The sequence below is a fragment of the Erithacus rubecula genome, assembly GCF_903797595.1.
Source record: "Erithacus rubecula genome assembly, chromosome: 6".
In the NCBI taxonomy this organism is placed as follows: domain Eukaryota; kingdom Metazoa; phylum Chordata; class Aves; order Passeriformes; family Muscicapidae; genus Erithacus; species Erithacus rubecula.
The window spans coordinates 8,406,968-8,983,683 of record NC_136688.1 but is presented as its reverse complement, the minus strand read 5'-3'; the positions used below and the strand labels follow the sequence as shown (position 1 = coordinate 8,983,683).

The window sequence follows — 576,716 nt, the reverse complement described above, 5'->3', positions numbered from 1 at the left end:
ACTGATGGTGTTGTACGACACCCAACGCTGTACCCTGACATTTTCCAGGCTTTCTCTGTAGCTAAATCTAGTATTAGCTTTGGAAACCCATTGTGTGAGTGGTGGGTGGATGGGTCGGAATCGTGTGCTCTCTACACACTGTATGTTACTCACATCACAAGCTGTATGGCCACTCCATATGCTGTGAAACTGTAAATGATTCCCAAATACACCTGTAACTCTTACCAGGATTGTGAGAAATAAACTATATATAGATATATATACACACACATAGAGAGATTGTATAATTCCTCCCGTGAGCATCTTCGTGTAAGTGGGGGTGTGAGTGGAACCTGCTGTGCTCCCTCTGGAGGTTGTCCCCTGAAAACTGTGGCTGCCCCATCCCTGGACACATCCAAGGCCAGGGTGGATGGGGCTTGGAGCAACCTGGGATAGTGGAAGGTGTCCCTGCCCATGGCAAGGGGTGGAACCAGGTGAGCTTTAAGTCCCCCTTCCAACCCAAACCATTCTCCCAGATAGGAAGAATACGAATTGTAGATTTACCCAGAGACACAGGGGAATCATTTCTGATCCAAGTGATTCCCTATCCCACAGGCTGGTCTCCAGCCTTCACCCCCAGTTCTTTGCTGTGACCTTTCTCCTGCCAATTTTCTGGTTTTGTTTCTAAGATGGCCTGGGAACACTTGCCAAACAAACCATCCCCTGAGCACTGGGAAATGTCTGTGGGGTCCCTGTGCATGGATTCCCTCCAGGCTCTGGAAGGGGAGGAGAGTTTTGGCAGCACAGTCACCACAGAGGGTTGATATATTACACCAGTTCCAGTGAGGGTCCCAACAGAAGCCTGCAGGCTTTTGGAAATTAATTTCTTAAGAACTGGGAAGAAAAATCCTGTAAATTCCACAGGGTCAGGAAAAAGAAAAGGACATCCATCAGCTGCAAAAGTGTAATCATCTGAGGGTTTTGCTGCAGAGACACAGCTGGGGACTCGGGTTTTAGTTTGTCTTGAGAGGAGCAAGAGATCAAACAAGCTCCTGTTTTCTGAGAGGGAATGCTGGAGCTGAGAGGCTGGGATGGGTGGGGGCCTGACCCTCCCACTGGCCCCAGTCACACATTCCCAATGTGTGGAATTGCACAGGCCTGGGGCAGTGTAGGGAGGATGGGAAGAGCTGATGGAGCAGAGGTTGGGACAGCACCATCCTTTGTGTTTGTCTGAAAAGCACCAGGGTCACAAACAGGGAATAAGGACATAAATGTGATGCTCTGTGATATAAAGGCTTAGGCTGCTGGAGTGGCACTAAGTCCTGCAGCACCCCATGCAACAGCAAAACCAAATAGTGAGTGAGACGCATTTTTACCTTTTTAAAAACAATTTTCTGGTATCAAAGATGGAGCAGCGAGGAACATCCAGATTCAGTACACAGTTTGGATTCAGAACACAGTTCTGGAGAGAAAAGGAGACAGATGATTGGAGAGATGGACAAGGTTGCATAAGCTACATTTCCTTTAGGAAACCAGGCATAAAATAAAATAAAATAAAATAAAATAAAATAAAATAAAATAAAATAAAATAAAATAAAATAAAATAAAATAAAATAAAATAATGCCAATAGCATTATCGTGCTGTCTTTATTTTATATCTTTCATTTTATAACGGCATTGTGTCTGTAACACACAAGCAGCTAGCAATGCATAAACCTATTAAATTCACACAAGCGATGACAGATGCAAATCCAGAAATTGAAGACTGAGGTTTAAAAAACTGGGGAAATACGGCAAAAATTACAGTTGCTGACGGGACGCGGTACTACGGGATTCCCGGGACACCCGAGGCCTCCCAAAGGCGCGGCGGCGGCGGCGGCGCCCCCTCAGCGCTTCCCGCGCTTTCCGCCGCCCTCAGGACTCCGCGCGCTTCCCCCGCCCCTCAGCGCCCCCCGCACTGCGCAGGCGCGGCCGCTCCAGGCGCCGCCGCTCCCCTCAGCCCCGGCCCCGCCATGTCGGACCGGCTGGCCAAGCCCTCCTGCCTCATCGTCGCCAGCGCCGCTGCCGCGGGTGAGACGCTCTTGCCGGGGGGAGACCCCGCCGGTTCGCGGGGAGCCGCCGCTCCGGCTCTGCGGGTGCTCCCGCGCTCCCCGTCCCTTCGGCGCGGCGGGGCGGTGCGGCGCGGGGCTGTCCCCGGTGTGGCGGCGTGTGCCCGCCCCGCCGCGCCGCGCTGCCGTGTCCCGTGTGGTTGTCGCTGCAGCCGGGCCGGGCGGCCCCACGTGTGCCCTCCCGGCCCAGCTGTGCCGGTTTTCCCTCCGCGCTGCAGGTGTGGCCCCGTGTGCAGCTGTGCTTGTGGCTTTGGTGGCTTTGAGGGGAAGGAAGGTTGGCTCAGGTCGGAAGTTATCGGGAAGAATCTTTGCCTGTGAGGGTGCTGAGGCCCTGGCACAGATTGCCCAGAGAAGCTGTGACTGCCCAATCCCTGGAAGGGTTCGAGGCCAGCTTGGAGAGGGCTTGGAGCAACTGGGATAGTGGAAGGTGTCCCTGCCCATGGGCTGTAAGGTCCCTCCCAAGCCATATCATTCCAGGATTCTGTTCCCCAGCACACAGCTCACCTGTAATGAAGGCTGTGCATTTCTGATGTCTTAAAAACATTAAATCGTAACAAAATAATCCTCTGAAATTTTCTAGAGCTTTCAAGATGAGCAAACACCCAAGCTTGTGTACTTTGCTGGATAAAGCGTGGCCTGCATTAAATTGTCACTGTTGTTTCCCTGAGGTGTTGGAATCTGTTTTCCAGGTGTGTCAGCCCAGTCGTTCCTTCACTGCTTTACTCTGGCCAGCTCTGCCTTTAACCTGCAAGTGGCGACTCCCGGGGTGAGTGGAAATGGACAAATATTCTGATTTCAGCCTGAAACCAATTGATCTCACTTGTCATGAGGTAATTGTATTATAAATATATTGAAAGGTGTTTTATTGGCCATAGTACTGAAGTGACTGCAGCCTTTCTATAGCGTGGGTTTGGACTTCTGTGTCCAGTATCTGTTCCCACAACGAGTGGAAGGAAAGCTATTAGCACTAATTCAGTGGGAAAAAAATTGAAAACTTCAGTTTTTTGAGAGCTGAAAGCATCTCAAAATCCCACATGGCTATCCTTCAGGAAGTATCATGGGTGCTTGTGCAGTGATCCTGACCGCAGTGTGTGAACCGTGTTATTCCCAGGGGAAGCCCATTGATTTTGTGGATGTGAACGAGGGCAACACGCGCTGGATCCAGGACTTCCGCATGAAATCCTATGCCAGCCCTGCCAAGCTGGAGTCCATTGATGGTAAGGGTGTCACCACGGGCCACTGTCACCTCCACTGTCAGGGAAACAGTGAAAGGCTCACTGGAAGGGCTTTCCCTCTCTGTAAGGGAAATCCCCTGCTTAGGGCCAGGATTTTGGGAAAAACTACACAAAAAAGGCAGGAAAGTTGTGCTTCAAGAGAAAACTGTGGCAGCTACAGTTTTTCTGTTTTCTTTCTATTTGAGAGGAAGTCCTGGCAACTGCTTTGCAGTTTTGTTATTTATCTTAGAATGGTCAGTCTCTTTTAATATATATGCAATATATGCATATAATGTCTGTGTTGTGTATAAGCACACATTACATTGTTACTTGTTAAAAATAAATATTTTGCTGGAGTAGCAGCCAGCAGACAGAACAGTTGTAAGTTTTGCTTGGGCTCTCAGGGCTCATTAAAAATATTGTCCCTGGTCCTAAGAAGAACCTTTTTCTCTCTTCTGTGTAGCTCTCTTAGTTTCTTTAGGTCATTTTAAACTATATGTGGGTTTGTCCTTTTTTTCCCAAATGTGCAGTGGATTTATGGTCAGGTTTTTGGGGTTTTTCCCTGTCCTACAATCAGCTCCTGCTTTCCTCCCAACCAGGAGCTCGGTACCACGCCCTGCTGATCCCAAACTGCCCCGGGGCTGTGACTGACCTGGCCAACAGCGGGTACCTGGCCAAGATCCTGCAGCACTTCAGCACTGAGAGCAGTAGGTGAACATCCTGGGGGGCTGGGTGGATGAAACAGGGCTCCTGTGCTGCCTCTGCAGGGTGGCTGCCTTCCAGAGTCTTCAGAACTGGGAAGGGAAAGGGTGTCTTCAAGGGGTGAAACAAGTGTCTTAATGGGCCTTTAAAAAAGGAAAAGGAGACTTAGGAGGAAACAAAAGTATCCTAAAATGTCTTTAAAAGGAAAATGGGAGTTTTAAAAGAAAAAAAAAAAAAAACCTGTCCTAACATGTCTTAAATAGGAAAAAGGGAGCCTTGGAAAGGAAAAGGAGGTCTTAAAGTATCTCAAAGAGCAATGCCAGTAGCTTTTCAGAGCTTCTCTCAGAAGAGGGATTTGCTGCCTTGCAGTGGTACAGAAATGGCCCTGTCCAAATCAACAGTATTTGAGGCTCAGAGCCAAGTGTGGAATGTCCCAGGATCATCATCATTAAGGCTGCAGTTCACCAAGACTTGGGGTCTGCTCCACATTTGAGCATTTGTGGAGCTGTCTCTGGACTTGGAGTTAAAAGCTGCAATTCTTGTTCTTCTTCTTAGTGTAATAATAAAAGAATTGTAGTAATTCTTATTATAGACAATAATTGCTATGGCAGTGTGCAGGAAAGCCCCTCAAACCTGAAAGAACATTATCAGCAGTATAACATCCCTGCAGGAGGGCAGCATGAGGCTCCCCACACTCACCTGTGTTTCAAGTATTTGGAGATGCTCACAAATGTGCTTTAATTCTTTTCTAGAGCCCATCTGTGCTGTGGGACAGGGAGTGGCAGCTTTGTGTTGTGCCACCAATGAGGATAAGTCCTGGGTTTTCCAGGGATACAGCATGACAGGGGTAAGTCAAGCTTTTACCTAATTTTTGCTGTTTGGGTTTTTTTTTTTTTTTTTTTTCTGTGTGATTTCTGGTGGTTTTGGTCTTACCCAGGAACTTTCTATAAATACCATTTATCAGTTTTTACCCTTGGCTTGTGCAAGATGTGCAGATGTCTTTGACAAGGGGCCCAGTACTGAGTGCATGAAAGGTTTCTCCCACTTAAATGGCACATGGGGAATGCTTTCCCTCTAATTGTTCAGTAAACTTTAAACTGAAGCAAAAAAAAAAAAAAAAAAAAAAAAAAGCTGGAAATCCCTGCTGTGGCTCTTTGCATTTGTTGTTGAGGTCTTATAAAAAATTTTGTTTGATGAATACTGAAGATAAGTTAAATTTCTCAAGGTGCTGTTTTCTTTTAAAAGGTAGAGGGAGTCTTAGAAAAAAAAAAGTTAGAAGAAATTTTAGGAAAAAATGCTGTTTGGACAAACTGGTTTGCAATTAGAGCAGCTAGTTACTGCTGATACTTTATCTTGTGTGCTCTGACCTCACAGCCCTTTTTTTAGTGTCAGAGAGATGCAGATTGCCCTAGTGCAGCTTTCTACAGTGGAAAATTCACATGGAAAGTTAAGCAATTTGTGACTCACAAAAGCTATTAGTGTTCTCATGTGCTTCTGTTTGAGTTAAGGATTATTTGTGGCTCAATATGGATTGTTACACTACACTCCATGATGAAGTATTTTAAATCATGTTGTGGCCTAGCTATGGTTGCTGTAGAAACCATAAAACTAAAATTCTTTGTTTTGCATATAAGTACTCCAAGTGCCCCTAAATTTTCTGTCTGTAAGCTGTTTCCCATATTCATTCCAACATGGATTACTGTTTTTGGACTCTGCAGGTGGCACAGCATCTGTGTCCAAATATTTGTGTGCCACAGGCAGACAGGTCTGTGCTTCCCTGAAGTGAATCAAACCTTCAGAAATTGTTGGTGGTGTTTTTTCCTCTTTACTTAACTCACTTAAGAGTTTCCAGTTTGCTCCCTACACAAAATCCATCAAAGCTGCTTGTGATTGGGAGAACAGTGGAGGGAACAGAAATATAAATTTCAGGGAAATATGTTCTGGTTTTGCTTGGCTTTTTCTGTAAAAAGCCAGCCAAACTAATTTCCTTTTGATCTCTTTCAGCCCTCTGTGTATGAGCTGGTGAGGCAGCCAAATTTTGCCAGTTTGTCCATTATTGTGGAGGATTTTGTGAAGGATTCTGGAGCTACATTCAGTGGTGGGTCATGCCTGGTGTCCAGGATGTGCACTTTGTTTCTCCTTTGGGAAATGAGTGTTTGTGTGCTGGTTGTATCCAGCTGAGCAGGACTCTGGCAGGATCTCTCACCTGGCATTCCCAATGGCATACCAGTATGTCACTGGTTATTTGCATGGCCAGGCTGGACAGGGCTTGGAGCAGCCTGGGATGGTGGAAGGTGTCCCTGCTTGTGGCAGGGGGATGGGACTGGATGAGCTTTAGGGTCTCTTCTAACCCAAACCAGTCTGGGAGTCTGCATGGAATGAGATAACTTAAAAATTCTGTTTGGGGTGCTAAGTAGTTGCTGGTTGATCTGAGCATGCTGGGGTATTGTAATTGGCCAGAAAATGAGATATTTTTGTAGCATGCTGTTCACAGCTCATGTCTGGCATAGGAAGAGTTTATGTTGTATTGTGAGGTAATTGTAACTTTCAAATACATACTTTGAGGTTTTTATTACAAAAATCCCTTGATGTGTGCTTTACCCACCTGGTGTTAACTGAATCAAGGGCCCAGTCCTGTCCTTCCAGAAAAAGAATTTCTAGGGAAATTGTTTTAGGATGAGGGGCTTGAGACTGCCCCCCTCTGCTAGGGTAATAGAATCAGCACCCAGCAAATCTGTCTGTCCAAAACAGTTACATGTTGTGTTGGGTTTATCATTGGTGTGATTCTGGCACTGAACTCGTGTCCTGTGATGCAATCCCTGTGTTTTTCTCCTGTGTTCAGCCAGCATCCCAGATGCTGTCCATGTGGTGCTGGACAGGCACCTGGTGACAGGACAGAATGAGAATTCCACCCTTCCTGCTGTCCAGAATCTTCTGATTCTTTGCAACGTCAGGTGAGGCAAGATGGGGCTTAAAGAACTGGGAGCAGCCAGTGGTGAGCATCTTTTGGTTTCAGGAATACTGTCCTTCAGAAGGGGGGGTTTCCCCTTGGTTTTCTGCTGAAATGTGTCACTTCTGTTTGATCAGGCCAGCCAGGCATTTGTGTCTTTTGGCAAAGAGCATTTGATTATCTAAGAAGATGAAAATGTGTGGGGAAGTGCACAACTGTAGTGTAACTGGCAAAGTAAAATGCTGAGCAGGCTTCAGTAAACATTTCTGTTCAGGGAAACATCTCATGTTTCTTGAGCCTTGGCAGGCTAGCTTTGAGTCAGCTCTGATTTAGGATTCTGGGAATGAATTAATTTAATTTTTTTGGAAATGGCTTGGCTTGTTTGAGTGTCATCTTGTCAGATAGAAGAGCACATATGAATAACCACAAACCCCTTCTTTTGTTCAGGTGACTGTGTGGTACCAGTCCTGTCCTGGCTGTGCACTAACAGGTCCTGTCATGTCTGGGTGTGTTTCCTTCAGCAGGAAATGAAGGAGAAGGTCTGTTTGCAAAGAGGATGGATGAAGAGCCAGCAGGCTGAGGATTTCCATGGCTGTGACCTGGATAAAACATCCCTCTGAACCTCTGTCCTGGACTCTGAATTGATTGTGGCAGGGAAGTGGCAGTGCCAGAGGTTCTGTGTGGATAGAATGGCTGAAGGTTGTCAGAAGAATCTGGGACACCCCATTACATTTGTGCTGCTCCATTTTCTCACTGCTTCTCTAGACCCTCCGTTTACAGATGTGGGGAACTGTCTTCTCAAAACCCCCCAAAAGTTGGTGCTGTGAATGCAAATTGCTGAAGCTGAAGCCCTTGCTCTGGGTTGGCATTGTACTGGTGCACAGTTTGCCCTTTCTTCCTGTTCACATCACTGGAATTGTGTGTAAAAAGTTTACTCAGCTTTTTTTTTTTTTTTTTTTTTTTTACATAGTCCTACAATTGTTTATTTGTTCTCCTTTGTGCTGCTTATGTTGTGGGTTTTGTTCTCTTGGAAATACTCCTCTCTGGAAGTACACTGCTGCTGTCTCTTGCTGGAATTTTGTGGACTAGGGCACTGAAAAATGCAGGTGGCTAATGTGGGTCCCATCTCAGGAACCAGCTGTAGGGTGGAGTCTGGACTTCTTCCTTCTGAGCTGCAGGTGTGCCTTGAAGCTGAGCACAGAAAGGAATAATCAGTCAGATTGAGATTTATTTTTTTTTAAGTTTTTGCAGGCTCAAACATACTTAATATATTGGAAAGTAGGTAAATTAACTTTCAGATAATTGATCTTCCTTCCCTTTTGGAATTATGGGTAACGTTTCTCCAGTGCCCTAAAGAAACAGAGTTGCATTTTTGTTCTCTTACCAGGATATTACAATATTTTGGTTCTAATAAGTCATCAAATAGAGAAATTCTGGCTTTTCTGTGGAAATCCATTTTTTAAGCTCTGTCTCAAGAATTCAGTGTGATTTTAAGACAGACTTTGGGTCTTCTGCTGTTGCATTCTGGAGCCCATTTTAGACACCTTTGACATTGATGGAAATTAGAAGCAGAGTTTAAATTAAAATTGGGCTTTGATATAAATTAAATTATCAATTAGCTTTGATAATTTAAGTCTTCATTCCTGAGAATCTATCTTGGGGATTTGATGTTGACACCATCAGGGAATACTTTGAGTCTGGAAAGCCACATCTTGTTTGTGAAGTGGGAGGCTGTATTTCCTTAGGGACTGTGTTTCTGTGGGATTTTGCCAAAATTGCTACATCTTTCACTGCTTGCCTGTAAAAATAGAACATTGGTGTCCACCCTGTGTCCTGTTTTCATTGCTTAAATGAGGTTCTGTCCAGGCTCATCCATCTGCTGCCAGGTGAGGGTTCAGACCACTACAGGCTTTGATCAGTACCCTGTTGTACAATTTTTTCCTTAATTTGTGGCATCCAGGACCTGCTGGAGTTGCTCTGCTTGTTCCTCTGTTGGGAAGCAAACAGTTGGACAAAGCACCCTGCCTGGGGACTTGATGGTGCTTTCTTTTTCCTCCCATATGAGAGCAGAAAAAAGATGAATTCCTGTGTGTATTTTCACTCCTTCCCATCACACATCCACTTTTACCTCCTCAGCCTTGAAGTTACTCTTGGGAAAACTGGGTGAGAAAGGTGTGGAGCAGCAAGACTGGAGAGGTGATGTGTGCTGGCAGCTTTGTGAGGTGGCTCTGGATGTGCTGGGCTGGATTGTGTCACCTTCACAGGTCATGCTGACAAACTGGGAGCCATCTGAGTCAGAATCATGGAATTTAGGTTGGAAAGGAGCTTTTAAGGTCTAGTCCATCAGTGCAGCAGCACCACCACCATGTTCACCATTCAGCCTCAGGGATCACATCCATGTGTTATCTGAACCCTTCCAGGGATGGTGACTGCACCACTGCCCTGTTCCAGTGCTTGATGTCCCTTTCCATGAAGAAATTTTCCATCATATCCAACCTAAACTTTCCCTGGCACAACTTGAGGCCGTTAGTGACGATAACTCTTTTGTACAGTATGACAAATTTTAGCCAGGGATTGGAAAAAATTGTTCAAAAACTAGGAAAAGAAGATCAAATGAATGTAGAAAGCACAAAGTTGTTGAATGACATTCAGATGTGTTCAGAAAGGTTTAATTATATTTATTTTAGGTTAATTTTGCTCTACGAATGTACAATTTCATAGTTTGTTTGTTATTTTCTTTCTTTTACCTAAAAGGTATTTACATCAACTAAGATAATGAAGTGGCATTACACAAAGAGCAAGAATTTTTTTATTATTCTTGCCTTTTAAACTTTCTGTGGGAAGTATTTAGATACCTCAATTTGTATCTTCTGTACCTTGTACCTGGTCCAGCTGAGAAGCCCTGTGGACAATCCCATCCCAGACATCCAAGCAGTGGTGATTATACTGAGGGGTTTTTGTCTCCAGGGCAGAAACTGCTTCCCAAAGAATGGAAAACCTTCAAATTTGGGAGATTTTCATTCCACACAAACCTTTGTTGTTTCAGCATTGCACTGTGCAGTGCTTGGTGCTTTGGTCCTGGGAATGTCACCTTTGTTTCCTTGAAAATCTGTTCCTGGTAACATCCAGCTGGTGGATTTATTATTTTATTTATTTGGGTGGGAGTTTGGTTTTTATTTTCTAGAGTTCTACTGATTTATTTTTCTGGGACTCACAGTGTTACATCTTCTCTGGGCTTAATAGCTGGAACCATATCCTCTTCCTCTGATATTTTTAAAAGGAAGATATGGAGGTACCTGCTAGAAGCATCAGAGTGCCTTTGCAGCATGTGGAGCAGGATGAATCCAAAGGGATGAGGAGTTTTCTTGGATGTTAGCTCACAGCTGTAAAGGAGCACTGCTGTCTTGCACCCCACAGAGGATTTATTCACCAAAAAGAGGACAGCCCATCATCTCTAAGGTATGGGTGCTTTTCCTGGCAGAGGAAAAAAAAAAAAAGAGGGGTGCTGGTGCAGCAGTTGGGAAACTGCATAAATCTGGAAAACAGAGCCCCCTGTCTGTGGGTATGATCTCAATTTTCATGGTTTTGGGGATCCTGACAAGATGTTTGAACTCTGGCCCTGTCTGCAGCTGATGGTTGTTGGTAATACCAGCATTCCATTTGTGTATTAATATATTTAATTAAGATTCTTTCCTTGGAGCTTCCACAGTATAATATTGTAAAAAAACCCACTTTTTTTTTTTTTTTTTTTTTTAATGGAACCTATTGCTTTATTCATCTTGTGTGCATTCAAACAAGGGCCAGAAGAGATGGAAGTGGCTCTTTGGTCCTGATTTACTTTAAAATTTCAAATGGAACTGTCTGGGTTTGGTGCCATCTCTACTGGCCTGTGATGGCTGTATTGGATAGACATAACTAGTGAATCTAAGGACTAATTTTAAATTAAATTCCATGTTGGGAGGATGAATATAAATGGATACATTACTGTGTCTGTTCTTCCAACAGCTCTGCTTTCCTGTACCCTGTTTCAAGAATGGAGGACATGCTGGGAGCAGGAGTGTGTCTCCCTTTAGCACAGTATGTGATGGGATGCAAGGCATGGCTAGAGGAAGAAGGAAAAGCTTCTCCAACCCCCCTCCAAGCTTTGTGTGTTTGCACAGAGCTGGATGAGAGAGCAGCAACCACAAGGAAAGGTTGGGTAAGGGGCTGTCATTTTTGAATCAATGCTTTAAAGTTTATGTATTGATTTTTTGGGATTTCTCCAAACCTTGTTTCTGCCCCTAATTCCTGAGTTGTTCTTGTGACTGTGAGAGCCACAGATCTTTCTGGGAGACAAGAGACATCTCCTGATTTCTTAATTTGAGGAGGTGTGGAGATCTAGGAGATTCCAGGAGTTTGTAAGCAGGGCACAGGCAGGGCCCTGGGAGAGATCCCTCCATCTGCTGAAGGGAGGGGAAGTTCAGGAAGAGGTTAAGGAATAAACACACTTTGTGTGACTGATTAAAGAGCTGTGCAGGCTGAAGGTTTATGTGGTGCTTGTTTTTTTTCACCATTTCAGAAAGGATGTGGACTTTGTGGCTTAGCCACGGATGTCAGGAACCTCACAACATCCATCTGTGCTGCAAAGAACCCCAGTGCTGAGGAGGAAACACCAACTGCCACCACAGCAGGGAAGAGACCCCATGACTGAGCATGTTCTCCTCTTGAGAGGTGTCTGTTGGTAAGTGGAGTAAGTTACTCAGGCACTTTTCCTACCTTTTTATTCCTTCACTGAAGTATTTTATTCTCTCATGAGCACCTTCTGCAATGCTTCAGTTTCATTTGAGTTCCACAGTGTTACTGACCCTGTTGTGTCTAGCTATGGGAAGAGACAGATTCCATCCATGTGGAGGTTCTTGCCTCACTCAGTGGGGAAAAGGGCCATTTATTCCAGAGGCTCCAAGCCTCTGACCAGCCAGTTAAATAGCACCAAGTCCCCAAATTCTGTGTGCCCAAATCCCTACCCTGCCCTGGTGGGTGCAGTGTGTGATGTTATAACACAGCAGCCTGCTGGGGGCAGGGGGTGGAATGAGATGGTCTTCAAGGTCCCCTTCCAACCCAGACCATTCTAGGAATCTCCATTGGAATTCTCAGTTTACTAAGAGTGAAAAATGCAAAACAGCTTGAATTGAGAAGGGATTGGGAGGGGCAGGGTCAAGCTTTTAGTGCTGGCTTGACTTTGACAGGAAGAAAGGTCACCTCCCTTTGGGCAGCCTGCTGGTCTGCTTCCCCCCTCACCAACAGCTGTAGGACAGAGGGTCTGGATGAGTCCCCTGGGAATGTCACCTCCCTCTGGCAGACTGGCACTTTCCTCAGGGAAGGCTGGGAATGCAGCACCAGCTCTCTGTGTCTGATTGTAGCTGGTGTCCCTTTGGCTGGAACAGCAGCTCCCAGGTTGTTCTGGATGTGCTGACAGCAGAGCTGCTGTGTCACACTGGGGTGAGGGATCAGTGCCTCCCTTGGTCTGGACAGAGCACGTGTCTGTCAGTGCTGGGGCCACACTGCTGCCTTTTCTCCCTTTTTTTAAAGTTCAGGCAACTTTGTCAGGAAGCAGCAAATTGCATCCATGTATAAACAAGGATCTCTCAGAACCATTGAATGAATCACTGCTGAGACCATCAGGCCACCACTACCCCTGTCCCCAGGTGCCTCATCCATGTGCCTTTTAAATCTCTCCAGAGATGGGGAATCAACCACTGCTCTGGGCAGCTGTGCCAGCTTGGACAGCTTTCAGTGAAGAAGTGTTCCCTAATATTCAATCTAAACCTTCCCTGGCACAACTTGAGGCTACTTCCTTCTTGTCTTATCACTTGCTCTTGTCTACTCTTCATAGAACAGGATCTATATAAAATAGTAAGATAAATATAAATTTTGACATATATCTGTCTCACAGGAGTATTTGTGGGTTTTGCACTAAGAGGGGCTTGTGAAACCTAAGTTTGCTCTTTAAAACAACCTGAAATTAAAAACTCTTTTTCTCAATGTGTTAGGACTGAAGACTTAATCAGGAATTTGAAATTAAGAATTGGAAAATTAAAATCCTATCAAGTGTCTCCTGCAGCAATTAATTGACCATGTTACAAGGCAAGTCGATTTTAATTTGCATGTATTGACAAAAGTGCCACAAAAATTTGAAATTCCACTTGTCCCTTTGCAAATTGATAAAAAAAAAAGCATGATACAGAAATCTATCCATACACAGCATGATACTTGTACAGGTAAGACATTTGTACATCCACTGAACCTCAGGTGATCCACCTCATCTTAGAGCACTCAGGGAAATGCTGATTATTATTTTTTCTTCTTTTATTTTCCATTTTCAGTGCTGAACATTCGCTCCTAGAAAAAAACAAAGCACAGCTGAATAAGAATTTGGGAATGCTGTGAGGAATTGCCAGTCACCAACTGCCTAGATCAGGTATACTTATAATCAGTATTTCTTCCCCAAAAAACAGTTTGATGAATCCCATGTGAAAGCCTCTCCACAATCTGACATAAGACTTCGACAGCAGATCTGCTTTTTCTTAGTGCCTCCAAGTACAAACATGATTTATTTCCAGCTCACTACCAGCAGCTTATTTGTGTCCTGTAGTGCTGACAGCTCAGAATCAGATTTAAGGGACTTCTCACTTTGACAGTTATCCTGATGAGCTACCAGTCCTGCAGCCTCAAACCGCAGGTGTGGCCCACACCTGGCACAAATTCTTTCTTGGCATGCAGTGAAGCCTGCCAAGTTCACTGAATTCAGGTGGCCTGTTCTACATAACCTATCTAAAGACCTGACCAGACTAGTTTAATCCTCAGCCACACCAGGCTGGCTGCAGCACACGGGAGGAACGTGATCTCTACCTTTAACATCCTCTCCAGCTTAACGGCATCTGCAGCAAACCTCCTGATCCCATCGGAGAGCTTTTCCACAGCCATCTGGTCTTCGTTGTGGTGCCAGCGGAATGCCTTCTCATCCAGGTGGATCTTCTCAAGATCACATGCCTGAGCTGTGCAGGAGAAGTAGAAAAACAAACAGAACAAACAGATCCTTATCAAATTCTGATTTCCTAAAATTGCCTTGAGTTCTGACTATTTCTAAGTGTTGGAAAAATTTTAAATACTTTCAGTATGACTTGCTGCAGGAACACAATCTGAGATGTGAGATTGAAAGTGCTCCTGATTTGTCTGGAGAACAAAGAGGAAAAAGGTAGCCTAATAAATCAGTATATCTTAGCACAGTGTTTGTGTGTGCCATTATCTGGTACCTGCTGCTGAATGGCACAGCACTTCCAGGCCTATTCTAAGGAATTGTGCAACTGCCCCACAGCAGTGAGACATTCTAAGCAAATATTCTGAACAATCAGGGCTTTGATTATTTGGCAAGAACTAACAAAAGCTCGCTTAATAACAGGCGCCCAGGCCAGCAGCAGCCTGTGGGCAGCAACCCATGGCTACAGCTGTGCACAGAGCTGCTTTCTGAGATGTAAAGCAGCATTTTAATGAGCCTGCAGTCACAGAATCCTGGAATAATTTGGGTGCAAACAAACCTTAAAGCCCATTCAGTTCCACTCCTTGGCCACATGCAGGGACACCTTCCACCATCCCAGATTGCTCCAAGCCCCATCCAAAGTGGGCCTGAAGTAGTGTAATGGGAACAAGGATTCCAAGCCATTGTGGCACAGTATCACCAGATCAAATCACTCAGTCTTGTGTATGATTCCTTTCTAATTTATGGAAGGAAAACACCTCTTGGCATGTCTACAGATTAAGATGAAACCAAGTTTGGCATCTTTGCTACTGGTCAGTAAAATTTTATCCTGAGCATGTGCAGATGAACTTTCCTTTTCTCTCCCTGTCCCATGGGGAGAAGTGCAGAGTGTGGAAGCAGAGTCCAAACCATTGCAATCCAATTAGTGCTCAGTGTGTCAGCAACTGTAGCAGTGATATTGTAAGGAAGCTACAATATTTCCTTCTGAGGTTACAATATTTCCTCTAGGAAATTTGATCCATCCCTAAAGCAGGATGGCAGCGAGTACCACAGCACTGACTGGACTCTCAACATTGCAGAAGAAAGGAAGACAGAACAAGCCTCTAGGAGGAGACTCACCCTCTTTGACACTGAGTGTAGGAGTTAACTTGACATGCTCTTTGCTGAGCTCTGCCAGGAGCTTGGGTGAGATGGTGAGATAGTCACAGCCCGTGAGCGCTTTGATCTGGCCCGTGTTGCGAAACGAGGCGCCCATCACGATGGTTTTGTAACCAAACTTTTTGTAGTAGTTATAGATCTTGGTGACACTCTTCACTCCTACAAGCAGAAACCAGCAACTTTATTGTGATTATTTAGAGCGTGCTCAAACCTGGCCTTTTGCCATAAGAAGATTTTTATTAGTAAACTGTTTGAATGAGCAGCTGCTGTTTTGTCAGCAATGTTAAATCTGTGCTCACCTGGATCCTCCAAAGGCTCGTAGGTTTTCTTGTCTCCATTTGCAACATACCAGTCCAGGATCCGTCCCACAAATGGGGAAATCAGAGTAACTCCAGCTTCAGCACAGGCAACAGCCTGAGCAAAGGAGAACAGCAAGGTCATGTTGCAGTGAATCCCATACTCGGCCTCCAGAACCCTGCAGACACAGGCTGGCTTAGAACAGCACTTTGCTCACCTGTGGAATTCATATTCAGGAACAAGCTAAGTTCAAACCACTGAACTCCTTGAGTTCATTTAGGAATAGGCTGCACTCAGTAAGCTTTAAAGCCGTTGGCTAACAGCAAATGTTTTGTGCTGCCAAACTCTGCTTTATTAATGCTGTTCCTCTAGCCAAATGCAGCCAGATTAGCAGGGTATTTGAGGAAACTGTGGCCTGGCCCTTGTGTGAAGAAACTTTCCATATTTCAACAGCAAGCTGTGGCAGAGCACCTTCCGTGCTCGTGACAGACTTCCTCATACCATGCTTTCAGCATTGCTGTTTATTCAAGTGCAGAATGCAATGTCAGTGCCTGTGGACAGGCAGGAGCATGCCATGAATCAGCACACCAGGCACACACAGCCTTACCTGCCAGCCTGGATTCCTTCCCACGTTGAAGAGAGCTTGATGAGAATCCGATCTTTACCAACTCCTACTTCCTTGTAGAGGTCGATGAGGCGCCTGGCCCTTTGAATCATTCCCTCCTTATCAAAGGACAACCTTTGAGGCAAGAGCAGCACTTTTTAAAATGTTATTTTTTAAAATTCTCTTCCCCCAGGGCCCCATGGAAAAACATTGTCCTGTTTTATCAGCATTTACATGCCAACAGCAGGTTTCTGTTCTCACATCCCTCCTGGACTGTCAGCCCTTTGAGAAGGAAGTTTCTCATCATGAATTCAGAAGCTGAGCATTAACAACAATTGATACTGAGCAAATTAACAGCCAAGTCCTGTGCAAGACTTGAAAAAACTGTTCAAACAGATCTCTTGTGAAACTGAGCAGCTATTATTACATAGGGAGAATGAGCAAAACTATGATTGGATGTGTGAGGTTTCCCTTGCTTAAGCAGCAACAGGAAGATTATGAAAATCCAAGGTCAATACTACTTGTTTTTGTTACAGAATTCTACTCAAACTAAGGGAAATCCACACTCTTAAATATTAATATAAGTCATGCTGGTCTCCTAGGGAAAAAAAAAAAAATCTTTCTCCAACTCACATCAGGTCATTTTTTTGTATTTACAAATACCCAGGGTAAACCAGAAGGTAAAGAGCCAACCTTGCATCTACTTCTGTGGACACACGGCCAGGTATCCTCTTCAGGATTTCAGCTCCAAATAATACAAAAAGTTTGTCAGAAGCATTTTTGATCTGCTCCTCTTCTGACCTGAAAACCACAAAGAGCAAAAGCATTTATGGGGGTACAAAAAAAGGTGAGTTTACACTTTGAAGATCAAATTTCACAGCCTGTTTAACATTAAATTCCAGAGTTCAAATGAGCCACTTCTGTCCTGCCAGCAGGATTAGCCTTTGGACACTCTTTCTTATAGTGCAGTTGTTTTCCTGATCAAGGAGGGCCAGGTGTGAGCTGGGAAATGGGGATGCACTTCTTAATAGCACATTCGGAATGGGCGTAAGGAATTTTTCTCAAAAGTGTTGAGGCCTTTTGGGGCAGAAGACAAACCCACAAATACACGAGGGGGAAACCCCAGCACGTTGCTTGCATATAATAAGGCATTTTAAATACAGGTCTGCTGAGATGAAACCCCTCTTTACTTACCCACCAAGCTTCTTCCCGTAGGCAACAGCATCATCCACAAGCTTCTGGTAGGCCGGCATCTGAGCCGCAGCAAGGATCAGGGAGGGGTTTGTGGTGGCATCCAGGGGCTTGTACTCATCTATGGCTAAAGAAAGAAACCCAGCCTGTTTGAAACAGCCAGCCAGCTTGAGAAATCAGGATTTTGCTCAACTAGGTGAGAATGTAAACACTTGTTAATGACAGAGCACATCAGCACCAAGTGGTGTTTAAACACTGCCTGAAGGCTGGCTTGTGCCAGAGTACAGAACAACTGGGCTGCAGTCACAAGGTAAAGCAAACTTTAAAGTTTATAAACTGCAGAAATGGCCCAAAAGTATAATCCTATATAAATGATGGATGGAGGGAGTAGTAACACTAATTTCCAAACTTCATCCCAAACAGCATAGCTGAGCTCCAGAAATCACAGAGGGGAATAAAGAACAGGGGAACCTTCCCTTCAAGCAGTCAAAAATTTGGGTTTTTGCTTGTGTCCAACTGATGGGGCCAGGATAGGTGAATTCACCTGTGAGGCTCCAGCACCTTTCCTTACTGCTTTTAAACCTTTTCCAAACAGTTGCAGTTTGCTCAGTATCTGCTCTTCTCATTTCCTTGTCCTACCAGGAAGACACTTGACCCTTGGTCTTACCCAAGCCTGGCTACGCCTGTTCCAGGTGATTCAGGTTTTGTTCCAGCAGGCTGTAGCACACATTGTCTGGCTATAATCCCAGGCCTGGCACCAGGGCAGAGCCTCTGACAGCCCTCAGGCAGTTTTCAACAATGCAATTAAAATGTCAAAAAGTAACAAAATCTGTATTACCAGCCCCTTCTCCTCAGGCTTTTCTGCCAGGGAAGAAACCCCCTGAAGGAGAGGAATGCAAATGTTAACGAAAAATAAGCCTAGTTTTCCATAGATCCTCCCAGGCAGTGATCGGATCCTGGAGAGAGAAAACACTTCCTTCAGAACTTCAGTTCACGCAGGTACTGCGTAAAGCAGAGCAGCACATCAGTGAAACTCTGTTCTGTACTGACACCTGCAATCACACTGGGAACAAGCAGCAGCAACAAACCACCTTCACCTCCACCAGTGTTCAGCCTGCCAGGAGTGAAGCCAGGTAAGGCTCTTGCCTTGTTAGGACTCCCAAGAATAACACCCAGGTGATAAGAACAGCCCAGAGAACACTTGGGGATGTTCTGAGCAGGGCCAGGAGCTGGAGTCAGTGATCCCCATGGGATATTCTACAATCCTTACTGCTTCCTGCACACAAACACACCCTTCCCATCCTGGGGGTTTTTCTTTCCCTGTGTCTGAGCTGTTGCCATCTCTGTGCTCTTCACCTTAAGTTAGTACTTTCAAGACATTTGACAGTGGCCATTTAGGATTGTTTAGTGTTACACCAACAGGATTAGGCAAGCAGTGGAGGGATTACTGCAGGTCTGGGTGAGGACAGGACAGGATTCAAGGGCTGCTCTACACAACCCAAAGACACCCAGGGAGGGAATTCTTGGCTCTGATGGACCGAGCAGGCTCTGTGTCCGTGCTGGGCCAGGCAGTGACAGCCTCAGGAATAAATGGCTTTTTAATCGAAGGCCACCTCCCTTTCTCAGAAAGGACTGTGCTGGCTCATTCTCAGGAGATAATGGAAACAAAAGCACTCTGGCATTATTTTTACAGAATTCTGTCATGACTGGGTTGGAAGTGACCTTAAAGATTGTCCAGTTCCACTCCCTGCCACGGGCAGCGACATCCTCCACTGGACTGGGTTGCCTTGCCTTGAGTTCGGAAAAAACCCAAACAAGTCCCAGATCTAGACAGGTCACTGGAAGAAAACCCGAATCCATTAGCACAGCAGAGCCTGGCTTGAGTCTGGCACTTCTTCCTGACAGCACGCAGAGCTGAACGTGGTGCTCGGGGCACACTGGGAGAAGATCACGGCAGGATCTGGAAAACGTCCTGGCTGGGCGGGATCTGCCCTGGCATAGGGACCGAGGCGCCGCCACCGAGCGCCTTCCCCCCCGCCCCCCTCCGGCCGCAGGGTGGTTCGCTCCCCCCCAGCGCGCGTCCCTTCGGCCGGGCGCGCCCACTCTCCGTGCAGGGGGCGGGAGAGGGGGCTAAGGAGAAGACGCGGTACCGGGATGCCCTCGCGCCGCCTCTCACCGTTGAAATCCCCGGTGTCGGCCACCACCGTGGTGTGGTGCTTGAGCTGGTCCAGCGCCGACTCCATCTTCTGCCGCTTCACGGGGGACACCGACATGTCCGCGGCTGTGGCGGCTCGCGCGCCTCTGAGGGACGGTGCGTGCCCGGAGGGACCGACCTGCGCGCGCACCCGCGGCCCGCGCGCTCCCGCCGCCAATCCCAGCGCGGCTGGGCGGCAGCGACCAATCAGGAGCGCGGACACGGGACGGAGGCGGCCGGGAGGAGCTGAGGCGGGGCAGCGGCAGAGAGAACGATTCTGATTGGCTGCTGCGTGGCCCCGGGGTTCGGAGCGGGTGGTCGCCTTGGCGACCCTGACGCCGCCATTGTCCCCATCAGAGCGTGTCCGGGGGTCTCTGTGCCCCGGCATCTCCCGGCCCCGGGATCTCGGTCCCCAGAACCACCCGGGGCTCTTCCCCTCGGCCGGCACGGCGCCCGACCCGGCCCGAGCCGCCCGTCCCTCACGGGCCCGGGACCGCCGGAGCCGCAAGATGGCGGCGCGCGGGCCGTGAGGGGACGCGGCCCTGAGGGAGGCGCGGAGCCGCTGCTGCCCCGCTGCAGGAGCTCGGCGCTCTCTGCTCCCTCCCTGCCGTGGGAAGGGTGGGAATGGCTTGTACAGCTCCAGCCGCTGAGAGACCCCGGCCAGCAGGGCAGGTGTTTCGGGCTCTTGCTTCGCCTAAACTTTATGTGGGCTGTAGGGCAGGTGATCTTGTTACTGTGGTTGTTCAGCTGAGACAGAGGATGGCCAGCCCTTGCTGGAAATGCTGGAGAATCTGTCACTTGGCTGTGTCACGGGGTTATGCTGTTCCTTCTGTCTGTATTGTTCCACTTGGGACAGCTGCCACAGAAGTTCCCCTTCCTGATAGGCAAGAATGTTCTTTTGTACAACCTTTTCATGCTTTGCCCAACCCAGGAAAGGATAATGCAAAGAAGCTGTAGGTCTAAGTCCTGATTGAATTCTGTGACTGTGTAGGAAACAGGTTCGTACTGAGTCTGGTTTCTTTGCCAAGGAACAGGAGAGCCTCACTTGTGAGTCATGGAATCACAGATTCCCAGACTGGTTTGGGTTGAAGGGACTTTAAAGACCATCCTACCATGGGTGGGGATACCTTCCACTTGACCAGACCAGAAAAGGAGTTCAGCTTGCAGCTTTTCTGGTACTTAATTCATATCATTGAGATTTTCACCTCTGTTTTTAAAACACATTTATCCAGGCCATACCACCCTTCCTGTTGAATGTCAGTCCCCAAACCCAAAAGGAAATGTGTGGTTTCAGGTATTTTTCTGAGTTTCTGATACTCAATGACAAACCATTATGAAAATCCAGTGAAAGAGACAGAGATGGATTTATAAGTATAACTTAACTATTTTAATAACTCTTGTACAGTGCATGGTTATATCATTGTCTCCTTAGCTCAGGTACATCAGTGTACAGTACTTTATAGCAGTGTCTGCAGGCAGAACAAACAGAACAGATGCACAGCTCAGTTGCTTGAACATTTGTAAAATTTTCCTCTGCAATAAGGTCTGCTGAAGTTTGGTTTTGGAAGTGTTCCTGTGGCTCCCAGCTTTACAGAGCTGTCATGTACACTCCTGTTAAAATCCCAGATAAATAATTCCCAGTGATTTGCTTTCCTCTACACCCCAGGACTAGAAGGTGGTGTGTTTCCTAGCTCAACATTAGTTTTTATTTTTGTTTTAGAAACTTTCTCGCCTCCTGTGATTGCTATCCTGCTTCCCTTCTCCACCCTAATCCAGAGCCAGGGCTTCTCAGGAGGATTGTCCTCTTCATCCCTCCCTGACAAGGTGAGTGCCCTTCTCAGATCCCAGCAGGGCTGTGACCAAACCCAGGATCCTCCCCTGCCTGCACCCTCACTCTGCTAGTGCCAGCACTGTCCTCTTCCACATGGAGAAAACTGATTATCCATTGGAGACACTTCAGAATAAAGCCAAAACTGAGGTGCACTGGTGTTCTCAGATTTAGACACGAGTTTCCCAGATGCTGTTTTAAAGCTTTTTCCATTAAATGTGCAAGGACAGGCACAAATTTGGGCAAAGACTCAGCACGTGCTGAGAGAGAAAGCCCAACTGTCCCTGGGCTGTGGGCAGCTCTGGAGCTGTGTTTGCTTCACTGCTCTGCAATCAGGTTGGTCTGTCAGTTAAACAGAGATAGAGATGCCTGTGCCAGCCTTGCTGTGGGCAGGAGCTACGCTGCTTGCTTGAGTTTTGAGACTGAGAGTAAATTTTGGAAGCATAATCACCAATTCTGCCTCTAGGGAGAGAGATTTTCCTCACCCCTATTTACAAATTGTTATATACAAATGCACATAACTTTATGAAGGAAAACAGGAAGTCAAGAGCAAGATCCTGCGCTGAATTAGATTTTTTTTTTCCTTATGCCCATTTATTTGGAGTTAAACCTGCCTTTCCCAGTGCTTTGGGGTTTCAGCTATTTGGGAATCATTTCAGCTGACTTTTTGCACTGAAAACGTGAAGGTGGGGACGAGTGACCAACACCCTGGGAAGGGCTGTGGGTGTGCCTGGGTCGGGAGCAAATGGTCAGGGCTTATCTTCTCCTGGTTTGAGGCCGGGTTTGGCAACAGCACAACATTCCAGGGCAGGATCAGTGCCCCAGGGAAGGGCTCACAGCTGCCCTGAGCCCCGGCCTCTGCAGGTGGAACTCACCTATTTCCACACCCAGATCCCTTTGTCTGTCACTCCTGCTCGTTTCTAGGCACTGAGAGCTCATTTCAGCTGCTCAGAGATGTGTATTTAAGGAAGCAGCCAGACTTTGGGAATGTGTGTTGCCATTCCAGCCTTGTCCAATGAGGGGACACAGGGGGACAGGGAGCTGTCACCAGGCCTGTGCTCGTGAGCTGCAGGGGACACCTGCACTGAGGAGGAAATGGAAATGGGGCTGCCTTAGGCTGCCCAGAGAGGTTGTGATCCCCATCCCAGGAATTGTCCAAGGCCAGGCTGGACAGGGTTTGGAACAACTTGGGCTTGTGTGAGGTGTCCCTGCCCATGATGGGGGATGGAACAGGATGAGCTTTAATGTCCTTTCCTTAAACCCAAACCAGTGCAGGGTTCCAAAGCCTTATTCCCATGGAGCAGGCTCCAGCCTTGAGGCTGCCTCTCCTTGCTGTGCCACACCTGCTCTGCCAGCAAGGGGGAAGCAGGGACAGCCCTTGGAGAAAAGCTCTGGGGGTCTTTGTTTGCTCGAGTCCAGCCCTTGTACATCCAGCCCCATGTGAATCCTGCTCCGATAGCATGCACAGAAAATTCCAGTATAAAATATGTATTGCTCTGTTGGAGCAATAGAGTGAGCAATGGCATTTGGACCTTCAGAATACCATTAGGAACAAATGTGTACTGGGAGATCACTGTGGTTTTGGAAACTGGAGGGCCCTGGAGAAGAGTGAGGGATCTTCTCTTTCTCCCTGAGCCAAGAGTCTCCCTTCAGCTTTTGAAACCTCACTTTCTCTTTGGGAAAAACTTGGATTTCTGCAGTTCTTCTGCAGGATGAAGAAGAGAAGGAATCACAGAATCCCAGCCGAGGGATCTAAAAAGCTGCTTTGTGGTTTCTTGCAGCGTGACTGGGGAGAGAACCTTGCTTTAACCTCTTTGGTGAACAAATTTACTGTGGGAACAGTCATGTTTCTAACTCACCCTGTTCTTCCTGCCCCATTCAAAGGACATAAAACCCCTCAACACCCACCAGCTCCTGCTCCAGCTGTGCTCAGGAGTGTAAATTGATCTGGCAGAGTCTGTGCTCCCAGCGGTGCTCCCAATGGTGACAAGGGACAGGGCCCTGTTCCCCGAGGGCTGGTGTTGGTGTTGGGGTTTTGCTTCAGTTTGTCATCTTCCGGGGTTTGAGTTATTTAGTTCCCTTTGGGCTGGTGAAATAAGGGAACTGCCCTGCAGACTTCACAGCAAGAGAGGAAGATCCCAGCAGAGACTGGGGGGATGGACTCCATGTTTCCAAGAACCATGTTTCCATTTTCTGTGCCCCTGTGTTGCCATTTATTTTCCTCCCATCACCCCCTGGCTTTTGCCCGATGTGGAAGGACAGATCTGTGAGAATCTGAGTTGGAGATTTGGGATTGAGACCTTTTCAGTTCTCTCTGCTACTTCTAGTCAGTAATTTGCTGATCCCAGAGCTCCAGGTTTTGCTCTGCAGTGGAACAGAAAAGGCAGGAAGTACAAACTTGGAATGAGTCACACACTCATGATGAAATGAGGTGGAAGGTCCCTCCCAGCCCAGGCTATCCTGTGATTCCATGAAAACTGCAGTGACACTTCATCCAGTGCCACTTTCTGCATGAAACTCCTGAGGACTATGGAGGATAACTCGGTGTTAGGAACAGATTCATGTCCAGCAGGGGATGAGCACAGCAGGACAGGGAGTTGTTGTCCCCTCTCCTCACTGTGGTTACGGTGGGACTGATGTGTTTGAGCTGAGGAAGTGACACAGCACAGTTCCAGCTTTGGATCTGAGCAGAGCTCCATGTCACTACTCAGACACCACCTGGAGCTGGTGCTTGCTGGTATCCTGAGCTCTCTCCTGCCCCTGGGAAGGGACACACCTTTTCCCAGGAATGGTCACCTACCTCCAGGATTTCATCCTTGAGCACCGAGAGCTCGTTGGCGTTTCGTGCGGTGAAATCATAGCGGATTTTGGCAAATCTCCTGGGAGCTCCCTGGGCCTCAAAATTCCTGCAGGAGGAAAAGCTGGAGTTTTTGTGATGTGATAATAGGGCCAATGTGGGTTTGCTGGTGGAACAGAAGTGGTGGTGGCTGGGAGTTTGTGTTTGGAGGGGCAGAGTCCCTCTGCTCCTCTTTTGAGGAAGATTCTCAGCCCTTGTTTCGGTGAAACCCGCTGGGGCTGGGAACAAGCAAACCCAGGCTGTTGGGGTTTGATACAGGGCCTTCCTGGGGATCTGTGAGGCACATCCTGGAAGGAAATGCTGCTTTGGGGCCTGGGGGGCCTGACACAGCAGGACCCAAAGGCTCCCTTGCAGCTCCCAGGAAAGATGAGGTGTGAAACTCTCCCTGTGCTGCCCAGTGGAAACAACTGCCCCAGATGCCAGAGCACGGAGGAGCTGGGGGATGAGGAATTTAAAATCCAAGCAGGCAGAACCCACTGGAAACCTGTGGGGTTTTCATCAGGCAACACTGAGCTGCAGAGTCCTGCAGGTTACCAGGAAAAGTGAGTTTGGGTGTTTCTATTCTAAGATGTATTTGGGCACAGGGAAGAGAAATGCTTTTATGTGTTAGCTTGGGACACCAGAATATACGGTTTTCAAAGTTGAATTGACTTTTTGTTTGAAGAGAAACAAAATGAATGTGGTAGACTGTTGAAAATGGTGAAAAAGTGGAGTGAAAGGTTCTTTTTGACACAAACTGAAAAGTTTTGTTTTGTTTTTGTTTTGTTTTTTTGTTTTTGTTTTTGTTTTGTGTTGCCTAGGGAAATCTAGCAGAACTTATATGGTTTTTTTTCCAGCTGAGTGAAGTATTATCTTTTAAACTCAAAAAACATTTGCTATATGGAAATACAGTCTTGCCTTGTGAAAGGACAGGTAGGAACAATTTTACTGCACTTCCCATGGATCTTCTGGCTTATGCAATGTAACCTGCACAGATCCCTGCTGCCTTATTCAGGGGGTTCAGGTTCTCCTTCAGTTTCAGTCAAATCATTGTAACTCAGGGCAATCAGTGCTTCCAGCACTGCCAGCAACTCTGCTTTTCCCCTTCTGATCTGCTGGTTTGGCCAGTGCTTTGAAATCCATGCACTGGGGAAGCTCAGTTCTTTGTGAACCTGTAAAACCTGATATTGGAAAATGAGCCCATTATGCTTAGTTTAAATTAATTTTCCTGCCCTCATTAGCTGTGTTAGGTGGTCAGAAGAAGGTTGAAACCACTAATTTAGTATTGGATACTTCAACAGTGGTTGCAGGGTTGTTTTGTGTTGCCTGCCAGTCATTAAAAACAGACTTCAATCTTCTCACATAAACTAAATTCTCCTTATTTTTCCCAATCTGAAAAAATTGGAATTGGAGAAGAGAAATGATCCCAATTCTTTCCCTGCTACACACTGCATCTGTACCACTTGATGTTCCTACCAGGACCAGAGATGAGGTGAATGAGAAAAATAAGTTATTTTGCTGATATAATTTGATTTAAGGTTTTTTGCTGTGGATTTGAACTCTTTTGTAGTAAAGCTTGTAAATCTTTATAAAGACTAGAACATAAAGCCATGGAAAAACAGCCTAGCTCAAAGGTTTTTTGCCAGCCTAGAGCTGATGACAGAAAAGTGGATGGTCAAGGGCTTTGCTGGTCTGGTCTTCCAGTTTTGAAAGATTAGAAGCTGGAAATTTTGTGTCAAATCATGGCAGAGGACTGATGTGGAATTTGTGAAGAGTTTGGAGATGTGACAATTTCCAGGGTGAGGGCTCATGTAAACAAGGAAGCAGATGAAGCCTCAATTATGAACTAAAAGCACTTTGATGAAGACTTAGTACCATGGAGTAACTGGTGATGGAAAATGCACATTGAGGCTGTTAAAAGGTGGAAGACCCATCTTTCCCTTGGGAAAAACCTGAGGCAAAAGGGTGGCCTGGTTGGTTCTGGGTTTGGAAGTGAACTTTTCTAGACTTCTGAAGAAAGGAGAGGGGTTTTCCCCATTTTCTAGAATTCTGTCTCATTAAGAGTTGTCTGAACCCTGCACCCTGTCAGTTCCCTGGGGGAGAGGTGGGCAGGACTGGAATATATTGTTTTATTCAGCCTCTCATCAGTGGTTTGCCTTTGGTTGTGTCTCAAGCCAAGGGAGAGCTGTTGTCTCCAAAACAAAGCTCCTTCCTCAGCTGAAATGTTTTCCAGCAGCACTGGGAGCTCAGGCTGCTCTTCCCTGGCCCTGTGTTTCCAACAGGGCAAGGTTTGTGTGTGCCCTTCCCTTAGGGCAGATTCCTTCTGTCTGTGCAACCTGTGGTGGCTTTGGCATGAGTGGAGAGATCCTCAGGGGTGTCCAGAGGAGGCCAGGAAGGGCCAGGAAGTGCTCCAAGGGCTGGAGCATTACACAGACAGGCTGGGAGAGCTGGGAATGTTCAGCCTGGAGAAGAGAAAGCTCCAGGGAGCCTTAGAGCCCTTTCCAGTGCCTAAAGGGGCTCCAGGAGAGCTGGAGAGGGACTTTGGGGAAGAGCCTGGAGTGACAGGACAAGGGGGAATGGCTCCCCACTGCCAGAGGGTGGGTTTAGATGGGATATTGGGATATTCTTCCCACCTATGGGGGTGGGAGGCCCTGGCAAGTTTGCCCAGAGAAACTGTGGCTGCCCCATCCCAGGAAGTGTTCAAGGCCAGGTTGGACAGAGCCTGGAGCAATCTGGGGTAGCAGAAGGTGTCCCTGGCCATGGCAGGGGGCTGGAACTGGGTCATCTTTAAGGTCCCATCCCACCCAATCCATTCTGTAATTCCATGATTCCAACATCTCTGCACATCTGGAAAGCCAAAGCACCATGCAGCATCTTTGGCACCTGATCCTAAAGGGTCACTTTGGTGGGAAACAAGACCTATGGATGGACTGATGAAGTCAGCCTATATTTTTGCCTCCTGTGGAGGAAAACACCTGGGATTTCTTTCCTTGCAGAGCTGCTGCAGACAGTGCTCCCGGGAATAATCCCTCAGCTGATCTTTATCTGCTCTTGGTGGTTACTTATAGTGGCAGAGTTGTGTCCAGGATGCCCCGACTTCCCAGCATCACTGCATGTGTCTGTGTGTGTTCATGAGGTTCCAGGGGAGGAGCTGAAGCTCTGGGGGTGTGGATCTGTTACTTATTTCCATGCAGAATAAGAAATTATTCCTTTTTATTTTGTGTCCATTTCTAAATCCCAGTGAATTTCAGGAATGGTGGAATACCCTCTCAGTTAAATCAGTGCCTTGGCAGGTAATTTGAACAGACATACAAAACCTTGGCTTATTTTGAAAGTCCTAATGAGGAAAGGCCAGGGTTATGGTTGCTTTTGCCTATTGCAGGGTTGAGAATCCCACTAGTTCCATGAATGAAAACAACAGGATTGGTGTTTTGAGGATCCCTTGGCAATTGCTGACAAGGGACAGTCTCCACCAAGGTCCTGCCTGTGGCAACCAGAGCTGCCCTGGCCACTGAAAGGTTCCAAATCCAGTGGTATTTGAGGTGAACTGTGGCAGAATGGAAGAGCAATAACTTGGGGTTAATCTACTGTAAAAACTGGGTTTCAGTGAGGGAAAAACCACATCCACAGACACGGAGGGAACCTTCTGTCCATAGCGGCTCCTGGCCATGGCTGGAAAGTCTGTGAGTGCAAGACAGGAACAGATGGACTCACAGCTCAGTTGGGAAACGTTTTCCACAGGTCCTGGAGGTTGATTTGGCAGGTGTTCCCTTTGGAAAGCTCTGGTGTTGCCACTCCTGCCACAGGGCAGCAGGCAGAGGGAGCTGTGCTGTGCCAGCGTGGGAACTCAGGACACAGCGAGTGCAGCCAGAGCTTGGGAAGAATCTCCCTGTGTGCAGCACAGCTGAGCTCTGTGTGCTGCCTGGGCAGCATTCCCATGGGAGCAGAGCCTGTGTGTGTCCCTGCATCCCCTGACACAGAGCAGCATTCCCATGGGAGCAGAGCCTGTCTGTGTCCCTGCATCCCCTGACACAGAGCAGCATTCCCATGGGAGCAGAGCCTGTCTGTGTCCCTGCACCCCTGACACAGAGCAGCATTCCCTTGGGAGCAGAGCCTGTGTGTGTCCCTGCATCCCCTGACACAGAGCAGCATTCCCATGGGAGCAGAGCCTGTGTGTGTCCCTGCATCCCCTGACACAGAGCAGCATTCCCATGGGAGCACAGCCTGTGTGTCCCTGCATCCCCTGACACAGAGCAGCATTCCCATGGGAGCAGAGCCTGTGTGTCCCTGCATCCCCTGACATGGGGCAGCAGAATCCTGGTGGCCACAATTGGGACCTTGGTGAACTGGAAGCAAAGTGAAGGGTTTGCCCACTCAGAGAAGTGATTTATAAACCAGAGCAGAGTGCTGTTCCACACGAGGCATTTGGGATTGGTGATGGTCCCAATCCATCATCTTTCTGTTCATTTTCTTTTGGATGCTGCAGCCTGCTGGGCTGGGGGAGCTCTTCCTTTACATTTCTGTTTAATCTTCTGTATTTCATTAATTCTCTGTGGGAATCTGCTTTTAATAAAAAGCCCCTGAGGATACTGATGATGTCCCAGGTTCCTGGGATTCACAGGTGTGTGTTCAGCCCAAGGATTGTTCTGGCTGGCAGAAGCTGCACCAATCCCTTGGGAATCTCAGTCTGGGATTGTATTTTTTTTCAATTTGGGGCTGCAGTGCAGCCCTGCCCTATGGATCTCCTAGAAGAGTTTTGGGGCTAAAAAGATTATTTTCTACTCTACATTATTTCTCTATAACTCGATTAAAAATAATGAAACTGTATCAATGTGGTTTTAATTGGTTCATTTGCATTGGTCAATTAAAGCAAATCATTGAGAAGTGGCTTGAGCAGCCCTTGGTTGGAGCTGGCAGCTCTTAAATTTTCATTCTTTGAATTTAGTTATCTCTGAAGCAATTACTGCAATTAAGGTACAGGGTGAGAACAGCATTGCTGCCCTGCTGGATTGGGAAATCCAAGTGCAATTCCTTGGAGAGATTGAGGGGATGGGGAGCTGAGCCTCAGGCTGGGTTTTGGCAGCAGGAATGGGGTGAGGAGGGGAGAGGGGAGATCCCCCAAAACTGGTTAAAGCCCATTCTGCTGGGTTTGGGTGCCCCCACCCCAAAAAAGGATCCTGGTTAAAGGGGGCTTGAAGCAGCGGGGTGTGCTGGGGGGCTGTGCTGGAACCCCCAAACCCTGGCCAGGGATGGTGGCAGTGCCAGATCCACAGGGACACCATGGAGGGGCTGTGCTGGGATCCCCAAATTCCAGCCAGGAATGCTGGGCACTGCTTGATCCAGAGAGATTTCCCATTGTGTTCTCTCAGGCTCAACACCTGGCATTTCATTGGAGTCCCAAAGGCTGAAAATCCCATGTGAACAGCTGGAATCACAGAAACCAGCCCGGGAGAGTAAACGAGCTGTTTACACATTTATTTTCCCAATGCGTTTTAGTTAAAGCAGAACATTACCTGCCCATATCCTTCAGTTTTGAGGTTTCTCTATGAGAATTATCTGCCTGTGCTGGATAAACAATTCCAAAAAGATTCCTCCGGCGCTGCGGCGACCGGCGGAGTTTGGAGGGTGGCGGGGCCGCGCTCGGAGCCCCGGCGAGGCCGCAGCCGGAGCAGCGGCGGCAGCAGCGGGCTCGGCCCCAGCGCCCGCCCCTGAGCGGCTCCTCCCGCCCGCGAGGAGCCTGGTGCCCGTCCCAGCCCCAATCCCACCCGGTCCTCCAGCCCCGGGAGCCGCAGCGGACACGGGCGGGATCCGGACCCGAAGCCCCGGTGCCGGTGCCGGGAGCAGCCCCGGCTGGGCCCAGGTGTGAGGGGCGGGGCCGCGAGCGATGGCACCGCCCCCATCACGGCAGGGCGGGGGATGGGCGGGGCCCACCTTTAAATCCGAGGGGATTTAATCCCCGGAATTGGCCTTGTCCGCCACTTGCTCACTCAGAGTGCGGTGCGGGCGGGAGGGGCAAGTTAGGGGGGAGAGAGGAAGGGTGGGGAGGGAGGAGAAATACAGAGGAAGAGAAGTATAGAAGAAAAGAGATAAAGAGGAAGAGATACAGAGCTCGGCCCAGCCGCAAACTCCACAACCGAGCGTCGAGAGGGCAAAAGGCGCGGCAAGAGGGAGGGGCCATTCCGGGGTTTAAATCCCCTCGGCCCCGCTCACCTGAGCCGGCCCCGCCCCGCCCGTTAATCCCGGCGGATCCACTCCCGCTCCGCTTTGTGCTGTGGATGCTCATCCCGGGATGCGGCGGGACCGTCGCTCGGAGCGCTGTGCGGAGCCCCGGACCGGGGGCTGCTCCCGGCGCTGCCCGGAGCTCGAGGCCATGAGATGGGTCCTGGGCCCGGGGATTCGGGTCTGGGTCCTGCTGGGGGTCCTGGGCCGAGCGGGCTGCGGGATTGGGACAGGGATCGGTACCGGGATCACCGCGGGCGGGAGGAGCCGCTCTGGGACGGGCGCTGGACCCGAGCTGGCGCTGCCGCTCCTGCTCCGACTGTGGCCGGCGCGGGGCTGGGGTCCCGCCGGGGCTCCGGGCTGGTCCCGCTGCAGCCATGGGGAGCCGGGGCTGTGCCGGTACCGGGAGGAGGGCGGCGCTTCCCCGGAGCAGGCGCTGGATCGCGGCTGGAAGCGGGCGGGGCGCGGGGGCCGCCGCGGCTCCCCCGGACACGGCCGCGCCCTCAGCGCCGCCCCGCGCAGCGCCCCCCTGGCGGACACGGAGCGGCGGCGCGGGCACAGCGCCCCCGGTGCGCGCTCCCGGCCCGGTCCCGCCCGCGGCGCCCCCGGTGCGCGCTCCCGGCCCGGTCCCGCCCGCGGCGCCCCCGGTGCGCGCTCCCGGCCCGGTCCCGCCCGCGGCGCCGCAGCTTTTTCCAGAAAGTGGAAATTAAATCCACACAGTCACCAGGTGTGCCCCAGCCACCCCTAATCCCTTCCTGCCAGCCTGTGGACAGCCTCCATGAGCAGCGTTAAAGCCCAGGGAATTTCCCTCACAGACATTAAATCCCAAGCAATGCCCTCGGAGATGCCTTAAAGGGTTAGAGGTGGATGAAGTTTTGTTTGGATTAAGTTGGGAGTTATTCTGGGAGCCAGCTGGAGCTGCAGAGCTGATGGGAAGCTTTCACAGGTGGGTCACACTGCAGGTGCCTGAAGGCAGGGATGTGCATCCCTTTCCTCAGGGAACAGAGCTCCCAGAGCCACTGCTGAGGCTCTGGAATGAACTCAGCTCCTGCAGGGAGAGATGTCCTGCCGTGGGCACAGGGGCTGCCTCGCTGCCTCCTCCTCTCAAAAATATCAACTGGAGCCTGAGCTCGGGGTGGAATCTGCTGAATTCCAGGGAACTCTGTCAAGTGACTCCCAGGGACACGGGTGGGGCTGGGGAATGGGGGTTATAAATATCAAATTCTATGGAATAGAAACCTGTCCTTGTCCTGATCCCACTGAGCTTCCTTGGAACCTCTGCTGGCTCCTGACACAGCTGGTGTTCAACAGGCAGCTCTGCATGGGAATATCCACACTCCATGAGGCTTTGTGAGGTTATTCCAGCAGGAATTCAGCAGGGAATTTAGGACTGTAGCCCTGTAATTCATCTGAACTAGCAAAGATGAACCCCAAATCTGGGCACCACACAGAAAACGATTTTTGTCAGCCAAAGCCCTAGACTGGGAAATTTCAGCAGCCAAATATATGGTACCCAGCATCTCCCAGAGGGACAATCCAAGTCTCAGGGTGTGAGTGCTCCTGTCCTTCCCCTGCTGCTGGCAGGACAGATTCTTCTCTGTGCAGTTAGCCCTGGCAAGGCTGCTGGAATCTCATCTGAATAAACTGAAAACATTATTTTCCTGGAAAAAGCCAGAAGCCAAAGCAGATCCCTCCTGGCACCCTGGTGGGCAGCAGCTGGATCCACTCTGGGGGAAAACACCCTGCCCCTGCCAGGAGCTCTGACTGTTTTTCCTACCAACTCCTGAGCAGTGTCAGGGAGGGACAATGTGAGGGAGTTCAAATCCAAATAAATCTCAAAGTCCACAGAGTGAATAATCCCAACAGAGAAATGCGTTGTTGCCATAAAAAGCTTCAAGATCCATTAAAAATGCTATGACAAGACTGTAATGGGATTTCCAGGAACCTTCTTAATGCTCTTGGTTCCATTTTTCTGGATTTTTAGTCTCTCAATGAGCAGCTTGTAGAATTTATCCTGGGATTTAGAGGCTATGCAGGGTTGGCTTTGGATTGACCTTCAACTCTGGTCCCACTTTGTGCAAACAGAACTTGGACTAAGGTGGGTGAACTCATTACCTCAGTTTTTCCCTCAAAAAAAAAATCCCTTATTTATTTCTTTGTAGATGATCTCAGATTTTGCCCCAAACTGTCACTCCTCACCTCCATTTACCCCCAGGGAACTCCCTTTGCCCTCAGTACCTTTCTCCTGCCCCTCCCCAGCCTGAGGCTGCTCCTCTGCTCACTTTCTCTGCCCTTGTCCCACATGGTGGGGGCACCAAAGAGGAAGAGTTGCAGAAAACATTTCTGCAATTAGTTCATAATTATTTCCAATTCCCCAGTGAGAAGAACATGAACTGACAGTCACAAAGGCCTGGCAGTCCCTGCAGCGAGAGCTCAGCACAAATCCACAGAGGCAATCCCAGCAAGAAAGAAAGAAAGAAGAAGAAAAAGGTGATTTCTTCTCTTTCAAGGTTATTTCAAGTTCTCAGACCCAAACCAACCTTTGTTCTTGATTTTGGCTGGGTGAATCCTGAGCTGTGGGCACAGGTCCTGTCATTCATGCTGATGGGAATGATGCTTCCTGGAGGAAACCAGCTGATTCCCACAGTTCAATTCCTGCCCCATGTCTGGTTTGCACAGGACAAAACCTGTTCCACGAAGGGATTTTGCTCCATCTAATCCCATCTGCCCAGGCTGGTCCATGTGGATGTTGCCAGGCTGGGGCAGCACAGGCAGATGCAGCTCTCAGCAGCCCCTGCTCCAAACACAGCTCTGGGCTCCTTTGCAAGCTGCCTCTGCCATGAGGTTTGCTCCAGCAGAAATCAAGGAATGGCTCATGGCAGGGTGGAGGTTAAGTTATCACAAAGGGAAGCAAAAGATAAATATTCCTGTAAGAGCCTTTGGGATCTGCTGGGCTGAATTGGGAAGGGGACATTGATTCCCTGCTGTGCAAATACACAACAACCTCCAACACACAGCACAGGCTGTCAGGGGGGTCTGAAAGCACCACTTTGATTAACCTCATTGTTATTCTTCCTTTCAGGAACTTCTGCAATCAAACTCTGACAAGCCCAAAAGCTGTTCTGGATGCCCAGGAACAAAAGGAGACTCCCAAGGATGAGGCACATTCCCAGCAAACACTCCCAACATGGCCCAGAGGCACCACTGGGGCTCCTGTGGGGCTGGCAGGGGCTGCCAGGAGGACACAGCCCCAGAGGTGGCAGTGGCAGTGACAGCAGCAAATTCCCACAGGCTGATGGTGAAAACAGAGAGACAAAGCCAGCAGTGCCCAGGGGAGGTGCAGGTTTAATTCTGCTCCCTGCACTGCCACATCCCAGCAGGAAATCTCCAGGGGGGACAAAATGCAGCATCTGTCACCCTGATCCCACTTAAACTCAGAGTGTGGGGCCAATTCCCCACAGGGAAGCACTGACCTGGCCTGGAGCAGTCCCAGACACTGCCCCAATTCTCACCTCCAACTGCTCCCGGGGCTGCCACCACATTCCTGACAAGGAGCCAAAGGCCCTTTTGGACAGGGGTGTCCCAGGCCTGGGGGACTGCAGGGACCAAGGCAAGGACTGCCTGAAAACAGGGCAAGTCCCTCTGGGTTGGGGACAACTGGGGCCTCACCCCACACCACAGACAGGACCAGGGACCCTCCAGTGCAGGCCAGCAGGGCCAGAGCCCGTTGGGTTTGGCTGCTCAAACACCACAGCTTTTGGCAAAGATGGGACAAGTTAAGTGGTTTTTCCTGTCCTAAAAGAGAAAATGGAAATTAAGTCCACTGTGGATGTCAAAGGCTCCTGGCTTTCCCACTTCTGTTCTGATTGCTCACTATAGGGTTCTAGCCATTAAAATGAGAGGTGACACCAAATAAAAGTGTCCCTTTTCAACATTTTATTCCCTAATATTTTCTTACATAAAATGATGGCCATTTTTTCTTATTGAATTCTTTGCCTAATTTTAACAGAACCATTTTCATTCCAGGCCCCACTTGTGAGTTACTGAATCCTTTGCCATCAGACTTTGGACAAAAGGAGAGAAGGATCTGTTCCACACAGGTGTCATCCAACACCCCCTGTGCCAACCCCAGCCTGGGCTGAGCACGCTGCCTCCCTCCCCCATTCTGGATTCTGGCTCCAGTCCAGTCTGAGTTTTCCACCATTTTCCATGTCTAGAAACAGGAAATTGTCCTGGTCAGGGTGTAAGACCTTAAACTGCACATTGATCTGGGGAGCTGTGACTGGGATTCCAGCAGGGAATTAATTGTGTCACAAATAAAAAATATTCCAGGGAGCAGCACTGACAAGGCTGGGAGCTGCTGCTTCACCACATGGTGTCAGCAACAGAGAGAAAACACAAAATGTGTATCCAAAAGCAAGGATAAAATGACTCCTCCTGCTTTTAGTGGGACCAGGGTTAATTCTGCCCTGAATGACAGAATTTCTCCTTCAGACCCCCAGAGAGCCCTTGAAAAGCCAAAGTGCAGCAGGGAAGGAAGGAAAGGCATCTCTGCTGGGAACAGCACAGGTCCTGCTGCTCCTGGGGACTGGGAATGAGTCTGGAGACAAAAGCACCTTCCTGGCTGGAGAGGCTTTCCTAAAGCACCACCTCTGGGAAGCAAAGAGAGACATGGAGTGGGAATTTACAATAATAATCATAATATTGGGAAAGAGCAACAGTGGAAGCAAGCCTAACTGCAAGGGAGCAGGAGGGATGCTGAGCTTTAAACGAGGTTTGAGTGGGGCAGCATCTCCTGGGATCTCTGAAGCACAGCTCCAGGTCTGGGATTCCAGCAGCAGTGCAAACTGCCACTGCCCAGTCCCTGGATTTGCCTCCTGCCAGCACTCAGCACCTCGGGCACGTTTGGCTCCAGTGCTGCTGCCCCAGGGATTGGAAATGGGCATTAAACCCCTTCCCACAGGGGTGGCTCTCAGCTCTGGCTGGGGAAAGCATTTGGCACCTCTGGCATTCCAACAAAATCAGTTTCCATCATTTTGAAGACACACAGAATAAACCCAGAGCTCATAAATAAACCCTTCTCCACAAGGGCAGCCCCAGGAATACACAGTCATTCCCATGCCTGGTCAAACAAACCAGCAGCCAGTTTTTGGGGAGAGACTCTGGACTCTTGTCTCCCTCCCTGGCTGTAAAACACTTGCAGAGGCTTTGGAGTTCATACAGGCTGGCCAGGATTTGGATATTTCATTTAAATTCCATTCACATACTAAGGAATTGGAAGTGTCTTAAAGGCACCTCCACTCATACTCTAATTTTGAGCCCTCTAGCACTGATGAATTTGGAATTCTTTAGTTAGGAGCACCCCACCTCTGCTTCTTTAGGCATCTTCATGTGGGAGATAAAATAAATGTAGACAAATGTTTGGAATGCAGCTTCCAAGTCAAGTTCTCTGCTAGGAAATGACTCCAGCTCTCTGCTACCTTGGGCTGTTTTAAATACAGCCTGGCCTGACTAAAACAGTGGAACCAAACCCTTTGCTCCATTGGCCTCACACTCCAGCCAAGTCCCTCTTCTTGAACAGCAATATCTCCTACCTGGCCCTGTGCCTTCCCCAGCCTTCAGTGGCCACTGTCTCCATCCTCCCACACCTCCTCATCTTCCTCCTTGGCACGTTTGGCTTCCTCATCCTGCAGAGCAAACACAGGGACAGTCACCAGCCTGCTCATCCCAAACCTGGGCAGCAGGGACAGGCTGGTGGCACCCTCTGCATGGTCACCCCTCTGCTGGGCACCATCCCTGCCCCACAGCCCATTCCTGTTCCTGGCTTGGCATCTCCTTTTCACGGGATGTTAAACCACAAACATTTGCTCTGCTGCATTTTGGGACAGCAGAGACTCTCCCAAGGCCATGGACAAACCCTGTTCCCACCCACTGGCTCCCAAAGCCCTTCTGGTCCTGGACAGAGCAAAGGAAACATCTCAGTTCCTGCTGGAAATTTCCTCCTGTGCCCATAAACCCAGAGAAATTGCAGCTGTGTCTTTATCCTTTAACCAGCTTTCCCCCAGAATGGTATTGTGGGAGAAATTCAGAATTACTAGAAATCTGCTGAGCATGGCATGGAAAAATGCCACAGGTGAAGAAGAAGCAGACAAGAGGTGCAGACAGCAAAAATGAAAGAACAACTGACATGTGGAATGTGGAAGTTACATCAAAACCAGATGAATTCCACAGGTAATTGAAGGAGAGTGCTGTGGATTTTCTGGAAACTAGAGGCCAGCAGCATTTCTGCAACTGGACCAGTAGCACCACAAAAGACTGGGATTATCTAGGTAATGGCATCAGAAATGCCAGATATGGGTATAGATGCAGCAAAACTGGAACCAAGATAAAAAGCAAGATAAGGAAAAGTCTGGATAGGAGAAAGGGAAGTACACTAGCAGGAAAAAATGGGCCAGGAAATGGTGAAGGGGATGAAAATCATGTAAGGTATGAAAATCATGTTGCCTTGGAGTGCTGGCTAGGAAGCATTATGTTCCAACATCTCAGCCTAAGTCAGGACCATCAAACCAAACCTGTTGTTCTGGCCATGCCACACAGACCAGACCAACTCTCATGGTTAGGAGACACAGGAGGAAAGGAATACTTTGCCTGGCAAGCAAGGGAGCACCCCATCAGACAGGTGAAGCACCTGAATACTGTGACAGCAATGGTGCTACCCACTGCCCCATAAGAGCCTGCTGAGCCCTCACACACCCAGTGAGCTACACACTAGTGTGACAATTACTCCAGTATCACACAATACAGACACCAGCTCAAACATGCTGCTGTTATCCAGTGCCTGAGTCACCAGATGAACAGAGGGCTTTGTTAACCAAAATGAAACTAGAGCAAAACCACTGAGGACAGCAACATGCACTCATGTAACAGATTTAGAACTCAAAACACCCTTCTGAACAACAGATGTTGGGGTTTGGTGGTTTTGAACCAGTACATCTCAGCTTAGATTTGCAAGCATATACCCATATTAAAAAACCCCAAAACCACACAACCAAGTCTTTGTGCTATATAATATTAATGTTAGTAAATGGTTTATTATACATCTGATCTAGAGTTGGAATTTCCTCACTGCCAGTAGAGGAGGGTTACACCACCACTGGTTGCCAAGAGCACACTATTTATAGAAAGACCTTGATAATTAACACACTTTGAACCAGGACAAAGACTACTCTAGGTCCTTAGAGCATGATCTACAAAGCAGTCTAAAACTGCATTTTACATAATATTTAATCTGGATTAGTTCTCAGTAACATTTTGTCTCAATGGACAAAGCACATGACTAAGTCAATATGTTATATTCATCACAGCACTGAGTTCAAGTATTGGCTCAATTTACAGTTCCACCACCCACTTAAACCTGACATATGACTCCTGGCTGTATATAAATGCCAATTTTAGCCATTTCTGACTTGGATTTTAGTAAGAATATAATTTGCCTCTCACTCTTAGAAGCAGAAAAAATTGCCAGCAGCTGGCTGTGCATATTCATAATTATTTCACATTTTCCTCATTCTGAACATCCTGTTTTATGGAGCTTGTGTAAATACACGGATGAGCATCTTCACCACAGGCTGGTGAAACTGTTAATAACTAATAGGGGAAATCATCTTTCCATCTGAAAGATGCTGTTCCCACACTTTGCTCAGAAAGGATCATTTTCCATCACACAGATGTTTTTGGCCTAAAGCCTCTTCACAAGCCACATACAATGGAGCAATACAATCAATAGAGACCTGTAAGGCAAATAGGGTGAACTGGAGAAAATGGGCCTTTTTTTTTTTTTTTTTTTTTAACTAGAGGAGAATACAAACCACTGAGTATGCCCAGAGCTTGCTCATCCCACTATTTTAGTCTATTTAAGCAATGACATGCAAGCAGGCTCTGACATAGGAAATGTGATAAAAACTGGGATAACATAGTTAAAACAAACCCCTAAATTAATGGAGAAACATAAAGAACAACTCATAAAAAGTATATATCTCTAAATTAATCTAAGAGTCTATCTTCAGAGACTCTTTCTTTATTCTTTAAATGATTCAAATTATAAAAACACTGATTAAATTAACAAAGGCAACATAATATTATTATTCCATGTTTGAGGAGCAGGAGTCCTTCTGAATGAGCCAGCATCAGGCACTGGAAACAATATTCTAACAGAGCAAGAAACCATCAGGATTTCTCCCAGTGTGTACTGCAGGGGTTTGGAACATCAATCTGCAAACACAGCATACAGAATTCTTGACTTAAATGAGTTGTGCTGCAGCCCCACTCAGTGTTTTTGTAAAGGCTTTGTGCAACAACTACTACTGAACCCCTCCCCCCCAAAAAAACCAAAACCAAACAACCAAAGACAAAACTATTTTCTCTAAACCCCCAGACATTTCTCTTAGGTCCAGGAACTGCAAACAAACCCAGGGATTTTTGAGAACCCTTCTGCATGTTGGAAAAATTGCAGGTATTTGATAATCCTCAGTTTAATCATCAAGAAGAGCCCTTAGGCAAACTCTACAGAGCTTCAGTGCTATTTTTTAAAAGAAGGGTGCACCTGGAACAGGAAACTGCTGTGTACTAGTTGCCAAGAGTATTATTAAGAAAAAAAAGTAGATAAGTCCTAGAAGTTTAATGAGAATGATTATTGCAACATGCACCCTCATGAAAGAGATTATATCTGGAAAAGAATTCAAGTCCTGTTAGCCACCAATGGAAACAAGTTTCAAAGTGATGGCAAAGTAATTTCTTTCCAAATACTCAGGTAATTTAGACATACTAAACCATTAAATTAACAAAACACATTTTTAAGCTACAGTGCTTTCTTTAAAGAAACTTTGAAATCTCACTGGATTCAAACATGGTATAAAGGTTAATTAGTTTTAATTGTCACATTGAAAAACAAACCTTTGTCTTAATTTTTTTTTTTTTTTTTTAATTTGTTAGGGCCCATCCTCCCATTCCATCTCCTTCATTATCACACCAAGACCACATGATTGAAGGAAAAATGACCCACTGCACACTAACAACTAAGTCCTGAATCTCCTCTAAAATCAGCATGGAGAAAACAGAACTGAGAACAACTCCAACAGCAGAACAAGAAGAGACAATTAAATTCACAAGTATAAAAGTATCAGAAAAAAAACAAATTTGGAATTTATTCACTCAAATATAACTAACATCTTACCAACTACTTTTTTTTAAAGTATTTCAGGTGACAGTGTGTGAAAACTGATCATTCAAAGATTTATGCTCACATGCACACCCATTAAAGCAGCATGAGGGTCAGTCATGAAAATCAATATAAAATAAGACTTTAGCATAACCTTTTTCTGCTTATGCACACTGTAAACCAGTAGGAGACAGGGAACTTTTAATAACTCTTTACAATTGCTCAATACAGGTTCTCTTATAAAGATAAATTAAGTGATCCCAGCAATGTAATTCCTGTCAGAGGCACCATAAACAAGAGCAGCAAAATTAATAAATCTCACCAGTTTAAGGAAATTTTCCACACTCACCTGATTGTGCCCTCATTCTTTCAATCTGATTAAACTCCTCTGACACAGGAGCTAATTAGCTCCACACAGTTCTACATGTACCCATAGCCCCTTCTGAGATTATTTGGGATAAAGGAGACTGTTCATGTCACAAAGAGTTTCTCAGGTGCCTGTAGCTTCCAAGTCACTCTGGCCCAAGCACTTCTTCAGCTTTTCTAACCCACCTTTGGCAACACCTGAAAACATAAGAATATGATCTAAGCTAGCTATTCTGTCTATGATAGCATTAATTGATTTAGGACTTTCTATACACGGATCAAAATTACCTGAATCAGGCCATAGTTAGTAGTTCAGCCTTGCTCTGATTCAACATGAATTTCAAAGCCCAGAACTGCAATAGAAAATAGGCTTAGAACACCTCATGACTCTCATTTGAGTTAATAGCCTAGCCATGATGCACTTTCTTTCCTGTTTGCTGGACTTGATCTGCAGCCTGAGCAGCATCACAGTTGCTTAATTAATGTAGTAGCAAGGAAAACATGAATACTGTTAAACCTTAACTAGAAAAATGAGCTTCTATTGCTGTTGTCAGAAGGTAAGCTTGGTTTATGTCCCTTGGTTCAGAACTAGGACAACTTAAGCTGCCTCAATTGTACTTCTTACAGCATTAGCAATAACCCAGACACACATCACCGTGCACAAGAATATCCACAAAACCTTCCTGACAACGAGTTTCTCTTGGAACTCATTGCACACCTGTTAGGGTGTTTAACTTTCCTGTTTGTGCAAAACCCAATGCACTTCAACAACTTCAAGGTCCAACTTCTTAGAAGAGTTTGATTATTGTTGTTCACAATTCCAATTTTCCAGGTTCCTTAGGTCAAGCCTGGTGAACAGAGGCTGTTACACCAGAGGGGGAGGTTGGTGCACATCCTCCTCTCCATATGTGAGAACTTTTACAAGTCCTATTAGGTTATGTCCATTTTACAAAAATCCTGATGCAGCAAGCCAGGTTCATAATCCAGATAAAATGACCATTGGAGAAAAAGTGATCATTAAATCCAGTAAAATAATCCATGCAATGACAATGACAAACATTCCTCTTTGTAACCAGATTGACAGATTAGCACCACAGAAACTTTAAAGTGTTCCTGCTGCCCATCAGTACATAATACATCCAATATTATTTTACACACAATCTGTTTGGTTCATGTGAAAAGGTCTGCTACAACATCTGATTGATATGTCTCATGCACTACATGAATTTTCTTTTGAAATGCTGGTATTAGAAATGCTTGGATAACTTTCAGCAAGAAAAAATTTCAGCAGTAAATGTTTTGGTGGCAAGGGGTGAAACAGAGAAAAAAACCACTATGTTTTTCATACTTTTAATACAGCTACTGTCAAAAAAGGCCTTCCTTGTGTCTGAAGAGAAATTTTGTTCCTGTATACATGTGAGTAGAGGTTGTGGTTTCTCCTCTCCTCTGTTTAAAAATGTATCCCAAATTCTCTGCATCAACCTTCGACCCAGACTCACTCCTGCCTGTGTTGATGTAATTATGTGGGAAGTCACTTTACAAAGGAGACAACAGAAATACTCATGTTGGGGGTATAAAAAGAACAGCTCAGTGTACAAAAGAGGAGCTCAGTGGATAAATCATCTTTCCAGAATGTAAGAGAAATGCCAAACAAGATTTACATGCAGACATTCCCTTCCACTGTGCATCATATATCAAGCAGTGATTGATTTTTTTTTTTCCTCCAAGAAATCTCCAGTTTTATAGGTTTTTTGTTAAAAACTGGAGATAAATTCAGCAAAGGGTTAGGGGAGATGGTGCCCATGGGAAAACTGCTGTCTGAAAAACAGTATAACAATAGGGAAATAAATATTTTTGTAAGTGCTCACAATACAGGAATGTAAATTTTCACATGTGCCTAACAAGCAAGCAAAAAAAAAAAAAAAAAAAAAAAAAAAAATTGGCCATGTCTAAGTATCTAAGTTGTTTTGACAACTTTTTAGATCCTTCTACCATGAAGACAGGGTGGATAGTATAGACTTCTGACTCATTTACCTGGGAACAGTGGCCATTTCTTTTTATGCACTGAGTCATCTAGAATAAAATAAGAGCACACAAATCAAGACTATTATTTCCTGAAATTCTTTCAGAGTTGTAAGAACATCAACAAAAGATCTGCAAAAAGAAAGGATCAATCTCTTTTTGAGCTGTTAAAAAAAAGTGACAAGAAATGTCAAAAGTTGACATCCAAAAGGGAACCTAAATCTTCTGAACTGATGTCAGTTGGTATTTCTGCATGTCTAAGAGAACAAACACTGAAGTTACATCCTAATTCCACAACATAGCTTTGATGATCAGTGTTTAACATCAAAAGCAACAAAGAAAAGCTGAGAAACTTCCTGCAGAACATATGATGCAAAGCAACAACATAAACGACTCATTAAAGCAACAACAAAAGGGTTTACTGTTCCTTATAGAGAAAGCAATGCAAATGCAACATGGGTGGAAAACTGAACAAGCTGCTTTTACCATGTTTGATTCAGTAGCAATGCTTCATCCTTCTCTTATTAATTCCACACTTATTGGAGGTTATAATGTTGGTAGAGTAGGGTCATTTTTTGCTCTTTCATCCATGTCAAACCAGAGAAGCTGTTTCCTCTTACCTTCTTTCCACTATCAGTTTCCCCATAGAAGGAAATTATTAGTAGCCTGCCAATTATTTTCCTTATGACAACTTAAGAAAATCTTCAGGACTCCAAACCAGACACTGAATGTACCTTAAGAGGTGAAATAAATAAGTAAAAATGCAAAAATAAGTCAGTTCTATACTTAGGGCATTTCTAAGATATAAATCATAACCTTGAATTATAGCAAACAAGTATTGGTTAAAAAGGAGGGGGGGAAAATCCACAAAACACTGCTCCCATTGAATCATCAAATCAAACAGATTTGTTCTAAATGTATGGATGCAAAGGTAATAAAAAGGAATAAAACCACAACTTTAAATACAAGAACAAACAAAAGATGGCACCTCTAATCAATAACAATCCCTAAATGCCAAGACAGCCACCAAGGAGTCAAGGTACAGGCTGGTTGGAAAGTTCTTAATGTTGAATGGACTCTAACCAATGTACCTCATACACTAAAACAATGGAGGAAAACACATAGTTGTGCTGTTCTTCTACAAACATACAGAAGTAAGAGTCTGATTAATTAATTTTTATTTATTTTTGCCACTTTACCCTCCTTTAAGTGTATACAAGCTTAGATTGTTTAGCAGTAACATATATTTAGACTTTTACCTATATTTAATATCATACATAGTTCCAATAAGACAGAAATATATTGATTTGTATTGCTATATTTCCTGTTTCAGTTAAAAAAAAAAACCAAAACCAATATCAATTGCTGTGAATTGTACTAGATTTGCCAAGCATGGAGAGGGAATTTCTCAATTTCTTCACACAACTATCACCTGCTAGACAGCAGATGGAAAAGATTTCTAAGTTGACATCTATATCCAGTTTAATTTTAATAGTTTAACCTCTGAAGTAACGAAAATACCAGTCAGAACCAGGATTACATGTGCCATAAATAAATTCAGTGCCTACATACCCTCAAGGTGGTGTCAAACACACCCACTCCTCTTTTTAGCATAAGACTAGGATTGAAAACACTGTTGCAGTAATTACCAACAGTCTCCCAAAAATTAATCAGACTGTAGGGTATGATGTGTATTTTGTGTTACTAAATACTCAGATATTATCATCAAATACATTAATGATAATTGTTGCAAGCATTTTCAATGGAAATGTCAAAGAAAACAGAATACAAATACTAAAATAATATTTTTACTAATAGGAACAAAATTTGTATAGGAGTAACACAAAACCAAAGAGGCTGCATGTGGTGACTGTGCATGAACAATCATCTCTGCCTTTAGCAGATGCTGAAAAGGAATCAGCCTTGCCAGTACCTGAAGGACCAGGGAAGGGCTGCCAAGGGCCATGTGTGAGCTGCAATATTTTAGCCCTGCTTATGTGTGTTCAGTAACTCTCAGATGAGGCTGGAATACAAACACACTGATTTGGCATTTTGGGACATATATGGAGTAAATGTCACTGAGAATTGAAAAACTAAGTTAAAACAGATAGTGACACTTAACCTCTTTCTTTAGGCTTGCATCAGCTGCTTATACCAGTTCTGTGAGAGTAAAAGCCATCATGGTGCAGAACTTCCAAATTCATCCATGGGGCTTCACTTCCAGCCCACAGAAGTGATTCCTGTGATCTGTGGTCACAGGGAGAGGGAAGCTCCTATATCCGTATCAGTTTTATCACCTCTGCTCTGACTTTGAATCAAAATCATGTGACATTTAAATATCAAAGATACTTAACATTACAAAGATCCATTAACAACTCACCTTAGAGGAATGTTAATTTCCAAGACTGTTTGTGATCAATATATTCTGACACTGTCAGTGTCAAGCCAAAGAGCCAAACTTCTGATGTGATTACAGAGATTGCAGTTTGTGCTGTTCTGTGTGACCCTGAAAAGAATTACAAAATAAAACACTACAGAACCAGGAGCACCCTATGATAATTTAATGGAATACAGGCAAACAAAAACTATGTGTGATATATTTTAAATTTCTGCTTCTACTAGAGTACTACAGAACATCAATTAATAAATAGTTTAGTTCTTTTGCATAACCCAAAATTACTTCTGAGAGTGTATTTACTAGGATCAAGTCTCTCTTGTATACTGAATTTACCTAAGCAAATGATGGAAAGGAATGCAATGTTGTCCACTCCATGCCAGCCACTTCTGGTTCTGGCTGTAGAAAAGCTACAATTGCAAACAAAAAAACCCCCACCAAATAAATTTAAAAAAATTTAAACCCCACAAATTTATTGTGGAATATCAGGTTTCCGAAGCAAAGGGGAATTATTTGAAATAGACTCATGAATACATTCTCTTAATAGCTGAGAATTTTATCCAAGTGCATCTCTACACTGTTGAGTTTCACAAAGTCATCACCCCTTCAGAAATACACTAAAATCACACTAGTGAAAACTAACTCAGAATGTCATCGTTACTATCTTCAACACATTTTCTCCTCAAAAAATACACTTAGAACCACGAGGTTAAATAAATGTATTTTAAAAAACAAGCCAACAGGTATCAGGTTCATGCAGACAACACCTTAGTGATAAACTCCCACAGACCTAAGCTAAGAGTGACATCCAGTGGAAATACAGTCTACATCCTCTTGATGGCTCAGATTAAACCTGTCATAGCACATCAGTGTTATGAATATTCAGAAAGATATCCCTGTCTTGTATTTATACATGTCACTGGGAAAGGAAAGGTGTGCAAGAATGAAAAGTAGTATTGGATTTCCACAGAGATGAAAGTTGTGCCACACCTTAATTCATTTGGTCAAAGAGACAACATTCTTAATCAATGGTTCACCAAAACAAAATCTCTGCCTTGGAGTTCACTGTTAAACCAGGAAGATTTATAAAAAATATAACATGCTTGTGATGCTACATTTGCACAGGTATTATTGTCATTGATAATTAAGCTATCTTTGGTAATACTCTATCCAACTTCCCAGTGGAAATTAATATTATGAGGTAAGAGAGATACTGATGGAAGTCACTATGCTTTGATCAAATGGAGCTGAACTAGGAACAAGATGATTAAAGGCTGACAAACTGAGGTTTTGTTTTTTTTTTAAACAAGATGGAAAGGATCCCTTGTATGTGAGCAAGCCTGTTCCCTCAATTTGTCTCTTTGGATATACACCCCTCTGGACTGAAGGAAAAAAACCCAAGGAATTACATTTCACAGAGCTGCAGATGTGCAACATCCCTGTGGGAGATGTGAATATTTAACATGCCTGTAGCTAATGACTTTTACCATACCAGGTCTCACTTCTGCAAACTCCTACTTAAATCAAAGTCTCACAGAAGTCTGGTAGGAGCTGGAGAGTCTCCCTGGCCCTGTCAATAAAGGCACTCAGTTGCTAACATGCACTGATAGAAGACAAAACAGGCAAATTACCACATGGTGATGGCATGAATTTCTGTGCTCCTGAAAGAATGTTTGCTTCTGTTCCCAGTTGCAATACTTACCATACTAACTATAACTAGACATGGTTTAGTACCTAGTCAACTTGAAATCCACAATCAGCAACTCTTATTCAGTTGCTCACTACCTCTGTCCTGCATACAATAAATGCAACAAAAAATGGTAGTATTCAACTCCAAGGTTTCATAATAACCACTTGTAGGGTATGGCAGAAATATTCTTCCATTGGGATCTTCATCTTTACAAAATTCCAAAGCAATCTTCAAGTACTTTTCCCAATAAATTCCCTGGCTTCCAAATCAAATAAGCATTAATAAAGAAAAGATAACACATCTATTTCTAGCATTCTGCAGTAGATTGCATATAAAAAAAGATACTGAAGTAATTAGTGTTGAGTAATTTTCTAAATTCTTAGACAATTAAAGTAAGAACACCTTAGTTTAAGGAAGGCAACTTTCCAGTGCTTGACTTTCTGTTCACAGAGTTTAGTTAAGGCTTAGTATATTGGCAAGCTCTTTAATCAATTAAATTCTCTTTTTATACCAATAATTATGAATAGTACCAGGTACTGTAGCCTAAGTGTGTGTGTGAGTGATGTTCATTATTCAGAGTAAATCACCCTACACAGTACGTTTTCCATCAGTAAATAGTAAAATTATTTTCATTCTAAGCATCCTTAAGAGTAGCAGGAGTAAAGCAAGCCTAATCAGATGATCATTGGCACTATCCAAGAGCAGAATTTCACTCCACAAAATTAGATTCTATGGCCAAAAAGGACCAGTCTCTCAAAAACACAACAGATGAGGTGCTCATCTGCAGACACAGAATCTCCTGTCAAAACAGAATGTGCATTTTGTGTGACATTAGGAATTACTAAATGGACAACCAGCTGTGGGAGTGCATGTCATAACCAAGCAATATTGCAAAACACAGGAAACAGAGTAAAAATAGAGCACTGAAATATTTATTCACCTATAACAAATAGAAAGCATGTAGATCTAATTATTGCATTGTAGATGGAGCTCGTTGAACCACAAACATGATTGGAAGTGTGAAATATCACAAAGACATAGAAAGTGGCTATAATAAATAATAAATAATAAGTGTCAGAACATTTTGGTGTGAAAGATGGAAGACAACTTAGATAAAAATAGAAAGGCATGCCCTGATGCACTTAATTCTAAGTTGAGTTTTTCTCAGTAGAGGATTACTGAATCCTTTGAAAGCAATTTGTCACTTTTTTCTCCATCCATTTATTCCTCAGTCCTGCAGTTGTAGCTGCATGAAGAGGTATTTACTATCTTTGTACTACACTTTCCTTTTGGTGGGAGACTGCAGTGGAAAATATACCAACCTTAATATCTAGTACATCTCAAGAAATATTCTAAGGATAGAAGTGTAATCTGCTTTTTGATAGAATTTGTCAAAAGCCTGCTGTTGTCTCACTATAATTGAAAGCAGCCTGGAAAGTGGAAAAAACAGGCCTACTTCTAGAAATAGTTACAGAAAAGCAAAAAGGAACCATGGACCTAGTACTGAACATTGAGCTCATGTTAAGGTGCAGCCCTGGTGATTTTTGCGTGGCTGCCTAAGTAGCAACAACATGGCAAGTACGGCTTAACAATCATAACAACATATTGAAAGCAAAAGGCAGACCTTTCACTGTTTTAAAGCAGCACAAAGCCATTTAAATCAATAAAGAGCAGTGAAGGCTGCATCAGTTGAAATGCAAATTTGACATATTTAGACTGTCTGTTCACGTGTCACCATAACTACACTGAGAAAAATCACACAAACAGGGTGCTGATGTCACCCCAACAGTCACATCACATAAAACAATGACCCAAACAATGAGCCCAGGACTGAATCAGCAGCCATCCTAAATCAGCTGTGAATCAAACAGGAACACAGCAACAAGAAATTAGGAATTACTTGCATCGCAGGCAGAATTGAGCAAGGACTACAATCTCCTGACTGAACAGAACAAGCAGAAATCAAAATGGCTAAGGGATGTTTCTGGCTATTTCTTCAAATAGCTCTGAACAGAAGAACTAAAAGACTCTCTCAAGTTCAAAGTCTGCAACAGGCAAAGGAGGAAAAATCACTGTTGGTTGCACCAAACCTCATCAGCCTGGGCTGAGCTTTTGTACACTCAGTTTGTCAGTGAAAGCTGATAAAGAATTGAAAGAGTAACTACATGGGATAGAGAGCAGCAAGTTACAAGTAAAGAAAGGTGTTTGTAGCCAGATTTAAAGAATTCGGTTTTAAAGGATGACAGGAGTTTAATTTCACTTAGAAAAGTGCATCACCTAGGGACAAACCAAAGAAGAAACTATATATTAAATGAGAGAACTGTACTGCAATGCTGGTGAAAAGAGCAAATGAGACTTCCTGAAGCCATTTCCATGAAGTTACCAGCACACACTGACAATATAAAAAGGAAAAATGTGTACAAAGATTCATTGCCCACAGACAAAAAACTCAAAACTGTCAAGACAGGTTTATATTATTGCTAAAAAAAAATCCTGGAAGTACAATCTGTGTATCCGGAATTTTTGAGAGTCAAGCAGTCACTGAAGTCAGAGCTCCAGCTTTTTACAGAACCTCATGTTGACACGTATCTGAACAGGGATCCTATAACTACTCACCACAAAACAAAGAAGGAGGAGAACTTTAAAAGTATCCATCCTTTCTCCCAATTGTTTTCTCTGCATCAAGGAATGTGGCCAGAAACATTATGAATAGCACTATGCAGGAATTCATTTTGTTTTACTTGTCAAAACAGTTTCAGAGGGAATGCAAGTCAGACTTGCTTTTTCACAGAAAGAATTCCACTGTAACTATAATTAAATATAGAAGAAGTAAGATAAATCTGCCACTGGCATCAAGCAAAACTCAAAAACCATCACAAAAATAACAACAAAATATAAAAGAGGACATGAGACTTCTAACAATTGAGAGTCCTTAAATGGACTGGGAAATATGTTCAATTTGCTGTAAATTATAGTCCTGATAGAACACTGCACATTAAGCAACACTGCACATTGAGTGGGTGTTTTAAGGGGCATAAATTGTCCAGAAGTGCCCTGCCCTATAACATTGTCAGTCAAAGTGAGTGTCTCCAAGACTCTCTGGAAAATACCATTACAGGAACAGTCACTGCAGATTGCTTGTGCTGAAACAAAAGCCAAGTTATTCAAATAGCAGTAACAGCCTTGATCTGCTGCTTTAGCCTTACTGTTAACACTGCAGATTAATGAATTCTATGAAGACCATAAGGGTGTGACAAATTTTTGGGACATTGGGGTGGTTTTTTTTGGTTTGTGTTTTGGTTTGGGGGGGGTTTCAGGGATTTTTTTTTTTTTTTTGATTGATTGTTTATTGTTGTTTTGGTTTGGGTTTTTTTTTTGGTGGTGGTGGTGGTAATTGGCTTTTGTTTGTTCAGCTTTTTTTTGTTGAAATTTCTTTGTTTGGTTTGGTCTTTTTTATATTTTGCTGGGTTTTTTTGATATATATATTGTGGTAGCACATAAAAGCATAATCAGAGCTCCATTAGACCAGCAAAGCAAAACACTCAAATAGAAATAGTTCTCTGCAGAGTTGATTTAAAAGGTGGCTAGGAAGCAGCTCCTGTGAAAAATATCATAAAAGCACTTCCAAAAAAATAGTCATAATTTGTCTTCAAAGTATTTCAGATCTTCATTTAAAAGTTGTGGATTTCACTTTTGGCCTTGACTACTTCAGCAAAACATTCTAAGCACGCAGAGAAATTTGTTTTTAAAAAGAAGTTCTATACTTATTCACTACTCAAAAATACATTATCTCATTAAACACAAGATATAATTAGAGAATGGAATAAACACTATGAGGCAGACAAAAAATTGCTAACATAACTACTCAAGTTTGGTACTTAATCTTTTGAGGGATCTGTATTTTAATATTTGCCTTGTTGCAGCCTAAGTTTCCCTTAAACTTCCAGGCTCTCAAAGGCAGCTATTACTAACCTAAAACCCAGCTCCTCTTAGAGCAAGCTAACTAATCATATTATAATAATAGTTTGTACAACAGGATAAAATGCATGAGCAGAACAGAGGCTGAACATCAAATCATGATCCAAACCTTTGTTTGAACATCAAGATTATAGAGAAAGCAACCAAAAATCTAAATGTTAATGACTTGTCTCTTACAAGCTTTTGAGAAATCTACATGGTAAGAAAATGAAATACTCTGGATGATATTTTACCACTGAAATGTCCTAATTTTTTTAGAAGAAGGTTCATGCTGCAATCAAAAGTTTGTGATTCAAAAAATCCAAGGCCAAAATCCCCAAAGACTCAACAGTCTGCACAATTTTATCCTCTGACTGTATTAACATAGTGCTTTGCTTAATAGAACAAAACCACATAATACTGAAGAATATTGATAGAGAGATTTAATTCCTTATATTCAGTCTATTAACTCAGCCATTATCCACAGTGATATTATACACTATGTTGTATCAGAAAATGGCAAAAATGTATTCCATTAATGTGTAAGTGGGAATCATTCTCTTAGGGAGAATTTAAACCATTTTAATTTATTCCAAATTGTGCCAGAGGCCAATTGCAAAAAAACTTTTATACAAGTGCCAGCTCACCATTGATATCTATTCTTTACACATCTTCCTTGAGTGCACCAACAGCCTTTAAATGCCCAAGCAGTCTGATCTGGGAGCTGCAGCCCCAGAACCACTGCCTGAGGATCCAGGGGCCTGGATGTGGGGCAGCCCTGGGGACAACAAGGGCACTGTCCTGCCTGGCCCCTGGTCACTCCTGGCTCTGTTGCCAGGCTCTCCAAAACATAACTTATCTCCTCAGGAGGGGTAAAGGCAGGGAAGTATTACCCATCTATTTGATCTCAGTGACCAAGATGCCAGTTAAAAGCTATTAACAGGATTCCATCTTTCACAGCTACAGCAATTTCCTTTCTTTACAAGTAAAAATTTGTCTGCCTTTTCACTCCAACTAATCCACTGGCTCATCTCACTCCCCACTTTAAAACACCAAAGACAACAAATTGGAAACAACTGGAATAAAAGCAGAGTTTGCAGTCAGTGCCAGCCACTGCTCAAGGAGGGAACTGCTGCCCACTCCAGCAGTGAGGAGGCATCAGCTAAAGAGCCTTTGATCACACCCACCGTGGCAGCACCACAGCACAAATCAAATAAAACATCTGGGAAAGAAGTTAATGCTTCAATGATTCCACAGCAAATTATAAGACTAAAACCCCAAATTATGACTTGAATTTGGCCCAAGTGTCAGGTAGAATGTTCTTTATTTCACAACAAGGACTTACAGTATTTTCTTCAGACTGAAGCTCTTAGAAATATTAATAAATCACTGTCTGTTCTGACTTTTTTTTATTTAATATCCTCAAGCATATTCAGTATGCTGAAAAGTTATACATGGAGTGATTCACCAGTGCCCCAAAATGTCTGTTCTCTGGCATTGTATTCTCCCAGTCATTACCATGATAATTCAGAAGGTTTACACTATTTGAGTATTAATTTTCTTTCTGCTAGCTATTTTACTTTAAAGAAAAAAAAAAAAATCAAGCTAATAAAAGCAGAAAGTTTGGGATGCTTTCACTGTGCAGCCATTGCAGAACACATCCTGCTCTCCAGGGTATTGATGATGGAATGCTAAGGGTTGGAAGGGACCTTCCAGATAATTTAGTCCCAACCCCTCTGCTCTGGGCAGGGACACCTTCCTGATGACAATGAGCTAAGACAGACAGTAGCACAGAATGCTGGAAATTGGTAATTGAATAAGGACTTTATCTTTCAATTAATTTTTCCACACCATGTCATCACTAAGGAAATAATTTGGTCTTCTCTGATGTAGCCACATCATGGAAATGAAAAAGTGACAGAAACATAACTTTTCTGCAGAGTTAAGAAGCAAGGGGAAAGAACAGGCAATCAAAAAGGAAGCCTACTTTTGGAAATCCATATCTACTTTTCTGGAAAGTTCTTTCAACAGACAGGAAGTACTTTTATTTATTTTTGTTGCTTTGTCTGCAAGTTTCTTCCATTTCCAATTTCCCCTTTCAGATGCAATTAAAATAAATCCAGACAGCAAACTAATTGCTTGATAACGACCTTTTAAATGCCCAGATTAACTTTAATGGCTTTAAATGGAATTTTAATGAGTTATTCTGAGTATAAGTAATTATTTGCTATTTATACACAAAGACATGAACAGAGGATTTTTGATTAAATGCAACTTTATCATAACTGCTATTCCAAGCTGCATTCTTTGCACAGAGCTATACCATAGGAGAAGCATACATATGAATATACTCCCAAACTTGTGCTCTGGCTTGATAAGCTTGTTGAATGGCATGGTTTGAAACAGGGGATCCAGATTCACATCCATGAATGCCTCCAGGTAATGCAGGATAAACTGCTCTGAATCAAGAAGGGAGATTTAAATTTAGACCTCCCACACGTTGTGCTAGTGTTCTGTGTATGATACACATATTGGTGATAGCCATACACATAATTCCCAAAATCAAAAGCTGAAATTGTGACTTGTACAATCCAATCTCAGGAGAATGGCCAAAATGTTGCCTACTGTTCTGACGTAAAAAAGGGAAACAACTTGAAACATCGGGAGTTCCTTTGAAATAGGTGTAGAAAGCACAGATTTGCACTACAATTTGAATTAGATTTGCATTACACTTGCAGAGTGCTTTACTGTGAAAACCAAATATTTTGTCTTCTGCGGGCAGGAGGTAAGGAAGCCAAACTCCTAATTTATTTAGCCTCTTAGTAAATTGACAAGGTGAAGACAGGTTTGTTTTGCTTTTGTTTTTTTAAAATACAAGCAGTGTTTCTTTTACAACTCTTAATTCCAATATATGCAACTCCTAGGGTACAAAGATTGAGGCAAGAGGATACGACCTTTAAAATTTATAAAGGATAGGGAGGAGAAGAGAGTGTAATAAGCTGTCTTACAATAAAGTAAGGGATAAAGGTGAACAACAGTTAATGTCTTTAAAAATTGTCTTCCTTCACAGGTCCATAAAACCAACACTGATATGCAGATGGCAAACTCAGCCATAACTACCTGCACACTCGAGTTGGTGGTTGAGCGTTTATACATCTTCCAGACTGCACTGTCAAATGAACTTCCTCTATCTCCATTTTAGCTACTCTAAAACTGCATTTCTAAATGTTTTAAATAGGTTGCACAAAACTGCCTTTAACCATAAGCATGCCACTCAGCTATAACAGAGCTTCAGGATAAAATACAAAACCAAAATACAGATAATCATTGAGTTCTTCTCACTCTTAGTTTGGATTAATTCACTCTTATTTTGCATTTCTCATTAAAAAAAAAAGTATATCTCACGTTATATGATACCTACCACCTGAGATGCTCATATATAAACACAAAAAAATCTGAAATTTACTTAAAATATCCAGAACAAAGTGGCTTTTCCCCATGTTTCCCACACGATAAAATAAAGGTGCTTACACGTCAAAAAAAAAGCCACATTAAGGAAAATTAGTAAAAAGATGAATTACTTCTTTATCCCAAAGATAGACACAAGAATTTAAAAATACCTATTTTTACAAATGGGTTATCTTACAGGTTTTCAGGAAGTAGATAGGAACTTCAGGAATCCAGGGCCAGCAAAACACAGAGTATCTCCAACTAAAAGGGCATGCAGCTTTACCTTTCTGGCAGACATCAACTTCCCTGTATTTTCTAACCACAGAGAACCCAGAAATGGCATTCAGCCACTGTACTTCATATCCTCACATCTTCAAAGCTCTCTGTTGTAATTATTCACGAAAGTATTTTGGGGCTGGGGGGAGATTTAACCATATTGAGATAGAAAGTAAGATATCTTGAGTCAGATATCTACCTCACTCTTTCCTAAATGCATTGAGCAAGTTCCCTAATAAATCAGGGTATTTGGTCTGATCAAGATAAAATAGCTTTTATGTGTTAGTCTTTTCTTCATTGTAAAGCCTCTTACCATAACAGAAAAACATCATTAAACCAAAAGGGAATAATTGCCCCAAGACTGGGAGACTGAGGATACACCAAAATAGAGTTTTCATTTAGTACACTGGCACAGCAGAACCCAAATATTATAAGATCATGGAGCAGATACTCCTGGAAACTATGCTGAGGCACATGGGAAAGAAGGAGGTGACTGGTGACAGTCAACATGGCCATACCAAGGGCAAGAAAGCTAAAAAAAATTTTCATACCTTTAGGTAGCTAATGGTAAAGCAAAGCAATTCTAAGAGTCAACTTAAATAAGTTCTTTATGATAAAAGTCAGCAAAACTTCTCCAAGTAACAGCATGTGCTGTTACATTGCTGTGTCATAGTTCTCAAATGTCAAAGATAACTTTACCCTCAAAATTTCACTGGACAATTGTGTGTACAGATTTTTTTTCTTTAAATAATGAGAAGGCTGTAAAACAATATTGCCTTTGCCTGACTGACATGTTCATGATCTGCACTTCTCACACATCAAGACAGGCTAAAGAGAATTTAAATTAACAGAGGACTTGAAATACTCCTCACCATCATTAAGGGTTTTCTTTCCAAGTAAGTATAGAAATTCAAGTTTTGAAGAGTTTTGCACAGAGTGATGTATTTAAGCACAGTGTAATCCCCTTGTGAGTGATGTTGTATCACACACAGCAACACAACATGTCTAAAGGATAAACCACCAGCTCTTCATTGAACTAGTTCACAGTTATTGGCACCTTGGCAAGCTGCAATAATTTCATATTTCCAGGAGAAAAGGAAGCAGAAAATTGACGTGACAGAAATGGAGAAAATGTCCATGTGCATTATGTGCTTCCAAGAAGAAAAGGAAATGTCAGCTGAGCATTTGGAATATAACCATACTGTGCTATTTCACCCTCTTCTCCTATGGGGCCCAATGGGATTCATCCCAGGGCACTGAAAGAGCTGGCTGATCTTATTGCAGCACTTCTCTCCTTATTTTTGAAAAGTCTTGGTAGTCCACTGAGGTTCCAGCTGACTGAAAGGTGGCAAAATTTCAAGAAGGGTGAGAAGGAAGACTCTGGTAATTACAGGCTTGTCAGCCTCACTTCAGTGCCTAGTAAACTTAGGGAGAAAGTTACTCTGTCAGTCTTGGGATCATCAGATTTCAGTACCCCATAGTTGGGATGCCTCCCATGTTTGATCAGCAAGTTTGGAGAACTTGCTCAATAAAAAGACATGAAGCAATCTGCTCCTCATTCAAAGTTTCTTCACAGTTCGCAGCTGTGCACAGTCACACAGAAATTACCATACTCTAATGCCATCAACTTCAAATTCTACCTACTGTAGACAATTTCAGTTTATAAAATATAAACTTTGAATAGGTTTGTCCCCCCATTACATTAAACTAAAAAAGAAAAATGTTTTCTACAATCATAATACAATGAAAGCATATTTTAAAACAAACTTTCTATGGAATACAGCTGGTGAGGAGAAGAGGACACAGCTAGCCTAAAACCTAGGATAACCTTGGTCCACACTTACATATAACTTGTATTTTCATTATAGCTTATACATCCTGATATCCTTAGGCTTCAGATGGGCTGATTATAATGCTGAAACATTCAGAGTGTAATTTTTAATTTGGAAGCAAAAAAGGCAAAACACAATTTAAAAAAAATAAGTTATTATTGTTCATAGGAGAGCCCAGCAGTCACCTATGAAATATAAAGCTCAACCTTAATTTCTCCTCAGAATGAGGGAGCTCAAATCCATGTCTTCCATTTTCTCAAAGACTGTATTAAGAAGAAAGTTAGAAACCATTCTACAACATTCAGCAGAAGCTTCATTACTGCAAGAAAAATAATTCAGGGCTTCTTGGGCCCAGTAGAAGGATGACATGTGACAGAGCAACACAGCATCTCATTAATGATTCTTACATTTGTTATTAGTGATAGAAATTTTACTGGAAGCCAAAACAAAAACTCGAGGTATTCTTCATCTCAGACAGATGCTCTATTGAGTGGAATATAAAAATAGCACACATTTTCTAATAGCATAAATACAATTTTATATGCCTTGAAACCTACTTTCCTCATATTTACTCAAAAGAATAACAAATCCAGTAGTTTCTAGTGCTCAATTTGTCAAAATTGAGAATGTTTTAATCATACTGGGGAACTTCCAACTACAAAAACAAGCCAAAAATGGACTCCACATGCCAACAGAAAGCACTTGCATTTTCAGAACTGCAATTTAGACATGTGACTTTAACAAAAACCATGCTTTTAAACATCTGGTCTTTTGGGAGTATCAAGAAAATTTAGGCTTTTACTCTAAAATACTGAAAAATGTAAACGCAGAAGACAGCCATGAAATGGCAAAAAGCATAAAATCCAAAATGTTTCAATATGCTACATTCTTCAGCCATAATCTTCTGACAGTGGGTTGGTGTTTCTAAGGGATTAAAGGTCAAATAAGGCCTGCAGTGTTCAGCAGAAGCAAGGACAGCATGCCACAAGACATGTGACATGCCTGCCTCCTGCAGTCCTACTTTCAATACATAATGTTACAAGGAAACATGGCATTTTTAAATGGTTTTACCCATTAAACACAATCCTCTACTGTAAACTTACCAAACAGAAAGGTGGTTCCAAACTGAGATCCTCATGTAGGTGCTGAAATGTCTCATTTCTCCCTCCCTAATACAGCTCCAGGTATGAAATCATTCCACATTATTTGTTACCATCTCCTTTATAATGGTATTCTTTCTCTGCCTTAATGGTGCAAAGTATTTCAAGGCCAGCTTTTGGGAACACACAAAATTAACCTCACACCTGACAACAGCACTACACGAAGTGGAAACTGATCTGTTTTCTCTACCCCTCACAGTTGGCAGCTCCAGCAAATTATAACCTTGTTTGTGAAACATCTAGCAGAGAATTTTATGCCTTGCAAAAATAGCAGCATTTGACATGAAACCATGAACAGACCTCCTAGAGAGGCAATGTGACAGGAAGTCACTTTAAAGACTTCCCCAATTAAGTGTTCTTACCTCAGTTAATTAGATAATTGCTTGAGTAGTAAACATGTCCAAGAGAGTAATCAAACAACTGGAGTACAGAGGAGACAAATACTGTCATTGTTGAATGGAAAGTTAATTTAAAATCAGGTGCTCTATCATGAAAACCTGTTTTAAAATGGTGTGTTGATACTACTAAACGAAAGACAAATATTTGGCATCAAACATGCTCAAACTGTTCACACTGCACAATAACATTCTTAATAAATAACTGAATGAACCTGAGTCAAGCTCAGTCGGGTGCCTCTGAGAAACTAGAGCCTCATTACCAATATCATTATCTAAAACTAATTAGTAGTTGGTGATTGTAGCCTGCTGGCACTAGGAAGCTGATTAACATTCCTGAGAAACAAACAGGGCTGGGTTGGGGGAGGAGAGGGATATTTCCCTTTTGCTTCAGACTCAGAGAGCAGAAATGGAATTAAATATTTAATACCTGTGCACATTGCAGCTCAGTTTCTTTCATTAATCTGTATAATGGGCTGGTATTTGATGTACTTGAGGCATTTTCATTGCTTGACATATGTTGAGTTTGGATTTTTTTGCCTGGTTGGATGACAGAAATAGAAATCTTAAAGTGCAATTAAATATTTTATTACCATTGTTTAATTAAATAAGTACTTGATTGACTTGTCAAATCAGATTTCACTGGAATGCTAGAACAGCATTTTCATTTTTCTTTATGAATGTTATCTATGTCTAAATACTGTGATGATTAGTATAATTACTTTAAATAGTACTGGATGCAATCAAGGAGAGGGATGGACCAGTTACTGAGTATTCCACAGAAAACAGTTCATTTTCCTAATAATTTGCTGTGTGACCCTTTTCCTCCTTTTTTAACTGAAGAATGAGCCCATTTAAAAATCCTCAACTGAAGTATAGGTTAAAATGAAATTCCATACCGAAAGAAAGCCCTGAGTGTGTCAAAAGTCCAACTGTCTAATTTAGAGGACATAGTAAGAACTAGATCTGCAAGTAAGCTTTCAACAACTGAGATATCTATTGGAAATTTTTCTTTCTGCTACTACTTGTAAGCCTGTGCTGTTATAAATAGCTCATGCCCAATGCAAAGCCCTAACACAGTAAAGGCTCAGATGAGCAAGGGGGGAAGTTTCTGCTGGGCTCTGTACGATGAGATGCACATACCTGTATGTGTATGAATACCTGTATGTATGCATGAATATGCACAGATATAGATGAAGTATGGAGAGAAGATGGCCCTGTTGACTCTGCTGAAAACAAAGCAGGGCTATTTTTCTATCCTTGTTTTGGTAAATATTCTGAAGCACTACACTGAGAGCTGAGACAAGTCAATGCACTACTGACCTCCAGTGAACCAGGTGCTCAGTACCATGATGAAAATCCTCAAGGCCACTTCTTTAGTTTCAGTGTCTTCCTTTGTCTGGGCAGAAAACTAATATTCATGCAGCCCTAAATACACATTAGCATTATAAAGCACACTAATTTTTGACAGAAAAAGAAAAGTTATATAAGGCCACAAGTAATATTACACAAAGGAAAAGCAGGATGCTAAAGACCTAAAAGTCTTTATTTCTGTCATACCCTAAATACAAGTATTAGACATTTTATTTAAAGTAATTTATTCATAAGATTAATTACAATGCTCACATAATGTGTGCAACATTCAAAATGTGCCTTGTTGCAAAAAATACAAAGTAGTGAGCAGTACCAGTGAGACTGAGCTGAACAAATTGAAAATGTTGAAGTTTCTTAAGCTTTGGATTTTAATGCAAGTTATCATAAGGCTGTATGAATAATGCTCAGCCTCAGAAGTAATGTTCACTATTCATATATAGCAACTGAAATAAATCACAGATTAGGTATTTGTGATTAGTTTAGAGTAATAGTATTACTTATGATACTAGTATTATATTAGTATATAAGTAGTAGCATTACTTATTAATATTATGAGAGTAATAATTTACTACAAGATGGGAACCTTTTCTATAAAGACATGTCTGAATGCTGAAGAATTGCACAGTTTGAGTGCCTGCATTCCATAATTCTAACCTGGCTTAGGAGGACATCATGTGGCAGAATAATATATGAACAGACATTGCAACTTTCCCACACAAAAGCCCCTCCTTCTACAGCTGCTGCCCCTTGCAGCCAAAATTACTCAGTGCTATTGAGAGACTCGGTGATTGCAGCAGAGTCCAAAATCAGGTATTAGGATACAAGAGATGACTATTAAGATGATCTGCAAATCTGATACCAAGGGGGGAGTGAATGACTGGCCTCAGAGGAGGTTTCCTCAGTTACTAAGCCCTAAACAGCCATTTTAAAGATTTGGAAGCACACAGCCCCAGTTATTATATTAAATTTCCCCCTTCTGGATCAAACTACCTTTGCCAGAGCCCTACCAAAAGCAGGAATTTGTGCAAATGTGACCTGAAAGCATCAATAAGGAACTCCAAGGAATATATGAAAGAGCCCCATCCTACTTTATCAGTAAAATCTCCCATGAATAACTCCATGATTACTAGCACTTGGACCAAAAAAATAAAAGAGTGCTAGAGAGGTATTTCTGGAATTTGTGTTGCATTTATCTAAAAATCCATTTGATTTCGCTTGCCAGAGGCTGATAGTAAATTCTTAGAATATGAGATGAATGTGGAATCTACTTACACCATAATTTTTAAATTTAAAAATAGAGTAATCTGCTTTAGTTATAATACCAGTCATAAATTATGGAATCAATTCAGAATGTTATGGTATCAGTCCAATCAGGAAATAAAAACTGAAAGGAAAAAGAAGCATTAATGGCATGGCTAACAGTGGACATAGAAATTCACTACTGAAGACAAAAGAATTTGTGAATGAGGGGAAAAAACCCCTGAAAAATAACATTTTAAGGAGATTTTTGTCATTCCTGTTTCTACCAGAAGACATGGGCTTGGGTCATGCTATTTCCTCTCATAAAAGCCCAGAGATGAGCTCAGCTGGTCAGAGCATGGTGCTAATAACACCAAGATTGTGGGTTTGATCCTTGTATGGCCATCCACCTAAGAGTTTGACTCAATAATCCTTCTGGGTCCCTTCCATCTCAGAATACTCTGTGATCATAGAAGGATTCCTGAAGTTTCACTGATTTAGAAAAACTATTATAGAGACAGTAACACTACTTTCCAATGCATTCTATCCTTAAATCTTCTCTATGGAAGAGAAGAATTCTGCAATGCTGACATTACACACACAACTGAGATGTCCTGAAATGTTTCTATTTACAAAGCCTTTGTAATCAGTCTCAGTCTATTCATACTCAGGTAATCCAGGCATTTCTTCCCTTACTACAATATCATTCTACAACCCTGGATTTTCCACCCTACTCTTATATTCTTCATGTGATATAAACTGACAAAAAAAGTTTGTGCACTCCTATAACTCAACTCAGTGAGTAATCCTACACTTATTTGAAACAAACCTCCTCAGAAGAGTTCTGACAATACAAGAAACTGCACGACCAAATCTGCAAGCTGGGAGACACTTCCAAGCACAGATCAATTAGCCATGAAGGCTGAGCAAAATAATTGTTTCTAATCAGTGGGGTCCCAGAGCAGCATTCTGGCAAGAGCAACTGGAAAGAAACACCTACACACTTTATTTTCATGTGGATATCTTGGGAAAAAAAGCTTACTTAGCAGCAGTGAGGACAGCAGAGGCCCTTCAAGTTCATTAACAGCATTTTTTAAACAATGTAGGATATCTTGGAGCGGGTGAGGTGGGTGACAAAGCATTTTCAAGACCAAGATTGGATGTTTTTAAAGGCAGTTTATAAGATGTGATTAATTCTGCAGCAAAGAGGTGGATTCTGTGATCCAATGAGTCACTTCCACTCTCACATTCCTGTTCTTCAGGCAGAGATTGGGAAAGTATAGGGAAAATAACAGTAGCAAGTTATAGCAAGACCACAGCTGTTCAGTGCCTTGGTTAAAATCAAACTTAAGTACAAAATAAAAGAAACCTGCTTTTTGGGTTGAAAAAGACAGAGAAAAAAGGAAAGCTGCATGGTTAAAATCACACCATATAAAATGGGATATAGGATCACCAAGTCTGCTCGTGGGTATGTTAAGTAAAACTCATTACTGAATAAAAAAATAAAATTGTCTTTACCTGCTCTCATCAAACCTGCTGTGGAGAAGTTAACAGTATAAAATGATTCTTCTGTCATGCTTGCTTACTTCCTGCTTTACCTGCTTTTGCTTTTTCCTAGGCAAATATATTAATTGGTAGAATACTTTTAAGAAAGGAAAAAGCCAGTATCAATGAAAGCACATTGGTGTTGCAGAGAAAACCTCTATTTAAACAACAGATCCATCCGCATCTATTGAAGTGGAGCAACAGAAAGACTACAGAGACTTTGCCACCAGAACATTATTTTATCTCAGTGAAAGGGAAAAGGGAAATAGAAGAGTATTTACAAGTGAACATACTGGTTTTGGAACCCTGAAGGAACACTTCTCAAGGTCTATCTAACAAATACTCCCTGTGAGGGACAGAAATCTCTGCACACCAGCGAGGGCGATTGCACAATGGGATTTCAGTCTCACCTGCCCCCATCAGTCCTGTCTGGTACAGATAGTAGGATAAAATGCAAAAAGAAGGAATGTAAATTTCTTCAGTCTCAATGCTCAGACAACAAGGAAAAGGTTGTTATCAGCCAGTATCCAAAATAACCCAAGGTCAGGTTTCCGGGAACCCGGCTGCAGAGGGCACGCACTTGAGCGCACAACCCTCTGCCATTCTCATATCTCCTGGTTCTCTCCAGGCTCCTGATTTACATCTCCCACCTGCTGGGTAATCATACACTACCCAGCAGCAAGATTTGTCTCATGAATTGCTGTTTTCAACATTGGGATTGTTGAAGTTCCAAACCTCAGGTGGCTGTTCCAGTTGCCTGGGATGGGATTGTGCAGTCTCGCTTGGCAGGTGTTTTGAAAGGATTTTTCATCTCATCCTTTCAGCAGTTGTGTGAAAAATTTCTCAAGTATCTGGGATGACATGTATTTGGAGTTTTACATTTAGCCAAAAAGATATTTATCCAACAGATGGAAACATGACAAACTAGTCTCTAAAGTAAGCATGTCTTCTGAAAATCTCATGCCTGAGTCAATATCCGTAGCTGGCAGGAGAGTGTTACAATTTCAGAAGTGTCATTGCACACAACTGAGAAAATGTCAGAATCAATCTTCCCCTTTCTTTAAATAAAAAATCTGTTGATAACCTAGGAAACATATGAGTAATCTGAGTAATTGAGAAAAATCTAATACATTAGAGAAGCTATTTACACACAGGATGAGTCAAAATTAAATTTTTTTATCTACTGTAATAAATTAATTTGAAAAATCTTCAGTAGGGCCTGATCTACAATTAAAATATTTTTCCATTCTAGAAAGGTTGGCTAAAAGCATGACAAAAATAATCACAGCTCTGCTAAGTAGTTTTATGCAGCAATCCACTCCTTAAAGACACAAAGTATTTGAGGAAAGGAAATAGCTTTTGAGTTTATTTTATTGAGCTGTAGAGGCAAAAGAATTATCTGTTTAAGTTGTTTTTACATAAGTGGGAATTGTCAATAACAGCACTGAAAACTTCAGTAGGAAACAAACAGAGCCCTGGGCCTAATCTAAACAACACATTTAACACTGGTCATCTTTGATATTTACTTCCAGACCTGAACTGTGCAGACAGAGTATTTACCTAACTAGTAAGAGGTGGTGCAGCTGTGTTTGTATTAGCAGACACAAATATTACCTTGATTTCCTTTACTCCCATCACATATTGTGCCATCAGAGTTACGGAGAACTGAAAACATTTGGGCACGTAGACATAATAAACTCTTTCCTAGTAAAGCACTAGTGACCCTAGGATTTTGATTGCACAACTTATCACAAGCCACAGGAAAAAAGAAGATGTGACATTTAGTCCTGAAGAGCCCTTTGTCAATAATTATTTGTTGAGGCAAAGTTCAGGAAAAATTGCTTTTTACTTCCTCATTGATAACATTTATGAATATTATCAATAACATCTTAAGAGTATATTTAAAGCTTTTGTTCTGCTTCAAGACTTCACAGATTATCTTTACATAAAATGTTGAGCAAATCAGAAAGAATAAGCTGCATGAATTATCAGAAATTACTTGTCTTTACTTTTTGCACTTGTTTTTTTCTGAAAAAATTCATGAAAATTCATGACCATGCTCTACAGAAATCAATTATTTCTGTAACACCTAATTTTTTGTAAATAACTTTCATTCTTGTGCAAGACTTTTAATTTGACAGATGTCAAATATCAACTCATAGGAAAAAAACTAGCTAACTAAATCAGATCACAACCCTATGAAACTCAAGAAGTTACATTCAAGCACTTACAGTTTTTTCCCAGGAAACTCTCTTTGAGTTCTACATGTCTTCTTGATGAACAATTTTTGTAAAGTTAAGTATTTTGGGGGTCAGACCTCAGTACATAATTTTGCACTTTCTTCCTTGCTGCTTTCTCAAAAAAGAGGTTCTTTTAGCCTGCACCGTGCACTTACTCATTGCTCATAAATTGGCACATCACAGAGAATTGTTATTCTTCTCCTCCATTTATATCCAAAATTTGAAAGTTACCTCTGATTCCCCATCAGACACACTGAGTAGTTCTCACAGGTGTCACGTACTTCAGCACAACTAATTCACCATCTTTACAGGGCTGCTGATAGATGTTTCAGCCTTAAAAGCGTATTGACAGCCACCATTTTTCAAAAGACTTCAGAAGAAACATACTTTTAAGCTTCATTTCAATCAATAGTAATGACCAAAGATTACACTGGCAAAAATGCTATGGAGTTATTTGTTCTCCTAGGTCTCAAATCAGCTGGCATTAAAATTCTTGACCTTCTCTGTTGCAGGTATATTCTGAAAGGTTGGAGGAGAGAAACAGAGTTTTGGTATTTTTCAGTTATTTTTTTTTTAACCATAGTTGCTCAGCTTCTGAATACATATGAACAGGCAGAAAGATCCAGAAAATCAGACTGAGAGTTGAAGAGAATACAAAAGCCTGCAGGGAATTAATTAATTCCTACATACGCCACTGCCTTTTTTCAAAAAAAAGGTCCTGAGGGACCAAGTACCATTTACTATTCAAGCAATGGTTAGAATTACTCAGGCCCTAAATATGGTTAAAAAGTAAATGTTCACAATAAGATCAAACCTCAAATGCTATGGGGTCAGAGAGTTTTTGAATATGGTACACTACACTATATTCTTCTTTCCCAAGTAAGAAGATGCTGTGGATGCTCACAGACACCCAGCAGAATTTAAAAATATCTCCAGCTCAAAGAAATTAAATGCTGCCCATCAAATGATCTTAAAATCAGCAGTATGAGGAAAGGACTTCCTAGCTCCAGGGCTTCTGCTGAGTTCTGAGAAACATATTGGTTCTCTCAGCCAATTTTCTCAATGTTATGGCTCCTAACCCCATGCTAACTCTGCCGCCAGCCTTTTATAATCTGCAATCACAGTTCGCCAAAACCTGCTTTACACTGTGCTCTGGCAAAACTCCCACTGACCACCACACATGCTGATGTAGTGCTCAAGGAAGTATCATATGTGGAACAACAATATAAAGGGGTTCAGAAAGGGGGAGAGAGAATTTGAGTTAAAATAATGCTTATTTTACATGTATTTTTTTTAAAGACAGCTTTTAGGTTCTAGATTGGCTTCCTTTACAAGAGGCCAACAATATTCATATGTAAAGCTACATAAATGCTGCAGCTGTCATGCTAAGGCTTGTAAAAGCTTTGGGACAAATTTCTACATGGCTCATTACCTCTGCTCACCTGACCACTTATCTGTTTTAAGTAAAGTCTGTGTAAAAGTGCCATAGACTCTGGCTTTGTGTTCACACCTTGGTGGTGCATACTGGTGTTACTGGTTTCCACTGAGAGCCATACCAAACACAGTGCAGACAGTTGTTTAAACAGAGTTTGAATACTAAGATGTAGGGTTGAATTCCATCCTGCTTTGTAGTCCATTTTTAGACTACCTCATGAAAATGAATGCATTCATTGCTCAGAGCAAGTCCTGCTTCATCTGAATGAGGCAGCAGAATCAGCCTCCTCATCTCATCTTCCCTCATGGGCTTCCGTGCTACAACTCCTGTAAACAATCACAGTCTCAGAAGACAAGCCTTGGCAAGAAACCCATAATTCTACTACTTTCACAAGTGTTTGAATTATATAACCTTCTTCAGTTCCACCATTAGTACAAGGGTATCATATTTCTTTGTATTCATTGCTGCATTATTTTACAGTACTGATTCAGAACAATAAAGGTAGCAATAGTATTGTCTGCAACTAATGCTATGGAATTAAGTGGTGTACTGGATTTCATGAAAGGCCTTCCATTTATCATTTTATGAAGAATAAAAATATTTGAATCAGGGAAAGCTCTCTTAGTTGCAGCTTTAGAAAAAGGAAAATAGTGAAGGCTTTAAAATAGCAAAATCACATATATGGAAGACATCTTTCTTTCTGTCCATGTACCCTCTATGTTAGTTATGAAACAGAATGTCATCACTCACCAGGTGAGTTCTTTGTTATTAACCAGACAAGTGGCTTTCCTTGTGAACACCTTTATATTCTACCATGTTTCCCTCTCTCACCCTAGCACAGAGAATAAATACTGGAATATTTTCTTTTAAGCATCAGTGAATACAGAGACAATTTATTTTCAAAGGGTGGAAGGCACTAACTCCCTACAGCCTGGCAGAACATGTTTACTTTTCAAACCATCCAAATAATGGAGGCATCTTTATGAGTTTGTAAGTTCACATCAGGAATATGCTTTTGAAGGGAATCTCCTGTTCACTCCCTGTCACCTTACTTTGTTCCACCCAGCCTAGGTCAGAGAGTACAGACACCCTCAAAAGACACAAAGCCGAAAGATGAACTCTGCAGAGCATCTCCTGTGCCCCAGCTATTCCTGGACTTTCAGTTCACAGGAGCAAACTGGAGCAAGTTCAAAGCACATTCCCTCCTTTCCACCCACTCACATGCAGTGTGGACATCAGGTTCTTGGCAGTAAAGGCAAACTGGCTCCAACTGCACAGCACCACTTGCAAATGTAGACATGGACAATATTAGCTCAAGGTGGTGGGCAGGCTGGAGCCAAATTTTGCACGGCAGGATGTATTTCCTTTTTGCATCTCAGCTTTCCTCTTAATAAAACTTCCTTTGATTAAATCATTTTAAAAATAGATCATTTTGTTTGCCTGGGAGGAATGGAGCAAGTTAGATTCACCTATGCCAGGAAGTTCAGGATGGAAAGCCAAAGTTGTGGCAACCACAGCACGTTATCCGCATGCACAAAGATGAATGTACTGAATGTGTGGGCTATGTAGTTCCTTTTATTGTGTTTAGAGTCTGTTATCATGCTTATCCTGCAAATCCAACACATTTTCCCTGAAGGTTGAAAGCCTGTGTGTTTATTCCAGCCTGTTTTGTCGCAAGCGACTTCATCCCTCCACTGAAGCACTTTAAAAAAAAAAAAATTGGAAATCACAGCTAAATCAGGAAGAGAGAACTAGGAATATAATAATTAATAAAATGCATTTATTTAGTATGCATATGAAGTCACAACTTAGAAGTTTTGCTGTGTTTGAAGCACTATTGTAGAAAGGCTGAAGAGAGTGAATGAACCAACTCTATTAGAAGACTGAACTATTTTTTGAAAATAACTCTGATTTTTCTATCAAAAAAAAGGAAAAATAAATGTACGGAGTAGAACAGAATAGTTCAGTTGGAAGGGACCTACAATGATCATCTATTCTAATTTCCTGACCACACAGATACAAGCTTTATAATCAAGAGATTTAGTGATGTATGTTGAGAAAATCATCCTACCAGAAATACACATCTACAGCATTTTTTTAGTGAAAACAATCTAATTTCACAAAAATGTATGATTTCTTTAAAGATATAAAAGATAAAAATATTAATGTTGCAGGTACTATTCCTAATTATTTAATAATTTACCATTTTCATGCTTCCATCTGTAGCATCTTAAAGAACTAAATACTTTGCAACAAAAATCTCATAAGAAAACAAAAAAGACTGGCTAGAATCTGTAAAAGAAAATAAGTAGTGTATAAGACAATATTATATTAGGAATAACATTTATAGTAGATAAAGCTTAGTCAGATGGAGCATTGAGGACATGGTTTAGTAATTTATTGGTGAACATTGTGGTGGTGCTGGATCTTTTAGATCTTATGGTCTTTTCAAATCATAATGATTGTATGACTCTAACTTGGGACTTAAACTAAAAGTTATAACTGAGCAAATGATACCAAACATAATTTCATTTTGTGGCTACTGGACAGCTCAGCAGATTCCAGATGGGAATGGATATGCAAGCTTCTCTTTAACCCAAAAGCTGTTTGGTGGCTTTCAGAGAATATTCCTGTGCAGTTTGGTTGGTTTGCAGTTCGTACATCACTGCAACCAGCACAGCCTGTCACCTACTTGCTGAATCAAAGAATGAGATACCATTTCCTCTTTAGAGTGCTCTCTTCACTTCAAACTGGCAGAAAGGAAGGAAGAAACCTATTCTATTTCCACGTGTTCTGTGTCCTCTGCTACACAGTCTGCTTTTTTGTGCACCTGATGTAAACTGAGCATGGGCTGCCACATGAGCCAGCCTGAGTGACCAGTGCCACCAGTATGCCCAACGCCTGCCAGACCCCAGCAGTGCTGTGTCACTCAGGAACAGGAACCAAGTGTCTCACAGCACAAATTCCTGTGTCCATCCATACTTCAGCAGGGATTCAGCATCTGCTTTCCCAGCTCCCACATCCTTGGCACCGCTGAAACACAAAGTATGGGGCAGAGCTGCAGCTTTCCTCTGTTCCTTCAACTGTACTTGCCAGATTGCCTCAGCCCCCAAATGCAGCAAGTGAGGCTGAGGAGGTGAGAAAAGCAGTGGTGCCACGTGGGAACCATAAATAATAGCAGTGCTATGACAGCAAAGCAGAAAAGAGAGTTTAAACCCTCCCTTCACCTGAAGCCCCAGTCCATGGGATCACCCACAGCATGCGATCATTCCTATTTTTAAAGGCAGTATTTTCTAACATGAGTCAGTTACCAATCTATTTCTGATCTGAACAGGAAGGACAGTGGAACATCCTTAATCACAGCTGAACCAAAATTAGAACAGAAAAATGGATCAGTTCAGCTCCTTTATTTATACTAACCAATTTTAGGTGCACCTATATGAAAATATATACATAAACTCCTTTTGCAGACCCTCAGTGAAGAATCAGAAGCTGGTTTAAAGAGAAATTAAAAGTGCAGGATTGGGTATTGGAAGGGACCTGTTCCCTTCAAGTCTTTTACTTGGAAAGCTGTCATTCAGCCAGCCAAGCCATCAGTTAAGGAGTGGTGACAGCAGCATGTCTAAGCAATGCCTGTAAGAGTCACCTCTTGGTCACTCTTTGCTCAGCATTTGTTGGCCACAGCCAAAACACCCTTGACTGGAATTCTGTGCCCAGCCTTGGCACCCGGCAGAAGAGAGAGAAAGAATATAACAAGGCCCTGAACCTGGAGATTAACCATGCCTGGAGCAGGATTGTGAACTAGGTGACCTCCACATGTCACTTCTGATCCTAATTCTACACTCCTGAGACTCCCACACCACACATATGTTAAAAACATGTCACGAGCTGCTTAAAAATCAATATAAAATAGTTTAAAAAAAAAAAAAGATCATGCCAATGTACAATGTCTGAAGCAGAAGCCCTTTCCTCCATGGCAGAACAGTGATGTTATAACAAAAATAACGTTGAAGAAAACAAGAACAAATCTTTAGTAATAAGATAATGACATTGCAGAGGACATATTATTAGAAGATCACCAAAATATACTGGATGACAGTGTAAATGCAATCAAGCACCAAGATGGCAAATAAGAGCTCAATAAATTATTAAATGCATAAGCTTTGTAAAAACTGCAGAAAGACTGCTGTCACTACAATCTGCTAAAGCCCTGCTGTTGGTTTTCACACTAAGTCCTCCATCTTATAATTCCTTTGGAAAACTTGCAAACAGAGAATCACAGTAATCAAAAGCTCACAGAAGCATTAATAAATTAAGGAAGTATCCTGATGTAAAAAAATTTTGCAGTGGTTAATACATAAATCCCTATTTCCTTTTGTCCAAAAGAAAGAAGTAATTTTCAGCACTGAGGCTGCCCTTAAAGACAGGTACATGTGAGGGAAACACATCTAAAATGGGGGAGGGGAAAATCAGTGCCTTTTTCCAAGCTGTTTTGACTATTAACAACTCAGTTTCAAGATAAATTCCATATGGGTAAGCACATTTACAGCAGCATGTTTACATTTGATGTTTACAACTGCACTTAGGTAATTTTATAGATGTATGTATAGATAAGCACAGGGTCAGCATGGATCTAGCAAACTGCTGCATACAGAGATGGAGATTTCTCATTCAGTTGCCTAGCAATAAGATCTGACTCCTGGAAGCTAACAAATACTGATTAGAAAACAGAATAGAATTATTTAATATATCACATGCATCATACAAAAAGGAACATAAGGCTGCTGAAGAAAGGAATACATTAGGTCAGAAAAAAATTAATTCTATTCAGTGAAATTTAACCAGGAAATGCATGATACTAAGAAACTTCAAAATCTGAATTAAAGAAAGCCTCAGTCTGTTCACTCTGTCAGTACTTTTCATCATTCTTCTTTTAACACAAAGTCCAATTCCATCTTGGCTAATGCATCTGACTTTTGAATTGCTATGCATAACTTTGTCCAGTCTCCTCAATAGTGTTTTGAACCAGGAGACAGAGAGAGAGAGATATTTTAAAAATTGAATAGGATGAACATGATGGTATTTCTCTTCTTGGATAATATGGTACAAATGGAAAATTTGATGACATTTACTACACTGGTGGAGAGGCAAAAATCAACATTTTTGTTTTATTTTTTTACAAAGAGCTTTAAATCTGCCCTGATGCCTTTTAGCACATTTATAAGGTCTCTCTCAGTTCTTTCAGTATTATAAATGTTTTTCTTTCAGTACTTTAGCAGTAGAAGAGGAATATCACAAACCAAGGACAGGCAGCCTACCACAAGTCCAGCAGAGACCAGGTGTACCCACATCTTGGACCAGTACTGGCACTGGTCTTTCCCCCTTATAATCTAAATCTAAATTGATTAGTTGACAATAAAACTGGGGAAACAGAGGCCACTGGATATTATTCTAGCATTATAAGCAGCATAGACTTGTAATGCACTACTCAGGCATAATTTAAACGTGAAAAAAGAACATGGTTCTTCTTTCTGCTATTTCCAATCTTTCTTTAAAGCATTCTCCTTCAAAAAGCCTTTAAAAAAGCACTTCCCAAATCTGTTGCTGCTATAGCTGTCACTTAACAGTATTCCATCTGCTTGGGACAGAAAGTCATAAATTTTCTCTCGTGTCCTGTTACATCAGCATGAATCTGGAGTAACTCCCCAGACTTCCTGTGTGACGCACTCGCTCAGGGTCTGCCTACACAAGGAAGTAAACATAAAGGAAAACTCGCCTCAATCTGAGCCCACTACCAATTCTGGCTCCTGGTGGAAATATTCTTACCAAACAGAAAAGGAAAGCAGATGTTCCCACTCTGAATATGGGTTAAACTACTTTGAACAAAGAGAATCCTAGTAAAAGCCAGAGGTATAATCACATTCCATAATGAAGTGCTTTACAAAAATAATGTTTCAGGATCAGAAGCAGCATGTCTTCCATCTAGTCATAAATATCCTGCTTCTCAAAATTTCCCCAATTCAGTTTAGATGAACTTTTAAATACTAGACACAGCTTTGCATTTTGGCATGAAAATACCCTTTTGCTGTCTATAACATACATTTTTACAGAATGGTCCATAACCTGGTGCTTAACAAATACTCACTTTTCCATGAAGACAGTGACTTTATTTCTTTATCTTCCTTTCCCAGTTGCAAAGACTATCACACAGACTAATTAACTGCATCTTAATTTGGTCTTTTACTGTGTCTCCTTTGTCCTTGTTACAGCACTGTGAAACATCCCTAAATGGAACATAAATTATATTTACTACATGAAAGGTTGTATTAAGGCAGGAATTTACATTAATTTTTTTTATAACATACACATTTTTTTCTGTGTTGGTCAGACACGATAATGATAGAAACTACACAAGTGTCTAGAAAAGCAAAAGCAGACAAAAATGAAGGACATACAAGTGAAGATTTTGATGTGTGAGTCATGGTAAGTTATTCAACCAGGGCTAATTTACTGAGATAAAAATCAATTGGTAGTTTCATTACAGTATTCTCTGGATGATAATGATGATGATAATAATAATAATGACAGATTTCTAATAATGTAATGATTTATGTGATCACCACATAAAAAGCTAAGAAACATTAGTATTTATTTGCACACATTCCTTAGAAGGCACTTGCTAGTTACAAAGATTTATCAATAAAGAATAGATGGTCTGGGATGAAAAGCCTTGCTCCTAAGCTTTCCCACATGAATATACATCCCAGAATAATCTAGAACTATGATAAGTCCATGTGGTCAACAGAAAAAAAAATCATCATTTCATGGGGAAAAACTGTAGAGGAGTAAGGATACAGGGTTGTCTCTGATCTCTTGTTGATTCTCACAAGTTTTGTACCCATTCTGTGCTATAATGATTTCTGAAAAGGAGTAAGCTGGACAGAAACCTCAAAGGTGGAAGTAATTAATTTTCTCATTTGGGGCTGCGTGATCATCTTTGCCAAGATGATCTCTATTCTGAGATCCCAAGTATAGAATCCAACTTTTATTTCCTATGTCATAAAAAATAATAGCTTGAGCTATTAAGTTCAATTTTATGAACTGTAATTTGAACTCTGCTCTTCCCTCCATTTTTAAAATTTTGATCTCTTTTGACAAGTAACAAGAAAAGTAAAATATTAAGTTTGAACTCTTAATTAATTGTGAAAATAGTACACCATCCACCCCACTTCGTATTTCCATGTCTTAAATAACATTCAGAGATCTGCTGTCAAGTACATAGCAAAGATCACAATCTAAATTTGAAGAAGAATTTAAAGGAACTGATATTTATGAATGTATGAACCAAAATACTTCAGTTCCCAACCAAGATTCAGCAATCCTGATCCAGTGTGGAGGATGAGAAAAGGAAATGCTCTGGTAAATATTTATATATTCTGAATGAAGTGTGACTACTCCTTTCTATCTTTTTATCTAAATTATAACCAGCAAATAGCCAATAAACTGTCTTATCAAATGAATTTAATAATAAAATATAGATAATACACATATGTAGCACAAAACAGGTTTTATTCTGGCCTCATAGCGAAGGTTATCAAGCTAAATGTACCATAAATTCTCACAGTATTGCAAGCAAGACAGTAATGCCACTCCTTCTTCAATTAGACATCAGCTTGGTGTCTACTGTTTTAGGTAGTCTTACTCTCTTCCTTTTTTACCACCCAACCAAAATTTTTCTTTCACTGACTATTTCTAAAATTCCTTTCAAAGATTAGTAACAATAGGGCCTGCATAAATCCTTGCAACTCAGTAACCACAACAAAAAAAGACATTTTGGTGCAAGAGTATTTTGTATAGTTTTATCTACGAATTTGTCTACTCCTTTTCTAAGTATACTTAAAAAATGAGGTAAACATGTGGTATACTCTCTCACTGTAAGCAGGAAATATTCATCCACTCTATGTTTGTTGTCCTGTGAGGCAAGATGCTGTCCTCTGAATTCTCCCTCTCAGACAGCACACCCTAAAAGCAAGAATTGCTATTACAGAAGTCTGACCAAAACTTTTTAGATTACAGGTAATTCAAGCTGTTATCTGTAACAGGTTGTAACACCACACAGAGGAGCTGGCATCATCTGAGGCCATATCACTGCCTGACATCAAAAGGGACCAAGAGTGTTTTCAGTCCTTTTTCTCCAGGCAGCAAGTTGCATTAGTAGTGATTTACTTTCAAAAGCTCAATGGCAGCAGGTCTCAGAGGGGACAACACAAGTGACAATTTTGCATCTTCTAAAAGATCAAATGGTTTGAAACATCAGTATCAACCCTTTTAAGATCAGCTCTAGCAAGCCCAAGACATGAAACTTCTGACATCAGTTTTGTTTGTTTACTTTCCAGTAAAGTTTCAAGCTGCCCTCTTTTGAATCCGGATGTTCACCGATTCTGAGGCCTTGGTGGCCCAGAGTATAAATGATGAAGTGTTTCGTTGGGTTATTTTTCTTTTTTTTTTTTTTTCCTTGATATTTGGCTAAACCCCAGAAAAACAATTAATGTTTCTCAGTAATATTTACAGAGATTTTCACATCAGTAAACATAAATACCATGGTGATGTTCTGCATTTTCTTAAAGAAGCCTGAAGATTTCTTTTAGATTATTTCTGCCTAAACCATGTGCATCAATGGAATAGCAGTTGGAATAAAGGAGTAATAACTGACTGATCAAATTTTTCCACACCAACTAGGATTTGTTTTCTGTTGAAATATTCTTGGTCTTGATACAGACTTGCAACTTGTGAAACCCCTCTGTCCTTCAAAGATTTCTGGAAAGAGACTACTATAAGAGTGGAGGAGTCAGTAATTGAATTAATATATCAGCAACACAAATATCAACTCTCCAAATGCTGTGTCTGACCCAGAATTTCTGCAGATCTGGACAGTCACTGATGTGAATATTGATTACAACTTCTTTTAAACGACTTTTTGTTCTTATTTCCTTACAGAAGGGACAACAATCTCCAGCAATTATGAAGTTAAATCTCCTGTTCCACTGGCACTGAAGATTGCACTCAAAGGTTTAGAGGGTCTAGGAAACTTTGATAAGAAGAGAGAAAGGACCTCTGAAGTATCCAAAACGTAGCTGCTAGAAGGTAAAGCACCTGCCCAGGTGTGTTGGGGTTTTTCTTGTATTCTATCTGATGTTTCTGTAGCAGTTTATGATACAACTTGGGCAGGACGAAGCTTGTTACAGATAAAATCTGTCTTCCATAACTTGGCTCCTGTGGCTTTGCAAGTTTTGTGAACACAATACAGAAAAAACTGTTAAAAGGGAGCACTCTGCACCCAGTGTTCACTCCAGTCAATGAACTTGGAGTGTAACTGCTCTTGGCACCTTTCCCTCCTCTGCCTGCTCACATTGTGCTGCTGGTTCACAGTGCAAAGCAACTGTCAGTCCCTTTCACGTGTACTCTTAAAGAAAATACCTTCCCTGCAAGTGACCCTCCTGGAAATGCAGCATCTGCAGCTGTGTGTTAAACAGGGCAAGTGTAATGTTGGGTGGTCCCAGGCAGGAGGATGGATAATTTCCTTCCATAATGAAATCTAGCTCTGTACAAGTTCTTCCTCAGCCTGTCAGCTGGTGTGACTATGCCTGTTGCTACCAAACTTCATGAAAAGTGAAACTGAGAAACACAGCCTAGAGTGTTTCTGAGAAAGGATGAGAGTTGTTTGAATTCACTGAATGTAGTTATTGTTTTACTCCACTTTAAAGGCAGACAGCTTTAGTCCTTACTTATCTGTATGTGGTGAACTGCTCTGCTTAAGTCCTCTGTTGTTTCTATGTGGGTATATACAGGAAAGTTTAATTATCTTTTTAAATGACCACTTAAACTGTGCTATATTTCTAATCAGATGTTCTTACTGCTCAAAATTAATTTGGTTTAACCGCTTTTGGAATTTACTTAGAAAGTGCTTTAATAATTTAAGACTCCTGTCTGATGGTATCCAAATTCTAATTTAAATTAATCCATAAACTGTGTGTGTGTGGGCTCATCTTCCAGAGTGTTCTCCTGCTGACACATCCTCATCCTTGTACTTTTTATGTTGTTACACTGCTATCATGGTTCTATATCTGTTTAGTGAAGGATATAACGTGAGTATATTTACCTTATGGTTGCTGGGAGCAAGATGAATGGGGTGCTGACTAAAAATGTATTTATTACTTAAGAAAATTAGAGCCAAGGAAGAGAAGGACAAGTGTAGAGAAGTCCAGAAAGCTTTCACCAAGCTAACTGATGATGGAAATACCAATTGGCAGGAATAGTTTTAAAACATTATTTGTATATGTTTTGGCTTCTCTAGGTGCTTTAACTCCTTACAGGGGTAGGAATCTGAGCTTGTGCTGAGGTTTTCTAGTGCAGCTTCTGCAGCAAAGGTGGACAAACCAAACTGTCTCCTTTAATCAGAGCAAGCTTTAAATTGAAATTACTGACTCCTCTTTTTTTGTAGTATTTTCTACCAGTTATTTGGGAAACAACCATGACAAAATTGTTATTTACTAATGGAACCAGATTAATTATTAGGATGTGAAGCAGTACCCTATAGCTGTGCTCTCAGCTAACTCTCTGAGAGCTGCTGCATTCAATAAATGAGTCAATAAAGTATACAAAATGGATAAAACACTGAGTGAAATTCATCCCTAATAAAACTGACCTTAAGTCAGTCCTTCAGTGTCTATTTAGGGCCTAAACAGAGTTCCATTGCTAAAGACACAATACTAGGAATTTGTAGAAGGAATTAAAGCTTTTGGTTAGCTCAAGAGTGGGGTTTATGTCTCTTCAATACTTCAATCCCAGGAGGCTCAGCTCCCACAGTATCTGAACAACACTTAGCCCAGAAATTACCTGTAGAACTTACCCTGTATAAACTTCTGCAAATTCAAGCCAGTATCATCTCAGTCTAGGGATCCAGCTATTCACATGTGAAACAAACGTGACTGTGGGCAGAGGAGCTAACTCAGATTCACTGCACGTGAGGCTTCTGCTTCAGACACACAGCATGTAAATGCTAAACCTGAAAGCCTTGCAAAATCAGTATCTTTTCAGAAAATCATTTATGTTAACCAGAATAACTACCTAGAGTGAAATTCTGCTTATTTATACTGTTTTCACTTTAAAAAAAATAAACTACCACCACCACCAACAACAAACAAAACCTAGCAAACCACAAAACAAACAAGCATTCTAAACTTAAACAAATGACCAAAAAAACCCCAAGAGACAAGCCCGCTTTCTTTTTACCAAGGAAAAAAATTGCTCCATTTGGAGATTCTTCTGCTATTTTACAAGGTGTTTTACAAGCACACATACAACTGAATTCACCCATACCTCCAAAATTACTTTCCAACCTTTCTTGATACCTCTCCCCAACCAGAACACAGCAATTCCCACAGCTCCATTTGAGACTGCAAAGCCAAACAAAAACTTGGAAAAAGAACTAGATTTTTGGAATCTTTTCAGACCTTCCATTTTTTACTCAAAATTTCACAAAAGAGAATCAAAAGAAATGGGATCATGCTATTCAAGTACATCTCTGAATTATTTTTTACCTTTTGTTAATGATTATCACTTTCCTGTTCATTAAACTTGTGAAGCTGGCTAACAGGAAATAATTCTGTGGTGCTGAAAGGGCTTGTATTGCCTCAGAGAATTAATTATTTTCAATCCACGGAACACATTGAACATTTTCATAGAATCATTGAGTACTTTAAAGCTCATCCAGTCCTACCCTCCTGCAATGAGCAGAGACATCTTCAACTAAATCAGGTTGCTCAGAGCCTTGTCAACCTGACCTTGAGTGTTTCTGGGGATGGGGCATCCATCACCTCTCTGGACACCTTGTGTCACTATTTCACATCACACTGCAAAGAAATCCTTCCTTACACCTAACCTGAATCTACCCTCTTTTAGTTTAAAACCATTGTTCCTTTCCATATTGCTACAAGCCCTATTAAAAAGTCTGTCCTCATCTTTCTTAAAAGTGCCCTACAAGTAATGAAAATCCACATTAAGTCCTCTCTGAAGTCTTCTTTTCTCCAGGATGAACAATCTCAACTCTCTCAGCCTTTTCTCATAGGAGAGGTGCTCCAGTCCTCTGATCACTTTTGTGGCTCTCCTCTGGACCAGATTTTCTGTATGAAATAAAATCATGCCACATGAAGACAGAGATACCTACTGTTTAATAGAAGCTACTTTCAGAGTCAGATCCAGCCTTCTTTTTTTTTTTAAGCATCTGACAATCTTCTAATGTTTGTCCTGATTTAGGTCATATTCTGGTAGTGGCTTTGGTTCTCCCATCTGTCTTCCCAAAATGCCTCCTTTATGCAATTTCTTGAACAACAAAAGAGATTTCACTAAAATAGGAAAAATATTACAGCTGCATTCGAGCAGCTGCACTTGCTTTAAATTGATTAGGGAGTAAAGAATGACAATATAAAATTAATCTACAGAAATACAAAACTATTTTAACATGCTCTAAGTAGACTGGATTTGATAAAGGGAACCATAGATCAAACAATGGAAATGCTGTTTATTGTAATCTGATGGTTTAACATTCTTGAACCTATTTAAAAATACAAGTTTGTAATAACATGCTCATACATACAAATAATCATCTTTTTTAAATTAAAAAAAAAAGGTTTTGAACTTTTTAAATGGCTAACCAGGGAGAACAGAAGGACTTCACTGCCTTCCAAAGGTTAACATGGATTTATAGCAATTTGTCTGATTTTCCTATGGTTTTTCATCCTCCTAAGAACTGAAAAGGCAAAGTCACTTTTCCTCATCCTTTTTCTAGCTCAAGTGGATCTTTGATCCCTAAATATCAGAAAATGTGGTCCTTATAGAAATCCAACAGAGAATTAATGCTCTCTTTTTTCATTAATAAAAATCATATTAATGGCAAGCACTGTTAACTATTATGCCTGAATATTACCTTAAATTGTAAGAAGCCATTCTGTATTTCTGCTAGTGGATAAGTAAGGCAAACATCAAGGAATTGCTCTTTACACTTAAGAAAAGTCCTTTGCTACAAGCAGATAAATGTATATAAATGTTCTGTGGAGTATTCCTAATGTTTCTTCATACACAAACCATGACACAGCATCTTTTGCAGTGAAAAAGAGAATACAAAATTAGTTTGGTAAGATCATGTGCAGCATTTCAGTAATAGTAATTTCCTATCCATGCTTCTGAGTTCATCAATAATAGATATTTTTTAAGGAGCAATGCAATGCAGCTATAAGACATTTGGATGCACATCCAACTCTACAAACTGTACTTCATGTTCAGCTGCAATAGGTGTTTCTGAATTTGATAAGTATTTCATATAGAAGATGATTACCACAAAACCACTTAAGCAGGCAGATCACAATGGAATCAAGCCAATACATCCTAAAACTGATACAAGGATTATTACCTTTTAAACACTGTCTGACTAAAACACAGAACTCACTAAAAGGTGCTACTGGAGGGTCTAAAAGCTGTCAAAATTAGACATTAACATAGAAAATAGAAATTCTAATAGCTATAAAAATTACAAATTATGACATGCTTTAAAGTAACTCAAACGTGAGCTGGCAGTGGTTAGGAGAAAGAAAAGCTCTTCCCCTGGCAAATAATGAAAACTATAAATTTGAAATCTTTCCTACTTAATTGTAAAGCTGGTGGTAACAAATGCCAGAAACAGAACATTGCAGCATAGCACACTCACTCTGCTGAGCTAAGGACCATGAACAAATCTGTCATTTTAGAAGACCAGAGAATGTGAAAATTTTGTAGCTTATATATTTCACTGAACTGGACCTGATGAGAAGACAGTCACTGCTGGGTTTATTTTTTGGTTGGTTTGCTGTCCTAAACCATTCTGGGAATACATATGCAATCTTCCTCTTTGCAAGCTATGATGATTATGCATTAGTACAATTACATTGGCTAAAAATATTCCCTGTTCTAAATAGGCCTGTGAAAGCAAAGCAAGCTGTGCTGCTATGGGCACTGCCTTGCTTCCCTCACAGCCTCTACAAACATTCCCTGGTGAAATCTCACTATCTCTGACACTTGACTATTCCAGGCAGTTTTCACTGGCTAACTCTCAAGTCACACCCCAAGTATCTTTCCAGATTTCGGAGGGAGAAACCACTGAAGAGCCCTGTGAATTGTACCCGCCAGACATATTGTTACACTTGAGAAACCCAGCAAGTCTTCTGAGCCTTAAATTGGGAATCAGGAGGTGGATTTTTAAATGTATTTTTTTAGTATGTCTGGTTCTGAGCAGCAGGAATCCAGCTGGTGAGTTAAGGTATTGGATGCAGCATTTCAGAAGACAATGGAAAGAAAGCAAAATAATTTATTAGATGGAAGACTCAGTGAAATCTACTGCAATGGATTTTCCAAAGGAAGGGAAAAGAGAAGGGACCTCCCAGGTAGTTTAAAGTGCACCACTGTCTAAGAGGGCTGGAATGCTCCTGCCTCAGTGAGTATTGTTAAATCATCATCACTCAAAGTGACCTCTACGGATATACAGAAGTTTAATACCAATACTCTGCAAATTAAAATCCTGTAGAGAGCAACCACAAAGCCTTCTGCAATGCTTTGACACCATCCATGTTATATTGTACAATTTAGGCACATACCCAATGTGTTATTAGTGCATTTCTCCAAGAGACAATGCAAACAATTCATATAGAAATTAATCGGCACAGTATGAATAGGTTTGCTCTTAAGAACATTCTACTTCAGTAGAGGTGCCAAAAAAATGTTTAAATGAAAAATATAGGTGTGTTTTTTCAGTTTGGGTTTGTGTTTTGCTTTTTTTTCTTCTTTCCCCAGGCCTTTTTTTTTTTTAATACAGTACAGCTCTCCTTGAGATAGGCTTCTATCACAGGGAAAACTAAATAAGTACATTTCACATTTGGTTAAATGTGTGTGCCAGCTACTTCAGTCACTGGGTGGGTCATGATGGCTTTGGAGAAAAATAAGGCTCCCCTGAAAAGGCACAGGCTGAAAAACTGTTGGGAAAATTAGAAGGTGCAGGAGGTGATTAGGTTGGAGAAATTAACATGGAATAAACTAGGGTGTGAATTGCCAGTACATTACTTACTCTGCAGTAATTCTCCACACGGGTGCTTTGGCTCACATTATCTGCGTGTCCACAGTGCATTAATGGGGCACTCTGAACAAAGCCAGCCCAGCCAGCCCTGCATCCAGCACGGGATGAGATGCAGGATGCACTGGAGTGGTGCAGTGCCACCCTGCCCCAGCCACCCTGTCACCAGCACTGTCCCACCCCACCCAGCAGATCCCAGCCTTGGAATCACTGCAAGACAACCCATTAAACCGAGTAACTTGTGGTGATTCCAGCTCAGCAACAGGAAGGGAGAGCTCCCAGTCCTGGAAACTCCTTTCCCACATTTTGTGGGCTGTTTTCATAGGAGCCTGCCCGGGTTCTGAGCTCTCCCATAAGGGGCATCTCTCCTCCTCTCAGCCAGATGCTGCATCTGTACAGCAACTCCTGCTGCTGTGCCACACAGCCTGCAAAGCACAGGGCTCCCAGGACACCTGACAGACATCCCTTCCCAAAATAACCAGTGGCAGTGCACTCAGCCTGGAATTATGTATCGATTCTGCAAGTTCAGACTCGCAGGAACACATCCACAACTACCACTGTGCCAACTGGAAACCACCTGATTTGAATTAAAGCATCACTGGTGTCCAGTGCAAGTGGAGGAGAAAAAGGGGGAAAATACAAAGAGGGAGTAGAATTTGGACAAATCATAAAGGGGACTGATGGATGCAAGGGGTACTGCCATAAAATTCCTTTTTTGGTTTTTTGGTTGTTCTGTTTGGTTGATTTTGTTTGTTGGGGGGACAGGGGCTGTTGGGTTTTTTTCTTGGTTAAGTCAAGGGGACACACTGGAAAAAAGATTCTTTAGGTAAATTTTTTTAACAAAAAGTCAAGCAAACAATTGGGTTGCTACATTCTCAGACATGAATAATGGTGTCCTCTGTGCCGAGAAGCAAAGGAATTTAAGGAGAAGGTGAGATGTATAAAATAGAAGGCATTTCACAATTTTTTTTGTCCTCTGCATTATGGTTCACTGCCTTCATCTCTTGTACTTGTGCAGCAGGTCTCTGAGGCTGGCAAAGTGTGCCACATGTGAAGGGATGCTATGAGCAGCCAAGCACAGAAACTTCTTTGGTTCCCACCTGCTAAAGTCAGTGTGAGCTATGGAAAACCATATATCCTGCTGAATCCTTCAGCATTCAATCCTAAAAAAAAACAACCACAGCTCTAAGAAAACATTGCTATTCTCTTATTGACCTAATGTGGGGGGATTTTCTGTTGTTATGGTAATATGTATTTATAGTATGCTTTAAAAAACACAATGAAAGGTGACACTTTGTCACTATGTACTTACTGTGTTTTGCAGATTTCCTAATCTGTCCTCTTCCCATATATATATTCCCCAAATATATATACATATATGTATTTTTTATTATTATAAATTATATTTATATATAAATTCTGAGCATTCATTTACAGTTTAAGAGTATTGGAATGCTTATGCTGGAAACATTGAATGAGAATATTCTGCCATCCAACCAAAACCAAAATCTCTGCTTTCACTTCTGTTTTTAAGATTTGCAAGTAATTTTAAAATTATTTATCACTTGGAAAATGTTTAATAACCTTCATCAGCTTTAACATTGGTTTAAATCTGGTTGACTTTGCATTTCCTCTGTGCCCATTGTTGCCCCCTTTGAAGATGGACTCATGGATTTCAATGGCAATCTGCACAGTCCTGTTCTTGCAGTTTTATTTGTGAAGTTCAAGCTCCTGCAGTAGTGTGGTTATTGTTACATGTGGGAAAGTGTCATTATATAAAAATTCTGGTATGACAAGAACCTGTCACGGTTGTGCCACCTTTATTCAAGAGTATGAGCTCCAAACTTACCTTCAGGTAGTTTGAGATTTTCCATAACACAATCCAGGGAGTAAATTGTGTTTAATGCTTACAGGTATGATATGGGGAAGCCTACCTTGAAGAAGCTTCATCCCATATAAGATGCAGCATAACAATTCCCACATGACAGCCCCTTTTAGGCCTTACATAACCCTTGGGACATGGTGGCATGCTGTGTTGAAAGCATTAGGAATGGGGTTGGCTTTGGAAAGAAGCTGGAAGTTCTGCAGGATCATGTGTTTGGACTTGCCATCTGCACAGTTCAGGAGTTACTCCATGGATCACTTTCTCCCAGTCATCTGAACCGTGAGTCACTCAAACCGAAAGCTGAAGGCGGATGTGTGAACAAAGCAAATGTGGGTGTTTGTGGGGCTTCTCCTCACCTTTCCAGAGCCCTTGTTTTTCTGCCCTGCCCCATCCAGGACAAATACATTTAGTCCTTCGGGAATCCACGGTGGCAGCCACCTTAGCCACCACCCGGGACGGAGGCCGGGCTGTTAAAGGATAAAACCCCTCACGGGTGATTCTCTGGAAGTCTCCATGACTCAAACTTCACCTACAGCTGGAAGCCTGGCCATCTTTGTTTTGTTTAACTGAGCAGCAACACTCCACTAGCTGAGTGCTTACCACGACAAACACAAATGTCTCTCCTGAGCCCTGGTTGTCCGAGGGGTGCCTGCAGCCCCGGACAGGCCGGTTCACGGCCAAAAAGCACATGCAGAGAAATAGTTTCCAAAGCCCAAAAGCAAACCTGAAACTGGATCCGTACAGGCAGGCTCCTGGAGCTCAGATAGCAAACATCTTCCTCCGGCTCTGACTGCAAGCCCAGCGCTACCGACTGCTATCGGCTCATTTTTTACCTCAGCCAAATCTGAAATGTGGGCTGACAGAAGGGGCTTAAATAAATTTATTAAATAAAATTTTTAAAACCCCCAAACAAACAAAAATCTTACGAACGCATATACTAGCATATATACAATAAAGTACCCGTCTGTGACCGTGCCTACAGCCCGCACGGCAATCCCCTGGCACTGGAGCACTGTGGGGGCTGCAGCTCAGTAGCGAACAGCACGGGGACGCGGCGGCCCAGCGGCCGCCATGGAGCGGCTACGCCAGTAGCGCAGCCCCGGTGGTTTGCGCGGCGGCGCCGGCAGCCCCTGGCGTAGCAGCGTTCGTGAATACCGGTGCTGCACTGCGGCGGCGGCGCGGCTCAACCAAACCTCCTCCCTCCACCGCCCACCCCGGCCCAGGCACCACCCCCTTCCTCGGCTGTGATTGGCAGGACGGGTGGAGCGGTCGGCGACGATTGGCGGGTGCCGGCGGGAGGTGGGGTAGGTTGCGTGAAGGGTGATAAAGTTAGTGGGGCTGCCGGGGAGCGCCCGAGACGCGGCGGCGGCGGTCGGCGCTCTATGGAGGTGGCGGGGGGAGGCATCGGGCCGGTGCTGCTGCTGCTGTGGTGACTCGGAGACTCGCCCTGTCCCGCGCGCTCCCCCCTTCCCCTCCCCAGCCCCGGTCCCCGGCTCCCTTCCCCTCCCCCCCCTTCTCTTGCCTTTTCCCCTGCCCTTGGTAGCCGCCGGGACCCGGGGAAGCTGACAAGGCCTTAGGGAAGGTGAGAAATGCGGGAGTGGCGGGAGGCGCGCGAGTCCGGGGCCGGGAGTGAGCGGGTACTGCTGCAGCTGCAGCCTAAAATGGCGGCTGCCCGGAGCGGCCGCCATTTTCTTTTCCGTTGCTTGTCTGTTTCTCCGGCACAAAATGGCGGCCCGGGCCGGCGGCCGCTCCCGCTGCCGGCTTTGAGAGCCCCGCCGCCGCTGAGCGAAGCGGTGGAGGAGCTCGGCAGCCCCCACTGGGCGAGGAGGGGAGGCTGAGCGGCTGTGTTTCAGGTTAGAGCAAGGGAGACGGGGTCGGGCAGTGCCTGTCCGTACAGACCATGCCTTTGTTTGTCTCGGGTCGGCTGCAGGATGGTGATCTGGCCGCGGTCTACGGGCGCCCGCACTGTGCCCCCAGGTTTCTCTTAGAGGGAGTAGCCGCGGTACACATAGCGGGCTGAGTTCCGAGGATCCCCATTGCCGTTGGGGTGGTGACAAGACGGTTTTCTAATTCATTTTTTATTATTGTTGGTTGCCTTCCCGGGAGGGGAGAGCGGGCTGCCGAAGCGCCGCGTCACCCGGCAGCAGCCTCGCCCGCGTTTCCTGTGTGGGGGCTCGGGCGCCGCGCTGCGGGGCGATCCCGCCTGCTTCCCCCTCGTGCCTCGCGGGGCGGCCGCCGTGGTGCGGGGGAGCGGGTCCCGCCCGGCGCCCTGGCGGAGAACAAAGAGCCGGGCGGGCGCGGGCAGCGGGCGGCGCCCGCCGGGCGGGGCGGGGGGGGAGCGGCGCCGCGCGGCGCCTGCGGGGGGCGCTCTCCGCGGCCCAGCCTTTTGTTCGCCGCCGCTGCCGCCATGTTGTCGGCGCTCCTCGTGCCCGCGCCGGGCTCGGCTCCGGGAGCGCCCCGAGCGCATCCGGGGCGCTTCAGGCGCTCCCTCCTCCCCCAGGCCCTTCCCTGTGCTCGCCTCGCTGCTACGTGAGCGATGCACTGAGGCTCTTTCTGCAAGGAGAAAGTTGAGGTGGTGGGCGGACGGTAGATTTTTTTTTATTGTTTGGTAGCTTAGTACGCCATTTGGACGCATAATACGCACGTTTTACTGTGTGCCGTTTGTTATCTGCGGCTTTTCACTTTAGAATTTGGCTGGTCTGTCGTGCCATTATAAATCATAGCTTCTAAATCACGTCAATAAAGGAGTCATTGTGCTGTGTAATCAGAAAAAAAAGTACTTTCATGCTTCTCTCTGAGCACTCTTGGCTTTTGGGTAAACTTGAGGGTTTTACCCAGCTCATGAGTCCCTTGCCTCCTTCCTTTCACCCCCGCTGGAAAACATGGCCATAATGATGAAATCGGCCTTTCTGTGACTGTCCCAAGTATTGCATGAATGAAAGTTTTCTTATTTTCTGTAAAGTTCAGTGTTGGAGGGTTCTCATTCTCTAATAAACGTTTGTACTTTTTAAAATGAGATGCTATAGCTGGTAGTAAACAAGTATAATATGAATGCTTGGTTTGTCTTTCTAGGTTTTGTTTTTCCCTACCCCGTCAATTTAATTTTATTCTTTTGAAGATTCTTCGTTGTCAAGCCGCCAAAGTGGAGAGTGCGATTGCAGAAGGGGGTGCTTCTCGTTTCAGGTACCTTCAGTTTGTTTGAGTAGTTAAAAATGAAAAATCTCCTTTGAAAAGATCTCCAATTAGTGTGAAGTGTATACCAAAACTGAGATGTTTGGACTAACCTAGGATTCCATGGTTGTTTTTAACAGTGCTTCTTCAGGCGGAGGAGGTGGTAGGGGTGCACCTCAGCACTATCCCAAGACTGCCAGCAACAGGTATGTCATCTTGCTGTTGGATTTGCATGATTTTAAAGTCGGAGCATGTTGAATATAGAGGTGAAAGTAGGGTAGTTTTAAAGTTGTACCAGAAATACCTAAGAACTTAGAGACATTTAAATGTTTTCCATTCTGTACCCTTTACAGTGTACCTCATGGTTAACAGGAGGTGCACGGGCTTGTTCATGTATTTAACATAAAAAGTGTGGAGAGTTGGTGTTGAGTGATACTTTCCTGTGCAGCAGATGTTGCAGTCTTGATAGGGGCAGTTTTGTGCACTTAACGAAGCAAATAATGGAATTGGTTTGAGTAAGGCAACACTGAAAGGTTCAAAGGGCAGTTCTTTAAATCACTTTCTATTTTAACAACTGTATTCTTCAAATTTCTGCAGCGAGTTCCTGGGGAAAACCCCAGGGCAAAACGCTCAGAAATGGATTCCTTCACGAAGCACTAGACGAGATGACGACTCCGCAAACGACAAAGAACGACATGATGCAATCTTCAGGAAAGTAAGAGGGTAAGTTCTCACAAAATTACTGCTTTCCTTGCTGTTTTCATTAGCAGTGAGTACCTAAGAAATGGGCTGGAGGGGAAAGGAGGATGTGGGCCTTGAGTTTAGGGGAGGTGTGTCCTGTAGCAAGGAACCAACCTGATAATCTAGCAGCAGAAAACACTTCAGGTATTTCTTGTAAGCAGATAAGTGTTTTCAATGATACTTCAGTCTGAGGATGTAAAAAAAAAAAATAAAAACAACAGTTGAATGAAAAATTAATTCTCAATTTTTGATAGACTTGGAAAGTTAAAAGATAAGTTGCATCTTGTGGCATGCTTATAATAACTGTATTCTGTGTTTCTTGTTTTTGTTCCTCTTTAGCATACTAAATAAGCTTACTCCTGAAAAGTTTGACAAGCTATGCCTTGAGCTCCTCAATGTGGGTGTAGAATCTAAGCTCATCCTAAAAGGGGTCATACTGCTGGTAAGCTGCTTGCCTTTCTTTTAACTACAATTTTCTTGCATGCTAAAAAGCAGGGGGTTGGTTGATTTTGATGGTATACAGAAGTAGCATGAATAGTGGCTTTTGTATATTTGGATTATCAGACACCACCCCTGCCCCTGCTTTCTATGTAAAAAAGGATCTGCTGGGCAGGAAGCAAGCTTTATGCTGTAGGTTTCTCATTTAGAAGTATCCATGATCACTAGATGTGATTGGGGTTCCATGATTATTTTTTTAATACTAAAGATGCTAGTTTAGCCATATTATTTGTTGACCTCTTCCTCTTTTCCTGAGGAGCAAGCCTCTTGGTTTTGGAAAGGCTGCCACTGGTGACCTCTTGGGACATTGATGTAATTGTTAAATCACTTTTTTACATGAAATCAGATTGCTGAAACTGACTTAAGTGTTGGGATAGTAAACTTGGGTTTTGTTGGCCAAGAGTGATAGAGGTTATTCAGAAGCACACAATGGCTTTTGTCCTTTGCTTTGGTGTTGGACTGCATTGTTTGTTTGATTTATCAGAGTACAGGATGTTCCAGATGAGTGGTAGTAATCCATTCTATGTCTTGTAACTCACTTTTGAAATAACATTTGCACCCTGCTGCTGGCTGCTGCCTTACCCAACCTCACTCTCTGTAGATCGTAGACAAAGCCCTTGAAGAGCCCAAGTATAGCTCGCTGTACGCTCAACTATGTCTGCGACTGGCAGAAGATGCACCCAACTTTGATGGCCCATCAGCAGAGAGTCATCCAGGACAGAAGCAAAGCACAGTGAGTGCATTTCTCAATCTGGAATGGTAAATTTTGCATGCATTTGTGGCTGCCCTGATTAGCTTAATTGTTTTCTTTGTTCTATTTTGTAGACATTCAGACGCCTCCTAATATCTAAACTTCAAGATGAATTTGAAAACCGAACCAGAAATGTTGATAGTAAGTTTTAAAACCACTTTAGTACAGAATCTACTTGTCATCTTTTCCCACAGCCATGTAAAACAGGCTTCTTTGTTTTTCAGTCTATGATAAGCATGATGGTCCCCTCCTCCCCGAGGAGGAGGAACAGAGAGCCATTGCCAAGATCAAGATGCTGGGGAACATCAAATTCATTGGAGAACTTGGCAAGCTTGATCTTATTCATGAATCTATCCTTCATAAGTGCATCAAAACAGTGAGTATTCATATTAGGTGGGGGCTAGGAGCAAAGCAGAACTTAAAAACAAAATCAAATCTGCAAATGTCAGTGCTGCTTTGGGAGTCTTGGAGCAGGAGTATAAAATGCCCCAAAAACGTTTCCTGGCGATTACCCATTGCTCTACTGTTAACTTTTGGCATGATTAAGAAGTAAAATTAGCTTTGTTCAAAGCCATATGAACTGTCTCCAATGCCAAATGCAGTTGGACCAAAATACAAGTGTGTGTTATAGGTGGTTCAAAGTACACATAGTTAAAAATTGGCAGTTCCTAAAATTACGTTTTTTAAGTCCGTTTCCCTTCAGAACAAAACAATGTTTTTGTATTTGTCAGTATACAAGGTTATAAGTTATCACTTGCCAAGATTTTAAATACTAAATCTCCCCTTTAATTTTTCAGCTTTTGGAAAAGAAGAAGAGAGTTCAACTCAAAGATATGGGGGAGGATTTGGAGTGCCTCTGTCAGATAATGAGGACAGTGGGACCTAGATTAGATCATGCGAAAGCCAAGGTATGTGCCTACCCAGTGCAGTCATTAACCTAATTAAAACTCTGTGGCTAAGGGTTTTGATTGCCTGAACCTTCTGTATTCATACATGCAAAACAAAGGTTTGATTTTTTTTTTTCAGAGAACAGAGTGCCAACTATGGCTCCTAGACTAATTCTTTTCATAGAAAAAGCCAATCTTTGAAACAGTTTTAAACATCTTACCAGGATGTAGTTAGGGTCATCAGGAAATCGTGTAAGTGAGACTGTTGTTTTTCTAAACACTCCTTGAAAAGATATGCTGAGGAGCTATTTTTAGCACAGTTAGGTGGTTGGAGAGATGAGAGTTTGGAATGTAAACTTAAAAATGAGCAAAATTTTGGCTGTGTTGCTTATCTCTGATTCAAATGTCTTAATACATTAGATCTTTAAACTGTCATCAAGGAGCTAGAGATGGCAGGAAGGGACAGCTTGTTGCATTATTTCATTCAAGGCACTGATAGAATTATGCCGTGTAACTTTTGTTCCTCTAGTCCTTAATGGATCAGTACTTTGCCCGTATGCGCTCCTTGATGTCAAGTAAGGAATTGCCAGCAAGGATTCGTTTCCTGCTGCAGGTATGATGATAAAATGGCTTTCTGCTGCTTTTTTCTTGCAAAATTACCTTGAGTCCTTTCCTAATACCTGTTTTTTTCCCCAAGGATACTGTGGAGTTGAGAGAACACAACTGGGTTCCTCGCAAAGCTTTTCTTGACAATGGACCAAAGACTATCAATCAAATCCGTCAAGATGCAGTAAAAGTGAGTGTTCTTGTAAGGTCCAGAGCCTGACGTGGTGCTGTGCACTTGGGAATAGTTCTCAAATAGTGTGACAGTTGGCTTAAGGCTTAAAACCAGATAGACTTCTGTAGTTGGGGTCTAAAACCTTGGCTTTCTTGGGGGTGCTACTTGAAACTGACCAAAACTATAATTCCTGTTTTAAAGGATCTGGGAGTTTTTATTCCTGCTCCTATGTCTCAAGGGATGCGAAGCGACTTCTTTCTGGAGGGACCCTTTATGCCACCCAGGATGAAACTTGACAGGGACCCACTCGGAGGGCTTGCTGATATGTTTGGACAAATGCCAGGTACAGTGACACCACAGGGGTGATGGGATGGCTGTGGCTCTGCTGTGCTGAGTAAGGACTAAAACTGTCATTGGTCTCTTTGCTAATCCAGGTAGCGGAATTGGTACTGGTCCAGGGGTTATTCAGGATAGATTCTCACCCACCATGGGACGCCATCGTTCAAACCAACTCTTCAATGGCCATGGGGGTCACCTCATGCCTTCTGCTCAATCCCAGTTTGGAGACCTAGGCAAATCTTTTCTGAAAAGTCAGGTAAGGAGGATGTTCACACGCTGACTTCTGCTTATTTAGAAGCACTTCCTGAGATGCGTATGTTATGGATTGTAGTCTGCTTATGTTGAAAGACCTATTCAGATTTGATTCAGATAACTGATGCTCAGCTGATACAAAAATTCTAAACCACTTTTTAAATTGTACAAAAGATGCAAGAAGTACACTTTTTTGTTTTGATTTTTTTTTTTTTTAACTGCAAGAAGAGGTGCATGTGGCTTTGGTGGGTCAGAACGGTGTGTTTTAAATAAAAGATAGCCCTGTTTTTAGGGATAGATGCTACTCTCCCACCACCCCTGCTCCTTCTTTCTCCCTTCCTGGCAAATAGAATCTTTGTTCCTCTGGTCCCTCTGGTACTACTTACCATATGATGTACGCCACTCCATCATCTGCACTTCTTTCTCTATATCTCCCTTTCTGAAATAGGGGCAAAGCCAACTCTACCATACCCAGAATCAGGGACTCTTATCCCAGCAACAAGGACAGTCGAAGGATATGCCACCTCGGTTTTCTAAGAAAGGACAGCTTAATGCAGATGAGGTACATGACATGCCTACATTATTTACAGCCTATTCTAAATATTGCCCAATGATTATAGCAAGACGCGTTATTATGAGGACTAATGCTGGAACTCTTTCTCCTCCTCCTCATTCTCCTCCTTCTTTGTCCCTTCCTCTTTCACTTTTTACCCCCCCCTCACTTTCCTTAGGGTATCCAGCGTCCTATGAGCAAGACTGAGATATGAGGGCAATTTTTTGGGGTCTCCCTTCATTCCCACACACTTCTAAGAACACTACTGACATCAGTTCCCATGCATCCTATTGATAACAATACATTTAATTAAAACTTCATAAAATCCTGAACTTTAGAAACCCTGAAGTGCTGGACCAGGTTTACTTTTTTTGTTTTGTTTTCTTTTGTTTAGAACTGGCTAATAGGCAAAATTTCAAATGCAGAGTAAACTGCATTGTGATTTTGTGTGTTAACCAGACTTGTATCCCGATTTCTGAGCAATTTGGTAGTTTTATCTTGGCTGTAAAATACATCAGCAAACATGCTGATTATCTTCTTGGGTCTCTAACATACTGCATCTAAAAGGAGCATTTCTAGGTGTTTATACCAGTTGAACTAAATGGCAGTAACTTGCTTTTGGGGAGAGTTTCAGAACACTTGTGGCTTAATTTGTATTTGAGTACTAATACTATAAAAATGGAGTCATGCTTCAGTGAGATCAGTTGGAGTAAGTCCATGGCTGTGTATTGTTGGTCAGAATACTTGAAACAGTTTAAGTTTTTCTTTGACTTACTATTTACAGATTAGCCTGAGACCTGCTCAGTCTTTTCTAATGAATAAAAACCAAGTGCCAAAGCTTCAGCCCCAGATAACTATGATTCCTCCCAGTGCTCAACCACCACGCACTCAGACACCGCCTTTGGGACAGGTAAATACAAAAAATTCCAGTATGTTGTTGGCTATACTTCCCTGTTTGTGCTTGGAAAACTGTATTTCTAGTGTGGGAAGGGAGAGAGGTCTTTGCACAGAGCAGGACTTGGGAAAAGAACATCTGAAACCAAATTGAATTCCATCTGCTTATGTTTTGTATTGTAATACTTGATTTAAGCAAAGGTAGATGTGCTTCAAAGAAACAAATTTTGGTCTCTTTCAGCCGCCTCAACTTGGTCTTAAAACAAATCCACCACTTATACAAGAAAAGCCTGCAAAGACCACCAAGAAACCACCTCCTTCTAAGGAAGAGCTGCTTAAACAAACTGTAAGTTAGTGTGCACTGCTGAGTCTTGCAGCTTTGGATGTGCTCTTCAGAAAGAATACTTCAACTGTACTTCTTTCCCCTCCAGGAGGCTGTTGTGACTGAATATCTGAACAATGGAAATGCTAATGATGCTGTCAATACTGTGAGAGAAATGAGAGCTCCAAAACACTTCATTCCTGAGATGCTGAGCAAAGTAATCCTTCAATCCCTAGATAGATCAGATGAGGACAAAGAGAAAGCAAGTACTTTGATCAGCTTGCTCAAGCAGGAGGGAATAGCCACCAGTGACAACTTCATGCAGGTACTGTGTTCTGATAATCTTGTAGTCCTTGTTTTTTGGCTTTTCATGGTGTGCAGGTGCTGGAAAGGCAGTGTGCAAATATTTAAGTTCTGTTAATGTGAGGCGGTAAAATAGTACATGAACCTGTGAGGGGCACAAGAAGCAGTGACAGGAAGACAGGTAGTATTTGTGCAATTGGAACCTGAGACCTTCTTTGCAAGTGATTACATAAAATGTACTATGAGTATTCTGTTGCACAGGAACAGAATTACTTAAGAATTTCATCTTGTGTGTGTACTGTTTCCTAGGCATTCCTGAATGTATTGGACCAGTGCCCCAAACTGGAGGTGGACATCCCATTAGTGAAATCCTACTTAGCACAGTTTGCAGCCCGTGCCATTATTTCAGACCTGGTGAGCATTTCCGAACTGGCTCAACCACTGGAGAGTGGCACCCATTTCCCTCTCTTCCTGCTCTGTCTTCAGCAGTTAGCTAAGTTACAAGACCGTGAATGGCTAACAGAATTGTTCCAACAAAGCAAAGTGAACATGCAGAAAATGTTACCAGGTAAGAGTTGCCACAGAGCTCTTCTGTCACCTGATCCTAGAGTAAGGTGATCCTAGAGATGTTGTTCTAGTTTATGCCAGAGTAAAATAACGTGCAGGGTTATCTTGGTGGAATTATCTGTCATTATTGCTAGGAATGATGTTTCTTAAGGGGTGGCTGGAGCCATGACCATGACTTAGAGCTCTCGAGAAGCACTCAGACATGTCTTTATTCCCTTGACAGAAATTGACCAGAACAAGGACCGCATGCTGGAGATCTTGGAAGGGAAGGGGCTTAGCTTCTTGTTCCCGCTTCTGAAACTGGAGAAGGAGCTGCTAAAGCAAATAAAATCGGATCCATCCCCTCAAGCCATCTATAAGTGGATTAAAGATAACATTTCACCCAAGCTTCATGTAGATAAGGGATTTGTGAATATATTGATGACCAGGTGAGATGCTGTTCCATGTATTTCAGGTACTTGTTTGGTTAAGTTAGCAGTAAGGCAGTATCTCAAAGGCTCAAATGTAGTCTGCAGAAATCTGACATGCAGTACATGGGGAAGACAGATGGTTCCAAGTGAACCTTCTCTAGTAAAATCCTATTGTATTTGAGAAGAAAAGCAAATCTCCAGGCTTGCATCAGTGTGAAGAGCTTTCTTTAGGAGGAGGTGTAGGCCTGTGTGTTTATCTAAAATGTTGAGCTGTAACAAAGGCAAAACAGGGATTTTTTTTTGTGTTGCACTGAACCACAAAACAAGTTGCTGTGCTTGGTCCTGACTGCAGGTGCAAGCAGGAGGATTGGCTACCCGAACTTGAAATGTCAAGTCCTTTGATCTTGGTTTGCAGAACTTAGCTTTGTTTTTTTTCTGTCCAGTTTCTTGCAGTATATTTCTAGTGAAGTAAACCCACCCAGTGACGAATCGGATTCTTCATCTGCTCCATCTAAAGAGCAGCTCGAGCAGGAAAAACAGCTGCTTCTTTCCTTCAAGCCAGTGATGCAGAAGTTCCTCCATGACCATGTTGATCTGCAAGTGAGTGCTTTGTATGCACTCCAGGTGCACTGCTACAACAGTAATTTTCCAAAAGGTAAGTGCATCAAGGCCTTGTCCCTGCATTTCTTGAAATGGAGTGAACTCTTGAGCTTATAAAGCTAACCAAGTCTAAATTCCCTCTCATAGGCATGTTACTGCGCTTCTTTGTTCATTTCTATGACATGGAGATCATTGAAGAAGAAGCCTTCTTGGCATGGAAAGAAGACATTACTCAAGAGTTTCCAGGGAAAGGCAAAGCTTTATTCCAGGTAAGTCTGCTAACATTAGAAGAGAGACTTGTCTTTTGTTATTTTGTCTGCACTGGAGTGTTTGAGAAAGCTTTTGTAGTGTCTAAGAGACTTGATGGAATATTTCACTAGGAAGGACTTAAAAGCAAGATGAACTAAATCTTTCTTGTTTACTAGAGGCCCACGTATAGTGCAGGTGCGAAAGGTTTTTTAAGATGAGCTGGGGACAATGAGTGTTCTGCAGAAGTACCTAATGGGAAAACAATTCCTGCTCCCTTAAACCAATTTTGTGTAACTGCAGGTAAACCAGTGGTTAACCTGGCTGGAAACTGCTGAAGAAGAAGAATCTGAAGAAGAAGGTGACTAAAGAACCAGCCAAAGCCTTAATTTGTGCAAACATACTGTTGCTATGATGTAACTGCATTTGACCTAACCACTGCGAAATTCATTCCGCTGTAATGTTTCACAATATTTAAAGCAGAAGTATGTCAGTAGGATGTTCTCTGCAAAAGGTTTTTGTAGTATGTCTTAATAGTCGACAATAAAAATATTTTAGAGTATCTTCAATGTTTAGATAACAGTGTATTAGCAGCATGCAATAATTACATCATAAGTTCTCGAGCAGAAGCAGTCTGTTGCAAGGGTCTTCTTTGCTGCCAGTTATCATAGGCTGTTTTTAAGTTAGAAACTGAATAGCAACACTGAATACTGTAGAAATGCACTTTGCTCAGTGTAATACTTGAGTTGTTGCAATATTTGATTATCCATTTGGTTGTTACAGAGAATCCTTAACTGTAATCGATGGTTGTTGCCGTAATAGTATATTTGCCTGTATTTCTACCTCTAGTAATGGGCTTTATGTGCTAGGTTTTAATATCCTTGAGCCTGGGCAAGTGCACAAGTCTTTTTTAAAAAGGAACAGTTTACTTGCACAAAAAAACTGATCGGCTGAAGAGATGGTTTAATGCCCTTTCAAAGAGGTTTTTGTGGGTGTGAAAGATGACATGGTGAGAAATTTTGAATTGGTCCCTCTTACAGTACTGAAATTAAGTCTACTTAATTTATCAAGACATGTTCATGCCCTGATTTTATATACTTGTATCTATCAATAAACATTGTGATACTTGACTTGTTTCTGAATGTCTCCCAGTAGAAAAGCTTTGGCTGATCACTTGCTCACTTAAGAAGGAAAACATCAGTGGGAGTTGCCTTAGGTTGCAACCATCCTGAAATTATCTTTACACTCCTTATCTGGATATGCAGATGAATTCTAAATAAGGTCACAGACAAGATGAGACACTACAGATGGGTTGTGACAGGATGAAAAAGATGGAATTCTGCTGAAGAAATGGTAGGGGTTTACCTTGTAGTCCAGTGTATACTTTATCAGTGAGTATGTGCTTTTGACTTGGTAATGCTTTGAGCTTCCCCCAGGCCACATGCATGTTTCTGAATCAAGTGGCACTGTCTATTAGCTGCCTGTTTCTCAAATCAAATTGGCAAAAAAAAATCTCTACAAAAGAGTTGAATGATGTTGCATTGTACAGGCTTGGAATGTCATCTATTAAATACTCAAAATACCTTACTTCCTAGAACCTTGTCCCCAGTGAGTTTTTTTTGTCCTCGTTGATACTTGACACATGACCTGTTGAAAGGTATTGTGTTTGTAATGGCAAAAGGATAGTGGCTCCTGGACTGCAGCTTTGTTTACCAGTGCTCTGAGTGCTGTACCCTATAAAACTGTTGTGCATCACAGGAGGTGCAGAAGTGGAGCCCTAGAAAAGAGCTAGAGCTGATAAGGCTTGCTTTGAGAAAAGGGAGATTTGGAGTTTGCCTGGAGCATCTTGTACTGCTGTGGCTGGAAAGCAGGTCATGGTTTGCTCTGAAGAGCTCCCTGGCTCCAGTCGCAGCTCTGGCCTCCCGAGTTTGTGAGCCATGCTCTGTCTAGGAGTTCTGCTGCTGCCTTGGGAGCTTCTGTACAGTGTGGAGCCCAGGAAATGCAGGTAATGTTCTCTAGAAGCCAAATGGCATGAAGGGTATTGAGCTTGAGTTGCTGGCAGAATGCCATGGCACCATCTGCATTTCAGAAATGGGGTGCATTCAGCAGTGTAGGGGGAGCAGCATGCTGGTGTGGGGTGCAGGTGGGAGAGACAGAAATGCTTCAGCAGTTCAGTGCCTCAAGATTTGGAGCTGGCTGTGTGCAGCTGCACCTCCTGGGTGGCAGTGGTGAGCACTGACATCCTGGGGCTTCTAAGAACACTAAATGGTGTGTTCCTCTGAAACCCATGGCTCTTTCCTATGCAGAGGGATGCAGTCACTGCTAGAACTACAGGGGTGCAGCCTTCATTCCTTATTCCATGCAGGCTCAGGTGTATGTGTGCTATAGGCACTAAGGGTCTGCAGTTCAGTACTCAAATTTAACAGGATGAACAATAAAAGTACAGTTACAGGGTTAATTCAATCCTAATTAATTCAAAGTTCTGTTCAACAATAGCATTTTTAAGTGTAATAAGATGCTGTGTGGAGTGAAACTTACCATTGTTTCACTAACAGTGTTATGTTTCTCTTAAGTTTTGTCAGTTTATCCTTAAACTTTGCTGTTACTGCTCGTTGGTTTAGTGGTGTGTGGTGCTATAACACTTCTTGTGTCTGGTAATCTGTACATGAAGCATGTGATGCACTTTGCTCCTGTGCACTGCAGAGGGAGGATGGGGAGGAACCACAAGTCAGGAAAGAGTGGTTTTCAACTCAAGTTATACCAGAGGTGAGAGGAAAAGGTAGAAGGATGTGCAAGTAAAAACTTGGGAATAGATCCTGAACCTGCAGCTAAGCTTTTCTGTCACATTTTGGAGAGGCTGAGCTGGCAGCTGGGGGCTCCTTGACACAGTAACTAAGCTCTGTATTCCTGCCCAGTCTAACATGTTCTTACTACAGCCTTATGTACCTGTGCATGGCTTGTTGCTAACTGACCACTGAGTTAGGTATTCTGGTAGAGAAAACTATAGAAAGAATGACTAAAATTGCAGAATAGAACATAAGCAGTAGAAAATGCCACAGAAAGGTGGAATTAACCATTGCATGACTTGGGGAAACCTCATGCAGTGTGAACAGGTCTGGGTTCTTCAAACTGGTGTAAGAATGGTGCTTTCTGCAGTGTGCAGATCAAAGTGGTCTCTCAATAGATGAGGAGAGGTGTAGCATCTTCACTATCTTTGCTGCTGCTGCTGAAGTTTTAAGTGCAGGAGTGTAAAACTTGTGGCTAATCTGGAACAGGGATGGCTGTTGGGTTGGTCTCACTTCTGTGTTCCTGTTGACTATGAGTGGCATTGTACTTAAAATGTAAACAGAGTGTTCAATTCTACATAGTAAAGTCACAGTCAAAATTAAACCACTGTAACTGATGAATAATAATGGCTTTTATCAATATTATTTTTGTTAAGTGTTGGGTATAATTATACTGCCAAGAGCAGTGGGAGAAAAACTGCATGTTACACCTACACCTATATTTCCCACCAGTTACAGCAGCTGTGTTGATCCTCTGAAATTCTGAATTAGGTTGCAGTTCCTATTCAGGAAACCCTCACCCTGTGGGTTGGATTTTGAGAAGAACCTGTCATGGTGAATTCTCACCTGTTCCATAGAGTGTCACAGTTGGACAGCTGCTGCCTTGTCCCTGATGATAGTAGTGGTACCATCTATCCAAGCTGCAGTGGTGCTTAGGTATGAAATCTGAGAATTCCAGGAATGTGTTCTGATCATTGAATCCTGGAAAATCATCTAGTTCCAAGCCCCTTGTGTTGTGCAGGGGCATATCCCAAAAGACCAGCTTGCTCAAAGTTTTATTGGCCTGGGCAACCTGTTTGGTGTCTACCACCCTCATAGGAAAGATTTTCTTTTTATCTCACCTAAATTCTGTTTGAAGCCATTCCCCCCTTGTCAGAAGTCCCTCTCCATTCTCTTGTAGAATCCTACACAGGCTCAACAACCCCAGCTTCAGCCCTCTGGGAGAGTGTTCCAAATCACCTGATCAATTCCTAAAAGTCACAACATCTTCCTAACTCCTATGCAGTTCTGTTTCTTGGGCAGCAGTGCAGGAAGAAGCCTTATGGTGGTGTGGGAAAAGGAGAAGGCTGGGTCCAGAACAGAATTTAAGAGTGGCTTATCTAACCTGCTCTTTTAGCAGATGGAAGCTTCTTTCTGAATGCTATATGGACTTGGAGTGCTTTTCCCCCAGAACAGTGTGTAACTCCAAACAATTTGATCATTTCAGTATACTCCTGAACTCTAAAAATTTAGAACACATCTGAACTATGAATTATCATGGTTTATGTTGCAATCCAGGCAAAACAGCTGCAGAGACTGATTCAAAAAGTCTATTGCTAATTCATGCTTATTCTCAGAAGTGAATTCCCAGGGGCTGGTGCTGCACTGTGAAGGGTGGTGGGCTTGTGCTCACAGGCACTTGAGAAACCTCAATTTATCACCTATGGTTGATAAATACATGAGCAGTGTTTGCTTCAAATGCTGCTCAGCTCCAGCCTTGTCCTGGTCTGGGGTGGGTGCAGGGGCTTGGGCTATGTGACACCACTGATGTCACAAGGATTCCCCTAAATTTGGGAAGAGGTTGATATTTGGCAGCTGATAATTAAGCCATGGTGCAGCTCCTATATCAAATTCTTCGAATGAATTTAAGAAGGGACAAGAGTGTGATGTGAGTCTAGTGGCAGAACAGGTCAAAGTGTTACACAAAGGTAGTGGCTTTTACCCTCATCTCACCTAAGCTCCTGTAAATAGATCACTGCTCCTTTTTATCCCAGTGTTGTTGGCCAAGGAATCCGAGCACACAGCAGCTCCTCTTGCCCAGCAGACTGGTCCGGGCTCAGTTCAGGGGTCAAGATCCTGTAGGCGCAGCTCTAGCCTGGAACAATTGTATCTGCATACATTGTATCTGCAAGAGCAAAACAGAAACAGCTCTGGGCTGGGAGCTGTGCTCTGTAACAGGGAAGGGGAAACTGCACAGCTACAGTTGCAGCATCAGGGTGGTTTAAAGGAGACTGTATCAACATGGCTTTGAGGGGTTTTTAAGGCAGGGTGGTTCTACATACAACAGAAGACATACCCAAAAAAGCTTGTCATTACCTCAGAAGTAGTTATGTTTGTTATTCAGCAAGATACAAGCCAGTTACAGTGTCTCCCTGGATCCACCCCATCCTGGCATTTCAGAATAAGCTTCGCTTCTAAAAGACTGAGAACTTTCTCAAACAGGTTCAGGCCTTTACCTCTGAGGGACCAAGACTCTGCAGGTAGGAGTTCATTTTAAGTGGTGCTGTAAAAGCACACGAGCTTGTCTGGGTTTTATTTAAGGAGCCCACATCCCTTTCCTTTCAGGGAGGGTAGTTGGAGAGGAGTGAACTGTTATTTTTAATGAGTTGACGAAGCAGCCATGGCAACAGTTACACTTGGCATGGATACGTGGCTGGAGTGAGGAAAACAGCCAGCTGAGGGGATTTTTATCTTCAAATATTTTGCAGTTTAGAACAACGTCAATCTTGCATTTGGTTTTTATTTATGTTAGCAGTAGAAGTTCCTGAAGGATCTGATGTGTGAAGTATTCCCAGAATTTTATTATCTAAGAAGCTATGCAAAACCACTTAAGTTTGTGACAGGAAAAGGGATCTTTAACTGGTTTGTAGTGTGGAGGAGTTTATAGAGTTTGTTCTGTTAAAAAATGGATGCTTCCCTTTTTGGTAGGACAAAATGAAATTTGAGAAGTAGAAACATAGATTTAAAACTGAAAGACAGGTAATCTGTATTAGTTTAGGGATTTTGTTTAACCCTTTAAGAAATTATTGCATGTTCTTTCAGAGACAGCTGCCTCCACAGCAGAGCAACAAACAAAGCTCCATGCACATATAGCAGGCTAGCTTTGTGTTCCTTCCCAGAGGCATAAAGTAGGGGAAGGATTAAAACCTTGGGTTTTTCTGTTTGTACAAACATACACACATACATGTCATGTATATCCCCCTTTATTCCTTTTGTTCCTCTTGGAGAAATGCCATTCAGTTACTCGATCATTTTAAGCTTAAGATGTTAATATTCCTGAGTAACAGTAGAAGCATTAGTCCTAACCCCTCTTCCCAATATGACAATAAACCAGGAACTGGCCTGGGGCTCAGCAGCCCTGTTAACCTTAAGCAGCACAGAGAGCCAAGCTGGGAAGGACAGGGCTCACTCAGTTTCACACAAAGAATATTTTTAAAGCCAAGAGAGCCCCAGCCAGGCTCTGGGGAAGAGGCCAGCACGACACAGCCATGAGAGGCAGGGTAGGTGCCCTGCACTGTTTTTAGGCTGTACATAACTGATTACTCACTTCATCAACACAGCAGTTTCATCTCCTGCTCCAGTGAAGGTTTCCATGGTGACTTCCACTTTCCCATGGTTTCCCAGCTATAGGATTGATGTAATTTAATTGGCAAGACCATGAAGTATTTAGCTGTGATGAAAGGCCCTTCATAAATTCAATTGGATTTACCATGCAGGTGGAGGGACTCTAATGCAGCAAAACCCCAGCACATACCTGCAACAAGTGAAAGCTCTCAGTGGGAGTGCACTGGGGCTGGAATGGCTCTGATAAAAGACTTCAGTTATAAATACAGAATGTGCTATTCTATCAGCAATCCTTGTGGAATTCTTGCCAGTGCAAATTTCATAATCATCTTCATAAAGGACTGAAATGCAACTCAATTCAGGAATCATTTCATACTTTACATAATCTCCTCAAAGACTCTATACACTTTAACTGGTTTGTAAGGGGAAATGTCATTGCTTCAACCTCTTCCTTCCCCTCTTGCTTTAGAAACAGACTGCTCCTTGGAAGGAACAATATAAATCCAGGAAATCCTGTGACTTCTGATATCACCTGAGCTTTGGATTTCATCCTTTAATGAGGAACATAAAAAGACAGTATGATTGAGTTGAATCCTGGTACTACACCTGTCACCTGTACAGTAAGAGATACAACCAGCAGCTAAATTAGACAGTAGAGCCTGGAAAGATGGGAATGGGCTTCCTAGAGAACCTGGTGCAGGCACTGGAACAGCTCAGGCTGACAGCTCTGGATCCCAGCACGTGCACCACAGAGGAAGATTCTCCCTGCCCTGCAACACCATAAACACTGTGCTGTCTCTGTGTACTCACCCCAGCACCTCCAGGAGCTCCCAATCCCCAGATGCTGTTTACTAGGCACTTTCACAGCTCCACAGGAAGTAATCCTTAGTTTGGCTGACAATCTGAATAAAGCTTGCTGTTGGCATTAGCTGAAATAGCAGACATAAAGCATGATTTGGGGAGAAAACCCCAAAATGTAACAAAAGAATCTCATAAAAGCACAGTTAGGAAAAGGAGCTGGGAGATGGATGCCAGCTGTATTCCTGCCTGTTCTGGGAAATCTCCCTTTCAGTTTCTCAGTGTGATAAAAGTTCATGTAAACTTGATCCTACTGGATTGGTCTAGGGAGGAGAAAGAGGGAAAAATTACCTCTAAATTGAAAACTAATTCAAGTGAATAACAAAGAAAACATCTGAGCTCCTGAGGTGCCAGGTGGGATTCTTCTTAACTCTCCAAATGCTGAGTGTCTAGACATCCCCACTCCTGGGGCAGCAGACAGGAACAGGTTCCTCAGTGACTCATCCCTCCTACCTTACACAATTACCTTGGGATGGGATGATTTGCCCCCTGGGGATGCCAGGCCATGGTCTCTCTCTACAAGGTGTCTAGACTGCTAATTTTTAGATGTCTGAAGATAAATAAAATTCACTTAAATCACCTGGCTCTGTAACACTGTAATAAAATGTGCCATTGTTGCTAGAGGAAAATGTAAGAAAATTAAAATTAAGATTGATCCAGCCCTAACTTACTTTCTTTTCCTTTTTGTTTTTTTCTCGTGACAGCATGAGATTGATGCAATTTGGAAATCAACATAGTATTTTTCTCTGTACAACACAGCAATTCATTTAATTAGAATTTCAAATTTAGATATATAACCTGTAGGATCTGATTCAGCTCTATGGGAAAAAACAAAACCAGCAATACACATAAATAAAATTTTGGCCATAATGTCTCTGAAATTCTTGTTTTTTTAATATTGTCTTTCAAGTGCTCATTTTATCAAATGGATGATCATTATTTACAGAATTATTTTGTTTCTTTGTTTTTCCTTCTTGATTTTTCTGCTTCTGGAGGCTTCAGGAGTTTCTCCAAAATCACTGGTTTTCTGCACCTCTAACCCCCATTCCTTCCCTTCTCTTCTTTGCCCTGTTGAAAGATCTCAGCTCCACTTCCCTACAGCTTCTTCAGCTGCTACAGCTCTGAATTGCTGAGACAGCTCTCTCTGAGCCCAGATGAGACAATTATGGAATTTAGAACCACCACAAAGGAAAATAAACCCACATGTGCTTCTCCACACATCATCCCGTGCTCCTCCCTCCTCATTTTCCACCCTAACCATTCAAGGATGTGAGATGAGTCCACCAAAACCTAAATCCAGAATGTTTGAATTAGAAATCTTGACACATAGTAAATTCTGGTTTGTTTCTCCTCACTTTTCCAGTGTTGTAACCCTGGGGCACTTCCCCTCAGACATCCAGGCTTTTCATTGCAGCCACAAAGGCTGATCACTTAAAACAACAAACAGCCAAACAAAAAAAAAAAACAAAAAACAAGGACAATAAAACAAAAAATCCCCAAATGAGGAGTGTTAGTTCTCACTGTTCTTGCAGGTGAGGCTTAGAGAAAGCAGCAGGTAAAACAAGAGTCAGGATCAAACGAGGTGGCAATACTGAATACAGAACTTGATGCTCTGCTGCTCAGGGACAATTGCATTAATCAAAAGGAACTCCTGGGAAGCAGACAATAGGTAAAGAAGCCCTGTAATCTGACAGAACTCCCTAGATTTATTAATAGATCAGTACCTTTTATTTAAGAAGCCTGCTTTGCTTTAAATTTAGATTTGTCCTCCACGATTCTCTCAGCTGGATTTTTAGCTTATTCTTTTCATGTTCTACATGAGTGTTCTCTAAGATAACTCTCCATTATTCTGTGCAGTCCCAGCTTGCTTTCAAAATAATCCTTTTCCACTTGGCATTAATCATAGCTGTAATTTCCTTTAATTGAAGTGACAAGAACATTCCCTTCTACATTTCTCAACTTCGCAGGTCAATCTGAAATTACAGAGTAGCATTTTAACTGTGAGATTAATGTTACCAACTGTTTTTGTTAAAAAACAAAAATCTAAAAAAGTCACCAAATAAAAAATTTCTAAACATTTTTCCCGAGATTGGGTGTGGATGTAGCACAGTTGTTACCAGGGGCTAAAGCAGCACAAGTTGCCTCTCAAGGCAGCAGCTCACAGGGAAGGGAAGAAGCCAGGACATGGCTGCCCCTGCCCTTCCCTGCCCACACCCTCAGCTGAATTCTGCTCACACTGTTGATTTTTAGGTTGGCTTTGTTTTCTGGTCCCATGAACCACTTAGAGCATCCACAAGGAAGTATATTCCATGTGTTGATATGGTTCATGAATGGCCATGTCCATCAGAGAGATGCAAATCAGAAGGGTTTCTGCTTCAGGAAAAGAAATTACTGGCTGTGGAATAACCAGCACTGCTGCAGCTTTTCTCCTGCACCCCAAAATTATATCACTGGCTCATTTTAGTCATGTCAGGTTTACTGATTCTTAAAAAGAGATCACAGAAATGCATCCTCTTAACTGTAAATAGAAGCAATGTCTGCATTTGTAGCAATTAATAGTTGAGATATTGACCAGAGAGTTCACAGCAAAGACCATCACAACTGGGCATTAAACTAAACCCAAGTGGAAGGCAGGAGGAAGGATGCTAAATATTAGGATAGCACCATAAATCTAAGGACATACAATCACTGGATTGTACCTAAAGCACAATTCTCTGGGACATCTGTGGGACTGCAGGTTTGTCTAGTGATTTTTTTTCCAGATAATCCACATAATATGTGGATTTTGAGAGGGTTTTTCATGGCTTTTTGGTTCTGCATCCCACACTCACCCCCCACTGCCACCCCTAATGACTGGTCTGTGGTTGTTTTGGGTTTGCTTTTTTAAACAAATCATCACAGGAAGTTTTCCCAAACAAAACAAATGCATGTGATTATTTGGCAACCTCAGTGATTGAGCAACTACAACCACAACCTCTGCTGAAACTGTCCAGGAGATATTGATTAATTGCCTACAAAAAGTACTCTGTGAAAGCAAAGCAGCTTCATAGCAGTTTAATTTGGACAGGAATTGAATCAAGTCATGCCTGGCCAAAACCCAGGTCTTCAATGTGGGGATCAACAAGGATGGTCAGCTTTTAGCAATAAAGGTTTAATTCTGTAAGACAATTCTGGCCCTAATTTGTTTTCAAGTCATACTCTTGGCCAGCACTTCAACCTTTCTAATAGCAAAATTATGTGTTTATAGTTTTCTTTATTTAAATTAAACCATTCAAAACCAAACACAGATCTTTTTCACCAGACTTCATCTTATGAAGAGGAGGAAAGAGGTTGTGGTTCTATTACTAATCAAGCAACAATGTTCATAATTTTTTTTAATCAAGTTATAATTTATGGTCCAGATCAAACAAAAATTCAGTACAGCTCAGTAAGGAATCATCCTGCCCCAAAGCAGCTTCATGTCAGTGCTACATGAAACGTGGTCCTGATGCACAATCTGGATCCCACATCTTCACCCACCCCTTGCCCACCATGTTTGCTTATGCATTTCTTAAAATCAACACCAAAGCAAAAAATGCATGAAAACCCTAAGAAAATACAACATCACTTCAGCTGGAATTCAGCAACAGGACATTCTGCAAAAGTACAACTGAAGGGAACTGCTCATGTTTTGGGGCAATTTAAGCCAGGATGGAGAACAATTTAAAACTAGCAATTCTTTTTCACTGAGAACAATTTCTATGCAAATATTATAGATTCCACCAACCTCTCACTTATGTAGAGCTTGCACTGCAGCCAGCTGAGGTGAATCTTGGGTTCTTCTAGGATCACAGCACAGTCTGGACTGGACAAATCCATTTAGATCCTTGTGTCTTTTATGTTCCTTTTTTCTATTTTTAAAGTATACTTCATTTGATTTTACTGTTGCAATTTCCACTCTCTGGTTTTACAGTTGGATAGAGCAATAGTTCTTAATTCTAGAATAAAATATCCTTTTCCTGCACTGTTTAAAGGCAACAGAAACTGAAACACTCATGGCAAGGCAAGTGTCTCTAGGGGTGTTAATTACAGACAAGTGAGTGCAGAGCAAAACAAACCAACACAGAAGATTCAAGATAGAAATATAGAGATCCAAGTAATTAAGACTATAAATAATATCTATCTAAGCACTGATCTGACACATGATTGGTTTTCCTTCCTTCCTTGCCCTTTCCAGTAATACCATTCTGTTTATATGGCAACTCCTAATTCCCTCACAGCCATACCTTGGCTACTGCCTGGACAAACCTTGAGCAGCCCAGATTGCAGAAGGAAATGAACACTCCAAGAATTATGGGTTCAAACTCCTGCAGTCCATGCCAATTCTGCTAATGCAGTGACCATGAAACAAAACATCTGCATGAAAATGGAATTGTCTGTATGAACACTTTGACTAAAACCACCACCTTCAATTTGTGCATGACCATGCTTTGTTCCTGCAAACCCAAACGAGACCTAATTCCTCTTTCCTTTTAGTGTTAGTAAATAGCTGCTGACAATAATTCTTCCTCTCCAGCTGGTCTGGGACAGCTTCCCACAAGAAAAAAGAATGTTACCTTTTGGTTAGACAGATTCCCATGAGAAAATGGAACACATACTGGAGTAACTCAGCACAGCATAACAGATACAGACAGCTTAGAGTAGTTCAAACTCTATCTAAAGCTGGAACAAAGCAGTTATCTGTCTTTAAGGAGTGGAGATGGATGAGGAGATGTTTTATCTTCTCTGAGGCATCTTCTGAGTTGGTAGTTAACTGTCACCAGCTCAGAGCAAGACTGGTATTTATTAGTATTTATCAGCATTAGCTCTGCCTAAAGGAGTCTGTGGTTCAGCAGTGTCTGTACAGACAGAACCTCCAGGTGCAAAGGTGAGAATATCCCAAAACCAGTTTCCTCTAATAGACTTGTGGAACCTGACAGAGGGAATGTAGCATTGCATGAGATTCTTCTTAAATTACAACCTCCTCTGTCCTATAGAATGAGCAGCCAGTAAAGATGAGGTCTCTGCTACTACCTGTGTGTGCCCTAAATCAGAAAGTCACTTCTGAATTAGCAGAGACAGTCTGAAACATTCTGGCTGAGACCTGTGGGTCACTGAAGATAGATTGTGCAACCAACTCAACTGCACCTTTGATAGGTGGGCCCACAATATTCCTCAAAATGTCCAGGAATGTTTCAGATATTCCTCAGTGCATCCAACAATGCTTTGGCTGTTGCAATTAGCATATGGGATTTGGATATGAGAGAGGCAAGAGAGCAGATTCATGTGCCAAGAGCTCTGAAGGGTTCAAAAACATTTGAAGAGACAGAGGATTGCTTGGAGCCTTCCAAGGCAAAACACCCCACAAGTCACTGCCACAAACACTCTCAGGTGCTAAAACCCCCTGTTTTCTTCAGCTAAAACTGGGTATTTGTATTTTAATCAGCAAAGGCTGGGTGGGAATGTATGAAATTCTTGTATGCTGCTGAGCCAAACAGCACTGCTGGAGTTCAGGCAACACCACAACAATGCTGGGGGCATCTCCAAACAGGGAGATAAAGGGACATGCATAAAATAAGGATGACACATATTTAGAAGCAGCAATAGGGACTCTTTAGCATTTATCATTTCAAATGATGATCAAATTCGACAGCCCCAAGATCTGGAAGCTGCAGTGAAAGAAGTTTTTTGCCTCAGGGCAAAGCAAGAATTAAAAAGAGGAAGAGAACAACCCAGAGGCACTTAAAGAACAACAGAGCTATGATGAGCATTCTTAATCTCTCCAATAGTTATGAATCACAGATAAAAAAGACATTCCAAGCTGCATGATTACACAACTGTACCTTCTATAGGTGCAGCTGAGACCAAAAATCCTGAAGTTCCAAGAATTTCTAGTGGCAAGTATGAAGCTTGAGTAGATGTGGACCAAAAAAACACAGACAGGATGGAAATAATACATATTTTCACTATACTGACCTTCAGTTTCTCTCCTAAGTATTCCTATATCTGGTATTCCCTCAGATTCTCTCTCTAATTCAAACCCTCTTCTGCAGAGCAATTAGTGTTTAGAGAAGTAACAAAACACTATTACTAGGAGTAAGTACTAGTAGCAATGAGGATAATGAGCATTCAGTTACATACCTTTTTTCACTTGTTTCAACTTGTTTTGTTACTCATATTGATACTGAATTTGTCCCTGCTGCTCCAGCTGCAGGAATTTCTCCAGGTAAGTTGTGAGCTCCAGATTTATTGACTGTAAAGTAACTACCACTATTTAACAAGGAAGTCCTAAAAAACCTGCAAAACTAAGTAAGGAGGAAAAAAGTAGGGAGCAAACTTGTTCCAGAAAGCCTGCAAGTCTTAATATTTAAAATATTTAATGTGGAAAGCAACTTATGCCCAGGAAGTGGCACTTCCTTATAGAAAGGACTAATAAAATTTTAGCTGTTGTGCTCCTACCATAGGTCTTGCCTTGTCCAAACCCCTCCTGAGCAGCACATTCCCAGAAATATTCCTTGCTTCTGTGTGGATAGAGTACTACGGTTTTCTGAGTTAAATTAGCAGAAGTGGACATTTATGAAGAGAATGATGGAGTTACATACAGATGCTTTGTTATTCAGCAGTGACAGCTACTCCTTCCCACCAAGTACTGACCTAGAAAAGTTTCTGAAAGAGAAAATTGAGTAAGTGAATTAAAACACCCAAAAACTTAGAAACACCCCCCTCCCAAATTCCTGACTTCAGCCCCTCCTCAAAAAAAACTCCAAAACCAAAATACCCAACCCAACAATTTTTTTTTTTGGTCAAGTTACATTTTAAATCTTCTGTGAAAGGCCAAATCTATAAATTTCAGGAATGAGAGCAAATTCTACAGGCCTCTTTCCTCTTACATTCTGGAGATTGTGTGCTGCTCACAAGTGAGGACAGCAAAATGCTGAGCTGCATAGGAAACACTTCCTAGAGTCATGGAACTGCAGATTGAATGGATGCAATCCACATCCTGCAACTGTGGGTGCAAAATGGAAACTAGGAATAAACCACTTCTCTAGCAAGGCAGTGTTACACTTCTGACTTGCTGTATTTTATCCAGGAATAGATTACTGCTAAAAATAAAGGAATTCAATAGCTGCAAGCCAACCACCTACTTCAGAAGGCGAGGAATGCTGCCAAGAGAGAATTACGGCAATGTTATTCCACCACAGCACTTTCAAAAAACAAGCACTAGAAAACATGAATTAAGCTAAAACACAGCTTTCTCTCCCAATTACAGCAACACATGACTTTTTATATAACCTTAATCCTCCCATTAACTCTCCTCCTCAAAGGCAAGAAAAGAGAAAATGACTTCTGGTTTTTGGTGGCTTTTTGATTCCTCTTCTGCTACATAAAAGCAGAGGAATAGTGAAGCAAAAGCATCCCTTGTTCCCTTTCTGTCCCTGTTGATTGGCCTCTTGTACATCACACAATTCAAGCTGTATTAAGTCATAACCTCTCCTTTCTGTGGAGAGCACAAAAAATAGCTCTTCCACAAGAGATTTCTGAAAACTCCTGTTATTTTATACTTCCAGAAACCACTTCTCTCCAGCTGCATGTTAAGTTTAAAGACTCACTCAGCACTTCATCTAGAGCTATCTTTAGCCAAGACAAAATGTGTTTTCTGTACATGCAGCATCAAACAAAATCTTCATTTTCACAAGGAAGTTAGAATTAGTAACAAGATAGAGAAAGCTATGACAGCAGAGACATATTTGAGGCAGAGTTTCTAAGATCCCACAGGAAGAGCTGTACCTATTTTTCCTTCCTTCCTATTGATAAAGAGCTGGCTATTTTCACACCTGCCACTGCTCTCCGTGGTCCATTTGTTTCACCTTGCATGTTACCAGTTTTCCTTAGTTGCACCAATTTCCTCCTACTTCTCCACAGCCTTGTAAAGGGAGCCATGAGACACCAAGCATTCCCACCTTGCCTACCCACAGCTTCCCTGTGGTTCTGGGTCATGATCCAGCTTTGCTCTGACCCAACAAACCTGAAGGCTGCTCTACTCAGATGCTGTGTTTTAGGTGAGGCCACAGACAGAAACTTGATACTAAACTGAGCCATGTAAAGCCACATCTTGAGTGTTCTGCATTCTGCTGCCTGCTATGGTAACCAACAGCCCATAAACACATGAACAAACCCATCCACAATGAGAACAGGTCATGCTCACAGCAAACCAGAAATAGCAGCATGGGAAACTTCACTTTCACTTAGTGCTTCAAGTGAACTATCAGTAGTGACAATCCAGGCCTCCATTTAGGCCATAATGTCTATTAGAACTGGTAGCAATACACTATCCAGACCTACAGATTCTTCTCTTAGCAAATGCTGGACACAGGACTTAATGACCAATGAAAAAAGAAAAAAAATTTCCTAGGACTGGTACCAAAAAATTATTTTTTTTCAGAACCACAGAGAGAAATCAGATTTAGTTTACAGAACAGCAATTTTTCATTGTTATTCCTGAACACATTATGTGAAAAGACTTAATTCCCAAAACCATGTATTTACAATACAGCTAGGACCACTTTCTCCAAACAGATTCCATTGTCAAAATCAACGTCTTCAGGTATTCTGCTTATGCCTTCTAAGGAGTAAAATAAATCACTCCAAGAAAATAAGCAAGAACATTTTATTGCAACACTTGCAGCTTCACCTTTCTCACGTAATACAGAGTTCTCCCAAACGTCTTTACCAGCCAATTTAAATATTTCATCGGCATCTGCATCACTAGTTTGTAAAATTTCTCTAAGATCTGCATATTTTCAACTGATTTAACACAAAAACAGAAGCAAAAGAACAAACTCTTGAAAACATAAAAGAGCTGCATCGTGGCACGTTTATTCTTTAACAGAAAGTAAGAAAAACCTCCCTACTGACCTTTACTCCGAGTGAGGAAAAAGATAAATATCCACAGCTCTTTGTTGCATCTGGTAGGATTTTAAGATCCATCTATGCATGTATTATCACAGAGCAAAGTTTTAGCCACACTGAAGTTCCATAGCTTTTACATGCATTCCATCCCTGGTGTGCTGACTACAGGACAGAAATTCTGTGCACCTACAGTGGTTTCAATTAAAAAATACACCATTAAGCCAACTTAGAGAAACATCCATTAGTAACTAACAGAAAGAATCACAGAAAGGTCTCACAACAGTTTACTAAAACATTAAGGTTCTTTAAATCACAGTTTTGAAATATAAAAATTCCATCTCCCCTGTAACTGAGACATATTTACACGAAGATTTGTAAAAGACGGTCTGTAGTTCAGCTCTAATCGCTGTCATCCGAGCCCCCTTCCGAGCCCTCATCATGGGATGCCTCTGGCTCAGAGTCGTTCCCGGAAGCTCTGGCCGAGCCCTCGTGCTCCGAGCCCCTCTCGGAGTCCCTGTCGGACTCGGCGCTGCGAGAGCCCGGGCGCGACTCGTTCTCGGAGCCGCCGGAGCCGCGGCTCCTCCCCGACTGCACGGACTCATTGTCCGACTGCTCCGACTCCGAGCGCCGCCTCTTCCTGGGGGACGGCTCGCTGTCGGACTCCTCGTCGGAGGCGCGGGCGCTGGAGCGGCGCGGAGTGCCGGCCTCGCTGCCAGACTTGTTCCTGGCGTCGGAATCGCTGTCGGAAACCACGCGCTTGCTGTGCTGCTGCTCCCCGTCCTCGGAATCGCTGTTGCTGTTTCTAGCGTGCCTGTGGGGAAAAGCAGAGGGGAAAAATGGCATTGAAAGGTGCTCCCTTTAGCAAGACACCAGGATTTGGGTAATGCTAGTGTTAGAAGAATGAGTGGAATTAATTTGCACTGGGAAGGGATGGTGTGAGTACAATGAAGAGCTTCTCGTTATTTTTGTGTTTTCTCTTGATGGCATGCATTGAAACTCTAAGTTCATACAAAGTTAATTAAGGTTCTTACCCATCATCAGCAATTTTGAGTTTGTCCTCATCAGAAGAATCATCACTTGATGAAATGATGGCTTTTGATTTGATCTTTCCTTTCATTGAAGGAGGCAGACGTTCTGGTTTGGGCTGTATGGAAGGAAAACAAAGGGCTGCTTGTTTATGTGGCACAAATGTAGAAACACGTTCAGAAAAACAGACACGCTTTTAAAAAATTTTCCATTTACTATCACTTAATTCTAGGTGGCTTTGGAAATATTCTTTTCATCCTTGAGCAGCAATAGCAACAGGGCAGGAAGATAAATATAAGCTCTAAGGCCAGTTGGCTTTCAAGAGGTTTTGCTGCAATTTTCAACATTAATAAATCTCTCTTGACCAGGGTAATGCTGAACTCCAAATGCATATTTAGAGAGTGATGCAGTTATTCAGGGTTTAACTTACAGCCTTCTTCTTCTCTGCTTTGGGTGGACGTCGCTTTTTAGGCCGTGGGCCGTTTTCGTGTTCCTCATCATCACTCCCCTCTTCTGCCTTCTGGGGTCTTGAACAGAAACACATTTTATATTGCTTATAAATCATAATATTGCAAAAACCCCTTAAACATACACAAATACCAGTCTCAAGGAATGTCCAGATCATCAAGTGTTACTCCTACTGCTTTGGCAGAGTGGTGGTTTAAGTCTTATAACGTGTAATATGTGTAAGTAAAAAATAACCACGTGACCTCTTGATAACAGTTTGTTTTTAAACTGTTACAAAAGACTGCAGAGAATTTACTTAAAAGCCCTACTATTGCTCAGTGAAGTTTAACATTAAATTAACATTAATTAATAATCAACTAATTAAAGTATCAGCTACCTCCTCCTCTTCTTTTTCTTTCTCTCTCCCTCCTCTTCTTCCCCATCCTGTTCACTGCCACTGCCCTTCCTCTTCTTTTTCTTTCTGGAGATGGGCAAATCTTCATCACTGTCATCATTGACAAACTCATCAAACTCCCCTGCTCCTTTCTTGGAACGCTGTAAGAAACACAGACAATGAAACATTATTCACATCCCAGTTATAAAGCTACCAGAAAACACTTCAAAATGAAAATTTACCTAAATATGTTCTGGAAGAGAAAAAAGAGAAAAAATACAGACTTTCTAGAGACTATGGCAAAGTTGGCACAAGATGGGTATCATTTAGAAACCAATTCAGAACTGGCACATAATAAGATAATCTTCTGTTATTTTAACCATTGAACACATTTTAGTGATGCCACCACGCTCAGAACTTTAAAGTACTGGCTTCCAATTTTGACCTTTTAATATCAAACCTGTGCAGTTTTACTCAGTAGAGCCTAGGAGCTTGAAATTAACAACCTGTGCTCCTGCAAGAGACCATATATCAGAAGGGGAAAATTAAGGAGGTATAAAAGAAAAAAACACAAAACAGAAAGAGATTAAAAAATTCTGTTCTACCCTGCCTCCACCGCCACCACGTTTTTTCTCCTTTGATCCTTCTACTTCACCAGTGAACATCAGAATATTCTTGGTCTTCTCCACATACTGAGCTCTTTGTTCCAGAAGTTTCTTCTGCTCTTCTTTTTCTCTCAGGCGCTTCTCTTCCTGAAAGACCAAGGAAGCCAACCATTGCCATTGTATTTGCACCACCACGGTGATTATAACAGCAGGCACAGAAATTATTTGCTGTCAGGAGAGTGGAAAATTGCTTTTTGATGCTCCGTGTCACAGAAGAAGCAGAATAAAAAAGTTTTTCACAAGAAGTTTTCTACAAAAAAACCCCATGGTAGAATAGGTAAAAGCCTGATGGCAGAACTTCTAGCATATCTATGTTATTTCATTATACAACTAAATATTTCTGAGACCATGGGGAAGAAAGAGCATCACCCGCTAGCTGTAATATTTTCAGCTAGCACTTACTATGACTAAGAAAAACAACTACTAGCTACCACCCCAGAGCAGCAGGAGCACACATATTGTCAGTGTGTTCTGATAAAATGCAATAGGCAGAATTGAGTGGAATAAAACCTGTTCTTTAAGCAGTTTCTGGCGAAGCAGCTCCTTCTCCTGCTCTTGCTTGGCACGCAGCTCCCTCTCCTCCTCATCCTGCTTGCGTGCCCGAGCCACGTGATACTGAGCCTGGCTCAGTAAGTCAGAGCATTGCCTGCAAAATCCAAGGTTACAGGTAAGGCAAGGTGGCAAACACAAAAAGAAATGCTTTTATAAAGTGCCTGCATCACAACACTATGTTCATATCCCCAGTGAACTAAAAAAACAGCCACTTGAAATAGAGCAAGGAAGAACAGTAAAGATTTTTGAGTCAATCACAGCATTTTAGTAAGCTCATTTATCTTCCAATGTATCATTTCAGAACACATTGCTTCACACTTCAAACTCAGCCAGTTCATATACAGAAAACCCACACATGAACATAAAAGGAATCATGCCAGCCAATTTGGAGATCTTCAGAAGTATGGTTAATAAGAACTTACATTTAATCATAACGACCTAACAAACCTAATTGGAAAGGTAGGGCAAAATTCAAGCTTAAAAAACCCAACAGTGTGAAAGTTAAGGCTGCACAAAGTGTCCAAGTCACATGAAAGATTAAAGCAAGGTGCTTTCAACACCTTTTTCTAGCTGATGCCAAAATGACATCAGCTTTTAATATTGGAATTTTCTTCTCTGCACAAAGTGCTTCAAAGATACCCATTCAGATGTACAGTGCAGGATGGCTAACACATGGCACTTGTATAGGGCTATGAAAGTCTTACAAAAATGTGCAGAAGTGAAGCACAGGAAAAGAATGAAACAGTAGTAGGGAGTGACCCTGAACTTGTATTTCTACTGTTCTAACAAACGGACAGTTGAAATTTTGGAATCTAGGTTTAATTTAAAAAATAAAAGGAAAATAAAAAGGATAAAAATATTCTACTTAGAATCTGAATGAAAGATTTGTTTCTGAGTTGTTGTTTTTTCTCTTTTTTTACCTGGCTTCTGTAGCAGCAAGTGCCAAGTCAAATCTCATCTTATCACCTACTTTACTCAAGTAACTGAAGTACCTAGAGGAAATCACAAGAAACCAAAGTAAGCAAACATGGCATTACTTACACATGTATTTCAATTTTGCCTTAAAACAGAGCATTTACTCCTGAATTACAAATCTGTAAAACTCAACAGATGAGGAAATCTTGCCAATTTCCTCTGTGCCAACATCTTTTAATACAGCACCTTTTGACAGTTAAAAAGTGCATTCAGAGTTCTCCAAATTTAAGACATTCTAAAACAACTCTGGAGAGGAAAAATTTGGAAGAGATTTCATTTGCTGGCTCCTAGCAGTAAGGACATTGCTGACCCCAACAGACTGATTCCTTTTTTGTCACAGATTACACGCTTGAATTTAGCATAAGAGAAGGGAGGAAAACTTGTTTTCCAAAAATCCTTTCAGAGCAGCCTCCTTGACCTAGTGGACAGGTCCTTGAGAATAAAACAAACTTCCAAGTAGATCAGTAAGGTATGATGATCATGGCTTTGAAAAATTTCTCCAATTTAAAAGAAAATTACTTCTAACTTTCAAGATTGCCATGGTTTCTTCCCATATACCCTCAGACACATTTCAAATGAAGTGTTTTTGTGCTACACTGAAGGTCTTGGATACATGAATATAATAATTCCTTGCTTGAGGTCTAGACTACGGAGAGCATTTTCTAAAAATTTTAGTCAATAGACAAGAATAAATTTATGCAGTTTCTTTAAGGCAATAAATGACAAGCTTCTCATTAAATTTAACTTCTATCTTCAACAATTGAGCTCTGAATGCACAAATCATGCACCAGCTACACTAGGAGCAGGTTGAAAATGAAGATAAATAGCTGAAAGCTCTGCTCAAGTAAGGTGGCAACTGGATCAGAATAATCACACTGGTATCCACACAAAATTTTATATTATTGTTTTTTAAGCAGAACTAAAATATCTCAAATGCACTTAAGAAACTGCTTCAGTTCTTAAACTGTGACAGTACTTGGGCTGTACTGCCAAAAGGAGGATAAAATTAGTTTTAAAGGACTGCCAGTCATTAATTATGCTTATGCGAGATAAACAGATTTGCTTTTAAGCCCTACAGCTTGCTTTGAAAGAAGTCATAAAATAGTATTCAAGTTGGAGAATAATTGTCAACATCTTTTCAACTGTGCATTTCTGAGAAGAAGAGCATTGTCACAGCAATAACAAAACTCTTTGAGAAACACACTTTGGCACCTGGTCAAACAAAACTGATTCTGGAACAAAATTTGAACAGACAGTTTTGTCAGGCCCAATCTTTTGTTTTCCTACCAGAAACTCTAGAATTACACAGTGCTTTGTAGAGGATGATTGCTCTTTTAACCAGATTTGTGCTCAATACTGCAAGAATACTGTAAGGGGACAACAGAATAGATTATAATGATTAGAAACAAATGATCTTTACCTGTGGGCGAGCTCCAGCTCTTTCACAGCATTAAGCACTTCCTTCAGATTGCTTTTTTCATCTTTCAGGACAGAGGTAGCAAGTCTTTGCAGCACTAAAGCCACATTAAACATGAGGACTGTATCACTTGGAGCCACATGCCTGGCCTGGAAAAAAAAAAGTTTTTAAGATAAGCTACAACATGCTACAGAAATGACATACAGAGAATAAACACCATCATTTCAACTTCAGACCATCAAATTTAAAGAAACACAAACACCCATCAACTAACACTAATTTTATTCTCTGATCCATGAGATCCATACCTTTAACAAAGTTTGTTTGCATTCCTGTAATTTGCCACATTTAAACAGCGCTCGGGCCAAATATAACAACACTTCAGTGTTTTGATGCTTATAGAACTTTCTGAGGCAGTTTTCATACTGAAATTAAAGGAAAAAAAAAAATCAGAGAAAGAGGCAACAGAGGTTTGTTATTTTGATTAGCTAACTCCAACAAATGTTTCTATTCCTAAAAAGCATTACTGCAAATATTTTTTTTGTTTTGTTTTTTAAAGAAGTGTGTTATGCTACATGGGTGCCTTCTTTTCACTGATCAGAACATTTTCTCTCCTATTCCACAGTAAATATCTTCTTTTTCCTACAAACTTGCTGCAGCTCAGAAGGCTCTGTAGGTCTTAAATACAAACAAATACTTTTTAAAGTACCATTTACTGTAACAAAGTCCAACCAACATGACTCATTTTAAGACCACTCAAATATTCTTCACAGTAGGGGGGGGGGGGGAAATAAACAATCAATTTCTTTATTCGTATCAGATATTTTACTAATTGAAATATATCTAATATAGTAATTCCATATATCTGATGTAATTAGTTAAAAAAAAAATCCAGACTTTCCAGATAACATCAAATGTTTTCTGTCCACCCAGCTGAGGAACTTGGCTATGCCAAGGGATATCAGTTTCTCTAAAGCATAAAATATGACTTGTTACTATAACTTTTGTGGGTCTAGAATTAAAGACTTAGAAGATACCAAACTTTGTAACTTCCAGTAAAAAGCAACTTCTGTTTGACACACTCTTTTCTCAAGGAATCCTTCACCCTCTCTAAGCCTTCAAAACAGCAAGGAATACAAGGTAAGTTTTATTTGCAGCTCAAGTACAGAAAAACTGCCCTGAACTGTAACACCTGAGGCTGTTACTTTTGCATCTCACTGTGTTGTGAGCACCTTCAGCATCAGAGATTTTGTGTTTAGCTCAAGCTGACTCAGATTTGTCTGCTTTAGGGTAGAGAACTCGGTAGGATGATTATCGTGGCTGCAGTAAGCTGGGCTAGTAAATTCAATTTGTCTCCCTTTGAGTCCAATATAATGTATTTCATACTGTGACTGCACAGCAGAACCCAGGGAACAATAAAACACTTCAGTAACTAAACACATTTCTTATAACACCTTTTCTTAAATAAATTAGCAATGAGTAAAATATTTTTTCACCCAAATCGATAGGTGAAAGTGATACCCACTTCCCCACTGTGATTCACTGCTTAAACAATTGCTAAAATGAGATTTTCATTAGGCTTTTTGTCAATAAAAATAGACAAAGTGCTAAAAAAACAACAGACCCCATTCAACAGAATGAATGTGACTGTGTTGCCAAAGCTTGCTAACAATAGTTCACTGGAGGACAGTGACTCCTGAGCTCCTGATCATGTAAGAAAGGCCCAGTAACACTTCTTCATTAAGCATCACAAAAAGCTTCAGAAAAGTTTTGAATGAAGTATTTTTGAGCCTCTATAAGGAATCATCTTAACTGACATAAGTTTGTTCTTCTGTCCTGCTCAACATATGCTGTGTTTTTAAGCTTATTTGTATGCTTTTCATCAGCTAATTGAGTCAATTTACTCAGAATAGTTTGACACTTGAACATTTACTTGCTTGGGCAGGTCAGGTCAAACTAGCTGACCTCAACAGATTTCTTCCAACATCAATTATTCTGTGATTTTAACTGTGGTGAAGTTACAGCTCACTCAGCTTTTAAGACAGCTCTTAAAGTATTCATGTGGTCGTTTACAAGAACAAAAACAGGAATTGTTGCTATTTAGAAGAAAATCCCAGCAGCAAATTGCATTTACTTACTTTGGAAATATCTGAATGTATATCACATACACTAGCTACATTGACTGAAACCCCTCTGAGCTATTCCACAATCAAAATTCTAACCCTGTACCAAAAAAAGTATAAAAGTTGATAAATGCTTTGTTAGCCCTCGCCTACATTTGGCAGTCTGTTACTAAATCTAGACTTGACAGCCAACAGCTTGTTAGAAGTAGGCCTGGAATTTGTTAAAACACTGCTCAGAAGCTTTCCCAGCTGCCCTGACAACAGAGAGACACCTAGAAGTCATCTAAGCCAAGACAGGAGGCAGTTCAATGTGGAGATGTTACCATCTGCACAGCACTGATGTACTGTTTCTGCTCCACATAGATATGTGCCAAATTCAGCCACACATCGCTGATGTCTGCTGTGGCCTCTCTCACTTGGGCAAAGACATCACGGGCTTCACGGAAATATCCTTTATGTGCCAAGACAGCTCCTGAGGGAGAGGAATATGGACAGTGTGAGCTTCCAGGTTCATGCACCACATGTGGTTCATGTATCACAGAATGTTCAATACTGCCTCAATAAAATGCCCCTTCAAAAACTGACATAGCTGCCATTTCCTGGGTTCCATTCTAGAGTGCTCAGGCCCTGAATAAACAATTCTCTATTAGAATCAATGCTCTATATAAGGATATGATCACCTCTGAAGGAAAACTACAGTCTGATATTCACCTATGCCATTAGCAGCATACAAATTCTTTGGGTCATTTCTGAGGACTTGCTTGTAGATGGCTAATGCACGGTCCTGGTGACGTTTCTCCTGCAGAAAGAAATGCCCCAATTCATCACTCACTTCTACAGTGGGGTATGAAAAGATCTACCAGAGGTTTCATGAACAGACATCAAGAAGAGGCTCTGAATAGCTAACAACATACAAAAAAAAAAAACAAACTCACAGACAGGACAGAGAGCTGCCCATTACCTTTTCTCTGTCTCTTGTGGGTTGATGGAGAGTCTGCAACCAGACGTTGCCAAGAGCCAGCATGGAATAAGTATCATTTTGTGTGGAGGGCTGCTTCAATATTCTTTCAAATTTCTTCTGTCCTGGACCCCACTCTTGTTTAGCCAAATGAAGATTGCCAATCAGAGACCAGGCATCTGGATGATCCTAAATAAAAATTCACTCTAAGTTACAAAAGTACTTTTTTCCTTTGCAAGGGTTCTTTTCCAAATATAAGGTGTCACTCTTCTTAAAACATAATTCCATATTCAAAACAATCCCAAACAAAACACAGAGAGCGGATCTGGCAGCTCTCTCTTCTTCCCCTAGTTCATATGAACAAACAAAATAAAAACACAAAAAGAGAAAAATGAAATTTTAAGTTAACTTATTATTTAGAGTGTTTTAATGTTAAACACTTAAAGGGTTACAAACCTGATTTATTTGAAGTGCTTCTTTAAACCAATCAGAAGCCTCATAAAAATTCCCTTTATCCCTGGCCATAGCTCCCAAGCGCAAGTAGCCTGAAAATAAAAATAGAAAATAAAGTAAAATAAAAAACAGGAACAGAAACAGGTTAAAGTCACCTCGTTCAAGAAAATACTGTCCATGCATGAGTTTCACAAGCAATCTCTCTCTTCATCAGCTAAAGACAGCAATCACTAAGACATCTTTCATATTCTATTAATATTCTATTCTATTCAATGAGAAATACAACATGAAGAGGAACTTGCACCCACGATGGGCATACAAAAACTGCAGGTTTTGGACAGTTAAATGTGTCAAACTGGCTTCATAAAGACAACTGAAAAACTGCAAAGAAATAAGGATGCATCAGTTACATAATTCTCTTCCCTCCACTTTAAATAGCTCTCCCACCTCCATAACTTTGGGAAGGGTATCTGCAGGTGAAAACGGAAAACAGGCAGGGAAAAGTGACAGATGAGGCTGGGGCATGATGTGTGCCAAATAGCCCCAAAACTCCAGTGAAAACAAAGGAAGACAGACATAAGGAGAGCAGAAGACACTGTCAACCAGAAGGTTTTTGGTATTATATAAGGACAACTGCAGAACTGAAGTATCAAATGTTTCTTACAATCAACGTAATTCGGATGTTCTCTCAAAATGTTTTTATAGAGCTTTTCTGCTTCATGAAATTCACACATGGCCTCGTAGAGCCTGGCAAGGTTGTAGGATGTTGTCACAGAGATGGCATTGTAGTAATGCTCATCATGCTCAGCCTCTGCCTTCGCACGATCCAGCGAGGCCAAGAAGTATTTCTGAAGTACAGAAAGAAAAAAGGAATGAAGCACTTCAGAATATCCTCAAAGAAAAACTTCTGTGTGAACAAGAAACACCATGCATACCTTTGCTTCTCCCAGGTTTCCCAGCCTGAAGTGCAGGGCACCCACATTATTCAGGATCTCTGGAGGGACATCAGCCTGTACTTTCTCCTGCAGAATGCGTGTGGCTGTTCCATAGGCTGACAGAGCACCCTTTGGAAAGAAACAGAAAGTGGATGAAAGAAAGAAGAGAATGAGCTCAACATGCTCTTGTGAAAAGTACACACATAATACACCAAGTGTGTATTAATAATACCTGTATATCAGTCTGTTCTAGAATTTGGGCTAGCTCAATCCATGCCTCTACATCATCAGGATATTGTTCTGTGACTTTCTTCAAATGCCCCTGAAAAACAGGAGAGGATAATTAAGCCACTTCAAAGACACACAGTTCAAAAAAACAGAAATAAAAGAAAGAGTGAAGGCATTAACCTTAACACTAGAAAGATACACCATACTGCAGAAGCAAACATCCTAAATACCCACACAGTAATAAATCTGCATTAGTTTCCATCCTTCATTATTCTATTCTTCTGTAGAACAGAACACCTGCTTCAAGTCCTTAAGAAGCAAAGGCTATTACATCAACATGAAAAGCTATAGAAATGTCTAACATTTCTTGCATTTATCTACCCAACACTGGATTCAAAATACCTTTCATTTAAAAAAACAGTATCACTGTCCTTCCAGATAAGCCAAGAAAAGTGCTTTCTGGAAATCACCAGCTGATTAGCTGTCTTCAGGAAATCACGAGCTAACTTCCCATCCTCAGAGAATTTCATATATATATATATATATATATATATATATATATGGAAAAAATTCTGCCTTTTTCACATATCAAAGAGAGACATGAGGCTGGGGCTTCTCTAAATTCCTGGACATGCTTTACCCAGAGCCCAGTGTAGTCTCAGTTCTGTCCAGAAGTTGTGACTCTTTACAGACAGGAAGATCCCTCATAAGCCCATATGAAATATTCCTTATCCACAGCCACCTGAGTTTTATTCAACTTAAGGAACAGTCTGATTTCAAGTCTGATTTCCAAGTTCTACTCTTGCATGTAAATACACGATGCTGATGGAAGGAAAACTCACCTTTGCAATATCCCGTTTCTCCTGGTCTTCTGAAGCTGCATAAAGAGATCCAAGGATTTTCATAGTCTCATAATTGTTAGGATAGGCTTTCAAGACTTTTTCAAAGCACTGTGAAGCATTCTCTTTGTCCCCTCGATAAATGTACATTTGACCCAATCCAAAAAACGGAAGTACGAAAGAAGATGAGGCAAACTGAGTGGCCTGGTAATAGTACTGGAAAGCTTGATCATAATCTTCCTAATTAAAATGAATCAAATGAAGAACAGTCAGTAAGGTTTGCATGAACTTTTATAACAGAAACTTTTAAAAAATGTGAGCTCAAAGGGGACTTTTAAAAACTGCCCTACCTGCACATGAAAAGACCTCGCCAGCTGGTAACAGCTCTCTGCCTGCATTGCTTCCACTTCTGTGTTATGGAAAGCATGAAGAGCCAAGTGTTGCACTTTACCATAGTCCTGATCAAAAGAAAAGAAAAAAAAGAAGTTAAATGAAATTTGGAAGTCTTCACTTTATTTATGGTCAAGTGATTTTATGATTTAAACACGGATAGCTGGAAAATATAACAAAGCCTTAGTCACAGCACTGACTAAATAACAACACATTTAGTTTTAGCTGTTATGATTCTTTTCTCTATTTCATGTTTTAAAGGACAGAGAAGTGAGGAGGGGCAAAAACAAACCAACAAAAATCTCAATCAACCAAAAAAATCCCAAACATCAAAAACCCAAAACCCCTTCTGGACACAAAGTTGATTTTGATTTAAGTAAGTCTACCTTTTCTTTGTTTTCCTGAGAAAGGTTTATACATAATTCAGGCCAAAAACCTCACACTTGTTCATCTAGATTAACAGATATTAGGCACCAGATGAAATGTGTTTGAATCTAACACCAGAATTCTTGCTGTTCAGAGGTTATCAAGCATTTAACTGTAAAACTTCAGCAAACTCTTACCTTCTTGAAGAAGAAGTGATTAGCCAAGTGATTCAACACCATTGGATTACTGGGATCAATTGTGTAAGCTCTAGAGAGCAGTTGAACACCATTCTTGATGGAATCAGCCTAAATGAAACATTGACAGGTATCAGCAACACCTCAGTATCTGTATCTTGTTACCATCTTCAAAACTATTTTTCAACCTAGGCTGCTCAGGATTTCTGACAACACCATACTGAGCTCACCAAAAAAAGTAAATTCAGCTACTGGCTTTTATTCCTGCAGCATACAGGTGGAAAATGGGAAATGAAGCCACCATATAGGGATGGAAAAGAGCACAGCAAGACTTTGCAGGAAAAAAAAAAGCAAAAAAACCCCAAAGATTTAGTCTTGATGTCCTTTGATCTGTTACACTCACAGCCTGAGTTCTGTTCCTTCTACTGCTCAGTGTCTCCAGTGACTGGTTTAGGTTTACATGTTTTACCCAATTCATTCAAGAGTGGAATGAAGATATTTTTGTGTTCAAAATCTAAATAACAACTTTAGATCTCATTTCAAAATTAGTACAAGTTTGAGGTGTTTACATAGGAATATCATTGCATCAACTTACTCTTTTCTAAAGAAACTTTACACCTTAAAGAAAGCTTCCCATGGGTAAAAATGTAATTTACCCACAAGTTCAAATCCACAACTGATAAAATAATTGCTCTTTATTTAGGACAACCACGAAATATGTACCACAAGCATGTCAGCTTAATCTGTACTTATTTCTGAACAGAAACACCAAAAATACTATCAAGAAATCATCTAATGGCTGTGCTTTACTTTGCAATTATGATGAGCAGAAAACTATCTTATTGAACAGATTAGGTTTTAAGAGGTTAAAACGTAACATCAAGGCAGCTAAAAAATCAATTTCAGTTTGAAGAGGTGCAATCCTTCCAAACCTAGCCTAACAATACACCTGGATGAGAAGATAATGAATCATTCCTGCCTTCATTTTCAAAGGCAACTGTGGTTTATAATCACACCGTGCATTTGTCCAAGTTTTCCAGTAAGTTGAGTCTCATGTCCAACTTCAACCAAATCCAGTAAGGTAGAGATCCCAAAGCTCTAAGTGCTTTCATTTAAGAAAAGCAGATCAGACAGACCTCAATGAGAGCACAGTGTGATCCCAACCCTGATCTGACATCATAACATCTTCCAGGAAAAAGAAACATTAGAAATATCCAAGAACAAAAAAGATACCAATTACTCAGAGAGAATCTTTTCCCCAGAGTGCTCTCCCTTCCCTGTGTCAGCTCTTCAATGTTACACTAATTTCTACTACAAAGTTATGAGAACAAGTAAAGCACTGATGATGTATTTCTTAGGAAGAACACAAAACATCTTTGAGTGGCTCAGCTTTTAATGACAGCTTTTTGAATCTTCAGATGAGTTGGCTTATCCCTTGATTTCAGTCAAAAGATCTTCAGGAAAAGAAAGATACCAAATATCATCAATTTCTCATCTGTGGAATTTATTAAAATTTGACTTTAGAATATTTTTCTAGGGAACTATAGAAATCAGCACACTAAATTTCAGCCACATATAATTATATAACTATTCCCTTTTTTAGAAACACTTAAGGGTCTCATCCTCCTGTGATAATATCTGAGATGGCCAATCCATGCTAATGATTCCAATTAAGCTATATTTGCATGTGTTTTTCTAGTGATACAATACCTAGAAAGGTGCATTGCCACTCAATTGTACTTTTATCAGCCCAGTTAAAATTTCTTCTTGCCTAATCTTTGTTTACCATGCAGCATGCATGCCTGAATGTAACTTGTTTGAAAATTAGTTCTTAACTCTTAAACTTCTAAAAAACTCGTTTTAACGTCCTGGTAATGTCTTTTACCTTGACCTTCCTTCACATACCTCACCATGGATTTTTATTATTTTAAATGAAACACTTAACCTAGCACTGTTTTTCTGTACCTAACTCTTCTTTACACAACAGAACTGAAGATTTTTAATGACATAAAAACAGAATGTGCTGTTTACATCATAAGCACATATCTATAATATCATTCAATAGTAGCACAGACTTGAAATTATTCAATCATAAAACTTATTACCCATTTTACAACTAGATTACCCATGAAAGGATAAAAGATTTGCCTTTTTTTTTAGCTAAAAGAAAGTAACCAGCATGGATTCAGACCCTAAGTGAGACCCACCTCCTTATTATTGAGTTCCAGAACAGCCAGTCCAACCAAGGCCCCGACACACTTGGAATTCAGCTCCAGAGCCCTGCTGAAGGCCAAGCGAGCTTTTTCCAGCTTGTTCAGTTTCACAAAGCAGTGGCCCATTCCCAAACGAACCTCGGCTAGAGAACAACAGGACACCACTCAGAATACCAAATTTCAACTTTAAGCCTTTTTTTTCACAACCTAGAGTGAAAGCTGAATTGTTCATAGTTCCTTAAAGCCTGTAAAGCTATTTAACAATCTGCTGTTTTTCAAGGCAGCAGCCCATACTTGGCTGGCCACAAAATGAACTTGAATGTTTTAGTAAGGCTTTATTTCTTCATAAAACCCATCTATCTCCCACAGACTTCAATGCCAAACAAATAAAAAATTTACTTTTATGGGAATGTATTAAAAATAATAGAGAAAAGAATTTAAAAATTGCCAGATGTAAGGGCTGGACATTTCTTAGGCAAGTTAAGCTCACCCCAAATGAGCAGGCCTTCAGAAAACACAGATGAATAAACAAGTTAGCTGGCATTTCTCTTCAAATGATCAACTGATTCACATGTTGTTTATCATCCTCCAACTTCCATCACCAAGTACAGATGGACTAATACAGAAAATTCAGATCATACTGCCCTTTCTGACTGCTTGTTATCTAAGAGTACAGAAAATTTATAAACAGCAATTTCAAACCTCTGTCTGTTAGAAAAAGGGGAGCAAAGGAAAGAGGTTTGTTGAAAAGTAAGGCTTTTGTAGCAATCATTCTTATAGTAAAGCAGACCACAGAACACAGACCAACTTTGCAATAAACCTTTTCTCAGATAGGTTATGGCAGTCTATCACATCTCTCAAGAGACTTTAAAGTATTTATGATCCTAATGTAAATACCTTGAATTAATATATCTAAATCCCACGTATCACTTTTACAGCCAGTAAAAATCACTTTCCCAGATTTTTGCATAAAGAAAATAATACAAGACCAGGAAAACTCACATCACATCATGCACTATAAGGAGAATTTTGCTTTTATGTCTTGTTTCACTATTGTCATGTCATTTCCGAAGCCTTAGTCCAAGAACTTATTCCAAGAGAAAGAATTTCTGCAAGAGTCTCAAACAGTTCCCTCTCTCCCCATACAACTGTAACTTCTCTTACATGCAAAATCCCATTTTCTAATACCTCTTTAAAAGGTAATACTTAAAAAAAGAACAGTATTTTCCTAAACACAACTTCCTTCTCTAAATATTAAGAAATATTTCAAGTCAATGAATTCCTAAATTCCTCTATAATGAAGACTGAGTTCCTTTTGACAAATATAGACCAGAAAAATGCCCTTTGAATTTGAATGAAGAAAACTGAGTTAGTTTGCAAGCAGAGCAAATACTTGCAGTAGCAAATACTTTCTGTCTCACCTGGGCAGCCTGGATTGGTACGTAGTGCTTTCTTGTAGTAGGCAAGGGCTCCTCTATAATCCTTCTTGTTGAAAGAAATGCATGCCTTACCTGTTAGAACATGTTAGAATCAAGAACAAAACCAAGATTATAAACCAGAAGCTCAAGCATTATTTGTTAAACTTGTGCTGTACCCATTTGCAAAAGTTACAGTTAAAAATTAACAGAAAATTCAGATAATGATAATTTTTATTACATTTGATGATGTCAAGTATATGAAAAAAGCAAGCATGAAAAGACTTTAAATTTACTTTTTCATATTTTTCTGCAGAAACTTAATTCCTTATTGGTCCAGAGGAAAGACACTTACTAAGACTAGTGAACAACTTAAATTACAAGTGTTACAGTCTGTAATTTACACTTGTAGTCACCTCACTAGTGGTAGCTTCACCCTTTACACTGTCCAGCTTTAGTGCCACCATGAGGGAAGCACGAATAGCTGGACTGGATGTGTGCCCATGGGTCTCAGAAAATACCAGTTAGCAATGCATTTTTCATAGCTCTTCCACCTATGTATACTTGCCAAATTTGAATCAGTCTCAGCCATGTGTGTCTTGATCACATTCTCTCTACACACACCCTCTTAAACACATCATTAATTCCAAATCCCAACCAGAGAGATCAAGTTTTTACAAATACCCATAAACTCGTACCGAGAAGGGCAGGAATATTATTTGGAGACTGGTTGAGCACAAAGTGGAACTGTGCATCAGCTTGGTCCATCTTATCACCCTCAAGCAAGCAAAAGCAGGCTCTTCCCAACAAGTGATTCTAGACAAGGAAAAAAAATTGCAATATATTTATCTTTGTAAAATATGAAGTCTGGACTATGTGAAAGATGAAATGCCTTATAATGCTCTTTACAATTAAATTATTTCTCTTACATTTATCAAGCAAGAGGATACCAACCCTTCCTTCTCAACCTTCAAAGTTGATGAAGTAGCTTTTTTTTTTTTCCTTAGTTTTTTTTCTATCAGGTGTACCAAGCTAGAGAGAATTATTCCTGGTGGCACCAAGCACATTTCAGATACAAGTTGTGCTCACACGTGATTATAAAGCTTGAGCAGTTTTTATCTTCCCTTTAGTGAATCAATACTTGCTTTCTTTACAATCACTAATTTACAAAAATTTACTTATTTTTGATCAGATATCAGTTTTACCTGATCGTACATGATGATTTTGTCAGCCATAGTGTACAGCAGGGTGGCCTGGGTGATGAGCTCCTTCTTGTTGTCTTTGTTCTTCTCCTTCCGAGCCTGCTGGACATAGTAGGCAGCCAGAGTGTCCAGACATGTCATCTGATCTTTCTCGTGGTCTCTGTAGTCCAGGTTGCCATCGATGCGGGCAGCTTCCAGAAGCTTCACAAAGTCTTCTGTTTTGCCTTGCTTGTAGTATTCCAGCTACAAAACACATTTTTAACAGACAACACCACCCCAGTGAGCATATAACATACCAAGCTGATGCTTTAGATATCACACAGACTCTTTCCAGGATGTAGGGATAAAGAAGGAATAAATGTAGGTATCATCAGAGAAAGGTATTTTGATAATGCCAAATATTTTTCTGTCCTAGAATCACTGAACAGCCTGGCATGGAAGGGACCTTGAAGATAATCTTGTTACAAACTCCTTTCCATGGGCAGGGACATATTCCACCAGCCCAGGTTGCTCAAAGGCCCATCCAACCTGCCCCTGAACATTTCCAGGGATGGGGCATCCACAACTTTTAGGGCAACCTGTGCCACTGCCTCACCACCTTAAAACACAAGTTTTTTGAGCTATTTATAAGTGAAGAATCCACTGATCTTCCTCTGAACTTCTTTGACATTTAACCATACTTTCCACAGTACAGATACTGCCCCCTCCTTTTTTATGAGGCATGTAATCAAAGGCACAAACCAGGAAAACTATGGATTGAAGGGAAAAAAAACATAGAAAGCAACCCTCAAGAGGCATTGTATCAGGAAAAAGAGATGAAATTAAAATCCTAATATGCACATGTCAATCTGGCCTAAAAATCCATGACTGAATGACCCCACAAAACTCCTGAGTTTGGAGCTCAGTTATCACTGGTCGTAAGAGTATGGAAATGAAAATTATTATTTGATTATGTGAATACAGTATTTAAATACACAATTGTATCTATACTGACCGCTAGGGCAATCCATATGTGCAGCTGGGTGTGCTCCTGTTTCAGTATACTTATAACTTCATCACCCTCGGGCAACTGATCAAAGTCAAGCTCGATAACCTAGGAGCAAACAACACAGATCATCTTTCACAAAGCATTAAAGACATCATCTGTCATTGAGCTCAAAGGAAACTGAACCTGTCAGAGCACAAAACATAAATAATTATTTGTGTTTAAACAAGGTTATGGACAAAGAAAGGAGAGATGATATACTGCATTCTGTGCAAGATGAAAGCAATGGCCTCTCTTTAGAGAAAAGACAAACCAATGTTTGGGATAAAAGTGAAGGAGAATAAGCAGAGATCCTAATTCAACTTCTTTCACATTCTGACCATGACTTCATGCTCAGAATCAGCTAATAATCAACTTGACAGCAAACTGCTGACTTCCTAAAACTTTTCCTGCAAGTAATATAGAGATCAAGTTCAGAGACAAAAATCTTCAAAGTCATCTGGTGTCAGAAAATCAATACCTAAGATTCCTGAAATTTTGTAAAGGCATCTTTACACCCAGGGAAATTAAGAGATTATTGAGGTAGATAAATTTCTGAATATTCACATATAGACATGAGGAGCAAATGACATCAAGAATTTTTCATAATTCAGGCATTGTTTTGTGAGTACTAGTCTCTCATGTTGATCTAATCTTCTGATATACAAAATGAGGAAAAAGGAACAGGTACTCCTCAGGTGGGATATTTGGGAACACAATTTAACAGCTTTTTAGTTCACCTTACTCAGTCATGCTGCCTTTAATGATTAGTCATCTGCATTACAAGTTAATTTTACAGCAAGAAAGAAGTGCAGTTGTTGTACCCTGATTACCAATGCTGGCACTCCTCTTTAGGCTGAATCAGAGCAATCCAGTTTATCAAGGCTTTTATAAAAAAGGTTTTTTTAAATAAAAAAACTTTATAAAGTCTTGACTCTGCAAGACTTCAGAGTACCAGCAAAAATATTTCTGCTTAACTTTTGCTGCCTTTAGTTTTGAGTTTGTCTTGCACAGTACCTCCTGTTTGTCAGATAATGGCCTCATCCATCAACTAAAATAGTTATGAATGAGAAATAGATATTGCCAATACAGCAAATAAACATGGAAGTAAAAAAGAACAGGGTTGAGTGGAGGGGTATTTTATTGCATTCCCTAGTGATTAATTCAGAACTTTGGGATCCAAGTGGTGCTAGCCTGAACAGCAGCACTAAGATGACAATTCATATTGACACCTCAGACAGAAATGTCTGTCACAAAGGAAAAAGACCTTGAACGTGCAAACTCCATAGAATAAAGCAATTTTGTGAGAGTTCGAACCTCAATGGCAGCCAAACAGAAATTTGTTTCCGTATATATATTTGTGCACATGAATATCTGTGTACATAGACATATACATATATATCTATATATGTGTATACATATCCATTATATGTGTGTCTACATAGAAGAATAGGGATGTAGATGTTGACTAAGAATATTCTTCAACCTGCAAGCACTATGTTTCAACACTTTACATAGCTACACTATTAATTTAGTATCTGCCACAGTATGACTTAACGTCAAACTTTGTTATACGCTGCAAATCTCCACATACTTCCGAATCTTTCTAACCTTGCCCTGTGACAGCGCACCTTAAACAAAGAAAAGTTGCATTAAGTTTTCAGCCCCGCGGTGCGGTAACTTTACGGAGCGGCTCCTCTGCGCCGCGACCCCGAGCGCGGCGGGACGCACACCTGCGACCCGGCACCGGGGCTGAGCCCGGGGCACACCCGCCACCGCCCTCCCTGTCCCTGCCCCTCCCCGCGCCCGACTCGCCTCGTCGGTGTCCCGCAGAGGGATCTCGATGGAGCCCCGCGACATCTTGGCGACAGCGCTGCCGGAGCCGCCGCTCTCCGGGCCGGGGCCGCACTTCCCCTCACGGCAGCGCCCGACCCGGACGTGCTCGCGAGCGGGGCGGGGCGGCGTGAGGGCGGCGCCTGCTCCTTCTCACACACCCACATTTATATGTGTATTTACCCACCCGTATGCTTGCACACCCGCCAATAGGTGTATATACATTTTTGGAGCAGCGCTGGGTGTTTGTGTGTGCCCGCAGCCGCTGGTAAATCGAGTTTTACCTGCCTGCTCCTGAGGCTTTGGAGCGCGGGGCCTCTCCTCACGGCGTCTCCTAGTCGTCAAAATGTTTCTAAATAAAAGAGTTAAAACGTGCGGATTTTCCCCGTCTTCTTGGGGAACCGATGTGTGAATCCAAACTGATATTATCCTGCTAGCTCAGCTGGTGTAATGCTTTTGATGAGTATTTACAATTTTTTAGCCACAGCGTGGCCGACTGTGTTGCAGTTAGGTGAGTGTTTTTAATGACAAATACGGAGTTTGATAACGTAACTGCGTGAGGGACTCAGCCACACAGAGGTGCAAAGTAAAGAAGGAATTACACAATTGGGCTCCTAAATTGTGTATTTCAAATTATGATGGCAGACACATTGCGTACTTGGCTCAAACGCAGCAAGCACAGTAACTTATCATCCATCTTGATAATTTTACAGTTGTACCAAGTGGAAAAAACGGGGTAGTAAGACTAAAAGATCCTCAGACACGTTTCTACAGAAATAATTTTTAAAAGCCCAGTCTCTGATGTTATTAACACAGCCTATTAAACCCTAGAGTGACTTGATTTTATCCTATAGCTAATCATCCACAGAATACCAAATTTTGAATGAATTGATAGTCACAACTATAAGGCATTAAGGTAGTTAATTTTATTTTAAAAATAAGTATGGATAACTATAATACTATATATTACAGTTGCAATGACTAGATCACTTGTAATGTCACCTCTTTTGTGAAGCCAAAGTAAGTAACATTTTTAATTACTTAACATTTTGAACATGACCTTCTGATTTTTCTTTATGCACTCATTATTCTGAACTGAGTTACCTGCTCCAATGCCTTGTACCAAATATTTCTTCTGCTGTTTTAGTAGATTTCTTTCATAAATGTTTTAGAGAAATGTGCAGGAAAGCAGAGTGATGTTGAAATTTTTGAGCGGCAGTGTGCATTTTTTGCACTAAAAACATGGCAGAACCAATGTTATGCTAATTAATAGAGTTCCTGAACCTTCTTTTCTGATTTATCTAGCTGATTTTTCTGAAGTAAACCACTTTTTAGATATTTTAGTTAATGCTGAAGCTATTTGGATTGAAAAGACAGCCTGTTCCTGAGGTATTTGTTCACCAGTGTCTGTAGAAAACTAGATTTCCTCATGGACAGAAAACTGGTTTTAATGCAAAATTTTATAGGCTCAGACCTTAAGAATATTAAGCCAAAGTTAATGGGGGAAAACAATTCTTGCTCCCTGGTACAAACCTACTATACACATTTTAAATAGTTTGAAATTTTATTACTATACTATTGACTTTTATATGGTTTAAAGCAGGAAGACTAATTTTCTTTCCATATACACTCATAACAATAAGTCACTAGTGGCTGTGTAGCATCTCTTTAGTGTCTACGTTATTTTTCTGGTGAAAAGAGCTGCTTTTTTTCTACTTTATGAGTGCTTAGGGACATTTCAAGGGAAGAGGCTTGTTTTATCCTGCTGTCTTTTGTTTTTATTCAATTGCATTTTATTACTGGGGAAATTAAATATACTACTTTTAAACTTGAATTGTTAAGAAGATCGTGTTAAACAAGAAAAACTTTTATTAAAAGAAGTAAGATACAGCAAATTGAACTTGTGATATGTGTTATATACACAGTAAAAAACAATCTCTGAAATACTTCATTGTCATATGGAATTATAAGCCTTTTTCAGTAATGAAATTTGAGCTTAATGAAGGTACTTTAATAACATTATAAAAAAAAAGACCTCTACCTACCTAACCACTACTCTTTACAAGCAAATTACCATTTGTGCTTCAGGTGCATGTCCTTAAATAAACAAGACCCAACTGGAAACAGCTGGGTGGTCAGAGCAGGATATTTTAGCACTAAAATAGGTTTAGAGTTGATTTTTAGGATAAAAACTAGGCAGAATACACCTGGTGTTGCTGTCCAGGACCATCAGAATTTATTAATTTGCTTTAGGCCCTGACACAATATCTACATAAAGTAGTTAGCAGGTTTACTAAAGTTCTGGGCAGATTGGTTAAAAATGTTCTAAAAATGGGTTTAATGGGTATAATTTTTTTTTATTAGAGTGTTTTATATTGTGCTAGTTCCAGATGCTACTGCATTAGCTGTGTATCTCAAACCTGTTCCTTTAAGGTATCAGGATTTTCCATCCTGCTGGTAAGGAATGCTGAAATAGGCCATGTTAAATGGATTTTGAGCATGGTTGTGGGTATTTTTTCCTTCAAAACAACACAAAGTGTAACAAACTAGAGCTGTAAGAATAGATTGTCCTTTCTGGTTTATGTTAATGTTTCACTGGAAAGTGTCCTGTTTTTGGAGACCAAGAAATATTTTTGGTAGCTATTAAAAGCTGCAGTATTTTGTGCTGGGTAAAAGGCTTAGTAACTTTTATTACTACTTTTTGTTCATGCTTCTTCAAATGATTGTGTTTGCCTTATTTATCTGATCAACATAATTATGTTCTACTGAGTTAGATAGTCACCTAAATCGACAGAATTGTTTGTTCTGGTTTTGTTAGGTTTTGCACAGATAGCCATCTACCTCCCCTGTAGTGCATTTAGTAACTATAAAAGTGTGGTTTAAAAAAAATGCATCAAAGAAACAGTCCAGTCTTGGCTTTGCTTTGCTTCATAGTTTCTCTTAGAAAACTTGAGAGAGGCAGCTGTAGGATACAGGAGACTTTTGTTCTGTTCCCTGTAGGGCTAGTGGGAAGTGAAGAGTGCTATAAGAAGTTAGTAGTATGAGTGCAATTCTATGAAGTTTTGGGTTTTTTTTTTTTTTTTTTTTAAATGCTCAAATCCTCCCCAACTTTCTAAATATAAAGTTGTCCATGCAAGTATGGTGTCATCATTGCCACCTTCTGGCAAGCACAGGGATGGTTCCTGCTCACAGTCACTATCCAGCGTTCTGTTCACAGGATTTGGACTCATCCTCTGGAGTTCAACATTTTCTCTGCTTATAGCTTTGCATTTTCCTATAGAGTCACCTTTTTGGCTTTGGCTTAGTGTTTTCCAACATGTTACTTGTTCCAGGAAGATGGCATTGGTGAACACTGAGTTGCTCAATGATGAATTTTCTTTGAATGATAAACACCTCATAAAAAAAGAGTTACTTGGCAAAGGCCGATTATTCCTCTGCTGCTTTCTCTTTTTAGGGATTATGCATCAGCATTACAGGTTTAAAATGCATGTCAGCTATTAATAGGACAAGTGAGGATTACACAAAAGGCTGTAGAGGTATCAAATGACATTGCAGTGCTGAAATGAAAAGAATGAAAGTATCACTAATTTTTGGTATAGAGTGTTTGCTAGGAAAAATTGGTGTCTTTAAGACTTTAAGTAGAGTTACACCTAGAGAGAGGGATTAATTTTTAATGATTTTACTTATGATAAACTTCAGGAATTTTGCCATTCTGTATCTTCTCTCTTTTAGAAATACTTAGTTTACAAAAGGTTGCACTTTTTCAGGGGAAAATTGAAACAAAAGCTTGAGGTGGAGACTACACTGATTATTCCTTGGCAAAGCTTTCTTCCAAGAGTACTTCTGAGTTCTGTTATCACATTCTTTGAAATAAACAGTGCATTTCTAACACATTAAATCATATTAATGCTTCAATGGAAATATTAGTAAGTAACCAAGAGCAACAGAGATCTAGCATCTCCCTTTCATCCTCAATTTTTGATTGCATTAGTATACATGAAATGTTTGGGGTTTTTTGACAGGTACTTGGCCCCAAAATGTTGGCATTTGATAATGACAGTTGTTTTTCATAAAATGCTTAGAATAAAATACTTTGCCTACTCAATAGAAAGTTACTTGTGTTACTGAAAATGGAAAGAAAAGACTACAGAATAAATATAGAACTCTGTCTTCTGGTAGTATAATGGTACTTTGGAAAATGTTACAAAGTAGTGGAGGAACTTCATCTTATTTAAAATATATCCTCTTGGTGTTATATCCCTTTTAAAACAATTCTTTGCTTTCTGAAATCTCTGCATACTCTCTCAACCCCAAGTTTTTAACCAAAAGCTTAAGGAAGGGAAAACACGTTATAGAAGCAAGGACTTGAGTGCAGAGTCAGTTCCAAAAATAACAGTGAACACTTGTGCTGAAATTCTCAGGAAGGATGAAGCCTGAGAATCAGCCTGAAGATGAAGAAAGCTTATGGGAATATGTCAACAAATCTTTCTCTGTTTCCTGGAGGTGACTGCTTGTTCTAACATCCTTTTCATTGATGTGATTTATAATATAAACTCTATACTGACTTCTATACGTAGGGACTAAATAGAAAAAGCCACTTGGTTTTCATTTATCTAACATCCAAAATCCTTTCTCTGATAATTTACTTTTCATCTATGTCTCCTTTATTTTTTTTCCTTACAGAACCCTTTCTATTTTTGTTTAAGCACTAAAAGTGACAATGTTTAAACAGATCAATATCATACTTTTTGTGGACAGAGTCCTGTTCTGCCAGATGAGATAGGAATGATCTGTTCAATTTTGCTCCCCCCCCAGTGCTTCATTTGCATCTCTTACTTTTCAGATAAAAGTAATTAATTTTTCTTGGGCACACTAATAACTTTTGCTCCAAGGGAAAATACAGTAAATACTTGGGAGAGAAAAGTAATAATTCTAAGTTCTTTCCCACTCAAGATGGAAATTATTATTCTACTGAATCTAATTGCTAGTTGTAAAGTAGGAATATTATCTGTAATTTATTTCATCCCAGGAAGATAATATGCTCTTTTTGAACTTGGCCTTTATGCCAATGATTCAGTGTTATGTCTTAACATGCATCTTGCTAATAATGGAAAACTGTTTTTCATCTTCTTACATTGAGGATGAAAAACATTACTCAGGTTACTTTAAAACTCCAGTGTAATAGCACAATGTGTATCTAGCTATTAATTTATTTAAGAAATGTCTGTTCTGTGTTTCTCCCTAGCACTTGATGTGTTTATATGCACGTTCTCCTTGGAAGGCCAGGGACATTTTGTTCAGTGATTTGAGAAGGGATGTGGATGGATGCCATGCTCAAAGCCTGTTTTCATATCTCCTATCAGCATGTGAGTTTACAATTAATTTGATCCATGCAAGTAGAGCCATTGATTCTGGACTAAGCAGAAACCTGGCTATCTTCTTGAATTAAGGCCTCAGGTTGGAAGAGAACCAGTAAATGTTATCAGCCAGAAGCAAAGGTTATTTTGAGATGCAGGGAGATACTCTAAGGAATGGTTCACTAGGTCATTTGGGACTTATTTCCACATAGTGCTCTGAGTAGATGTTGTTGCTCAACTTTTAAAACCTCATGGCAAGAGGGCAATGGTGGTGTATAAGCAGCAAGGAGTATTCATTTAAAAGTAGTTTAACTGAGTACCTATTAAATGCAACTTCCCAGAAGCAGGTAGCCACACTCAGGGAGAAAAAAATGTATAGTTGTAAGTTTTCAGAGTTTCCTTTTCCCAGCATCTTCTAGATTTGGTATTCCCTGATAAGTCAGGATGTTTATACTGAGGGATATTGGCTTTAATATTTCCAGCCTGTGTTGTTTATGGAGTCTAGACACAGCAGTAGCAAGCTACTACACTAGAAATGCTGTATGGTGAGCTGCCTGAAAATGTTGGGGTTTGCACTTAATAGATCAATATCCACCATCCTCAAAGTGAGTAAGATGGAATAGTGTAAGGAATTAAATTGCTCTCTCTCTACAGGATGCATGTGGATGTGTGCCTGGAGTTCTGAACTGCTTTCATTTGTCAGATCAGTCAGGTACTGTTGATGTCTTGTAATCCTTGCTGCTGGAATTGCCAGCCGTGCTGCTGTATGTTTGTAAATAAAATCATTTCTAGCTGCAAGCTCAGCCTGCAATGGAAAAGTCAAAGCTGAGTTTTTTCCAGCTTGCACGTTACCATTAAGAGAGCTACTGCTGGCACTCAGTCAAGAATTCTGTTGATTCAGAAGCCAGTAAAGAAACTCACAGGACTATGTTGCCTGTGCAAGTATGAGTAAAAGTTTATTTATATCAGTCAAGTGACTATACATGAATAAATATCAGATCATTCAAATGAAGGAAGGTGCAGCTTTCACAAGTGACTCCTTGTTATCTTACTGGGCTCTCATTTGCACCTTAGCATATAATTTTAGATTTTCAGGGTGCATGTATGGTAATTCATAATGTGCTGGAAACACAAAACTTCTAAGAGAAACACCTTTAACTATTAAATAACTAATTATTGTTTAGGCATAATTCCTTTGTGTTAAATATAACACAAGAAATAAACCAGTTTCTCACATTTTTACTCAGATGTATTTCTAATATTGAGTCATTTTTAAGAGTGCCAAGGGTCATTGTGTTTTCTAATGTAGTCTTAAAAAAACCAAGTTTCTTTCTTAATTTAACTGTGCCATTTTGTGCAGTAGCTGTACCTAAGGAATACAATACTGATGATCATCTGTCTGAAACTGTAATGATGGAAACTTTTCAACCCTTGTGGTGATCAGTGTCATTGCTTAACTTTGCTGTTGGATTTTTTCAGAAAGTTTAGCCTGAATTTCCCTTGCTGTTCTGTCCCATTCAGCAGTACCCAGAAAAAGATGGGGGTTTACTTTTCTTTAGTGCAATTTTTATTTTCTATGGTAAACAGAGCAGTTCTTTGTAAACAGATGTTTATGAAATTATTTAAACACTATGAAGGGTACCTGAAATCCTTTGAATTCATGTATGTGTGAATGACCATGTCACTTATATAAATATTTTTCCTAATATCTTACCTCTGTTATGAAAATACTTGTAGAACTTGTCCTCAGAATGGTTCAAGCATGGTGATTGCTAATAGGCTATTCCTGATTAACTAGGGAGTACAGTCAGTTTAGTAGGAGCTCTTACTGGCCAATGAGGCTGGGAATAGAAAAGAAAAAGATAGATTTGGAAATGATATGTCTAAAATAAGAGCAAACACTTCTGCAAAGCACTTCAAAGCTTGGAAAATGGTGTAAAAATCAGAAAAAGGAATAATTTTGCCTAGAAATCAAATTAAAGTAGACTGAAATTTTTGAAGGAATAACTTTGACTCTCTTTTGCGAGATCAATCAAACTTTATATCAGTTCTAATAAAATTTAATTCTCACACAATTGAGACACTTCTAAAACAGTCAATCATAATCCTGGCAAGTGTTTGGAGAAGCTCTGTTGTGTGTTGTAATGTTTGTTTTGAGCATATATCAATTTTATTTGTGTCTTAAAACAGGTTTTGATGTTGCCCTCCTAAGCAGACTCTGCCGAGGGCAAGAACAATAAATTACACCAAAATCCTTTCTTTACTAGTGGTTATTATAAGTTTTTTTTTCTTTATCACTTGCACAGTTTTATATATGCAAAACTACAGCTCAGGCAGGTGAAGATGAGCAGCTGCTAATTCTGATATTCCAGGTTTGAGAGGTTTCTCTATAATTTTCTTTTTTAATCTCCTCTTTCAAGTTACCTGCATGCACCTGCTGTTGTTGTAGCAAGGGAGGCCAATACTTCTTTTTAGAGGTTTTTATGTGTTCTGGGTAGGATTGTTCTGTAGCTCTAAAGGCTGCTGTGAAACATCCTAATTTTAATGGCAGAGGGCAAAGAGGCCTGCTTTGACCTTAAATACCCAAACAATTTCCAAACTGACCTGGTAAAGGTGTTGATCACTTACATTTTCTGTCCTGTGCTGACTGAATATGAAACAAGAACATTCTGCAATTTTCCTTCCTTCATTTGCAGGGAAGGTGTTAGCACATTCCCCTAACACCCTCCCAATTTTTCCATGCACATAACCAAGCAGGAAACCATCAGCAGAGGGCACCATTGAGTTATAAATAGAATAATAATATCTTGACATTTAAAAAAACAAAAAAAAGGTGTTGTTGCCCTGTGTTTTCAGTTTCCATTCATAGAATCACAGCATAGTTTACAATGAAAGGGGCTCTGGGGGTCATTGGGTCAATCCCTGCCTCAGAGAGCCAAATTCAATCTTAGATACAATTAATATGGCCAAGGTAATGTGTCTACATTTTTGGATCATCTGTAACAAACTGCAATCAGATCCAGTTTTTCTCCAAACCACTTTTATAGCCATTTGTGAGGTTGGATGCAGAGCATGCCCAGAGCTGAAGCATAGTTACTTTGTGTGAGTAAGACCAGAAAAAAAAGTTTTAACTATTTCTGTTTCCAAAGTTAGTAAATAGATTTTGCTTCTCAACTTTGATAAAAAAAGGCAATTATTAAAAAAACAAACAAAAAACCCCCAGTTCTATGAGTATTTTGCCTGTTGCTTCTCTAAGGCAAGATTGACCAGCATGGTGATTTCAATGTTGGTGCTGTTGAAGCAGAGTATTGTTTATTTATGAAGTTTTTAAAAAATATGGTTTCCATGTATTTCTTACTCAAGAGTATGATTTTATTTCTTTCCAGCCACTTTTCTGGAGAGCTGAGGTAGATAGCAACAGGAAGAATTTACAAGTGACTACTGTTCTCATGTTTTAAAACCCTTTTTTCCAAAGGTGCTGTATTGAATGCGTGGACAGATTTATACAAAGCAGAGGCTTCTCCAAATCAGTGAGTTTTATTATGGAAATTTTTTCTTATTTTAATATGTCCTAGCCTGTCATCATTACTTGAATTAATTTCAGTTCCTTTTTTCAATCTAGTTACTTATATTAGCTGAAATTTTATTGGCTAAAATGGTAAACTGTTGAATTTTGTAGGATACAGTGTTTTCCTTTAGCTTATCCAGTTCTGGAATGCTTTTCAAGAGTGGGTTTGTGACAAAATTGCAGACTTCCAAGCTGAGGAATAAATGCCTGTTGTAAAATACCAATCACAGTGCTACTTTGGGGAGTTTACTGACACTCTTGTCACATTAAAGAACTTCTGATATTTACTGAAACCACTGGGATGCACTAACAATTTGTATAATTGCCTTAATGCAAATGTTCCACTCCTGTCTTCAGTCTGAGAAGCAATGTTGTTACATCATTGTCTAGTTTCCACCCTTGAAAAAAAACAAAACAACAAACCAAACTGTTAGTTACTGTCAAACAAAATATTTGTGATTTTACATATTTAATAGGGCTGTTGTAAAGGGTAACATCTGGGTTTTTTTAATTCTCTTTTCACTCCTAGAAAAGTGAATATCTTAGGTATTGTTAGAGTAACACAAATGTTTGCCTACCCCTATGGATTTTGAATGACAACATCTCCTAAAGAGATTTTTGGCCTCTTGAAAGTACTTTTCTCCCCATTTAATCAACTATATTTGAATGCTGTTCAGCTGAAATTTTAGCTCCTCTCAGATGCTGAGCTATCCCTTTAACACAATCAATGGGGTTACTGAAATGTCAGTTTAGATTCCTGGTAGCTCTCCAAACAAATTTAGTTTTAACAGGCAGTTGGGAGTGTTGCTGTGTGTATGTCCTTGCAGGATTCAATGCCAGCTGGTGTGGAATTCTGTGGAGGTTGGAAAGGACTGCAGGTGGAGCTGCTCTGTTATCAGCACCCAGCAGAGCCAGGGTATGGTGAATGTTTGGGTTGTGGTGAAGGAACAAGGTGCTCTGCAGTGTCTCTGGTTCCTGGAGCAGCACCAGGCAGATCTTTCTACCAGTGGCAAAGTGTCTCCTTGGTATACTGATAAGTAGTTCTTTTCTTTGATGAATGGGGATGTTTGTCATGTAGGAATAATATAAAGTCAGAAAATATACTCCCAGCTGAAATGGTATTAAAAAAAAAACAAACAACATTTTAAAAAAATACTGTAATATTCCTAGTTTCAAAATGCCGAAGATCTTTCTACTTTTCAGTTAGATGACATCAGAAAAGCTTTTATTTTCTTTCTATTTTTTAATTAGAGGTTTATTTTTTCTATTAGAGGTAGGCATGAACATCTGTGAAGGTAATGTGGTATTTTAGTGTGTTGGAAAATGGTGGCATGGAGATGAGAAAGTTTTTGTGTAGTGAGTTTTGAATGTGGAAGACTTGGGGCAGAGAAGAATTAAAGATCAGTTTAGGACAACTGCTAGTGACAACACTGTCTTTTCTGAATGCTGACCCAGACTGAAGAATGGCTGGTCTTTAAACAACAAAAAATTCACAGCTGGGCACTCCCACAGTGACAATGTGAGAAGGGCCCCAACCTTAAACTTTTGTATCTCTTGTGGAAAATGTAGATCCAAGGGGGTACAGGGGAGAATGATGAGGGACTGACCAAACCTTAACAATGTGAAAGGTTTACTCTTGACTCCCAGGGTACAGTGGTCACCACCACTGTAAGCAACAGCACGTTGAATACTCCTGCTGACACTGCTTCTTGCAGTGAGTGTTTGGAGTGTTCTTGCTGAAAGGGAATTTGGAAAAGGAATCCAATCCATTGGATCATCCAGTTACTGACAGGAGTTGAGATACATGAAATTATGTGGGAATAAGCCTGGTAGATTGCAAAAAGCACAGGTTCCTAGTGCTTTCAGACAGGTACTGCATCTACAAAGCAGTAAGTAATGATTTTAGCCACACTTTGTGACATCAGTGTTACCCTAACTGATTAAAATCAAGCACATAGCACTACAGATTCTTCATGTAACTTCCTGTGTTTTGGTGTTCCTCTTCCTCCCCTCCCACCACAAACGCTAGCACATTGCCCTCAAATGGCTGCCAAGCAGTTTTGGACTTGCATAATGAGGTTCTATTGTGTATACTCTTAGGAAAAAAAAAGAGTAGAAATTGCACATCACTGTATAGTTTTACATGACAAGCTTTACTTTGCCTTTGTAGCAAATTAGAGTGAGAGTTTTGTGATTTTCTTTTGTTACCTTAATATTGTAAAGTTGCAATTCTTTGCTGACTTTTACTATCAGGATGACCAATTACTCTCTTGCTGAGTTTATATTCTGTTGCTATTCTAATGGGATGAGTGAAGAGAAGAGGATATTGTTTATTTTTGCTTTCCTCTGTAGGGCTTTGGTTTGTGACACTTCTCTGTGAAATTTTCCGTATGTTTCCTTAGAATTTTTCAAGGAGGATTTAAGTTCACTATTAAACAAAAAAGGATGATATCCAACTTGCTGCTCTTGTTTTGGCAACCTGAATTTAGTTCCAAAAAATTGTTTAAAATAAAATTTTAAACAGGATTTATGTCAAGATTGTTTAAATGCTTTGTACATTGTATAACAAGTTAGAATGAATTTAAAATCTTTAATTTCCCCAAATTTATTCTGAATCTCTGAAGAAAAAAAAGTGATGGAAGGGAGATGCTTATAACCACTTACAGAGGCACTTGCAGACAATGTTTATTCAATTCCTGGAATTAAAAGCAACTGTGTGTAGTGCATTTCTCCAAATCTATGCAGCTAATTATCTGCAATAAACTTTTTAAAAGCAAACAGGTAAGATCAGTATATCTCATAAGAGGAGCTTTACACAGATGCTCTACCTCTAATCTGAAAACAAAATTGTTAGGAATTTCCCTTTTTTTTTTTGGGAAAGGCTGGCAGTGGTTATAGTGGATTATCTATTGGCCCTTTTAGTAGGGATATGTGTACAAAGCAACTGCATAAAGGAGGGAAACAAGGCTTTTGCCTTTCTTTCAATTATTCAACTATTTAAAAGAATAATACATTACTTTTTGGCTATATTTTCAGAAGGAAGGCCAATGGCATCTTGGCCTGGACCAACAATAGAGTTGCCAGCAGGACCTGGGCAGGGATTGTCTTCCTGTACTGGGAACTGGTGAGGCCACACCTCGAGTGCTGTGTCCACTTCAGGGTCCCTCACTGCAAGAAAGATACTGAGGTGCTGGAAAGAGTCCAGAGAAAGGCAATGGAGCTGGGGAAGGGTCTGGAAAGTCCTTTGAGGGGTGGCTGAGGGATCTGGGGATGTTTAGCTTGGAGAAAAGGAAGCTCAGGGGAGACCTCATCACTCTCTACAGGAGTAGAGAGGAGGCTGTAGCCAGGTGAGTGTCAGCCTCTTCTCCCAGGCAACCAGTGACAGGACAAGAGGAAATGTACACAGACTGCACCAGGGAAGGTTGAAGTGGGATATCTGGAAAAATTTCTTCACAGAAGGGGTTGTTAAACATTGGAATGGGCTTCTCAGAGAGGTGGTGGAGTCATCATCCCTGGAGGTGTTCAAGACTGGATGTGGCACTTAGTGTTCTGGTCTAGTTGACACGGTGGTGATCAGTAAAATGTTGGGCCTGATAATCTTGGGGGTCTTTTCCCACCTTAATAGTTTATGATTCTGTGCTCATACAGTGTGTCCTCTGTAAAGTATTATAGGTAATGAAAAGGGACTATATTCTGGAGGCAAGATTAGAAATACAAGATGTTTTATAGTCTGAGTGAGAAAAGGGCTTACGTGGGATTTAAGTGTTGTGGAGACTTTTTGTCAACTTACTGCAGGCCCTAAAAATTTACATGCAGACATGCACTAAGCTGGATGGACAATAAGCAGCAGTGTAACATTGTCTTGCTACAACTGCAAAAATAGTAAGATTTTTATTACTGTATTACAAGCTTTTGTCAACTTTGTAGAATTCTTGTGTACAATTCCATATGGAATTCACTGGGTTAGAGTCACAACTAAGTTTTAGTGAACTAAGCATTTGTGCATGGAGCCTATCATCATGGGATAAGTAAACACCTCTTAATGATTTCTTGCTTTCCCTGCCTCCTGTCCTCCCAGCCCATGCAGACTTCCTGACACTGCCACTTAGCAGGGTACTAATGAATGAGCCAAAAGAGTTTTGCCTTGGCACACTTCCATTGGCTGCATTTGGGTTTCAGTGATGAAACCCAGAGAGGAAACAGAACCCAAGAGCTCAACAGTCTGGCAAGAGTGCTGCAAAGCATCAGATGTGTAAAGCATCCTACTATACTCAAGTTTTCCTGAGACAGTTCTTTCCAGACAAGTTGGGAGGGGTGGAGTGGAGCATGTTGTGTGGTTGGATTGCTTGGTTTGATTTTTTTTTTTTTTTTAATCTGAGTTTGAACTGCAAAATCTGTAGCACGTTCAGACTTGAGGTGTTGTAGCTGATAATAAAGCAGCAGTGTAAGGATTTGTCTGTGTATCAAACCAGTAAAGAAAGACAGCAATTAGAATTTAATAGGATTTTTGAAATCAAGTATGGTTAGTTTACAACAAAGAAGTGTGGCTGCTTTGTTTTCTCCTGTTTGGTTTGGGTTTTTAAGACATAAATGTTTTTGTTTATTTTGTTACCCTAAGAGGTAATTACAGCTGTGTTTTCTTGCTGTTTAACAGGCTAGTATTTCTCCAGGTTATAATTACAATGGGTGAATTTTTTATGACAATACAGTCGTGTTACAGCAAGTGTAACAAAAATCCATAGTGGTGAATTGTGTGATGGGCAATGGTATTTGAGGCAGTTTATCTGTAGCTGATAAAACACTCTTTTTTGTTTTAGTTATCTCTCACATACTCATTAACATGACATATATGTGCTTATGTTTTTCTGAAGGAAGCAGTTTGATAGATAAAAACCATCTCAAACAGCAAAGGGAGAAATTTAATCCACTGTTTAACTACACTTTTTTTTTTAATAAGGAGAAAATGAGTCATAACTAAGGCAGGGGGAGAAAGAGATAAATAAAAGATATTCACAATAGCTGATAATAATTACAAAAAGTACAGTGCTCATTTGGGGATCTGGCTATTGAGAACAGTACATTTAATAGCATTCCTTGCTAAATTCATCAGAATGAGTGTCAAATATTTAATTGGGAATTAAGGCATTCCTTCTTGAAAAAAGCATCTTGAAAGGCCTTCGTCTCACTGTGGATTGTGCATAAAGCTGTGAACATGCCAGCAATGTTCTTGTCATCAGTCCCTTGAGGCTCTGTCCAGCTCTTTCCAAACTGAATGGCAAAATTCTTGCTGGCATCACTGAAGTGGGGGTGGGGGTGCTCAGATATGTGCATTTTCCATGTGAACATGCATAATGCTTTCTTTTTTCCTGTAAAGTCTGAGCAGTCTTACCTGCATCCAAAAATGTCAGTTGTGACATTTCTACCTACCATTATTTTATTCTTCCTGTCTTCCTCTTCTGCACCTCCTGCAAGAGGCCTATGTCTATATTTCTTTCTGTTTCTGGTATAAATTTACACTGGTTCAATTTAAATGTAGGATTGCTACCATAACATGTAAGCACATGTAAAATTTGAACTTTCCTCCACATAAATTTATTACTTTTACCTTAATTTTATAGAATTTGTATGCTAGTGTTTAGTAGTGAAAAATGGTTATTTTCAAAAGGCAGCTACAAAAGGGAAAAATGGTTAAGATACACTTGCTCTTTATTGTTTTGGCACATAAGGTAATCATAAAAATTATTTTGGTGGAAAAATATTGTTAGGACAGCTGTACATGAATGATAAATTACATGGACTGGATTTTAATGGAAATGGCTTGTTCTCACCTTTGTTTCTGTTTAATGTGAAGGGAAGCAATGCAAGCTTTTTCTTCAGTCATTTTCAGGCAAAAATTTAAGTAAACAACTTCAGTAAATAATAGAGGGAGAAGGAGGAACAGGCAGAGTGCTAACTTGAAATCATACTCACTCATCTGTGTTTTGTGACAATGTTCCTTATTTAATTAACAGTAGCACACAAAGATCATAACACTGTTGTTTCTGACATTGTAAAGTTAATACTGTTCCTGTTCTGAAGAGCTGGTATTCTAAAAATGTTCCCTCTTGATTTACTCAGTAAGAATAATTTGAGAGAAATTGACCTAGATAATATTACCAAACAGATAGTTTTGCCAAGTAAGACTAGTTTAAGTATTTAAAAGAATGGAGATGCATTGTCAAAGGGTCACAGATATTTTCTTCAGTCTCCACAAAGCTCTTTATGTGTTGCTTGGTGTACAAATACCTATGGGGTAAGGACTTCAATGGTGCAGGATTAAGTCTAATCAACTTAATAAAAAATAAGTTACTAAAAAAACCCTGTAAGGTAGCAAATGTCTCATTCAAGATGTTAAAATAAACAGTTTTATATTTTAGGGAGAAGGAAGATATTGTAGTAAAACACTTTTAATGAAAATAAATATTGATAAATAATACTATTCTATTTATGCAGGAAAAAAGATCTCAAAATGCAGCCCATGCTCTTGAAAGAGACTCAAATTTAATGAAGGATTTGTCAGAGAAATGTAGAAGAAAAGCAGAAAATCCAACTGAGACTATGATGAATTAAAAATGTTTTTCTGCCAGCTTCCCAGGCCGTGTGAACTTTAGTTTTCAAAATAAATCCAAATTCAAATTGAAGTGTCATCTGTATTTCATACCAGATAAGAATGTTTAGGAGAGATACTTAAAGCAGTAGAAGGAAAACTGGAGACTTGGCTGCAAAGACTTCAATCAGCCCAGATGTAAGTTTCTGGTAGTGAAAAACTTAGGGAGGTTTCCACAAAGTCTGCTAAAGGTTAAAGTCCTTTCCAAGCAATGATGAGGGAGAGCAGATGTTGAGCAGGTAGAATGTAGAAACAAGATAGAAATAAGTCTTCCACATAAACATTGCCAGACAAACATATAAATATGTTTAGGTATGACTTCAGGTATAGTCAATTAGAAAGATGCATCCAGTGAAGTGGACCAAAGATGTATTGTTTACCTCATTCAAGCCATTATATGTTAAGGAAACAATTTCATTAATAAATTTCTAATTTTCTGATGTGCTGAAATGTTTTGAGTAGAGCACTTGTGAAATTTAAATAATTTGAAACTTATGTAAAGACTTCTATGTAAAACAAGTAGAGGAAAAGATTCTTTAAATAGGAATACTTCTGTCCTGTCTTAGCAGAAATAGAATATTGCTACTTCTTAACTGTACAATGGCATGTGAGTCATTATGAAACCTGCTTTTTTTCCCAGTGACAAATGTAATAATTTGATCTTGGCAACAGTTCCTTCAACCATAAACAGGCAAAAGAGTTGTCATAGATATTGTGTGCTACTGGTAATAATTGTATCCCCCCCCCAAAACTTCAAGCAAAACCTATTTTTAAAGTAGTCATGGGGTCTAAGATTAGATCCTCAGAAAGTGATATTTAGAAGGCTTTTTTATTTACTTAAAGCCTCTTAAGCAAATGTTTACCAGTTAACTTGTGTTTATATATTGTGTTGTTTATATTGGTGCCCTGAATTTCATAAACAACTATGATTAAAAGACAGTCTTCTGGCATCATGCTATCTCCCAATGCCAAAGATGCATTTGTTTCCAATGCTTTTGGATTTGTATTATCCCAATGTAAAAAAAAAGGAGGGAATAACTTTTATAAGCCTTCAGAAAACTCTGTTAATGTCTCATGGTACTTGCTGACCTGTCCCCATGTTTCTCCCAATCTTTCTCAGCCTTGTCTGTCCTTAGGAATCTTCTTAAGCATTTGAATTTTTAAATTTTGTTGGGAATGAATAAAATAATCACGTGGCTTCATGGTTTTGGTTTTGCTTCACTCATCCTGCATCATGGCAGAAGAGAAGCTCTGTTAATCACATTGGTGTCTTCCAAAGCATCTCAGCCCAGCATTTTTCTTCCCTAAGTTTCAGCTGAATAGGAGTTACACAGCTGAATTTATCACCTTTTAGAAGAAAATCTTGACTTGAATCATCGTCTTCTGAAGCATGAATAAACCTGGAAAGTAAAATCAATAGAATGCAGAAACACATAATAGCAGTTTACAAAAACCAAAACAAGGATACAGTCCAGCTGATAGAGAGGTTTCATCTTTCTGTTCTCAGTAGGTATATTTTCAGCTGTTATGCTTGCAGTTGTTAAAAACACTTCCTTCATGAAATCTTTCAGTTTCATTTGGATCAAAGGCAGTCTGCAGTTAAATGGGACCAGCTCTTGTTTTCATGTTGTAAACAAAGGAGATGCTTATCAGCACTTCTGTATTTCACTGTATGTTTTTCACACTATAGAATTTTCAAAGCATTTGCTGCCATAAAACTGGGCCTATTTTTAAAGAAGAACTCTAACTTTTGCTGATGGAGGTGCAAATGGAGAGCAAAATTAATGTGATTTTCTCATTACTTTTCTGAGTATTGTTTTTGTAAAATCAGCTTGCAACAACTTTAAATGATAAGTGTTCTCATTTCTCTCTGCTTGCAAGAAAAATTGAACAATGTGCAATATTGTTAATTTAACAATATCCAATATAACAATAGTGCCGTTTTAATGTGTAAAGCATTGCATTTAGCAAACACTTTAGTTTTCTAGTATAATTTTTCATTGTGTGCTCAGGTATTCAGTTTGCTCTTATTTTAAAATGAAGCTTCCATATGCATGGTGTTATTCACAGTAAATATATCCAGTCTGTTCACTGGCTTTGAATCTGTAGAAAAACCCCAATATAATAGTATGTAAAATGGTTTGACTATTGGAAGAGTATAAGAAACAGACAACTTTCAGATGTGCTTTAGTCAGTGCTCCCTTTGTGTATTGCAAGATTTTAGTCCCTTGGGGAAAGATTTACTAGGCATTCAACCAATCTCTCTCGTTTTCTAATAGAAGTTACATTTCTGAGTTTAACAGAGAGCTGACTTTGAATTGGAAAAATAGTTATGTAATTAAAAGCTGAAAATCACGATGTCGGGAAGGTTAGTTATTCTGAACAAAATGTCAGAAAGCTGAGGAAAACAAAATACAAATAGATGAAGCCATGAAGAATTATGTCAATCAAGAAATTGAATGCTGTTTGGGATGGCAGCAAGGTTACAGAAACAATTCAGGACTTAATCATGGTTATTTGAGCTAAATAGATGAGTGATAGTTGAGGAGAAAGGCATGATTTTGAAGGCATTTGGGGTTGAGTTATTTAGTGCAGTGACACTGCAGCTGTCCCATCCCTTTGAAGATTTTATCTGTTAAACTGCTTTTTAAAAATGTGTTTATTTGCTTTTTTGGAGATAGGCACTTATTGAAGGACTGTATGATGTGCTATGGATGGTGTAAGCAAAAAATCCAGTCACTGTAGAACTTAGGCTCCTTGTTTCTGGCTCTGAACCCACACAGACTACACATAGTCTCTAAAATTTTCTTTTGTGGTCAGAAATGTTTAGAGATTGGGTAGGAAGGCTGAGGAGCATGTGGCAGCAACTCTCAAAGGCTCACTCAGCAATTGTCACAGGTCAGCTGCTGGAAATAATGAAGTGTGTGCTCACCCACAGCTAAACAGAAATTGAGACTGATTGAACAGATTCTACCATGTGAGGTAAAAATGCTTTGCTTAAACCTCAGTGAGGAATAGCTGATATTTCACCATTCATTAAACTATTATAAGACTCAGATATAACATCATTTTCTGTGAACCAAAGCTTTAGGAGAAGTTTAAAATGTTCTAAGGATCAATTTAACTTTTTACTAAACATGTATATCAGTATAAGATTGTGGCAGATTAAATTTCGAAGTGATTCTCAGTCATTCAGCTGATGTAATAGCTGCTTGATTTCCTTTTTTAGTTGCTACTTCAAAGCACTTTATTGCTCTATTCTAAAAATTCCATTAATTTATCTGTTGCTACCTTTTACAGTCTCAAAAGAATGTTCAGCCTTGCTGTGAGAAATGCAGAGAGGTGCAGTAAAAGCAGTAAAGCAGGATGAAGCAGTAACTATTCTAAAGACTCAGCTGCATGTTCAGTTCTTTGTCAGGATTGCTTTTGGAAGTGCTCGAGTCAGGGCAGCCTGTGGATACAGCAAATGTGCCTCAGTTTCAAGTAAGTGTACACAAAGGACAGAGCTGATTGCTGCTGGTTGGAGCTCTCATCCAAGTGAGTTTTAGTAGAGGAATGTGGTGGTGGAAGACTGGGAGCTGCAGCTTGTGGTTTATAAATATTTGTGTTTTCTCCTCCTTTTTTAATGAACTAGAAAGAAAAGAGCCTTTGCATCTTGAATTTATTACTCAAGCATAATTTATTGAATATGCACTTGACTCTAACAGCAGAAATCAATGATCTTAGCAGTGAGGGTACTACCTGAAACCTCTGGGCATTACTCTTGTAGTGCCTTCTTTTTATCCATTGCTTTCTTCTGGATAACAATGCTACCAAAATACTTACTCAGTGTTAAATCAACTGTTAAAGAGAACCTTGATAAAAGTTAGCTTTCAGCAAGTTTAACATGTGATTGTTGATCATTGTGACTTTCATTACCAAGTCTGACAACTGAAATAGTTTTCACTGGCCTTTGCCTGGTCTTTGAAACACTGAAGAAAAGTAATCTTTCCCAGACTGGAAGTTTAAGAGCCCTTATTGCTGGAATTTCAACAGCAGTTGGAAAGTTCATTAACCACTGCTCATTATTTTTGTACTGCAGGGGCTGCTGTTTAGATTCAGTTAACTGTAGTTAAAGAATTTAAATATTTTGTGCATGCTCAGCATGATCTTGTGTTACACACTCATATCTAGTATGACTTTATTAACTAATTTTTTTACATTTCAATGCAGGGTCTATTATACGTGTTAGTAGCCTCTATGAAGAGAGCTCACAGAATCACAGAATGCTTTGGGTTGGAAGGGACATTAAAGAACATCTACTACTGTGGGCAGGGACATCTCCCACTAGACCATGTAAGACAGATTCCCATCCAGGCTGGCCTTGAGTATCAGGGATGGGGAGTCTACAATGTCTCTGGGCAACCTGCTCTAGTGCCTCATTGCCCTTATAGTAAAACATTCTTCCCTAATGTCTAATCTAAACCTACCCTCAGTCAGCTTAATTGAAAAAAAAAAAATCTTGAAGTAATTTAAAAGCTGAATTAAAAGTAACCTTGTAAAAGTATAAAAGGAATCATTCTTCTTCCATCTATTTCTTTTTGCTAGGCCATTGTAGTCTCTTTAGATGAGACATCCCAGCCATTTCAAGTAATCCTTGTATTTACAGAGATGAAATGGTGTGAGCTATTCTGAATCTGCAGCAAAAGCTGTTCTACTTCATGATTCATAATGAAAATATTCTTGCCCTTTCCAAATGCTAAAAGGGCATCCTCTGTGCAGAAGCTAATAGCAGTGTATTTTGTTTCTGTTCACATGTTGTGTTTTGTCCACTTGAGCATCAGGAGATGTGTATGTGTACTTTTGTCTTCTATTGTAAGTGTGGAAAAATGCTATCAAGTTTTCCTGGTCTTGTATCTTAAGTTTCAGCACAGTAATTGGACAGTAGAATGTGAGCTGGTAGTGATTGAGCATGTAATCAAGCAGGGGAAATTATTTTTACTCTCTTGGCAAGGTAAAATTCAAGGTGAATTTTGAAGAGGAAAAGAGAATAAGTGTGTGAACACATGTGGACAAACTGTTGCAAAGCTATGTTTTGTCTGTGATTCTGTAAGAAAAATCAGCACTGTGCATATTTGTGTATTTGCAGGGCTCTGGTTTGTACATATTTGAAAGCTAAATTTACTTCTATGCAAGACCTGTAGTGTTAGGTCAGTGTCTTAATCAGACAAAACATAGTTTAGGGAATACAATCTGCTTCACCTTGAGCATTTAAACCTCTATTGATTTGGTAGTTATGGCAGTGAAGGTAAGCTTGGGAAAGGAAATGGGGAGCCAGCCTTCTTAAAGGAGGGATTTAGATTGTTTCTTTCCCCCTTACTTCCTGAAGAGTTTTCCTGGGGTATTTGACTTGACTTAAATGGATCATTGTGGAAGGACCAGCAACCTGGATGGAAACACTGAGAACAGAAATTTCCTCTCCATTAATCAAGTTGCTACATTTTAGGAAGAGAATGAGGGAGTTGTAACAGATTAGGCTGTGGGAATTGAGGGAAAGAGTGGGGTGATGCAGTGCAAGAAAACATAAAGTATTTATGTAGGTTACTAGCTCTGTTGTGCCTGTCACCTTAAAGCCTCTTTGTTAACATCTCTTTCAGAGAGTGAGGTCATTGTGTGGTAACTAAGGCTGAGAATTAAATCTTAGAGATAATGAGTTTGAATGTAGATACATTAAATTTTTGCATCCGAAAACCAAAATGCAAGACCCCCTTTTTTTTTTTTTTTTTTTTGCTTTGTAGAACAATCAGTTTGAGGTCTGTTTTGACCAAGATATGATCTAGTTCAACAGTCATTCATTTTTATTTTGCCTCATTTTCCCTTTCAGAGGAATGGTGTGACTGCTGAAATCTTCAGACACCAACATACATCCAGAGCAGTTGCTCACATGACCACTGGAAAAAAGGGAATCCAAAAGCTTGTCATTGCTGAACTCATGGCCCATATTCCAATCTAGCAGAAGTCTGGCTTCTACAGGGGGATTAGCTGTGCAGTTGCAGAAGAGTGGAAGCCAAGGTTTTGACTTATGATATTAGGAATCTATTAAAATGAGTGAGTAGACATGATGAGGATGGTAATGCATGGAGTAGTTTTATTGGTGCACTGAAATTAATCCTTTTAGCCTTTATACAGAAATTACAAAGCTTGACAGGGCTATTAGTGAAGTATAAATGAAATCCACCAAACTATGCAGATGTCTGCAGAGTACAGCATACAAAACAGTAGAGTTCATTTTTGAAGTTCTCAGGAAGATAGTGCTGTGAAAGAGAAGCTAAATGGGCAATGGCAAACAAAATTAAAAACTCAGTAGCTTAGAGACAGACAACATCTCACTTCACTACAGCTAGCAGATTTTTGACCATCACTTCCCAAATGAGTAAGTCTGGCCTATCAAGTGGGATGATAAAAAGATAGTTGCTAGATCTAGTCATTTTAATTACCTGGATTTGTTCCATTGAAATGTGGTTGCCAGGATATTGTTGCCTGAGTTATATAGAAGACATGCAGATGCTATATTCTTGCTGGTACAGAGGATGAAAACATTTTTGCAAAGTTTTCCCATTTGAACATTTCTCATGCATTTCAAAAATCCTGTTTAATAGTCATATCTGAAGTGTTACTCCTTAACATGAACAGAGAAGTTACTTTGAATGTGAAGAATCCATCTTAGATGAAAGAAGCAAGAGAGACCTCAGCAAGGTAAGAGATTGAATTTGAGACAGATATTTTCATTTAATTTCTGGTTTTATACTTGGATAAATCAACATGTTCAGATCAGCCAAGCATACTGCTCTACCAATCTTACTTTTATAGGCTAATATAGGATTACTAAAGGACTAACCATGAAGTAGGATAATTCAGGCTGCTTTCTCAGATGCCTTGCCTTGCAAGAATATATAAAAACAGGGCCCCTGCTCACCCTAGGCTGGAGTGTGACATAGCAGTACTAAGGCAGAACTAGCCAGGAAAGGCAAAACAGAACTAATTAAATTATGATAATGCCCCAACTGTCTTTAATACCTCACTTAAAGATGTCTTTGTTGTAGAGCATTAGGACTGAACAGGTTTAGAGGAGGACTTGTTAAAAAGTCAATTTGTGACTTTTGAGTTTGTAGGGAAGAGAATAAAATGGCTCCTGCAGCATAAACATGCAGTTGTCCCAGATAAAACAGCACATGGGTTCAAAAGCCAAAGGTTTTAAAAGGAACTTTTTTAATTCTTCAGTTTTATTCTTCCTTCCCTTTCTTAAAATTCCATATATAGATTATTTGAATGTAGAACAAGTGTGGGTTTCTTTAATCATCTCTGAGTGATTGGAAAGGGCAGAAAATAAATCTTCAGGGCAGAAAATGTTTGGTTTAGGGGCTACATATTTGGGTCTGATTTCAGTGATTTTAGATTTTTTTCCTGCCTTATAATTAACTCTCATGTTTCTGAAGGCTTTTTCGGGTGTTCCTTTTATTTTTGTTTTGTTTTTTTTCCCTTTACTTACATGTTTCATCAGCAAAACATTCCAAAATCCTTGTTTATTAAATATTTAACTTGTATAAACACATCACTCTTCCTAATAACTTCAGGTCCTTTTCTGGGAACAATTTTTGCTTAACATTCCTCCTTTGCAGTATTCATTCTGCAATGGGTTTGCAAACAACCCTTCTTCCCCACTTCTTGTTCCTGAGGCTTGCAAGACTTGAATTCTAACAGTCAGAAGAATTGCTCTAAAGTTCCTGTGATTTGGCTAAGAAGTAAGGTGACAGCTCCCAGTTTCCTATCTTATTACAATTAAGTTTTACTGAGGATTTTATCCACCCACTTTTAAGAAGTTGTTCAGCAAAAACTTTTTTTTAAAAAAGTACTTGTTTTACCACATACTAATTAAATTATAAGAACAGTGTTCCTGACAAATTATTAGAGCACTTCCTCATAAGAACACAGCATATGGAATGCTGTGGATTATAGGTTGGTCTAGATAACAGAGGGGCAGAACATGAAAACTGTAAGTAAAATTTTACGATTTTTATTTCTCTGCAGCTGGGTAGAATCCCAGTCACCCATCATATAATTGAATTTACCCATAATACTGTGTCTTACCTAGATATCCAAGCAAATTAAGTGTATACAAAAGGAAGGCAATTTTACCACACTGAGGAGACACAACGTGGTCTGTGGTAACCACACCTGATACAGAATTATATTTTGTCAAGAGGCATCATTAGATTTCTGACTGAAGTGTCAAAATTGGATAATAAAATGTCAGGTAACTGTTAAGTCACTAAGCTTTATATGAGGAAATACTGGAACTTTTCAAATAGTGCTTCTATTTTTTAAAATTCTCGTTTTTCTGATCTGATAAGGGAATGATTTTGTTTTTCTATAGTGCAAGCATAGTTTGGTTTTAATTATGCTGAAGTTTACATATTTTTTCCCTTCTTGGCCTGAGATATCAACTGGAATTCCCTGTAAGTTTTAGCAAACAATAGATACTTGGATGAGGTGACTCACAACTTAATGATTGTAGGGCTTTAAACAGAGCTATGCTTCAAATTGTTCCATAAATGTGATCACACTCTTCTTGCCCAGGCTTTTGTTGGGCTCCTGAGCCCACAGGGCTTGCATGCAGTCAGCTTCCAAGGATTTTGGTATGCACTCTCATGCTTTCCTCCTTTGGCTCTGGCATTTTTTCTCTGCTGCTGCTTCACAGTAGTAGAAATCTAAATCCCAGCTGTTTTGGAAACATTCTAAATGTTTGGGGGGTTGTCTTGAAGAGACTCCTCACATTACTCCATAGATTCTTTGTCTTAAGGCTACAGTTCATCTTCCAAAAATGACTCACTACAAGAAACTTTAATTTTCAGGGAATCTTAAAGCAAGATGAAGCTTTATGTAATGGCATGGAAAATACCCAGTTTCAACAAAAGGAGCAACAGAATCTTCCTTTCTCTGTGTCTTGTCTTATCTGCCCAAAAGTCGTCTCACTCTGGGGGCTGTTCATGAATCTGTCATTTTTGTTTTCTAAACCATGACATTCATCCAACTTAGAACAATTTATTCTGACTAGGTTTTTGCTCCTCATCTTGCCTGTTCCTTATTGTTTTCTTTTTCCAACTTTGTGAACATTATGCCAGTCTCATCTTTGTTTCTGTGGACTCAGTCATGACTCATTACTTCTTCCCAAGAGACTCCATCTCCTTTTTTTTCCCCTTTGTTTAAGGATGACGCCCAAACACCATCCCTAAGAAGGCCAATATTAGCAGCTCTTGCAAACTTGCCAATATTCTTAATACTCTATTTTTATAGTCAGAACAGTAGAGAAATTTCAGCCTTTTCCATTGTTCCTAGATTGGTGAATATATCTACTCCATTAGCAGAAAAAAAACCCCTTCTATAGATCCAGCAATTTTCATTGTGATATTACAGTGCAAACTCTTAATATGCATATATACATATAACAATTCCCAAAATTATCTGTTCTATTGACTTTTACCTAATTTGCTTGTGTACACAATGGTTTGTAGTGAAAAAAATCAGCTGGATTCCTGTTGGTAAGATGGCTTAGTGCTACAAGTCAAAGGAATCCTGATAGAATTTGATATGTGAAATTCAAATTGGTTCAGTGACTTTTGCACAGTTTTTCTTGCCCCCTCACCAAACCATTTGTATAAACATCTATTTATTACCTCTCTTATTTGATGGTGAGCTTCTTTCCTGTAAACAGCAGCAGGCTTTGGATAGAGGGCTTAAATTTATATAGCTTTATCTGTATCCTTATCAAAGGCAAGGGATGAAGTTATTCTGAGCATTGACTTAGCCACATCTATTTACTGATTTCTATAGCTTGTAAAATTGTATGGCATTTGCACCTGCTCATTTACGATTTGAGTGTCTAAATTTTTAAGATGAGAAGCTGATAATATGAGATTTTGCATCTGAATGTTTTGTAATTGCCTGATATCAAATGATTGTGCATATTCTCTACTCCAGCTGGAATAGTTTCTGTGTATTTAGTTGTCCTATTGACTGAATCACTCCCAATTCATGCTGATCTTTCCCAATTATTTGCTTTTAACTGAAGGTTTTCAGAGCTGTGTTTCTGTTGGATGTAAACTCAGTCAGTGTGAGAAACCTCGTGTGAAAAGAGAAACCTAAATTAAAGGGGTTTTTAAAATGTATTTTGGGCTACAAAATGTCCATATAGAAATACATTTGAATCTGTGGGGAAAAATGTATTTGCCAGACACAGCATTTTGTATTTCTTTTGCAAAGAAAGTAAAACAGGGATAGGTCTATAAACAAATACCTAGAAACATTTTGATGTGATCAGACTTTGAGGAATTGATAAGAAGATACAACAATCAAGGGTACAAGGCTTATCAGCCCTGCTAGTTTTTAGAAACTGAAACTGGAAAAGAAACAAGTGTAAAAGTGTAAATATAAAAAATGTGTCTTGAATAAACAGAATGAGCATAGTAGTTTGGGTTTTGTTTTGTTTTTTTTAAGGAGGCATAAAAGTAGATAGAGAACAAGTTTTAAAAAGTGTATCACAAAGTATTACCCAACTGTGCATTTCCCCAAAGAGGGATCAAATGCCAGAGTGAACAAGCAGCACTTTGATTTCAATGTGCTGGTTGAGCAGCTTTTTTTAGGGTTCTCTGGATCACAATTAAAAAAAAGGTAATTGATTTTACTCAAAATTGCAGCTGCATGGTTTTCCAAGAGGACTAAAAATTCTCAGGAAGGGATTGTTGCTTTGGTGGCTATTTTTAACAAAAAAATCAGCAGGTTCCCCTCAAAGAACAATGCAATTGCATTGCCAGGCCTCAGAGGGAAGGAGAACCAGAAACCAGAAGTTGTAAAATTTGATTGACAAGTTGATTTAGAACAGGATGCAGGCAGCTAGAAAATGTACATGGCTTTTGTGAAAAGCAGAGACAGCACCTAAACCACTGTGAAGTCATGTGATTAGGTCAGAAACAGTGGAAGCATTTCCAGGGAAAAGGAATGCTGACAGTCATTTTTCCTAACTGAAGCAATCCCCTGCAAATGCAACCAATGCTGTCAGTCAAGAGAGCATGATGAAGCAGTACTGAGTAATTTTCTTCCTTCCCCTGGTAAAAGCTATGCAGCTTGTTCTAGGGAAAACATAATCAGGGAGAATCTCCTTCACTGTCATGTCCTTGACTGTGTGGAGGAATGGAGTGTGTTTTTTTGTCTCTGCTCTGTTTACATTCCTTATAGTTCAGTGCTCGGGGGTTCTGAGCACATGCTTGTGTGTGAATCCCATTCAGGGTGGAGGGAAGCAGCTTTAGAAGGTGAGCTGCTGCCAGCAGTTTTCATCCTTCTGACAAATGCCCAAATGTTCTTATGAACATCTAGGGAATAGAAGGTAAAAAGTGGGGGGACTCTGAACTTGCATATTTGGTCTCTCATACAAAAGTAGAAGAGCTGTTTCCACTCTATTCCAAACCCCCTGGAGGAAGAAAGAGGGAATGTGAACTCCCTGCCATTCTGGGGCATCTGTTAACTTTGGTATCTTACTGTACAACAACCAGGCAGAGCAAGATACTATGGCACTCTGAGATGCAGCAGTTATAAATCATACTGGAAATTTCTTCTCTTGCTAAACTTCACTACAGTAGCAGCATCAAAATATGGAGTGGTTGGATTCAGGGTCAATTAATATGCTTAAAATTTTGGTTAAACTCTTTCAATTCCAGAATCCTCATATCTCATCAGAGTTACTGGATTCTCCCATATTATTTATGTCTAAATAGCATTTGAGTTGTTTTGGTTTTGTCCTGAATTGTCTTAGGGGTTTTTTTTCTGTTATGAAGTAGTAGATGAATGAAAGGTCTGAAGCTGCTGTGGATGAACATTCTGTGCTTTAAATGAAGCAAACACTACCTCAAAAAGCAGAATCATTTGCACTGGTGATTGTAACACAGAATCAATGAGTGTTGATTCATCTTGGAATATACATTTTCTAGTAATGGCATGTCAGTCTCATTTTGTGACAGTTCAGTATATCACAAGGTGACATTGATTTTTATATAAATGTATTGATATATGTAGGTTAGGGTATCTACTTATGAGATGTTTTAGTGTTAAATTTCTTTGTATAAGACTGATGTTAAGCTTAACATTTCCTTTAAAATAACAGATAAATATTTGCTTTTTGAATTGTGAATAAGTTTATCAAAAATAGAAAATATTGCTTATAATTAAAACAAATAAAATCCCTACTTTTGCTGGCATTTTTGAATAAAACACTTACCTGTTTTAGAACCCAGACATTCACCTTGGGGAGGATCTTAGGAAGAGAACATACAGAAAAATAGGTCAGTGGCTTCTCATTAATAAACACCCACCAGGAAAATATGATCAGACTGAAGTACAGGAACAAATGTAGAGGCAAGGTTTTAGGCTTTAGATCTGAGGTGAAAAAGATGCAATCTAATTCAGAGGGGAGGATGAAAAAGGGGGTGTAGAAGGAGCAGGTAGAGAAAATGTAATTTTAGAGTCTCATGATGATTATGTTATATATCTTTCCAACAAATTATAAAACTGTATTTTACAGTTCAAGAGGCATGGCAGTAATGTAGGTGCTTTAAGGGCTGCCTGGCAAAAATTCCCACTGCAATGCATCCTGTTAAACATTAAGAATGAAGCACCAACAGCTACTTCTTTGTGAAGCTGCAGATATGTAAAAAATTATGATTCTATTAATCCCAGCTTTGCAAAGATTCAAGGCAGGCAAACATATAACTATGTGCATATGGTGATACTGACTATGCATAATCAATTCCTGGTGTTTTCTGAAACTGCAAACGTGCTCAGTAGAAATGTGTTATTTGCTACTTCTTAAAAAATTAAAAATTAATACCCTTTGCATACTTCTAAAGAGGAAAGCAAAAATTATGGTTGCAGTCCCAAATTCAATCCCTTTCTGTAGAACATCAAGCAGTTTCTTTAAAATTTTAGAAAATGTTCTTACATATATAGTGTACATATAAAAAAATTGTTGCCCCCCCCCCCCTTTTTTTTTTTAACAGTTGAAACATGCTGGCTGAAAAACAACATTTTGAAGCCAGTTACTTTGACCCAAATGATCACACTTGTGTCATATCTCAAATATCTGAAAATGCAAAGGTGCTGTGTTACAGTGGAAAGTGACAGCTTCATCTACAGACATTCCTATGATACTATTATTTTTTCCTTTTTTAAATGCACCATCTTAATACTGTCTAAGGAAAAGTACAGAAACACCATCCAATGAACCCTGCAACAGTCTGGCAGCAGCAGTAATCCAGTCAACAAAAATGTATGTTAAAGATTTTCTCTGAAATTCCACTGGTAAAGATGGAATAAGTTTTCTATCCATATTTTGGGAAACTTTAGAACAAGTGGCTGCATAAAATTGCAGCATTGAAAGCAAGTGTTAACCAAAATCAGTCTCTGACCAGGGTTTATACTTACCTTTACTTTTTGCTGTAAAAATGGAAGTCACAGGGTACCTAATGAAATCTTCCCCCATTGCTTCCTCAGAAGTTTATTATTACCATATGGTAAATGTAAACTTCAGCCTGCAAATAATTCTTAAAATCTAGGGCTGTTAATTGAATCTGCAAACATTCTGGATCAGTGTGGGTAGGGGATATGCTAGTATCAAGTTTCACGTGAGATTAGCAATTTTTTATGATTAATTCAGCAAGGGAATGTCATCTTAAATCTTTAAAAAATATCTGTATTGCATCTTTTTCCTGCAAATCTTAAGTATCTTCTTGCAATATATTAAATTCTCTTGCACTAGACTGGGATATGGCAGGAAGTCTGAATTCAGTATGAATTATGAATTCAGGAAGAAGTATAACATTCACAAGTTTGGCCTAGATTAGTGTGCAGTACTAGTCTCCTTCATTTGTACCTCAGATTATCAGAGTATGCTATTATGTCTGTACAGCCATGTGGAAGGAGAAGCCTGTAATCCTTTGGAATTCTCCTTATTCTTCTTTTCTGTCTGATTTCCCACAACCAAGGTCAGGTGCAGCTTAGTCATATTAATTATTAACCTCTTGGGCTTTCCTAAAAGTTCCCCAGAAAAGTGACTTTAAAACTTCATCCCTCCTCTTTTTCTGGAATCCTGTTACTGTAGTCCACATTTTAACCCCTCACCCCCACCAGCCCCAAAATTAAAATATAAAATGAGCTCTGAAGGGAAGCTGTCTATAGATGATTATTTACCCAAATGTCAAATCTTCTGGAAGATTTTCTTTGACTGATAAACTTTCCTTTTTTTTTTTTTTTTTTTTTTTCTTTCCTCCCTTCCCCGCCCCCCCTCTACAAATATCAAAAACTATGAGTGCTTGCTCTTCTTTTTCTTTCTTTTTTTTAATTCTGTCATCTTTCCAAAAGGATTTTCCCTAGAATACAGGACAATTACAGTAACAGTGTATTTAATGCATTGCTTGTAGGCATGCTGAGGTTTCAATTGGTATTAACAGAAATTAAAGTTCAACCTCAGAAAACAGTTAATTAGACTAACTGAAATGCATCCATGACCTTGGAGGACTCTATGTGTGCTAAAAAATATTTGATATATTTAGCTTCTTGGCAGACTAGATTTTAAGGCCATGGAAACAGAGTAACTTCCTTGCCCACAAAGGTTTAAATTTCTGATGTTGTTTTGCTTTCTCATAAGTTATTATAAACATCCTAATTTGGTGCTTTATTGGGACCCCATTTTTAAAACCACTTTCTTAAAGGGATGAGAAAAAAAAGACATGAATATGGGAAAAGAAAATATGATGATTGCTTTAAATGCTTTGAGTAACATTTGTTCAGAAGGACTTGGGCATTGAAAGTGTGTTTGTCAGTTTGGATCATTTTATTGATCATCTGGCAAGAAAAGCTGGAAAACAGATTGTTGTTTTTTTTTCTTGTCCCCTGCCTGTTTCTCATATAGAGATTATTAGCTGGCTATTTTGAGACTGAGAAAAACATTAGCTTTTTATAAATAAAAAGACTCCTTGTAGCTTGGTGAGGAGGGGGTTTGCAGGAGCTTTGAGTCCTTGTCCCTAAAGCCTCAAATCTTTCCAGGTAACGTGGGCTGGTGTGCAGGATCATCTCTACCTCAATCAAGACATCAAAGCAAACTTGATTTCCTTTGCTGCCCATAGAGATGTTTTCTTTAAGATGATTGGGTTCTAGCAAACCTCTCCTTACCTCCTTCTGCAGGCTCTGCAATTGCACATTATTTTAATTTAGCTTCTCTTCTGATGGAGAAAATTGGAAGCAAGTTTCCTGCCTTTCAGAAGATTCAACTAGATAAGTTGCTGCATAAACATTATTAAAAGTTAATAAAGTTTGTTGCATTTTACATAAATTATCTAGTATAGCTTACTGGCAAAGTGCTATTGAGTAATACCACCCATTTGATCCAGCATACATTTTAGTTCAGTTTTTCTGAGTTGCATTTGGGATTTAATATTCAGCAGAATGAGTCCCAGATGGGAGAATTCTATTGCATGTTTTTGCCTTGGATTTTTTTTTTTGTTTCATATATTAACTTAGCAAAATTGTTCTTATCTAGTTTTTTTCCCTCCTGTCTGGATGAAGCTGGCAGATAAGAATTGCATACATAAGTAAAATTTGCATAATGGGTGCCATCAGATGAGAGAAGGTGACTTCAGTTTTGTGAGCAACATACAAGCCAGAAAAGCCATTGAAAACATAAATCTTACGCAGGACTGAATATTTAAATTTGGAAAAATGTTCTGTGCAAGAAATCAAAGTGACACAGCAAAAATTTGGCCTTAACCTTAACTCAGGTAACTAATTTTTCCATACAGTTGAGAAATAAGATGATGAGAATGATTCAGTAAAGAAAATTGTCAATGCACATTGTTGTTTGTGGGGTGAACCTGAGATGGACAGAGATGCATTCTAAGCACGATGCAAGTGAAGTTTTAACTGCTAAAGACATCTTTGAGATGCTTTTAAAATGGAGCATGAAAACTCATGTCCTAGAACTCCAGTTTTAAGTGCAAATGTTATCACTTCTGCTGCAAATTTTTAGCTTGTCTGATGAATAATCTTTATACTTTAGTCACTGGATAAAAAATAGAGCATGTAATCGTGATCCTCCATTATGGATGGCTATTACATATGTGCAGGAAGGATAAAAAACAACATTTTAATGCAAAGTATCTTTAAGCCTTAAAGCATAAAATCTTAAAAAAAAAAAAATAACAGCAATAATTATGTAATTATTTAAAAATATGAGAATTCTCAAAAGCTCAAATGAAGATACCTACCACTGTTTCTACACAAATATGCTCTTTGAGTTAAAGTTCTTATCTCACAGACAGCCCAATTAAAGCAAAACTAGAAAAAAAGAAAGATTGTGGCAAGATCAGTTTGCTGCTGTTGCTAGACAAAGCTTGTGCTTGAAAATGGTTGTGCTCCAAAAATGAAGTCCCTGTATTGGATCTTACCTCTATTCCAGCCTGAGAGCCAGAACTTACCTCCATTGCTCCACCATGCCAAGGATTTTGGTGCTTGTGTTTAGCGCTGGTTTTCATCTCCTCAAATGCACAAGTAGAAGTCTTAAAACTTGAGGAGCCCAGCCCAGGAAATACAACATTGCTATGTTGAATTTGCTACTCCTGCACTGCTGCTTTCATGAAAATCAGAGAAATGGGAAGTTAACTGGTGGGATGGGGGCACACACGTGCCATAACCACCAAGCCATATGTAACTGCAGAGAACTGCATCTAACTACTCTGAAACACTTCAGAATACCTATGAAAAATAATTTCATGTGCTCCCAGGAGTAGACAATACTGGAATACTGGCAACATAAATATGTTGTGTTATGGGGGAGTGGCTAAGCCATCTATATTAGAATGTTTTTACAAAAACAGATATCACCAGATCTTAAAAAAACAAAGCAAACAAATGAATTTTTAAATATGGTACATGTTACTATGCCTTCTTCTTAGAATTTTAACAATCTTGTTGAAATAGTTAAATTTTAGCTGCTAATATTTCCTTATTCAATAATTTAGATTTTAGCTAGCAGCTTTCACCTCTGTTTGGCCTGAAACTGCTCACATTAAACAAGTCTCTGGGCAAAGGATCTGTCAAAGCTATAGAATAGAACATACAAAGCAATTTTGGGAGTGAAGACTGATAGAAGCTTTGTTTTCTTCTTCTTTTGAATATTCCAGGATCCTTCTATGTCCTCTCAATTCTGCCTGGACAGCAGGAGTCATGTTTGTGTGGTGCAAGTGGAGGGCCCAAACAAAACAAAACTGAAATTCTGCCACTATAGGTTTTCTCTTTAGTAGCAGCAGTAGCTTAAATCTGCTTTACAAGCACTGGTTTCACTAACTCTCTGGGAACTTGAAAATATTGTGAGGCCTCAATGACTTTAACAAATTTGGGCTAAATTTGACCAACAGTGGTTGTAGGATGCTAGACCAATGAGCAAGCAACTTCAGCAAAAAGTTTTATTTCCCAGAGGACAGTAATGCTGAAAGACAGTAAACAACTTATTCTTGCCCAAACTGGGTTCAAAGCAGTCAATGCTCTGAAAGGGATGAAAGCAGATTTAACACAACTTCTGTTGTAGACAAATGAAGCATTTGGCACTTGTGGCCTAGAAATTCTGAGATAATAAAACTGAAAAATGATGAGTTACAGGTGCTAGTAAAAATTCTGTAGCTGTGGATAGCTAGATGGAAGACTGAAACCATGCTGAGTCACAAGAGGCTATTTCAGAACGTGAGTTTGTGGGTAATGAAATAGTAATTCAAAAAGGTGAAAGAAGGTGTGTTCAAATGTCTTGTCAGAGTCAGTGCTGGTGTCAAGGACTGTAAGTGGACAGAGGACATCAATACCTGAAAAGGTATTGGAAAAACCTAGCTACTCCCTTTATGTGAGGAGCAAACTTAAGCACCAGTGTAAGAGAAGTTTTTCAGGGAATTTTTCCTCTTTTTTGATCTTTGGAAGTAAGAATGTCTTAAGTGTAGAATAATAGAATTTCTAATGCTAGATGAAACATGATGTGGCACAAAGCAGGTGCTCAGCTTTTTATTTTCTGTGCTATGTTGCCATCAACTCATCTTTGCCCACTTCTCCTACACGCCATGCTCTAGTTCCCTATGGTGCTTTACAAGTCAAATCATCAAATCCTGACTTCTCTGTCTGACTTGTTTCTGCCTTACTGCTCTTATCATCCACTGTCAAAAGGCAGTTAATTTAGTATCTTTTGTTGCTTTCTCTTAAAACAGCCCCAATATATCCCCTCAAAATTTGCTCTCCAATAATTTTACATGCAATCTGCTACTTTTTTTTTTTTAAACATTATCCACCTTCTTTTCTCTTGTATTTACCTTGGTTGTGAAAGGATTTTTGCACAGGGTTTGGCTTTCTTACATTTAATAACTTCCCAGCACCTGGCATTAGAGAAGTCTTAGTTAGGATCTGTAGATGTTATTGTAATACTCATAAGTAAATAGTCTGAAGTAGCTAAAGGGCTGAAGTAAAATCTCTGTCAGTTTTAGACCTGAGAGCTCTGAATCACATACACATTATTGCTCTGTAGGTACCTGTACGTACTATGGTAAAGGTTTTGGGTTCCTTTTCCCTCTTCAAGCCTCATTTGTAGCTACATTCTCTCATGGGATGCAAGTAAATTATGTGGACTTCATTGGGAATTATTCCTACTCTGCAAGTGGAAAGCAGAGCCCATGACTGGACTGAAGCCAGTGTTCTTTAAAAGTTCACATGCCTTCTATTTGCTCTCTAATTTAGACTCCTTCTGACCAAACAAAAGTGAGGGGGAGAGCAATGAAAAATAGTAGCATCTGTGTCAAGAAAAAAATTCTAAGGGTTAACATAACATGATGTAAACTGTTTCATCTGTTCTTCCTACTTGCCCATTTTAATCAGAAGTGAGTAAGTAGAGCTTATATGCACTGAACTTGAAGAATGCTAATGGGATGTCTGCATCATGTTGTACTCAGAGTACTTATGCCAGAATAGGAGAGCCTTTAATTCTGTAATTCTCTGGGGCAAGAAAAGCCTTCTGAAGAGTTACTTTAAATTTAAACTCTCATTCTAATGTTAGGCAGCCTGTTGGATCTCCGAGTTAAAAATTGCTTCAGCTTTAGTTACTAGAGCCAGATGTAACATTGACCTTAAATGGTAAAAGCTCCCAAGAGTGAAAGAGAGGCTGGCCCGAGGGGAAAGAGAAGAATAACTGAAGTTTTAGGTAAGTAATCTCTATAACCAGGAATAAGCTCTTTTTCAGCTGTGAAACAGAACGGAACCGTTTTTTTCTCCTTAAAGGTACAGTACCTTGTTCTTGTGATACTGAGGGGCTGGTTCTTTACCTCTTCTCCTCCACCTTCTTCAAATTCTATCTCTTAGTCAGATTTTAGCTGCTTAAAAACTGGGTGTAGTCAATGCAACCTCGTTCTGCTTACAAACTGTCCTGACTATACAAGAATGAAAAAGAAAAAGCTGTGTTAGTTATGCTGAGATTTGATTAATAAAGGTATGTAGTCAGTAATTCAAGGCAACCTGATTCACAGATACTGTCATCTCTATTGTGCTAACCAAGAGAGATCCTTAGGAGCAATCCATGTTACAGAGAAGCAGATAAGTCACAGATTGCTCTTTCTCTCTCTATTTTTTTTTTTAATTGTGTGGCTTTCCTCATGCTGTTAAGACTGGCAGAGTGGTTTATATTGGTGGATTACCTACTTGTCTGGAAATTATCTTTTTAAAAGGCATTTCCAGAGCCATTTCTTTATACAGTCTGTGTTTGAGTTTAGTCCTGTTAGATGCAAATTAATACTACAAAGTTGTGTTTAATTGGAGTGCTGTACAGAGAAAAACAAATATCTTCAAGTGTTAAAATGTATTTCCTTTAGTACAGAAAAATCTCATTATTTGCTTTTTATGATACTTTGTTTTTCGGTTTTATCTGTGGTATTTGGTAGGTACCCTGCACTGAAGTGTATTTAGTTTCCTTGACAAATTAAAACACATTTCTGTGTTACTAATATGTATGTTAAGGTCTTCTTTTGCTCCAGACAGCAGAATGTAAACAACATGAAAGAATAAGATCAGTGCAAGGAAGTGATAGCTGAAATTAAAGATTTAGGTTTCTGTTACTAACTCACATTACGAACAACTTGTGTTAGTGAGTTGATTTTTCAAATCTGCATGGCATGGCTTCACCTGGTGAAAAATTCTCTGCAATCATTAGTGAATTTCCATCTCTGCAGAGTGATCAGAGCATAGTTTTTAGTTTCTGCCATACAGAGACTGGGTGAATTTAGAGTTCTGAGTGTGGGCAGTGTTGTTGTGAGTGCTGACATTTATATTTCATATTGTAGGTATTGTGTGCACTTTAGTGAAAGTTTTCTTCAGCTTCAAGAGACTGTGATAAATAAATCTTGCTTGTTAAAGCATTTCAGATCTTATTGCAAAACCTGTAATAGTTTTTCGCTTTTTTTTTTCTCTGGACTATCATTAGTGAACATCTTAGTACATTTAGGTTAAACTTCTAGTGATCTTCATGTTTTAAATCAACAATAATATCCTAAATCAACAATTATATGGCGCTAGGAGCCTAAAAATCTAATGATAAAACTCACAGAAATCTAAGTTTATTAGAACAGTGGAATTTAAGAATCAGTCCAGTATATGAAATACTGAATACTGAGGGTCCTCACTTATATGATGTTCTCATGTTTCTGGCCTCCAAAGACCCTTGGTCTTGCATGTGTTACTTTACTTGTGATGTTTTATGCAACTCTTCAACTTGTGCAAGGATGTATAAGTTTAGATGGTATTCTAGAAGGTTAAGTTTCCATAACTTGTTTTTAACAATGTGTTAAGGTTGGGATAACGAATCTGTATCTAACTCCTCCAAGTCTGAACCAACTATATATTTCTAATACTTGATATAGCACTTCAACAGCTCGTTATTATTTCACACAATCCTTTTTTCCATAGGATTTTTCTTGTGTTTAACTTTTAGAAATCCGTCCACTTCACATTTTTCTGGAATAAGTTCTAAATTGTCTGTGGGCATGAAACCTGTACATTTCCCTACCTCCTATTTTTTGTGTGTTGGGGTTATTTTTAATAACTATAGTCCTATTTATCTGGGACCAAACCACTGGAAATTAAGAATTATCTAGCAGCCAGATTCATAACTCCGGTGTTTAGCCCCATCCTCCTTTCAATCAGTCTGCTTCCTGATAGCTTTTAAGGATAGTTTGGTGACAAGTAACTTTTAAAAAGTTATTTAGGACAGACTGAGCAAGTGAGGTATAGGGAGTTGGACAGATATGAAAGCTTCTCCTTTCATGGGTTGTATGTGTATGTTCCTCACATGGAGTTCTCCTTCCTCATATATTTGCTGTTTTTAGAGAAGCATGTAAGTAGAGGAAAAAGAAGGATTAAATGGCTTGTGAGTGGAAGGGGAAATAAAATCCTTGCTGTTTTAAGGTTTGTGGGCTATTTAAAGATCTGGGGGATTTGTGAGCAGAGATATATCTTTTTGCTGTCCTAACATGCAGCCTTCCTGTAAACTAAGCAGAAGAATTTCCTTGTGATGTGCTCTCTGTCTGTGCTTCCTTTGAAAAGTGGGTCAAAGAGATGTTTTGGATCTCAGTATCAGTGACAGAAAGGAAATCTGAGTGGGTGATGGATCTCTGTAAGCTTCTAAACTAGTGACTCAAGACATGAATTACTGCTTATGTACATGTGTAGAGCTGTTATGGAGAGCTAAGACTGTGATCTACTGTTATGGTAGTGCTTTGAAATAATAACTCACTTTCCTTCCCTGGAAAGTATTCCTAAGGATTTTGAAAAGGAGAGAGGGATTTGTTATTTAGAGCAAGTGGACTTGTAACCTCAGGTTTTGATGGAGAGCTTCAGCTCTAATAGCATCCCTGGATTTAATCCTCTAATCTAAGTAGGTGGATGTAATGGTTTTTTTTTTGCTTTATATTTCTGTTCCTTTAGGTTAATTTTAGTGTGTCTATCATTAATTTTACATCTCAAAAAAAAAAAAAAAAAAGAGAATTAAATTTTACTTAGGAATTATCAAATTTATTAAATATCTAAAAGATTGAAACAACAAAGCCAACAACAAAGACCACACACTCACCTCCATTTCATAGCCTCAAGAATGTGCTAGAACTTTCACCTCTCCTTAAAATGCACATAACACAAAAACTTTTGCTATCACAAGTAATAGGAACCTGTAGTATGGTGGGCATCTGTAGAGATCTGTGGGTTTGGACAAGTAAGACCTGTAGAATATGATCTTTCCTTATGTTAACAGGGGTTGCTGGGACAGGGGAGGATGAGAGGGGCAGGGAGGAAAGCATGCAGAACTGCCAGCTAACATGTGTCAAGTAAGTATATAAACCTGGAAGTCTTTTCCCCAGCTAAAGCATATTCTGTTGTGTTTTGTCATGGTGCACATGCATAGAGTCACTGCTGTCCCCTAATTTATGTAAATACACCTGGTGATCATCCAAAGAAAGCTGCAATCTCATGGCTATAAAATATACCCCACTGGATTAGTTATTGGGGTTTATGCAAAGAACAGAGGGGTTGAAAAGTGGTGGGAAAAGCTTTTAATGTAGGAGCTGCACACTGTTTTCTTACCCAGTGTAATATTTTACATCCTGAAAATGAATGCATGATAGAAATTCTGGGCTGCTGGGGCAAGTACAACAGTTGCTTTGGGGTAGAGACTTGCCTTCTAAGTAAAATTATTACTGTTTATATAATTCTGCAGAATGTTTTGTAAGGCTGAAGTTATACATGGGGAATTTGGCTCTGAGCCTTTGCTTTTGAAATCGTCAGCAAAGTTTCCATTGACTTCAGTGTTGCCAGAGGAGGCACTTAGAGAACACCACAAAGGTAAAGACTCTCTCAGGGCAATCCAAGTAGGAGAAGCAAGTCTATTTTAACCCATTTTATTTTTTACTAACAAATTACAAAATCTGTCAAATTAGATCTTTTTCTGAAATTTTGGACAAGAAAAATCTTCTGTTTCATTTTTGAATATTCTTCCAGTTTCTCCAGTCTCTTTTAGAAGGGGGTAGAATATAATAAGGTCTTATATATATAATATCAATTAATGTTTCCTGCTAAGACTTCCAAACTTGTGCTGAACTGTGCTGTAACTGCTAAACAGAAAAATTAAAAATAAAGCATCTGGCTGTAAGTTGAAGGAGAGCTTGCGGAGAGGAAGGGAAATAATTTGATGATGTATGGAAATTGCTTCCCAATTTCAACTGCTGAATTTCTCATATTTTTCTTCATAAATAGCAATTTAAATGTGCTGACCTCTGGGCTCATGAAAATAGAATTACATGACTGGGGCCTAGTTGCAGGGGAGGGTGGAGTTTATCCCAGGAGGAGGTGCTAAATCAATCTCATGTTCTGCACATCACCTCAGACTGGAAAAGTCTTGGAAGCAAACCTGCATATTGTGCCTTGTTCCCTTATGCCAGTAGAGTGGTGCCCATCCACACTTCCCAGAGGGCTGTTGCAGTTAAGAACTTATTCCTGTTTTTTGTTAGCTAAAATGATCAGCATTTCTCTAAAAGCTGGTTTTAGTAAGTGCAATAGTCAGCGGAGGTTGTAAATACTCCAGTGGCTCTATGACTGTTGAAACCCAAGCAGATTTATCAGAATTCCCAAGTATCTTAGGAACCTGAAGCAAGATTAGGAAGGTGTGAGAGCTGCTTAATGCATTAAGTAAAAAATATCTGTAAGGGACAGGGAGAAAGAATTTGTGGGATATATTCTAAAACCTCAGCTTGTAAAACTCAGTTTTTATCTTCATGGTGAGCTTTTGGGATCTGATTGAAATTTCTTCTGCATAAAACACAGCATTAAAATGTCCCTTCCAAAACTCATGTATTATGTACTAATAGAATAGAGCCACTGGAGCATTTACAACCTTGTACCCTTAAAAGAAGCTCTTCATATTTCCTGTTGGATTAATTTTGTGTGAGGCTTTGACATTTTTTGTTTAACAGATTTAAAATGCTTTTCTTAGTAAAATGACAGACATCAACCATCTCACTCTCTACAAAACTGATGTATAATTGTAATGGAAGGGTGAATAATACCTGAAGATCCCCAAGGAAATCCGTCCTGTTGCCATTTGATATTTCCCTGTCAAGTAATGTGTTCAGAAATCACATTAAATACCAAGTGATGATTTTTACTGATCACTTTAGAAATGATGCTAAAATTAAGGACCCACAGAAAAATACTGCACACAAGAAAAGTAGCCTGGGCTACATTGGGAAGAGTGTGGCCAGCAGGTAAAGAGAGGTGATCCTGCCCCTCTACTCAGCCACACCTGGAGTGCTGTGACCAGTTCTGGGCTCCTCAGGACAAGAGAGACAAGGAGCTATTGGAGAGGGTCCAGTGGAGGCCACAAAGAGGATGGAGAGTCTGGAGCATCTCTCTGGTGAGGAGAGGCTGCAGGAGCTGGGCCTGGTTAGTTGAGAGAGGCTGAGAGGGGATGTCATTAATGCATGTAAGTATCTCAAAGGTGGGCTAAGAGGATTGTGCCAGACATTTTTCAGTGGTGCCCAGGGACAGGATGAGGAGCAATGGCCATAAACTGAAACACAGGAAGTTCCACCTCAACATGAGGAGCAACTTCTTTACATTGAGGGTGTCAGAGCACTGAGACAGGCTATCCAAGGAGATGGTGAAGTCTCTCTGGATACTCCTGAATGCATTCCTGTGTCACTGCTCCAGGTGACTCTTTGTCAGGGAGTTTGGACTGGATGATCTCCAGAGGTCCCTCCCACCCCTAATTGTTCTGTGATTCTTATTATGAAAATGGTGAGTTGTATTTCCTTAAACCATCCAGCAAGTCAAATTCTCTTCTTGTAAATTGCTCTTGCTGTTTGGATTGTGTGGAGCTTTGCCCCTGTGCATGACCTATGGGTCTGTCTCGGTGGAATTTGTTCATTCCTGAGAATCTGGCTCCACTTAATATAAAGACAATTTCCCTTTTCAGTTGCTTAACAAGCAAAGATCAGAATTGATGGACATTTTTCCCTACAGAGCAGGACTTGGTAGGTTTCTTGTACAGCTTTTTACAAAATGGGCACAGATCCACCAATTTTTTAACTTAATTTTATTCTTAGGTAGTAGTTGGTGAAATGTTTTCTCAGAACAAAGTCACTTAAACTCATGACAAAAACCTTGCAACTCCCAACGTATCTTACACTCATCTATCAGCTCATATGATTCAGAAGTTGTGAAGCTGGGAGGTTTTTTTCTTCCTTTTGAAGGTGGGTACTGTACAATCATCCTGTGTACTTATCTTCTGAGCATCTGCTTGGAAAATAAAACAACGTGCCATTTTGACATCCAAGAAAGTGCTATAAAAAGTCTGTTGCTATGTTTAAATGCCTACACTCAGTTGCTATAGCAATAAAAATATCAGAAATGATGTACGAATTGCCACAGTGCATTACCAGCCCTTTCCTGGACAGGGAGATTGTAGGACTGAGAATGTGACAGAGGTGCTCAGTGTATTGGAGAGCAGAGTTGCTCTACAGTTCCAGGTGCCCTGTGGTGTCACCTGAGAGAAAAATGTGTCCTGGCTGTGTTAATGCCAAACTGGCTGGGTCAGATGGGACAATTGGGTCCCTCCCGAATTGAGTTGCTTCTTCATGACTTGTATGTTGAATATTTGGACCAAGTTCCCATTTCTCTGCAAGACAAGCAACTGAAAATGTTGACCTTTCTCTAAATTCCTTCAGTCCCATGGTAGCAAGTGTGAAAATCAGCTTACAGACTGCATCAGCCCGTGAAGATTTTTCTCCCTGTAATATCCCAGTGGTCAGTGTAAAATGTCCTTGCTCCTCAGTTATGGGAACCCTGCTATTCAAAAGGAAGAAATTAAATAGCAGCTAATGGAATCTTTAGCATCTCTGTGGGGCTTAAAGCTTTGAACATTCAGTTACTTCTCGAAGAGAGCAGGAAATTCAACTTCCTTCATAAAACACAGCAAGCAGAGGAAGGCATGTTCTTTTGGCAACTGTAATTTGGTTATGGAATTGAATTGTTTCCTCAGACATTTCTATGCCTTGTTCTCTTGACTCCTAAGGAATGTTAGAGGAAAGACTTGGAGAAATTGAAGCCTTGTTTGAAAGCAAAATAACTGGTTCTCTTTATTCCAGTTAGCTTGATGAATCCTCAAGGTTCAAGTTGCAGAACAGTGTGCAGGTCAATTTGCATATAATAATCCACAGCAGTCACATAGTTGTATTTTCTTTAATATACTCTTAGGAGTCCTCTTGAGAGGTCTGATATCAAGAATGTAAAAATACTTATTTTTAATTTTTGTTTCTGTTGTTAGTTATTGATTAATGGTATTTTTCAAGGGTTTTATGAACATGTAGATGAAGTGATTCTTAGAGGCAGCTATGATACTCTGTAGTTTCAAGGCCCACTTAAATTCTGCAGTACCTCTAAGTACTAGTTCGGACTTTTTTATTTTTCTAAAAAGACTGGATAAACTACTGCCATGTTCATAGATCACAGCTTTTCTCAAAATAAGATAATAATGTTGCAATGTTGCATACATAGTGAGCACCCCTCTCATTTCTACTAGCTTGTATTTGCACTCTCAGTAAAGTATTTTTCTATAATGAATCTTGAGCATATTTGGGATTTAATTGTAATGTTTCAATTTTGGTTTTAAGTGTTGAGAAATGTGATGGTTTGTAGCTTTACAGCTGCACAAACTCCAGTGAGTGTGGAAGCATGTGTCTTTCTAAACCTCTGTGGGGATTCTTTGTTTACTTCTCAACTGTTCCACATGGAGTACTGGAGAATTACCTGGGTTTATCCCTAAACAAAAATGTCAGCAGCACTGATTGTGGGTTTGGTTTGTTGATTGTTGCTTGGTTTCGGGTTTTTTTTTTTACAAATCTAATGGAGGAGTCCAAATGTTGGATCCATAAATATTTATTGATACTTGTTTACTGAAGTCCTATGTAATTAAAATTCCAAAGGTTATCCTTTTATGTCAAGCTTGGGAGGTGCTTCTGTGGCTGTTCCTCATGTGCCTGTGAAACCAGCACATCTGCACTTCATTTACAATATTGAAACTTTTACTGTTAAGAATACGTGGTCACTTGAATAGCCTAATTGGAAAAGGGGAGAAGACAACAGAGAAGATGTGTGGAACTTAAAAACTGGAACTTATATTTTTCATGATGCTGTCAAATACATGAAACAAAGAAACCAGATTTCCCTTAGAACTTTGTCTATAGCATCCTCAATACAGTTGTTATGACACCAATTTATTCTGTATTTCTAAGCTGTTCTATATAGTCTCTGTTTCAGATACTGTACATCTGAACTTGCATCTGCCATGGAAATACAGACTTCCTGATATCTGCCAGGTCCTGCATCAGCTTAGCTTGAAACTCATCACCAGCTTATGGCAATACAGGAGTAAGAGGGAGATCTGAACATACATTAGCTACATAAGCTTGTTTCTAGAGAAGAAGTATTACATGGCTATTGTTTAGAGACACATTTCTCTTTATAAATTGTCCACTAGCCTTCTTTAAGTGTTAGCTATGCATTTATTCTTTCCCAAATCTATTTTTGGTATTGTTTTCCTTGGACTAAAAATTATGCTGTTATTCTGGTTGTCAGCCAACAATCTTTCCCCCTTCTTCCCAACCCTCCCTTCGTTCCCTTCCAGTACCCTTTGAACTTGTCCAACTTGTTGAATTTGGCAGAAGAGGATTGCAAAAGTATTACACTCCTACAAGTGAAAATCAGTGGTGTGGTAAGAGAGGAGAGACCCAGCTTAGTGCTGCTAAGAGGAAAGGCTCCACTATGAGCTGAAATTATCACTGATTCTGTTTGATCTGCCAGCTGGCAACTTGGCATGTGTGAAGCTTAAAACCAGGCACAGTAAATGCTGTCTCTTGGCTCTCCAGACTGGTAGAAGACTAGGAGACATGTAAGCTTGCTGTGAGGGAGATAAGACACAAAAGCATGAAAATAAAATACCCAAGGAACAGGTATTGATAGCTCAGCTGCTTAGAAACGACCCATTTTTTAATGCAGGGAGACATAGGTTACTAAATGGTCTGTTGTTGCACTGCTATCTTTATTTTGGAAAAATAATAAATGTCTGTGAAACAGATCGTGAGAGCTGCAGGCTGATAACTCCTGTGATTTCACACCAAGTTCTAATAGTTGGTGGCAATCCATATGTTTGTCTGCTTTCCAAAGTGGTGCAGAGCACTGTTAGTTAACACACACCCTCATCTGTTTTGCAGATTTTTCCATCGAGGCCACAGTGCCTAAAAGGAAAAGATCTGAGGTTTCTGCAGTCTTTGGGAACAGGCTCTAGACTCTGCTCAGCCTGCTCTTTAGGCATGTCAGTCAGGTTCATGGGAATGTTGGTAGTGGACAGGTTCTTCCCATGGCAAGTAAATGTCAGCAGTAGAGGCAGCCATCCTAATTAGACTTTTCTTATGCAACAGATGTTTTGAAGCTCAGCCAGGGAGAATAAAGTAATACCCAGAGACAGCAGCCCTTATCTGCTTTCTGGTCATTTAAAGAAGGCAGCTGGGGTTCAGGAATCTGTTCCCTGAAAATTTCCTTGCATCTAAAGTGGTTTGTCCAGCAATTATGTCCTTCTGTGCATATTCAAGGTCACTAGGCAAGCTCTAAGGCTGATGAAACTCCAGGAGTTCCACATCATGAACACTGCTCACTTGGACTCACTACTTCAAGTGCCCTTTAAATCACCTGTCATAAGTTTAGGGGTTTGTTTGATTTTTTTTAATATATAGCAAAATCCTGATCTCTGAATGTTATTCAGAGTATACAGATATCTGGTTTCTGGATGAGGAGTATTTTCGTTCTTCTTGTTTTTTAAAAATAACATCAGGAAAACCAGCAACACTAAACAGATGCTCTCAAAATGAGATATAGTGATCCTGTTAAAGGACTCCCCTTCTGTCCTCCTCCAGCTCACTTCAGAAGTTTCTAGAAATCCTTTTTGTTGAAGTAAACTTCAGTAAAAAATGGCAGAATAAGATCTCAGCTGCACACTTTGTTTTGGTTTGTTACTCTGTGATCATTAGAAAGAAATTAACCTGTGGTAACATCCTGTTTTCTTTCTTTGCCTGATCATCTGTTTGGAAGGAGTTGTTCATTTTGCTCAAAGAAAAAAATGCCACCCTTTTCTATCTAGTACTAAATTTGTTTTTTTTATGTTTAAAACAGGAAGCTCTCGCCAACAGCATCCCAGCCATCAGCCTGCTGAATATTTATTATCCTTTCTTCACCTGTGCTGCAAGGCACTGTGCTGACCATGAGAATTCCAGACCTTAAACTCCTCTGATAGGTAATAAGCTTTTTGTCTGCATTTGAAATTTTATCTCTGTTGTTGGAAACAGTTGGGCTAATTTGTAATTTGTGGGTCTATCCAGTTCAGTAAGTAAGGAGCCCTGTACACAGGAGAGTTGCACAGGTCAGTTGTTATTCTGACAATTTTAAACACATTTCAGTCTCTTTGTTTTTCTTGATTGACATATATGCTTCCCATTTGCTAATTTTTAAATTAAATTCTGCTTTATAAACAATTCTAATTAAACTGTTCAGTAAAAATTATGAATGGGGTCATAGATGAGAAGATATGAAACCCTTAAATAATGTTTCTAAAAGATAAAAATTGTGGTTGGATTGCTTAATATCCAAAAAACTGTATCTTTTCCCATTACTATCAAACATTATTGCATTGAACTGAATGCTCCACCTAGATGGATGTTCATAAAACTCAGGATGTAACTTGTGCCTTCTTGGTGAACTGGAAATGCAATGTACTTCCAATGTGTGACAAAAGTGAGATTTAGCTCAGCAATGCAAGAAACAAGACAACTGATTTTAAATAACACAGTGAGTTTTATTACAGTGAATTTAATAATTTGGACCTAGCCAGAAGCAGTATTTATTCCACAGTACCAACATCTGATAAACAGTTCAGGTGAAGAAACCAGACCAGTAGCCAGTTTCACTTAAGTGCATTGGGGAGTGATCATTTCTATTTCACAGTAGTAAATCTTTGCTCTATTGGCATGTGTTTATTGAAAAGGGCTGAATAATTACATTCACTGTATTCTGAATGTTCTAATATTCTTAAAATACAAAAAGAAATAATCTTTCCCAAAATATTTGAAGGCTATGGAGAAAGATGTGTTGTTATACAGTAAAGAACCAGATCCCTTGAAGAGGTCAGAACTGAACTGTTGAATCCCTCACATTCTTAAGCACATGGTTCTATTATTTTCTGCTGCATTTGTGCTATGAAATAATGATTTTAATGGGTGAAATTTAATGTTCTAGTCAGCTAATAAGATTAAATAATGTACCAGTGCAAAGTGTATTTAGCATGTTTTCAATATTCAGACCTTCCTCAGGAATATTAACCCATCACAGTAAGGGCTGCAGCTGGGCAGCTTTGTGTGAGTAAACTGAACAAGTAACTGCTGCCTGTCTTTGCAGAGTAACCCAACTAGAAAAGTTGTGTGACTTACCAATGCCCTGACTTTTGGGTTGGTATAGTTGAAGAAATACAAGTGAAGACAGAGTATGAACCTAATGAGCGACCTAAATAAAATTCTATTACTCCACCCTGCTACAAAAAATGAAGAAAATTAAATTTTTAATGCCAAAAGCGCAGATACAGTAATTGGTAACTCTGTAGTTGAATATTCATGGAGCTCTGCAGTATGTTCACTTAAGGTAATGATTATAATTCAAACAAGCTGTGTGATTGAAATTTGCTTTTTGCTTCACCTCAGTTCAAAAACATGCCTAACATGTATTTAGAATTGAAGTGGATTTTTTTCTGAATATGACAGAAAAGTGTGGTGGTGCCATTCACACACGTTGGCAAATAAATTGTTATGGAAAGTATTGTAATTGCCCTGTTTATCTTCTAAATTCCATGGTTTCTTCAGAAAATAATTTCTGATTTAACTGGATAATGAGAATTTTAGGAAAAAAAAATCGTAACTGGCTCTGACTTTAAACTTAAATATTTCCTTTAACAAAAAAATGTAAATGGCATGTTCAATTAGTAATTTTATCCTCGTTGTTCTGTAAAAATATATTTTTGTTGTTTTCAACAAGATTAAAAACATAACACTTGGAGGGAACACTTAGAAAATGAATTTGTAGGTTGTCTTTAAGTACCATGGAAATTCAAATAAACATTGTTCTAAGTAAGAAACATTAACAGCAACAAAAAAGTTTGCATTGGAAAAAAAATATTTACATGCCTTAGAAACATTTTCTACAGAATTCGACATCATCTTATTTGCAGAGATCAGACAGTATCATTGGTATTAATGTGTATTTAGATTGATCTAATTTTCTTTTCATAGGTATGGACATTATATATTTTCTAAAACTAGCTTGGCAGTTTTTACTTTTTGTAGTCAGTTGTTGAGTATAAAGAAGAAATGAAGGGAAGATGTGAAAAAAGATGAGTGGAAGATACATTAAATGTTTCTAGAAAACATAGAAACTTTAATTCTAAGTTCTAGGTTTCTATTTCTCTCATGTATTTTGATCTGGGAAGATGATTTCTTAGTTGGTGCAGCCTAGGATTTGGATAGAAGAGAACATTAATAAAGAGAATTAAGATTTTAATTCTTAAGAATTTAATTTCTTAGCCAATACAATTAAGAGAAGGATGGAATCTGTCTCTCTTTAGCTTTCTATTCCTTCCACTGCCCCAAGTAAATTTTTTGGAAGGTAATCTGAAATAAGTCACTTCGGGAAAGGCCATTATATAAAAAGGGTTAATTTTAACCTAATAAATTTTGTCTCCCTGGGCTTCCCTGTAGTCATCTGAGAAGTGAAAGGTTCCTGCAGAATGCAATTCAGAGAGCCTAAATTAAATTCCTGATTTTAGGGCAGGAACTTAAGTTGATTCAAAAATGGGCAAAAAACCCAAACCAAACAAAAATAAAACTTCAAGAGACAAATAGCCTTAGGCCAAAGTGAGTCCTCTTGAAAAATTCCCTTTATACATATTCTCATGCCTCTCAGTCTGTTGAAGGCAAGTGGTATGGTATTGTTTATAATATAGTTTTGAAGATTATGAACAGAATTAAATGGGTGTAGGCTCTTCTTCTTCTCTTGATCTTTCCCCACAGAGAACACCAGTTTTTGGTGTTACTGATTTTGGTAGGAACACTTGAAAGAGATCTTAGATCAGCATTTAGCAACTGTACCCAGCCATATCCAAAGAGATGAATATTTGAATGAAAACAGCAATTTCAGTTGACAAGTAAAAGCAGGTATGTGCATTGTCTGTAAGACAATTGCTTCCTCAGCTTATCAAGTTTTGATTTCTTTATATCAACACTAATAACTATAATAGGACTAATGCAAAGGTGGTGTTCAGTTTAACAGAATTGATAAAGAGACACAAGCAAACTAGATAAAGTTTCATAATGGTTATCAGATTACAATGCCTAAGGCAAAAACTGAGCTTGAGAACTTCAAGGGGAAAAGGGATGCTGAGGTAAAAATTCAGCTTTTGGAAGAACTGTTTGTGATGTTCCTTTACTTATCTGTACTCCCAGGATTTGATATTAGGAAGATTTCCCTGCTTAGTCTTGTCCTGCAAGCCATACAAGGGGAGGACAAGGTGTGACCTGCCTAGGTAAAGGCATAATCATGTTGCAGCAGAACAGCACAGGGGAAACTTGCAGGTTTACAGGCAAACAAAAGGTACAATTTGTCTGTAGAAAGTGGAAGCTTTGATTGGAAGTTTGTCTCTTTCTGCAGTCAGTGGAAGCTTTGGTTGTGATATGTGGAAAAGAAAGTAAGTTTCTTACAAAATTTGCTGGACAAGAATTAAATGTAGTTTTGTTTGATCTTGTTCATCTATGATGGAGAATCTAGTCATAGTGAATGAAAACTTATAATGATATCTATTATTTCTTTATTGTTAAAGCAACCTTATTGTGGAATCTGTGTTATAGATTGAGTTTACTAGGTACACAAGGAAAATAATATTTATGGTGTGAAATAACTTTGAGAGTTGTGAAGTCATGTGGCCTTTTTGAAGTTTTTAATATCTCAGTGGGGAGATTGCCATCTATTGTGTATCTTAGATCAGTCTTATACTTTTGTTTTTTACATTTCTTTGTCTACTAAAATCTGATGTTTATACTGGCTGAACTAGTAAGAAGTATTAGAGGAAGATAAGAGGTATTTCAAGCCTTTATTCCAGAAAATGGATTTATTCCTACTGCTGTATATTCTGTAAGAGAAAACCAGTGGGAGTGCAAGAGCATCTTAAGACTTTTCCTCAATTTGTGCCATTGATTTGAGCTGAGATTATTCTCATGTTTTTTTTCTGACTCAGACACATGTGAGGCTTTTGGACCGAGAGTGTAGGCAGCACTGTACAGCTTAATATATGTGACAGGGAGAGGTGTCATCTCAAAATAAAAAAGACACATTTTTGCAGTGAGAACAATCATTCACTGGAACAACCTCCCCAGAGATGTGGTAATGTCCCCACTGCTGGAGGTTTTCAAGATACAATTAGAGAGTATGCTCAATAATCTCTTCCAGACTCCCTTTTTCACAAAGGGTTGGGCAAGTCAGTCTTTCAAGGTCCCTTCCAACCTGGGCTGTTCTGGGATTCAGTGATGATAAGTAGGAAAAAAATGGAGAACACCAATGATACTTTATAATCAAGAACTGTGTAAACCTTCATGCCAGTCTTAGCTTCTTGGTTTTCTGGAAGTTTCTGTATTGATTTGCACCTGTGTCTTCTAATAAAAGGCATCAAAGACAAACAGGATTTTCTTCACAGAGCCATAAAATTGGGGATGTCCTTTATTGTGTGTGCAAGCAAATGTGCCTGTGTGTGTAAGATTGCAAAGTTTGGGAAGTGCTGGTTTGCTGTCATTTCTCCTGTGAAATTCAATTCTTTCTCTATGATGCATCTTAAAGAACTGAAAACACTTTCAGTGACCTTCCACCCAAATAGCCTCTTAAAAACATCTGAAGATTGGTCATCTGCAAGAATCTAAAACGTGACAAAGCAGGGAGATGCCAGACATTCTTCAGACTGAGATATGTTTACTTCTTCATGGAAGCTGCTTAGGAATCCAGCACAGTATCATCCTGGTTCTTAGTCCTGGCTGTGGACTTACCATGTACTGTTTGTATTAACTAGAAAAATGTAAGAAAAAGTCCTTTTCTCCCCTTGCTTTCTTCTGCCTGTGTTTCTGTCTATCCATTTCTTCAGCATTGCCAATTACTTGTGATGGACAAAAAGGCACTTTTCCTTTGTTTACTTTCTCACAATCACTTCCTTTCAGAAATTGAAGTTGCTTCACCACCAGTGAATATAAGGGCTGCACATCCAGGTCTTCCAAATTATTCATCTGATCCCTCATCTTTAACCATCTGTGCAGACCCACTTTTCCAGATTCTTCAGGACTATGTTGAACACCTCAGTACCCATGGAAGTGTAATGTCTGCAGCACACAGAACAACTTCTGTCCTTTATTTTCTTCCTTCAGTTACAGGAGGTATTTATCTTTTGTCCTGTGGGAGCAGTTTCCTTAAGGTGCTTGATAGAAAATTTTGTCAAACCTCTCCTTGAAAAATACATGTTGCCTATATTAAAATGCTTGCTGATTTCTGTAAAGGAATTTAATGAAATAGCAAAGTTTAGACTGCTGGACAGTCCTGTATTAATTTATCATTCTTGTATCTGGATCTATTTAGTAATAAAATATTACATTAATTTCTTATCTAGGACAGTTATTATCTAAAAGTTAGGAACTAGGATGAAAGTCTTAAGTGATAATCAAATTATAAAGCAATCAGTCCTCAAATCAGAAGTTTGTTTTGTTTGGGCAGAATAACAATGCAGCTCAAGGTCAACATAAAAATATTGAAAGTGTTTTTTTGAAAGGATAAGCATCCTTCATTGTGTGTCTTTATCTCAGTCTTTATGAGGATTTTTATTTTCCTTCCATTACCTCAGGTAGATAATGCACAGCTTTTTTCCCTGGGCATTTGCCAGAATATTGTCCAGAGGCAAATTTTAGAGGCACTGTAAAACCCCAAAACTTTGATTAGCAATTAAACTTTTGAAGCACTAGTATTTCAGCATTTCTTTTGTCAAAGATTAGTCTTACCTATGTAGATTTATGGTATTGTTAAACTTATAATGAGTTCCTATATCTTCTTTTAACAGATACTTTCTAAATACTTTACTTGGTTTTGTACTTTTTATTTCATAATGTATTAGAATCTCTGAATCTTTTTCACTCCATAGTTCTCTATAAGTGTTTTAAACTTAAAACAATGGGTTCTATTATTTTAATGCAACCTTGTTTACTTTATTTGACATCAAGAAGAAAAGAAAGATAAGGTAACAAATATAAATGTATGCGACTACATACTTATTGTAGGCAAATATAGAATGCCATTTTGACTCATATATAAAATTTTAAAATTAGCATAATTAGATATAATTTCTTAGTTGAGTGATGATGAGCAATACGGAGTTCTAGTCTAGCTTATAAAGTTCAATGAAACAGAACTAAGAAACATGAATTCAGGTCAGTTTAGCTCAGTATCAAGATATGATTGCTGCTCCTTTCCCACTTGGTCTCTTTGCTCCTCTCCCAGGGGATATCAAACAGCAGCTATAGTGGAACAGGAGGTGTTGTACAAACTCAGTCATTTGCACCAGACCTGAACTGCTGTTTGTGAACTGAGGGACTGAAATGCAATTCCAGGTTACTAACTGCTCTTATTGCAGACATAGGGTGCCCTGAAAACAACAGACAATTGCAGTAGGTATGATATTTCTGTGGCAAATCTTGACTCATGGCATGTCTTGGAGTTTTTTAAAAGCCTCATAGAATATGAGTAACTCAGTTCCTTTTATGGCCTTCTCATATCCCCTATTTTCATTTTAGGGTTTGAGGTAAAAATGTTAAAAATAGTATGTGAATAGCCCTCAAAGTGTAAAATTCTTTTTGCCTGCAGAAGTAGATCTCTGGTTTAAGCTCATCTCTTTCCTAGGCCCTGTCTGTGCACAGCACTGATAAAACCATACCAAATGAGTGTGGGGTTTTTTAGATGTTGATGAGATGAGATTGTGCATAAAGCTGGTACATGGTTTTTTGGATCAGCTCCTGGATATAATCAGGAATGGAATGGTGTTGGCTAAATAATTTTATCAGGGAAAGATTTTGACAAGGGACATGAAGAACATTTTGCTGCATTTGGCTTGTGCTACTCCAGAAGAGCAGAGCTGTTGTTTTCCTCAAAGCTTTTTTTTCTGAACTGTCTAATTACCCAGAAAAATGTGAAGTTTTGGTACAGTATGTGCCAGTCAATGCATAACAATTCCTTTCTTGTTCTGATAGCTTTGATTTTTATTATTAACTTTTCTAGTCCTAGGTTTTGTAAAACAATAATTGAAAATGGCAGAAATAAGGTTAGCTAATGATGTGTTCTCAGAGTGTTGTATCTGGTACCTTTCTAAAAGAAAATGAGAAGTTATTTTTCTTACCATGCTTTCTAGAAGATGCAAGCCAATAAGGATAATTTCCCAATCAGAGTGCAAATTGTAAAGATCCCGAACCTAGAATTTTAACAAGCAAACAAAATAGGCCTCATTTTCTTTCTGCTAAGAAAGGTTTAAAAGTAAGAGGCATTATGTACTTCATTCACTTAAATCATTAAAGGTTAGCTTTTGTGTTGCATATTTGGAAACACTGACTGGTCCATATGCAGAATACATCAGTGTTTCCTTAAAGTGAGGAAACTACAAGTAGATGATTAAATTCTCATGGTCCTCAGTGTTAATACCTGAAAGACAAATAGAATGGTTGAGGTGCTTTTGAAGTGGATGTGTAAGAGAACATTTACTCCTTTACTTTTAAGGACACCTGAAAAATAAAAGGTTGAATTGTCTCTTTTTTTGCTTTTTAGCATTACTATTTGCTCCCAGTCCTGAGATTCCGTGGGTGGAGACTTTGTAGGATGTAGTGGAAAGGCCACTCTGGAGTTGGTTTGGGTTGGTTTGTTTGGGTTTTTTTTTGGTGTTAGCAATAATCCCTTGTCCCTCATTTTGGATTCTGATAGCATGCAGAGCTTTGAGGACATAGGAAATGGGGACTTGCTTTTCTTTGCTCACAAACAACTGCTTGCTTTCATTTTCAGCCCATCCTTTCTGCAAGTCAGCAAATCTGTTCTTTCTGAAGTGCTGAAGCAGTATGCTTTCTCCCTTTTCCCCACATTAAAATAAAGAGCTCAGGTTGAATTTTCCTGAAGCTACTGCATCTGTGTTTCAAATAAGGACAAAAAAAGGACAAATTATTTACCCTGTAATTTTGGCCATGGGTTCTTGATTGCAGCCACTGGAAAGTTTCCTTCTGGCCACATATAGTTCAGACCAAGAAGCTGATTTGGGGATCAAAGAGCAGGAGAGAACCATGACACCTCTCAAGTCAGATGTTCAGCCAGAGATGACCTGAGAGAGGCTTGCAAGTGCTGCCTGAGACTGAGTCTCCTCCTTGGGATACTGGTATTTCCAAACTAAGGACAGAGCAGTACTTTTGAGTAATCAGATAAAGCATCTGTGTAGTCATTTGGCTGTAATGGTATTATGATGCACTGCTCTACTAAAAGTTTCAGTCACAACTGTCCTCAGTCTTTTGATTTCATGGCTTTGTTTGCATTGGGAGTTTGGGACATGCACCAGTTGAGGTTGGAAATCTGAGCAAAGTATGAAAAGCCATTGTGTGGGCTGCTTGCAAAGGGCTCGTCCACAAAGTTCACCAAATGCTATTTATGACTGAAGTTTAACTCAGTGCTGAGGCTGTGTTATAAAATAACCTTTTAAAGAATGAAAATTAATATTTTGCTGGGTGAGATATAAGAACAGCCATGTTATGAGCACACCTGATCTCTGTGCTAACAGCTTGTTTCTATATGATATGTGCATTTTGGAGTATTTATTTCACCTCTGTCTTAATTACTACATCATCCTGTCTAATGCAACACCTTTGCAGCCCTCAGATTATTAAATCAAATATGCTTTGTTGGTTTCACCTTGAAGTTCATAACTGCCTCAATTAGCCCAGTTAGCAGAAGAGGGACTCTGAGGAATTTGTTGCTGAGTCAGTGTGTGCCTCATTGGAGGATCATCCAATTCATTGTTAACTTTTCCTGTAAAATGCACATAGAGTATCTTTGCTAAATGCATCAGTAACAAGGTGATCTTTCTGTCTCTGAATATTATGGGTCTTAGCTTTTAAATATCAGTTAAAAAAACCACCAAGATCAGGCTTCATCCAAGCTACTGAAAATCTGCCTTTACATAGTACATAAGTTAGATTGTGCTGTAGATATACTGCCTCTTCCTATCACACCTTCTAAAAATTAAATTTAAATGAAAAACTACATCCATTTGAGAATGCTTACTGTAAGAACTTCATAGTGTGAAAAATTACACTGTGTGACTGCATCTGAAGGGTTGTAGTCAGGGTATTTATAATGCTACAGTCAGTTGCAAAGAATAACACAGCACACAGAAATCTGTAGATGATTCAGCAGTACAGGCAAAAGACCTTCTGCAAAGTGTGTTTGCAGAATCTTGTATTGCATTAATAGATCTTTTGAGAATGGAAGAGCTTTTGGCTCTGATTTGGCATTTACCTCACACCTGAATGAGACACTGAGGACTTCCTCCCTTGCCCCACCTCTTTCAAGAATACTAAAATGGAACAATCATCCTTTGCATTATTATTTTTGTTTTTGTTGTTGCTGCTGCTGCTGTTGTTATATCTGTTTTTAGAGCTAGATATTGATGAGAGAAATTAGTGCTGTTTCTGACTTCAAAGTTGTGTCTGTTTCTAGGAAAAGGGCTTAAAAGGTGGCATTACAAAATGTTACTGCTTTTTCTCACCTCCATATTGTACACTGGCAGGAAGGAAGAGGTGACATGGTGAGCTTTGCTTTTTTGCAGACAGGTAGGCCTGCAGATTTAATGTGTACTCTAGGAATAAAATTGGACTGTTTCTAGCAAAAGCAACAATTCTTGTGACCTAATGTACAGCATCCTTAGATCCAAGTTGGGATGCTGCAACCTGGATAAGGGAACTACCAGGTCTGTAGAAAAAAGTAAGCAGTCAAAATTCACACAATGCCTGTTTATTAGAATAAGTTGATAGTGAAGATATTTGAGTCCTGTTGTACAGCAATATTTGGAAAAAATTTAAAAAATTCAGTGGACTAGGATCCATAATTCTTTTCTCATAAAAAAGAAGTGAAGCATGTTCACGCTCTTTTGCCAGTGTTCATTTTTGCAGTGCAAAAATAAGTGTCCATGTATCATTAAAGTAATCAAATGTCAATCTGGTTGTGTCCAGGAGGCATAAAATGGGAATAAAACTCCCGTTTTGCTGTTTGCCATTTATCTATGTAAGATGGGAAGCCAAGTATAATCTTCCACTACGTGAAATTGAATTCTAGATCCCAAAGAAAGCTATTTATTGTTGGTTTGTTCAACAAAGTGTACCCTCTGGGATTACCCTTTGTGATTGGAAAAGAAAGATTTTAGTTTAATTTCTTCACTTGGAAAAGTTTTTGCTTGACTAGTGACAAGACTCCTGGATCACTAAGCAATAGTGTTCTGCCCTAATTGCCTTCAACTTATTTTTGTTTCTAAGTCAGGCCTTCATGAGTAGTTTTTTTCCCAAATTATGCATAGTTGATGTCTTGCTGCCCTGCAAAGCAGAATAATTTATAGAATTTTTCTTGTAGAAGTTGCTTTCGAAAATTTTACTTCATGTAGAAACCTTATGGTTTTTCTTAAAAAAGGATGAATTGACACCAAGGAACACTATTTCCCCCCCCCCCCAATCTTAACTGTCTCCCCACCACACAAACGTATTTGTTCTCTTTTTACATTGACTAAGAATATAGTCAAGTGGCAATTTGAGAAAATATCGTCTCAAGCTCCCAACTCTGCCTACACCATAAACAAAAATAAATGTGTAACTAGAATGTGATGTATAATACATGCAGTCCAGACAGCAGAAACATATCTGGGTTTCTTCAAATCTGTGAGAAGGAGTAGAAGAAAGAAGCCCAGGTGACTCTGTGTGACTGAGTACATGATGCTCATTTAGGCAAAAGCATGTTGGGTGGTATTATTACCTCCTGGCATTCTCAATGGTGCCATTTCTGTTGGGAGATTTATCAGTGCACAGGTTCTGCATCAGTGGAGTCCTTCAGCACCGCACAATGAGACTGGCACTGCCTCCTAAACAAATCTTCTTTCAAATAGCAAGTTGTCTAGGAGGAGGAAGAGAACAACATTTTTTACTCACATATCATTTCAACTTTATTTTTCATTTTATTCTGTTTTAAGATCATTGCCTTTATGTTGTAGCAGACTTTTTTCCAGGTACTTCCTAGTTCTGGGGCTTTTTGGAACTGCCCTCCTGAATGACACTAAGTGTGCTGTTCTCCCACTCTTATCTTCACACTTTTTTATATGCTGTTTCTTATGCTTAGAAATCCTTATTCTCCATGCCAGATATCCTCCTACTCTATATTCACATTCTTCCTTTAAAATGCGTTTCTTTAAAGTCTATACTAATAATCTGAAAGTTAAGGAATATAGCAACTGTGCCTTGAGATCTGACAGTCTTCTGATCATCAGATTTCCTACTGTTGGTTGATATCTTATGCATAATACTGAATAAATCAGGGATTTATTTTTCCTTAATATCACATATCTTTTTCATTTATATATAAATATTATATATATATTTTTAAAATTTTATTTTAAAGTACCCCAAAGTTCATCCCAACTGGTTTCCTAGAGGCCACCTGGCTGACCAGTGCTTCTTGTCTTCTTGCTTTTCCAGCTGAAAACCCACTGATGGGAGAAAAAAAATTAAAAATGAGTTCAGTAAGACATCTTTCTCATAAGAGAGCTGAGTCCAGTATCTTAGGTACAGACTTAACCAGATAAAATTGCCATTTTGGAGTTCTGTCTCATAACTATTTGTTCAAAGAAAAGCCCAGAATGACTAAAAACTACAAGTGAACCACGACATTTTTTTTTTTTTTTCTGAACTTGTATGTAATTCTTAAAACTCTTGTTTTCACAGTGAGGTTGTGCTGCTTGTAACATCATTTCCTTACATTCTTTTAATGCTGTATTAAAAAAACCCCTGAAAATAAAAAATTTGCATCCAAACCAGAGTAATTTGTGAAAGTTTGGTTCATGCAACATTAACTCCTACTTGCCCCTAAAAAAAAATTGTGGAATTTTCAGGCTGTCTATAATAGACTTACCTTAAAATAAATATATTTTTTTAAAATCTGGGTCTGCTACTCTAAAAAGCTAGTGAAATACTGTTCCTCAATGTTTCTAAAATATGTACATTCTTTTTGCTGGTTGTCTGCAGCATAAAATTCAGCCTAGAATTCTTGCAAGCCAAAAAAAAAGTCATTGCAAGCACTCCTCTAGATACTTTGCTGCAAGAGAAGTAAATCTAAACTGACTGCTAACAAAACAGAACTGCTAAAACAAATGAAGCTGACATTTTACAGGAAAAAAGGTGCTATTTTCAGTTATGATCTTTTAGTAAGTCTTAAGTTTCCATTTAGACATGTTGTAATGATTGCCTGTGAGTGAAATCAGGTCCAATTGCTTTTTCTCTTGATGTATCAAGGAAAACTAAAGCTGAGACCAGAATGGATCCTCTAGGAGTTAAGTATAGAACTCCCAGAATACATTTTCCACTAAACTCTTTTGGAGTTAGTTTTCAGATTTCTTTAAACTCTGATGAAAATTTTTGATACATAACCAAACCAAATGCCTTGTTATAGGGGTTGATCTTCTTTATAATGCAACAGCATCACCTTTCACCCCTAAACCTTTTGGTTTTTAGTGTCAACAGTATCATAACTACCCATTAGTGGAGATATTCTCCCAGAGTGCATGTCAGGCTGGCATGCATCAAAACACCTCACTTTCTGCCTGACCTAACTTTTCCTTTCTCTCATTCAAGCAGATAGTTGAAAACCATCCAGTTTTGTGTGTTCCTGAGCTGTGAAGAAAACAGGAAGCAGAAAAGGAGATTCTTTCCTGCCATGCTGCTCTGTAAATCAAGTCCTACATGTGTAGCTTGTAGTTCCAAGGAAATCTGTAACCACTGAGTTTGAAGGAAGTTTTTTAGAAATTGTATTTTCCTTTAGCTTTTGCTAGTTTCTTCCTTTAAAATATTTTTGTGACAAAGTTATTCACATTCATCCCTTGTCTTGACAATCAGAACACTCTAAGGTTGCAACCTGGAAGTGTTCTGATTGTCAAGAAGTATTATTTAAATCTCTTAGGAATTAATCTCACTATGAGAACAGATCCTTTGAATTCACATGGTGGTTGCACGTACACTTTGCATGGAATTGTTCTGTATCCTAAAAACAGAAGCACCATTTTGTCTTCCAGGTTTTCCTTGTGCAGTTGTATGGATGTTAGTGTGGGTGGAGCTCAGATCATTAAGGTTATCACAGAGGTGCCTTATTTTAGTCCTGGGGCTGTGACTCTGTGGTTTGGTGAACTGGCTGAAGCAGGATCTTAGTATCTTGCAAACTTGAGTATTTAACATGAAAAACCAATCATTTGTCATAAAAATGAGATGCACTAGGAAACTACTAGTCAATTTTTTCCTGTGTTGCAGACAATAAAAAATTGTCTTCCAGTTTCCACGTAGGACCTTTTGTCACAAAGGGCAAGAATGTACATGAGTCAGATTTAGTTGTGGGATTTTTTTTCCTTTTCCCAGTTAATGTTCCTATTATAGAAAGATCTTGGAGTCCTAATGCAAAATTTCAAAGTGTTTCTATTAAGATATTCTGGATCTGTTTTTAGGGGGTTTGTTTGTTTTGTTGTGTTGTGGTTTTGGGTTTTTAAAATTTTAGGGGCTAGTTAATGTATGCCAGAAAACTGTGCATCTTAAGCTATGTGCTTTGCTTTGAAAACCCTTTTGTGGCACAAACTGTTTTGCTCTGACTTTATTTGATGGAAGTTTGCTGGGTCTTAAGTACTTCAAAGCTGCAAAACCTAATTCAAAATGTTGCATGAATTCCGTGTATTTTTACAGCAATACATAAAGGAGTGCAAAAGGAGTACCTTTTTAATTTGGTAATGTTTTACAACTACTTTACATGGCAACAAAGAGAAAAGTTACAGAAAGCCACTCAGAATTGTGCAGTTCAGCTGCATCCATGAGCAAGCAACTCCTGTTGCTGACAAACAAGACTTGACTGCAGGCAGCATGAGGTCGAGAAATCTTAATGAGATTCTTTCTTAACTTAATTTATTTCTGCTCTTTTCTGTGTCCCCTTGTTGAGATGTGGCAGAGCATTTGGGGTCAGGTGCTCAGCTATCCGTGGAAATGGAATAAAGCACCTTTCTCTGAGCCTTCACTGACAAGGACTCAGCCATGACTCAGCCTGGGGAAGTGAGCTGATTATACTTAACTTTCTCTACTATGGTAAAATGAGTTGCAGAGAGAACACACTGAAAGCCAAGAGCCCTCTAAATACTTTTCCCTTTTATGGAATAGAGCTCCCAGATCTCCATTTCCTGGAGATTGTACTCTAAGCCTACACAGTGGTAAAAGAAAGTTCTCTGCATTCACTGATCTGTATCTGACTACAAATTTGAGCTCAGGGGATCATTTTTTTCCTAACTATTTTAAGCAGTAAGTTTATAATAACAGACCAAAATGTTAAAATGCACTCCATCCTGTCTTTTATTTCTTTTTCTTACTTTTTTTTTTTCTTTCAGTCATCTCCTCTTAGTGTGGGAATGAACAGAATTTGGTGAATTGGATAGGTAATTTGTTTGTGTTTTTTTAAACTCATTTTGTAGGTGCACAAGGCTTGTGCATAGAGAGATTGTAGATCTTCACCCACATCCACTCTGCCTGTGACATGTGAGTTAATCTCTCCAAGTATTTAATTTTAAAAGATAATTTTGAATCTCTTGCCATTTCTGAAAGAATAGAGTTTTGGGGGAGATAATTTAGTTTGATAAAACACTACAATAATGTAATGACATCCTCTGATAAGATAGAGGCAGGCCAGACAGTACTTGATCAATGAAGAAAAAAAAGAAATAAAGATAGAAATAACAGGATCTTGAAATCATCTCAGATGCTAATATGTGCTCATGCACCTTGACTGTTTATAAAGTGCAGGTGTATTTTTAATCTCTCTTTTCAGTGCCTTCAGGGCAAATAATTACAGGTGTTTGAGTTGGCACCTTGCTGTATTGTTAACATATAATTTACTTCTTTGTCTGAAACATGTTTGTGCTTGTGGAAAGGAGACACAGCTGACAAAACTAATGCTAGCATGATTCCCAAGGCTGATCAGCTGACAGGTGAGCCAGGCTTAGAACCAGGCTGGTCATGCTCTCTGCACTCCAGCTCAGGGCTCAGTAATGCTGTCAGCTGGTTTTGTAAACAGAGGTGGGAATTTCTGTAAGCTCCAAGGCTGCACTCTGCCCTAATACTCTGCTGAAAAAGAAAAAATGTACCTTCCAATGACATAAATTTTCCAAGGACATTTCTTTATTTTCCATCTACATTTTTGGGATGCAGATAAGCTCCTCTAATTCTTGTAGAGTGTTCTTACAAAGCCTCCTATTTCTATGCATTTGACTCCATGGGACATTTATGGGCCTGTTTTTATTGCCCAGCTAAAGGTGTATAAGGTACTTCAGCAGTGATGGAAGAGCATTTATTCACTAATATTTAAGTTTCCATCACTTCTAAACCTTTGCCTTTCCTACCAGTACCAGAAGGCAGTAGTTGATCAGAAAATGGCAGAACACCTGGCAGAGCATGGTATATCCATTTACATTTACAATATATGATGTTTGTGCTGGGTAAACATCATAAAGTCTTTAAAAAGTCTGGGCTACTGACTTTAAGAACAGTGCACATGTTAAAACTAAGTTTTTAGACTGAAAATAACTTTGGAGTTCTAAATCATATAGTTTAGTAATTGAACTATCTCCTTTTACTGAAATACCAATATGCATTTCCCCTTACTTTGGCAGTGTAGTGGACTGCAGCAATGCAGTCAAGGTATGCAAAGATGGTGACAGATTTAAGAAGCCTAAGAACATGAATAATGTGCAAGATTTCACTGCTCCAGTATAGTCCTCAGCACTGGTGTTTTCTGGAGTGGTATTAGGAAAAAACAAAGTCAGAAGAAATTTTCCTAATGATCAGCACAGAGATTTGAAGCTTATTCCTATTTGCAAGATAGCTCTGTAAGGAAATCAGAGTGGGGTTCTAATTGTGTCAGAGACAGCCTGAACTCAGTCCACTCCAAATCTGGGGGTTGTTAAGGTAGCATAAATTCATCTTTCTACCCTTGGTTTTCCCTTGGCTGTACTTTCTGTGCTGCATCTCTAGCACAACACAGATTGGGATTTGTCCCTTTCTATTCTTAGACAAGCCTGCTGATTTATTTCTTTTTCTTTTAAAGTTTTTTTTGCTTTTTAAATCTGAAAAATGAACTGAAACTTGATGTGCTTAATAGCCCTTTCTTGTTTCAAGATAAGTTGCATTATTTTTAAGTTTAGTATGTATTAAGAACTCAGTAAAGTCTGGGAATAAACCACTTTGGTGCAAGAGCTTCTGCAATTCCATGTAGGACTGCAAACATGCTTTGGCCATGACTTGAAACATTCCTGATTTTTCGGGCCCAACATTGGGTTAAATATATCAGAATCATAATAAATTTCTAAGGCAAACACTAAGAGAGATCAGATAAACAGCCAGATTTATATATTTTTTTTTCTCTCTTTTTTTTTCCCCCAATTTGAATTTGAGTCCTTGCAAACTCAGAAATTGTGTAGAATGCCATGATTTTGTTACAGAGATGATATGCAAGTTCTGTGTCACTTTTTTTTTAGTTACCTTGTTTCCATCTCAGCTTCATGTGTTGCTAATAGTTGGTGACTGGGTTTGATACAAAAAAACTTAATTGTTGAAACACACAGATGTTCAGTGCTACTGCTATCTGTCTAATCTATGTATTTATTAAAATGTGCACAATCATAAATATGTCTTTTCCATCCTATTAGGGACTTCAATTGTTTTGCCGTAGTAACCATTTTAAAAGATTTTATTAATAGAAAGTTTATTCTTATTTGAAGTCAGAAGTGGGTGAAATCATGATGCAAACATGAACTACCACTTTTAGAAAATCACCTCTGACAGGTACAACATATAGAGAAACTTGGAAAAGTGCTGTCCCTACAGCACACACTGCTCTGAAAAATCTTCATGCCCACTGTTCAAAAAGAGTCTGTATCTTGGTCTTGGTGCTGCATCTATTTCAGAGTTGTTATCAAGGAACTGCAATGATATAATTACTTTCTCCTGAACACACCAATATGTGTGTAGGATCATTTTTACAATCTATTTGTTCTGCATTAAAGTACGTTTGAGATGGCCTTGCATTCCTCTTCCAGTGAAAGAGAAAATTAAGTTTCCAACATAATGTGAAGTAAACCTTATAAAAGCATGGGTCTTATCTGCTTCTGTAGTCCAAAGTTTTCACCCTTTTGTAGGTTTTACAGCACAGATTTTCTTCTGTAAGATCTGAGGTGAGGCACTTGTCACTACTGAGACTGCTTCAGTGTTTCTTGTGAATGGTTTTGCCTCTTTTGGCTTTTATTTTAAAGCAACAGATGTATTTTGACAAATGTAATTGGCAACATATATAAACCAACATATTCCTGAAATGGAAGGGAAAACTGTAGCAGGTTAATTTACAATGCAGTAGGCAGCAGTTCCTAGTGGAGACACCAGTGTGTGCACCAGGTGGCCTCAGCTGTGTGTGTGTGACCTGCAGGCACCGCTGGGGAGTACAGTCATGTATTGATGAGGACACTGAAGTGTTGATGAGGACAGCACCCTGATTCCTGGGCAGGTGTCACAGTAAGTATTGCATCCCATCCACTGCCACTCTAAGGACTGATTTGTGCTTTGCACTGCTGATCCTCAGACTTTTTACAGGCTTTTGTGCTGATGTTTTCCTTGTGAATGCAGTGCCTCCCTTTGATACTAATAAGGAGAATTTTCTCAGCTAATAGGTAGTGATATTTTTTTCCCCTTCTTTGGGCATTTCTGCTATTTTGCTTTGGAAGTGTCTTGCTGTCTTGTGCAGAGGTACACCCAGTCTTTGCACAACTCACCTTGCTCAAAGGAGAAGTGTCACCCTCTAGGGTTCCAGTTTTGGTCCTCTGAGATCTGAGATCATGCTCTGTAGCATTAAGGCTATTAGTTGCAAAAAGGCATATTATGGAAGAGATGACTGAAGATGACTGTCAGGATCTGAAGGGAGGTGTCAGAGGATGGATCCAGACTCTGCTCTGTGGCGCTGAGCAATAGGACAAGAGGCAAAAGCAGAAGAAACTCGTGCACAGGAAGTTCCACGTGAACATGAGGAAGAACTTTGCTGTGCAGGTGATTGTGCACTGAAGCAGGTTTTCCAGAAAGGCTGTGGAGTCTCCCTCACTGGAGATATTCAAGAACTTTCTGGATGCAATTCTGTTCCATGTGCTCTGGGGTGACCTGGCTTAAGCAGGGAGGTTGGACCAGATGACCCCCTGTGGTCCTTTCCAGCCTGAACTATTCTGCTGTTCTGTGATATCCAGGATGCTGTTTACTTCTTGGAGGATATTTAGAGAAGGTAGTTCAGTCACATCACAGTGACAAAGTGAAAATTGTAAAATGGAGGAAAGAGATGGAAATAGCAACAAGAACAGAAGGTTGTCTGTTTTGAATGCATTTGCTAAGTTATACTTGACCTTGAAAGCTTTAGTTAATAAAACACAAGATTTTTAATTTAAACTTTAATACTGTTTGTTATTGTAAAGTGATCTCAGTTTTCGAGCATAGAGTTTTAAATGGATTTGATTTGTATTTTTGGCATCTAACCCAGCCTGCAGATCACGAGGCCTCCCAGCGCTTATGCCTTCAGGCTAACTTGAAACAGATACTGCCAGCAGTGCATGGTCCTCTTAGTCCACATTGCAGCTCCACGTGCTTCACGCTGCTCACCATGCCAACCTTACCTGAAGACAAGGGACAAGCAAAAGAGGCCCAGCACAACAGTTCTCCTCCAGCCAAAGTAAGCTCTCTTACTTACAAAGGTGTTTTCTGACACTCGCTGGAAACCTGAGACTGAAACCTGTTTGTGTATATTTAGGGGTTTATAAAATCTAATCTATTTGTTGCTCTGTGTCAGGCTGTTTTGCTTAATTGATGAAGCTATGAATGATCCTTCAATTGAAATCCTCAGAGTTCCTCAAATATTTTATAGCCTAAGGGATGAGAACTTAAATTGCTCAAGCAGTTGTTTATCATTTTCATCTGGAGGCTTATAAATGGTTCAGAACAGACAGACATATATCAAAGCTGTCCAAAAATGTCCTTTCTCATGTTATTAAAGAAAACTTTAAACTTTGAGAACAGAACTTAGGCTTGCACTTAAACAACCAGTTGCTTTTACCAATATAGAGGATGTTATGCAACTCCTGTGTGTGTGAAAGATGGAAATGGGCTTTTTTGGTCTGTAGTCTTTCTCAGTGCTTTATTTGCCACAACAGGAGTTGAACATACACTGGAACTATACAGAGGGCAGGTGGGTGGTCCCCAGGAATATTTATCAGTTTGCTTCAAATCTGTGTGGCATCTACATGTTTTTACATGTTTTCTTTTCAGATAAATATAAAAAAAATCAGTAACAGATGGATCTTTCCCCTTTTCAGTAATCTATACCATGGATAAAAAGTAGATGTCTGTTTTAATAAACTGGGGTAGGGTTGTTTTTTTTCCCAGTTGTTAGCTTAGCTCCTTACTGTGATTAAGAAATCACAGGTTATCCAAATCATTCATTTTTACACAAACTGGTGTAATGAAAGAGGATTTATAGTCTGGCACATCCTCAGTTAAAGATATGACACTGTCATTGGGTTTGAGGACACTACATTCCAGACTTTAGGTGAAAACATCCGCTGCTTTAACATTGTTGGAAAATATTGTCAGCAGTGAGCACTGCACTGATTTGTCCTGCCTTCCATCTGAACTGCACATGGTGCTGAGTGCTAATTTCCTGCCTTAGGATAAACACCCAGTTGGATACAAGTTCATCAAAGCTACCATCTGACAACATTAGCTCAAGAAGACTTTATTAGGGTTTTTAAACTCACTTCTGTGGAAAGTATTTTAGTATAAAAGACTTGCTGGATAAAACATAGCCAAAGATGAAAAATATGAAAATATAGCAGACACCGGTGATTCTAATCCTGAATAGGCTTGTGAAATGGGAGAAATGAAAATTTCCATTCTCCTAACATAAAAGCATTACATTTTTAATACATTTTCTAGGCCTTTTAGATGTAGAGCTTAAATGAACGATGGTAATGTGATAGTTCACGAATCAGTTCACTGAACAAAATGCTTCATTTTAGATAAATGATTATTTTTAGGCATAAAAGGCAGTGGAGTGATTTTAACCAACACACTACACTGCTCATAAGCCTACTTAAGGTTTGCCACTAGCCAATGTTGTGAAAATTTGATCTTGCTCTTGGCTGTTGTCACTCTTGGCTCTTGCTGCAGGTCAAGTTCTACAGCATGACTGTAAGTCACTCTAAGTAAAACAGCTTATTATTGTGAGATAAGGACTTGCAGGCAAGGAGAGGGCATCAGAAGGAATTAAAAGCTGGTGAATTTGTTTTCTGCTATTCAACAAAATTTTCCAAGTCTGAATTCTATCTCATTTAAAGTGCTGTCTGGTGTCTAAAAACTTCCTTGTTGTGTTTCAGGAGATTCTTCCCCACCTTTTCCCTGCATGCCCAAATGCACACAGATTGCAAAACAGTTCTGACAGAAAGAAACTGAGCCTTACATCACATGTAGCTTTCTGCATGCTTCAATTATGATCATGCTTTTACTTGATGGGGAAACCCGTGTTATGTGTCTCAAATTCATTTTGAGAAAACAAATATGGATTTTCATTTCAGTATTTGTTACAGCAGCCTGTGTTTTTCTGAAGTTCAGTCCAGATTTTTAATTAATATCTAAGAATATGGCCAGGTGGCAGAGGGTTTTCTTTTTCCTGTTTATTTTTTTCTCCCAGTGCTTGAAAGAATTGAGGTGTTACACAGTGAACTCTGACATCTGACTGTGTGGCATGGTAGATCTTTTAGCAGAGTATCTTTATATTCCTTCTTCCCTCACTATCCCATTAATGTAAAAATCATCCCAATTTGTCTGGGTTATAAAAATTTCAAAAGCACATTCTCTGTATGCTTAGTGAGGGCCTGGTAGAACTTAACAGCCAAAATGTCTGGAGGTTCTAGGTTCTACCTCCACCCTGCAAATCCCTGATCCTCTTGGCTGTTCTGTTATGGACCAAACTGCTTGTGCCACCCTCTCAGCCCTGCACATGCCTCCCTGCAAGTCTGAATGGCTCCTGGTCACCCTTGTGGAGCAGTTCCCACCTGAGCCACAGAGGTGGAGTCTGTTTTATCCTACATTTTTGTGGGGGGAAGGGCTTGGGACAAAAAGGAAGCAAAGACTTGGGTAGCAGGGAACCATTGTAATTAGGAGATAAGGCAACTGTTGGGAATAGCTGAGGAGGAGACAGGTCTGGAAGCTTGCAAGGGAGCAGAGTTAAAGGCACTCAAATGGAAGGGTGATGGAAATCTTGTGTGTCATCTCTGTGCAGTTGTACAACTGTGAGGCAGCTTAAGCTTCCTGTTAAAGCTTCTCTTCCAAGGCCTGTGTGGAGCAGCATGAGCACTCCTCAGTCTGTAACAATTCCTTTTGATTGGAGCCAGCTGGCCCTGCAAAGAGCTTCCTGCTCTGGCTCTTCCTGCCCCTCTTCTGGATAATGTAGGTTTGGACAGCAGGGGCCATGAGGTTTCACTTGTGTAGCTGCTGAGCTCCTATAGCTCCTGACCAGGATTAATGCTTTCTACCTGACCTGAACTAGCCTTGGCTGCAACCTCCTTTTTTTTTATTTTTTATTTTTTTCCTTCTTCTACTTCTTTTTTTTTTCTTTTTAATGAGCTGTTTTTAGAGTCCTAAAATGGGCTTGAGTGACTTCAAGGCTGATGTTACATCATTCAAAAGTTTTTGCTTTTTTGGCAGTCATGAGATTAATATAAGCACTGTGCATGTGTATTCAGCTGCTTTGCCCTACAAACAGAGGAGTCACCTGAAGTTTTGTCATTGACAAAATATTGTCACTTTTTAATATTTTCACATATAGGACTAAAAATTGATTTCAAGCTATTGTCGTAAAATGCCACTTGTACATTGGAATCACATATGCTTTGGGATTCTAACATCTTCAGAACTACAAGGATATTTTTCCTAAATTTAAAACTTCACAGTGTTTTCTTGGCATGTTCCCCATCCTGCTCTCCTGTGACTGACAAAGTGAACTTGTCAAGGAAGCTCATATGAGAATTATGAGTATGGAAGTGTGGACCTGCTTGAAATAAAAATTATTTTAGTAAAATAATTATGCTATTTACAGGAGAATCAAGAATCTTAAATCAAGTGTCCAAATCAAGGCACATTTCATTGTCTTTGAGAGGTAGAAGGGTTACACTATGTATTTTAATATTTTACCATTTTCCAACTACTTTTAGAGTCCTTTGACTTGATCAGAAAATACATTATTTCAACAAGAATAAAATGCAGCACTGGGAAAGATATTTCATGGAGTTCTATGGTAAATGATAGACATAAGCAATTAAGTAAGAGTCAGCTTCTTTATGGAATAGGATACAATGGTTTAGGATGAAAGGGACCTTAAAGATCATCCAGTTCCCCTGCCCTGCTATGGACAGGGACACCTTCCACTAGACCAGGTTGCTCAGAGCTCCACCCAGCCTGGCCTTGAATACTTCCAGAGCCTAAAATTCACTTGCTACTTGTGACTTACTACATACTTTTAATTCTATTAATGCCTAAATTAGTGCTATTGCACAGCTTTTCCTTACCTGCCTTACAAATTTCTTGTAGAGCTTCAGGATGTAGTTTCAAGAAAATTGTAAACTCCAAATAACCAACTAAAACAAAATACTCGTATATATCAGTGTGTAGTGAATGCATTTAGATTTGAGAATTTACAAATTATTCTTTAAATGTTACAAGTCACCTGACAGCAGTCCACTTCCACTGCTGGGAAGCTTTCCCTCCAGCTGGTATTTGGTTTTAATCTGAATACAGTACTTGGGGTAGAAGTAATTATTTTCTTACCACACGAGAGACATCCACATTACTTTATACCAACTTGATGCAATTTGTGATATCTTGATGCTGCATTTGTGATATCTCACAGGAAACAGATTTCTTTTCTTCAGCTGAGTGGTATCATCATGCAGAAGGTGTAGGATTAAGTTCTTGAGGCAAAGTCTCATATTTTTAAGCAGGCAAGCATATATTAATATTCAGCTTGCCAGTTTCTTTTAGCACTTAAAAATTATATTTTATTAAATATTGAAATAATATTTTAAAAATATGCTTCCAAGTAATTTGAGTGAAAACCATGTGGAGCTGAACAAGATAACTCTAAATTATTTTCTGGGGTTTTGGGTATACACTTAATACTATGTTTTTGAAGCTTTGATTATAAATTACTATCATTTGGAGGGTTTGTATGCTTAATTTAGCCCTGTTATACAGAGCTGCTTTTCACTCTTGCATTCAGCTCATAAATTCACTGAGCTCTTGGACATGCACTTCACTAGAAGAATGGTTTGCTGTGTGGAAAACCAGACTGTCTACCTTTTTTTAAGCTTTCTCATTCACTCCATGCTTATTGAATTTAGCTTGCATGCATTCAAATTTTTAAAAGAAAACAGATATTCCAGGTCTCCATCATTTCTTTTGAGTAATTTAAGTATAGGCCTCTAATTCACTTTTGTTTTGTCAAATTACAGTTAATTATCTCTTATTTCAATTACTTTTTCTTTTAGGTAAATTGAGAAATACACCTTGTTTTCCCCTCAGAGTGTCAATGTTCAGTGGTTTGAATTTCTGTTTAACTGCATTTTAATCTTTGTCACACTCCATTCAGGACACAGTTGTTGAAGGGACAACCTGCAGCACACCTTCCATTGTTCTTCCAGAGAATGCTGTTACACCTGATATAGAAATTGATAAAAATCTGGTTAACAGGTACTGTATAATACATTACCAATCCATCCATAAATTCCAGGGACATGTTTCTAAAGCATTGCTCTGAAATGTGTTGTGTGAAAATACTATTGCTGTATCTCTGTGATTTGGTCATATTGCCTTTGCAGTTTGAGGGTGATATTTGGGATGTGGGGTGGAGGAACAGGAATATAACTAAGACCAAAAGAGTAGAGTTACACAGAATACTGAGTTGGACAACAAATATCTAGTTTGAACACTGTAATGCAAGGGATTTTGAAAGAGTTTTGGGCCTGTTCACATAGATGGGACAAGAATACCACCTTGAGGTTAAGTGTCTTTGAAAGTAATCCTGTTTGAAGTTGAAAACTTCAATTAATTTTTAACTTGAATTAGGGTTATTATATTTACTCTGATAAAGCATACTTTATGACCTGGGCTTATTAATTTTGTTGACCTGTCACTAAACTTAAAACATGGGGAAAAAACATACCAGAAAATATATTTTTTAAATTTTTAATTTGTTTATATTTTTATAAGTGTGCTTCTCCAAACTTCAGGATTAGTTTAGAGTCAGAATTTATATGCAGCCCTTCAAAAGCAGAATTATTTGCAGGGTCAGCATTTACATTTCTGCAGCTGTTTGAGACTTTTACCTGGTTTGCAGTTTAGAAAGATCCTATGGAAGTGTCAATGTGGAAGGAATTATTTTAGCCATAAAATTTCATTTGAGAAGCAGTAACCATTCAGAAAGACTAAGTTGTTTTGTTTGTTTGTTGAGTTTTTTTGTTATGTACCATTCTTACATGATTTTTAAGTCATGGTAGTAATCTAAAGAAATTTAGGGTTTTTTTCTGAGAAATCAGGATCACAGTGCATGAGATGAATAGCAAATTTTAGAACTCCTTTGTCAGATCAATTTCTGCATTTTTCCTTCTTTTTACAATCTCCTTCATTTTCCAGTTGTTTGGAGGTGAAAAGAACTGTGATAAATGTTTTTGTCTTCATTTTTTAATCAAAGAGCTTTCTTTTTAATATTCATTTTTAATAGGCAATTAGGAACTCTTTTTGGTGCCATACTCCATAATTTTTGTTTGTTCATTTTTCTCTCTAGGCCTCGGAGTCCTCATAGGAGACATTCTAACCGTGCCACCAGGAATTCAACAAGTTCACTGACTTCTGTTGGTAAGAAGTGATTATTCATTTCAACTAGGATGTATTCTCAGAAAATGTGGCATGCAATAAAAACCTATATAGAGAGTCTGACTGTGTTGACTGCAATTTTTAATTTGTGCACATTCTGTAATATGTGCACAGAGAACACTGCTGGGATGGTGAATTGTGATCATGAGCTTGTAGGTATATTGCATGCAGACCAATTCAGGGTAATACACACATTGTTACTTTCAGAAAGTTGTTAATTGGTGCATTAGCCTAACATTTTCAGATGGCTCAATATATACATGCTTTATTTCTTGTAGAATGCAAAATACTGATTTTGCTACACTTGAGCTTCTCTTCTGCTGGCACAGGGAAAGCATCATGGGAGATCTGTCTCTCAAACTTCCAACACAAAAATCTGAGTTTAAACTAAAACAGATATTTCACTGAAAATAGATTGCTTTAGAATATTCAATTTGTAAGTATGGTTTTTGACACCCTTGAAATTGAACTAAGTGTAAGGAAATTAAAGCCAAAGGATTTCTCTCTCCCCCCTAAAAAATCAATCAAAAACTAATAGTGAAACAGCTCAACACCCACAAACCAAAAATCCTTGAGGTTTTGCTGCTTGTTTATGTCCTTAGCTTTTCTGGAAAAAAAGATGTTTCTGTAATGGCTCTTGTCAAATTTTAAAATATTTTTCTCATATTACCTGATGACTTTTCTCCCCCTCATCCAAGCTGTTCTTTTGATGCTCATAAAAGCCATTTACACTGACTCACTCAGAAAGGGCCCTTCTGACAGCTTCATCATAGACTGGAGAATTGTAAAAACTGGTGCTCAGAGTTCAGTGTTTTCAACCAGTTTAAATGCCACGGATTAATGAAGTGTTAAATTATTTCTTAAAACTATTGTGCAAAAATCTTTGCTGGGTGAGGTTCTTAGCCTTGAAAAACTGAACATGAAAATTCCATGAAAAAACACACTCTGCAATAGAAATGCCAATACTGTTAGTTGAAAAAGATCTAATGGCACTTTTATTTAGAAATGAGAAAATTTATATTGGAGACATGGCTGGAAAAGCCCATTTCACATATTCAGAGAATTTTTGATCACAGTGAATTAATCTTAGTGGGTTACCTGTGGTTTTGAGGACTTGCTCTGAACTTGAGATAGTAGCAACACTAGAAATGAGCAGACACTATTTTTTTTGTTAAATGCAAGCTCAAAGCTAAATTTATACATATAAATTTTCAGGTTTGCTTTGAACTTGCTACTGTCACATGCCACAATGTACCTGGAAGTTGAAGGTCCAGCTCTAATTCTGACATTTTCTACACAGACAATAGTGGTCATGTGATTGATCTGGTAAATGATCCACTACCAGATGTCAAGATATCAGAAGAAGACAAAAAGAAGAACCTTGAATTGTTAGAAGAAGCAAAGAAAGCGAGTGAGAGGTTCCTAACACGCAGGGGCAGAAAATCAAGAAGCAGCCTCTCAGAGTCACCCACAGGTAGGGGCAGATCCTGAAAACCAGATTTTCTACTCTCCTTCAAACATCTGGAAAGGCAAGTATTTATTGTAATTTGCACATTGCTGCTGTTGCATACACTTGATTAATGTGAAGGTCAGAATCCCTCTTCTCTTCCACAAGGTTCCACATAAAACAGAAATGACCCATCCATGTACTCAGGTGTGTGAGGGTAAAATGGTGTAAAATTACCCTGCAAACAGTGTAACAAGAAAGCATGAAGTATTTCAATTGAAAAGTGAAAAATGCTCACAAATTGTTTTTAAATGAAATTTTAGTGGCTAGATTCATCCTGCTGAAAAAACATTCCCTCCAGACACAATTACTCTGCCTCTTATTCTGAACATAGCCATAAACTAAGCTAAATGGACCAGATCCTCCTTTTAAAACAGCAGAATAAAATGTTTTATTCTAGAATGCCAATTTAAATTATTTTTCCTTTTATATGAAGTGTTTGAAAAGTGAAACAAAATGCCAATTTACCATGAAATAAGACTTTAATTTTGCTTTGAAATGCCACCTCAAACAAAGCTCTTTCTTACTATTGGCCTGAGACTCTCTGGAGGGAAAAAAACCCCCACAACAATGTGTCATCTCTTTTTTTTCCTAAAGTCCTCATGAATCTTCTCTTGTGTTGCATCTCCTTAGTGCTTACAGTATCAGAAAATTGAGAAGAACAAGGATTCCCTATATCAACAGAAACTTATCAATTTTTGACCTATAAGACATGAAACATACTCTAAATTCCTAATTGCCAAGTACAACCTGGCAATTAAAATGACTTGGCAGGTTCTGGGCAAACACATGACTGATGACTCTGCTATTGATGTTTTAGTCTCATCTGAATTCTAAAAATAGAGAAAGTACATGCTTAGAAAGTAAAATCACCTTTTTGTTTTTGTCTTTGTTCTAATGAAGCAGTTTCCCCTACTCTTAGTCCTAAAGTTTCACCTGTAGCATCTCGGAGCAACTCTCTCACTCTTCCACTTCCATCAGGTAAAATGAATCATTAAGGGAGGAAAAGACCTCTAAGATCATCAAATCCAACCATTTTCAGGCTCCAACTTTAACTTATAAAAGCTCACCAAAAATGTATTTGTTTAGTATTTCTTAAGAAGAGTAGATTTAGGCATCTAGTCCTGAATATGATAAAGCTCCTGAATGTATACAAAATATATTTTTGTATATAGATATTTTTATTATATTTTTATTCCTGTGGTGTTGCAAGTTCATGTGTTCTATTTTTTAAATTTTATCAATAATGGAGTTTTGAGCAGCTTTGATGATGTTTCACTTGATATGTACTTGATTTTTTTCCCTTTTCAATAGTATTTTTGACATTTTAATTTTTGTCCTTCATGTGCTATGGGAAACTGTGCACATATGTGTTTGTTAATGCTGTAGTAGTAAATATTTTGAGCAAAATATCAGGATACGCCCTAATAATGTGTGTATCTTTCAGGGTCTGATGCATGCACAGCCACTAGTATTGAGTCAGTATCTCCAGGGCAGGTAAGAGCTGAATATTCTGTGTAATAACCTGGTTATTAGAGTACTATATTATAATATGTTGCCCTTTTATTCCCTGATAAAAATTATATGTTTGGAATACCATTTTATATACCAAAACTGGATTACTGGTATTTTTCTCTGTACAGCAAGACATGAATAAGCATTTACTCTGAAGACAGAAATCCATAAGTTAAAAGGAACTGAAAGATCATAAAGATCTGTTAAGTCTAGAATCTAGAAAAAGATCCAATATAACCCTAATCTATGAAAAAACTAATGCCTAAAGCTTTTTCATAAATAAATAAAAGAAGAAATGTAAAAATTAAGAGATTCAAAGTTCAGCTATTAATATCTTTATCTAGCATTTGTAGCATAGGTGTGAAAGATAACCTTGTAAGGCATTTTTTTCATCCTTTTTTTTTGGTAGAATAACAGAATTGTGAAAGAGGATGACAGGCAAACTGCAGAGGTAAGTGTTTCACATTAAGAGCTGAACAAAGTCATCTGGTTTGTCTTAGCACTCATATGATTTACTGATGGGACTAAAAATGCTGAAAGATTGTTTACTGTGTGAAAAGAAAATTACACTGCTCTAAGAAATTATGATGCACCTGTAAAATAAGTAATGGACAGTGGGCTTATCACTTTATCTTTCCATCCTAACGTGCACCCTGCTCTAGCTATATTAAAATCCATATGCTAAATAACTTTATAATTAAAGTAGAAGTATCTACTATAGCCATTTTAGTGTATGTCAGTGGTTTAGACTTTCCATGACATTAAGATGCTGAGGAGCTTGGCTTTAAGAGGATTGATGCAATGGGCTCTGGAATGGGAGAGGTTAACTCAAAAGTTCAGAGAGGAGATTCCCAATTCAGTGTTCTTCAAGTGCCTTTAAAAATTATTTCTTTTGTCAACAGCACATATTCAAAAGCAAATGTCACTGCAAAGGAAATGACTTTTTACAATGAAAGTCTGTCCATGGGCAGGGGAAAAGAGGAATCTGGACTTGTTTCTCTGTTTCATGTGTGTCCCTGTACTTTCAGAATGCTGCAAAAGGATTAACTGATCGAAGGCAGAATGATCAAAGAAAGATTTCTCAGGGAAGGTTGGTTCCTCGTTCTGCTGGCTTTGAAAACTCCAAAGAAAAGCTCTCTGACCAAAAGGAAAACTTTGATCCACGTAAACATATGGATACTTTACCTAAATTCTCCCCTTCAGCTGGTGATGGTGGCAGAATGTCTCTTAATACTTGCATGAATGTTTGTGAAAATGAACTTGGAAAATCATTCCTCAAGAAAGGGAAAGAAAATGATGTTCCTTTAAGAACCCATTTACCAGGACCAGGAATAGGAAATATGGACTCAAAGCTAAAAATTCCTGTTCCAGAAATGAGGGACCACAAAGTTCCATGTAAACCAGAATTTAAACTGTGTGGACTGCGTCCTCCTCTATTACGGGCTGTGTCCTGGGATAGCTTGGAGCCTGGACAGAAAGAGAAAACCCCTTTAAAATTACCATGTGAGGAAGATAAAAGCTTTGTTGGTAATAAATCCAGCAATCAGTTAAAATCATTCAAAGACCTTCAAATCCAAGTTCAGCCAGTTCGAATGCAGAAGCTGACAAAGCTCAGAGAGGTAAGTCCTGTCATCAGCTGTAGCCTGCTTTAAAAAGTCCTTTTCATACCCTACTGAACTTCCAACATGTTTAGCATTATTTTTGTCACTGCAAGAAACATACAGTGATAAAATGGGAAATAGTTCAACATAATCTGTACAGAATTGTATCATGTTTTTCCTTTGCAACTTTACTAGATTGTAACCTGTAAGTAAATTCAATGAAAATTATCTATTTCTTAGTTCTCTTCAAATATGCATGAAGTGCACTGTGGTGCTTCCATGTGTACATATGCATGTACATGTGCTCTTACATGTTTACATTTGCAAGACCACAGAGAACAGGAAATGAGTTTGTAATGATTATTGAGCCCTCTCAGAAAATGTCTTGAAGTGTTCAGAGCTGGGCATCACTGACAGCAAGGGCAGGTAGAGCAGGCCCAGACTTACAGGTCCTAATTACAATATGCTGCAAATTTGTCACCTTCTAAATGAATAGACTTGGGCTGCAATATCTATTAACTAATCTGTTGCTAAATTATTTTCTAAATGATTAATAAAACTTAGGAATTAAACCCTAAGAAAAAAAAGAGAAATTTCATTAAATAATAAACCACCAAAAGAAAGCAATGAACTTGTCTCTATTACTAATAATGACTTTTGAAAGGAAAAAAAAAAAAAAAAGAAGCAGCAAACACTTTCCTGATCACCCTAATAAGGATATTTTTCTTGACCCCTAGTCAATGTTTCAAGATGAATGCAAGGCTGACAGGCAAGGACCTCAAATTCTGCACTTTGATTAATTAATTCCCATTGTACTGTCTGGGAATGGCAGCTTCATTATTCATCTTTTCCTGTTGATATAACACACATATTCTTAGTGTGTATGTACTGGAAGTTTTGATTATATTATCTTGAGCTATATAATTACAGGAGAAGTTCTTCCCTGTGAGGGAGCTGAGGCCCTGGCACAGTTTGTCCAGAGAAGCTGTGGCTGCTCCATCCCTGCCTGTGTCCAAGGCCAGGCTGGATGGGGCTTGGAGCAACCTGGGATAGGGAAAGGTGTCTCTGCCCATGGCAAGGGGTTTGTAATCAGTTGATCTTTAAGGACCCTTTCAACCCAAGCCATTCTATAATTCTTTGATTCTAGCACTTTGAATGACCCAAAGGCTGTTAAGCACAAATAAGAGAATAAAAATATTTTTGCAACATGATCTATAATTACAGTTAGGCAAGATTTGAGCTCTGTCTTTAGTAGGAATTGTCTACTCATTAACAAAAGCAGGTGTTTGTTAATTTAAATAAATGTGAGAATAGGAATGAAAATGAGTAGATGATAAAAGGAGAAATAAGACAACAAGGTTTATTCCTTAAGCGTGCATTTTTCCTACCTCTAAGGAATAGAGGTAGAACATAGTAACACTGAAGCATCCCAAACTCTGGTCTTAATAAAGTCAAAGTGGCAAAGTCTCATATATAGGATTTTTTAATTTCATCTGTTATCTGGGTACTTAGTTATTACTGTGGCTATATCCAAAACTGCTTTCTTCATTGTCAGTTACTAAAGCTCTCTCTTACCAAAACTCTATATATCTACTTGAATAAGGGGTGCATTTTGCTAATCTTTGTTTGCATGACCAGGAATTTTTCTAGATAATGCCTGAAATTTGAAATGTGAAAAATTCCAGAATGTGTGTGAATTCAGGGGTATCTATGTTATGTAGCATCTGACTGTAATGTAGTGCAAATACCTCTATTATATTTATTAACTAAAGTAAATGCTATATTCAGTGTTCATGGGACAGGGATATTTAAATTGAGATTTGTAGTCCAGTTACTTAGAAATATTATTGTTTTTCTTCACAGGAGCATATTTTGATGAGAAATCAAAATTTAGTTGGACTTAAACTTCCTGAACTTAGTGAAGCAGCAGAACAGGAAAAAGGTGCGGTATCATAAAAACTGGAAGGAATGTTTGTTATATACTCATTTTTTAACTGACTATTATGTGGGGGTGAGGGATAAAAGTGAAAAAGTCTTTTACTTCAATTACAATAATAGTTGAAGTAGTCATAGAGAACAGTAATGAATGCTGAACCAGAGAGACCAATAATGGAAAGTATCTCAATTTCTTGATTATTTGAACCAAGAAGATACTGTAGCTATTATTATTATAACCAAGAGAAAAGATGGACACATGGAATGGAGTCTGGCTTGTACCTAATAGTCTTAAGACTGAAGTTTTAGTAACTTTCTGTAAAAACATTTCAGCAGTGATGGATTAAATGGATGTAACTTCTGCAAGATATTATGGTCATAATGGTAAATTTGATCCCTGAGAGTATAAATAAGAGATGGGATACTTTATTGCTGCTTTTTTATTTTAGTATATGAGTGGCAAGTGTTGAAATGGCATTTTCACTTGAGGTCCATACTTCCATGTCTATGTGAATGAGAAAAACTAAGGTCAGAGAAGAGTCATAAATGTGTTTGAAGGACTGGAAAAATATACCTCACAATAAGTGGTATTTTTTAACCTCAATTTTGTGATTTTTAAGGAAAAAGAAAGAAAATTTTTCTTTGAGGAAAAGGCTTAAAACTCCACATAACTGAGAAAAAAGAAATCTGGCACCAAATGTTTTCTCCAATCTAACACAAACAAAAAATATTTGATGCCTGTAGCTGCATCTAAAAGGATTCAGAACAAGGAGCAAAGATATAAACCTGAGGATAATTCAACATGTGGAAGAATTAAATAGTAGTGGTGCTTAGCTAAAGTATTTAAACCAAATATATCAACCTAAAATATTTAAACGAAAGCTCTGTATTTTTTTGGAAATGGTTAATTCAGAACTTTTCAGTGTGACTTTAATTGAAGTGGAGATAGTTACTGTAAAAGGAGCTGAAACTGGTTGTCCAAGATTTAATCCAAAGGCAATTTCAATTTTTTTTAATACTATTTATTTTGCTAATTCATACATTTGCACTGGGACTAGCTCATCAGGGCTTAAAATTCCTGTTACGCTGAGAGATGGTTGAGATTTACACTTCATATTATGTCTGGAAATGGGCTCATTTTCAGTCTGAATGAATCAATATTAAAAGAGACTTCTTGCTCTCTATATTTAGTGATTATATCTTTGGATTCTTAGATATGATAATATTATTCCTGTCACTCTGCTAATGTATAATTTCCCAGGAAATTTTTAGCAGACTCTGTTTGAAAGCATAAAATAGTTACCATTTTATCAGCCTGCTACATAATTTTGCCAGGTTTGGAAGTCTTGAGGAAAACATTATGGAAAGATAAGCATTATTTTATCCAGCTCCTCAGCATGGATCTCATGAGTATCACAAGCTTTTTATAGTCCAATAAGTTATCTAAATGGTAGCCAGAACATCAAGGGTCAACTCTTTGTCCTCAGTAGGGAAAACAAGCAAGGGGTCAAATTCTTAGTTCATTTGTTAGGGAGATCTGCTTCCTTACATTGTCATAGAAGCCACCTTTTCAACTGGAGTGGCAATTTTGCTTAAACAATAGGAAATAGCCAGATACTTCATTATTACAATGTACTGTCTCCATCATGTTTTTTATCAATGACAAGTTACTGTCTGAGTAAATGCAACTCTGCATCTGCACAAGTTTAGATAAGTGGAATGCATTAAATCTGGAGACACTGTGGTGTCAGGTTGATTTTGTGGGGACACATGTGACTGTTCTTAAGTAAATACTAGAATTTCTTAATATAAAGCAAATGCACAGCACTAAAATGCAGCTGGAAAGAATCTCCCATTCTCTTCTGTCTTTCATGTTAATGCTTTCCAGATTTACACACTAATTACATGGCAAGTCTAAGAATCCTTCTGTTAAGCTTATGAACAGGAGAACTGTTCAAAGATTCCTTCCCAAGTCTGAGATTCAGATTGGGGAATCTGCCTTTCCTACAGGAGAGTCCTTCATAAATTTTGGTAAGGCAGAAGGCCATAAGGGAACTAATACATGTGAAATTAAATGAAATGAAAATACAGAAGCTGAGTAAGATGAATTTTAAAAAGTCTTAGTCATGTCTTGATACTTACGAAAATGGCAGAATCAGAGTATGTAAGTATAACCTTTATGTCCTGTATCAATGAACATACAGTGCAAACAGGTACATGATGCAATCTATAACAATAAATGGTGTACAAAATCTGTACTATAGCACATTACACTACACTTCATATTGGCAGGTGGCATTTAAAGCCTTAGAAAATGACAGCATTGTATTGCAAAACCTCTGCTAAAACATTCCAGAAAAGAATGTGTGACTTTTCAAGTGAGTAATGTAATTTTTTTTTATCTGAAAATGTCTTTAGGCCCTTCACCTCTCCCTTCCCCCACTGAAGAGGAAGAGACCAAGAGCAGCTCTGACGTCATGCCCAGCATTCCTGATGTATTGCTGCGAAAACTGCGAGTGCACAAATCACTCCCAGGAAGGTAAAAGCTCATTAAAAGTGGAAAAAACATCAGCCAGGAGAAGGCACATTAATAGTCCCCAGTCAACATCCCTTATGGAGTTCAATTCATAGGGAGATAGATTATTACACCTTCAAATGTGCAACACAGATTTTCTGAACAATTCTGGGGAATTCACCAACTTCCAGTAGCTGGACAACTTTAAAAGTCTTAAGTCTTAATTGCATGCTACAAGTAGATTTTTCTACAGATTTTTCTACTCCTGGTTTCCAGGACTGCTGCTGCACATATGAACTCATATTGAAAATATTATTTTTCACCCCAGTGAAAATAATCAGGCCAGATTATGCTTTCCAATGGTAGAATTTGGGCATGGAAGGATTCTGCAATTTTTCTGCAGGTGACAATTTTTCAAGGAAATGGAGTTTATTTTGCAAATGTAATTGAAGGGCTCATTTGTGAATTCACTGACTTGGACTTTTCAAGACATTAAAACAATTCCAAGCTTATTCAGCGAAAAAATACCTCCTCCATTCACCCTCATGGTTATGTACCAAAGCTACCAGAGCCTTCAGTTATCTGAACTGTCAATAAGGATTCTCTGTGCAGGTGAAATAAATATTTAACATTTATGGTGAAGTAATTGTTATATACATTATTTTGTATAAATAAGTGCACAAAGTGAAGAACTTCTGAGAGATTATTGCTTGATTGTAATTAAAACTGAAAAGTAGTGGATGACTCTTGAAACTCAAACATATATTTCTGGGATCCAACATATTTTGTTGTTCTTTTCAGTTAAGTATTAGAATAGCTTTGTTTTTAGAGAAAAAACTCATTAAAATGTGAATTTTTAACTTTTATTTCTAGCTCTCCACCACTCACTGAAAAAGAAGTTGAGGTAAGTATTATTTTAGACATATGTTCCAATTTTAAGTGGTTTCTTTAAGGGTATTTATTAGAATGAGGTAATAGGGTGATTCCCCCCCCCCCAATATAGTTCTCATTTTTAAAAAAGCATATTGAACTATAAATTATTATAATTGTTATTAAAATTATTAAAATGGTTTTAATATGTTATTATATGCTATTAAAATTATAAATTATTATAATTGTTATTAAAAATAAGAATTTTGTGAAATGTGGGCAATAGAAATTGTAAAATGACAGAGTAGGAATAAGCAAAACATTGTGTTTTTCATAATGAAATACACATTCACTTTCAAAATAATTTTAATACTCTAAGGTAGTAAAAAAATGAGATTAAATAAGATGAGAAATGAAGCAATTTAAATTACATTTTTCTTGGCCAATGTGAGCTTTGGGGACATTTTAAAATCATATCCTGTTAATTTACATAATTTTTACTTCCTCTGTTCAAGCCAGAACAGAGGCTTTCTTTAGCTTGTAGGCTTTGTTTGTTGTATTTTTAATCACATACCAGTCAAGAAAAAGGTCTTTACTTACAATGCTGCAATCTATTGGAACTATTGATGCCTTGTGCTTTGCAAAGTATTAATCCTAAGAAATAATGAGTCTTGTGAAGAAATAAACAATCTTTAAGAGAAAGAGAATTAAAAAATGTGAGCACTTAATCTTTTGCTGACTTCAGGGGTAGGTGTTTAACCCTTATGTAAAACAATGCTCATGGTGAGCTCATCCCTGGACTTCCTCTGCACAGACTATCTGTTTAAAAACCTTGGGGACCCTTGGAGGAAATCCAGCTAGAAAACAGATCCATTGTGATTCTGGTGCTTCTGGTAGGCTGCTTCCTTCATTATGTCTCTGCCCTACAGATTCCAGAAAAACATCCAGGAAAAGAGGCAGCAACACATTTATTATTCCTATTTCAGTGGAAGTAAATAGAAGTGATTTTTCAAAGAAAGCTAATTTTAAAATATTTTCAATTTTCTGTTTCAATACTTATTTAAGCAGCAAAGTTTGTTAAACACATACCTTATCCATAAATTGTTATTGTAAATTATATTACTGAGATATATTAGTGAGACTTACTGGAAAATGCCTTTTTTTTTAATCCAAACAGAATGTATTTGTACAGCTCTCCTTGGCCTTTAGAAATGATAGTTATACATTGGAATCTAGAATTCAGCAAGCAGAGAGAGAGAGAAATCTTACAGAAGAGAATGCTGAGAAGGAACTGGAAAACTTTAAAGCAGCCATTACGGTAAGAAAACAGTGGGAATTCTTTTCCTATAGTGTACATGAAAGTGCACAGACATTGTAAATGTGCTTGACTTGTAAATTCAGCCCCAAAACTTCATTTTTTGGTGCTCAAATTCCTTGCCATGAGATGCTACTACTCTGAGAGAGGGAGTATTCTGCCAGAGCATTGCTGAAAATGCCTAGGGGATGCTTCCCTGGATCTAGCAGATTTCAGGAATAAATACAAGGAATTTGCTGTTCAGTTCTTGAATAAAAGATATTACAAGACAAGATATGTGAAAGGAAACAGCAAGGAATACTTCAGGAATAGATACAATCTCAGGGTCAGGTTTTGGGCCTAAGTACACTTTCATTCCAGCAGTCCCTGGTGTTCCTTTACAGCAATAAATTTGATTCCTTCCTGCCAGCTTTCTCTGGGTTTTCTAACTGGAATGACAAAAAATTGCTAAGATGTGTCAACTTAAGTGCTGTGTGTGTCTCTGTGCATGAACAGAGGGATGGTTACACACCAGGCTGATAAATGCAATAGCCTTAGACCCAGCATTCATAAAGCTGCCATTCTTATGAGAATAATGGGGAGAACATATGATTCTCCCATTTACTTTATCAAGAACATCATCAGGTAAGAAAATATACAATTAAAGAAAGATTTTGATCTTCACATCTTTTCATCTGGAATTTCAAATCTCCAGTTTCAAATTAATTGTTTCTGTAATACAAAAATGTTGAGAATATTTTGCTGCTCTTTCCTCTGTTTTCTGTGTAAAGAGCAAGCAGAAACAGCCTATTAAATCTCAGGTTCTCCAGCCTGAAATAAGTCTGTTAGATTTGCCATGTATTTCTCTTAAGAATCCCTAATTAGGCACCAAGGATCATGTTACCAGCATGGGACAGATGTGATTAGGATTTTCTTCCTTTAAGCAGTTCACATGCTACAGTTTGGCTTTTACAAGCTTTTTTACATGATTTATAGCAAAGTGGAAACTGCCTTCCCTATGAAAGCTTTTGTTCTGGACAATGGAATAAACTAACAAGCAATTTAAAGCAGTAATGGCTTCTGTAAAATCTTTATCATACTAGACCTAGACTTGTTCCAATCTCATGGAGAGGTTATCTTCATTCTGGTAGGACAGGCACATGTTTTATGAGTCAATGACAGTTTTAACAGTCTTTCTGATTTTTAATCAGTCTTGTGATAATTGATGTGTTATTCAGAAACCTAATTTCAAGGGAAAGCTGATGTACATGAATTTTCTTTTATGCCTTTTTGGTTCTTGCAGTCAAATTTTGGTTGCAATTTATTATCAAAGTAGCACTGTGATTCTTGAGACTATAAAGTCTTATTTTCCAAATAAGTGAAGTATCATGGTACTGAAAGAACACACATAGCCCTCTTAACACATTGTGCCCAGAAAATTAAAATGTCCTTCATCCCTCAGCAACCATTTTTAAGTGTTATTTGAAATGAACTTAGCATTTGTAGAGTTCACAGGTAGTGGGGCATGTTTCACTATAGATTTCTGAAGGGAAAGTACTGCAAATGTACAGAGCTCTCTGTAACTCCTCAAGCTGTGTTCCTGCAGTTTGCAGTGAATCACCATGCTCAGACAGGGCAGCAGCCCTGACTGTGGTGGCAGTGCTGGCACCCCTCTGGTATTGTTGGATGCTGCTGGAAACCAGGGAAAAAGCAGCCTTGAAGCCTTAGCTTTCTTAGACTGCTCAAGGACAAGAAATTATAGCAATGATTATTCACCTGCAGGGTGCATGAGAGCTATCTGAGTGTCTTGTGATGTTTTGCAGAAAGTGTTTTCAAAGAGGTGTTGCCTTCTTGGACCAATCACTCTTCTCTATTTTGTTTTTCACATAGTACCCTATATAAAGTGCAGTGTTTCTTTAAATAAAGCTCTCTCTTTTGCTTCTCCATTGCACGAGGAGCTGTGTTGCATCATCCTTTTCGCTGCTCTCCCATAGCCTAAAATGCAGCACTCTGGGGCCATTCTCTCCATGTGGAGCTCTGCCTGGATATTTCTACCCCATTTTGGGGCTCTGGCCACTCCACTGGAACTAAAAACATGCTGATAAAGCTGGTGTATTTTTGCTTCAGTCCTCAGCTCACCTGTGGCACCACTATGAGCACAGGGAAGCCTACCAGAAGCTGCTGGAGGACATCGCGGTGCTGCGGCGCTTGGCTGCCCGGCTCTCCAGCCGCGCCGAGATGGTCGGAGCCGTTCGCCAGGTGAGGCATCCTGGTGTTCAGCTGGATCCTGGATCCATGGCTTCACTCATTTCCAGCCTGGCCTAGAGGTTATGTTCACCCTCTGGGTTTTATTTGCTGATTTGACAGATTGAAGATGTCTGTTGCAGTGTCAGGTAACACGCCTCTGCAGCCTGGAAATAGATTCCAATGGCAGAAGATTGCCCATTAAGCTATGTAACATCTGTACAACAGAAGCATAGCTTTTATTCAGAGCTATAGCTGCATCACAAGAAACTAATTTCAAATCAGTGCAGCACAAAGAAGAAAACTTTTCTGGGTCAAAAAACTCATCTAATTCAGTCAGCTGCCTTTGGCAACAGCTCACTCAATTACAGAGAGCAGAGTAAGTATAAATGGGAAAACATCAATACCCTCCCAGATTCAAGAGTGTTCCCTTTGCCCTCTGAAGTAATTAGACTGGTGCCAGTGACTAAGACCTTTGAGGATTTGAAAACAAATGTGATCTACCACATCAGTAATCAGATAGGCACACATGCAGGGTGTATGAATATATGACAAAACAAATTATTATATTCTGTGAAATGCATATGAATTGGCGTTTTCTTCCAACTGTCTTAGGAATTTTCAGTCGTGGAGGCACCAATATTTTCCTAAAAACAACAGATTTAGCCCTGACATGGAGCATACATATAGAGGCAAATGATTTGTTGGAGACATGTAGAGGTTACCTGGGTGTTTCTTTCTTTTCTTCCTTAGGAGAAGCGCATGTCAAAGGCAACAGAAGTAATGATGCAGTATGTGGAAAATCTGAAAAGGACATATGAAAAGGATCATGCTGAACTAATGGAGTTCAAGAAACTTGCCAATCAGAATTCTAGCAGAAGCTATGGTGCATCTGGTAAAGAAAAAATAAAAATTTAAGAGTTTGTCTTGCCTCTAATTCAGAGAGATGTTGGTGCTATTAATGATTTAAAGTAAAGTATTGTGAAATCTGTTCATAAAATTCTGATCTACAGGAGTGGATTTTTAAAAGTCACAGAAATAAGTTAAAATGTTTCATATGAGTCATACTTAATGCTATAGTACTGTAATTTGAAATCACACCAAATTATTATTAGATCCAATCATATTTTCTTGTAGCCTCTTACAAATCCATGTATGCTGCACATAATGCATACTAATGCATTTTTAATGCAACTACCTTTTAGGTCCAGATGATGGCAAAATTATTAAAAACTCTTTTCTTTTTGCAACCTTTTCGTTATTTTTTCTGGAAACTGAAATATGAGAATTTTCCTTTGCAAGAACTTGTATATGGAGGTCAATACTGGGCTTTTTGCCTGATTCAGTGAAAATAGCAATGATTCAGTTATTTGCAATTATTTCAAATTTCTTGTGCAGATGTAATTGAGGAGACAGGTGTATGACAATAAATACATGGTCACTTACAGCCCTGTGTAAATATACTGTATGGGAGTTTGAAATAGAAGCAAGAGCTCTATTAATGTTATTTAGAGATACTCATATAGTCTGACTGTTCTTTGTTTCTGTGCAGAAGATGGGGTTCCTCGTTCATCTAGATCCATGTCTCTCACTGTTGGAAAGGTATTTCTACAACATAAAGAAAACAAACATTTAATGTAGTGAAATTTCTTTGTCTGGATGCATTCAGTTCTTTAGGCTGCAAATTGAGAATTTGCCAGCACAGAACAGTGCTGGTAGATTCTCAATATCATCCATACAATTTAGTGCATGTGCTTTGCAATTTTGGATACATGATTTATTATGACCTTGTTCAATAATGATAGTGCCTGATGTGAGACTCCAGTGTTTTGTTTCTGCAAAATTTCCAAGTGTTGGAGATCAAATCTATCACAAAACTGACTAAAACAACCAGTGATTTGGGAGGCATGAGTCCCACTATGACGATTATGAAATTTGTTGATCAGGTGCATTATTAAACTCAGTTTACTGTTTATTTTTATATTTTTATTTAATTTTGTTGTAGTTCTTTAGGTTTAGTTTATTCTTTCTGTCTCTGAGTGTTGGATACAAAGAATTAGAGCCCAGACCATGCTGAGGGCAAGATGGCATTTCAGAATTAGAACCCCATAGGTTAAAGCAGAGGTCTCAAAAAAAGACTAAATTTAACAGGGACAAGTCCAAGTAATAAAGAGGAGGAGAAAAAGAACCCAAACACTTGAATGGACTGCCTACCATGCCTGCAGATTTCCCAGTGTAATTTTTAAGGAGGGCATTAAATAAAACTGTCATTAATGAATAGGTATGGTTGATTTTGTCTAGAACTAGAATCATGGAGTGACTCCTAACTATTCACTACACCTGTGTTTAACTCCTTTCTTGTGAAGTTGTCTAGAGCAGAATCTTAGAAGTGTTTGGATATGCACTAAAACAAAAGTGTTAGATGCTATAAGTGTTTTGATGGTTTTTTTCTCAGTTGGAGGCATAGATTTTACATAGATTTTATAGGATGAAACATTTGGCTACTTATCAAATGACAGCAAAAATTTACATAATTTGTACTTGAGCTAGAATATATTGTTACATTTAGCATGTGTTTGTCATAAGAAAGAATTTTTATGGTCTTTGGGAAATATAAGCAGTGTTGCATGATGCTATCCAACAATTCAGGGGTGGGGGAGAAGAGGCTGCTCTTTTATGGAAGGAATGGATGTTTTCATTTCAATAAACTATAATTAATAGGTCTACATGTATTTAATACATCATAGTGGATACAGTATAACATAGCAAGATAAGAGTTTCATGTGACTTCATTATTTCCAGTCACTGTGACACTGGCACTTTCCCCAGCATCATTATGCATCTGCTTTAATCAAAGATAAAGGCCTATGGGTAAGGGCTGACAATATAAACTCAGAACATTTCTGTTATGTGATTTACACTGTGGGCTTTCAGTGTGGAGGGAGAAGAGCAGCATCTCTGTGCCACACCTCATTTCACATTAAGCACTTGCCATACCAGACAGTGCAAGATGAATTTCTGGGGAAAACCATGACCTTTTAATTTACTTTTGCTCCCAACTCTCCTTTTCCCAAAGGGGACACTAGACCTACATCTTTGCCAATCTTTGCCACACAAATTAACCCACAGAATTATTCTTCCTTCTGTCTTGTTGCATGGTTGAAAAAAAAAAAATTTTGTTTCTCCCAGAATATGCCTCGGAGGAGAGTCAGTGTTGCAGTTGTTCCTAAATTTAACTCCTTGAACATTCCTGGTCAGTCACCAACAGCTTCACCTATACCTTCAATGCCATCCCTGGTAAGTAAAACCCACATTTTAATGTTAACAGTTTTTGTCTAAACTACTTTTGCATGGGCGCAAGCCATAGGTACTGTAAAATGGAAGCTTTTTCATTGGTTTAACTTGTTTTGACTCCATCCTAGTGAAGGGGATGGACAGAGGTAATTCCTGTTATATAAGGGAAATCACAACCTACCTCCATGAATGATCCCTTTGGGAACAGCTGGAAAGGACAGGCTGCTGATTCACAGGCACTGGAGGTTAATGAGGCAATTTGCCTTTTAATCTGAAGTAACAGACAGGAAAGACATAGTGAAAAGAGTTGTCCACTGTAAAAGAGACATTTCAACCAGAAACCACAGAACACAGCTGGACTGCTGTCCTTCATTGCCAAAAGTCTACTGAACAGAAATAAATGTAATTAGTGTACAGAAAGCATGTAAATGTAATTAATTTACATGGTAGCAATTTAGAGGTTCTGTGGTCATCTGGAATCATGGAGCCATCAGCCTTTATATTGAATGCTTGTTTGTAAAACTAATAAATTACATGAAACTCTAATCTGAACGTAATAAATCCATACAAGTGCTTTGGAAAAAAACTGCGAGATGTGCTCACTGTTCAGAGGTGAGCTAAGATGGGACATAACCTTAAAGTTATGGAGTTTCCTGTTAAAGATATAGGTTTATTTAAATGAGGATTTTGCTGAGAAGCTAAATCTATTTATCTATTTTATTTGTAAGAAAAGCATCTGTGCAATTTATTTATTAGGTACTCAGAGTCAGTTGTTTCAGGAACCTGGTGTGTTTGTTTGCCGTGTTTTATTATTAATTATTTTTTGTTTAAAATTTCCCATTGAAAACTCAGCTAACAAATTAATGTTCTGAGGATAATAGGAGAGGATCAACAGAAAAATTTTACTGTTCAGTGATCAATGTATGAAGGAAACCATTTTCTGGGGAAAAAAACGGTAGAAGAAAATGTCAGAGAAAATTTTTAGTGTGCAGGTCCATTGTTTACTCTGGTTAATGGGAGCAACATGGAAGCAACACATTAAAGATATTTTGCTCATGAGTGTGGGGAGGAAACCTAAGCAGCACAGTTCCTTTCTAATTTTATTGAACACTCATTTGAAATTAATTAATGAATTTTAATTGGTATTTAATTATTTAGTCATGAATGTTAACTAATTAATGAACGTAACATTTATTGCTGTGTTTTGCTTACAGTCTGAATCACCCAGTACTGGAAGAAGCAATCTAGCATCTACTCCTGCTCTGCCAGCTCTTCTAGAAAAGTGAGTTTTGTCTAGGTATTCTCTGTACCTATGAAGTGCTAATACTAAATGACAATTTAAAGAATCATATATTGAAATATTGTGATATTACTACTACTTGTTAGAATGCTTTAAACATGCAAATTAAAAGCTTTCCATGTGTACATCACTACAGAATATTGAATTTCATGTATTTTAGATTAGTGCTGAGGCAGGACAAAATTTATCATATGTCTTTGTTTTACCTTGTGCTTTACTAAGGATGTAAAGTATTCAGCAACTGAGAAAACAAAAATGGGGAGCTACAGCACTGGCTGCTACGATTCAAAAGAACTCTGCAAGATCTAGACCATCTTTTGAAACTGCACAGAAATTCTATGAGAAAATACAACTACCAAAAGAACCCTATCAATATTTTGCGCCTAAGAAAACAAATCGTGTTACCAAGCAACAGAGGCAGAACTTGAAATTTAGCTTTGAGCATAAGTGTGTGTGCATGGGCCAGCTGGTCTAGTAGTGCAGAGTTTTGTATGTTTAAGCACTTCAAGATTATACTGACTGTTTGTTTAAAGTCCAAGTGAAAATAAGGTCTACTGTTAATATGACTTGAGAGGAAATCCATTCCCCACAGATGGTGTCAATCAGGTTGAACTATTTTAGTGCCAGGAAAATAAGGCCTGCAAAAAGGGTGAGATTGCAGAAGTTAAAATGGGATGATCCATTGTGGAGCTTATTAAATCTTGACTTTGATAGAGCTGCTGTGTCTCAATCACTTAAACACTCTGTCCCAGGAGAGCACTGCAGGAAGACAGCAATATAAACCAGCTTATCTTCAGGCTAGATGCTCCAAAGTTCACTTGAGAAAAGTTCTAGGGAGAAAAGTGAGGTATGTGTGTTTTTTTAACCTGTGCATCAGTTCTGCATATAAAGTAAGCTCAGGAGAATACTTAAAAGACAAATAAAAACTATGATTTGTTGAATTAGTATTTAACATTACTTCTGTTATGTTCCTCTTATGTAGGCAGGTTATAATTTCTAAGATGATTTTTAGAAAGTTGAGGGAAATGTTTTCAGGAACAGCAAATAAATGCCATGGATGAGCCAAGAAACAAAGGCTCTTTTCTTCTTTTTTAAAGAAGAATAAAAATTATAGTTTTCTTACCTTAGAAACATAGTAATTACTGTTCTTAAATCACACCATCATGAAACTAATATTTGTGTTGGTGTTTAGTTTTTTTCCTTTGAAAGACATTTGATTTCTTCAATGCACATTAAAAAAGACAAAACATGACTCACAAAATTGCAGCATACTCTAAATACAACACATTTCCATGATGTTATTTTCTATTTGTCTGCCTCTTTTGTCTTGGCAGTGGGAAGTCAAATGGAGAGCCTGACTGTGAAACCTCAACTTCTGTGCTGACACAGAGTGGGTTGGAAGAGATCAGTCCTGAAACTAAAGCCAAGATAGAAGAGGAAGCCTATAACAAGGGGTGAGAATATTTTTTTGTGAACTAAATCTGTAAATATGTGCTACCAGTTGAGGACATCTGTTTTTAAAATGTAGTTTTAAATACAGTAGTTATGTTGTTGGTGTCACAAAGTGCTTTACACAGCATGTTTTGGGGCAGTAAAAATCTTTGGGATCTGTTTCCAAATGTCAAGCAAAGAATTTTGTATTATGTGAAGAGTGAAACAAATTTTGATTCTCTCCTGCAGAATCCAGCTTGCCATTTGACTTTAGCATTGAATTGCATTTATTCAAAAGAAGTGTCTAGAAGATATTCCAGATGGTGGAAAGTTATAGAGAAATGGTTACCTACTCCTTTAGACAAAAAATTGTTCTCTGTGGAGAATAACCTCTTTTATTTTGTTCAAAATGGCAAATTTTATATCAGCTCTAATATAATCCTAATATAATAATATAATATAATGCAGGAAGGGTGGATGTCTGTGTGCCTTACTGATGGTCTTCAGCTAAATTTTAGTCTTGTTCAAGTGCTGCAACACTGCTACTTGTGTTTTATTACATGTGAAAAGCATAAAGCTAATTTTTCATAAAATAAGATCATGCTTATACAACATGTTATATTAAGAAATAAATGTTTTGTCTGATAAAGATATCAGGAAGCCTTGAAGAAAACCAAAGAACTTCAGGAACTGAAGGAAGAAGATGAAGAGATACCCAAAGAAAGTCATGATGAACATGAAGAAAGTGAAAATGAAGATGAAATAAAAAATCTGAAAAGCAGGTGAGACATTGGTGGAATATGTCCATACAAGAAGGGAGCCACTTTTTTCTACTTGTGATACCCAAGCAAGTGTTTTATACTATCATTTTGGCATGTTTTCCTCCTGGGGAAGCATATTGAAATAACAGTATTTTCACAGAATGTAATATTCCAATACAATGTAGTTGCAAAACACAAAACTATTGATTTTGATATTTTGGTTATACTGTATGTTGACATCAAGATGCTTCATTCTAATGGGGTTTGGTTCTGATTTATGGTAAAAGAATGTTGCATAGAAGTTCCTTAGATGCTAAAATGTATTTGTCTGTGGATATGTACTGCCTCCTAAAGGTTATAATTCAGGAACCTGAATTGGTGCCATGTGTCAGTGGTGTCACTAGAATGACACTGCATCCATCTGTACCCAGTGCTCTCTGTCTGTACATTACAGAGGAATTGAATGCTGGCCAAAGCAAGTAATATGTCCAGTCTCAGGTTAAGGCAGGGATCCTTAGCTAATCCAGAGGAATTAATTTCCATTCCATAACCATTATAGCTATAAACATTTGTTGATTAGAGATTTCAGCCACCTTCAGAGAGCAGCCATCTCATTAGTCATGACACTCTTGGAAAGAAATGTTTGTTACATATTCCAATGTTTAATTTAATTGATCAAGGTATGAACAGTGCAGAATTTTACATGATATCAAACTCTGAGATTTGCCAGCTGACAGTTGGGAGAAACAGGAGTCAAGTTTACAATCTCCAGTTGTCTCACAAATATTATTCATATAGGGTTGGAATATCTGAGTGTACAGCTCATCATAAAAGAACCTTGCAGTTTGATCCTCCTACGACAAAGTGTATTGGGGAAGAAAGATGATGCACTACCTATGACACTTTTCAAATTGAAATGCTTAAGATAATAAATTTGCATTTGATTAATATATAATAGTTTTATTTTCATTTTACAGCAGACTTGAAGTCATCGTGAATTATTTATATATCCTGTACCCCAAACTGTGCAAACACTGGAATGTGGTGTGGCTTGTAGTGGCTGCAATAGTCATTTTTGCTGTGGTGTTGGGAATCTACCATTCCTACAACTCCTGTGATGAAAAGTCAGAGGCACCTGAAGGGAAGGCCAGCTGTTCTGCAGCCCATCAGTATTCCTGGTGGAACTCAGGATTCCGACAGGAGCAACGAACGGAATAACAGAGGAACAACCAGCCCCTCATGGTCCCTGAGCAAGTTTGTGTAATAGAGCACCATTGTTAAAGGTAGTGCTTAGTCATCCCTGTGGCTGTTCCATGTGATCCCTTAAGAAAGTGAGTTACTCCACACCACCAGGTTTGGGATACGTGGTGAGCATTCCTTGCCAAGATGCCAATCTAATAAATAATCCTGTCTGTCCTCTTATTGTAAAGGACTCGTACAAATAAAGTAATTTTGAATCATGGTAAGGTTGTGGCAGTAATCAGCAACCTGCAAGACATTAAAAAGAATGATTTGCACAGGACATTGACATTTTGAAGACCATCAGAAAACCCACGTTTGCAGTTAGTGCTTTACTTTGCATTTCCTGAATTTATTGTTGATTGTTGAAATACTAATAGCATTTAAGTCCTTTGGATTTTAAGAGGCTAATTAATTTTCTTATTCATGACTATTGGGTAGAAATAGAAACACTTCCATAGAAGAATATAATTATATTCTAAGACCAAATGCCTTGCTGCTAAAGTAATTTTATAAGAGGAATTATCTATATGATTATTTAAATGGAATGCTAAGTACATGCATAAATGTGTTTTATGATATACTTTAAGAATGGGACCACCAATTCTTAAAAAATGGGATACTCAGCAGAACCTAAAATGGGGTCCAGGTGGCACAGCTGATATCATCCAATAAGTCTGGGAACTTCTGATAAACAAAAGTTTCCAAAAATTTATATATGCTACTCAGAGTCAGTACTGGTTACAGCCAAAAGTGGTAGCTGCCTGGAAGGGTCCATGTGCTACCCAAAGCACAGCAGTCTTGGACATGGGAAGCAATCTTCAATTCTTTATTGAAAAAGAAAATGAAAGCTCTTCAAACCTCTGTATAGAGGTGACCACACCAGGTGGACTCTGCCCTCCTGCTCACACTGCAAACAGGCATTCTTTGAGATCTGCAGCAGGAAGAGAGTTCTGAGAGCAGCCAGAACCCAACCAGTGCCTACATTGAATCATGCCATGCTAGCAGTGAGGGCTTAGGAGAGCTCACTGTGTGTTTTCAGTAGTTCATTTTCAGAATCTGATGCCAAGACCAAAACTGATCTGATACACTTCCAAAGCTGAACTGCCACATCAGGATAGAATAATCTGTTGCCCAGATTTTCTGCCAGCTCTGCCTATTTGGGAGTTGTGATTCTTACACAAGAATGTGAAAGCTGACATTTTTGGACAAGCAGTTTGAAAATGGTGAAGCCATTACCTGTACAACACCCAGCACCTAGGGCTGAGACCAAAATGTGTGTCACTGGAGGTGGGCCATTTGTAATTGTACCTGCTGAGCATCACTTCTGGGTGAAAGTGAACCATGTTTGTCTTTCCATAGCTATAGCCACAACAGCAAATCCAGTGTGACACTTGATTGCACTCCTGTCCTGCATTCTCCTGCCATTTTCTGATTGAGAAATGGGTTCTGTTTTCCAACAGAAGGATAAGAGTGTTATGAAGTACTGTAATTTCAGTTCTGATGTAGTTAATATTTTGTCCTGTCTTCTATTGGTGGAAACACTGAACCTTAAGCTAACTGTCAAAGAAAACAGGATTCTAACTCAATCAGAAATGTAGTTCACATACTAGTAACAAATATCCTGGTGGTGAATTTTTGTTGGACATGTGTTTCTTAGAACACATTTATCTAGGGAAAGAAAAAAAAAAAATATAAAAGCACTACCACCTTTTCTGGGGGGGCAGTGGCTGGGGAAGGGAGTCTGTGAGCAATTAGGAGGGGTTTATTATTTTAAAGTATATATATCAAGGAATAGTGTGCTTAAGGAAGTTCAAAAAGGATAATGGGGAAGTGTGATTTGGTCTAAAACTGCAATTGGTAAAGAATAAGACAGGAGAAGGTTTCTTGTAAATTACTTGGAATCTGGTTCAGTTAGAATTTCTGACTGTGAAGAACTACTGTGACCTTTCATGTACTTTCAGTATTTGAAGAAACTTGTCAGTTTTTTCTTGAATACTTCTTTATTCAAATCAGCTTCTTTAACTTAATATCCTTTACAAATAACATTGATAACTTTGTAAGACAATAAAGACTGAAGGTAAATAGTCCAAAATAGTCAGATTTCTCTATGCCAAAAATTATGGCGCATATTTATGTGATCATGGAAATGTTGGGCTGCACTGAAGAAAAATAATTAACAATGCCTGTAACTGAATTAATTTCTTTTTATTTACACCTGCACTGTTGTAAGTCCAACAATGTATTATAAGTACACATAGAATGTTATTGATATCAACAGGACTCTCTAATTGCTTAATGTTAAGCATGTGAAGAGGTCTTTTTGGCCAGTGAGTGAATGAGGTCTCCATCCTCTCTTAAAATTCAGCACACTGGCTTTTTGTGGAATTAGTGCAAAGGGACAATTCCCATAAGAAGTTGTACTCATTTGAACTGAATTACTTGCATGTCTGAGTCAAGTATAATTCAGCCACAAATGAGGTGAAAGAGGCAAGAGATTTTAATGGGGGTGCAAAAAAAAGATAAAAAAAAAAAGATAAAGTTTACTAAAAAGAAAAATTGTTCTTTTTATAACTACTTTGAGCAAACTGTCCACTAAAAATAACAAACCACAATGACTAACAGCACACTAAATAGCTATGCTTATATTTTTCAATGATTTAATTAAAACACCTTTTGTTTAATAGGAAACTAGATTAAGCTCAAAAACTATCCTAAATATAATTTTATCTGTTGGATATTAGTTTGCTTTATCTGGAAAAAAAGCCAAACAACCTCTTCTGTGTTCAAAGATCACATCAGATAACAAGAAACAGACCTATTATTTATGCTATTACCACTGAAATAGTTTTCTTGAGGTGCAATATTTATTTTTCTGCTTTAACAAGACACATTTATGGTTTCTCCTGCACAGCAAAAAGAATTTCAAAAGGGCACTATTTTTGTGTATCATATTTAAATTTGTAATATTGTAAGATTTTGCACAAGTGTGCTGGTATTGTACTGTATAGTATCACATACTTGAGTTTTGAAATAAAATTATGATTTCAAAGTCCTCAGTGTTTTTACCTTCGAGATTTGGGATGCTCTTTCTGCATAGTGATGGCCATGTCCTCATGAAATAAGTCCTACCTTGTCTACACTGTTACACATTCCAAGGATCTTGCTCTTAGTCTTCCAGTTCTTCAGGAAAATGGTACAGAAGAGAAGAGCAAACTCCTGTGTCAATGGAGAAAGCGTTTGGAAGCAGGATCATCCCTGCCATGCCCTAGAAACCAGCTGAGAGAGGAAACTGAAATATCCTGGAAAGAGTTTAACCCCTGCTTCAGAGGGAGGCCACGTGTCACGGAGGAGGCTGAACATGGGAAGCCACAAGGGAAGTCTGTAACCCAAGGATTCTGAGCAAAAGGTCAGGAATCTTTATTTGCTTCGTGTCCTTGTGGACTTGGGAGGTCTGGGAAGCCTGGGTCTTGTGGGGAGCAGACTTGCCTGACCAGCAGGTAGGAGTCAATCCTCAAGTTCTGAATCTCTGATGATCTCTGCCAGGATACAAACTCTGGGACATCAACAACCTGGAAAGGAATCACTGTTTCCATGGAAAGATCCTGATATTTGTATTTTCTACATGAATTTTTTTTTGTTTGTTTTCTCCACTGTTGTTCAGGTTTCAAGGTTCCTTTTGAAATTATTGTAGAGAACAGTTATGTGTGTTCTGCCTTATCAAAAGTTTTCTGTTTAGCAACTCTCATCAGTATTTTGAAACATGCTGACTTAAAAGGCTGGGAATTTTACATATAGGTTACAATAAGTATTTAGGTCAAAGCCTAATTAATCATTCAGTATAGGTCTGGTTTTTTTTTACCACACTGATTATGAAGAAGACACACCAAAAGGTTAAAGACCTTTTGTACTGTTACAGCCCAGATAAGTGATCTTCCACAAAGTTTTGGAACAGCTGAACTACAAAAAGGAAGAAACAGACAGAAAACAAAGTTATTTCAGTCTTGCTTCGTCGTTCTAAAATTCTTTTCTCCCTGTTCTAATCCATAAGAAATTGTGAAGGAACTCATATTTTTGTTTGGTGTTGTGAAGGTGTTTATCTCATTTTAACAGCTAAAAATCCTACTAAACATGAAGAATTTGACTAAAGGAACTTTGCCACGGTGAGGATAGTAGGCACAAAATATTGAGACCTAGCAGGATAATTAGCATGCAATTTTAAAATGTCAGAAACCCAGATATTCATTTGTTTTCATGGCAGGAAGTACTTAGGAGTTCAAGGTAAGACTTTTCAATGGTAAGATTTTGTTTAATGTTATCACTGTTTTATAGCCACAGTCCATGAGAGCTGCAGAGAAACTAGTAATTAGTTTCTGCTTCTACCTTACAAAAGCAAGCAAATCCTCTTACAGCCTTCTTCAAGTGAGAGCTAAGTCTGATTACAGTATCTGATATTGCCATGGCTTTGTGGAGTCTGGTAAGTACAGCACAATAAGGAATGGAAAAGAAATTGGAGCTAGAACTTTGTCTAAAGATCTCATTTTTACCAAATTCAGTTCCACAGCCCAAACACAACCCAGTTCTCATTTCATCATTGCTAATGGATGAGGGAATTAATTCACTGACCCCCAGCATTCTCCTCAGGCCCTGCAGGTGAAGAAAAGTGAACAGACCATCATCTAATAGCCCTGTTACATGCTGCTGCATGTGCCTGTGCCCCAGTAAAAGTTAATGCCATATCATGTATTAACTGGGCACTTTTTAAATGCAAACCACAGTTTAAACAGGTAGCTTTACACTGTTACACTTGTGTTTACAGGAATTTGAAAACAGTAGAGACACTGCACATCTAAAAGTTTGCTGAATCACAAATTGAACATGATGTAAGAAAATCATACTGTTGCAAAAATAAAGACTGACACCATTCTAAACAGTAAAGCAGGTAAAGCAATTTATTAATTAGTCTTGGAATTGGCAAGGCATCACATGGAGCCAGAAAGTGAGGCAGCAGGGGTTTCTTAGCTGAAAGAAAACTAGGAGCAGAGGTGTAACTCTTTGAAAATATAAAATAGTTGGAAAACATAAGGGAGTAAACTATCTTCCATGTCCATTGCCAGTAGGAAAAGAAGTGATGGGTTTATAGCAGGGAATGGCTAATTCAGGTTAGAGTAGGGAATATCATTGAACTGTAAAGAACAATGAGGCACTGAACAAGAACATTAGAGGAAATGTTAGGAATCTGTCACTGCAAATCTTTGAGAACAGGTTAGACAAACACCTGTCAGGAGTAATGTAGGTATTGCAGACATGAGTGACACTAAAAGAATTAGCCCATCCCTCAAATTCCATTCCTGCTCTGTGTTTTTTGGAACCTCTGAAAAGAAAAAAAATCTTTGCTAAAACTTCTTGAAGTTTTTCTAAGTTATAGCTGTGAGAATCATGTGTTTTGAATCAATCCATGGGAATCACTGTTAGAATGTCACAGAGGGCAGCAGTGATGGCATTGGCTGCTACCTCTGTACCTATGGTCTCCCAAGGAAGCCCATTTACAGCAGTGAATTTCCAAATCTCTTCAGAATTATGTTTGATATTACCTCTGTGTTATGGGAACTACTTTTGCATTGGAACTCTAAAGAAAAAAAAAAAAAGTAAAATTACTCCATCAAGACAAATAGGACAATGGGGAATGGATGCCCTTCCAGTTCCAATAAAAAAGAAAAATCTTGTGTGGCATATTGTGATACAATAGAAGATGTGTTTTATTTACCAGATGAACAGACAACATAAATAATGATCTGTCATCGGTAAAACAGGAAAAAATAGCGAAAGAAAAACTTCTTTCAAAGTGTTTACTGACCTAGCAGTCTAACAGCCTTATCTCCCTTCCTCAGCCGTGCTTTGTGAATCAGCAGTAGTGAAATTTTCCAGGAGCCCCCAGATGAAAGGCGGGTGGAAAGGGTGATTAGGGATTTCCGCCGGTCCGTGACCTCGCCCTGCAGTGCGACAATCAGCGCGGTGGCTCTGACAATCTTTCTATGAAGCAGTGCAGTGACAGCGGGACTTGCTTTCCAGAAGTCATCTCATCATCTGACAGCATCCACTACCTTCACTTTCCTTAGCACAGGAGGCAAACTACCTTGAATTTCCTACTCTTTGGAGTTTTCCAAACTGGTGGCAATGGCAAATTATTTTGGAGTTACCTCAGCAGTCTCTTTCATCTGGGTTATGACATTCCTGGCTCAGAATTACTTTGTAACAGGTATGTAAAGTTCCACTTTTAAAAGTCTTGAAAAAAGTAGCTGCCTTTGCAAGCAGAAATGTGGGGAAGGAGCGTGTGTAAATGTTTTTCTGGCAGAATAAACCACAGGGCTTTGAGAGTAAAGTGCAACAAAAACTAGCATATAGGGAAACTTTCATTTTTGGTCTAAGTCAACTGCTGAAAATGCTGAAGCCTTTTTATCTAAATGCCAGAGAACTGCTCATTTTAAAGATCTGGTATTGCATTTAGGATTAAGTTCAGATCTACTGATATGTAAATTTATTTTGTATTATTTTAAATTCCACAGCAAACAGTTTTGTACAATCCTCAGAGAGCAATGCATGGGACCAGTTCTCTTTCACATCCCATTATCAACCTGACAGAATCCATCCTACCTGCAGTAGCTGGTGGGATATCTGCAGATGCTCAATGCACACCAGAAGCTTCCAGATGCTTCACTGTTTTTAAGGAGTTAATGCTTGTTCTATTTATGTTAAAGAACATATACAAGTATTGCAGACAATTGATTTTCTCACCTACTGAAAGACTTCTGAACTGAGTGAATTAGATGCTCAAGTCCTATTGAAATTCCACAGGATTAGAGTACCTAACAACAGTAGTGTCCTCCAGCAAAACCAACACTGTACAATTTCCACTGGGGAAAAGGAGAGCTTGAGGAAGTGCCCTTCCTTGGGACACCTTCTCATGCACCCTCATGGCTCCAGGAACTCCAGTTAAGCTCAGGGCTGATCTCCAGCTCTGTCTTGGAGCTGTTTTGTGGCTTGTGCTGTCCCTTCCTGTAGTAGTTTGCTGACTGGGTTTCACATGTGGACTCTGGATTTAGGCTGTGGATATCTCCAGGATAGACCTCAGGCGTGTGTAGAGCCATCTCCTGCTGTTCCCAAATAGACTTTCTGGATGTGTGACTCCTTGTCTTGCTCTCTGGGGCTGGCAGTGGCACCTGCACTGTCCCCAGAGTGGTGCTGTTTGGTTCTCTGGGTCTGTGCCCTGCTTGGTGAGGGCACAGCCCTGCCTGTCACCCTCTGCTCCTGGTCCCTTTCCTTGTGGAACAGCTGCTCCCTGACACCAGCAGCCAAAGAGCTGTAATAAATCAGGGTGAAGGTTAGACACAAGGCAAAGAGAAAAACAACAGCTCCCCAAAAAAGCAAAAAAGGGAACCAATAAACAGCAAGGCCAACATCCACAGCCTACAAAAACTGAATTTTCTTCCTGTTCTCTGGAAACTTTGTCTTGCTGTAAGATTCTTCTGTCCAGGTCTTCCCACTTATTTCAGTAAGTCAAATTTTTAACCCAAGACCAAAATTCTGAGCAGAATGTGCCGGTACCAGTGGAGCAGAACTTCAAGTACAGCTATGTGCAGCTTGTGGACCAAAAAGGATAAATTGTATTGACTCAAATCTGAAGACAGGGAAATAATTGACTAAATAAGGTAGAGTTTAAGTCCTTGATAACAGCAAACACATCTTCATTGAGCAACAGGGCTTCTCTGCATCCCCCTGCAATGTGTTTGGGCTTGACTTGTGCTCAGGTCAGGGCAGCATGCAGCCACAATGTGTCTGTGGGGACTGCTCCAGTGTTCAGTGGCTCTCCCTCTCTGCTGAGGTAAAGCCACCTGATGCAAAAATGTCTCTTCCAAATATTTAAACTAAATGTAAGGACAGCAGAGATACATAATTTTCCAAAAGCCATTTCCAACCCCACCAATTCCAGTGGGAGCAGAAGCTAAAAGCCTCTCTGTTCTTAACACTCCACATTAGTTTAGTCACTTTTTATCCCCTTCTCATCACAACAGTGGCTTGACTGCCAGTTCTATCTTTTCATTCATAAAATTCAGTTTAACTTGTCTTGTTAAGAAGTCATGGGGTGAACTTGGAGGCTTCACTTGAGAGTTTGTGGACTGCCTGTGTTCTGAAGGACAGATTTTATAAAATATTCATTAGTGTACCCACCTAGTGAATATACAGTCTGACAAACATATTGTGGCTGGTGGTTATTTGACATGCCTGCAATGAAATGCTGAAATGTTTCATTTGACAGGGCAATTACTGTATGTAACTCCAGAAGAATCTTTCTTTTTTCCCGTATATGCTCTCAATAAAATATGGAGGCAAAATAGTAATACCCTTTCTCCTTATTTGAGCCAAGTCCTCAATTTTGTCCTATGCCCTTAACACAGAGGAGAAAGAAGAGCAGGTGTAACCTGAGCTATGCACTTGCTGGTGCAGGTGTCACACAGAGTGTGCCAGCTGTGGCTATTTAACAAGCTGGATGAACTGCCTGGAAAAGTGTTAAATTCACCTGGCTTATCTCTTTTCCTGCTCCCTGCCAAACACAGTGAATGGAACACTTGACAGTGGCTGGAGGATGGAATTCTCATGCCAAGCTAGGAACAGAAAGAAAAAGGGTTTAGGAGGAATAAGTAACATCAGAAATGATAAAATCTTTTTATTTTATTATTGGTATATAAATTTCATGAAAAATTGTGTAACGCCTTACCATCCTGATAAGGATTTAATAGGATCAATGCCTTGGTGCAACAGCTAGCTTTAATTTATTTTAAAAAAGAAAAGAAAGAAAAAAGGCTGTATAGGCATTTAGTCTAATGATAGTCAAACCTCTTGAAATCCCAGACTATTGTTAAAATATGTTAAAAATGCATTCTATTTTTTAAATGTCTTTTATGTTAGAAATTTTCTGCTATCCTCAAGCTAGAAACTTTAAAATATGTTCAATTCAATTGATCTTAAATTCTTCATGAGGAATAAATGTTAATAGTCAAATACTAACCTTGACTATTTTATGGCTTAATTACAGGTTCCATTAATTCACCTTGCAGGATCAAGGGTATAGGAATTTATCTTGATCAGAAAGCGAATTTCTCAGAAGCAAGTAATGGATGTAATCAATTAAATCTACAGCTGGCAAGTAAAGAACAAGTTGAAGAGGCTCTGAAATATGGTTTTGAAACATGCAAGTATGTGCCATCAGTTAGTGGCCCACTCCCTTTAGTGAACACCTTCACACACAGCTGAGGCTGGTGATAAATCTCATACTAAAAGCACTGATGCTTTTTATTGTAGCTATGGATGGGTGAAAGATGGATTTGCTGTTATTCCTCGGATAACATCCAACCAGAAATGTGGACAGGGAAAAACTGGAATAGCACAATGGAAGGCTGGCAAGGATAAAAAATTTCATCTCTACTGTTTCAATTCCTCAGGTATGTAAGCATGACAACTCCATTTTCTGTGTTTTGGCTTATATTAGTTTTTTTGGGTTTTTTAATCTGCATTAAAAAATCATAAGAGTAATTTCATATAATTTGTTGACCCTTTCCCTTCAGTCTAAAACACTATCAAGCTGCTCTTAGCTCAGAAGCTTCCAAGAAATGCAAAAGGTGAATTCAGTTAATCCAAATTAATAATTTGGTGCTGCCATGAAAGCTCTTGAGGAAGACTTGCTTTTACCATTCTGTAATGTTGACAAAATACTCTTAATATGTTTTGATTATTTGGGTATGATAACTTAAAAGAGAGTGATTGAATCTTTAACCAGGGTGTCTGTGTGTAATGTGACTGTTCTTGCAAAAATACCAAGAGTGGGGTACTTCAGGAAAACTGGATTTTTTTCTTTTTATAAAGGGAATTGTATCCATTAGGCCAAATTAAATTATAAGCAAGAACTTCCATGAGACCATCAAACTAGATTCCCAAACTATAATCAGTAAAATCCAACAGCTCTTTTTAATTTGCATCATCCTAAGTGTGAAAAGACCTCCTTCTTCCCCTCACTGACTATTTACAGATTGAAGATCCACTGATAGAACTTGGACTTAGAATAGAATAGACTTTGAATAGATCAATATTGTTTCTTAATGACTTCTGCAGTATTAAGTAAAAGTAAGTAACTAGAGATGTTGTATTCCTACTTGTGTCCCATATCTATGGTTATTACATAAAAAATATCACAACAATTAGACCAAATAAATGATCGTTTCATTATTTATAATTGCCAATGAGGTTAGATAACAAGAACAAAAGAATATGTCAAAAAACCTGAAAGTTTTCAGGAACACTGTGTGAACAAGAGGTGGAAAGCAAGAGAAAGATGGAGATGCAAGATATGCCCATGCAAAGATCTGACATCCTGCCTGGTGGCTGTGAACATTGGAAGTTCCAAAGAGACTGAGGATAAAGCTGTAGAGAGAAGGTCTATCAAACATGATGTTGCACTGCATGAATTGTGTGTTATTCTGCATCAAAAGTATTGGGTAGATTAGGTAATGCTAAAGAAGCACCAAATAACTCCAAATTATTTGCTTTGTTTTTGCTTTAATTAAAAGAAAATAAATACACATATACTATTAGAGTATTGCTCAATGTTTAGAAAACCATTTAATGTGTATTTCACATTGGGATGATTCTGCTGTCCTTTACCTTAATTTCCAAACTGTTGCCTGTTCTAGGTATTTCTTTCTATTTCATTCAAAAATACTTGTCAGAAGCTCTTTGTGTCAATTTTCTTGTGCCAAAAAAACTTGCCAAAACTCTTGAAAAATAGTTTTATTTCTCATAGTGGAAAAAGTGTCAGGTCCCTGCCCTTTGGCATTACATTCTGTAAAGGTGACTGCGTCATCAGACTTCCTGTGGGGATTCTCTTGGAAAACAGTACATGCATCGTTTCCCTGGTATTTATGTTGTAACCTGGTTGTTACTTTAGTGAAATTTGTATAGCTTTACAGAATACAGAATTTCACTAGCAAAGTAGAATGTTCACATTTTAACAGGAGCCTGATTCAGTACTCAGTTTTTCCAGTTCCATATAAAACTTCACTTGCACCTACATTTTTATACAGATGACATCTAATTCTATTAAATTACTTTATTTCTGGAAATTACTTATTTTTCTGCAAGCATGAAGTTTTTTACTTCCTATCCTCTCTTCCCCACTTAGAATAAAATTTCTTTATTATCTCACACCGGTGCTTAATATATTTGAAACTTCTATGGACTACATTTTTTTTTTACAGGAAATCAAATTAATTTTCCAAGTATCAACAGTAAATGCATTTATTTTGAACATATATATATAATATAGTATTTTTGAATATTGAATCTGCAGTTAAGCTTCTTACTCTGTGGGAGGTTATCCTGTTGGGTTTTATGGGCAGTATTACTAAGTAGTTTTCATGGGGAATATGGTCATTGGTATAGAATCATAAAGTGAGTACCACACTTGCTCAAAGGAGTGTTCAACTATGTGAGTAATGATAAAAGCTGTATAATCTAGGTTTTAACCAAATGTTTGAAATAGGAATGCATGGTTTGAGTAAAGCTTTTGTAAAAAAAAAAATAAAAGAATTTCCAGAAGGGAAAGACTGAGGAACAATGAATGTGTGAGCAGTAAGTACAAAACTGGCATCCAACACAACTTGTATGTATTTCTTTTCCCTGCTGCAGATGTCCAGATTAATTCATGTCAACCAGACCCAACTACCACATTTCCTTCATCAACTGCATCAAGGGACTTCACTGCATATTCAGCCTCTGATTCAACTGAGAACATCACAACAGTGCCCACAGTGACTGTGACTGAGTCAGAACAGCTCCTGAAAAAGAGATTTCGTGTCATTTGTGTGACTGAAACGATCTTACCAACAGAGGGGCCCACCACACCAGTGCCAGAGGAGCACTTGCTCACTGACTCTCCCAAGCACCCTCCCCACCTGGCCTTCAAGAATGATGCTGTTGTTTTTGGAGGTAAAGGCCTTATGTGGTAGTTATTGAAGGAAAAGAGCTGATTATGTACAAGTCAGTAGTCAAACTGTTCACTGCTATTTTTGTTTGCTGCTCTACCATCCATTTTGATGTAGCTGAACCTGGAGGTAGAATAGGAGTATTATGGTTTTGCAGAACAAAGCTTATAGGACAGAGGATTTTAAAATAGTTTTTAAGAAGAATTAAGATCTGATTTTATACTTTATGATACATTTTTATATAAAATGGTGTAAATTCATTCTGATTAATGTGATTTGGGTTAAATAAATTTCTGCAAACACCTTGGCAAACACTCTCAGTGTAATGGAAAACTCACCAAACTCATAAAACCAAAAGAAACCAAGAAAGTTTTAAGGAGAATTGTTCTCAAGATATGAGGTGTAAGCAAGCAATCCTAATACATTGCAGTGGAGAAATAGAAACTAAATATGAGGAAAAGCATGCTAACTGTAAGGATACTTAACCAGAAGAATGTGTTCTCTAAGCAAGTTATAAAAACCTTCCAATGAGCAGATTAGACAAATATCTGTCAGGGATGGCCTAAATTCCAGTTTTAGTCTATCCTGAAAGAAATTAGCAGGAGTAACTCAGTTTTTGATCTGTCCAATATTCTATTATTCAGTTGATTTGTATGTACTCTTGTACTAGGCAAAGAGACTTTTGCTCCTAAGCCTTCAGAACATCAGCTTTAAGTACACAAATAAAAACTCTCTGCTTATATCACTTTCATCTCCAGGTATCCCCACTGCACTTCTTGTACTGGCAATCATCTTCTTCATTATTTCAGTTGTTCTAGCAGTCTGTTATATCAAAAGGTATGTTGCTTTTTTATTGTTTTTTCTCTTTGGACTGAATTAACTCCTAGACTGCAATCACTGAATATTTAAAACATATAATAAAGGGCAAAAAAGTAATGATGATGACATAATAGTGTTGCACAAATTTTAAAAATATTAAACCCTGTTTTTATGCAGATAAGTTTGTTGCTGCTCTTGCCACTCCCTGCTTTAGAAAAGGAACACAAAAACATACTGCCTATTTTTAATTGGTCAACCAAGCCTAGTGTGAAACATTTCCAAGTGTGTCAAAGTAGCAACACTGAAATGTACATCCGTTCATACAGAAACCTGTTTATGCAGTTTTATCCTTCTTTTTTTTCTATGTCACACTCAAAGTGAAACTTTTTAATATTGCACTATGATTTTGCTCAGAAAAAAAAAATTTGTTGAACTCATTTGCCAAACTTCAATACAGTGCATCATGGAATGCTACTGAAAAGTGTGCAGTTCTCACACTCTAGCCCAGACAGCTTTATCATTGTTCACCATTGTTTATCCTAAATATACATTGTCTGTTTTAAAAAAGAACCACCAAAATATTTCTTTAGAAAGCACAGTGCTGGAAAAAGCACAATGATCTAGCATGCCAATATCCTCTGAGAAACTTCTGCTTGAGTATGGCAGAGTAATTAAATTCCAGCTGTTTGAGTGATACTACCAAGCTACTACTACTACTGTCATTATTTCTGATTTACTACCTTTTTTTGTTTTTAAAGGTACAAGAAAACCTTCCCATTTTTAAACAAGAATCAGCAAAAAGAAACAGTTGTAACTACTGCTCTCAAAGAGACACAATCAAATGACCAAACACCTGAGAAGGAAACACAGAATAATGGAAATAAGGTAGAAGAGTGCAAAACTAAGCCTGAGGCCACAGTAAAATGTCTAGAAGCAGAAGTTTAAAGGAGAGAATGTACAGTTCTTGATGGAAGTATAAAATGAAGCACACAGAACCTAGCAGTGCTTTTAAACATAAGTAATTGTAAATACTCACATTTTTTTCTATCTTTAACATATGAAACCTTGGTTTTTAATAATTAAATCTTTGGCAACAAATATTCTTGCAGAAGAACATGGTATCTTATTTACTTGAAAAAAATTCTACAAATCCCTATTACAGCTCCTTTTTCTTCTTTAATAAAGAAGCAGTTAGGAATATGCTATTAATGACATGCATTAGGTTAACTATTTGCATGGAATTCAGATCAATATATAATGAAAATGTTTTTATATCTGGATGGAGGATGTCTGCTATCCTAATGCCTAAAATAAAATGCTGGCACTGTAGTTCTTCCTCATGTAGATTAGCTTATTTCCATTCAATAGTTGCATGCTGTTTTTAAAAATGCCTGTTTACAAACAGAAGAAACAGTTGTGTTTACAAGGGAGTAAAAACTCAAAGGATTATCCCACTGTCATTCAAATACCCAAGGAAGGGTACAAAGATGCTGTTGTTTATATATATATCTGTATATATTTACAGCAGTGAATAACTTTCTTAGGTACCTTCATTGTATCATAATTTACTGTTTTATTTATTAAAACCATTATCATTCTTCCACATCAGATATTTGACAGAGGGAGAAAAAAGAAACCCTTGAACAAGACATATACTGGAGATCTTTTGTGTGTACTCAAGTGGCTTTCTTAATAAAGGTCTCAGGAGCTATGGGATGTCTATAGTACTCCCTAAAAAATAAACTATGGTGGATATGTTTGTCTGGACAATTTATTCTTATGGAAACTGTCTCATGTTAAAAAGAATTCATACAACTTTAATGTTACAGAATAAATTAGTTGTTATAAAATAACAACATATATAACAAACATCAAATATTTACCTGAATAAAGAATTTAGATAACTTACCTTTTTGTGTGAAGGAGGTTGTTATGCCAAAGGAAGTTTGTTGGTTTTTTTTTTCATCAGGCACCTTGAAAAACATAGTCTTAGATAATAATAATAATAATTTTTAAAAGAGCAATAGAACTACTCACCTATATTGTGTATTCAACAGTGTAGGGTACTGGGTTATGAACTTTAATATTCTTCCTTCACACAAATTTTTAAATGCCCAGTGTTTTTACTTTCAACTAGTAGTGATTTATACTGTATTTCTAACATCTTATTTAGAGATTCCCTGGGCATTTTTTCCTTTTTTTTTTTTTTTTTTTTTTTTTTTGATAGTTCAGAAATATTTTATGGCTCCAGGTGATTCAGTATAGCTCTAAAAACTGCTCATTTCAGAAAGCCATCAGCAGAATTTTAGCAGAAAAACATGCAACAGAGGACAGCACTAGACACAGCTTTCCTGTATGGAAGTGCACTGTGAAGAGTAGACATCAGGAAAAGCCACAGCCACCAGTCATGAAGGTGCCAGAGTAGCAAATTGGCCCAAAAGGACACAGGCAAACATAATGGATTCCAGGTAGTTTGGGAAATTTTAAAAATCTCCCTTCTGCTTCTCTTTTGCATGTTTGAGAGATTTGAAATAACTTGTTTCTCTATTCTTTTCCCTAGTCAAGAGATAATTATTATATTGGTTCTATTTTAGAGCTAAATAAGGATGCTTTTGTCTCCTGAAGTTTACTTGCTTAAAAGATCTATCCTGTTTTAACAAGATATTGCCTTAACCTCTCAGTGTCTTATTTTATCATGTATCTAAAAACCTCAACTTTCATCCCAACCACTGATACCTGACCAATGCCCATGGTTTGATCTGCCTCTTCATTTCACAATTTATGCCAACACCACAAGGGCTAAAGTAGCTGTTCCACTGCTCTGTATGGAATAAAGGCAGCTCTAAGTACTGATCAACAAGTACTGTATTTGATATTGTCTCTGTGTAGTTAGCACAACTCAGTCACATTGGAATTGGAAAGTACAGAACATTCCTGCTCATTGTTTAATGGAATTGCAAGGGATGCACTACTACAGCACAAACAGGAAACATTTATTTAAGTATCTGGACCAAGAGTGTCAAACACCAAGCCATTAACTATAGGTAGCAGAAACTTAAGAGAAATTCTTCATTATGTTTCTGATTTTTCTCAAGTGTCGTGCTTTGTTTTGTTTTTTTTTTTTTTTAACAAGACCTTCTCAGCAGTTCTGAAGCTCCTCAAAGAGGAGAGCTGCTCAAGCACTTTGAACAAATAATTCATCCCAGCGAGCAGGAGAGCACAATCTGTACTTGTCGCTTGCTGGTAACACCACTCAGATTCCCACACTGAGGCTACAGATGTTTGCTGACCTTAGGCAAAAGGGGTGCTTGGCCTGCAGGAAATACAACAAGGTTTCCAGTCCAGCCCAATCCCTGCCTGGAATATAGGGATGCCTTTGTCGTGGGAAGTACGTGTGTCCATGTGTGAACAGAAGCGGGCAGGAAGAGGAAGTACTACTCCTTTTCTCCTCTTTAAATTAAAAAAAAAAAAAAAAAAAAGTAGAATTAAATATTGCAGCATCAGGATGTGGATGACCCAGAGGATGTTCTAAGATGTCTGTTTCTCAATGGCTTGTTGTCCTTTATGGGTGTTGGGGTTTGTTTGTGAAAAGGTCAGCGAGCATTGACCTTTGCCACTCACATCCACCGCCCACATCCTCCCTGCAGACCGGGATTTGCACCAGCAGCTGTGGCCTGGGATGATCCCACTGAGCCAGGCACTCGGACTCCATTAAGCATCATTTAAATCACTGTTTAACAGAGATCATAGTTCAGAGTGAAGGCACTGAGAACCCTGGATAGTGCAGCACTGAGGATGAAGCAAGGCGAAAAATGATCCTGTTTTTGTCAGCACAGCTGTTACAGTATTTATTAAATAACCAACTCTATACGGCACTTCTGCTGTGTGTCAGAATGGACAACAGGAATGTCAGCGTGGCCAGCAGGAGCAGGGCAGGGATTGTCCCCGTGCTGGGCACTGGTGAGGCCACACCTCGAGTGCTGTGTCCAGTTCTGGGCTCCTTAGGAAGGACATGGAGGGGCTGGAGCGGGTCCACAGAAAGGCAATGGAGCTCAACTACGATGAGGGAGTGTTTAGACTGGAGATAAAGGAGGCTCAGGGATGACCTTACAGCTACAGCTGCCTGGAAGGAGGCTGTAACCTGGATGAGCTCGGTCTCTTCTCCCGGGAAAGCAGCGACAGGATGAGAGGACATAGGCTGTGCCAGGAGCGGTACAGGTTCGACAATAGCAGGAATTTCTTCACAGAAAGGCTGATCAGACATGGAAATGGGCTGCCCAGGGAGGTGGGGGAGTCACCGTCCCTGGAGGTGTTCAAGGAACTGGATGCGGCACTCAGTGCCAGGGGCTGGTTCACACGGCGGTGCTCGGTCACGGGCTGGACTCGATGATCTGAGGTCTTTTCCAACATTTTTGATCCTGTGATTCTATTGACATTCTGGCGGAGCCCGCTCCGCACAGCGTCAACGCCACCGCCGGCTGCCCTGGGTGCAGTGGCCTTGCAGCCCGGAGCAGGGCGGCGGGAAGGGCGAGGAAGGCTGTGAGCGGCACGGCGGAGCTGTGAGCGGCACGGCGGAGCCGCCCCGGGCCCCGCTCCCGGCCCCGCTCCCGCGTCCGCCGTGTCCCGGCAACGGCGCGAGCCTCGGTGTTGCGTCACCCCCGCGCGCCGCCGCCGAGCGCGCGCCTGCGCGGCGCGGGGGAGCGGCCGCGGCGCTGCGGTGCCCGTGGGGCGGCGGCGGCTCCTCCGCGGGACGTGCCGGGGATGCGGTGAGCGGGGCGGGCGGGACCCGCCCCCCGCCGCCCCTCGGCGCCGAGCTCAGGGCCCGGCCCGGGGGAAGCCGGCGGGTGCGGGAAGGGAGGGGCAGGGCCGGGCGGGGGGAGCGGGCGGGGCGGCCGTGACGCAGCCGGGCTGAGCGCGGCCCGTCCCGCGCCCGGCGCTGAGGACCCGCACCGGGGGAGGGCGGGCGGGGCGCGCCGGGGCCGCTCGGGGCTCCTCGCGGGTCTGCGGGTGGCGCGGGGCGTGTCGGGGCTTGAAGGGTGAAGAGCAGGGAACATTTCATAGAGGGACTCATAGGGATGAAAGTCCAGCTCCTGGCCCTGCACAGGACGCCCCAAGAGTCACCCCACTCAAGTGCCTGAGAGCATTGTCCGAACGCTTCTTGAACTCTCTCGAGCTTGGCGCTGTCACCACATCCCTGGGGAGAATGTTGCCGTGCTCGGCCACCCTCGGGGTGAAACTTTTCCAGCTGTGCAGGCACCCTCGCAGGTGTTTTTCCCCAGGCTGTTGGGTGCTGGGGTGTAGTGCTGAGCTGGGCAGGCCCGCGGGAGGCACGGCGCTCCCCCAGGGGCTCGGAGGAGCACACGGCTGGGACATCGGGAGGGATGTCCTGGGAGGTGGCAGCTTGTGCTGTTGACGTGCGTGGCCTGGGCGTGTGCTCACCGAACCTTCCCCGGGGAGCGGGGCAGGAGGCGGCTGCAGCCTTGGGGAAAGAGAAAAGTGGCTGGAGGGGGGGCGTATCTGTGTGGGAACAATTGGTCGCAATTCCAGCTATCAGTCGGAAGCTTTCCGTGGTGAAATTGCATAGGTGTGCTCTGACAGGGGCTCGCTTGGTGTGATGCGTTTTACTCACACGGTGGTGAGATCTCCACAGCTGTGAAATTTGTTCTGTGTGGAGTTAAACTGGAGTGCTGCTTCCTCTGTGATGTCTGTCATCAGGAGTTTGTAATGCAGCCACTGTCAGATTGCTCCGTGTTTGAGTTTAGGTGAATGTTCTGTAGTTCACTTGCTCTCGCACACCTCTGTCTGTAGAAGTCTTAAAAGGGCCTGACACGACTGGTTTGCTTGACAAACAATGAACTCTGCAAAGAGGCATTTCGGGGAAAGTCAGTTGCAGAGGGATCAAGGGGATTAAGTAAATAAATACTCAGAGGGCATGGCATTGAGCAGACTTTTGGGGAAAAAGTTTTGGGTGTGAAGGAGAGATGAAGTAAGTTGGAGTTGGAGACATTTGAGCAAGTTCATCCTAAATTTGAGTGTTGTGCAGATAGGGAGGTTTCTGAATTGGTTTATTCTGACATGGGTTCCTTGGCTTACCAGTTTGAGAATGCTGTGGGAGTTCTTTTGGTCTGCCAATGTAAGTTTGATGTAAGAAAGCTGATTCCTAATGTGATGTCTATGTATAAACAGACATTGATGTGTTTATTTGCAGACATTCTGACATCCCCAAGCACAAATATTTAGAATAAACAAAGATTGTCATAAATTGCCATTGTCATTTTAAGATTTTTTTTCCATTCCATTGGATGTGTTTATATATATATATATGTGTGTGTTGGAGCTGAATCTGTGTGGAAAGTTCTCTTTATTTAATAGAAGTATTGCTGTAAGCAAAATAGTACATTTTAGTAAGATTATAATGCTACATTCCAGACTCTTCGAAGTGTTCTGCATTGTTTCTAATCTGCATTGTTCAGGTTATGTTACTTGTGGAATAGTTACTGTAGGCTTAAAAGAAAGTGAGGGAGTAGCCACTCACAAACACACAAATGTAACTCTCTTGAATATTTTTAGCAGAGACTCTGCAAGCGAATGAGAACTTCTCTCTACAGAACTGAGGTGAAGAACTTCACCATGGGTCAACAGATTTCAAACCACACACAAACTGTAATTAACAAGTTGCCAGAAAAAGTAGCAAAGCATGCCTCTTTGGTTCAAGAAAGTGGTTTCCTAACCTATGAAGAGTTTCTGGGAAGAGTAGCTGAACTTAATGATATGTAAGCCTTACTTCACTTCTTTCTTTTAGTTTTCTTTTTGTTTTGTTTTGTTTTGTTTTACAGAGACCTTGTATGCAATATATTATTGTGTGCTGGCTAAGCCAGAACTGGCCTGATGGTCTTGAAATGTTTCCTTCATTTTTTGTTTTTATAATGGTTGTAATTACACTTCAAAGCCAAAGCCTTTTCTCCTCTTAAAATTCAGTTTTCTCCAGTACTCTTCTTCCAGCAAGTGTTGCTCTCTCTTAAAAGTTGACAAGAGGTGATTTAGCATCATCTTTTTATTAGTGTCACCTGTGTCCCTTATTGTTCCCCCTTACACTTGAAGATGCAATGCTGCTTCCTCTGTGCTTGTCAGTAGGAAGGAGCAGTAGGAGCCAGGTAGGGACAGCAGATGTACATGAGGAGGGTGGCACCAGAGGCAGAACTGTTTGTGCCCATCCCTGCCACCTCTGCAGACATGCAAGGCTGCTCCTCATTAAGGATGAGATGCATTTTACTGTCCCAAACCAGTGACCTAGATAATACCAAACAAAAGGCTGCTTTTTTGTCTGATTTTTCATAGCCTGCCTTTTGTTTGAGCAGTACAATGACAGTAAAAGGAAATGAGCAAAAAAGCAGTGTTGTCATTTTTAGCCTGTATTTATGATATAAAATTAGAGTGATAAAATGAAGGGGAAACACGTACACACTGAATAAGGACTTTGTAATGTTTTCTTGAACTAAATGTGAACTAAATGTTGAACTAAAATGTGAATTTGTATTCAGTGTAGAAATTATCTTGGAGAGGGTCATGCTTCTGTGAATGACCTTGAAGAACACGTAGCTGTCTTCTGGGTAGACACATAAATAGGCTTGGGAGAACATAGCCTGCTGTTTTGCCTGAGACTCCAGGCATGTGTTAGTGTAATTCACTCCAAAATACTGTTATTCAAGTTGTTTCTTTCTTTCCAGTGTTTACTTAAGCCTGAATGCATTCTGATTCTTATGGAATAGACAGTTGTGTCTGTGTTCCATTAAAGAAACAAATCTTGGGTCACCTGGCATGTTCACCTGACTACCTCATTATTAATATTTACTAACAAAAATACACCTCATCAACATATGCTGGTTTTCTTTTTACATACCTGTTGAGGAAATAATGTTTTCAGATTGGAGACAATTAGTGGGATTAGTGTAATAAGCAGTGAGAGTATATATGAATTTAAATATCTATAAACTACACCTGCTTGCTGATGCTGGATCAAAAGACTTGTGCAATATTTTCTGAAGTTTGCTGTGCAATTTAAAGGGAAATGGATTGTGTATTCAGTGACATGCTAAGAAAGTCATTACTCTATACCTTGATGCCCTGGGCAGTATTGCTAAAAATTTGTTTTAAGGATAGAGAGCAAGCAGGTGAACCATAAATAATAAATAATCCCACTTGGCTGAGGTTGCTGATCTTTGCAGGTCCAGCACATGGTGTTAAACTGATGTTGCTTTGTTTCAGTACTGCAAAATTGGCTTCTGGACAAGACAAACATCTGTTATTTGAAGTGCAGCCTGGGTCTGATTCTTCTGCTTTCTGGAAGGTGATCGTTAGGATAATATGTACCAAAGTAAGTGTGAACATTTTAATTTGATGGGCAGTTTGTATGCAACGATTTGAGGGCTGTCAGTTTTTTACTTGTAAAATCCAACACCTGCTCCATGTGTTTTGATACAGATGGGTTATTCCAAGATGCTGTTGGAGATAAATTAAGTCTAAATTCTCAGTTTCTGGATAAAGCATGGCAACGAAAACATTTTTATAACTAAGTTTAAAGGAATGATGCCTTCCAGTGGAGCACTTACAGCCCTTTAGTTTCAAATGCAGGTGATCTGTGAGCTCAAGTAATCCAAATGTACTGCAAACTGTAGATTTTGAAATTAGTAGTAGAAATTAATCAGGTATTCCAGGCATTATTAGTTGAGATAGTGTGCCTGTACATAGTCTGATCCCTTAGAAAACCAATCTAAAGGTTAAATGTTTTATTTTATCACATAAACTTACAAAATTTGCTCTGTCTAATGAGGAAATTTCCCCTTTGTATCCTATCAGGTGAAGTCCTTCAATGATCCTGAATCCCCTTAGCAATTTAACATGTGGTTAAACAAGCCAACCCTCAAGCTCTGTTTGAAACCAACATTTAGCAGTTTTCTGTTTACTTCTAATTTTCATTAAGGCAGCCACCACTGTAGGCAATTTTAACTTCAGCTATCAAATGACTGATTTTCCTGTGCTTCCTTCTCAGTTCAGCCCAGTTTTTTGGGCATTAGATCCCTACTCACACCTGAATCCATTTTTGAGCAGTGGTGGCAATTGCCTTGCCCTGAAATTTTGGTGTGCTGCCTGAGGTGTTCCTCAGGCTGCAGCAGCTGTGGGCAGTCCTGGCTCTTGCTGAGGCAGACTGCAGCTTGTTAATGTGGTGAAGGACACTTAGGAAGAGAACTGCTGCCTTACATGAGAACTGCAGTGCTTTACAAACATTCTGAGCAATGCCAAGTTAAAATCTGATAAGTAATTGTAAACAATTCTTATATCTTAAGATAAATAAAACAAGTGGCATCGTGGAAGCTTCCAGAATCTTGAACTTATATCAGTTCACTCAACTTTATAAAGATATCACCAGTCAAGCAGCAGGAGTTCTTGCACAGAGTGATACTTCTGAAGAAGCTGCTGAGAGTTGGAGGTCTCTGAGTTCGTGTCAGGCCAGCTTGTGGATGGGAAGGTATTTTGTTACACTTCAGCTTTTGACCTAGTTACAGCATAAGCATTTTGGGAGTTGTGCTTCAAGCCTGAACTACAAATACCTGCTGATGAGAACTGCTTGCTCTTGGCAGCTGCAACTTTGTACCATCACAAACACAAATAGACACCTTCCCTTGCACCAAGGGAGCTGCAGTGCACTTGAAATATGGTGTTAGCATACCTTAGCTTCAGAGCAACCTTTTTAGAGATCAATTCTAATATAAACTTAGTATATGTTGAATCTCCTGAATAAGGAAATGGGAGGAAATGGAATCAGCTGCAGCTACAAATCCAGGGGGTTTGACAGTGTTTGTTTAATGGATTTTGTTATTGTTCCACTTAAACTTTCTCTTCCTCTTACATTTTGGCATGTGAAAGTCCCCATCTGTTGCCACTAGAAACCTATCAATTATGGTAATAATTTAACTTGTAAGACTGGAAAAATGTGAACTGTCTCACTCAGTTTGACCTTCTGCTTTGTTAGCCAGAGGAAAAACAAAAGACTGAGGTCAACACCTGCAATAACTTCAGTTCAAACTGAATTTAACAGCAAGAAGCCTGTCACCCTTTCCCTGTGTGGAAGTGTTGCTGTTACCAGTAATTCCTTACTTTTCCTGCATAAGTTCAGGGTTCTAACTCAGTTTGAAGTGAGGTAGAGCTAGGCTTTACAAGAAAAGGTGGTAAATGGTGGAGTTCTCCAGTTCACCAGTTAAGAGCTGGCAGCCAGGTAGTTTAATGAAACAGCCTGAGTGTCACACTTCAGCTGTTGGAGTGAAAAAGGGGTCACCTGTGTTGTTACTCCACAAAGCCCACTGGTTTTTCTAAGTCAGTAGATTGCAGAAGGTATTACTTTCATTTCATTTAATTTCCTGTAAATTGTGAACATGTTTGAGAAAACAGGAAAATTGCTTTCTCAGGGTTATACCAGAACACACATTTTTCTGGAAATGATCTTCTGTTTCAAACAGATAAAACAAACAGCATAGGCCCCAGATACTTAGGCAAAACAGCTTTATGTATTGCTAAAGTCAATAAAGAAAATAAAAGGTTTCCTATGTGAGTTTCTCTTTCAGTTTTCCAGACATGGAGACAGGGGAGATGAGGTCTTGTTTGTAGACATCATAACTTGAGGCAGTATCAGTCACAAATAAAAACATTGTATACTTTGCTAATATGGTGCAGTTTGCTGAACTTAAGTCTTAACCAAGCTTTTTAAGTTACTAAAGAAAATACAGGCTGAAGCATTTTCAAGTATTCTACACCAATGAAATCTTCTGTGTATTTTTCTGTGATAACCACCCATTTGCCTCAGTTCTTCTCACCTTTAGACATTTTTCAGCTCTGCAAAGTTGGCCTTCACTATCTAAAAATAGCAAGTGTTATCTGTTTCATTATTCTTAACTTTTTCCACTTGAATAATACCCCATTTCTCTACAACATCCACTTACTATTTAGAACATGCAAAATATGTCTAAGTGGTTTATGCTTTCTGATAATGAAGAGATAAGCATTTCCTCAGTCTGTCACTCCTTTATTTTACTGTTTCTTCAGGAATTTAGCCATGTGACTAAAGCTGACTTTGCAAAAACTTTATAAATAGGCCTTGTATAATTGCTTGTATAGACACCAGCAAATCTCAAAAATTTAAGTGCTGTTAGAGGTTAGTACTCAGAATTGCATGGGGAGGAAAATGAGAGGGAACAGGTCTAAAAAACACAGTGAACATGCTGTTTTCCTCATTGTATGCAAATGATCATCTGTAAGAAAAGAAAATCTGTAATTTTAAAGTAATTTCTCCAAAAGCAAATAAAAAAGGACCTACTGAAAGATAAAACAAAGGCATCTTGACTACTGTTCAGTAGCTGGCTCTTCTGTACAGTTCAAAAATGAATCTATATTTGACAAGCTGTCTTAGATGCCTAAGCAAAAATGGTCTGGTCAATAGTTGTTAAGGTGGACCGAGTCCTGAAATGCCATTTTTTTTCTAGAATGCTATCTCTGTCCCTCAGGTCAGAACAGGGATTCCCAAATCAGGATTTTTGGAAAACCTAAGCATTTTAGAGCACTTCCTTGGTTGTTTTGGAAGTGAGCTGTGACTACAAAATTGTGAACTTTATATGTCTGCATAGGCCAGTGAAATAGTGCTAAGGATTCTCTGCATCTTTTTGCACTTGAGAAGGCTTGATGGTGCAAGTATTTGGGATACTGCTGTTAAGAGCTTTAGATATTTACTTGGGGAAAAGATATAAAATGTCAACATCTGTCTAGGGTAGTGAGATAATTTTTAAATTTCCCCACCAACAGAAACACCTGGGAGTTTAACTGGAAAAGCTGTGATAATAGTCATCTTGAGAGACATAATCTGAGGAGCAATCATATGGAGCATATTGCAAGCTAAAATCAGCCTTTTCAATCTAATGAGCATTCATGTGGAATGAGTGAACATGCATTCTGGTAGTGATCCTCTTGACATGCATGTTTTTGTCTAGGATATAAACCAGCACACAGAAATCTGGCAAAGTTCATTATGAACTGGTTCAGCCTTAGGTGCAGTGACAGGAAGGCAGGTTCTTCTCCTGCTTTTAGTGTAAACAGTGTTTCTGTTCTTTTGCCCAGTCATGTGATACAAAGCACTTACAACTCCTCACACTTCCTTGTTGATATGAAAAGGGATTTACAGAACCCTTGGCAACACCAAAAGCACCTGACACAAATACTAATACAAAAAATAAATCCACATTCTGGCTTAGTTTAGTTCACTGCTGACATAGGCTGGGATGACATAAGTAGTCCATTCACAGATAAAAAGCACAGGTGTTTCTTTCTGGCCATCATTAATTATTGTAGAAAATGTAGTACCTGTTGTAATTACTGGGGCATAAATATCAAATGTCTGGAAGAAAACAGTGTCTTCTCTTCTGCAGGGTTAAACAGCTGACAGATGAAGAGGAATGTTGCATCTGCATGGATGGGCGTGCTGATTTAATCCTGCCATGTGCTCACAGTTTCTGCCAGAAATGCATTGATAAATGGTAATATAGATGAAAGGATATTAATTATTTTAGAGTATGCATGTTTCAGTTTGGTATGACAGATTGCCATATGGTTGCTATATAATTTAATGTCTGAAGATACTTCCAAGGTAATGTACATATGATACATAATAAGCTTGAGTAAAATCAGACTGAAGCAGAAGGAAAGCAGAAAATTTTGTGAAAAAGAGATATGCGAGTGCTGTTCAGCATTTGGTTTGTAATTTCTCACATCTTTTTATTCTAAAATTGAACGGTTATAATCTTGCTCAGAACTTGAGAAGATGGTATATGCAGATGCTGGCATGTTATGCTTCACAAAATCTCATTTAAGGCTTGTTAAGACTGTGCAAATATGAAGGCAAGTTGGACTGTCTGTTACTTACTTGGGAAATAGCTATCAGAGGGGATTTTTTTTCCATATGTTATGCTTTCACTTCAAATAAATAGCATACAATTTAGTGATTTAAATATATCAGACTCTTCCAGAAAGATATTTCTTCTCAATGGTAACACCTTCAAATTTACATATATAATATGTAGCTTACAATGTTCAGCTTCACAGTAAATTGAACACCTTTGCAGTTTCTGCATCTCTGATACACCAGTTCTTGGAAAAGTGGGACAGAAAAATTCCTTTTTGGAGAAACACAGCTCTTGTCTGACCATGCAAGCCTAAAAAGATCAGAGAAGTATCCTGGCAGTCTGGCATTAGGGGGGACAGACCTGCTCTGTTAATGCAAATAGGTTTACACAACTTGTGCATAAGAATTTGTTTTGTGGCTTTTTAGAAGACTTATCAAGGAAATTACATCTGCAACAAACACCAGGCTTTCACAAGGAAAAAACATAGTAAAAAATGACTGGATCTGGGAATACAGCAAGTCATTTCTCTTTTCTAGGAAAATATTCTAACATCTATCAGCAAGGCAGGGCTTAGTTTAGTGACTGTGCTGAAGAGTGGATTATTTGCTGCTTTGGCTGATGACTCAGCTGAACTCCTCACTAAGTTCCAGTTACACCATGCTTTTTTTGGTCTGTAATTTTTAAGGTTGATCTCCTCTTAATTTAGGCATAACAGAGGCTCCCAGCTCAACTGTAAGTGTTTGGGACCCCTGAGATGGTAGAGGGGGTTGGGACTCTGAGGAACCAGTTCTAAACTTATTTGGGCTGCATGACCCAGGAAAAGGCTCCTTCTCTTTCTCTAGGAAGCCCATGGCTTCTAAGGATCTCAGCTGAATTCCTGAAGATAGGAAGAATTCATTTAGACAGTGAATTTCCATTTAAACTTTTTGGCCAGGTAGCCAGATGCATCCTGTCTGACCTGAGCAAATGATTAGGAGGAATGTGATTCCAAATTTTCACTCAAAGAATGGAGCTCCCTTCCGAAGTCTTCCTCACAAAGAGAGAAGTTTTTAAACGAAATAGATGGGTGACCTAATCCAATTAATGTGATCATTCTTGAAGTTCTCACTTGCTTGGTTTTTGTTTGGGTTTGGTTTGTCTGTTTGGGGGCTCTTTTGGCTTTTTCTGGCCAGCAAGAGACCATCAGTGAAAACCAGTCCTTTCTGTGCCTTCCTAACAGGAGTGACCGCCACAGAAACTGTCCTGTGTGCCGCCGGCAGGTGACGGGGGCAGGAGATTCCTGGGTGGTGTCAGAGGCCCCTACAGAAGATGACATTGCCACTTACATCCTTAACATGGTGGATGAGGCAGGGCAGCCCCACAGACCCTGACCCTGCCCACCAGGCTCATCACGGCACAACCACTTGAAGCTTTTGTTTTACCTCTCCTCACCGTTCTTCCACAGTCTGTCCTTTCCCTCTCCTTGGATGCTGTGAGTCTGCGCTGCTCTCCTAAAGCACAGGCTATCTGAGCAAGGCTCTGAGTGTGCAGTTGTCATTATTAAACTATTCTTTCAGCAAACTCTTCCATCATTAACACCGTTTACTTTAACAACAGTGTTTGGTATTAATTAACAGTTCAGCTACTCGATGAAGCAACTTGTAACAGCACAACTACAGCTGCAAACTGCTGTTTGAGCATCACAGTGTACTGCTGCAGAGATGAACCATGGCAGATGGTTTGACCTCACAGTTCCTACCCTTAAAAACAGTCCCTTGTTCACAGCTAATCTGGATAAAGATGATGAGTTAGCACTAGTTGTTATTAATTTGAAATTTTACTCTTGAAACTTGAAGATGTCCCACTGCCTGTTCTTCAGTAGGAAGTTAATGCTGCTCTTAGTGTTTACAGATGCTTAATCTGATTTGTTACGACTTTTAGTATTAATTATTTTAAATCTGTTTCTGAGAGTGTAGGCAGGTCTGTAAATGTACTTGTGCACTTCCCTTATTCTTCTAACAAGACTTATCTCTTAGTATATTTTTTAAAATAGGATATTTAGCATAGTCTTATTAGCTTGGAAATGTTAAACAGTTTTGTACACAATCCTAAAAGCAGTAAATCAGCTTGTCAGTAGCTTTTGATAAAGAACAAGTAAAATTATTTCTAAACATTGGGCACATATGAAGATAATGCCTTTATTTGAATTAGCACTTAAATGTGTAATTTAGTCTGATGCTGTGGTTTTATTTGCTCTTCTTGAGTTTTTGAAGTGATGAGATCAGAGTTAAAAGGTATGGGAAGTGATAAACTAAGTAAGGGTGCTCTACTTTCTATCTACAAGTGCAATATGCTTTTATGTAGCAGAGGGAAACTTCTTTAACAGTAATGTGGCTTGGAGTGAGATGTGCATGTGACAGCTTGGAAAAGGGATATTACAACTGGAGTGCAGCAATATTTTATGTCTAGCAGAATAAAGTCTTCAAAGAGCTGAGTTTAGACAGTCTAAAACTGTTAGTATTTGGGAAACCCATCTTAAGCCTCTTGTGCATAAATAGTGTTATGGAAATTAATTGCTACTGTAGAGAATTAATTTATAAATATATATATATATATAAAAACAAATAGTACTTTTTGCACTCAGTAACCTCAAATTGAAACATTCAAGTGTAGCATTTGAGAGAGTGTCAGCATAAAGCTTGCTTGCTGTGAGACTCCATTTCTCTTTACCATACCTGTTAAAATTCCATGATGCCATAAGGCTTAAGTCCTTTTGTCACAGACAGGTTCTGAACTAAAAGGCATGTGCACATGTAGATATGCACATTAAGGTTTTTTTTTTTCTTAATTGGCTACAAAATAACTTAATTACATCACTTTGTTGAAGAATGTGCATAGCATCCATTTGAGCTTGGCTTGTGTGACACCATTGTCAAATTTATCATAGGTTTTAAGACAGAGAAGCAACATACCCTTCATGTGTCTGTCATCTGAGAGCCAGTATGGCTTAGTGTGTAACTCTGTATTTAGCTGTGGAAATATCCTTTTAGGAGTGTATATAGATGAGAACTCTTTTTTTTTTTTTTTTAACTCCTCTCCTTTCTTAAGCCATTGATAGCAATGAGATATTTTTGAGTAAATGTATAGAGTGTTTGGTTGCATAAAGGCAGTTATTGTTTGGGCTGGAAATTGTTATTGGGCCAGGATTTCCCACTAAAACATATGCAAATATTCCTAATCATGCACCAGTTTGGTTTCTTTTTGCTTTTTGAGCTTGCATTAGTCCATGTTCAAAACTTTCAAATAACCTTTGAATTTTTAAAACTTTTTATATCACTGGAACAGAAAGAACATCTAAATGAGAGCTTCAAGCTAACTTTATTTTTCAAGTACAAGAACTATACTTCTGAACTGAGATTTTATAAGTTGACTTTCTGCTGAGAACTTACATGAACTTCTTAAAATGTAATTTTATAATGGTGCAAACAGGTTGTTAATTGCAGAATAATGACAATTACAATATAAGCTAATGCAAAAATTATTTAAATAGTGAAAAAGTAAACTTTGTATTCTGTACAGCTTTTTTTAAATTAAGTTGCTGTAATTCACACTGCTGTGATATAGATACTGTAATGTGTGCCTTGTAAAATATATGTACTGTATGTTATATGGAGAAATAGATACTTTAACACTGAAAAACTAGTAATTTGGTACTGGTTGGTATTACTTAGTCTGAAGTGCAGCATTTAGCAAACAATTTTGGAAAAGGAATCCATTGGAATCCATTGGCATGGACATGGCAATGAGTTCCAGAAGCTAGACCTTGAAAATGTGAATTACTGCAAATAGCTGTTGGTGGGGGGCATTAGAACAAATTAATTTTCTTGTGTTAAGTCAACATTTCTTACAGGTTTAATGTGAAATTGTAACTTTAACATTAGAGATGGTTTTAATAGCTAAGAACATTCCACATATTAAACTTTGTGTATGAATTGTGCAATAAAGTTACTTTGGAAGAAATGTCAGATTTCTTTTAAGCTTAAGGAATCTCTTGCTTTAGTACCACAGAAGTCTGAAAACTGAGTTTTGTTCCAAATACAGTTGCATTGTACAGGTGGTGTGGTTGAAATTGTGGTACTGTGAGTCAGAGCTCTCTTAGACTTTAAAGGGTGGTATCAACAAGGTACCTCAATGCAGCTCTGCAAAAAAAGAAAACAAACCTGGCTCTGATTTGACCTCTTCTAGGTACACACATTAAATTAAAACATCTTGCAGATAGGAAAAATTAACTCTGATTTTTATAGGACAATATTAAGGAGCAGGCTTGTTCAGGGAAAGGATTTCTATTTTCAGAGAAGTGTGATAAACTTTTTCCCCAAGTTTTTTCATTATGTTTATGATGGTATTTTAAAGTTTAAGAATGCTAAGGTCTGGAATATTGTTTCTTAATTTTTCCTTGATTTAAGAATTGAAATATGTGATTAATGTAGTAATTCTTTCCTCTGTCTAGTTACTTGGTTTATCTGTCTGGATCTTTCGAAGCCAAGGCAGAAATGTGAAAGGAATTCATTAACAGATCAGGAATTAGAATGGATAAAATGACCAGTTGACAGGCACAGCAAGGAGGTAGGTGTACCAGAGCAATTAGCAAACCTTTATATTTACTAGATTTCAATGCAGGCACCATATCAATGTGATGGGCATGGTTCTTTTTTTCATGGGAAATGGTATATTTACCTTCCTTGTCTTTCCTTTAAAGGAAATTCTGTACATAATTAGAAGGGTGCTCTAATCCATACTCTTTCCAGTTCTGGAAATCAGGGCAACCACTGAGATCTCTGTTACAGGTTTGAACTGAGCTGTTCAATCCCACCCCTGTAGAGCTGTATGTGCCAAATGCATTATTTTTGGAAGGAACATATTGGCTCTGGTTCTTTGTGCTTTGCATCCAGCTAGATCCAGGAAGAACAGCCCCCTCAGGAAGACCTAAGGATGTTTGGTATAAGTAGAAGATATTTAAGTATAACATCTTGACTTACCTCACTAACCCATCAAAATTCAAACAGTAAACACTGGGTCTGGGGTTTGTAGGCCTAATATTAAAAGGCATTACCAGTTTTGTGAACTGGATAGAACTTGGACAGCATGTGTTCACTGGAATGAAGAATACAATCCAATAGGTGATTAAATGAGCACTCTTCTTTGGTTCAAATTGCTAATTAAAAATGCTAGGTGTTTTCACAAAGTAAGCCTAAAGTATGTGGAAACCTGCACCTCTGGAATTTGTAAGTGTAAGCAGGTAAGAGTTTGCTACAACAATCTGTGCTTCCATGTTGATGTGGTTCTGACCCATTTTAACAGATCTTCAAAAACTACTTTTTATGTGAGACAGTCCCTGTCAGTCATGGTAAATGATTAATGAAATAGTGGTGATGGTGTCTCACTGTTATACAGACTGTCTCAATATTATACAGACTGTGCTGTTTAACAGTGGTCTTGAGTGCTTTGAGAGGCTTGAGGGAGAAATGCACATTTCTCAATTACAGATGAACCTGTACTCCTGTGCTTCACCAGTGCTGCTCATGTACAGAAATAAAGTTTGTGTACTGAAAGAGATGATGTTTTAATCTTCATCTAAAAATCCTGAGTCCCTTTCTTACTGAAGTGTTTTGTGTTATGCTTTTCCTCAAAAGTCATGGTGACTGTAGCAGGATATGTGTGTTGAGACTGTTTATTTAAATCTGTCACTCCTTGGCTTCTTAGTTGGGTTTTGTCAGATAAAACTGTTGTGTGTGCTCACGAAATCCCAGTACACCTTGAACTGCTCTGCCCTGAGGGTCAGGGCTGCATTCCTGCTCCCAGGCTGGATGTCTTGGCTCTCAGCTCAATATCCACATGAGGCTCCAGGGTCAGCAGGAGCTGCTGCATGCCCTGCTCTGACACCCAGCTGGGATGAGCAGGGTGGGCACCAAGGGACAGTGGGGGCAGCAATGCAATTTACACCAGGTCTGAATGGTTGGTTTGCATTAACACTGAATTGTTTTAAGCCAGATAAGCCTTTAGCCCCTTCTCCTAAACAGTCTCACTGTCTTCTCTATCTCCACTGGGGTTTTTTTCTGTTTTCATGCTTTATTTAGATTTAGTCAGTTTAATTGCACATGGTTTTAGTTCTCCTTAAATGTGGAGACTGGGAGGACCTACAACTATTTTGAGAGATATACACACAAAATCCATAACCATATTCTTTTACAATTCATTCATTAGTGTAATGTTTAATGCTTCCACAAGAGGCAAAAGACAAACATCATGTAACCCAGGCACAGAAAGAAAAAGCAGTTTTTACAGACACCTTTTCAGACTTGTATTTTAACTAGGCAAAGAGAACAGAAATGTTTAGTTGCACGTAAAGAACAATGATATGAGACCATAAGGTGGCTCTGAGCTGTGAAAAAAATATGTATTCTCCAGCAACAGAGCAAATGCCTTAAGTTTGCTAAAGTAGCAACATAAAAGATTTGTTCAGGTAGATAGGTTGTAAACATCAAATAACCATTTCAGGTTGAAAGTATAAAATGCTTTTGAACCAACAGATTTAAGGAATAACATTTGAGCCTCTCTCCTATTGAAGTAAAAAGAAAATAGATATTCTCTCCTGCAGCACTGTTTACCCAGTTGCCACCTGCAGTGATGTTCTTCCACCCCCTGAGTCAAACCAGCTGTGTCCTGACCAGGTTTGACCTCAGTGCAGCTGGGGGGATCAGCCACTGCTCTGTCCTGCCCTGGTGTCTGTGTGTACAGCAGTGGCTTGTGCTGGATCTGTCTTTTCATTCCAGCCACAGCCTGAGCCCACAAGGTTACTCTGAAGAGCCTCACATTAGCACAGAAGTACAACTTTAAAAAAAGAACACAAAGGCAAAGCATCAGAACTGAACTTGGGATTCAGGAACATTTGCCCAATTAAAGGATGACCAGGAGAAATGCAGTGGAAGCTTGAAAGGATGTCTGTTTATATTTCCCCAAATATAATTCTATAAGCCCAATTTCCCCTTAAAAGAGCACACAGGAAAGCACAGAAAACAATTTGTGGTCATGACCACTTATGTGTTACTGTGGTTATTGTCAGAATCCCAATTACTGTCCATTCACTGAATATGCAAATCAACTTTTTTTTTTTCAGTAACAGCTACAGACCTATTAGAACCTGAGGTAAGAAAAGCAGAAAAGGTATTAAATACATACACAAATTTGGTGTAATTTTAAGGAAACTAAAAAAGACATGTAAGTGACAACAAAAGCAGTACTAACAGCAATCTTCAGGTGAAACAACCCAAGTAAAACGACATTTATCAGATGGAAATACTTGAAATTCTTTGTACTAACCACGTTGCTTATTTAGCCTGGATGCAGATGTTTATCCCAAATAACGTTATGTTGGTAACAGTTTATTAGGAAGTTATAAAAACAAGATAAAAACATCACTTGCATTTGATGCAGCTGAACAGCTTAAACCACCTTCTCAGACTTCATCCTGAACAGATGGCACCAATCCTGAGACTGCATTCTATGAGCTGCTAAAGTTCCTGACAGTGAGGCCAACAGGGCTGCTGACTGAAACTTGGGACTCGTGCAGCTGGGCAGCATAACATGGTTTCACATGATTTTTAGGGGTACAAGGAATACAAAACCTGGCACATTGCAGACTTCAGGCTGGGGCACTGAAGAGCTGAAGTCAAACTCCCACTACCTGTCTGAATCCCTGGTTTTGGATGAAAAACCTCTGCAATCATGGCAGCTCCCTCTGCATGACACTGGCTAAGTGTGATGGTGAGCAGATGGCCAGAACTCTCCTCATGTGCCTTGGCCTCCTTCAGAGCAGCTTTAAGTCCAGGCTGCTTCCTGACATCTCTAGGTTTTTCCTCTTTCTCTGTGGGTTCTTGCAAGGCTGCAGAGCTATAGGAGGTGACAAGGAATTCCTCCTTCCCCTATTTTAGTGCCATTTCCTTGCAATCCTCATTCAGGACAACAAAACATTAAAAAGGTGTCCTTGTAGATATCTCTTGGAACTACCACAGCCTGAGGAGAGAGTCTTCAATGCCTCTATACATTTATGCCATCAGTGGGTCCTTTGGTACTGGTGGTGTCACCACTGCCACTTTTGGCTGCATTTCCAAGGGCAAGTGAGACCCAAAGAGCTCTTGAGAGAAAGGCTGTAGGTGCCCAAGCTCCAGGAGAAGGGCCTGGCCTAGGAAATACAAGTGGCCCAAGACATCTGGCTGAGCACAACATGCAGGGTTCAAAGTCAGGTGAACCTTGATGGGCCAGTATCACTTATTGGCTTTGCATGCATTAATGCTGAATACCTGTTTGAAGAAACTCAGTGTCCCCATGCAGGGTATTAGGGAGCCGGGGGTCTAACCCTGGGCTCAGATCCTGCCTCAGGGACTGCAGGCCTTTCAACTGAGTTCTCTGCTGGACTCATAAGCATCCACACCCTCTGCTGCCCTGGCCTCGAGTCTTTCTTGGTGTAAAATTGTGTGTAGCTTTTACAATACATAGGTGCCATCATGTATTACCTTTAATCCTTTCTGAAGGAGTAGTACTGCACCATAAAAATGGTGAAATAGAAACAAGATTGAAAGTGATAAATACTCCAGTAGCTGTATTGTACTAAACACTTCCTCATAAATAAATAGTTTAACATAACATAACATGATTTGGAATGACAGATTTCAAGTGGGCTGGCTTCTGTATAAATAGACAGCTTGACTTCCCATTCAGCTGTAGTCGACTAAAATACAGACTAAAACAAATGTGTAAAAATACATCAGAAGTAGGACCAGAACCAGGTCTGGCATTTCTACCTCTGATTCATAAGAACACTTCCCTTTTTCAAGTAAAAAATTTCTCTTTACATGCAACCAGAATTATCTGCATAAATTTCTAAGATAATTTGAATGGGCATATCCACATATTCCCATTACAAAGCAATAAAAAAAGTGTTCTCAACTTTCAAGGCAAAATTTTCATGATATAATTAGACTCATTACAATGCATAATAGTGATTTTGACAGCATGTTTTTCACTTGCTAGATTAAAAAGCATTCATCTGCTGTTCTTCACTGACATCCTACATAACAACAGGAATTAATTAGTCATTGAACAAGATTACCCAATGTTATTTTTTCTTGTTTTCCAATATAACTGCTGAAACATTGAGTTAAAAACTGTCTCAGAATGAAAGGGTAGCCTCAAAATTCTGCACCCATAGAAACTGCTAAGGAATAAAGGGTTAAACTTTAAAAGTGTTAAAAGCCATGACTGGTACTGAGATTTGCAGGACCAAACCAGGTGGGTGTGTGCTGTCAGCATCTGAGGGATCCTCAGGTGCACAGCACAGCTGCACTACAGATATTCTCTCTGGTTTCCCAAGCTACACTGCAGGGCACAGTTAAGACAGTATGAAACAAATAGTACATGATTCTGAGTTTGCATTTAATATTTACAGCAATCTTAAAAAGCCTAATGTTCATAGAAACTGAAATCTTTGCAACGAGAATAATGCAGTAACAAGTGACGGCAAACGCTGTTACCTTCCACAGATACTCTGTCTCTGTACTGTTCAGTTATGTCTCTGCAGCATCAAAGACAGATGATTTGAGGTTAATTAGCATCTCATCCTGCTGAATAGGAACTTGTTCTGGTTCCTCTGAGTTTGTAACTACTTGGACAGAGTCGAAATATCTTCTGTTCTCATGGCATCAGCCAGGAAGCTGAGTTCATTGCACAGAGTCTCGTACCTGAAGGCCATCCGGATCTGGGCAACATTTGTCTTTCGAATGTCATTTCCCTCAGGCCCTTCCTTGCAATAATTCACCCCTAAGAATTTCTGCTTTTCCTGTGAATGGGATTGAAAGTCAAAAGGAAGAAGTCAGTTCAACTGCTTTGACTTATTGCAGAAAGAAGTGTTAGTTGAATGAGTCCAGTACAAGTGAAAAGAGCAGTTTCAACCAGCTGGTCGTTGACTCTTCCTCAGTCTTAACCCGTTTAGGAGATTTTAAGGCCAAAGTTTATCCACATAATCACTCAAAAGTGCACTCAGTCTGGCTTGCTAAAACCCTCTGTGTTAGTGTTCGGCCTTCACTGCCACATCTTGCATGTGAGAGGGCAAAAAGAGGCTCTTTTTACATCTCTTTTGCTGGTTAAATGTCACACAAGAGGAAAATGAGTAGTTGTCACCGGGAAATATTGGAAGAAACAACATAACATACTCATGAAGCCCCTTCAAATACCAGTCCTTCAAAGAAATGTTCAAAAGTGACATAGAAGAGAGAATGCTCTAAAGTAAGTCCTAGAGAAAGCCTTGGCTGTACAGAATTTTAAGGCCAAAAGGGATTTTAATCTAAACTGACTGCCTATCTAAACCAGAATATTTTCTGTAGTACTCTTTATTAAGCAAAACATGTCTTGCTTATGACAGGCAGTTGTTTTTACTTAATTCTAAGACATGATGTAGAAAATCACTGGCAGAAGGATATCACCCAAATAACTAGAAGTTTGTAACTGGAAGGACAACTGAATATAAACAGGCATCTGGTCTCTCTACATATTTTGAGAATTCCAAAACAAAGCTAATGGGGAAAAGTAATGTTAATACTTTACTGGTAATGCAAGACTGCATAGCAGATAGTTTGTGACTATTTCTGGAATGTGCACAAATACATCACTAAGCAGCTGCTATTCAGTGCTCAGACTATTGACTTCTGGGTTCCTACCTGCCCTAATATTCACAGCAGAGTTTTTCCAGCCATGCTTACCTTGTCTGACAATCCACTCTGTAGAACGCTGTTTCTTGCTATTTCACACAGGTCACACGTGCTTAGTTTCCACACCTGAGCTGCAATGGCATATTCTTCCATGAGAGCTTCCTGCAGCACCAAAATACATTTGATATTAAATTATATGTAAATAAGATATAAATGGGGATACGTACTCATTACTAATTAAGGATTTTACACATGCTCTTTAGACAGCTGTGAAAAATTGGAAGTTTGAAACTTTAAAATCACAACTACTATGAAAAGAATTGTTCATTTCAAATTTCCCAAGGACTACTGGTTAATAATTAATAGGCACTGGGTATCCAGTTAGCTTAGCCTAAGAAATTGCAGCCTGCATTCCAGATCCTTGGAGGCAATTGTTTGGCAATTCCAAAGGAGCCCCCAGGGTACACAAACACCCTGGAGCAGCCAGTTGTGAAGCCAGAGTGATTTTGCACATGGACAGGTACAGGGCAATTTCTGGCTGTGGCCCTCCCACGCCAGGCAGGCGGGTGTGGCCCCAGGGGCTGTCCCAGCCCAGGACCTTACACATTCCAGGACTGCAGCCCTGCCCCAGGCAGCAGCAGCTCCGGGCCAGCAGGGCTGGGCTCGTCCTGGGACACGGAGCTGAGCCACAGATGTGTGCCCACACCTCTGGGCACAGCCTGGCTCAAATCACTGCCTGCCACAAACAGGGGCATCACAGCCAGTGACCAGGCACTCCTGTCCTGCCAGGCCACCCAAGGACAGGAATCTGGTTCAGCTCACTGAGCAAGCAGCTCATATGTCATCTTGAGATTCCACATCGTGTTTTTGTAATGTACTTCCCCAGACTTATTAGAGTAAGGAAACTGGACTTTCCTGGCACTCTAGAGGATTGTTTATGAAGGCTCAAACCTCCCTTCAGCCTCATCCTTCATTTTATACTTCAACAGCCAACACTGGAGAGGCAAGAGTACAAAAGAAACATAATTAGGAAATCAGACATTTCCTTCTGAAGCCTAACAGTGAGTAGTAGACAGAGAATGAGGAGGGAGAATGAATGAAGTGACTGAAAGACATGACACTATGTCCTAAGCAATGAAATAAAACAGCTTTCAGGTCATTCTGGACACGTGTGGTGCTGTTGCCAAATTCAAAGCTGGTGCTTTTTGCAATTCCTACCTTTGTGTAATGAAACTGCATGGGGTCATCTGTGGAGAGGGAGACGTGCAGCCCCTTATGGAGAAATTCCCGTAGCGGATTTTTGGAGTACTCCAGGAATAGGCTGTTGTTACTAAGGGGGGACATAGCAATGGGTATTTGTGCAAGGTAATACAGATACTGGAGGACAGGACTCTGAAAAACAAAACACAGCATTTAGTGGTACTATGGGATCATGTAAAAGGAAAGGATTTGCCTTGGATAAAATGGAAACAGCACTACAGGGGGAAGACTAAGATCAAAAAAATTAGGTTGACATTGAACCATGACTTCTCCAGGAAATACTTAAAAGTCTGAATTTTACATCTTACTAATCTTTACCAAAATAATTAATGTTCTTAAATATAGGTGTAGCTGCATACCTTCCCATGGGCAATAACTGCTAAGCAATTTTTTATTTCCAAATTTACAGTCCAATAGATAAATTTTAGGAGCAAAAGAAGTTTTAATTTAGGAGAAGTCACGTGTTGCTACTGTACATAATACAAATAATCTGTGATCACGTCATCTTTATTACTGCTTTGCCTTAGCCAACCTATGAACCTAACAAAGTGCCTTTATTACTGTTGCTATTATTAGTACCTGCTATGCTGTCTTATCAGGCCATGCAGGAGGGAGGGAAGAGGAGAACACACTGGTCACACACTGCTTTAGTGCTGTATGTGTGGCTCTAATTTTAGGAATGTCTATTTGTGAGCATAGTATCGGACATGATTTTAGGTACATTTTTTCTTTATTCTTGATTATGTTAAAAAATACAAAGAATTTTCCAGCATTAACCAGAAAAAAAAAAAAAAACACTTATAAGGCAACTCCTGAAAAATTACAGTAAACTCAGTACAAGTCTGCCACCCACTGACGAATTATTTTAATTACGAAACAGTGCCCTGAGGATGGGTTGAGTGATGGTTTTCATTAACTAATGTGCCAGGAATTATTACATTTGTTCTGTCATAAAACATTTGTTCTGTCTAAAATATTGTTGTGTCAAACAGCTGTGTTGAACTTCTTGTTCAAAATAATCAAATCCTTTAAGAACTTCTGAACAAACTCTGAAGTACAGAAATGCCAATCAGACAAAATTACTTTTGTCCCCATAGAGAAAAAATGAGAGCTTTCCTTAAGTTCTTCTGGGACTAAACCAGGAGTAGTAGCAAGTCTAACGTTTCAAGCTTTGTTCATGTAATTTTAATTCTGCTTGGAGTAACCAAAAATGGGAGCTGCTAAGTCTTTGACACTATCTGAACAGTCAATCTTCCTTCTCTGTTGAGCTTATTTATTTCACTGAATCATTAAATGGTTTGGTTTGTAAAGGACCTTAGAGGTCATAGGGTTCTAACCCCAGCAATGGGCAGGGACACCTTCCACTATCCCATGTAGCTCAAAGCCCCATCCAGCCTGGCCTTGAACACTTCCAGAGTTGGGGCATCCACAGCTTCTCTGGGTAACCTGTGCCAGGGCCTCACCACCCTCACAGGAAAGAATTTCTTCCCAATATCTAACCTAAACCTACCCTCTTCCAACAAAGTCTCTCTCCAGCTGTCTTGTAACCCCCATTTTGCTACTAGAAGGTCTCCCTGGAGCCTTCACTTTCCCAAGCTGCACAACCCCAATGCTCTCAGCCTTTCCTCACAGGAGAGGTGCTGCAGGCCTCTGAGCATCTTCTCTGAGCTTCCTCTGGACTCCCTCCAACAGGTCCACGTGTTCTGGTGTTGGGGGGGGTCTGGGTGGAGTTTCTGACCAAACCGAAGAGTTTTTGTGCCTTGCTATGAAAGTGAATTAATGAGAATTGTCAATTTGGTGCCCTCTGTTTGAACCAGTGATGGATGTCTGAGCAGACAGTGATTAGTTTAGGAGCAACCAAGCAATACCTTTTTCAGGAGCAGTCCATGAGAGATGTTGTCTGCTGTGAGAAAGGCAGAAACAAGGTGTGTGATAGACCCAGCTTCTCCACAGTGAGGTCGAAACAGGAAAGTGCACATGCCTCTTTCCCTGAAGAGATTAAAAGCAAGTTCCACTTAAAAGAAAGCACCATTCTTTATCTATTTGGTATATAACTGCTGGTAATATGTGAAATTAAAAACAAGAAATTTAAGTTACACATTCTCATACAGTTTGATGTGGCATCTTCCCACTACCTGTAGTGGGCTGCTCAAAAGGACAGCTCCCTCCACCCAAGCCCCTTCCACCACCAGACATATTTGTGTCTTTCCTTCCCCAGTTACAACTCTTTTAGCTATTTTCTACCCACTGGGTGAAGAGCTACTGAAAGGATTTCAGTGGAGTGAACTGAAAGATGGAAAATTTGGTAAACCCATGCAACCTGTGGCTGCAAAATTCCTGGTTCAAAATGAGGGAAGAAGGGGAAGCACATTGCCAAGAGTTAGGTAACAGTACTTAGTGTAATCAGAGCCTGCCATCTCACCAGATTAAGTGTAGCATAAAACCACACCCTCAGAAGCAGAGATGATCTAGGAATGTTAGGAATGTTAGTTATTACACCAGACTTCCACTGTAATTTCTAGAATTATGTTATTACCTACAATTAAAAGTGACGTTGGGTTCAAAGTTTTAATGGACCCTGTTATTCAGTGCAGACAAATGTCCCAAAAGTATTTGGAGTACTGTCTAAAACATTATTTCAACAAGGAGTGCTACAATATAAGGCAATTCTGAGGTGGAAGTTAGTATCATTTTTCCTGATGTGAGGATGTAATCCATCCTCACTAATATTACCAAAAATATAAAACAGTCTTGTCAGGGCTGTGTTGACTCAAGCACTCAGATTAACAGGGTGAGCACTTAGTGACTCATTGGTGAATTCTGTCAGTATCTCAGCTGTAAAGAGTATTTAATGACTATCTGGGGGCATTTTAATACAGTAGTCAAAATGATCTTGAGGTAAAAAAGAAATGCATTAGTTCTTGCAGAATCTGTCTTTGGAACAGAAAAGACATGTAGACTACAGAGAATGTAAAGGAAGTCAGGAGGAAGGGATGACTTAGCTATCTGCTGTAGTGTGTCCTTCCCATTCCATAATTAAAGCTAACAACTACAGCTGATTGTTGCACATACAAGGTAATTTAAGGTGGGTGTTTGCATTATGAGTTTTGATCAAATAGGATGATAAAGAAATGCTTGACGTAGCAGTGGGAGAGAAGAAATAACATATAACATTTTGAATGCTAACTGAGATAAAACTGTGAAATGACAAATCTGTGCACCTTGTATAAAAAAGTCCCAAAACGTTTTCTAAATAACTAAAATAACCTAAATAACTAAATTAAATGAAGCAAATCCTTTCAGGGTAAGTGATGACACTCTCCTCTCAGTGGATAACCTCTCTGTGCCTCAGCTGGAGTCAGTTGTGCAGGTAACTCAATGAGTCAGCTGCAAATTTAGCAACATAACTTCACATTGAATTTCAGGCTTTCCTGAGCCTGGCTCCAAAATCTGCACTGACAGTCTGATGTCACATAACTCCCTGCATTGGAGTCTCCTTGCTCAGACTTTGGTCTCAAAAGTAGTAAAACTGAGTCAAGAAGCCTGCTAAAGGAAGTTAGCTGGATGTGCAGTTTGTAATTGTGTCCTACTTGGTCAGTCTCTGAATGCAGCAGCTCCTAAGCCAGTGTCTCACAATATAACTTTTGTGTCTCTTCAATTACCAGGAGGTAGCCAGGCACATTGTATTTGGGAATCTGCTGCAAAGTCAAGCAAAGATGAATTAAGTGGGTTTTGTGGGGTTCCTTCTTTTGTTTAGGTTTGTATATGCAGCTTTTTGGAGTTAAAAAACCCCAAAATACACACAAATATCAAACCAAGATATTAATCTGATGCCTTTAGAGTTTACGATTTTTTTAAAATTAATTCTATCATTAGTATTTTCAAAATACCTCAAGTACTCAACTTTCTAAATAATTCAAAATAACCCTTGCTTCAGAAGATCTGTAATCTACACACTGACAGTCTGAGAGCAAGATACTGATTTTCTGGGAACTTGTAAAATGGGAAAGTATCTACTTACCTCCTAAGGTTGTTTAGCAACATGATGTTCACATACATATAATACAAATAATAGCTATATGGGGGATTCTTCTCACTGGTCCAGAGGTCAGGGTTAAGGCTCTTGTCAGAGAACATATGGCCACTGTGTTTGGATTCATCATCAACACTGTCAAAGCCAGTCACCTGGTGGGAGAAGAAATTCACAGAAATAAGGGGCTTCAAGAAGGAAACTTCAGCACCACTTACTCTTGCTTCAGGACTTGTCTGAACAAGCATCCAGTCCCTCCTCCTTCATTTCCATCCCTATCCTAGCAGTCCTGCTGCTCTGCATCCTATCATACCATGCACACAGCAGGAATAACATGTTTTGTCAGAGTTTTACCTTTTTTCTTCTGAGACAAACAGGAAGCCCAGCTGCACAAAAGCCTTCAGGCTCCTGTGGGGATTTACAGAGCTGAAAGACTCCCTAAGATCCAGACTAGAATCCTTTGAACTCATCTGCTGCCTTTGATAAGCAGCTGAAAGCAAGAGGCTCCCAGCAAACCTCAGAGCTGTGATTTGAGGCAGACTCAGAAATGTCTGTGTTAACCTTGTGCCAGCACCTACATCCCTACTTCTCTCCTGAATTCCATCACCATCCACACAATGCTTCCTTTCAGCTGCCTCCTCCTTGGAGACCAGTTCAGAAGCAGCTCAAAGGACCCATCCTGGATGATGATGCACAAGAGCATGCAAACCTTTTTGGTCATTAATAAAAGGACAAATAAATAGCTGCTGAGCTGTTTCTGAGTTGGGTGAGAACAGGACCTCATGCAGACTTGTACTAAATTATGTGTCAGGGCTTTGAAACAATAATAATATAAGCAATCTGTAGAGAAGAAAGCTTTTTCAGTGCATGAGGACAGTTGTGGATTAAAAAAAAAAAAAAAGCAGTAGAGGATCAATTTAATGTGTGAAAGAAAACCCAAACATACTTACATATTTGAGGAATAGGTGCAATTCTTTGTGGTCTTTGGGATTGATTGTTGCTTCAAACAAAGGTACAAATATGTTCTCCAACATCTTCCCAAAACTAGGCAGAATATTTTTAGACCTAAATATGTCACTGAAGGAGAAAAAATAGACACATTCTTTAATAAGCTTGCATTATTTTTTGTTATTCATGTACCTTCTAGAACTTCAGTTCCACCAGGATTCAGGAATTCAAATGTTATGTCAGGGGAGATTGTCTCTGTGCTCTGTTTCCTGCACAGCCTGGCACTCTGCTTCATGCAGGCTCTGCTGAAGCTCTCAAGTGAAATACAGAGAGCCTGCAGGGGTAGTGCTGCCTCAGGGGGCCTGTCCCTTGCAGACATCCACGTACTAACAGGGGAGACGAGCTACCTCTCGTGAAAGAGTCAGTTTCCTAAGGTTGTAACTACTCCAAGTGAAAGTAGAATGCTGTGCTTTAGTGAGCCCTTCAGAAAAAAAGGGATTGAACTTCCAAGTGCCACTAAGTGCTTGACTGTGCCACGCATGTAAGAAATTGCTGTGTAAGGAATTAAATGAGAGAAACTTTCTCCCCAGTGCAAAGCACACGCTGGGAGATGTGTGTGATTGTGACAGCTCCTTCTCTACTCACACTCCAAATGGGACAGTTCAAAACATGAAGCTCAGCTATTAAGTCTGACACAATTATCAGAGGAGACTGTATTACAACACACAGTATTGGAAACAAAGAAATAAAATCCCAAAGGATGTTTAAAAACTCAGAAGAACTGATAAGGACTTAAGTATGGCAATCATCAGTCTGGGTTGTTTTCAAGTTGACTGTCATTTAGTCACTAAATCTTAATGATAACAGTTTGACAGAGCATTTTCTAATCCTTCATGGAATTCAAGAGTTGATTTATTCTCATTACTAAATTGCATTCTAACTTGTCTTTGAATGCAGCTTGATTTAACCCAGCTGTAATTTTTGGTTTCAATGTCTTCAGATTTACAAATAATTCACAGTAGTTTTGAATTGCTTCATAAAGAATAGATTCAATCCCCATCTCCTGTCTTCCACCCCCAGACTGTCAGGAAAACTGCACCAGTGGTCAAAAATAAATCACCCAAGCTATTGCTTATAAATAGAACTACAGAACAACTAATAAGCCATCTAAATATTACCAAAAATTAAGTTATTGGTATGATTTCAAACTATTATGATTACCAAGAGCTCCTGATTACTTACTAGATTCTGGGAACCTGAATTATCCAGCGCATATTGGGGGAATAAACTTTATGCTTAATGAACCATTTTGCCAAGTTCAGCCATTCATCTGGAGACCGTCCATAAATGGATAAGCGGGGTTCTGTGTACTGGTACTTACTTTCTTCTAGTTCACGGGCTACTTCCTAGTAAGTAATAAATATATTTGCTTTAATATGGACACCAAGATCATTTACAGCTAGAAATATATTTATCATTGCATTCTCCTCAGAGCAGACATAAGTCTATTGGCAGCATTTAAAGATAAAGGGAATCTCTTGTCTTTCGATCCATTCTTTTGTTTTAGGCATATTCTAACATTTAATATTGAATAGATATTCAATATCTAAATATTCTACTAGCAAGCTAGCTCAAATATCATGTGAGCATAACTTAATTGTACATATAACTGGGAATAAGTCCAACACCATTTTTAGAGGACAATGTTCTTGTGCAGTCATTACTAATACCTTTGTCAGACCTACGTTTAAGATTGATAAATCAGAATTAGACTATTTAAACTACAGCAAATGTCTACACAAAATATGCAGAACAATGGAGAATCTGACCTAGAATCTGTGGTAGTAAGCAATTTTACAGCAAGTAATTTTAGACAACGCTTCTGTATATTCAAGAAGAGCTGACATCTATTACATCAGAAAAACTACTGAATTTTGTTCTAAGAAATTAATTTGAAGCCTGTTGCATGCATGTGCAGATGCAGATTTATGCAGAGGCACTTTCCTAGCTATTTCCTCCCTAGTAACTACCAGTAGCAAACTAAATCCTAACAAAATATTAAACCATTGTATTGACCCTTGGCTGCTCTCTATTAGTTTAAAACTACCCACAACTCAGCTTTGAACTCATACACAGCTTATGTGGATGTTTCTAATTCATAAAATTATTCAGCAGCAGGGGCTAACTTAGCAAAGGCTTTCCTCTGAGGAATTGCTGGAGCAAGCCCAATACTTGGAATCACTTAACCACAGTGTTAGGTCTGTATACAATTATGATATCACAAATCTATTACAAACCTTCATTTCTCTACAGCTGGAAAAGCTTGAAACTTATTTACCTTGACCATACGAGCAAAATATTCACCACCAATATAGTTCTCAGTCTTCAAATACAAGTCCCTCAGCTCACTGGCACCAACTGGATTGTACTTGGAATTGAATTTGTCAAATCGATGGAATGTTTGACGTCCCTGGAGGAGGAAAAAAACCCAAATAACCGTAGCTTTAAGAACACACAATAGTTCACAAATTAAATTACCTAGCATTTAAAGGCACAGAAAAGAAAAATCCTGTGATAACCTCTTTCAAACATGCACTGTAATGCATGAAATCAAATTCTGATTTAGTAAGTTATCATGCAAACATTGTAGAAACTAGAATTTCACACTTGGAAAACTGAGCTTTCTCCCATTTGTTCGGTCATTTCACTAGACTTACTGCATGGACATCTAAAGAGTCTACAGTGAGGTCATAGGGGTCCATGTGCAGGCTTTCGAAGACTTGCTTTAAAGTCATCTTCTTGCCTTTTTTCTCTGCAACAATCCTGTCGGGCTCCGTTTGATAGGTGTGCTTAATAAACCTCAGTAAGTGCTTCTGGTTCATGCAGGCAGCAGCATGGATATGAGTGTCAACCTGAAATCAAAAGGTTATTTGTGCTTATTTATCCATCTACATAAAGTTAATTAGCAAAGTATCTATGTCACTCACAACAGGGACTAAAGCCTTCTGAAATATTCCTTAAGTAACAAATGGATTAGTGCTTAAGCAAATCAAAATGTTTCAGAGCCCTGAGATTTTGATTTTGGTAGAATTATTCAATAAGCAGAACTGTAAGTGAAGTAGCCCTCAATTAGTAGTTTCCTATTTAAATAGAAAAATTTTCAACAAGATACATTCTAAGTGCCAATCACTGACCCTTGGTTCAGATTAAATTTGATACTTCCTTAAAGGACACTCTGATCCCTTAGTATCCTTTTACTTCATTAATGAATCAACAACACCTCTCTAGTTATACACTGTGGTTATAACTATCCTCACTGACTGAAGGGACTTGGAATTCTCAGCCATTTCCAAAAGAAGAGTTCACTTCTGTATTTCAACCATATGAAACATCTTAGGCCACCAGAAATGAAGAATATACATGTGAGATTTTTGTCACCATTTTTCCCAAGTTTAATTATAATACAGGAACTCATCACGCTGACAGACTTTTCAGATCCCTTTCCTTAGATCTCTCCACACACTAAAGGAAATGCACATTCACAGAATGGCTGAGAGTACTCCTTCAGGGTTTGTTAAAAAAAAAAAAGTATTGACAAGAAACCACTGATTTCCACAGGTCTGCTTTGCTTTTGCTCAGAAGCTTGCACTGCTACCTGAGCAGCCTCTATTGGAACACAATCCAAAGGAACAACTCTCAAGATCTGGGCGTTGTTTGGCACATAAGTTTTTCCTGTGTAAGCCCTTAGTAACACTAAAATAACTTCTCAAATAAACCAAATATATGAGAAACCACTGAACCTAAGTATCTGAAAGGACTCTCATCCAGGACTTCTCCATCCAGGAAACTGCAAACACGGACATGAACAAAGGGAGCCCAGCGCGTTCCCCTCTGTGCAGTGACTCTGCAGTTTCACATTCCACCAACAGAACTAATCAACATCCTTATCTGATTTAAGGATCAGCAGGAAACACATCACAGAGCACATGAATAAGCCACCCTCCTACAGTTTAAACCTGGGTTCATGCCATGCCATCCAGGCCACAGGAATGCCACTGCTTCACTTGGCCCCTGCAGTCATTCTATTTGCATGTTATATATACACAGTTTGTTGCAGCTTCTCCCTGTGAATGTCAGTAGCATAAATAAAGGCCAGGATATAAAACTGAATCCTAAACACTTAATTGTTAATCACTGCCTAATTCAAATATACCAGACACATTACAGCTAAATGAAAAAGCAAGAAACATATTTTTGTCTCAAAGTACAGAACATAACATACATTGTTAATGCACAGGAAACAATGCTGTGTGTAAACAGAAAACACACCTCCACACAATGTATTCTCACCCTCCTCAGAGTGCTTGGATAAAATGCACTTGGGCTCAAATATCTATACAAGTGCTTATGCAGGTTCATAAACATTCTCTGGTTTAGGCACGAATGTTGTTTACTGTAAACTCTTCCTGGAACAGTGAAATACTACTAGGCTTGGTCAACTAGTATAGGAGAGTGGAACAACAGTTAACAGATGCCCTATAGGCTCTAAATGCTAATGAGAAGCAAGTCATAAGCAGAGAACAAAGGTATAGGGACCCTGAATAAGTGCAGTTTATTGAATTTCAGAATGCAGTGGTTTCAGTAGTGGCTCAGCTACTGGAATTAATGAGTCTTGAAAAAAGTCAGAACAAAACAAGACACAGCATTTCCTCTTTATGTAAATAAACATGAATTCACTGCTGTTGGGAGGGCAAGGATGGAAAGCAAGGAGTCTTTTTGTTTCTTTTGTTTGCTTGTGTGTGAAGATCACATGGCTTTTAAAATCCTGCTTCCTGTTGAGAAATAGTTCTCTGGAGGGTGCCTTTGCTGTTTAGTGAGCTCCTGTGACATCTTCTCCAGTCCCCACAAACATATCACACACAGCCCTACAGCTGAGCTAACCACAGCAGGTTTATTCTGAGAACAAATATCTGCCTTTTTATATATATATATTTTTTTTTTTTTAAACCTCCTTCTCCTCATTCAACCCAAACATACATATCTGCCAAAAGTTGAGACCTTTCTGGAATCTCCTTCATGCTTTTCCCAGAAAATATTCACTACTTTTTTACTACCAGTAAAATTTGACCTTCAAGCAAGCAGCAACTTCAGTAATAAAATGTCATAAAAGACTCAAGTCTAAAGTCATAAGACTATCACACAGCTTTTCATCTTTATTGTTTTTTAGCATAAATGCAACTTTTAGGAAGGTCTTCAGGACTTGAGCTTTGAGCTACCCATGCACATAGTTAGTGTGTATGCTCTTGTACATTTTACCATGCAGGCTGCAATCCTGACTAAATGAGGAACACAGAACCCTTAGACAGAGCTTAAGTGGGCTGACTTGGTTAAACAGATTATTATCATTACTGTTGTTAATATTATGTCAATGTTATTCTAAAATATCGTTACTAATTTTATTGTTATTTATTATGAAAGGCTTCTACTAAACAATTTGAACAGACTGAATTAATAGAAGAGTGACAAATACCCCCTTTACCTTCTTCCTCCCCCCCCCTCTAAAAAGAACAAACTACTCCAAGTTTAAGCTGTTACTATTTTGTTCTTCATACAATACCTGAAATAAGCAGATGCTTTTCTGGACCATGAGTAACACACCCCTACCACAAGGTTTATTTGTTTATATTTGCAAACATTCTCCTTTCTTTTCAAATATACTATAGTGCCATTCCAGCCCAGTTTCTCCTTAGTGGAAAAAAAAAAAAAAAAAAAAAAGCTGCATTCCCTCAGCCAGATTTCCTGTTGCTCTGCTCATTGTCCCCTCCCCCAGCAGAAAACCTTTCACTCAAGGTCACATTGCTCCTCAATGGAAAGAAAAACAGAATGACTGACAGAAGCCTGTCTTGGAACACAGTATTATACCTCCAGTGAACTCACCCTTTTAACAAATGGAAACAGCTGTTTACATAAAGGTTGAATTCTTGTAATTCCATCATTCAAAGCAATGTTGGACATCAGCTTTCTTGCACTTAAAGGATGGTAGAATTCCCTTCACTCAGCAATTCTCCATGTAACAAAGCCAGGCTTGCTTTCTCTGCAGATTCCTAGTTCAGACTATTCCATTCCTTCCTCACTAACCTGACCACCCTGTGCTTCTCTCTGCAGGCTTTGGGGTGAAATCCTGTCCTTCTCAGGCAAGGTGATAACATCTACGTACAACTTACAGCTTGGAGGAGTTCCCATTGTCCTCCACACCTAACCAGCACAGCCTCCCTCAAACACTCTTCCTCCTCCCTTATCTTCCTGCATTCCTTCTCTCATTCCAGTGTTGCTCAGATCTCCCCAAAACCTCCATCTCAGATCTGCTTTATGGATGCTTATCTGTGCATATCACAGTGTTGCACTGAATTGGGCATATGAGCTAGATTCAGAGTGATGAGTGATAAATGCAGCAAAAATGCCAAGGCCAGCCCTTTAAATAACACTGAACTTTTCTAGGGCGTGGACTGGTAGTACCCACAGCTGTAAACTGCCACGTTTTCTAAACACATACACTTTTACTTGTAAATACCTCTAACCCAATAGCTATGGGCTGCATGAACTTGACACTGAATCCTCTGCAGGCTTTACTTTGCTGCTGAATTGAAGGGACATCATTCCTCATGCCACTGCTAGATTCCCTGCTCGTCAATACATTCATACTGCATCAGCTTTTCTGACAGGATGCAAAGCTTTATACAGTGTGATTGATTTTCTCCTTGCAGTTCCTTAACAGGCATGAGAGGCAGAGGCACAAAATCCTCTGTCCTCGGGTAGTGCAGGAATGCTCCTGGCAGCAGAAATAGTCCCTAGAGCTTGCAGAGCTCCTTGGGAGCTTGTCTAATTCATATTTATGCCATGCAGAGCAACCCAGAAACCAGGAGAGATAAGAGAATCCCTGCATATCCAGCTTCTTGTTTGGCTGCAGGATCCAACCTCAGTATTTGCACAAATACAGAAATACACCGTGAAGAAAAAATCTCTCACTCTGTTCTTTTAATTACTAAAAGAAAGGAGAGAGGAAAAGCTTTATTTCTGGTCTCTTTTGCATTATAATGATTGATGCTGTTACACCTGATGGTATTTTGTGCTCACTTGCAAGACTGAGGTCAGAGACAAGAATTTGCCTCAGCATCCCTGCAAGGCAGGAGGGGAGAAGCAGCACTCAGAGCTTTGAAAGCACAGCAGCCAGCTTTGCTGCCAGTTAACAGTGGCAAGGCACCATTCCATGCTGAAGGGCATTCCCCTTGGATCTGGTGCTAAGCTGTGAGTCTTCCCCATTCACTATCATTTTGGTTTATATGATGAAACTATTTCATCACCCAAGTCAGTTAAATAGCCACTGGGGGAAACAAAAGAAACATTACAAAAAAAGCAAACTTAGAATGAATCAAAGCTCACAGAAGTTACAGGTTCACTGTTCACTCACAAGGCTTGCAATCAAATTTTTAAAAAGCAGACATCTGCTAATTTCATTCAGTTTTTTTGTGAGATCTATAGAATTTAGTAGCATTTAACCCCACTCTAACTTTCCTTCTTACAAGTACAAGCAGTGGTATTTCATCTATGGTCTTAAAAACCAGCTAGAATTTACTTGCTTTTTGTCTAACCAATAATGAAAAAAATAAAAATTCAGTTGCAAAGCCCTCATCCAACAGAAGTCCCAGCAGCAGCCAGCTATTGGAGCATAGGCTAACTAATGTAGCATTCAGCAGGGCTGCATTCTCCCATGCACAGTTCCTCACACTGGGCACCTGCACTAGTGAGCCTGCAGGCAGGAGAATGTCATGTGTAAAAGTCACTGCTAGGACATAGCCTCAGGTCTGGCTTGCTGACACACTGAAATAGTGGCTACAGAAAGCAAGGATATCCAAAGAGCTTAGGCTGAGATTTTTTCATTTTTAGAAACTGTATCAAAGCTATTTGCAGTGAAGGGCACCTGCCAATTCAGAATATCCATTACAAAGGTAACAAATAATGTTAGGTAAAAAAATATCTTGGCTTCATCTCAAAAAATTAACTGAATTATCTGCAGCTGTTGGGCACAGAGGTCTACAGGAAGCCCTTCTCAAACAAACCTCACATAGAGGACAAGACACCCTGGTACACAAAGGTTAAAACTTAGTTCTGAGTTCGTGCACCATAGAGCTAAACTTTTGTACCCAAATTCCATTCTTCATGCAGGCAGTGTTATGTGGGAAATGTGCATTGCCTGCACTTTGTTGTGCATCAGCTGGAGAATGTGAGAAATCCTGCTGATGGCAGACTCAAAAGTCTCCTCTAAAGTTTGACTTTTCCTCACAGACAGTTGTTCACCTCCTGTGGAGAGCCAAGGGGAGCCAGCCATGCTGTCTTACCACCTGTGGATTCTTGTCTGTGTCCTTAGTAAAGAGCAATTTTCCAGGTCCAGTTTGATCAGTGCAAAACATCTTGGACTGCATTATGGTTAAGTTCAAAATGCAAATGCGTATGTCCCTCAAATAAGATGAGCCTTATCCAGGGTTTTAGGAAATAGATGGTTTCACTGGAGGAGAACTCCAATTAAATGAGAGGAAAAGTGGGGAAGGGGACAGGAGACAGGGGAAAACCAGTAATGTTTGGGTCTCATGCTAGCAATTAATCCTGGCCAGTTTTCTACTGTAACTTTCTAAATGCAGCAATACACGTTCACTGACTGACCTTGCCACTACATTCACACCTGTTCCAATTTTGGCATTTTCCATCCATTTCTTTGGCTCTTTCATATAAGCAGATTGTACCAGGACCTCCACACTTGTGTCTGAGGGATGTGATACACCACTTCACCAACAGCCCTTTGGGAAGGTGAATCCTACTCCTTGCTGAGCAGTAAGGACTTAGGATTGACTTAACAAAGAGACATCCTGAGAACACAGGCTGAGAAGTGTGGCTTTCAAATGTTTCACTGCTGATACTGTTATTAGCAAGGAAGCACTTCAGGCAAGTTACAATTCCAAACATTATTTAGCTTAGCAAAATACAGGGAATACAAGATTATCTAGGAGTTTACAAGAATTGTGTCTACAATGCACTTTATTTTCCAGAGTGCTTCACAAAAATACTGCTTGTGAGCTTGCTTCATAAAATACTTTAAGCAAGATGAACTCTGTGCAGCAAGAATTTTTCAAGCAGTATCTGGCAGCAGGAATAGTCTCTGGCAGAGAAGAGCAGGCTGGTTCCTGCTCTCTGCAATGTGCTTATTGCCAGAGGGGAACCAGTGCACATTTTGTGCTTTTGAACAACATGAATCCTTTTGTAGAGTGGCTTATTCAACAGCAGGTAATTAAAAAATAATTAAGATATGCTGAGAGACACTGAATAATTGCTTTTAGATCAAAAAGCTGAACTTAGTAAGTACAATCCTGTTAATTACAACTTCTCAGTAATCAAACTGATTGTGGTAATCACCCTATGCACACCTCTGCCTGTCTCAATCACCATGTGTTTTATTATTAAAGTCTCTGCCAGCTACTGAGGTGTTTTCTCTGAATGTGGCACGTAGCAAATTTCCAGGGTTATGCAAGAAAACTGTCAGGTTGGGAGCTGAGTCTCTGCACCTGAGAGAACCAGCTGACAGATCCTCCCATCCACAGGTTCAACATTGGAAGGGTGAAATCCATTAGAACGTACCTGACAACTCATCTGCTTCCACCCTTGTGACAGACACTGGGATAGTTTACTACCACAACAGTAGCCAGCAAATACTAGGTGTTATAGGAAAAATCCAAGAAGACTTTTTGATGAACTAGTGCTAATGAAAATCTAACAAGAAGGTTAGTAAACCCTGAAGTTACAAAATAAGGATTACCTCTTCTAGTTGCACAGAGAAACAATGTAAAATGGAGCTAAAGTGGTTAAAAATACCAGCAATTGTGAAGAAATCTCACCTATCAAAATAAAGCAGTAACTCCAGTAACTTCCTCCCCACTTCAGGAAAGGGAAGCAAATGAAGCAGCCTAACACTGTTGCTTCCCTGCTTTGAAGAGAACACAGCTAACACAGCTCCCTCCCATTGGGTGTGAATATGCCAGGAAATTAAACCAGCTCCTTGATTCCCCTACCTGTCTCCTAATTATAGCTCAGAGGGAGTCATGACTACAACTCAGATAATCTTTTTACTTAATATATCACAGACTGTTTTTACCAGATACTGATGGCAGCATGAACCCTCAGCTTAGTTTCTGTGGGAAGTCTTTTGACATGTATTTAAACAGCCATTTTCAATATGAAATGAAATTATTATCTAAAATCCATACAGCTGTTCCTACTACAGCCTAGTAAGACATACCTACATGAAAGCAGAAATATTCACTTGAATGTCTGAGTTCATTAAAATTAATTAAGCCTTCATAAGGATATTTTTATTCATAATCCACGTGAGCTTCGTTTGATTAATTCTCTTTCACTCCTTTAAAGCAATCTACACACAATTAAGTCCCTTTGATTTGGAGCAAATAAACAAATTAGCTTAGCATAATCCAATTAACCCACACACATTCAAGTTAATTTTCCTGGAGAGCTCCCATGTAGAAAAACATTAACATTCTTAAAATAACTTAATTCAGTGGAGTAGCATGCACACACTACTTTGTGCATGTCATCTACACCTCCCATAAGAAAAACAAAACTGCTGGAACTCCCACTAAAAACAGTGTCATGCCTTTAATTCTTCTCACACTTACCTTTCTCACATTGTAGAAGTCTCGATGGGGATTGCTCTTCAGTTCTTTAAATTCTGACATTTCATTCAGCATCTCATGTAAACTAAATTTAGATTCTAAAAAGTTAAGCCTCCGATGACAATATGTTTTTCTGTAAAAGAATACACAAAAATGAACTGTAACTTAAAACTAGTTGTGTTTTAAATTCCAAAAGAACACCCAAATTTTCAAAGTAAAAACAAAGTTGGGGCATTTTATGAAGTCCAAGACAAATCCATTCTTTTTATCCTACTGCTTAACAAATCTATAAACCAATTTCAGACCAAAGTTATTAGTGAAATCTCAAACAGAACTCTACCATAACCATGCTATGTCCTTCACCTTGCCCAAGTATTCATCACTATACCTATGCATAAACTGCAATCCTTTTAGTAATAATGACCAAAGCATGAAATCTATAATCAAATGTGATATCAATTGCAATTTCTCTAAAGTGGTACCACCAATAGAACAATCTTCTCATACATAACAGAAACAACTTGTCATCCAGTTTTAGTCATTATGATTTTTTTTAAAGTCCTCCACATTTATTTACTTTTTCAGTTAAATGTGAGAAGCCAAGATAAGATCCAATATGCTTTCATTTTCCATGCCTTGAGAATACATATATTGTGTCTAAATACTTCTTACCAAAATTATTTTTGTGCCCTTTTTAGAAAATATGCTTTTTTGTTTCTGCTTGCCTACTCAATAGCTCCATCTTCACTTTCATCTTCTGTCATGTTTCTCCTTCTATTTTTAACCAATGACATGGTTTTTCTCTTCACCATCTGTCAATTCTTATTGACTCCACAATATTTTGGTAGCACTGTTAATGCAATAGCCTTCTTTTTCCTGCTTTATTGTTGCCAATCTCTCCTCAATAGGACACAAATCCCATTATGGTTTTGGAAGTCTGGTTCAAACCCAGTCTCACAGAACCCAAAACTGATCAAGATCTGCAGGAAGGCTGTTGAGTCATACTGTTATCCAAAAGACCACAAGCCTGAGGAGCAGGGGTGAGATTTCATCAGTTTACCAACAGCAAATATTAAAGAACAATGGCTCTCTGAGCAGCCCCACATGTGATGGACAAAAATGACAGGAAAGCACTTGCTGCAAAAAGGGAAACAATACCAGAAGAAGAGCTTATGCAATGGGATTATGAGAAAGACCTTTTTCTTTTGGGCTGTGTACATTTATCAGAGTGTGGAGGAGCCTATAAAAGCTTACTCTGAATTACTGAAAGGAGCAGGTGACTGACCTACATTCACCAAGGTGCTGAGTGTTCTAACTTGTCCTACCACAGCCCTTCTTACTTAGGGCTTCCTGTTACAACTGTGAAATGAAAACTGCAAAAGGGGCTTCAGCATGACTCTTGTTTCTAGTTTTCCTCCCCATCCTTTTAACTTCTCATTATCTGTCTTGGAATATAGCACACTGGAACTGGAATGCATTTGCCCATAGCTGACTGTAACCAAAGCCTGCTCAAGCTGGCACTGATTTGGAGCTGCTAATGCTGGCAGAAGCACAGGAGTTGGCTCCTAAGGAAGGGCTTAGGGAATGGGCCAGGCTTGTTCTGCCACTGTCGCTGCACGAGGCAGACAGACTGACACAGCTGTGAGACAGACACACAGGGCAAAGAATGCACCAGGTGGGGCACACTGGGCACAGTGTCAGTGATGATCTGCCACACAGCAGGGACAGAAATGAAGTGCTGGCACACAGGGAAAATAGCTCAGAGGAACAGCTCACGTTCCATCTTATGAGCAGATTCTTTTCCTTTCCTGGTGTTGAGGCCATGAGGGATGGTGCCATTCCAAATCCTCAGCTAGGAAGCAAATTTAAAACTGGATGCACATGCCTTCATCATGCACTCATGACATTGCTTTGTCATGAGTGTCACTGATTGTACCAGAGTTATCATATTTCTAGTTTTTAGAGACTTCACAGGAATTTAGATGATTTCAGACTTATTTTGATTGTGCATGCATGGGTCAGTTTTGCAGCATATAAGCAGTTAATTAACATCTGGAACAAATCAGACTGAGTATTTATGTTGCTGAACTGATCTGTATGCTCTGCATATGCAGGGTTTCTCTTCATGCAAACAGAGCAGAACAGACATGAAGGAATTTTGGACAACTGTTTAAAAACCTCAGGATCTGCATAGGCCAAAACAAAATTTAAGAGGCTCAAGCATCAGTTCCCATGCTTCAAGAAGTTTGGGTCAGATTTGACTTGAATGTAAACATTTGGCCAATTCCTTGATTTTTTTTTTTCTCTTAATTCCTTTTTTTGCCATGCTTGTTGCTAAGAAACCAAAGAAATTAAAGGTAGCCATAGGTGGCATTTTACTTTTTCCTTTTTAAGATTTTCCATGATGCATTAATGCTTGAGAAAGGCAAAACAAAACACTAACTACTATAGAGTGGGTATACTGAAGAATTAAATATCACAGAAGTGAGAAGTACTAAACCACAGATAAGAGGCAGCCTGAAGGGGCAGAGAGCAACAAAAGAGGAACCTACGTTGGGCCATCTGCAATTAGAGCAAGAACGTGGCTCAGGTCAAGGGTGTAGGTCTGCAGGTCAGGATATGGCAAACTCCGAGGCTCATTGAGCTCCATCATCTCTTTGTTATCATAAACAAAGGGAATGCCACCTTTCAGCTTGATAACATAATCCAGGTTGTCTGGAGCATCATCGAGATTGTAAGGATCTTCATTTTCTTCTGGGGGTGAATGGAAATCTGAAAACAAATTTACATTACGGTTAGAAGAAATACCTTGCGTAAAAGGCAAAATAATTAAACTTTCTGCCTCTGTAAAGCTTAATTTCTAATAGATATCAGTATTTTCATTAAAATCACATTCAGTTACTATAAAAGATCTGCTGTTACAACAAGATCTGCTGTTTTTTCTGACAGGCTTTAGTTGCAACCCCTTTCTAAATTAAGTGTCTACTTTAATTCAAATGCTGTATGTTATTAGAGCTCTCTGAACCAATGTATACAGATTTAATACTATTTTTTATTAATCTGTGTTGGAATAAGCTTGAAAATGAGTTTGCAGAAGTATTTAAATTAGGATGATTGAAGTACAGTTGAGATTTTTGAACAATAAAATAGCAGTTGACTTCATACCCACCATTATTTTCCTTTTCACCTTCTGACTCACTGTAGCAATTTTGGAAGTTCATATTTAAGCATAGAATCAGTTGGTTTTGCTGTGTTTGGATTGGAGTTTCAATTTGTGGGGGTTAGTTTGCTTATGTGTGGCTTTCTGTGGTGATGGTTTTGTTGGGGGTTTTTTTAACAAAATATTTTTTCTAACTTTTTTTCTTAATAGAATCAAGAAGCACAGAAGCCAAAAATAGTACAACACAAATCCAGTTTATACCTTGGCCTTCTGATCATAAACCAAAAAAATCACAAAGTATCAGAAGCACAGGTGGGATTTGTTCAGTACAGTTTTGTAAAGCCTTTATAAAGTTATAAAGTTTTTTCCTAAGAATCAAATAATCACACACACTTTCAGGAGCTTTAGCTTATGTGAGCACTCAAACATTGTCACTCCTGTTATGAATAGCCATCCCTTCTTTTACAATATCTTACTAATGCAACCAGCACAAAGTGTCCTGACTGCATTTATGTCAGCTGAACTGCATTCTTTGGCTCAGTCTTATCAGAGATTTCTTCTTTTACCCAACAGTTAGGGCACCACAGAAAAGTAATTACCAGACCTTTTATTCACCTAGAGCACCTGAATATATGTTATAAACTGATATCATCCTTATCTCTAATATTCATAACTATTTAGCTCAAACTTTTGCTAATTAAGATTTGTGTAATGAGATTTCATTTTTTGTCTCTTAAGTTGAAAATTGTAAATGTAGGAAAGTTATTAACCTAATAACAGCTTGGAAATAACTCACTGGCAGCTGTTCTAAATTATCTTCCCTGTCTTAAATATTCAGTATACTGTCCTCTTCACACTCTTCTTGGAAAACAAACACTTGAAAACATATTTAGTCACCCTCTTTCAACCACTAAGCCAGAGGGTAATTGATTTAAAATGTCACTTCAAGGCTGAAAATAAGTTGTCAGCAACACAGACACATCTACAGTGGCCCATCTGTACAGACCAAAGGGTGCTCCTCACAGTTTAATCCAGAAATGAGCAGTGCAAACAGTTTAATGCACAAGCAAAGCTTTCAAGACACAACCCACCCAAGAGACAAAAATAATTTGTGACACACATAGTGGGAGAATATGTTCAACCTAATAAGCCTTGTTGAGAGATCAGTTTATTTACCCAGGCAGAATGCCCAACAAATATGACTCTACAGCTTCCAGTCTTGACCTGGCAAGTGTAGCCTGCCTGTGAAATTCCTGACTCAGAGCTTGCTAACTGGCATGTCTGTATCATGCTTCAATTTATGATGTAGATGAGCTCATCACCCCTTTTAATCTCCTATGCCAAGATGAGGAGGAATGACTTCACTTAAAACCACAGCCATACAGTTTTATCCTGGGGGAGCACAAATATGCTACTTAACATCCCATTTGCTTAGGAAATAAAGTAATCAATGAGAGCCTAGTCCTGGTTTTCAGGTTTTGACAGCTTCAAAGTCCCAAATTAGATACACAGGATTTATAACTTAGGCTTGTCAGTGATTCTCCACTCAGTAACAGAATAAATTATAAAGACAAAAAAGATAATTACAAAAATACAACTTTCCTTTACTACAGTGGTGCACGGGGTCTTATTCAGCATTTTAAAATAATGTTTACATTTTTTAGAATGCAACTGAATATTTTGAAGGGATATTCACCTGGGCACACCTCATCTTCAACCTTCCACTTCTGATCCCGCATGCTGCACAGGTACTGAGACGTTGTTCTGGGGAAGCGGTGGTAGGCAAGGCGCGAGTACTTCTCTCGGATCAGAAGGGCCTTCACCAGGCTCTTGGCAGCTTGTTCATAGTCATCAACTGTAACCTGGAAGGAAAACATGCATGAATACTGGGGGAAAATAGCAGCTCTAGCAACAAACCAAATCCACACCAGTAACAAGGAGAATCTGCAGAAACAAAAGTGTACAGGGCTTGACCATAAGGGTCTCGCCCAAGGAGTCAGGAAGCCAGTGACAGAAGCAGACTCTAAATACAATATACAAAACACACACAAATGTTTTTATCCTACCATATATTACCTACTTATTGAACATATAATTATGTTGTTATCCAATCTATTATTAAAAAGAGTATAAAACAACTTTACTCCTGGCTGTTTAACAAATCACTGTATTCACAAAGCAATTTCGAGTCTGTTGCAGACAACCACCATATTGGCATTTTACACTTCATCTACATATACAGGACCTTTTATTCACCCTCTAGATACAGCAATTGGGAAAACAGTATTTTCTTACCCCTGCACAGTAGTCCCCACTAATTGAAACTCTCTGGAATTCTGGTACATCATATGGCACTTGGACTGGCACAAAAGCACTTGGGAGAACTGGCGTTGCAGGAGACAGGACGGGGTTGGCCGGTGGTGCTTTCCATTCCTGAGGTGGAATTTGTAATGACAAAGACTGGGATCTAATCATCTTGAAACTTTTCTTCCTACAAATTCATGGTATAAAACAAAATAAGCCATGGTGTAAAACACTAAATACACTGGAAAATTGATTATAGCAAAGAAATCATCCCATAGGAAGTTTTACAAATGAAGTCTCTCATACCACAGAAAAAATCCTGGTCAGAAAGAACTTGTGCTTTTAGCTTTTTTGTGCTGACATTTCATATGATCTACACTACACACAACTTCACTTATCCTCTACATGAGCCCAATATGCCATAATTTATTTACAATAACTCTAAGATGCCCTAAGGTTTTTGTTTGTCTTCTCACAACTTCGGTTTCAGCAAGTCACTGCAGAAGGAAACCGTGATCACTGTGCTCACTTTAGTAAGGGTTGATTCTTACAGACTGACAGCATCAGAATTCGTGAAGGATCAGACAGAAACAAGTCAATGTTACATATGGAAATTGTTACACACATTTCTCATTCTTCCCAAAACTTGCAAGACCTAAACTCATCTAGCTGTCAGACAAGACGAGGCAACAAAATTTCACATAGTCATTCAGTTCAACTTGTAAAGAAAAGGAAGAGCACCTGGTTATTCCTTAGGCAGTGTTTGATGAGACTTTGATACACAAGTCCACTCCTCCCTTCAAGTGTAGCTCAGAAATTTTAAAATGTTGCCTTTTCTCAAAGTTGTGATAGATGTGCACCTCAGATAAACCAGCTAAAAAAGAATGCTGTGTTTTCCAGTGAAGTAATTGTAATACCTCAAGTAGAGCTTTGGAATATCTCTGAAGATGGAATTCATTTTCCTTACTCAGTTTAAATGTGCTTAAATGTATTTTAAATATTCATATAACATATTATGTTATAAACTGTGATATTAATTTATTTTGCATTGTGGAAATAGTCCCTACTTTTGTAAGTTAGGTACCAAAACCTTAAAATGTTAGTAAGGCATCAGAATCACTAATAAAGAAAAAGGAAGACTGGAACAACATTCTCTGAAAGCTGCATATTACTTCTGTGGTTTTCTTAAGAGTAAGAATATGCAGTGCTGTACAATTAACACCCAAATTTCATCCTCTAAAGCATTTGTAGCCACCTTGGAAATCAGCATCAGTTTTGAAAGGCAGTGTTTGATCAACTGCAACTGGAAACAGCACAAGCTGTACTTGTGCCACTGTCCCTGAAGCACACTTCAGTCATGCAGGATAGGGATGAACACTTGGTTCTGTTCCCACGTGTAAACAAAATACCTCTAATACCTTCTCCTGCAGTTAAACCTGTACAAAGCCTGAGTTTGTTTCTGTGAGATAAATTTTCCAAATAAAAAGTGAAACACACTAGTTCAGAAGGAAGTATATACCAAACATTTGTTTGACTGGAAACATCTGGTTTTCCCTTCTGTGCCTGTTTATGCCTATGAACATGCCAACTGGGAAATCCACTTGCACAATTCCAAACCCAAAGTCTCAGCTTGTATCATCAGTGAGTCATAGCTTAATTTAACTAAATTGACTCTTCTCCCTTCTGTTCCAGAAACATGATTCCAAGTGTTGCCCAACTGCCTTTCTGCAGCTAACCAGGTACATGTGCTTAGCTATCACTTTCAAAGGCTTTCTTGTCTGCCTGCTTCTTGAACAGTCTCTACACGTCCAACCCATTTGGTGTCAGGCTGCTGCTGAGCTCATGTGACTCCAGAAACAGCCCAGCAGTCCTGTGGAGGCAAGACACTGGAACAGCCTGACATCAGGGGAACACTGCCTCTCTGACAGAAAAAAAAAAAAAAAAAAAAAATCACAAACCAAAGCAAGTTTGTCTTCATTACAGTCATGGGTAAACCAAAGGTAGAATGCAATTTTTTTTTTAAATGCTCACTTTTATGGCTGACAGTGGTTAGATTTTATCTGTGTGAGTAAAGGAAACCTACAAATAACCTCATTATGCCAATACCGCTTTTTACCTTACCCCTTGATCTTACACATAAATTCTTCGCTTTCATCTATTTTTGCAGAGACTAAAGGCAATATCACACCACTGTCATTTTCTGTGTTAAAATTTTCCTGTTTCTTTTAATGAAACTAGAAGAAGAGGCAGTAGTTTCTTTTTCTGACTCTTCTTACATTAAAGAGTCTTGGGGTTTTGCTCATTTCTACCCAGCTATGCTGTTTATTAAATTTGCATAAGCAATATCTGTGCTATTGCTGAGAACACAGCTGAGACAACCTGACCAATCCAGGCTCCCTGGGGTCCATCCCCATGGCTCCTGCACAGGACAGAAGGACACCACAGGGGTGCCTGCTGCTGACCTTTCTCCTGCAGCAGTGAGAGGCAGAACGTCGCTTGCCAGGTACTTCAACACCGACTCAAACTCACTTCAAAAAACTATTTTCCACTAAGAAAGCAACTGCAGAACATACCTTTTAGCTGTTTCCACAGACTGCTGTTCTGCCAGCTCCTTCTGCAGCTCCCTCTCCTTGGCCTCCTTCTGCCCGATGGGGCAGTCCTCGGGCACGGTGAAGAGCGACAGCGCATCTTTGCTGTCCTCCTCTCGCAGCACTTTGGCGAACACCTTCTCTGCCAGGAGCCGCACGTGCTCGTCCACCTCCGAGATGTTCAGCTTGGGGAACTGCCGGGGCATCTCGCCTGCTGAGCAGCACAGGGGGCACAGTTAGAGACACAGCATGGCTGAAGATGTGCCAGAGATTAGGGGGTTTTGCATGGTTTGCCTATAGCAGAGCTCAGAACTTGGAGCAAAAGCAGAAGGAAGTAGAACAGCTCTGCATGCAGTACACAAGAACACAGCAGCTCTGCCATCTCTACTTTTGGAGCCATGCTAATTTGTGCATCAGGAACCTCCTGGTATACCCACAAAAATTCCTCAGCAATTTATGTAGAGGTTTACCAGATTAAACTTACTTGCACAGTCAGACAGACAACTATTTGTGATACAGAGGATACTCAGCTGTCTCTCTTGCACTGAACCTGGAAATCACATTCACTCAGTTGCTTGCCTTCTTCCTTGCTCAGTGACTTCAAACCAACAGGCAAGTTAGAAAAGAAGGTTGCACACTTCCACCTCACCCCATCCCTTGGACAAATCACAAAGTCATAGAACTGCTGGGAGGTGAAACAGTTGCACAACAGGAGCAAAGATAATTAACTCAGTGACTCTTTTTCCACACTTGTAGTAGCTCGTGTCACATTTTTGAATGCATGTGAGAAGCAGACAGGTTGTGGACTTCCATTTCTACTTTGCATTTAAGTATTAGTTTTCAAAAATAATATTTTATGTTTTAAATTTTTAAGCAGCTAGCCTTTCATCATAAAATATTTGTTTTGTTCTAGCATCACTACTAAAATGCCATCTTTATTGTTTCTTCTGTAGTTTCCTAGCTTTACTTTTACTCCATTTTCATAAAATCCAGAATGTGCATTTTAGCATAACTGCAAGCATTCCAGAGGGAAAAAAACCACAGTGGTGATAAGCCACTGACCAGCATTATTTGTTGTGTACTATAAAGCTTTCAGAATGCCTTCAGTATGATGGAGTTTATAACAAATAAGATTAAATTCTTATTACATAAGTTAAAAATAGCTGCGAGCATGTCACAGCAAATAGATCCAAGCACTGCCAGAATGTAAAGTCTGGGTCCAGAACTGGCATTTCAGAATCCTTTTTGGTTAGGAAAAATGCAAATGTTTTTTTGTGAGATAGCATTCATTTAAATAACGACATATCCTGGAAGTCAGCATGGAGCATGGCAGTTTTTTATCTCTCCATGCACAACTTATCAGGGCCCCCATTACACTTTTTCTGTAGGCATGCTGCAGGTTTCCCATGTTGATATGTGATCCTGTTGTTTTCAGCCTAAAAGTCTCTAATTAATGTCCACCTGTTTTCACAGTTGCTTTGAGAACATTTTCACTTGTATTCTAAAAGCAAATGTAGTATGAAAAGGTGACAAGAGTTAAACTGGACCATTACACAGCAATTTAGTGTTCCCCTATATTAGCGTGCATTCTTATTTTATAAGAATTCTCATCCCAGTGGAAAAATATCTCTGATTTTAAAGAGCTGTGGATCTGACTGTGCTGTTTTCTGCCTTGGGAGTATTTGCTTTGCAATTAGTATTAAGTCTTCATAAAATCAAGTATAACTACATAAGAAATTTAAAAATACATACGTTTAGCTGAGTAATTCCATGACAATGCACTACTATGTCTTAGCAGCATCCAAATTTAGGTTTGGTTTCTCAATTTCAACCCCCAAGGAAGCCATGGGAGTCTGTGCCCTGACCTCAATGAGCACAGTTGTCAGCAGCAGAGCCTGCCACACATGCAGCAGCAAGGGCCTTTTGGGCCACTGCAGCCAGGGAAGAACTCCCTCTATCCTTAACTACAGTAACATTGCTAACAATACTAGTGCAATGTGAAATAGTAACGTAATGCTGAGCATTTTCCGAGTTCAAATGAACTTTTTCCTAGAGAATTGTGATCAGAAAAAGAAATGCAGTAAGAAACACACTGCATGAGAAACCATGCTTATTTTAAACCCTTACAATAAGATAGTGAAGGGACAGCAAGTATAGATATAAGTATAAACCTTTAGGCACACCAAAGTTTTTTTTCTTTCTTACAGAACCCAAGCTCACATTCTCCACTCAAGCACGAGATGCTAAGGCACAGAGCAGTTTGAAATGTGCATTCACCCACATCACTGCTGGCTCATGGCACTGAGACCAGCCTAATAAACCTAAAACAGTCATGAGGCACCTCCTGCAACACTCGTGCGAGCTGTGCCATCCTGAATTGGAAGAGGCTCCTGTATCCAGTATCCTTCTATTGAACTGCTGTCCTTTGCCCAAGGTGAGCAACAACTAGACATTTTAATGGGATGGGGAAGGGTATGAATGCCACCCAGTAAATGCTCTTTTCCTAAAAAATCGCAGTCTAACAGAAATGTTGGTCTAGGTCTGCACCTTTGCAAAAGAAAGCTATTTCTCTTGAAACATGCTGCACAAAAAAAAAAAAAAAAAAAAAAAAAAAAAAAAAATAGATGGAATGATTGTTTAAAAAGCAGCTGCCGATCAGGCATTTACCGGTGCTGAATCTATCCCGAGCACATGCCGGGAAAGCCGGAGCCGCCGCCGAGCCCCGCGGGCGCCGGGCGGGCAGCGCCGCATCCAGCGCGGGGCCAGGCGGGGCCGAGCCGCGGGCGCCGCCGCAGGAGCCCCGCACGGCCCCGGCCCAAGGTCACCGCCGGCACCCGGCGCGGCACTTACCGAGCGCCCCGGGGAGAGCCATGCTGGGGCTGGGGCAGGGCCGGGCCGCCGCCGGCCGGAGAGACGCTGCCCGGAGCCACGGGCGGAGGAGGCGGCGGGGGAGGAGCCGCTCCCGCCGGCTGCCGCCGCTCCCCGCTGCCGCATCCACCCGCCGGCCGCCCGGTACCGCAGCGCCGCGCCGCCCCTGCCCGGCCCTTTATGGCCCGCGGGCTGCGCCCCCCGCTCGCCGCGCCCCCGGCCCCGCCGGGCCGCCCGGCTGCCCCCGGGGCGACTGCACGGCGGGGGCAGCGCTGCCCGGCCCGGCCCGGCCCCGCCCCGGCGCGGGGGGCGAGCGGCGGGCGGGGCGGCCTGTCCCTACCTCTGTGGGGCTGCGGGCGCCGGCTGCACCTGTGGCGGGGCACGGGCGGCGCCGCGGCTTCAGCGGCGGCCGGAGCAGCGGGGAAAGCGCGGCCCCTTCCCGTTCCCCTTCCCTCGGCGGGCTGAAGGCAGAAGTCGCGCTGTCACATGCCCCCGCCGGCGGGCAGGCAGCGAAGGAGGGGCGGGAGCCCGGCCCCACCTGGATTCGCCTCACGGTGCCGCCTTCCCGAGCGCCGGCTTCAAAACTCCTGGAAAAGCGCTTTAGCGTAGCGAACTTGGGCTGGAGATCGGAAAGCCGTGAGGCCAGTGCACAGTGACAGCCGGTGAGTGCGCTGGAGATGTGTCCCAATCGCAAGTGTTTTCAACACTCTGCCCTTCGGTGCAGCAACGCCGTCCAGGTGCTTGTCTATATTAAATAATAAACAAATAACACCCCAAGAAATTTTCCGGGTAAACAGGCCAAGACAAATAACTGAAGCTGCAGCCCGGAGTGACTCAGCAGGAATGAGGATATTAACATGTAAAATAATTTGACCTTATTTTGAGAGATTCTGGGCCCTGAAGCTGAAAGTTCTAGGGGACGTTTTTTGTGAGTTTGGGTTACAATACTTGAAGACTAACCTGAAGACATTTAGATGTAAAATTATCTTATCAATGCGGGGAAGCACTGGGAGTGCAGTGAGTGAAGGTAGTTGCTGTAAATAGATAAGCAGAGTTAAAGGTAGATGTCCCAAAACCTGAGGGATCATGGAGCTGTGTGTCCCCCCAGCTTGTAGGCATAGAAATGCTCCATGTGTAAACCTCAGGGAACTGTGGCTTCAGAAACTCCTTTACTTCACACAGCTAGTGAAGAAACGAAGTCAAAAGAGGAGTTTTACCTCCCAACTCCAAGTTGCAAAGAAGAGTGAATATTTTGACTCTGACAAGTGTCACCCCATTCACCCTCATGTAGTCAGAAAAAAGGATAAGACTTATGGCCACAGCTGTTGTATATAGCAATCCAAAGCACTTGAAAATGAGTCAGCCATAATTAAAAAATATTTTAAAAACAATATTAATACTACAAAAATAGGCATTGTTTCTCAGCCTGGGAAAAGGACTTATGCTGCATGCACATGCTTTTCCCACAGTAACTCTGAATGTCTTCATCAGCTGCTGCTGGAGACACCCTGACAAAACATCTGCCAGCCAGAAAACCACATACTGCAGTGTCTGTGCCTGTGACTCACAGCTGCCCTGCCCATTTGATATGTGAGTAAAGCACACCTGTTGCTCCTGGCCATGCAATACCCCCCTGGATTCCTGATCTGTTAGTGCTGCTTCCTTCCTTCCTTTCTGCCAGCCACCTGCCTAAACTTGCTCAGACTTGCCTGCTATCACAGCAGTTTGTCTGGAAGTTTAAGCTTGGTATCCATCAAATCATAATTGTGCCCTGTCTGCTGGATTCAGGTATCCCACGGCCTTTTGGTTTTCTCTCCTCAGCTTGGCACATCAGTCTTGCCTCTGCACTTGATTTAATCTCTTCTGTGGGATGCAAGAGCTTGGCCGAGTTCCCCCTCGTGCTGACTTTGTGCCAACCGCAGTGAACGAATAACGGTTTGGGAGATAACTGTGTTTCTCGGCTTTCTGACACAAAACGCAGTCTGCAAGTGACGAGACACAACCTTGCAGTGTGAGCTCACGTATTAGCAAAGCCAGGGAATTCACACAGAAAGGATAGCTTAAAAGTGCATTAGCAAAGAAAAGGCTTCTGTGAACACTAAAGTGCAAATCCCTAAGTGCAAAGGACACAGGGCACTTGTAGGCAGCCATGAGTATTTAAATGAGCTTTCCTTTTGTAACAAATTGGAAAACTTCAAAGGCAGCCCGAGATCATAGCTGAGTAAATGCATCTACAGTAACTGAAGCATTAAGAAAATACTATTGATGATCTGTAATAGGAGCAGAGTGGATTGTAAGGGTAGGGTAATGGTAATAAATTACCAAGAAAATACTTCAAGTCCTCTCACATTTTGCAGAAGCAATTACTATGGTCAGTTATCTAAGAGCATACACTTCATTGATGGGTCTAGTTTCCTGTTCTATCTCTGCTTTCTGAATGAACAATTCCCATCCTTCCTTGGGGAATGGCAGTAACACTGAGCTGACAGCAAAACAGCAGATTTTCAACACAGGTGATGTTGTACTCTTCTGTTGGCACCTACAGAACATAAAGCACTAAACCTTAGAACACCTCAGTGATGCCTTGTCTGCCCTTGAGGAGCCTGTCTGCCAGCCCTGTTTGTAGGTGGCTTATACTTTTTACACACCACTCACTGAACATAGTGCAGGTGTCTCCAGAGTTATTTTAAATGTTGGGATTCCCATTGTAAAATGTCAGTACTTTCTGAAGCCACCTGGGTGTTAGTTCACTTGTGTTGTGCAGCAAGCACTGGTTCTCTTGGGTAAATTTTACACTTTGTAAAAATGTGTTTATTTTAATCTTTTTTAATCTTGCCATACAAGAAAAAGTTATCCACTTCTTTTTACCAAGTTACAGCTGATCATATTTATTTATATTATTTTTTAATGTGTATTTCTATTATGTTTTCAACTTGCTTTTAGTCTTACTTTACAGACTACTCTTTTGGTGACAGTAATACACTCGCGATTATTTCAGGGCACATGGTATTTTCTCTTTTGCAGCCTATTTTAACAAGAGGAAATGCAGTTAAAATTTTAAATGTCAACATTTACAGAGGAATGGAACAAAATAACAAATCTCCCCTAAATATACATCTGTATTATTAACAATTATTTTTAGAAACAGACAGATCTTGTCTGGGAGATGATTACTGCTGGAATGCATATTCATCAAAATGTTCTCTCATTTTCACTTGTAATTGTTTCAGCTGTTGTAAGAGACTGCTTTCATTTGAGCAGTGCCTTAAAAGCTAATGGAGGTTGAATTAGTTTTGTAAATAGATTCATACAACTGCCTGTGGTATTGACAACAACAAAACAACTAATGGATCAAATGAAATATTTCAATCTATAATGTACCCATTAGTGGCACCCAAGCCATATTAGACCTAGTACTTACTTTTCTGATCTTCAATCAGTTCAGTTAATGATATGCTTGGCACACATGCCTTTACTTACTGAAGACTTTCTGATATTCCAACAGAAAAAAACCCCTCACAGTTAAATGAAGTTATCTCCAAAAGCCAGAGGGAGGTTTGTGCCAAATGTGAAATGCAGTTGAATCGTGTTATCAAATACTCTTCACTGTAAAGGAAGAATGATTCCTTTTTTAAACAAAATAATACAGAAAATTGTAATAATTCAGAAAGGGAGAAAATTGCTCCACTGAATGATTGAGTGATACAAAGCCAATCATATCTGTCAGTTTTATAAAGTCTACAAATCAAAAAGCATCATATTATCCACTGGTTTTCAAATAGCCTGCAGAAATTAATTGGGCATATGAGTATTCAGTCCTGTAATTGAATTAGAGCAGCTAAGAACTCTTGGTACAGATGATGTGGTCTTTCTCAGTATTGAGTTAAGGAGGAATTTGTAAATCTAGAAGTTTGGCTCCTGCTCTAAATAAAACCAACAAATTTCCTATGTTTTGGAGATTGCTCAAGGCTGTTTCAGAAAGCAGGATGTGAGATGAGAACTAAGAAGAGAAACTTTGATTAGACCAAGCTTTTCCATAAACTTTTCCAAAAGCTTTGCCAAGCTTTTCCATCTTGAATAGTAGGAATATGTACATACAAGACACTACTAGGCTTATATAAAATGCAAAATGTTTTTTAAATAATTTATACTGACATTAGAGAGTTCTAGTGTGAAATCCAGTTCCTAGGAGCTTTTCCACCAAGTGACATTCTCCCTTCTGAAAGGATACATGTAAGTGTAACTGTCCTGTAGTATATATTATTATAAGATTGAATACATAGAGTATGCAAATATAAACCAGTTTGTTTAAAACCAGAAATGGAAGTGAGAACCACAGAAATTGCAAAAGAATGTGGCTACAACCCCTGCTTTAAAAATAAACTGGGAAAGTACCTGTACAGTCGTAATAATTGGAGTCTGAAACAAGATAAAAGAAGTTTTCCATGAGTTTATAAATAGAATATACTGTAATACTTTGTTGCACAAGAAAGGTTTACAAGCAAGATGGGACTCATTGGTGTGTTTGGAATTGTAAGTCATCATGTAGATATTTGGAAAGGTTTCTTTCCAGCCACTTGGCTTTTGCTAACTGCCTTTGGCACAACAGCCATGTCAAATGCTGGTTTATAACCAGTTTGTCTCAAACTGACTTGGCTTGGACTTTGCAAGTAGTTACCTCAGATGGAAGAGTGCCTTTCTCTGACTTTATACATAATTTATCTGAAATTGTGGAACTCTTCAAAGGAGGAGAGGTTTGAATGCGTCAGACAAACCTGTATGTGTAGCTGCGTGACCTTAAATCTGATTTATAAAACAGAATTTTCTGAAAATTACATTTCAAATCTGTTATATGCAATGCAGTAGAAACAGTTTTTAAGCACAACTCTGATGTACAATGTCCTTTTACTCAACTTTGTTTTAAGAGGAATTTTATTTGCTCGGAATGCACATAAAATAAAATATTCAGCAAGCAACAGTCTAATAAATTAGACACTGCCAGTGCATGATAAATAATAAAACAGTGTAATTCCAGCTCACAGAGGAGAACTTTGTGGTCTATTTTGGAGACCCCTAAAATAAAAATATTCTAAACTAGGTGATTTCTGCAAAAATCAGTACTGAAATCTAACCACTATGTTTAGAATTAGTTTACATGTTAGGTTAGTGGGGAAATGCAAATAGTTAAGTGCTACTCAGTTCTGCATTTGCATTATTATTGGCCTTTAAGTTTTCTATAATCATCTGGGATAAGGATTTGCATCTGAGTTCTTTGGCCCTCACATCAGAAGTTTCCTTCCCAAATAACAGGTATCTGTGGGATGCAGATGGAGCACATAACTGCCCAGGAACTGGGAAATGCAAGATATGGTTTAGACATGGCTTTACACAGAGGTCACATATTCTTAAATGAACCCTGGGCTAGCTGTTGAATTTATATCCTTACATAAAATCCAGGCTAGGTGTTGCTGAACTGCAGCTTTCCCTGTCCCCAAGTTATCCCCCATCTTCTCCTTGTTTTGCAAATGTATTTCCAAGTCTCTCCTTTCACAAATGTCAGTGAAACTCTGCAACCTCCAACCTGGGAGTTCACTTGTACGAGTTCACTTGTACATGGGGATTCCTAGTGACCATTTACAACCCAAATAAACTTTCTGTGTGTTTCTTGCCTAGAGCTGAGTAGGCAGAGTTGGCAAGAAATCAAATGCAGAATTTTCTTATTCTCCTGTAGAAACTTAAACTTGCACTGGGAGTGGGAAATGTTTTATTATTTCTATCCAATCTTCCTGTGTAAAAATCGCTGTGGCCAGGTATGTGTTATATTTATGTTTTCACTGTTTGAATGGTCAGATGTTGGAATGGGCTGCCCGGGGAGGTGGTGGAATCACCTGGAATCACCGTCCTGGAGGTGTTCAGGGTCTGGATCTGCGTGATGTGGGTTTGTGGCTTACAGGAGCTGGATGATCCTGAAGGTCTCTTCCAAACTTGATGCTTCCACGATTCTATATGAAAAGCTACTTCAAAACCTCCTGTCTTCTTTCCACCAATCCCACCTAGACTATCAGCTATGGGAATCTACAGTCTGTGACATTTCCCATCTTATTTCTTGTCCCTTAGGCAGAGGCAGCACCTTTCCTCTGTGGCGGGGCGGGCAGTGCCGGACTCTCCTCTCCTCTCCTCTCCTCTCCTCTCCTCTCCTCTCCTCTCCTCTCCTCTCCTCTCCTCTCCTCTCCTCTCCTCTCCTCTCCTCTCCTCTCCTCTCCTCTCCTCTCCTCTCCTCTCCGCTCCTCTCCTCTCCTCTCCTCTCCTCTCCCTCTCCTCTCCTCTCCTCTCCTCTCCTCTCCTCTCCTCTCCTCTCCTCTCCTCTCCTCTCCTCTCCTCTCCTCTCCTCTCCTCTCCTCTCCTCTCCTCTCCTCTCCTCTCCTCTCCTCTCCTCTCCTCTCCTCTCCTCTCCTCTCCTCTCCTCTCCTCTCCTCTCCTCTCCTCTCTCCTCTCCTCTCCTCTCCTCTCCTCTCCTCTCCTCTCCTCTCCCTCCTCTCCTCTCCTCTCCTCTCCTCCTCCTCTCCTCTCCTCTCCTCTCCTCTCCTCTCCTCTCCTCTCCTCTCCTCTCCTCTCCTCTCCTCTCCTCTCCTCTCCTCTCCTCTCCTCTCCCCGGGGCCGTGAGGAGCCGGGTTATGTAAAGAGCCGAGTTACGCAAGGAATGCAGATTTCCCCTTACGTAACAGCCCGCCCCTGTCGGAGCCTTCCCTGTTGGCGCTGCCTATACATTAACGCAGGGAAAAGCGGTGCTGGCAGTGCTGGGGCATCTCTCTCTGGCTCCACACTGCCGTGAAAATCCCGCCTCTTCCTTAACCTGCAGGATATTTCCTTCCGTTAAAACAAGCAGCACACGTATCTGAGTAGTATTGTGCCCTTTTCTGGTTCCAGGAAAGACTTTGTTAATTCCTAGTTATTGCACGGAGTGAAGTAAATCCAGTGTGGACAAAGGGAAGTGGCAAAGTTCTGAGTACCTCGAGCTCTGTTTCAGCTTCTGACAATTGAAGGATCTGATTCCAGTGCCTGTCTCCAAAGACAAATTTCCAAGTCACTTCAGTGCCAACAGGGCTAGAAAAAAGAGCCCCATAGCTCAGAACTCTCCCTTTAGCAGGTATTAGGGTAGATTTGCTTGTCCCCTCCTGTGCAGGCAGAGATCATCAGATGCTGTACCCTTGGGATGCTTTCATGGAGCAGTGGATTCTATCAGAGCTTCTGTGCTTGATGCCCTACTCAATTTCCCCTATACTAATTCCTGATCCTGCAAGTTTACACACCTTTCTTTTCAGATTTGGTGACCCTGATAAGTTGGGGCGGGTGGTTTGTTCAGGATTTTTTTTTCTTGGTTGGTTTTATATTGGTTTTGGGGCTTTTCCTCCTTTTTCCTTGGCCCTGTTTCTCCATGAAAAGGCCTCGAATTTCCTGGACACCTTGAAGGATTGGTGTAAAGGAGTGCTCTGCTCAGGGTTTTTTTTATTTTTGACCATACACCCTCACACCCCTTTCATTTTTTGTGTGTTCCTAAAGCTCAGGATCTGTGGGGCGGGTCTCTGTATGTAATAAACTCTTTGCTGGATCATGTAGTGGAAAAGAAGGGATTTCCACAGGGAGCAGCTCCAACATGGACAAATCCCTTTGAGTGTCAGGTAGCCAACAGAGGCTGGAGCAGATGGCAAGTGTGGGATGGAAGGTGACCTGCTGGATTAGTCAGTGTTTGAGTGGCTTATTCCTGTCATCTCCTGTACAATAAGCTGATAGCAGGGAAACAGCCAGTCTTCTCAAATCTTCCAGACTGAAGTGGAAGAAAAGGTATTGAACTCAATGCTTGCCTTCCCTAATATTTCATTTCTGAGTTTCAACAACCTTTTGTTTACAAAACAGAAATATCAGAGAAATTTAGAACTAAAATGAGTAGATAATTAAAAAATAAACTATCTCATTGGTGTTTCTTCAACTTTGTTTTTTTCAGATCAATTTAACTTTTCTTCGAAACTCATATGAAGGAAGAATAAATTTTAAGCTTATGTGTGCTACCCCAAAACAATCAGAAAAGGTAAATTTGCTGAATGCAAACATTCATTTAAGAATCTGGTACTGAAACTGGATATTTGCTAAAAGAGCAAGAGTAATCTTCACAATCCCTTAAGATAGCTTTTCAGCATTTTGCAGTGCAGCAGGAAGGAATGGGTGCTTCCATGACTTTTCCATGTGCCAGTGGGACACAGTCAGGTGCAAAAGATTGGAAGAGCAGATCAACCCCTTAAAACCCCTTTTGCCACTGTCTCTGTGCAAGGGGCCAGAATCCTTTGTTTTCCATCCTTAGACACCATGCAGGCATCCTGTGGACACAATTAACTGTGAAAATTCAGCATCATACAGGGGAGAGACTGAAAGCCTTTTTGCCCCTTGCACTGGCTGTCAGTTCCACGTTGCTCAAAGGATGAAGATAATTATTTTTTTCTATTTTCTTTCCTTTTTTATACTAGTATCTATGGCTGTCAATGGAACACACTGTGAATGGTACTTACTTTTCAAAACTCTGTGCAAGGTTGGGAAATGCTGCATTTAAAAAGCCAATGGAGCCATCTAGTGTTTAAAAATTACAGTTACATGTCTTTTTGGACTTCTATGTGCAAGAGTAACAGGTACAATCTTCATGATCAGAGGGGGAAAACAATGCATAATATTTCATATTAATCTCTGACAGCTCTTACATCTGAATTTGTAGGAATCTTTTGATTCTTGTGAAGTGTTATAGTTATGGGTGCCAGAACTGACAGTGTTAAATTGCATGTGGAGATTTCTATTGCTTCACTAGAGACACCCAAGTCTAGACAAAAATGTTTTCTTATATTTATGCTCAGCCACTTTCATATATCATAATTTTCAGTTACATGTTTTCATTTCTGCTTGGCATTTAACCCTTCCAATCCCTGTGCTGTGCCTGCTGCTTCAGGGCATGCACACAAGACACACTCACATTGATTTTTTTCCTCATAATTTCTCATGCTGAGCTCAGATATAATTGCTCAGCATTTGTCATCCACAGTCCTTTCCCCCATGACATATTCACATGGTCATTTTCTGCATTTGTGGGTAACTTCTAGAGACAAAGAAAAGTGATTTTTGTAGTTAATGTTTAAATAATTGGGCTGGCTTTATTCTCCTGATGTAACCTAGGAAGGTGACTGCAGATCAGCTACTCAACAAAAAGGCAAAAGAGAATTTTTCTGCCCTATGGAGAGAAAATTGGGGTCAATGCAGAAATTGAGACACCTATCATCTTCTGCTGGCATGGCAGATGTAGGACAGAGGACAGGAGGTGTCACACCAGGAAAAGCCACTGTTGTTTCTGAGACAAACCACCTCTTCCTGGGTCCATGACACAAGTCAGTGTCCCATGATAATTTTTCTTTTTTAATTTTTCTTTTTTTTTTTTTCCTGTGCAAGTCTAATCATACAGATTTGGTAGGCATAGTGCAGTGATTAATTCAAATCCTAATGTCCATTTAGCAATCTAAAATATATATATAATTCAAAGGTAAGGTGGGCTTTGGACATGTGTGAAAGATAATGGCTAAATTTAAATTCAAGCTGGTGTTCTAAGACTCTTTACAGTCCATAAGAGGAAACAAAGGAAAGGTTTTTTTGATCTCTACATAGGTGTTGGAGCCAATCCCACATGGCCAGCAGTAACTACTGAAAATCAGTTGCTTACCAGGAATCTCAGAGTGAGTCAGAGTTATCACAGCTCTCTTGGAAGCTACTTCTGGATGGCCATCTTAGGCATGATTCTAAGAATCACTCAACAGATGGATTCCTTTTAGTAGTTGCCCAGTGTGGTCAGGAAAGGAAGCTGAGTCTTGTGCTTTATAAACCTGTTTTGGTTATTATTGGTGGTTCTTCTGCCCACTACACATTTTAAGTTTTTAAAAACAGAGTTGCTTCACTGATAATATTGCCAGAAGTCAAAATTAAGGCCCTGATAATACCACAGTGCACTACTGCTGTACTGTATTTACTGAATCCCTTCAAAGGGACTATCATATTATCACTGTGACCTCCAAAAAATGTTGGTCTTGTTTAATCATTAGAAGAAAGAGCTGGAGGCCAGAAAGTTCATAATATCACAATTAGGGACATAGGAAAGCAAACACTGTGGTTCATAGAATAGAGACCAGAAAAGATCTGTCTGAGTCAGTGGAGTGTTTCCATTTTCCCCAGCTGATGCACTGCACAAACTCATGATATACCCAGTTTCTTCAGGCATCCACTGTACATTAAAGCAGGTCTTGTGCCAAGCTGTCCTGTCTATAAGGATATACACAAGGAAATCAGCTGATACAGTTCTCATGACATAAACTGAGCTTTTCTAAAAGCTGCAACTGGTTATTTAATAGCAACTATTATGGAATAGCTTATGCTGCAGTGGTTACACCCATCACCTTCCCTGGAGAGAAGAAAATCCATTACAATATTCTAAACATGAACTCATTGTACACTTTTGCAGCATTTTCTTCAGGACTCTACAAACAGGCAACTTGAAATAACATTCTGAATGTCATTAGTTATCTTTGAACAGTTAACACTAAAATCCAATTGCATGACTTGGAATGCTTACCAAAACTTTGATTGGAGGCAATTAGAATTAAGAATGAGAAGAAAGAAGAATTATCAGAGGGAGGAAAACTCCAAAGGAAATGGAATGAATAGCAACAAAAGAAAAACTGTAAAGGATAAAATCAAAGTGCATAATTAACAGTCAAGATGGGAATGTTTCCTCAGCTGATAAATGATGGTGGTTGTAGGCCTGAGTGAACTACAGCAGTACAAAAGGATAGGAAATCCTCTAGATCTTAATGCCTGTCCCCACTGGTATCACTGTGCACCTTGCTGGTTTCAGTTCGTCACAGAGCCCTAAATTCAGACAAGCAGTCATTAAACATGGAATCTGGCCTTCTCTGCAGAACAACTTTTTATATCCCCAATGCCAAGGCAGTATTTTCCCCACTGCATGCCCATGTTTGTTCTACCAGCCTTTTCACTGCTTGCTTCACTTACTGTCAAAGCCCAACTCTGACATCTCTTTCACTCTGAGGATCCCTTAAAAACACTAGGTTTTGGATCTGTTTTGAACAGAACAGAGCTGTTTGTTTCCCTCCCTGTGGCAGACACTTCTGTCCTATAAGCAGACTTAAATACTGTGACAGATTGAAGGAAAACTGTGTTGTTTCCAGATGTGTGGCAGGAGCTGTGGAGCAGGGGAAATAACAAGGACTCAAGCTGGTGTGCATGAGTCTCTCAGCTTCCCACACAGTCCAGGACAGAATTTTCAATCCTTGAAGGACCAGGAGCTAAAGTGATTTTACAGAAGTGTTGCTGCTTTTATTTTCATAATTCAGGAGCAGATAAAAGGTTACCTGGATGAAAAAAATATAATCATATTTGTGGTATTTGTGGTATCTATGTAATGGAAATTTTTCACCCTGTTTTTAATGTTCAGGTGTGTTCTTAATACCTGTGCATGAATGTGTATCCACCTCTGCTAGGAAAGCCTTTTTGTCTGAGATTAGGAATGAAAGGGAGTCCTTTGTTTTAAATCTTTATTTGACCAGATTAGAGAAAGAAGTTAGATGAATGTTTTACTCCAAATGTTTCTTCAGGGGAACTAAACTTCAAAAAACTGGAAACATGGGACAGGAAGTCTGAATTAACTGAAGGAAGTGAAACCTGAGCAAGTGGACTGGACAGGAGAGGCTCTGGCTGGAGCTTTGGAGCCAGGTTCTAGATAACTGCAGACAATGTGATGATTAAGATGTGTCAAGAAATACACACTGTACTTCTTGGGTTATCCACATGAAGAGCAGCAAAGTGCTACAAGTGACATGAAATCCAGCCCAGCAGTTTGGGGGACACACCTTGGTGCAGTTTGAGCACCTTGTGCACCAAGGTGAGGCAATTGCTCCATGAAGAATTCCTTTGGGTGGAGTTATCACAACATAAGGATTCTCCAGTATTGTGGAAAGAGGTACAAATGAGATCCAAGGGCAGCAGGGGGAAGGCAGCAAATTCAAATGAGAAGCTTGTGTGCTATTTAACAGGGTGTGATTAATAGGTGTCAAGGAAAGTGATGATTTTCCACCTCTTGATGTTCTCCCTTCAAAGCAGGGTACTTTTCTGGAAGCAATGCTTTAGCTGAACAGAGCTGAGGATCCTAGCAGAGTAATAAATGGGTAAAATGTAATCATCTTCACAAACAGGAGTCAAACTCAGAGAGCTGTCATTTCATCCTGCTCTTAAATTCTCTCAATCTGTGAAATTTCTTAGACAGTTTTGACTTCCTCATCCTAGATTTCATATTGCTTCTTTCTACATGTTCTAAATTTGTGTCTGAAGGCCAGAGGTGCCTTTTTTCTTCTTGTTCCTTAAACACTAACTTGAAGGCTGAAAACATTCCTGTTTTTCCAAATCTGGAAAAATGCAAAATGGTCATATTACCAAAGGGAGAGAGAGGAGGGGGAAAAAAGAAAAGAAAAGGAATACTGTGTACCCAACAAAATAGAGGCAAGAATGCAAGAATGCAGGAATGTAAATGTGTTACAGGCTGTTATTAGGATTTTGGATGCAAAAATAAAACTTAAAGACTGAAGATTTGAAAAGGCATAATACAATCCAATTTATTTAGACTAGATACTGCCCTTCCTAGATTGCTAAGGTGACAAGAAAAATTATGAAAAGAAGATAATCATATTTGTTTTAAGTCTGGCAGTTTCCACTGAAATGCCTGTCTCTCTATAATAATTTTTTTGAAGGAAGTGCCTTGGGGAATTACTAGAAAAATGATCTTTATTAAGTGTTCATGGCCATCTGAACTATCCACCCATCCAGTATAAATGTGTTCTGGCAAAACAAGTGTTTGTGTTGCCATGGCCTTTCCCATGATGTTATTTTCTTAAGCAAAAGCATTTTTCTAGCTGAGATCTTAACAAGGACACAGGCAGGGCGCCATGATTCAGTCCTTGAAGAGAAAAATAATGATTTGGAAGGAATGGTGAAGGAAAAAGATGGTCTCAGAGGGGGTAGAACACAAGACTTAGATATCTGGAGTCTCTTTTGCCCAACAGAAGCAGTGATTCCTTCCACTAATCACCCCAGTTCTGCAGGAGAGCAGTGCAGCCTCCACCAGCCCTGCAAAAACACTGATGAGCCCAGTGCTGAGATTCTCCTGAGGCATCCTCAGGATAGGGAAAATCTTCCTTAAAAATAGCAGCTCAATTACAATTTGCTGAGCAAATCACATGCCTCAGACACAGGCTTCCAAAAATCAGGTCATAGGGCCCTGTACTGTGCAAAGGTACAGGGGTTCTGCAAAAAAATATTTTCCCAAGGTCTGTGTGGATCTGTGTGTTGCATTTGCAAGGTTTTGACTGTTCTATGTGCTTGGGTTTGGGGTTTTTTCTGCCTTTGTCCTGCAAAATCTCTTTGAGAAGGTGCTGCCTAAGGGTTTCACATTGTTTCTGTTCTCTGGTGAATTCCTCTGCAAATGACAGTGACTGTGAATTTTGTTTATGGATTTATACTCTGGGCTTAGATTAATATAAAAGTGTTTTAGCATAAAAACAGGTGAACAGATCTCATAAGCATTGAGCAACATTATGATAAAGTCACAATGACTAAAGCAAAACTAATGGGTGCTTACATGAAGTTCACAAGGACAAGGTAGGTGTTGAGTCCCCTTTTCTCTGCATGTCTTCCCAAATTCCAGGAACCATCACTTTCTGAGGCAGAAGTCATCTCTGAATCTGTCTGCTTCCCATTCAGCAAGGGACCACAAATTCCTTTCAGAAGGAGTAAAACACAAAAAATAAAGAGTTTTGATGAGATTTGTGCTTTTTCCTTCCTTCAGCTCCTCAGTGAGACACCTCTCTCAAACTGCTTTTATAGCCCTGTAACTCCACAAGTCAAATCAGAATATTGATCTCAACAGAAAATGTAAAGGGAATAAGGTCCATTGGAAAAAAACCAAACAAGTAATGAAAACACAAATAGAGTAGGCCTGTAAAAATAGAATAGACAGGATCATCATGAGGGGGTGAGTTCACATCTCACTGATACCTGAACACAGCACCATTTTAGCAAACAGATCAATTACAGATCTATGGCAAAACAAACCGACACGATTGATTTTATTTGTCATTAAATGAAATTAATTAGTGGGACACTAAGGCAGCAAGTAGCATTTGATATAAAGAATAGAATATGTTAGGACTTTGCTCCAGAAAGTGTGTAGTGTGTTCTCCTAACTACTGAGACCCACTCACTCTCATGCCCCTGCACTAAAATCACTTTTAGAAATCCCAGGAACAGATCTCTGCTCCATCCTCTGGGAAGCAATTCCTCAGCCTACCACCTCACAATAATTTCTTCCTGTTCAACTCAACACTTACCTGCAATCTCACTAATATTGCTGAAGTATCTTCAATAACACATACTTGACATCTTTCATATTTTTACTCATTGAAAAAATCACAAGATATCTAATCTAAAGCTAAAAATCCACAGAAAGAACATGAGGAACATGAGCTAAATCCAGTTTGCTTTATGCAACTAATTCCAATAAAATTAAAAGGCTGTTTAGAGGGGGAAACAATCTTACAGCATTACATAACACCAGTCATATCTCTTTTTTTTTTTTTTTAATGCAACCTTTTGAAATTAGATTAGAGAGAAAGCTCTGAGTTAAAATTGACTCAATTAAGTCTCCTGCTCTTGCAGTTCAGGAGGGACATGTCTGATGCATGAAGCAATAATGGAGCTGCATCCTGTGGGATGTATCTGGCTCATGACTAAATCCTAAGTGGATTTAATTGTCACAGTGTGGTGCAGAGAGCTTGCAAGCTCCATCCAGCAAGAAAAGGGTTGACCTGGACAGTGATTCTGGAGCAGAGGGATAGGGAATGAGCTGCAGGGGATGACAAGGCTGCCAGGAGAGCAGCAAAGATCACCCAGAATGTAACATCACTTGAATGGAGAAATTCCTAAGCTGATGCTGACAGGAATTCAGAGATGTGGCTGAACCAAAAAAAAAATATTTAGAGCCTGGAGATAGGGCTCTAAATTGAGTTTAGTGGTGCTTATCTGCTGCTACAAACAGTGACAGTAATTTATAGATGTGCCTCAGTTGTCAGGAAAAATGAGTTAAAATAACCAATGAAAAATGAAAGCTTGTAAAATAGTCCACCTTCAACAAAATGCTGGAGAACACAATGTAATTACAATTTACTCCCAAGTATGTACTTTATTTTTATGACAATTAATAATGCATGTAATTAATACAGAATTATTAGGACTGACATGTTTTATTGAGGAAATATTGATGAATTTCTGAATATTAGATGCAAGTTTTGTGGTTCCTGTGATAAAATATTTTAGCTGTTTAGCTTATGAAAGCATTTAGAATTGTCCCAGTTTCTTTACTGGTAAATAATTCATTTAATGAAATACTTTAAAGCTATTCTTCCATAACCTGTGGAGAGCACACCAGTTCTCAATCCAGCTCCCTGTTCACTCATCCAGTCCCCATTTCCTGAGTTTGCCTATGAGGATGTTGTGAGAGGCAGTGTCCAAAGCCTTGCTGAAGTGAGGGTGGACAAAATCCAGTGCTCTCCCCTCCCCCCTCCAGGTGGTTGTTTCATCATGAAAGACATTCAAGTTGGTCAAGCAGGATTTACCCATCTTGAATCCACCTGATTCCACCTTCTTGTCTTCCCTGGGGACAGAGATGGCCACCAAAATGAGGTGCTCTGTCTTCTTTCCTGGGATTGTGGTGAGGATGACTGGCTGGTGGTTCCCTGGGTCCTCCTTCTTGCCCTTTTTGAAGACTGGGGTGACATTTTTTCAGTTCTCAGACACCTCTCCTGATCACTGGCACATTTCAAAGATGGTCATGGGCAGCCTCACTATGAGGTCTGCCAGTTCTCAGCACGTGTGGATGCATCCCATCAGGGCCCATGGATGTGAAGTTTGCCTAGATGTTCTCTAACCCAATCCTCCTAAAGAAAGGGAAGGTCTTCCTTCCAATATTTCTTTACCCTGATTAAAATATTCTATGAGCTTTGTAATTTAAAATAAAATTTAAAATTTAAATTATTCAAAATTCTCAAACTTTGCAATATGTTAGCTTCTTCCCAATATGCATGTGGCACCAATCAGAATCACAGTTCTCTTCATATTTCCAAATAAGGTATGTGATTCTAAATTTGGATTAACATTTGATCCAGAACTTCATTTATTATGTAAATGAAGAGTAAGATAACTCTTTTGCTTAGGCCTTGAGGATGGGCAGTGGGAGACATGGATTCTAATTTGCAGCCTGACTATTAATCATGAAAAAGCTGTTAAAAACCAACATTTCTTTTATGTCTTGATGGTTTGTCTGTCAATTAATTAGCTATCCTTTATGGTCTACTCTCATGGCCCTTCTGATGCAAGCTGACTTTGAGTAGTCCAGTTGTATATCTCTTGTGTTTTAGATAAGAATGATCTGGTAATGTATTTCAGTTTCAATTAGCAATTGAACAGCATAAGTTCATTTTTCCACTGCTTTTTAAATGCCAATGCATAGTGTAAATAGCTTAAGAACGGCTGTCATCAATTGTCTGGCACAGGGAGGTATTATTCATGTCCTGAGTCTTTGGAGGAATTAAATTCTCTCTTCAGATTCATAAACTGTAAGTTGTTAATTCCTTGCATGGAAATTAAGACAGCTGAGAACACCCAGCAGTGACACAGTGGGGTTCAGCTGTGAGGAGAGGCCTTCCCAATGCCTATGGCTTGCTTCTTCCAAAGGTTTTCACCTCTGCTGTAGAGACAGTTACACTGCATGAAGAACTGGTCCCAGATCCCCACAATCTATAGCAGAGAATCAGTGAAGGTGCCTTAAAGATCATCTGGTTCCAGCCCCTCACCATGGGCAGGGACACTTTTCACTAGGCTGCTCAGAGCTCTACCCAGCCTGGCCTTGAACATTTGCAGGGATGGATAGATTGTTCCATATCCCTTTTATGGGATGGATTATTCCATATCATTATTGTGGGAAAGAGCAAAGGACAACCAGAGGGACAGGCAGCAGAAGGCCACCATCAGTTAAATCTGCCAACTGCTATGTGGACTGAATCCTGCTTTCCAGGAAGTGGCTGGGCATGGCTGCTGTTGGGAAGTAGAGAATTAATCTTTTGATTTTCCTTTGCACACAGCCTTTAGTTTTGCTTTATTACGTTGTCTTTACCTTGATCCACAAGTTCTGTCCTGTCTTATTTCCTGTCTTTCTGTCCTGTCTATTTTCTCCTCTGTCCTGATGAGGAGAGGAGTAATAGAACAACTTGGTGGGCATCTGGCTACCAGACAAGGTCAAACTCCTACACTATCTGATAGATTTTTTTGAAATGTTGTGATGGGTTTTATTTTGGTTGGATGCATTTTTATACATGTAACGATTATGATAAGGCCAAGAAACAGAAGTGCATTCTTGTCCAGATTCTGTGTTTGTTCTCTGTTTGAAGGACCGAATGACATTTGCCAAACTATTCAGTTGTTGGTCAAAAATTGGAGGAGCTACCAGAAGATGCTCTTCTAATATTTATTAACTACATGACCTCAAGCATCTTGTTGCCAGGGTTTGAAACAGTGCTAAGGTCTCTAAATCTCTGGTATAATTCAGAAATTAACTGATTATGAATATACTCAGTTACAGAAGGATATAAATACTTTAGAACATTGAGGCCCTGCATTGATGTTACTCAGAAGATGTTTATAGTGAGTGACCTCTGATTTCAGACTCCTAGAAAGAATTTGAGAATAGGAGTCAAAAATCTCCAGCACAGTGGTGAAATGGGTGAAGGAGGTGTTTCTTTGGGGGTTTTAGTTAGTTTTGCCCTAAACCAGATTAGCTATCAAGGTGCTACCAGTTTTGAAAGCAATGAAGTCTCTTGTTTGGGTCTCTGGGATTTCCTATAATTGCACGATTGAAAGACATAAAACAGGAGCTCTGTACATTGGAACCTTCAGAAAGGGGACTGAGGCCAGTGCTAGTGTCTCCTTTCAGGAGGTTGTGATGTGGTTATGAGACCTGGAGATTGGTTTGAGTTCCCATACTGTCTAAGAGACAGCCATTCTAAAATTGAGCCACTCGAGGTCATGTCAGTGTTGGTAGGCTCTGGACAGCCACGCTGCTTGGTGCTGGGCCATTCTGCAGAGCCTGCCTTGGGAGATATCCCAAGGATACCCACAGAGTATGAAAGGAGCAACCAGCCAAGAAAAGCAGGAAAAAGTGTTCCTCTGAAGTGGGGGAAGGGATACTGTTTGTTTTCTGATTTTAATCTGCAGAAGTCCAAGAAAAGGAACCAAAAAATTAAAGAGTGGGAGGACTGAACTGGAGGGGAGGAGAGTGAAAGTATCTTTTTACATCCAGAATAGCCAGAGCAGACCACTGTTTAAACCTTGGAACTTCATTATTCTTGGTTCAGCTGGCAGTCTGTTAGAAGAATCCTCCTGACTCCTGGGTATACAGATTTTGGAGAAACACAGGTTTTCCCATTTCTACTCTTGCAAAAATATTAATTTCCTTGCCAGAAACACCAACATGGGGAAAACTATGTATCTGGAACTCTGTCCTAGAGTAAGTCAGAGGGAGCTCAGCTGCTGCTTCAGGAGCCCAGAGGGGACATCCCAGGGCAAGCCCAAGAAGAATCTGTCAGTGCTGGTGTTAAAGACAGGTAACCAACTGCACTGTGTCTCTGTTCACAGGGATTCTCTCAAAGTGCCCTGTTAGCCAAAGCCTCTGCTGTACTGTACAAGTCAGAGTTCCAAAGGTGAACTGCTCTCTGCCAGGAGAAGCTGATTTCTGTCTCCTGGTTTCCTGCAGAGCTTTCAGAAGCAGAACATAAGCATGTCACTGGGGCCACAGGAAGTGTGTGGTTTGTCCTGCCTGGCAGCCCCTGAAAACCCACATCTTCCCTGATTGCTTTTTTGCCTAAGTGTTTGAAAACATGTCACTGGAAGGTGCTTACAGGCAATAGACATTTCTCTTTACTGCTTCAGTAAAAATGTCCATCCTGGCAAAATGCAATGAGACAAGCTGTGATGCTGACCAAAGAAGGGGAGCAGAAACTACAACTCTCAAGGTAAAGTGTATGCATCTTCCCTGATCCAGGCTAAACTGTGATTTGATATTGCTGTGACACCAAGAAGTCTTTCTCTTTATTGTCTGTTTTCTTTTCAGTGCCTTGTAGTAACCAAAAATACAGGCAAGAGATCCATCCACAGAGAAAGAGAAATGTGGGATAGAAGAAGGCACTTCTCTGGAGAAAAACTGGAGACTGGGGGAGATAAACTGAGCTTGATTTTGTTATTTGTGTTGAGTTCATCAACATAAACCATAAGACTGTAACTTTTGAATATATTACTCTTTATTGTAATATAAAACAGTCTTTATGAAGTCTCTTACCACTTTATGTTTCAAGGCATTTTGCATTTAAAGTCTTCAGCCCAAGCAATGTCTGCATGCACTACCTAACCTATTAAACCATGCATATATGCAACTTTTTAAAGAATTGGATATAGAGGGGAACTAACCAAAATAATAAAAACAGACAGTCCTGAAAAGTTAACACAATAGATTCAAAATTGATGCGTTTCCCATTTTCTTAAATTTCCAACCATCTTTTTCCAAAGTAAAATGGAATCATCTTGACACTTACATCCATATGCAGATTTCATCAGGAATTTTCAAAGGTCAGTGCAGACCAGCTATGTACTTTGGAACTCCATTTAGGGGCACAGATATTATTCTTAGATAGTAAACAAATGAAAATGGAGTTCTATGCCTCTGTTCCAAAAACCTACAAAGAAGTCCCCACCTAAACATATCTGATACTAAATATTGTGGTGTTCTGGGATTCTATATCTTTTATGGCTTCTTAGACACATTCATTTAATTCTTGTTATCAATAAAAGGTGTCCTTAATCAGATATGTCATTTCCCAACTACTTTGACCTTCTGGATTAGGCATGGTTGTCCACAGTGTGTGCTGTTACTTGCACTTATTTTTCTGGACAACTTTTATTGCACAAGGAACCTGTATTGTTGTTCTGTGAAGTGTACACAACCCAGGAGTACAAGAAACAAGAAACAATGTCACTAAGCCCAGTAAGAGTACAGTTTTGCTAAAAGAAGTAATTTATTTCAGAGACAGATGTCCCCACAAGCTCACAGGGGCCCCCATACCAGCTCATCTTTCTGATTCTGTAGTTTCTGAAATTTTCTTCAAATGTAGTTGTGTTGGAGATTGGTATCTCAATCCCTAGGTTATCTGTATAACCACATTGTTCATAGGTGGCATTGAGGCAAGAAAGTAATTATAATTTAGCATTTGGAAAGTTGGCACATACTTTTATGTCAGCTTCCCTTTTTAGCTAAATGCTGTTTCAAAACTCTTCCAAGTTAGACATGGATAAAAATAACTCAAAGATTGGAGAAGCTTTTCAGACAGGAGTCAACAAAACAAAAAATCCTGCTCTATCTCTGCCCAGGACAAGCAATATTTGAGTATTCCAGGCATTTTCACAACAGTTGGAGTTACAGAAAATCTGTACTGAGCACAGACCATAATCTTTCTAATGGCATGTTAAATTTGTTGAGCACTCTGGCAGTGAGCCAGTTGTCTGACAATGTTAGAAAGGGGTTAGGTCAGAATGACCTAGACAATATGTAGAGAAATCATTACCTTCTCAAGGCATTCTGCTTGGGGTAATCATTCTGAAACCTACAACAAGGAATGCCATAGCAGTGAACTTAGGAAGGAACACCTGGGCTAATGAGTGCTACAAATGAGACAAAAGCCCTCTACTCTGAGGCTTTCTGATATATTTACTTTTTCCTCTTGTTTCTGTGGCACTAAATATTTGAGAGAAGTCCCGGGAAATCCAGAACAAAACACTGACTGTGTCATGGTAAGCAAAAATATTTTTCTCCTCCTCTTGATTCCAAGGCTGTGAGCTAAATAAGGATATTTGCTTTCCTTTGCCATCCACTTCTAACACATAAATAAAGCAACCACTCCTCTGTTGCAATGTGTCAGAGGTAGCTGTAATCACCCTGCTGACTGACAGTAATTGGTATTTGCTTCTGTCAGCTTTAAAGTCATGCTAATTAAAACTGATCTTCCTACTCACATGTTGAAAGAAACCAGTATCTGGAGGCAAGATCATCTGGGGAAAATTTTAATAAATCCTCAGGCACCAATGTCTGCCTTCCTCAGAGCTGGCAGCAGTGGCCTTTCTGTTCCAAAGGAACATTTTGTCATGTGTCATAGTGCCACCCCAGGCAGCCACTCACTCTCTCTCCCATGGGATCAGGGAGAGAATCAGAAGGGGAAAGACTGGAAAACTCATGGGGTTGAAATAAAGACAGTTTAACAGGAAAAGCAAAAGCTGTGCACGCAAGCAAAGCAAAACAAGGAATGAATCCACTTCTCCCTGTGGGCAGGCAGATGTTCAGCTGTCTCCAGGAGAGCAGGGCCCCCTCATGGTAACAGGGACTTGAGGAGGCAAAGCCAGCACTCCACATGTCCCCCTCTTCCTTCTTCTTCCCCCACTTTATGTACTGAGCATGATGCCATGCAGCATGGAGTCTCCTTTGGGGTCAGGATTTGTGTCCCCTGCCAGTTTCTTGTGCACCTGCAGCTGCCTCACCAGCACGGCCTACGAAAAGCAGAGAAGGCCTTGGCTCTGTGCAAGCCCTGCCCAGCCATAACAAAACCATCTCTGCATTGTCAACTTTGTGTTCAGCACAAATCCAAAGCACAGCTCCATTCCAGCCACTGTGCAGAAAATGGCCTCAGCCCCAAAGCAGCACACAGCTTCTCTAGGCTCTTGTCTTCTCCATGTTCATCAATGACTCCACCACCAGGAACAGGAAAGCTTATTGTGCTGTGTAGCAAACCAGCTCATATGGATGGCCAAGACTCTGAAAGACAAAGATGTTCACTATTTTTGCTGAAGTTCCCCTTCTCCAGTTCTTCACTGGAGCACTTTCTGGAGCATGCATGCCATCCCCAGAGACCTGTAGAACAGGGAATAGAAGACACAGAGAGAGGAGGAAGAACTGGGGAATACATGCAATTCCTCAGGTGTGGGCTTTAGTCAGGACACTGGGATTGGTACCAAATGCCCTATAAACTCTTTAATTATGGCATGGTTTAACAGTGCCTTAAGGAACCTTCAGCAGCCTGTGGCAATCCTCGTTGAGCTGGTTTGTTGTGGAGCCAGCAGGAAATGCTCACCTTGGAGCCCCAGCCCAGCTGTGCTGGTTCAGCTGGGTGCTGAACCCAGTCACTCTGCCCCTGATGTTGGGTAACAGGAGACTGCAGAGCAATAGGATGTGCTTGTTCCATAACCTCTATAAAGGCTTTGAGGTGGTTTGAAATCAAGCAAAATGGCTTTCAGAGGATGCCTTGCAGTTTCATAAGATGTTACATGCCTTCCCTTACAAAAAGGTGGAATAGCTGCCAGGAAAACTGGAATAATGAACTTGAAAACCAGATTGAATAGATACCAGTGAATTTTCCAGGGCTCTTCCATCCTCCATTTTCTATCTTGTTAATACAAGTGCTTTGCAAGAAGTAGGTCAGTGCTAACAGGAAAGTTATAGTGTTTGCATCTTGTCCAGTTTTTATTAATTCTATGTTATTTCATCAGTGCTTTTTGTAAACCACTGATAAAACTAAAGATGTACTTGCTTCAACATCCTCCATAAGACGTTGCCAAACTCACATTAAGTATATACAAAGATTTTGTAACTAAAGATACATGTACATCATTTTATGTATGTTATCATTTTACAGCATTATCATAAAATGCTATTTTTAGCACCACTGTTGTCTACTTTAGTAATTTTATTTTTTTGTTCTTTTGGCAAATGCAAAACTTGTCTGAAAAGACACAGAGAACCACAAAAATTGTAGGTTCCAAATGACAATAAGAGCTACAAGTTGTCATGATTAATCCATATTTATAGCATGAATGTTAGCTTTTCATTACTCCAGTGTAGGACCATACAAAGAAAATAAACTTATTATGTTGGTGTCAGAGGTTTTGACAGCTCAGTAGACATTGCATTCCTATTTCCTTTCCTGTCTCATGTGGCACTGCTGTCTTCCATACCATTTAGTAGTTGCATAATTGTTCCCTTTCAAGCATACAAACAATGAGGTCAACTTGAGTCATGTCAAATAACTGGAGCAAATACCACATATGAAACCATTTAAGATAACAAGTCATGTAATCACATATATTACCCCTTGCCTGGATTTTCTGGATCATGCTAGAAGTGTACTAGAATGCACAAAAGCAACAGAGCTCACCAACTGGCTGTTTTGCCTATGATAAGCAACTAATGAGCAGTTTATTGCAAAGTATTTAATACAGACAAGCTAGAATTGAGTTACCTTCCTCTACACCATCATGCTTCTTCTTTACTCTGAGCTTTTCAAGGCAAAACCTGTGTTTTCCTGCAGGAAAATAATGACAGAGATGAAGGTTTAATTTTATTTTAGTGGTTTTAATGACATTCAACTATGTTACATTTTAAAGCTGTCTAATTATCAGATGTAACATCTGGGATACAGTATCTATCAGACTGTGTTTTATCCAAACTGGGCACAGATACAAGAAAGTGCTATTTGTATTTATTAACTGGAACATAGAGAGAAAGGTCAACACTTTCCCTATTCATCCTTCATCAGCAGAGAGGCTGGTAAGAAAGCAGGGTAAAAGTAAAACCCTTAATCAACAAGAACTTGTGCCTTCAAAAATATGCAAGACACATGAAAGCAAAGAAGAAGCTTCTTAACCTGTGCAATTTTTTTTTTTTAATTAATCATTTGGTTAAGCTATAGAGTTTGTCACAGACCTCTTCTGTTCTCAACTGAAGCCAAAGAAGTGGCTTCTCTCTTGCTACAGAGGTTGACAAGAAGCACTGAAACGCTGTTCACAAACAAGCAGCAATTAAGAGAAAGCAGAATATGGCTGGAATAGTTCTATTAATATGTTTTATTCCACTCTGCAGCACTTTTGAAGGCATTCAACAGTTGTTTCTATAATCCTCTCAAGTACTTATGACAGTAGTAACAATTACTGACTCTTCAGTGTGTATTGTTCTGCCTCCAGAGATGTTGAGTCTTTTTTTATCTGCACTGCAAGGTCTCACTGAGAAGAGGTAATTTTCTTCTAACCTTTCAGTGCTAGAGAGTTTCAGGCTGCAGCTGGAGGGTGTGTGGGCACACAGGGTGAACAGCCCTGTTGGTGTCTGTTCTGGTGTGTGTGTTTCTAGCCCCATACACCCTCAGTTTCCCAGTCATCTGCCACAGCACAGCCACATTCACATTCCCAGTACAGCACAACAGAGTGGCTTTTCCTGCATGGAAGGGATGCTCAGCACAGGGGCTTTACTCAGAACAACACAGAAGGGCCTGACTGGGTTAGAACAGCAGCCTGTCTGTGCCCAAGTGCTGGGCCAGCCTCCTGCAGTGACAGGAGATCCTGTTCAGGGACACTGTGTGAACCTGGCCACTTCCTGTGGTCTGGTCTACTTTTCCAGCATCTCTGGATTAAGGAGCACAGCTCTGCCTATTGCCTGCAGCATTTGCTTTGCCACTGTTCTCTGTGATACCATTCCTCTGCAAGTTTCAGTGACTGCTCCTCCCCACCCATTGTAATATTGCAGGATTTGCTGAGTGACATTCATTCACCTTATCAACCTCCTTAATGATTCTCAGTACCCTTCCTGATGATATCCAACATACTGGCTTCTTGCTGCTGCTGGACACTGAGCTGGAAGGTCACTTTTCTGCCTCAGCATTCTGATGTGGCCTATCAGACAACTCCAGTCCCTTTCTCCATCACAGAATTTTTTTTTCCTCCAGTCCCATTTGCCTTGAATGCATGAGAGCTGTCAGTATTAAAATCCAGTCTAATTTACTGACTGGTGGCTTCACATCACTGTGGTTTTAATCAGAAAACAAAATGGAATCATCACTTGAAAACAAAACTAGATCTAGAATAGGATTTGAAATAGCATTTTGAAACCCTTTTCCAGACATACTTATATATAAAAGCTACTATTTCAAAGTGCTAATTTGACTGAACTCTGGAATCCCCTAGCACATACTTGTGCAGTAGAATGGCTGTCTAGGCTGGGTTTGCACAGGCCTTTGTTTCAGGCCTGGAGGAAGGGAGCCCTGGCTGCTGAGTGCTGCTCTTTGGGTTCCCAGTGGGCTCATTCACCTGGGGGTCTCCTCCAGTGATCTGCAGGCTTTAAGGGAAGAGGGCTGACATATGTGTGGGCTGCATGGTTATTGCTGGTGCCATGCCCTGCACGTGGCAGCAGGCCTGTTTCTCAAGCCTGGGCAGCTGTGTTTACTTGTCTGTGTTTCTGTGTTCCATGATCTGTATGAAGTCCCTGGTGTGCCCCAACTAGTGAATCACTGTGTATCCAGCAGAGAGCAAAGGTAACCAGCACTGATTCCAAACCATTTCAGCTACTTCTTTTAAACCCATTATGAATAAAGGGTTGAATCTTCTATATCAGCATCATACAGAATATAATTCTGAAGAAACTCTACAGTCATAGAGAGGAAAAGAAATATACTGATGGAAGGTCCATTTATCAATGCCTGGTTGAGTTACTCAGTAGAATTAAAAATAAAATTTAAAAATCCCTCATATCAGCCAAGAGATTTTTGCAATCTTTTAAAAGCCATTTCTACTGTCTCTAGCTTCCTCAGGTAGAATTTGAAGCAGCCTTTCATACCAGATATGATGCTTCCTTCCTCTGTGTTTTTAGATTATATGTTAAATGAAAACATTTTGCAACATGCCATTCATTAAAACAAGAGTACCTGTGTTATATTAAGTGTGTGTATAAGTTACATAATTATGTAAATAAATACAACTGTGATTTCAATCCAGCATACATTATTTTTCTGAAAATAATCCCTTCTGTTTGTAACAGTTAGATGTGCAACTTCAGTTCTTTGATCATGGAAGCTGACAGCTCATACCTGACTACTACTGAGATGGTGTTGTTTATGCCTGAGGCAGAGAAACAGGTCAGTCTGACTCAGCACACTGTCCTGATTCCTGCCTTTAAAAGAGCTCTGTGTGTAGAAATGGAGAGCATGTGCACATCTCTCCAATTAGGAGTTCTCCTGAAAAGTCACTGCTGGTCTTTTCTAACTTCAGCCTTCTTTACCCTTCAATAAATAGATCCTTCCTGCAGCACAGGAGCCACTGATCTCCTTTTATCTCTTCATGTTACACCTTGAAAACACTCTTTTCTCAAAAAATGCTGCTACTGTTCTCTTGGTAGCCCAGAGTGGCAAAAGTGGTATCAGGATAGTTCCTTTCTCCATCTCCTCAGAATGTACAAAGGTATTGTGCTGTTCCTGCTTTTTCTGAGTAAAGCTCAGGAGGAATGAAAAATCTGAGTCTGTGCCTTACTCAGCACATTGAGTAACCAGCCCAGGGCAGCTATAAAACACTTTTGAAGCCAGGCCTCCCTCCCCACTGGCAGCAGCTCCATGCCACTGGCATCCAACTCTCATTTTAGAGTGATTTGTTTGTCTTCAGGAGGCAGCAGATGGCAGCAAAGTTGTACAGATGAACCAGGAGAAGGAAAATATCTTCGTGCACACACTCTAACAACATTCCATGGAAAAAATGTGTCATTTGTTTCTGTCTGTCTTGCAGTGTGGTTAAGACAATAAATCAGGTTTATTGGCCCTCATGCACTTGTAATGTAAGGGGTTGTTTTTCCCCCATTACCAGGAGTTAATTAAATCAGGTTGGGGTGAGAGGATGTGAACTATTTCTCAGTAAATCATCTTCATCTCTGTAGGACTTACTTCTTTGTGCAAATCTCTTTATATCCTTCATTAAACAGATACTGATGGCCTTGTGCAAATATTGTAACAAAGTGCTGGTGTGTGCACTTTGATTGTCTGCCAGTCTCTGCTGTGAGCTATGGAATTCCTCTCTCACTTGAGCTGTCCTTTTCCAACACTTCAAAATAAGTAGCAAGATTTTTATTTTTTTTTTTTTTTACATAAAGAGAAAAAAGAAGAGGAAGGAAATGCTGCTATATAAAGTCTTAGTGTTTAAAGCACTCCAAAGTCCTACTTCATGAAATAAAAATGAAGTCTGGGTTTTGGACAAGGGCAGTGGAAGTTTCTGGGATTCCATCCCTGCTCATGAACACGTTCAGTGACACTCTTGACACATGTATGTTTGCTGAGGTTGTCACTGCCAGCAGCACCCCATCCACTCAGAGCAGCAGCAATAAGCATACATTGCTGAACTCATTTCAGGTTGGATGGAGAGCCTGGATTTGTGTTCCTTCTTTTTGACAGGGATCCCATTCCTTACTTGTATCTTTTAGTAGTTGCTTCAATGTTCAAAACCAGAAATTTGGAATAAAGGAAGTATAAAGTAAAATTTGCAATACCGTCTTTTGGTATAAAAATAGACATGTTTTTGAAAGAAAGCTGGGGCTTAGATTTTCTTCCTGCTGAAGTCAGTAGAAGTTTTGTTTCAATTAGATGGGATCAGTCTCAGGCCTGGGATTTGGTGCTCAGATTCCTATCTGGCTCACCAGTTCATCACACCAGCATGTCTGATGTCTGTAGGCAGTAAGGAGACTAATGATATATGCCAGTTGCATATTTTTCATGTTGTTTATCAATAAAGGCCAGACTACGAATGTGTTCCTTATGCAGAATGAGATGAAGGGCTGCACAGCCTCGGGAAAAAAATTACTTAGAAAAAGTGACTTAGAATTCCTCACTTTTTCCTTGTCTCTAAAGACAACAGCCATATTTTACAAGGTGCAGCTGTCCTCTTCCAGTGTGCAGCTCAGACCTTCTCCTGAGCCCTCGTGGGCAGGCAGGGAAGTGTGGTGGCCTCTGAGAGTCTGGTGCTTTCCAGCAGAGCTGGGTCACATCAGGGGAAGTGAGGAGCCCACACACCCTTCTGTGCTGTGCTGTAACAGCAGTGGGATGAATTTCAGTCTTGGAGTGATTCAGCTTCATGGAACTCCTGTCACAGTAACCACCTCCTATAAGGACAATAAGCATGTTTGTTTGATGAGCTGCTCAGTCTGCTCCTGAACTAACAGATAAGATCCGGTTTGTTTGTTCTCCCCTTTCTGCCCATAGTGCTGGACATCAGAGATTAAGAACCAGACATTTGTTTGTTTGTTTTTACACCATGTTAGAGAAGTAGGAAGAAAATATAAACCTTTTTGTAACTGATGGAAAAGTTGCACGTAATTTTCAGAGAAGTGACAACTTACTGAAAGTATTGGAAGAATACTTAGTTTGCAAACCTATTCTGAGAGTCAGAATTTATTACAAAATATGTGCCTTCAGTGGGTAGAACAGATCTTTCTTGCTTTTGGAAAACCCCAGGATTTTGTAAGTGGATGAGAGACTGAAGGAGGTCTAGTTAAATGTTTTGTAAAAGTTATCACAGAATCAAAGAAAATTTAAAAAAATCATTTGGCATCCTCATTGCTGTTGTGTTTGCTGGGAATGTTGCATGCAAAACACTCCAGTCTTATCAAATCATTAACAATGATTCTAGTCTAAATGGGACCATTTGTTTTTCATTTGGAGACATTACCAAGCATTTTGCCTAGTGTACATAGCTTGTAGTAAAAAGGCTTTTACATAGCAAAGTTCTTTACCTCATGAACAAATTATGCTCCTTCTTCTCATGCAGGATATGTGGCTTCTCTCCAAAGAATTAAGTGTTTAAAAATTAAAACAATTTCAAAGCTGACACAAATTATTTGGTGGAAAAAACAAAAAGCCCTGTTCCTTAAAAAATATTCGCATAATAAAAGCAAACCCTTGTGAAGGCAATAAACAAATTTTAGTTAGGCATAATTGGATTTACTTATTGGTTGTATCAGTCATGCTGGAATTCTTTCTCCTGATGCCTGTGTGCTCTACACTACTTAAGTATGATGTGAGATAATATGAAACGGTGAATTGACGGCACAAGGAAACTATTTGGATGGTCTGGAGTTGCCATTATTGGCTTTAATTATGACTTGCTGTCCTTTGGGTACTCAATGAGCCAGAAAAGGCTTCATATGTGCCAAAGTATTCATTAGTATTCCCCTTTCTGTCATTGTGCTTGCAGAAAGAGTTTATATCTGGCACCTGACTGCAGTTCTTCTTAGCACAGACCAAGATGCTTTGCAGATTTTGATAATCATCTGAAAGTGCACCAGTGTCTCTACTTTTTGGATGCAGTAGAAGCTGTTCCAAGGTAACAGTGGAAGAACTCTGACCACTTTCTGATGTAACTGGAGAACAAACAATTTTTGTGGTTGTTTAGGTGACATGGCTGCTTAAAAAAACTTGTCGTACCAACTGGAGAAAGAGAAATAATTACTTGTTTTCCTCTTCCAGATTAGGGGACCTGCACTTGGGTTTCATGGGGAAGTCCTTGTGTATCAGCATTTTAGGCACCTTGCCATCATTCCATATAGAACTAATAATGAAACCCAAAAATCTTTATGAAATAAAAATAGCCTTTGGAATCCATTTTAGTAATGAAAAATTGTCTATAGTGAAGAATTTCTTGGTCTGCCATAGGGTGTCCCTAGGGTAGGTACAAAACACAGTAATCACTCATAAAGAATATTCCATGAACTCTTCTGACACTTCAGTGTGGAGGCTGTGCTGAGAATGGTGACCACTCCTTTGGCATCTGCTCTTGAACAGAGTGGTGGATAAGGATGGATTCCTGCTCCAGTACATATTTACCATTGCAAAACTTAATTTTAATTTAGAACCTTGATTGAACTTCGAGTCAAGTTTTTAGCAGCCTTTGAAATACTGTCCTGTGGGACACCAGACTGTTCTTAGAAACTATTATTTTAGCTAAGGTGGTGTGTAAACAGATACTCCTGATTTTGGAGGCATTTGATGACATCTTCCACTTCTCATCTGTCACATTACAGCATAAGCTGGCTTTGACCTAAGTACAGAGTTCTTCTTGAACTTCTGCTATTATAGGAGGATGCTCACTTTCATGGGCTGTTTCACAATCTTGTTCCCCCTAAAACCCCAAATCCTTACACTTCTCAGAGATCTTAATCTAAATCATGGATGAACTTCAGCCACTATTTAAGCATTCATACCCAATATTTTGCTCTATGGGCTGAAGTGAAAAGATGCTTCACCAGGATTTTTCAGTATCATCTCCCTCTTGGGCAGGAGGAAGAACTTTCACCTAGGCAGCTTACACCTGGGGCTGGTGCAGAAATGGATGAGAAGAGAGGATGCTGTCCTGATGTATTCTACTCCTTTTAAGCCCATTCCCTGAAACCTGGAGCTGAGACTGGGGTGTTAGTCTGTGGAATGGGAGAGTCCCTGCCTGCCTTTGTCCTGCTCTGCCATTCTCCTCCAGCTTACCTAGCCTAGATCAGCCAAAATCCACTGACATCGTTCTTTGTCTGCTCTTTACACAAAGAATGTGCCATCTTTGTGCTGCTCACTACTTTCTGACACTCTCCTCCAGCAGTGTTTGTGCTTTAAAACACCTGGTTTCACAGACTGGTGGGGAGAATGGAGAGAAGTAAAAAACCCCAAACTCTTTTCTTTGGTTGCTATTTATTGCAGAGAGTTTTGCTTCTCCTTACAGGCGCGGCAGGTGGTGCTCTTGGTCCTTCCAAACACAAGTTGCACTTCCTAAACTCCAATCAGGTCAGAATTGTGCCACCCTGCACCAGCTGGCTGGTTTGAGCCCTGTCTGGTTCAGGGCAGGATCTTTCAGCGTTGAGTGAAGTGTTTTCCACCAGTGAAGAGGAAAGGAGGGAAGAAAAGGTACTCTATGTGGGGTTTTGGCAGGAAATGAAGAAAAAAGATCAATACAAACAAAAGGAACTAGTTGGCAAATACATACTTAACCACACTGTAGCCCAATCCAGCCTTCTGTCCCAAATTTAGATGGCAGAAATACTAACTGTAGGACTTATAAGGAAAATATTGTAGCTATTAAATTGGATGGCTCTGTTTGCCATTGTTTTCTTGTGCTGTGTACATTAAGTAGGATCACACTTTAACCTACACATTGTAATTTCTCACTGCAAGCACCACAAAACTTGCAACAGCAACAATTCTAATTTCCAGGTTTTCCATGGTCTGAGAGTACCCCCTTGCCTGTTTCTCAGCTGGCAGCTATACCCTGTGCTGAAGACCATGCATTTGTGCCATCCCTTACATCTTGCAAAATCTGCATCATTGGTAGGAGATAGGTAAGTTCTCTTCCAGCTGTTAACAAACAGGGCAATTAAAACTGGCAAAGGGTCATTATCTTTGATTTTCTTTTTCTTTAAATAGTGTTTCAAGTGGAAAACCTACCTCTCAGGATTTCAAAAATCTTAGCTGAAAGTGCTTAGAAAGTAACTAAAAATAGGCAATTCTGAGCAGAACTTCAAAGTTTGGAAAGAAAAATCATGAATACATGCCTAGATCCCTACCCAAGATTTTTGCAGCAGTTTCCTGGAAAGGTGTCAGTGCCAGTTCTTTTCAATTTTTCTCATAAATATATGTTCTTGAGGAATTTAATATTAGGTAAAAAAAAAATAAAAATCCCCACTTCATTTATTCTAGAGGCATTGAGATCTGCTGTTCCCCAGTCCTCTCCTGTATATGTTAACTGTGTTCAGAGATAGGGTAAAATAGAGGAAATGCTGCATTTCACCCAAGAAGTTATTCAAATACACTTGTTTAGGTTTTAGGTTTGTTTTCTTGGAGTGCAAGCAGTAGACACCAATAGATGGTGCTGGTGGTGCATTAATCAGGTTCAGTTTCACATTTGTTTTCTGGTCTGTGCTTGGAATTTGTTAAAAAAAGAGAGAGAGAGACAGAACAAAACAAAACAACAAAAAAGAACAAAACAACAAAATCCCTCATGCTAAGCTTTTATCCAAAATGTTCTCCCCGCACTGAACCGGTCACCGTTTAACTTTAACCTGAACTGTGGCCCAGGAAATCCTTCAACATAAATAACCTTGGAAGCTGCCATGACCATTTTTGGAACACGCTGCCTCAATAAATCTGTTACTTTGTTGTGCAATGTTGAAGTGTGCAGTTGTTTCTCTGATTAATTAGGGCAAAAAATAAACTTGCACGATCAATCCAAGCTGTGACACGTTTCAGCCCTGGCTTGAATGTGTGGGTAGAAAAGAGCCTTAGAGCCTTCTCGACAGACCTGCCCTGGAATTTTAGGATGCATTGCTGGCTCGGAGTTTACTCCATTTGGTGAGATAAGGTGGTTGCTAACAAAGTCAGCAAGGGCAGAGTTTTGGTCTGTCCCAGGACTGCCATTCTAGATTAGTATGGGTAGGACTGAACACAGTGAGAAATGATTCATCTTTACCACTGCCCCCACTAAAGACAACATAACCCAAGTGTTTTATGTAATTGTGTTTATTTTATTTCACATATTGCCCATGGAGAACAGCTGATACATTCTCTATATCTTTCACCAGTCTGGAATGCAAGATAAAAAAAGGTATGGAAAAAGAGTTTAACGTTTGACATTCACGATATGAAAAATAGAGGGGATACAATGTTTTAAAATGCCCTTATGCAATATATATATATATATATATATATATATAAACCGTATAAAAATAAAATATATTTTTTGAAAAAAAAAAAAGACATGACACAGAACAACCTTAAATACCAATGCATATCTCGTGATCCACACACACCGTACTTATAATTAACAAAAACCACGCGTAATTGCACTTTTCCTCTCTTTGACTTTCAAGTATATCGCAGTCCCCGCAGGGACTAAGGAGTGTCCGATTCCCTGCCGGGTGCGCATAACGCAGGGTAGAGCAGATGCGGGCTGTCCTCGCCCGCGGCTGACAACCCTCCGACCCTCGGGCGCGGGGGGCGAGCCCGGGGCCCGGCGGGTCCCCCCTGAGCATCCCCTCCTCGGGGCGGGGGAGGGCGGCGAGGGCCGCCCGGCCCCCCGGGAGCAGCGGCGGCGCCTTGGCGGCCCGGGCGGCGGCGGGAGCCGGCGGTGCCCGGCCCGGGGCGGCCAAAAAGAGTCCGAGGTGGCGAGCGGGGGGCGCAGCGTCCGCTGCCCTTCGCAGCTCCCCCGCCGAGGCGCGCCGGGGTCCCGCCCGGGCGGGCGCTCGCTCTCAGCCACTGCTGCCGGGTCCCAGCCCGAGCCTCAGTCCATCCGTCGAGGCGGCCTCGGCCGCGGCTTGCGGCGCTCAGACTCCGAGGGCGGCGGCGAGGCGCGTCCGTGGGCGCCGCCCGGAGCGGGGGGAGCGCGCTGCGCTGCGGCGCTCGGGCAGGGAACGCCGCCGGCGGCCGTAGCCCTGCGGGCTGATCTTGTTCGGCGGGGCGGCATCGTTCCTGTCGTTGACGGCCGCCCTGTGGAGCTCGTCGACCAGCCAATGCACCGTGCACGTCCCGAAGCGGCACGCCTTTGTTTGGAAGTGGGGGAATCTGTTAATGCTCTGGCGGTAGCGCTTGACGCGGATGTGAGCATCCTCCCGGGTGCTGCAGGAAGAGAGAGAGCGGGCATGAGAAGAGCGCAGTGGGGGCGCGGAGGAGGGGACCCGGTGGGCGAGGGGAGTGAAGGGGAGGGAGCCCCCAGGCTGGAGAAGGGCCAGTCCCCCCAGCAGCCCCGGCTGTGCCCTCACACAGTGGTGTGCTGCACCCGGAGCGTGCTGCCCATGCGAGGAGAGGCCCCGCCGTTTCACGGGCTGTTACTTTTCCCTTTGCACCCAGGGCTCAAGTTACTATTTATATCTCACTTTCGCAGCGAAGGCGCTGCTATCTCCCGCTAAAGAGCGCGGGGAAAGGAAGGCGGGAGGCGGCTTTCAGCGCGATGTGCAGCCCGGGCAGGACCTGCCTCTGGGCCGGGGAGGATACAGCGACAATAACCCTAAACACCCGGAAACGAGGGGACCCCGAAACTTTCCGCTGCCTCCAGCAAGTGCCCGAGCCCAGGACGGGCTGGAATTTACCTGGGAGGCGAGACTCGGGAATCCTCCTTCTCGTCCTGGGTGCGTATGAGAGGCAGCACGTCGGCGGCTGCCCCCAGCCCTCGGAGCACGCCCGCAGGCTTCACGTCCCGCTTGGCTCGGCTTAGTGCCCATTTCGTCCATCTGAAAGGAGCGCAAGGGAAGAGCCTGTTATCGCAAGTCTGCAGGGCGGGAGCCAAACCAAATAGATTCGAGGGGCGAAAATCTTTGCCAGCGCCGAATTTTTTACTTTTTTTTTTTTTTTTTTTCTTCCCCTCCCTCCAATGTTTCCTGAAAGGGCGCGAGGCCTTTAAGGAGCTGAGCAATTCCCGCAGGGAATGCAGTGCCTCTGATCGCGGCCGGAGCCGGGCGCGGGGCGCTGGCAGGAGGATACTCCGATACTCCGATACTCACTTTCTTTTGAACTCTGTCGCTACGTCCACCCTTGCAGCATCCACCCCGAAGAAGGTCACAGAGCCGAGATAGAGCAGGGCTACGTGAACTAGTTTCATTCTGGCTGGGCTCCTGCTGGAGGGAAAAGAGAAGAACTATAAGCATGCTTGCTAGTAAAAGTCAAGTAAGGACTGTCCTTTATTCCTGGTGATTCCAGAGAGCTCCTTCCCTCGCAGAGCCCCCAGGCTACCGGGGACTTTGTGTCTGATATGAACCAGAAGCTAATATTTGCTCAACAACTTATCACAGAGTAAATAACAGAGCCTCCAAAGTTTACGTTTGTCGGGAGTTTAGTTGCAGAGGCGGCTGAAAACCAGCAGGATTTCCAGAATACCCCCAGCGGCTTGCACTAGGATTTAGCAAACCCGTAAGATTAGAGAGAGCTGGCTATCGGACGCATCGTTTCCAAACTCCAGCAAGTGTTTTGCTGCCGAGAAGTTTATTCCCTGATAGCTCCTCTTCCCACTTCACACGCAGAACCAGCTAGTTCTGGATCTTATGTTGTAAACTGCAGCTGATGCCAAGAGCCAGTGCAGGACTCCACAGCATAACTCCAAACTCTTCAAAACAGTCCAAATTTAGCAGAATTTTACTTGCGTTCCACCTCCCCTGAACCTTTTGTTGCTGCCAAGGACGCGTAAAAAAAAAAAAAAACAGTTCTTACCTGGCGGTGAGGATAATCCACTGAGGCAAATGTTTTTGTAGTAGCGATCCGAGCTTGCAGGGTTTCCTGAGGAGCGAGAACTCCTCCTTTGTGTGTGTATGTGTGTGAAGTAATCACTGCCGAGCTCTGCGCTCCACTGCTCGCTTTTATAGAGCAGCGCTGAGAAGTGGGTGGATCTTGGCGTGGCTGGGCGATCTTTTTTCTGGCACCCCCCCCACCCCCACATTTCAAGCACTCCTTAAGCATTCTGACCTGGATTGGGGGCAACATGGGGGGGGGGGATAAGAGGATTATTGAAAATTATCTTAAACAACCCCCTTGGTATTTTGTTAATTATAACGGCAGATTTTAGGATTCTGAGTCATGGTACAACTTGCAAAATCCGATGGGACCCTCAGCCTGTTATACTGGGGACAGACTTTTTAACCACTGATATATGATTATATTTACGCTGTCTGGAGCATAATTTCTAATTCTAAACATCCTAGCTTCAGGTGGGTGAAAGCAGGAAAGTGGCAACCAGATTCAAGCCATTCCAAAATCCATGAAAATCCGTCCAATATCAAAGTTCCAAAAATAAACCCATATTTGGACAACGTGAATTTATAATGAGTAACTGGAATCACAGCCTTCTTAGTAAGGAGGTGGCAAATCGGGCATCATTAATATTTATGATTCAACTAGGGTGCATTTTTTTATCTAACAAAATGAATTTGATTTACTTGATCGATTCAAGCAGATCACGATTCAAACGGTTCTGGCAGGTGAAGGTTAGAGCCCAGTTCTGTGCCTTGGAACAGAGCGAGTGGTATTGCTTTGGGGAGAGCTCAGGGTCACTGAAACGCCTGGGGTTACGGGCACCGGGAAGAGCCGCCGTGCCTTGTGCTGCTCCCAATCCTCAAACCTCCACGGGCGTGAGTGCGGTCACTTCCCGGCCAGAAAGCTACACCAGTGCAGGATCGGGGTCTCTCACAGCATTCTCGCTGCTGGCAGCAACATCTTAGTGTGACCCCCTCGTTGTTGGCTTTTTTACAGTCTTTAACGTCTTTGCTCCGTGACGCTCCAGAAGTGCAGAGGTCCGGCTTCGCAGGGGGTGCTGGAAGCCAGCAGCAGAGGGACCGTGTCTCCGCTCACTTTGTCGCACTGCAAATTCGGCGGGACCGAGGGAAATGCCCCAGGAGATCTGCTCCCCTGGCCCGCGAGAGACACTCGGCGGGAAGGAATGAGCCGCTGAGATGTTTCTCTCACATCTTGCCCCAAGCAAAGTGTTTCAAAAGTCAGGTGAGTGAGTGTGCGCTCGTGACTCTACCTTTCTAGATAACCGCGGTGTGTAACAACACCCCGGAGAGGTATGTGCAGGGGGATGACTGAAACTTTCCTGTGCACGGCTCACTCGGGCTCAGGTGCTCTCTCCCTCCCTCCCTCCCCAGCGTCCAGACATCCGGAGGCTTCTGTCTCCGGCATCTACCTGTGCGGGACAGGCTGCTCCGGGAGCCTGTCCCCATGGCATCAGCTCGGCCCCTCTGCTGAGCCCCCTGCGCGGCTCCGGGGGGCTCCGCGGATCCCCGGCCCTGAGCCGGGCGAGCCGGGAGCGCTGCTCGCCGCACCTGCCCGGCAGCGGCGGCGGCCAGCGGGGCTGCCCCGGGCTCGCCCTCCTCCCTTCCCCGCAGCGCCGCGGAGCTGCCCGCGCCCCGGACCGTGCCCGGGGCAGAGCGCAGAGCAGAGGCTTCGGGGGAAACACAGGGAGGAAGAAATGGGAAAATAAGTGGTCTAGAACGGGAGCGGAGCTGCACGACTGCATCAGCCCGCGATGGCTGGATTTTAGAGACCTCATGAGGCAGCTCAAACTCGTGCGAGTTCAAGCATTTCCTTGATTAACAGAAGTTGAAACTGAATCTAACCTTTTTTCTTCCCGAATGAGAAGGCAGGATTTTATGTGATAAGCATTGCTTTGACTCAAATTAAGTCTCCCATTCCAGTAAAGAAAAAAAAAAGAAATATCACACATTTCCTCAAGTGCTGGAAAATCCCTCATTAAAATCCTTGGCTTAAACGGGAAGTGTATTTTGTATACTCTTAGCCAAACAATGCATAAAAAAAAAAATCCTACGTTGATTTAGGAATAGTAATAACAGTAGTAACACAACTCTTACGTGACTTTCACACTGACTGTAACTATCATCTCAGTGATACAAAATTCCTTCATGCAAAATCATGAGGTGGCGAACTCTGACACATAAATGATCAGTTCGTTGCTGGTGTGATTTGTGAAAGGCTTCAGCAGGTAAAGCTGGTCCAAATCTACCACAAAACATCATGTTCTTTGTTCAGATGCTCATTTTGGTCTTTCTATGAATTTGCATTCTCATGCAGTTTGGAATTGAGCAATAGTCCCTGCATTGGTACTATGTACGATGTAACAATGATCACTTTTCAAAAAATTACTCCATAAATAATTATTTCCTTTTTAAAAACAAAAAAAAAACCCAAAAAACAAAACCAACCCAGTTATACAGAATATTCCACATCAACATCATTCACAAACTGTGAGTCTGAGGCAATGCCAAGCAGTTCAGCAAGACCAGTCTGTGATGTGAAATGCAGGGTCTCCAGGATGCTGCCTCATCCATGGTGGAAATGGGGGGCCTGGAGGAGCAGCCAGCTCATGGACCTGTTCAGACCTTACAACAAGTGTCTGCTCTGGCAGGGACATGGTGAAGCTTAGTTGCTTTTTATAGAGCATTATTCAGGCTGAGATTTATTCCAAAAGAAAAATCTGTGGGTATCAATGGGGAACCAGTGTGAGGCAAATTTTCTGTGTTGCTTATGGAAGAAAACTGTTGTTTGAAGGCCAGTGTGGAAGTGTCTTTGCATGTTCCACTTTGTTTAAACAAATTGTTCTGAGTTCATATGCCATGAGTATGAATAGACTTGATTGTATTTCAGGCTGCATGAAATCAGCAGAAAGATAATACTAATAGAAGAATGGCACCCCCTGAAGGATCTAAAACCTCAGTCAAGCTCCATACAGAAAAACCTTGCTGTTAGTGTCTGCACTCAGCCAGTTCTCTCCATGCCAAGAGCACAGTGACAAAGGGGTGATTCCATTTCTGGCAGTGCTGTTGGAGGTGCTTTGGTGAGCCTTATGTCTGACAGGTTTGAGTGCACCAAACAAAGTCTCCAGAGTGGAGGATGTGTGTAGGGAAAAGCCTGGTCGGGGTCGTGTCTGCTCCCTTGTTCTGGCAGGGGGATAAAGAGATTGCAGGCAGAGTGAGAATTTTGTTTCCTGAAGGAGTGAATGTAGAAGGTGGTGTGCACGTTCACACCTTACTGTTGGCAAGTGCACAGTGTTAGTGTGGCAACACTGTCCCTGAGTGCTTTCAGGCTCTTGGAGAGACTGCAGCCTTGCAATTCTTCCCCTGGGTAAGTACATTGACTTGTGTTTGTGGAGACCTGTGCCTTGGTGCCCGCTGTGAGCCCCTGCTTCTCCTGAGGGGATCAAGGCTACCCTGCTGCAAGTGAGGGAATTAAAGTTGGGTGGTCTGGAGGAGCATCCAGTTTTACTTTTCATTAGAATTTAGGTGAACAAACACTGTGTCTGCTCTTCCTCACTTGTCCTGTAAGAACGTGATTGCTCTATACTTAAGGGAAGATGCCCAGAGAAGTCGTGGATGCCACATCCCTGGAAGTGTTCATGGTGTGGTTGGATGGGTCTGGGCAACCTGGTCTAGTGGAATGTGTCCCTGCCTGTAGCAGGGGGACTGGGACAAGATGATCCTTGAGATCCCTCCTGACCCAAGCCATTCTGTGATTCTGTGAAATAAATGAGCTGAACTGAACTCCCTATTTCTTATTTAAGATGTGCCACTTCTTATGAAATTTATAGGCTTTATAAACTTGGGCTGTACTGATGTAGATGGCAGAAGGAGCAAGGTTGTAAAGTGAGCACTCACAGTATTGGGAAATCACTAAATAAACATCTTGCTCTTGAATCAGCCTTTATTAATGCTCTGGGAAAGGTGTGAGTGATCCTCTCCTGCTAGAAGTGTTGTGTTAAAAGAGCAGTGAGATTTTACTATTGGGATTTGTAATTGCATATTGAATCTTTTTATGAGTACAGATATGATACCTATAAGGTCCCATTCCAGCTCCGAATTAGGTAATTTCTTAGTGTCCTTAAACTTTCCCTCCAGGTTTAGCTGTACAGAACAGCTGTACATTACCCTTCCCTTTTGTGATCTGTTGTTGTGTCCTGACCAAAATGCCTTTACATGACTTAACTAAGGTATTCCTACCTAACTCCTAGAAGAAGGGACGTGACCCCACAGAGTGCATCTCTTTCTCAAAAAGTATGGTCAACCTTTTTTATGTATATATTACACATTTTTCTTTACTCCTAAGCAAGGAAATGTATTAGGATTGGATCTTTACACATGTTATTTGCTTCAAAACAGCTAAATCACGAAGCTGATGACTCCGGGGAGATGTCAACCTCTGCCCTCCGCTGAGAAAAGCACAAGCGGGAACACTGCTTGAAGCTTCCTGACCAGTTTGCATCTGGCTTATCAGCAAGACACCGAGTCAGTATGTCCCAGCTGAGAAGTGTAAGAACGGCGTGTTTGAAGCAGAAGTGTCTCTGAGACCACTAATGACTGTCTGCTGGGTCCCTCGTCAGGGTGGATCGTCAGGAGCGAGTCCAGTTTGCTGCATTTCCACAGCCAGCCCGGTGCCCACGGCCGCTCCTCGCTGGAGTGCAGCCCATGTCTTCCGCGCTGTCAAACGGGACCCACATAGAAGCTTATCAGAGAGTTTTTGCAGGCTCCGCCAGCTACCCAAGCGCTGTACTGTCCCCTCGTTTATCCTCAGCATCTCCGCGGCTGCTGGCACAGCTCACCGTGCTCTCGAGGGCCGCGCTGGGAAAGGCGCCAGCTCATCTGCACGTTACCGGCAGCAGCACGGCAGCTCCCGGCGCGGCCCCGCTGAGCGCCCCCGCGGCCACCGCCCGTGCCCGGGCCGGCGCGTCCGGGGCCAGCGGGTCACGGCGAGGCACTGCCGGCCACTGCCCCGCCGGAGAGCCGCGGGGCCGGGCAGCGCCGCCCGCTCCGCGCTGTGGGCGCTGCTGTGAGGGGCCGGGACCGGCACCCGGGACGGCTACCCCCGCGGCGGCACGTCCCGCACAGCCCGGACAGACGGGACCGGGACACCTTCTGGAAGCGCAGCCCCCCATTCCCCGGGCCGGGCTGGCGGGGCCGGCGTTATCCCGCCGCCGGATTCCATTTCCGCGGAGCCCCGGCGGGGCGATGCCCGGCCCCGGCAGCTCCTCGCGGGAGCGGCACCCGAGTCTCCCCGGGCAGGCAGAGCGCTCGGAGCCGCCGCGAGTGTCTTCTGTGAGGGGAACGTGGCGCGGAGCCGCTGCCCCCCGGGCGGCCACCGCACAGGGGGAGGCTGCCGGCAGACAAAGCCCGGCGCGGGCGGGGCGCGGACCTCCCCCGCCGGGCCCTCCCCGCCCGCGGGGGGCTGCGAAGAGAGGCCGCGGCGCTGGCAGCGGCGCCCCGGCACGGCGGCCGGCCCGGGGCAGCGGCACTGCGGGACAGCCGGGCCGGGCCGCCCCAGCCCCCGCCCAGCCCCGGGGTCACGGCGAGCGGTCCGGGCGGCGCGCAGGCGCACGGCGCGCCCGCGCCTCCAACATGGCTGAGGTGGTGCCGTTCCTCCTGCGGCGGGCGCGGAGCGGAGGATGCTGAGCCTGCCCAGAGCCGCCGCCGCAGCCGCTGGGGTGGTGAGGCCGAGGCGCGCCCCGCGCAGCCATGGCCAGGCTGGCCGACTACTTCATCGTGGTGGGCTATGACCACGAGAAGACAGGTAGGTGTGGCTGCGCGCAGCGCTGCCCCGCCGCGCCTGGCCGCTCCCCGCGCTCCTGCCCGGCCCCGGCCCCCGCCCGCCTCCGGCCGGGCCGCGGGAGGAGGAGACTGCGGCGCACACGGGCCGCGCGTCCGGCCGGGGGAGGAGGGGGTGAGGGCAGCGGGGCGAGCCGAGGGTTAATCCCCCTTTCCCGAGCGGGGAAGCGGAGGGGCTCCTGCACCGCCCCGCCCGCCGGCAGCGGCTGCGGCTCCGTCCCGAAGCGCGGCCGGTTCAAACGGGGCCCGCGGCCGTGGCGGGCCCGGCCCCCGCCGCGTCCCACCTGTGTCCCGCCGGCTCCCGGGAGAACAAAGGGGATCGGCGAGCGGCCGGCATTGCCCCCGCTCCTCCAGCGCTGTGCCCGGGGCAGCGCCGTGGCACCGGGAGCCTCTGCGGGGATGGGCGCTTTCCCTAAAGCCTCGGGACACGTTCTGTCTGCTGGGGGAAGGGGAAGTGGTGTGAGCCGCCGGCGTTTTGTGGGCGAAGAGAGAGTGGTTGGTGTTATGTAACTCTCCGTTATGATACCGGCTTTGTTGCTGCAGGGATCTCAAATCAGTGTTTGAACTGATTGGAAAGCGAAGTGATTGTCAACGGGTGTGTGTTTGTACTGGGTATTTCAGAGCGACCCTTTGAATGTATGTTGTTAATAAACAATATTTTAAACAGTCGAATGTTCCCTAATTTATTTAACTGTGCATAAACCAAACAACACTCAAGTTTGTTACTCAGAGTAATTCTTTGAAGTAGCAATTGCGTGTAGTCTGTATCTGTTCATTCAAAAAGTGCAGCTAATAAACTCAGGCTATGGGATTTTTTTAAAAGAAGTGTCATTTTTGGAGTAATCATTATATCTCTATGTTTAAAGATGAAGGGTCTTACAAAGTTCTGCTAAGGGTCTCTTGGATTTTACTATTCTGCAGTTATTCTATTAATTACAGCCTGGTTTCTCCTCTCACCCCATTTGATAGTGGATTTGTCCTAATTGTACAATGTCAGATGTACATTGTTCAGATGTCAAAATCAAGACATCTGAAATGGGAAGTATTTCATGTTAAAATTTCCTTTTTACCTTCCCTTTTGCGTCTCTCCTGTTTGTAACATTTTCCCTGACAAAGTAGAGAGAACCCAAATCAAAACTAAGAAGCAACCAAAAATCTCACATGTGCTTTTAAGAAGACAAAGCAAGTAGGCTCCTTCCTTCATGGGTACAATACAGGTTGCAATGAAAGCTTTATGTCTCTAAAATGTCTTCATCTGTAGCATTTAAGTATGTGTTTAACTTCCAGTACATAAATTGTCTCATGAAGTTTGGTAGAATTGCTTGCATGGGTGAAATTGAGCAGATTCAGAAATAACTCCTGAACCTTAATTTAAAAAGGTCATGCCCAGAAAGCAACTCTTTAGACTTCATTATTTGAATTACTTGTTGCTACTTTAATGCTTCATAAGAAAAATGCTTGAAGGAACAACATTCTATTGAAGACTAGGCATGCATTGTTTTCTAAATTCCTTTACCCCCACATACAATCCCATAATACATGGAGTACTGACCTTTATTTTTCTTATAAAACTGCAGTTTTTTGATGCATTTATTATGCTTCCTTCTATATGAAAAGCAGGGACAAACATTTCTAGGATTACAGACTAGCTACCTTTGAAGCTTTTATATTTTTAAGTATGTTCCTTTTCTTCCTTTCTTTTCTTTTTTCTTTTTTTTTCTTTTTTTTTTTTTTTTTCATCTAGCTACATTTTGGCTTGGTTTGAATGTGCTTGATTTTCATGTTGAGTGTAATTACATTTTGTAGTGGTTTTTTTTTTTTTCCCCAGGCATAATCTGTGGAATAGTTTTGTGTAAACAAGCAAACAGAAATGCTGTACCCTCTCCCCCAACCTGTGTGTCAGCAGCATTTGGATGATAAACACTTGTGGTTTATAGGGAAGGGTGTTTATAGGAGTGACTGCTCTCCCAGGAAAGCCCCCACTGTGTCTGCTGGCTCTCCTCTCACTGCTTATATGGATTTATTTACACGTGCCAATATCTGCAGTACCCCTGAAAATGTAGTAAAAGTGCTGATTTCCTGGGCAGGTTGTCTGGCTTTACTCAAAAAACATTTGCTGTGTTTATGCAGTTTAGGAGCAGATTTGCAGATTTTTCTTGTTTTGAGACAACTTTGTTACTCATGCTACAAGTTTTTATCCAGCAAAGTCTTCAGGGGAAGTGAAGAGTTTTATTGTCCTTGAATAAACCAGAGAGTGTGTCCTTTGGGAATCAAGCATATGAAAGTCCATTTTTGTTCTGGTCTAGGCTTGTGTAAATTGATGTTCCAGCAGTTCTAGTGCTGCCATTCCTGTTGTGTTAAATCTTCCTTTGGTTTCTTTGCTGGCTTTATGATGCTGACCCATCCAAAAGACCTTTCTTGCTGGGTGTTGTACCTGTATTGCTCTATTATCTTGTCCTTGGATTACTTTTCTACTAATTTTTCAAACAGCATTGGCTCATCAGGAGGTCAGATGAATGCCAGTATTGCCAGGTCAATGCACCCCGAATTTTTATCAGCTTTAATGGTTCTAGAGCCTTGGGCACAAAGATGTTGCTGAGGTGGCTTAGTCTCCTACATCCTCCAAGGAATGGGAGCTCTTGGATAATTTGCCCAACAAGCAGTTTATTCATGCTTGGCAAGATGCACAGAGGCTCTTCCTGAGCAGAGAATGAGCCTTGCTGTTGACAAGTGTCAGTAGAATTGCAGGCACTTTGGAGCTGGGAAGGCTCTGTGCTGTTAAGGATTCTCCCAGCTTTCTCTGTTCCAGGTGCACTGGTCTGTGTGCCCACTCCAGTTGCTCAGTGTGTGTCTCTGCCCATGACACTGAGTGTAGATGGATCAGGGCTGTGATGGCTGTTGTGTATTTTAAGAACTCGTTCTGAGCCACTGCTCAGAACTGCAGCAGCAGTAGCTGCTGTCAGAAGTGCATGTTAAGTGTCCTGACATAGTTGGAGAAACCAGATTTATAAATCCCCCAGCTTTACTAAATCCCTTTTTTTTTTGTTCTAGCAGTGAAAGCATGAAGGATTTCAGTGATGCACAGAGTAAAGCAATCAACCTTGGTGTATTTTGCCTTCAGCTGAACCTTGGCTGAGGCAGATAACCACGTTTTCCCCCAGCATATCAGCACAATATAAAGCTGTTACATAACTGGCTGCAAAAGGCACTTACAGAAGTCTCTGGAAGGAGCAAAGGTGCTACCAAATGAAGGCACTCTGGGTTAACAGCTAGGAGAAATCCCACAAGGCCTTAGTCTTTATGCATTTTATTTTTTTCACGGATTTTGAAGTGTGTTTGATGTGCTTCACCAAGAAATTCTCATTTAATATGTCTGAATAATGGAATGTGGATGGGGTTTAGGAAGAACACAGATGTTTGCAAAGATCACAGAAGGGCATGAGAAAATGTCTTTCTTGTTTTGTTTGTTTTTGGTTTTGCTGGTATAAGCCCTAATCATAAATCTATCCCTAGAATGTACATACAGGTACTTGGAAAAGGTAAAAGAGAGAACATTCTGTGTCAGCAGCTGGAAGGTAAGGATAAAGAAGAGAGGATCCAATCACTGGATTTGATTAATTATCCCATGCACCCATAGCAGCTTTCCTGTAGGATGCTGTCCTGTACCCAGAAGTTAAAGGAGAAAATCTGTGAGTTGGAGCAAGATGTTTTCTGTGAGGTTTGGTGGCTCTAAGAAGACAGAGGAATGATTTGTTCTTGACTCTGTGCAGTTGCAGTGTGTAGGACAGAAGGCTTGCAACAGTATAGCGGTTTTATTTGGCTGTTGTCACAACTGATAAATGCTGGTATAACATGTGTAGGCTCTGTTGTGGTTGTTTCTGTTCTGATTTTTATCAACTCCTCTTCAGGGAAGCCTTTATTGTGTAACATAGCTTCCTATCTCAGAGGATTTTGAAACAAGACAAGTGATTGTTGATGGAGTGGGAGAAATTTCTAAATGGAGTTGTCTGATGCTTCTATTTTTTTTCCTCTGAACAGATTTTGCCTGTGAAGAATGTAATATCATGAGGATTTTCTGGTGTATTTGCTGTGTATTCATAGTTGGGCATTTCACTGAGCTAGTGTGTGCATAAGGAGTGGATGATTGCTTGATGCCATGACATTCAATCTCTGTAACACAGAAAATGTAGAAAAATAAGGGGATAAGCCACTGTTGCTTCAGTGGCTTTCTTATCTGTGCTGAGGCTTAATTTGATTCAGATACAATCCAGGGAAATCTCAAAGGGATTAAAAAAGCAACAAAACCAAAGTCTTTCTTATTGTGGCAGGAGAATTCTTGTAGCTGTAGTGGAATGGAGCATCAAGTGCAGTGCTAGAGCAGAATGCAGAAGTGTGCCTGGGTATTGCTGGGAGATGACTTTAGTTGGATATGGCTGGTAGGACATGGGAGCCCAAAAGCCTTGTCAACACATCACTTACTGCAGTAAATGAAATTATCTTTTCCTCCAAACCTTGTGATTTACTTCTCAAGTACAACAGATTCCACAATAATATGCTGAAACAGAATGAGGAAAAAAATATTTCCGTTGTATTGGACATTGGTTTTGTTTGTTTTGATTGTGGTGGTTTTTGTTGGGTCTTTGTTGGTTTTTTTTTGGTGAGATAAAACTCTCTTGAAAGTCTGCTTGGAGGGCTCCCAGTATTTTTTAGTAGCATATATTTATAAGATGCGCAAGCAGTTTCTTCTAGTACATAATGCTGACTAAAAAAAAAATTGGTTTTGGTTTATGAATTTATCATTTTGGAGAAATCTTAAATTCGATAGAGATCATATAAATCTTCTTTCCCTCACATGTCTGTAGTGAATATTTTGAAAGAACTTGGATTTCAGACCCTTTACTCAGTCTTGCCATTATAATACCAACACTTTTTTCCCTGCCTTTTATTTTAAACTAAAATATTCATGGAGGCTGATATTTTTCTCTGTCAGCTATCTCCATCTGTTCCGAAATACGAGGACACACATTATGTTGAAGGAAGTAGCATTTCCTATCTTTGTGACTAAATTGCAGTCAAGCAACTCTCTCTCCCCTGTTCTGTCCTGGATTAACTTTGTGGATTATCTGACAAAAAGACACTTTTCCTGCAGCCTGTTCATGGAAGACAGTTTGTTATGCAAGCCTGAATACTGTGTAAGCCCTGGCCTTCTATAACCACAATCATATTTTTCAGTGGAGGGACAATGAGACTGACATTTAACTTCTCCAACATCCCAAACATAACAGTCTTGTCTTGTAACAGTGAGGAAGAGAATTATACTGCTGTGGTGGTTTTCTGACATGAATTTAAAGTACCAGCTACCTCCCCAACTACTGATAGTCACAAAGGAAAACCACAGTCACTGTGGAATAATTTGTAAAGTGTGTAAGAGCAGATTCACAGTTCAGCCTTGATAACTGTCAGTGAAAGTTGTGTCCTGCAAATATATACTGCTGAGTAGGAGGTTTTCCTTTGGTTCATCTCTCCTCTTACTCCTCTTTGCAATAGCTTGTGATTTTCAGGCTCCTTGCTTATATAGTGGGAAAAAATGATTTCTAACAATAGCATTATTAGGATCGATGAGATTAATTTTCTTCTGCTTGGTGTTTTGGGAATTGTGTTCCATTTATATGTGTTTGTTGAAATAAATTACTCCTGTGGTGTCAGTGGTATGTTCTGAAGTCAAGGACAATCCAATTAGTGTTGATTGGGATTTGGCAGCTAAATCCCTGCTCATTGAGCCAAGAACATGCTGGTTATTGCTTATCTGCTAGTGACTAGATAGATCATGATTTCATGTCTCTAATGTTTACAGCTCTCAGTTTTCAATCTTCTGCAAATCGAATACTATGATAAAAATGCAATTACTGAACAGAGCTTGAATTCTTTGGTATTTTAGAATTTCCTTTCTGGTAGTGTTGTGCTCAAGATGTCAAAGTAACCAGAGAATTTCCACTGAGCTGGACGTAGGTGACTGGCTGTCACTCCTGCAGGCAGAGCCAGCACTTGGTGACAGTCTGGGGTTGTGTGTAGCTGTTGTGGAGGAAGGCTAAGAGACAGAAAAAACAAACTCATCATGAGTTTGGATACAAATTCAGGATAGTTGCATGCAAAGCCCCATTGGACCATGGGAGATCTCAGTGGATAAAAAGAGACAAAGGAATGTTACTAGGTTTACAAAATCAGTCACTCAGGAAGAAATTCAAGGGGGAAAAAATAGAAGGTAGGAATGATGTTCTTATCATGTCCTTTTACTGTGGTTCAGATGTTGGTTCCTAGGATTTAGAACCCCAGAAAATCCATTATCTGGCACTTGGATCAGTCTTCAGCAAGATAGAAAATGTCTTTTTTGAATGTCAGAGTGTCGAGTTGGGTCTGCTGGAATAGCAACTGGAAGGAAGATGAGACATTCTGGCAGAGGATCTCTCAGATACTTGTGGATGAGAAGGGATGACAGCTTTTCATTCTGGAACCTTGACTTCAGTTGTGGAAGGTTGTGCATTTGGAAAATGGATTTTGTTGAGCTCCTTTTGCCAGCTGCTGCAGCAGTGATGCCAGGAGTATGGAGTGTTGTCAGACTCTAATGGGCTGCATGTCACTTCCTCGTGCTTTAGGAACCTTTTTTGTGAGACATTGACCACTCCTGCTTCTTCTGTGTGACACAATCTGGTGTTGTAGAATGCTTTCCATCTTCTGGGTTTACTCCAGAAGAATATCTGCCATTTTCACCTCTCACTTTCTCCTTCCTTCTCTTGCTCTCAGTATTCATTTAACTCTCTTCATGTACTCAGTGGTTTTCTGAGATGAAGTCCTCTTGGCCACTCAGTCTGATTTCTCATGGTTTTCATCTTTAAATAAACAAATTCCAGTTCATCACACAAGCACCAGGGTCAGGTTTTGTCTCTTCTGTAAATTTTGGGCCTTAAAAGTGTGCTGGGTAGAATTTTAGTTTAGGCCAAAAAAAATCCTTTTCTCCCCAGTCTTATTTCCTTCAAGCAGAAAAAGTATTTGGTGTGAAGTTTTACAGAAATAATTGAGCTGGAAACAGATGTCAACCATTGAGACTTTATATGGTGCATTTAGTTTGTTTAAGTAAAAAAATATTTGAAAATAGTTACAGAACAAGGTAGAGCACCATTAGTGATGCTTATAGCTGTTAGTTATCTGTGTAGCTAAAAAAAAATCACACTCTTTTTTCTTAATTTGTTATAATTGCAGCAGTTAAAGCCCAATAAACCTTTTAGCTTGACCACTTGAAGTCTTCCACAGCATAAATTTGTACATGAACATGTGTATTTTTGTTTTGGACAAAGAAATGCAAACACTCGTCCTTTTTTGTGACTATTGTTCTCTGAACTGTAAATCTAATTCCTAAATGGCAGTAAGAATAAGTTGTATGTGTGACTAACAAAATACTCAAGACTTGAAAGACAAAGTTGTGATCTTGTCATAAATTCAACTGTAATGGAATTTTAATTCTTGAAATATTGTTGAATGGGCCTACTGTACTTTTAGGAAAGCTGTGTTTTTTAATTCTGTTACACAGACTGCTTTTCATAAAGTTGCAAATTGCAATTACATAAAAATAGAAGAAAGCCACATGCTTTGTTCCTGCAGAGCCATTTCTTCATAATTAATCTGGTTTCCCAGAAAAACACATAGTAGTTTTATGAAGCTTGTGTGATGACTGGGCTGTTACTGGTCTATATTGTTGGTATATGCTATTTTTAAACTAGGTTTAATACAAAACATTCTAGTAGAACTTACAAGAGGATTTCCATTTACTTTCTTCTTGTTGTATAGTTTGTAAAGACAAAAGTAGTAGGTTTGATATTTTTTAAGAATATAGATTTTCTTAAAGAAGGTTTCAAAGAAAAATTGGTGATACAGCCAATTTTAAAAGCCTTCCTAAAACATTGATTTAAACCCACATTCCCCCCCATTTTTTATTGGGTAATTTAATCCATTAATCTATTTAATCTTCCTCTTTTAGGCTGCAAGTTCTTGGAATCTTCAGTCTGTGAGAGTTTTTTTTTTTTATTTTGTTCAGTGGGCTGCCAGGCAGAATTTGCTTTTTGTGAAGTATCTCAGCCTGGGGCCTCTGCCTGAGCCATAGGTTGTGCCATAGGGCTGCAGCTGAGGAACAAGTTGGAATTTCCTGTTAAGGGAGGCAAGAGCTGCTGCCTAAGCATTGCCTTTGGGATTCACCCCACATTTCTTAGAAGAGCAATTATTGAATTATTCTTACTTTATGCCTTTCAGGAGCTGCTTGCTTTAGCAAAATAGGAAGCTAATTAGCATGTGTTTCTCATGATGAGGAAGTTTCAGCAGTGGTAGAAAGCCCAAGGTTTGCAGTGGATGCTTTTAGTGGTATTTCCAAAACAAATAAGATAACGAGACATACACACAGAATAAAAGGATGTTTTCTGTGGTGATAAATATTCAGTCTGTGTTTAGGACTCCATGCAAATGTTCAAAGCTTGCAGGGAAATGTTTCTTCCCTGAGTATTTTGTAGTGACTAAAACTGAAATGCATATTTTCAGTGATGAATTCTGGTTCACTTTGCTCAAGTGAGTTAAGGCAATGCCTGTGCAGCTCTCAGGTTTGCCCTTTGGCTGGAGGCAGCAATTTTAGACACTGGTGCCTTTCCTGCACTATTCCCACTCAAGCTCCCTGTAAGCATGCTTGGAGCTGAGGCACCTGGATTTGTCCTGGCACCATGTGATCCCTTTTCCAGCTCTGAGGGGTTGATTCTTTCAGCAGGGAAGCAGCAGAGAGAGCTGGAGCATCCCAAAGCCCCCAGAGCAGTGGGATGTGCTCAGCCTGCAGCTGTGATGGCACTGCAGTTCAGCAGCACAGCCAAAGCCAGTGGCGTGTTGTTTCAGCTACAGGCAACTGAAAAGAAAACAAAGCCATAGAGAGCCACATGTTTGTGATTTGGAATTCAAAACTCTTCTTTCAAAAGATTCTCTTTCCTGTTTGGTTAACGTGCACAAATAATGATACCAGGTTTGCCACTGGGTAAACAGAGTCCGTTCAAGTTGTGATACTTTTGGAAGGTTGTTGTTTCAGCATTGTGTTTTCCAAATATTTTGTTTATAGTGTTTATTATTAAAGAGATGAGATCATACATATTTAACAAAATAATCTCGTGGAGGCTGCTTTTTATCATTTTGTTCTCTTTTGCCACATGGTATCTTTTTGGAAGAGGCAAGACTGTCACTCATTTTTTGTGAGAGAGTGGTCTTGAAAAAGAACTCAGAAAACATGTTTTCTGCCTTTCTGACCTTGTAAGATGTTTTTTGCATTCTTACAAAATTGTTTACGTGCTTGTTTATGGGTTTATTTATTTATTTATTTTTTAATTTGCAAAAAATGTGGCCAGTGGTTTAGTAAATAGCCTTTTTTGGAAAACTGCAGTTCAAGAACATGTGGGTTCCCTGGTCTAGTCTCTAGACATAGTTATTGATAATAATAATCATAGCTGCTGTGTTTGCTGATAGCCTAGCAGAAGGCAGAAGGTAGCAATTTGCATCCATACTTAATTCTAATAAAAATGCTCTTTCCAGTGAGCTAGGATTTGAGAGGCCTAACTCATAAGACTATTGCTTTCATAATCTGTTGTTTCTTGAGAATATGCTTTCCATCATTTGAGACTAGAAAACCCAGAGGTAAGATTCAGATAAAAGTAATAATAGCAATAATAATTTTTTAAAGAATGGCCTTAACTGCTCTGCAACCCATTGTATCTGTCTTGTGGAAAAGACCTTGGAAATGTTTCATTTCCCAAAGTTGTGATGGTTTGAAAATTAAAACCCATGGATCTCCTATCTTCCTTTGTAAGTCAGTTGTGTGTGTTCTGCTTATTCTCAGCCAGTGTTCTTAAAGTTATTGTAAAGTCTGTGGGATGAGCTGTCTCCCATGCCTAACTTTTCTTCTTCTCCCTGACTCCTCAAAAACCAATAGTTCTGGTTTTAGGTTTCATATGAAAACAAGAAGAGTCATGGCTACTGATAAAATACTTTGAAATTCTGAAGCAGAAGACTCAGAATATAGTTCTGTTTAAAAATCACCATATGAAGTCTAGAAATGAACAGTAGAAAACCCTCATTACTTACTGACTAAGTTTGGTATGTACTCCCTACCTAGTCTTAACTGTTCTCTTAAAAGTTTGAAAATAGATTTGCAGAGACCAAAACATAAATTGTATGTTTTATTAGATTTGATTTATGGTTCTAAGAGTCTAGATCTTTTTTTATTCTTTTGCATTTGATGCTTACTAGTAGGAGCTTTGGACTTTGGTGATCTTAATGTAGTTGTACAAAGCACCATGTGGTTTCTGCAATTTTCAGAGCAGATGGACCAACATGTCAACATGGTTTTGCCAATCTTAATTAGCAGCAAATTTTCATGTCTGAATCTAAGCTGTTCCTGATTTAATGGTAAGAGTCTCAAGAGTTACGTATAGATTCAAGGATCATAGAATGGTTTGTTTGGATGAGACCTTAAAGATACTCTGGTTCCATGGGCAGGGACACCTTTCATTAGATTGGGTTGTCCTTCCTGTGTTGGGGATGGAGTACTCCAGGTGAAGTCTCAGGAGAGCAGAGCAGGAGAGAATCACCTCTCTTGACCTGCTGGTAAAGGATGGGTGCAAGTGGTCACTGCTCTTGGGCAAAATTGGTAATGTGGACTCCCCAAATTAATTTTGCCCAGCTTTTTTTGGTTCAACTTGTAAATATCAAGTAAAAAAGGAAGTGCAATACTTAATGCTTGAGACTTGCAGATGATGAAAAGAAAGTAATGAAGGTAATTCTGAATAGCTGAATCTAAAGCCTGTGATGAAGGGCTCCAGATAGAGCTCATGATACTCAGTGACTAGTATGTTCAAATTTTGGATGAAATGCAGTTTTGATAAATGCAAGCTAAAGTACATTCAGTGGTGAGAGAGAATTCATTTAGCTATTGTCACTTAGTGAAAAGTTCTTGGAATCTGTTGGGACAGTTCTCTGTAAAACTTCAGCCTAATGTCTGGTCTGGCATCAGTAAATTCAGAAATAAACAGTGTGGAGTTGTGAAAAAACCCTCCCAAAACCACTGTGGTGTTGGGACTTGCAGCTCAGGGGCCAAGAATGGGTGAGATGAATCCTAGAGGTCCAGTTCAGCCCTGGTTTCTGTGATTCTGGAAAACCTTAAAGACTGGGCAGGGTTACAGAATTCCTGATCCATTCTCTCCCTGGGCATGGTGAGCTGTAGCCTTGGCTGGCTGGGGCAGATGTGAGCTCATTCTCAGAGCCCCTCCATACCAGCATTTCCACAACCTTCTGTGATCCTCTATTCCAGTGCCCCTCTGGTGACTTTCAGGAGCCTTTTCATAGAGTTTGAGTCATGTGGGTTTGGGTTCAGTTTTCAGCCTCTTATTACTCTTCTCCTTGAAGTGTGGTGACCAAACTGGATGGAAGTGACCTTAAAGATGGTGGTAATTTGCATGGAATTTTACCGAAATACAGAGTGAGGCTGGTTTTATGGGCAGTTTTTGCATTGACTGACCTTTATAGTTTTTATTTTTAGTTTTCATCATCACAACACTGAGGGTCAGATTGTGGTCTGCTCTAAGCTTTACATCCCTTTTACCTAAACCACATTTTGGCACTATATGTGCAGTCAGGTGTTCTGGCCTAACTGCAGCTTTTCAGAGTTCTCCTTAGTCACACTCTTAACATTGTTGCATAACTTTTTTCCTGGTCTTTCAGCATCCCTTTGAATTAATGTCCTCTATTTATTATCTGCACTTCTAGAAAATAAATAATTTATGTGTATATATAAAAAACATTTTTGAGCATATATGCTTGTACATTAAAATAATGTTATGCTGCAGTTATGCTCTTACTTTCAACCTGCAGCAACTTTAATCAAAACCAGAACAAAACCCACTCCAAATTTAAAAACTGAGCTTTGGACCCCACAGTGACTCACATAACATGTCTGGGAGATAGAATTAATGCTGGTGCAAATATGACTGAATGTGTGCAGTGAGTGAATAAATTTGCAGAAAGAATATTCACTTGATGTCCCTAGGCATACGAAATTTTGGGTTGTTCGGGGTGCATTTAAGTGGGGTGATATTTTAAGTGTCAGGGACTTTGAGAAACAAGTTAGCAAATTATTTCCTAAACAACAGAACTAGTGACGTATTTCTGCCCATTTTTGTCTTTTGTCTGGAATGGCCCTGGTAGTGCTGCTACAGACAAGGAACAGGGTGTCTTGAATACTAACTTTTCTTCAGCTCAGGGTCACTGTGTGTTTATTTATTTGGGTTAAAGGCCGTTGGTCACACAGTCGTTGTTTCTGTAGGAAACCACTCTGCAAGTAGCAGTTTTACTTGTGAGAGCATCATTTACTGTCACTTAGGAGAGTATTTGCCTGCCTTTGTGGCAGACACATTATAATATGCTCCAGTTAAGTTTCTAGGGCTGCCACAGCCTCAGAAGGGAGAGGTTATGTTCTATTAATTAATTACGGGCCCCCAGTCAAGTGGCATTTAATTGTTTGCTAGGACGTGGGTTTGTGTCTGTTTTCTTTGTTTGTGCTCTCATTTCAGACAACCAGTTCCTTCAGTTTCCTGCAATTGCAAAATATGGATTGAGGAGTTAAAAAAATAGTATTTTCACTGCTAATGATGCGTGCACTGGATGTGCATTTGGATGTACAGAATCTTGGCAGTGTAGCTTAGTTATGGGGCAGGAGATGGCAGTAAGGAAATAGGTGATTTAGCACAGCCATAGAACCATACTTTATTCTTACATAGTGGTTTTAAGAGAACTCTCAAAACCCCTGAAATACCATAATAATTATGCAAATTTACACATTGATATTTATTTTCTGCCTTCTTGTTTGATTTTTTTTTATATCTTTTTCCAATCAGGTAGGTATTTACCAGCATTTGCAGCACTTGTTTAGCTATGCATGGAGATTAGGTGAAATACTGTGTGCTACATGAGCAAACTGCAATTCACATTATGCAAAGTTCAGCTTCAGTGAAGGCTGCTAGAGTTAGAAGAAATACCAATGCACAGTAACACTTGTGATGATTCAAAGTTTGTGGATTTAAAAGACATTTGCATACAGCATTATTTTTAAGAATTCCCATTCTTTGTGTTGGTCTCCACTTCATTGGAGTCACTCTGGCAGCCCTGTTCTGTGGGCAAGGAGGGAATGAAACACTTAACAAACAAATAGTGTTTAACCTGGGGACAGCTGAGGATGTTAAACAGTGGTGTTCACTTTGATTGCCTGTTTGAAGTAGATCCTTGCTTTTTGTTCTGGCTCTGGAAACAAAACATTGTTTGGAACTTGTCTGCAGCTGTGAAGAGCAGAGTTGGTCATGCAGGAGTTGAGCAAAGTGACACCATGAGAGGATGGTGTCCATGCTTGTGTTTGCCCTGGTGTAAGCATGATCAGGGACATGGATTTCTTTCATTTGGGGTCAATCAGTCAGGCAGGGATGGAATTGCATTCTGGGGATATTTAAGTGATCCCTTGGTCAGGGCTGTTATTGTTTTTGACCTGGAAGCCACTCAGTCTCTGTTGCAGGGTGTTCCCCAGGTAAGTCCTCTTCTCTAAAGGCAGCAGGGCTGTCACTGGGTAGCTCAGGGTGTGTGGATGGTGACACACCAGCTCTCTGAAATTCAGGCATGACAGAAAGCCAATAACCCATGGAGCCTTGCTCACACCCCCTGCACATCCAGCTTATGGAGCACTGGAGAACATGGAGCAAAACCTCAACCTTCAGGGCCAAATTCTCTTGGGAGAGAACACTGCTTTAGAATGTTGGCTTGCACATCCCAGTGTGGGGTTAGCTGGTCCATGGGGTGATCAGCCTGAGTGTTGGCACTGATGCCATTCAGGAAGGTGGGTAAGGAGCTGATTTTGTTAAATATGAGCTGTAAGATATGCTCAGCGTACTGGAAACTCTTTGTTTTTGCTCTGTTTTTAGTCTATAGTCAGTCCAGACAAAATATTTGGCCTACCAGGATATGTGAATCATTCTTCTTTGTAAAGCATCATTTATCATGTGTTCTGAAATTGTTTTGTATGAGGAAAACATTGAATGTACTCAGAAATTTTTATTGTTAACGTGCGTTTTTACAGCTGTTGTATAAAAATCTTGCTTTGGTGAGATCAAAATATTATTTAATTGTTTTAGCCTATTGGAATCACAGGAAATATACAGGGTAGGAAACTCCCAAATGACTTGTCACTCTTCATCATCTGTAGGTGAGCAGTGGCACGCAGACTTAAATAAACAAACCTTAGCAGCTGGATAGTTCTGGGAAAAATGAAAAAAACTTGCTCGCTCATCCTTTATGATTGCTTTTACTTACGTGTTGAATAGAAGAAAAAGCTTTGAAACCTTCTTAATCAATGCAAAAATATATGTCCAATACAAGTCTGTTATTAAGGATTGAATGAACAGGTTGAAATCAACTTGTGTTGATTTTTTTTTTTTGTCCTTTTACTCTTGTTTTAAATGAAACTAAGCCTGGTTTTGAAAGAAACTAATGCATGTGAGGAGGGCACTGTCTAAAATTCTGTGTGGACTTTCAGTGAGCATCTTAGTACCCAAAGATCTGTGACAACTGCTGTGAAGTTGATGGAAAAATAATGTTGTAGTAGACAGACTGCAGACCTTGCAGTCACAAAATTCTGTTTGAACAAATTAGTATAATTAGTAAAAAGTATAATTCAAGGAAATTTGCTGACATGTGATATATATGGATGATACCTGCTGGGGCATGAGCAGGTATGGATCCATGTTCCTGTTCCTCTCATTAAGGGACTGTGGCTCTGTAAATGCTTAGAAGCAGGAAGTATGATAGAAAAATGGTATTTACAATAACAATAAGGAATGGGAAAGTGCAGTGGAAGAGGAACTGTGAGATTACAAGCATTGTTTTTTAGAGTTCAAGTGTGGAGTGTGCAGAGGAAGATCCTGTGAAGGTAGTGGAGAGATAATGAAGGGACTTGGAAGCTGAGGCAACTTTCCTTTACAGAGGGTTGGAAAGTAGATCAGGAGGATCTGAGATGCAGAGCTAACATCTTGCATGCTGAGATTTGCTGAGTGGTCTTTACAGCTTGGGTTGAGATGTGGGTAGCTTGAGCAAGCTTGAGCAGGAATTTGCAGTGATGTGTGATGTGGGACTACAAATGAAGGCTGGATTTGAGGCTAAGTGAGGGAGTTGGAGAGATGAGTTGCACGGTGTCTCTGCAGCAGCGGCACTGCGTGGGCTCTCACAAGAGCCCCTATGAGGAGGATTCCTTCTTTACACATTGCAGATTTGAGGAGGATTGTTTTGATCTGAGGCAGATGAAAGAGAGGTGTGTGTGAATATACAGCTTTCGAAAGGAAGAAGTGAAGACAGAAGGGATTTATCTGTCTCTGCTGCCTGAATTATGTTGTTCACAGGCCCTTGGTTGGAAATTTCAGATGAGCTGGCTTAGTCATATACCGCGAGAATATCTTGAACCTACTGAGATGTTAACTTTTAACACAGTTGGCAAATAGTAGCCAAAAGTAATTTTAAATTTTTGGAGGTCATGGTAATTCCCTAGCTCTAGAGTGACAGTGTGTCCAGTGTAAAACAGCATTAAGTTACATTTGTGTTGCAATTTAGCAGGAAACGTGAATCTTTCCCATAAGATCAGGGTCAAGTATGTATTTCCTTTGATTACAAGCAAGTGCTTTTTCCTAAGAATCAATGCATTGTTTTTATATTGTGGAAATATTTCTTTTATTGATCAACTACCCAACCTTGAAATGCTTTTAGGAGTGATAATTATTTGCTTTGAAGTGTGTCACACCACCCTTAATGAGTTTCACTCTGCTGTTTATGTAGAACATCTTTTTGGTATTGAAAACATCAACCCACACTACATCTAAAGTTACAGTAGACTTAAAGCATTGGTAACCTGCACCTTGAAAATTTCAGATGGTTCATTGCCTTCTGTATCAAGAATGTTATTTAGGAAGGATTTTTCCACCTATTTGAAGGCAAGATGCATCCATGCTTACTTTGGTTTCTTGGCTTCAAGAAGGGACTGCGTTTTTGCTGCTCTGTCTTTTACACAGATGTACATTTTGCTTGATTTTACTTTAATCCTTCATGTGCACTTCTGATGACAAAGAAGTAACAGATCCTCCTTTACAAAGTGTTTGGGTACTTTACTGTACCAAAGCATCACTTTGAACTCTGGACAAATTAGTGTAATGAAACAGTCGAGTTCCCAACGTGTCAGAGCTGAGCTTGAGAATAAACATTCTGCATTTTCAGCTGCTCTGTGCAAAGACAGTATTTTTGAACATGAAATATGTGATTACTATGTGTGAGAAGATGCAAAGCACTTTTTTATTTGACATAAACTCTGTCATAATGCTCCATGTTCTACTTTACTGCAGTGTTTATGATCACACTTTGTATTATTTGGTAAGGAGACATAAAGAGCTTCTAAAGAAACATCACAAAATAGTCCAAATTTTCTCAAGGATAAAATTGATTAAAAACCAGGAAAAAAGCCTTTGCCTTTTCAGTCATTAACCAGACATGAAGCCTGAATCCTCAAGCTGAGGGAAAGAATATTGCTCTGTCACAACAGAACTTTTCCTTCTGATAGGGAGGGGTCTGTAGAGCTTGTGAGCACAGTCCAAGGCAAATCCTGTCCTGTCAGTGGGACAGAACAGAGGAACAGCTGCAGGAATGTGTCCTGCAGAAGGTCACTGTGGGTTTTGCCATGGAGGATACAGTTTGCATATGGAGGGCTGTGCAGAAAATCTGGAGTAAAACTCTGATCAGTTCACACTCTGCCTGTAAAACATGCAGCTCTGAGGTAGCAGAGGTACATGGAATTCCTGTGCCAAAGAGAGTGTAGAAATTCCAGGTGTGCCTTGTGTGTTCCTGTAGGTGAGGATATTCTGGTTCTGGAATTCAGGGGGAGATTGCTGTGACTGCTGAGAGTTGCTCTGGTAGATTTGCTCTACATCTCATCTCATCCTGCAAGTAATGCAGTTTGAACTTGGCCATTCATGCTGCTGAAATACAGAATACCTTCTAGGTCCATTATTTTTTATTTCTGTAGGGCTGCCTTGTTAGGTCTTGCAACACTGAACTGATGTTTTGTCCTAGTGGGGAACATTAGAGGAGTGGCTTTGGCCTCTTCAGTTTAAACCGAAGGTCATAATTAAACTTTTTCAATAGTTGTTCTGTTTGGTTATGTTCTGGTTTGAGTCATGAAGGAGTTGCCAAGTTGCCTTTTTTATTTATTCTGATGGACACAATAGAGTTGGGGTCTGGTAGGATTAGTAAGGCAAGAAAAATTCTTGTTGAAGATATATCCAGGAATTGGATTATTTTTTTTTTCTTTTTAGCCCCTAGAGGAGAAAGATGCTCTTAAAAATAAGTCTGGATCCAGACATTTAGCACAAGTTTTATTTTATTTCTTTTAAATTGAGAGTAGTTATCCTATTTCATATATTTCTTTCCATTTTCAGTACCAAATTATGTACCTGCATCAGAAAAATTTGGGGTCTGCCATTTTATTTACCCGGAAGAAATTTTGGTTTTTCCAAAGCAATGGTTAAACATTCTAAATTTTCTCTTTATGCAAACATTATTGGATTTTTAAAAAAATATTGGAAGTTGATTTTTAGCTTTGAAAGTGCTGAAGTTTGAGTACTCACTCCAGTAAGTTCTTTTCTCCTCTGCTTTCCCATTGACAATCAACTTAACGAGAAAGTCCACAAGACTAAATAAATAATGACAGGTACAAATCCAGGATGACAAGATGATGTGTGCAAACCTTGTGGCTCCTTTTTGCACATTTCTATTAAAATAAGTAGTTATAATAAGTAGTAATACAAGTCCTCAGAGGCCTCCTCCATGTGAGAAGTGTATCCATCACTTGAAAGTTATGGTGATGCCAAATAGGAAGTTCTATTAAAAATTAACACCACTTACTGTATAATAGGGCACAAAATATACTGTAAAGCCAGTTTCATGGCCTTACATATATACTGTATAGAGTTTCATGACTGCTGAGTTTTCAATGTATTATCATTTGAGACTTGTGAAAAAGCAGCTTTTTACCAGCTGCTAATAAATTATTTCTGTATGACTGTGTTGCTAAAACAAGCGAATGGCAACAAATTATGAATGTTCAGTAGTAGTAGGTCTGTATCTTCTCTGTCTTCAGGTGTTCTCAATAATTGTCAAAATACTTTTATTCTTGTTAGAAAGCATTAAGTAACTCAAACCACCACCACCACCAAAAACTGCTCAAATCAAGACCAAGAAACTTCCCTAAACAAGAACACCCCAAACCCCAAGAAATGACTTCTTGCATTTTCTGCATGTTTTATTTAGAAGGTTGGGGCTTTCAGACCCCCAAGTGGATTCTGTCATTAATTTGTTGAAATAATGGGTAGAAATAGGTTTGATAGTGTTTGTACTCAGCCACTTGATGGGGTGATGCATAAAAGGCATGAGGATGAAAAGGTAACACCTGCTTCTGCCACACCAAGAGGAAGATTTTTTTTTGGCTAAATATTGTTCTGTGTTTGGGCAGTGACATGCAGAGCATTGTCTCATGTTGAACTTTTCTTCTACAAGCTGCAAATTAAAAGTATGTGCCTCATTTGGTGACCTGTACTCTGCATGTAAATTGAAATAATTCTGTGTTCCCAGGATAGGGGAAGGAGGAAAGCGTAGAGATAATTTTCTTTTTTTTTTTTTTTTAATGTGTGTGTATGAGCTGCCTTTTAGGGAGTGTTTTGGATATTTTCCTGTTTCATTTCATTGTATCTCTGGATTTAAATCTTTCTCACTTCTGTTAATTTCAAGTTAATGTGTTTTCTGATTGTGCTGTGCGTAAGTAGGGCACAACCCAAAACCTGGCTGCAGTACATGGAAAATTACTTCAGTTTAAAGACAAATGGTTGCTTTATAAGTTGCACTTGTGAATATTTGTGCTGCCATATTAATTGTGGTTTTGTCATAGTAATAGACATGCTGTGACCTAGTAAGTCTGTCAAGGGCCACCTTACTTGCTATCAACAGCACTTTTAGGATTTAAAGAAAACATTCAGAAGTCATTGGTTGATTTTTTTTTTTTTCCTCTCTTACATTTTTTCACAGTGTACTAGAAAATAACAAATGAGGAAACTAATCTAGCAATTTTTTTTCCTGATTAATTTAAAGCTTCTTTTATTCAATGCCATCCCAGCTAGAGATACAGAACTGAAAACCAGGTCTGAAATGGTAACTCAGACTTTGCTGTTGCTGTACAGTAATAGTTACTCTCACAGTCATGGGGACTGCAGGAAAGTCAAGTGATGAGTAATGAATTGGGCTGGGGAAGATTTCCTTGTGTAAAGTTGAGACTGGGGTTAAGTGGGAAACCAAGAGCAGTGGAAAATAGAGATGTGTAGGTAGTGTGTGCCTGGGGGAGCAGGATGGGCAGGAGCTGTGCTGTTGTTACCTTAATAACAATTGAAACCAAGTGGATGTTGTTCTTTCAGGTAGCTCTTTGTGTTTTATTAGTATTGATGCTCTTCTGACTCTTCTTTCATTCTGACAGAGGTTCTGTTTTCCCCCTTAAGTCTCCATGGAGACCTTTTGGAGTTGAAGTTAGGAGAGGTTATGTACACACAGCGTTGTCTTGTCATCCATAACTTCTCAGTTCTCTAAACTAATCCCAAGCATTTAAGTGTGTGATGGCTCTGCTGCAGTCCTGTACGTAAGGGAAGACATGCTAGAGAGGAGAAGGCTGTTTGTCTTGGACACTGCTTTTCTGCCATGCTCATTTTTTGTGTCAGGCTTCTGACTGATGCCAAATGCTGGTTGGATTAGTAAAAAAGCTTGCAGTTTATAAATTCAGAGAGCAGCTCTTATACATATCTCAATTATTTGGCATACTAGACCAGAAAATCAGATAAGGGAATTTCAAAGTGCTGGCACTTTGGCTAGTAACAGAGTGATAAAACTTTTTACTTTGGCAAACAGATTGTTTGCAAGATAGAGGTTTTGATTTTGCTGACGATATTTATCACGTACATTACCTGTTAATTCTTTGTTCTTGTGACCTTACGTGCTAAAATGTCTTTTATACAAGGGCCAGCAGAAACAATTTTCTGTGTATTATATCTTGTATTTCCTGCATTCTGAGTCATAAGTTTACAATTGTTTCTTATTTCAAAAATAAGATGCTAAAATACATATTTCTAAAATGTATGCTGTGTATGTATGTATTTTTGGGCAACATCTGAAAATACTGTTATCCTGAACAAACTTAATAGATTGTAGTAATTTTTTTTCCCTTTCATGGTGCCAGTATCATGTGTTCCAGTAGAAGAGATGTAGTTTGTACAATTTGTCTGTGTTGTGAAGAGATTTTTTTTCTCCTCCCCTGATCCTCCCAGTAGCCACCAGTTATGTAGGGAAGGTTGGAAAAGCAAGGAAAGGATAAACCTGAAAGTGTAAGACATTTTCCTCACATTGTAAAAATAATTTCCATAATGAATAAAGCAGTTAAACAAGATTTTGCAGGTCCAGTGAAGAGAAATTCAGGGTTGATGATGATTATGGAATTATAAAGCTGGAAGCTTTCACATTACATCAGAAGTAAATGTGACACAGAATACCCAGCTTGTCAGTGGATTCATTAAATTAAAAAGGAGAGATTTTACACTGGCTGCCACTGCTGATGTTTGTTTGCAGCTCAGTGGTAGAAGAGTTTTGACTTAATTTGTGAGGTTGAGGAAGGCAGAGGGCTGGAGCTGTGTTGATGCAGAGTAATTGTATGGATTTTATTTTACTTTATTTTTATTTTATGGATGGATTGTTGCTGAAAGAAGCTCTTGTGCTGCCATGCTGGCCTGGCAGTTCTCAGCTCATGTAAGAGCCACTTGAAGGGCAAGTCTGGGAGCTGCCCTTGGGCTTTTTGAGAGAACACTGAGGGTTGGTCTTATTCCTGCCAGGCAAAGGGTAAAGGAAGTGGAAAGGTGGCTTATAACCAACTTCCACTTGCCCTCTGGTCCTGTGCTGCTGCTCTGGGGCTCTGGGCCAAGCATACATAATGTGGAAGATGTGCTAGGAAACCACATCATTTGCAGATAGAGAATAAATGCAATTTGCAACAATTTGTACAGAGTGTGGAGGAGGTTGCATTTAATATGTAGCTTAGGAACAAAGTTATGTTACAGACTTGTTGAATTGTGTGAGTATTTTGTAATAATGGGCAGTTTGCATCTCAGTAGTCTTAAAAAAAGTCAAAGTACTTCCAGACATGCTAGTCTGGTATGACAGACTCTTCATTCATCAGGAGTTGAAATCTTGCCTGTCTTTTCCCCTCCTAGAAAGCAGTAGCTCCCTTGTACAACCCCAAAGGCATTGTGCATTCTAAAGAATGTGAAAGGTATTTCTTAAAGTAAATTCTTTTGTGCTCAGAGAAAGTGTTTGCCTCCACCGTTTAAATGCTTAATCTGGACTGAGGAATAAAATGATATTTTAGTATGATTTGTAGTTAACTCAGGTTGTGTCATTTTGGTTGTTCTGTACATCTCACATGCAGGACTGAGATGGTTACCAGTGGAGGATTATTTTTAGTGTGTCAGGACCTAATTTTGCCTTTGTTCATTATATTAATTTGTGTCCTTTGAAGCCAGTTTTTAAGTGTGTCCTGTCTTTGGCATGCTAAGCTACAGCATTAGCTGTTCTCCAGAATGTAATTAAATGATTGGAAGTTATTGCTACTAAGGGAAAGAAAACATCTACTGTTCATCCAGAAATAAAACATTATAACAATTCAAGCCAAATAGGATAAATAGCCCCAGGCTATTCTTTTTAAAATGTCTAGGTCAAATGCCTAAGCTTTAATCATGAAACTTGTTGGTATGTATGGAGATATTTACAGATATTTCTGTGTTTTTCTCTTCAGACCTGACTTAGGTTTGAAGGATTTTTTTACTGTTACTGAAAACAATAAAACTGTGTTGGTATGCATTAGTTTAAATATATAGCATATTTATGTAATAGCACAGCTTTTATGGGTTTGTTTTCTTTTTTTAGTGAAATGCTGTGTGATGTAAAATGTTCTGATGCTTTTACTCATGCAGAAGAACTCCAGAAGGGCTCCTGAAGTTGAATCTGTTGCAGTTACTGTGCAAATTGGAGTTGATCCAGTTGAGAAATCCTTGAGGTCCATCAGAATCCATGAAGTTGCTATAAGAAAAAAAGCTGTTTTTAAGCTAATAGGGAGTAATTACATCACTTCTAAAACTATGAGTAGCATGATGTAGGTGAGAATTAAAAAATATAGAGCTTAAAAGTAATAGGAGTTAAGTCCATTCCCTTTTTTTTTGTGACCTGAGAAGAAATGGAAAGTTTCATTTCTTAAGGTAATGTTTACTTTTAAACCTATGGCAACCTTCCTCTAGAGTGTGCATTGTCTACTTCAAAGCAGCATTAGGTCATTCATTCTTTCATTAATGAATCACTAGAATTATTTGTTCTACAATGAATCACAAAGCAGGTTTGAATGAAGCTTATTGAGGAGGGTATTATTCTCAAATTTGCATCACAAATGCTGCAGCATGTATTTCATTTGCCCTCTTTGACTTACTGATCCTGTTTTTTTCCCTGCTGTTCCTTTCCTTCCACCCTGCTCATTTTATCTCATGCCTTGAAAAGACAGCTGAAATTCAAACTTACAGCCTTTGATAGCTGTTTGATTCTTTTTTTATTGCTTTGATGTGATAATTTGCCATCCCATCACTTCTATAGATAAGAATCTGTCCTGGCTATTAAGTACATCATTTACTAACATATTTCTTACAAGTAAGGTTAGAGGTAGAAATGATTACACTGAAATTACCTGGGTAGATGTTCAGAAATCTATAAAATGCAGAATTTTACAGCATGAAATTCGCCAAGAATGTAGATATTATTTTCAGAGTCATATTAATGAAAATATGAGGTTATGCTAGTGCATTTCTGTGCAATCTGTGGAAGTGTATTATTCAAGTTCAGTTATTATTCAGGGCAGTTTCTAATACTGCCCTTTTTTTTTAATTATTTTTTTTGGTATCATAAGTCAGTTTTCATGTGTGTCAGGTTTGACTTACAGGTATCTTTGGACTTTCAGTAAATTCTGTGTTATCTTCAAGAGCTTTCTTCTGTTCTTCAGACTTGAAGTTGTGTCCCTGTTGTAACAGTGTTGTGAGTGACATCTTGGGTGGCATTAACAACAGATCACATCTCTGAGAAGAGAACATTCTTTCTCAATATTTCTGAATTCTGAACATGTCAGTAAACCCTCAAAATATGTTTGTCCAGTCAGTTCAGCATCTCTGGCTGTTTCTCTGAGTGTGCTTGATTCTTGATAGAAGAAAATTGGCTGAGTATAGGAGTGATTGTGGGGGATGACCTGGAAGTTCAGAACGTGTTGAGTTTCTCATTTCTTCATTTTGTATGGTTCATAATGCTCTGGGTAATTGGCTGGAGGAGTAGAGGGGATTTAGTGCTAACAATACAATCAGAAGAACTGCACAATCTTTATTTGCTTTGATATTTGGTTGAGTTTGTTCTAGATTTTGCATGATTGTTTGGTGGTTTTTCCTTTTCAGAAGAGGACAAACATTAAAAGTCAAAATAACAGAAGAGATTCAACACAGTATAGAATTTATGGGTGAACAAAAAGCCAAGTGGATATGCATTATATTAACAGGCATTCAGTTTTGGTTTACTGTGTGACAACATTTGTGTCTGAGCAGGCTTTTTTTTTTCCCTGAAAACCTGTGAGCTAAACAATGTGCAATCAGATTGTGTACCCTTTTCTCATGTTCATACCCTTCCTTTTGTTTCTCCATGCACTTGTCAGGATGTACAGGATGCAGCCCTTGAGATGTAGAGCTGTTTCTTGGTAGGTGTGAGATTGGAGTTTGCTCTTGCTAGGCAGTGTCAAGGAGCACAGCAGCAGCCTCTGCTGCCCTCTCCTGCTGTGCTTTCTGGCTTGTGTGCTTGGAAAAGGCAGTAGCTTTCAGGATGGAGCCAAGACAAAATGGGCTTTCAGCTTTGGAAACTCAAAGGGTAGAGAATTTCATGCATCCTGATGCTCTTCTGTGAAACAGAATTATTTATAGCTTAATATAGGTTCCTCAGCCTCCTCCTCAGTGTTAATTCTGGGCTGGGGAGAAAGTCCTAAGACACATTACTCAAATTACCATGAAGGTGAATAAAAAACATGTGAAATTCTCAGGGTAGTTGTCATGGTGGTGTATTTTCTGACACTTAAAGTAGACTAATCTTGCATGTTCAGGGACTTGAAATACATTTTTTTCATATTCTTGGGTCACAGGTAGTAAAAAGCCACCTTAAATGTATTAATGGCACAAGAGAAAAAAATAAATACTGAGTATGTAAGTTGTAATTTGGATGATTTTGGTAACATTTGACCAGATACAGGCTAGACTAACAGTTCACTTTCCTTTTAAAAATGTTATAATCTGTCATTTCGTAAAATGCTGGCATATCTGGATATGCAATAATAAGGAAATAAGGAAAATTTTATTTATTGAAAGATTTGAAAATGAAAATTCTATGTAAAAAAATATATATAATAAGATATGAAAACCTCTGTGGTAATTCCTTCTCTAGGAATTAATTGCTCTGAGCATGGTTGGTGGCAGCATTAAGGAAGGGATTAAAAGTGTCATGGAATAAGAGCCATGTGGGATTTTGTATGTATGCCATTAAATGGTTTGACAGCATTTTAAGGGCTCCTGTTTTGGATAACAAAAGCACAGTTTGGAGAGAGTGTTTGAAAACTCATTTAACTGAGCATTGTATAAGCATGGACTGAAAACAACTGGGACTTGGATGACATTGCACAGGACAAAGAGTACTTAAAGTGCAGGGCTCTGTGGTAAAAGTAGTGCTTACTTTAGAAAGCATGGGCTGCCAGTTTGATAAATAAAGTTTAACTGGTGTAAATTGCTGTTACAGAAGTCTCCTTATGTGAAGGTATTACTAGAATCTGACTGCATAGTGAAACCTTTCTGAACATACAAATCTGAGATGGCGAGTATCTGTTTGGTCCTTTTCATGCATTTGTCCTAGCCAGCTATATTACAAAATGTTTTATTTATCCAGCATACTTCTGGCTTTCAAATTCCAGTACAAGAGGCTGCAGTACACTTTGCTAATTCAGAAGGCATGTGTCTTATGTGGAAATTGCTCTGACAATCCTGAAAATAAAAATACCTTGTAAGTTGTTATCTCTCTTCTGGGGAACATTGTAGGTGCATTTATGATGTTATCAGTGGCTGTTGGCAAGTGTTTGACTGAGATCACAGGATCATGTTCTTCCCACAGAGGAGACAAGTTTGTTTTCCTCTGTGCCGCAGGTGATGGGGACTTCTCCAAAGGATTTAGGAAATCTGTGTATTCTACAGTAGGTGTTGAGTCATTAGCTGGGTGTCTAGTGCACAGTGATTCTCTAATTTCCTGAGTCTAATTTGGGTCAAAACTCATTGTAGAAGAAAAGAGTTTGGATGTTTTAAAAGCAGAGCTGGGTCACGTCATGCTTAACTCAGGGTGCTTTGCTGTGCAGTTTGACAGTGCCTGTGGCTCCCTGTGCTGTGTCCTGTTCTGGGCTCCTCAGGACAAGAGACACAGAGCTCCTGGAGCAGGTCAAGGGAAGGGGCAAAGCTTGATAAGGGGCTGGAGCATCTCTCCAGTGAGGAAAGGCTGAGGGAGCTGGGCCTGTTCAGCCTGGAGAAGGGACACTGAGAGGGAACCCCATCAATGTCTGTCAGGGAGGGTCAGAGCATGGACCAGGCTCTGCTCCATTCAGCCTGGAGAAGGGACACTGAGAGGGAAATCCATCAATGTCTGTCAGGGAGGGTCAGAGCATGGACCAGGCTCTGCTCCATAGTGCTGAGCAACAGCACAAGAGGCAAGGGCAGAAACTGAGGCACAGGAAATTCCATGTGAATGTGAGGAAGAACTTCACTGTGCAGTGACCTAGCACTGGGACAAGTTTCCCAAAGAGGTTGTAAAGCCTCCCTCACTGCAGATGTTCCAAAACCATCTGGACTCAATCCTGTGTCATGTGCTGCTCTGGGATGCCCCTGCTCCTGGATCAGATGATCAGCTGTGGTCCTTTCCAGCCTGACCCATCCTGTGGTTCTGTGACAGCATTTGGTAGGTTTAGAACAACCCTGAAAATGAAAAAAATCCACACTGAATTAAGGTTATAGTGTGTGAGGAAGGATATCTTGGAATATTTAGATATGGCACTTGCAGCATGCACAGTTCTTGCCTCTTTATAGTTGTGTTGATCTGCAAGGATATGTTTAAGAGCAGTTGGAAGTAATTTGACAACTTGATGCTCATACTGTACTACACATACAAATCCCACAGGATTTCAAAGTCTCTAGGGCTTCTGCACTTCAATATCCTTTTGCATGTGGTGGCAGGGCTGGATAACAGCACATTATTTAGGTTTGGAGGTTATATGTTAAAAACAGTGGTGCCTGTAGCCCCAGAAGGTCTTCAGTGATAACTACCTAGGGCAGGAATCTGTGAAACAATGCCAGACAGTTTGCTCTGATTTTGATTTTAATGTTCTAAAACCAGAAGTGCCACTTCCTATTGAAGATTTGTAGTGGAGTTTCAGTTTTGTGATAGAGATCTGAATTAAAGCAATTGAATCCACTCTACTGTATGTGGTTCTGGGTAAGGATTCTGAACACTTCCTTAACATTTCTTGTAGTGTTATGATTCCTGTATGTGCTGAATCCAGTTAATTGCAATTATTGTTGACTTGTACACGTAGACACTCATGAATGACCTAAAGATGAGATAGAAGATGTGCTAGAGCCAGAGCCAGTAGTGAATTGAATATTATTTGGTATTTTGGGTAGTTTGTCTGCAGACATTAATGCTATTTTTCTTTTTGTTTGTAGATAGCATAATTTTAATAGTAACAAATCTGGTGTGCCACAGTTCTTCACCATTTTGCAATATGTGCATGTGGGTTAGATACAAAAGTGAAGCAATCCTTGCTTTTCTTAGTCATTAATCATTTATAGCACTCTTGTGGTTTTTTTCAGCGTGTTTGCACTTAAGCTTAGAGCTTAAGTTTATTCTAGCTGAAGTCAATGCTCTTTATATACAGGTGATTCCTATTTCTGGAAGAGTTTTATGATAGGTTTTTCCACAGTTGAACTACTATCCAGTGATTTTCCTTTGAAACAGTTGCAATTTTCATCTAAAGAGGTAAGAGTAGAGTCTTGGCTTTGGTTTCTTTCCTAGACTAACTTTTTTCCCCCCCTCAGTTTGCTTTTCTTTTTACATTTTTTAAAGTGTTCTCTCTAGTGACTGCAGCTTGTCACTGATAGATAGGCAGCTCTCCCAGATTAAATATTTAAAGTTTAGTCATGTTTAGTCATGTAAAGCAGATATTGCTGGAGCATGCCAGAAGGAGAGGACTTACCCTGATACATCTGGTTCTGTTTCCGTATTGAAATTCTTGTAGGGTTCAAAAATAAGAACAAAAGGTAACAGAGAGCACCAGTACAGAACAGTTGTCCCTGGTTGTAACTTTTTGTCCTTTGTTCCAGGAGCATAAGAATCCTTTTGGATTGATGGATTGACAGTTGATATAATTTTTCTATAGAGTTAGTGTAGAAGGAGGGCTTCATCACACTTTTAATAATTGCTTTCTTTTTTAATAATACATTTTTAAGTTCTACAGAATTTCTAGTTCTGTATTTGAATGTGGCTCACAGGAATTTGAACACACCACTTACTCTTGCAAACTTGAGAAAAGGGAATATTTTCCTTGTGCAGGCTCTGTAGCTGGAACATTCATGCTCCATGCGTGGAGAATGAGAAAACACATGGACACATTAGCTGGAATGCATCTGGCACGGCTCTTCCTTGGGGAGATGGAGTGTTCCATAGCTGTGAGTTGTTTTCTTTTCGGAGTGGCAGAAAGTTGTTCCATATTTGTTCTTTTTCCAAGATGTTCTGGCTTCCCAAATTCTTCTTTTGCCACTTGAGAACTGACTCCATCTTCTACTCCACATGTGTTGTATCCCTATTACCACAGAGATGGAAATGTCAAGATACTCCACCATTCATCTTTGATCAAAACAAAAGTGGGTAGGATCTTTACCTGTAAGTTTAGAAGAAGAGATTACAGGTGACCTTGCCCCTGACAAGTTGCAGTTGTACTAATTACCAAAGAAGAGGAAGAGCCTTGCCCTTAATGTGACTAATAAAGATAAGTGTGATGGAAGGGGTGGATTGACTGGATTTGCTGGAGTCAGAGTCAGGATGCCTAAGCTGTAAAGAAGAATAAACCAGGACCCTTTTCACATTGTTAAATAAGAGTCTGTGTCTTGGCTTATTTCTACCCCTAACCAGAGGTCTGCTGCAACATTCACCTTGGAAGATTTTCTTCTTGAAGGGGCATTGAAGGGCCTATGGATGTCACAGGTTGGCATCACCTAAAGTAAGAGCCTTTAGCTGGGTCTTTAGTGGCAGGCAAGGTTTTGTCAGTCAACTCCTTGGGTGCTGCCACCCTAACAAGTCCAATTTGAGGATATTCCCACTCTATCTACATGATAAATTTGACAACTGTTCAGCATTGGGTTTTTCAGTAAAATCCAGAAAGACAAAGTTAATGTATGCTCAAAGTGCTCTGTTATCATGTCTTGGAGGGCACGGCTGCTTGTGGCAGGGAAAAGGAACTAAGAAGCCAGAATTGTGACAGTAGCAGTTGTCCTTATTCCCTGTGAGTCCTAGAAATGCCTCCCCAAGACTTGTGTTCCTTTTCTGGGGCTACGGACCAGGCATTCAGCTGGTGCACGTTTGTATAATGCACTTTCACAAAGAAAAATAGAAAAAAATTACTTTAAGCAGGTATATCTTCTTTTGCAATGAGAATTCCTCACCTTAATGGAATTAGTATCTCAAAACCTTTCCAGTGGTCGGTATCTGTCAGAAGCATTATTTTATTCTTGGGAAGGTGTACTGCAGTGAAGAAATTTGTTTAAATAAAAGGATCTTACTGAGGAGGAGTCCCTTGCTGTGGAACACCTTTATGGTCATGTTTTGTTATCTGCCTGCAGCCTGTAAATGAAATCTGAAAAACCTCCTGAATCTTCTGTGATGGGTTGACCCTGGTCAGTGGCTAAGCCCCCACCTGGGTGCTGGCTCACTCCTCTACAGAGATACTGGGGAGAGAATCCAAAGGGCAGAAGTGAGGAAAAGCTTTGTGAGAAACAAAGAAGGCCTTGATGCTGTGCAAGTACTACTGAGTGACAGCTCAAAGTTGGGTTTATTATCAGCACTGCTGAAGTCACATATGTAAAAGACAGCAGGCTGCTTTGAGGGAAATTCACTTCATAGCAACTATACCCAGTGCATTCTATCCCTGAAAGTCTCCAAATTTTATTATTCACTGCTCACAGAGTAAGTGGGGAATACCTGTTTTTAAGGAAGTGAACACTTGCTTTAATTCTTCTCAACTAAATCTTCCAGATTCAGAAGCATTTGCAGCTCAAGGCTGATTTCAGCAAAGGCATTTGTTCCTTTGCCTCAGTGCACTTGGGCTGTCAGATTATTTCACACTGCTTTCCTGAAGTGACCAAGCTGTTCCTCTTTGACTTGCTGCCCACTGAAACCAGACAGAATTACTTAGTTGTCTTCAGGGCATTTCTTCAGGATCTATTCAGAGACCTAGATGATACTGGTCTGTGGAGTGAGCTGTTGTGCAAAAGCTTAAACACTGTACCAGTGCAAGTTGTGGAGTAACTGGATATATTCTTGATTCCTGAGTGAGGAGAAGTCTATTTTCTGTAAAACTGATACTAGTCTGTAAGTTCGATTCTGTGACTGCATACTCAGCTAACCACTGTGGTAAATCAGTATGTCCTCCTTCTAAAAAAGATGACCCATTTATCTTATGTGACTCATTGCACCAAATGTTACCTCGAGTGACTTGAATTATCTGGAATCGTTCTGACTCCTTCTGGCAAGCATTCCTTTGGCGAGTGGGTCAACATTATTCAGATTTGTTGTGGTAATAATGTTCAGCACTTGAACTTCCCTGAATCCTCTAAAAAGTGACATCAGATGCGTACCATGATAGTTGGGAAGCTCGTTTTCGGTGATGTTGTGCAAGATCTGTGGTCTTGGTTGGAAGAGACATTTTGATGTGGGGCTGTGCACTCTTGGAAATGGGTGGGCAACCTCACTGCCTAATAACAGATTGACAGGTAACATGATGCAGTCATTTCTCTTCTAATAAACAAATTGGGTTTTGGGATAGGTACATGGAAATTTGTTTGCCAGCAATTCCCCCAAGTGAAGCTTCAAACTCTGATAAGTAAATTTGAGATGTCTTGTTCCTAAACCATCAGCAGCAGATTCTAATAAAAATATGGAAAGTGGGCTATCAATCTGTTTTTCTTCCTACAGCAACTGGAGGTTCTTCTGCTCCTTAATGCGTTTGCAGCCAAACATTCCTGGATACACTCCCAATTACCAATCTGGCCATATTTATGCTCTGCTTCCACTGTTGCAAATCTTTCTAGCCCAAGGAAGGACTGTGTATGTCACTGATAATCCATTTTTTTATATATGTGAGAAAATTTTGATATTTAGACTTTCTGCTGTTTTTGTTTTGTGTGAAAGAGTAGAGAAAGTTCAAGGCCTTGCTAAGCTTTGTGGTTTTCAGGTGTATTTATGCACCTTATTTTTCAAGACTGGTTGAATGCATTTCTTGCTATATGTTAGGATGTTCTCCAGACTCAGGGGACAAGGTATTCAGACTGTGTGAACACTGCTTAGGTTCTGGTTCTTCATAAGTAAACTTATTCCATCTCTGTTGTCTTCTGATATGTATGGAGTGTGGAAGACTCAGTCCCAGTAATTTACCTTATTCTGTGTCAAGTAACTGAACTGTGAGCTTTCTGTGAGTTAGAATTCATATTAGGTCATTTAATTTACATCCTGGCAGGACTTCAGAAGCATGTAAGAGTGTTCCTGGCTGACTTTTTTGTCAAAACTACTGCATAACCAAAAATGCTCTTGGAGAATCACCATGTAGTGCCTGTCACAGCATTGAATTCTCCTCCATATTCTGTATGTGGCCTGCATGAGAATACCACAAAACTAGAGATTTATATGTTAAAGAAGCTCTGTTATTAGGCCACAGTTGAGAACAGGTTATGGCAAGAATGTTTTTTTTGTGGCAATGGTGCTAATTAATAAAAATGACTTTTGTAAGAGTTTATCTGCCTGGGGACACAGGGACTAAAACCCTTAGTGGAGATATTGCAGTTGGACATAAGTAGCTGTAGTGCTGTCATTTTTGGTGTTCAGTAATGAATCTTTCACTGAGTATAAAATGGGGATGTCCCTGTTTTGACAGATCATCTGTCTTTGGCTAGAAGTGTTGTGACACTATGATGGAAAGTATTTTGTAAGTTGAAACATTAATTTTGTGTTCTGACATCTGGCGCAAGGAAAATGTCATTTGAGAGCAGCTGTTAGGTTGAAGAAAAATTAGTAGTCAGAAGCTTGAAAATTAAAGTGGTCCAAGATAACAATGTATTAAATAGGCAAAAAAATGAAAAGTGGGAGTGATGAGCTATTAGCTTCTGTCTGTGAGTCACCTATGACAGAAGAGCCTCATGGATGCTTTTTCTTGCACCTCACTGCTGGATCACACCCAATTTTCTGTCCTAAGGTTCAGTGCTGCATCTGCAGTTGGTGTGGGGTAGATATTTTATATCACACTAATGAAGCACCCCAATCAACATTGCAGCTGTCATTGTGAGGTTTGGAAATAAACCTTTGTTTTTTAGGAGCTGTAGTAGTAGGTGATACAGATGCTACTCCTTATATAAGGTTACCAGGAGTAAAATGTTTCAGACCTTGACTCTCCTTAAGAACCATAGAATCCTGGAATGGTTTGAGTTGGAAGAGACCCTAAAGGTTGTCTATTTCCAATACCACCACCATAGACAGGGGACCTTCCACTAGAACAGGCTTCTCAAAGTCCCACCCAAAGTGAACACAGGGATGGGGCATCCACAGCTTCTTCAGAGTAACCTATTTCACCATCCTCACAGTAAAGAATTTCTTCCTAAGGTCTGATCCAAACCTGCTCCCTTTCAGTTTAAGGCCATTGCCCCATGTCCTGTCCCTACATGCACTTGTAAAAGGTCCCTCTCCAGCTGCAAGTGCACTTTGCTGGGTCATGTTGGCTTCCCATCCATCAACACTCCCAAGTCCTTTCTCCTCAGGGCTGCTCTCAGTCCGTTCTCTGCCCTGTCTGTGTTTGTGCTTGGAATTGTATGTGTTCAGTTTAAAACAGGAAAAAAGATATCTGCTTTGTAGCAGAGATTAGTCTTCAGAAATAGAGCCCAGATCTGCTGCTGCAAATGTGTGAATTTGGTATGGCTAGAGCTGTGTTCTGCTGCTGTGCTTGCTTTTCCTCATGGGATGGAAAAATCTTTCCAGAACAGTCTTTTTGTCTCTCAAAGCTGTCCTCTCTGCTCACTTATCATGGGTCTGTGTGTTGGTGAGCCCTAGGTTCAAATGCAATTATCAGCCAGCTCTGGGAAGTGCTCTGCTTTTGCAACATTGCATTCCCTGTTAATTAGATATATCCGACTCTCTGGTGCCTTTGAAACAAGTCAACACTTGAGAAGACACATTTGGTCTTGTACAGTGACAGTTTTTCTCATCAGCAGAATTTTCAGGTGGTAATTCACACTGGTAATTTAATTTTATCTTTTTCTTGCAATCTTAGTATTTATTTGAAGTCCTTCTGACAGAGTCTAAATGATCAAACAGTTGCAATTTTTCAAGCAAAAATATTTTGTGTTCTATTTAGTGATTGTTATCAGGGAAAGTGTAATTTTACATTGGTTTTGAGAACCCATTTGCTTGTAATTGTTTCCACTTTTTGAGGTACAATAGGCATGAAAACTTTCTTTCATTTTATACTTATCTTTCCAATGACTTTTTATGAGACATTTCTTTTCAGAGCTCTTTACTCTTTTTCAGCCAGTTGTTCAGACCATTGGACACAAATGTGACCTTCAGGGAAAGTTTCACTGTTTGCCTTAGAAAAATGTCTTTGTCCAAGAGTTTACACATCTTTTACAACATAGTACCCAACCTCAAACTTTGTGTGTGTTTATTCCACCCTGTGTACTCAGCTACTACTAATTTACTCTCCCAAACAGACCAGATCTAATATTTTTTGTTAACATATGCTGCAGTCTTGGAAGAATTCATTGAGCTTGAGACAGTGTCTCTATAAAATAATTTTTCCCTACTTGACTCTTCTAATAAGCAATAGAAAAATAGGGGTGATGATGGATTGAACTGAATAGCAACTGAGTGATATATTCCATGGTTTTTATTCCAGCTTTATTGTGTGCTTATAACTAAGAAAGAAGTGGAGAGAGGCAGAAACCTCATTTCCTTAGGAAACCAGCTGGGGGAGGGTGAAGATATCCTGTTGGAGCTCAGGAGATGCTGGGAGCATGGAGCTCTGATGAGTTTTTGGGAAGAAGGTAGACCCAGAAGCAGAACTGTGCAAGTATTCAAAGCTTACAGTGCAATAACAGTGGTGGTGTACACCAGACTGCTGTGGAGCAGGAGTTACAGAGACAGGGAGAATTGATCAGAGCCATCAGAGGGATCAAGACTTCAGGAATTCAGGCATCAGTAGCTTGGAGCTCACTGTGTGACTTTTTCTTCCTCCCCTCATCCAGATTTTTTTTTTTCTTGTAATTTTTGTTACCTTGGTTTTCATACTCCCCCCCCCCCCCCCCCCCCCCCAATTCTTATTGAGAACTTCTTAAAATGAAAATAGAGACACAACATTAGGAAGCTTCTTCAGGCTTTTTGTAGTGGATTTAGTCTGCAACTTTCCTATATTCTGTGGGCCCTGAGAGAGCTTATTAAAATTTTAATTTCCTGATGAGATATATGGGTTTTCCAAATGAATAATTTATTATGGTACTGTAGATGGCACTTCTAATGAAATTACTTTGAGCATAATTTCATTTTTTACTTTGTCACGTGACTCTGATTTTCCCCCAGGATGTCATAAGAAGGAATCTCTCTGAATTGGCTTTGTGCCCTTTATCAGTGCTCACACAAGTGTGAATAAGGAGGATTTAAAAAAAACTCTTGAACCATATTATTAACATTTTCAATAGAGCACAGTAGCATATTTCTATATTCAGTTGAATGTGCCAGAATTTTGTTTAGTATTGTTATCTGTATTGTGCTGCTTATAGATCTAATTACAACTTTTTCACCAAACATCATTAGACACTTCCAGAAGTTATTTTGTGTATCTGAACAGTGTATAGTCAGTAAAATGATAAATGTGGAATTCCCACCCTGTGGCCCCAAATTATCTCTGTATATTCCGCCCCTTAGAAAAAAATTGCATAATAGGAAAAAAACTCAAACCATAGTAGAAGATGAAACATGATTGTACTTAAATAGTAAACCAAGTGTTTCAAGATCTTTAGGATATCTTTTAAGTATTGCATTTAGACCTGAATCTTCATATTCAGGAATCCTGTAAATAAATACTGATACAGAAGAACTGTTATGTGTAGTCTTCTTTACCTATCATACTCCTATAAAGTAATTTAGAAAAATAAGTTTTAGCACATGAACAGACTTCTTTAAGAGAAAATGTAGAAAGCCTTTTCGTGAAGTTGTTTCTTTGCTGAATTTTAGAGTATGAATAACTTTGCTTTATACTCCACAAAATCAGATTACAGTAACAGCTACTTACATCTCTGGAGTGTTAGTATCTGAAATCTGATTCTAAGCTTGCCATCTGTGTTTGGTTAAAAAAGCCAACCAAAAGTAAAGCCATACAAAAAGTAAAAAAAGGTATAAGAGAAATATTTGCACATGCCGGGTTTTTTTAACGTATTCAAATTTTTTATGCTGAAATGGGTGTTGATTAAAATGGTGAAATAACAATATTGAAAATGTAAAATAATTTTGGTAAAATTAGAATCTTACAGTTATGTTCAGGAAATTTCAAAGTGGAGCTTTTTTTCATTCATTTGGTATATCAGTTAAAGATAATTCCAAAGTATGGTTGCAGAAGGAATATAACTTATTGAAAACGGTGATCATATTTAGTAAATAGGACAGGGTTATTTTTAAAGTTGGGCCAGTAAACATAATTTGTTAGAACTAAGAAGCTGCCTAGATTTTATTTATTTATTTATTTATTTATTTACTTATTTACTTATTTATTTATTTATTAAACACAGATTCAAAGTACAAAGCTGAGCATGATTTTGGCATCTTGATTTTTGTACCTTCCTTGAAAAAGAGAATCAAATATTTTGTACAGTTGGGAAATCTTTTTCACTTCAAAAGACTGTTTGTTTAATATAGAGTGTTTATTTTGAAGTCTGTTCTTCCCTTCCTATGCAGAAGCTGGCAAAAGTGATTTGTTTGCAAACAAGAAGGGGAATTGTCAGTGAGCAGGAAACTTTCTCCCTGCCAGCTGCCCAAGTTTTTTTCCAATTTCTTGAATATTATGCCAACCTTTGGGTAGGGAGTTATCTGAAAGTGATTTAACATTCATTGTTGTTTCTTGTCTGTTTTTTTTTTTTTTTTTTATGTGTCTTAAGGCTTTTGCAAAACCACATTACTGTCCACCAGTGTTTGTCCAGGAGTGTGTTACATACCAAACTTCTGTCTGGAAGGAGGAGTCCTGAGGTGCTGATACAACTTCAGTGGATGAAGTTCATCCCTAAATGTGAATTTCCCCTAGAAGATCTCTTTTAGAGGCTTCATGAGTACCAGTAGATAACCTCCTTTCAGCAGAAACACCAACTGATTTACTGGAATGAGATATGGCGTGTTTTGCCATTTTCCCACTTTACCTTAATTAAAATACAAACTAGAATATTTCCCCTCCTTTATTTACAAAGCACAGAAATGATTTCTGATAGCCAGGAATAGGAAAAATGATGGTCTGCCTAGAGGAATATCTATTCAATAGTGGGGAGGATGGTTCTGTAAGTAAGGTACCAATCTATGATTTGGGTGGTAATGATTGAGCCTGTTTCTTGTGTGCTCTGCAAATTACAAAAGTACAAAAATCAAATAAATACCAAGACATTCAGAATTTGGGACCATCTCAAGTGTTTCAGGTAGTCCTGACTGCAGTGCCAACACATTTGGGGGGAAGATTGTAATGTTACTTTTTTTTTTTCCCCCTACTGAGTTCAACAAATAGTTCCTGTTTACAAAGAGAAGAGCCTGAGGGTCGCCTTATCCCATTATTTGTTGCATCCTTGACAATATAGCAAGCCTCCAGAATGTCTAATGTTCAAATTCCCAGGATTGTTGTGTGCATCTCTTTGACCTGATTAAGATGAACCAACTCCAAGTTGTGCCAGTGGTACAAAGAGTGTCCGTGGTCATTGTGGGAAGCCTGTCTTCATTCCATCTTCCTAAACAAACCAGCATTTTGTTTAACCTTTCATGGCCATTAGGCTGAAATAAAGTCTTTATTCTTTTGAATAAATCAGAATTAAATACTCTTTATGTAAATTTTCATGTCTAGACTACTTCAGATTTTAAGATGCATGTGGCCTGTGATGTGCTGATTGTCTTCATGCTCCCATGAAAAGCATTTCCAAAAACACTTTAAAAGTGACAAGACTCCTGAACAGTTTAAAACTTCTGCAAGGTTCAAGAGCCTTGATATGAAAACAGTTCTACTTCAGAGCAGATTTTAGTGATGTCCTTAGCACTGTTTTGAAAAGGGTCAGAGGTACTATGTTCTGCCACCTGCCTGTGCATCTTTCACACTGACTGTGTGTTCCTAACTCTCAGCATGGAAAGTTGTGCTTCTGAATACTTGAAATTATTTCTTACCTTTACATCTACAGTGGTAGTTTTAAGCTATTTTCCATGGCATAACTACTGATGTTTTTTGTGATCTGTTGTGTGTTTCTTCTTCAGCTCTGAAAATGATACCTTTTGTAACAGATCACCAAAGTGCTTCCATTCAAAGCTTCACATGTTAACAATACTTAGTGCTCAAATGCATTTTATCAGGGGTTTGTAAATGAAAAGACAGAGTTTATCACAGTCCTCATTAATTTGGAATGTAAGTTACATTAACAGCTTGCTTCTGGAATTTCAAGGGCGAGCAAGAAATGGCATGTGACCTTTAATGGGGAAAGATTTATATAAGAAGGGAGTTTAGGGGACTAGGGTTCAGGAACCAGCAAATTATGCCAGAATTTTAATGTGTTGCATGTTTGTACTGTTTAAAGAAAAAGATGGGAAGAGGAGAAGGACAAAGAGGGCAGATCAGAAGAAGTTAGCTGGGGAGAAAATTTGTTTTCCCTTAGTAGCTTAAGGTATAGACTCCTTGTTCAGAATTCTTACAGGCTGAAATTTGGGGTTTGGTCTTGGCAATTCACTTTGTGCATGTACTGTGAACAGAATGTAATGTCTAAAAATTTGAAGCCAAATTTATTTTGTGGTCAACTGTGGTTCTTAATGGGTTAAAGAGTTAGGCCCTCTTAAAGGTAGAAAATCTATTGGATGAGGATGATAATGATTATCTTAGCCTGGCACCTTCAGTGAAAATGAAAATTAAATTAATTGCTGTAGGGGCCAAATTGCAGTTTTGAAAAATGGCTGCAGTGTTTTTACAACTTTTGTACTTCACTTTATGACAACTTTGCTACAAAATGAAAGGGAAAAATTGCAAAATACTTCAGTTGAAATATAGGAATAGTTTTGCTTTTGTAGGAATGACTATTAAGACAACAATGTGAGTATTTAATAACAATAATAATATAATAATAATAATGATGGCGGTGGTTTTGTTGGAAATATGTCTCTTGTTACTGCCAGGCATGTTTTGTATATATAATTAATAATCATTCCTGTTTTACATATTTTTCCTGAGAATTACTCCTGAGAGCAGTTGCTGTTTCACGTGGAGCACACTGTTAATGTGCAGTGATTACCCACGCTCTGCTCACACACACAAATACTGCATTAAGTGGATTGTTGTCTGGGTGATGTCTATGCTGCATCTGAGTTTAAGTGGCTTCAAAAAGCCCCAGAACCTTCTCTCTGGGTCTGAATTCAGTGAGCAGTGCTAGCCATGGGATTTCCAATATGTTTTCGTGCAGCCTGCACACTTTTGAAAGGATACCAAAAGACAAATGTTCTTTCATTGATGGTGCAGAGGTTCTTCTGAAGGCATTGATGCTGGAATAAGTTATTTTTCCAGTTGTAAAAACAAGGTGTCAGTGTTAATGAGTGACAGCTCACAGGATCATTTAGGTTGGAAAACACCTTTGAGATCATCCAGTCCAACCTCTGACCCAACACCACGGTGCCAAGCTGACCATGGCACTGAGTGCCTGGTCCAGGCATTCCCTGAGCACCTCCAGGGATGGTGACCCCACCACCTCCCTGGGCAGCCCATTCTAGGTCTAATCACCCATTCCATGAAGAAATTCTTCCTAATGTTCTTAAAACCTCTGAAATCTTGGGAGGTCTGTAAAGCAGATGCTATCAGGCACTAACTGAGGAGGTGCTACTGGTGTTTTACTGTGTACACATATTTAGTGTGGTGCCACATTTGTTTAGTTAGCTTTAGTTAGTAGGAATTTTACTAGGATACTGAGGGAATGCCCTTTTAGTGCTAAGAATAATAAAAGGGGCTTGAAAAAAGACTAGAGAGAGAAGGGAATATGGTCAAAATCTGAAGTTATTAATAAGAAAATCTGATTCACCTTTTTAATTTTTTTCCTCGTGTGATTTCAATATTTTTGCAAAGTTGTCCATAGTTTTCAGTAGCATATATTGAAACAAGTGATAGTATTGAAATCCCATGACCTGACATTTTTCTGTTTCTTCCTGTTGTGCTAAAGCAGTCAAGTATACAAATCCACTTGGGTGTTGAGTTGCAGTCACCTCCTGAATAATCTGTTATCTTCAGACACAACTGCTCTGCTGAAAGTTGGATGATTTAATAAAAGGCAGCAGAAGGCAGATAGTGTCCACACCCCCTCACCCCAAACCATGGGATTTAGGGACTTACTGCAATTCTGCTGTTATTTTGCTGTTTGGATTGAAGAATGTCAACACAGAATCAACAGTAATTGCAATATAAAGTGTTGGGAAAATGTGGTGAGCATGTGGTATTGGGTTGGGTTTATTATTAAAGGAAGAGCATTTGCTGGATCTTCTCTTGCACATTCTTTTAAGTACTCTGGGTCTAAACTTTTCACAAAGAAGACAACTTGCAGTTCAGTAAGTTTTGTAATTGAAAATAATGATTTATTTTTCAAACTTATCAAATTGCAATGAATTCTACATAGAAAACTCTGAGATCCTGAAGAATTGCCCAAAATTAGAAGGAGTGGAGATTTGTTTAAAAAAGCAAAATCAACACCCCCCCCCCCCCCCCAAGCCAAACCAAATTTTAGTGGGATGGAAAGAGTGTTTCCTACCTATTTGTATTGTATTCACCTTAAGAAATCATGTGAAATAGTCAGATTTTATGCATTATAAGTAGATTTGTAAATCTGTATCACAGGACTTTTCTGTGGAAGGATTAGCAGTGCTTTTTCTGTTGGTGTTTTGTTTTTATTTTTTTACTTATATCTGATGGATGTGAATACTTTTCTAATGCTCATATCTTGAACATAAAACTATTCACTTTCATTTTTTTCACTTTTAAAATGTTGCATTTCTATGATACATCCTTCATGCAACATTTCAGAAACTTTCTGAAAATTTTAATTTTTCTTTATATTTAATTTTATGGTTTCCTGAAGCTTCAGCTTTACTTTGTGGGTCTTATGTTTGACTGTTTAATACCTGGAATGTTTCTGAGGCTTCTGTGAGCTGTTTTGAAAAGGATCCTTTTCTAAATTTTTTGAGAACTTGGATACTGAATCAGTTGTGCCTGAACTAGAAGTAGATAGTACTTTTTTGTTTTCAAGTGTTTTCATTTTTGGTTTTCAAGTGTTTTCCCAACAGTGGAAACAAATTCTGGGGACACAAGGAGGGACATGTAGCTGCACCTCTTGTAGGCAGATGCTCCATGGGATGTGTGGAATGATTTTTCTTTGATCCCAGAGGTGACCTGAAGTGCAAGTTCAGGCAGCATAAGAAGCTCAGTCTGGCTTTCAGAAAATGTTCAGGAACATGATTTTCTTCAGGTAAATTCCTATGGAGGTTTACAATCCTTCTTGAAAGCTAAATGGAATTACATGCAGAAAACTCTTAACACCAGTGGCCAGCATTAGTGGCCTTCTGAGGAAAGCAACTTAAAAAACTGATAAGCTTTTGACATAAAGGAGAGAATATTAAAACTTCTTTAAGAAGTGTACATCTCTGAACTCTGAATTAGGCACTTCCTGTGCTGTAATGTAGGGAGAGTCATTGTAACAGTCAAGTAAAAAGAGAACTAGAAGGATTGATAGCTTCAGAACATGATGAAGTAGAAGAAATTTTGAGCTGCTTTCCTGGATGTCATTATTTATAAGTGTAGTTGGTAGTGTCAGAGGTCTCAGTCTTTTGTGAACTGGATTCAGGGTTCCCACAGAGAAACTTGGGGAACATATACATAGCAGGGACTGTAACTCTTTGATATTTCCTTTTCCAGGAAGTCTGCATATCTCTGTTCAGCTTGGTCCTTCTGCCCTTTCTTGCTGTTGACCTCTCAAGCCCAGGCTGTGCTCTGCCTGGAGGGTGTTTGTGCTCTCTACTGCCCTTGGTGCATTTATTTATTTGCTGTCTCTTCTTTGTGCCACCTGCCAGCCCTGGACAAACTGGAGGAAGAAGAGATTTGACAGAGATATGACTTAGGATAAGGTTAACTCACCAAGGGAGGAAGTTCTGACACTGTGTCAGTGAAGGAACAGCCCCTTTTTGCAGTCACCTACTCCACAGTCACTGCTCTGCATAAGGAATGGAAATGCTTTGATAGAGTGGGATCAGTGACTGGTGACCCTGTTCTGTTATTACAGTCTAGTAGAGAGCTCCTTTCCCTTACAAAAACTGTAGCTGTAGCCATGTCTGTATTTGTTCCTTGCTTTCTGGCACCTCCTGGCTCTGCCTTCTGACATCTCTGCAGCTTCTCTAGAATGTGATCCTTCCTTTGGCTTTTCCCTTGCTGGTGTCACACACAGAACTCACAGCTAACCCTGTGTGATTGCAGCTCGCCAGCAGCTGCCCTTGGGAGTCACCCTGTGTGCTACCCTGGGGTGACATTGCTTTTGGGAGTTTACTCTTTGCAGTTTGTATGTCCATTGTACCAGGAACATCTGTTCTGAGATTATTCCCAAGAGACAATCAGAGAACATGAAGTGTAAATATGCACAAACTGGAGAAAATGCTTCTTACAAACCCATCAGACTGGCTCTGCCTAAATGTCCTGTCAGATGTATTGTGGGTTTTAAGATAGCAGCAAACTCAAACTGTAAACTAGCAGGAAGCTTAGAGGAAACCTATTTTTTTTCACTGTAACACTGATTTATGCTAGCAGACTTGAGTTGTGTCAGACTGAAAATGATTTTTTTATGGTAAAGCCAGGAGAGTAATGTATTCATTGCTGCTGCCTGGGTGTCTGCAGAGGAGTCAACACATATGGACTGCTACTACTAATACATGAATGGGACTGATTCATAATAGCAGAGCACAGCTTTGAGAATTGGACAAGAAAAATATTTAACAATTTTAATGCTTAATCTCAAAATTTTGTGATACAACTTTAGAGAAGATTCAATTAGATTGATTGATTCAAATTGCATTCAATTAGATATGATGGGTCAGCTATTAAAAGATATTTTAAATGGTTGCAAACTTAACTTTGCCATTGCTGTATGGACAGACTGAAGAATGAGACACCCTGGAGAGCAGCCCTGTGGAAAGGGACCTGGGGTCCACTAAAATTACATCTTCATCAGGGAAAGGGGAGGGGCAGGCTCTGATCTCTTCTCTCTGGTGATCTGCAACAGGATCTGAAGGAATGGCCTGAAGCTGAGTCAGGGGAGGTTTAGGTTGGATATTAGGGAAGGGTTTTTTCAATATTTCCTGCAGGATTCCAGAATGTGAAAACCAAAATTCTTCTTTGTGCATGCATCCTGTACCATTCAGGATGACACAGCACAACAATTGTGGTGCATATGTGGTGTTTCCAAAATTTATCTATAGCACTGTTGCTTCCAAAAAAAGGAACATGTAAAAGAAGAAGACTCTTGCATCAGAAAAGTTATCAGAAATTACCAGCTTTTCTTCACATCTTTCTGTGTGGAAAACAACTGCTGATCTGGCCAAGGAAACCAGTGAGAAATACTGGCAAAGAGTTAGTGTGTCCTGGATTAATCATGTGGAGTTTTAATCTGCAGATTTATTTCAATCTGTAGGCTTCTTTTGGAAGACTGCTTCTTGAGAAACTTTTGCTTTCCTTTATAAATATCACATTATCCATTAGTCTTTAACTCACTGCTGTTTTTAGAGAGAGACCAAAATTGTCAATAATCATCTGGCATTTGGAAAATGTGCATGAGAAGCAAAGGCTGAATGCAGCTCATGGCTTCATTTCATGTAGTGATTCCTTGTGTTACTGCTGGAAAATGTTAAGATTGTATTTATTAGATGAGTTGCAAGACACATTTGAGGAACATATTCTGTCTTTTGTAGTGACAAATTTACTAATATTGGGTATATTTTGAAAGTATTCTCAAATGTGTTGTGATTTCAATTCTACCAGTTTGACTTTGAGTAATTGAATTTTATCTTTCAGCAGGACCAACAGAAGGTTTGGGGAAAATAATACAAAGATTTCCCCAGAAGGACTGGGAAGACACTCCTTTTCCACAGGGAATAGAGTTGGTAAGTTTGCATTACATTTTGCAATTTTTAGAATTTCTTTCATGTGCGGCTGGAAGATACATCTGCCTTCATGTAATGATCTGTATTATTTAACCCAACAGGGAATGGGTAGAAATTAGTGAGCAGAGGGGATAGATAATAGGTTTAAGAACAACAATTTTGGCTAACAGAAGATAATTTCTTCTGGTATGCACAGCTAAGTAAATATTCCTAGAATATTGAAAAATGTCTGCTTCAAATTTATAAAGAGTGTGTTTAAAAGAAATGCTTATTTGTGCCCCTATGTTTTTGTAGCAGCCTTCACATGGCAGATGACTTCTCATTGTCATGTTCAAATAATTACAAATGCATATTTATATAATGTAGATTGAAACCAAAATTAATATAGAATCCCAATAAACTGCATTTATTGGGATAAAGCAAGGCTGGTGTGCAGGGATCTGTTATAAACAGAGAATTCCCAAGGTGCTGCTTCTTTCCTTCCCTGGTCTCTTCTTGTGGGATGCAATGAAGAGGTGTCTCACTCAACTGGATCAGGGATTCACTCAACATCTGTCTCTAAAAATCCTGAAGAGAAACAAAGGACTGTGGTCATATTCTGAAATGAGGTTTCTGAGAAGTCAGGGTGAAACTTTTACTGTTCTGAACTTAGCAACTTCTGGGACAGGATGAGGTAGAGGAGGAGATGGGCTGTAGGAAATGTTGCAATAGGAGTCTTTGTACTGTGGGGCAAAATCAGCTGCAGAGGACAAAGACAGTGACTCTTCACTGAGTTTATTGCACAGATCCAGCAACCAGAGCAGGATTTTACCAACCTGGTACCTTGCAGGCAGAGTCCAGCTCCTTGCTCAGTGCCATTGCCATGTGCTGAGCTCTCCATGAAGGACAGGGAAGGGCACCCTGGTGTCTGCTGCTCTCTCCCTGGAGCAGCAGAGGTGCTCCCTGAGCTGGTGCACGTTTCCTCTGCCTCTGTGGCTTCATTTCTTCACAGCCTGGCATCAGCCTGGGTGTTCAGGGCTTGCCATGCCCTGATCTTTGGGGTTTCTCACCCACGTGATGGGGAATTGCAGCCTCTGTGGTGCACTTGCATAACTCCAGGTTTGGCAATGCCAAGCTCTGCTGAAATGGGGAGAGCTCTGAGGTTCAACCAGGAGGGTTGATCTGGCCTCAAACAAGGGCAGAGGCTGAGTCATGGTAGGATTTACTCTGCCCTTGCACAGGTCCTCCTTACCTGGTTCAGAGAAAGCAATGGCTCTGACTGTCTGTGGAGATGTGAAATCAATCAACACAGCTTCCCTTGAAGCAGTGAACCTTAATCTGTGCCCAGGTGTTATCTCCTATTGAAGTTTAATTGTAGGATTTTAGCACTACAAGAAACACCTTTCTAAAGAAAGATGGAGTTTTTTTAAAATTTTAATAGGACAAAACGTTATTTCTGTATCAGTTCTCAAATTACTCATTAGCCAAAGCCATTAAGACTTTAAACTTTCCAAATAAAACAGAATCTGACAATTTAAGAACATCGATTCAGCCAGTTGGCAAAATCAGTCAAGTTTTGATCTGCTTTCCAAGGGTGGTAACTAAAATTTTAGTTAATGAAGATTGAGGAGTTAGAGATACTGCAAAGATCAAGTACTAAAGTAAATCACTTCTGAACGTCAGATTTTGGCAGGAAGTTTTTTTCAAAGTTTTGGATGAGTCTAAAAATCAACACTAATTCATGGAAAGGAAAGTTACCATGTTCTGTTTATAACCTTAAGGGCAGATTTAATATCATTAAGGGGGTAATAGGAAAACCTTAAGGAAAAAGAGATGGAGGAAAAAGGTAAGAACAGAGTAGTTGACAAATATATATGAGACTGAAGAGAGATTTATTAATAGCACTTAGTTCTATGAGAAGTTTCAGTTACTATCCTCTTAAATGTATCTCCTCTTCTTTGAAAGATCTGTATGAAAATGTATGGTTTCTGTTAAATAGAAAAAAAGCCATGGTTTGTATCTGAAAAACATGTCAAGCTCTCTTCACTGTGTTCTCATGAAGGAAAAAAGCCAAAGCTTTTCATGCTTAATGGTGGGATTGAAGGAAATTTCCTGTGTGAATCTTGTCTTCTGTCAAAGGTGCTTCTCTGGTTGTGAAAACCTTCAGGTGATTATTGGTGATAATTTCAGCGTGCCACTGACTTTCCCCCACCCCTCTCAGCTCTTTTGTGAATTCATTGCCTGAGAATTTAGACATCCGAGGGGTTTTTCTAAATTTTTTTTTTTTTTTTTCAAATGAGATAGGTTGAATGGGGTAATTTGTATTGACATGTAATGGGTGATACATCCACAGATCACAGGATCACAGAACAGCCCAGGCTGGAAAGGACCTGGAAATTTTCTTTTTTCATGGGAAAGGAAGCTGAGATTATCCTGCCATCCTGTCCAGTCTCATCTCAAAGGCCTCCAGCAGTGAGAACTCCACTGTGTCCCTAAATAATCTAATAGTTAAGTTCTATTCATGTTGTCAATGGAATTTTATGAAACAGGACAAGGGGGAAACAGTGGAAAAGCCAATGCACACCCCTACCCCTGGAGCTTTAGTGCTTTAAGATGGAAAATGCCTTCTGGGAACCCTTGTGGTCTCTGTAGCTTGTAGAGATGCCATTAGTCCAAGCTCCAGCCAAAAACTGATAGACAAAAATCAGCTGAGAGTTTTTTGGGGGGCTCTTCTCTTTGCCATCCTTGTATGCCCCCCATCCTTCTGGGCTTGAATTGATGTGATCAGATTCCTGAAACATAATTAAGGTGATGTAAAGAGTGGAGTTACGTAGATAATTTTAAAGTTAAATAAGAAAACCACACTAAATAATATTTAACTTTTTTTTTGAGCCCAGTTTTGATAAACAGGCACCCATGGCACAAACTGGGCCTACTGGACCTGCCCTTGACTGAGTGAAAATGGATTATTTTGAGAACATCTTCTCTAGGAAGGGTGTCCCAATTTCACCTTTGACTGTATTTGTAGCTTTGTAATTTGACATAAATATGTAGAGAACTGGGTCATTGTAAAACATATTTGCAATGTGAACTTCACTGAAGGGTGTTGTATTTAGTGTATGTGTGTTCTGGATTAAAGGATTAAGAGTTACTCAAACTGTGTCTTTTTTTATATGAGCAGCATGTTCTGGTCACAAACACATGAGATTGGGAGTAAACACATTGTCCAGAGCTCAACAGAAATACACTCTATTCAATTTTCTTTGAGTCAAGTACTTAATTTGTCTTGTTCAATAATAAACTGTGTGTCTTCTGTTTGTCAGTGGTGAGCAGAGCCATGAGTCTCTGCTGAGGGAATGAGGAAATGTTGGTCAGTGTTTTCTTACACCTCCTACTTGTCTGCATCCCCTGAAATTATCTAAAGGGATTTTTCTTAACTTTATACTTTTGCATTTGCCATTTCACAGCTTTAAACTTTGTTCTGTTTGTAACTGAATGCAGAAACTTTGATAAGCCACCTGCAAATTGCTGTGAAATGTACCTGTAGTCTTTTGCAATGAATTATTTATAATTACAATAGCTGCTAAGAGTCTAAAGACTTTTTAAACATTTGTTAAATTGTGTGATGTAACTGTGAATAAGATATGATATTTCTTAATGTTATATATCATACATATTGAGTGTTACTCCAGAAGCAATAAATGCTCTTCTTCCATTTGCTAGAACCTTTTGTGGGCTATTCAAGAGAAATATAAGGAACAATTTCAGTTTAGAATATAAGCATCTTCATTTTATTGACAAATAGCAGTCCATATGCAATTTATTGACAAAGGCAAGTCAGAGTGAGTTTCTTCCAGTTCCATGGAAGTAAGCTGACTGAGGGGTAAAGAGAGATTTATGCTCATTCTTGATGAGGTATTTGGCTCAGAAAAGTATTTCAATTGTTGGTTTTTAAAAGAATGCAGTTAGAACATAGCTGCCCCCTATGATATTTTAAATAAACATGTATGGGTGTCCTTCTCCCTAGTCTGTCTGTTTCTGAGAAGGTTTTTCAGATGCAGCTTAAGTGTAAAAATAACCTTATAAAATCAGCTGAGACATAGACAGCAGTGTAAGGTTAGGACAATCAAACTTCTTGTTCTTGCTTGTAGGAAGAATGCTTGAGAGTGTATGTTGGTTGAATGAGTTAGCTTTACATTTCTGCATGTTTTTCTTATTTCTAATGCAGTTTTAATTCCACTGTGTAACTTTCTAGACATCATCATAATTAGTTCTACATCAGAGGAAGTTTTGCTATGTAATGTTACACTGTAAAGTCATTTTTGTCCCAGGGCCAAATTAGCTAAACTAAGTGTCATCTGCATTACTCAGTGTTGGGAGGCTGATCTTAATGAGGACAGTAAAAGTCATACCTAGAAACAGTTACATTGTCTTGAGTTTAAACTGGATGTGATGCAGTTTGTGAGCACCAGGCAAGAAAATTTTCCACTGTAACTGCTGGTGGAGTTAGCAGTAGTGTCATGATTTAGTAATTTGCATTTCAAGTATGTACAAGTATAGAAATTAATATATGTCTAGACAAGCTAATCACCTATCCAAATAATTACTTAAATTATAAAATTTATTTTTAATTGGTAAAAAGTGCTATTTAATACAACCATTTGATGACTACTTACACAAGTTCTGAGACTAAGAGAGAAAGAAAGGCTGCAGGTATGTATCCCTTTGGGATCTGGAAGGTTGCCTGCTTCCTTCTAAAGGAGGAGTTGGAATTGTTGGAATCAGATTATTCCTCCTTTGTGTACAGCCCTTGCTGTGGAGCTTAACATTTCTGCACTTTTGTTCTGCTTCAGACAAGGACTCTTAAATGCACGTGGAATATGTCTTTTATGAAAGACTGGATTTGATTTTTAAATTCCAACTAACCTGAGATATAAAAAAACCCAAATGAGATTAAGGATTGGTAATTTCAAATTGGTTTTGTATTCTGACTGTACTAATTGGTCTTGTGGAAATTTCCACTTCATTTTTACATACATAATTTATGAGTTACAGCTCTACCTCTTCAGATCTTAAGTAATATTTACTTCTGTTGGAGGTTTTACAGTTTGAATGGGGAGAAAAAAGCTATTAAAAAAAAAAAAAAGAACCCAATTTGTCTTCAATGTTGCACTCAATTGAAAGCATTTAAAAGAAGGCCCAGATTTTAAAGTAGAAAAGTTTTACAGAATTCCTAAACTACTGAAAATTTCCACTGCAGTCTCTGGAAATCATTCAGTCAAAAGCAATACTTCTAAAATTCAAGTGTTCATCTCTTAGTATTATTTTTGTTTTGCCATCTTAGTATAAGGTATCTTTTCTGAGAAAAAACATCTGATGCTTGAACATTTCACTACTTATTTTAAGTAAGACAGAAGAGACAACCAGGGCTGCAGATTAGACAGTTAAAGCCTGAAGTGATTAAAGTTTTAAGGGAGTTAATCTTTAAATGCTTCAGTCTTAGCTAGCTGATCTGTAAGCCAATTTTTCTCAAACATTAATGCTTTTAAGGACCTGAATAAGGAGTTGTCTACAACACCCATTTAACCTTCAGTGCACCTGGTCAGCTGCAGAGACTTTTATTTGGTGGAGGATTTTTGGCTCCTCTTTCCCCTTAAACTTTTTTTCCCTCTCAAGAATCATTCCATATGTAATTCTTCAATGAACAACTGCATGGCAGAGCTCTGTGTAGCACTTACAAATGCACTGTGTTGTTTTTATTTTCATACTGCAGAACAGGTGCTTTCAGCACTTAGTAGGGAACAGATGATAGCAAAAGTACAGTATTTTTTTTTAATTTTTTTTTTTTTTTTTTGTCAGAGTGTTTCTGGACTCACTTTATATTCTTTGACCATATTAGTCTCCACTAGACAACTTAGAGTACATACAATTAATGTGGTGTATTTTTGTGATGTATCTTGCAGTTAGATTTCTGCTGCACTCTGGTTTTAGAATCTGGTCTTACTGAATGGATGTCATTATCTGGATTTTGTAGACTAATGTGATAAAATAATTTGATATTGGTATCTAAGGACTTGCAGGTAGTCCTGGTGAAGTATAACTTTGTCTCACTTGACTAAGTGCTGTCAAAGGGTTCAGTTAATATGCTTTATCCACTTTTAGTTTTGTTTTGAGTTGGAAAAATAACCACATCAGTTAACAGTTTTTGTAGAAATGATAAAATACTGAAATATTGAAGTGACACCTTTTTGGAATTTCAACTCTCAACTCTCTAATCTTTCAGTGGAGTATGTTGAAGTGTAACATTTTTGCATCTATCAAGGTATTTTAAGATCCACACACTTCCATTTTAAGTTAAATTCTTTTCAGATTTCTGGAGGAAAAAGCCATTTTTACAAGCTTTCTTTAGAAGTGCAGGTATTTTTAGAAAAATCACAGAATGATTTGGGCTGGTTTTCTTTGTTGTTCATATCTGTCATCTCCACAGATAATACTTGACTGCATGAGATGCTCTTGGTCCACCCAAGCTTTGTGTGTGATTCAGAATCTTTTTTACCTCTCCATAAATTTTGTTCATCTTGTTTAAAAGTTAGAGGAAAGACTGCAACATGGACTCCTCTCTAAGTCTCTACTTTGGGGTTTTTGTGTAAGTCTGCAGAGGAGATTGTGAGACCCCCAGTTAAGTCGTGAGGTGTAACATTCACGGAATTCCAAGAGTGTCTTGGTGTTTCCATCTTATCACTTACAGACTTATCTGAGGAAAGTCTCCTGGGAGACCCTGCTTTTCCTGAAGGTTCTGAATTTTAAATATTAAGTATTTTTGCTGTTCCTTTTGTTTTGTTTTGTTTAAACAGTTCTTGAAATACTTTTGACTAAAAAGGGAGAGCAGCTTACATCTCAAACACTCGATATAAAAATGGGCTCTATCTCCAGAAACCAAAACTGAAGAGCAGAAATCCTATTGTTCTATATGTGAGAGCAAAAATTATGGGGAAAAATATGGTTTTAATTATTTTCATCTTGATGAATAGCCTGGTTATGGATGTGCTTTGTATTTTAGTTTATACTTGAATGTTAGTTTATACTTGAAAGCTAACTTGGATGAATGCAGCACATGAGTGTAAAGTGACATGTTTCTGAAAAATGTCCTTAACATCAGAGGAGGTTCTTTAGCCTAAGTGATCTATTCCACTTTGGACTAATCATCCCTGAAGACAATTTCAGAACAATTCTATATGAACACAAATCCATGCAAGTTTGGAATGCAAGCAACAAAAGAGCAATTTATCTGGAAAGACACAAACATTTCTAAGTCAGTTAAAACTCCTGTGAGTTCTGCAACTTCTGGGTTTACATCACTATTGACCCAACCACACAGAAGTGAATTGAAATGAATTTGTGTGCACTATCACATCCAGTTCTGTAGTTTAATATAACTCCTGTTCCCAGTTCTTCCTTGTGCCATGTGCAGATGACTGTACCTGTTAGTTGTGTATTCTGTCTGCATTTCCCTGTCTGTTGTCTCCACAAATAGCAAAGTTGAGCTCAGCATGAATCAATGAAGTTTAACTTTTGAATAAAAGTGAGCACTATTTTGAGATGGCTAGAGGTTACACATGAGAAGGCTTCAGATAAATAAAATGAAGAGGCTGAACTCCTTGTGCTTTGGGAATATGGTGAGCAAATGGATTCTCTAGCAAAGGAGATTTGGTGTAAACAGTAATAAATGTTTTAATAGATGGAGCTCATGCTATTTAGTGTGAAAATTTTGAGCAGTATTATATATTTCTGATGGAGAAATGACATGTGTGAGGTTAGCAGTATGACATGGAAAGTGGAATTGCTTGGATAATCTCCTGAGGTGGTTCTTAGATTGTTAATCTGAAAAGCAAAGGCTCTGGCTCTCTTGTGTGCCTGCTTGTTTGCTTCTCTGCAGAAAGAGACATCAGAACCAGCCTGGGACATCAGAATGGAGATGAATGAAGAAATATTGTGGATTACCATGGGAGATGAGACCTGGTCTCTTGGGGGGATTGTCAAGTGTTTGCCCTTGCTGTTAAGTACAGCAAAACTGTGTCAGCATTGGATCATCTTCCTGTAACTACCAGAGAGGAAGAGAGAGAACTGAACAAATGTATCAATCCTGAAAGCCACTGAATTACCTCAGAACCTCCTTCCAGTTTGTTCTTTAAAATTCCTATGTTTTGTTTCAACTCCTTATTACAGGTTATTTGTCAGCTTTCTGTAAGAAGATGGAATTTCTTTTATGCTTGAAGTGCTGTAATTTAGACAATTTTTTGACTGACGTTTCTGGGGTTTTTTGGTTGGTTGGTTTGGTTTTTCTGTCTGTTTGTGCAGGGAGCTGAGAATTGGTGTGCTTTTTGGGAAAGGCAGCCAGCAAGAGTGTTGTGTGTTGGATTTACAACCATATATCCAGTTGTCACATAGCCATCCTCTCTGGGGTTGTGTGGAGGAGCAGAGAGGCAGATGATGTGCATCTAATCAAACACAGTCAATTGGGCTGGAGACAAGATTGTGAAACTTGAACTGGGTCGTTTAATGGGTTCTGGGAATCCAGGAATAATTTATCTGTGAAGTTGATTCCTGTGACTGTAAATCACTTTGGAATGTTTTCTAATAGTTCAAGAAAACAGATTAATGGAAAATAAAGGGTATTTTACTTTTTTTTTCTGAACAAATTTGTTTGTAGCTTGTGGTTTTTTTAAGCTGATACTTCTCATGCTAAGAATTTCTAATCAGTAGTAACTGTAAATTATATTGCCCCAAACCCCAATTTGACTGACCTTTTAGTTTGTATTCTACATAAATTTTGTGTTTTGATGCAGGTTTCTTCTGCTGGCTTAAATCCTCTTAGTGGTTTTAAAGCTTGGCTTCTTAAACTTGAACACTTTTTTGAAGCCTTTACACAGTGTAAGTGCTTATTGGTAATAAATTATAAAAGTTGTGTTCACCAAAGAAGAGAAAAGAACATTAATAAATCTTGTGATGATACTTCACAATTCTGTGTGTTCTGTGGGCCACAGCTCATTTCATCAGTGCATTGTCCAGCATGAAGCCAAGCACAAAGATGGGAGCAGAGGCTTTCTGCAGTTGGTATAATTTCTGATTTCCAGATTCCATCCTGATTCCAAGATGATTCCAGTGCTTCAGTGTCTGACTGAGGCTGTGCCATGCAGAATCCTTGGCAAAGGTCTTGAATGCTTATTGCCAATTTTTTAATTTCACAAATTTCAAAAGTAGTCTGTTGGCCTCCAGCACCACCTCACAAACTGAAGTCTCAAACAGAGCCCAGTTTATGAATCTTGAGGTTGAGATGTTGTTTTGTTTGTTTATAAAGCAAACACTACTTAATATTGTTTCAGTACAGCATGGTAGTGCTGGCTTTTGGCTGAATGCATGGAATTGGCAGATCCACTTTGAAATTTGCAGGCTTTATTGAACAAGACTCTTGTCTATATCTCTGTAACATGTGAAAAGTTGTTCTATTTTATACAAAACCTGGCATTTGTACGTGGAAAAAAGTTTATGAATGAACTTGAAGGTTAGAAGATACAGGCTATTTAGATGGCCTTTTTCCTTCTGTATTATTATTTAGTAATGTAGTATTTTATAATTTCTGGTACAGTTCTAATCCTATTTTCAGTATGGATTTGATAAATGACTATGAGAATTTTACTGAAGAAATCTTGAGCAGAAGTCAATACATAATAATTTTCTAAGTATTTGTTGTAACAGGAGTGTGGGTTTGGTCATAATAAGGTAAAAGAATAAAGAAATAATGTACCTTTATATGCAAAATACAGTTTGCATTAAGAGGAAGAAGAAAAATATAACTGTATTTAGATGTGATTTGTAAGTGCTTATTTTAGGGCTAGTCACCAAGAAGAATTTTTGTCTTTGAGCTTCTCCTGAGTGGGAATCTGCCACAAGCATGGCCTCTTGTAATGAATTCCAAGTGTGGAACCTGTAATTTTGCCTGCAGTTCACCTGGACCTTTCCTTCTTTCCCTGTCCTCACTGCTCTGAGGATATCAGAAATAAACCAGTGCAGCCCAAAACCTTCAGAAGTGGCAGATTTTGAAGATGAGTGCTATTGGTGCAGCTGATCCATGGAGTGTTAGCACTTTATTTAATGTTGCTGAGAGACCTCTGGGGTCTGTCAGGTTGCAGTGTCTGTGTTTTTCAAGGACATTGTCAAAGCATCACTTGAACTGGTGCTTTTATTTAGCTGTCATGGATACCAGCATAAACTAAAAAGGAAGTTTGTTGCTGTATCAATAGCAGAGTAATAAGTGAAGCATTTCAACTGGCTGCTAATATGAATCTCTGAAGCTCCAGCTTGCAGATTTGGAGAGGAGGCAGTTCAGGCTTTGCTTGTAGGGTGATGCTTGCACAGTTTGTAGCTGTTCCTCAGCCTGCAATTAATTAAATCTGAGCTGTGGAGTGAGCCTAGGCAAAGAGGGAGAACTCTGACACCCAAGACTTCTCTTGGATGGTGTTTGGAACTTGAGCTTCCCTGGCTGCATATCACAAATCTTGCAGGTTTGTATCCTTTAAAATATCACCTGCTCTCTGCATGCTTCCCTAGAAAAAAGCAAATTCTCCCTGCTCCCCTTGGATTTATATTTCTAACATAAAGGTTACTGATGCTCTAAGGTACTGCTGATGCTTTTGAAGAAACTTTTCTGTCTGAATTTTGTAATAATGGTGTCCCCAGATTGCTTGCTCATCTTTCCTTTACGCTGGCTGGTTCATTAACTTGGATGTGAAATGATCTTTTATTTATGTCAACAAAAGGAGATCAGAAAAGCAGATCATGCCCTGTTACTGACCAGTACTGGTTATCCTCAAGTCAAAAATGTCTTTTTTCGAAAGTATCTTTCTGATTTGGATCTTTGCCAAGATACTTGGACATATATAAAATATAGGACCTATATAAAATTAGGACTAAAGCAATTTTAATATAATACATAAGGAGTAGTCACACCTCCCACCTTCAAATGAAATGATCTGCTGTTTTACTGAGCTGCCAGTATTTCTGTTGTCAGTCTGCCATAAATTGTGGGGAATTTAATATAAGAAATTACTTTAACTTTCTGCTCATGTCCCTCTCCCTCTTCTCCTCTTGTCTTTGTGTCCTCAGAGCTTAGTTTTAGCTCTTTATCTAAGTAAAGGCAGTTCAACACAAATTCATCTAGTGTGTGTAAAACAGGCTGGTAGGACAAGGCTGGATTATGTAACTACTTTGTGTGGATTCATGCAGTAGATTACTCTGGATTATAATCAAGCCAAATATTCTTTTAGTACTAAAATGCCCAGTGGAATTTCGATTTTGATGCTTTTTCTTAGGTTTACCTGTGAGCTAGGAGTGCAGGAAGCATTATTCTAAAAAAATGTAAATTCAAAATTTTTTTGATCTGAGAGAGAAGATCCCTTTTTTTAGTTTGCTGTCAGATCTATAATATATATTTTAAAAACAAGCAGTACTCCCATTATGTACATGGCACATGCAGAATCAACCTCACTTCATTTTTAAACTATATTGTTTCCTTTTTGATTTGTTGTAGCAGTGGACAAGAGAGATGTTCATTAAAATCATGGCTTATAAGCTTAGGATGAAGAATGAATTTGATTTAGTGTCAAACTAGTGGGATAAGAAGTGAGTACTAGAGTTACAGTGTGCATTCGTGACCTCGATGTTTTTAACATTCCTTGAATTCCAGATTTGTCTAGTTCTCGGCATCACCTCATGATTATTTGCTATAACTGCATACCAGAAAACCTTATTTCACAAGGATTTTCCTGCATTCTGGCCTGGTAATATACTTGTAGAGACTTGTTGGCATTTGCAATTTTGAAGATTTGTTGTTGGACCATTTTCATATCTGGTTCATGTCTAGGATTTGATCTGCTTCTCCCAAAAAGCAGAGGAACTGGCAAGAGCTCTCAAAAAGTGGGTGGAGAGTGCATTCTCCCCCTCCCCCCAATTTAAATATTTTGCTCCTGTGACCAGTGTGTGTTTGCAGCAGCCACTTCTGCACCAGCAGTTTTTCAGCATCCACAGCAAGTTATTGTATTGGCACTGAGGAGCAGAAATTACTCCCAAAAGTCACTTGCTGGTTTGGTTATGGTTGAGTCTTTTATGTAAGCATGGCTGAAGTTTTCTATTTTGAAATTCAAGATTTGATTCTTGTTACACTTTCATCAATACTGTCACTTAAAGGGATGTGTTTTAGTCATGTCATGTCTGAATGTCTTTCATTCAAAAGATTGAATGAAATTCAATTCAACATTTCCAGCTGTGTAGTTGGAAAACTGTGACTACTGTAATAAATATATATCTACAGTTTTCTGTGGGATTTGGTAATATAATTGTGAAAACTTTGTATGATTTGGGAAACTGCTTTTATATAACCAAAGAGTTATTAAGTGAGTGGAAATACATTAAATAACAATAACTTTGTGAAGTTTGCTCAGGGTTGAAAGATTTTTGATATCAGATTTTTGTACTAGTGTGCCTTAGCTGAAGAAAGTAACTTTGAGTTGCTATGCCTGAGAAAAAAGTTTTGAAGTAATAACTTCTGTGGAATCACATGCAATTAAGAAATATTTAAATATATTTTAGCTTGGTTTAAAATGAACACACGTCAGTGTTAAATTTAGTTTATTCTGGCTGCCACCAACATAATTATATTTGTATTTTGTATGGCAAAGGCTAAATAGATAGTATTCAGTGCAGTGTTCAAGAATACATTTTCCAAAAGGTTTCAGTTTGATCCAACGTGAACAATGATATAATTATGGAAAATGTAATCAAATGTCAGATTTTTGTGCTGACTTTGGCTTTAGACTGCAAGTAGTATTGTGTGTAAGAGTTCAGCTAAAACCACTTAACTCCAGCCCCTGAGTTCAGGCTGAGAATCAACAGAGATAACCTAAGTGGGATGTTTTTATTGAACTATTTCTTTGGCTGTTGAATGGAAACACAGAAGCAGTTTAACCAAAAAAAAAAAAAAAAAAAAAAAAAAAAAAAAAAAAAATCAAAAAACTTAGTTAAAGGTTTTATCTGTATCTTTCTTTCAAAATTCATCATTAAGCTTTCAAGAACACTTGAGAATTACAGAAAACAAGAGATTTTCATTGTCTCTCCTTCCTTTTTTAACTTCTTCTTGCAGAATCTGAATACATTTAATGATGCAAGTATTTTTAACAGTCTGTATTTGTAGTTTAATCATAAAAATAAATGGCTGGAAAGCATGACCTGAAAAGGAATATTTGGTGGCATGTTTTATGTATTGCCTGGGTTTTTTTAATGAAACATTTTGAGCTTATCAGCTACTGCATAGACATCTTTTCTGAGTATCCTAATTTCATTTGTTAAATACATAGATGGGATCTATGTTGAAGCATTTTAGGGTGTGTAGTATGGGATAATAGTTGACATACTTCTTATATTATTAAGGTGTGTCATTATTACAGCACACGCACACCCTCTTATGTCTTATTGCTTAAATATGATAGTGCTTATAAGCTTTCCTTTTAAAGTATGAATTTACTACAGTGAGTTAGGTAACAGCATATTTATGTGCACTATTTCACCTATTATGGGTAATGCCTTAGGTGTCTGTTGCAAGAGCCTCACTCCAGTGGAAACCTTATTTAAATGAGGGGTTGAATTTAGTGGTGGTTTCTGAAGGGCGTTCAAAGAAGGAAACTTAATGACTCCTCTCTCCTCAGGTGACTGGCTTTAAGTGTGGCAGAAAAGAATGTGCTTTTTCAGTTTCAGTTTCACACTATGTGATGTCTTGCATGGATGAGGTAAGAGAGGGGTGCTCAGAGTTGTCTGTCATTTTATTTTAGCTGGAGTCACCCCCTTCTTTGGGTTTTCTTGTTTGAGAGGGTGTGGTTCTCTGTGCCAGCACTGATCCAGAGGGAAAGCCAATTACCTAATTTGAGATGCAATCTAGAAATGTGTAAATGAGATTTCAAAGTGCACCTCCACGTTTCAGACCCCAGTAAGAGGCAGTGCACACAAGGGTGTGTGTTTTCTGCTGGGACTGCACAGAGCAGCCTGGGCAGCAGGGGAGGGGGGATCCTGCACCTCTGCTCTGCTGAGATCCCACCTGGAACCTGCACCCAGCTCTGGTGCCCCAGCACAGGAGGGACATGGAGGGGCTGGGGTGAGTCCAGAGGAGACCACCAAGATGATCACAGAGTTGGAGCATCTCTGCTGTGAGGAAAGGCTGAGAGAACTGGGGTTGTGCAGCCTGGAGAAGGGGAGGCCAAGAGAAACCTTCTGGCAGCCTTCCAGTGCCTGAAGTGCTGCTACAGAGAGTTGGAGAGGGACTTTTTACAAGGGCAGGTAGTGACAGGACAAGGGGGAATGGCTGCAAACTGAAGGAGAGTGGGTTTGGATGAGGTGATAGCAGGATTCAGTATGGGAGTGGTGAGGCACTGGCACAGGCTGCCAGAGCTGCTGTGGATGCTCCATCCCTGGAAGTGTTTATGGCCAGGTTGGATGGGGCTCTGAGTAACCTGGTACTGTGGAAAGTGTCCCTGTTCCTGGGCAAGGAGTTGGACTTAGAAGATCTTGAAGGTCCCTTCCAATCCAAACCTTCTGTGATTCTGTGATGTGTTGTTTAAATTTCAACCTATGGCAAAATGCTGACAGTACAATTTCCACGAGGTTGTTTTCATACTGCTCTGTGTGTGCCACCTTCCCCTATCCTAAAGTGTCTGTATTAGTGTTGTGGGAACCATATAAATTTTGGAAGGCTGTGTTTTAAACAGGAATTAGCAGTGAAAAAGATAAATAGGTTTAGATCTGTTCATTCTGCTACAGCATTACACTGTTGTATTTGAGCAAATGTGGTTAAAGTGAACATGTTTCAGGTTCCCTTTCCTGAGTGGAAACAAGAAGTCTGGCATTGCATGTGCATCTTCAGGATTCTTTTTTCATGTGCTTTAGTTTCCCCTTCTCAGTTAGGAAACACGTAATGCTTCTTATCCAATTGCTTGGTATTGTAAGACATTTTCATGCAGGATCACAGAAGATTTTAGTATTGAGTGTTCCAGATTCTTTTACTGTCCCTGGACTTGATGAATTTCCTGTTGAATGCTTGTGATGTGTTCGGAAATTATCTGTAGAAAACGAACAAAAACCCCCCTAAGTCAATCAGCCCCACAACACATGCACAGAGCCCAGCACAGATCTAATTTGCTTATCTTGGGGAAATATATTTGTTCTTAATTTTAAGTAAGAATATTTTCTTATTTCTTTTCATTCATTATTACTTTTAAGAATAGCTTATTACTTCAAAAGAACTGTTCTCCTATACCATGACAATTTAATTTGATTGAGAATTTTTTTAGTGAATGTTTCTGCTAAAAGATTTTTTACTAAGTGACTCTATTGTGTTGAGTACATCCATTTACTTCTGTTGAAGAGTTGTTAATAGATGGATGATTTATGACATAGCTGTGGAGAAGCTTTTCTGATTCTTTTCCAGTGTAATTTATTTTTCTGTAGGGTTACTAGTTCTGCAATTTGACGTCTTCTGCACGTCTGCTACTTGCAAGCAAAGATTCTGGATAATGTTTTATAAATAGATGAAACATTTGCCTACTTCAAATAACCCTATCCTGTCTTGTCTTCAGAAACCCACAATTAGAGTTATCTAGTTTTATATTTTGATTACAGAGAAAACTTGGAACCATGCCCCCTGATACTTTCATTTTCATTTTCTGAAATCTTCTGTATCTTCCCCTTCAAAATACAGTTTTGTTTTTAGAAGCTTTCTCCTCCTGATGCATGATGAAACATCTTAGTAGTGATTGGGGGATTGTCCTGTTCTGGTCTGTGCTGAGGTGGCCTCACCTCAAGTCCTGTGTGCAGTTTTGGGCACCACAATATATAAAAATTATAAAGCTATTAGAGAGTGACCAAAGGAGGGCAGGAAGGTGAGGGGGTGGGAGGGGAAGCTTTTTTGGGGGAGTGAGGTCACTTGGACTGTCCAGCCTGGAGAAAAGGGACTGAGTTGAGAACTCAGGGCAGTCACAGCTTCTCATGGGGGTAGGAGGAGGGACTGGCACTGATCTCTGCTCTCTCCTGACTAGGGACAGAACTTGAGGCAACGGCCTGAAGTTGATTCAGGGCAGGTTTAGGTTGGATATCAGGAAAAGGTTCTTCCCCCAGAGGGTGTTTGGCTACTGAACAGCTCCCCAGGGCAGTGGTCAGAGCACCTGAAAGAGCACAAGAGTGTTTGGACACTGCTCTGACTCATGGTGGGACTTTTTGAGTGTCCTGTGCAGGGCCAGGAGCTGGACTCCATGATCCTGATGGGTCCCTCCCAATTTAGCTCATTCTATGATTTGAGGATTCTGATCTTCATTACTTAGCAGATTTCTCTGTCATGTTTCTCAATAATTTTCAAATGTAGTTTTGTATGTAACTTGCTGGAGTTTATATGTATGTCTATTTTCCTTATCTTGGACAGGACTTTTCCTCCCCTGACAGTTAATTGATTGTTTTCAAAAGATAATTATGACTGCTGAGTGATGCACTCTGACAGCAACAGCCTTCACAGACTCATCACCACTTCCTAGCCCAGAAACAGTCAGGTCTACGTGAGGTCTGTCACATTGACTTCCAACAAACAAATTGCTACAGGTTCTTGCTGGTATGAGTTACAATCCTGCTCCCCTGCCTTGAGAACTTGTTTTTCCTTACAAGCTGAGTATATTCCTACTGTGAGAGTGTCCTCTGTGGAAAAAGGGTCAATGCTGCTGGTAGGGTTCTATGTTGGAATGATGCTGTGTTAGTGTGAGACTTCTCAGTGCAGAGAGAGAAGCAGAGGCTTGGAGTGGGGCTGTGCTGTGTGGCCTGGCTGGCCCAGCACAGTCTGCCTGACCTGCTGCTTTCCTGGCAGAGGAGCAGCAGCATCACATTCCAAGGAGCAGTGCCTGGGCACGGCTCACCAAGGGAGCTGTGTGGGGCCACCGCTGGGATGTGGCAGGAGGAGGAGGGAATGGTTCTTGTGGATGCTGATCTTTCACTTTTTATGTACTTGCTGTCAGGTTTTTTCCTTGACTTTTTAATTTCTGATACAGGAACGTGTAATTAAAAAGTGTTGAAATGTTTAAAACTCTTCTTTTTTTTTTGGATGAAGTTTTCCAAGCAGGGTTTTTGGTCTCTAAACTTTTCAATCAAGCTAGCAAGGGTGTGCTTTTTTGTAAAAGCCTGTGGCCAGCTCACTTGTGTTCATTTGGAACAGAACTCTGGAGCTTGGGCTGTTTGTCACTGCCTGAATTTTCCTAAGCAGGAGCAGTATTGAAATGCCCATATTAAACCTCCCGTGGTTATCCTCCCTCTTTGGAATTAGTTTGTGTATGTTTTCACTGCACACTGTGCATTTGTACTGTCTCTTACATTTTCTTCAGGTTTCACTTGAAGAATAATGTACCTTTCCTGAAAACACCTAAGGTGATGAATAGGATGCTAATATTTTCTTGCTCTGGTAGTTATTTCAGGTATTTTAGTAGAGGAATATCACAGATATTTTTATAGCAGACTGTTAAACTTGAGTGCTTGTCTGAACTTGTTTATACATCCTCTTTGGGGTGCAGCTGTGCCACACTTGTGGTGGGAAAACAAAGAGATCTTACTTAAAAGCTGTAGCAGTATTGGGGCACAAAAATGCTGTTATTGGGGGCTTTGGGGCTTTAAGGGGGTTTTTTCTTTTAAGATTTCAGGCTCTAGTTTCATTGCCACATGCCATAAATTTTGCACGAGACTGCAATTTATGTGCAATGTTTTCAACTACAGTAAACATTATTCATAACCTCATCCAGAAAAGAATTAAAATGCTCTGAGGTCATGAACCTAATCCTTGGAATGCCATGGGTCACAGTTAGAGTCGACTTTAGTCAATGTGACTGAATGAATATGTGTATGAATATATTTAAAATAAAAATCAGACAGTTTTTATCCCTTACTTTTTAGAATTTCTGGGTTGTGAAAGAGGCAGACACTTTGAGTTTTATTGTGTTTTTACTGTGGCTTTTAAAATCCATATAAATAAGTAATTGCATGCTTTAAATGGAAGCAATGCATGAAGTGTTCTTTATTATTTTTGTCTCACATTTACTTTCTTAATATTTTGTATTCAATGAATACAGTAATTTATTCACTGTTCAGAAAAGTAGCTGATATTTTACATTTAATTTCATTGGATTTTGTATCAAATCAGTCTTGGTCTTAAACTCTGTTTAAGACTAAAATTTGTGTTATACCATGGAGCCAGGGGGAAAAGCTTGTTAAACACTGTTATATGTTGATGTACATTTCCACTGGGCTTTGTGAACACTTTCATGTGGATTCACTGGAAATGACCAGCAGAGTATTCTTCTTAGATTTTTTCCCTTTCAGTTGGCAGTATTTCCTTCTATCCTTTTTTTTTTTAAAGATTTTCCTTTACTGAGGATACTGTTTCTATTACAAACCCACAAACCTGCTGGCTCTGGAAGCAATTATTTCAGATGAGACATCAGAATTATAGATAAATATGAACACTTCAATTTTTTCTCAGCTACAAGCACTTGATAATTTACTCCTTATGTATTTTGAAAAGTAAGTTTACTCATTACTCTTGATATTATAATTTGGTCTTTAAAACATCATTATTAGCATCAGTTTTGCAAATAGGCTGACAGGTACTATGGGAGTCAGTCATGAGTTCTGGGAGCATATTTTTTAATAGCATGTAGTGCATTCATGACTATAAAATTTTCTCTTGTACTTTTCCCATTTCTGATGTTGGCATTAAAAGCATACATTTAGTCAGGTATTTACCATCTAAGCTTCACTCTTTTCTCTGTCTCATTTCAACTATCTGACCAGTTGGTGCTCCAAACTGTGTCTTGGTGGAAGTGAATTGACATTTAAGAAGGTCTCTCCTGCAGGAGCCAGTAGAAGATGGTTAGCAATGGTTACAGGAAGAAACCACAGGGCTCTGGCTTCCAGCAGATCCTGGAATCTGTACTAGAAGATGTGTGAGTCAATACTCAGGGGCAGGGATGCCATCCAGAGGAGTTTGTATAGGCTGGGGGAGTGAGCCAGGGAAAGCATTATGAAATGAATCAGGGAAAAATGCAAAGCTCGTGCTTGGGAGGGAAGAACCACGTGTCGTGTTTCATGTTGGAGACTGGCTGGCTGGGAAGGCTCTCTGCTGAAAATGACAAAACAAAACAAGGACAGCAAGCTAAACGTGAGCCAGAGTGTGCCCTGGCAGCAAAGATCTCCAGCAGCATTCCAAATGGCACTCAGAGGATCACAGCCAGCAGCCTGAGGGAGCTGATTATGGAAGTGTTTCACTCAGCACTTGAAAGATCCCATCCAAAAGGCTGCATCTGGTTTTGAATCCCCCAATACAAGGATGTCCATGAAATGGAGCTGTTCTAGAGGAGGGCAGCCAAGAGGGTCTGGCCAGGGCTCTGAAGACTTGTTCCATGAGGAGAGGCTGCAGCTGGAGAAGGGACATCTTTGGAATGAGTGAACAGCAGCTTTGCAATACCTACGTGGAGGCTGCAAGAAGATGGAGGTTCTGCTCAGTGCCATGTGTGGGAGAACAAGAGGCAATATAAATTGGTATAAATTGAAGCAAAAGGCATTGTAAGCCAAGCCAGAGCAAAGCTTGCATCATAAGGAGAGTCAAACATTACAATAAGTTGTCCAAGAACCTTTATGGTCTCCATCCTTGGAGGTTTTCAAGACTGACTTTGTAAATCCCTGAGCAATTGGTCTGAATTTGGTGTTTATCATCCTTGGAGCAGGAGGTTGGGCTATAAAACTCCTGAAGTGCTTTCCCTAGGACCTCCAGCTGTCAGCAGCTTTATATATCATAATGTACAGAGTTGATAAGGAGAGGGAAGATCTGTGGTGAGATTGCATCTCAGTTAAAGCAGCTCCTGCAAAAGGATCCTGCTGCTGAGCAAGAGGGGCAGAGCTGCATCCCAGCACAGAGCTCACGTTCACATGCTGTGCTTAACTTTGTAGATGGTTTATTACAGGTCACTCTGCAAGTTGTTTCCCAGCTCTCTGCCCAACACCCTAAAGGTGCTTAATTTGGGAAATGGTTCTGGATGCTGTTCATCAATCTGGCCCTTGGTACCAGGAGATGTTCTTCAGTTGCCCGGAGCAAACAGCAGCTGCATTTGCTGCTATGGCCTGCTAACAATACCCAGTGCACATTCCACCTTTTAAAAGATCTTGTTGGAAATAATTCCTTTTTTAAAATGTAGGAGAGAGACTTATTTCTTACAATGTTTTGATCCAACTGGTGACCTGACAACTCTGCATTTGAAAAAAGATGGAGAAGAAAACAGCTAATTTTAAAGTACTTTTTTTTTTCTTCTTAATATTTAAAGTATTGATGGGTTGTGGTATGGTTTTCATTATTCCATCCAGTCACTTGGTTTCTGTCACTTTCTCATGTGTAGAGCCAGATATACAAGATGTTTTCTTTGTAATTTAGTGTCTTGATTTTGTGGTATTCATCAACAGCATCTGTTTTATAGCAATGTGCATGTTCCTAAAAACCTGTAAAAGCAGAAAAGCCACTTCTGGCTTGCCACATCTCTTGATCAAAATTTATTAAAGGCCTGGAAGTTCTTCCCAGTAGACCTGCTATCAGCTCTATCTAGAAACAGTATATATGCCTCACTAACTCAATGTAGCTGTTTTTATGATCAATGATTTTGATTACTTTGTAGATGGTGTGCTTGTTGGATTTGTTGAGCATGGCTGTCTACTGAAAAGGCAAAGGTGAAAATGGCAAAGTTAATGAATATGTTTTCACACCTTGCTCTAGAAGGAGTGCATGTTCTCCATGGAAGAGGTGAGAGAGGTGGTTGTGTACAGTGTGGCCTTTCTGTACATCCCACATGTATTGCTTTAGTTATGGCACTTGGAATGTGAGAAACAGCAGCTGCAAAGACTGGAAAAATAAATTTGTCTGCTTTATCACACAATCATTTTATTGTCAGGAAAAGAAATCCTAAGCAGAAATTTGCTTAATTGTCAGCATATCAACTTGCTCATTTTCTTTACCCTTTCTTTGACAGCACTTTTCTCAATAAAAATGGTTTAAATGCTGCAGGGCAAACCTGGCTAGGGGTTCAGCAGAGAGTTCTGCATGGAGGTATTTATCTGACAGAGACTGCTTGACTTTTTAAACTGTGCTCATTGTTCCAGGGCAGTCCCAGCTGTGGTGTGGAATGCAGCAGAGCTTCCGGGAAGTGCTGGAGCTCTGCTCCAACAAACGCCTCCATAGCAGCCAGGACCAGCACTGGTGACTAAGGGCAGCTGAGCTCAGCTTAGCAATTCCTCACTCCTTTAGTCTTCCTGTCCTGCTGTGAGACGTGGTCTTGGCAATGGCTGTGGTGATAAAGGAAAGGAAAGGTGAAGCAGCTCCTGCAGCAGGAACTGTGGGAGGCTGTGTTTGTTTCTCTTTCTTGTTTGCTAGTGAAACGTGTTGTTTCAGTGAATAAGCAAGTGGCAGTGACATGCAGAATCGCACGTTCTGGTGAGACACTGACCTGCCAAGATTCCTTTCATTTATAACGTATTCCAGAAAAAACTTTAGAGCAGAAGCATTGTGTTACTATTTAGAGAGCTCATCTTAGACCACGACAGCCCAGCATTTCTGAAACTGTGGTTTACATCCTAGTGTAAGAGGTTGGTGTGATGATTATAACCAGAAGAGGTGGTTTGTTTATGTGCTGTTGTAAAATTCAGTATTTTACATGTTTTAGTTACTGCACTATATACTACTTATAGTTGCAATATTTGGTCACATTGTAGTAAACTTGTGAAAGTTAATTTTGATTTTTCCACTACTTCAGGATTTTTCACTCTGAAAAATGGTACCTTTTATTTTTCTTTGTACCTTGAAAGGGCTTATTTTGGTGCTGTTTTTATTGATGATTCATTAGAGTTAGAATTCATTTCAGTTGATAGATGTATCTTGCAGATGGTGAATTAAGTCTTTTATTTATGTGAGTAGTAATGCTTTCATGACACAAAATAATTTATGGCTCTGTGTACTAGCTGCCTACTTGCTCCCAGTAAAACACTTACTGCTTACATATTTCTAGTAATTAAGAACACAAAATCATGCAGGAAGGGCATCATTACTACAAAAAATGCACTGAGTGATTTAATAAGTACTGTACATGTCAGGCCTTAATTGCACAGGTGATTAGAGCTCTGGATGGAGAGTGAAATGGGAACTTTTCCTTGGAGACCATTTAGTGCATTCCTTTTGTATTAATAAAAAGCATGGAACCTTTGAAGTGTGTGCACTGAAAAGATGGTAGAACTTAACCAGAACAACTAATGAAACTGATCAAACAGCAGTTTTTTTTCAAAAAGAAAGATAAAGAAGATATCAAAGAAGACATTAATGCTTCCAGAAGGGAAAACTGCCCTGTGAATGTTGGACATTCAGAGCTGGATGCAGCTGCTCTGTAGATGGAGAGGCTGCCCAGCCCGTGCAGCTGATCCCTTTATCTTGTGACCTGGAGTGCGTGACACAGCGGATAAGGGATTCATTCCTCTGCCCTGCATTCCACTGCACTAAATCCTTCCATGCCCAGCACCTCATCCAAAGCACTTTTTTTTCTCTCTCTCTTTTTTTTTTTTTTTTTTTTTTTTTTTTTTTTTGTCGGTTTTGAAGTTATTTTGGGAAAGCCCAGGAACAACGTGCATAAAGGAGGATGCATCCTGCTGACATGCTCTTCCTTTTCTTCCTTTTCCAGGAACTGACGTGCTTGTCATGTTGAGTGACACACACAAGGGATATGGAGTTTTTAATAATTGTGTGAAATTAAATCAAAAGTGGGGAGGGGATTGTAGTATTTGGGAATCTCAGAAGCTGTTTCATTTTGTGATTAGACTGGTAACTAAAATATGCAGTTTTAGAAAACTGTAGCAAAATTCTCTTGGTTTCACAAGGCAAAACTTTGCCTTGCCAATCTGTTAATATTCTCTGAGTGCACAAACCAAACAGTGGATTGAGCTGAATCACTGACATCACTTTATTTGAAGATTCCAAGTCCTTTGCCAAACCCCTTCAAAACAAGGAAATTACAAGGCAAGGGACAGTCAGGAATCAGGTGGTGATCAGGAGAGCTGAAAGAAATGGAAAGGTGCAAAGCAAAAGTGTTCATCACAGCAGAAGTGTTCCTTGCTAGAGATGAGAATGTTTATATGAAATAAATATCAGTTACAGGATTAACAAAATTGCAGGTATTAGAACTATTTATCTACTTGGGATCAGAGGACACCCTTGGGAGAATTTTGGGAGTGCAAATTAGTTGGATGGGTAGCAAAATGGCAAATGAAATTCAGTGCTGATGAATGCACCCATGCATGGTGAAGGAAGTAATATGAACTGTGCATAAGCTTTGCTGTGTTAGGAATTAATCTGACAAATAGAATGTTTTGGACAGCAGAGTTGGAGATCTCTGGCTCAGTAAGCAACAGTTTGGGAAAAAAAGCAAAAGCTAAGATTTGTTAAGGATAGAATTGTGGAAATAAAATGCATAAACAAATAGGTCCCCTGTTGTCTGGAACTACACAAACAAGACATGTGGGAATGATTACTAGAATGACAAGGTGGATTAAAAGCTTGTGCAGATGTATAATGAATATGTTGGATATGTCTTTCTTCATCTTTTGGAACCTGGTATGTTTTTTTTCTCTTGTAGAACACAAAAATTGGATAACAAAAATTGGAAGCAATTTTAAATGCTCAGAAAAACTGTTTTGGACAAGAAGTAGTAATTGTAAAATCCTGTGATAGTTTTTAGGAAAATAATAAGTTCTTTCACCACTAGATTCTTGCATTTTCATTTTCATATAGAAAGCATTCACAGTAGTTTAAGGATTTGCAGGTTAATGGGCAGAACCTTTTTAGTTCAGCTGTAGTAAATTTTTCCAAATCCTTTAACTCAGATAAATTTACTTTTGGAGAGAAATTCTATATGTAGGGGAATGACTTTTTTTGTGTTTTCTGTACTTTTGTGACAGCCTGTGAGATTCTGTATTTGCAGTGAGGTACCTGTTTGTCACTCAGGCTGGAGCTGGGTTTATGTTCATACACTGCCTCCTCAATCTCTTATTTAGTGCTCATCCTTCTGCTTTAGACTGGTGGTGGTCTCTTAATTTGTAAGTCACAGTTTATTAGAGGAATTGTATCTGAGCATCTCTTATGATTCATAAATGTTCTTCCTGCTTGGAAGAAGTAAAGCAGAAATAATTTTAAAAAATTACAGGGCTAATCAATGAATGGGGTGCTTTTGATTTAAATCATGCCTGTAAGTTAAATCCTTTTTAATACTAAGCAGTCTTGGTAGATGCATTCAATTAAATTTGGGGTTCTTGAGGTGATGCTCAGATGCAGGTATCTGTTACTGATTACTCTGTTGTATGCATTTTCATGGCATAGATGAATTAAGCATTGGTTTCTTTCTTAGAAATTTTCTGTTTTGGAGCAAAAACTGGATTCTCAGCTGTGTCTGTAGGAAATTACTTTGGGATTAATGTGATATATTAGATAAATACTAATGGCTGAGTTTTCGAGAAAATTTTCTCATTAGTAAAAATAAATGTTGTTCATGTGTTTCTAGTGGATACAGGATTTCACCATCTGGATTTCTAAAAATTTGTATCCTAAATGGAAAGTTCATTTTTGGTGTGTATCTTGGTGACATTCTTACACAAAGGTATAACTAGTAAATTAAAAGTTTGGAAAAGCCATTGCTGCTTGGTTTTTGGCCCAAGGCTAACATAATGTCTGCTAACATTTGTTTCTTAATTTTTTTTTTTTCATCTAGTGTGTCTACCTTTGCTTATTAATTTTAATTATACTAATATTTCTTCTATGTGTATCTCTCTAAAGAAGCTGTAGGAACTCAAAGCCTTTGGTTCTGGGAATTACTGTGGTTGTAGCTCTTGCACATCTAGATTTAAGGATGCCCCTCACTGCTCAAATCCTTTCGTAAGATAATGAGTAGATGTGTAACTAGAGAGAGACCACTTCAGTTTTACCAGCAATTAATCTAGCAGTGTATTTCACATAAAACTGGATGGAATGAAAAGATCATCCTAAAATACAGACCAAGGTGGTGTAGACCTTTCTGTCTGGAGTTTGAGAAAAAGAATGAGGAGGAACACATCAGGGAATATTCAGTCAATCATCAGATGATTCTGATAATTCAGGACACTATTGCTCAGTGTTTGGGAAGTGAAGGGCAGTGGTGATTGCACTACACTGTTGTACAAGAGCTGGCTGGTGATACCTGTGTAGTTCTGCTATTGAGTTGTTCCTTCAGTCCCATTATCCTCACATTACCCAAAGAAACCAGGATGCAGTTACCCTCCAGGGGGGTAATGAATAAGGCTGGTCAAACACTCAAGCTCAATGAATCCCTCTATTTGGTGCTGTAAAACTGCATTTGATATCCCCAGAGTCAGGTTACTTTCAGAGTTTCTTTTCTGCATTTCACAGCATGGCTTTAACATATGGAATATTGACATGTCTGTCATGTGTTTTTGTGAAAAGCAAAGCCTGCTTATCCTGGATAAGAAACACAAAAGCAGTAGCAAGTGCAGAGATTTGCAGTTAGTGCTTCATGCTCCCAGTTGTTTACCCAGGGCTCAGCAAGGGTAGGGCATCACCTTCCCTTTCCAGAGGCTGGGACTGAGCTCTGGGAATGCCCCATCCCTTAGCTCAGCTTTTCAGTCTGCAGCTGAGCTGTCTCAAGGGAGCAGCTCCTCTGTGCAGCTTCCTCTGCTCCTCATCAGATCCCTTCCCCTGCTTTGGATGTCAGCAGTTTGCTGGAGAAGATGCTGGCTCTGCTTCTGTGCTAAAGCTGGATGTCCCTAAACCATCAATCCCTTTTAACACTGGTAGTAACTGCAGTGAGGGAAGTTTTTCTGCAGGGAGGGAGGAAGTTGTGTCAACATGTTGCTGTCTCAGAGGCTAGGAGTTAAAAATGCAACAAACCAGAAAAGCCTTACCACCAGCAGCCAGAAAACCCTGAAAAAAATCCCCAAGGCTTTTCCAAGCCTCATTAGGCATGGCATCAGTAGGAGAACTTAAGGGTGTGTGTGCAGTGCATGTGCCAGAACAGGAACTCATGCACACATACAGGTGAAACATTGAACATCTCAGCTGGGCAGAACAAAAGCATTGGTAAGTGATGAGTGGCAGGTTAGCTCAGAATTTTGGTGTTGGTTAAATGCATTTGGCTGAAAGTGTCCAAGGAGCTGTGCTTTTTTTGTGTGATAAAGACATTCTTTGGCTTATAAAGCTGAATTCAATCTATACATGCCTGTGTGTGTTTAAGTCATGCAGAAATGATCAGCCTTTGTGACTTGCCACCTGTTTTGAGTTAGAGGAAATCTAAGGTTGTCTGAAGGCACATATTTTTCAGGCCTCATTTTCTCTGGCAAAAATGCAGGCAAAAGATGCATGTTCTTCTGTTGTAAGAGTACTGGCTCATTATATGTAGGCATTTTCTTAAATTCTTTTATACACTGTATTTAACTACATAGCAAAACTTTCCAGCCTTTTCCAGAAAACTAAATACTTTTCTCTGCAGAGCTGGATTGTGTCTTTATTTTGTTGTGAATGTCTGCATTTCAGTTCTGTCATCTAGACCATTGATTTGTGAATCACGTTCAAATCACATGTATCACATTCTAGCTTTGACTCAGTTAACAAATTTAGGAATGAGAATGCATCTGTGTGTGTAATTTCTTATCTGTCTGTCTCTTTAATGCATACTGTTATCAACCTTTATTAATGCCAATATTTTAAACATTATAATTACATTTTGAAAAACCCAATCCTCCTTTATGTCTTGTATTAGTTTCAGGCAAGAGTGACTGTTACTAAAAGTAATTTAATTAAATTACTCTGTTAATTAAAAATAACTTCTCTGTTTAAATGCTTTCAGTGCTTTTTCTTGTACAGACTGGTGATTTGCACTGAGGTGGGCATGCTAACATTTTCATGCCAATGTCATACTTTTAAGCACATACATTGCTTGGAGGATTAAGTGTTCCTTATATCATGGAACTCTTCATAAAACAAACAAACAAACTTCAAGGTTTGGAATGTAGTCTCTAGTATCACATTGCCTATTTGTCTCTGTACTGCTTATGCAACTGCTTATGCATTGTGCTTTTTTAGTCAGAGGAATGTATGGTGGTTAATTTCAACTTTTGTTTTCAATTTATTTGTTTTATAAGTCTAACCCAATTATTTGTCCTTTTGAAAGAGGAGAAACTAAAGATACATGCACAAAAATTAGAACTATGCTTTTAAAAGTCTGACATTAATGTACATGGCAGAACCTACTAAAAATTATAATTTATTGAATTATCCCATATGTCTCTGTTTTTCATGCTAAAACTTGTCACTGTTGCCTAGAGAAAGATATATGTTGTGTCCATCATCAAAAGCTGTGAAAAACAGTGTCTGGGGAAGGCAGACTGCAGCACAATCAGATTTGCAGATGATGCAAAACTGAGAGGTGCAGCTGAATGCAGAGATGTCGTTCAGATCAACCTGGACAGGCTGAGGGAATGTACTGACAGGAACCCCCAGGAAATTCAGCAAACATTTTTGTATGGGTCATCTCTCTGTAGAGCTACATGAAGCCACCATTCATGTCCAAAACCTCTCAGTGTTATTCTCTGACACCTGGTTCAGTTACCAATTCCACAATAAAGTTTTTGGAGCAACTCATCACAGTTTCTTTATTTTGGGGTATGGAAACCTATAAAAGTGTCCTGCTGAGTTTCTGTCCTTTTCCAGAACAGCCACATTTCACTGATCAGCACTCCCAGAGCGTGGGCAAACAGCTGAGGGTGCCAAAACTATTCTGTTTTCCACTAAAATTTTGTAAACTATGAGCATAGATGTGCTGTGTCCTTGTGTAGTTCTTCATAGAGACCCAGTTTCACCTTTTCCTCTCTTGGGTCTGAGTTTATTCTTTCACTTCAGCAGCTGGAGAACCAGTGACCAGCATACTATTAAGTAGAGATTTCTGTAGCTGTGAATGGTTCCCATTAAACAGAAGGACTTCTCTATCTGTTGGGTTTGACTGACTAAAAATAACTGTCTGATATGCAGAATTTATAGTGGTGGTGTAATTTTTGAATTTATCATGCATTTCTGTTGGTACTAAAAAAAGGAAGTTAATTTTTCATCTAGATATACTGCCCTTGAAAGTTGCGGAATGTAGTAAAGATTACAGCAAGATTATGACATTCTTAGTCAGGACAAATATGCACCATGATGGTTTTATGCTTTAGTAAAGTCTGCTAAACCTTCAGCAGAGCATTGACAACCATCCAGAGTGAATTTTCATTACACTTATCCAAATAATTTTTATAATCTTAGCAAGCATACTCCATCTCGAGGTTTATTTAGATGAATAATGTTTCAGATTTAGCTGATCAAGATAACTGCTTGGGAAAAAAATAGCTCTTTATGTAGAAAGATTGCTGTCCTTTTCACTGCTTGTCTCTGTATTTGCTGGTACTGGGCTCAACAAAAATAACTTTTTTCACAGGGTAGGTGCGTGTTTCAGGGACCTGCAAGCCCAGCTCCCACGGAGTGTGGAGTCAATAGTAAGAATGCATAGGGGAAATTCCAGAGCAAACTGGATAATCTCTCTGTTGTCTCTTCAACTCTTCTGGCTGTTTGGTGTTTTCTAAATGTTAACAGGAAACTTCCCCATTGTTGCCAGTTTTCCAGGATTCATCTGTGGCCTGCCCCCTGTAGAGCACCGAAGGCTTTTTGCTGGAGAATGTGGTTTATCCTCCTGGCAGACTCTACACTATGGTGCAGGAGATTATTTCTCTGTAGGCATTTTCTTAGCTGTAAAAGAGAAGTATGTTCTTGGGAAAGGCTCTTGTTTTCAGGACCTGTGCCTAGAAAACTTTGCCATGGTATGTCTAGGATCACTTGGGAAGATGGGAAGTGGCAGAGTTGGATGATTTTGGGAAAATTGGACCATGGTTCTTCTTCCAGGATGGTTTACTATCCTCTGTTGTCTAACAGAGATTGGGGTTCTGACAGGGAGAGTGTTTGTTCCTGAGGTCACTTCTGTTCAGGACTCCAGATATTAGGGTATTCCTGCTCTTCCAGCTGGTGTGTGAGCTTGGAGTTACCTGTGTGCCTCTGGGTCACCAGCATCCCTGTTTGTCAGCTTGAGTGCTGCAAAGGGCTGTTTACATTGCCAAAGACAGATGGCTTTCCAAAACTATAATTCGAATAGGGAACAGGAGGCAGTATTGAAATAGTAGATTTGAACTGTGCTGGGGACCTGAATAATAAGGCATGTCAATTTTATTCTGTATTCCATAAAAAGAATCTGGTAAAGGGGCCTGATTTGCATCTCCAGAGATATTGACAGAGAGGATTCTAATTCCCCCACTGTAAGTGAAGTTAAACCACCTTGCTGAGAAGCTGAGATTCTTTCTCTTTTTGTTCTTCTTAGAGTTTTATAGCCCAACTTTACTGCTTTGCAGAGCTTTGGTGATTGGTGGTGCATTTTCTGTAGGAACAGGATTGTTGCATCTACCAGAGAAAAGCAATATAGGACAAATGCAAAAAGATTCAATATAAATAATATGGAAGCTTCCATATGATAAGATTTTTGCAAGAGAGAAATCAGTAATTAAAAATACAGCTGTTAAAAGCAGATTTATATTCAATGAAACTTGATGATGGTAGCTAAGATTTAAAAGGCACATATCTGTCTATTTGCATACCACTTTCTTAATATGGCAGGACCTTGGATGTGCTTCCTAGGAAAGCAGAGTAAAAATGCTCTGACAGTGGGCAGTCATATCCCTACACAGAGTGTCCAGGCTTTGAGCATTTGAGTTACTCATTAACTGTGCCCTTGATGCTGTTCCATGGAGTGGTCCCTGTCCAGCTTCCATGTTAGCTTGCTTTTGGAGCAAGGACTTCAGTCCCACCCCTTTCTGCCTGTGAAAAGGGGAAGTGATGCTGGCCTGGGGCTGATTGTGCCTGGAATCCTTTGGGAAGTCTGCAGTGTTGTGTTTCTAAATCTGGAGCAGTGGCACGTGCAGTATAGAAATGATTGCAGTGGTTTCTGCATTGTCAGCTGCAGCCTCACTGGCTTTGTTAGGTTCAGATATGAGCTCAATCCCTGGGAGACTATTCCCACAACATTCACTTTCCAGTGCTCAGACTCAGGCAAGCTGTCTAGAATTGGGGTTGCTCTTGAGTGAAATTAGTGAAGTTCCACCTTGGGGACAATATAAAAGTTCTTCCCAAATAGCAATGCTGTTATTAGGCTTATTGATCTGTAAGAAATTTTGTCATCAATTTGTAACCTAACAGGTTGAGAAATAGAAAACTTGAGTTTCTGAGTGAAGCTGAAGGGTTGTTTTTTTGTTGATTTGTTTTTTTCTCTTTTGTTTCTGGGCTTAGAAAGGAACGTAGTCAATTGAATTCACATCTGGTTGGCTGATTTTCTTCATGGAAAAACTCCAAATTCATTGTGAAGATTAGAGTAAGCGTTTATGGGTTTTCAGGATTTTGAATGGAATTTGAAGTATTGTGTTTTCAAGCAGTGGACAAATCAGTTTTCTCATAGGTATTTGTTCATGTTCTAATTTTGGCATTTCTTTGTCTATTTTCTAATTTTAAAAATTGTTTTATGCTTCATGTTGTGTCTTGGGATTTCATAATCTGCTTGCTTTTTTTACAAAAATGCACACAAATTCATTGAAGTTCCTCATGACAAAAAGTTCTAATCTAAAAATTGTTGCCAAGTTAGTTGAAGTCAACATATTTATCAAAAATCATCTGCTTGTTAATGAGAGTGGAATTTGCAAATCATAAAAAATTGATGAGTGTGTTAATGTGCATGATTTGCTTTAGCAGAGTACAAACACGCTATCGTAGGGTTGCCTTATCTTCATAATAATGGTTAACAAATGTATCTGAAAGGTCTCCTGAGCAAGGTAAAGAAAATTTGGTTAGCCTGTCAAAAGTGCTAGCCAGCTAAACATGTCTTTTCTCTCAAGTTTTATCAATACCCTCTTTTGCATTTATGTTCATAAATTGCAAATTGTATAGATTTGGGATTTTTTTTTTTTGGTGCAAATTCTTCTGGAATTTAAGATGTCCAGCATTGCGAAACTTCAGAGTTTTCTGTAGTTTTGGGTGGATGTTATTGACTCAATTCTGGCACATCTCTGCATCTTTATTCATATCTAATTCCTACAAGTGTACTTCTTCACCAAGAAACTCAGATACTGGAATCTCTCAGTAACCTCTTCTTGATCTTCTCTGTTTGAAAACAGAAATTCTTCCTTGATTACAAGTATTTCAAAATATCACCTCCCTTAGATTCTTGTATTTTCTATTTAGATATTTGTTGTTTTAAAGTGTAAAACTGTAGAAGTTGTTGTCTGGTCCATGCATCTCCCTGCTTATACATTAGTCAAAAATTCTTTTGAATCTAAACACCTTGGTGCTGTTTCTTGCAGGCAGACCAATTAGGCAACATTATTTAATTTCAAAACCCAGCCATCAGATTGATAAAAAAATAATAAGCCTTTGTAAAGCAAAACAGTTGTGTGTTAAGGATACACAAGAGTGGAATGCAGATGTTACTAATGTATTTAATTACTCATTTTGATAATTGTGGTGCAAATGGCAGCCACATAAAATGATCGTGTGGTCATTTGTGAAGCTTTAATTGGTTGGTTGAAGACATGTTGTTTATTCTGGCTAAAGATTCACAGGATGGGGCAGGTTGGAAGGGACCACAGGGGTCATCTGGGGCAACCTCTCTGCTCAAGCAGGGTCATCCCAGAGCACAGGATTGCATCCAGATGGTTCTGGAATATCTCCAGTGAGGGAGACTCCACATCCTCTCTGGGCAACCTGTTAAATGCTTTACCACTGCACAATTAAGTTCTTCCTCATATTCAGGTGGAACTTCCTCGTGGAACAGTTTCTGCCCATTGCCTCTTGTCCTATTAAAGAAGGTAAACCTTGAGATTGGAAGTTCATTTCCTAAAGAGCTTGGACAACTTTCTGGCTTTTTTCAAACTATATTGTCTTTGGTTTCAGCAGGAACTTGAATATTGTCAACAACTTGTTGCAAAACATCATAAACCTGAAATCTAAAGACTTAACTGCAAGAAAAGCTTTCTTTGCCAGTGCCAACTGTTTTTTTGAGGAAGACTTGAGGAGTTAATTAATATTTCTGGGGCTTTTCTCCAAGTCCTCCATGCACATCATACAGTCATTGTATTAGTTTCTCTAAAACTCTTTGTTTAGCTTTGTCAAAAGAGAAAAGCCCTCATGTGACTTTGGTTACAATATGTTAGTCCAGAGACAGAGCTGCTCAGTCACACGGTGTGCTTTCTGATTTCATTTTAATTTCCACCCTGTGTTGGGAAAGAACATTTCCAGAATTGTTTAGACCTTGAAATGGTTCAAATAGGAGGATACCAACAGAATGATGCTGTGCTGAATTGATGACCAAGTCCACATTGTACAAATTCTGTGGTGTTGATCTGGTGTCCCCAAAATGTGGTCACCATCAAACTGATGAAATGAACTTAAAATATAATCTTTTAAAACTTTCATTTTCATTCTCCATGGGAACTCAAGCACACATCAATGCCATCAATTCATTTTGTTTGTATTTCCATATATTTTCCTCATAATTCTGTAGGGATGTAAAGTTTTTGTTCCAGTAGAGCTAGAGAATGTATTTGGTTTATATTACTGTACAAAGAAGGTATTGTGCTGTAACCTTGTTCTGGAAATGGTTTTTACCACTTTGTCCTTCAGTTCTCTCTTTTTTTTATGTGTGGATTTTTCCCCCCTGAGGTAAGTATTAGTAATTATTGAAAGTCTTAACTTTCTATTGATAGAACGAATTTTGCTTCAATACTCGGGCTGAAGCAGTGAATGAGATGATGAGGAGATGATCAGGAATGGGTAAGATCACTCAAAGTCCTACAGTCATCTAGATCATTGTCTCCTACTGCAGCCTCTGATGTGTTGAAGGTCATTGTGGAAGGGTCTAAAGTTCCTTTCTTTCCTGTAAATTGTTTTTTCTGATATAGGAGCAGTTCCCTAGAGTTGCTACTCAAGGCTCCTATCACAAATTTTTTTTTTTTTTAATTTGACGGTTCTAAGTTTGCAACAACTTTGCCAAATCTCAAATATCTATGACTCAATTTTTCCATACTATCTATCTTGCAAATGAAAACATTTTAGAAACAATGTCTGCTCAGTATTTCTGAGAATCTGTGTCTGTAGCAATTAGGGAGTACCTGTCAGAAGTGTCTTCTCAACACCACACAGAAAGTTGGTGGCAGGGGCACAGGGTTATGTGCTGGTTCCCACAGCAGCAGGTGATCACCTGTGTGGTTGATCAAACACATGCACTATTTTACCATGCAGACACTTCCCTTGGTTTCTTTCCTGCTTGTGATGACCCACCCATCCCTGTTTTCTTCTTTTCTTAGCAGCAGTGAATCTTTGGAGTGTTTGCATGTTTAGCACAGGAATTAAAAAAAAAACACCTTTAGGTTTCAGAAGTGTCAACTCTCAGCAGGAATTTCAGTAATGTACAGGAAGCTCAGTGTTTATTAAATGTCAATGTTTTCTATCCAAATCACTTCACTCTTCTTTTATCAGCTTTTCCCCACTCCTTCACTTTTCTGAACCTTCTTTTGCTCATTTTAGCACAATTATAGGTGCTGAATTTGCCAATAAAATCGTTTGCTGGGCAACAAGAAATTGTAAAGTCATCTTTATATTCCATCTGAATTTCCCAGTTTCTGTAAAATGTTTCTAATAAAACCATTACCAAGGGGATGTAGTCAGTGGTTTGGGGAGCTGAGTCATTTTCAACTCCCTGCTGTCCATTACCGGGAAGTAGTAGTATCAGTTCATACCCTACTTTCTGGAGTTTGGAAAAGGTTCCAAATCAGTGTGGAAATATTGGATTTGAAATAGTTCTCTGGTTTTCTATGGTTTTCTGATATACTGAAAGATGCAAACTATGTAGCTGAACATCGTCTTGTCTCCTTAAACTTGTTTTGAACTATAGTTGTGAAATATTAAAAAAAAAAAAAAAGAGAAAAGGAGATGAAGGCATTTTATGATTCTGTAATCGTTTTAGAGAAGTGCAAGCCATTACAGCGATTGCAAACAGTTTTTGTTGCATTTAAGTAGTGCAGTAGGTCGATGACACTTTGCATGCAAAGTTGATTAGTGAAAATGTTAAGTAAAGGAGAAGTATTATGGTGCAATTTTTAAATGCATACTGAAGATACATTTAAAGTTACTTGAAGATTCATAGCTTTTTAATCCTAAGAATATTGGCATCAAGTCACAAAGTGCATCATTAAATCTGCATTTCACTCATGAAATGTGTCTGGTAATTACACAGCTGTTAGCAAGTCATGGGGTTTATAGAAATAAGGATATGATCCCAGCTTTCTCTTCAGCTTTTTTTTTTTCCTTCTGGTAACTTGTTCTGCAAAATGTTGAGTTGCAAGCTGTCATTAATACTGGACACTTTTTTAAGATGCATACATAACTCGCAATATCCAAAGATCTATAATTTTATACATTATTTTCTCCCTCAGCTATACATTTTTTGTTTCACTGTGGACAGAATGTAAACTGTTAGAAACCTGGAAATGAGCCAGTCAGTGTAAAGATTCCCATTTTTTTTTTGTTTTATTCCTAATTTCAATCCTTTGAAAACCTAAATAGCTACTTTTGCAAATTTCTCCTTTTCTACTCTTGTAAGCAAGACATTGTTCTTGATCTTTGTTTTCTGCTTTTACCCTTCAAGCTGAGCTTGATTTGCTATGTAAGCTGTCTTGATGGCTGGTGCTGAACAGCTGGAAGCAAAAGCAGAAAATGGGCAGTAGAATGATAATTTTGAGGAACAAGTGGACTTAAAGAATATTAAAAGCAACTCTAGTTTTAATTGTAACCACATTTATTGGCTGTCATGCTTTAAACATCATTGTGACTGGGGATTTGAATTAAATCATGAAGAAATAGATGCATTTTAGTTTAGAAAAACCTGGGGGGTTTTTTGTGTGTGTTGGAAGACATGAATACATGATAGAATTTGCCATATTTTCAGTGTTGGGGTGTTTTGTTACATTTTTACCATGGAGGAAATCAAAGAAGCGAGGAAAAGCCTTTAACAACAGAAAATTAAAGATCTTAGTGAAGATCTGACTTATTTCACCCAAGAATATTAAGCAAGTGTTCTTGAAAGTATAAAAGCCTTGAAGCATTTAGCTGAGCACAAATGCACCTTCCTGAGAGCAGAGTCACCAGAGCAGTGGAAGGATGCCCGGACTGTCATTCCAGAGGCTCTAATCACTTTATTGAGGCTACAGGGTGTGGTCAGTGCTTCAGGCACCAGCTCAGAGTCACACTTGGCTCTGCCAGTTCTGTGGAGATGTGTACAGCATCAGGCAGCTTAAATTGTACAGAACTTTGTTATTAATGCATGTTGGAAGGTCTATGTCTTGTAATCGATGACTAAAGAAGTACAAAATGTGATGGTGTTTGTTGCTTATTGTTGAGATTTTGTGTTTGGGAGATTCTCTGGTTTTCTTTGAGCAGCATACCAATTTCACTTTTACAAGATGAGAATTCTCTTAAGGGGTTGTTGATCTCTGAGACTCAATATATGGAAAGAAACATAAAATAGCATTTACAACAGAAGGAGGAAAATATGACAATTCCTTCAGGACTGAGTTATGGCTACAGTATTGCTGTCTGTGCTTTTGGGGGAATGTTTTTCAGAATGCAGCTTGCAGTGAGACAAAAAATTGAGATATTGCCTATTTTATGCACTTAAGACCTGTCCATGCAAAAATAGGAGTGTTATCCAATTTGTTTTCCTTGAATTTCTTTCTCAAGCAATAATTTTTCCAGCAGCTTTTCTGTGAAGTGTGCTGCGTCCAGCTTTAAAACAGTTTTGAAATTCCTGAATTGAGGAAAAGGTTTCAACAAGGGCATATTAGTTGCTCTTCATAAATGGGATGCCACCAAAGTTTCTGATCAAAGTGAGCACTGTTGAAACTTAAGCTGAATTGAATTTGAAAAGGTAGTGAAGATAGTTCTTGAGCTTTCCAAATGGCTACAAAAGAAGAAAATTAATATCTTCATCAAAAAATATGTTATTCTGAAGTGTGAAAAAGTGTAAGGGCTTGTTAAAGGGGTAAGTGAATTCTTAGTCTAGTTTTTAAAATCTTAGCATGGCTGTCCAAGAGATAACACAAGAAAGGGTTCTGCAAAGGAGCTGATGTAATTAAAGCAAAGGAAGTTGCTGAGCAGGATTTTTAAGAGAATCAGTTCAAATTATGTGCTTTGGTTCCTCAGTATAGTGAAGAACTTAGGTAATTATAAATAGAATGTAAAAGAAAGATACTTATTAGAGATTATAAAGGAAATGGTACAAGATAAAGAAATTTTAGTGTCAGAGGTAAGTGAAGAATGGGTCAAAAAGACGTGAGTCACTGGTGACAGGAAGAGGAGGTGGTCAGCCATGACAGAAAATTGCATTTTCTTGGATGCGGGTGGGAATACCAACTGAAAGACTGTGGATAATGACTCAAGTTTTGGTCTGCCACTCAGTCTGTAAACATGTTTATATATCCACTTCTTACTCCCAAGTGTTGATGGATCTTTGTACGTTGCTGTTTTTTTTTTTCGATTAAAGGTAATGACATGTCTTTGACCTTTCTCTTTTTCCCTAGTGCTGCTTTTTGCCTCACTGGTTTTGAACTGTAAGATACCTGAATGTATGTATGTATGGAGAGCAGGGATGCCAGTTGTGTGCCTGGCAGTGTGGAGAGCCTGTTCCCAGCCTTGCTATTCCATGTGCCTTGATGGCAGCTCCTGTGCCTCAGCTCCTGTGCTTAGCTGTGGTTTACCAATGAAGAACACCAGTCTGTGAGCTCTCCCATGACCTACAGTTCCAGCAGATGTTGTCTAGATCCTGGCAGAGCTGTTCTCTCTGTTCCCTCTGCCTCATTTCGTGCTGGTATTGTGGTATGTTTTTCTTTCCTGTATCCGGTGCTCATCCGCTGAAGTCACTTTTCTTGTGCTGCGCCGTTGAATTCAAATTTTTTTTTTTAGGAAAACGGACATATGGAGGAATGTTTTTAAAATGCCTCACTTGTTCCATGATAATACCAATGAAATGTTTTCTGGTTTCGTGATGAGGAGTGATGAGAAGAGAGTTCAGAATTTTGATAACATAATAGATTGCGGTAATTGCTTGGGGAAGGCTGCAAACATTTGAGTAGGCTCGTGTGTCAGGCAATCTTTGTTTGCTGTAATGGATTCCTTTCCATATCTGCAGGGAACAGAAAGTAAAACTAGATCTTTAAAAATCACTGCACAGTAACAAGTAAGTCAATGTACTTGTGTGGTTTTCTTTTGAAAAAACCCTCCCCAGTTGAAGGACTTTGCATTGTTGAACTTGATGTGAACTTTATATGTGAATTGATTCTGGTCACTTTTTAAACATCACCTCCTAAAGGGCAATGGAGCAGCAATTCCCAAATGTCACAAGTTAAGCAGATGAGGCAGAAAAGTGGCTTGGCTGAACAGGGAATCTTCTCTTGGAAATAAGGCAGAAAAAGGGAAGTGTGTGCCGAGTGGAAGCGAGGTCAGGTGTCCTGGGAAGAATACAGTGGTGCTGCCTGCCACTGTAGGGAACAAATTCTTGTGGCCAAAGCTCAGCTGGAGTTGAAGCTGGCAAGAACTGTGGAGGACAATAAAAAGTTTTTAGAATACATTAACAGCAGTGTGAAAATAACTGGCCCATTACAGGATGAGGATGATCACTGCAAACAGGGCCATGGACAAGGCAGAAGTGTTTAATTCATTCTTTGCCTTTGTCTTCAACAAGGGTGGTGGACCAGGGGAGCTGGAGACACAGGACTTGAGGGAATGGCCTGAAGTTGTGTCAGAGGAGGTTTAGGTTGGATATCAGGAAAAGGTTCTTCCCCCAGAGGGTATTTGGCTACTGAACAGCTCCCCAGGGCAGTGGTGACAGCACCTGAGAGAGCTCAAGAGTGTTTGGACACTGCTCTGACTCATGGTGGGACTTTTTGAGTGTCCTGTGCAGGGCCAGGAGCTGGACTCCATGATCCTTGTGGGTCCCTTCCAACTCATTCCATGATTCTATGACACATTCAAGAATTGAGCTCAATTTAAAAAAGCACATAATTCTGACTTTACATGGAGAATTCTTGTTGTTCTGGGTGAAATGTAGTTTGCAGAATGAAGTGCAGTGACTTTGTGACCACTTTCAGAAATGTGTAGGCTGTGTCCATGCCTTGAGCTCTACACCAGTGTTTTCAGGCTACAGCAACTGAGATTTTTAAGGACATAGTATCCTAAATACCTGGGGGGTAGGGAGTACTCCTTCATGAAGAACAGTCTGTTGGTTTCTATTTTGGTGCAAATCTGTGCATAATCAAAAATCATTCTGGCAATCTTTTCTGAGTTTATCTGTGTGGGCCAAAAGCCTTAGATAAAGAATCTACTGCCTGCTACGCTGCCTTGTAAGAAAATGAAGGACTTTCTTAAGTTGCACGGTGTTGACTAGGAAAAATGGAAATAGCAGGAAATTTTTGTGATGTTTGACAGGGTCCTTGAATCCCTAAATACTCTGAAAGATTCCTTTTCTTCTGTGCTGCTGGAGGTTGTGCGTAGGACACTGTTGTTTGCTGTTCGAGTGTCGTAGGTCAACACATGTTTCCTGGTATGCAACTGTTGAAAGGGGGGGATTTGCTTGTTTTTTGTTTCTTTTTTTTTTTTTTTTTCTAATGTAACCCATACACACATTGTCAAAGCTCATCTATTATTCTTTTAATGTTTGTCCAGTACTACATAGTTATTTTCAAATTTTCACTTGATTTGTTTGGAGTTTACAGCGAATACTTTTCATATTATTTTTCTTTTGTATGATCTGTTTCATATTTGGGAGACTGAGGAATGTAGGAAACATTGATGCACCAGGAAATGCTGCCTGCAGTGGGGTATTTCTGCTCATCTTGTATCATTTCTCCTGAGACAAACCAGTGACTGTGCTAATATTTGTAGGCAGCTTTGCAGTCCTTGCTGCTCAGACAAGACCATCATGTCTGAGATGTTGTCATCATTGAATTTTAGTGTTACTGTGGGTGTATTGCTAAACTATATGCTGTTGTTTCTCCACCAAAATATTACCAGGCATTTTCTGTTGTTTAAAGCAAAGGCTTCAAACTTTTCATGGCCTTGGAGGTGTCAGTGTTGAACTAAAATGCATTTTCAGCCTTAGGTTTCAGTCTCCTTTCAAACTAGACCATAGCAGTGTGGTTTGCTTGGCTGTGGGGTAACCTCAGACAATTTTTGAGTCTTCTAGAGATGCCTTCTCCCAATATATTAGTATTTTATTGTAGATGATGAGAAAAATATAAGAGCCAAAAGTAGTTTAGTGTTTCACTGAACCAGTGTAGAATTTATTTTTAGTAGTTAAGAAAAATCTTGAACATTTTCAGGTGATTTTTTTTATGTTGCCTGTATCATGAAAGAATAAGTAGTCATTCTTTTAAAAGAACATGCTGTCCTTTTGGATAGCTGTATTGCACAAGTGATGTCCAAGGCAAAAGAGTGGGGTTTTTTCTTGTTTTACTTTTTATTTTTCCTGCAGATGGCTTCCTCTTGGGTATAATTTGGAATAAAATTCAGTACTGTTAAGTGTTTTGGCTCTTTATTTTATTCAAAGTATGTAAGACATTACAGATGCCTTGAAATATTTCTATTTCCTTTGTATGCTTATGGGACAATTGAAGGGAACCCCCCATGGTTGACTAGTGTTTCTATTTTTATATGCAAGAGTACCACTAACATTTGATTAATTTGGGGAAGGAAACATGTTATTTAATTTTTTCAATGAGAATGTGATGTTTACAATGTAGTTTTCCATGTATTAATTCCTACTATTCACTAGCCTTTTATGTGGTGTAGCAAATATTTGGTAATAATTTTACACATATAGCAATAATGTATTTTCCCCATCTCTTGTGCAGTTTAGATGATAAAGATGTGGCTTCTGTTTCTGCTCCCTGCATTTTTTGAGATGATCTGTAATTGTTGTTCAGTAATGTTTGGTTTCAAAGAATATTAAGGACAGCCCAGGTCTCTTTGGATGTAAGGGACTGGAATTACCCCCCAGTGAAGAAGTAAAGAAAGGCCCTTTCTGTGCATCCTGTCCCTGCAGAGGGCACTTTGTTGCAGCTGAAGTACAGTGCTTACATTTTGTCTGCACTTGTTAACCCACTTGGGACTGAGGGGGAAATGCATGTTTTTTCTGAACAGTGAAGTTACCAGCTTACATTTTTCAATTCTCTTGGCATTATTTTAAATTAATTACCTATACACGGTGTTTCTAAGCAGTTTCTAAGCAGTAAACCCTTTTGCAAATATAATTTGCAAGTATAATTTGACCAATTATTTTGCATTAAGTTATGAAGACAAGATAAAATTATCTAATCCCTGCCAATCCACTTGAAAAATATTTATTTCTTCATATACAATCCTACTCAAAACTTTCCAAGAACTAAATTTTATGGTATGAAATGATACAATGTTTTGGATATGTTGCACACAAGCAATGAAGTTTGCTTTCTTTTTAAAGCATTTCAGTTTATTTTTAAAAACTTTTTTCCCCCTCTTTTTGGCTTCAGGGAGGAGACCATATGTGATACATCAGCTTATTTAGTCTGACCAGAGTCTTTTAATTAGCACCACTGATTTGTGATACAATGTCCAGCAATTCTAGTTATTCCAGCTAGTTTCAGTCCTGTCCATTTAGATAGTGTTCTTGAGATTAGGATGAAACCAGAGCATCTCCTGAGCTTAAGGGAATTGATTACACTGATGATGCTAACATGCCATATGCTACAAAGGAAAACAAACAAGTCAAATAAATCCCTGAATCCCTCTCAGCTTGATTTAGTAGAAAATTCCATCTCAGTCCTTGATTTGGCATGCAGTGTACAGTCACATAAGCAGGACAGGCCAGCCAGGCTTCTCTGCAAGTACCTGCCAGCCCCATGAAGTGCTGGATGGCTGCCACTGGCACTCTTGGAAAAACTGGGATGTCCAATTAGGTATCCAGGTGGAAATGCTGTCTGAATCTCTATGCTTGAATGGTTGGAGCTCTGAAGTATGAGATGTGATTATAGCTGTGTAATAATGTAAAGCTTCAAGTGCTACGAGCACGTTCAGCCCCTGGAAGTTTAAGAACAGGAGTTTTCATGTAAATCAAGAGATTTCCAGGTCCCACATCAGTCTGAACTGGCTTGTGCTGACACACATGGACAGAAGAATTTCTTCCAAAAGCTGTTCAATTTTACTTGAAGGATTCTAGCTCCAGCTGAGGGGAGCATAATGCTTACCCTGATAACCTGACTGTTTTCCATCCCCATCACTGACTAGAATATGAGATCTTATTTTGAGATTGGAATTTTTATAATAATGAATTCTGAACACTTATCTGAAATCCTCTTACTAGTAAACACCTTATCTACAATAACCACTCTATAATGTGTTTCTCAACTCTCTGCCATGAATTCCACAAGATGAGCTCTTTTAAACTCATGATATGACACTTGTTTTCCAGCCTGAGTGTTGGGACTTTTTTTGTCTTACTTGGAAAACTCTCTTTTGCATTCTCTACACCATGTTCCAGAGTGATTTTTTTGGCAGTTCTGTGTCTGCCCACTTAGGACACATGGGGCAGGATGAGGCTTTTTTAGCTGGGAGCTGGATTGGGTGTTAGATAATGCTTCTTCAGTAGAGGTGACTTCACTGATGTGTCTCTGGTAACAATGATGGGTTATCTTTTCTGGTCACTCAGCAGGCTTGTCTTTAATCTGTGGAATGTATTTTTTAAATATAATTTCCACAAAACATCAAATAACTTTTAAGAAAGAAAAAAAAATACATCCAGATATGTGGTTATGGTTGTATTTATTAGCTGCACTGTTTGCTATTTGTATTGCTATTACCCCTCCCATGAAAAACCATTTTAATGCCTTGTTTTTTACAGAAATGTATCAGTCATCATTCTGTTTGCATCTTGATTCTGGCTCTGATACAGCTTTAAATTACCTTCTGTTAATTTACCTGAGTTGACTATTGAGTTGAACTAGTCAGTAATTTCTTATGGACATTCTTTTTTACCCTCTTAAAGCATAAAAATTATATATTTGGTGTCTGGGCCTCTGGGAATTCCTCCCTTTGGAATACTGAGTTCTTTTCTGCTGCATGCAAGTTACTGGAACCAATTTGCTTGAAAATACTGACCTTTATCAGAGGTACTCACATTCTCTAATTTGTTTTGTTTTGTTTTGTTTTGTTCTGGTAACATCTTGTGACAGAAGTCTGCTCCCCCATAAAAACGTGTGATGCTCTGTTTCAGTTGCCATGTGGTGGGGAACAGAGAACATGCAAGCTGCAGCCTTGTGGTGATTGTGCAAAATTCCAGTTTTGCTTATTGTCCAAACATGGAGTACAGTGGAGAGCTGCCAAGAGGGAGGAAAAGTGGCTACCATGATCAGATAGGAATTTAGCACAAACTTCCTCAGTGCCAAACCTTTCTCAAGCCTCATTCTGATGAGTTTTGGAATCTTGTAGTGCAGAAACTGCTAAATTCAGCAAGCCTACCTGGAGGAAATAGTCTCTTGCTCAAAGTAGCTGTTTCCTGGCATGCCAGCTGTGCACATGGAAGCATCTGCAGTGGCACAAAGCCTTTTTGTTTACACTGGGGCTTTGGCAGACAGGCTCTCTTGCCACAGCCCTGAGAGATATCCTGTAGTGCAGACCAGCACTGGTGCCCATGGTTATAGAGAATGCACAACTCAGTGTTGTGGGAGCACAGGACAAGGATCTCGTGTTGTTGATCCCAGTTTTCTGCACAGGAAACTTAAACTCAGTGGAAAGCACCAAACTTTTCAGCTGTCTTTCCATGCTACGTATTTTGCTGTGTTCCTGGTGAGAATGCTGACAGGAAATACATTCCATGTTTTTTCTTAATAAGTGCTGTGGAAATGTAGAATTAGTAGTAGCAGCCAATGTACAGAACTTCAGTGGTGGGATATGTTCATGTTGCAATCCAGTTGTTTGTGTTTTTTTTATTTCAGCTCCCAGCCTAGTCTTTCATTTATATAAGATGTTTCTTTGTGAAATCTTTAGTCACATTAAATTTTTCTATGTTTATGTACTTACTCTTCTGTTTCCTTGTAGAAACTCACACCTGCAAAAGGGGAAATCAATTGTGACCTTAAGTGGGAAACAATGATATGACTCACATAAGAAGTATTGTTAAATTCCCAAAATTAACAGACCAGAAATGTACTGCCCTTTCTATAGTTTCCTTTGTTTATTTTTAATTTAACTTCTCCTGGCTGAGTCAAGCTTTTGGTGCAGGGGGCTGCTGTAGTTCTGTCTGTGGATCTGTGATTGATGGTGAGCAGGCAGTGTGAGGTGTGGTGCTGCTGGCAGTGGCTGCATGTGACAAGGTGACAAGGTGGAGGTTTTAGGATGTGCTCTCCCTTTAGAGCTCCCACCACTGACATGGCTACAGGGCTCCTGCTGGGCTAGGCAGGTGCCAAACCATTTCAGCTTCCCCAGCTGCATCCTGAAGGGAGGTATTTCGAAAAGAAATTGGTTATCACTTTGCACTGAGCACTTTTTTTTTTTTCATGGAGTTTTAGGTATGCATTATCCTTTTTGTGGTTTGCTCTACGAGTCTGTGTTGCAGTCGCATTTCTGCTATTTTAAGAGCAAATTTTGACATCTAATTAATTTGCCTGTTTCAAGACTTCCTGTTCTGTATCCTGTCATCTGGAGGCTATTGGCATCTCTCTTGAATCTGTCAAGCCTATTTTGCTGCAGCAGTCCCAGTCCTTTCAGTCTTTGGAGCTCTCAGGTCACATCAGCGTTCTGCCCTCAGCACCCACGTGCCTTTTTCTAGGTGTTCAGACTTGAACCCACCTCTGGTGTGCATATTCTAAAGACTTATAAGATGATGGATGCAAAACTCCTAACATATATTAGCAGAAGGTTGCTTGTGCTTTTTTACAATTGCTAGAGAGCAACAGACTCTCCAAACGGTGGCATGGCATTAACAGTGTGGTTTAATATCTGATTGTGCAGGTGTGAGCAATAAAAATGAGATAATGGGGACTTGGTGTATTATGGTAGTATTTTATAGAACATTGACTCGAGTTGTCTGGAGTAGTATTAATCATTAACATAAATCAAAATTTATGTTCATGTAAATACAGAGTTTACTAACACTGTAAGTCAGCTTACTGCGTGCCAGTTGTAATTGGTGAGTGATATATTTTAATTACCCTGCTATTTTTTTTGGACATTTAGCCAATGCAGTAATTGCACATGCTGTATGCATTTTAAAGCAAGTTTATAGTTTATCTAGTAAATGAGTTGGGAAGTCACTAAAGACTGGGAAATGTTTATGGCTGCTGTTGTAAAACAGTGCTACTACTGCCAAAAGAAAAAGGAAAGAAGGAAGGAGAGAGAGAAGAGGTAGGCAAGATTAATATTTCATGCTTCACTGGTAATTGTGGATAAAATGCTCAATTGTGTTTCTAAATGAAACTATATTTTTAGGCTTGTCAGCCTCAGGTGACTGCCTGTCTTTTAAAAGGCCAGGGGTCATTAAAAATAGGAATAAAACCAAGCCCCAAAACAAAACAGTAAGAAAAAAAACCTTCCCAAATGAGTTAACTATTATTATAGTGTCACAATGCATTTTTAAAACCACTCCTGAAAAATGATTGTTGAAAAGGTTGAGGGACACAGATGCTTCTTCATCTTCTTCATGATGAAAATTAAAACACAAGCATTTAATACAAGGAATCAGGTTCTTTGATAGTGTTGTCCTTTTATAGTCCTTCTTTAAGTATTCCAAATATCAGAAATTCTCCTTCCATACTGTCTTTTTGTCTATAGCAAAACACAGTGCATCACTAGAACTGTGTTCTTCTGTATTCACTAACCTGTGACTCAAGTATAAATTGCTAAAGTCACGTCTTTCCTGCATTTATTGCTGTGTTGTATCTTTTCTGTTTTCATGTTGAACAATTAATTTCCAGACTTCTCTTACTCATTTCACTTATTCATTGCATTGGCAGCAATTATTGCTGACCAGCAAGGATTGCTTTGTACAGGAAATTCTGAAGGCAGGCCCTGTGTTCCTGAATTTCAAGTTTAAATTTATGACTTTTTAGCTCTTTGACAAAGTTTAAAATGTATGTTTAAAAAAAAAAAGTACCTGAAATTCTCTGGTGTAAAATATGTGCTTCAGACATCAAATGTATGGATATTTAGGTTGCCATAATGATGTACATCTGAGAATTCCTGGTTGTTGTCCACAGCTATCTTACTCAATTTACCCCAGAGCACAGTGTTGGGGTTTACTGTAGGTGGGTGTGTTAAGAAAAGATTCTGGGTCTAAGGGTCTCAGAATTTTTAAATTTTCTTAAGATTATCATGATAACACTTGGGTGAAAACGACAGGATGGACTGCTGTTTAAATAGGTAAAAAAAAAAAATTATTTGCACGAGTCTGCCAATTCCACATTCTTCTTAAACTTCATCAGAACAGAGATGTTGGAAGCTGGTTTTGTGAAGAAAACCCCATTCAATGCCATTATTAATCCTGTAGTATTTCTGAAATAAAGGCATTAGCTTGCAGTGCTTACTCATAAATCATCATTTCTGTAGTCTAGCCTGGTTTTGTTCAGAAATGGTCAGAAGAGTATTTGACAGATTTTTGTTGTGTTGTTATTGTTTTAAATAAGCCACTGGAATGGCTATACTAAGTGTTCTGAAAACACAAGAAGAAACTGTTTTCCCAGTGGGTGTAGTTTTCTTTCTAAAAGCCAGTTCAGTTTGGTTTTGTTCTTTTTTTTCTTTTTTTTTTTTTTTTTTTTAGAAGATAAACTAGGAGTCCAGTTGCTGCACAAACGCTTATTTACAAATTTACAAATTGCATTATAGCAGCTCATTGAGGAAAGGTGTTTAAAATTACACAGTGTCCTGAGGTTTTTCCAAGTGCATGTGTGTTTGTGCACCCAGGATTATTTATTTACTGGTATGGGGGGGAGGTTAACCTTGATGAATTTCAGAAAAAACTTCTCAGTCTTTGACTTTGGAGGATGAATTTATTGGTTTTAATTGAGATGTTCCAACATATTTTAAGTTTTCTTGCTGCAGGGTCTTTGTGACAAGTTTGAGCATCATGTGGTTATTGAGGAATAATCCACAGCTCCAATTAGAGAATAGCTCATCTGTCACTTGTGCAGGATTAGTGCCACTGAGAGATCTTCCAGCAACTTTTAGCCTCAGGAAGCTCAAGAATGTGGTTGAGGATCTTTCCTTTGGGGGCAAGTGTTTCTTAGTGTCTGTTTTTCCATGGTTTTAGGTATTTCAGTGGGGAGCTGTGGTGGGAATGTCCTCACTACCTGCACAGAGTCTGTCCCAGGCAGAGAGGGAAGGATTATTCACCTATAATTTATATAATTCACAGGTGCCAGAATGTATGAATGATTATGTAATGATTATGTAAAGGTTCTTCTTAGACAACACTGCATTTCAGTTCATTCCAAGGTAGAAATTTTAAAAAAAGGCTTTTATTTTCTATTTCTTCAGAGCTTTAGGATTAAAAGCTTTTGTTTTCTTTTTGAATGAGTTGAATTGTTTACAGTTGATCAGCAGAATATTCATATACTGGAAATGGGCTTTTACCTGGAAATAATTTGGAGTGCATTTTAACTGCCCTGGTTTTGCTTTGGACAAGAATAAGGATAAATCCATGTTTTTTTAGATACAAAGATATTGAAAGGCAGGAAGCTGTTACAAAATTCAGTCTATATTTTGTGTTCTGTTTACATCCAGAGATATCCAAGAGCTCCAAGTGTTTCTTCATATTTACAGCTTCATAACATTGTTTTTTTTATTGTGCCAGTGAACATAGTAATTGTTTTATTTTAAGTGGAGGTATGCATCTGAGAAAGAAAATTCCCTTTGCCAAAATTCCATACATAAGTGAATGGAGAAATGGTGAAATACTCAGCAGCTGGTGCTGGGTCATGCAAGTCCAGATGGAACAAACTTCCTTCACATAATGTCCAGAACATGGTCCTTTATTTTTAGGGAGGTTTGCAGGAAAAATAATGATGATACATGTTAAAAACAAAGCACAGTTACTTGAATAGTAAGAGCCTACAGAAGCAGGCTTAATAAAATTAATTTTTGTGCCCAGAGTGATTCAGGGGAGAATTCAATGTTTGGTGAAAGAATTGAGTTAGAAAGGAAAGTGGATATCTCTGTCAGGTATTTTATATTTTAAAATCATTTTTGGATCTTTTAATTCAAGTCTTGACAATGGAGTTCCAGTGTTTTCTATTTTATGTGCATCCAAGATATCTTTGGATTTTTTTTATGAGGAACAAGTGCACAAATATATTTTGAAGAAAAAGATACAGTGTGCGAATACATCTTAAATATAATTATTCAAGTGCAGGATTCTGTAATAGTGTGTCACAGACTTTGTCTACCTTTCTGTGTAAACCCTTCATAAAATGCTTTCAGAGGATGACTTGCAAAGAATGTTTCATGTTGTAAATTTTCTGAACAAGCTTTTTCCTCTTTCTACCTCAGTTGTGCTGTCAGAGGTGGTGGATTTCTGATGGAAAGCTGACCAGATCATTGATACAGAAAACAATGTAAAGTGCAGAGGGAGCACTCTGTGGCTACACAGACCCAACTAGAATATTGGTTTGAGTTTTTGTTGTGGGCTTGGTTGTGCTCGGCTGCAAGTCCAGAAGAAAATAATGAATTTCTAATTCTGAGTAATTTCTGATCAAATTTCTGTGACATGGATGTTCTAGTGTTGCCATGGTAAGGATACAAAGGACTAAAATTTTTCTTTAATGAAACTTGGACTTTATAATTACTGTTCATTATCATGATAATATTTAATCTTCACATTCACAGTAGCCAACAAGTCTTCTTCCTAGGAATTCTAAATCCTCCAGTGCATTAATAGAAATGGTGACAATTTCAACATTTTCTTCAATTTTTCAATAGACTTTGAAGTGCATGGCCTCAAACATTGAGTGTTCAAGCCAATCTTTGGATACATTCCAGCATCTCAGTGTCCTCTTTCTGGTGAGGGCACTCAGGACCTGTCCCTTTCCACTCAGGATGTCCTAGGATTCTGGACACCAAAGCTGTATACAGTATATCTGGGGGATATGCTGATTTATGCAAATGATTTATTTTAATACAGAGGGACAAGGCAGGCAGTAGCAGTGCAGCTGTGGCTCTAGCTTAGAAAGAGGGAACAAATCTATGAATCAAACAAAGATGATGTGGTTAGCTAATAAAAATCAGAAGAAAGAAATGTCACTTTAAAACATTGATTAATCATGTCTAGACTTTAGCAAGAAGGCTTGTGGTGATGACATACAAATTTTTTGAAGGTAACAAACCCAGTTCCACTGGTTTAAAACACCATGCGTCATTTTAAAATCTGTCTGGTTTCTTGTTTAGTCTGAAAGCATTTGTGGGGATAATTAAGAGAAAGTTCTTTGCTTCAGTGGGCACCTGCAGTTTCAAACAATGTGTAAAATGTGATTTCAGCACCTGCTGTATAAGATGTGCTGCCTGTTCTTCGGTGCAATTTCTGCAAATTGCAGCAAATTTTAGAAGGCAATCAGCTGTCACATGGAATCTGTTTGAAGCACTCACACAGCATTAGGGGCTTATTCTTATAAATTGTAAATTGGACAATCTGCTTCATTCTTAATTTCACTGTCTTTGATAGAAGTTGTAGTTTGCTTCTGAGAATTGTGGCAAATAAGTGAAACAATATAGAAGTGTTGGTTCTGAAACTTCTGGGGTTTTTCTTGTTGACTGGAGAAGCCACATGACCTTTGGATTATGTTCACAGTGATGCTTTTGTCTGTTTTGGTAAAGCATCTGGTTTGGAAAGTTCTTCTCAATGTTGCTTGCATTTCAATTATTGCACTAATATTTATTACCTTATTTTAAGGAAACTGAGAAACAGTCATTGTTTAATCTCTTGGAGGAGCCTGTTGTCTTTATCCTCAATCTCTTTATTTATAAATTCCTTCTAGTTTATTTGAAAACACAGACTCTCTGTGTAACCAGTGGATGTACTCTACTTCAGCTGTTCTCCTCAGCAATCACTAATTGTTGTTTTCTAGTAAAATAGTTAAATCTAGAAAGCATATGTTATACACAAGATCACTTTGAAATCAGGGAGAATTCTCACCTGTGACATTAGGTTTTAGACATGCCTAGATTGGGAGATTGCTGGTGACAGTAGCCTGCCCAGATCCAAAGTCTCCTCTGGTATTAAAAGTTTGGCTGTTGGGTTTCCCTTTGCATTTCCCAATCTACAGGGCAGATGTTGTGTAAATTTTATGCAGCAGACATGCTAATAATGCACTTTGACAAGAAAAAGAAGTGTTAAACAATACCAAAGTGCTTCTGTTCCTTTAGAAGGGTAAGGTTTGGAATGGGCAGAGTGGTGCAGACTCTCAAAAATGTGAGAGGTTGTTGTTTCCAGGTGTGAGATGGGGCATCACCTGTAAAGCTGAAGGGCAGTGGCACCAGCAAGGAGCTCCTGTGAGAACTGGGAGACTTGGCAGATCAGGAGTGTTAAAACTGGGAACTCGAGTGTTTGGACCTTAAGAAGCCTGAGCTGCATGAACAGCCTTGATTTGACCTACCTTGTATGAATAATTTGATTTTAATGGCATATCTTGGAAAGGTTTTATTTATTGTTAGGCTCTTGCTACATTCTTTGCATTTTGGCTCATGTTTCTTGAGCAAAGAGCAGTTCACAGTTTTGGGGGTTATCTTGTTGAACTGTGGATTCCAGGCTTCATTTATTACACAGACACCCCTCAAACTGCAATTCACAGAGACTTCTTAATGATTTTTTATTGTCAAACTTTTTAATGATGTTTTTGTTAAAATGTCTGTATATATTGACCATATTACATTATCTTTATAGGAGTCCTACAAGATTAATAGCAGTATCTTTTTATTTTTTAACTGACATGGGATAAAAAACAAAAGGAGATTAGGCCAGTATTATCAAAATCATGGACTAATACTGGATGCTTAACTTGGAATGACTAGGATGTCTTTTCACAGAGCACTTTTTGATGTTCAGAGCAGTTTTTCTCAGATGTAGAAGGGAGTGCTTAGCACTTTTAAGGATATAGACTCACAAGTGTTAAGATGACTATCTAGAATTTGAAGAATGTATTATGAGAAAACTTTGGTTTTGAAGATTTTTCCCAGGATCATAAAAGAAACTGTATATCAGAGGCAGAGTTTTATCTGCTGTTCACCTAAGACTACCCAGGTTTTATTGTAGAGGCTCCAAAGATGAATCTGTAGAAAATGTTTGTTTACAACTCATTCTTTGTGCTCTTTCAGTCTTTAATATCTGTCTGGAGGAATGAAGCAATTCTGGAAACTTGAGATTTTGACCTATCTGTTTGGGTCCTTGAGTATCTGCATTGTTTAACAATTCTAGGAATTTATTGTGGGTTTTTATTATTGTTATTACTTTTAAAACATGCATGAGTTTTTGCTTTTTTTTTGGTCTGAATTCTAGGTTTATAATTCTACTATTAAAAATGTACTTGTGATTTTTTCATGGATGTGACTTTAGCCTTCAGTAAAATAAAGGAGGGGCACAGTATTCCATAAAGGCCATCTCAGGTATCTTCAGCAAACTGATCCCTGAATTTCAGCACACCTCTTGCATTACAGAGTATTCATTTGAAAAGGAAAAAAAAAAACCTCACAATTTCCACTTTGCTGTTGAGCTGTAGTTTTGTTTGTTCATGCTGCTTTTGCATGTAAAATTTCAAATGTTTACAATGAAGTTTATAGAAGTAATCAATAAATAGATGAAAATATTGTTCTATAATATTGTTTTTAGGAGTGAGTATTGAACAATTTTGCAAGTAGGTGCAAGGGATAGATATCAATGTTTGATTAGATAAATTATTGGTGAAATAAGTGAAGAAATTAAAATTGTAGGGATGTTTGAAGACTGTAGAATTTTAGCTTCAGATTCTAACCTTTCATCCAAATAAAATCTTCTTCGTGTGTCAATTTATTCCTGTTATTTCCTGTTCAACACCACAGAGATGCTCTTGAATACTGCATGTATTTGAAGGAATACATTTTCTTTTCACAGTGTTTTTTCTCTCCACTGATATTTATAAATCTAAATTTATCTCTGTCTTACCAAGTTCAAGACATATTGGGTTTTCCCCGTTTTCTCAGTATTTTGCAACCCTGCATATGTTCACTTTAAACAAAATGATCCTTGATAATGTTGAAATACTTTTCCTATTTCAAACAATTGGTGTCAGTGCTTACCTGTGTCTGTCTGTCTGTCTGTCTGCTCCCTTAGTTTTGCCAGCCTGGAGGATGGCAGCTTTCAAAAGAGAGGAAGCAGCCAACGTTCTTCGTGGTGGTTTTGACTGACATTGACTCAGAGAGGCACTACTGCTCCTGCCTGACTTTCTATGAAGCAGAGATTAACCTGCAGGTAAGAGATGTACAGTAAGAAACAAAAATGCTGGAAGAAGCACTTACAGACCATGGATCAGTGTCATATGAGAAATAGTTTGCAGTTCCTACAGAAATCCATGTATTTTTGCAAAAGGTGTGCTTGATGAACTTTTTTGGAGTTCTCATCTGCTTTGAAGCAAAACCAAAGAAAAGAACAAAAAACCAGCCAAAAACACATCACAGAATTTCTTTTTCTCCATCACATTTTCCTTTTCAAGTGGGATAAGCAATATGGTGTTCCTTTAATTTCCTTTCGTGTTTGACAGAGCATGGATGAGTCTCAGCCTTGTTCTGGGAGAAGGTTTATTAACTTCTGCTCCCTCTGCTGGCCTGCTCTGGCAGAACAAATATGCACAAGGATGCTGTAGTGCATCTCCATATTTCTGTAAGTGCATTCATTGGCAAGATTTTAAAAACTGATGGAATAATTGTTCAGTTTTTAGTTGGGTCACATCAGGTGTCAGCTACTTGGCACTGTTTGTTTTTAAACATGTATTTAATTAATTTTTGGCAACCTCAGTCTTTCAAAAATAGACATTTTGTTTTCCATTTGATGTAAAGTGCTTCACAGAATATCTGCTGTGACTTAATACTTGAAATCTTTAGAATCTAGAACCTAGGGAAAACCTAATCCAATCGTAATTGCAGACTGCCATTGTTATGTTTTGAAATATCTTCTTTCCTACAGGAAAATTAAAAAAAATAAGTAAAACCTTGGCACTAAGTATGATGGAATTAGTTAAGATAAAATAAATAGCTGAGTAAAGTAATTTCTTGTTCTTTTAGTGAAGAACTGTATCATTATTGATTATTTTAAGAAAATGTTTTTAATAATCCAACAGTACTCTGTTCATTTAATACCAGAGTTGAAAGGTTACCCTGTTTGTAGAATATTGAAAGATGTGTTGTAGTAATAATAATAATAATGGTGTGTTTTTTCTGGGCACAGTTGGGAGCCAGAAAATAATAGTTATTCTCATATCATTAATGCTACAGTTTAGTTGGACTTTTTTGTGGATTTTTAGAAGGATTTGAAAGCAGAAATGTACCCCAGTATTAGATGTGTTTTAAAGTTTAGTGTAGATCAACTGACACATTCCTCTTAAAAATGTAATGTTTGTCATATTTCCTTTATATTATAAATAGAGAGTGAAATATTCTATAGTAATTCTTTCCCAGCTGATAAAAATTTACAATGGCTGACTCTTCCTCTACTCTATGTATTTCATAACATAAACTAAATTTAGCAAACTTGTTATTTATCCTGTGGTTTCTAACAGCTGCTTTTGATTCCCTATCCACATCTTTGAAGTAATGCTCATCAGAAAACATCCAGTATTAACTTTTTTCTTATATTGCCTAAGCATTAATACAAAATAACCCAAAGTAAAAAACAATAAAAAACCAAGTGCAGCAGGATGTTGGTTCTCATAATGCCATTCCTGGCTGTGTTGTAAAGAATGCATATTTTTCAGATGAACTTGCTGTGGTGAAATTTATTCTATGACTGCATTGTTTATAGCCAAACTTCCTGTTTCTTTCTGAAACCCAAAGAGAATAATTGAACGTGCCCTGTTCCATGGTCATTAGGCAAGAATTCAGCACGTGTGTAATCTGTAGTGAAACCTAAGCTCACAGAGCATGGGGCTATGACAGTAACACTGGTTTAACCATTCAGATGCATGCTTAAACTATCTGGGAAATAGTGCCCAGGACTTGAAATGAAATCTAGACAGTACTTTGCACAGATAAATACAGTTCAGTTTTTCCTTAACTGGATGATACAACTTACTGAGGCAAAAGGAAGATGAAATTTCAAAAAAAAAACCCACAAAACCACCTCTTTCCCAGTAGCCTTCACCAGGTAAACCTTGCTGATACATGAGACTGGTCGGAATTCAGCCAGAGCAGCTGATGAGATGTTTGGCTTGGCAGAATCATCTTCACAAAAAAAAAAAAAAAAAAGAATCAACCACTTGGAAGTTTCTGTGGTTAATTAAACTGGGAATGGAAAACAAACTAATTTCTCAGCCTGTGAATGCTGCAAGAGAACCATCAAACCTTTTTGGAACCTTCTGCATAATAATACAAACCTTTTAGACACAGTCGAGTGTGAGAAGACTCAAGGGAAGACTCAAGACAAGAAGACATCTGTTGTTTTGGTTCCCTTCATCCTTTGCATTGTTGCAGTTCTGGCTGACCCAGAATTTATTACCTGCATGGGTGCTGGTCAGTTTGATTAGCTATCAGCTCTCAAAAAGGTGTGATAATATGAAAAATTAATGCTGTGAACTTTAGTCTGATTAATACTCTGTGTCTGTAGGCACGAGTAAGGTGAAAACACCCATTAAATAGGGGAATGGAAGTCACTTGGTTCTATGTGATTTCAGGTGATCCAGCTTAGCCATGGAGTCCTTCATTAATTATTCTAGTCTAGGATGTTTGTTTCACTTACTTGTCCCAGTAAAGTTTAAAGCTAAATAAGGATATGTTCATCTGGATTTAAAATGAAGCATTAGAAAGTTTGACCTTAGCAGTGGAATAAATTGGGTTGCAGGTACACCATGCTAGAGGCAGTTCAATTAACAGTGATAAAGCTGCTGTCATTTAGAGGCATCCTGAGTATGTTGCAAAGCAGTTCTGTTTGCAAGATTTCTCTCCCATCTCAAGTTCATACATGAGTGTAAACAAATCTGAGATACTGCACTGGTTTGTCCTTCCAGCTTCTTGTGTTTCCAGCACATGCTTGGCTTTATCTACGTTTCTGTCTGGCTCAAGGTGCTGTTTAGATACTCCAGCAAACAGGGCTGGGTGCCTCATTCACTTCCATGTATCTGCAGGAATTTGGACAAGAGGAATAAACAAAAATATCTCTATCTCCCTTCCTCTCACAGTGCCTGGAAAGTTGGTTGTTTTTTTAGGGGGTGTGTGATGTCCCATTGCTGTATTTTGATTGCTTCTGTGGACTTCAAACCTCTTTGGTTTGAAATCCACTTGAAATGTCACTGAGGCATGTGATTGATTCCTGGCAGCTGAAGCCAGAAGCTGTTGAGCAGCCAAAGGGTGCTCAGAAGAATCATAACTTAAATCTACAGCATTCACCCATGGAACTCAGTTTCTCTGTGTTTGTAACTTTATTAATCATAAAAAGGTATGTATTTGCATCCATTTACTTGCATACATTAATATGTTTGGTTCAGTGTGGTGTACACAGTTTGCTGAAATGAGGTTCTTATTTCTAGCAGCAGTTTCTGCATGTTACCACTTAGCAGACAAGGACTTGATTTAATACTTTTGACTCAGCAGATACTTCTGGTGACCTCAGTTGTGCTTCTTACCAGTTATGCAGTTAGAATTTATATTAACAATGTTTGGAAGAGCACCACAGATAGAATCTTTTTTGAAAAATGTTGACTCGGATAATTTAGGAACATAATGGTCAATTTGTACATTGCTTTGCACTTGGAAAGAAATTTGTCCTCTTCTTCCCAACCCCACAATTAACAAATTAGAGGATGATTTGTGCCAGCAATTGAGCCTGTGCAACAGCATTTCTTGCATTACAGAAAATCTGCTCAGTGTGATCTGCACAACACCCCAAACATTTGCTTATAGCAATCTTCTTACAAGAGTGTATCAAGTGTGTTAAAACACTGGGATCACAAATATAAGATTAAATATATCACTTTGGAAAATGGACATAAGTAATAATTCACAGCTCTCCTGTTTCCTGCCATTCACATTCTTTTCCTCTCTCTGCCCTCCCCTGCAAAAAGACAAAAAAGAACTTGTAAAAATCCCAAACCATAAAATGGCAGATTCACAACATCCACAGCTATTTCCTGAGTCAAGGGAAAAACTGCCAACAAAATGATTGTGCTTCATCAGGTTATAATTTTTCAGCTTGGACTGGAGAGTTGGTGTGATCCTGCTGTGCTGAAGCATATGCTGCTTGATGAGTCACTGATGTTTGGGTTTTACCAGAGGGTGAGAACACTTAGTTCAGTTGTACCTGTTTTGTGTGGGAAATCTGACCCCCCTCTTTGGATATTAGATGAGCGTGTTCTTCCTAAAATGCAGTTTAAATATTTTTTGTTAGTATCCCAAATGCTAAATTTAGTCTGAAAGTTTCTTCATATAGTCAATGCCCCAAAGCACATTTTATGTAAAAAAACCCCCAGTTTTAAAAGCAATGTTTAGCATCTTGCATCACCATCTTTCTGGATCTACTGAACAATGGCTGTTGTGACATCCTATGGAGATTCCAGTAATGCCTTATTTTCTTTCTATTCTGGTGTAAAGGCCAGGTTGCAGATAATTTTCTATATAAGAAACAGACTTGTATTTTAATGTCCTTTTATATATTTAATGTATTCTTTAGACCAGAATTTAAAGCTGAGAACAATTGTACAGAGGAAATCATAATTAATAATTTCTCCTGCCCTGTTCATCCCCTGGCTCAGGCATTTGCACACACATCACCAAGCTGAACTCATGCTTTTGCAGGGTACAAAAACTTATGTTGGGTAAAGGTCACCTTGTGCTCTTAACTCCTGTGTTGTTGAACAGAGGCCCCAAGTTCAGCTCACAGGACAAGGAGATGCTATCTTTTAAGCAGAGGCATTTCTTTGTCACTAGAGATTTGATTCAGCTGACTTTCAGTGGTACAATACTAATTCAGCAACTCATTGGAAGTCTTTTCAATGCACTTGCCATATGCCATTCAAATGGATTAACAGTTTTTTAATTAAGCAAAACAATCTGTGTGTGTAAAATTTTGCTTTGGTGTATGTCTACATATGCTGTTCTGTATTATTTTTAAAAAACATTATAGTGAGTTAAAATAGGACATGAACTACACCATTCTTAATTTGAGTTTTGCCATTTGTTCTGAATGCATTTCATAGGTGTCTGCATTTTTCTCACCTTAGTTTAGGTGGGTAAAGTTAGAAAGGGTGGAATTCATGGATCAAGTTGGCTGCCTTTGGAAAAATTTAGCAAGGTTTAGTAAACCTGAAGTTCTGAAGTGATGTTTGCTTATGCACAATTCTTGCTAAGGACCTGGTGCTGCAGTTCTTTCCCATTCCTCAGTGGTAAGGTTAGCACATGAAAAACAGTTATTAATATATAAAATAATATATAGGATAGTATATAAGATAATATGTAATAAATCCCCGTGGGATTTCAGCATTTGCAGGACAGCTCAGTGTCATCACCTTGGACTTCCCAGATCCTCTGGGACCCAGATCCCAGTAGCCTTTTCCAGAGGGACACTTTGGCTGGGAAGCTGCACTGAAATTTGTGTGGGTGTGAGGTTACTTGGGTTCCAAAGTGCTTTCCATGTTTTTATATGATAATCTATATCAACACCTTCTGGAGGTTTTCCAAGTGAGGTGTAGTAAATGGAAAACATCCAATAGATTGTGGTGGTGTAACTTTTGTGTAATGCTGGAAGGTGCATTGCAAAGTCTTTCCTGTCACTTTTGTACTCTGAAGTGCCAGAATAACACAGGGAGTGAATAAGGTGACCTGTCATAAAAACTTGAGATTACACTATTTGATAAGTTTATGATCTTCATGTCATTTTCTGTCTTTGATCCTTATCTTTTTTAGCTGATAAGCTCCTTACTGTGCACTACTAGAGTGTATTATCCCCTTTTTGAAATAATTAAATCAAGATAATGGCTTTTATGCTGGTTTAATTTTTTCTGGTCTAAGTTTAGCTGGTGGTTCTGTTGCATGTAGGCAAACCAAAAAGCAGATCTATTCACCTGTGGTTTTAGCTCAGTACAGCAGATTGCAGGCAGGCTGCACATTTGACTTCTGGCAGCAGTCAGCTTAGTTTATTTTAACTTTCATACATGTGTTAGAATTTATTGGATACATGCATTTATATACTCCAACAAGTAAATAAAATTAATTGATGCTGAATGTTTTTTGGCCTTTGATTGTTAATAAAGCAGCTAAGCTTGTATTTGGCTGCAAATAAGACAAGCAGAGACCTAGTCACATGAGGAGAAAGGGATCTGTCCCAAATGAGTAATTGGCATAAGATTACTAAAGTAAACTTCAAATAATTTTCCAAAAATAAGAAATTGAGCATGGTCTCTAAATCTTTGCTGGGCAGTTAGTAGAAAAACAACAGGCTTGCTGAACTTGGCATCATTTCAATGCAAAATTTTGCATTGGGCAAACTGTTTTTGACATAATGAAGTACTAGAGTGCAAGTTTTGTAATGAGAGATGTTCGTTCTCTTTCGAAGGGTGAAAGAATTATTAAAGCACAACTCTGCCTTCACTTTCTGCTCACATTTGATTTCCTTTGAGTTTCAAACAATGCCTGCCAGCTTGCACCCTCAGAACAGCACAGCTACATCTAAGGCCTTGTGGTTTCTGACTTTTCTATCAGTACCTCAGTTTGAATTGATTTTCCTCCCTCTAACTTGAGGATTTTTCTCTGCTCAACATGAATCAGACCTGGCATTCCAGATTGTGGAATAAATGGTGGCTACGGTTCATGTGTGCTGTAATTCAGTTGCATGTTGATGGGGCAAATGATAATGCTGCACTCAGTAGTGGGGAGATTTTTTTTGTACCATATTGGTAGGTCCTTTTGATCTTTCATAATTGACTTTGGTTCCTAGTGTTGATTTTGGCTAGATGGTAATCTTTAAGTTAAATGTCAATATTTAGAAGCAGAGCTGACATCTTGAAACAATGCGATTGTTGTGGCGAAATTAAGGTTATAAAAGTTCAAGAGGAAACCTTAAAGTTTGAAGGCTAGATCATGGCAATTCATATCTCTGTTTAATAAAAGAAGATAAGGTTAATACAAGGAAAGTTGTTTTTTAAAGTTTTCTTTGTTTTTTGGCTGCCACATCTGTTGCCTTTAAATGAATTGCAGTTTTTCACTGAAGTAGCACAAAATCAGTCACCTTTTCCTTCTAGAAGTTTTAACATCATTTTTAAAGCAGAAATTGAGACTTGCATGACAAGGTCTGGCTTTGTCCTGATTTACCCCGTGCACCATTGAAACACATCCAGTGTCAGCCAGATGTGACTTACAAGAAGTGTAGTTTCATGTTAGTGAGTGAGTGGGAAGCAGAGAGATGTTTCACTGTCCATTGCCACTGCATGGAAAACTCAGAGTGTAAGGTCAGCCTTTCTCAGACACCATGTAACCCACAAATGTGTTACCTTAGACATAAATGCATACATGAAATGAAAAGAATTCATGGGTACCTATTTCCTTGTTACATGCATGTTGCAGTTATGTATTTAATATTATGTTTAATTTATTTAATATACATTTCACTGTTAAGAAAGTATTTTGCTCTTGATTGACTCCCATTTATTTGAGGGAAATATGCAATATTTTATTATCATAATTACCCTTTGTTTAATACTTTTTATTGTAATACCAAGCTTTTGAACTCTTATCTCTTTACTTGGTAAAATGCTGCAAACTGTGCTCAGCTTTACACTTTTTTATGGATGTAGAGGGGTTTTTAGAGCAACAGGACACTGATTAAACAAAGCAATACCTTACTTAATGTATAAACCCCACAAGTATTCAATTTTAACTACAGTGATTGAGCAGATATTAAACCTTTTTCTAGGATCTGGGGCATCATGGCTGATCTGCTGGTGGCTGCAGTTGTCAGTTACCTCAGTAAAAGTGTTTAAATAATAAGACTGAATTTGTCTGGTTTGGGCTTGATGCCATGTACATCCCTTGGCTAACCTGAGGAACAAATTGTTTTCAGAAAACAAGGAAACAAATAAATAGCAGAGTGATGATGAACTGTGGTGATCACAGTTAGTTTTTCTAAACTGTTGGTTATCAGTCAGGGGTCAAAGCTAGTTTAATGCATTTATTAATTCAGCTGTTTTTATTGAACAAGTTCATAAACCATGGAGTGATGTCATTAGTTCAATTGGTTGATTATTACATATTTTAATTTACCCAATCACTTTAAGTCACAAATATGTTCAGTGGCTACTTCTCCTATAGAAGAAGAAAGGCCAGATGTGCACTCTCTAGTTCTGTACTCTCATATTTGTAAGAAGCTGTGAAACTGATTATTGTGTCATTCTGGGAGCTGTATGTGTATATATACATGTGTACATATGTTTTACTGTGGATGTGGGTGTGAACATGTTAAATACATGAAGACATTTGAGTTCAAATATGTGTATTGGTGTGCTTTACACCACACACACACACACACACACATATTTTTTGACCAGTCTCTTAAGTGGCTACTTTATAGCTATAGCAACCAAGTTGAGCAAAATGAAATTGCATCCTATGACCTTCAAAAGAAGTTTCACCATTTTCTCAGTTTGTTTATCAAATATTATTAATGCAGAAAAAGAGAGAGGGGATAAAAAAGAGAACAAGTAAATAAATGCTCTAAATGCAAGTAAATAAATGCTTTCTGCTCTAAAACCAGGTGAGGTTTTTTTCAGTTCAAACTTATATCCTCAACCATGTTCTACCTATGCAATAAATAATTGTTTGTTTAATTGTATTTTAATTTTTCAAGGATTTAGTTTTTTAGGTTTTTTTTTTTTAGAATTGGCTATCTTAATTTTTCCTATACTTCTTTTTAATTTCATGTGAGGTAAACGTTAACATTCAATACTTTGATGTTGCATGTAAGTTCTTGTGATGGTTTGCAACATCCAGGAAATTTTTGGGGAAAACTGCTCTAGGGACATAAGTCAGGCATAGTTTGCAGATCTCTGCATTATATTCTCCTTATAACTTTAGAAACCAAGTCAAGATACAGAAGAAAAAAGGATTCTGGGTCTGACAGGCAGGGAACAGGTCCCTGGTGGGCTTTGGTCGTGTCTAAGTACAAGGGACCAAATATTTTAAGCATGGTGAAATGATGTATAACCACAGCCATGCAGTTCTTTGATACAGTTAGATCAGTCTCAGTTACCTATTCTATGGAAAAGACTTTTTCAGGACTTTATTAATTGAATGTTAAAAAAAAAAAAATTATTGATTTGCCAATGAGTGGCTGGATGAGAGGATACAGCCTCCTGGGGAGGTTCAGGTTGGACATGAGCAGGAATTTCTATTCACAAAGGGTGAACAGACACTGGAATGGGCTGCCCAGGGATGTGTCACCATCCCTGGAGGTGCTCAGGAAGAAACTGGATGTGGCACTCAGGGCTATGGTAATTGGCAGGGTGGTGTTCAGTCATAAGTTGCACTCTGTAATCTCAGAGGTCTTTTCCTTTCTAAATGATTCTGTGGCTCTGTGATTCTGTAATTTAAGTTCATCTTGCAATATGTGTATCCTTAGCAAGGCTTTCCATACCATCCATTTATTCTTAGTTGTAAGCTGAATGCTAAGTATGTAAAATAAAAAATTATTGTAAAAAGTCCCAAACATAACACACTCTTTCATTTTGTTATTTTTCATTAGAGAATATTTTTTCCTTAGATAGGAAAAGGGATAAAGAAAGATGAAATGTGTGTGTGTGTCTGACCAGAAGTGCAAATAGAATCACAATTGTGGCTTTACTGCTTTATAATTAGTATTGTTAGAGAATGCTTATGCTCTTAATACTTTGTTTGAAAAGTAGGTTAAAAGTCATGTGTTTGAAATGATTATCTACTTAGTCCAGTGACTCCTAATAATGTGCCTGTGTGCCTGTCAGAATGTTGAGCTGGGGAAGAAACACAGCAGTCACATTGCATTTTTCTGTAAATCTTTTATGAAGCAGGAGAGAGTGGTTTAAGAGTGTAAGGGTTTTATCAATCAGTATTGTGCCCCAAAAGCTTTCAATCTAATTATGAATTAATTCAAGACTTGATCTGAAGTTGTGTGGATTTTATTAGAAAGGTCTGGTATGGAAAGCTCCTCCTGTCTGTGCACCCTGAGGTTTCATTATCTTAGTACCATGTGAATATGGAGGAGCTTCCATGTTCCCTTGCCTTTAGGAATGTGGAATGTGTTTTAATTTCATTTTTCTGAACCTCAGAGTCCACAATTTGTCAGATACCCAGAAACTGTTATCTTGATGCCTAGAACTCATACTTTCTCTTTAGAATGGTTGATACAGTCACCTTCTACTGATAATTAAAGCATTTGAGGATTTTGGGGGGCAGAGGGAGGAAACTATAATTCCTATAAAAGCTCTCCTGCCAGCATTAAAATGGATGAAAATGAATGAACCTGTGTGGGATGTGTGAGTGTTGAGCTATTGTTCTTCTCTAAAATATGTGAATCACAGTGTTGTGTTAGAAATGAGATGCAAACTCGACTAAGCACATCCAATGTGGATGCACTGCTTGACATTTAGGTAAAATTTAATGTGGAAAGCCAAGTGTTTGCCCATATGTGTTGTTGAATCCACTGGTTTTATTTTGGTTTTTATTTATTTTTTGTTTTTTATATTAACCAAGCTATTCTGGTTAAAACCAAAGTACTCTCTTTTTACATAATGTTAACTTAAAAGCTGAATTTTGAGTTAGCCTTTGCCTAAGGAAAGTGTACATTCTGAATTGAGGTTGTGAAATAAAGCTCATGAACTCTCAACATTCCTGGCATTTAAGAACATTTTTATCAGATTTTGTCCATTTGGGAGAAATGTTGGAATTTTTTTAAAGAGACTGAAATGATGAGTAGTAATGTGACAGAAATAGAAGACAGATATTTAATGTTGTCATATGAAAATGGACATAATTTTTCTCATGTTCCTAATTAAGATAATACAGTGATTTTTGCCTGGAAGAATGCTTGGTCAGAGGAACAAATAAAAGAAATATGGTGGGTGGTGTGGGGTTGGAGAGAATTACATGCAGAAATTGGAAAGCAAGGACATTCTGTCATCTGAAAACTTAATTTGTCAAGGAATGTATGGAATTTTAGAAATGAAAATATTTAGTGACATCTTCAGTTTTGGCTATGAATAATAATAAACTATCTGTGATTGAATAAGTTCTGGCAAGAAGGTTATAGTCACTTGCACAATATCATGAACAACTGCAAGTTTATCTGGACTGTGCTGTTCTCTTTTTTTTTTTTTTTTTTGTAACCTTCCTGGTACCTAAGTGTGAGGAATTTTTTTTTGAGAGAAATCTGAATCAGTTTTCTGTGAAGAAATTTCTAAAATTCCAAATCCACTAGGTCAGGCTGGAGATGACATTACAGATAACTTCAGCTATAATGTTAGTGGGAATTCTGTAAGAAATTGAATTCTGTTAATATGAGGAGGACAACCAAACATTCTTTTGTGTGAAATGCATGATTTCTGTATTTGGAGAGATTGTAAATCTGCTAACACTTTGATGTGGAAGGACCCTATTCTGTGATCCCCTTCACTATGTAAAATGTGAGCATTTAATGTCAAACAGTGTCTTATTAAACTGCTGTCTTAAGAGAACTGTATTTTAGGTACATTGGGGTATAACTTCCCAGGGTGACTTTTAATAAACTGAATTACATCTGGAAGCTTTAGGGATTTCAGGCAACCATTGGAGTGTGCTCCTCTTACTTGGTTTTGTTACCAGTTTCAAATAATGCAGTGCTTTTCTGAAGCTCTGAGAAATATTAACTTTTGGTAAAAATTCTGACATTTTGGTTTGAGTTTTCTTCCTGCTTATTAATTGAAGTGTTTCTGTTTTCAAGGGGACGAAAGAAATTGAAGGTGAAGAGGAGTCTGGTTTAATTCAGCCTGCAGAAGTATTTGCTCCTAAAAGTCTGGTGTTGGTGTCCAGACTAGATTATCCAGAAATTTTCAGGGTAAAGAACTTGCAATTGCTATTTACAATATACCAGCAGAAAAATCTGGTTTTCAATGAGTAACAATGACAGTACTTTTGATTTAAAATACCTTGTTCAGGATTGATTTGGGAATTTAAAAGCAAAAATAGTTTTATATAAACTAGATAAAATTCAATGTCTGTGACAGTAAATAGCCCCTGTAGGTTAAAGTAGTGCCTTTTTACTCTCCAAGCAGTTGTAAAACTACACAGGAGTAGTGGTGGAGATTTTTTTGGGCTCAATGTACTCTCCAATGAAAGAAGTTATTAGGACAAAACCAGACAATGTTTGACTAACTATGTAATGGTAAATTAACAATGAAAATCTACTTTTCCTCCTTATATAAAGCAAAATGTCCAAGCCTCTTCCAGACCAAATTAAGATGCATGACAGACATTTAGGACCTTGGATTACTTTCAGATGGTGAAATATGACTTATCTGAGATAAATGAAAAGCTTAAATTTCTCCTAAGCTAATACATATTAACAGAAACAAATAAAGTTCAATTTACTGATCAAGGGAGAAAATCATTCAGCAGTTGTCTTTAGACATTAAAGATGACTGCACCATGTGAGATAAGAAGTTCCTCATATCCCAGTATTTTGTCTCTCATTGTGGCCCAAAACAAATGCAAAGCAAAGTGTGGAAGAATAGGGCAGGCTGTAGAAATAATTCTACAAAATGCTTTTTTAATTCAATGTGAATAATTGTTAAATGACATCCTGAACCAGAGGTGTTGGTTGTATGGGATTTTTCTATAATTAGTTCACTTCCTTAACATTCATATTTTACAAGTGCCCACAGCACAGAGTTTCACTGTTTAACTATGTGTGATATGAGAAGTTACTGTTGGAATTATTTCTAAGAAGAGAATTACTAAAATATTTGCTGATTGGTCAAAGTTACAGCAGTTAAAAGACAAAAGATTCTGTGGAGCTGTTATTTCTTTTTGTCCGAAGGCTTCTCAGAATGTCATGTTGATCTGGATTAAATTATTAGTAAAAATTGTAAAGCTGTATCTGTGATTTCTCAATCAAAATTGGATCCATTAATAAAATATGCTGAAATGTTAATATACTATTAATATAAAATATATTTACATTGATGTAATAAAATAAAGAATGTAAGTTAAATAACATATGGAATTGTTACTGATCTTAAAATGAGCCTCAGAAGCTCATTGATTAATCAGTGTTCTACCCTGGAAACCAGTCAGGTTTGAGTCCATTAGAGTTGAAAGCATTTTAACATCATTTTTAACAGTAACTTGTAATAAAACATGGCTTATATAACAAACAAAGCAAAAATATGACACCTAGAATTTCATTTAAACTAAAAGAACATACATCTCTTTAAGTAAGCCAGGCTAATTTTTAGAAATCAGGTATTGCTTCTTTGGCAAATTACTTTGATTGGAGAGCACTGCACTAGTAACTAATGAGAATTAATTTTTTTAAAATATTATATACATAGATATTTGAATAATTTGCCATCTTCCTTCCCTGTATTGCAGTCTGATGTATTTTGTCAACCTTTCTAGGCTTGCCTTGGCTTGATCTACACTGTGTATGTGGACAGCCTGAATGTGTCACTGGAGACTCTCATTGCCAATCTGTGCTCCTGCCTTGTCCCTGCTTCTGGAGGGTCTCAGGTAAATGGGGGGGTAGGGGGGGAAAGGGTATTTTTCCAGTTAATTTAATTTATGAAGAAAACAAAAAATAAATTCTTGAGATATTTTTGAAGAAAAAAAAGATCATAGTTCAGCTGAGTGCTTTCCCTGTGGCCTGTGAGTGCTTTCCCTGTGGCCTGTCTTCTAAAGACAGCAAAAATTCCATTCCAGGATAAGGTCAAAGGGTTAATTTTGTCACTGAGTTGGCTTTTACAGGGCACATTAACAAATTAAGCAGTTTGTATAAGTTTAGATTCTAAATAATAAAGTGTTCAGGAATATTTTTGCTTGCTATAGAAATTTTTTTAAAGGATTTTTTTCTTTGCCATTTTCTAACAAAACATTCATATCAGTTCATTTATTCATGTTTTGTCTTGATAGAGCTCAGGATTCCACTGGTCATTTCTTTGATAATTAATTTAAATTTCTATTTTCACAATTTGTTTTTTAAATGCTAAAAAGTAACCCAAATGTTGTTTCCTCAGAGAAATTAAATATTGCAAATAGCCCATGCATTCAAAAATTAAAATTTTCAAGCAATCAGACTTCTTTCTGCTTTTCACTTGTACTTGCTGTGATCAGAAAGGCAGGTTTGTTTCTTGGTTTACTTTTTATAAATTATTCCTCTACATTTGTAGGGTTTGATAATCCAGTTGAGTCTTCTGTATTTGGTTTTTACTTTATGCAGTGACACTGATCTTATTATGAGACATAGCATAAACTACATGTGCAAATGGCAACATTTGAAAGTCAGTTACACACACAGCTTCCCACCCAACCTATGGATTTTCAACCCTCTTGAAATGCTAGAATTTCCTAATTCTGTTCTGGTTTTCCCAGAGCTTTTCTGTGCTGGTTTTTCCAGCAGCCCTGGCTGCTGTGGAGCTTCTCTTGGTGCAGAAAGTGTCAGAATGTCCTGTCAGCTCAGCCCAGCTCTGCCTTACTGCTCTCCAGGCCACCACGTCTCTGTGTTTTCTGTCCTAGGCTTTTGGTTTTCATGGGGAGTAATCAGATTTTATCTCCTCATCAGAAACCCTCTTTTCCAGTGGTATTTGAGCCTCATATTTTTGGTTTTGGTGATCCACTTGAACTTCTGGCTCTGTTTCTATCCTCTCTTTTTTTTTTTTCTCTGTCCATAATTGCAGCTTTTCTCACTGACTGTTTGCTTGGCTAGAAGAGGAAGAAAAAGTTATGCTCCTCTAGTTGTTCTGCTTTCTCTCTTCAAATAAAATGCTCACTCATTTGCAACTTAAGTTTGCTACTGTCAAATTTAAATCAGAGATTAACTGTTTCACTTCTTTCTTAAGTGTTATGCTTCCAGGGCTTAACATGAATTACAATGAATTACATACCTTAGAGTGGGAACACTCTTGTGGTATTTATTTCCAGAAACAGTCAGCTGTGAAATGGGTTACTGACCTGAAATGCTGGAACAGAGCATCTCAGCTACAACTCAGGGACTGCTTTGGGTTTACTGGGGAGATTTTTGGTTTTTAATACCTGCTGTGCAGCAGCCAGAACTTGCTGCCTTCCTGCATTGCTCACCTTGGCTGCCATACAGAGGGAAGATTTAGCACACAGAAATGCCCCCCCAGCCCATGGGAGTCACTCTGGTTAGAGGGAACTGCTTGGCATCACTCACTGCTTGAATGCCATGTGGATTTGCTCACAGGAAAGCAAGGGTGTTTTGCAATTGCAGTGTTGCTTGGGATGTGATACTCAAGTGCACTCCTCTCACTCCCATTTCCTGCCTCCCTCCAGGGAGGTATGTTCTTGTGCTGGAAAGGTGACTGAAGTTGTAATTCTGCTTTAATGTGCAGAGCAGGAGCACAGGAATAGCAGAAGTGTGTCCTCTTTAATTCCCACATGTCACAAGTGTGTTCATACTTAATACATGTTAATGCACACATGAGGATGGTAAATAGCAAAGAAACTCAGCAATATTGTACATTTTTCTGATTCAAATATATTTTAAACCTTTTTATTTCCTTGGAGGTTTTTTTTGTATTAATAGAAATGTACTATTAACTGCCTTCAAAGCCATTTAACTAAGTCAGGGTAAATATGAGGGAGGCACTATCATGCTGTACATTCAAGGAGACATATCACTGTCCCTAGATTATATTTCAGATCTCTCTTTGACTTTAAATTTCTGTATACAAAATAAATAATTTTTGCATGAATCACTTATCTGCATGATGACAGCTTGTTCATTCTATATAAATTCAATTAAAAAAAATTCTTTCTACAGAAATTGTTTTCTTTGGGAGCTGGAGACCGACAGCTGATACAGACTCCTCTACATGATAGCCTTCCTGTTACAGGCACCAGTGTGGCTCTTCTCTTTCAGCAACTGGGTATGTCTAAGTCTGCTTTGAAAAAAAAAATATTTTTCTAAATTATAAAATGAGGTATTTTCTGTTCTAATTCAATTCTAATCATGTGCCAAGAAAGCTGCATGGTAAATATTAATTTCTTTTGAATGAAAGAATGACTGACTGTGCTTTTACCCCCTAATCAGACATTCAGAGAACCCTTTTTGTGCAGTCTGTCTGTGGTAAGTTATCTCCACTATTAGAGAATCATGGAATTGTTTGGGTTGGAAGGAACCTCTAAAGGTCATCAAGTCCAATCCCACCATGTAGTATCTGTAAGTTACTGGGGGCAGAAGTGAGCATGGCCTCTATGTAATCACAAAAGCATTCATGTAAAAAGATTCCCTGCTCCACTCCCCTTGGATACTGTACAAACTCCAAAGAAAACCAGGGAGGTTTGTAATAAAGCTGGTGTGACCAAAAAGTTCATATAGTTCTGTTGTTATCTGTTACTCCCAATCATTCAAGAGGATGCTCTAACACAATCCTCACCACATGTTTACTTGTTCATTACAATTACAACATTGCATCACTCTTACCTGGGTACCTCAGTACTGATCTTGTCTGCCATTAAATCCTAACTCTTTTAGTCTAGATTCCTTTGGTTTGTGAAATTACTTTGAATCATAAACTTGTAGCAGCCATGGATAAGGGCACAATTAATCTTTTCTGAACCTGTTAACCTCAGTTTTAGTCTCAAGCAACCAGATGGCCTCAGGATATGTGTTGACATACATTCTTCTCTCAGACAGTAAGAATTGGTGGAAACCAGAAAAACAATAGTGAAGAACACTAAGGTTATGTCACAAAAAGCAGTATCAGATCTGATGAGCTTCAATGCCATCTCCTACTAGGATGATTTAATTGTATGCTTCCAAAAAGAGTATTATTCCAAAAGGAAGATTTGAATTTTTTTTCATAGCAGTTTAAATGAAAGAGAAATCATGGCTAACATGGTGTATAGGTGCTACTTAATTTCATCACAGTCCTGAGGTTTTACTTGGCTTATTATGTCAAGATTCATTATGATTGCTCTGGTCAGATTGCAGGCAATGTTTTGAATATGGACAGGCCTAACAATTTTCCTCCTTTTCTGAAGACATGAAATGTGGTATGAGGTACCATAAGTACAGCAGGTTACACCATGTGATGTGGTATGTTTGTCCTGTAAGTATAATGTATGTGATAACTAATTTGAGGCAGGTTTTTAATCAGTTTTAGTGAAGGTTGCTATAAATGCCCAGTTCAGAAAATGTCAAAGAAAGTGAGGCTTTCAGTTAGTTCTTAGGTAATTACCTTTTCTTCTGGCACCTGGCTTTTATATGGCAAATTGGAATTGAAGTGTTTTATCACAGGATCAGGCTCAGGCAAACAATAAGGACAAATTTGAAAAGTCATTGTATGCATCAGATTTATAGAGGGAAGCCATGAAGATGGAGTGGGAATGTAAACATATGGAAGAGAAAACTGAGGACCATCTTTTTCTCTTGTCTTACTGAGAGCATATTTTATAGGGCAAGTTTTAAAAATTCTTCTAGTTGTGTATAGAAAGGAATAATAAAACTTTCATAGGAGAATTTAGCATTTCTTTCAAACACATATGGTCTGATTTAATATTGTTAACCACATGTTATTAGAGGGTTAATATATACAGATGGATGTCATGTAAATTCCTAAATCTACTGTAGCAGAATACTGAAGAGTTTGGAGTTTAACCACAACTAGATTGTTGTGCTAGCAGTCAAAAATCCTTTTTTACCTTTATATTTTGAATTTGTGTCATTCCTTACTAGCTCTCGTACACTTTCCAATATCTATACCCCCGATTTACTCTTTGCCTACCATCTCATCCTTCTTTTCCTATAGTCCATTAGCCTTCTTGCTGTCTTTTGTGTGATTTTGCTGCTCTTGTGCTTCATTTTCTCCTCCTGACTTCCAGTAAATGTTTGGAGGTTCCGCCTCTCTTGCTCTTGGGTGCCTGGTAAGAAGCGTGAGTCAGGAAGCGCGTGTTTACCAGATGCGCTTTCCAGCCCCAGTGCACATAAGGATAGGAGGAACAGCAGAAGGAGGGGGAGAGGAAGGGAGATAAGGAATGAAAACTCACTGCTCAATTTTCTACTTAGTGATGCTTCAACTGGCCTGAAGAAGGGAGAGGCTGAAGAAAGTGCATGGTTATAAAACTTGGCAAATCTTGCCACGAGAAGCTCATGGGCTCACATCCCGCTTCCCTGAAGGGGATCAGGCAAGCTCATGGACAAAAATAAGAGTTAGCTTCCTTCTTTTCTGTTGTAGCACAGCTTTGTCTTTTACAGGACTGTAAGAACTATCAGGAATAGCTTTGTGTAGACCCTCTTTTTGTGTCTCCCTATTCTTTGGTGTGATATAGTTGCCTGGGAATGGACTTGGTATTAGGAATGTGCAAATAAGTTGGCAGGTGGATTTTTTTAAAGCAATACTTGAACACTTTATAAAAGGCTGCTTTTCCTGCCTCCTATTTTTGACCACTGATTTTTTGTTTGTTTGTGTTTTGAGGGGGCTGTTTAGGTTTTTTCCTGTATGTGCCCAGTTGTCAGTTGCTGTATCTGAGGATACAGCACAATGGTAGAATTGTCTTGTGTCTCAAAGGACACAAATTAGAAACCGTTTATGTTTTCATAGTGTACCTCACTTTCCAGAACAGCACAAAATTCCATTCCCATGTAGGTGGTGGGCTGTCATCATGTTCCTAGTGCCAAGACTTGTTAATTCCAAGTTCTGTTTGGATTTACTGAGAAAAGAATTGTTAATACAGCTACATGTGCCTGTTTGCAATGTTGTTAACTGTAAAAGGAGCACTAGGAAATATGAACAGTCTTTTAAAATAAATTCTCATGTATTCTCACCTTTCATGTAGTTTTATGAAGAGTTAAAGGCAGTGAATTCAGAAGAGTGTGGTAGGACCTACTGGCTCATCCCTTTAAGAGAGTTTATTTTCCTAAGATAAGGCCTAATTCTTTCTGCTGGAGATCACAGCTGAACTTGTCAGAAGTTGTTGTGCTTCTTGGAACAATATTCACACTTGCTCTGTTTCTCTTTCCTGGTTGCTTAATGTGTATTTGTCTCTATGACCTGGGCTAAAGCTTTCTCTTGCTGTTCAGTTCTTTAGTGACAGCTGTTATCCCATCCAATCTCATGTTCAGGACACAAATATTGACCAGACCATTTGTCAAGTAACGACACGTTCAGTTATTTCTCTGCTCGTACAAATCACTTCATCCTATCTCAATTACTAATAGAAAATTGAAGAGTAGCTAGAAAAATATTTATGAACTGCATAAATCACCTTTTTAAAAATAGCTCTTTCTTGGAGGAAGGTGGGCAGCAAGACAGCATGTATTGCTATGAATAGATACAAAAGTAATTTCAACATTTATTTTGAGAAATATTGTGCAATAGTAGCCTCATCATGCTTTTTCTGCTTGGCAGGATAACACCATGTCAGGAGATGACCCTCCCTGTATTACCAAGTCCACAGCATATCTGGAAACAGACCTTATTTGTGCTTAGGCGTTAAACTGCAGTTGGGAAAAATATCCCCAAAGGTTTTAAGCTTAGTAATAAGGAACAGCAATGTTTGACATTTTAAATCATACCTTCTTTTTTTATTATTATTTTTAAATGTCTAATATATAGGAATAGTATGACAAAAACCAGGCCTGTAGCTGGATCACTAGAAATTATTTAATCAACAAAGGATTAGGTGGAAAAACAGGAATTGTAAAGTTACTTTCAAAAATTATGCATGGTAGCAAGAAGACTTTCAGTGCTGTTCTATTTCTTGTTGTCTGTTAGTAAGATGGCACATATCTATAGAAGCTCCAAAATGCAGTAGCTTTCTTCAGGCTCAGAGGAGATTTAGGTTATATTTAAGTTGTATTTCTCTCCTGTCTCACTGCATTAACTGTACATTCCTAAGTTTCTGCCTTAAGCTCTTCTCTCCAGACTCTAACCCTACTTGCCTTCTCCATATGGGTATTCAGCAGTGATGTGTTCAGTCCTTTGAATCTGAGACATACACCTCCATCTCCCCAAGAGGCAGCTTTTTTTTCAAAATAAGCCAGGGGAAAAATTAGTAACCTAAAGAGGAAAAAAAAACCAACCTAAGGTTTAGCCAGCACTTTTGATTTTTGCACATTTCAAAGACTGGTAGCATGAATCACACTGCTAAGCTGAGCTGAACAATTATGAAAATTTATTTTCCTAAAGAATTTCTCTCTCCTTTCCAAATACTTAATCAAAGACAGTAGAGTTTTCCTTCCTTTCCTTCTTGTTTAGTTTCATATCAGGTCTGTTTTCCTATGTCCTTATTTTCCCTGTTCTGATTTGTTTGCCTGTGCTGTTTTCCTCTTCGTATCTTAAATTCACCACTCAAGTATTTTCAGTAAAATCATATTGACTTTGTGTTAAAAAGAAAAGTAACTTTTTAAGTGGTGAAAATGACACTTAAGTAAATTCTGCTTTGAATCTTCTGGATGAAGACACAAGGTAAGGGTGCTTTGGAATGCAAGGCTGTGTAGAATAGAGATTAAATGGGTGGAATGACACGAACATGGATGGTCATGGCAGGTGGAGCCAGGTTGCTTGGCAAGTTTGTCTTTGATTTGTCCAAACTATGATGTAACTGAAGGTGTTAAACATCATTATCCTTCAGCTTTTTTATGTATTTTAAAATATTTTTAACTAGAAGTTGTGTTTGTGCCATTAGACAGTATATGAAGCCTCTAAAAAAAAGAGTTTTTAAAAATAATGTAGTAGTTGAAAACTGCAGTGTCATTAAATATCTGTAATTCCAGATCTCAAAAGTGATTGATTGATTGAACTTCTAAAGATTATTACAGTTGCACAAAATATAAATACTAGGGCAGATGTTTGTGGTGATGGCAGAGTTGCTAAGCAGGGAAGTACTTCAGTACAAGCACTTTAAAATGCTCCACTCCAGCATTGATGCATTTTCTTAATGTGAATATTCAATTCCGAATTTCAACACTGTGGCTTGGGACTGAGAAGTTCAGAGTGTTCTCTGTCCTTTTGCCCTGCTTGCATGTTCTTGCCTTTCTTTTGCATCAGAGCAGATACTTCTCTGATACCACAGAAAGCTGCTTAAAATTAAGTAGTTTAACAACAAGAAGCAAGCAAAGAGAAGTTAATTATTTTCCATGTTTCCATGGAGTGACCCTGACAGAGATGATTTTTGTTGGTTTAAGCATTCTATTACTGCTATATGGTGATAAATCCAGTCAAAACATTATGATGGCATCATATTTTAACTGTCGTACCTGTTTAGAATTTTTTGGAGTTGTGTATTCAAGTGTGCAGAACTAAAAGAAATGCTGTATTTTCTAATTTTTCAGATTTTCTAGAAATTAATGAAGGTTTAGAGGTTTTTTTTTAATATAATGAATATACTGTAATTATTTTGTGTTTGGAAAAGATCTTGTTACAGCAGCATTATTTTAATTATTTTTTTTAAATTGAAGTGTGCTGCTCCAGCTCTCCTTGGAAGCAGATATTTGTATCTGCCAAGGGATTTTAAACTGACAGGCTTGCACTTTACAGCTTTGGTTAACTGGTGAAAACCACATTTTAGGATGGTTTTGCAGTTGTGCCAGGATCATGCAGCAGATGTTCTGCTCTCAGAAGAAGTCTGTGCATAGGCTGAGAGTTGAGCAGGCTCTGTCCTTGGTTCTTACAAATGGGATTTCCTTTGGAAGAGATGTCAGGGCACTGGGCAGCCCCAGCACTGCTGGCACAGCTTTGGCTCAGGGGGAAGAGCAGTGTGGAGCATGGGAAAGGAGAGGCTGCCTGCTCTCTGCTTGGGTGCTGCCTTAAGCTCAGCTCAGCCTGTGCCCAAGCCATGGTTCCTGTGCCTGCATTGCCCTCCCTGACCCCTCATCCTCCCCCAGGGGCTGCTCACCTGCCTTGGTCTTTCTCAGCCTGGACTTGCCTTGTGGTCACTGTGACTGAGCTCATGCTGACCTGGTGTCCTGGTTTAGGGCAGATTTAGAAGAAAAGCTCCAAAGAGCCCCCCTCAGGAAGCAAATTTAAGTGGGTCCTCCCCAAACCAGTTCAGGAAGAAAATTTCCTCAGAGAGAAGTGGAAAAAATCTGCTTATTCAACAGGCAGAGCACAAAAAAATGAACAGTCCTGAACAATGAAACCTCTCACTGAAGAGATGACAAACTCACAAAGTCTCTCTGCTGTGGTGGTAGCTCTGCTCTGTCTGTCCTCAGCCCTCTGGCCATGGAAAATGCCACTGCCCAGCCGGGTGTTCTCCCGGGTCCCCAGTCCAGAGCAGGTTCAAATAATTCCAAGAAAAGGGAAAAAAGCTGTCCAGGGAACTTCTCTGCTTCAGTCAGTCAAAAACTAACTAAAAGCAAAAGAGAGCTCTCTCCTGCTGTCCACCACAGTGACACAGTCCAGGAGACAAAGCAATGGAATTCCCATCTCTGTGTTCTGGAAACAGCCCCCTCAACCATTCCACTGCTCCTCCTTCCCCCCTTCACTCTCAAATCCAGCCTTAAAGGTACAAAACTTGTTCCTGGGCTCAACAGATGAATGGGGATACAGCACAGCATGACAAAGTCACCCCAGGGCCCTGGCCATGCCAGCCTGGCTCCCTGACTCATGTCTGTGGCTTTGTGGCTGTCCCAGCTTTTGGCTGATTGTCACCCCCTGCCCAGCTCATCTCTGGTACCTTGCTAAGGGCACTGCTCCTTCCTTCCTTGCTCCACACTTCCTTCTGTTCTGCAGATGCTGGTCCCTGGCAGCTGCTGGTTCTTCAATTTTCACTGCTTACCTTCAAAAAGTCCTGAGCTGATACTTTGCTATTAGCTCTTCACAGTAATTATGTTCCCTCTGGTGCTAAATATCAAGCTTTGTAAATCCTACAAGAAATGAAATCATGCACCACAATTTATTGGTGTAATTTGATTCTGGAGAAGAGAACAAGATTTTAAAATTGTATTATTTTCTTGATCTTAAAGTATGAACAGTGATCTGTGTTCTGCACTAAAGCTGGCTTCATCTGTTAACTCTCTTTCCAATGTTTTATTGCTTCCCAACACCCTGCCTCAGAAATTATGATGTGAGCTACCAGGGCTATAAACAGTGAAAGTGTCCAGCCTATAGAGTAACATAAACAGTATAACCTTACTGTGATAGATAGAAAATACCTATTGAATCAAAAGGAAAAAAAATGAATTATCATGTGCCTCAAATGAGTATTTTTGGTAGCTGATTGTAAACTCACAATACTTGTAGGACATACTATGCTTTACATTTTTATTCTGAATGAAAGTAAAATTAGCCCTTCTGCTTAAAAAGCTTAGCTTCCTTTAGAAAACATAAATACCAAAGTAAGGTAGAGTCTGAAATGAATATTTAAATTGTTGGTTGTGTTATAGCTCATACTGGCTTCTAGAGGCTGACTTTTGAAAAGTGTTAGGGTTTTCTGCTGTACTCCATCTTTTTAGTTTATTCTATATCATAGACCATATGTATTTTCCATTTGCTGCTTTTTACATCAGTATTGTTCAGGGAGATGTCACAAGTTACAGAAACAGGTGAGCACCAAGGACAGACTCACACAAAAAGATCATGAGTTATTTAAGGCTGGAAATTAAAAGATAATTTCTAACTGTAGGATGAGAAATCTCCTGAAGCACCTTCTGTTGGGAATAGTAATGTAAAGCATTATCAGTACATTTAAGATGAAACTTGATTTATTTGGGGTTGTTTGATATAGCCATGATGGGAAAAGGCTGGACTCCTTCACTGTTTATAGATCCTTCAGTCCCATATTTCTAAATCCAGGATATATTAAAATACCCAGAATTTTTGCTTTTGATTCACTTTGTTGACACTTTGAGTAATGTTTTCTGTAATAAAATAACTTCTTATTATTTTAATTCTGGTTTAGAGGAGATAAGATGTTCAGCCTCTCATGTAATGCATTTTATGCCAACAGATGACAATACCAAATTACTGTATAAATGGGAAAAGACATTCCTGATGAATATATATGTGTATTTGGATGGCTGGGAGACATTATGAAAGGGTCACTGCACAGTCAGCACGTGAGCTGGCTTATACTTGTTGACTAAGAAAATCCTGGTGTCTTTGACATACAGCAAGAATATTTTAATATTTCATTATGTAGGGTATCAAAGCAATGAGAGGTTTAATCTGCAGAGCACATGAAGAATCTAAATGCAGGCATTTTCAGTACATTAATACCTATAACAGGGAGATGCAGTAAGGGTCAATGGGGTGCCCTTTCCACATCTTATCTTTGTTAGGAGATTTCAGTGATATGAACCAGAACTTTTTTTCACTCTGTCAGGTTGTTTACAAACTTCTCACTCAACTCACTCAGTTTCTTTCCTTTCCATAAAGCATCATGTATCCTGTGATGGGAATACATGTAACTTTTGTTGATTTTTAGCAGCATTTGCAGTTAAATGAGGACTATTTTATTGAAATATATACACTTCTAATCAGTGTTTGATCTTAATAAATTGTATATTCTCCAGCCTATGGGACCTGGCATCACATGAGTAGATGCTGTTGGCTTATGCTGCAGTTTCAGTTTAAATCCCACTGGCTGGGGAGCTGCAATTAGCTCCATAACCCAGCCAAAGAGAATTTATCATTCAGGCTTTCCAAGTAGATTTGTGTAGTTCATCAAAGAACAAATTGATTATGAAGGGATTTGATGTGGCATTTACTGCTAATGGGGCCTTACTGCTGCAAGGGCAGAACAAAAGGAAAGTGTTCTTTTAGATGCTGCTAGAAATAAAGGGACATTGTCATAGTGAGTTTTATGCACTTCCAAGTAAAGGCACTTTATGGACAGTCACTGAGGCTTCATTTTCCCAGCAGCACAAACTGCCAAGCAGATGGTCCTGTCTGGAATGTGCACTCCAGTTGCACAGTGCTGCCCTATCTGCTTTGCTAAAATGGTGCTTGGCTCAGCTGTGCTGAGCAGTTTATCTCACCAAGTTAACAGAAAATATTTGGAGGGTGGAAGGAGGGAGAGTCCCACGTGTTGTGGTTTGGTGCAGTGGTTCAGTCAGTCCAGGGGCCAAGTGCTGCAGTGGGAGCAGACCCATCCCTCTGCCAGCTTGACCTCACTCACTCCTGAGCTTTGCTGCAAGGAAAGCAGCAGCAGCAGCATCCCTGTCAGAGGGAGCCATCAGGGCAGATTCCAGTCAGGTAGTGCCAAACTATTCCTTCATCCTGCTCTGTTTCTGTTTGTTTGACATGTGGGGATATCATATATCAAACATTATAGTTCTTACATCCAGTATTTCTTGCAGTGCTCAATGTTTTTCAGCACAGCAAACACAGCATAAGATGCTCATTTATATCCACTCTGAACTTGTATTACTCTCCTAATGAGACAAACTGTGCATTAGTTTATTTTAAGCAAATTATAAATCTGAGAAAGCAAAGTTATCTGGCATAAGTAAATAAACTTGAAGCTGTGTGTTTGATCAAGTGGTGTAGTTAATGAGCTTTTCTTTAAAAGGAAACATTTCAAATAAGAGAAAAAAAATTATGTATTACAATTTGCCCTATAACAATTCAGTGAAATTCATTTAAACTATTAGGTGAAAATCTGTTTTGAGATATTTGAGAAGAGGTGTATTTTCTATTTATAGAAGAACTTCAGAAAACTCGCCCGAGAAGAGTGTAAACAAATTATTGTTTTTCAGAGATGAGCAAAATGTAAGACAAAAAGCAAATGTCTAAAAAACAGGCAAACAGATTTCAAAAAGATGCAAAATAACGTTGTCTCTGCTTATAGAAACTACTGAAAGGAATCCTCCTGGGAACAGATTGCTTTTCTTTCTTTTTTTGCTGGTATGAGTGCAGGCAGAACTTTTCTCACTATTCCAAGGCAGGCTTGGTAGCTGTCAAATCATAAGAACTTGCATAACTGCAATTTCCAAACTTTAGTGTTAATTCTTGTGGTGAGAGGAAAAGAGAAACGTTCTATGGAACTTCCATATATTAGGTCTTGGAAGTTCCTATTTAAAGTTTTGCTCTTTAGTTGCATTTTGGACTGAACTATCACTGTCTCAGGAGGTCAGGAAAATCTCAGAGAATTTGACAAAGAATTTTTTAATATTTGTAAATGTTTTGAAGAGAATTCAGGCATGATGTTTAGAGAAAATAAAGCAATTTAAAAAATTTTTCATGTTTACACTGTTAACACAGTTTCATCAATTGAATATTTGTCCTTTTATGCTTCATGAGTATCAGCCAACAGTGGCTGAAGATTGTTCTTACAGAATATCCTGATCAGCCACATCTGTTCTTGTTGGCTTTGCATTTATTTGGTTATGTTCATAAAATGCATCTGTAGTGATGTTCCTTGAGAAAGACTTTGTAGTCCTGAGACAGGAAACAGGTATGTTTGCAGTCCCTTGTGTATCCTTGACCATTTTTCCTGTGTACATTTCAAGAAAGACAATACTGTTCTCATTCTTGGATATTTACTTTCTAAGGATCCTACTGGTGTTACCCTCACTCTGAATTGCTTTGTTAAAGAACACTTTTTCTGCTTTAAGTGAGTCCAGATAAATTATGAAATCTTGAAAACAAATCAGATTGCTCAAAAAAATTTTATGTTCCTTTGGAATTTTAAAATGTCTGCTGGTGGCTGAACAGAATTCTCCTGTACTTTCCACCGTCTATTAATCAAATTGGAGGGATGGTAAACTGCTCTATTTTTTATTACTTAAATACATTAGCAGTTGCAAATAATTTCTCAAATCTCAATTTTGGATTTGCTATCAAGATACAAAGACATAATTTTGCCTAATCAAACTGCTTTAAATAATTTTTATAACATGCTCATTTTTATGACATACCTTCTGATGTATGTGGGAAAAAATGTTTTGTTTTCACAAAACATTTGGTTCAAGCAATGAAATTATCATTCTTGAAAGGGCAATTCTAAAGAATGAATGAAAGAAATTCACCTGTAAAAATTTCTAGAAATGTGGGAATCCATCAGTAGCACTCTCCCACCTCTGCTCATGGAAATTGGGCAGCATTTCAATTCATTAGTATGTATCCATTATCCCAGTCCACTCAAAATTCTTTTATAGAATTTCATTGAGTTTCTGCTAGTGTGAACCTGTGAGGGTTACACAGAAATTCTGTATCCTGATACTAATAATTATACAGGTAATTAGCAATTAGTACACAGATTACTACTAATTATACAGGATTACTGTTTACCTTTATTTAAGATTTTTTTTCAAGGTTGGAATAGTAGATATTTATGGGAATAATATCCAAAACAAATAGCATCCTATTTTACCTATTTACCTCCCTGCCACGTGAATGCTTTCTGTGTATGAAAGGGTTATTGGTCTGATTTACCTTCCTATGTCTTTTCTGCTTTGTTCAAGAAAATTCACTTAACACAGTCATATTAATCTTGAGTTTATCAACCTCCCTTTGGGTATGTAAAGCTTTAAAATATGTATAAGATATTGCACTTATCTTTTTCAGGGATGAAAACCTTATCTAAATCTTCTGTTTAAAATTGTATTTAGCTTTATCATTGTCTCAGGAAAAAAAAATAAAAACCAGTGATTGTGTTCACTCAGTGTATTGGCAGAGTTGCATTTGGAGGCTCAAGAAAGCCAAAGGGCTTTTGCTGCTTCTTTAAGTAGATCTGCAGAGATGTTTAAGGAAATTGGCAATAATGGAGTGATACCAACATACAAATGACAGACAGACTGACTGTTTTCCTGAGTAGATCATATGCTGTTAATCCCAGTTTCTTTGTGCCTGTGTGATTTAGGGTTTGACTCAGTGTGGACAGAACAGAGTGGATACTGCTGAACTTTGGGGGAGTGATAGCTGTAGGAATATTTGTCCATCAGCTGAAGACATCTTTTTAATATATATCTCTTCATTTTCACAGTCTCTTTGATAACTTTTAATGGTCAGTTGGCTTCAGAATCTTTCTGTATGATCCTCCTGTTTCCTCTTCCCACCCTTCCCAGACAGTTTGTAGGGAAGCCTTCATTCCACCCTTCTTACAAAGAACATGCAGAACTTGTGGTTCATATTCTGAATTGCCTTCAGTTCAGTTCTCAATTCAAAAATGCATCTCTAAAAATGGAGCTTGGGTTCAGTAGTGCACGTCACACCCATGTTTCTTTCTGTGGGCTCAGAATTAGGGATCAATTCATGAAATGCTGAATTCTTTGAGGGAGTCTCAGCTGAAGGCTCCATGCTGTAGTGATTGCTTCTCTTCCTCCTGAGTCTGACAAAGCCCAAATAAATTCATCTCTTGGGGTACTCATCTGACTCATGTCTCTGTGTCCTAGCCAAAAGCAGGATAAATTAACCCTCCCAAAGCTCTCTGCTGGCACAGCCAGATTGCTCCCCAGTTGTGAGCAAGCTTGGCAGAGATTTAATCATGTTGTGTGCAGTCCTGCCCTAATAATAGACCTGCATGCTTTCCTAAATGCAAATTTTTCATGGGATGAGTGACATAGCAATCATTTGGGTTTCACTCTGTGGAGTTGGTTGGAGATAGTGTGTGATTTTTGGGTGGACAAATCAATGCAATTTGGCAGGGATTACTTATGTGAGTATTGAGTCCAGTTGTTGCCTCTTATTTACTAGTTAAGCTTGTGTTTTGGTCATTAGCAGAGTTATGCAGCCACATCTAAAAATAAATATGAAAAGAGTTTTGTTTTTCTCTACTCTTTTGCTAGTTATCTTTAGAGCTTGACACTGCCTGGCACAAAAGTTGTACTATGCAGTCTCCAGTGGCCTTTCAGAAAGGCTTTTCAGGCTTTGTTGACCCATTTCCTGGATTAGTCTGGCTAAGTTATGGATTATTTTGTCTATTAAGCTTTTTCTTGTGTCCAGCAATTCAAGAATGGCATATTGGCATAATAATGTATTCAACTAGTTGAGTTTCTGAATCCATGTATATAACTGCAAAATCTGAAGAAGCAAGTGGTAATATTTTGATTTCATCCAATAGAGAAGACAGTAACTTGTCAAGTAGACTTTGTGCTTGGTGGGGTTTTTTTTAATCATGCTTAAATAAGTACTTAAATTCTAGAACAACAGGAAGCAGACAGTATGATACATTTGTTGATGTAGGATGTCAGATAATTTAGTACAAATTACAGATTCTTTAAATACTTGAAAACAGTGAAGGTCAGGAAGCCTCCATTCAAAATTTTCCAGCGTATGTATAATATTTTACAGGATGTCTGTCTGTAGACTGCAAAAGAGTAATCTGTAAAAATCAACTTGTTTGTTGTTTTTCATGTTGTCTATTTATGCCCTGACAAATGAGCATCGGATGCAGTGTGGAGCCTGCAGAGCAGCAGAGGGTTCAAGGTTACAGACACAGCATGAGGAAATTGGGCTCAGGCTGTTATTTGGAATGACTTGTTTTCAGTAAACAACTTGAAACAACACCTTGGTGGCTTCCTCAGACAATGTAATCCATAGCTTCAATGGTTTAGAAAAGGAAAGTAATCAAAAGTCCTACTATTTACAGTTTGTTTGATTCTATCAGATGAAAGTTTCCCACACAGTCATTATAGTGCTGATATTCCTGAAAAGATACATTTCAGAGGATGTGTGGAGGAATAATTTTGTATTGAATCAGTGTCTGTCATCTTGAAAATGAGGAAATTCCAGATTAGCTGTCTGTATTTCACACTTCTTAAAATTTATATTATGTATTTTATATTTTTCTGTGTTGCATAGAGAGCATAGGGAAAGAAGAAAAGAAAGAGGGAGAGAGAAGGAAAACACTGATACAAAGCATCTGTGTGGGCTCTACAAGTTTTTCAGTCACTTGAATTTGCTAGCCTGGGTTTTATTGTCCGAGTGTGTTAGATGATTTCAAGTTTGGTCTTTTCCATAAATGCAAATAAAGTGTGTTTTTCTCTACCTCAGCACAGCTGAGGCTGCATCAGGTGCATTCACATCACAGTAAACATTTCAAAAGCACCTTCCATGGCCAGTTAGAATGTAGTGAACATCTGGGAGAGCAGCTCCCAGAATTTGTGAAAACATTGTAGTTTGCAGTTTGTATTCTGCTGTGGGACATCAGCTTTATCTGTGGGAAATAGCTGCTGTAAGTGGCCATTTAAATATCAGCTTATATTGCTGCTGATTGAGATGCACTGACAAGCATCTGTGTGGAGTACAAACTGAAGCTGGATCTGTGGCCACTAAAATGCAGCAAAACCAGACTTAATTCCCCTAGTGAAACTATGAAAGCCTCACAAACCATACCATCAGTGCTGACTAATTGAAATAAACCTTGTATTCCATTGACTGGACATCCAGAACTTTCTGTAAATTGAAGATGCTGACAAAATCCATTTCTTATAGTGGTACAAGCAGATAATAATCAGACAGACATACAATTTAACACTATGCAGGAACATGAAGATGACCTTTATTATTTATACAGAAGTGTATAATTTTACTAGTCCCTAAGAGAAACTGTGATCTACTACCTCTGTTTGAATACTGTGAAGTACTTGCAGCTGTCCTCTTTATGCATAAGCAAAATTCTGATTTCCACTTCATTTACATTTTTTGTTAGTAAAATTTTTGCAAAAGTGTTCTGTTATTTTGTACGCTGGAGAATTGCATATTGTTTTGGTGTCTGATGAGGAAGCCTGTATTCCATAGAGATCTGAAATTAAAAAGGCTGATACTGGATAAGTTTTATGACTTTCAAAGGTGTTAGAATTAAAATACTCCTTCTAGACTCTTGAATTATCATAATACATAGCAAAATAATATCATCTAGCTAAAAAGGCTGGTTTTTGTCACAGCTTGATTTCAATTGAATCTTCTACATCAGTAAATGAATTTTCTAATTATTTCCAAAACAAAGTTTGAAGTTAATTACATCCAGAAAATATTTTAGAACTCTTTCCTTTCATAACTCAGATTTGGGTTTTAAGATGTGCAGAATGGAAAACCATCTCTTTCAAGAATTTTCAATTATAGGTATTTTGATGACAGGAAGGGCTTTTTTATAGCATTTCATTGTAACAAATGTTTTGAATATCTGTGAGGTTTTTTTGGTATTATTTCCTCAGTAATACCTGCCAAAACGTTATGGGTTTTTAGAGCACTGTTTGAGAATCTTTCTATCTGATTGTAGGAAAAAAATTCAGATGTTTCAAAAATATGTATTCCTAGATGTCTCAAGATCTTTGGTATGGAATGAAATGGAGTGAGAAGCCCAGTTGAAAACAAAAACTTAGTTTGAAACAAAAAGTATACTCCAAAATATTATTTAAAAATTTCTGGGAAAGGAACAAGGATGGTTTTGCATAAAAGGGGCAGTTTGAATTTTTAAGTTTTTGCTGATCTTTTTTTCAAGCAGGCAGCAGTTTCTAACTTTGTGTTCAAATATATTCATACCCCTTGTACATACACACAAGAAAAAACATTATTTCCAGTTACCTTCTAACCATTCACTGGCTGTTGTTTCATTCACATGAGGAAACAAACTGGACTTTTTATCATCATCATTACCTTGTGTGTTATAAAGCAGTTTTTTACTAGCACAATATTAATTATGCCACTAATAATAATAGCAAACATTTGCAACAGTAATTCACTCAGCCTTGTAACAAAGCCCTTTATCCTCATTCCTCTCAAGCCTTTGGTTGTCTGAGTTCTGTAGGACTCCTGGAGAATGGAGTTTGGAAGCACAAGCTGTTGTGTTGTTGTTGGACCTTTTTCATCCTAGGAATTAAATCTTCTTTTTCTAAGCAACCCTCTCCAAATCCTTGTCCAGCTGTGTGTAGGAACTGAGCTTTACTCCAGCCAAGAAAATTTGCATACATTATGGAAGAAAAAAGATTTGTCAAAACATGTAATAAAAATTACTTTAAAAAACCCAAAGTGTTAATTATCATATGAATATAGTGGTTCTCTGTAGTCACACCTCTTTTTGGGGACATTATTGCAAGATAAGCAGCAGCTTTGGGAAGGTAATACAGGCTGTCTTACTGATAACACAAGCCATGTCCTCAGGGAAACATCATACATTCCAGCATATTTCAGGAAATTTCATAAATTTCAGCATATCTCACATGTGTCAGGCATGTCTGCTTCTCAGGATGGGACTTTTTTTTAAAAAGGAAATATATTTTTGGTTTTCCTTGAAAGCACGTGGCTTTGTCTCTTAGGTAAGTTATACTGTCTTAAAAAAAGTCCCAAAACCATCCCAACATCTGATTCATGAGTCTTACCCTAAAATCTATTGGGGCTCTTTTAAACCTCCATTTAAATATCTTTCCAATGATGAATACTCTCTTACTGCCCTCTTTTAACCTCCTGACTCCTAGAATGCTCTCCATGGATGAGGTATGAATATATTCACTAGGAATCTTCTCATTTTCTTTGGAACTTGGCAGTATGATTTTATTTTTTCCCCCTGCTTGGAGATACAAAAGAGGTTTAGAAGTTAAGCCTGGATCAGTGACCAGAATTTGAGTACTGGATATACAGAAGGTTGTGCAGAAGATGCACAAAATACTGTTTGAAACCATTATTAAGCATTGCTGGGATTTGTGCTGAGAAGTGGAAATCCTTGCAAGTGGTATTGAAAGAGAGATATAATACAATATATCTGAAATGTAGAAATACATTCAGATAGTATTTTAGCAACTGAAAAATAAAAGGAAGCTGCACTAGTCAAATAAAAGGTAGAAAAACTTGGTACTTGGCAATTTATGTGTTTATCACATGCTTTTTGAAAATCCTTCTAGAAAATGGTACATTTTAATGTAATTTTGAAATTTTTGGCATGTTATTACAGTTCTTTCTTATTATTTTATTTTTTTAAGGAATCCAAAATGTACTCAGCTTGTTCTGTGCCGTGCTTACAGAAAATAAAGTTCTCTTTCACTCAGCAAGTTTTCAAAGGCTCAGTGATGCCTGTAGGGCTCTCGAGTCTTTGATGTTTCCCCTCAAATACAGGTGAGTTAAGTCTGGATTCTTTGAACTCCTTAAATACTTTTATAACTAATTTTGTAGCTTTTATTACAAGTTTATTACAAAAAACAAATCGCATTTATTTTTTGTTTGTCCCAAACAAAAGGAGTTTTGCTCCATTTGTTCAAACAAGCAAAGCTATGAATGATGATATGTGCAAGTCCTAGTGTGTACATATCATTAATAAAAATCTGTTTGCATTGTGGCAGTGAAAATAATTAAGGGAGAAATATTTCACTTGCAAATGTAGGGTAGAAATTCTGCTCCCAACCCAGAAGATTCTGTGGCTTGAAGATAGCAGCTACATTAGTGTGTCAGTTCTAAGTCACTTACAAATGTCCAACAGGGAATTAATTTAAGTCAACAAAACAAACTGATCCTCTCTAAAAAGCCCCAGATGGATCCAGAATTTTGAACTGGAAAACTTAATGTCAATCAATTTGGTTAATTTGGGAAGAAGATGTCTAATTTTGACACACCTTTTTCAAACTCTGCTTGTATTTTAATAGCTTGTTTTATTTAAAATATTTCAGAGATTTGTTTTATTATAATATAGAAAAATAAGGAAAAACTGGAAATTAGATTTTGGAATATGTTTCTTAATGTTTGTCTGGTAATAAATGTAAACTTTTAATAAGTATAAATTAAGTGTAGAAATGGACTGATCAATTTAGATCCAGCTCTTGATGTTGTTTAGATGAACACACCAAGTCTTTTAAATTATCAAACCAAGTAAACAATACCTGAAATAGTGTTCTATGCATAATTTCAATATGAAAACAAAATATTTCCTTTAGAGACTTCTTATTAATGTTATTATGCTAAAGACTGAAGTGTAGGTATATGGCCAAAAACTAACTTTAGTGTCCCTGATTGCTAACAGGAAGATTTATTTTTTTTTAAAGAAAAAAATTGCCTTATGTGAAAGAATAGTCAGGAGCTTTTATTCTATTTTATTTCTTCTTTTCACAGTTATCCCTATATTCCAATTCTCCCTGCACAGCTTCTGGAGGTTCTCAGCTCCCCAACACCTTTCATCATTGGGGTCCATTCGTTCTTTCGCAATGACATTCATGAGCTCGTGAGTGTTTGTGCCCACTCACAGGCACAGTGCCTGCTTGGCTGTTTGGCTTGGTTTGAAGGACAGGTGTCTGCTAAGAAAGGCAGGAGCCTCTCTTGAAATGGGAAATGTAAACCCCCTCCCTCCAAATTAATATGATTTTGAAATTAAGAGGCTCTCAGGCAAAGTTATGGGAATAGGAATAACAGTTCTTTACTAGAAAAATTAAAAATAGAAATACAGTATTACAAAAAAAACCAAACAACAAACCCAAAACACTGACAGAGTAGGAATCCAACCTGACACCCTGTCAGTCAGTCAGGGTGTTGGTAGCAGTCCCATTAAATGGTGGCTACAGTCCCCCTGCAGTGACAGATGTGGTTCAGCTCAAGCAGTGCTCTTGTAGAAGGTGCAGTTTCCTCTGAAGCTCCAGTGATGAAGTGGAAAGGTCTGGTTCTCCTCTGGAATCCAATAGAAAAAAGCTGCTCTGATGTTCCAAATCTCAGCTTTTATCTAGGTAGGAAAGGCTTGGCTGCTCCCCCTGGCTGGAGCATCTCCCCATGGGATGATGTAATTTTATCAGTCATACAGTGGGGACTTAGTGGCCCATTAACAGAAGATATCTCCTTGGAGGAAAGATGGGTTGTGGAAAAGATGAAGATCCCTGCCCCACCTGGTTTTAACAGATGGGGATGGAATACACACCCCTGGTCACATCCTGCATTGCAACCCAAGACAGTATTCAGCTGCAGAGCATTTCTGAGAGCTCTGGAGGGAGCTGTATGAAAAATTCACATATGTTCCAAATACTACTGGAAGAAAGCAATGAAAGACAATCAGGAGAAGAAAAAAGAAAAAAAAAAGTCTTTTTATTTTGTAAATACATTGAGGCTGTCCAGTAGAGGGAAATTATTCGATTCTAGTGCAGGAGGGGAAGGAATGGATCCATTTCTGGCTTTGTCATCTATTTGTCCTGGGTTTGAGCAATTCACTTAGGACTTTCAAGTGTATTCTCAATTGATTTATTTTACCCTTTTAAGTATGTGCTTGGAGAAGCTGAACCAGGGTTAGAAGAGGTACTTAGAAACATGAAATTTTAATTCTAATTGCCCTCACTGTGTTCCTTTGCAAACAGCCTGCTAGATATCTCATGTCTCTGAACACAGACATGGAACATCCATAAACAAAAGTCACTTTTGAAAGTTGCCCTAATTTAATTTTCTTTGGTTTAATTTAGTTTTTCAGGGCTAGATTCAGTAATAGGAAGTATTTGGAGTATTTCCTGTATCAAAAGCATTCTGTACATTAAAGTTGGTACTGTTTTAATTTGTTTTTTTTTAAACTGATGTGCAGATCATTGTGCAGGAATTTGAACTGTTGTGTTTTTTTAAGCTGCACTCACTGTATGCACTTCTACTACTTCTGTTTGTTCCTTACAGTTAGATGTAATCATAGCAGACCTGGATGGAGGAACAATTAAAATTCCTGAATGTATTCATCTGTCCCAGCTTCCAGAGCCACTGCTACACCAGACTCAAATGGCACTTTCTCTGGTATGTTTGAATAAAACCCTGCTTTTCAACCTCTCACCTATTTGCAAAGAATGAAAAATTTCAATATCAAGCTTTCAAGCACACTGGAAATGAAATTTAATAGAATGATTCATACAACATTCCTGGTTTTAGAGGAGTTTATTTCTCATAGTTCAGGTTAATATCATCAGTAATGGAAATATAAAATGTCTTTTCAATGTTCAAGAGGCAGATATTTTTCCTTTATAATGATTTTTAGTAAGAGTGTTTGAGCAGCATTATTACTAGTCACTTTTGCTGCCTTTCTGTGTTTATAAATTAATTTCAACTGTATATTTTCTTGAATTTTAACAAATTAATAACCCTTTAAAGTTTATTTGTGTGATGTCCCTGTTTCAGAATTTAGGAATGATGGATTCTACTTTAGGGAGTTGCCATAAAAAATGCTTCAGTTTGTCTTTTTGCTGTCATTTTAATAAGTTAGAAATCACCTTATTTGGGGCTTCTGAGCAAATAGTATCTTAAACAGAAAAATTTTTAGTCTGTTAATCTGTTTTAGCTAAATTGACTCTAAAATCCCTAATGGTATTGATAGTTTCATGGACTGTGATAGGAGTTTTTGATAACTAACTCACATATAGAAACTTGAAGGTGGGAAGTTAATTCCATCTTTATTTCCATACAGTCTTCACAATTTTACTCTATTTTTTACTTAAGGTACCCAATATCAGTGAATATTAATTTGAGAAAGAAAAAAAAAGTGTTTTTCTCAACAAAATGAATGAAAAAAGATTATATTCTCAAAATTCTCTAGGTTTTGCATCCTGATTTGGAAACAGCAGATTATGCATTCCCTCCCCCACGAACAGCTTTATCACACTCAAAAATGCTGGTAAGATTTCTTTATAAAGCTTCCTTTTATAAGAATTTGTGTTTTCTTTTCCATATACTTTATAGTATTATTGGTGGAGCAAAGAAATGCATTTCACCCTCTAATAGCATTCTGATGGGTTAGACTTTTTATAAAATCCAAAAGCCAGTTCAATTTAAGAACACACATTGGGGCTTGTTTGTGTAGATATATTTGAAAATATATGAAAATATATGAAACTCTTAGGTAGTACAATATATTTGTTATGCTTATTCCTTGCTTTAAGATTGGGATTTTCCATTGCTGAAGACAGGGAATGTCATCCAGACTTCATCTAAATTAATGGAAGAATTCAGCTAAGATCTCACTTTGAATAGGGAAGTCTCAAATTAATATAATCTTGTATCAAAATAAGAATTTTGTTAAATCTGAAAGAATTTTTCAAGAATGTTTTCCAGTAGTCAAAAAAGTCATGGTACAAATGTACCTGCTAAAATCCTAGAGAGCAGCAGAAGATGAGCATGGCTGTCAGTGAAGTGAGCCATACAAAATTTAAGTTAAAAATAGAGCAACATTGATCATGTTCCAGTGAAGAACAAACAGCCTCTAGTAAAATACTCCAATTATATATTCCAGCTTTGTATATATATCTTATATATTCCTTTTCTCTTTAAGTTACAGGCTGTAATTTACTTTAGGTTGTATTTGCTTGTCAGCTGGTTACCTGATAGTAAACATTCTTTGCTGTATGTAACATGTGAAATTAGAGTTTGTAACATAACACCATAAAACCTGAGGTCATATAGCAATTTTTGGGACCTCAGGTTTTTTGACATGGCTGCTGAGATTAAATAATAGGATGGCCCAGGATTTGATGTCAGTCTTTAGTGGCATCTGGCCAGGTGGAGATGTCTGCCCCAGCTGTTCACACATTTCCATTAGTCTGGTGGTGTGTATGTAAGCTCTCTTTTACTCAAATAAATAAACCAGGACTTTAAGGACCTACTATTTTGAACTTTTTAAAGTAACTCTGGCTCGTTTTGGTGGCAGAAGGTTGACAGGTGAAGATGTGAGTTGGAAGAGTCCTAGCCAGGTAGCAGGGCAAACCTGGAGCAGTGTGCTCATCTGGCAGAGCTGCAGCTGGTGTGTAGTGGGATGCTCCAAGCTGGATTCTCCAGCAGCAGCAGCAGTGCCACCTTAGGCTCCTGTTAATCCCTGCTGCCCCTGCCCACTCTGAAGGCATGTTTGTGTAGTGCTTCAAAGCCACACTTACTTAGCTAACACCTATATTATTGATATTTTTGACCCAATGACCAAACACCCATGACATGCAGTGCAGCACTTTCTATCCAACCAAAAACTACTACCTAAAACCAAGAAGAAGGAGGAATAAGAAGGAGGAAAAAGCTAATGCCCCAAAATCTCCATCTCATCCCATATCTATTACTATATTCTAAAACACCAAATTCCAAGCCCTTCACTGTGTGATATTGCACACTTCTATTGGAACTACACTCCATCACTCAAATTTGGGAGCCTTCTCCAAGGCCTCAGGTCAAAAGCAGTGTTCTTTTGGGGGTCAGTGCCAGAGAGCACAGAAGGTTCAAAACTCCCAGGATTCTGGGTTCCAACAGTCTTCAAGGTCCCTTCCAGCCCCAACCATTCTATGAGAAAACCTCATATCTGTACAAATACTTCAGCTTCATGTGCTGCACTGCCACACTCATGAATCTGTAGGCATTGCTCATACAGATTCATACAAAGCTGGAGAAATTTGGGATACCAGGATGTTTTGACAGCATGTTCCATGACTGCTTCCAGGACAAAGAGGTGCGAGCGATCTTCCTCAGGCTGTTTGCGCAGCTTTTCCAGGGATACCGCTCCTGTCTCCAGCTGATCAGGATTCATGCTGAGCCTGTCATCCACTTCCATAAGGTAAAGGAGTTCTGTGTAGTTATGGTAGTCCTTTGTGCCATGTTATTCCCACAAGTCTGCCTTTTGAACAAGTGGTGAAGTTTAAAAATGTAATTAAAATTATCTACATGTGATAAGCACATCATTTTGGTATAGCGCAGTATCAGCGTGTTTTAGTTAGACTAATTGCAAGGACAGGACAGAAATATATAACAAAGTTAACACTGAAATTTAATACAAGTAAACATTTGAGGAATCACTGTGGAGTTTTGAAAACTTCTGTATATAATAACTCGCTTGAAGGTACTAATTTTCTCTTTTATTACCAGTGAGATTTAAATTTATGTCAAATTTATAGTTCTGAATTTAGGTATAAAAAAATACTATGTATAATAAAAAAGTTTATCAGAAAGTACCACTTACTAGTATAAACTGATAGGCTGGTGAAAATACTTAACTAGTACATAATGGTTGCTTGAATTTTGATGCTGATTTTAAAAGGTGCATTTTTTTCTGTCTGTTGCAGGCAGCCTTCTTGGGCCAGCGAGGCTTAATTGAGAATGACTTTCTAACCAAAGTCCTCAATGGAATGGCATTTGCTGGCTTTGTGTCAGAGAGGGGTCCTCCCTTCAGAACCTGTGATCTTTTTGATGAGGTGAAAACTTTCTGTATTCCCAAGTAAATTACAATTTACTGTGATGTTTCAGCATGGGAAAAACTACTGGAATGCTTTTGACTCCCCACTGTTTATTATATCAAGTTTATATTAATCATTTCAACTCCTATTTTCTTCTAAGGAGATATTTATAGCTTACTTCCATAAAATTATGCCCCCTCATATGTATGAAGTTTAATAGTTGTGGAAACTTTGGTAATAGTGTTCCTGTTGTCAGATCTGTAGCTTCACAGTACATTGCATGTGCTAGTACAGAATTATTTTCAATAATTTAATTATATTCACTGGAATGGTAACAACATCACAGAGAAATACTACATTAAATACCCAACAGTGTAAACTGAGATGAAAAGAAAATTTAAAAAGCAATACCATCGTTTTCACTGTGTTGGCTTTGAGATGAATGTAGAATAAAATTAGAGTGTGACAATTATTTTGTGTTGTAGTAGTAGTACCTCTGAGAAGTTTAGATTGAGGTATAGAAATGTCAAAGAACTGGTTTATTTACATAGGACTTTCTGTTTGGTAACAAAGGCTGCATAGAAACTGAAAATATCTCATGTAGTGGAGCAACATGACATCACACATTTTACAATGTTAAGCTTTCTTTCCTTGGTTTCAATTTAAGATTAACATTTCATAACTTAAATGGGAAATATTTTTCTAAGTTGAATTATCAACATTTTTATTCTTTCTTCTTTTAAAAAGTTGGTGGCCTTTGAAGTCGAAAGAATTAAAGCTGAAGAGGGCAATCCACCAAAAATGATAAAGCATGTTAGAGAACTTGCAGAACAGCTCTTCAAAAATGTGAGTTGACTGTACCTGCTGCATCTGTAGAGTTGAGATGATGATGATAACGTTGAAAATTCTGATTTCTCAGATTGATCCAGTGTACTGAAAATGGAAGTGACTGCTTCTGGTAATCATCATCTGCATTATGGCAAAAGACTTTGGAACTTTAAGGATCATTAAATTTATACATGCAAAGGAAATTCAATATGATATTGATTTATTAATACTAATATTGAGTTAGATATAGCTGCAACTACTTACCTGTTTTTAGTGTGTATTCACATAAGGTCTCTAAACTGCTATTTTCTCTGCTGCAACCTATCCATGCCAAATACATCTCTTTTCTTGCCTCTCAACAGTTTTCCATATAAAAATTATACATTTATGATGTATATTATATATATAGAGAGAGTATAATTTGGCATAATGTGTACTTTCAGCAGTTCTTTCCTACTGTGTGACCCAGTCCCCCTGGTTTGCATGCTCAGCAAGCATTATTTCATTTTTTGCAGCCTGTTTCTTGTACTCTTTAGGTATCCTACAATTCCATTTCCAGTTTAATTTTTGCCTTCACATCATGTTTATTTTACGTAGTGCTTTCATGAAGTGTCTTACTATTCCATTAGCTGGTTCTGGAATGGGGCTTTTTTGTTTGTGGGTTTTAGATTTTTTGTTTGCTTTGAGGTTTGTGGGCTTTTTCTGGCATAGACAGATCTCCCTCCTCCTCACACTTGTGTGGTTATTCAGACTCCACAGAGCATTATCTATTACACCATCAGCTGACACCTTTGTCACCTTTTCTTTTCTACATCCCACTTGCTCAAAACTGTGGTTTGCATCTACAATTCTGAAAAAAAAACCCCACAAGACCTACCAAATGCTGCTTTTGGGGGGTTCTTTTGTGTCTTTTCTGATGATGAGATTTATTTATACCACTTTGACTGACCTGCTCCTTTCAGTATCACTAAGTCAGTGACTTCATAGGAGCAAAATCAATGACTGTGCCTTGAGAAGTCAGATTTTTTAATAGTTGTGCATGCACCTGTCTTTGACTAAATATAAGTGATGAGTAACACTGCTTAAGCTGTGCCTGGAGCTGCCTGATTTTAAACAGACTGCAAGATGTACTTTGACATCTTGTTTCACAGTTCTAATAATCATAATATCGTAGCTGTGAGAATTTGGATAGAAGGGAGAGAGACAAGGTCTGTTAGGGAGAGAAAATCTTTCCATGAGTCCTGCTGGTACAGGTGGAAAATCCAAGGCATTAGACCTTTAGTTCTGACATCTGACATAACATTTGTGATGTCCAAGATAAAAGTAACTTTTCCTGTGAGTTCCTCTGAATCTCTCCTCTCACTGAAATGGATATTGAACCTGTTACTCTCCTTTTCTGGCATTTTCTGCCCTCTGTCCTCTCTTTCCTCTTCCTGAGACTGTGTTACCTTTCTTTCCCTTGCTTCCTCTGGCATCTGCTGCTCTCATACCCCTGGATTTTTGGCTTGTTCCATTAAATTTTCCTTTACAGAGAATGTACATGGATAAGTAGCTGTCCTGTTTTCACTCTCAAGTTGATGCATTTGATATCCTTGTTGCCTTTTCCTCCCATAAACAACAGTATTAAGCTCCTGTTTACAAGTTTTCTTCCAAATTTATTGTGCATTTACAAGAGAAACCTCATTGATGGATAGGACTCTTTGGCAGTGGTGTATAGCCAGTAATGAGCATAGAGTCAAATTGGACAGGAATAAATTCAAATGTGATAATGGTGACCTCAGAAGAAATGAGTGAAGATATAGAAATACCCCATTTTGTATGATTACTGCACTCCTGGAAATGTGAGCTGTGATTCTATGCATGGTGGTAGATTGTCTAATGAAGAGCTTGACTGTCACATTCATTTATATTCAAGTCCTTAATACTTATTAATTTGCATAAAATCAGCTTAAGTTAAGCAGGGGCATTCTTTTGCTCGTTTTGAATTTTGCACGTTGACAAAAATAGTTTTATAAAAGCCTTTAAGAAAGTTGGAAATACTAAAGTTGATGAGTCAAGGGCAATCTGGATATGAAACATTTCATTAGTCACCTCCATGAGATATTTGACTTCTTCATCTTTCAGGTATGGGAGATTCTCCGAACAACAGTCAAAGTAGATGAGATGGTAACACTGCATGATTAATTGTGTGTGTGACCCTTTGCTTTTGACCTGCAGGAGAATCCCAATCCCCACATAGCATTCCAGAAGGTGCCACGGCCCACGGAGGGCTCTCACCTGCGGGTCCACATCCTGCCCTTCCCCCGGATCAACGAGGGCCGGGTGCAGGAGCTGCTCCAGGAGGGGCTGGCCAGGAGCCAGGGAGCCCCCCCTGCCACCCGTGGGGAGAAGAAGTGTGTGGTTCCAGCAGGTCCCCCTGTGGGTATGTTCATTTGTTCCCTGTCCCACCTGCCTCTCATGAGTAATTAGCATGTGTTGCTCCCAGTTTCATGTTAATATTGTATTTCTCTGATCAGAGCTGTGGCATGACAGATGAAGTTTCGTGTTCGGACTCGGTTGTTTATTAATTCTCATCCATAGCACAGTGAGTGCTACAGCATCCCTAGCTCACAAGCTAAAAGAGAGTAAAAATGGAGCTGTACCCTGCTCCTTACAAGGCCTTTTAAGGCCTAACTATACAATTAAAAGCTAACACCTATATTATTGATATTTTTGACCCAGTGACCAAACACCCATGACCTGCAGTGCAGCACTTCCTATCCAAGCAAAAACTACTACCTAAAACCAAGAATAAGGAGCAAGAAGGAAGAAAAAGCCACTGCCCTAAAACCTCCATCATGTCCCATACCTGTTACTATATCCTAAAACCCCAAGTTCCAAACCCTTCACCATGTGAATTCCACACTTCTATTCAAACTATACACTAGTGACTCCAACTCCACACTCAATTTTGGAAGCCTTCTCCAAGGCCTCGGGTCAAAAGCAGTGTTCTTTTGGGGGTCAGTGCCAGAAACCACAGAAAGTTCAAAACTCTCAGACTTCAGGGTTCCAACACATAGAAAACTCTGGGGTGTAGACTCCAGTATTTGCCTTTGAAATTTTAAAAGCCCTTTTTAATCTAAGAAATCAAACATCCACAGAGTGGGGGTATAACTGCTAACAAAAAAAGTAGATTTGATCTGAATTAGATTTTGAGTTGAACAATTAAACTCAATATTGTCTACTCAGACAGGCCTATTAAATATCACCATAGGTTACTTGAAGCACTGGCTGAACCAAGCTTTGAACCATTTCAATTCCTCCTTTTGATACCAGTGAAAGACATGCAAATTACTGGGAAAAGGCAAAGAGCAAAGATAGCATCTGTCTCAAAATGAATGTATCTATATTAAGCATAAAGAGCAGATATGGACATTGTAGGCCTGTCATTTTAATTTTAGTCCCAAAAAGTTCTGTTACTCACAGTCATACACAATATGTGAATGGTGGCACAAACCACTATGGTCAGTAAACTTGCAAATGAACTTGGGAGAGCTTGCAAAACTTTGAAGGATGGGACCAGAATTCAAATCCATCTTTGAAAATTGGTTATCTAACCACAAGACTCCATTGAATTCTGTTCTTCCCCACTGCTTTTCTTCAAATATGGTATGGCACTTGCCTCAGCGGGATCGGCTGACTAGGCAGCAGTTCCTCAGAAATTAATTTGGGAACTTCAATGACTGTAGGGCAGATATGACACAACTATATCAAGCTACTGCAAAAAAGCCAAACATCTTAGTAGGATGTATAAACAGGAGCTCAGTCAGTGAACCCCATGGAGAAATCTCTTCATTGTGCTCACTAAGACCCCAGCTGGAGTGTTTGTGCCCATTTTTGGACACTGGGAGACTGTCTCCGTTTTTGGTTCTGTTGGATGGAGTCCATAAGAATGCAACAGGAATGACCAGTGGTCCAGAGAATGTGACCTACAAGGAAAGATGGGGAGTTGTTTAGACTGAAAAATAGGAGACTGAGGGGACACATAATAGCAGGCTTCAATTATACAAGAGGCAGTGAGAAAAAGAAGGGGAATAATCTGCAGTGATAAGAAGTAATGGGTTTAATTGCAGCACAGAAATATAGAGTTATTTGTCAGCAAGACGTGGTAAAATGAGGATTGTGAGGCAGTTGAGTGGATTTCTTGTGTAGCCATGGAGTCTCTCTTATCACAGAACACTGGGAACATATTAGACAAACATGAGAAATAACATAAATAGAGTTGATCCTGTCTAGGGACAGCAGGGTGAACTGGATGGCCTCTTGAGGTCCTGCCCTGTTTCTCTGTGGATTTATGCAAGAAAAGGATGAACTCTCTTCACCTGCCTTTCCTCTTGACTATATCATTGAATCTGGTACTTACAGAACATTTAAAGGATATGTGGTTGTGTTCTGCTGTCTTTCTTTAAAAGGCTGGTTGCAAGAGAGGTTTTTCTTTTTAATAAGTTAATTTCAGTGTCTAAGCAGGGGTTGCTGTGTCTTTTTCTGAGGAATAGCTTTCACACACTCTGTGCTGAACTGTCTCTCAGAATCCTTGGATATAAGTAGCTCATTGTTATCTACTAGAAAGTCATATCCTGAATTTAGATACTATTTATTTGATTTTATAGGGAAAAAGAGAATGTTAGTTCTTGCATTCTGAATTTTCTTGAAAAATCAGGGCAAAACAATGCATTAAGAAAATATGATCTCTGCAATTTGGAATCTAGATAAGAGAACAGGTTTGTCAGGTTTTATTCCATATTGCAGAATTCTTGTCATGGTCATCTAAAAATAGTTATCTACTGCTACAAAATATGCTCAAACAGGCTGTGTAGCTCACTGAAGAACACACACACACATTTGTTATTAGTTGGTATTTAACATCAGTATGTTAGAGGTTGTAATCTCTTTATGCCTGTGTGAGACAAAGAGAACAAATAGTTAGGAGAATCAACTACTCCAGTTAAAATCAGAGCACTCTCCTCTTCAGATGGTACAGGAAAAACAGAGATTTGGGATCCCATGTTCCCATCTGCCTACAAATGGCATTTGCTTGACAGAATGAAGGGGAGGACACAGTAATTATTTTTAAAATAAATTTGTTGTATTCTTTGTGGTTCTTGCAGACATTTCACAGATGTATATTCTTCTTTTTCTTTGTTAGTTTCCATAATGGAAAAAGGAAGCACAGTTTTCAACAGCGCTCAAAGGTTGGAAGTTGTTAGAAACTGCATCTCGTTCATTTTTGAAAACAAATTTTTGGAGACTGAAAAGGTAATAAAATTAAATTTTTAATTCTCCCAAATTATTCTCTGTTCTGTTAATGAGCAAATGGAGACCAGCCTAATCACAAAGTACATTTTGAAGTCTTGTTTCAAATGCTAAGGATTATTTTGGCCATTTAAATGAATGAAGTAAGCAATAATCATCTAAATGCAATATTGTGTGTAATATGAGGCTAATGGATTTGAAAACCTGTTTCTAATCCTGCATGACTGAGCTGAAAATCGATTTTGCAAAACTTATTGCTGTTATAAGCAGCATTGTCCACTTTTTTTTTTTTAAAGAGGTTGCTGTATGTTGGTCTAGCAGCATTAATTAGAAGGAATGCAAACAACAAGCACACATGTGCTTTGGTGTTTAACAACCAGTGCTCTTTGGAAATTTTCAGTGCAGTCAGTTTTGCTGGTTTTAAAAATCAGTAATTTGATAGAACTCAGAGATGAATATAAATATTTGGCATGTCTGTCTTCACTGAAATGTGCCAGTGAGTTGTAAGTCTTGACATTCTTTTTTTCTCTTCATTAAGAAATTGCCAGGTTTTGTAGATTCTGTCCGCAGTTTTCAGGTATTGATTGTAGAACAATCACTCAAACTTACAATCAAATCTAATTCTATGTATGCAAATTACTGTAAAATTCTTCTAAGAATTTTTTTTTAATTTCTCAGAGTAGTATCCCCTGTATATCTCTGATGCTGTGCAGATCAAGATAGAAAATGAGATTTGCTTGGTTTACGAGTTATGGTGTCAAAATGCACATGGGGAAAGTCCTAATGAAGTGTGTAACTCTTTAAGAGTTTTCATCCAAGCAGAGAGCACAGTAGCTTTTAACCTCATTCAACTTCCAGGCACTTGAGAAAGTTCAGTGGGTTTTTTGTCCCTCTGTATGGCAGATTTTTCCTTAGCAAACAGGCTGCCTTTTCTTACTTAGCTGTTACCTCCAGCCTAAAGGGCCACAGCTGATAATTGCTGTTGTAGCATTTCTTGCATCTTTAAAACTTTGATATAAATATTCTGTTGGCCCCAGTTTGGGATAAACTGCATGACAATCTAGTGGCCTCACTGCTATGAGAGCTATGCCACTTGTAAGCCCATTTGTTACTCATTGCTTATCACAAAATGTGCTGCTGAGCCTGGATAGGCAAACTCCAGCCCTGGCCTGGCTGTGCAGAACAGAGCACTTCATCCACAATAATCCATTTCTGATTTCACATCCATTCAATGCCTGTCCATATCAAAGGGTTTCTATTTACAGGTGTAGGTGAGAAATGCTGTTTAATGCATTTGGAAAAAAATAGGGGGAAAATTTAGTACTTAGTAACTCAAGCTAAATCCACCATTATGTCAAAGTTTGATATTCAAGCTAATGGGTAATTTCTAGAGTTGTTCTTTACAGTCGCTTGCAGTTTCCTAATAAAAAAATGAATGCCATTCAGTATGAATAGTGCCATTGAATTTCATTTCCATAAAGTGAGATGTTTCTCTGCAGACCCTGCCTGCAGCTCTGAGAGCCCTGAAAGGCAAAGCAGCTCGGCACTGCCTGACTCAGGAGCTGGGCCAGCACGTTAAGGAAAACAGAGCGATCCTGGACCATCAGCAGTTTGACTACATTGTGAGAATGATGAACTGTGCTCTGCAGGTACAGTGTGGCAGGGCTTTGGCCTTGGTTGTCCTTCTCTTGTTTAGGATTGGGATGAGCAAAATTGCCTAGAGGGTTGTGGAGAAGCAAAATAATTAAATTACTCGACCAGGTTCTACAATAATGTAGCAGATACTACTTGATGGTGGATTTAAGATATTTTGTTGTTGGAAGAGTAAAAGAGAAAGCACTCTGGTCTGTACAGATTTGCCTGATATGACAAGCAGAAAGAAAACTGTTCCTATTATTAATAATTTAGATACATTTTAGTTTTGGTAGGTACTGAAATGATGTAACTTAATGGCTTGAAGTGCTTGTTTTCAATGAGTGGGTCTTGGCTTTTCCAGGTAATTTTCAACCCAGAATTCCTCAACTGTGTATCAACCATTGCTCAGCTGAAAATCCCAAAAGTTTGTCTTCTTTGTTTAAACATAGATTAAGAAAGCATATTTTCTGCTTCTGTGGCTCATGGTGGCAGTTCTTGTCACAGTGACATCTCAGTTTGTCAGAAACTCTCTGCAAGTGTTTGCAGTTCATCTCCAAAGTTAATTCTACTGACAAATTATTATGTGCTGAATAAACCTCAACATATGGTGGCAGCTACCTATGAAAGCAAAATATGTCTGTGACTTGACTTTCATTTCAATAATTGATCTGTTTTCCCTTGTTTTCAATTCATCATCTGAAGTATTTTATAGACTTATATGTTTTCAGTCTCTTGTCTGAGAATGTAGTGGTATTTTTATTAACTTGTAATGCAATCACATTTGGTTATAATTTTTCTTTTGTTGACCTTGTCTAAGTTATTGTATCAAATTAGGGACTTGATGGAGGCCTTAGTATTTTAATCCCACTCTCCTCTAACCTAAAACCCACTGAAATTGTTCTGCAGCAATTTAAAAAAGGTTGACCCACATTTTTAAAAAGGTGAGTGCTAAATGCCACTTTGACTGAAGTGTAGAAATAAACATTTCAACATAGCAAATGCCTACCTCAGGTCACCATCAAATGCAAGTTTTGTTGCCTGCTGCATTTCTTATTTGTTCTCAGTAAAATATTTTTCAACTGTTGTGAAAGAAGTTCATCTTTGTCTGAGCAGTGTCTTAAAAGCAAAACTACCTGCAGTCAGCAGATGAAAACCAAAGTTGACTGGCTGAAATTACACAGCACATAGAATCTGCTTTTTGGCACAAGTCTTCACCTTTTCCAACCCCTAAATTTAGCTCTAGAGTTGGAAGAAAATTTAATTTTATCTGTGAAACTCTATTTCTCTGTCCAAAATTCTGACTAATGGAATATTGCACCTGCTGTGTATTCCTGAGTTAGAAAGCAGGATTGTATAGATGCGTCACAGATTTTGCTTCTATTTTTTTAATCATTCCTGGGTTAAAAAAGCATCCAGATATTTTTAGACAATAGGAACAAAATACAAATCCTTTATATTTCTGTATCTTAGAAGAATAATAGCAGAAGAAAAGGAAATTTGCTTTTCTGAAGAAAAACTTTTTTTCCCATCCTGGTGATTTGAAGACCCAAGAAGGAGCTTAAGTTCAAGGAAATGGATGTGTCTGAAGAGTTACTGAAATTAAAACAGGCTTGTTTTTCCTCAATTAAACTAGCATATATAACTCAAATCATGCAGGGGAAGGAGATCAAATAAGGAGGCACAGTTTTTATGCCTTCCCCCCCTTAACAGTATTTTTGTATCTTTGAAAATATGAAATGAAAGTTTTCATTTCTCAGGAGTAAGCTTGGCCAGCATAAAAACATCTGAACTCCTGACACTGGGCAGTGAGTTAGAAGCAAGTATTAATAACATCTACTTTCATGACATATGAAGTTAGTTATTAAGATAAAAACATGATTTATGGTTTGTCTATGCATTTTGCTCAAGTGTGTTATTTGAAACAATGTGTAAATTGTGACATATTGGAGCTTCCCTGTATCAATTCAAGAAAAAAAAGCACATTATCAAGAACTTAAATAAGTTTGCCCTTGCTGTGGTGGGACTCAGCAAGTCAGCATTTTGCTGTAGACACATGAATTCTGTTAGCTGCAGGTCATAAGACCAAGTAATTTAAGCAGTGTCTGTTAAAAGACACAAAAATCTAATTTAAGAAATGTGATCTTAACTGGAGATGTAGTGAAGCTGTAGGGAAATACCACATTAATTATTGATGGGGTTTTTGGGGAGAGTCAGGTTGCAGTGGGGCTTTCAGTCCTCACTGAACCACTGGGCTTGTAGAAAGTGCCTCAATCTCACCAGCAGATTTTTCTGTTCACATGATTGCACCTTCCCATTGGCTTCTGCAGGATGCAAACTGGAATCCTGCTGTGGCTGGGGGCACAGGGAGGGTGATCCAAGAGCTGAGAGGAAGGGGAGGGAATGCCCTGGCTCCCTGCAGGGCACACTGGGTTGAGTGGGGATGTGTGTGCCATGATTTGGGACACCAGGCTCACCTGCTCATCCAGGTGGGAAATCTGATGCCCTCCAGCCACCAAACCTCTGCTAATAAAAAGGTGAATTGTTGCAAACTCAGCAAGTCAACATTTTGCCATAGACACATTAATTCTGTTAGCTGCAGGTCATTAGACCAAGTAATTTAAGTCAATGTCTTTTAAAAGACACAAAAAACTAAGAATTTTGAGAGATGCAGGTTGGCCATTTCTGGGAAGTCTTTTGGACTGAACTCTTTGTCTTACTGTGAAGTGTCAGGTGTTAGGAAATCAGGAAGATTTCACTCTGCAAATCTAATGCAGAGCCCTCCATTGGTAGTCAAGATTTGTCTGATTGCTGTGTCAGATTTTTTCATTTAATAGAATCTGTTCTGGTTTTTTACTGAAGTCTACAAAATAAGGATCAGGTGCATTTTCAGAGCTTCTGTATGCTCATTTTGTGCATGAGGAGCAGTGTGTTAACAAAATGCTTGTGGTAATCCCACCATGTGTTTTATTGCTGGTCTCATATCTGTCTGCTCCCACAGGGTTTGAGAAGAGATTAAGGAAGTGGAATAAAACACTCCTACTATTGCTTCAAGTGAATAGCTATTTGATTATAGTGAACAATTCCATAGGCTGTGTTTCCCCAAGGATCTGGTCTAGGCATTTGTCAACTGGGAGGAAGTGAGGGTGGTATTTTATCAATTTCTCTAGAGAGAATAAAACTTAGACTTGCCACATCTCTGGTGGTTGTCAGCTCGAGTTCTCTGAGTCCAAGAGGGACAGTGCTTTAAACTGTTGTTCTTTCAACTGATAAAGGTAGAACCTGCAAATTTTAATAGGCTTATGATTTATGGAATAGTACATTAGAGTTTCATAATAATCTGCCTTCTTTAGCACCTGCGGTGAAGTGATGGAAGCCTTACAAATGCAGTTAAAGTATGATACAGCAAATCAGGACTCAAGTGTTAAAAACATGCTCTTCTGTGTCTGAAAAGTATTGACAATTGCTGCTGCTGAAATAGAAATGAGAGAAGTATTTCTGATTGATTTTAGTAACATTACATGGATATTGTAATGGTCACTGATTAAAGCAGGTACCTTCTGATGAGGACAATTAAATCACCAGCTACTTGCTTTTATCTCTGCTAGGAGTTGTGACTGACCACTTGCTGAAAACAAGTGTCATGCCCTGAGTGAGACTTTTTCCTCTGACAAATCATGTGCTGTGGCAAACATTTAAATCAGTGTGTCTCACCATAGTGTTTAATACCTTGGATACTGGGGCAGGAGCATTATGTTTTGTTCCATGTGTTATGTGACTAAACTACACCTAAAAAACACCTGCAGTGTGGTGAAAGCTTAATATATTGATTGACAATTCAGTTCATTCAAACAGATGCCATTGCAGATTAAAATGTGAAATTCTAGCTCTAAACACTATTTCTGTCATACTTGCTTTCCTTTGCTGTGGTAACCTCAGAAAAATTTGCAGTTCCACATAAATTGCTATTTTTTCATTATTTATCTGTCATTATTTCAGACATTTTTCTTTCTGCTGTAATTTTCTATAATAACATTTGCTGACATCTTAGAAAAAAATACTTAATTTTTTTTTGCAACTAAAAAGCCTTTTTTTTTTTTTTAGCAGAGAAACACTTGTATGTAGTTATATTTTCAACAACACATTGTACTTTTAATATTTGTTGAGAAATTGTGGCAGAAACCATCCCAAGGCTCAATTTGTATACTTCTTCATTCATTTATTGCAGTCATAACTTCTCCAGAATTTCAGTTCTATAACTTTCCTCTGGCTGCAACAAGTGAACAATTTATTTTGAAATGTGGTAGCACTTAATTTGATAAAGTGGTAGTAAAAGCAAGAAGAGGCCTGAATACACTTTGGGGATGGTATTTGATAACCTGAAACAATTTCCATATTAAAAAAACATTCAAAGCAATTTGCATAAAATATGTAACAGTGAATCTTCCTAAGAAAATGTATTTCTGGGGAGAGATTCTCTTCAGATAATGCAGGATTGTGAGGCACCTTCTTTGGGTATCTGGAGCAGATAAACCTTCTCATGTCAAAGGAAGAGCTCCAGGATGTTGTGGTACAACACTGCCTAAGATGTTGGCCAGTAACATTGCCTAATTGCATATTAATGCTTTTGTTTGGCAAATGTGAGTCAAATTGGAAAACACATCTGCCTCAGACATCTGGATTCTTAATCTAAATGTGGTTAGAGCAGCAAAAATGTGCATTAAACTGATAAATACATAAATACTCTCAAAATTCTGGTCCTAAGATGTGGGGAAGGAGCGAGATCTTCTTGTGATTTCATCTGAGAGTTACACAGTCATCAGTGCTGGTTTAGGACCTGCTCCAGTGTCACATCTGTGTCAATACACGTGTTGTACCACTGTAACTGAGAGAATATCTTTAATAGCAGACTAATTAGTCATTGTTTTAGCATTTTATGAGGTTTCTGATAGATTGCTGTGGCTTTCCATAGTGGCAATAACCAGATGCTTGGTGTTCTAGAATTAGTATTCTTGTAGTATACAGTATGAAACACAATTTAACAGGAACCAGGACAAAATTTAAAATGTAACCTGTAGTAGGTTACAGCAAATGCACATCTGGACCATCATCTGTTCTCCAACATTGACCAAAAGCAGATGGAAGATAATACTGGTTTATTTTACCTCTAGAACTTTGCCTGTGATTCTTCTGTATCATTAGAATAATAAGGGCCTAATTGTAGCACTTACTATGCAGTCTGTTGTAAAGGAAATTTTGATAAGCAAAATTAAAAACAATGGCATTCTATAAATAATATTTCTTTTCCTTAGGCAAGTAACTTTTGTATTATATTCTGCCACCAGATAAAGTTTTAAAATCTATCAGTCAGTTTGAAACCTCTCAGAATTCAGAGGTTTGTGAATACTGTCCAATAACAAGAAAGATTTTATTATTCCTGAGAGAAAATCAGCTCGGTGTGTGTGTCATATGATTCAAATTCTTGGCAATATGAAGGTTACATGAGCTAGCATTTCTCATATTTTATGTTGAAAACTATGTTGCTAAACATCTTTATTTTGGAGGGTTACAGTATATTTGTCTCCTTTTGGACTTTTATTTCATGACCTGTCTTTTGTTACTTAGTTTGACTTGCATTCCTGGAAGCAGAGTGTCAGAATACATGTTTGAAAAACAGCACTATTTAAAAATATTTTAAAGTATTTTAAAGCATACAAAATCAGACATGAAGAGAAATCATGGGAGTTTAACAGGCCCACACTTAATTCTATTAATTCAGCAGTTATTACCAGTTTGAACTTTCTCATCCTGTTAGATGTAGTAATGGTATTATTTGAGTGGTGGAGAAAAAAAGGAGGTTCCAGTGTTTAAGGCTTGATCTTCAAGCTTCCAGATTTAATTCTGTATTATGCTGAACATGATTTTGGTAGGGGTTTTTTTGGTCACATCATATGGTTTCTCTGATAAGTGATTCCCAAGAAGAAGAAATAACAGCTTTATCATCCTGTTGACTTTTTAGGGATCCACATATAAAATTCTGGGCTTAATAAAAGAAGTTACTATTCCTGAATCTTTCTGGTAATGTCTTTATCCCAAGAGATTGCACAGTACCAGAATGTAATTGCACTGATATTGACCTGATAGTGCTCACATAATTTCTCTAGGAAAAAAAATGGAAGCATGCTGTATACAATATTGTATTGTTGATCAGTTTTCATTTTTCCTTTCTTCACTCTGAGGTTCATGCTGTTTGTTATACTCATCCCATCTCATAGGATGGCTACAGAGTTCCAGTCAAGGGCATCTCTGTGAAGCCCAGAAAACAGAGTTGGTTTCCTTTCAGGGCTGCCTGTGTGTCTGTATCATGGATTAGGGGTGTGTGTGCTGCTGTCATGGCACTGCCAGCTTCATTCCCCTGCTGGAGGAGTTCAGTCAGCACTTCCTACACTGCAGCTGTCAGGGGATGACCCCTTTGGCACAGCAGTAACCATTCCTTGGGCCAGGACTCTGGGTGCCAGTGTCCAGGTAATTCCTTGTGGCATCCTTGGGGACATTGGTGTGTGCAGTGGTGTCCCCAGCAAGGTGTCTGCCTGATTCTGCATGTGTCCCACGCCCCAGGGGAGCTGGCTCCAGCTGTGTTAAACTGCCTCTGTGGTTTAAGCAAGGATGGGTTTTTGATGACCAGGCAGCAGAAAACCATGGCTGCCTTTCACACTGGGGCTGTGCCAGCAGAGCTGTTCAGGAATGAGCTCGTGTGTGGCAGGGAAATTCCTAAATTGCTGTTTTCCTGCAGACTTCCAAGACCCCACTTCTGTTAATCTAGACTTCTGCATAGACCTGCCCTGCAGATCTATTGCACAAGACTGTTAATAAAGGAAAGGAAAAGAGAGAGATTAGCAGAAATGAGAGTCCCATGGCGTGCTGTCCATTCTTGCATCTGCCTTCAACTTCCCTCCTGGCTTCTGACCAAAACATGTGGTGCTCACACACTTCCTCCTCCACTCGATGTGTACACATGTGCACGTGCATACCAGAGCAGGTCCAGCCTTGTTTTAAGGGTCTGTGCTTAAAATTATATAAAAATATCAAATGATAGCAAGGTGTTGGTTTTTAATACAAGAAAAAGCAGAGCTGCAGTGAGCAGTGGCCCCAGCAGCTCCTCGGGCTGGTTGCAGCTTTGGGGCTCACAGGAGAATTTCCCTGAGCAGCTTCCTGGGTCTGTGTGCAGTTGGGCAGCTGGAGCAGCCTTTACTCAGGCTTTACTCTCCATGGATGTCTCCTTGTTGCTGGCCTTCTGTTCAGCCCTCTCCCATTTGCTGTTGGTGCAGGATGTGCTCCCCTGTGTTTGCTGACATGCAGGTATCTCACTGAAACCATGGAGCTCCTTGGAGTGTTGACATGGAGCTCTGAGTGCTCTGAAGTGATCATTACTGTTAATTGTGGCCTTGTGGTTGCCAAGTGTTCCTAATGACTCCGTGTTCTGAATATTTTTGGTCGTTTTGATGAAAAGCAGACATGTTTGTATGCTGCTCACTGCTGTAAATAAACCAAGGCTGGGTTTGGAATTATGTTGTACTGCTGTGCAGTTGCTCTCCAGCCTGGCTGGGAAAGAGGTGAACTGATGAAAGGTAGTAAAAAACAAACAAACCAACAACAAGTCTTTCATGTTGGAAAGAATAGGCACTTTGCTAATATAACAAGCTGTGTGCAATCAGTGACATCTGTTTTTACAGGTTTTATGTCTATAAAAACAAGGAAGTAACACATGGAATTTAGGTTTTCTCTAAGATGTTAGGTATGTTTACAAAGTGTATTACAGTACAGGTCCATCATTCCCTATAGGTATGTGTGTAACACTGTTAATTATGTGTCCATGCACTTCATCTGCTTGAGTGCCATTTAATGTGTATGGTAAGGGGCAGAATATTGCATGGTATTGATTTGCTGTACCATGCAGTGACTGTACCACTGTGGCCACACATGTGCACAGTCTGTTTTTGGGGAAAAGGAATTCCTGTGATCTTCCTTCCCCTGCACTTCACCCTTCAAGGACTTAGTAAGCCCAGGCACAGAAGCTGCAGTGAGACATTTCTGCAGGTGTGCTGCCTTGGCCACCAGGAGAAACACACCAGATGGAAAACTGGTTTGTTGTTTCTATAAGGAATTTTATAAAACTTCTCTTTCTAAGTATTTGATTTTGCAGTGATTTGCATAAAAATGATTAATGGGTGTCTGTAAGAGCCTCTTTATTTTTTAAATACGGTCATTGCTGAAGCAGAAAGAAGATGGAATATCAAAGTCTTCTAATCATTTGGTTGCTGTCATGTTTGCATAACCTTTGGTTTAAACAATTGAGATTTTGGCAGTTTTCATTCAAGAACTGAAATTAGTGCTGAGAGAAATACCATAAAACACAGGCCAGTTCTGGGTTTTGTCAGTATTTTGTGTAAACTTTGACAAAATCATGAATATGAGAAACAAACAGTAGCAAACTGTGTGACATTTTAGAATGATTTCTAAGGGAAAAAGCATGAGGATCAGTTTCTTTAGAGTAAAATACCTACCTCTGCTGTTACATTGGAAGTGTGTGCCATTGTAGAACAAGAACACAAAATATGGTGTAAACAAAAGAACATTTGACAATCTGCATATGTTGTAAAAAATTCTTGCAGCTGCTGACGACATTCTTTTTTCAATATTGCAGCCCAGAATTATGACTTAAATTAATTGGCTTTTAGGATGCATGGAAAATGCCATGTAAACATGCTTTAATGAGGATTATTTTTAGTAATTCCCTCCCTGTACTCGGTCACAGGAGCGGACTTTGGTGTCTAGTGATCCAACAAAGTATTTAAATATTACTTTACCTAATTCCTATAGATAAAACAAACAAACAAATCCCACAACCCCCTTTCTCTACCTCTCCCCTAATTCTTGAACTGTAATCCAAAACTCCACTTAGGAGCTAAGAATTGGAATGGAAAGTGCATGTTTAACAGTCTAAAGTCCCACAATGTTTGTAAGTGAACAAATTGATTTGATTCTCTGTACAGATTATTTGACTTTGAGGACAAAAGTAGCTTCTTTTAGTCCTTTAGTAATTTGAGCACTTTGTAAAACCTTTGCTTGGAATGTTAATTGATTAAACATCACTTTAGAGAATACAAATCCTTTGTTATACCTAAGTAAATTCCATACAACTGATACATAATATTCTTTATCCCTTCCAGGAATATGGAATGAAATATCTTTCTAGATCTTGCTCTAACTGTAGTAATAATAATATACTTAAAATCAACTTGGTTATGAGGGTGACACGATTTTCAGCATTTCTTCTTTAGAAACTTCATATTTACCTTGTCTGCATTATAATACCCTGTTTGTAATAATCTCATTTCCAAATTCAAGATACAATATGAAATACGAAAATAATATGAGAACAATAGGAATCAGAACTGACAAATTTTAAATCACTCCAGCAAACCATGTTTAATTATTCCAACCAATTTAATCATAAGGTAATTCATAGAGATTTTCACCAAAATCAGGTATGTAGCACCTGTTATTGTTGAAGCAGTGGTGAATTTTGACTGCATCATCACAGTCACATCTCGTTGCATAAATGGGCTCCAGCAGATGACACAGCAGCATCATGCTTGTGCACAGCTCTCACCCTCTGTATTAATTTAGAAAATGCAAATCTTCATTATTTTAGTGTCTGTGCATAGAAGATTCCCAGAAGGAGAAGGGTGGTAAGTAAGAGGATTTGAAATTTTAGGAAGTTGTTGACTAGCAGCACTTGGCAGGATGTCTTACAAGAATGAATCAAAAGCTACACTCCTAAATGTTCTTGCAAAACAGTAAAGAACAAGATCTAAAATTTTAGCAGCATAAGGAACTTGGACAAAATGTGGCCATCAACACTAGCATGGTACTGAAAGAGAAAGTAATGCAGTCAGCTGTGATAGGGAAAAGCTTGAGGATTTCTGTGCTACTTACAGCTGCAGAAAAGAAAAAGGAATGAGAAGATGGTCAAATGCATCAGAGTATCTACTCGTATTTCTTGTTAGGAAGAGACACAGATAAGAGTTATTTATAATTTGAGTCATCACAATTATTGTACATGGCTGATAATTCTTGGGGATACAGTATGTTTAATTCAGTATATGCACTAAATAATACCATGCTGTCCAGAAATGATCTGTTGATCTTCAGAATTGTGTTCTGCACTCATTTGGTGATTGCTAGTGTGTTCTTTGGAATTGGAGTCATGCTGGTTTTAGGATGCCAAAGCCATTGCTAATGCCTGAACTTCTCAGTTTTTGTTTTCACTACCCATTCTTTTTTATCCAGCCATTGCAATCTGGCTCATCCTGCTGAAAGCTCCAAACATGAATTGTGAGGAAAGAATTTCAAACAGTATGACTATGGTTGGGACTTAAAACTTCACTAATATTTCATTGTACCCCAAGGTACAGAAATTTAATAAAACTTCTTGTTGCCATTTACTGTGATTACTTAGCAGAACTGTCCTTTCTGCATTTTTTCTTAAAATGTCAACGAAATAAGAACAAAACCGGTGTTTGGAACAAAACCTCCTGGAAGGAAGATCAGATAGCCTGGGAGAAAATTTGTTTAGGTTTTAAATTGGATTAACTGGCAATCCAGAATCTGGCAAAGAAGGCTTTCTCTGTGGCTAGTTAGCTGGATGTTGCTACTAGCAGTGATTTAGAAGGCTGTGGAACAGAAAGGGATCGTACCAAGATTTCCTAGAATTTGTACCAAAGAAGGAATTTTGCTGGAATGCAGTGCTAGTACACTTCTTCTTTGGTCCACACAGCAAGCTCAAGGATGTCTTTTTTCCTTTGCTTGTGTTTGCCCCACCAAACAGCTTTTACAGAGAGCAGGAATTTTTTTTAAGGACATCCAAATATGCCTCTCCAGCTAGATGACCAATTAGTATGTTTTGGGAGTTTACTTTATGGCTTCTGTAACCAAAGTTAGAGGACTTACTTCATGGACTTCTTACTTTCTTATTTCCTGAAGCCATTTAAAAATCCCAGAGAAAAATATCAATTCAGCAAGCTTTAAGACTGAAGGATTCTGAAGGTAGTTCTACAATTGCCAGATCAAAGTTGGTTTACTGTTTCTTCCATTGTCTTTATCTCTTAAAAAAGATGTGTCATGCTTGTTTTCACTCGGATTTTTAGAAAAACAAACATTTTGTTAATAACCAAGAAATTGATTTTTTCATAAGAAACAGTTCCTACATCTCCTGTGCATTTATGAACCACCAAAAAGTGTAAGATTTTAAGTAAAACCTGTATCTGTATGAAAGGGGTGGCTGCTGTCCGTGCACTGAAAAGTAGAGTCAAAGTTTAAATACTTAACATTAAGTTAAATAAAAATATTGTATTTTCTATGTTTTCCTTTTCCATAGTTTAAATATTTGTATTGGAATATATATTTCATTGATGGATGTTATCTTAGAGGGAGCACTTTACTAAATCAGGCAGGCTTGAAATGTCTGAATCTCTTGGGCTTTTCAGGCTTTGTAGCAACATTCTTCCTTGATCACAGAGATTTGATGGGTTAATCAAGGTGGACACTGCTTTACAACATGCTACTTAATCATGCACAGCATATGTCTTTCAGTTTCCCAAATTTGCTTTAAGTATTATTTTCTATGAACTGTTTATCCTTTAAATTACTATATTGCTGGCATTTTTTTTCTCCAGAAAAAATGGGATATTTCTGATAACAGCTCTAGTAACGTAATTTTTTTTTTTTGTGATGTGCAGTGTGCTTAATTCTGGTTGTTGTTACAAGGTTGATTTTTGGCTCAAGCAACTTCTACGACAACTTCAATTAATGTTGTTAAAAGTGCACTACTCTTTGAAACATAGCAGAAGATTTACATTCCAGCCTATTAAGGAGCAGAGAGGTCTGGCAGCAGGGTTGGCAGTGAGGGACTTTGGGTTCTGTCTACCACAGTGTGTCAGCTGTGCCTGAGCGTGGAAAAGCCCTCGCTGGACAAATCCAGGAGTCAGAACCTTATAATGAGAATTACCTCAGAAAAACCCACAAAATGCCCCTTGTCATCCTTGAAATTCTGCAGCCATTGCAGGTCATCCCAGAAATATCCTCGTCCAGCAGCTGACACTTGTTTCATAGATCCAGGAGTGGAGCTGCAGCAATAAAGCTGATCCAAGAAAACTTCTTGCAGGAGCAGCTGGTCGGTGTCGTTTGTGTTGTCCTTCGGTGCAGCTGTACACAGACTATCTGGTGCCCCTGCCAAAAGTGTAGGAAAGCTTTGCAGTACTAGCAAGGTTGGCTTAAAAAGCCCAAAGCTGTGCTGCAGCAAGATGCCAAATTCATTTTGGAAAGGGACCCCATTTTGGGCAGTTAGTGGAGGTAGTGCTAAAACCAGGCAAACATGGCTTGGATTCCCAGGAGCACCTGCCAGAACTCTGTGGATACATTGGACATAGGTATAGATATATAAAATTGGTGTCAGCTTTCTTGCCAGTAATTTCTGTCTGTGCAGGTTGAGCACACTGGTTTCTCTTCATATATTTATTTAGGCTTTTTGGGATTCTTTCAGTTGTGCACTCTCTTGATAGCTTCAGTCTCTTGGTTGAGATCCGTAAACTTTATAATTGTGTTGTTCTTTTGCCCCTTCTAGAACTCTGTGAGAGTAATGTTTTGGGATTTCTGACTTGGTTTGACGTGTATAGCACAGCACATGGCTCCCAGTGCTGTCTGTATGTAGCTCATTTTCCACATGGAGTTACCCTGTCCCTTGTACAGAACTTTGTATTTGGGAGGCTCAGGAGGCTCTTTCAGTCTGTGTGTGCCAGGCTGTGATGCCAGTCAGCAGCAGTTCCAAACTGGATGTCAGTCAGGATTGTGATGAAGATGCATTTGATGCCATTTTCCACATTGTTAATGAAAATATTCATGACAGTGTCAGAGCCTGAAAACAGGATACAGAACCACCTGCCTGTTAAACCTAGAGCCTGACAATGCAGTCAGTTTTCCACTCTTTCTCAATCTGTTTGTCCCCAAGGGCACCAAAGGAGCCTGCAAAAGACAGGCTGCTCTTTCCTCAGACACACAGCTTGGTATTTCATTGATGAATATGACCCATTTTTCTTTGGTAAGCTGTTTTTTTGTGTTTTAAATCACTTTTGTGTTTTTCATGTGTCTGGAAATGCTCTCTATGAGGACTTGCTCCCTTCTGTCCAGCCTATAGCTCCCCCAAACCTGTTCCTTGCCTTCTTTGAATTGTTATTGAAGGTTTTATTTCTGGTTCCCCAGAAAAATCAGTTGTCAACAGATGGAATCTCCCAAGGGGAAAACCTTGAGGATTAGAAGTTCTCTTTCCGAAGATGATGTCATTGAGGGTTCTTAGCATAAATAAAAAATTATTTTGTTATCATGTGCTATTCAGTGGAAAATTTTCAGTGAGCCCTACTTCCAAGTTGCATTTCATCAGACACTGTTCAGTTTCTCCATAGTGAACTAGACCCAAAATCTTTTGGTGAGTGATTTGAACTGAGCATCAGCTCATTGCGTGGCAGAAGATGGATGTAAAATTCCACTTCTATCCAAATGTTATCCTTCTAAAGTGAAAAAGTGATTTTTCAGTGAATCACTTTCCATACCCATATAAATCTGATTTTATTTTTTTAGTTCATTCCTGTTAAGTTGTAAAAGCTGTATAGAATGTGCACTGATGATGTGATGCATTTTTATTAAAAGTATGTGAAATTGGAAAATTACATGAAACTTAGAAAAGAGCAGTTAAATTAAGTTAAACAAGGTGAATGACTTTATGACTTTGCTTTAAAATTTAGGAGGGGAGGTGCTGCTGGGAGTAAGGATGTGCCCTGTGTACTTGTGAACTGCTTTGTTAATATGTAACTGGACTACACTGTAATATGGCATCTATTTTAATAGTTCTTTTAATGTCTTTATCATTTCTCTGTTGATCCTTAACTCAATTAGCTGTTTACAGAGTACCCCATGTTAATATTTTACTGTGGCTGCAAAAGTGTTTTGGTCTATCAGAGCTCTAGGAGTACACTGCAGTTCCTAGATATATTATGAATTAATCACCTCCTCCAACTGAGCAGTTAATGGATATTGATCACTTTTTTGTCAAGAGTTGCAATGTACTCCATCATTGGAGTGTTGTTTGTCAAACTTTTTATAAATTGCTGTGCGGGACCTTGTATCACAGCTGGTGTAGTTTAAGGTTTGGACAGAGTCACTGTGAATGAAGCCCTGCTGTGAAATAAAAGTCAAAAGGCATCTTGGCATCCCAACCATTTCCTTGGGAGAAGATTACAGCCTGAGTATGTTGAACTTTATTGCCATGGGCCTCATGACAGTATTCAGAAACATGCATGGCATTTCTGTTAAAGAAACTCAGATGTGCAGAGACGCGAGGGATGGCATTCTTGTTTTTATCAGTATCTTGCAAAAAAAAGTTCAATGTTTTTAGGCTTTTGGGGTCCAGGAAAAATACAGTGACAAATGTGTAATTTATGTACATAAAAATTGAGGTTCTTGATCTCCTTATGTAGTTTGTAACGAGGAGGAGGAAGTGACTAACCTCAAGCCTAGACGGAAATGTATTTATTGAGAAAGTGTGGGGGTGGGGGGGGCTTGACAGCTCTTCCTTGAGTGAAATGTTATTTCTTGTTTTCACTTGCTGTGAGATCAGGAGTAGGATGGGGCTGCACAGAGAAAATCTGTTGCATTTGCTAGCTTGTGGGTGTGTGGAGTAAACTTAAAAACTTAGAAATCATTGAATACTATGTGTTTGTGTATTTGTTATAAACTGCCTTGGTTGAATTCTGTTCCTTATACCACTGTGCTTCAAGGGCAGGCAAACGTAGGAGAATTCAGAGCCAGGTGAAGACAAACATGAAGTTCCTCAGGAAGTAAAATACATCTAAAATAAAACTGGATCTCCTGCCTGGAATGGCAGCTCTACAATATCTCTCATCCTGTTGCTGACAGGATAAGTTCCTTAATTAAATGATCATTGCAAAGGCTTCAGATCAGGCAGAAGGACCACAAAGTCAAATCAGTGAGGATTCTCCTGGCTTGGGTGCTGTTCCTGTGTCTTCTGCACTGGCATCACTCTGTGGTGGCCACAGAGGGTGAAGGAACTGTGACATGTGGCAGAATTGAGAGCACAGGTCAAGTCTGTGATCTGGACCTTGTGTTCCATTATTGCTGTCAGACCAGGCTGCAGCATGAGAAGCTGCTCATCAAAAGCCCAGATCAGTGTTAAACCTGGAAACCACAGACAATTAGAGTTGACTTGTCTTGGTTTTATTGTCTGTGCATCCCTGCAGCAGTGTTTAGGCAGAACAAAATTAAAATTAAAATCCTGTGTCATTGAGCGACACATAAAACACATTAGGGTCATCTATGAAGGAAGAATTGTTTTTTGTAAATTAATGCTTTCAAAAAGCTCTTAGTACCCTTATCAAGACAAGAACTTTTAAAAATAATGAGAATTTTTTTAAGGCAGTATCTCCCGAGTTTTGAGTTTGTTTTTGTAGCTTCTGTCAAAAGATAAGTCAACAGGTAGTCAGCTCTATGGGCTTTTTCATATGTCTGCTTTTCATCCTGTTTCTCAAGTTCCAGGAGAGTTCCACTTGATAAAATTATAACTGCTTCAATAAGGTTTGATTTCACCTTTGTCAAATAAAAAGAGGAAAAGTTTGATTCCACTGTAAAGCAGAGCAGCAGCTGGCATTGATGATAACTTCACCAGGCAAAGCTCCATATAAATATTAGCAAGAAAGTAAATGCACATTAGTTTTCACTGAAAAAAAGCAATTTTGCTTATGATTGCAACAGGAAGATTTAAAACTATCTTGTGAAGTTAATTATGTGATGCTAAGAAAGGTAATATAAGTAGTTATTGTCATATTGGCATTTATTCCAACAAACTCTGTAATTTTAACTATGGCTTTATCTGGGAAGTTAAAACTTGTGCGTTAAATACTTTTTAAAGTTATTCTGGAAATTCCAAGTAGGACTGTGTTTTTTCAAGACAGCATGTAATTGCATTAGCTATAATCAGATATTGTCAGATTGGAATTATCAGTTTATTTTCTTGCTTTTTTGATTCTGCAAAGATTGAATATAAAGGATATTGTTGGTAGCATCAATTTACCTAGAATATGTTTTCTTTGATCAAAACTGTCATTTGTAAGAGTTCAATTGCATTAATATTAATATTTGTATATGAATGAATAAAATTTATGCAGCCTGTCTAATTAAAATTAAAAATAACCTCATTAATATTAAAATATAGTTATGAATAACATTGCAGTTCTACCTGATGAATCTGTATTCTTTTTAGCAAACAAAACATTTTTTTTAAGCTGGACTGTTGAATTTTCTTACTGCTTTAGACAAAAGTAGTAGCTTGTGCTTTAGGATTGACAGTTCATATTTCCAAAATATAAACTGCATCAATAATATAAATTCTGTAATTCAGTAAAACCCCTGCCCACATAATATATCTGTAAGAATTAGGATTAAATCCTGACACCAGTGAAATCATCTGTTGAATTTGTAATTAATGTTTCACCTGTAATTTGTAGCTGATGTTCTGCACATAGTTACACATGCTGATTTAACAATTCTTGGGTTAGTGCTTTAAAAACACATCTGACCCTAAAGTTTCTGGCTTTTTTTTTTCCCTGGATTCATTTTGAGCTCAGTCCTGCAGGGTGATGAATGCTCTTTGTATGCCTGAAAATTGCCTTCAGTTATTCTCCAGAGGGACAGTGCAGTGATGAGCAGCATTTTTAACAGAGCATGCACTCATCCTACTGTGCTGCCAAAAAGGTATGGATCAATGCTGCCATGTTCAGCTTTTTAGTCTGGATGCATTCACTGCATGCTACAGTGATTTCATGTGGTAGTCAGTCCTGTGGGGAATTCCATGTATTTATGGTGTTCCTGAACGTAAGGCAAAATTGGATCCCAAAGTTTTTTGGCATACTCAGATTTCTGCAGATTATTAAAAATGTGGTATGTGTTTGAAAAGCTTAGTGCCTAAAGCAGAATGGGTTTTAATGCAGGAAGATAACTGTATCAGGTAGCAGTTAATGAGAGAGACTATCAAGATGAATTTAAAAAGAAAATCCCACCTGAATGGAATTTCAATTCCACCTCAATGTTATCTATATGTTCCATACAAGTCTTGTAGATTTTTTATCACGTGACTAAGAGAAAGCAGAAATCCTTAGGTGTAAGTTGTTTAATGCAGGAAGAGAAGTAATTTTTGTGCACTGTCACTTCACTGGCTTGGGCTTCATCTTGTGGGATATCAGAGAGGGCTTAGGAGCCTTCCAGCACCTGCATGCCCAGGAGCAGATCAAGGAAGATCTTCTCCTGGGGTGACTTTTCCCAGCTGTTCATCACTAGGAGCACACTGCAGAGGGCATCTCAGCTTCATGATGATGTACAATACCTTGTTTTCTAAGCTAGAATTCCAGGTAGTGCCTGTTCTGAAGGCAAGAGTGAGGAGCAGAGTTGACTCTCTCCTCCAGCACCAGAAGCTTAAGCCAAATTCCAAAAGCTATCAGTGCTCCCCCATATCAGCCCCATGTGTCCAGCCAAGCAGTCAGTATTGAACCACCAAAGTTTTGCTGTATTTAAACTGGTTGAAATATAAAAGTAACTCAGATGCATTGTCAAAGTAAGTGATGTAAGGAAGAACATTCTTCTTCTATTATTCACTTGTCAATTCAGTGTAGCAAAGCTATTTTAACTGTACACGAATTCCTGTAGCACTTCCAAAGTGCTACAGAGTTCAGCAACTGTCTGGATGTAGGATCAGTATGGCCAGAGCAATGTGCCAGGTTTTCACTCAATTAGGCATAGAGTCAAAGCAGTACTCTGCATATGTCATGGTGGAAGTCTGTATTTCACTGTCAAAGAACGTTGGTTTTTTGGTGATTAATTTGCTGAAAATAATTTTTGTTCCCCAGATGTGTTTCAATTTCATTTTGTGCAAATTAGGTGGAAAAGCTTTGATTATGTTATGGTATTTGATTTTTGTCTACTTCTGTAGCAGCAGTAGGAGATATTTTTCACAATTGGTAAAGACATTATATACAAGGCAGCTGGATTTCATTGTTTCAGGAGTCTAAATTAATTGCCTACAATACATATATGACATTCCCAGTACTTTGGTTTGTCTGTAAAATTGAGAATCTGAGATTTCAGTGCAACATCTCTGTGACATTCTGTCTGAGCTACAAAGCAGGTAACCAATTAATTAGTTCCACTCATCTTAAAACAAGTATTATAATTTATTCCTAATTGAGATCACGTTGTATTCCTTGTCATATACAGGAGAAGGAAAAAAAATAGAGAGATAATACTTCCATACTGCAAATCCATGTACTGCTGACATGGAGTATGTGGAGAATTTCATACTTGAAGGAAGGAATGGAAAAATAATCTAATGTGTTGTTTATATGGTGATGATATATATCTTTGAGACATATGTTAGCTCTTGGAGTATTGAATGCTCTCTAGGTGAAGATACATTGCTCAGTTTTTATAAAGATATTTTTATGTATACTTTGGATAAAAGCCCAAACTCTTTCAAATAATTTGAGCTAAGGGATTAAGTAGGTAACCTGAAATTGAGGATGGATTATTTTATACCTGGTTATAAATAATCATGTACAGAAATAAGAGATGTATTTCTTTGAAAGTTGTTGCACATTTCTAAAGATTGGAAAGTCAAATTTTAAGTGGGAAGTGTTATTGTTAAGTGAAAAAGTACAAAGAATATTTATCATATATTAAACTAAAAATACATGTGCTAACTTCCAAATGGGGATTAAGGATGTGGATAACAATAGGGAATAATGCAGAAATGGAAAATTGAAAGCAGCTGAGGCTGTGTCCTTTAGCCTTATGCTCTGAGATTTTCCAAACTAATTTGGGTTTGCTGTATACATGCTGCAATGCTAAGAGGCATCATTGAAACATTTATTGAGTTTCTCAGTGTCCGTTTTTGTTCCTTTTCCTCTACCAGATTGGAAGTGTGATATGAAGTGTGAGCATTTGCCCAACTAGTGTTGTCCATGCCCAGTTGGCATTCCTGCATTTTTGCAGGGTTAGACACATTGAAACCCTGAGGAACTCTGTGCAGAAATAAACCTTCACAATTGTGAGCTTCTTGTATCCCTTTCCAGAATGCATGTGCAAGCAGTTTTCTAAATGATGCTGTAACTATAATAGACATGGGTAATCCATTTAGGTGAGTTTGATTAAAGTAGTAGAAGATGAAGCATTTGTTATTGAAAAATTCACAAAGGTTGAAATAGACTTTAAAATGATGAGAAGCAAAATAGTCTTGTAATGAGTTTTTTTGGTCTGTTATTTTAAACCTGCAATCCACAGTCACGCTGCAGCCAATTAACAAAGAATGAGATGGATGCAAATAACATGCTAATGATCCTTAACATTATTGTTTTTGTGGTGTAGATTTTGTATTTCTGCTATCACAATTGGCTGGTGCCAGGTTTTTGCTAGTTGCTCTGTTTTAGATAACTCTGAGATGAAAGCACAAATGAAAAATCTGACAGAGGAACACTTGAGATATTTCAGTTTTGGCATTTGGTCAGTTGTTACAATTAATAGGAGTCATTTGAGTTGCAGAGTGCCCACTGTAATGATATTAAAAATATTAAAATGAATTGTTCAACTGGAAATGTTGCTTTTCCATTGGTCATCCAGGGGCACATAGTGATACATTTGTCTATGTGAGTTATTGTGTTCTTTAGTGGTGGCAAAAAGAGCTGCTGTAAAAACACCTGATCACTTTTTTTAAAAGTATCAGTTTTAACTCTTGTTGGGTATTGTTGGGTTCTATTATTTTTCCTATCATCATAAAAATTCAAGTAGTTTGTTTCTTAAGTATTAAATTACATTCCAATTCTGCTTTCTTTTAAGAGACTTCCGTAATAAAATCACGACTTCCATCAGCACAATTCCAAGTTGATTTACTTTGGCATGCCCTTCTCTGCCTAGAGAGACATAAATGACACACTTGACTGTTGAATGAGGCATTCAGAGACTTGAAGAAAATGGGTTTTCATCTTCTTTTAAAGTTAACCTTGTGCCAAACTTTTGTAGAGGCTGTGGAGGTGATTATTTCATATTGCATAAATGTCACTTCCTTCACTGAGACGTTCTGAAAGGGCATTCTTTGCTCATCACATCATTTCCATTTTAGTCAGGTTTGCTCTTGACCTAAATGGAAGCAAACTACCTTTTTATTGTTCCCTAGATGAGGAAAACTTTCTTTATTCTGTATAAACTGTGTTAGTGGATTTGTAGTTCACACATATGAATGAGAAATTGGCTAATAAATTTCTAAAGTGGGAAGAATCACAGCAATACCTGTCTAGAAAAAATTTTATATATATATATGTGTGTGTATGTGTGTATACACACACATAAATATGTGTGTGTATAATCATCAATATATCAGATGATTAAGGATTATGTTGTGTGTCACAAGGATGCCAGAGGGACTCCATAAGGAAGAAATGAAATTACAATCCACAAAATGGTTTTGCTTATTTTCTTCTTTGTTTTCTCTTGCAGGATTGTTCATCTTCTGAAGAATACAGCATTGCTGCAGCTTTGCTGCCCCTAACAACTGCCTTCTATAGGGTAAGCTTCTATTCTATTTTGGTTTTTTTACATCACATACATTGTTAAAATGGAGAAAGGGATGACAGGAGATACATGATGGGTAGGAAAATGCATTCTAAAAGTTATTAATGCCAATGGAAATCATCAAATAGACTGGTATGGGCATTACTCCAGAAGGTCATTTATTGATGTTGGGTCATTCTGATTATGAGACATACACCCAGAACTAAATGCAGGCTATATGATGGCTTAGAGAATTATCATTGAATTATATTTAGTCACTAAACCAATAGAAAATAATAATTTCTGATGTTGCTGTGTAAAAACTATTTATTGCAGTGAGACTGTGTTTAATTTGGCATGTTAAAAATACACTGGCCAATAGAATACAATGGTCACTGTAGTACAGTGGGCCAATAAAGTACTTGGCCAAAAGTACAAATTAAGTTTTCAATCTGTGCAGTTGTTAATTTTGGGGGATAATATGAATGGATTGTTTAAACTGCATGTTTGTTTTCAATTTCTTGTTTGGTTTCTTTTTAGGGGGGAAAGTACATAATGTTTTCTGGTGGCAAAACACAATATGATAGTAAATGCAAAAATTTAAATAATGCAGATTTTATAAGTAATTATTTCAGAAGCAGAATTCTTGTAGTAGGACTGTATTTATTTCAGTGTCTCAATACAAAAGTGTTTTCACCAGTCTAGGTAGCTCCAGTCCTGCTTTTTAGGATGTCCATACCTGAGGAGATAAGTTCAGAATTTGGACTTGCTTGCAATATTAAATAAACTTTGTTTAAGGTGAATGTTGTTATACAACCCAGTTTGGGAAATAAGTGCTTAGTCAATGGTAATTGGTACACTGTGATGTTGCAAAAACAGTAGTGGCTTTGATAGCTTATCTACACATTAGTAAAATAGAAATTGAAAATGCAACTTCCACCTTTCAGGTGAGGCATTTATGAGTAGCCAGAGGTGAAAAGCAGAAAGTTCCCTGGTTTTGCTGAATGGAAACCAAGGTTTCTGCAACAAGGAGCTGAGAAATCAGTCAGTCATTTTCAGTTTAACTTACATATTCTAATCAATTTCTGGGGGTTATTAAACTAGAAATAGATTCTGTCATGTTGTTTTTAGAATAAAAATGTTGAACTTTACCAGTCAGAGAAACCAGAATCATTTGTTGAAGGCAAGAGCAAATTTGAAAAACTTATGTGTAGAAGATTTCTTGACATTTATTGTTTAAAGTAGTACTGAACATTGTGTATGGAGCATGAAGTAACAGGCTTTTTTCCTCTTCTAATTATTTGAACTATAAAAATTTTATTTAAAGGTGGTTTAGTTTATAGCAGTGCATAGTACCCCAGAACTGCTTTTAAGAAAGATGTAGAGAGTATTTTCATTCTCTTATCTAAGGTAGCAAGGTGAGATGTTATATTTTTTTATCTCAGCAAACAGACTTTCTCCCATCCTTAAATCCACGTTTATGTTTCTCTGTTTCCTCTGAGTCCTTCAGTGGCAGAATTGTTTTACATTTGCTGCTGCCACAAATGCTTAATTTGGGGGAAGAGCTAAAATTAGCTATAGAAATTTCCCTCTTCCCTATTTTATTCTTATTACTTCATAAATTCTACATTTTGAAGGAACTTCTGCTTTCTTTTATTTTCTGTTTCTTAGTTTTGCTTGTAAGGATAGCCAAGAGAGTTCACATAGCTCTTTACCTTGATTGGTACAGGGAATATTTTGGGGTGCTGTAGCAGTTTGGCTAGATTCCTACCTTGGTAAAATTTGATCAATTAGGCAAAAAAAAAAAAAAAAAAAAAAAAAAAAAAAAAAAAAAAAAAAAAAAACAAAAAACCCAAACAAAAAAAAACCACTAAAAAGAGACTTTTTAATGTAGCATCAGGAGTTTTAAAATAAGCTTAAACAAGTTTTGATTTCACCATCAAGCAGAACAAAAATCTGGATTGAATATAAAATATATTTAAATAATTTCATCTACACAGTTGTATTTTTTGGTAGGGGTACCAAGATCTCACACCATTTCTCTCACAGAAAGTTCTCTGAAATCTTTTTTTAATAGCCTAGACTATTTAACTCTAAAAATACACTCAGGAAGCTGTGAGTCCCTGGATGGAAGAAGCATGATGAGTTTTTTAATGTGCCTGACCTGAATTAAAAATTAAAATAACCTGACTATTAACTTGCAAAAGCCAGCTGTTAATGCATAATAGAAAAAGAATTTTGTTTTTCCCAGATCTAATCCTCAGGTTCAGTGATGGTCCCCTTTGGTATGTCCCATTAGATACAATTCTTTGGCTAAAGTACTTATTTTGGCATAAAACTATTCATACTAAACACAAACTGACGTGCTGTTCAGAACATAAAATTGTTAGACTAGCTTTGCAGTGATTAGTTAAAAATTCAGATTAACAGTTTAAGGTTCAGCCTGAATAAAACTTACACTTTTGAATGAACTGTTTTGGGGGTTTTTGAGTAAAAAATGATACTTTTTGGAGGATTTTTCAGCTTCTCTAGAGGTTTTCAGAATTGTGTCATAGCCTAGAGTGAGTGTGTTCTATCTGGCATGACCTTGTGCTTTAACATGAAGGATTATCTTACCTCTGCCATATGATTGTGTTGATGCTTCCCAAGGATGAAGCAGTGCTTGGCAGAGTGCACTTGTTCTCTTGGTGTTTCTGTTCTCAGAATACCATGTTTAATGCCAGCAGCCTGTTAAATCTCATTTCCCCCACCCCTTTTGAGATTGGACAATGTTGTTAGTGGCAGGAGTAGACAGGAATTGTGCATCTGACACAGGGTTCCAATTGTGGTCCATTGGTGTCATTGCACAGGCAGTGCTCCAAATCCAGTTATCAAAGTCTGCAGTAAATCTGGTAGTGTAGTAGAGTTCCAAGAGTGTACAGAGTTCAGTCCAGTCTGATATTTTGCCATCTATGTTTGCTGTAGCATTATGAGATTTCGTGTCACAGCATTTCATTGTTGGTGTAATTCCTTTTGCTGCCAATGAAGTGGGAAAAAGAAGTTACACAACATCACAGTGCCTTAATGGAAGGACTGTTGTGTTCATGAAATGTTAGGTTTCATTTTATTTATCCAAGACAAAGCAGAGCACAAATGGAACAATTACCTGTTCTTCCTAAATAACTTATTGTGTTTCACTGAACATAGTGCAGTCACCAGTTTGAGGTGTATAAATAATGAGGAGGACATGGTTTTGTTTGAGTTCAGCAGATAAGCCAAGAAACTGAGCGGTGAAAACTTGGGGAGATGTTGCTAAGATTCTGGAATGGTTGTGTCATGCATTAGCCTTGAGGGATTTCAAAATATTTTTGGTAAAACAGAAAATTTAAAGAAGGGAGCAAACTGGCATGATGTAACCCATCTTGTCTTAATGCCTTTGCTTATTTAAAAACTAGTCTAGGGTATTTCTACACAGATCCAATTAAAATTACAAGAAGCATCACACTGTGTACAGCGTGCTAGGAGCTCTTGGGATGTCTGGTGAAATTTCAGAATTCTCCCTGAAGTCTGGTGAGTGATCTATTGTGAAACTTGATCAGGCAGGATTTGATCGCGCTCTAAGTCAGAGCTGATGGGATTAAAGTCATAGACAGGAAGTCAGCACTGGTTGCATATTTGTGGCCTGGAGTAATAATTGAATTTTTCTAGAAAAAAATAGTCCCAATGCTTTTTAAAAATTTTAAATATTGGACACAAGCTGTTAGCAAAATGTGACTCATCAGTGACAGTGGACTTTGGTGTGTACTGTTAATGTCACAAAAACAAACAAAATTTTGCTTCTGGGTTAGAAAAAGGTTTTAGTTTACCATTAGTAATACCGTCGGAATTCTGTTTAAAATTGAAACAATATAAATAAAATGTATTTATATGTGAAGATAAAAGAATTGCTCCATGTTTTCACGGTACGAATGACCCATGCTTATTTGGTACGTGGTCCCTTCTTCTGTGGATGGAGTGGCAATGTAGTGTTCCTTGGTGCTGTGGAAAAGAGACCTTGTTCTGCATGTGGGAAGGGAGGAGAAGAGGAAGGGATGTATTTTAATCATGTTTTCCTTCATTAACTCATCGAGGACGGCGGCGTGCGGTTGCGCAAGCGGCAGTGTCACATTCCCAGGGTTTGGATTCCCTGTTCCACTCTGGGTCCCTGCCAAGCTGGCAGGATGTGGTGAGCCCCAGGCTGCAGTTCTGGGGGCTCAGAGTGCAGGGTCAGTGGCAGGCAGCAGTTCCAGCTGTGCTGGACACCAGCACAGGGAGCAGAGGCTGCTCCCCCTGCTCTCCTGTGCAGCCACGCTGATGTTTGACATCTGAGCATCCACTCCATGTTACACACTTGTGTTCCTCTCTGAACCTGATGGTGCAGCTTACAGTAACATTTTTTACCTTCTCCAAAACTTTATACTTAAACTGTGTATGATCATCTGTGTTCCCATACCTTTCTGTATATTCTACCACATTGCATAGCCCTCAGTTACACACTTCCAAACTTTTTGTTTGGCATTCGGAAGTGTTTGAATGCATAATAAAAATATAGTGTTCTGAGAGTAAAGTTTCCTCTGTGTAGATATTATTAATGGGCTTCCACATTTATAGGCAAAGATTTCTTTAAATTGCAGTATTTTCAGAATCACAGGTGTTTAATTTAAATTTCTCAGTTGTTTTTAATGGTTTGATGTATACTTGGAGAGTGCTGATCTAGTTCAAGCAAAAATAACCCAAATACAACAAAATGTCTCACAGTTTGGATGTATTACATTCAAAATGACATTTGTCTTTTAGCAAGATGCACTGGAGACTGTTTTAGAATTTTTATGTGACCAAATTATGTAATTCTTGGGAAGGAGAGAGGGAAAAACTGATTTTTTAATTATTTTTTGTAATGCTTCTAAGCCACAAAATTTCAAATAAAATTTCAGTTGGGTACTAATGTGAATTTTTTTGTAGAGCTTGAAATGGAATGAGAGAAATGAGTCTGCAGCTTTGCAGACTGGGGCTGGCTGAAATCCTTAGGATATGGAATCATTGGGCTGTTTGCCTGCATGGCTGCCCATTTTTCATATGTACTCCATGTTCCTGTACCTTTGTTGAGAATGAAATAGAATTACATAAAATAGGAGACCTTTTTCAGAGTTTAGAAAAGAGCAAAATATGTTGTAAATAATTTAACTTGAAACCTTTGAATATAGTACAGAACATTTATTGAGGTCATCTTAAGAATTATCCTGGCAGCATTTTCGTGAGGAAAAGGATTTTAGTCCAGGAGCATTTTTTATACTTGTCAAGGTGAATACAAAATTGTGAGTTAAGTAAAAAGATGAATTAATAAAAAAAGCAGAACTAGAAGTATTTCATGTTAATGCTCCAATAGAAATAATTAGAATCTTCTCCATAGTGAAATATATATGGTGTTTTGCATAGCACAAAAATAAAATGAAAGTAATTTGAGTGTATACTTCCCTAGCTGAAATGAATTATCAAGTTTCAGTAACAGTTGTGGCAGATAATCAGTGGAAGAAAGTCTTTACTCCTAGAAATGTCTGAATAAATGATCTCTCACCTCCAGAGCCTGTTGGGTGTAGGAGAGGTTCCCAGTTTCACAGACAAAAACTTTCTCTGAAGGTGAAATTCAGAATAGTTTATAATATTTTAATCACTGTCATGATCCCCCACTTCCAAGAGAGACACAATTCAAAGTTAATTATATAACAGAAGTTCATAATTTGAAATATGCTCTTTGTTGTGTAGCAGCAGCTAGGAAGTCACAGGAGGATACCCCATGAAAGGCTGATGTGGGAAACTGTAATGGTGGGTGAAGAGTTGGTTGCATTTTTATGTCTTTGTCAGGCTAATTTTACAGTCAGTGTCAGCTGGAATTAATGGAATATTAGTCCACCTGTACTGTGGAAAACAGTGGAACAATTTGGTACTAACATTATCTCAGTTACTCTGTAGCAATATTTTATTATATTAACGTTTATTTTGGAATTTGTGTAAATACCAGGGAATTGCATAAAGCTATTGGATGATGCAGTTAATTTATAAAAGCAGAATTTGTGGGGTTTTTACATTTAACGTGAGTTTTGATTTTTAACTTCAATTTCTCTACAACTGTGATTGTCCCAGTTCTTGTAATCATCAGCATCCTTTTAGCCATGGAAAGCTAGGAAGACTTTCTGTAATGTGTTAGCTTTCTACACTGAAATATTTTCATTCTTGCACTAGTTATTACACTTCTAAAACTTTCTGGTCCTACTCTGGTGTGGTTGAATTAAAATCACTTCTACTTTAAAACTCTTCACTCTTGAATTGCTGGCTTTAATTTAGGAAACTCCCATCGTGAAAGACTTCCTTTATTGTCTTGGCAAGGAGTTTTGTCTGCTTCCATTAATTTTCTTTTTGTATCTCTATCCTGCCAGTTCTGATACTATCTTAGTCTATGGAAATGTTTTTGTGACTGAAATAGTATTAAGTAACATTATTTTTAGTACTAAAATTGTTTTGTTTATCCATTCTCAGAATGCTGAACCCTTTAATATAGAAATACATTAAGTTCCCTGCTTAAAAAGAACATGGCTGCATCATGAAATGGAAAACAGGGAAGAAGCTGAACCACAAAAGAATATTTACAACATTATCAAGTGTGTATATGAGCATTATTTGCATTCCTGGAAAATCCAGGAGCCTTAATTGAGGAGCACCAGAACTGCTGGTGTTGCCTTTGTACAAAAGAACAGAAAAATGATGGTCCTTACCCTCAAGAGCTTACAATATGTATTTTAAATAGGTAATAGTACTTGAAGCCAGTCAGTTTGAAGCATTGTAAGGAAGCTGTGGAGTCATCCTTATTGTTCATGATTGATGACAGTCATCATTATTCATAATAGCCATCATTACTCTTGGTAATTCTGTACTCCAGTAGGTTAATTAGGGCTGAGGTTTTTATAGATATGACCTAAAAGCAGGATTTTATTGACTTTTGAGAGAGGATAATGTGATTACTTGGCAGGTGCTTGTGAATATGAGTGGGGTCATGGAAGAGCATTTTTAAGGCAATGGTCAAAGTTCTGTCAATATTTCCAAACAGTCTTCCAGTCAGAAGTTTTTATTACATCCATTAAAAGTTCTTTTCATATAAATATTATAGCTCAGTAAATTATTTTTGTAAAAGCAAACATACTTTTCAAGTTAAAACAGAAATCTGAGGATTCTTGTTAGTTATGGTGGTGTGATTTTGCAAACACAGGTGCCCAGATCATCTCTGATCCTTAAGATTTTGACTTGTGCACTTTGCTTCAGAATGGATACATAATACATGCTAGTAGAATACATCTATGTCTTTGCAGTAGAGAATATCTCACCTCCAAAGCTATTTTTAGATAGGGGAAAAAGAAATTAAGCAGGAAAGTGTAATACAGGTATGCAAAAAGTATAAAATAGGTTAGCATATTAATGGGAGAGAAACTAGAGAATGTTTTTAACATGTGTCTTTACAAGGAATTTAGAAAAATAATTACTGTGGTAGGTTTGCTCTGTTGAAGAAACTGGCTTTCCCAGAATGATAAAATAATGGAAAACATAACTTAGCAATCTGTAGTTTCCTTCCTTACTGGTTTGTGGGAGGAAGTACTTGGTCAGGGGGAAAAAAAAAAAAGGAAATTCCCCCCATTTAAAATAAGACATAATGACAAATTTTGTAGTAAATTTCTGTTACTGAGGGACTGACCCACTATTGCCTGGAATAAAGAGGAATCTTTCTGTTGCATTTCCACATCATTTGTAACTGATTCCATTTGAGCTTGTTTTGTAGAAACGATACCACCTAACTCTGGTTTAACAATTTTAATTTCGTTACAGCTCTTCTCTTTACGTTGTTACTTCTAGGGGGGATTACAGTGTTACAGAAATTCTGATTCACTTCGAATTTTCACCATGAAAGAATTTCTGGTGGCTTAATTAAAATCTAGTAAAGCTTCTGACCTTAAAGTGAAGGAATGTAAATGAAGTCACAGAGTCCCCCATGCGTTTTCCATATGTGTAAGTTCAACTTCGCCTCCTCATCGCTCCGTCCTTATCTCACTAGAGTGGAACTTTCTGCATGAAAACACAATTTCCTTCATTGAGTTCCATTTCATTATTATCCCTCATGATTTGAGCAGTCTTATTTTATGTTTCCATGAGAGAGCAAATGCTTACAGATGGTAAGGGAGAGAATTAGCTGCTGTATTTGTGGGTATTCCCTGCTTCTGTGTAAATGTCTCATTTGCCATTCTAGATAGCTCATCAACAATTTAAACTGTGACCAAAGAATTGAGGTGTCAAAACTGCTTTGCTCCCTTACACATCTGAGTGATTTAAGCCCATAATTGGAGTTTGTATCTCCTACTCTTGTTTTCATCCATATCCCTGCATTTTTGTTCCATTTGCTGTTTCTGTATCCTTCATGACAGTACCTGCAGTTGGAATTCTTGGTAGGATGCTCTCCTAGGCTTCCTCTGATTCATCACAGCTCTTTGAACTTGTGCATTCCACATCAGCTCCTTGTCATGAGTTCATTACACTGTGCCAGTAAGAATTCACAGGGCAGGTGTGTGGCTCTCCTCTTCCTCATGCACTGCACATGCCAAAACTGCATCTCATCATTTGGCAGAGCTGTTCCTGACAATATCCTGCTCTGTAAGGCACTTCCATTCAGTACCTCCACAATCATCTTCTGTGTCTGTTAGTCAAACTGGATTTTGGTTAATCCTTCAGAGTGCAAGCTCAGTTTTCTTGTCCATACTTTCAGAATTCTGCAGAATATTGTGGTTCCTGATTTTGTCCATCCTCTTTCTTTCACCTGAACCATGTAGTATATATATATAGTTTGTGTTGCCAAGATGAGGTCTACTACTGATGTCAAAACTTTATTAATTTGCAGTTTATATTCTGTATTGTATCCTTACATCTTACAAATATGCTCATCCTGTTCTTGAGGGCTGTTGGGGACTATTGCTTTAATAGTTCCTTCAGATAAGGAAATGCTGCATATTGAGAGAAATTCAGAACTAATTTGACCAATGGAGGCAGAGAATGCTGCTGTAGAAGAAGGAAATAGTAATTAGAGAACAACTAGAATGACAGAAGACCTTAAAGTAGTTACTTTAAAGTAGTTACTTTATCCCCTTGGGAGATTACTTAGATGCTCTGTTTAGCTGGGCTTTAAGTTACATATGAGGTCATCAATAATTCTAAGAACCATTATTTGAATATAGATAAAACCCATGAATTTGTGGGGTTTACAGGGTTTATTTGTCTCTGAGCACAGATCTGGATAACAAATCTGTTGCTGTGGGTTATTTTTGTGGGTAGAGCCAATGTCACCACTCACAGGTGCACACTCACTGCTGAACCACCTGATCCAAAGGGATTTGGTGACTTTTTAGAAGATTTTCAAAAGAACGGTGTCAAAGTTTGAAAAAGTCTTCAGATGGATTCAACACTTTTATGGAGAATTTCTGGAATCTGTATCTTAGTTAATGGATTTAACCCACCAAAACTTTATTTGGGAGAAAAATAAAACTATTTCTCATCCACTTTGTGGAGTTTAACCTTATTTAGAACTGTGAAGTTCTGGTCTGAAAATGTCTTCTCTCTTTTTTGTGGGATCTGAACATACAATTTTAGTTTCCTTTCTTTCTTTCTTTGTATAACAGAACTATTTAAATCTGTTTTTATCTCATTGGAGAAAGAAGTACATTAGTATGTGTATTATTTAATGTTACAGGGAACTTTGTATTAGCATGTATCTATCTTGATAAATCTATGTAGAAATGTGAGGTATTCTGCATGGTTTTAAGTATTGTCTAGTAAATTACACATGACCTTCAGGAATCTAGGATTACAGACCATGAGTAATTAGATGTTTAAGAGACTTTTGCCAGAAAATGTATACAGTAAATAAAGCTCCATCCAGCATTACATCCCATTTTTGCAAAATTCTAGAATTCTATTGCCCTCTGCTGGTTTAGTGTACCTGGCTGTGATTTGGTAGCGCTGAATTATGAGTGAATTGACCTTCCTTTTATTTTTCATGGTGAAATAATAGTAGATGACCAGTTTAATGGACCACTTTACTACTCATTTTGTTTTGAAATAGAAGTCAATCTTGAGTCTGGTTTGGTGGCTTTCTGAAGGCAGGAGAAGGGGTAAATTTTTTTTTTTTTTTTTTTTTTGTTGCCAAGATTTTCAAGTTGGAGAAGAAACTCAGTTTAGTATTTCATCCTTTTTATTTTTTTCTAAAGCAGTAAAACAGAAATTAGCAGAAATTTTGCAGTTCTTCCTTCATGATTTTATGACATTTCCACACATTTGTGTGCACAGTATGTGTGAGTATAATTTAATACTTTAGACCAAACAGAAAAGCCATTCATTGAATTGAATTTTTTGACTGATGTTGTCCATGCAGCTCACAGTCAGGCTTCACCACTTCTAGCTATCAAGCTACAAGTGAGCAAAATGGGGGTGACTCTAGCTGGTTACAAGATCTTTAAAAGCTGAACAGTCCAATTAAAAACTAACACTCATATTATTTGTACTTTTGACCCAATAACCAAACACCTGTGACCAGCACTGCGGGATTTTCTATCCAACCAAAAACTACTCCCTGAAACTAGGAAGAAGAAGGAATAAAAAGGAGAAAGAGACAATGCCCAAAAACATCCCTCTTGTGCCATATCCATTACTATATTCTAAAACCCCAAACTCAAAACCCTTCACCATGTGAAATCACACACTTCTAACTACACACCCATGATTTTAACTCCATTACTCAAATTTGGAAGCCTTCTCTAAGGCCTCAAGTCAAAAGCAGTGTTCTCCTGGGGGTCAGTGTCAGAAAGCACAGAAAGTTCCAAACTCCCAGGCTTCCAACATGTGGAGCATGTTTTTGTGCATAATTTAGTTTGCATTACTTGAGCAGCTGTTGCCTGCAGTAACTGGTACCTGCTCCTGATGTGCAGTAGGTGCTGACTGACTGGTGTTCATCTGAGCAGCTCTTTAAATTAGCAGTGCCACTGTGTCCTGGTGATCTCTAACACTTGCAGGTTCCAAGGATAACTGTGGCCAGTAGAGGAGAGGAACAGCTTTGGATGCAAAGGTGGTGCAGTAGCTTCCTTACAGAGGCAGATGGAGAATCCACAGCCACTGATTCCCAGAGGAGCTGCTGCTCTTTGCATTCAGCAGCATCCTCCTTCTCACTTGTTCTGCTTCATTTGCTCAGCAAATATATCCAAACCAACAACTCAGGCTGTCAGCTGGAGACAGAAATATACTTTATTTCTGAACTCATCTGGATTCCTCTAAAAAAGAGGTACTGTTGTGTTTACCCCTTCATTTCCAGGACTGAGAGACATGCAGCAAAATCCTGTGAGAAAAGAGCTGTTAGCTATATTCATACAATTTTTATTCTTTATGGTTTGAAAATCATTTTTCCACTTTGCAATCAATAGCTGGATCCTCTGCTTTGCTATAATAAACTTCTTTATTTAAGCTTTTGTGGTGCAAATGGTAGTCAATTGCTGAATGACCAGCACAACACTTGCTTTTCTTTATCAGAAACAAGCAATCTAGATAATTTAATGTTACAGAAATGTTTTTTTGAGGGCCTGGACCCCACAGCAAGGTTGGGAGTCTTGGAACTGGTGCATATTTCTTGCTGAGCTGCAAATACCGTTTTCACAATCAGAAGTATCTAGTGTTGGGAAACAGGGAAAAAACTCTAGGCAGGTGTTATCCAGTACCTCTCAGTAAGGTGGAAATAATGGAAAGTTAATCCCTGAATTCAGAAAGTTGCCTGTATAATCATCTATTGCAAGTCCCAAACATACCTTGTGTTTTCCCAAAATGTAGTATGTAATTAATTATTTTGATAGGAGTAAGGTCTCTTTCATATAAGAAAGGAGTGTTCATGGGTTTTAAAGTTTCATTAATCTATTTAAAGAGCTCAGTGTCCTTTGCAGAAGTAAACTGATTTTATGTTGGTTATTACAATTTACACCTCAATGCTCTTTCTGTCACACTGACAGCATTAGAATAAGGACCTCATCAGTTCAAAATTATTTTTTATTATTTTCTTCTGGGGTCTCTTCTAAGCTGTCAGTCCCTAAATCCTCCCTTATAAGTAGGAAATTCTTTTGCTGTCTCCTGCATTCATTCTGTCTAGCAGGAGTGAGTTATTGGGACAGAGAGAAGGAGCACAAATACCGGTGTAGTTTTGCTGCCCTGTGAAGTTGTGTTTTATATATGCTGTATTTCTTAATGGAAAACAAACTACTGTTCTATTTAAACTGGAGAAAATCTGAGCAAGTTCTTTTGAATGCAGCAGTAAACACTGGGGCCCTTTTGATGTGTTAGATGAGTTTCCATTCTAGGCAAGTGGGCTGACTAAGCACTCTCAGCATAGAGAATATAGACACTGCAAACTTCATGGAATGCTTATATTTGTACCAAGAGTATTTTTAGTCCATGAATTTAGGCTGCATAGGAACAACAGTGTGCTTCTTGAGGCTGGTATTCTTACTGCTTCTATTGCAAACAAACTAACCCAAACAAGCAGAGAATCCAAAGTGATTTTGCCCAAAATAACTGGCAGAGCCAGGAACTGCAAGTCCTGATTTTGATTCTGTGCTCTGGCCACTATCAGGTTTTGCCATTTGTTTCAACACATGCAGGTGATGAGAAGAATAATATTTATGATCACTGAGCTTTTTTGATATGTTTTCTTTCATGCTTTTGTAAACAAACTTTTTTTATTTGGTCTAGGGTTATTGTCAGTGTTGATTTACATTGCTATATTTGAACATAAATCTCCATTGTTTAAAAGTTATGTTTTGTGCATGGCTGTTCCTGATTTTAAATTATGAGCACAGGAAGAGCATCTAAAAGCTCCTCAGCTTTCCTGTCATGTTTGTCCCCATGTGAAAATAATTTATTTCATTTTTATTTCTTTAGATCCAGGGTTAGGAGCTTAAACTTCCTTTTGAGTTTGTGTCAAAGATTGCCCCTTTTCTATCCAGTTTACACAATTACCTGGTTTGGGTTGAAGCATCAAAGGCAATTGAAGAGGTTGGTAGTCAGTTGTCATCTTTGTGTGCATTTACTGCACGAATTGATGTGAGTTAACCCTACCAACTAGCTAGGCTTCAACAGGCTTTTTTTCCTCCCTTTTTCCTTTTGTTTTTCCTTACCCTTTTTCTTTCCTTTCCCCTTTTTTCTTCCCCCTCTTCTTGACATTCATACTTTTTTTGCAGGTCTGTTGTGACTGGGACTTCAGTCCCAGTGAAAAAACAACTAATAAATCAAAGTAAAAGTCATAATATGACTTTAGCACTACCCTTTGCTTTCAAGCTAAGTTGTCCACATTTTTATTGCATGATTTACCCATCATCCCTATTCCTCTGTAACACAGATTTTGTGCATCTGGAGTTTGAGGTAGGTCAGTGGTTGGGCCAGATCAATTTGTGGGCCCTGTGGTGTGTCTTTTGCATGATTAGGTTTTTTCAAGGGAATGTCCAGCAATCTCTACAAAGATCAGTAGGACACTGTTTGTGCTGACCTGTTCTGGAGGGGGAGATCAGTTATCATTTCCTGTGATCTGCCATCAGTTGCACCACATCTGAAACTTGGGAGTCTGCTAAACAAACCAGTTATCTGCTCTCTCAGTCTGTATTGAATAAACCAAGTCACATTTAACATTACTTGAATGGATGGAAATTTCTTAATTGGTTACCAAGAAATTTTGATGAAATTCTGCATGATCAAATCAAAATGATACTGCTCACTTTTAGATGACTGAGCACAAGAAGGCATTTCAATTGGGTAAATTTTAGTAGCATGTCACATAATATTTCCTCAGATAAAGAATTTTCAAGAACCTTAGATAGGGAATAAGTCCATGGCACATGATCAGGACTTCCAGTTCATGCTGTACTTGGAGGAGCATAGTAAGGAAAACAGTTTGAAGAATTACAAAACCAGAAATCTGCAAACCAGACTGCAGAATTTTTGGTTGCAATTTCCTACCCTCCCATTTGAATGCCCAAGTGCCAGCTAGGGAAATATTGGAAGTACTGGCTGTTCTGTACAGTTCTACAATTACAAATATTAAATGGAGTAGTATTCATGCTCTCCAGGAAAGTGGTTCAGAACATAATCACTTATGTAAAATCTAAGTTCTAGATGTGTTTCAGATATGGGTAGTATTGTGTGTGATAGCCATTAAATGAGGCACCCAGTAAGGTACTTTGTTCTTCAGAAATAATCATAAGCACAAATTTAAATGACCTGCACCTTTGCTAATCCAGTATACAACACATTGTTTTGTGGCCTTATTTTTTCAAAAAGTAAGAACATATGAGAAAGGATTTCATTCTTTATTATTCAGGTCATTGAAATAAATTTTCTTTCTTTATATGTGGTTATCAAGATTATTAAACAACTCCCTGGGAGGCTAGTGCAACCTAAATTAATAGATGTACTTGAAATAAATAGTTTGTTGATAATGACTAATGCTGTAACAATTCTGGGTTTGTCTGAGACTTTGCAGTGATCCAGACACTTGTGACTTCAAAGAACATACCCAAATTAGCACTCTTTCAGGAACTGGATTTGGGTCACACAGTTCAGTAAATAACACTGAAGATAACGATTTATCTAATCTTCTGCTGTTGCAACAAATGCAGTTTATTGGAAGCACTCAGTTGACACTTACTTAAAATTTCATTGCTACAGTTCTAAATAAGATGAGAAATAATTTTCATCTGTTTGAATACTGATTCTATGCTGTAGGACCAGGTTATTAAAAATACTGTGGTTTGTTGGCAGGGAAGATGTTTTATATTACAAATGTGTTCTGTACTGTTATCACAAAATTCTTACCTCAATTCTCATTTTTCTACTCTGAATTAAGAAAACCATGCCTTGCTCTGGCATTAGATACAACCAGTCTAATAGCACAACCTCCCTGTGTGTTAATTTCCTGAATGGCACTGGAGATAATTTTGGGATCATTTATAGGGTAATTTATGGGATAAATTATAGGATAATTTGTCTATCCCATATTGCAGAACAAATGTTGATATATTAGTACATACTAATACTAATCATATATATACACATATATGTATGTGTGTGTCAATTCTGAAGTCATAGCCTTTAAAAGAAATTGAATAATAGGACTGATTTGTCAACTTTGCACATGTTTTGCTTTCAGAAATTAGCACCTGGGGTTAGTCAGTTTGCTTACACCTGTGTACAAGATCATCCTATCTGGACTAACCAGCAATTTTGGGAAACAACCTTCTACAGCAACGTGCAAAATCAAGTTCGCTCCCTCTACCTTACAGCCAAAGATGACAACCATGCAGTACAGTTGAAACAAAAGGTAGGAAAACACATTAAAGTATTAAAGTACTGTTTTTATTCACATATTAATTGTCTCTTAGGTTACACTAAATTATGTTTTTTCCAGTTTTATGTGTTTTTCTTTCATTTTCTCCCATACCACACATTATACAATAACATGAAAAATACAAGAAATTCACATTTATCTGCAAAGCATTATAATTTTATGTTAGCTCAACTTAGAGTGGAAAAAGCATTTGCAAGACACTAGTCAGTCATTAATTTAACATCAGGCTTCAGGTCACTAATATATCAGCTGCCAGATTCCTTTATTCTACTTTGACTCTGTGCCATCTACCTAGTTTACTTTAATGTAATGCTAGAATTGGACTCCAAAATATAAAAACATGAATGTTTCAGCTGGTCTGGAAACTATTTATATAAAAGCTTCCCTCACCTGAACATCCTAGGAATTTGGAAAATATTGCCAGCATCGAGCCATGAGCTGCATGTTATTTCTCAATCTGATTTATGCTTGTTCTTATTTGGGCTAAGTGGATAAGCTAAGGAGAGCAGCTACATTAAAATCAGTAAACCACTCTGAAGAAACATGGAAAATTGGATGGCATAAAAAAAGACCTTAAAAGCCATGATGCAATGATTTTATTTAGATCTGTCCACGTTGTGCTACTGGTGCATTTCAGTAAACTGCTCTCAAAGCCCTGTTCTCATAATCATAACTCTCCTTAAACCCTATTGAGGGTTTTTTTATTTGCTCTTTCTTTTCAAATGAATATGTAATTTAAAAATCTGAAGAAGTTTAATTAGCAGTTTACTAAATAAAGCTTTGGCTAAGCACTGTTTTTTAACAAAAAAAACAGTAGGTTTTTTGTAGCTTTATAATTTCTTCCATGTCTTTATATTTCTTTCTCTGTGTCTTCTAGGAGAAAACTCCTGCAGACCAGGACAAGACAGCAATGGACCTGGCAGCTGAGCAGCTGAGGTTGTGGCCAACCCTTAATAAACAGACACAGCAGGAGCTGGTCCAGAATGAGGAAAGCACAGTTTTCAGCCAGGCCATTCATTTTGCCAACCTCATGGTCTACCTGCTGGTACCACTGGATACAAGCAAGAACAAGCTGCTGAGAACATCAGCTACTGGGGACTGGGAGAGTGGAAGCAACAGCATTGTCACAAACAGGTGGGTGTCCAAGGCCACTGCTCATCCAGCAGGATGGGTACATGGCTGTACTCTAAATTCCAGATTGTTTCAGCATCTCCACTTCCTCTCAAGTTCAGTAGTTAAGGAGAATCAAAGTCTAACATGATTCCTCTCAAATAACAGAACTTTGTGTGGAGTGATTTACTTCCATTTAAAGGAACATTTTATTGTCCCAGTAAGAATTTTTAATCTAGTAATGCAGATGTTGAAGACAAACATGGGGTTTGGTGAGAAAGAAAACAGCAGCCCCAAACCCACTCTGTTAGTTTTTATATAACCACTGTATGAACATAAAATCAAGAAAGCATTTGTATAGCATCTATAAAATCAGCATTTCTGTGCAACAGCTGCAAAGGAGGAAAGGCACTGAGGTCACAAAAAGCAACAGGGCTAAACCACAATGGCAAAGGTTAAATTACTAAGGAAGCAGTAGGAGTAGAACACCAGTTCCATTCATTCCCTAGCATGCAAAGCCAGGACATTTCATAACAATCCTTCCTCCCTCTGTGTGTATTGTCTTCATTATCACCTCTCTGTACAAATTCTCACTTGATAAAATTATGGAACACTGTGTGAGAACACTGGCACCAAGTAAAAGACTATCAGGATGAAACTCCCTGTGGAGTTACTCATTTCTGCTGATGACACAAGTTTAATCTCAGACATTAGGACATGCTTAGTAGAGTGCTTGTGGTATATGTTGCAATCTATGAATTTGGCCCCTAATATTATTATGGGAGGCATTTTTTAGATATTCAAAGTACATCTCCCACTGACTTGCTTATCTAATGCACAAAAAAATTTCTTATGATCTTCTTAGCTTTTGATTACTTTACTCTGCAACCTAAAAATACATTTAATGTAACTTTCTCTATTATTTGCAAATACCCATGACTTTATGAAGAGAAATACTTGAATTTATGAAGAGAAGATATAGAGCTCACTTCCAAAAAACTGTTTTCTCTTCTGGGTCTGTCTGTGCTGGACTCATGGAAAGAAAATTGTCCTATATCATCATTCATGAAGTTTTGGCAATGAAAGTACAATGTGATTGTGGTACCACCATATGCTTTTAGCAAGTTATGTGAATTGTAACTCAAAAATACCCCCACAGCTTGTCAGTGTCTATCCAGGTGTCATATGTGCATCAGCAGCTGAATTGTTGACACTTGTTCATGTTTTTATTTCTGCTTTCAGCATTGCAGGCAGTGTTGCAGAGAGTTATGACACTGAGAGTGGCTTTGAGGACTCGGAGAACAACGATGTTGCAAACGCAGTCGTGCGCTTCATCACCAGGTTTATTGACAAGGTTTGCACAGAAAGTGGGGTCACACAGGATCACATCAAGGGTCTGCACTGCATGATACCAGGTAGGAATTGTCACAAAAAGTCTTTCTTTTCTTTTTTCCTGATTAAACAAATGCACTTTCTAATTTGAATTACCTTCATTTAAATTAGAGTGTTAGATTTCTTTTCCAGACTGTAAGTGCTGTTGAATCTCAGATAATTATTTCCTTGATGTCAAAATTTGAGTATTTCAGAACTATCAGAGTTTTAATTACAGGGCAGCTTTCTCTTTCACATTGCATGAGATTGCATTTATGGTGTTCCTGCTTTCCAGGCATTGTAGCAATGCACATAGAGACTCTGGAGGCTGTCCATCGTGAGAGTAGGAGGCTTCCACCAATACAGAAGGCAAGTGTTATGAAACATATTTGTATTCTTTACAAGTATTAGAATCATGAAATCTAGTCATCTTTTTTTTTCCCCTCTCATAATGTTATGAGGAAGTACTAAAACGTTAAAAGAAAATTTCCACCAGTGATAAATAAAGTGCTTGGCTTTGGTCTTATGAAATATGAAACTAGTAGAGCCAGACTTCTGATCATAAACAAGCTGTTGCATGCCCACTGCTTTTTGAGACCCATTTCTCTTCATTAAGTCCAAACTCCATCTCCCTTCTTTGGACTCAGTGTCATAACAATTTTGTTTTTAAGCTTTTAAAACCAAATATTGTTACTAGCCTGAGGTATAGCACTGATTTACACTTACACTTCCATTTATTTGCATCAGCCCAAAATTCTACGGCCAACTTTACTGCCAGGAGAAGAATTTGTTTGTGAAGGTCTCCGTGTGCTGCTGGATCCTGATGGCAGAGAGGAAGCCACAGGAGGACTGCTTGGAGGTCCTCATATCCTCCCTGCTGAAGGAGCTCTGTTCCTTACCACTTACAGAATTATATTTAAAGGCACTCCTCATGATCAACTGGGTAAGAAAATCCAAATAGTGATTAATGCTGGTCCTTCAGATAAGCAGGATTTTGAGTTGGCCTGTCCACCTATTGAAGCATCAACATCATTAAATAGTTTTTTGCAGATGCTGGAAGCAAGTGACAGGAAAAATATTCATGACTTGGTGTTCTCTCTGAAATTGTTACGTAGAAATAACCCTGTGTTCATGTTTCTTTGTGCTTATTCACTCTTAGTTCCAGCAGAGTGAGCAGAGCAGAGCTGTGCTGTGATCTAACAGTGTCTGTGTGTTGTATCCTCAGTTGGGGAGCAGACTGTGATCCGCAGCTTTCCCATTGCCTCCGTCACCAAGGAGAAGAAGATCAGCATCCAGAACCAGCTGCAGCAGAGCATGCAGGAGGGGCTGCAGATCAGTTCAGCCACTTTTCAGGTAAAAGGAAGTTTTGTGAAAATTGATGTGGCTACAGTCAGCTCAGAGTATTTATGAGCAGCACTTTGCCCTGGTATTCGTGAAGAGTCTGGTTTTCTGCCCCGTAAGATCAATAGACAAGGCAGAGCTCATAGAAACCCTGGCATGTCTTGGCCCACTTGATATTTACAGAAGGTTGCTATTTTCACATTGGATTTCTTTGATTGCTTTCCTCACCTGTTTTGGAACCAGAAAAGGGCTGGTTTGGGTCCAAAATCCCTTCATGTAAGTAGAGGCCTAGGGAGGCTAGCAAGAACCTGCTTTCTCTCTCCTCCAGCTACATGGAATCAATATGGAAAAGCTCTGAGTATTGCTTTCTTCTCAAGGTTTGTCACTTCACCAGCTTTCTGTTAAAATCCATGGCAGAAAGTCATGGGATGTCACACATGGAAGCTGCACTTCCCAAGAATCTTTAGAGTAGAACCAATGAGCCTCTATATGACAGGCACAGATCTTGGAATTTTCTGTAGGATCCCCATTGGTGTTTTCAACAAAAGTGTGTGTTGCAGGGTAAATGATAGAGATGGACTTGTAAAAATTAGGAATCTTGGAGTCTTCCCTGAATTTTCCTTCTTGGTTTTGATCCTAACTGTGGTCAAACCCTCAGAGATCAAAAGCTGCAAGCAAAGAGTTTTATATCATGGACTGAAAGTAGACTGCAGTGCTTAAGATATTAAATACTTTGCTGAGTTGACTGACTGCAGAAGCATATTTTTATTGAGAACAATAACTCAAACATTTGAAAATATAGCAAAATAACATTTTACTAGTTCCTTACAATAATGAACATAATTTAACTAATCATTTTTCAGTATCCTCTTCAAAAGCACAAAATTAGGAATGCAAATGAGTAAAACAAGCAAAAAACTTTTGTTCTTATGGACTTTTGAGAGGACTTTTATTTTCCAGAAATCTTTTTACCAGAATACTTAGCATGCTTCAATGATGTGATAAATACAGACACAGCTCAGTGTTTTCAGAGCTGGATTCGGGTCAAACATCATCTTTGCTTTTGTTTAGCATAGTTTTGTATTAGGTTATGAGAACAAAAACAATCCACAAACAGTCTCTTCCCTGTCCCCTATGTAACAGCCAGGGTTCAACAGAGGATGAAATAGCCCCTCCCCTTTGGTTATTAATTATGATTTTCAGATGGGTTTGTATGCAGCTATGCTCTTTGATATCTTTAAAACTTCAGATCAGTGTAACCCTGAAATACTGAAGAGGTCCTAGAGGACCTTTCAAGGAGGTCCTAGAACAACAGAGCCGTTAGTCATTTGGAAAGTATTTACAAAACAAGTGAAATTGGAAAAGCAAGGATGAAATCCACCTCCTAGATGGCAAGCAAAGGAATTTAAAAGGTGTCTAGGTATGCACTCAGAAATAGAGCTCTAGGATATTTCTTTGTTTGCTTTCTCCACATTCTTAGAGTTCTTTTGGGCCTTTTTATGGATTCCGTATTTTCTGTCTCTTATTTGTTTTCCCTGAATTGTTGACTTCCTTTCAGCGGAGGATTATTGGATTGGATTTTCTTTTCTCCCCAGAACCTTTCAGAAAAGCAGTTTTAGTCATGTGGATGGATCAGTATTGAATAGCACAAGGTTATTTCATTTTTAAGAAGCAGATTTCACTGTCACATTTTTGTTACTAGGAATTTTCTATACTTTGCAAGGTAGGTGAGGCCAAAATTGGAAATCTAAGTAATAGAAATATAATGGTTGTGACATATGAATGCTGAAATTGCTGGCTTGCTGAGTCTTTGAAGTGCATTACCAACCTCAGTTCCCAGTGTAGGGGCAGAACTGGCAGACAGTTTCCCAGCTAAGCTGTCCCATGTGACCAGAATTTGAGCTGTTGTAGATGTCCTAGCGCCAGCATTACGACTTGGATTTACCAAAATATTTTGTATTTGATCTTACGAGAATTCCAGATGCTGCCTAGTGAAGATACCTTAGTGTTAGGATATAAATTTAAAATAGGGAATAAAAAATTATTTTGCATGTGTAGTAGCCATGAAAATAAATATATGTACATACTTTTGTATTTTCTGAAGGGCATAATACTGTGAAAGCATGAAAATTCTGCTACTATATTTTAGAGTCTTTCAACTTCTGAATTTCACAGATTGTTTTCCAGTTTCTAACACGTCATGTCTTTAATACACAGTTAATTAAAGTAGCATTTGATGAAGAAGTAAGTCCAGAAGTGGTGGAAATATTTAAGAAGCAGTTGATGAAGTTCCGTTATCCTCAGTCCATCCTCAGCACTTTTGCCTTTGCAGCTGGCCAAACAGCACCACAGATAATTCTACCAAAACAGAAAGAAAAGAACACTTCATTCCGGTACAGTCCTCCTCCTCCTCCTCTCTTACTGATGTTCTTGTCTTGCATTATCCAAATGCACTGAACAACCTGAAATTTCTGCACAGGTGGAGATCGTGTCAAAATAAGGGATTGCTATTTTATATCTCTTTGTATTTCCTAAGAGAGAGATTAGTAAAATACAGATGTTTATTTGAGATAGGAATTATATTATTTATCTAAACTTCTGGCTGCAGTAGATTTGAATGAGCACCTTTCTACATTTTGAAACACATGAAATGAAAGTAGCATCTTGAGATATGCAGCCTCAACATCAAAATAAGATTAATTGTGTATTACTTTATAATTAGTAGCCTAGTGTGGATTAGGATTTATTTGATTCTGTGCATTTGCCCTACTGGTTTTTAATTTAGAGTTTGAGCTTTGGGTCTTCTTTCAAGTTTTATGTTGATTTTTACTGGACCAGCTGCATCATGAGTCTATTCCAGAGTGGTAGCTCTTGTGATTCTCTGTTGATTAGTGCACTGTTAACACAGGAAATAGAATCCCAAGCTAGTAATGAAATCCTAAAACTTAATTTCTATCTTTCCTTCCTTTACTTCAGCAACTTTCTAGACTTTTCACATGACTAGCAAAATGAAAAACCTAAAGAAAGATAATTTCTGCTTGTTCATTACCAGTAGGAAAAAAAAAAAAAAAGACACAAATTTATCTCCAAGTAATAGAATTTTTGTTTAAAAATTAATATAGAAAGCAATTTTTCTGAGGTTTATAATTGTATGTATTAAGTGAAAAATGATGAAATCGTGAAAAATGATGAAATCGTTTTTCTTTGCATTTGTCCTAGAAATCTGTAAATGCTATCAGGTAGAATCAGATGAATCTTTCAAAATACTTTTTTTTGTTTTGCATTCATAGTACATTCTCCAAAAGCATTGTGAAGGGAGCAAAACGTGCTGGGAAGATGACAATAGGGCGCCAGTACTTACTGAAGAAGAAAACAGGAACCATAGTGGAGGAGAGAGGGAATCGGGCTGGCTGGAATGAAGATGATGATATCTCTGGTAAGAGTGTGACTTTGTTATCCTTGCTGGTTCATGAATCTATCCTGTTATGCTTCCATTCTGGTCTATTGAATGAGAAATTCCTGGACAGGAAAGAGAAGGGTTTCAAATCTGTGCATTTAGTGAGTGAAATACCACTTCCCATATTTTTGGTTGAAATTATTTTGGGGTAGAAGGTAGAAAGGGGTTTGGGCACTTGGTGCAGTTTGTGTGATGGGGTGGAGTTTGACTTTCCCCAAAAAGCCTCTTTTCCTCCCATATGCTGCTGTCTGTATATCCTTATCTGGACCACTGCTAATTTATAATAAACCACTAGAGGGAACCAGATTCTCCTGTACATAAACAGGTGTTGTTTTGTCAAAGCATTCTTTCTTTTTTAAAAAAATGTAGGCATCTCAGATAATGAAGTGTTCGTCAGACATTGATAATTTTGTCCAGACATCAAACAGGCTGAATTTTCCATTGAGTATTTGTTAACTGAGCAAGGCAACTCATGTGACTTAGGAGCAGAGGTATGAAAGTTGTGTAAAATAGGACTGAAGGCTCTGTTCTCTCTGAAATGGAAGAAAACCATTAAAAATACTGTTTCTCTTCTTTCATTTCAGATAAAGTGATGACAAATAGGTGAAAAGAAAGTTTTGGAAAATATGGAGTGTCTTTAGAGTGCTGAAAAATTGCATTCGTAATTGAATTTCCAGCATCTTCCTGTAGTGCTGAGTTAACATGTGTTCTGATGTTGCATGTTCTTTGGGTTAGAAACAATTCTGCAGGCTGTACCTGGGTGATTTTGGGGTGGTTTTGTGTCCTTCACCCAGAGACACCAAGCAAGTCATACCTGTGTATTCACAGTCTCTTGATGATGAAGTTTGAAGATTTTTTGCATTGCAGATATACAAAGCAACAGTATTCTTCCATGAATACAGGTGTTGTATAAGATTAGTGATAGTCACTTTTTTCCTTCCCTAACAAAAAATACAAAATTATAACTTGGGAGTCTTCAGGCCTGCTGCTTTCCAGGTGTCTTGGCTGGGAATGTGTTAAGGTGAGCACAGGCTGAGTTTGCTTTTCTCTCCATGTAGCCCTGGCACATCAGGGACAGGGAGCTGTCAACAGCAGTGACTGCTTCAGACAGAGAGCAGAGAGCCACAGGGAGTAACCACTGCAATTCCTTTATACTGACTGCTGGGGCTTTGGCTCTGTTTTTGACTTGCTTGCAAGTTTCAAAAACTGAAGTGTAGGAAACTATGCAGCTCTGCCAACAATGAACTCTGTACAGCAGGTGATGCACTGTCTTAAAAAAGAAATTTTAAAGATAGGGCTGGAAGGAACTTCAAGAGTAGGAGTAGTCCAACTCTGCCCAAGGCAAGATCAACATACTTCATCTGTTCCTCATAGGTGTTTGCCTAACTTCTTCTTAAAAGCTTTCAAAGGTGAAGGTTCCACAACTCTAGGCAGCTCATACTAGTACTTGAACTATCCTTAATGCTGGAGAAAACAAGCAATTTTCTGAGATTCAGGGCTAAACATCATCTTGCTGCAATTTAAACCCTTAATTTCTTACTCTGCCATTATATACATATAGAAGAGATGATTCCCCTCATTCTGATTGCAATGCATAATGAGTTTATGATCTATTGGAATATTTTTCTGTTCTCTTCTGAATGTTAAATCTATGCAGTTGTGTCAGTTCTTCATTTATTAGTCTTGATGGGCTTCTGATCATCTTCACTGCACTTTTCTCAGGCTTCTTTATGTGGTCCACCTATAACTTGCAATGTGATTTCAAAAGCTGGGCACAGTACTGTATTTATTAGTTGTTGCTAATGTGCATCTAATTTCCCTCAAATTCCTCCTCATCTCTTTGTTTTCAGAGTTTAGAATCTCTCAATCATTAGTAAATTCTTTTTCTTATATTGGTCATATGGGTGTGTTCAATAAAACAAGAGACTGTGAAACCTTCTTTTGAAAACAGTCATATCTCAAGAACAGTAAAGCAAATGAATCATGTTAAACTAGAGACAGCAAAATATCTTCATCTCCCTCTTCAGCTTAAGGACATGCATGGGAGCTTTTATGCTTAGCTTTTTATGCACAGGAGAGTGTTTTGCAAAATCTGATCATCAATCATGGGAGAAAAATCCATTTAGGAAAAAATATGTCACAAAATGCACCCTCATCTTGAGTCAGTTATAGCTTTCCATTCAAAGCTGTTAAATACCAAGATTTTGTATGACCTAAGAAAATTCTTTCTTAAACTCATTTGAATTAATTTCTCATTGTGTACTTTATACTTCTTTTTACCATGGCAAATATGAAAAAAGAGGAGACATCTAGAGTGTTAGACTTTATTCTTTAGATCAAGTAGAGATTTTTTTTTAACTGAAAAGGCAAAGAAAATTTTTCTTTTAGCTTTTATGCTAAGATGCACAGAAAAAAATCATAGAGGTACTACTCCTGTAAATTCTGAATGTTGTCTACTGCCAGTAAAATGTTAATCATAGCATAATTTTTATTTTCTGGATGCATTTAAATTCCAGTTTTATGCAATCCTGTTTCAGGTTTAAATCCTCATATACTTTTCAGTTCTTCATCCATGAAGAAATGCTTGTCATATGCACATATTTCAATGCTTGAGGTGGTAGCAGGTAACTGATACATGCTGTGAGCAGTAAATCTGCTCCCAGAAGTACTTGGAAATGGTTGAAAGTGTCACTAATAGGCAGGTGGCAGGTTTTGTACAAAAACCTTGCTTGACTTGAATTTCAGAGTAGTTTGAACTTGTGACATGGTTTTTTTATCTCTCATGGTTGTTTTTTTCTGCTTTGGAAAGGGCAGCTGATATGCACAGCTGAGGAAAGCTCCTGCCTGACATTGAAACTGAGACATTCAGAACCCAACAGTCATCTCTTGTGAAAGCACAACACTGAAACATTTCTTAGGCTGAACCAAACCTTAAAAAGATTGTTACCTCTTCTAAGATAGTTAAAAATAATAATTGTTTCATTTATTTTTATCTTGAGCATGTAATGAACCTGTAAAAATTTATAAATTGGTAAAGATTATCTGTCTTCAGTTCAAATGAATATGTGAGACAACTTTCTCCAGGATTTTATCTGGAGAGATGTCAGCCATGCCAGTCACAGTAGGTAACTTTGTGCTATAATCAGGTTTGCTGACTAAAATACTATTTTAGTTTATAAATTTGGTGAACTGTGACTTGCATGTCCTGGATTTTGCCATTCATCGCTGAGAGCAAGACAAACGTTTTAGGAGAAAGTTTAGGAGAAAGTAGAGATTTTGCTTGCTGTGTACCTGCTCACCTCCCCAGTAAGATTTTTCCCTTTAGTTTCAGATGACAGTGAGCTGCACACTGGTGGGACCCTGAAAGCATCAGAAAAATCCACCATGGAGCAGTTGGTGGAGCGAGCCTGTTTCAGGGACTACCAGCGCCTGGGGCTGGGCACCATCAGCACCAACTCTTCTCGCTCAAAAACTGAATACTTGAGAATAACTGCACTGAACAGGATGTATTCCCTTTGCAGGAGGTGAGTGTATCAGTTCACTTCAGTAGCTGAAACTGGACACACATCTAGGTATATCTGCATTAATATATTTGCATTTAAAGTCTTTTATGTTCCTATATAAAAAAAAAACAAGCTTCAGATGCATTAATCAATAACTATTTTCTTCAAATTAAAAAGTATGTGTTGCAGTTGACTTCATGAAAGCATTTGCTTTAAAAGTTTGTCATGTGCTGAAAGTCACATGCTGTGTTTTAGCACATCAGTGTTACTAAGTTCCTTTTTTTTTGTTGTGAAGGCTGATGTAGTTTGCTGACACTGCCCACAAAAATTCCTTTTAATACAAAAGCCTATCTGCATGAGTCATATCAGAAGACATTTGCATTCTCTAGAGCCAGTTTAAGCTGGTCATTGCTTTCATTATGGACAATGGAATTGCCAGGAAGAAGGGCACAGAATAAAAACAGTAGATCCTTTCTTGTTTTCTGACATGGCTAGAGTACTGGTTTTCCTTAGTCACCATGGAGTACAGTGCAGATGAAGGCATGAAATCTGTCCATTTTCTTTATACTTTGAACATCATGCAGACAGCACTTTCCTTCCCTAAAACCATGAGTTTTTAATATTCTCTACACTTTTATTGAAAATACAATTATCTGTATCTGAAACAATTGCAAATCTCAGGATATAAATACTTATCTACTGCTACATTACTGTGGTTGTTGTGTAGACTGTAAATACTATGTACATTCATTTTGTCTGAGGGCAGTTTAGTAAATGTCCAAGAATTGAATTTGCAGAAATAGTGTATATTGTATAGGGAATGAAAGTTATTTAGTAAGCAGTAGCTGTTTCTTGTTCCTCATCTTAGTTTCTTCTTAACATATGAAATTGGCACTTAAGTTGACTTTTGATTTTTTAGAGGAGATAGAAAGTCATATTTCATATTGCTTGAATCCTTCCTTCACTAGCATGAACAAAACTACCATCTTTCTGTGTTTTTTATCTTGGAAGGTATTATATCAGTGAATTTCCTAATCTCTCAGTGTGTGTTGCAGTGTTTTAAGCAGAACACAAAAATGCAGTGTCAAGCACTCTGTTCCAAGGACTCTGACTGTAAAATTTAAATGTATTTTTTCATAAACCAAAGACTATTGTTTTCATTTTGATACTTTAGGCAATCTAACATTCTTTCCGTTCACTTCTCATATTTCATGTACAATTGTCAAAATGGAACTACTGCATTATTCGTGTATCTCAAAATTCTGTTTTCTGCCATGCTTAAAAATAGGGATTGATTATAGTGACAGATAACAGATATGCTAAGAAGAAAAAACTACCAAATAAAATGTAACCTGAAATGGAAAGTGATTAGTAATGATAGTCTTACAAATTGTTCCTAATTCAATTTCTATTTAAAATGCAGTTTACTTAAACTGATGTATTTGCTAGGCTTGGACTAACGATCACTTAAAAAATAAAAGTAAATCCAGCAGTTAAGGTGTATTTCACTAAGACGTGTTTTCACCTTGTAATTCTAGGAAGGTTTTTTTTCATTGCTGAGCATTTTGAAAGCAGCTGTAATTGTTCAATTATCCCCCCCTTTGCTGTGTGCAGTTACCCTGGGCTGCTGGTGGTGCCCCAGTCGGTGCAGGACAGCAGCCTGCAGAGGGTGGCTCGCTGCTACCGCCACAACCGCCTGCCCGTCGTCTGCTGGAAGAACACCAGGAACAGCACTCTGCTCCTGAGGGCGGGGGGATTCCATGGCAAGAGCGTGGTGGGACTCTTCAAATCCCAGAACACACATCCCACGGGTGAGCTGATGCAGCCAGGCTTTCTGGGGAAGGGATTTCACGGGGGGAATGCAGGGAAATCAGGGGTTCGATGGAATCCAGTCTCAGGATAGAAGTGGTTATCTGATGTTATTAGTTACCCTCTGTCAAAATCTTGAATGCAGTTCAAAAAATGTGAGTGAATAGATTGGACCAACACAAGATTCATCAGAGTGCTTAGCTTTTCAGAAGAATATAATATTAGGGTAACATTAATTTTGGAAATAAAGTTCCTTGACTTCCACCATTCACAGGCAGTGTTTAGGATGCCTCTGACTGCCTGGATTTCCATCTCTTGCTGATAGATTTTTCAGAGTTAATTTCATGCTAAGGAAGAATCAGTATTTTCTTTAATCAAACTGATAATTGTTTAGAAATTATTCCAGAATTAGGCCATCATTTTTCTTTTTGGAAAAAAAAGAAAATGTGAGGTCCAGTTGGAGTAGCAGAAACTAAATAAGGTAGCAAAGAAATCCTTTTGTCCTGTTTTTGTTTGTGTTTCTCCCCGATAACAGCTAAAATGCAACTTAAAGTTTTGACTCTATTCAAGTGTGTTCTGTAGAATTTTTCAAAACCTGTAAGAAGCATACTGTGCACTTACAGACAAGTGGCATAAAAGTAATTTGAAGATTACATTATTTAAATACTTTTTACATAGTCCTCCACAATTTTTCCTTCACAGAATAGCTTTATGAAAGCCACATTTTTCCTTCTATTTAAGAACAATTTATACCAGACATAAGGAGGTTTTGGTGTATCAAAGTCACGTTATTTCAGAGATATCAGAAAAAATGTTTTTAATGTTAGACAGTGTCTGGACTGACTATTAAGGCTAATTTAAATCACTAATTATCTGCTGAATATTCATTGCTCTAACATTGTTTGAGTATCTCTCTTCAGTGTTTTATGGGAGCATTTTTTTAGTTGGAGTAATGAGCAATGAAGGCAATGAATTGAAATTTATAGAATGAGTTTTTGTTGAAAGGATTAATAAAAAGAATCAGTGAAGTAGTACCAATAGTTGACAGAGCAGCTGTCAAAGCTAATGGCTACACCAGTTCTTGCACATGTTTATAGTGAGAATCCCAGGCATGGCAATGCAAATTTTAATCTTCAGCTGATTTAATACTGATTGTCCTGGCTGAAATAAAGACGAGGCATCTTTAACCTGGTACAAATAGAGAATAAATTGAAAAAAAAATTTGCAGGAATAGTCTCCAGATTATGTAAAGACAAACACTTTGATGTGTTCTCTGGTAGTTTTCCCATGGTTTCTTTTCTTAATTTTATATAGCCTTTAATATTGCCATTGCCATATGTTCACCAGAATATTGTGGAGCAGATAAAGGGATTGACAGTAACTGTGTCTGATAAGTACTTGCTTCTGGAGTTACTGTTTCTTTTAAAGTGTGAAGAAAATGGAGATTTCCCTCAGGAAGGCACAGCAAGGAAAATGGAGGATATTTATAGGGTGTTTATCTTACCCTTAACAAAACTGGTCAACAAATGTAGTTACACACAGCTGCCTCAAGGAGTTGGGTGCAGAGAAGGAAAGCCCATAATGAAAAACACTTTTGAAGCAAACTAAGAGGTCAGAGATAATCTGAAGTTAAATTATAGTTGACAAATTAATTCTTTCCTAAGCAGAGACTTCATAGGAGTAGATTTTTATTGGATTGATACAAAGAAACAAGGAGGGCCTGCTGGAACTTACTGAACATTTTTGTGATTTCCTGTTACGTGGTGTGTTACACAAGTTGTCAAAGCATGGTTGGAGGTCAATATGTTATATAAGAAGCACAGAACATATTTTTAGAGAAATTATGCACAGTACTTTATTTCTGTGTGGAACCAAACTGCATGTGCAACAGAATTGTATTTTCCAACTTCTCTCCAAAAAAAAGATTATTAACAGATGTTCAGATATGAGATGGAGAGTGTATAGGTCTTTTGAAATGTTTCTTTGAAACCTGCAAGTTGGTTTCTGAATTACTGTGACCTCTCTGGGAATTTTGTTGCAGAGCACTCTAGTTCTAAATATGACATTCTATACCTAAATTAGCATTTATTAGGTCAGCTACCCTGTGGAAAGAACATTTCTGTGTCTTGGATGTAGTAACACTATCCAAGAGAACAGTTATCTTGGTTCAGGCTGAATTATTGATTGTATTAGGACTTGTAAGATAAAGATGGAGCAATATAAAGCACATATTAGCATTGCAGGACTAAGCAATGCATTTCTCTCCTGAGATAAAAATAAAATTGAATGGGATAAAATTTCTACTGGGATCTCCATCCCCTACCTTTTGTTCCAATCCACGTTGCTGTGGTGTGTGATACAGCACTGGAGAGGGGTCATTTCATAGAGATCCCTGTGCTGGAAGGGGGATGTGCTTTGAGTCACCTCTTTATGCTGATGTGATGGGATGAGGTGTGGTAAGGATGAAGGGGAAAAATTTCCATCTCTAATCTGTCACAAGGACAGTTTTGCCCTCAGTCATTTGGTTCTGGCATCTGCTTGGTTCTATGACAGACTTTGATGTAAGTCAAACTGTTTTCTGAAAGACACAGTACTCTTCACAAAATAAAACTTTGTAAGTGCCAGTAGTATAGACATTATCCTTTCATTAAGACAGTTCATTTCTTTTAATTTAACTAAATTGTTAAGACCTAAATTGACTTTTTGTAATACTGTTTCAAGGGCTAGGGGGCCCAGAGATCATTCCAGTGGATTTCAGGATGTGTAAATCCTGCTTAGGAGCAGAAGAGAAAATAATGTTCCTGCTCAGGCTTTTTCCACTTGGTCAGATAGAAACAGCATGATCTTTCCTGCAGGAAACATCATCACTTCCTAATGGTACTTTAAATTCAGATACTAATTTCTATTTTGAAATTTCTTTTGCCACCCCCAGCTAATTAGCTGACTGTCTATTAATCTCCAGCATAGAATCTGATTGGATCATCATTGAAGGAAACTATTTACAAATTACCATGGTGTTTTGTCAAAATGTGTTCCATCAAATTCTTTGTCTCTGATTCTGAAGTCTTGGTTCTTGTGAGCAAGATAACAAATCCTGCTTTAAGCAGCTGTAAAACTTTTGCCCTATAGTCAATCCAAAGATGGCAACAATAAACTGGAATTCCAAAAAAATTTTTTGGCATCTGAAAAAACAATTAACTGCCTCATTGATGCTGAACACTGTTTTGTCATGATGCTATAGCCCAGGACCTGAGCTTAATCTGCTTTCCTTAAGTCCTTGCACCTGGACACAATGGGTGGAGTTTTTCTGGTTGGAATTGTTTTTCTTATTTTTGAGGGGTTTTTTGCCTTAGTTCTGTGTTTTGTTAATGATTTCTTAACTGTTAAATGGGTACTGTATCCCAAAGAACCTCCAAATACAGGTAAGTAATCTTCCCTTTTCTGGAATGAGGAAGAGCTGGTTGAGTGTGATATTAACTTGCTTTTGTTAAAGAAATAGTTCTGTCTGTTCTCTGCACATTTTGCTGACAAGTAGCACAAACTTAGAAATGTTACTTTTGATTTGGAGAGTGAAGGAAAAGCTGTATGATCCTCACTGAGTTTGTGCTGATCACATAATGGCTAATGATGAATGTTTTAAGTAGTGGCCATGAGGTAAAAGTTTCTGAATTTCAGCTTTGTGTGGAATGCAAGAAAACATCTTGTCATCAAAGGAAAGGATTTTTGAACCTTTGACAGATGAACTAGGATATTTTCAATGCCCTGCTTTACACAGTAAGCCTTTTATTCTGTGTATTTGCAAATACTTTACTTTTGTAATGCATTCCATTCTTCTTGTGACTCCAGCTCCTGCTTCTCTAGAATCTTCAAGCAGTATAGAACAGGAGAAATACCTACAAGCCTTACTGAATGTGATATCCGTCCACTGCAAAAGGAATGGCAGTAACACTCTCACTGTTAGCCCAACCATTGCCCTGTCTCCAGGTAAAATTGGTTTGTACAGTGCTTTTCTCTGCCTAAGCTGACAAGTGATTTTCTCTGATTTGGTGCTAGTTCAGTGTTCCATATGAATTCTGTTGCTTAGACTTTCCAGGTAGCCTGTTCACTCTTGGTTTCAGTGAATATGTTTTCTCTATGTAAAGGATATTTATAATCTTTCCTGAAATACTTTTCAATATTAATCTTTTCAATATTAATGGCAGTAATGTCTTTTAAGCATAAACTGCATATTGAATAAAAGACTACCAAATTTAAAATGATGCAAAATCTGCTCTATTTTATATAATGAGGCAAAATCTGCTCTATTTTGTATAAGGAGGAAGTATGAGCTTGCAAGATCAGAACAGGTAATGCTGTTTAGCTGCAGCAGCAGTTGAAGGCATATGGACCTCTTTATGTATTATATACTCATAATGGGTTTCTACTAATGTCATTTCCAAATAGAGCTCTTTTTGCAGTGAAAACTCTTTCAAAATGCACTATTTGAGTTATGCCTAGGTGGAAACATGGAAAAAAGTAATCTGTTTTATTCCAGTTATTTTATGATGAAACCTGTTGAGGTTTAGGGGAGGGTAATCCCAAACATGTCAGGAAGGACTGTGTGACCTGAAATTTCGTCTGTCTTGTCTTAGTTGGTTGTAATTGGCCTAATACTGCCAAACAGTGGCTTTTCCTGTAAAGTAACACCATCCCAAAGTGTGTGTGCTTTGCTTCATTTATTGTAAAATATCTTGATTGCTTAGCTGTACCTAACACCTCCATACTGTTGCCAATGTATGCATTTGTCTTAAAAAATAAATCTAAGGTACAAAATTGGCAAGAATTAGCTGGTTTGGGTGGAAAAGGGCATTTTATCAGATATATTAAGTGGTAGTCTGGTTAACACTGTAGCTTTTTTAATCTTCTATTCTTTTTTTGGCTGACTTTAGGCACTGAAACGAGGGCTTCAAGAATGTCTACTGTGTTTAAGCAGGTAGTGCCAGGACATTTGGATGTAAATCTATCCAATAGCTTTGCTCGAGGAGGTTAGTAAGACTAGCTCCAAGTCTATTTTTTTAAGTAATAAATGGTGAAAATATGCCAGTGAAATAATAATAATTACTCTCTTTATTGATTCGTTGCTCTGTGAAAGAACAAAACAGAAATTAGGTTGGCCTCAGTCCATAACATTATCTAATTTCTGTTCAAATCCTTTACTTTCCACTGAAATAAAGTTGGTTTCATGTTGGAATTAGGGAAAAATTAAGCACTCAGGGATTACGTTTCTAAATAATTTCGGATTCATCCATTTTTTTATTTGTCTAGGTATGGCCTGAAAATGCATATTTTTATATAAGCATTTAATAGACTTTAGAATCTGCAGTTACAGATCATTCCAATATGTGTCTGAAGCTTAGCTGATGCTTCATAACATTACAAATAATCTGTGAATAATTTTACTCTAAGTAGTAAGGAATTTTGTGGCCAGGTATAGTAGGTAGGGGGATAAAATTTCTTTGGAAATAGTTATTCCTAATTACAGGGGCTCATCAGTATCATTTCTACAAAAGCATCTCATTTTGTTAGGGGAATTCTATCTACACTTCTAGTCTGATGAAATTAATACGATTTTGTAATGTGCATAAATTAATGCACCAAACTCCTTAAATACAGGTTTGATAAAACAGGGATAAGTCTATTCTGTAAGAGAGAAAGGATAAAAATACTTAGCAGAGAACAACTTCCAGAAGAGGTGGATGAGATTAGGGAAATTAAGGAAAGAATAACACAAGAGAGAGGGAGATAGGAAAATGCTCAGGCATGTATAGGAAAGTGATGTTGGGATTGTAGCAGAAGGGAGGAGAGGAAAGGCAGGAGAGGACATGGGCATCACCAGACTGGGGAATTCTGTGCATTTTCATGAATCACAGTGAATGCATGTTTCTTATCTGAGTTTTGTTTGTGTTCTGTGCTCACTGTGCTGTTCCTGTGCTGTAGCTGGAGATGAGTTGAGCTGGTGGTCTGGTGAGATAGCTGGGCTGGAGAGGGCAGGAGGGAATAGTGGCTGCAGCTGTTGCACAAACGGGGCTGTGGCCAGCCTGGCTGAGCCCTGCAGCAGTGGCAGCGCTGGTGGCAGTGCTGGTGGCTGGCAGCTGGGATTTGGTTGTGTTCCATCCCCTGGTGCCAGCACTAAAGCACCAGCAGCCCAGTGGGGCTGAGGGGCAGCCAGGGTGCTGCAGATCACACAGGGAGAGCTCCCTGGTTGCTGGGTGGAAGTTGTCTTTTGAAGATAAAAGGATTTCTGGAGTAACTGCTGCTGGTTTCTAGGATTAGAGCTCGTGGGAAGTGTGGCAGGCTGAGTTGCTACTCAAAGAAGAAAAAGGAGCCTGAAGGCAGTGTGAGGTCACAGATGTGATGTTTTATTTGACATTGAAATCCCTTGGCTGAATTCAGCAGTAATCAGTCCGAGGGCAGGGGAGTTATCTTGTGTCTTGCTGGATCTCTGCCACACCTGCCCTGTGTCTCTGAAGGTGTGTGCTCCCAGTTCTGCAGGACACCAGGGGACTTTGCTGAAACCTGAGAATGTTTGACAAGTTCAGTGGGAGCCCTAGGGAAGGTGAGAAGTTGGCAGAAGAAGAGGGAACAGAGAAAGGGAATATCTCCCTGGAGAGAAGCAAACACTAGGGGGTTTTAGATTAGCTGACATAATTATTTTAAAAGAAATTTAAAAATACACAGGGTATATAAAATCTCTAAAATTGTTCTCAAATCCTTTATTCCAAAGTTCCTCACTACTTTTTCACAGCTAGATATATTTCACATGAGAAGCAGCAGGCAGCTATGGATTATACACTGCACTGTGCAAAATACAATAGCAGTGCTTTTGTGGTTTGGATTCTGGACCACTCTTCCTTTCCTTGTGTTTATTATCACACATACCAAGGCTCAAAAGCCAGGTTCAGCTATGATACACCAGTAGAAAATTACATTTTCTATTTTTTTGTACCAGACAGTGTATTTGTAGTACATACCATTTTAAAATATAAGTTGGAATATACGTTCCAGTGCGTGAACAGTGTTTCTCGTTTTTTAAAACCATCATTGTTCTGAACACTCATCAGTTGTTCTGAATATTTGTGTCTGTGTCAAGTATGATTTTTTTACTTTATCTGGAACATTGTCACGAAGCATCTGTCCAAAGCTCAGTCAAGTTGGTTTTGATCTGAAATATTTGGTCAAATACTTAATGTTTCATAATATATTTTCATTATTTGACCTTTTCTTGGTTGATACTTTTCATGAGAATTGCAAGTTAACTCAAAAGCCTTAGCTTTTTCTCTTATTGCTTTGTAAGTATAATGTGGTTCTACAGAGCAGCACTTCTTACCTGACATTGTTGTGCAATTTAGCAGGATAAAAAGTTTTCTCAGTATGTTGTGCTGCTATTGAAGAAATACTAGGATATTTGTAATTTAAAAATACAGACTCAGCTCAGAGAATTATTTTCAAGGCAGGAAGTATTAACAGTTTGAGTATGATTTAATAGAATATTTGTATTAAAAGGACTTGGTTATGTTGATGTGGGTTTTGAGCCAAAGATACATGCACTGATAAACACATAAGCCTGCCACAGAAAATTATGATTTTTGCAAGGGGAGAGAAGATCTCTTTCTGTGGTAGATATTCATATTTATTTTCTAAATTATATACTTGTACACAGGCATTCAAAAATGTTTGTAGGTGTATAGAACTGATATCTTGCATTCTGCTTTAATTTTGAGGTCCATCAAATTTTACACCTAATGTCCCTAGACAAAACCAGATTGTTTTGTAACAGGCATTAATATTGGGATTTTTAATTAACTAACTTTCAGCTGGATAGAAACTTTAAATAAATTATTCAATGGAATGATTTAATCATGACATTTCCTTTGGTATTATAATTATGGAAAAACACATGATGGCTTTGCTATATGTTTGAAGCTATTGCAATGACAATGGAAATTAATCCTGTTTGATAAATGGATACCTCCTTCCCATTTTATATTGGTTTTGTGGCTTGATTGATGTTTTGTCTTGTGATGCCTAAGATCCATGCTGTCTGATAAATCATGTACTATAAAGAAATGCAATATATGCTAGATCTTTGGAAATTAATAAGTAACCCTTTTCTTCTCTCCTGCAATGTGTTTGGCTGCAATGTGCATTCCATTCCTCCTCCTTCTGTCTTTACTGTTATCTGCCAGTGCTTGGCTACAGAGATAAATGTTTCACTCATTCAAATTCCAAATCTGCAACTAAGGAAAGAGTCCATCAAGGTACTGTATTCTGTGTCCTGAAAGCCCATTCTTTTCTACCACCCTCTGCTACAATGTCTTAATTCATTCTAAAGTGATACTGACAGAAAGCTTGTCTCTGCATTAACCAAATTTGAGGTTTTTTAGCTCAGTGTTGTGGGTTTGTTATGTTTTGGAGGGTTTTTGCCCATTGAATATATGCACAGTGACAGTGATGTAACACAGAGATATGTAGAAAATTTTCTGTGTGAAAGTGTTAAACAGCTAAAAATCACTTTTGGAAAAGAGTCTAGTATTCCTACTGCTTCAGTAAAATAGCAAAGAAACACTGTTACCTAGTCAATTAATTTCTTTCCATAGTAATTATTAATGTTAATGAACAGGGGAAAATTGATTACTATCAAATCAGAAAGTCATAGTAATACAGTGCATGCCAAATAATGAAAGCAAGATACTACTAACAAAAATAAACTACTAGGCAAAAGTACAATAGAAACATAATTGTGCCTTTTCATCAGTGCTGCCCATGCTTGTAAAAATGTTCATCTGCATGTATTTGTGGCCAGTTTTGTTGTTTTTGATGTGCCACAAGTGCTAATGATGGGTGCATGTGTGAAATGCTCCAAAGTGTCACTGTGTACTTTTGTACACTTCATCTTTGGGGACAACAGTCTGTGTTGGAGCTTGCATTTTCCATACCAAATCAATGAGAACTTCTTTCTATTATTGAGTGTTTGCTGTGATTTCTGCTTGCTTTAAAAAAGTCTTTATTATTTCACATGTAGTAGCTGAGATGTGGAATAAAAATCACATTCCCTTACTACTTGAGGTGTTTTATAAAAGTGGCTGGCTGTGAAGTGGGAGCCTCTGAGAGCTGTTACTGGCTCAGAGCTCCTTGCCAGCCACTCTCAGTTGCTGCATTCATCTGCTCACATCTCAGACTAGCAGCCAGGCAGGCAGACAAGCTAAGCTGTACAAATAAGTCCCTGTTGAGAGTTATTGTACACAAGTATTTTTTAATAGAAACCAAATCCTACTTCTAAAAAATAGAATAAAATTGTTTTGCTGGTTGAGCTGTATCAGTGGAATTTACTGTTATCTGCATCTTTTTTCTTCTGTGCACATTATTGGATTTTTCTGAAGAGGGGTTGGTGTTGGTCCTACAGTATCTAAATTTCTAGTACTGTGAAGTATTTCTGGTGCCTCTTTTGGATATCTTGCTTCACAGATTTATGGACAAGAGTCTCTTCTGATAATCTGATTTACTGCATATTGGGATAAAGAATTTCACACAGCCTTTTGGATGCCAAATTTAGTGTACTTTAAGGGATTTGATTTTCAAGTAGTGCTATTCATACCCTGAGAATCCAATACCTTTCACATGCCTCACATTGCACACACAAAAACAATCTCACAAAATCCTGAGTATTAATTGAGGTACAAGAAACAGAAAAATATTTACTGCTTGTCTTTTCTTCTAGCAGTAAACAGGCCTTGGCAATCTGGTTTATCACTACTTTATATTATGTTAAAATCCCCAAAACCTCAAGCATGAGACCAGAGCATGTCTGTGTGCTGTAGGAGTTTCCTCCCCTGGCAGTGCCAGTAGAGCTGCAGCAACAATATGCACTATTTTCTGTTATATGTATCTATATATGTGTGTGTGTGTGTGTGTGTGTGTGTAAATAGATAGATGTATATATCTATATATATAGTGCATATATATATATATGTATTTATGTATATATAGGTGTACAATATGCAGACTCAGAGTGTTTTTGGGATGTTGGTGTTATGCCATTCAGAAATTGCTGCTTGCAGCTGCACTCTGTGGCTCCACATCACACTGCACTTCATGTTGTGTCCAGCTTTAGGATTTCTCTGCTTTCTGATTCTTTCTGTTCTTCCTCATTTCTGTCCCTATAGAAATTTCATTTCCATGTGCTTACATGGACATTGCTATTTGCAAATTGTGATTTACATCTGTATTACTGATATCACAACAACTGTTTTCTCTGCAGAGAAAGCACTGTGCAGAGTTAGATGAGGGTCTCAGCTTAAACAACAATGCAATAGGATGGTTTTGACAATTTTTGTTACCAGTCTGTTTCTTTCCAGTACATGCTGTTAATTATGTCCTGTAAGGGATGCATGTGATATGTTTAAGCATTTGTCTTAGCAATTATGGTCTCCAGTACCTCACACAAAGTGTTTTTTAAATCTTCTTCATCCTTATGAAGGTGTATGGGCCAGTCTTCGTTCAAGCAACCGATTTATCAACACTCAGACACCATTCATTGATGTTGGTGCAAGACTTGCAGGGAAAGATAACACCCCTCCCTACAGCAGCAGCTCTTTTCTGCAAAGCCAGCTTCTGAGAAGACAAGCAGCCCTCTATATATTTGGAGAAAAATCCCAGTTAAGGGTAATGACAAATTATTTTGTTTGTTTGTTTAATGCGGTTTTTATTTGGTTGAGTTGAATTATTCTGGTGTTGTTACAAACAGTAAATGATATTCAGGATAACATGGAAATATGGAGGAAACAAAATGTTGTTAGCCAGAGGAGCAATTATCAGAGAAGGAAACTTTCATTACTGTGGGCAGCACTAAACTCACATAAAACTAAATTGATGAGAATAAGGCCAAGCCAAAACTTCTGATTTGATTACATGATGGGGACCATGATATCTACAGTTTTGTAGATATTGATAGATTTTAATGTTTTAGATGCAGTTGTTTGAAAAACAGGTGTTTTCTAATTCTTAGTAGTTTTACTTGTTTTCAAGATTCAGATATTTTTATAAATCTCTGCATTCAAAGATTTTTAAGAAACAGGTTTTTTCTACTTTCTTATTCAAAATGTGAACACATGTAAAATATTATCATATTTTTTGAAATAGAATAGGTCTAAAACTCATTATTGGTAGTAGGAAAACACATATTTATTTCTTTCTGAATTATATTCTCTCAGGAGGTGGAGAAGATATGTTGTACCAGAATAATGGATCAATTACATGGAATTGAATTATTATATTCCACTAATAATAGACTTTTCCTGTTTGTTTGATTTTTTAATGGATGATAAGTGAAGAGTTCAGTCATGCATGTATAGCTGTGTAGCAGAAACTACTTCTTTATTCTGCTAAATATCACATCACATCACATAAATTGATGGGGAAAACAAATATACAACATTTTAAAGAAATGGTGCTACTTTCCTCAGTTGCTTTTGCCCTGCTTTATTACAACTTAGCATTTTTGAGTTATTGAATTTATTTTTGAACCATGCCAAAATACAAACAGAATTAAAACCAAGCTTTCACTTTCCTACATTTTTGCTTGGCATTCTGTGAAGGAGCTTAATGAAGATTATTTGCAGGCCAAGTTTAATTCAATGAAAGCAATTTCTGAAGAAAACTCAAGAAGTTTGGCATGAACATCTTCAGTGATGTTTCATACATGAGAATTGTTTTTCCTAATAATGTTCTCTATGTTATCCTCTTCATCATAATCCATTGGGTTTTGGTGAGGTTTTTTTCAGTCAGCTGACTTGTTCTCTTAATTCAGTTGTCCTCTCTTATTGCTAAATGCAGTAAGTTAAATAAAAGATGAGGAATTCTGCTAGGAAAAGCATCCAGCTGCTGCTCTGTGCTGAACAAGGTACTGCAGACAAGCAGCTCCCTCAATATCCAGTGATTGTTTAGATGACTCAGCTGGTTTACAGTTATGGGGATTCTTTTTGGGTGTGAGGTTTACTTTTTTCTGCTTTGTTGAACTCCCAAAACGTGTCCTGTACTGTTCATGTGTCATCCATACAGATATTTTTTGGTTTTATTTGTTTATTGTTGATTAGCTTTAAAAATGTTAAAGGAAGTACACCATGTTGTGTATGAAGAACTGAACAGATTGTCACTCAAGTTTGGTTTTTCACCACTGTTACTGCTAGAATAATTCTAATTATTACTGAAATTATGACTGCTGTGCAGTACATTCTGCTGTTATAGTTGGGTTCTTTATTGTGGTACATTTTGCAAGGTTTTTTATTATATTTTTTTATTATCCCAGGCAGGTGTTTAACTACACAGATTTTTCATGAGGAATTAATTACTTAGCAATAAAACAGGCAAGACTTTGGGATTTAAGGGGACTGTCAGTGAAAAATATGCTGCCCTTTTAAATTACATCTGCTGTTGTCCTTTTCATACAGGGCTTCAAACTTGATTTTGCTTTGAATTGTGAATTTGTTCCTGTTGAATTCAGTGACATCCGACAGACAAAGGCAAGCTTCAAGAAGCTGATGAGAGCTTGTGTTCCCAGCACTATTCCTACTGAATCTGAGGCAACATTCCTCAAAGCACTTGGGGAGTCAGAGTGGTTCCCACAGGTAATTTAGTCTGACAGGTACTTCTGATAATCTATATGCAGTTCTGCTCACACCAAATAAATTCCAAGCTCTTGTGACAGAGGACTATTGTGCTCTAACCAGCTGTTCTTTGCTCACTCTAAGTGCTTTGCATGCTCTCTATTCTGGCATTACACAGGCATTGCTGTTATTTTAATGCCATCATAACATGTACAAATATGGGAGGCATTTTTATAATAAAATTGATGTTTTATAACGTGGAAAACACACACAAGGAGAGGTTACTGGGTTTTCTATCAATATAAATTCACAGACTTGGTTTGAAATTATTTTTCTTATTTTATGGATTTTAAAAATCAAAAAAAGATAGTGTGGAGCAATAAATGAACTTTTTGATTTTAAAACTGATATTTGGCTCTTCCTATGTGTTCCCACCCTGGATTTTGATATGCACAAGTTAAAAAACAAAGAAACATTGTGGGGTATGGGGAAGAGAGGATTTTATGTGTGTTGCTCTCTTCTGTCTGAATCTGTACCTTTATTTCCCTTTCTCATATTCCTTTACCTAAATATTAACCTAACAAAGGCAAGACTGGAGCAAACTTTGCAAGATTCAGATTAAGAAGGATGTGGAAAATCCAGCTTTTTGTAAACCTAAAACCACTTTAATGACAGTGAATGGTTTTTAACAGCTGCTTGTTATGTTTGGAATCCACTGCAGAATATATTAATCACAGGAAGCAGAATAGAAACTTATACTGATTTCTTAAAAAGGAAATACTTGTGAGTAACATGCCAGTTGTTACACATCAGGAAATGCACTCCTGGTTGAAATGTGCTGCAAGGAGTGGCTTTAACTTCTTCCCTGAGGTGAGAGCAGGAGCTGGCCATGGCCACCAAGGTTTTCAGGAAGGGGACAAGTTGGGAAAGCATGAAAAAGACTTGACTTCCCCACCATGTGAGCATTTTCCATCCCAGAGTGGTTGAGCAAGTTCATAAGTGTAGATCAAATAATTGAATGTCATTTCATCATTGAATTGATGAAATAAACACAGCCAGGGATCAGGGGCAGATAACCCTGGAGTTACTCTCTTTTGGCATGTTTCAGAGAATCATCCTTTGCTTTGAGTGCATCACTCTGCTGAGGACTGGGACACAATGTCACCCACTGGCTTTGCTACATCTAAACCACATTTCTGTGGCTTAAATCATGTCACTTCTGACTTGTGTGATAAAGCTAATTTATGACTGATAAAGCTAATTTATGACTGACTTGGCACATTTTCTACAATTCCCATGAAAGTACATAGATCTGTCATCTCAGAAATGTTTTCATTGTATTATGCTTTCCTCTTCTGGGCAATAGAAGTTTAACATTTCTGATTTTAACACTGTATGGACTATCTCTTTATAAGAATGTGAATGCAGAGAAGAAAATAGAAGCACTGCCCTATCTTCTGAACACAAATTATAAAAACAGTGGATTGTATTTTAGCAGTGAATCTGTAAAACCAGATTGCATATCAGTTTCCTCATTAAAGGTAGGAAAAACAGCCTTTCTTCTATTCTACTGCCTAAGAAAACACAGAATAGAAGAATAAACAAGCTTGGTTTTAAAAGTGATTCTCTTTTCAGTCTTTTTCTATAAAAATTGCAGGAAGATTAGTCTATTTGGGTTGGGTTTTTTTCTAAATAATGGATATATGAATGCTCAGAGGAGTAAAGGTTTTCTATCACAATTTCTATTGCATATTCATCAGTTTTTTAACAGGAAGAAAGCTGGCTGCCATGAATAAAGATGAATTTTCTAGGGTCTAACTGTTGTTTGGTTGATGGTTTTTTCTCCTATTTTCTTCAATTTAATTTCTTCTCACTTTCCTGTGCCTTTTCTATTTCCTGAACTTACTTTTTTTTTTTTTTTGCATAAATGATCTTGAATGATTCTTGCCATCTTTTGTTTGTTTTCCTATATTGTTTTCTTCCTTCTTTCAGGCTTTCATCTTTCCTATTGATTCTGTTGGTTGGATTATATTCAGTGCTGCACAAAGAACAGTTTCACTCTGCTGTAAAAAACTGAATTGTTTATGTATTACCTATTATGTTGTTTACCAAGATTGCTGTCATAGTATACAAAAATGGTAAAATCATCATACAGATTTTTCTTTTTAGTAATAATGATGTTAAGTCTCATAGTAAAATAAAATTGTCCAGATTCACCTGAACTTCTTTAACCTGCTTAATTTAGCATCACTGTGTAATGAGTATTAAGGTGCAAATAATTAAAGTGTCCTCTTTTCATATATTTTAGCCTGTTTGCTCAACAAGCTAAGCTGTTTCTCTGTTGTTGTTGTTGTTATTATTGTTCAATTCATTAATTTACAACTTCCATGGTACTGAATATTAGTAATATTATCTTGCAAATATTTTGCATGGGTTCTCCCATCAAAGTACTTAGTGATTCATGGAATCTTAACATTTCACAGGAAATTACTTTAGTGTTGAGCCCAGGATGGAATTTCTCTCCAGTAAATCTATCAAGTGTGTTGTTCCCATTCTCCATTTTATGACAGCTATTTTATTACAGTACTCATTGGCTTTAATACTTTAAGTTCCTATCTTCAAAACTTCCCTTAGTTTTATTGTAGTTCACATGGAAATCCTTAGACTGTTACATTTTATTGTTGCCTAATCAGTTGCATCAAGTATTTCTCTATGCTATATGTGGATCCAGGAATACATTTTTAATTATTAAAATATTTTATTTATTGATATTATCTAAAGATTTATCTAGAGTGTGTTATTCATTCATAATATTTTATAGCTTCACAGGATACTGCAACTGGGTGTGATCATCTCTGAACTCCTGGAAAATGGTTCTTCTGTTATGGTTTGTTTGGAAGATGGCTGGGATATTACTGCTCAAGTAAGCTGCTATAAAAAAACTTGAAATAATTAAATATTAAGAAAAAAACACCAGGCAATGCTTTTTTACACAAGCAGCAGATAATTTGGTATGACATTAATAAATTTGTGTTGTGGCAGCAGAGAAGAAACCAGAATGCATGAATCCTTGCATTAATTTGCAATTTATGTCATGACATGGTTCCTTAAAATGAATTCATTCCAAAGGTCCTAATGGTCTGAACAGTTCTAAGGCTTAGATAGAAGATCTGAATTCCTGCACCTGACCATGAGTGAGAATGAAAGCTAAAAGTTGCCACAACTGTCCATTTATCATTTTAAACATTGTACATTTTAAACATAGGAGAAATGGAATTTATTCCATTCAATTTCCATAAGTGATGTTAGGAGACCACACAGGGAGAAACTGAATTTGTGCCAAAGTGCCTGTAACACCTGCTGCAAGGACAGATCACCCCAAACTATAAATTAGGTGAATCAAGATCTGCTGCCTCATTTAATAGATGCATTGTGTCCATTAGCTTCACAGTTCAGAGAGAAACACAGATATCCTAATTCTGGTAAATAAAACCTTCATGTGCAGCCAGCATAATACCAGGTAAACAAGCACACAAAAGAATGTGGCCAGTTTTATTGGAATCATTGCCAAACAGTGAAGCTAGAGAGGAGAGATACATAGCTGGAGGTGCAAGAGGGCTGTGCTGCATTTTAAACTCTCCTGAGATGCTATGTATGAAAACAGACTGCAGTTGACTGGGAAAAAAACTCTAAAGTCACCCTCAGGTCCAATTCTTTAATGCTTTTTTTTTGCTGAGGTAGTAGATACTATCTTTTAAATGTTTATTTTAAAGGGGTTTTATTTCAAACATAATTTAAGCATTGTAATCACCTCCCAAGTCTGTAGCTGCTTAGATTTTGCTTTACAGATACCATAAAGTCCCAATGTCATTGAAGCTTTTCCATGTGGAATATCATTTTGCTTGTTTCATAAAAGTACTTAATGTATGTGATAAAACACTTGTCATTGAGTTTATCCAAAGGCTTTTGTTTTCTTGAACAATAAGCAATTACTGAATGCTTATATTCACCTGCTAAAGGTTTCTGCTAACTTCTGTCACTCATAACCCAGACTGTCCTGTCCTGTGATCTAGGTGGTGTCTCTGGTGCAGTTGCTCAGTGATCCCTTCTACAGGACCCTGGAGGGTTTCAGGATGCTGGTGGAGAAGGAGTGGCTCTCCTTTGGTCACAAATTCAGCCAGCGCAGCAATCTCACCCTCAACTGCCAGGGAAGTGGATTCACTCCTGTTTTCCTGCAGTTCCTGGACTGTGTGCATCAGGTGAGCCAGTCCCTTCCTTCCATTTACAACAAGGTTTGGTGAAAAACAAGGCTCGTTTTTTTGGGAGATTTTTTTTAATAAAAGACAATAAGAAATCAGTAGTAAAGTAAAAGGTTATAATGGCTGGGTGCTTGGCATTGCCAAACTTGCTGTTTTGGAGACACTTCTGAAATTTATTAGTCTGTTCCATATTTATAAATTGTTTTTTATATTCCAGGAATTGTTTTACATGGCTACTTATTGAGTCTGCTTTTTTAGAGTATGTGTGGATTTTTGGCTGTGGTTTTAATTTATATATTTTTATTAGTTTTTATTTAGGCTGGAGTCTTCACTGGTCAGTGCTAGTAATTAGTATATTAGTAGTAGGTGTCTTCACTAGGTATTATTTAACTAAGCAAGTAGTTTAATTATTCTAAAGACACTTTATTAGTCTGTGTTATTCCTAAAGAAAACTGTATTTTAAAAGCTATTTCAACTCCACACATACAATATTCACTTTAATATTTGCAAAAAGCTAATACCATAATATGTATTTGCAACAGTTTAGTGAAGAAATGTGTATATTCCAATATTTCAGATGTTATAGACACAGGCTTGGGAGCAGACTAGTAAGATCTTTCCTTAGGTTTTATTAATTTCACCTCAGGAAGAAGTGGGATGGTTGTCTAGAGGAGACTGACCCAAAGCAGATTCAGAGGGATAGTTGACAGTGCTACTCTATTAAGGTTGTTTATGTAGAGGTTTCAATTAGAAGGATTTTAAGCTGTGACTGGCTTTTAGAGCCCTTTATTCAGAAGGAAGAAGGGACTGATTTCTAGTACCTTGAATAGACAGTTTTTTTCCTTGTGTCTGATGATGAGCCTTGAAGAGGCCTTGAACTGCACCAGTTCTGGAAACAATGACAGCTGTAAACCAGGGCTTCTAAGATGTTCTCATTTTTATGTCAATCCATAAAAATCAGAAGAAGAGGACACCAACAATTGTGTTGTGTAGGAAGAAATTAGGTTAAGAAGATTATACTCATTTTGCATAATTCTGAAGTCTGTCCTTTTCTTCATCTCAAACCACTAAATGTAGATTCTTTGCAGACTCTGTGGATGCAAACATAAGAGGGGTTCTTGCATAGTTCTTCTTGTGTCCTTCTTCTCCCAGTCCTTTGATTTTTCTCACTATAAAAGCTGAAAATATCCTTGACATTATTAACCTGTGTTAAAATGTATGGATGAGTGTGTATCACAGAAAATAACTGTTAAAGCACCAGCCTTTTACTGGAAACACACATTCATAGTGAATACTTGCATCAAAGAGGAGTCTTACTCTGCTACCTGAAGAAAACTCCACAAATTAAATAACTTGCCAAACCAATCTTCAGATATATCTATGTGAAATTGATAATGAATGAGCTTTTAAGAAATTGAGTGAAAAACACATTATGGAAAAAATCCCCAGCTTTGTTTCTGTCTGAATGTTAAATACCAACAGCCATCATTATTGCTGTCTCAGAAGTTAATAATTGCATTCTTGGAATTTACATTGATTTCCACAGCATTCCCCTTATGAAAAACCTTAGAAATATTTGTCAGATTTTCTGTTTCATTCATTTCTCTGTGGTTGTGATCATAAGGTTGTTTTTTGTTTGAAGTTGGGAGATTCCTCTAAAGTCAATCAGTACTGCATTTTTTGTTCAAATAAGTTAATCTGCCCAAATGTGTCACTTTTTCTCACAATAGGCTTAGGGTTATTGATCCTTCTCTGAAGTAGAAAAAAACCCATGTTCTTGGTTGCAATGGCTACAACAGCACAAAATTGCCATGTGCTCTAATACTGAAACCCATTTGCCTGGTGGTACATTCAATTCTATAAATTAATACTTAGTCTTGGTCATGGTGCTGTGTTCTCTCTGCTTTCAGGTGGCTTCTCTAAGCTTAAATTGGCTGAATGCAGAACACCACAATTAGTAGAATGGAGTAAACCTACCTCTGATTTTAAGCAGTAGTGTAAATTGGAAGTGAATCCTTCCAGCATCTCCCCTTACCGGTTTTGATCCTGGTCTGGTGCTAGAGTTTTTGGGGGAAGAATTTAAACTTGCACCAGTGATTTGTCACTTAGCTTAAAACCATTGTATTCATCAATGTAAAGTGGAGTCATCCACTCAATTGCACTAAATGCAGTCCAGGTAAAGCCACAGATGTGTAGTGTGGCTGCAGGACTCAGCAGCAGCTGCTTCAGTCTCTTTGTCTGCTCTGGGTTGCTTCTGGTTATTTGCTAGTGTAGCATAGCCTGTGTCTGCCCCTGGAAACACTTTGCTTCAGTTTTGCTGTCATAAATCTTAGAAAGTTGTCCTTACAAGGAAATTATCCACACATACCCATGCAGTATTTCTTTCTCAAGTGATTCAGAGATGACACAGGTTTTGGAAACAAATGGGTTATTCAGAAGAAAATTAAAAATTAAATTCAAGGATTTGGGTTTATTGTCCTGAAATGGAATGCACCATGTTTTCTTCATGGCAGAATTCTTGGTTTTTCTTGAAGTTATGTTTAACAAAATCTGCAGTTCTAAGGACATGGAATAGTGGATTATAATCACTCCACCTTTAAAAGTTAGAATGAAATGCAAAGTGGGATAAACCCCTGCTGTCAGGTACAATTTTGCCTCAGGTTGCACACATGTGAATGTGTCAAGGAAACACAAGAACATTACCTCTGTAATTCACCTCAGGAAGCAGCTTTGGTGCTCAGCAGGTGTCTGACTGTCTCTCCTGAAATATAGAGGCTCTTGGATGCATTTTACAGAGAGAAGTGTATTTTCTGCTTTTTGAGTGTGAGCTGTGTGCACATGCTCTGGTGGAGATGCATCCTTCCAGTCTCTTAGCTCAGGGTTCCTGGGAACCTGCCTGCTTTTCCCAGCCAAAATGTTGGGAAAAATTTGGTAAAAAAGACCATGAGGAGCAGTTCAGCTTGTCCACTTCTTATGTGAAGAGGTTATTATCATTTTACCTAGTTTTATCTTCATCCAGGATAGGGCATGGGCAGCATGATCAGTCTCACATAGATAATACAGACTGTCTGTAAGCTAAATTACCTAAGTCCCATGGAGAATGCAATTCTGAGTAACTTTTCTAGAACTAGAGTTAAATTACTCTTCTGACTCATGATGATGGCATAGTATTGAGTTACCAAATTCCAACAGTTTGGTTGTAATTTCTAGGGAAATTAATTTGTAAGTCAAATTACTGGTTGAAATTTCATATGAATTTTCAAAAAAAAAAAAAAGTTTTCTCAACATCTGTACTTGAAAATTTTTGTGAAGTTTCATTGGTTTCTATGCAAATTGTTACACAACTGCAATTGGATTGCAACTTGACCCTGAAGTGTAATATATTATGATCAGTTTTTTAAAAGTTGCCCATTAACTGGAAGCAAACATTTGGTCCTTTCAGTCTCTTTAACCTTTAGAATCCATATACTAGATGCAGTAAAAAAGTTACCACAAAGCCAGTACATGCATTAAATGTCATGGGTTAAACAAAAGATACAGAGAAAACAAATGAAGCAGTGATTCCTAAGTTAGAACTGCATCATCTTATAAAAAGTCATTGTTTATGCCAATATCTCCAGGTGTCAGCTGAATTATTAATTCAAAATCAGTCTTTCACAATAGCAGCATCTGGCAGATACTTTCCCTGCTTCTAAGGAGACTGAGTTTATGCAAGTGATGTCAGTGAGGAAGCTTTTCTTATTTTTTTTTTCCTGAATCTATTTGGTAATTTATTAAATATAATTAGAACAGGATGATTTTCTAGAGCTGACATCTTTCAAGCTCAGTGGGGAGCTCTGGTCACAGTGCCCTGTGTAAGAGGTGAGTGCTGCTCCCATGGCAGATGTGCTCAGTTTCTGCAGGGTTTGCAGGAGTAGCCTCATAGCCATGACCAGCACAGCACCTCTGGGGTGCTCTATTCCTCATGCATGCTAAATCAAAATTGATCATTTTTAACAGAATTGAATTCCATGAATTAATGGAATTAAAAACCCGAAATGTAAGGCAAGCTGATAGACCTGTAAGATAATTAAATACATTGAGGAGATACTTCAGTGGGAGCATGATAATTTTAAAAAGAATTCCAAAATGCTCAGTTTCTCTAATAATAATATTAGAAACACATACAGGTTTAATCAGGTTTTAAATGTTCACAGATTACTGAGATTAAGAAAACAATTACTGCATTGTTTACCTATATCAGAGAAATGTTTTACAGTTGTTTTCTCTTTAAAAGTAAATTATATTGTAATAGCTTATTACAGTATTTCTGCATCCAGAAATTTCAGAAAGGGAATCATCCACAATATTTAGATAAATGACAGGATTTTATCAGCAGCTTGTTCTTGTAACTCTTACATGTATTAAAATAATTGTTGGACCATAAGTAGAAGTTAAGACCCTGTATATATTTCATGTCAAATAGCAGAATGTTGCCTTTCCTTCTTACAGTATATTAAAAAAAACTTCTTCCAACACAAGAAGAAAATATGCACTAAAGAAGATATGGCAAAAAACCTCTTTTTTTAGAAATAGAGGTAAATATTTGTCTATAAAATTGAAGTCCTGAATTTATTATAGAAAAAGAAGTTGCTTAGCTCTACTCTTACAAATCAGTGTAGGAATTTTTATCAGGGGGAAAATGGGGATTAAATAAGAGTGGGTATATTGAACTGACATGTCTGAAAAGTATCTTAGCAATTTAAAGGCTCAGCCCCAAGATAACATTGAGATATAATAACAACAAATTCTCTGAAATGTTGTGTGGGTGTTTTTAGGTCCTTTCCAAGGATTTCCCTGTCACTGTTGTATGTTCAGTAGAAAACCTCTCCTTGCTAAACACTTTTCCCCCCTTTATTTGGCTGGTCTATGTGGAAATCTAAATGTGAAGAGCTTCAAGTAATCTTAATAACAATTCTCATCAGTACTGAAAAAAACCCATTGAGTAACTGATAAGAGAATAACTGATAAGAGATTAGGGAGACAATGCAGAACAGGAAAATGAGTGGTGGAATGCAAAAGACAAGGCACAGGAAGACTGCAGAACCAAAGGTATGTTACAGGTTTGATGTGGAGCTGGACAAAGCACAGTGGGACTTGTTTCAAATGTGAATTTCAATCAGCAGTTTCTTTTTCAATTGCCATCTGTACTTATTTCCTCTGCAATTAGGAATTTTGTGTTAACTGCTGTGTTTATTCTGAAAATAATGATGAGTCATAAACTTATTTGAAGAGCAAATTTTAAATGAACACATTAAATTTCTCCAAGTACTATCTCACCAAGATTTTTAGAGTCCTTCCTTTTATATGGATATCAAGTATAAATATCAGTAACTAATGCTAAATTTTTGCCATGAATATTAACTTCATGCTTAAAATCTTACACCAGACTCTTTATGATAATGTTAAAGAGAAGCAGCTGTGAAGAACCAACCATTTCCCAGTGCTGTACTCTGATAATTTTGTGCAGTTTTTCTTAAATAAATATCAGCTCCTGACTCATGTTGGAGACATTCTCTGAATTAGACAGACTCACAGCCTAATGAGGGTAACAATTTAAGGAATGGTATGGTTTTTACTGTTTTAAAAGAATAATGGCAAGACACCTCCTCAGTGTGGGGTCTTTTTCATACTCTAGTATTTTGAGTCATGTTTTGAAAAGGAAGAAATATGTGTAGACTAGTAAGTACTTGAGAAGTTGGCTGTTTCAGATGGATGGTTTCAGGTAGATGGAATGGCATTTACAGCATTGTCTCTGTGCTTGTCTGCTCCTGGGGTTCTGAGCAGTAGCAAGAAATCCAGTGTGAAACCTTTCAGTTCAAGTTTGAATTCCAGCCACACCCAGGAGTAGCATCTTTACCTGTGGAGTTATGTGGTGACTCAAGAATTACCACAGAAGATTTATATCCAGTTGGATTTCCTGGAAGAATCTTGGGGTTTGTACAGAGTATAATACTGCATATTCCACAGTTCACTCTATCTGCTCTGGAATGTTATTGCAGCATAGACAATACATACATTTATTTAGCCAAAAAGTATTCTGGACAAAATGTTAGGAGGATTTTTGTGACACTTGCAGTTTGTTTTCAGCATTCATGGGGGAATTGTTTTGCTGTCATTTCACTTTATTTTTTCCTACATACTATTTGTATTATACCTCAATATCCACTTTTTTCCTTTTTTTGTTTTTTTAATTTTATTTTTTAGATTCATAACCAATACCCGACTGAGTTTGAGTTCAATCAATATTATCTGAAGTTTCTGGCTTTTCATCACATATCAAATCGATTTAAAACATTTCTTCTGGATTCAGATTATGAAAGACTAGAACATGGTATGTGTTACCTTTGTGTGTTGCATATTGCTTTTCTAGTTGTTGATCTTTTTCTCCTCAGTGTTTGGTCAGCAAAAATTTGCCTGTGTTGAGATGGTCCACTAGCTGTGTTGTGACCACATAATAAATTATATTTCAGATCTAGAAAGCAGAATGGAGGTGAAGAACATGCAGGGTTTTCTGCCTCAGTGATTCCTGAGCCATGCCTCTGATGGCCCAAAGAGAAAGTGGAAGGAATTATTGCCATGTCTCAGGATTTTTAGCAATTTTTCTACATAGTTCCATTTTCCCTACTAACTACCTTCTTTTAACAGAAACAAAGTCTCTGTGAGTCCATCAGAGAGTGCAGAAAGTTTCAAGAAAGAAAAGCCTTTCCATTGAATACCTCCCACTTCTTCCTCTTGCATTATCTTCAGTGTTTCTCTTTTGATATTTTCTGTTTTACTCCATCTGTCATGTCCAACCTTAGTGGCTGCAAGGCCTTGGCTCCCCCCAGAGCCACCTCCCTGAGGCTGTTTTTGGCACTTGGCCACTGAAACATGCTCTGAGTTTCTCTGATTTGTGGGCTGCTTCCCATGGCATATGATCAGCTTTAATGCTTTTCTTAAAAACTGTTGTACCTGTGGGGCAGGTTAGACTTGAGCAACCATTTTATTCAAAAATGTGTTAATTTTTATTATTTATCTTCTTTATTTATTTCCTGTTGCAGTGTCATTTGAAAGTAGACTTCATATACCTTCAGTCTGTGAAATTCCTTTAGGCTGTGCTTTAGCATTTGTTGAGCATTATCACAAAACCATCTTTTTGCTGCTCTTCTCTTCCCCAGGGACATTGTTTGAAGATAAAGGAGATAAACATGCCAAGAAAGGAATTTGTATTTGGGAATGTATTGAAAAGATGCACAAAAGGAGCCCTATTTTTTTTAATTACCTCTATGCCCCTGCTGAAATGGAGGTATGATTTTTTCTTAATATACAGATGGATACAGATGATTTGTTATTCTGAGTGATTCCTTGAGCACTTTTTGATATCTTAATTGTTCTGAACCTAGTTAAGTGTTTGGTGGACAAAATTGACCCTACCTGATTGATTGGAGCAGTATCTGCAAGTCATGGAAATGTAATTTAAAGGGCCAAATTCTGGATGTATTCATGCATCCTGGTGAGCTAAATGAGGTGCCCTATTTGATTGCATTAGACTATATGAATTATTATTGAAGTTGTCTTTAAAGGGGAACTGAGTTTAGAGTCATAATGAGACACATTTCATAATAATCTGATTGAATCACATTATCTACATCTTTGTTTTATATGATAATGTCTGTGCCCTAGACTGAGCTGTATCTTGAATAATTTTAGGAAATTGACAGTAGACTCACCATTGTAGAAATCAATTAAGAATAATCTGGAAAATAAAGGTATTGTGTTGTAAATCTTAAATTCAAAGGCTTTCTTCATGTTATTATAATAACACCTTGTTTCAAATAGGCACTGAAGCCAAATGTAAATATATCCAGCCTCAAAAAGTGGGATTATTATGTAGAAGAGATTTTGGCTACAGGTCCTTCCTATGATTGGACCATGGTACCTCCAAAATGCAGTGCTTCAGAAGAAAATGATCAAACAGATGGTTCAGTCTCTCAGACTAAGAGGAAAATAGTGTGGCCATGTTATGATGATGTAAAAAAAATACAGCCTGATGCCATCACCAGCCTTTTAAATGTGAGTATTCTGTTGCACTGAACAATAAGTTCTCTTGTGCTCATGAAATTCATATTTCTTTTTTATGGAAGTTATTGCCTTACAGATATGCTGTTATTAAAAGGATTGTGATAGATGTCAAAAAAAGATGTTTAGTAAGACTGACTGGTTGATCTGGAGATGTGGTGGTGGTTCTGGGAATCAATTAGACTTCCTGCAAAGCTGATCTGAATGCACATTTCCCTGGCAGTGTGCTTTAATTGCAGTCAACAACTACTCATGGATTCATTTTTTCACTGTCTGTTTTAAAGAATTAATAAAATTTTAGGTTGCCTTATGTAAGAAATGCAGGATCAGCTATTTTCATTTGGGCAAACAGTGAATCTTGCTTTCTTGACCTCTCCTCATTTTAAAGTAGGTGTGTGGTAAAATAGTGACCCAGATTCTTGGACAGATCAGAAAATAGAATCTGACACTTGTTGATTTTAACAGTTGGGAAGCAGATACACAAACAAAAACTGAACATCTTGGCCCACATTTCTCCAAAAAGTTTGCCACAATTGCTCTCAGTTATTCATGTTTACTAGAACCAAACTGATAAATTTAGATTCTTCAAAATATTTTGGTACTTGAAATAGCTGCTTGATTTTGACTTTTTCTTGTTTAGGCTTGGTAAGGCTGCTTAGGTTTTGTCCTTTCTTCACTAGAAGATGAAAAATGATCCCATTATCATCATTGTTGTAGTTATTTAGAGTGATTTAACATCTGTGTTCTCTTAAAGATGCAGATGCTTGTTGATTATAATTAATTAACAGCCTAACACTTGGTTATCATCATAATTGATAGTGCAGGAAAATGACACTTCACTTCATTGATTCAAGCCACTTGTATGTCCAGATCCACATGTGCAGTGTTTTGTTTTGGAAACTCCTTGCAGACTTTACCTTACTTTAAACCCCACTACTGCAGTGCTTAGAAAACCAGGATATGCTGTAGGCCCCCAGTTCTCTTGAATGAAAGATGATTTTAGCAAGCCTTAATGCAGGAAGCTTCTGAATGGATGTGAGTCCTGGAAGATTTTAGAGAGTTAGCTTTATTCTTGCACATTCCTGAAATTCCATTTGGTCTGCCCCTTCCAATCCAATTGATTGAACACAGGAACAATGCCCAATATAAAAAAAAAATTAATGAATAAAGAGACTCTCATGTAAAACCATCCTTGACTCAAAACAGGACAGTCAGAACTTCTCAGAGCTTCTAATTTCCCAGAAGCAAAAGAAGAACAAAGCCAGGAGAGCTCTCCAGCAAAGCACAGAGAGCTTTAGTATCAGGTAACCAGAGGCCAGAAGCACATCAGGAATACAACAGTGATCTCCTGCATTTCTTCCTGGGGTACATGCCAGAATATCCATATCCACAACTGTGAGAAACTGCCATGTAACAGGGAAATTAGCCATATTATAGGCTAAAGATATGTGGGTCAGGTTTTATAGAGTTTAAATGTTATTTGTGAATTAGATTATAGTAATAAAAGATAGCAATGGAGAGAACATTTGGAAAACTTTGGAGAGGTTGTATAAAGGTTACAAAAATATTCTTCTAAGTTTAAAAAGCAAAGTGAACGTTCTTTTAAAACAAGTTGTTAATTTAGGGCTATTGCTGATGTAGGAGAAAGACCTCTCTTTAATCATAAATCCACTGAGAATGTGTTGGTATCCAAAAAATGTTTCAGCTGAGACCATATTTAGCATCATAAATTACTGGGGAAGGTTGATTCTCGCTTCGTTTATAATGATAAGCCCAAATTTGTTTGTTCTAGAGATAGTTTTCAATTGAAAAGCAGATAGTGCACTTCAGGATGTAAAGCTGAAACAGGGAAGCTACTGAGGGCCTTAATTCAGAATTTTCATGGTAGATTGTGATGCTCTTTTAAGAGTGGATCAGATTCTGGTACTTGTAGGAGCTGTGAGAAATGAACCTGTGTGCATTCACATTGTGAGTGCAAAGGAGGTGATGAGTCTGCAGAGTCCTGGAGCTGTGCAGACACAACTCCTGTCTCTACCATCCAGATACTCCAAAGCAGGTCATTTGGCAGATCTTCTGCAAGGCACAGTAATGCTAATTGCTTGTTATTAATTGCAGGAAATGAATAGTCTCATAATTGAATTTGTTACAACCTTTCTTTTATATACATATATATATATATTTCTGTTCCTGTAACCCTGGACAACAGGAGATGAACCAGAGAGATAAATTTAAAGATTTTTTTCTTTCAAGAACGTGCATCTACTCAGAGTAGAGTATCAGAGTAGTGCATCAGAGTCCATTCCACACATGGAAAGGGAAAAAAAAATGTGCTGCTTTCTGTAAAATTTCAAACTGAAGAGACAAGAGTAAATCTTTGTGATTTATTGCCATGTATGTCTTTTTACATGGAGTCCATTAAAGGAGCATTTAGTCCTAACTTTTCAAGTTATATACAGGAGATTGTTGAAAGTTTTTCATGAAAGTTTTTCATTTTAAGTTCTGGAAGCACTACTCACTATGGAGCCAAAAAAGAAGGAATGTGACCCAGTTGCTAAGTAACAAGTCTCAGTTACTTCCAGATTCTGCAGAGAAGGACTCGTGCTCAAAAGTCAAGACCAGGGCAGAAAGGGAATGATCAGATTAAACTGACTAACTTAGAGCAATAAAGAGCATATATCCTTTTGCAACAGTTTGGAAAGGATTTTACTTTAGAAAGTGTGTGGTAAATTGATTCACTTTTATGCCTCCAGAAGTGTTTTCCATTCAGCACTTTCAAAGGCAAACAAGTATTGCAGTGAAAGCTCTAGTCTGGCTTCTGCTCATCATTCCTTATTTTTTCATGTACCTGAAGATACTCCAACCAAAAGTATTCTGGTTTTATTTCTTAGCAGAAAGAGAGCATGTGTGACTTCTCAGCTGACTTCAATATTTAAAGCTTCTTTTTTGATTCTTGCTGTTAAGCCACCTTTCTTATATTCAGCTTCACTTTGGGGTTTTCTGATTTACCTTCAGCAAGGAAAAGTTTGTAGAAATATTTTGTTCTCTTACATTGTCAAATGGTGACTCTTTTTTTCACCTAAGTGTTCAGCATTTAGTTCAGAAGTTAATTTCCTTATCAAAATGTTTTCTAACTTTAAAAAGATAAGAATTTTCTGTCTTTCAATTAATAGAAATTTCCTGACATTTTTTTCAATCAAAAGACTAATAAGAATGAGATATTATAAAAACTACTGTAATTATTAGGTAGGGTAGAAGTAAGTTGAGACTGACTTTCTCTGCTTTGAAATAAATGTCTTCAGTCTTTATTTGGCTTCTATATAGCATGAGAAGCCTGTGTCCTATGGCAATTTTTCATTCCATCATTTCTTAATTGAATTTGAAAAATTGAGGTTTTAATTTTATTTCATTAATAAGAAGATTTTCATAGCAATATATTTCTTGAAAGTAAAAATGGAGGAAGGAAGCATGGCAAGGAATATGGACCACACTTCAAAGTCTTGACAAATGTATCAATGAGCATTCACAAGTAAACATAAACTCATAAAATTGCCTCTTTTTACTTGACTTTGCACTGTCTTATTAACAGAAAATAACCCTAACTGGAGGTTATCAACATAGGTCATATTCCCAAGTTCCACAACAAGAACATGTTGTTACAGTTTGGCATCCAAATTGAATAAATCTTTCTGTTTCATTTCCTTCTTTTATTACAGCTTTGTGTCACATTTTATAAACCAGGGTAAATGTTAATATTGGCAATGTCCAATGTTGGTGTCGCAGCACAGAATTTGTTCTTTGTAAATATTTTCATAAAATACAGCCTGTCCTTATCAGTGCTGTGTTTCTGTTATGGCAGTGGGTGTTGAATTTTGTGTGTTCAGGAGAACTGGGGGGAATTGAAAGCCTGGTGGCTCCTCCAGCTTGGGCCATGCAGGAAGAACAGTGTGGCTGATCCTTTGATTCCTGATTCTGATGGATCTCAGTTTATAGCTCCCATGACAGAGAGTTTTCAACTTCACTGGGTGAAAACATTGGCTAGAGAACAGTTGTGTAAAAATGATTGCTGGGGGGTGATGAGTTAGAAATGTTTATTCTTAAGGAAACCCTTGTTTCTTGTTTCAGGAAATTGAAAGGTTGGAAAGTAAATTAAATCAGAGCCCAGAGAGGTGGCAGCTTTTGTGGGAAAGGGTCAAAATTAATCTAAAGGATGACACCAGACACGACAATGTAAGTAGAAAAGAGCTTGCCCAATAGAATAATTCCATTCCTGCTCTATAGGCTACCTGAGGCTCTGACAAAATCACTGTATTTCTTGGAGTAAAATGCTGCTTTTGAAAAACTGAATGTGTTGTTCTAACCCATGATATTGGCTTTTTATTTCTTCATGTTGAAAAATATATTTTGACTTGTGCTGTTTATCTAGCTGCCTTTCCAGAGTAGTTTAAGGCATACAGATAAGATGAGCATTTTACTAGTGCACAAATGTATGATTTTATATATTTTAAAGATTCTTGAAGTACTGAAAAAGCTCAATTCCTGAAAGCAGCCAAAAGGATAGCACAGATTCCCAGAGAGGAGTAAAGATATTTCCATGGCCAAATGAAGCTACAGTTTCTAAGCAGAGATAAGAAATATTCCTGGTGGTGTTTCCAATTCCTGACTGTAGTTACAAGAAGAGCTGACAATATAGATACTTTCTAAATCAGAGACTGCCTCTTGCTCTCTATGTGCACCAGGAATAATGTTAGATACTGCTTTTTGGGAGCTTGGCCTCTGAACTTTGCACCAGAGAGTTACCAGTTCAGGACTGTATTGTTCAGAGTGTTGTCATTAAGATTAGGAGCAAATACAGGATCCCTCTTGTTCCATGTTATTGAGATTCTACTAAAATGACATGGATCAATAAAGTAGCTTTTGGAAGCCATGGTTTTTCCTTTCTCCCCTTCCTTCCCCTTGAAATCAGGGAAATTTATTGCATCCAAATGTCTGCTGAGTTTTAGATGCTTCTGAGAAAGCAAGGCAAACACTGTTCAGTGTTATGTCACTGGAATATATGAAGCTTTTCTGAAATACTGTGAATTATTCTGCTTAAGAAATGCAGGAAATTGCCATCCTTCTGGCTTTTTCTCTGAGGCAGCACTGACTTGTATTAGGAATAATTTTTTTTTTTTTTTGGTTTCACAGTAGTTCCCAACTTACATGTTGTACCATGTATTTATTATCATTGAGACCCTAACACATTGCATTACCTTTTTTCTTCTACTTCCCTCTTTTTCAGCTCCAGAGACATCCTTCTGGCTCCTCAGGGATGATGTCACCCAATCTGCATTCCTATCAGAAGAGGTCTTTGTTGGAAATCCCTGACAGTGGGCTGGGTGAGGAGCAGAGTTCCAGCATCTCCCCCTCTAATGGAGTAGACAGAAGGACAACAACGCTGTACAATCATTTCACATCAAAGAATGATGAAAATAGGTAAACTGAAGAACCAGGCAGTATTAGTAATGTTTTATTGGATTGGTAAAAATCTCTGCCTTAGGAAGAAATGAAACAGAATGTTTTGTGGTTTCCTTACTCCTTCTTTTTGGATCTGATTACATTTAGTTGTCTCAGTGGGTGAGCTTTATCTCCTACCAGCATCTTTCATCCTTCCCTTTCATTAGATGCACAAGTAAATTGTAGTTGTACATTTAAAGCATCCAAAGTTCTAAAAGGGTGTTTAATCTATCACAGTTACCAACAGCTAAACTATTGGTTTAAATCCTACTAGATTTCCTGCAGGAAAATAATTGTTTCATTTGTATGTAGTGTTTAGTATGTATCATTTTGGGGCTTTTATTTCTCAGCTGTATCCACTGATGGAATCCCATGCCCCTGTATTTTGTGTCCCTCTCAGATCTTTTGAAGGTACGCTGTACAAAAGAGGAGCTTTGCTGAAAGGTTGGAAACCTCGCTGGTTTGTGCTGGATGTGACAAAGCACCAGGTAAAACCTTTCCAGATAATGGACTTTTTATTATTATGTTGCTCCTTTTTTATTGCCTGGGTTTGTATGGATTGGTCTTACAAAGAATATTAGTAATGATGATTTTCAGATGTTATGTGTGCTACATCATTCTAGACCTATCTGTGTTTGTCTTGTGTATCTTGTAGCTGATACAGAATTCTGAGTGGACAGAGGGGTTTTAGTATTTTGTCTTTTATTTTTTAGAAAAAAAAAACATATAGGAGTATTTTATAAGAATATAGGAGAGTATTTTTAAAATATATAGGATATATACACAGTTCAGTAGCAAAATTATTCATAAGTCTTCTACCTAATCATTGTACAAAAGGGAGCCCCAAAAATAGACATCTGTTGGACTAAACTTTTTATCCAATTTGCAATGTATGCTAGAATTCTGCAGTAGAAATTTATAGTGTACTTCAAATAATGTTGGGTCATCAAGCAGTAAAATATTCTGAGCCAAATATTCCACACAGTGGGGATTCTAACTTCTGACACTTACGTATGCCTTTGTTTAAAAAGCCATTAATTTATTGTAGTCAGTACACTTAAAAACATGTAATATAGATAAAGACAGGCATCTCTTGAAATGCTTATTGAGTAATTCAAGATCAGTGTGGCAAATGCCAACAAATGTGCTACTTATAATTATTCTTCTAATATATCCTGTATATCTTATATATAGAAGAAAAGGTTCATTTTGCAGGAGAAAAAGATGCTTTTTCATTTTTTGCATAACCAAATAACCTTCTGAGTGTGATAGATGCAGGAGAAACATAGGTCAGTCCTAGCTGGAATTCTGTTGTTTCACCTTTGCTGTGAAAGTTTGTGTTGCTGTTTCACATTGGTTTATGGGAATTTGTTGGGGTTTTGTTGTGGGAGCTTTTTTTGGAACTTGTTTACATGTTGAAACTCAGTTTACAGAGTGATCAGTATTCATATCAAAGTATCTTTGTAAGGAGGGAAGAAAAAAGCACAGAGTTCATTCAACCTCTGTGTGCAGTATAGGAAAACGTGAGCTCTCTGTGTGGTTTATAATTACCTAAAATGACACTTTAAATTCTTGAAATGCAGAGAGTAAGTGTTCTGGCAAGGCCTTGGTCTTCACAAAGCTTTTGTGTTAGTTCTGTGTAATGACCAGTGGAGAAATGGTTCTGCTTTCCTGCCTCACATGTCCTCTGCCCAGAGCAATCTGTGGCTATTTGCTTCTCTGCTCTGGAGCTCTGGGGACAAAAGACACTTCCCCCACCTCCTCAGCTCCTAGTAATCTCTGTGCCTCCCACCCTTAGCAGTCAATGCCCCCCAGGCTGTATCCAGTCAAAGGGAATGAATCTGGAAGGTCCATCTAAAAGCATGTCTGGATTTATTTTCTTTTTCTCCTGTGTTCCAGCTGCGATACTATGACTCTGGTGAGGATACGAGCTGTAAGGGACACATAGACCTTGCAGAAGTGGAAACTGTGATTCCTGCTTCTCCAACAATTGGAGCTCCAAAACATGCCAGTGAAAAGGCATTTTTTGATGTAAGTATATCTAGTCTTTACTTGATCTTTATGTGAAACTTCCTTCCCTTGGTGGTTTTAAGCTCCTGCTTCCACTCCTGCTTGAGCTAGGAAGGAGCTGTTGTACCATCTTAAGACAAAAAAAATTTATGTAGCTGGCATCACTCTCAACAGCAATAGTTAAAAAATGTTTTAGACCCAATTAGCATATTGAATATTGAAGTTTAAAGTTTGCAGGTTCTTTTCCATGAGCTGACATCTTTGTGTCCTTGTTTTTCCTTTGCAGCTGAAGACGAACAAACGTGTGTATAACTTTTGTGCCCAAGATGCACAGAGTGCTCAGCAATGGATGGACAGAATCCAGAGCTGCATTTCAGATGCATAGAAAGGAGAAAAATGCTCTATAATAAAGTCCCATTTAAAGCACCTCAACCTGGAAGAAACTGAGTTCTGGAATGTTACTGACACACAACCCGCCTTCTTTACGTTTCAGCCATAAAAGTTCATAATAAGTTCTTTTCTGTTTAATAATTATAACCACTGTAACTGCTATTTTTTTTTTCTGCAGGGAGGACTTGGGAAAATAATAATCCATTTATCCTGAATTTCCTCTTTCTTCAGTACAATTCCTAGCTATGAAAGTGGGTTGTATTTGCACTAGCATCTGATCCCGGTTTTCTCATTTCAGAGCTGTTCTGTTAGGAAACCTGTCCAAAGGAAAGTGTAGAAATTTTCTCTTCAACAGGAAGTCTATTTCCACTCTATTTCGATTTTTAAGCAGGATGTTCTTATTTCCAAGCTAGTCATGAATAAGAGGGAACATATCTACAGTTCCTAAAAACAAATAAATCAATGCAGCTTGTGAGTCCAGTGACATACACACGAGGTTGCCAATGTTTATAGACAGCTGATATTTTTTAGAGACCAAAAAAGTGAAATTGCCTGATGCCAGACTTTCAAGTGTCTTCTCAGTGTGCAGATCATTCTCTAATCTCGTGCTCTGCTGAGTGCTTCTGCAATGTTGTTATGGAATTTCAAAATCTAGGGATTACCTGAAGACCATAGATAGCACTTTTATTTTAGATTCTGTTTGCAATTCCAGTGGGATAAACGAATGAAAACACTGCCCTGGATGATGGAAAACACCCAACTAGGAATTCAGTACATGGAGGATCCCTTGTGTGTGAGTTGTATGTGTTAATTTATATGCTGTTCTGCTCACTGTAAAATAAAAAATAACGACCATGATAATGCACTAAACAATGAAGCAAGCACTTGCACTGAAATCTTTACAATGCAGACATTTTGCAGGACAGAGGTAAGTTATTTGTAGCAGAACAAAACAAAACTAGCTAGTTAACAGCATTTACAGATATTAGATATGTACATAATCGAGTTTGAGGTGTCGTGATTTGATACTTTTTAAACATTTTTTTGCACATTAATTGGAAGACTGTTTATAGATTTTTACTTTTGATGAACTTGTGTTGGTTCTGCTTAAAATTCTGGCGAAACATTTTTAATAGCCCCCAAAGTAGTTGAAGTTTTACAGTCTGCCAATAATGAGGACTTTGAGTAGGATATGTAGGTAATTAAGCCATTGTTTTTACTTTGAAATGTTAATATGTTAAATAGCACACTAATATTACAAAAGGTCTGTATATATGATCCACTATTTTCTCATTTTTCCAGATGTTCTGCTTGTAATTTAATGTCAAGCTAACCAAACTGACTATACTTACAAGGTTTTTCAGTTATTAAACTTTGTGGGGTTTTTTTATAACTAATGTATTTTGTCAGAAAGGAACATAGATTTCTCACCACACACAATAGGAAGTGCAGCTGTTTTTAATGCATTTGCAATTTCAAAACAAAAATATGAAGGATTTTTCTAGCATTTTTCAATTGACAAATTTCCACCTGTGACAATGGTGTTTGCACATTTGTATTTTTCTTTGTATATGAAGTACTTTTATATGTACTTTGTAAAATACTGATCCTGTTCTTAGGTTATATGAAGATATACATACCACTGCTTATTTTGTAACTGGTTAATTTTAAGGCTTGTATGTTATGTGATATATGTATGCTAACCATCTTGTAATAAATACACTCCTTAAGGAAAAGTAACAACTTTCCTTTTACTGTAAAAGAGAAAAAAGCAAGACCCACCTGTTGAAATATTCCACGGGCACAAGACAAATCCTTATTTACTCTGTATTAAGAATAGTGGGTGTATTCAAAACTATGTGGTCTTTTGTATACTTGTAAATATTCTTACCTAAAAGTTGCACTTGGGCATCCCTAACTCAAACACTTGTCAGCAGTCACACTAAAGGAATCAGAATTTAAAGCAAAATTATCATTCTAACGAGTCTCAACATACAGCCTTTGCCAAAAGGCTAAACACATGTAATGTTCATACTAGAGTCATTGAATAATGATGTTAAATATATTTTTTAAAAAAAGATTCTGTGGTATCTGCAACGTAAGTCTTTCACCCTGAGACGTATCTCACTCATATCACCTTATGCAAAAGTGATCTAGTTCCTGAAAAAGAAACTATAAAGGAAATGGCAAGGTCTTACTTGAGCCTGTGCATCTAAATGGAATTCCTGAAGTGGTGTGGGACAGCAGAGTCCAAAGGGAAAGGGAATGTGTGGCAGGGGTGGGGACCTGTGGCAGTTCTGGGATGCTGTGGTGCTTGGAGGACGTGGTTTGCATATTGAGCTTGGCATGGATGCTAATGTTGCCTTAAATGTTGATCTCAGTTTTTTAGTGTCTGTATTGATGGAGAATGGACTTGAGCAACTTAACTTAAAAATACCCAAATAAAAGCTGAAATGACAGCCATGGTGTTTGTGGTGTCTGTGTAAGGAAGGGAGGTGGCAGAGAAAGGCTCTGGTTCCAGCACACAAAGTTTGCAGGATCCCTGAAGGTCTCTCCTCTGCCAGGTGAAGGTTCCAACAGAGACTTGGAGAAAAGGTGGAAAAGTCAGCATAGCTTAAGCTACAGGTTTTACCTATAGTGTGTCTGAGTTGTAGCAGCAGCAGCAGAGAATTAGGAACCAAGAATTTGTTTGGGGAAAATGCTGTGTACAAAGGGATTCAGCTTCATATCCCATGAAAATTCTCTGGAAAAATCCACCCCGTTGGGGATGAGCAGATGTGCTCCCTCTGCTGTGTCACATCACTATTCCCACACTGTGTATCACAACATTCCTACTGCAGAAAAGAGAATTGCAACATTGCAGGTCTTACATAAGGGGAGAGGATTGTTTGCCCTTCTCTGTTCAGTAACAAAACATCCACGGCGTAGGTGGAGGAATGAAGCAAGTTCAGGCTTTGAAGAATTGTTACTGGGGTATTGTATCAGTGATTTCTCTTTCCTATCTAACAAGTGTTTTCTATAAAAACTCTTTTGATGGAGCTTTAGAATTACTACACTAAAAAATAAAATACTTAGCATGCCACACATGTGGGTCACTGGTTATGTAATGGTACACAAACAGCTAACAGACCCAAGAACAAATGTTCAAAATTTTGTGTCACATCCCACACACATTATTTGTATCTGATATTTTGTGAATTTCAGACATAACAAAAATGTGGTGATCTTGTCCAAACACTGTCATTTTGCCTTTTCATCCTGTAATATTGTTGGAGTATATCAAAGTGGCTGCACCACATTTCTCATTTTTCATATTTGTGATCATCCAAATATTTTGTCTGTTCATGATTATCCTGTGGTTGCTTTGGAGAGTCAGAAAACTGGAATTAATCTGCCCATTCCCCAGTTATGCTGAAGTCCATGCTGAGGATCATGTTGTACCTATTTTCTGTGGGTTTGCCTGTATTTGATCAGATTCTTCCCCAATTTTGGCTACTGTGCATGCCAAGGGCAGTGGTAGCATCCACATTCTCATTTAGGAAATTTTCATCTTTGAGTTTTTTCTCATCCAGTTTTTCATTAATTGGCTGTCAATAAGGATGCTGCAAGTTCACTGATGTTCCCTCTTTTCACTTACCAGTCAACATCCAGTGGAAAATGACATTGTGTTCAGGTTTATTGTGTATTTCAAGATTCTTCCTCTTCAAATTTTGCTTAGAAGTCAGAACCTGCACTCTTAGAAATAGGAAATGTTGCTTAATTTTTGCACATTTTCAGTTTTTCCTCTGTCTACTCTTTGGTGAAGATGTTGTGTTTAAGTGTATTTCAGGAGATTCACAGAGAGGTGATATTTTTATCTGTAACACAGACAATAGCAGGAGGTGTAAATAGGCTAAAAGGACAACAGTGCTATTCTGTAAGGAGATAAAAAGGTAGCAGTTCTTTCAGGTATTAAATAATGCTCCTTATTGCACCTAGAAAAACCTGAGGCTTAGTCTTAATTTATTTTATTTATTGATGCCTTGTTTATCATTGTGTATTGAGCAAATATCAATGAATCATTTGTTGCATAATGAATTCCTCTCCCTGTTCAACTCAGAATTCTTGTAATTCAAGCCTGTCACCAAACAAGAACTCCAAAACTTGGTAGTGTCCCTCTGAGTTCTGTTAACTGTCCAAGATTTATATAAAGCACATCCCTGTTCATGTCAACACCTCCAGTAAGTTCAAATTGATAACATTATAAAATTGTGTGTAATTATGAGAGAAGCTCAATAAAGTGGGCAATAGTGCAATAGTTTAATTAATTGCATGCACAGGGTCTGCTTGTTCTGCATTTCTTTTGTGCCATCACAATAGTTAAATCTTAATTTTATTTCTGCTGTGTGCACATTATCCCTCATGTTAAATATTTTAATGCAGAATTTGAAGCAAGTGCTTGCACGAAGTGTTCAGTCAAAAATACTTTGACTATTTAGTATAAAGTAGTGTTTCATGCAGTCAAATGATTTATAATTGAAACTTTAAAAAAAAATACTGATGAAGAGTTGGTACTGGAATTGCCATTGATTTTTTATGAAGTGGGGAAGCCTGTTTCTCTGGGATGCCTGTAAGATCCTTTTTATATTATTTTTTAATTTTCAAAGACCTCTCATTTTCAGTGCTTCCTGATTTAGGGTAAATCATGTATTTGCTTCAAAGCAAAATTAAGTTCAAAAATTCCTTCTGTATTTTGTACTTAGCTAGTTTTTCTTCATCTTTAAAACTGTTTTCTTGCCAAAAACCAATCAAAATTTAAGTCAAAATTTAAGTCAAAATTAACTTGATTTCTTCCACTTCAGGCCCCTGGCTGAAAGGAAAGCCTGCAGTAAGTATTTATCTGGTATGAGTCTGAAATCTGGAAAGGATCCCATCAAGTGCAAATGAACCAGAGCCAGGGATAAATTGGGGAGCTGGGTTTGGTATGTGGATGGTGTCATTGACCATGGAGTGTGTGATGTATGGCAGCAGAGTCAGGGCAGGCTGTAGCTCTTCTGACAGCCCCAGAAAGCATCACACATCTGGTTTTAACCAGAAATCTACATTTTGCATGCCCTTCTTCATGAACAGGCCTTTGGGACTTTGTTTCTCCAGTGACACAAATTTCTGGTGAGAAAACAAATTTTTCAGATAAACTGGTTTTATCAGTTATTATTTCAGTCATTAAAACCACACAGCTGACCACACAGTGGTCAAGTGTGACAAGTTTCTCAGCCTAGGAGCAAAACCCAAACATGTAGGTATTTCCTGTCATGCTGAATGTGTTTTAGTTCAAAGACTGCTGCACACAGGTTTTTGTCATGCAAGCTGATTTTCTGTGTTTGCTATCAAAACTAAATGTTGCTGTCAATAAGGTCATGCATACCCTAGGAACTTGCCATGACTACCACTAAATTCTTTTAGCTGTTGTCTCAAAGGCTTCAATTGAAAAATATTTCTTCCCCTGGCCTGGGTCACTGCATGCCTGTTGCCTTATGGTGTTCAGGTATTTCCTGGAAACACAGTTCTGTGCAATTTCCCACTTCATCTTTTCTCAGACCCCATTTCACAGTGAAACATTATGCATATTTAATTCTTTTAAATTAAATTCATACAATACTTGAGATAAGAACAGCTTTCCTTATTTCATGATAGTGTCTCAAGAAAACTGATAATTTTATTTGAAAACCATGTATATGCAACCCAAACAGACAGAGTTCCCTCAATTTGTATTGGGATTGCAGCCCAGTGCTTGCTGTTAATTTCCATTATCAGTTTGAGTTACATGGGAGTGTGATGAGGCCTCCAGTGACACTCAAAATTACAAGTGACTCTATCACTGCTCTCACTGGACTGCACTAGAAGCGAGGATTTTAGATAAAACTCTTCTCAGCAAGGCATGATGATGAGATTATGGAGACTGTGGATGTCAGGAGCAGAGAAGGGCAGGGGAAAAGCAAGCCCTGGCTGTTTGCAGGTGCCTGACACAGCACTGAGCTGGTGCCAGTGCAGAGCAGAGATGAGAGCAGCCCTGAAGTGCATCCCATCCACCCACACCACAGGAAAGCTGCCCTTCTCCTTGGCTTCCCTCTTTGCTTTATCTGCTCCCCAAAACCTCTCTCCATATTTGTCTCACTCTCTGTTTTGTTTCCGACCTTTACTTGTCTGATCAGGTCTAAATTTAGCTGAGAAATTTTTGAGAAGCAAGGATGATCCATGTTAGCTGGTTCCCCAGGGGTGCCTAGAATACTTGCAGGTGCTGCAAGCCAAAAGGGAAAAGTTCTTTGTTTCTCTAAGTGCTCTGAAACTCAAGTTGTACGTGTATATTTTGGAATTTTGGGGAGCAGGGAAACTGAGTGTGGTCTGCTGGACTGCCATAAGGGATAACACTGGATCTGAGCCTGGATTTCAAACACCCTCAGCATTTGACATGTGATTATCACTCTTGGGAATTAGAGTTAACAGTGCTGGGGAAAGAGGTCAACGTGAAGCCAGCAGCAAGTATGCTGAACTCTGGTCTTTGGAAATACCATTGCTAGTGTTGCTATCAGTGTCTTTCCAGGAGAACATCACAGCTTTGTTTATCAAGCACCAACTTGGCCAAATTATTATCAGCTGCTGGAGATGGGTACAAAGGATGCACTGTCAAGTCTCTTCTTGAATTTCCAAACCGGGGCCATTCTTTCCATGATGTAACATTCTTATCTGCTTTATGGGTATTCTCAAATGTGGAATAATCTATAACACAGGGATTTATCCATATAGTAAAGCATAATTTGCCTTGTGTTTCTTGCTTTAACCAAAACAATTTGATTATAAATGTTCTTGGCTTTCCTCAGTGTAACTGAGCCGACCAAAAATTGCTGCTACACTGCTGTCTCCTCTTACTAATTATTGCTAATGTTATTTTGAGAAATTATGTAATTAATATTGTTATTTTCTGTAGGACAGAATTCCTAGCAGTCTGAAACACCAACACCACACCTAAAACAAAGTCTGCCTTGGTACATCCACTGAATGTTTTTTCAACCAGAAACCACGTAGCAAATGTCTGTTCCATTTCATCAGCATAGGGAAAAAGCAAAATATATGATATGGCAGTAAAAGTGGGCTCAAATATCAGTGCTGATAGATGCCTGAGGAAATAAATGCTACTTAGAACTGTTACTTTTGCTGCTCTTAAATGAACTTGGTAGATAACAAAAACTCTTAATTTTTGGACTTTTAATGTGTGATTAAAACAAACCTGATCTTCTGCTGTGTTAAATAAAGCTGTTCTTTTAAAGGCAAAAGCCCAGTGACACTGTGCACTTCAACAAGAAAGAGTCACACAGCCCTTGAAAAAGAGGACAGTTAATATACAGGATTTCTTGCAAAATCAGAAATTAATGTTATCAAACTCTTGTTTGCAAGGCTTCAAGGGAATGGGAGAAAAGAGAGAAACCTGTAGTCCCTTTTTGAGAATAAACATGGATAGTTGCAAAGGGAGATGAGTACTTGGGAAACAAACCCTCATAGCAGCCAACACCTGAAATAGTTACTGCTGAATTAATACTAATATGGTACAAAATGCTTTTTAATTATCAGTATTATCCTGCATTTCTCTATAAATGCAAATCCAGGCCTTTATGAGAAGACATTTACAGATACAACACATGCAAAATAAGGAAAGTATAAAGTAGATCCTAAAAGTCTTTGCCCTTTCCTTGTTACACAAGGTGGAATTGAAAGAGGAGAGGGCAGAGGAGTGGAAAGGGCAACAGCCAAGCAAATGGAGAAAATGGGAAATTGTTCTTTACTTACAGAACTTGTAAAAGGCTGCCATACTGCTTGGAATTGCACAGGCTGGCAGAGACCTGGGAGAAGGGAAGACTGAAAATCTCAAACCCAGGAAGGACAGAAATTATAAAAACTCTGTTTTTATCTGGGGTCAGTGTCTCTGAATTATGTTTCAGAAGCATGGCAACATTTTCTTCTGAAGGGAAAGACAGAGAACAAACTTGGGGTAGAAAAACACGGGATCTGCATAAATTTCATCATTTTAGTATATGTTATTTAAATTGGTATTTTGTTGATACTCTGAAGGGGATTGTCAGGTCCATCAGGTCCACAGGTGATTAATGCTTAATTCTGGATGGATGGAATGGCAGAAAGGACATGGCAGAAGCCACCAGAGCTCTAAATGGGATTCTGCCAAATGATGCTCCAACTATGGGGCATATGGAGTTCGGGGGGAAGTTTGGATTGATGGTGCAACATTCCAGGAATTGTTGTCCTCCAGAAACTGCTAAAACATGGAAGGCTTGTGAGCAGTAACAGCTCAGTTTGCAGCAGTCTTTCTTCCAGTGTGGTATTCTGGGGATAGGATGGTGTGTGCTTGAGGGCATGTTCTGCTCTGGGTGGTTTGTTTGTCCTGCACTGGGAGGACATTCACAGGTGTCTCATCCTACAGGATTGCTATATCTGGAAAGAGAGATTCCCTGGTGATTTTGTTTGGTGTGCCCTTTAACTTCACCTTCAGCCAGCTCCATAGGGAGCACTGAAATGTGGTGAGATGAAATGCCATGATCCAAGTGGTGAGCTCTGCCCTGGGAAGGGAAGCTTCTACTTTTCATTCAGATAATTGTCCCAAGAGCAGCTGCAGGGCCCAGTGGAGTGTTTGGATGTGTGGCACTGCTCTCTCACAGTACATTTTATGCAGAGTTTGTGGACAGTGCATCCTACTGGAGCTGATCTCTGTCAACTCTGAGGTAAACTCAGAGGTGTTTTCCCTTCCCTTTAAGTGGTAACACCTAGAGCTTTGCCAAGTCCTAGCAAAAGCTGTTAAGATGCTATAGAAATAGAAACAAACCAAAAGGTGGCTGCAGCTGTTGTTTACTGCATTACTGCAGTTTGGTTCCATATGTGCCTCTGTGGAAAAGAATCAGCAAATAAAAATTAAACAAACTGGAGGAGATAAGTGAAGCTAACCCACCTTCAGCATCTAATTTCTACATTACACCAGAGCCCTTCTGTATCCAATCCCAGCCTCCCAAAGGATTTGGTGTAGATCAGAAATACCTCTGAGCCTAATCATGTCAGTGGAATTCTTCCACACTAAAATAAAATACCAAATCTGCACATATGCTGAACGTGTTGAAGCTGTGTGGAATAAAAGGCAGTTTGGACATTCTGTTAATGTGATGGAGAATATTTTGATGTTGTAATTTGCTCTAAAAGCATGTGTAAGTAATTGCTGCATGAGGCACTGAAGTCTGACTGACTCTTCACAGATGCAAACACTTCCATCCCCCAACCAAGGAATCTCAACTCATTCTGCAGTACTGTGTGTTAGAAAGCATTGATAGATTTTCCTCTTGTCAAACTGCTTTTTGTGTTTTATCTGAAAAAAAATCATACTTCTGCTATGTCAGAAAATATTTTATTTCTTTGAATTCTGTTACAATTACAAGCAACAAGAAATCTCCTGTGCTCAGAATAAGAGAGGAGATTCCTCTGTTCTGATCCAGGGGGTGTATATTGGAACTTTGCATTTTGTGCATTGACATGTGTGTGACATGCCAGTGGAGGCAGAACCTTTTTTACATGATGTTAAACAGCTCATGCTAGAAACCATGGTAAGATTTCATGTGTGGCAAACTAGAGAATTAACCTGTAAGCTGCAGGTGAATTCCATGTAGATGGTTGGTTTGGGAGCATGGAATGGGATTGACCCTGCAGTCAGCTCTCTTTCTCTGTGCAGTAGGATGGATACATCATCCCAAAGCACTTTTTAAAGATCCCTCAGCTACTGTGCTTTTATAGCTGTAGCAGTAACTTCAGATCAGCCAAGCATCTTCCACGAGATGGATCTTCCCTTGCTTTGCTGCAGCACTTTTGGATTTAGCTGACTCTCAGAAGGGATCAATTGCTCTGCTCTTGAGTGATACTGTGGCCAACTGGAGCATTTCTCTGTGATTACATGAATATAAACAGCATATACTGGACACTGCAGCACTTAGTTTGACTTATAACTGACTTCCTGAATAGCATTGTCAATGATAAAAATATTTGGAGCTCTCCATTTCCTTGGCACGTTGTTTGACAAGACCATTTCTTTGCTGTCATAGGTAGCAAAATTCAGGAAAACGTGCAGCTGAACAGCTGTCATATATGTGGGACCAGGAAATTGCTATTCTTAGTTCCTTTGGTTTTCACTGTTATTCCTGAAGTCTTTTTCAGGGGGTGAAATTATGGTCTGCTTAACTATTTGGCAAAGCTTGCCCTGAGCTCAGCAAAGCAGAGGTTCCATCCCTCATGAAGGTTATCATATCTGTTAAATGGAGTTTGAGCTCTGGTCACATGGAAACCAATATTTGCTGTTATTATTAAAGCTGCTTTTCTTTCAGCAGAGTACTTTGGAACCATCATTCTGTCCTCTCTGGATTTACCATCATAATTTCCAAAATCCTGTGTTCTGGAAAAAGAACAAAAATAATACATGTTAATAACCATGGGATGCTTCAGAATGGTTTGGAAATGACACCATAAAATGTTTTTAATTCTGTGGATTTATGATTTCACAAAAGAAATTATGAGATTGTGTTTGTTACAAGCAGTAATCAAGATGTATATGTGATGCAGGATTTTTTTATTGCAGAGTCAGCTGGCTGGACTGTAGCTCTTCAGTAATGCAGCAACTGTAGAAACTGGTTAGTGCTTCCTATGCACTGGGATCTGGTTATTTGCAAAAGAAGGGAAAACTTTCATGTCACAGCATTCAGCAATCTGAGAGCACAGCCCAAGGAGAGATCTCCCTTGGGCTGGCTGTGTTTGCTGGGCTAAATGGGACTCAGTCCTTCAACATTCTCCTTTAAAGACATAGCTCAAAATGAGCTGGTGTAGAGCCATAATTTATAATTGGCCACAGAATTTTACCCAGTTATCTCTGGAATTATTTATAAGTAAAGCACATATTCTAGCTGCCAGGTATGGTACAAGGTGTGTAAGATTCATTACTATTTGTGAGGAGCAATTGCTCCTGGGTCAGCAGAGCCCTGAACTGCTTGCAGACCTCAAATTCTTCCTTTCTTTCTTTCTTCTAGAGAGATCTACCTGCAGAAGAAGCTCAGAGACATTTCCTCATGTCATGATTCAGTGCTGGGCTAAATGTGATAGATCTCTCATGTCAAGCCACAGGCCAAGGAGTTCTTTAAAAGCACAGGAAACTGCAGATCTCTTATTCTGGTTCAAACCAAACTTCAGTGAAGTCCCCTGATGTAACTCACAGAGTTTTGTGGCACAAAAAACAAGAATTCCAGGTATTTAGAGGAGCTGGTTGCTGTTTGTTTAGGCCCAACCAGCTTGGTTGCTGTCCTGGTTTGAAAGACAGGTGTCTGCCAATAAAGGCAGGAGCCTGTCTTGAAATGGGGAATAAACCTTCTCCCTCCAAATTATTATAATTTTGAAATTAAGGGGCTCTCAGGCAAAGATATGGGAATAACAGTTCTTTACTAGGAAAATTAAAATAAAAATACAGTAATTAAAGAAAACACACACAAAAACAAACAAAAAAATCCCCAAAACCACTGACAGAGTCAGAATACAACCTGACACCCTGTCAGTCAGTCAGGGTGTTGGTAGCAGTCCCATTAAATGGTGGCTACAGTCCCCCTGCAGTGGCAGATGTGATTCAGCTGGAACAGTGCTCCTGTAGAAGGTGCAGTTTTCCTCTGAAGGTCCAGTGAGGATATGGAAAGGTCTGTTTTTCCTCTGGAATCCAATAGAAAAAGGCTGCTCTGATGTTCCAAATCTCATTTTTTATCTAGGTAGGAAAGGCTTGGCTCCTCCCCCTGGCTGGAGCATCTCCCCATGGGATGATGTAATTGGATCAGTCATGCAGTGGGAGTTAATGGGCCAGCAGCAGATGATATCTTCCTGGAGGGAGGATGGGCTGCGGAAAAGATAAGGTGATTGCCCCATCTTGTCTTAAAGATGGCCCATTAGCAGAGAGTATCTCCCATGGAGAGAAGGATCACTGCCCCACCTGGTTTCAGCAGATGGTGATAGAATGCACATTTCTGGCCACATCCTGCTTTGCAGCCCAACACGATTTGCCAGTGATGCTTTTACTGCAGGAGAGAGACATGCAATTCTTCCAAATTGGGTGTTGCCATTATTTCTCTGCCTCAGAGCCTTCAGATGGACATTTTTCATATGCTTTACATTGAAAAATTATTTGCATTGTGTTTCACATGGTTTGCAATGCACATCCTGCATTGCTCTCTATTTAGACATGGCTTTGTATTGGTCAGTGCCAGGGTTCCAGTCAAGTTTTCTGGACTATTGTTACAGTGTGTCACAGATAAAATTGCTTTGTCAAGACACCACAAAAATGCTTCTGTGTCTTTGGCATGTGCTCAGCATGCTGGAACCATTTATTTAATTTACTTTTTTTTTTTCCTTTTTCCCCTCTATCCACTCTTAAAATGTAGAAACAGTAGCACATCTTCCTTTTAACTCTGGTTTTGGTAAAGTTATGAGCATTCCTTCTGAAGGGTCTGTGGCTCTGCTCATTGGAAAGAGTCCTAGAGTGGGTTGGGAGGGACCTTAAAGATGATCCAGTTCCACAGACAGGGACACCTCCACTATCCCAGGCTGCTCAGAGCCCCACCCAGCCTGGCTTTGAACAATTCCAGGGATAGGGCATCCACAGCTGCTCTGGGCACCCTGTGCCAGTGCCTCAGCACCCTCACAGGGTAGAATTTCCTCCTGATACCTAACTTAACCCTGCCCTCCTTCAGTTTGAAGCCATTCCCCTTGTCCTGTCATTACTGCACTTGAAAATGTCCCTTTCCAGCTCTTGTTGCCCCTTTGGCACTGGAAGCTGCTCTCAGTCTGCCCAAGAGAGACCCAAGGCTGAACAATCCCAATTCTCAGGTTTGATATTCCTTTCATTTTTCCAAAGACACAAATTCAGAGATGACATGAGGTCAACTTCATGATTTAAACCCAAACCAAACCAAGGCATGACACCTAGCAAAATAATGGTGTTAACTCTATAAAGAATCAGCTCATGCCTACACAACCTTGAGCTGAATGTGAATTATTTGTGGTTTTGACCATGGAGAATGGAACCAGCTCTGGAAGTGTTAAGTGAAACCATTGCTTCATAGTGGGACAAATGGAAGATTTGATAATTGAGAAGCAGAAACAGCAGAGTACTGTGCTTTATCTTCTTTTTCTGTCCTCTTTATCTGCTTTTTATCTTAGCAGTCAATTATCTCAGGAACCAACCATCTGTGTCCCACCATGAGGAAGCTGGAGCAGTGCAGTGCATTCTGAGGAACATGACATGAACAGTTCATGGATACAGAGAACTCTCAGGAGGGAGCATCCCACGCCTGCTGCTCAGCAAAAGGGACAAATATTCTGTCCTTCTGCCTTTTCCATAACAAAATACTGTTGTCCATAATACCAGAGAGCATTTGCAGTCTCTAAAGTCCTACAAAATTATGCACCAGGGTCAGGCTTTCACTATTGCAATGTGATAGTTTACTCCTACATTTTTTCATAGTTATCCAGATGTTCTACTTATTCTGATTATCCTGAGTTTCTCATCTTGTTGTCATTATCTGGGAAAGTTCTTGGCTTGACTAAAGCAAAAATTTACACTCTGTGTAGTTTTTCTGGGTGGGCATTTCCAAAGTTTTGGCATATCTCAGAGTTATGTATGTCTCCTTGTTCTAGATCTTCCTGTCCTTTGTGTAGTAAGACCAAGAGGACAATCAGTGTGGTGTAATTCTTCACTCTGTGCACAGTTATCTTTTTGCTTGCTGTAGTTTAAAATACAGAAGAGGTCACCTAATTTACAGTGAAGGTGGCTGCCACCTTGGGGTTGTGACTCTTTTTCTTTGGGACTTCTTTTCCCTTCTTAATGCAGAACAATTTATGGACTGCAAACATGACCTTGTAGGATCTGAGTGCTTGGATGAGAGGGATTTGGGAGTAATTTTTGCTTGTTTTCATTGATATGGGGGTTTTTGTCTTTAGGAATCTTATTAGAGAGATACTCTTGACCTAAAAATTCCCCTTGCTGTTAATAATACCTCTGCTGTAATAATATCTCTGCTATAGAGCATTTAGGACAGTGCTGCAATGTTTGCTTTGCAACCAAACTCCTGCTGTTTGGAAGATGAACATTCTATTTAAATACTGCTGTATTTAAATATGTGTTTATTTAAATACTATTTAATATTTAAATATTTATGCTGTATTTAAATATTTAAATGTACTACTTGTTTTATTACATTGTCCCTGGGTGTAACAAACACTGTTTAGATGGGAAGTTAAAAGCAAAAAGGTTTGAGAGGTTAGTTTTATGAATGTCTTCCTAAATGTATTCTAGGACTACAGGGTATGTTTCTTAATGCTTTCAAGAGAATTCCTAGAAATGACTTTGGATTGTTAGACAATGTCCTTCAGAAACTTCTGCAAAATTTCAGATACAATATAACTTTCTACTCTACTAGTGAGTGAAATTCACTGCATGCTGTTCAATAGAAACAACTAATCCTAAATTCTACCTTTGTAATTCCTAAAAAAAAACGGGTTTTCCAAAGACTCAAACCAATTCCTATTTAACTTGCTTCTCGAGTTTCCCAGATGCCTCATTCCAGCTGACAACTATTTGCTTTTTTGCCAAACCCTGAGGTATTTGTAAGACTGGATTCCAAAATGTCAATGCTATTGTAGAGTATACATTGAATTTGGGCAGGGGGGAGGGAGGAAGGGAAAGAGGGACTACATGAACCTAGTTTGTTTTTGAAGGACTCACACACTCACATGGCCTTTGGTAATAAATTGAGTTTAGCTCTCACTGATAATATTAAATAATGCTGATCTAACCTTGTCTGGACCTGTGAGGGTTTTTTAGCTCCCCACCCCCAAAGATAAATGTATTGTTACACTGGGTATGGATATTTATGCTTCAGCAGTGCCTTGTGATATCTTCCACAGTGAAGTTTATTCAGGAGCAGACCATCTGAACCTAATTCAGTTTCTTGTTTTCAATTTGCTTGGGAGTTATTATTCTAAACTCTTCAATGTAGAAATAGTCATTGGCTTTTGCAGTGTTCTAACCTTGTCCTCTCCTTGCCTCTTTCAGGAACCTCATTTGATGAACTGTGTTTCTTGCTGGGATATGTGATTATCTGTAGCTCCCTCCTGCTCCAGTGGTTATCCAAACCAACTCCCTTGATGTTCATGACAGAAACAACCTTCTTTCAAAGCTCCACCTTATTAATCACACTGGTACAGGAATACCTGGGCATGTGGAAAGTCTCCAGGCAGTTTTTGGGCTGGTTTTGGTCACTGCACAGCTCTGTGCTGATCTCCTGAGCCATTTGTCCTCATTTGTCCTCCTCTTGTACCTTGGTGTCTGAACAGGGCTGGTACCAGTGGATGTAATACCTTCCCAAAAACTTACCCAATACAGCATGGTGATTCTCAAGAACATTTTGTGCTACAATCTGAAATGCATCTGCAGTACAGACTCTGCTTCTAGTTTTATTCTGATACCCTTTTTTCTAGGGTAAACCTCACATATCTTCTGGTTTATTGAGCATAAATGCCTTGGCCATATCAGCACAGGGAAGTGCTGCTCTGATTTATTTATACTTTGATAATGAGTTTGGAATTGTTTTTAGCTCTCTGTGGGGCCCTAATTGTAAGAATAGATGAAAATGCAAATGTTCTCATTCAAAACAGCAGTAAATATGTTTTTAACTTGCTAACTCAAATGAAACTTAATTAGGGTAGACATGTATTTACTGCTGTCCTGGACTGAGGTCAGTGAGACCTGGCACTGTCAAGTTTACTTTTTGATTTGGTTGCTACAAAATGATTTATGTAAGTGAAAGAAAAACTTGTTTTTGTCTGGAGTCCTAGGCCTCTCAATGCTCTGTGATCAGTATCTTGGGAGCATGGTTTTCAGTACATCCTGCTAGATTTGGTTATAAATCTCAGTCCTTGTCCACTTCTTCAAGCTACCCCAACAGTTCTGTTTGTGCACATCTCCTCTGTTCCAGAGAGAACGACTGCTCTTGATTGATTGATTGATTGATTGATTAATTGATTGATTGACTGCAGTCAAGTGAAGGCTGGAAATGTGCCCCAGGTACACCCAAGCTTTTTCAAAGTTCAGGAATACTCCTGAACAATCCAGGGCTTCATGGGGGAGAACGTGTGAAGCTCAAGTTCTGACCCAGCTGCTTGGGAAGAGCAGAGAGCAGTTGAGAGCCCTGTAATAAATCCTGGGGTCAGGGAGATTCCCAGCTGGAGCTGTGTGGAGCTCTCTGGTAAAGGCTATGGCTGCTCCAGTATGCAGGAATCCCACCTTGATCCATGAAACAGAGCATTTGCTTCCAGGAAAGGAAGCCTGAGAGGGGAAGGCAGAGTCTGGCTGTGCCCTGATCCTGTTAGGCTGTGGTTTGTCCAGAGGAGCTCAAGCCTTGTTCTCCCAGGGTGGCATTTCCCTCGTTTATTTGTTCTTTGTTTAGCCCTGCATTTTTATGTGCTGGCTGCAGGTCAGACCCTGCACTGGCCAATTCAGAGTCACTGAGCTGCTCTGCTCATCCCCAGGCTTCCCAGGATTTCCAGAGGTAAATCTGGAGAACACATCTAACCCTGCTGAAGAGTTGTGCAGCCTTTCTGACGTGAAGGATTGTGTGGTGGCCACTGTGATTTGTGCAGCAGTGCAGCCCCCAGGACACAGACCAGTGATTAGGAGCTGTGTGGTTTGGGGGAAAGAGGAGAGCTTGTTTGCTATTTCTGGGTTAAGGAAGGAAGGCAGTTAAAGTTTGTATTAATGAACTGACTAGAGGAAACAGACCCAAATCCAAAAATCCTGCCAAATATTAACTTTTTGTTGACGGTAGAATTTGTTCAGTTTATACACCTGCTATAGAAGTGCTTTTTATCAGAAGCTGGCTCATTTCCAGAAGTGAATATAAACCTCTGGCCAATAATAGACAGAATAATAGAGAAACAAAAACAAAATCACAAGCAAGCCTGTCTGCAATGATTTATTCACGTTTTCACCCACATGGAAAGCAAATGTTTTGATTAATTTGCTGGAAGTTTACTTCTCTTGTTTTCCTTAACATTTTTCTTTATTATTGGATTTGCATCTTAATACAAATAGTCTGCTATATATTTAGATACATTGTTTAGTTTGTGACTGTATAATTGGAAAGAAATATGAAATTGAAGATAACTACAGAGATACAATAAATTAAAGTTTATCAAATTTGTTTTCAGATCCCTGCTGCCTCTTAACTCTGAAACACGGAAAACCAAAATTTCATTATAATATTTGCTGCTTCGTTGTAGAGATGGAGGTGCTGACAGAAAGGTTGATGATGGCTGAGTAAATTTAAAAAATAAAAAAAAATTATTTAAAAAAAGAGAGAGAGAGGGAAGTACTGGTGATTCCTTAAGACAAATGGAAAGGAGATCTGTCCTGGTGTTGAACAATACCTTTCTGTCCAATAGATATGGTACAGGATGGAAGAATTTGGCCTCAGAATGATCTTGCCCAATAAACCCAAGGGCACTTGAGGTGTTTGCTGTGACTATTTGTGAAATTGGTCTCCCTTGTTGAGCTGGTTCAGAAAACTGGGAAGGTTCTGTGCAGAAGCAACTGGATGGATATTCCTTGCTGGTCTTTTTAAATTCATGTGTTCTGAACTGCTGGATCCACTTTGGGGCAGAGGAAGATCTTAAAGTGAGATAGCTTGAGATCTTAGCAGCTGTTTGCTCAAAATCTGTGCACTGTGTGTTTCCTGTGCTGGGATGAGCACTGCTGGGTGCTTCCCTTTGGGAAGAGAATCCATGGCTGCATACCCAGGACAAGCTGGGCACTCCCCACCACTGCAGCTCTGGTTTATTTAAATGAAGGCACATCTGGCTGTGCATCTGGCTGTGGAAAAGCTGGATCCCATTTTCCATGGCCTCACTCCTCCTCCTCCCCCTCTCCCTGCTCCTTCCCCCAGATGCCATACAGCATCACAGTCCCTGCCAGTGGCCAGTTCAGGACAACTGGAAAGGAATTCGAGCCATTACTGGAATTCTAATCTCAGACTCTTCTAGAAAAGAGCTTAACAGCTTTCTCCTGGTCCTCTTGGGTCTGGTGCTTGACAGGAAATGAGTTGGAAGGGTTCAGGAGCAGGTCAGAGCGCTCGCCTCGCTGCCAGCTGCTCTGCCGACCCTAGCAGTGTGTTTGCAGAAATCTGATACACTTGCTTGTTATTAAAGCCTCCTCGCTGGGAAAAGGGACTTCCAAAGCCAGGTCCTACCAGACGTGTTTCCAGAATATTGCATCCTCGCCTCTCTGAATTCTTCTCCACTGACACTTGCTATGACCTAAGACTCCAGCCATGTGAAAAATGCTGTTTTGTAATTCAAGGCAGAGTGAACAATTGTGTTTGCAGGCATGTTTATGTTTGTCTTTTGCAGCACTTAGTTTGTTTGTCCTTTACGTGCCCATCTGTGGGATCTCAAAGAAACTCAGCTGGTTCCCCAGTCTTGCATAATTAATAAAATATCTCACAGACTCCATAAAATACCTCAAATCTGGTCTCAAGAAAGCAATTGTAGAGGATGGGCTGACTGTTTCCTGTGTAGCAGCTGAGAAGTATATTCCCAAGCAAATTTAAAAATAAAGCAGCCTCCATGCTTTCTTGGAATCCTGTTGGCAAGTCAGAGTTGCTCAGACTAGCACGAAGTTCAAATAGGCCATGGAGACTGATGGCATGTCCCTCTTTCCTCACCGTGTTTCTGATTTAGAAACCACTTTCCAAATTAAAAATATCGGAGCAGACAGACCAGGACAGCGGGGAAGCTCAAAAACAGGGCTGTGCTGGCAGGAATATTGCAAATAAAAAGCTGTGGCAGAAGTGCTCTTGATCACCTGCTTTGAGAGTGCTGCATCTTCCCAAGGGGACAGTTCTGCAGCTTTGTGTGTCTCCTTGTAGGAGGGCATGTCTGGGGAATAATCCTGGCACAATAATCCTCTGCTTCCAACCCAGCAGGCTTGCTTTCCCCCTGCTCTTCCTCCTGCCCAAGAGGGACAGGTGTTCTTGCAAAAATACTTGAGGAGATGAAACTAAACCAGCCCCAAACAGGTAAGACTAAGTGGCTATATCACTGCATTTTTAAGCATCTTTTTGTTTCTCTCTTATGTCTTCACTTCTGTAGGGATTTGGCTGCTCTGCAGCTCCTGCTGCTTTAATATATTGGTCAGTTTGCACTTCAGCTCAGCTTTCTCAGATGTCCTGGAAAACAAAACGTGTGCAAATCCACTGACAAAAAACAGACACATGGAATACACAAATGTGCCATTATTTGACTGCTTAGTTCAGCTGGTGAAAAGTCTTCCAGAAATCTTGAACAACAACTGAAAATGGACTTGGAAGCTCCAAAGACCTATCATTCATGGGCAGCAACTACTTCAGCCCTAATCATTTGTGGTTTCTGCCCCAGATTGAAAATCATTGTGCAGGCCAGCCCACTATTAATGCAGAGCTAAATAGTAAACCTGTGATTCAATGGTTGATTGCCAGACTTGGTAGCACTGAGCAAAATTAAGATATACTGTTTGCTCCAGCACTACATATGTACAGCACTCTCCAGAATGGAAAAGCCAGGAATTAATAACAAGTGAGATTCTGACTCTAAGTGTTTCTGGTCTCCTTGTCTTCCTTAGGGGTTCCTAAGAGTCCTGCTGCCTGTCCTTAGCTGCACTATTTGAGAGGAGCTACTCAACAGGAGCTCTCACTTAAAGAAAGAGTGGAAACACAGTAAAACTTTTATATTATTTTCTAGTGCAGTGACTGCTGTGAGTATGGCTGAGTAGAATGGGCCATGAACAAAAATTCAAGATTCACAAATAATGCCTGTGGAAGGAGCTGAAACTCATTGCTCATCCTCCTCATGGGATGCAGTCAGGGTTTTCTGGCTGGGAGCTGGAAAGGGGCAGGGGGAAAGAAACCCACCATATTAAAGCAGCAATAAAACGTGTTAAAGCTCCAACACTCTGCTCCTTTTGCAAGCTCATTCTTCCCTAAAAACAGAGCCAGTTCCCTGGCTGTCAGTGGAGGAGCTAGAGCTGCACAGTTTTCCATAAGAGCACTTGGGCTCACAATCAGGGAAGGGACATTTCAGCAGGAGCACTCAGTAAAACCTCCAGGCTTCCAGCTCAAATTCCCGTGGGATCCAAGCACCCACTTCCGTGGCACAGCTGAGATTTTGGAGTAGAGGACACGTGGGCACAAAAAATCACTTGTCTTGTTGATATTTATGAGCTTCTACCCTTTTCTGTGGTGTGCCAATAGTTTGGGATGATGTCATTGCTTCAGGAGGGGTGTGCTTACAATGTGCATGAGGAGAAGATTTTGGGCAGTGTGGATAGGAACTACTGATAGTGGAGTAAGTGTACACATGGCATTCCTCAAGAAACCAGCTCTGTAAATTGTTTTTCTGGATGAGATGGAACCTGAGAACAACCCTAGCAGCAGGAGTCAGTACTAACTTTAGAATTAGAACATGGAAATTTTTTTCCTTTTTTTTCCCCCTTTTTATAATTGCTGAAAGGCACCATAGTTGAGATAGGCCCAGTTAAACTATCTCCTTTTAGAGCCATCACTATTTCTAAGACCTACTTTGAGTAGAGACATGGGAGGTGGTTTGTGCACCACATTCATTATGAATATTTTAGGTTATGAAGAAATGAACACATCTGTTAGTCCAGAAGTGATGGAGTTTTACAATATCTCTGCTGTAGGGCTGGATGTACCTGGAAGAGCACCTGTTCCAAAGCAGATAAATGTTCATTTTCCAAAATAACATAATCATCAAGATTATCTTAATTAATTTTTATGACAACAAGAAGTTAGTTGAGTCCTGGAAAGGATAAAGCCAGGAATGTTTGCCAAGGAGTTTCAGAGCACAGGCAGCCACTGACCCAGGGAAGTCACCTGCATGAGCTGCTGAACATTCCTTCACTGCACACAGTGTGGTTTGGGGGATTCTTTTGCTTATGTTTTTGTGGGTTTGTTTCCTTTAGGAAGAACATTCCATTTTACCATAATGGAAGATGAGAAATCAGTATTTTTCTTGACTTGGCCTTTGTTTCAGAAAGTTCCTATCAGAAAAGAAACCACAAAGCAAACCAAAAACACGACCCAAAAGATAATGGCTGAAAGAACCATTAATTTCCCCCCTTCTGGACAGAGGCCTGAATAAAAACTTGCTTGTAAAATCAGAATTTGAGGGGAAACTCCAACTTGAAGAGTCATCATTGACTCGCAAGCCAAACGACTGTAAATGATGAATTAAGAGCAGTTTAAGTCAAATCTGCACATGGATTCTTCTATTTTTGTCATGTGCTACCAGCTTTTCACATTTGCAGGTTTTCCTCACTGATGTGAAAGAAATAACAAAAATTCAAGGAAAGAATGAGCCTGACTGCACCCAGTGAAAGTTCAAATGTGCAGGTTCACTGGGCTGGAGAGAAGGAGCAGAGAGCAGCATTATTTTCTTTCATCACCTCCAGTCATCTTGGGCATGCTAGCAGTAAATGGGTGGAAAAAAATGTTGAAAAAAAAGGTTATTTTCTTAAATTGATGCTATTCACAGCAATTCACCTTCCTGTGCTGTGGCTGGATGATTGAGTCTTAACTGCCTGTTGGGGTCTGTGATTATCTCAAAGGAAAATGCTGATTGAATATATTTTTCTGAAACAAACTTGATCCTTCTTGCATAGGAAGCATCTCATGGGGCCTGATAAAAAAAAAAAAAAAAAAAAAAAAAATCCAGTGGACCTGGACCATTTAATTGACTTCAATAAGCTCTGGATCAGATTCATGGGGAATGAAGAGTGACTTTCCCCTAATCTCTTCTCCTCTCCCATTCCAAAGCAATTACAAAACTGGTGAAATGGAAGGAATGGTTTCTCTTGGTCTTGTGCTCTTCATCAGTCTTCAGGTTTATTTTAGGCTATAAATTGCCCTAATCATGGATGCTTTCTTGTTTTTGTCTTGCAATGTTTAGCTGCAGAAGGCCATGTTTACTGCCTTTCTGCAGCAGCTGTTGTGCTGAGATTGTTTATCTGCATAGTGCCTGTCTGCTGTGGCTTCTTAGGTATTTCACAATCTGAAAAGCTCCAAGCTCTTCAGTAGTTGATAAGAAACCAAAGCATGATGTTCTCAGAAACAAAATCTATCAGACTGAAAAGGCTGAGGGTTTTTTTTTTTCCCCTCCTTTTGGGAAAGCATCTCAGAGGGTCAGCATAATAAAAGCCATTTTTTGTGCTGTGCTTTCTTGTGGTGCTGCATGTCCCATTTCACTGCTGCCAGAGCACAGCTGTGTGCAGCCAACATTTTGCTGAAGGGTTTGCATGAGGCTGGCAGCAGGATGCAGTGGTTTTGTAGAGTTGTACATCCAGCAGTGTGCAGGGAGTGCTGCTGTTCTGCAGATTTAGCTGCAGATCTCTGCAACCATTGCAGAGTAACCAAAGAAGTGTCAGGCTCTTGAGGCTTCCCCAGATCTATTGCCACTGCTGTGTAAAGTTCTGGGACTTCACAGACTGTGCTTTGTGGCATCCAACTGGAAGAAGATGGAATTTTGAGGCTTGGAGTGAAATTTAAATTCCCATGATTCCTCTTGTCCTCACATCCATCTTGTTTTTTGCAAGTGGGCCAGCACCAGTTTAAAAACATTGGCAAGCCCCGAGATGCTGGTGGTGATGAGCATAAACAGGCTGTTGCAAGCATGTCTGGAGACATGCAGAGCTGTCAGGGGCAGGGCAGGAGGGCAGCCAGGAGGAGCCTGGCAGAAGCAGGATGTCACCCCTGCCCTGACAGCCAGCCCTGCTCCTGCACTGTGACCTGCCTGGACAGCCTGGGGTGCTGGCAGCAGGCTGGTTTGTAGATCTGGGACTGCAAAAGGGTCAAATCCCTGGTGACCAAAGCCCTCTGCAGGGCTCAACAACCCACAGTGGGTGCCTGTGAGTGCATTTGGGAGCAAAAGGGGCTGTTTGATTCAGATGATTCTGCTGCTCACACCTGGAGCTTTACTCAGGAGGGTCCAGCTGAAGGTTCACCTGTACTAAGGCATGAAGCCTTGACAAGCCCCTAGTGCCAGACTCCCCCAGCCACACCTGTGCCTCCTCAGCTTCTGGCTGTGTCCCCCAGTGCCACTGCAGAGCAGACACTCGTTTGTGTGCCTGCTGTCTCCACGTCAGGCACATCACCCAGCTCTGCTGCACAGCTGGTTGTGAAAGGAAGGGCTGCAGCCCTATGGCACCTGTGGGGGAGGATGCTGATAGCCTTGAAGGCAGCCTTGCCCTTATCCTAGCCACTAAACACATGCTGCATGGCTGGGCTCTGGTCATTCCTGCTCCTGCTTGGAGGATTAGGGCTGCTCATGGAAAAATGTGCCTTGTGCTTTGTTTGGAGCCCATCCTGCATGTTAAGGCTGTGATGTATGGCCCCCATCCTCCCCTGAAGTGTGTGGCTGGAGTGGTGAACATGCAGAAATGCTTTGTGTGGGGAAGAGCTCAGGCTTTGTACAGAAAGAGGAGATTTCTAATAATAAACACATTTTGTGTGGGAGTGTGGTGAGTTGTTTGTTTGCTTGATTGTTCACGGGATTTTAAGACAATTTTTGGTGTGAGATCTTAAGTGTGTGTCCCAGTGCACACTCTGGTCACTGAATGCTTGAGATAAGCTGTGCTGTGGGTAGAATTGAGGGAAAGGGGCTCTCCCAGTGCCTTTGCCAGCACTCCATGCAGAAACAAACACTGATGGGTGTGGTGTGCCCCAGAAAAGTGGGGTGGCAGAAGCAGGAGCCTGCAGAGGTGACACAGATGGCATCTCTGGTGTCTCCTACAGCCTGAGCCCCTGTCTGGGTCAAGCACTCTGGCTCTTCAACCTCTGCAGCAGCTGCATCTGCAAGGCCACTGCTCTGTCCCCTGTTTTCACTTTGGGAACCCTTTCCTCCACTGCTCTGCCTCTTTATTTGCCTCCTGGGATGCCCTTGTGAGCATTTTGAGCATTTTGGACGTCGTCATCTCTGGAGCTCTTCTTTTTCCTACGTAGATTGGACAAGCATTTGCTTAACGACAATAGCAGCCCTGTCCTTAGTTGCCATGAGTTGTCAGCTGTTGGGGGGAAGGAGAAAATGAGCTATTGTAAGAATGATTCTTTCATGCCAACTGGAACAAAGAGCTTGGGTTGCTCCCCCTTCCCGCTTTGTTTTAGCTTTCTGGTTCTTCCCAGTCTTGGAGACAGCGAGACATTTTCAAAATGTTTTTGCCTTTAAAGAATGAGGGTCTACCTTGGGGAGAGGGGTTTGGTAAAATTCAGTGCAGATCAGACTAATGTCTGCATCTGCTCTTCCAGAGCTTGCTGTGACAAAGGCCAAAGAGTTTTGCCTGCAGAGGCACGGTGGTGTTTGTTTGCACAGTGGTACTGGCTGTCCTCACTCAAGCAGGTATCTCTTTTCCAAAAGGAGGGACAAACAGAGCTTTTGCACTGGAGTGCAAGGACACCACTGGCTCTGAATGGCACTGCCTGTTATGAGTCACTTGGAGAGAACTGCAGTGCTGTGCAATTCTCTCCCCTAAATTAGATTTCCTTAAGGTTGCTTTTATTGTTTGGTTCCCTTACCTTTCCCAACAGCTGCAGTCAGCAGGAATTGCACAAGAGTTAAGTGACCCAACAGCCCAGAGAGAGGTATGCAAACCCTACTCGTGCCCTGAGTCATTTGGATTTTCACAGTCCCTGGCTGTTTTTTTCCTAATCCTCAGCTGCAGCTTTGCCACTGCAGCTGGAGCTTGTCCTCCTGCCCAGTTACTGCAGGGCTACAACCTTCAGACAGGTGGCTGTGCAGGGTGGAGGGCAGAGAAAGTGTTAAAAGGGAGGTGGTGTGAGCAGAACTGGATCTGAGCAAGTGAAGGGCTCATTCTCATCATTAGGAGAATCCAGAGATTGTATCCTGTACTTTTTCCAGCCTGGCCTCCCCTTGGAGCAAGTTAGAGATAGCACCTCTAGTTAAAACAGAGGGTGGGGATAGTGCAGATGGGCAGATTAAGGCTGCCTTAATGATACAGCTGGTAAGGCAGTGGGAGCTCTGACACAGCTGAAACATTTTCATTTTCAGCTCTGTGAGCATCCTGCTCCACTGATCAGCACCTCTACCCTGCTGAACCTACTGAGGCTGGGATTTCACTGTTACCTGGGTCCTCTCTGGCTCCCCAACCACCTGCAGCAGGGACAGAGGTGCCCACAAAGGGCTGGGATTTACTGGAGGAATATCCCAGTTCAGGGAGCAGGAAGGTTTGGGTTTCTGTGAGCACTGGGGTCACCTGGGGCTCTGTTTCCTGCTGGCACTCTCATCAGGGTGTCTGCTTTTGTGCATTTGTTCCTCACAGTGGTTGGTGCCTAGCAAAAATCACACAGATTTTTGGGGTGGGAAACCAGCCTCCAGCTTCACTGCAAGAAACCTGAACTCCCATATCCTTGTGCACAGCTGTGAGAAGGTTCAGCAGCAGCAGCAGCAGAATTTGAATTCCCAAGCAGCTTTTGGGTGTTTGAGGTGTTTGTTATATTTCTTTGGGGTTTCTTTATATCTAAAGGGAAAGTGCATGGTAAATTACAGCTACAGGTAAGTCCTAACACACCATAGAGTGTTGGGTGTACAGTCTGCTGAGAGAATCCTGGCATGGAGTTATGCTGAGGATTTTCAGAGACTCATCATAGTTCAGGCTTTATCCACTGTAGGTTTAGGTCTGATTCCTAAAACTGTAACTTGCACATGTTGTCCTTTCCCTCCCTGCAGCCTCATTAAATGTATACTTCAGTAAATTTCTTTATGTTTCTGATACAGTTGACTGACCCCTAGGGCTTAATGGAATTTACCAGGAGAGCTGGAGCTGCAGTGAGGTGATGGATATCATCAAACTCCAGGACAGCTGGAGAGATGCATCAAATGTGAACTCCAAATGTGTGCACATACAAGGGACAAATGGACTCCAGCAAAAAAAACAGTTCCCTAATTCCATATGAGTTAGTGTGTCATAAGAGCATTAATCAATAGGTTTAATCCAGGAATTATTCTGAGGCTGAAGGGCAACCCAATCATCAGCAGAAGGATCTTGGTGCTGCCAGAAACAAAGCTGCAAACAGTACAGGAATTTGAGAAAATGCATTCAATGCTGTATTTGTAATGGATTTGCATATTTGTATAACTGCAGAGTGAATTAATTTTATTCCCACTGCTTACAATACAAGGAAATCTGGGAAGATAATATTTTCCACTGATGGTCATAATAAATGTGATCTGTATTAAGTAGTTAAAAATTATTTGAGCCAAAATTCCATAAAAATTGGCAAGTCATGTATGGGCAGTTTTTCCTGAAAACTGGCAAGAAAGTGAGCTCAAGGAGTGTTGATGGAAATCTGCATGTTTATCTATGCTTCTAATTCTGTTGGAAACAGCCAAGAGATTTCATACTGGCTTATGTAAAAACTTGTAAAAGATGAAACCCTACAGGAAACTGAAATTATTTCCCCACCACCTTTACGTTGCTCAAGGCAGCTGCAGTGCCACCCACCTCATTACTGGGGCCAGGGGGCACGGCCACTTTGTCACCCCCCTGGGCCAGGGGGGCTCTGCTTGCCCCTGCCCTGCCCTGCCAGCCCCTGGCACTTGGGAGTGCCTCCTCAAGGACTTTGGATGATTTTGGGATGGGATATTTCTTCCAAACTCCTGGGGGTATTTTTTGGTATGTCTACAACAAGGTATTTTTCCCTCCTTGTTTGAGAGGGGAAGCTTTCAAAATCTTGTGTGTATTTACATGGATATATGATCAAAAGTATCTCTTTATATATATACACACACACACACACACATATATATATTTAGAGCAACATGTAGCTGTAAAATAGAGATATCTCTGACCACACATATTTAGAGATGAGGCTGAAGCCAAATCTACCTTTTGAGCCCCAGACTGCCCCTGTGCCTGTGCAGCCAGGCAGCAGAGGCAGCTGCAGAGATAAGAGCC

General features: G+C 39.2%; 10 protein-coding genes and 6 long non-coding RNA genes across 40 annotated transcripts in view; 10 read left to right on the top strand and 6 right to left on the bottom strand.

The window, feature by feature from the left end:
- Window positions 1-1,482, bottom strand: part of LOC306803515 — a 6,441-nt gene extending 4,959 nt beyond the window's left edge. Inside the window, exon 1 of the long non-coding RNA XR_013774637.1 lies at window positions 1-1,482. This exon is cut by the window's left edge and continues 1,377 nt beyond it. This is a non-coding gene — a long non-coding RNA (uncharacterized lncRNA).
- Window positions 1,483-1,914: 432 nt separating this feature from the next.
- GATD1 (glutamine amidotransferase class 1 domain containing 1) lies at window positions 1,915-8,777 on the top strand. 4 transcript variants are annotated; one of them, XM_079309014.1, is made up of 8 exons: window positions 1,915-2,049; window positions 2,777-2,853; window positions 3,199-3,304; window positions 3,901-4,008; window positions 4,756-4,850; window positions 6,008-6,101; window positions 6,846-6,957; window positions 7,478-8,777. In XM_079309014.1, exons 1-8 carry the CDS (start codon window positions 1,992-1,994, stop codon window positions 7,482-7,484), a joined length of 657 nt encoding a protein of 218 aa, XP_079165140.1. In that variant the 5' UTR covers window positions 1,915-1,991; the 3' UTR covers window positions 7,485-8,777. The 4 variants fall into 4 exon arrangements, with proteins under 4 accessions (XP_079165140.1, XP_079165139.1, XP_079165141.1 ...); XM_079309013.1 differs by having other exon boundaries at window positions 7,475-8,777; XM_079309015.1 differs by having other exon boundaries at window positions 7,401-8,777.
- Window positions 8,778-13,081: 4,304 nt separating this feature from the next.
- TALDO1 (transaldolase 1) lies at window positions 13,082-19,573 on the bottom strand. The gene is made up of 8 exons (XM_079309003.1): window positions 19,395-19,573; window positions 17,222-17,345; window positions 16,721-16,828; window positions 16,031-16,162; window positions 15,426-15,601; window positions 15,088-15,285; window positions 13,842-13,987; window positions 13,082-13,331 (listed from the first exon to the last, which is right to left on the bottom strand). Exons 1-8 carry the CDS (start codon window positions 19,489-19,491, stop codon window positions 13,299-13,301), a joined length of 1,014 nt encoding a protein of 337 aa, XP_079165129.1. The 5' UTR covers window positions 19,492-19,573; the 3' UTR covers window positions 13,082-13,298.
- A 37,918-nt stretch (window positions 19,574-57,491) lies between these two features.
- On the bottom strand, window positions 57,492-75,870 carry LOC306803516. The gene is made up of 3 exons (XR_013774638.1): window positions 75,798-75,870; window positions 71,034-71,172; window positions 57,492-57,595 (listed from the first exon to the last, which is right to left on the bottom strand). It is a non-coding gene; the product is annotated as an uncharacterized lncRNA (long non-coding RNA).
- Window positions 75,871-83,224: 7,354 nt separating this feature from the next.
- EIF4G2 (eukaryotic translation initiation factor 4 gamma 2) lies at window positions 83,225-94,372 on the top strand. 4 transcript variants are annotated; one of them, XM_079309104.1, is made up of 22 exons: window positions 83,244-83,512; window positions 85,003-85,113; window positions 85,242-85,307; window positions 85,699-85,824; window positions 86,182-86,284; window positions 86,942-87,073; window positions 87,166-87,232; window positions 87,316-87,467; window positions 87,889-87,999; window positions 88,508-88,591; window positions 88,676-88,774; window positions 88,958-89,099; window positions 89,191-89,351; window positions 89,796-89,909; window positions 90,685-90,810; window positions 91,036-91,140; window positions 91,226-91,441; window positions 91,729-91,987; window positions 92,210-92,414; window positions 92,840-93,051; window positions 93,144-93,265; window positions 93,546-94,372. In XM_079309104.1, the coding sequence occupies exons 8-22, from the start codon at window positions 87,384-87,386 to the stop codon at window positions 93,609-93,611; spliced, it is 2,106 nt and encodes a 701-aa protein (XP_079165230.1). In that variant the 5' UTR covers window positions 83,244-83,512; window positions 85,003-85,113; window positions 85,242-85,307; window positions 85,699-85,824; window positions 86,182-86,284; window positions 86,942-87,073; window positions 87,166-87,232; window positions 87,316-87,383; the 3' UTR covers window positions 93,612-94,372. The 4 variants fall into 4 exon arrangements, with proteins under 4 accessions (XP_079165232.1, XP_079165230.1, XP_079165233.1 ...); XM_079309105.1 differs by having other exon boundaries at window positions 83,264-83,512; window positions 85,049-85,113; XM_079309106.1 differs by lacking the exon at window positions 89,796-89,909 and having other exon boundaries at window positions 83,225-83,512.
- A 14,789-nt stretch (window positions 94,373-109,161) lies between these two features.
- CTR9 (CTR9 homolog, Paf1/RNA polymerase II complex component) lies at window positions 109,162-129,172 on the bottom strand. The gene is made up of 25 exons (XM_079308739.1): window positions 129,049-129,172; window positions 127,204-127,302; window positions 126,213-126,452; window positions 125,706-125,823; window positions 125,014-125,103; window positions 123,587-123,735; window positions 121,383-121,490; window positions 120,780-120,887; window positions 120,433-120,669; window positions 119,595-119,684; window positions 119,363-119,491; window positions 119,092-119,275; window positions 118,431-118,519; window positions 117,978-118,163; window positions 117,728-117,815; window positions 117,340-117,488; window positions 115,202-115,318; window positions 114,897-115,042; window positions 113,422-113,493; window positions 112,460-112,595; window positions 111,890-112,036; window positions 111,288-111,445; window positions 110,874-110,970; window positions 110,449-110,561; window positions 109,162-110,228 (listed from the first exon to the last, which is right to left on the bottom strand). The coding sequence occupies exons 1-25, from the start codon at window positions 129,091-129,093 to the stop codon at window positions 109,817-109,819; spliced, it is 3,507 nt and encodes a 1,168-aa protein (XP_079164865.1). The 5' UTR covers window positions 129,094-129,172; the 3' UTR covers window positions 109,162-109,816.
- Window positions 129,173-133,485: 4,313 nt separating this feature from the next.
- Window positions 133,486-135,415, top strand: LOC306803677. The gene is made up of 3 exons (XR_013774658.1): window positions 133,486-133,569; window positions 134,312-134,432; window positions 135,078-135,415. It is a non-coding gene; the product is annotated as an uncharacterized lncRNA (long non-coding RNA).
- A 15,893-nt stretch (window positions 135,416-151,308) lies between these two features.
- LOC306803680 lies at window positions 151,309-162,335 on the top strand. The gene is made up of 2 exons (XR_013774662.1): window positions 151,309-151,372; window positions 161,899-162,335. It is a non-coding gene; the product is annotated as an uncharacterized lncRNA (long non-coding RNA).
- Window positions 162,336-163,559: 1,224 nt separating this feature from the next.
- IRAG1 (inositol 1,4,5-triphosphate receptor associated 1) lies at window positions 163,560-225,974 on the top strand. 6 transcript variants are annotated; one of them, XM_079309378.1, is made up of 24 exons: window positions 163,562-163,946; window positions 174,005-174,125; window positions 174,211-174,251; window positions 188,733-188,796; window positions 191,735-191,820; window positions 192,827-193,015; window positions 197,984-198,084; window positions 199,178-199,248; window positions 200,567-200,740; window positions 202,221-202,270; window positions 202,698-202,739; window positions 203,317-203,907; window positions 205,753-205,831; window positions 208,243-208,363; window positions 209,213-209,243; window positions 210,387-210,527; window positions 212,631-212,762; window positions 213,501-213,642; window positions 214,300-214,349; window positions 215,937-216,044; window positions 217,256-217,323; window positions 218,676-218,795; window positions 219,423-219,554; window positions 220,511-225,974. In XM_079309378.1, the coding sequence occupies exons 6-24, from the start codon at window positions 192,947-192,949 to the stop codon at window positions 220,749-220,751; spliced, it is 2,463 nt and encodes an 820-aa protein (XP_079165504.1). In that variant the 5' UTR covers window positions 163,562-163,946; window positions 174,005-174,125; window positions 174,211-174,251; window positions 188,733-188,796; window positions 191,735-191,820; window positions 192,827-192,946; the 3' UTR covers window positions 220,752-225,974. The 6 variants fall into 6 exon arrangements, with proteins under 6 accessions (XP_079165507.1, XP_079165504.1, XP_079165502.1 ...); XM_079309381.1 differs by lacking the exon at window positions 174,211-174,251 and having other exon boundaries at window positions 163,560-163,946; window positions 220,514-225,974; XM_079309376.1 differs by lacking the exon at window positions 174,211-174,251.
- A 754-nt stretch (window positions 225,975-226,728) lies between these two features.
- On the top strand, window positions 226,729-235,381 carry LYVE1 (lymphatic vessel endothelial hyaluronan receptor 1). The gene is made up of 6 exons (XM_079309386.1): window positions 226,729-227,031; window positions 229,867-230,026; window positions 230,133-230,272; window positions 232,512-232,811; window positions 233,566-233,644; window positions 234,385-235,381. Exons 1-6 carry the CDS (start codon window positions 226,950-226,952, stop codon window positions 234,569-234,571), a joined length of 948 nt encoding a protein of 315 aa, XP_079165512.1. The 5' UTR covers window positions 226,729-226,949; the 3' UTR covers window positions 234,572-235,381.
- A 2,893-nt stretch (window positions 235,382-238,274) lies between these two features.
- On the top strand, window positions 238,275-250,572 carry RNF141 (ring finger protein 141). Of its 4 annotated transcripts, none has more exons than XM_079307765.1 (6): window positions 238,275-238,392; window positions 240,197-240,399; window positions 241,892-242,000; window positions 242,971-243,152; window positions 246,097-246,204; window positions 247,790-250,572. In XM_079307765.1, exons 2-6 carry the CDS (start codon window positions 240,215-240,217, stop codon window positions 247,938-247,940), a joined length of 735 nt encoding a protein of 244 aa, XP_079163891.1. In that variant the 5' UTR covers window positions 238,275-238,392; window positions 240,197-240,214; the 3' UTR covers window positions 247,941-250,572. The 4 variants fall into 4 exon arrangements, with proteins under 4 accessions (XP_079163891.1, XP_079163892.1, XP_079163893.1 ...); XM_079307766.1 differs by having other exon boundaries at window positions 238,278-238,392; window positions 240,200-240,399; XM_079307767.1 differs by having other exon boundaries at window positions 238,370-238,470.
- A 2,233-nt stretch (window positions 250,573-252,805) lies between these two features.
- Window positions 252,806-285,509, bottom strand: AMPD3 (adenosine monophosphate deaminase 3). Of its 2 annotated transcripts, none has more exons than XM_079307582.1 (15): window positions 285,189-285,509; window positions 282,324-282,552; window positions 279,742-279,937; window positions 279,143-279,308; window positions 276,839-277,058; window positions 274,290-274,419; window positions 266,268-266,462; window positions 265,889-266,020; window positions 264,793-264,956; window positions 263,553-263,679; window positions 262,594-262,757; window positions 260,441-260,561; window positions 258,531-258,704; window positions 257,364-257,474; window positions 252,806-256,444 (listed from the first exon to the last, which is right to left on the bottom strand). In XM_079307582.1, exons 1-15 carry the CDS (start codon window positions 285,208-285,210, stop codon window positions 256,268-256,270), a joined length of 2,328 nt encoding a protein of 775 aa, XP_079163708.1. In that variant the 5' UTR covers window positions 285,211-285,509; the 3' UTR covers window positions 252,806-256,267. The 2 variants fall into 2 exon arrangements, with proteins under 2 accessions (XP_079163708.1, XP_079163709.1); XM_079307583.1 differs by having other exon boundaries at window positions 282,324-282,549.
- Window positions 285,510-285,566: 57 nt separating this feature from the next.
- On the top strand, window positions 285,567-317,188 carry LOC306802917. Of its 3 annotated transcripts, none has more exons than XR_013774515.1 (3): window positions 285,567-285,943; window positions 286,676-286,796; window positions 316,008-317,188. It is a non-coding gene; the product is annotated as an uncharacterized lncRNA (long non-coding RNA). The 3 variants fall into 3 exon arrangements; XR_013774516.1 differs by lacking the exon at window positions 316,008-317,188 and adding an exon at window positions 296,903-297,801; XR_013774517.1 differs by lacking the exon at window positions 316,008-317,188 and adding an exon at window positions 287,028-290,151.
- Window positions 317,189-317,781: 593 nt separating this feature from the next.
- Window positions 317,782-320,628, bottom strand: ADM (adrenomedullin). 2 transcript variants are annotated; one of them, XM_079307584.1, is made up of 4 exons: window positions 320,477-320,628; window positions 319,774-319,887; window positions 319,363-319,503; window positions 317,782-318,892 (listed from the first exon to the last, which is right to left on the bottom strand). In XM_079307584.1, the coding sequence occupies exons 2-4, from the start codon at window positions 319,869-319,871 to the stop codon at window positions 318,601-318,603; spliced, it is 531 nt and encodes a 176-aa protein (XP_079163710.1). In that variant the 5' UTR covers window positions 319,872-319,887; window positions 320,477-320,628; the 3' UTR covers window positions 317,782-318,600. The 2 variants fall into 2 exon arrangements, with proteins under 2 accessions (XP_079163710.1, XP_079163711.1); XM_079307585.1 differs by having other exon boundaries at window positions 319,774-319,884; window positions 320,477-320,625.
- Window positions 320,629-321,071: 443 nt separating this feature from the next.
- On the top strand, window positions 321,072-325,560 carry LOC306802916. Its single transcript, XR_013774514.1, has 3 exons — window positions 321,072-321,757; window positions 324,931-325,371; window positions 325,461-325,560. It is a non-coding gene; the product is annotated as an uncharacterized lncRNA (long non-coding RNA).
- Window positions 325,561-325,618: 58 nt separating this feature from the next.
- On the top strand, window positions 325,619-552,051 carry SBF2 (SET binding factor 2). 7 transcript variants are annotated; one of them, XM_079309370.1, is made up of 42 exons: window positions 325,619-326,335; window positions 369,332-369,417; window positions 421,086-421,223; window positions 432,897-433,010; window positions 434,573-434,683; window positions 436,953-437,058; window positions 453,993-454,125; window positions 455,113-455,221; window positions 456,640-456,753; window positions 457,547-457,624; window positions 459,425-459,538; window positions 460,044-460,172; window positions 460,902-461,000; window positions 463,200-463,404; window positions 466,168-466,277; window positions 467,774-467,923; window positions 488,574-488,642; window positions 503,911-504,081; window positions 504,986-505,242; window positions 506,461-506,633; window positions 506,885-506,958; window positions 507,337-507,532; window positions 507,815-507,942; window positions 510,148-510,323; window positions 511,221-511,366; window positions 514,713-514,911; window positions 516,505-516,701; window positions 520,546-520,683; window positions 521,628-521,723; window positions 524,925-524,996; window positions 527,216-527,400; window positions 529,185-529,361; window positions 532,162-532,263; window positions 533,414-533,599; window positions 539,846-539,972; window positions 540,799-540,926; window positions 541,460-541,693; window positions 545,822-545,926; window positions 546,978-547,171; window positions 547,593-547,680; window positions 549,092-549,223; window positions 549,489-552,051. In XM_079309370.1, exons 1-42 carry the CDS (start codon window positions 326,281-326,283, stop codon window positions 549,585-549,587), a joined length of 5,700 nt encoding a protein of 1,899 aa, XP_079165496.1. In that variant the 5' UTR covers window positions 325,619-326,280; the 3' UTR covers window positions 549,588-552,051. The 7 variants fall into 7 exon arrangements, with proteins under 7 accessions (XP_079165496.1, XP_079165495.1, XP_079165498.1 ...); XM_079309369.1 differs by having other exon boundaries at window positions 369,329-369,417; XM_079309372.1 differs by lacking the exon at window positions 524,925-524,996.
- Window positions 552,052-576,716: the final 24,665 nt, after the last annotated feature.

Bases quoted from the DNA above. Each gene is read 5' to 3' on its own strand.
- GATD1 (XM_079309013.1), top strand. From the start codon at position 1,992: ATGTCGGACCGGCTGGCCAAGCCCTCCTGCCTCATCGTCGCCAGCGCC. The intron at 2,050-2,776 runs GTGAGACGCTCT...TCTGTTTTCCAG, and splicing joins CGCCAGCGCCGCTGCCGCGG to GTGTGTCAGCCCAGTCGTTC. The intron at 4,009-4,755 runs GTAGGTGAACAT...ATTCTTTTCTAG, and splicing joins GCACTTCAGCACTGAGAGCA to AGCCCATCTGTGCTGTGGGA.
- TALDO1 (XM_079309003.1), bottom strand. From the start codon at position 19,491: ATGTCGGTGTCCCCCGTGAAGCGGCAGAAGATGGAGTCGGCGCTGGAC. The intron at 16,829-17,221 runs GTAAGTAAAGAG...TGTGGTTTTCAG, and splicing joins TACGGGAAGAAGCTTGGTGG to GTCAGAAGAGGAGCAGATCA. The intron at 15,286-15,425 runs GTGAGCACAGAT...TTCTGCTTGTAG, and splicing joins CGAGCCTTTGGAGGATCCAG to GAGTGAAGAGTGTCACCAAG.
- EIF4G2 (XM_079309104.1), top strand. From the start codon at position 87,384: ATGCTGGGGAACATCAAATTCATTGGAGAACTTGGCAAGCTTGATCTT. The intron at 91,141-91,225 runs GTAAGTTAGTGT...TTTCCCCTCCAG, and splicing joins AAGAGCTGCTTAAACAAACT to GAGGCTGTTGTGACTGAATA. The intron at 91,442-91,728 runs GTACTGTGTTCT...ACTGTTTCCTAG, and splicing joins CCAGTGACAACTTCATGCAG to GCATTCCTGAATGTATTGGA.
- CTR9 (XM_079308739.1), bottom strand. From the start codon at position 129,093: ATGTCGCGGGGCTCCATCGAGATCCCTCTGCGGGACACCGACGAG. The intron at 127,303-129,048 runs GCGAGTCGGGCG...GTTTGCTCCTAG, and splicing joins CTCTGCGGGACACCGACGAG to GTTATCGAGCTTGACTTTGA. The intron at 125,104-125,705 runs GTACGAGTTTAT...ATGTTCTAACAG, and splicing joins TAATATTCCTGCCCTTCTCG to GTAAGGCATGCATTTCTTTC.
- IRAG1 (XM_079309379.1), top strand. From the start codon at position 192,947: ATGCCAACCTTACCTGAAGACAAGGGACAAGCAAAAGAGGCCCAGCAC. The intron at 199,249-200,566 runs GTAAGAAGTGAT...TTTTCTACACAG, and splicing joins AAGTTCACTGACTTCTGTTG to ACAATAGTGGTCATGTGATT. The intron at 203,908-205,752 runs GTAAGTCCTGTC...TTTTCTTCACAG, and splicing joins AGCTGACAAAGCTCAGAGAG to GAGCATATTTTGATGAGAAA.
- LYVE1 (XM_079309386.1), top strand. From the start codon at position 226,950: ATGGCAAATTATTTTGGAGTTACCTCAGCAGTCTCTTTCATCTGGGTT. The intron at 230,273-232,511 runs GTATGTAAGCAT...TCCCTGCTGCAG, and splicing joins CTACTGTTTCAATTCCTCAG to ATGTCCAGATTAATTCATGT. The intron at 232,812-233,565 runs GTAAAGGCCTTA...TTTCATCTCCAG, and splicing joins TGATGCTGTTGTTTTTGGAG to GTATCCCCACTGCACTTCTT.
- RNF141 (XM_079307764.1), top strand. From the start codon at position 239,730: ATGCTGTGGGAGTTCTTTTGGTCTGCCAAT. The intron at 239,760-240,196 runs GTAAGTTTGATG...GAATATTTTTAG, and splicing joins AGTTCTTTTGGTCTGCCAAT to CAGAGACTCTGCAAGCGAAT. The intron at 243,153-246,096 runs GTATTTTGTTAC...TCTCTTCTGCAG, and splicing joins GCCAGCTTGTGGATGGGAAG to GGTTAAACAGCTGACAGATG.
- AMPD3 (XM_079307582.1), bottom strand. From the start codon at position 285,210: ATGGCTCTCCCCGGGGCGCTCG. The intron at 274,420-276,838 runs GTAGGTTCCTCT...ATTCTTTTACAG, and splicing joins CTAATTGCAGATGGCCCAAC to AAAAACATATTGTCATCGGA. The intron at 262,758-263,552 runs GTAAGTATGTTT...TTCTCCCACCAG, and splicing joins TGCACCTATTCCTCAAATAT to GTGACTGGCTTTGACAGTGT.
- ADM (XM_079307584.1), bottom strand. From the start codon at position 319,871: ATGAAACTAGTTCACGTAGCCCTGCTCTATCTCGGCTCTGTGACCTTC. The intron at 319,504-319,773 runs GTGAGTATCGGA...CGCTCCTTTCAG, and splicing joins GCGACAGAGTTCAAAAGAAA to ATGGACGAAATGGGCACTAA. The intron at 318,893-319,362 runs GTAAATTCCAGC...CTCTTCCTGCAG, and splicing joins TCCCGAGTCTCGCCTCCCAG to CACCCGGGAGGATGCTCACA.
- SBF2 (XM_079309369.1), top strand. From the start codon at position 326,281: ATGGCCAGGCTGGCCGACTACTTCATCGTGGTGGGCTATGACCACGAG. The intron at 437,059-453,992 runs GTATGTCTAAGT...TATTTTTTTAAG, and splicing joins TCTTCTCTTTCAGCAACTGG to GAATCCAAAATGTACTCAGC. The intron at 540,927-541,459 runs GTATGATTTTTT...TGTTTCAAATAG, and splicing joins ATGCCCCTGCTGAAATGGAG to GCACTGAAGCCAAATGTAAA.